This window comes from Sinohyriopsis cumingii, chromosome 13, assembly GCF_028554795.1.
Source record: "Sinohyriopsis cumingii isolate HCF-2022 chromosome 13, ASM2855479v2, whole genome shotgun sequence".
Lineage (NCBI taxonomy): Eukaryota > Metazoa > Mollusca > Bivalvia > Unionida > Unionidae > Sinohyriopsis > Sinohyriopsis cumingii.
Window position 1 is genome coordinate 28,210,584 of NC_142973.1, and position 530,452 is coordinate 28,741,035.

The 530,452-nt window shown below is 36.9% G+C and overlaps 8 protein-coding genes and 1 long non-coding RNA gene across 12 annotated transcripts; 5 read left to right on the forward strand and 4 right to left on the reverse strand.

Annotated features, from left to right (window-relative positions):
* Window positions 1-8,749: 8,749 nt before the first annotated feature.
* LOC149785104 (tetraspanin-6-like) lies at window positions 8,750-53,892 on the forward strand. The gene is made up of 9 exons (XM_089978871.1): window positions 8,750-8,899; window positions 17,695-17,755; window positions 20,936-21,145; window positions 25,949-26,023; window positions 28,365-28,460; window positions 32,965-33,030; window positions 40,236-40,370; window positions 50,627-50,710; window positions 53,431-53,892. The coding sequence occupies exons 2-9, from the start codon at window positions 17,696-17,698 to the stop codon at window positions 53,488-53,490; spliced, it is 786 nt and encodes a 261-aa protein (XP_089834997.1). The 5' UTR covers window positions 8,750-8,899; window position 17,695; the 3' UTR covers window positions 53,491-53,892.
* Window positions 53,893-55,087: 1,195 nt separating this feature from the next.
* LOC149785105 (uncharacterized) lies at window positions 55,088-60,044 on the reverse strand. Its single transcript, XM_089931184.1, has 4 exons — window positions 59,621-60,044; window positions 58,290-58,540; window positions 57,971-58,026; window positions 55,088-55,203 (listed from the first exon to the last, which is right to left on the reverse strand). The coding sequence occupies exons 1-4, from the start codon at window positions 60,010-60,012 to the stop codon at window positions 55,189-55,191; spliced, it is 714 nt and encodes a 237-aa protein (XP_089787310.1). The 5' UTR covers window positions 60,013-60,044; the 3' UTR covers window positions 55,088-55,188.
* Window positions 60,045-99,698: 39,654 nt separating this feature from the next.
* Window positions 99,699-113,047, reverse strand: LOC149785106 (transmembrane protein 101-like). Its single transcript, XM_089978872.1, has 3 exons — window positions 112,906-113,047; window positions 105,518-105,698; window positions 99,699-102,994 (listed from the first exon to the last, which is right to left on the reverse strand). Exons 1-3 carry the CDS (start codon window positions 113,013-113,015, stop codon window positions 102,512-102,514), a joined length of 774 nt encoding a protein of 257 aa, XP_089834998.1. The 5' UTR covers window positions 113,016-113,047; the 3' UTR covers window positions 99,699-102,511.
* Window positions 113,048-126,742: 13,695 nt separating this feature from the next.
* Window positions 126,743-159,405, forward strand: LOC149785107 (tRNA wybutosine-synthesizing protein 2 homolog). The gene is made up of 6 exons (XM_089978873.1): window positions 126,743-126,863; window positions 130,275-130,672; window positions 133,372-133,522; window positions 139,432-139,541; window positions 149,361-149,518; window positions 157,156-159,405. Exons 1-6 carry the CDS (start codon window positions 126,814-126,816, stop codon window positions 157,786-157,788), a joined length of 1,500 nt encoding a protein of 499 aa, XP_089834999.1. The 5' UTR covers window positions 126,743-126,813; the 3' UTR covers window positions 157,789-159,405.
* Window positions 159,406-191,876: 32,471 nt separating this feature from the next.
* On the forward strand, window positions 191,877-216,939 carry LOC149785108 (uncharacterized). Its single transcript, XM_089978874.1, has 2 exons — window positions 191,877-191,998; window positions 199,260-216,939. Exon 2 carries the CDS (start codon window positions 199,338-199,340, stop codon window positions 209,862-209,864), a length of 10,527 nt encoding a protein of 3,508 aa, XP_089835000.1. The 5' UTR covers window positions 191,877-191,998; window positions 199,260-199,337; the 3' UTR covers window positions 209,865-216,939.
* A 13,865-nt stretch (window positions 216,940-230,804) lies between these two features.
* Window positions 230,805-267,322, forward strand: LOC149785109 (chymotrypsinogen A-like). Its single transcript, XM_089978875.1, has 7 exons — window positions 230,805-230,837; window positions 260,979-261,126; window positions 263,393-263,573; window positions 263,979-264,069; window positions 264,726-264,894; window positions 266,024-266,178; window positions 267,047-267,322. The coding sequence occupies exons 1-7, from the start codon at window positions 230,820-230,822 to the stop codon at window positions 267,233-267,235; spliced, it is 951 nt and encodes a 316-aa protein (XP_089835001.1). The 5' UTR covers window positions 230,805-230,819; the 3' UTR covers window positions 267,236-267,322.
* A 1,140-nt stretch (window positions 267,323-268,462) lies between these two features.
* LOC149785110 (biotinidase-like) lies at window positions 268,463-291,877 on the reverse strand. 4 transcript variants are annotated; one of them, XM_089978878.1, is made up of 3 exons: window positions 291,459-291,877; window positions 277,164-277,372; window positions 268,463-270,025 (listed from the first exon to the last, which is right to left on the reverse strand). In XM_089978878.1, the coding sequence occupies exons 2-3, from the start codon at window positions 277,368-277,370 to the stop codon at window positions 268,625-268,627; spliced, it is 1,608 nt and encodes a 535-aa protein (XP_089835004.1). In that variant the 5' UTR covers window positions 277,371-277,372; window positions 291,459-291,877; the 3' UTR covers window positions 268,463-268,624. The 4 variants fall into 4 exon arrangements, with proteins under 4 accessions (XP_089835004.1, XP_089835005.1, XP_089835002.1 ...); XM_089978879.1 differs by lacking the exon at window positions 291,459-291,877 and adding an exon at window positions 291,048-291,157; XM_089978876.1 differs by lacking the exon at window positions 291,459-291,877 and adding an exon at window positions 281,504-281,655.
* Window positions 291,878-293,982: 2,105 nt separating this feature from the next.
* On the forward strand, window positions 293,983-319,894 carry LOC149785111 (uncharacterized). Its single transcript, XR_016425364.1, has 3 exons — window positions 293,983-294,087; window positions 302,412-302,478; window positions 319,766-319,894. It is a non-coding gene; the product is annotated as an uncharacterized LOC149785111 (long non-coding RNA).
* LOC149785112 (BLOC-2 complex member HPS3-like) lies at window positions 305,341-431,540 on the reverse strand. The gene is made up of 23 exons (XM_089978881.1): window positions 431,196-431,540; window positions 422,289-422,962; window positions 417,302-417,512; window positions 409,284-409,397; window positions 406,356-406,534; window positions 402,938-403,054; window positions 402,312-402,430; window positions 400,611-400,674; window positions 391,337-391,509; window positions 387,505-387,613; window positions 384,604-384,690; window positions 375,557-375,653; window positions 371,898-371,961; window positions 366,223-366,310; window positions 362,055-362,132; window positions 338,845-338,943; window positions 337,675-337,744; window positions 330,501-330,535; window positions 321,761-321,850; window positions 319,736-319,960; window positions 313,816-314,028; window positions 312,749-312,851; window positions 305,341-307,913 (listed from the first exon to the last, which is right to left on the reverse strand). The coding sequence occupies exons 1-23, from the start codon at window positions 431,425-431,427 to the stop codon at window positions 307,720-307,722; spliced, it is 3,435 nt and encodes a 1,144-aa protein (XP_089835007.1). The 5' UTR covers window positions 431,428-431,540; the 3' UTR covers window positions 305,341-307,719.
* Between the last annotated feature and the right edge of the window lie 98,912 nt (window positions 431,541-530,452).

A 530,452-nucleotide genomic window follows, 5' to 3' on the forward strand; every position in this document is an offset into this window, starting at 1 on the left:
GAACCAGTTAAGAATTCGTATATAATTGTGAGTAAATTACTATCTAGTCATGCATTTTGTTTTTCACCTGTGATTCCCCAAGCAAATGGGTTACACACGACATCAAGATCGATGCATGTTTATTTACTTAATGTGGAAGAGTGTGTGGCACAGAATTCCTTCATGGAAACCATTGGACATTACTGGTTTATCACATATCATGAAGCATAGAAACGCTTACTTCGTCTAATTTGGTTCTATTTTGTTAAGCCTTTTAGAGTGGCATGGATTATTATATCCGTAAAAATGGTTCTGTGTGTATGTGTGATTTGGATTTTTAACGTAGCTTTAACAAATTTTCAGTCATATCGCTACGATGTCTGCAGTGTGACAGTTTATAGTGATGTCTAGCACTGGGGCATCATGCCGCAGACATGTAGCATGATGTCCCACCCAGTCACATTATCCTGACACCAGGCCGACCAGTCCTAACACTAACCTCTTAATGCTGAGCGCCAAGCGAGGCAGCTGTTAGTACCATTTTTTAAAAAGTCTTTGGTATGACTCGGCCGGGATCGAACCCATGGTCTTCCGCATTTGAGGCGGACGCTCTAACCACTAGGCCACCGGAGCGGTCAAAAATGGCTTTGTAAAGAGAGATCAACTATAAACAGCAATATAGAAGACGATAAACAGACTGCATGGAAAAGATGAATAAATTCACAATAGTTCGGGAGTAACATTTTAGTCCAATGAGCACTGTGTACTTCCATTGGATAATCCAAAACAAATGTCTCTTCTCAAATTATATCTAAACACAATATTAAACACATCTACATACTGATATTAACAAGGACACATGAAATAAGAAATCTGAAATAGGAATTAATTAATTGCTCGATTCTCGCCTTGCATACATCTTCAAGAGTTTATTGCGACTATATGTCGCAATATTCTCCACCTAACATACTTTACTACTCAATTTAATATTTGACAATAATATTCACGTACAGAACCACTTAACTAACCAACTATAAATAACTCCAAACTTGTAAACATGTTTATTATAAGAAACTTCACAACACCTATTTATAGATCCTATGCAATCTACGTACCAAAATTGAGACATACAAAAAGAAATTTGTCATGCACCAAAAGTATTAAAAAAATGCATTTTCATAACAGCGTTCTGACCAAAACGTGTGTTCTGAAATTGATGTCAGACATGTACAAATCCTGGAGTTAACATAATCTGGACACTGAAATACCAACAGCCGGCTTGCCAGCTATAGCAGTGGACACGCTGTAGTGAAGGCCAGTAGAATATCTCAGAAAACGGGTGGAAACTATTCAGAATTGCTTCAAGCTTTTTATTTTGTACACAATGTTTATCAAATTAGTACGTGGAGAAAGGACCTACATTTGTAAGGTAAGCGTAATTTAGCTTCAGAAATTACCTATGTATATGAGAAATGCATGCACTAAATAAGAGCTGCGGTGCGCAAACGTTTTCTGTTAGGTATAAATTCATTAGGTATGATGAATCATATTTTTATGTTTTTGACTGGCTATCCTTGATATGGAGCATCAGGATCAAACTAAAGTACTTTATATTTTATTAGTTTGTGTATTATATTAAGCTGAATGACGCGGCATCAAATTTGAGCATTACAGTTATCCATAGCACCCTTCTTTCCAGGTGACATTAGTGGATTCATGGGTCTCTTCATCCAGGATAGCATGCTAACGCCAGTGGAGCTTATGTCCCAAAATACGTTTTTCATATTGCACTGGTTTTCAAATTAGGGTAGGCAGGTCTTTTTAAAAAAATATTATGTATATTAAATGTGATTTTTGTGATTTTTTATTTATAATGGGGGAAAATGCTTGAGTCGGCAACGAGTAACAGGGACTGTCAGTCGATCGGAAGCTAATTTTTTGTTGGCCTTATTAATCTGATCTTACTTCATGGTTGCAGTCCACAAGACACAATCCGCTCCGCTCCTTTACCACCAGTGGCTGCATGTGCAGATTTCATCGTTACTCATGAATATGTATAAACATGCTTCACCAAATAAAATTGTATGGCCATTGTTTAATGCCGTTTGATGAACCAATTAAAAGTTTGTCTTCAAACACAAAGGACACTTTCATTTATGTCCTGAAGATGGTTACAGTGTTTTGTTAATGACGTATTTATGTCTATGCAAACTTACGAAAATGAGGAAATCTCCACACAGGCAGCCACGGGTATAAAGGAGCGTAGCGGATCGTCGGCGATAGCTTACGACGATTATCCTGACCAATCTCCCTCGCAAAGCATTAAAAGCCAAGGGGATCGTTGCATCTAACCATGCAGAACGGACTGTCGATGTCAAATATAAAACGTGTCTCGCCAGGCTTCTATGATCTGCCCTACACTAGTGTAATTCGTGTAAGATGACGATATCTGCTCTTTAGTTTCTTGTCTTCGTTGGAAAGACTTGTAGTTATTATTTTCAATTTGGCGAACCGTCCCTCCTCCAATTTGAAGAACATGCCTTCACTTCTCTTTAAAGAAGCACTTTAAGCCGCATCTTTGACTCAGGTAGCACTCTAGAGTTGTGTATTTTGCATGGGTTAGAGTTGTAAAGAAAAAAAATTCCCCGGGTTTCCTTAATAGTTGTACTGGCTATTTAAAAGGGACCTTGTATATCGTAGGTAGCGTTCAAAGAACCTTTAATTCCTTTTAGTTTGGTGTATGATTAATGTGTGTAATATGGGTAACAGAGTATACAGCTTTGCCTTACTTTAGATGCGCATCTTTAAAAAAGAATGCTAGCTCCACTTGGTCATTTTGACTTCCTGAACTTTAGACGTATTTTTTTTTTATAAATAAGAGCTCATAACATTTTTTTTTACATTTTATGTTTTTGGTGATTCATTCATTGCCCTTTCAGAAACTGGTATAGTCTTGTCGGGCAAAATTCATTTTCCATATTTTAATAACTGCTTAAGATAGTGTACTTTAGACTAATTTAGGCTGAGTTTTAGATCATGCTTAGATCATGTACAATTTCTACAAGTACAATATTCAAAGAAATTTCAGCCATAGTCCTTGAAAGTAACATAGCGGTATATCAGCATTCGCTCCAATTATGCATGTTGCAAATGTAAATAACTTCACCTTACACCTGCCACTCTCTCAGGAGTTCATAATATCTGTTGAGCGATCCTTCAAAAAATTTCCACCCATTGCTCCAAAGTTCACGTTTATGACTGATCAGAAATGACACGCGCCTTTATATAATCTGATAATATGACGAACTCGAGATACTGTATATGTCACTATCAGATGTATTTGAATTGTCTCATCTCTTTGCAAAGGTAGCATAGATATAGGCATGATTAACGCACTGTAGTACTTTAATCACATGAGAATGGCAATGTTGTCACAAGTATTTTCTAGATTATTCAGTGAATAATACAGATTTTTCATCTGATTATTTTGAGGTAAAACTTCATTTCTTCAGGACTGCGTGACCCTTTCACAACGACTTCTGTGTCTCTAATTGTTCTTGTCTTGGTTCTTGCGTGTTTCCTTCGGTTTATTGACTATTTCGCCTAATATCTCAAGTTCTTTTTCACCTACAGCTACCAAACTTTGTGGATGGGGTACGGAAGAGACGCATCGATTTTGGAAACAAAAGGCCTGAATGAAAGAAGAAGAAAAAATTCTGCACAATAACTAGAGTACTACGCCACAGACCTCTAGTAAACTGCGATGATTGCTTGCACTTGGAGTAAGATAAAGGGTCGAAAGGTCAGAGGTCAAAGTCACTGTAGTTTTAAGAAGAAAAATGGTTTCTGCAGAAAAATATCAGTTCTCGACACTAAACCTTTTCCAAAGTTTGTTGATGACGTATGCTATAAATAACAAAACAACCAAATTCAAAAGGTCAAAAGTTATGTTACGTATACTTTTATAATAGACGAAAATGAAGCTGAACCATCAAACGATATTATTAAGAATAACTATTCGTAGCTATGTAAGAGTGACATTGTAACTTCAAAGTGATCGAAAAGAAAGAATGGGGTTGAAAATTACACTAAAAATTAGTTAGAAAACAAAGATCAACTCAGCGACTAGCGACTTCATGCATATTATCTGATCTTACCTGCATGCATATAATTTGATCTTACCTGCATGCAAATAATCTGATCTTACCTGCATGCATATAATCTGATCTTACCTGTATGCAAATAATCTGATCTTACCTGCACGTGACAGTTTTGCACATATTTATTTTTATAACTTTCGAATCCAAATTATATTTCTGAAATGCTTTATTTTTCTGGTCTTGGAAAAAAATCAAAATCACAATATACATTTTTTGAACAAGTCCATTTTAATTGCTCTGAAATTCTTGGAAATGGGACAACAAAATAAATTCCTCTATTTAATAGCATCAATACCTACTGTGTTTGACTGAACATTTGTATTGATAGACGAATGCATCAGTGACACTTTCAAAGAATACAAACACGAGTGACCTCACTGCAAATAAGGTCAAAGGTCCTTCGGGGTTAAATATATATGGTATTACTAATGAGGTCTTCATGCAAATTGGTCAGAAAATTATTTTAGCAAAATATTTGTATTAATTTTGAGTAGACAAACTTTACCTAACATACCTGAAATCTTTGCATTATATATGTGCTTCAGTGGCAAATTCCTTCTATACGGATTTTTTTTCTCATTACTTCGAAGTGTCGATTCAGGTATAGTTATGTCTATTTATTATTAAAACTGTATTGTAAACAACAACTTTAGCAATAATATGATGATATACTAGCTTGTAAAGTTCAGCTCTTTATATGTCTCAGAGTCGACAAAAAAAAATAAATAAACGTTTGACTTGTTTGAAGGTCTAATTTCAACTTTTTTGTTTTTATTTAAAATATTCAGCATGAGATCATGGGACTGAACTTTTAACTGATCTCATACTTAATTCATAGCATGTTTTAAACAATAAATGAAGTTGTGTTAAATATATGTGCATACTAAGCTACATGTGGATTACAATCGATTAGTGCAACTCCCTCAAGGCTTGTATTTGAGTTCGCATCCGAAGCGAGTACGCTTTGGCAATAAAACGTGAAATGCAATTTAAAAAAAGTTAAGGTAGCTCCAGGGATAAGATCACTAAATCATTTCCTATACAACTTAATGTTAATACATTACGAAATATAAATAATTGCTTCATTAAACTGTCACGCGAATCACTCATGTTTCCATTCATTTGAGATTTTTATTAAAAAAATTCAGCTTTGAAAAAGAAGTGTTTCGCGGCATTTTCTTTCGTCTTGTGCTGCTAAACAGGGGACTACTTAGTCCGACAATGTAGACGTATCACATGTTATTTATGTTTCTGTGCTACATCTTACTGCCCTAACAACGGCGATGTGTAGCGTGTTCCAATGTTGACTGAAATCGGAACAAGAGACCAACATTTTCAAGAATATCTCACACACTTGGAAGCATATATCGAAGCTTTTCCACAAAATTAAAGTCTACATTTCAGTATGCTGGAATACGATAGGAGCCGAGAATGCCAAAATCGATTGAAAGATGATATATATCTTGAACGAAACGAAGCTATCTAAACTCTAAACACTTTCTTCGATATTAGTATATTTTTATTCGTTTCGTTAAAGAAACATTCTTTAATCTATTCCGATTTTGGCATTCCCGGCTTCCATCGCGTTCCAACCAGCTGAACGGAACATGAAAATTAGTCTATTTGCTACCTGAAGATTTTCATTCCATCAGGATAAAACAGAAAGAAAGTATAATCAATTAGATTTAAATGTGTACAAAACTGTCGATATGGGTTGCCAAGTGTGAGATATTCCTGAAAATTTTATCTCTCGTTCTCCTGTCAGTCGACTTTGGAATACGCAACAAATGCTGTTATTGACGCAGTAAGACTTAACACCAAAACATACATAACGTGATACGTCTTACCTTGTAGGATTAGGGACTTCCTGGTCTACACCGAATAAAATGACCTCGCACCAAGAGTCCATGTGCTATTTTTTCAGTAGGAACTTAAATGCAGGGTGTCAATATAACGTAGATATATTGCTGTCATCTTATGGCACATAGTTTGAAGTTTATGAACTGCATAATGGAAGACAATTATATCTAATTACTAGCCAGTGTGTGCATCTCAAAATATTGAGTGCTCTCTTTTGTATTTCGACACCACTAGATTGGTTCTCTGACTAAAATTGTTAGTTGTGCGATACCTGCACTACAGAGGATTACACAGTCGAGTATTTCTCCTATTTGGTTCTTATTCTTTGCCTGTTATCTGACCAATTCATTTTCATTTGTTATCTATTTGAACAATATAAACATATTACATAGATACATCGATTCCAGGGTACATTTATAAAGTATGTACATGTAACTGAATATATTGCACTTCTTGTATCCAGGCTTTATATATGATTTACTGTTATTAACAGGTAACCATTATGATAGGTTTAGGTGTATTTGATACTGATTAAAATGACAATGAAAGCACGGGAAAACTATTACATGCAGAGTGGGTCGACACGTAATCGCGACCTCTTCAAACACACCGTGAATTGGTAATGAAGATAAAACAGCCGATAATCTTAAAGAGGATTCTTGCTGAAAATAATATTGTTATTTGTGCAAAACAACTACATGTACACACAGCACCACTCGGATTTACAAACGAAGAAGAAGATGATGATGATGATGCTGATGATGAAAGGGGTGCGATGTAACACAAATGCATTAACGACAGTTTATTACCATAAATACCCTATCATCAACTATATCATTTGCATGTTTCGCAAGGATTGTCAAGAATAGAGAGGAGAATGCAAGATCTTTCCACTCCGTTTGTCAGTGCGTGCATATGTATATGCTTACGATGGTAAGAATTTGCAGCTGAAAATGTTGTTTGTAATATAATATAATATAATATAATGTTTGTATTATGTATATTTGATTTAATTTATATTTGATTTAATTTAATTGTTTGTTTGTTAGTTTTAATTTTTTTAAAATTATAAATATTCCATTACATGTTATAGTAATGTAATTTTGTTTACTGGAATTTGACATTTTCCAGAAATTAGTTTGACCTGACTGTTTTGTTTTGTGCAAACAGCTAATATTAGAACTTTACACCTTAATGCTGACCTAGTTCCTGGACTTGACTCAGAATCTGTAAACAACTTTTTAAAATATTTTTTTAATTGTGGGATTTATAGGGTAAAATCGAGGCTGTACTGGGAGTACGTGACCTTAGACATGTAAATAGCTTCATACAGGAATCTATTTTGCGTCTTAAATTAGTTTATAACCTATTTCTATAGAGAATTTAGTCAGTCGGGCTTTTAAACACTTGGACGTCAGGTGTTTTTTTTTCTGTTGTGACCAGGTGGAGTTGAATACTTTAATTTTTCTTAAAATTATTTAGATTCGACGAGATTAATTCTTTGCCCTGGGAATATTTAAGTGCTCATACATAATTCTTGGACAAAGACATTTATTGAAATTTTATTCGGAATTCAAACACCGGAATATTATTGTCTGTGAGTCAACAAAGAACTGTTGACACTTAAGTGCTATGGTGACTACAGTATACGTCATCGCCTTACATTTTGGATTTCGTCGGGACTCGAACTCAGATTCATTAGAACATTTTATTATTAGGACTTCTAATTTTTAATTCTTGGATTATTTTAGGATTTGATTATTATAACCGCAAGTTCTTTTCCTCGTTTTTACCTTGTTTTTCTAGGGAAATAAATTATTTGTTAAATTTTACAAAACTTGCTGTCTTCACTTTTTTCTTGTTACTGTTTATGAGAGCCTAAACACGTAACAGTTTTAATCCAACAGGTGATGAAAAGGTCCAAGGTTAAGGAACTGGAAATGTTCATCACAGGTTTAGTACATATCATCAGGATAAGTCTAAGGTTAAGGGATTGGAGATGTTCCTCACAGTTTTTAACCCCATCCACCCTACCCCCTCGATAAGGTCCAATGGTAGGGGACTGAACATATGCTTGACAGTTTTAATCCACCTTGTGGGAACAGGTCTAAGTTGAAGTGATTGGAGATGTTCATCAGAGTTTTAATACATCATCAGGGAATAATGTCTAAGGTTAAGGGATTGGTGATGTTTATCACAGTGTTAATCAACCCGTGGGGATAAGGTCCAACGTTAAGGAACCGTAGATGTTCATCTATTTGAATCCATCCATAGCGTGGGGACAAGTATAATTATAAGTGATTGGAGATGTTCATCACTAATATATATATATATATATATATATATATATATATATATATATATATATATATATATATATATATATATATATATATATATATATATATATATATATATATGTGTGTGTGTGTGTGTGTGTGTGTGTGTGTAGCAGGAAAAAAAATCAAGTTTGAGTGCTTGCGAAAACTCTTGTGTGCCACATTTTCCATACAGTCGCATATACAAATTGGCACAATCCCCCACCCGACACATACAAAGACATATACACACTCCCCTACCCCTTCTCTCTGTCTGTCTGTCTGTCTGTCTGTCTGTCTCCCTCTCTCTCTCTCTCTCTCTCACACACACACACACGGACACATAAACATACTCCAACTAAAACGAATGCATTACCAGTAGAATATTGCTGTAGACAGGTGTGACGATGAATGAGGTCATAGAACCGTGTAACAGTCAGCTGATACGGGAGAAAGGGGCGTTTTCATCTTTCCGCAGATAAGGGTCGCTGTACAAAAGCCGATAATAATAACAGGACAGTGTGGACGAAAAGAAAAAACTAAACAGAGAAAACTTTACCAGGATCTAGTAAACATCATCAGGTTAGTAATTTACGTTACGATGTCAAAATATATATGCTGTGTATAATTTTTATTTATTGACACATTTAAGTCAATAACATCTGTCACGCATTATCTATATTTACCTTAAGTGCCCTTTGTCAATGAACATAGAACGAACTTTATCAATTTGATGTTGATGCAAGATGTTTGTTCGTCTTCAATTGTATATTTTGAAGTTAAATCAAAATGACCGGAAGCGAATATCCAGCGCTGATGTTTCTCGTATTCTCTTTGGTGTGGTAAATGAGTGTCCTGTATAGTAAATGTTTATAAAATATGTTTCAACGAAAACAAATAGTTCATAGTGGTGGCTGGGTGGTCATTGGTTTAAGTTGAATGGTGTCGCTTGAAAGCAACTATGTCCCTTATTACGTGCGAATAAACCCCAACTATCTGCACTTTCAAAAACTCGTAATCATCCTTTAACAACGAGAAATCGAATGCTCTCTTAATTAAAAGTTTTGATTACACCGAAAAACCTCCATGAAAAGTTTCAAAACTGCATTTTGCTGACTAGTATAATGTAGTTGAGTCTAATGACTCGATTATGATATAGGTGATTACTTTTTATTAAAAAATAACAAATAAACAAGCCAACATATACCACAGATGGGAATGACCATTTTGCCAAGGTGTTTAATTCAATGTGGGAATGACCATTATGCCAAGGGATTAAATTCATAGGGAAATGGCCATTATGCCAAGGTGTTTAATTAATGTTGGGGGTTGAATTCATAGTGGGAATGACCATTATGCTAAGGTGTTCAATTCATAGTGGGAGTGACCATTATGCTAAGGTGTTCAATTCATAGTGGGAGTGACCATTATGCTAAGGTGTTCAATTCATAGTGGGAGTGACCATTATGCCAAGGGATTAAATTCATAGGGAAATGGCCATTATGCCAAGGTGTTTAATTAATGTTTGGGGTTTAATTCAATGTGGGAATGGCCATTATGCCAAGGGATTAAATTCATATTGGGAATGACCATTATACCAAAGTGTTTAATTCATATTGTGAATAGCCATTATGCCAATATATTTAATTCGAATTTGGAATGACCATTATGCCAATGTATTTAATTCATATTGGGCATGGCCATTATGCTAAGGTGTTTGATTCATAATGGGTATGGTCATTATGCCATTGTGTTTAATTCATATTCTACTTGACACCAACGTATGAAGTATAGCAGTTTCATATCCATATGCAAAGTCCCTCCTTTTTTGCAAGAGTTACTGAGCGATATAATTGCTTTTATGACGTAGATAAAGTGCTTCTTTACTTTGAAAGAGATAATGTGTAATAGAATTGCCTTTATGATATAGACAAAGTCCTTCCTTTCTTTGGAAGAGATAATGAGCGATATAATTGCCCTTATGACGTAGACAAAGTTCTTCCTTACTTTGAAAGAGATACTGTGTGATATAATTGCATTTGTGACGTAGACAAAGTCCTTCCTTACCTTGAAAGAGATGCTGTGTAATAGAATCGCCTTTATGACGTAAACAATGTCCTTCCTTACTTTGAAAGAGATACTGTGTGATATAATTGCATTTGTGACGTAGACAAAATCCTTCCTTACCTTGAAAGAGATGTTGTGTGTTAGAATTGCCTTTATGACGTAGACAAAGTCCTTCCTTACTTTGCAAGAGATACTGTGCGATATAATTGCCTTTATGACGTAGACAAAGTCCTTCCTTACTTTGCAAGAGATAATGTGCGATATAATTGCCTTCATGACGTAGACAAAGTCCTTCCTTACTTTGCAAGAGATACTGTGTGATATAATTACCTTTATGATGTAGACAAAGTCCTTCCTTACTTTGAAAGAGATACTGTGTGATAGAATCGCTTTTATTAGGGTGAGGTATGAGTGGAACATACCTTGTCGCAGCTGAATAAATCTTTATATCCCAACCCCCAAAAGGGTAATAAATTGTTTATTATATCGTACTGAAAAGACAGGGAAACACGATCACGTGAAGATGACACGATATTTTGTTCCTTGACACGTGACATTATGTTTGCCAATCACTGACATGTGTTTTTATCTTGGAGGCAGCGTGTTTATTGTTTAAAATCCATAATGAATATTTTACCAATCCACACGATTTTTTTGACCATGCACGTAACCAATTCCTATCAATGAATATTACCGATAGATATGATATTGTATTAAGCACTTTCCTAATACTTATCACTCAATATTACCAATCTTTTCTACCTTTTACCTTACATTGTCTCAATACCTGCCATTCAATTTTACAAATCTACAAGACTTTTTACCATAGATTTTCTCTATACCTGTCACTCAATATTACCAATCTATTCCATTTTTTACCATAGCTTTTCTCAATACCTGTCATGCAGTATTACCAATCTATAAGACTTTTTGCAATATATTTTCTCAATACCTGTCACTCAATATTACCAATCCATTCGATTTTTTTACCAAAGGTTTTCTTAATACTTGTCACGCAGTATTACCAATATATTAAACTTTTTACCATATATTTTCTCTATACCTGTCACTCAATATTACCAATCTATAAGACTTTTTACCATATGTTTTCTGTATACCTGTCACTCAATATTACCAATCTATTCGACTTTCAATCATAGATTTTCTCTCTCCCTGTCACTCAATATTACCAATCTATTCGACTTTCTACCATAGATTTTCTCAATACCTGTCACTCAATATTACCAAACTATTCGACTTTTTACCATAGACTTTCTCTATACCTGTCACTCAATATTACCAATCTATTCGACTTAAACTATAGATTTTCTCAATACCGGTCATTCAATATCACCAATCTATTCGACTTTTTACCATAGATTTTCTCTATCCCTGTCACTCAATATTACCAATGTATAATACTTTTTACCATAAATTTTCTCTATACCTGTCACTCAATATTACCAATCTATTCGACTTTCAATCATAGATTTTCTCTATCCCTGTCACTCAATATTACCAATCTATTCGACTTTCTACCATAGATTTTCTCAATACCTGTCACTCAATATTACCAAACTATTCGACTTTTTACCACAGACTTTCTCTATACCTGTCACTCAATATTACCAATCTATTCGACTTAAGCTATAGATTTTCTCAATACCGGTCATTCAATATCACCAATCTATTCGACTTTTTACCATAGATTTTCTCTATCCCTGTCACTCAATATTACCAATGTATAATACTTTTTACCATAAATTTTCTCTATACCTGTCACTCAATATTACCAATCTATTCGACTTTCAATCATTGATTTTCTCTATCCCTGTCACTCAATATTACCAATCTATTCGAATTTCTACCATAGATTTTCTCAATACCTGTCACTCAGTATTACCAAACTATTCGACTTTTTACCATAGACTTTCTCTATACCTGTCACTCAATATTACCAATCTATTCGACTTAAACTATAGATTTTCTCAATACCGGTCATTCAATATCACCAATCTATTCGACTTTTTACCATAGATTTTCTCTATCCCTGTCACTCAATATTACCAATGTATAATACTTTTTACCATAAATTTTCTCTATACCTGTCACTCAATATTACCAATCTATTCGACTTTTTACCATAGATTTTCTCTATACCTGTCACTAAATTTTACCAATCTATTCGATTTTTTTTATCAAAGATTTTCTCAGAACGTATCACTAAAAAAATGTCGGTCTAAAAATCTATTATTAATGTTTCATTGTATACAGAACGTTTACTGTAAGATCAATGGACTGAATTTTTAACCGAGCTCACCCTCAATTAATCGAACGTTGAAGAATTCAATTGTGTTTATTAAATTTTGTGTGTGCAGAAAGAGACACGTTGAATACAATGGATTAGTCAACTCCGTTGAGGTCAGTATTTGATCCGCTCCATAAAAAACCCAGTTTGGTAACGAAAAGAAAAGGAAAAAAAAAACAGAACAAGAGAGAGAAGATCCAATATGTACATTTATAACACATATATTTGTTATTTAATATATTAGACTTCTTGTATATAAGGTTGGCTGTATTCTAGAGGTGACTGCTATGACAGTTCCAAACATATTTGATACTGATTAAAATGACAATGAATATAGGGGAAACATATCACATGCAGTGTGGGTAGACACGTAATCGCGACTTCTTCTAATACACCGTGAATTGATAATGAAGAGAAAACCGCCGGTAATCCTAACGTGGATTCTTGATGCAAGTAGTATCGTTATAAGTACAAAAGAAATAACACTGCAGTGCTCGGTCTTACAGAAGAAGAAGACAAAGAATTTGAAGATGAAGTTATTAAATATGTTAAATCAAGTCATCCAGTCATTGAAATGGGCGATACCAAGCGCGGTCGGAATACGAATAGAACAAATTTGCTCAGAAGTGAGATTGTCATATTTGAAATTTTGTTAAAAAAAAGGACAATCCGAAGAGTGGATGTATCTGTATCAGTGTCTGTATAGAAATTAAATGGAAAAAAAGAGGACATATCCGGGAAAAGAGGACACTCCGAAGAGTGGGTGTAATTGTATCAGTATCTGTATAGAGATTTAAGGACAGAAAAAGAAGACATGTCCGGGGTAAGAAAAGAGGACTTGTGGCAGCCCTATCAGAACATGAAGATTGCAAGAAACATCGAGAGAGAAAAATATGTAATTTGCGAAAGCATCACTATCTGTAGCAACTAATAAAGAAGCGAATGCAAAAGATTAATAGATTTTTTTAAGTAAACACCAAAAGTGGACATTGTCCTTGTACCCCATGTTGCAACAATGTCTTGAACAGGACTAGCTAAAAAAATGCATGAAATGTTGAAGAGGAACTCTCCGTCAGTCAGAGATACTAAAACAAATCGTCCTCAGTCCACCACTTGTATCTTTCAAAAGGATATAGCAACCTTATGGACATTTTAGTCCACAAGAAACACAATTTTTAGTTTCACACTAATAAGGAAAATGGGTGTAAGACTTGTGGAAAGAATTATAAAGTATGTTAATATATGATGAAGTCAAACCACTTCTACGGAACGAACGCGAAAATACAAAATTGAAGTCTGTATAGATCGTCAATCAGTAGGACTTATTTTCGCTCGTTTCTGTAAGAGGTGATATAAACGTTGCATGCAGAGCTTTGGTAAAAAAAACATTAGAGCTAGAACAAGTAACGATCCAGTTACAAAGCATTTGAATACAAATATCCACTACTTATGCGACTTTTCAGTGACAGGCGTTGAGAAAGCGTATGGCCATAAATTGTACAGGTTGATAAAAGAATCATTTCGGAATGAAAAGCCAAAATGCTCTGTGTCCAGCAGGAATAACGTATCAATGTTAATCGTCTCGACATTTGCCGCAAAAGCCGAACCAAGCGTATTTTTTATTCCTGACGTTACCATCCAGATGTTTACATCCATACTCCACTGGTAAGGAAGAATTAGACGAAATGTTCGGAAACTATTGTAGCAAATTTAGAGTATGTGCACTTGGTTGTAGTGCCCCGTTTTAAGCAATTCTTAGATTTGTGTGATTACTTGCTTGATTATTGGAATTCGGCGCCATGGAAATATTCCTGGCCCGAACTAATGAGCTAATGAATAGGAGCAAACGTCACGGAGTGAAGTGTTAGTGTGTTTCCATGATGTCCCGGTTCACTAGTAGTGAATTCCGACCAAAACCGAATGAATGTCCCTGTCGTAAAATAGTACATATTAAAATCTAGTGGTATACATTGGTAGCGTGACTGCAGGGACAGTACGTACGGCATTAAACCGGTAAATTACACAAGGGAATAATAAAAAGGGACTTGACAGACACCGTTTATGTCGCCATGTGGGCGAATATGGTGCAGTTATATCGGCGAAATGTGCCTGGAAAGCATACATTGACTGGCCTAAGGTGGCGGAGTTAAAATAGTTCCCATTGTTAGGGAGTACTCATATATGTTCTAAGGCGTGAACGGTTGGTGGTACGGAAACATAATGAAGCCAAAACACGCAGATGTACGGTTGATAGATAGTTGGCAGTTTGGTTTATCTGTGGTCTTGCATTAATTAGAGGAAAATTTAGGTATAGAATGGACACGTCGGGCTTTCTGATTTACAACTGAGGTTGTATGGAAGTCTTTGGAAAGTCGGGGAAACTTATGACTTCCAGCGAGAATCGCGCCAGGGTTTGACAACCGCTCGGTCAAGTAAATACCCGTGTGCGTGTAACACTATTATCAAGGTCGACAGATGAAGTTTCATGACTTAGTTATCTGCATATCTTACAACTTTGAGATGGTCTTATCGTTTTACTGATGGTAGCGAATTCATGACCCACGTTCCGGAAGACTGTTGTCTGCAGTTGGTGAGCAGGAAGCGGCTACTGTGAAGGAATCATTGATGAAGACGTTCGATATACAGCGGAGAGTTTTCTTTTATTATTATCACCGGTATTAATTCGTCAGCTGTTTTCAATATATTGAACAATCAATTTGAGTTCATCTTCCATACTGCCTTGATTTAGCTCCAAGTGATTTTTGCCTGAATTCAGTTAACAAAATGAGTGTGTATGTGATTTGGATGTTTAATGTAGCTTTAACAATTATTAGTCATATCGCTACGATATCTGCAGTTTTGCAGTTTTTTTTTTAGTGATGTCTGGCACTGAGGCATCATGCTGCAGACATGTATCATGATGTCCCACCCAGTCACATTTTCCTGATACAAGGCCGACCAGTCCTAACACTATCCTCTTAATGCTGAGCGCCTAGCGAGGCAGCTGTAAGTATCATTTTTATAAGTCTTTGGTATGACTCGGTCAGGGTTCGAACCCGCGACCTCCCGCATCCGAGGTGGACGCTCTAAGGGGGAGTCTAACCACTAGGCCACCTGTGCGGTCAAAACGCAGTTAGAGGTGCTGTTTTCCAACGTATGAACATCATACCAAAAAAGAATACAAAATGACATTTAATAATTAGGTAATCAGACTGAGAAAGCGTGTAGAGCTGTATGGAGTGTACTTTGAGAGGATGCAGTGACCTACTTTCCACTAATAAAGAGCTTTGTTCTACAGCGGACTACTATTCAGAACGTTTTAAATACTCCTCATACGTGTTACGTATATTTGATTTAATTTATATTTGATTTAATTTGTGTTTGATTTGATTTGATTGTTTGTGGATTTTGGAATCTTTTTATCTTCTTTACATATCAATGTGATATGATTTTGTTTACATGGGATTTTATATTTTCCAGCATATTTAGTTTGACCCGAATCTTTCCATAAATACATAATAATAGAAACACGTTTTCTATTTTTGACTTAGTTCCTGGCCTTGTTTGAGGGTAAAGTAAACAACTTTTATTCTCGGAGTAAAATGATAGGTTCTTATCAAGGACATACAGGAGCTACGTGAATTTTATATGTAAACATGGTCACGTGATCCTCTATTTCGCAATTAGGCATTTCTAAAATTGCGAAATACTTAGTATTAATAGCGATGTTTAGAGAGAGATCTCAGAGTATTGTGGCTTTTAAACACTTGATGTCAAGTCGTTTTCTTCTGTTGTGACCAGTTGTGAATTTTTGAGTTTTATTTTAATATTTCGGATTCTAAAAGAATAATTCGTTTCTCTGGAAATATTTTGTTCTCATATAGAATTCTTGAACAAAGACAGTTCTTAAAAATTTTATTTGGATTTCGAAGACCGGAGGATTGATTATTGTGTTTCTACAAGGAACTGTAGACTTCAAAACAGTACTGGTTACAGCATTCGTCATCGCCTTCCATCTTTGATTCTTCGTTGGGACTCGAACTTGAATTCATTAGAACATTTTATTATTAGGACTTCTAAAATATTATTCGTGGATTATTCTTGGATTATTTTTGGATTTGATTCTTAAACCGTAAGTTCTTAATTTTTTTTCATTTTTACAGTATTTTTCCAGGGAAATAAATTATGTTACATTTTTCAAAGCTTGTTGTTTTAACTCTTTCTTGTGTTACTGTTTATTCGAGCCTAAACACGTGACATATATGTGACAGTTAAGAGTGGAAAGGCGATGTTGAGTGAAATAGTTTGCACATTCAATCAATACCAATCCCGTAAACAACATAAATTAAATTTTAAACTTTGTCTCTTCCATGTTGACTGTAAATGAAGTACTATTAGCTTCTTGAGAGTGAGTAAACCACTCTTGAGAGTGAGTAAACACTTTTTAAATATCCGTCCTAGTTTCTGTACGGCCTTCAAAATGAAATTCAGAGAAACCATTTTTTCACTGATATAAACGCCAATCTTGGGTGTGTGGTTACTTTTTCCTATATGTGCATTGGACCCGAGAACACGTAGGTCCAAATCACTGCAATACCGAGACTCCCTAAGTTTGAAAGACTCAGACACGAATTACATAGATATCAATGTGAGTTTACGTCTTGCATCTCATTTGGAATATACACGTACTGTCTGACCCGAAGGTCATAAAGTTATGAGAATGAGTTGTGTTTTCATCTAAGCCAATCAAAACTGGCGCTTCAAAACGGCGTCTTCTGCGATTTGTTGACAGAAAATCTAATGCCGAATCTTAAGATCATGAAATGTATGATATCCAGCTCTGACGAATGCGTGCATTTCCCACAGGTTATATACAGTAAGATATACTATTGTATGTATGTATGTATGTATGTATGTATGTATACATACATACATACATATATATATAGTTCTTTTCCAGCCTCCAAATATGCTATTTATTTTTATTATGTACGTCTTTCAGAATGGGTCTCAGCCAGGGTTTGGCGAAGTTCATATTAATTCTTTTCAACATCATCTTTTTGGTAAGCATTTTGTATTATACATTATTGTCGTTAACATGCTTTCTATAATATCCTGGAATAGTTACGTGTATTGGTGGAGAGATAGATAATACATAAATGAATAAATAAATAAATAAACAAATAAATAAAAGCGAATAACTAAATAAATAAAGCGGATAATTAAATAAATCAGAAAGGTGGCAGACAGGAAAAAAGAAGGATGGAACAAAGAGAGCAAGTAAATAAGGTAAGTATGGAAATAAGAATGCAGGTCAGTAAGCAAGTAGAAAGAAAGATAGGATGGAAGGAATTTGTATTGTTTCTTTAAATTCTAATAATTTTCATACACTGAATTTTTTTTAGCCTCATTCTTTGACTAAGTAATCCTTATTTAATTATTTAAAAACCCAAAGTGACCTGTAGCGTCGTACCCTCACGAATTGTCAGCATTAAGTGATTGACGTGTTTTGATTACCGTGAGATATGATTGTAAATTAGTGATATGTAGATTAAACTTTGCCCTGACAGCCTTAGTTGAACTATAGATAAAAAGATACGATTCAAAATGGTTAAACCTGTACGAACATATTAGCACTTCCTCATGCATACACCTTCCAGTCGATAAACATGTATAACGACTAGAAATACCATACGGAACTGAGTATAAGTAGATGTAAATTCTAATTGCAAAGCGTGCTTTGAATTATACCAGAATGAAAACTATATATATGTGTGTGTGTGTGTGTGTGTGTGTGTGTGTGTGTGTGTGTGTTATAGCTGTATACGGTTAAAATTTGTGTATTTCTGAACGTACTGCGATACGTACCACGGTATGCTGCATTTATAATAGGGGCCAACAATTCAATGTTCTGGAGAAGGGGCCTGACACTTTTTTAAACTTTAATTTCTGTTTGTCAATAGTTGGAAAAATATTTTGCTTTGATTTATGGCAATTAACACCATAATATATTCATGATATGATCTGGAAAAAATATTAATTATCTTGAGATAAAACAAAATATTTGATCTCAAAAGAAAATCTCGGTCCCACCACGCACCCCAAAATTAAATATCAAACACCTTATATTCGATATATTTACTATGTATATGTCATCTGTTGTATACGTTGAGTCTAAAAGCTGTAACTAAAGTGGGATGATTAAGTTTACAGCTGATACTATGATATTTTACTGACATTTGAGAGCCAATTGGTCAAAATTGAAAATGTTGATACAGAAGCCAACAATCTGCTATCTACACTGTTGGTATAATAATGTGAAAACACTTTATAAAAAACACACTCAACAAACGAGACAAATATTTAGTGGACTTGACAAAATTACCCGAAATTCATACAGGAAATAAGTGCGCTCCCTAAAATATCGTAGGATGATTCGCAGTCTTACAAAGGAATACATATACCTAACACATTCACATACGATAGTAAATAATTAAAACATGCATGTATTTGTTGTTTTTTTTAAATCAGAAATTTTTCCGAAAGTTGGACTTTGCTCGATTACGTTTGACAACATTCTATTTGGCTACCGCACTGCCATATGTGACACGTGTAAAACATGTTATTAGAGGAGCATAAACATGTAGACAAACTATATATGTGTTTTGTTCTGAATGTGCGGAAATAATGAGTTGGATGTTGCTTAGGAATATGTCGAAGCCGTCAAGCCGAGACGTATGTTCCTACGCCGCATCAAACAAGTTCTTTCCTAGACTCGGAACAAAACACTTACGTAGTTTTATACTTATTGCATATCCCCGTTTTAGTCACACATTCTTTTTAGTTTTTGTTATATAAACTTTTAAAAATATGAATTAAGTATTTGGCGTTTTATCAAACGTAACGTACAACCTCTGACAAATCCCCATGTGACGTCAATTACCTGGGTTAGGCCTAAATATATATTGTGCAGTGGTATCATCGATCTGTCTGCATTACTGAGACGGTGATTTAATATTTAGCTTTGAATGTTTCAAAATGTTGAATGGGATATATTAATCGATTTAAGCTGCAGTCATAGACAAGTGATTTTTTCTTACTTCTCTAATGGAACATAGGTTTTAGACCAGTAAGTTACCCTTTCTTCATAGACCATACTTACTGAATATACACACTCTACTTCCAATAAAATTTCCCTGCAAATTTCACAGAATAACAGTACTTAAGTACATTACTTTTTATGCAAAAAGCTCATTATTTTAGAGTGCTTTCGAACTGTCTATATTTCATGTATTCATTACATTAAATTATTGATGCATTATATTTAAAGGTGATAATTTAGGCGTATTGTTTTTATGAAAACGACGATTCAGTCTGTTTCTAACACGCGGACTAGACTTTTAGAATTATTTTGGATATATTTAACAAGAAATTCTAAACAATATGGTTCTGTTTTCTTCTCTTTATACTTGTACAGTAGCAAACTTACTCCTTTCAAAATATAATTACATAGACCCCCCCCCTCTCTCTCTCTCTCTCTCTCTCTCTCTCTCTCATGTTATATGTCACTTTGCTCACCAGCTTCAATTGATAACTCATTGTCAAACCCTTCTGTCCAAGATATTGTTGTCCAGCTCAGCTAACTCTCAGATCTCGGGATGCATACCGTAAAATACACATAAACTACTCTTCGCCACTTAGGGTACTCTCCCATTATCCCGAGCGGGAAAAGCGGCCATTTTCACCAGATATGATTGCATTTCTTAAATTTACAATCGTGTGTTTGTCAGTTTTAATAATTTTAAATGTATAGCAATAAATTATTCCGGATACATTATAAGTGGACTAATATTAAATATTTCATGTTGTTAAAGAAATTGCAGGCTGTGTGTGATATTGAAATTGAAGGTGTTAGATACAGAACCCCAGACTGTATCGCACGCTGAAAACAGCCATATAAGATTAAATTGGTATGTAATTAAAATATGTTTGTAATATTCACCATTAATTTGTGACAGATACTAGTAACCAGTTTGCAAAAAGAAAGTTAATTTCTTAAACGTGTTTTTGTCATGAATAATGAAAAACGAATTTAATATCTTTGAAGCCGTAACAATATTGCTCGGGAATTTTCATACATTCCTTACTGACGGAAACCACCGACGTACCGGTACAGTGAAAAAGCGTGAACTTTTCTGTAATATGTTATAAAAATATTTTAACATTATTCTTTCTTATAACAGCTTTCTGGCATCGCCATCCTTGGAGTTGGAACATGGCTGAAAGTCGACAAGAATATTGTCAACATGCAACACTTGATCCAGTTCGATTCGAAAGATCCATACCTAGATAATGCCGCGTGGGTTCTTATAGGGTTTGGAGTTTTCGTTTTACTTGTCGGAGGATTTGGCTTCTTTGCTGCCGTCACTCAAAACAAGTGTTTCCTTGTCTTGGTAGGCATTTTGTTTTTATTTAATATGTTTTACCTTGAAAGCATTTATTAATAGCTCATCACTGATACGAGAGGACGGTAAAATGACACCTAGGGAACGAGAATTTAACATTACGTCAGTATTGTAAAAATATCACCCTATGCGGACAAGGGGAGTTGAATATGGGGATGAGTCACTAGTGGCACAATGGGAATTTAACATGGGGTTCTGTAACCACTGGGTCGGTATGGACAGAAGTGAATTTAACATTATGCCGCCATTTCGAAAATATTACCCTACGGGCACAAGCGGAATTTAATGTTCAAAATGTCCATAGGATTAACATCGTAGGCCACTCTAGGCACAAGGGTATTTGACGTTAAAAAAACATTTTTTTTTTAACATTGTCGGTCACTATGATTCCCTAATGGAATTTAATGTTAAAATGTACATAGGTCTGTGGGAATTTAACACTGGCTGCCATTTTAAGAAATAAATTGAGCATGTAAATGGTAACGATAATTATACACGGACTGCCATTGTGAAATAAATAGGATGGTATAAGGTCTCATAAAAAGTTAGCATTAGGCGTCACTATGGGGATCTAGCACCCTTAATAACAATCCAATAAACATCCTTAGTGACCTGCTTCTAGTGCGACCATAGACTTAACATAGAAAGTTCACATACTAGATGAAATTTAAAATAGCGTATGTAACCAAGTTACATAGGAAGACAAGTATTTTTAACCTGATTGCGCCCATAGATCCAGCATCGCCACCATTTGACTAAGACAAATGTCATAATGAAATTCCGAAACAGAAACAAAATTTAGTGGATATTAAAAACCCAGGAATATTTTAATTGAATGGCCGAGATAACTAGTAGTACTAAAATTCCGAAACTAACACTGAATTTACCCGTAACCAAATACAATATGAAAGCCCCATCCCCCCAGCACAACTAAAAAACAAAAGCAAAACAAGCAAAATTTATATTCGAAATATGTCCTAGATTATAAGTAGCATACATAGTATGAAATTGACACATCACGTAGCAGAGACTATCAACTACTCCGGAATGTTTGTTAAAATGGCAGAGACTAAAATTATAAAACTAAAATTACAAAACTGTTACGGAATTTACTTAAGACCAAAAGAAAAGACTAAACAAATGTGCACAAATATTATACTGAAATGGCTAGGACAAAAATGTACACTGAACTGCGAAAATAAAACAGAATTGAATTGACAGGCCCGCGAATGTTTTAAAATAGCGGACAATATAATGATGTTAAAATTACGAAACTGACACGGAATATTGCGGAGACTAAAATAGATACGGAATAAAAAATTGGAACATTGACTGATAACTTTAAAAATAAATATTTAAAAAAATTAACAATTTGGAAATTATTATAAACAATTTGCAAAAATATGAATGCTGTAACTGTAACAAAATTCCGAAATAAACAAGTATTAAAATTTACATTTAAATAAAAATAATAAAACAATTTTAAACATAAAATACAAACAAAAAAATATAAATATTAAAAAAATGTAACAAACAAAGCAGAATATTTATATAAAAAATTAAAACATAGCATTAAATAAAAAGTGATAACAAATTAGTTTTAGTTTATTTTTTCACAAAAATACAAATTATTTTTAAAAACTTAGAGATTAAACAGAAATTCAAAAAGAACAAAATTAAAGCAAATTATACAAAAATAATACTTAATTGAAAGATTTTATAAAGAAATACGTTGAAATAAATATCTTTATCAAATAACACCATAATTAAAAAATAAAATTGAATATTCTAAGATAAAAAAATAAAACAAAATAAACAAAATTTAAAAATTACGAACCTATTAAATTTGATAACATTAATTAACAGAATTACTAAAATCACTCCGCCGACCCTTATTTACCAACGTACACCCTTACGGTCCAACGAAGTCTTAGTGACCAACACAAATCTTTACTGACCAACACATATCCATACTGATCCCCACACGTCCTTACTGACCAACATAGTCTTAGTGACCAACACACATCTTTACTGACCAACTTATATCCATACTGTGCAACACACGTCCATGCTGACCAACATAGTCTTAGTGACCAACACACATCTTTACTGACCAACACATATCCATGCTGATCCACACACTTCCTTATTGACCAACATATCCATAATAACCACTACTCAATCGTAACGGACGAACAATTACAGATATAAAATTCTTGTGGAAAGGTGAAAGGTCAAATATTTGGAAAATTATGATGACTAAGACTTATTCCCAAAGACCCACACAGGTTCATAAGGTCAACCATCCACATATGCATGATGGTTACTAATACATACAATTACAATCCAACACCCACCTTTACCCCATAATACCCCCCACAAACAAAACGGACGAGGGAAAGGGGATGTACATGATAGTCACTAGCAAACATATATGCAATCCAACACTCACTGTTACAAATTGTTCACATATTTTATGCTGCCATAAACTTTAAAGGCAAAATATTGAAGTACCTGTTTAAACTTATCTTTGAATATTCCATACATGAAAACTCCATTTTTGTATTTGTTATAAATTTATATTGCGTTATTTACGAATAATTGCAAAAACAATTGTGTCCCTCACCAAAACTGGCACAGGGACTAAAAGTCTCTTATACTAACTGGGCCACTGAGGTATCAGTCGAGCAAGTAACTTGCTAATGCATAGATTATAGAGTACTGAACCAGAAAGAGGTTATGAAATAAACACAGATTCTATATCAATTTCAGAAACAGAAACGAATATAATTACAGTCATGGTCAATATGATCATCGATAGATCGTGGAAAAAAAGCCAAGAAAAAAATGATAACAATTATTTGATAGATTGACGAAAATAAAGAGCATTCAAACAGAAGGCGCGATCTCAGCGTATTTTCGAATTTTCCTAATATATACGTCGCACTGGGAAAATAAATACATCGGATCCCTTTTATTATCAAAATTACCAACAGTATCCCTTGAAAAATGAACTACAGTTCTTTGAAAATTGTGCACGGAGTATCCCTTAACAATAACCCCTTATTTTGTAACATACTATTCCTTATGGTTCAAATTGGTTTTTGCTGATCTTCCTTATCCATGTTAAAGTGAAGGGTTTAATGAAGATATCTGATTGCAATGTAAACTTTCTTTACCAAATGAAATAGAAAGATTTTTTTCTTCAAATATTCTTCTTCTTGTTTACTCTCTATCACTCGCTTGACCGATGGCTGTCTTATTTTCTTTTAATCATTCTAACTGATATACCTTAAACGTTTAGAAGGATTTGCGGTGATCTCTGGTAGCTGGTCAAATACTTGGAAAAAAAGAATTAGCAAAAGGACCTACTTAGAAAACTCATTATAATACTTCCGGTTTTACATGGTATAAATAGCAGATCCATATTGTTTGGGGCAATTGTTTCCACTTAAGAATTTTAATAAATAAAAAAGCCCTTTCTAATTTACAATTTGTTAGTCAGGTGCATAAAACGCACCATATTTCCTAAAAAGAAAAACGTGCAGTCAGTACACTACTATATTCGTGGCTGGTCGGCTTGTTCAGAAATGACGTCACAAATAAGAGCAAACAGAATCTTAGGCAAAGGAAGTCATGCAGTCGGAAGGTTTGGACAATCTTAATGGTGGATGTTAGGAATTGGGCTGGAGTAAATGTTACGAGAGAAACAGGTTTTTAATGTGCACATAATGTTTTTCAAAAAGGTTGACAAATCAACATTTTTAACATACTCTCCTAAATTTACCCTTATGGCTGTACTAAAAGGGTTTCTCATGGTTGACATGTTCTAAGTGCAGAGAGTTAACAATTTCAATTGAGGACATAAGCAATTGAGACTTTGTAGAAAAGCGACACCTTAGCTGACTCAAATGGCACTATTTCAACTTTAATGTGTGTAAATTTCAAACTGTTATCGGTCACTTAAAATATACATACTCAGCATGTTTAATTATGCTTGCAAAATGAGAACAATAATTTAGAATACAAGGTGTGTCTATGTTTTCATTTAAGCAGACACTTTTACACAAGTGGTTTGATGTGGAAATTTAATTTGATAGTTCCTGTACATGTTATATTTTCTTTAGAACGATGAAGCGCGGTGTTTCATACCTGATCACATACAGAGTCCTTGCAATGATTATAGTGGATTCTAGTACGCATCAATGATTTTAAAAGAAACATGGTTTTCACTTTTCTACATCGAGAAGGTACAAAGCTGATTCACATTTGGTTTAACTTCTCGGCTATTTACAATATTGCGCACAGCTCCACAAATGCTATTTGTCATGCAATATAATCTAACTGCTAACCGAAGGAGAATAAATATCAAACAATGTGATTTAGACTAAAAATAATAGTTAACTTATGTTTAATTAATAGTTGTTAATTATTTATTATTTTAAAAAAGTATGTATTTTATTTGCATAAACCGGTTTGATAGCGATTGAAGCACCTAAAAAAGCACTGGTCTTTGAAAATGGACGCGACGAAACGCATGTTTCAATGTTGGGATAAAACTAGCATATGAATATGATTAAATTCAATAATCAAATGGAAGTGACAAAGATAACTATAAAAAAAACAAGAAACTAGTCTAAGCTTTTTCGGAATGAATATAAAATTGCTTTTTACAATTGCTCTATTGTTAGGTTTTATTATTTAGAAATAGCATAACAGAAAGAGACCTAGGTTCACGATGGCAGAATTATTCCACTTTTCTTAGCTGAAAATATACCATTTTTATTTCAGTATATTGGATCTCTTGTCATTATCTTCACTGGTGAGTTAGGGGGTGGCATTACAGCTGCAGTGTTCAAATCACAGGTAAACATTGACGATATCTACAAAGTCCTCCATGCTATGGAACTGTTTAGATACAATAAAATTTATGCCAGAAATATGAAACAGAATGCATTTTGGAGCGTATCCATTAACCATACTATACAAGGATATGCTAAAGAAAAGTAATCATTGGATACCCATGGTAGTAGTCCCCTGATCTCATTATAACGCTATCGAGTGGTCACGAAAGGGATCGCGGTAGAAAAAAAGATGCTTTTTGGAGCAGTTTGTACTAGATCCATTCCAATCGCGTCAAGTGCTAGCTTAGATTTCAATGTACCCACATATGATGGTTCTGGTGAAAAGTAGTTCTTTCGCCGTGGATATTCAAGCAACAAATAAATTTCATCTTTGACTCAAAACAACTTGCTGGCGGCTTCTTACGTAGAAGTAGCCATGATATGCAGTATTATTTATATAAAGATTTGCTCCAGCAATAGGAATATGGTATATCAGAATCATACTATAAACCCTAGCGATAATTGACAGTTGGTTGAAACCATTTTCAGTTTGACCTTTTTCTTCTTCTTCTTTGTTTCTTCTTCTTGCTGTTGTTAGAACAAGATTTTTCAATAGAATTATGAGAAAGAAAGGCACACATAAGTACATCTTCACAACTGGGTCTCGAACTCTAGACCGCCGGCTTGATTAGTTGAGTTCAAGCACAGTGGGCGGATATCATTGTTTCTAAATTTAGTGTATTCACCAGTCAAAAGCTAGTATTTTATTTTGTCTGTAGAGGAAAGGAAAGACCTAAATATACAATTTTCGACGCAGTTCATTCTTTTATGGTCAAACGTTCGCATTTGGCATAATTTATCTTAACACTCTTATGTTTAGTCATCTTATGTAAGAAATTACTCGGACTAGTAAAATTAAGTCACTGTTACTTACTTCGTCCTTAATTGCTATACGATTACTGATTATCATCTGTGTATTCTTTCTAAAAAGCTATTCATGAAATATTTGCCCTATTTCAGTTGAAAATCTTCCTGGTTTGCAGCATTAATTCTAGCTCCTTTTCTACAATCCTTGTAGACATTACCTTTTGTTTTTCCTTGGTACTTTGTCTAAGTCCATATTCAAGTTCAGACAGTCTTCCCCGTTTTTTTTTTCATTGGTAGCGGTAAGTCAGTGAAAATAGTTTCGCTAGATCCAGCAAGATTAGGTGCACAAGAGATGATGAGCTATCATCAAATCATCAAATGTAACAAACAAAAAACAAAAAAGCAAAAAAAACAAACAAGAAAACAAAAAAAAAAAAACAATGAGGGATTACGGTTAGGATCGATGAGTCGGGACTCTGTGAGCATTAAAAAATAAATATGATCGGCTAGATATCTGTCTATACAAACTTCCTGTACCAACAACTTTCGTCCCTGATGTTATAAAGCAGTAAGTTGTACTTTCTGTCATATTTCGATAGTGGTAAAACTTTTCTGTTCAATTTATTCTCTTAATTTGTCTAAATTTTGCTGCACTTTTTGTTTCTTTCTGGTTGTATACATTCTGTCTTCTTTCTTATGTATTTCTGTTTCTAGCTCATGGATGGATTCAGAGTTAAAGCTTACACTCGCTTTAAGTTCATCACACATTTCCTTCAGAGCCCTCACATCAACCTTTGTTACCTTCCTCTTAGTTCTTATAACTTTCAGATCTCTTTTGAATTCCCCCATAATGTTTGAAAAGTTTTACTTTGTAACGTTTCGAACCTATCACACACCTGTTTGTCAAACCTTTCGAACATGTCTTTCATATCCTTTGGCATGTTAACCCATGTTTACAAGGGTCACGCGAGAGCCTATTCCAACATTCCCTTTGGATTTTACAGAATTGGAACTGCTTTGACTTCCACTTTTAAGTACCAGACCTAATTTATATGTAGTTGATGCCATTCTTTCTCTGACCAAATACCCATAAACAATTTTAAAAAGCCCAGGCCGGTGACTATTGACAGAATTTTACGATACCAATCAGTGTAGGTGGGGTGGCAATAATGCAGATGAATTACCAAATGCTCTTGAACATTTTAAACAAAACTTTTCACAGTCATTGATCTATTTTTTATTTACGTCCTGTCATCATTGCTAAAAATAGAGGTAAATCTTGTAAACAAATTTGATTCCAGGTTGTAATCGACAAATCATATATTATCGTCTGCAGATCTGGCTATATCTTCTTTGCATCTGTGAATAGGCTCGCCGGCGTAATTAAGTATACAAAACCTTCATCTCTGGCAACATAGAACTATTATTATTATTATTATTATTATTATTATTATTGTTGTTGTTGTTGTAATGTATGTTTCTTTTAATTACTGTAGGTCGAAGACGGTATGAAAACAATCCTTTTGAATACGTTCAAAGAATACAAGACAGGAAACATCGTTGCGACGGCATGGGATTTCATGCAGGTTTGGGTAGGTAAACTTCTATCGTCTATTATATTTAAAATCGATACATCGGTCGCTCAATCAATTAATCATTTTTATGATTGAAAATATTACTCAACTGACCATTCGACAAGCTAGCCGATATCTCAGCATGAACCACGCTTTGATTAAATGGAATTAACATCAAACAATACCAATTTACTCGGGTCCTTTTCATTGTCTAACATGTCTTAAAATCTCGATAAGAACGCAGAAAAATTGGCTTCAGGACTGATTTAGAAAATTATAACTCAGATCTTTGCTGTCCTGAAATATTTGAAAACACAACCTACTTCAAATCTTCATTTTCTTCTAATATATAGAATTTGATTACGTTGCATAACTTACATAGGTACTCACACAGTGGATTTATCATAATAGAGACATAACAGAAGGTGCACATTTTGGTCCAAAAATGCATTGTTTATTCATGTATAAATAAAGCAATTCTAATTTCAAATTGACTTGTAGGTTAGAAAATTGAGATTCAACGTTTTTATTGAAGCATTTTATTATATATAAATCATAACGCCCGTATATTTCCTGTCAGGCTGTAATGGGATTTTTATTAACGTGTTTTCAAAACGGTCAAACATTATATGTGAGGCTGTAATACACATGGGATTCAGTAACGTATTTTCAAAACGCCCACATATTTCCTGTCAGGCTATAATACACATGGGATTCAATAACGTATTTTCAAAAAGCCCATACATTTCCTGTCAGGTTGTAATACACATGGGATTCAGTAACGTATTTTCAAAAAGCCCATATATTTCCTGTCAGGCTGTAATACACATGGGATTTAGTAACGTATTTTCAAAAAGTCCATATATTTCCTGTCAGGCTGTAATACACATGGGATTTAGTAACGTATTTTCAAAAACCCCATATATTTTCTGTCAGGCTTTAAAAAAACATGGGATTTAGTAATGTATTATTTATCATGAGTCATAAAAGTGTAAAAAGTATCATCCACATGCTTTTAGATATTTTAAAATGTTAAGCTGCATATGTTTTTAATTTATCACGACCAGACACATTTGAGTGATTTAACTGTTTGATTTCAAGGGTGCCTAATTCTTTTGTATAAATATATTTAACGACTTCCACTCTTTTATAATTAAATTATATACATTCTACTTATACTGTACAGCCCGTATTGAAAGACCATACCTTCTATCAAAATATCAGGGTCTCTCAAGACAGGAGGTCTCTCATGACCGGTCATAACACCATACACTTTAATTCGTACATTTAAAAACCGGTTCTTTCAAGACAGGTGGTCTCTCATGTCAGTGGTCTTCCAAAACAGGTTTTACTGTATCAACACGTTTAATGTATCGTAATGAAGCCTTTCACATACTGTGGTGCTTTTGCTGTGAATTTTTGTCGAAAACTTTATTTGTCGCTAAAATCAATAAGAACGGTTATGCTCCAATGTACGCTTTACATAGGATGGTAAAAAACAACAACCCAATATTAAAGTATATCATAAAGATACACTACTACATTTTATATCCCAGTGTGGAGATGGTCACTGATAAATGGTTCCCCTGAATTGTAAAGAAGGGTGGAGTGGCAGGTGCGGATGGAAGTTTTTATCTTCTGCTTGACGAAGCGTCCATGGATCTACATCCATATATATATATATATATATATATATATATATATATATATATATATATATATATATATATATATATATATATATATATATATATATATATAATTTCCTGTCAATTTGGCCTCTTTAACTCTCTCTCTCCATCTTATGTAATTAAGGGAATTAAATAATCATTAAGAATGGAGAGAAAGATAAAGAGACCTAGCCAATCTTAATACAATTCTCATGCCTTTACCTTGACCGGAATTTGTGCATACAAAATTATAACTGCAAATATTTTATTACAAGTCTATAGTCAACAGGATCGACTGTCTGATCCCAGCATTGCTTGCCAGTAACAAGCGGATTAGCTACAACCTAATCTCTTGTTCGGTCTTTGTCTAGTAATAAATGAATACCCTTAATGGGCAAAGACAACATTATTCCGACTGTCACGGGTTCTGATACTGAATCTGATGACAAATTTACACAATGGAGAGGAACATTAACAAAGCTGCAGTCTACTCCTGAATAACAGCGCTTTTATTAGAAGAAGATTTCTCATAAAAATACAAAGTACCTGATAATAAAAGACTCTGAGGTGCTCCTGTGTCCCTTACAATTTTAATAGAGATATAATTGGCAGAATCACCCGCGAGTGATATAGAACTTTTCGACATGAATGGTTCATAATTCTCCATAATAAAATCAGACTGGGGTTCTTTTGACCCCAAAAATGTATTGCTGTCAACACATGACCATGACTTTGACCTTAGAAATAAGAGCATTTGGAATAGGTCTGTCTTGATTCTGTTGCTTATATTTCAATTTGTAGCAATAAAAGTAACGAGCCATTTCTTATTACAATAGATGCACGTAGGAAGCGATAGGGATTTTTGATCAGTCTTATAAGAAACGTGATTCCTAAAAGTTGTAGTAGACTGAGATTTGGAAGTGCTCGTATTACGCTAAAATAGCTTTTTACCAGAAGATTGTTGCGTGGAAGACTTATCGACAAAAGAAATTTTGTGAGTTAAGAAATAATCGTCAGCTGTACGAGAAAACTATTTTTAAAGTTTCGATGTTTTGCTCATCAAAGTAGGTCTTAACGTAACTGTGGACGCAGTTATTGAACTCTTCAACTAACATGATTTGCCTGAGATTGTTTATAGTTTTTACCGACTTTCTTGGTTGAAGACTACCATACAAATAATTAATCTTCTTCTCTTGCACATTCGACATGGGTTTGTCCAGGTTCAATTTTGTTGTTCCTAAACCTGTAAGTCTCAGGTACCAACTCATAACCCTTCAAAATATATTTCTTAACCAGATCATAATCAGCACTTTGCTGTAGTGACAGGGAAGTGTATATATCAAGAACTTTGCTAAACAGTGCACTTTGTAATAATAGAGTTCAATGGTTCTTTGGCCATTTCAAATTTGTCAGCATTTATTTCAAAATGAGGGAAATATTTACCTACTTCATTTTCCTTAAAAGTGGGTACAAACCTGATATTCTTTGTAACATCAAAACCTGAACTTGTGTGTAATGTAGTGGATTGCTTTCCGCTTGTTAGCTCTAATTCTTTCAATCTAAATGGAAATTCCCTTTTATCCTTTTCTCTTTCTCTCTGCATTTCTCTTTCTTCATTTTCTATTTTTCTCTGCATCTGCATTTTTCTTTCTTTCTCTCTTTCCTCTTTCTGCAACTGCATTTTCCTATCTCTTTCCTCTATATATAATTGCATTTACCTTTCTCCTTTATGAAGTCCAAACTTTCTTAATTACATTTCATTATTGTATTTTAATTTCAATTCCGTATCTTGCAAGTTATAGCCAGATGAGGGCTTCCTAATCAAACCCAAAGCACTTTTATTCCAAAAAATTCTTTTCTACCAAATACTGGATCAAAATATTTCTTATTTCTTGCTTGGTTAAAGTAGCCTTCGCCTCAGAAAGATCATAGTTCTGGCAGTCTGGAGCAATTCGTTATTTTTTTAAAGCAGTGTAACCGTTCCTGGGTAGGATTTAAAATAAAGTTCTCCACTTTAGATGACATTGTAAAAGCTTGTTGGTTTCACTAAAAAAAATTTCAGAACTAGGTGAATTTAAATTTCAAAAACAGTTTTACAAATATTTTAGAGACATTCGTGTCCCGGACGAGCCCCAAACTTTTTATTACGACTCTGTGGTCTTAAAGTGAGTAATAGAAAAGAGTGAGAAGCAACAAGCTTTGTAAAATTCAACAAATAATTTAATTCTCTAGAATACAAAGTAAAAATGTACAAATAACGTACGGTATCACGAAATAATCGTAGAATTACTAACACAAGTTCTAATGAATAAAGTTCGGAATAAATCTGGGTGGTGTTCCAAAAATCCAAGTCTGAAAGTGTTGATATGACTGTGATGGCCTGTGTCGTGGTGATGTGCCAACAGTCTTTTCCTGAATCGCAGTACTATAATCCAAGAATATATCCTTATTAGAATTTCACTATAAATCCAATTCTCTTTCTCTATGTCGAAAAATACTATTTTTGAACTCTTTGCATTTCAAGAGAAGAATATTTTGAATTAAATAATTTCACCGCGATCAATCTACTGCACAACCGATTCTGCTCAGATGGTTTGTTACAATAAAGCATGTCACAAACATCACGCACACAAGATCTAGCTATGTGAAGAAATTCAAATGTCCTTGACTCAAGAATCATAATAGGTATCAAATGTTGTTTACAAAACTGTCACTGATCTTGGACAAGGTCAGCTATTATATACAATTTTACATTATCCATAACATTTAATAAAATAAAAAAACTAAATAACAAAGAATGCAAATTAAATATACATAACAATTTAACCTATATTTTATTTCTTTTTCGCTAGCTCAAGTGTTGTGGTGCTGAGAGTTATTTGGACTACCAAAACAACCATGTTAATTTGACCAAAAATGTAAGTATTGCAACAACCGTTGATATTTCCAACAACAATGAGGAAATTATGGGGAGGCGGGATTATTGAAAAGTATATATGTACAGTAATACTACTGTAAATAATGTTCTATATGTATTGTAATACTACTGTAAATAATGTTCTATATGTATTGTAATATTACTGTAAATAATGTTCTATATGTATTGTATCCTGTAAAAGAATATTCTTATTCTCAGCATGAAATCACGATCAGAACATCGCTTGGCTATTTCCGTCAGATTGTGAAATAACCTCATAAGTAATTGTAGGAATACACATCAATTTAATGTATTTGGTAGTTCGCCTCTGGCGCAGTCCACCGCGTATGTTACAACAGCAGAGGCCGATTGTGCTCTGATTGCGACGTTGTCTCCTTCGCCCGCCATATAATTCCGTGTGAATGAAAGTAGTTGTGGTTAGTGTTCTCAATGGTAACGAATTAGATCCGAGGTTTCTTTCTTAATTTGGCAAAAAAGACCAAGGATATTCCGATTGCACATGCTCACTGTTTTAGAGTTAGCTCCGTCTTCTTTCTGATCGATCTAAAGCGTCACAAAACTTTTAAATAATAATAATAATAATAATAATTATTATTATTATTATTATTATTATTATTATTAATTATTATTATTATTATTATTATTATTATTATTATTATTATAGTCCACATTTTGGACAGATGGAGACACAGTGACTTAGGTTGAGGACCCACAGAAACACAATGAACTTAGTTTAAGTTTGTAATTGTTCGTTGCAGTTGAAGAAAGAAGAAAGGGATTGATTTCTGGATCCAAAAATATAAACATACGCTGGAGAAATATTTGTTTGTAGACAACACGATTTGAAAGGCTACGCATTTTTCCGAGAAAGAACAGTTTACGTCTGTCAATATCGACTGTTATTCTTAGCAGATATAGCATAGATTCGCACATATCCGAGCAAATTTTTTCTCGGAAATCCCCGAATGTTCTTGGCAATAAAATGCTAAAGTCCGTTGAGTTCGAAGCTGATTCCAAATTTGGTAACCACACAGCAGTTTTTTTTCTCATATAGACTGTCAGATGCTATTGGATTTAGGTTTGAAGTGTCAGCTCTAAGATTAGGCACGTCAAAAAATATCTCCCTTGCTCTTCTACGGACGAGGCGGGTTCGATTAATAGAAAGACGTGATTTATCTTGATATATACATAAGTGAGAAACCGAATCGATTTCCCTATTGGTTGTATCACCAGATTTCCGGGACATTTTGTGGTTCGATCCTCTCCTCTTTCCAAAAAAAAAACAACAAAACAATACCGGACTGTTTAGTAATTATGTCACATTGACAATTTTGTGACATTTCCGCAGTTATTGCAAACGTCTTGGTCAGGTTATCAATAAGAGTTTGCATGACACGTAAGATCATCTGCAAGTGTAGAATAGGAGCATTGTAAGCTACCTATTTTACCACCAAAGTTCTGCTGGACCAGCTTCTGGAATAAATCTGTGAATACCAGGTTTTAAAAAAATGGAGGAGAAGACGTAACCTGCTAGACTCCTTGTCTGATTTTAAACCATTTGGGCTGATGTTTGTTAACTATAACCGTATGTTGTTCATTCATGTACGTATCCCCAAGTATCCTGTGGATTTGACATTTCATTCCAGTATTGAAGAAGCTGAAGAGAACTACATCATGCAAAATAGTTCAAACGTCTTTTTAGCATCGAGGAAGACAGCATGTGTAACTGCCGTTGTTGTAGTTGTAGTGGATAACCTCTTGAAGCTTGATTGTTTTCGTAAACCTTGCTGTTGCAAGTAAGGGAACTGAATTTTATTTATTTCACGAAAATGTTTGGTTTTGAGTGCACATTTCTTTGAAAAAGCTTGTACAATACTTGTAATAGGGATATTGATTTGTAATTATCAGAATCAGCCTTACTTTTCCCGTTACTTTTATAAATCGAAACGATGATTAATCTTCTCCATGTGTCTGGTACACATTCATATTTGAGTACGGAATTAAATAATTTTAATATAGTCGTTATGTGTGATGGACCACCTTCTATGATGAGTACCCTTTGCAACAATCATAAACTAGGCGCTGTTTGACCTTTTTAAGACTTGAATCGCATTGGGTAGGCCATATTTGAGTGATTTCATGATGTATACGTTTCTCTTTGCATACATATTTCCTCGAAACTTGTTTGAAGATTAAAAAAAAAACAAAAAGCACGCCCCCCCCAAAAAAAAACCCCACAGAAAAAGACAAAATAAACAATACAAAAAACACAAACAAAACAACATGGTGTTTCTGAGCGTCCATGTGGATGAAGCTATCTGCAAATGCTTCTGCTTCTGAGGACAGACCAGAAAGATTCAACCACTGTTGCATATTTCAACATCTGATTTGGGTTTGCGTGTTTTAATAAGATGTCAAAAGATACGTGAGTTACATTCAGTTGCTTCCTAAGTTCCTTTAATGAATTATAAGTGAAGGCACCACCAGCAGTACGCGTTATAATCCTTAATTTACCCTTTGCCTTTTCGTTATTGGCATATGATTCATGTTGAGGACCACGCGGTATGCCTTGTCTGACCCAGGCGATCGGAGCTTCGCTTTCTATTTTATGATAGATTTGAAGCGAGTTATTCAAGTAAGCTCTGTATATTTATTAAAGCGTCTAACGGTCAGCTTATCATGTGCAGCTTTCATATATATTCTTTTCATAAACTTTGTACCATGCCGTTAGATCTTGTGCTTTCTTAAGCTCTGAGAGCATGTTGTTTTGTGCCTGGATGGAGCAAAATATAGCTAAGTGATTTGATGTGGAAATTTTGTCGTCTTCAGTTATTTCACAGCTAGATAATGGACATGATAATATCGTCAATCAATACATAGCCGAGCATTATTCGCAGAAGTATATGAATATTTGGGTCCAGTGCAGTTTGGTGTAATACGAAATAGCTTGGATAAAACTCCGGCCTGAAACGTTTCTAAATTCATTACGTTTGGAAATCAAATGTTGACTCTTGAGCTATCTATTGCGTTAGCATCAGGGCCGGATTTAGACATGGCGAGGCCCTAAGCTATGGAAAGCTGTAGAGGCCTTATTTGGTAAATGTTAACAAGGAATATGGCTGTGTAACAACTGAACTTGGCAATATTTTGTTAATTATTACAATGTAAATTATGTAACTTATATAAAATATATTGCATCGATAACTGTAGTAAATATACCATGCAAAAAGTAACGAGTTAAATTATTACTTAAATATAAATTATGATAAAACTGTAGCAAATTAAGAAAATCTAAACATTTGTGAGTCCCCTTCCCACTGCGAGGCCCTAAGCTGTAGCTAAGCTAATGCCTAAATTGGCCCTGGTTAGCATTGATACCACCTGTAATTATTACAGGCCCTTCTGTCAAATAATATTAGTACAAGTCATCAAGAACTATTCTGGTTCCAAGTTTTTTTCAATATATTAGCGAAACATATGGTTTTCAACAAGTAATTTGGGAAAAGAGACAAAGCATATCTTCACAGCAAGTAAAACTATCGTATTTATTGTGTTTTTTAAATGTAATCCATAAATGTGGCTTCGTTGGGACGAAGATTTTGTTCGTTTATGAATACAATATCACAGTCACTCAGGTTCCAAAAAATGCTGAATCAAATGGTTATTGACATAATACATATAAATAGCCCATTCCAAAGTAATATTTTCCATAAGATAATTAATTCACAGAAATCATATAAATGTAAAGAAGTAAACATCCTGATTTTTATTGTTTTGGGTTCTCTTGTAGACCAAAAAGGGATGGGGCTTTGGTTTAATTTCTATTGTAATTGTTTCTGCTGTTTGTCTTTGATCTTTGAGACTGACATTCCGAATGGCTACTATGTAAATTATTTTATCTCTTGTGCTTATTCGCTTTTATTTTTTACACGTGCATACAAAATGCTGGATTTACTGCGTTATAATGCAACTGAGCTTCTTGGTGCGCCTTGGTTTCTGAAATGGGCATTGATACCATTCTCGTGGAGGACCTATCTATTCTACCAATAAAGTAATTTACACTGCGTATTCTGTATACACCTGTCAATATTTCATAAGCGTTTTGTAAAATCATTATTTGTCTGATTTTGAGAGTTTTGGTTTGAACTTGGACATGAATTTTGTGCATTATTTTCAATTACCTTTTCCATATGGTAATATTTTTATCGGCTAGTAAGGACGCTTTTTCTTGTGGTGGCTCTTTTTCATGAGATACTATTCCCATCGGCTAGTGAGGACACTCTTTCTTACAGTTCTCTTTTCATTTTGTAAATAATATCGATTGCAAGACCGATTTAATTTTCTTACTCTCAAGTTTGGTGTACAAGTCAGCAAGCTCATGCGCACTGCAATTGCTTGTGCTATGTTCGGTAGATATGTCTATCTGATCTGCCATATGTTCTTCCTTTCCCATTGATACCTAGAGTTATTCTATGAAGATGAATCACGTGACCTAATACCAGGTATCAGCTTATCTCTTGTATGTAGCCATTTAGGGTGGGGGCATCTTGAGATTTATTTGTTGAAGTTCATGGCTTGATCAGTTTAGTTGGTTGGGAGAGTGCTGGAACTCTGTTGATTATAGCTGATGTGCTACTGATTTTTGTCAGCAACGATGAGTATGTCAGTGCCCGGGATTGTATTAAAGCAGTGGAGGTGATCTGTCAGAGTTAGTTTCAGCTCGTAAATGTTGCAAGCCGCCTCATTCAGAGTAGGTACAGACGAGTTGCTGTTCCTGAAGGGGTTTGTTGTAATTTGATAACTGGCTGCTATTATGTTCTCAAATGTCTTAATCGCCTCCTTCAGGTTATTATTATTATCTAAAAACAGTTCTTTGTTTTTCCATTCAGGGGGACACAATAACGCTAGTAAGACTGTCAAGCGTCTGCTTGTGATCATTTGACAGTGTCAATGTGTTGCCGTTTTCAAGTCTGCAGTTACAATTGTTGCCTATTTGAGAGTTATTAACAGAGACACTGTTTAACTTACAAATACAGCGGTTAGCAAGCGCACTGAAAATAGCTTCATTAAGGGTATGTGGTTCACCATTAACAAATAGTTTTAAGTAAAGCAATCCTTTGCACATGCGTATGCTGCATTTAAGTTTTTAGAACTCTTTCTTATAGCTGGGGCACCTTGAGGGCAATTGGGCAAGGATTGAGGCCAGCTGAATCTGATTGTTCTATACCAACTCATTAAATCTTCCCAATGAGTTGCAATATTCCGAAGTTTTCCAACACGAACACCCATGGGTTCCCCGTGTAATAACCTGTCAATGAAAGCAATGCCTTCTTGGTTTGGACTCGTGCAATGTTGGGAATTATAAATATATTCATTCTGTCAAAGTGGTTTTCTTGGCTATTGGTGCTATCATCAGGTGTACCATTTGTAAAAAAAAAAGTGACTCGGGACTGTTGTGGGCAGGTGCCCGATCGTTTTTCGGGTTACCACAGAAAGAAACTTAGTAACAGCGGAAATCTGTCAGAACTTAGTTCTGATAATGAATGAATGCTCTGGATTGTCCAGAATACCATATATATATATATATATATATATATATATATATATATATATATATATATATATATATATATATGTGTGTGTGTGTGTGTGTGTGACGAACGCGACAATTAGAACTGTTAGTTTGATTTAATACTAACCACAGTGAATAAAATTTCTTTCTAAATTTGCCAAACATTCCTTGTTTTGCTGTTGTCACCAACTACGTTTTTCTCTATTAAAAAAAAAAGACTTTTGCACGAAGTTTGAGCTCAGATGCCTATAAGCCTCTAGCAATCAAGAAGCAACGAGGCAATGTAATGGATAGGCAGGTCACGTGTGTTATCTTTGGCCCTATTTTATAGACAGATAAAAATTTAGGTTAAGAGTTGAATAGCCGCACAATACATGCGCAACAGAAATGAAGAAATACCAATAAAAATACAGCCTTTAAGAATAAAAAAAATAAAATATTTTACTTGCCTCTACCCCCCACACCACTTGCACCGTTTCCCGCCAATGGCTCACCGAACTTTACTTATTACACGGACAAATTGAAAGCTGTATAGAAATGGTTGAACAGAAATGACAGTACACATATGTTTGAGGGGCCATGATTGGTTGATGATGAAAAGTGATATTTTGCGAGAGCTTATTCTATTTGTAGTTTTCAAATAACTGAGCCAATGCTCTATTGATGCAATTTCAGTCTTTTCACTTATTTGACTCAGGAACACTCAGTACTAAAAGTAGCAGTGATTCTTTAGATTTGGAATTGGAAACACATGTATATTTTATTTTAAAGACAAGGCCGCGGTTTCAATGATTTTCGCAACACAAAAAAGCTTGCGTCAATGACGGGTATATACTGAAAGACACATGTTTGATAATAAGAAACTTAAAGTTATTGAATTTTTAAAGGGACGATGTTTCCATGAGTTTACTATATGTGAGCTGAATTAGTCATCGCTTTGTAAAGAACTTGAGACAGTTCCGTCCATAATTACGCTTCCTGTTCCCCCAAACTTCGTTCATTGTTTTTATAGCCCAGTACGCATGTCTAGAAAGCTGTAAAGGAGTAGGAAAAATGACATAAGGAAAGAGCGTGAACATATCAAACTGTAATAATTCTCCATTAATACAGTGGCAGATATGAACAGATTACCGGCTGAAACTGAGAATACGTTCATTTATTTGTGGATCTTATAATTTGACGCATAATGCTTTAAAACCTGACTGCATTTTATTAGATTTGCCCTGCCCATCCAAATGCATTACCTGTCTTTTTATAAATTGTGTTATTGTTATTCCATCTGTTGTACTCGTTTTAAATTGTTATTTTTTTTGTGTCGTACCATATCATTGAAAGCTTTTTTTTTTTTAACGGGGAAGACAACCTGTGGCTTGCAAAAATTGGAGTTGTCTTGTCATGAACATGGGACCTTTGGGTGTGACAATGCGTTTTGTGCGAAAGCACACTTTTCTTATGATAATGGCTGTACAGTACATGACTTTAGAGCATTGAGGTGATAGGGGTTTTAAGGTACGAAAAGAGTTAAAGACTACAAATTATTATCAACTCAGATTTTATAACGATGATACGCCCATCATACATAGTTTTCTTGAATTCGAATTTTTTTTTTCCAGCACACTGTTGTGCCAGCATCATGTTGTGTATTGACAAACGGTGACCCTGAGAATCCGCAGCCAAAAAATATGACGCTATGTCAGAACGAGGCACAGTGGAAAAACATCACAAACTTCGAGAATCTTAAAACACAGGTAAATGTTTTGAGTTCTAAATAATTCGGGGATCCCCCGTGTCCGAGTGGTCCAAGACATTCTCCATTACAGATCACTCACATCTCACCGCTGTCCGCAAGTTTTTGACTCTCGGCCAGCGTGTGTATGTGGGAAAGCTTGTCAGTAGCTTCCTGTTAACACTGGACAACAAATTTTTACAAAAGTCATGTTACTGAAATAAAATTAGTCAATTCTTATCAATTTTTATGTGCTGAACACGAATATGACAGTCAAATTGCAAAATTGGCTCTAGTTTTTTTGTAATCTGCAAGAAATTAATGTTTACATAACGAAATGCATTCCAATAGTAAAAGGTCAACTGTAATAGCCTACCTATAAAAAATCAAGTCATTGACTACATCTTAGATTTCTTCACCTGTCTCTTGTACAGCTGTTCGGGAGCATCTCTGAGGAGTGTCCAGCAGTAGTCAGCCAGCATTGTAGTGGACCATTTTCCCTGGTATCTTTGTTCCATTGTTGCGATATCTTGATGAAAACGTTCGCCGTGTTCATCACTAACAATACCACAGTTGCTAGGAAAGAAATCCAAATGGGAATGAAGGAAGTGAATCTTTAGAGACATATTGCAGCCAAGTTTCTTATACTTCATCAACATGTCTTCTACTAGTTCCTTATAGTTTTCTGCCCTAACATTTCCGAGGAAGTTTGTAGAAACTAGGCGAAAAGCATTCCATGCTTGTTTCGCGTCACCTTCCAGCAAGTTGTTGAACCGGTCATCTTTGAAAAGCTCTCGAATCTGAGGACCCACAAAAACTCCCTCTTTAATCTTTGCTTCGCTGAGTCGAGGGAATTTTTCATGCAGGTATCGGAATGCTGGCAAAGTCCGGTCAATGGCTTTCACGAAGTTCTTCATCAAACCTAGTTTGATGTGAAGGGGTGGTAGCAAGATTTTCTGAGCCTCAACCAGAGCTGGGTGTTGGATATTCTTCTCTCCAATGGCTACATTCTGCCTGTGAGTCCATTCCTTCCTCATGTAGTGCATTTCCCTTGCTCGGCTATCCCACTCGCATAAGAAACACATGTATTTTGTATATCCTTGCTGCAGTCCCATTAAAAGGGCAACTACCTTCAAATCACCACAGAGGTGCCAGCTGTACTTGTTATACTCAATGGAATTCAGTAGCTGCCTTAAGTTATCGTATGTCTCTTTCATGTGGACAGCATACGCTACTGGAATAGATGGAAGAATGTTTCCATTGTGCAAAAGCACAGCCTTGAGACTCAGTTTCGAAGAGTCCACAAATAGTCTCCATTCTTGTGGGTCATGAGTGATTTTTAAAGCATTCATGAGGCCCTCAATATCGGAACAGAATATCAGATTACTTTCCTTTCTGAAGAAAGGCTCCAATTGCTGGTGGCGCTTTCGATATGCAATAATTGTGACATCTTCTTCTAGAAGATTCCATTGTTGGAGTCTTGATCCTAGCAATTCTGCCTTGTTCTTTGATAAGTCCAAATCACGAATCAAGTCATTTAGTTCTTCCTGTGTTATTCTGTGTGGGGTTGATGATGCACCACAGTGAAAATCTGGATCACTGCATGCTGATGGACCAGGAGAAGAACAGGTCGACTCACCTTTGTCTTCGTCAGATGAATCAAGAGAATATTCTGCTGGAGGTTCTGGAATAGGAAGTCCCTCACCATGTGGAACTGGTCTCAATGCAGACGGAATGTTTGGGTAGACTATTCTCGACTTCTTTCGCTTCGTTATTCCGCCGGAAAGAGGAGGAACCAAGCAGAAGTAACAGTCATTTAGGTGGTTGCTTGGCTCTCTCCACACCATTGGGACTGCAAACGGCATTGATGACCTTTTGCAATTCAACCACTGTGAAAGCTGTGTTGTACATGTAGCACAGCATATATGCGGAGCCCAAGGCTTGTCTTGGTCACCAACCTTGCATCCGAAGTAAAGATGATATGCCTTCTTCACTTGAGAATTGATACTTTTCTTCTGGTTGGCAAATGTCACTTCCCCACAAATATAGCAAAAATTGTCCGCGGTATTAACACACTTTCGAGGCATTACTGTTCTTTATTGTACGTAACTGGATAAAATAATAAGTTTTATGTAACAGTAGCTTGAACTGTCTCGCACAACGTCTAAAATATTTTAAATGCTGAACCTATCTGATTGGGCTTTATATAGTACACTGCTTACGTCAGCTTCAGCAGCCGCCTGGCATTAGTATAATAGGCCTACACATGTATAGTACACTGCTGACGTCAACTTACTTCAGCAGCCGCATGGCATTAGTATTGCACTGCATCAGAAAATGATGCAATCAACTGTGGATGATGTGAGCATGATGGTATTATGCAATGTTACATCATTATTCCGGATGTTGCTGCAGTCCTACTGGAGAAATTTACACAGTGAAACATAGAAAATGAGGTATATGAATATCTTCAAAACGAGAGCCAATACAAATTTTTCACGGTTATATTCGTGTTCGGCACACCAAAATACTACAGATTAGGGCCTTTTCAAGTCAGTAATGATTTCACTGTTGACCAGTGTAATCAGTGATTCTTCGGGGGGTGGGGTGGGGGTGGGGGCAGGGCTCTTTGTCGATCAAATATACTGGCCACTATGTATATCATATAATGTTCTGAATTCTAAATGATTCTGCCTTTTCCCTTCCCTTCCCTCCCATTAGGTGAAGTGGTCATAAAAAAGAAAAAATTCAATTATAGATTAAAACTACAATAATATTTCGTACCATCCTGATCCCATGTTCCCCTCCCTGAAAAGTCGAATATTTGAAACTGTTTCTTACAAACACAAGCCTTTTATCGTCATATGTTTAGTTTTTAGGCCTCTGTATTTATCACTTTCAATAATGCAGGCCCGGCCCTAGGGCAAGGCGAACGAGGCAACCGCATTAGGCCTCGCGCTTTCAGGCAATGCAATTTTTTGCTTGGGGCCCCGCGCTCATCGCTTGCTGCCTTGGGCCCCGCATGCTACCTTGGGCCCCGTACACCCTAGGGCTGGGCCTGCAATAATGCATGCATTGCATAGTTCAGTGACCTCACGCACTCATTTACCAACCAGCATATACTTGTGCACGGGACGGATCACTTCCCGTGTAACTTCCGGAAAACGTGGAGTCAGTATTATATGATTAGTCACCGAGTTTTATAAAACTTCTAACCGCAACGCCGACCACTTTGATATGCTTTCTAGTAGTCTTTAAGACCCTTTCAATGAGTAAAGGTTTTCAATCGTCTGACTCGATCGACATCATTAAAAAAGAATCGGTAAAACTTTCAAGTGCACTAAAATGACAGCTTGCTTCTGCACATAAATCGGTATGGAAACAGTTTGGTTCTCCATTGTCTTTGCTGTTGTATAAACCTTTCTTTGACAGGGTCTGGTTGATTATTATCTGAAATTCATAACTAAACAGACAGGACCTAACCTGGTAAATCAACACCCTTCCCTCCAAATCTGTGTCGATAATGACGGACGATTTGTGTTACTGATATCACCTATTCATAAAATTGAGGAATTGCTTGCAGACAATGAAATAACACTGTTATTGGCAGCAGTGGCGTCACTAGGGTTGGTGTCACCAAGTGCGGTAACTCATGGTGTCACTCCCAATGGACCTCCTTCCTGCACAAAAATTCAACATTTTTATAGGCAGTCATGTGCGGTAACTCATGGTGTCACCCCCATGGACCTTCTTTTCTGCACAAAAATTCAAAAATTGTACAGGCAGTCATGTGCGGTAACTCATAGTGTCACCCCCCATAGACCTCCTTTCTGCCCAAAAGTTACAAAATTGTATAGACAGTCATTTTGGTATCACCCCCTCTGATAGTGTCACCCGGTGCGGTCCGCCCCCCCCCCCCCCGCCCCGTGATGCAACTGATTGGCAGGCGTGAAATGATAATCTCTGGTTTTCTTCTTTTAAATTGCTTAAATGATTCTGCAAAATGCCACTTTTGACAAGGTATTTTTTGCCTTGAACAGTTAAGATTCAAGAGAGAATATAATATCTCGATCATCATAGTAACAGGTTGGAATTTAATCAAAAACATTCACAATCGAGTGTTTATCGCATTCTATGCAAGAGCAGCATTGTATCTTTTCAAATAAACTCTCCTTTTGCTGATTTCCCTATAACGAAGACCGTTTTCTTTGTTCCTTTTCCATCTGTAGATAAAAATTTAAAATTTAAAATTATCCTCATATGAAAAAATGATTTGTTAAAAATATTCATGTCTCTATTAGATTCCGATTGAAAATTGGTGTAAAAATCCAGGGTGGCGTTTAAAGGGAAAATCGTCATAATGTATACTATTTACTGAATCGATAGAGTTAATTTTATGTTATTACTTCTGTAAAATTTGAACACAAGTCTATGTGTTAATGAGAAATCAACCTGTAATTTTGTCATTTTTCCCCCCGACAAAGCAGTTTTACGATCTTCTCGTAGATGGCGCTGTACTTGTGACTTGCAAATAGTACACTGCTGATGCCGTGTTATCGCTGTGATCTATTGAACTCGACCCGATCGTCGTGTGTGTGTGTGTGTGTGTTTGTGTGTGTGTGTTAGAAGAGAGAGAGGAGGGTATACAACTAAATAAAGAAATAAAACACGATGTAAATAAAGAGCTACTGTCATCCAGATATCATATAATTCGTAATGCTTACGATCATTAAGAACAAAGGCTGTCACGTGGTACGAAGGTCGTATGACGTGACAACTAATGATGTGAAATTACCCGTTCTGTTTTAATCAGTCTGTTGAACGAGTTTTTGCGAAATGAAATTCAACATCTTCAATCGTTGGCCTACTTACCTAACTAATGCAACAAATAAAATAAAATAAATATAAAATCAACAGTATTTGCACATTTTTCATTTAAAATTGAACTTACAGTATTTGTTCAATCAGTCCAAGAGTGTACAGGATTTCTATATTGAAAAAGAGTGTGTGCCGTCACAGGTTAGACGTCAGAGGAAGAAATGTAGTAAATTCAGTTCGTCTCGAGTACTCGGATACAGTCAACATGGCATGGCCCACAAATAAGTAAATTTCGACCTGGAATCAGGTCACAATTAATTTTGCTATATATTTTCTACATTTGTTTCTCAGTACTGAACTTTCCATTGTGTACAAATGATAATAAATCATATCTCATTCTAAAGTACCTTCAAAGATGAACTAATAGTGAAGTTCATGTATTATGTTATCCGGCAACAACACCATAATGCTCAAATTGTAAAGATTAAACAATTACCGTTAAATCAACACTATGAAGGCATAACTCTATCTCTTGTATCACCACCAAAAGGAGAGAGGGAACAATGCTCTAAAAATAGAATGGGACTACATTCGTGGGGAATCTGATTCTACCTATAGTTTGTTGATCAAATTAGCTACAACACTGAAAAATGGGATAATGGCATAGAATTTAATGATGATAAATATAACGATAGGAAGTTTGAAAACCAGATTTTCCCTTTAAAACGAATATAATATTAAAAAACCGGCTCAATAAATTATATATACTTCGTTATTTAAAGACTGTAATTATGTTTTTCCACGTAATAGATCAGATTGAAATCCAGTGTCAGAAATCAAGGCTTGGTAAAAGTTAATTTAATGCTAAATATGAACGAACCAAAACACAATTCAAAATGGTGTAATTAAACACCTTACGGTTGATAGAAGGGATAATTAAACAATCTAATGACAAAATGTTAAATAAACTGACATTGATAACTCTATTAGATGACGATCAAAAATCGGTGTCATATTTTCCAAGTTGATAAAATATACTTTAACGTTTAAATTATGAAGTAAAAAGGAGAATGACACAAAGTAAAATTATATTCATAAATATATGCGATATTAAAAGTTAGGTGAGCTCTCCCGCTGACACGTTTCCCCCCCAAAAGAGACAAATTATCTTTTTTTTCCCCATTTAAACAAAAAACGATATAAAAACTCAACTAGAAATATTATGGCCGAAGTATGCATCACAACACTTGTGCGTTCTTGGATTCAATTGGTAATGCAACTGAAGATTTTTCCAATTTTTATTTGGATCGAAATAACAAAAATGGTCGTACATTCAGTGTGCCAAAACCTATACTCTAGTTTAAAAGAGAGGTAAATCAAAGGGAGAATGTGTATTTTAATCAAATAGGTAATGTCGCTATATGAACTTTTCCCATTTTCAAGTTTAAAAGGTCATCGTGTTAGATCAAGGTTAAAAAATTATTCTCAAATTAAAAAATGGATACATAAATGAAAGCATGTATGCTTTAGAATAATAAAAATACCACTTTAAGCTTTGTTATAAAAAGATTTTAAAAAAAAATTAATATTATTAATGCAGCTTGACTAACAGTTATAAAAAATATTGAACAGTTGATGTTTCATAAAAGATCAACAGTTTGTTATAGAAACCTGAATATCTGGAATTTTGACAGCCGAATACTCTTATGACGTCACATCTGATAAAATAAAAACTTATAGATGCGTGAAGTGCGGCTTACTGAAAGCGAATCGTTCTATAATTTGATAAAAAAAATCCCCCAGATCTGCTTACAAAAGGTCAACAGAACAGGGCCTCCCATCGGTGTCCGTCAGATCTCCATGATGTCAGTCATCTCGATTTTAATCAGATTGATGGTTTCGACTTTTTACAGATAATTTGTCAAATTTCAGAATTCCTGTGTAAGTTACAAATTTATCAGCTTCTTTGAAAAGAATTTTGTGGTGTTACAACTCTGTAGTCTTCAACTAAGAAACAGAAAAAGCAAAGCCGAAAGGTTTTGTAAACTTCAACAAATAATTTATTTCTCTAAGTTACAAGGTAAACAGGTAAGAGGAACTTAAAGTATTGTGACTTAAATCCCAAATAATCCTAAATATTATGTGAGCCGAATGAATTATAATCTTGAACGTGCTGATGTGCCAACAGTCTTGCTGTATCACAATGATATAATCCTGAATGTCCTTGAATGAATTCACAATAATCTCAAAAAATGTTTTGGTTAAAAATGTAATGAGTACTTTGTAATTCTAATGAATAATTTAAATAAATTATTCCTCTCAAGTTATATCAGAAAACAACTGAAACTGATTCCACAAAGACTGATATTAAAATAAGAATTGATAATTATTTACTTCTTCCTTAAATACAGTCTGTCATGTATCCTGAATTGTGACACCAAAAATGCACTGGACCCAGGTAATTTAAAATGGAGATTTCCATCAAATTCGTAAACAAGGTCAGGTCTGTTTGCTTAAATTTTAGCGATCAACCTGACGAAAACCTGGTACACCATAGGTTTATAGAATTTCCAAGGGAAAAACCAAGGCCCAGTACTCAAATCCAAGTAAACATTTGTTTAGAAATGATCATCATCTTAAATTATAATCTACAATTACGGACAAAATTTAGCTATTTAATATGTTGCTTACAAATGACCCGTACAATCTACAATCATGGACAAGCCTTACACACACACACACACACACACACACACGCACACACTATAATGAATTCAGCATTGTTATTAATTTTTCTTCACGTGTTAAGGATACAAAATCCATGCAAGACCCACTTTTGTTTCAATACATAAGTCCTCTTCTTGGCAAACCTGGTCATCCAGACTGCATAAAACATTTATTTAGTGTTTGATACTTACACGGTATATACAGCATTTATTCAGTGTTTGGTGCTTACATGATGCTTACACGCTGGATAAAGCGTTTATTTAGTTTATGGTGATTACACGGTGGATAAAGTGTTTATTCAGTGTTGGTACTTACACGCTGGATAAAGCATTTTTTGAGTGTTTGATGCTAACACGCTAGATAAAGCGTTTATTTAGTGGTAGATGCTTACACGCTAGATAAATCGTTTATTTAGTTTATGGTGCTTACAAGGTGGATAAAGTGTTTGTTTAATGTTTTGTACTTACACGTTGGATAAAGCGTTTATCATTGTTTGATGCTTACACGGTAGATAAAATGTTTAGCTTATGGCACTTACACGGTGAATAACGTGTTTATTTAGTGTCTGATGCATACAGGTATCTATATGTTTTATACTACATGGGATTTGCCGTATAATACATAATATCACGTCAAGTTGGCTGAAGAAATATACATGTTTGGAACCCTTCTCTGTTCGCTACAGTTGCTTGATTGAGTGATTTTTAAAGTCAACACTATATAAAATCAAACTACTGTGAATTCATTAGTTTTCTTGGGGTACTAATGTTAGTGTTTTTCATGGTTATTTCAAACTAAGAATTTAAATACCCAATGAACAATGATTCCACTGAAAACGATGGGACCATTCTCCAGTCCATGACTTTGAAGACAGTTACGAAAATAGATGAATTTCTGTTAGTTTATTTTAATTTATTTTCATTAGCCTTAACTATAACTGGACGCATATTATGTTCACGGGTATCACGTGCGCCGTCCGTTGTGCATAGTGTATCGTCTTTCGTCCGTCACCGTCTTAAAGAATCGCCTTATCAGTTTCATCCAAAGTTTTGCAGAGAGCATAATGGCATAACACCTTTTAAATTTGTGTCAGATAATGCTGATACGAGATACAATTATACGTGTGTATATATGATATCTACCCTAAAATAGCTCAATAGAATCGGAAATCGGATCAAGTTTGACAGACAGTAACGTTGTATCCAAAATTCTCCATTTCTCTTGCCACTAAAACTAGAAACATTTGGAACATCTTATTGAAAGGCTCAGCAAAACTGATCCAAATATGACATGATGCACTCTGTCACGAGCTCTCAAGGCCTTTCACTTTAATAACAAGTGATGCCGATTCCAGATCAAATATTGCTAGGTGACTTTAAGTGGAAATTCATTAAACAGGTTCTTCTACAGAAGGCTCAACCTAATTTAACCGAATTTAAACATAATGCTTTCTTGCATAACAGCGTTTAAATATAAAACGATGGCCATCGTTAATAAGTCACTTTGAAAATTCAATAAAAGTTGACAAAAAGCAGTACTGTGTCGATGCCTTTCACATGTAAGAAAGAAATATTGATCTCTAAGTATGACCACTGTTACTAAAACTTAAGTAACGATTTGTTTCAACAACCACTTAAAAAAACTGATCCAAAAGTTCACAGTTTCCTGCTCAACTGATTTTCTCTTCCAATCAGGGACCCGGGTGTCCGAGTGGGCTAAAGCGCTTGTCTTTACCGATCACTACCATCTCACCTCTGTTCGCGTGGGTTCGAGTCTGTTGTTCGGCCAATGTGGATATGTGAGAAAGTTTGCCAGTAGCTTCCCGTGGGAAGGTGGTTCTTCCCGGGATTTTTCTCCACCAGTAATAATGGCCGCCATATACAGCCTATCGTGTGCTGATAAATGGCGTTAAGCCCAAAACAACAACAATAACAATGTTTCCAAACATGATTGGATCTGGCTTTTATGCTCCTATCACTCACAATGCTCTTTTCGGATTTCACGTTTGTATTTTATAAAATTTATACCTTTAATTTACATACCTTATAGATAAATTTTGCATTTTCTTGCTACTGTAAGAAAACATGAAATCTAAAGGATGGCATCTAATTTATTTCCTCCGTGTGTTACATAAATCTTATTTAATTTATACCACATGGTCTGCACGCTTAAAAACTCTTAAGGCGAGTCAAGACTTTTTAAAAAAATCTCAGACTTTGAAATATCTTCTCAACTACAGCTACTTACAACGATAATAATTAGACTGACATCGAATATGACTCTTGCATAGAGAATCCTAGAGACTGCCAAATGTTTCGCAAATTTAAGCTTAAAATAACATCCATTTCCAAAAGAAAAGTTTATGTACTTAAACGCACAAGCAAATTTCAAGATCACAGCATCTTACCGCTGAAAATTGATTTTCCACCTAGGGTTGGTTAGAAAATAACGAAATTTAAGATTGGATCATCAATTGTATTAGCTATAAAGATAGATAGAACGACAGAGAGATCTAAATATCGACGGATAGACAGAAGGAATGAAAGATAGAAGGAAAGGTAGATTTATAGCTAGATGGATGGATAATTGATTAGATATATCGCGTACATCGGTAACATAGATTTTCAACCAAAGCGTACTACATGAATCCCGTCGCTTAGTAATCTCTTACACGGATAACACCAACATATTGGTTATTTCAACGAAATTTATAATTTGCTTTCCTTTCGCCAGGGCTGTTACAACAGTTTCCATGAAGCGATCAAGTCTCATTTGGGCATGATTATTGGAGTGGCTATTGGTATTGCAATGATTCAGGTTTGTAAGCTGTGATTATACTAGTAAATTCCCTTTCTTTAAAACAATAAATATTTCCGGATATATATATATATATATATATATATATATATATATATATATATATATATATATATATATTAAAAATTCTCTAACCTGTATAATAGTATTATTTGTATTCAAATAGTAATTCTGCCTACTATTATCAAGCATTCTTCTATAGAATCCAGGGATAACAATTTCCGTTCTGTCTGGTGTATATTTATAATTCTCTCTCTCTCTCTCTCTCTCTCTCTCTCTCTCTCTCTCTCTCTATATATATATATATATATATATATATATATATATATATATATATATATATATATATATATATATATCACACGGAATGCTGACATTTTGTTTTGTATTTATGGAACGTTTCTGCTATTGAATTAAGGACATATAGCTTTATGACTTTTCATTTCATATAATCACTTTCCGAAAAATAGCGTAAGTAAATAGTGGCGATATTTATATACATTTCAGATTTTAATTTTGTTGTTAATGCTTCTGAAATTGCATTATTGAATCTGGAATTTCGCTATTATCGATGGTTATTTTATTTGTTGACACCTCGCATCCCTGTCCCAGCATATTTGCACTTGTTAGGACTTTATAGATGCAACTACTATTTTGCGAAATGCAAAGACTCTTTATGTCTGTTTTCTCTGTCTTTCTTGGCTAAGTATTACATTGGGTTTTCCCTGAAACGACGCCCACCCAAACCACCCACCCCCAAAAAAGAAAAGAAGAAAATGTAAATAGAAGTTTGACGATATTGATCTTTGTTTTAATTCTGATCATGTTCTCTGTTGAGTTAGATCCAATGCCATTTCTACCTAGTGAAATCTGGACGTTTTGCCAATTAACTGATTTCCTTGCTAGTACTCCACCCATCATCACACCTCCTTCGGACGTAAAATCCCTTGGGTCTTTTGTCTTCTGTGTCTCTTCCCCTATTTTAAGTTACTCTGACAGCGACCCTCTCCGTACTTCTGGAGACTGAATTTGTTATTGCTGTGACCATTAGAGAAATGGTGACAGGTTAAGAACCACTGGATAAATTAACCATAAGATATATGGTTCATTCCAGCGGTTCTTAACTTTTTTGAGCAGCGACCTACATTAAGTTTGTGGTGTTAGTCGGCAGCCCATTGAATGCTATAAAAAAAACCCCCAAAAACAGTGGTAAGAAATTTCAAATTATTAAGGTTGATCTCGGCGACCCACGCAAACAGCATGGCAACCCAGTTTGGGGTCGCGACCCATATGTTAAGAACCACTAGCCTATTCTGAAGTGTTGATATACTGATCCTCTTTGTAGTGCTAATACCCTCTTTAGCGTGGTGTGCTTTTCAGCGAGCATCATGATAATTGGAGACTGTGTGGAAGAGGTTTCCTTATCCCATGTTTACTGTTATGTTCTTTCATCTGTGACATATTATCGATATGGTACTTTACCTACATATTCACCTGGTCTTTTAGAGTTATTTCTGCAGAGCTAAAAGTTTCCAGCTAAAAAGATCAAATAATTTTTTTTTAAATCTGAAAAATAATCATTTATTGCTGAATACGTTGTATGCACACCATCTTCGTTAGCCAAGGATCTTGAATCCACCTTTTTCGACATCAATACTTGACAGTCTACCGTTCTTCTATCTGATTGGATGCAGCTGAAAGAAACTCATCGAATCGGACTGCTTGTTGCATTTTCATTACAAAAATAGATGGGTATAGATTCCTACGTAGACAATGTTGCATGAACGTTTCTCCAATTAAAATGATTTACACACACGTTCTTCCGAGTCAATGCATAGAGAAATGATGGAAGATGCCATGTTAAATAACTAAAAGGTCACTGAAGTCGCTGTCAGTAATCAATTAATTTGCGTTTCTACAGGCAGTACCTCTTGCATCCGCATGAGGGTACTTGCCCAAAATAATTTATCAGCTAGCTAAAGATGTCGAACGAAGCGATCAAATACCTTGACCTTGGCTAGCAAATATGTATTCTGAACATGTCTAAGGAAATTACGATTGCGGCTAGAAGGTTGAGTTTGATTCCTAAGAAGGTAGAGGCTGAAGACTCCAGACCCAGTGTCAAAAAAGCATCGCTTATTGTCAATCTGATTACAATCAGATCTCCGCCATCCTGCGTGAAGATCTGACGACGACCGCTTAAGGGTTATGTTCTGGTGACCTTTGAATAAGCCATTGTAAATGCAGCTTTCAAAAATCTGAAAGTGAATGAAATCGTTTGGTACACATTCATGCTCCTCATCCACACTTCTCAGTCTCCAAACGTGAAGATATAAGACTTCATCTCATTGTTGATAAAATTAGCGATTATGGTAATAATATAGGTTACCAGAACATGACCTCTATGCGGTCGCTATCAGATCTCTATGTATAAAAGTGGAGACCTGATTTTAATCAGACTGCGCTTATCGTGTGGCTTTTATGTAGTTTTTGTACACAAGCTGTTCGGATTTAACATATTTTTTAACATAATTTAAGTTGTTTTCTCCGCCTGTCAGAAAGCTCATGAATTGTGCATGAATGGGTTAGAAAGGTGCAACATTATATCGCACAGAGATAAAGAAAAATTAAAACTTGCTACGTTATACCGCATAATCATAAGAAAGTTAAAACCTTTCCAGTTCTTGTAACTATTTTTACCACCATCTTTTTCCTTGCAGCTTCTTGGAGTGTTTCTGGGCTTAAGCCTATTCAAGAAGTCGAATGTTGACGTCATGTAGGACAAGTTATTACATAGTAGCTACAAGGACAAGTTATAACATAGTAGCTACAAGGACAGTCCCGATGCTAATTTAAGAGGGAGTGGTGGCAGTAATAAGAATACTAGCTTTTAGTCGCAGCTTTAATATCAACATAGACATAACTGTTTTCAACTTAATCGGGTTCAATCGTTATTATAGTCATACAATATTTAGTGAAAAGATCTTGCATACGAAGAGGAAAGATGAATACACCCATCTTAAACGGCCTACCCGTTATTTGGATATCCATTTATCCGTGTATATACAACGAAGCATCATAATAGACGTGTGATAATGCCTTTGCAGTGTTGTTTATAATCAAACCGTGTATTTGTAAGATTTATTTTCTTGTGCCGTTTTAATATGAAAATTGTGGACGTTTGGGAGTTTTTAAAAAAAATAACTTTTAAATATATATTTTAATAAATATTAATGCATTAAAAAATTAATGTTTATGCACATTAAATACATATATAATTAACGGTACAAACTGGATTCGCAATGAGAATGTTCTCAAATTGATCATTATACCAAATATAATGTTATTTACGTTTCCATTACTAGTTCAAAGTAAAACTTTTTTAATGATAAAATTTGCTTGTTTTTATACCAGAAACATTCTTCACTGTATTAATTGAAGTGTATCATTGTCAGGTAACTTTTTTAATAGATACAAAGCTAGTTGATTATTACCTCTGTATTCGATCGATCAAGAGATTATTTCAATCTACCAAAAGCTAGTTGATTATTACCTCTGTATTCGATCGATCAAGAGATTATTTCAATCTACCATTATACTATCATTTTGATAAATTGTAATACAAAGTAATGTGTTTGTTTGGGAATTAGACGTACATGCGGCTTGAGAGGCAATCGTTTTCGACCAGGGCTATTACTACAATTTAAAAACAAATAATAGGAATTCATTTTCCCCTGAGAACAATTTTTCCGAAAGGAAGATATACCTTTATCGTTAGCTACGTAAAACTAACATACGCTCTTTAATAACTTCAACAGGAGTTGTCTCTTACTTGGTGTTTTACAATCTTCAAAGGGGAAACGTGAATCGTACACCGATCATCAACATTCTTGTCGCACTAATGTAATTAATATCCACAAATGATAGGTTGTATACTCGTTCTTTATAGGAACATTTTTAATGTGTGTGTGTGTGTGTGTGTGTGTGTGTTCCTGTGATCTTATAAATCGAATTAAATATAAACAAAATAGACATGTCGGAAGTCTGTATTACAAATCCTGACAATGTCTTCATGAAGACTGATGAAACATCAACATGCAAACAAGCAAGCACACATACATACATACATACATACATACATACATACACACATACATACATACATACATACATACATACATACATACACACATACATACATGCATACATACATGCATACATACATACATACATACATATATACATGCATGCATGCATGAATGCATACATACATACATATATACATACAGACAGACAGACATGCATACATACATACATGCATACGACATCAGAACTGTTGGATATTCATTTTCTTTTCTACTGAAGCAACAAATCACAATCCTTAAATTATTTATTGTCAATTTATGGTAAATAGACTTTGGAAAAAGACCGAAAAATAACCAGTTTTCCTGGGTCGTGGTGGAGATGAATTGATTCCTTTATCCCTGCACGTACTGAAATATGAAAGTATACATGTATAGTTTTATAATTTTTTCACCTACTACCACTAACGGGTCTCCCAATACAGTTTTGTAATGATGAAAACGACAGACTACCACTACCGAGCCTATATATACAGTTTTGTAATGACGGAAACGAGTGACTACCGCCACTACCTAGTCTACTAATACAGTTTTGTAATGATGGGAACGACAGACTACTATCACTACTGATTCTACTAATACAGATTTGTAATGATGGAAACGACAGACTAACACCACTACCGAGTCTATACAGTTTTGTAATGACGGAAACGACAGACTACTGCCATTACCTAGTCTACTAATACAGTTTTGTAATAAAGGAAATTACAGGCTACTGCCACTACCGATTCTAGTAATACAGTTTTGTAATGATGGAAACGACAGACTACTACCACTACCGAGTCTACTAATACAGTTTTGTAATGACGGAAACGACAGACTACTGCCATTACCTAGTCTACTAATACAGTTTTGTAATGAAGGAAATTACAGGCTACTGCCACTACCGAGTCTAGTAATACAGTTTTGTAATGATGGAAACGACAGACTACCACCACTACCGAGTCTACTAATACAGTTTTGTAATGACGGAAACGATAGACTACTACCACTACCTATTCTTTTTATACAGTTTTGTAATGACGGAAACGACAGACTACTGGCACTACCTAGTCTACTAATATAGTTATGTAATGAAGGAAATGACAGACTACTACCACTACTGAGTCTGTTTATACAGTTTTGTAATGATGGAAACGACAACTGACACTACCTAGTCTACTAATATAGTTTTGTAATGATGGAAACGACAGACTACCACCACTACCGAGTCTATACAGTTTTGTAATGACGGAAACGACAGACTACTGCCTTTACCTAGTCACTACTGATTCTACTAATACAGTTTTGTAATGATGGAAACGACAAACTAACACCAGTACCGAGTCTATACAGTTTTGTAATGACGGAAACGACAGACTACTGCCATTACCTAGTCTACTAATACAGTTTTGTAATGAAAGAAATGACAGGCACAAACAACAAATAACACCGTGATAGTGCAAGATTTTTTTTTACAGGAGATTACTAATGCGGACATCATCTCTATAACTATCAACACACCTATGTATCACCCCGCCCATCCACCCATAAATCCATCTATCTATTAATCCACCATATATATATATATATATATATATATATATATATATATATATATATATATATATATATATATATATATATATATATATATATATATAATTTGGCCAGAAGTTATCGTAAGTGGGAAACCAACATTGCTTCAGCCGGTACGTGGGCTACTATGCCTCTCTACTGGGAGGAAGGAGCAGCCCCTCAAGACATGCACGACACCACCTTTGTGACCCTTTACAAAAACAAGGTCGACCGCAGTGACTGTAAAAAATTACAAAGGGATCTCGCTCCTGAGCATCGTTGGCAAAGTGTATATCCGCATCCTCCTCCCCAGTGCGGCTTCAGAGCAGGTAGGTCGACAACATACATGATCTTCTCTCTCCGTCAACTCCAAGAGAAGAGCAGAGAGAAATGTCAGCCACTCTACATTATGTTCATCGACCTCACCAAGGCCTTCAACCTGGTCAGCAGGAAAGGCATATTTGAACATCTCAGGAAGATCGGCCGCACCTCTAAACTCCGCAGCATGATAATCTCTTTCCATGCCGATATGACGGGAACATTCATGTATGATGGATCCTTCTCAGATTCCTTCCCCATCAACAGTGGCGTTTATTTGTTATTTTTTTAATTATCTTTATCTGAGTAAGAATAAATAAGTTGAGTCAAGGTCATACCTGGACTACGTGCCATTAAGCATGTGTCCACTGGTAAACAAACTTCTTTTTTTTCCAGAAGAATGAACTCTTGACCCCCATCCGGGAATCTGTTTTGCGTTTTAGTTAGTCTTATAACTGATGTTATGAGAAAGGATTGTCTGTCGGGCTAAAAACAGTTGACACGTTAAGTTGTATTATGTTGTGATCGGTTTGGGCTGAATATTATTTTCTTCAAATTATTGAATTCAAGTGATTGTTTTCCCTGGAAATACAAAAGTGCTCTGATATAATTCTTGGACAAAGACATTCAATGGAATTTATACGGAATTCAAAACTGGAATAATATTTTCTGTGATTCAACAAGAGACTGTTGACACATCAGTATAACGCTGACTGTCTTGGATTTTCATCGGGATTTGAACTGAGATTCACATAGAACTTTCCATTGATAGGACTTGCGCTTTTTAATCCTTGGATTATTTTTGGATTAAATTCGTAAAACCGTAAGTTCCTTTTGTTAATTTTTCATCTTGTATTCTAGGGAAATAAATTATTTTTAAATTTTACAAAGCTTGTTGTCTTCACTCTTTTCTGTGACTTATTTTAAGAGCATATATATATATATATATATATATATATATATATATATATATATATATATATATATATATATATATATATATATAAAACACCTGTACATTAAGGTCAACGGAGAGATCTAATGCTGAGATGTCCCTTTCCGTGTGATGTGCTAAGTCGGGTTACACATTATCTTTTTATGTAATAATAAGAGCTTTGTAATAATTTAAAATATTTATAATTAGCGGTGGTTAAATACAACATTTATAATTAAAGGTGGTTAAAGACAATCGTTAGAGAGAAAAAACTACAATTCAGAGAGAAAAAATTAGAAATGATTTTACCTTACGGAGAAGAACCATCGATTCTTGCATTCTTTGACGCATTCTGACGGGCAAATCTAATAATAATAATAATAATAATAATAATGGCCGCAAATTACAACATTTGTTTAATTAAATAAGAGAAACACAGAAAACAGAGAAAGCGTTAAAAACGCATGAGGAAACAAAGAGGAAGTGGTAATTGCAATAACAATAATCAAAATTAGAAAGTACGAAACCAGACCAGGCAAAAATAAAAACAAACCCCACAAAGAACTAATAGAACACACACACACACACACACACACACACACACACACACACACACGCACGCACTTACGTTGAAGAGCATTTTGCACAACTTCCTTGGCGGTCTCAGCAACAAGTTTGTCCACAGTGCCTTCAGCTTTTGCCTTCATGTACTTGGTCAGCCATACCTTGATGTCTTGAGGGAGATTCTCAAAGCCGTATTTAGCCAGGGCTTCCTTAATCTCCCTCTCTGAACTTAGGACCTGACGTTGAACGTCTCCGTACCACTGGTTGAACTCGTCACCAAGCTCTTGGTTGAGGTAGGTGCGCACATCCGCCATTCTGAAATGAAAAGAATGGGTGATACAGGTACCAACGGAAATGTTCTAGATAAAATTGTTGCTGTACAACAAAAATATTTATTGGCAGGGACTGAATTCTAATCTATTTTCTCTGTGATAGGTCTATGTTTATCTACAACTTACAGGATATGATATGAAAGATCATGCCTTTATAGATTCCAGATGTAAATTTTGTAAAAATTAATACAGGAGAACCTCTCTCGAAAGATCATCTCTTCTGCCAAAACATTATGGTCTCACAAGACAGGTGGTCTCATAACAGGTCATACCACTATATAATGAATAAATCTATGCATTGAGAATATGATCTTTCAAGACAGATGGTTTCACATAGAAGTGGTTTTTCAAGACAGGTTTTTCTGTATTGTAATACTATTAATTTTTTTTCTCCGGATTTAAATTCCTGCGATATTCGTAAGACGTATAATGTCACATCGAGGCCGAAATTGGGTTTATCATCCTAAAATACATATTACTTACAAGCATACATTTGATGTACTCAAGCTATGAGCTGCATTTTATGCATAATCAGATTTTCAGGAAACTTTGTCAACCAACAGGATACAAATAAATACATGTGAGAAATGCCCTATATCTTATTACACATGATTTTAAGAAATTATGTTTTCAGTGATCAGCGCTGATTTTGAAACATTTGGTTCATTCTTTAATTTCCAAATAATAATAAAAAGATTTTTTTCTGACCCTACTTGGTCGAAATAGCAACTAAAAATATTTAATCGTCATTTGCATCTCTCAAACCAAACACTTCCTCTTGTTACATTGATGAATGAATGTGCATGCTTTTAAGAGACCTAGTTGGTATTGAGTTGAAATGAGATTAGAGTAAGTACACGTTACAGAACTTAAGTCTCAGTAGAATTGGAGAGGATAAACCATTTTCTCTAGTAACCTGACTCAATCTATTTCTGATAGGTTCCAGGTATAAAGCTATAACGTAGCTGTTATTCAGTTTTTGTTTTCGGTTATAACTCTGTATTAAGAATGACAGCTCAAACAAAACTTAAATTAGACTAGTATGAAAGGGAATAATACATACTGTACATCCCTTTTGCCCACGACAGCCGCGGCCAGAGCACTGAGTCCTTCTGTCAATGCGTAATTCGCAGCAGCTGTGGCGGCCTGTTTTCCTACTTCTTCGAGGGGACCCTTTGCAACGGACCACACCTGTTCCAGAACGTGCCCTACTCCGCTCAAATCAACATGGCTGAGAGTGTCTACAGCTTGGCTCACTCCACCAGCCACTGCATGAGCAGCATCAACGACTCCACCGGCCACCGTGTGAGCGGCACTAACGACACCATCTTTAACGGTTTCGGCGGCATGTACTACTCCATCCTTCACATGGTTAAAAGCATTAACTAAATCGGATGTGAAGAAGGCATGCGAACAGGCGAAGAGGCCTAGCAACAGCACAAAGGAAGTCTTCATGGTCACTGCAACATAAATAATACAAGTAGACTGCAATATATAAATAATACAAGTAGACTGCAATATATAATTAATACAAGTAGACTGCATTATATAATTAATACAAGTAGACTGTAATATATAATTAATATAAGCTGACTGCAATATATCGATAATAAAAGTAGACTGCAATATATAATTAATACAAGCAGACTGCAGTATGTCAATAGTCTGAGTAGACTGCAATATATAATTAATACAAGCAGACTGCAATATATCAACAATCCGAGTAGACTGCAATATATAATTTAATACGAGTAGACTGCAGTATGTAATTAATATAAATAGACTGCAATATATAATTAATACAAGTAGACTGCAGTATATCAATAGTCTGAGTAGACTGCAATATATAATCAGTACAAGCAGACTGCAATATATCAATAATACAAGCAGGTTCCAATATATAATTAATACAAGTAGACTGCAATATATCAACAATCAGAGTAGACTGCAATATATAATTTAATACGAGTAGACTGCATTATGTAATTAATACAAATAGACTGCAATATATAATTAATACAAGCAGACTGCAATATATTAATAATATGAGTAGACTGCAATATATAATTAACACACGTAGACTCCAATATATAACTAAAACAAGTAGACTGCAATATATCAATAATCCGAGTAGACTCCAATATATAATTTAATACGAGTAGACTGCAATATATAATTAATACAAGTAGACTGCAATATATCATTAATACAATTAGACTGCAGTATATAATTAATACATGTAGACTACAGTATATCAATAATATGAGTAGACTGCAATATATAATCAATAAAAGCAGACTGCAATATATAATTAGCATACGTAGACTGTAATATATAATAAATACAAGTAGACTGCAATATATCAATAATCCAAGTAGACTGCAATATATAATTTAATACGAGTAGACTGCAAATTATAATTAATACAATTAGACTGCAATATATAATTAATACAAGTAGACTGCACTATATCAATAATATGAGTAGACTGCGATATATAATTAATACAAGCAGACGGCAATAAATAATTAACATACGTAGACTGTAATATATAATTAATGCAAGTAGACTGCAATAAATAATTAACATACATAGACTGCAATATATAATTAATACAAGTAGACTGCACTATATCAATAATATGAGTAGACTGCAATATATAATACAAGCAGACTGCAATAAATAATTAACATACGTAGACTGTAATATATAATTAATACAAGTAGACTGCAATAAATAATTAACATACATAGACTGCAATATATAATTAATACAAGTAGACTGCAATTTATAATAGTACAAGTAGACTGCAATATATCAATAATCCGAGCAGACTGCAATACATAATTTAATACGAGTAGACTGCAATATATAATTAATACAAGTAGATTACAATATATAATAATACAAGCAGACTGCAATATATCAATAATAAAAGTAGACTGCAATATATAATACAAGCAGACTGCAATACATAATTAACATATATAGACGGCAATATATAATTAATACAAGTAGACTGCAATATATAATTAATACAAGTAGACTGCAATATATATTTCATACATGTAGATCTCTTACCTGACAGCTAGTTGGTTTTATACTTTTGAACATTGTCGGCAAGAATGCTGGACTTATACTGATATATGTATCTCGAAGTTTATAATAATTATTTTGTATGAAAAATGTATAAGTTAAAGAAATCACTTACTGATGTCTACATTGTTGATGGATATCGTCAAATTCTTGCGCATTTTATGTGACGTTATAAAGTAGTTCCAATTTTTTGGACTATGATGATATGGGGTTGTGACGTGACGGGTTGTTATGCCGCCACTGTGGTAGGTGTGTTATGGTTGGGATGGGGTGCTCCGAATATTTTAGTTAAATTATTACAAAAGTTCCATCCAGGATCGATTTGGTTGGAAGTTAAATTAGTGAGCCCCCAGTTAGCAATGCCGACGGTTAAATGGTTGAATATACAAAAAAGTGAACGACTAACACTTTAATGACAATTCAATAATCAAATGATTAAAATTTCCCAAGTACTCTCCTTCTGCTCGATCCTGTGATAACCTATTGCATTATTTGATTAGTAGTGTGAGATAGATTTCCACTTGTCCTTGTATTTTACTCATCTGTGCATTCTTCTCCTATTCCTCCAATTCCTTCTCCTGTTCCTCTCGACTTTCTCCGAATTCCTTCGCCTCCTCGACTTCTCTATATTCCTCCTCCTTCTCCACTTTCTCCTCCACGACTCCTTTCCCCCTCTTCCTGGACTCTCTCCAAAGTCTAGACTTGTCGACTCGGACCGCTCTGCTTGTCTCACTTCCGTCTCTCCTCTGAGAGACTCGGGACTTAACTGAACCGGAAGTTCTGTCCCCCAAAAAGCTTCTTTTTTCGAAACCTTTTCTTTCCTTGGAATCTACCACTAGGTTTTGCCTCCAAATTACGAGTGGCTCTCTTGGAGTAACCCTATTGCTCAGCAATCTGTCTAGGCGAATCTAAATTTTAGCTTGCTAGTTAGAAGTTATAATTCGGATCGAAATTATTATCACAATTCCGATTGGGTATCGTTGCGACCCAATCCAATCAATGTGGGCACGGAATTAGAACACGCCCCGTTTCCCTCGCGGGTTCCTCTGATCTTAGGACTAAGCTGTAACACACAGGTGTGAAATCGCTCGATCTAATGCCTGTGCAGATCCAAGATGCCAGGTATTCTCTCTGATCACGGTAACCTTGCGTGAGAGATTAACTCTAGCCTGTGGCAATATTTGGACATCAAATTATGGCCTGTAATAATACCTTAGTTTATACACGACCTACGAACTGGGGATGAGCACACGTGACAGGGGTCATAACATGTATATCAGGTAGCCATACAGGTGGATATATATATATATATATATATATATATATATATATATATATATATATATATATATATATATATATATATATATATATATATATATATATATATATATATATTAGTGGCTATAAATTTCTCGATACTGTACCAATGTAATAACAAACTGATGGTATTGTACAATATCTCGCTGCATGCTAACTTTTGAAAAGTGATGCTGGAATTGCCAGCTCCCGACTAGTGTGCTTTTTTCGACTGGTTTCTAAGGCAACTATATATATAGAGCTTAAAATAATCAGGTATGACTTTGCCAGGAGCCGTACAGTGACTTACAGTACAGTACAGGAGCCGTACAGTGACTTTAATCAAAGATATTTTTATTACACTGAATCAGGATATAATAAGCAGTCAAGTTTGGGATAAATGTCATTACATGTGTCAAGCTGGTAACGTAATATTCTAGTTGTTCTTGAATAATTTCCTGCGTAAACAGAAATCAAAGTGATCATCACGCCTTTTATAGGTGATACACTGCGTTCCTCGGATCTCTTTGTACTGATAATGTCGCGTTATTGTGTGTGTTGGTGTTATGTGGTTTAACGCCATTTTTCAGCACACGATAGGCTATACATGGCGGCCAGTATTAATGGTGGAGGAAGAACCCGGAAAAAAACCTGAAAGAACCACCGACCCACGAGACGCTACTGGCAAGCTTTCTCAAATACCCACATCGGCCGAATCCAAGACCCGAACACACGCAGACAGAGGTGAGATTGCAGTGATCCGTAACGGAGAGCGCTTTAGACCACTCGGGTCCCTACTCTGTGTGTGTGTGTGTGTGTGTGTGTGTGCGATATCTGATCTGTTTTGTGCGGCTGAAATAATAACAAAAAGAGACTACATTCTATATTAAATAAAAGACCTAAACACCTCGGAGTTTAGTTAAATCCTTCTTTGATTTACATTTAAATCAGGTAATCTTCATACTTTTTCGAAATCGATAACCTTTATCATTCAAAGTATCTTAGGCAAAAACAGCGTTTTGTTTTTACTGTTATGGAATCGACTTTTTAAATCTAAGATTGATTATTCAGTATTTGTGTCATGCAGAAGGTGTCGAGTGGACCCTGTACTTAAGCTTGCTTTTATAAAATATAGCAGATATAGTTGGGAAAAAGGAAAGTCCCTCAAATCTCGAATGTAGTGCTTCCTAGAGTTTGGCATGCGCGCTTAACGCCAATGATCCTGTTTAATTGATTGTTCTGCAAATATAACAGGTGAACCTCAATTTCTGCATTTTCCTATAACACTGAAAGTGGGCAAAAAAGGATGCATTACTGCAATTTTGTTTGTGTTCTTATGTTAATGGTATTTAAAAAAAAAAAAAAAAACATTGCTAAGTCGAATATAGCGAATAGCAGACATGAAGGTAGCCGATACAGACCATCCAAAATTTTCTTTCATGACAAATTACCCTGTGATCGTATGCGTGAGCAAACTTATGTGACCCTGACGTTGTGATAACCTATTTCAGTCAGGTCCTATAGATACGAATCCGTCTGACCTCAAATTTGAGACCACAAAACAAGAAGCTGTATTTTTTCTTTATGATTTTTTTTCTCACCCAAGACATGACGGTACGATGGTTGGGGTGACTTAAATCTTGTCATTGTCAACCGCCTGGGCTGCCGTGGCAGGAAAGCTTATCCCCATTTTGTTTTGGTACTTAATTCATGTGCTGATCATCACTGTTAACACAACGAATTTGCATACTTATTATACTTACTGTCAAACTTGTAAATAAGGACCACTCAGCGGAGCAACTAAGTCTTGCATTTAACAAACTGTAGTCTTTATGCAGGAGAAGATGTAATTTAATTACATATAAACTGGACCATTATATATATATATATATATATATATATATATATATATATATATATATATATATATATATATATATATATATATATATATATATATATATATATATATATATATATATATATATATATATAGGTTCTTAACAAAATTAATACTTAATAAAAACATTATTGCCTTTAGTTTCAACAATAATGACAATAGTGTTGTCTTACCTGTGAAAAAGTGAAGAACTGAATGAGCCAGAATTCCTGGGCCGTCTTATCTACATAAAAGCCTGAGACTTGTCAGATGTCTTTAGCACGAGATCTAAAATGGGCCGAATCGCGTACAGAATATCTGTCTGATTCCTTTAAAGCCATTTTTTTTGGTGCTTGTTTTGTCAAAATCCATTTCTTTAAGCAAGTTTTCAATAGTTACGAATCTAAGGTCGTAAACTGAGCAACTTGAAAAAGAAAACCAAGTTGAGTGAAATCAACATATAATTTAATTCTCTAAAGTTATTTTAAAAAATCTAGTGGAACTTTAGCATTGTGAATCCAATACCAAGTTATGAAACGCCGGAGCTGTCTTAAGATGAGAATTTTTATTATATGATGTGCATTTGTACTTATAAACTTCTTTATACGCTGTGCTTTTGTACTTATATAATGTGCAAACTTCTTTATATGCGGTGCTTTTGTCCTTATATGATGTGCAGCAGCAGAGGGGGCGAACAGACCGAAACTATTTTCACAATAAACCCCTCCAGGAAACTATTCCTCGATAGAGGGCTTATTTCGACGAAATAAACCCTTCTATTCAGAATACAGGACAAAAAAAAATGTCCTTGAGAAATGCTTCGCATTTCCAGAAATGCTTTGTATTTCCGCTGATATAACGCGAGTTACTTCAATAAATCCGACTCGTATCCGACATAATTTCCACGGTGAGGTATCATTGAAAATCAGGTGTAGTTTGCGCCCCTCTGCTGCTCTACGAAATGAGTTTCCAAGAAAACATTTTTATGTCGCAAATAGTGTATCAAGGCCGACGCGGTATCGTGTCCGCGGGTCGTGTAAATTTATTGTCACAAATCCATGCGGGGTTCTTTGAGCGCGACTAAAGAAATTTTTGAATTTATTAATATCCATATCGCCGCTACACCAGGTTTGATGAATATTTCTCAGCGTGTGAACATCAACTCCATTAAACACCGCAAGAAGATTACAGTTATCCCTGATTACTTTTGGAATTTGTGTATAACGCTGAGTAACATAAATTACATCAGTGTTTTTATGACGACCTCGTGAAAATATTCTTGCAGGATTTTTTTGCTTGTCCAGCATCACATCATCATACACTACTAGGTTATTTATTTCCCCGTTAAGGTCTTCCACGGACGGAGCTTCTTCAATATCAGTTATAAATTCAACAACATCCTCGCCGTCTTCACTCAGCGCTTTTGCACTCTCATTAAAATCTTTTATAACATCATAACAACGTTGATCATCCACAGACGGAGCTATCAAGTATAGTTTGTCCCATTTCATCCACTTCATTATCATGTTCAGCAACAGCTGTGTTTTACCTGATCCTGACGGTCCTATGATGATCATTCTGATAGAATTTGGTAGCGCGGAATTATGCTTGACTGGTTCTTTCCTTCGCGTCGCAGAAAAATCAGTGATCTCCATTTGTATATAAGGAATAATAATTATGGATCTATATTGTGTGAAGTGTAAGGCACAAACCCCTACGAATGATCTAACAACCATTACAACAAAAAATAACAGACAAGCACTTTCTGGTAAGTGTGCGCGATGTGGCACAAAAAAATTTAGATTTCAAAAAAAAAGCCTGACAAAGTCAGCGGAGGTGACATCGCAGCAACCCTCGGACGACTTCCAGGTACCCCTTGGGCTAAATATCCCGGAGAAAAACATCTCCCAGGATACAATTACTGCGGTCCAGGGACACGACTAGATATCAGACTTGATGAACAATCTAGACCAAAACCGGGAGAGTATCCGATAAACGCTATCGACGCAGCGTGTCACATGCATGATGTTGCTTATCGAAGTAAAGATCTGCAAGACAGGCATATCGCGGATGTGAAATTAATTCATGCACTAAGCGCCATAAAAAATAAATCATTTAAGGAGTCACTCGCTAATTGGTTAATAAGATCAGCGATGAAATCTAAATTAGCATTAGGCGCTGGATAATTAATAACAATGGAAGCGATTTATTATTCCCCGGCCGGATACTGGAGAGGTAACTCAGCAATTAATAAACTCGCCAACGCGGCATCAGTAACACGCGAGGTTGCCAAAAATTGGCTATCAAAACAAGCAATATGGCAAATCTACTTACCACCACCTCGACAAATCAATTTTGCACATTTTGATGTTAGTATCCCCAATGAAGTTCATCAGGCTGACATACTATTCCTGCCTCATGATACTGTCCGTAGAAAAACATACAAATACGCGCTAACAGTAGTTGATGTTGCTAGTAGATACAAAGAAGCAGAACCGTTAGCGACTAAAACAGCGTCCGAAGTCGCCTCTGCGTTTAAACGAATTTATCAACGAGGACCTCTAAACTGGCCACGATTATTACAAGTTGATCCTGGCAAGGAATTTCAGGGCGCGGTGTCATCACTGACAAAGCAGCATAACGTTACCATACGACGAGGACATACTGAAATTCATCGGGATCAGGCAATTGTTGAGCGATTTAATAGAACACTCGCTGAGAGATTATTCGGATACCAGTACGCGAGGGAATTCATTTACGATACGAGATCTCGTGAATGGGTTGCAAGACTGCCAAACGTGATAGCCGCACTGAATAATGAAATTACCAGAACAACAAACATGAGACCTGTAAATGCAATCACAAAAAAATATATACCCCGCGTCAGTGAACGTGTTTCAACGCAGCCAACGACGCTAGCGTCCCCGTTGCTGGGTAATGTCACCGTTAGGTATTTATACGAACCCGGCGAACTCGAAGGAGGAAAAAAAAGGGCAACTGATCCTATATGGAGCGTTACAACACATAAGATATCTAGCATAACCAGATCAACTGGAAGAAACGCAATCTACAGATTAGATTCAACTGCTCCTCAGCGTGGATTTACACGCGAGCAACTTCAGGTGATTCCCACGGATACACAATTACCACCTCGATCACTTAAATAACTGCAGCAGCACCTCTGCGTCGATTACACTCAAGACAGGTCAGCATTACATTTTCACGCGTATGACCGCGATTACTATCTATTCTATCTACGGTAAATTGCCTTGGATTATTTTTCGAATACTGCCACAGCAATAAACAATTACAACTCGCGCAGTGATTATTCTGCTGTTGTTGTAATTGTATAATAAATGCTTCGTCGAGATCAAACTCGTTGCCATTTTTTTTGTCGCTCTGTTTGTAACCGGCTAATTTCTTTCTTATTGTATCATCAGCGATTGATCTGTTGATGCTGTCGTTGACAACATCATCTAATACAATTCTTTGTAACTGAGCTATCCTTCTTACTCTTGACACGGCTAAATAAACTAAATTTGACCACTCGATGCGATCATCAACAATCCAAACTGTTGTATCTGAAATAGTTAGTCCCTGCGAACTGTGGATGGTCATAGCGTATCCTAGCGTCCACGGGGATTTGCTCATTTTTAGTGCCTGTTCAACAACATCAATATCAACTGTGACAATATCATTTAATACTAAATTCTGTTTTTCCGATCTCCCAGGTATATCAACGTCGGTATTCTGCAATCGCGTATCAGCTGGTCTATAACACAATGGCACTACCAGCATTGGAAATTTCTTCTGATGTAACTGAAATAACCGCTGCTGAAGTGTGTCCCTGACTATCTTTCTACTTGCCACAATTAAATCACCTGGTTTCCACGTTTCCCAAAAGTCGCTCAGCGAAGTCTCTGGAATTATTTCACGCATTATCTCACACTGGACTTTATTGGTTTGTAGCCTGATCAACGCCTTAAACTCTTTCAGCGTTTCATCGAGTGCTCTAACATCGTTAGTTATTTCCTCATAATAATCTACAAAAGTTTTCAGCCACGTGTGTGGAGATTCACCTGTAAATGGCGGTGGTTGACCATGATCGCCGCACATAACAACTGCGGTATTTTTCTTTAGCAACCAATCCAGAAACTGTTTTAATGTATCCAACGGCACAGTGTCTATCTCATCCCAGATTATTTTCTCGGGGATATATTTCGTTCCCATTCGCGTAGGAGTCCATGTGCCGCCGCTGTATTTGAAAAAACTGTGATACGTACACGCGTTAACATCCCGTTGTCGCATCTCCCTGGCAAGTCTATGTGTGGGTGTTAGCACAATCATGTCAGAGTTTCTAAATAATTCTATCGCGCGAGTTGTCTTACCGGAACCACCAGCCCCGTTGAGATAAACTGTTCTATGTCTCACAACAGGATCGTGCACCGGCGGCAGCGAAGTTGTCGTAGAAATTGAAAATTTCCCAGATATTTCTGCGCCGCGATATTCATCCTCGATTTCAACATCAGCTGATTTACAATATCCATGCAACATTTCATTTTTTATTCTCCATGAACCCCACGATGGATCATTCGGTATAACCTTATTCAACGCCGCTAAGTGTTTTTTATCGATATAGAATGAATCCGTTGCAACTCTCACTGCGTCAACGGGAAACCTATTAATCATCGACAATAGGTTTATTGATACATAAGCTAGCATCGAAGATCTCAAATGTGTGTACTGAGATGATTCTCCGTCGATATAACTAAAAACAGTTCCTAATTTTTCCCCGTTTGACAGAAACACATCTTCGCGGGTACAAAACGTATTATTCGTGGCGGCATCAGCGACAATAAGATCCAATTCGGCCTCGTCCATGATTAATCGACTATGATGTAGTTTATGATCATACGCTCCACCTTGAGTAAATTTTCCTATTATTCTTCGTCCTAGATCTTTTGCTGTGCTTTCATCAGTTCGGGGAGCTCTTTCGATGATAGTGTCGATAAACGATTCTGGATATTCTCGGAAATTTTCAATTTCTACGGTGACTTGCGGAGTTGGCAACCAAACTTCGGTTTGACGACAGTAGCATATAATCGCTTCACTGACCGTCAGCGACAGCAGTATTCGACTGTCAAGCATGTATCGCAATAACACTATTGGGGCCCATCGCTTCTCAACGAAATGTCTGCCAAACCAAGCATAACACACAGGATGTAAACCCGTAGCGAGTTTAAACGACGACACACAAGCAACCCCGGTCAGGTCAAAATCAGGCAATGGTCCGTTTATGGCAACTCTTGTCATCGAGCTTGTAATATGACCAAACCGTTTAAAATACTCACTACATTCCCCCCGCCCAAGAAAACTTCCTGGATAACACGCCGTCATATCCACGGATATCATATCGCGGTGATCATACTGGGTATTCCACAAACCACCGTGCCCGTATTCGATACAGCTCTGTTGAATATCCTCGAGAAAGCTCTTCGGGGTTGGTCTCCATGAATTTCGTTCTCGGGCTATATGCGTGACAACACCCGGGACAGTAAAACACTGCGTCAGTAACGTATCAGTGTTCGTCGCATGATATTTTTCTGCGAGTTTTTTCATTTCGTGATGTAATGCCGCCGTTCTGTATACCTCCCCGTTGGGTTTCACAAACTGATCAAACTCTCCCTCGAGGTCACTTCGGAATAACCACACCGACACTGGATCGGTTTTACTTATCTGATAAATAAAATCAAACATAGAAATGCTGGCATTTCCGCTCGTGGAACCACTAGCATTTTCCAATTCCGGATAATACTTTACAACACGATCTCGAGGAAATATCCTAACCGAGTCAGTCCAGGCGTGACTGTTATGATCGATAATAGTTATTGGTGCTCCACGGGAATCATATTTACTTTTGTACAATACCTCACCGGTCAACGATGAAACCGTTATAGGAAATTTTAGTAATCGTTCGAGCTCGGCAACATCATTTATTGACGCTCCTTCATCCACTACTTTTGCCGCCCACGCTGCTATTTTAGTCTGTCTTAGCGGTGTTAGGCCGTTTCCTCGCATTGCATTTTTAAAATGTTCCATTACTCGCTCGGCTACACAATTTAACCCTGGGGATTTTATCAATGACTCTGACATCTTCATCGGTTTGAGTTTATCAACGCGTGGTTTCTTCATCGGATAAATTCCATAAATGACTGCGGTCACAGGATACGCTCTGGCATAATACGGTGTATCAATCCCAACAAGTACTCCCGGGTTTGAGTCTTTGGTTACGACGACGGTTTTCCCCCGCCGGGCATCAAGAATAGGGTCTAGTTTGTCTCTGATAATCCATGTTGTTTCACCTGTTTCCGTGTCGTCGACGCCAACGATAAATTTTATCTGAATGAAATATTTTTTATCATCGAGATACCCAATTATGTTCGACGCGATTGTATCGTTGATGGTACCATCAATGATGGCATTTTCAGAAATGATTTTATACGAAGACCACACATGTGCAGCACCATCACGACGAAACTCTTCTTTGGCGTTCTTGATAACACCAATTACGAGTGTGAGTTCTCGTCGTCGTCGATCAAAAGTTAACCGGTCAAGATCGAATCGACCTCGGGGAAATTGGAGATTTCCGGGTTTTATTCTGGATAGTCTTTCAAAACTCATTATTATAATTAAGACAAGTATTTAAATAGACAAAAATATTATATATAATGAACGGAAACTCAAAGAGTTTCTCCGGCGTGAAAATGCAAAGCATTTCCCATGCTAGCATCGCTCATGCAAAGCATTTCTCTGGTGCGCCCGCGCACTCATGCAAGTGGATCAAACTAAATTCATCAGCGCCGTGTAACAGACGTTGCAGAGGCGAATACTGTGGACAACATGCTCAACAGGTCCGCGGTGGGAGTCTAGGACCGATACCGTGTATCAGATGCGGCATTGGAGTACGAGGAAAAACGCAATTATGTTCAGCGTGTGGGGGGAAACGCTATCGAGAACTAAAACGGTATTATGATAAAAAAAATCCAGACTCGAACACGTTCTCGGAGCGTGATTACATAAATAAGTTTTCAGGCAAATTATGAATTAGACAAATGATTTGCTTATAGTATAATGAATCAAGAATTCGCCCCCGAACAAGAATTTGTTCCACATCCAACTATTCCAAATTATGAGGCAAACCGAGATGGGGTAGTACGAAACTGTAGGCTGAAGAAGCCAATCGGTGCTGCAAATAATGCTGGTTATTTGGTGTTTACTAGCCCCACAAGGAAGTATTTATGTCACCGTTTCGTTTACGAATGTCATCATGGACTGATCAAGGATGGTTTTGTTGTTGATCACATTAACGGTGATATACTTGATAACTCTATAAACAATCTTCGCATGGTCACCCAGAGCAAGAACTGCCTGTCGGGTAAAACAGGACGTAGTAAAAAAGTTGCAAGAAGAGCTATTAAATCTATAAACGCAATTACAGGTGAAGAAATTGTATTTCAGTCAATAAACGCCGCCGCGAAGTATTACGATATTTGTCCACCTTCTGTACAGAATGTCGCAGCTGGGATTAACAAAACAGCATTTTCAAAACGACTAAAACAAAAAATCTCATTTTGTTATATCGTCGACGACGATAACTCGAAAACGAAAAATGTTTCAACTTTGTAAGTCAATGACTTCTCTGGAAGTCAATGACTTCTCAGTTAGATAAAAAAAAATAGTTATAATATATGAATTACGAAAATATTAATATCGTAATTGATGAAATTCAAAAATTGAAGCAGCGGGGTTTTAATATTTTAACAGACGCTGAAACAATTATGTCAGATTTTGAATCCTTGAATGAGCTATCAACGAAGAAAAATACTCTTCCCGCGAGATACAGGTTCATTAAAATGCTGCAAAATTGCATTTATAGATCACTTGCCACAGTTACCCACGAACAGGTATCTGAATTTATTCCGTTGACGCGTGCAGTTGAAAGTATTCGTCTTACACTATCACACGAGTATGAGACTCGAAAATTAATTAACTCGAGAGTGAGATTGTTAAAAAGTCAAATAAAGAATTCAGACGCAGAAGTCCAAGGGGCTTCTCAGGAAATGCAAAGCATTTCTCAAGTCTCTGACTTCTCATCCACGCTAGCGTTGGAAGTCCAAGAGACTTAGAAACGCTCGCGTTTCCAGAAATGCTTTGATCCCCCCATTGTGAGTTTCCAAGGGTAAAAAAAAAGTATTATTTTTTTTTTGTCTTTGAAATTCTACTGTGGAAACGCTAGCGTTGGAAATGTGAAACATTTCTGAGCAATCGTGGAAATCTCTGATTTCTCAGAACTCTTTGAGTTCCAGGATTTGCTTGAGTGTTTCAGCATCAATACACGAATGAGAATAGTTCATGATGTGTTCTTGGTCACAAAAAACTGTGATCGTGTGATACTTCTGTAACTGTTCTTGTTGTGGCCGTGTCAACAAGAAGTCTTCGTTGCCGTGGTCGTCAACGACTATTCCGACGGGGAAATGCAAAGCATTTCTCACGACAGTGTCAGGTTCCGCAGAAACGCTAGCGTTTCCAAATGCGGTCCTGATTGCCGCGTTGAGAATTTGTTTGTCATGTACGCGAACTCGGACATGGATATACTCGTGCATTATACACAACTGCAATTTTTTAAATGTGGAAATGCTATGCGTGGAAACTCTTCGAGTTTCAGGACTTCACCAACAGGTTTATACTCACAGTCTCGCCACGCAGGTCCAACAAATCCCCCCGTTGGTCGGTGAGTTTAAAATTTATCGTTGACAACCACGGATTATTACACCGCAGATAGACCACATTGATTGGTTCTTGCACAATCAGAAAACCAGGGGGGTCTCTTGGTGTGAACGTATACAGAATAAACCCCTGCGTCGCCGTCGTAGTATCTGATGCGCTGTAGCTACCGTCGATGACGTCACATACAAGATTGACCGCAATAACATCTGTGATATTTACGATCCCGGGTGAGATGTGTCTGCCGTCCGCGGTAGTGCTGTTGTCGTGCTTGAGAATAACCGGCTGTGGTTTTGTTCGCGTGTACGTGGCAGTGATATCTTTGTAGGATTCCTCGATGAGATCCTGGACTGATTTTCTCAGTGTGCTCACGTTATATCCAGGAAGTTTAAAATCTGGAATATCCTTCACGGGAATACCAAATCGGGATGCAAAATTCGATCTTTTTTGGGTTCCATAATCGCCTTTGAGATCCAGTAGATGCTGAATTACTTTTTGATTCATAAATTCCATCGTGGATACGAGTTTGTTTAGTTTTTCTATGGTGGTGATAATGTTCGTGCGTGGTTTTGTTATATCAGAGATATAATCTTGAAAATATACTCGCAACAGGTCTAGCTGTTGTTTATGTGCTTGTTTGATCGGATTAAAAAAATGAGCTTCTATGTCTTCTGGAAGGTAATCCCGGGATCTCCCGCCTTCTAAAGCTGCCCCTATTATATCCAAGGGGAGTCTATCTGATGTTGAAAACCAGGCTTGGCCTGATCGTAATTGATCTGCAAATAATAAATGATCCCCGACGAGGTCGTGTAGTTCTTCCTTCGTGGTCTCGAAATCCGATTTTTCAGGTTTTGGTGGACCCGGTTCGACCTCGGGTCGTTCTCGTGGCCATCCTAATACTGTTCGGATTGAGCTGCTATAAATATCCACGGCGTATCCCGGTGTTGAGATTTCAATGACCGCAGACAGCGTTGGTTCATGAGCTGTTATAGATATTTTGGCTTCCTTGCCGGTGATTCGTTTTATTTGGCGTTGTATCTCATTATTGATTTCTTCGATCTGATAACTCCCAGTGGGTAGCGTAATTGTATCCCAGTCGAATTCGTCAGAGTCGGCTTTGCTTTTCCACGAAAACACAAACGAATTATTTGGCTGCTGACCGCCAAATGATTCCGCTCTGACATTAGGCCAGCTGTGATACGCACTGAGCTTCGACAACGCGATTTCATTCACGGCAATTGGAGTTCGAAAATTAATGCTGAATTCTGGTGTCGTCGAGGACACTGAGATCATTGTGGTCCTTACCGGTGTTGTGTTTGTGACTATTTGTTGAAGCAGTTCCTGTGGCGTTGCCATCAGTGACATTATTTATTTGTTTAGTTTTCAAATAGTCATTGTACACATCTGACATTAGTTTGAATTCAGAATCTGATATCAACGCGGCGTCGCTGGATTGCGCGTCTAACGATGATGATATCAGCGATGATAATTTCTGATATGCGGTCGTGGCTGTATTTAATTTTGTCGTGTAATCGTGTAATTTTGTGACCGCGCACGAGGATATTTTTTTTGCTATGATGCCGAAAACTCCTGCCGTGGTTGTGGTCGCACAAACAGAGATCGTGGCGGCGACTGCAATTACCGGAGTGACCGCTGATAGTATTACTCCCGCGGATGCAACAACGGCAGATACTGAATAAACCGCGATGTCTAACACTGTTATGCGGCGCTTGTATTTTTTTACTTTTTGACTGGTTACTTCGATGACAGTTTTTAACTCAGATTGCCACTCACGGACTTGATTGTATCGATATTGTTGAGCATCTGGAAATCCTTCGGATTTCAACGTTGACATATTATTTAAAAATCGCTGCCGATTTTCAATTACGCGGTAACCAATTGAGGTGTTGAAGCGACGAATTCCAAACACCACCAGTAAGATGTTGCTGTTAAACTATCGTCCTCGGCTTCAAGCATAAATGTTTCCTCGGTTCCGCTGTTTAGTATTACGGTTACAACCCCGGAATACTTATCGGTGGAATGTCTCCAAGGATATGTTGTGAAGATTTCAAATTTAGCGGCTGAAAACACAGACAACCTGTACACGCCAGTGACCGTTGCTGTGTATTTGATAGTGTTATTTTGTCGTGACCATGTTGCGAATCCCGATGATACCGTGAATACGATGTTGGTGATATGCCCGGGAGTAACTCCAGTGGGGACTTTAATCAGACTGGTTTTGTTAACGATCTCAGGAATACCCGATACGATATTCTGCTGTGTTTGTTTGATCGTGTCAATGTTGGTTTTGATTTCAGAAAGCTTCATATCGACGACTGGAGGAGGCCCAAAGAACTTATCCACGGTTTCACTAGTTTTTTGAAGGTTTCTTTGGAGTCTTTTAAACCCGTTCACGTGAACATCATACTCTGACCGCAACGTGGCTAGTTTATCATCAACGGTGTCTACGTATTGTTTATTTGCGGCATCTTCGAGACCTTCCGGATTTTTTAGAACGGTTATTTTGTTTCCATTCATGCTAAGTTCGCCTGTCATCGTGTCACCGGCTTTTTTCACACATTTATCAACACCTTTATCAATACTGTCTTTGATGCTTGCGATTGATATGTTCGAGTCCTTGATGCGGCCGCCATCACTAAATGCAACGAAGTTATCCTTGGTAGCTCCAAGAACTCTGCGAATTATGTCATTGAACTTAATGTTGCTCGTTCTTAGTTTTCCTTGCCTGTCTTGGAAAATAGCAACTTCATCTGGGTCAACTCCAGCTATATTTAAAAGATTATCGACTTCATCTTTGGTCGCATATTTTGAGAGATCAGCATCTGTGCTTGGTTTACCTCCTCGTGTGAAAGGTCTTCCGTAAATATCCACCATTATTCTTATTGCTGTTTTTCAAATGCGTGAGAAGTCCTTTGGACTTCCAGAAATGCTAAGCATTGGAAACGCTAGCATTTCTCGATGCGGTATATTCATACACTACTTTATGAGGAGACGTTGCTGGATTTCTTGAGATTGCATCAAGAACATTTAAAACCTCGTTTCCACAAATGGGCGGATCAATTAATGTTTGTGTTGGTAGCGTCGACTGCCACACTGGAATTGAAAATCCTTCGGATTTCTTGGAGAATCTGCTGTTGAGAGTGCGAGGCACTCCGCGGACATACCTGAGAAACTCAGTTGGCGGTGCTAAACCGTACGAATCGAAATAAATAATTCCACGTGGATCGATCGCGTAAGCAACCCAGTGAGTTCCAGGACCATCTTTGTTGTCGAGATTGATAATGCCAGTTTCTGGATTATTCGGCCGCGTCGGTAATTGATCTCGCATAAATACTCCTCTGAAATGTTTTATACGCAATTTTTTAACAGCATCGAGTAAATCAAAATTGCTCAACGGCGTTAGAATTTTTTTGGATACCATGATGGTGGAGTTCCTGGTAGTCTTAGCCCTGATCCGCGAGTGGATCTCCCCTTTTTTTTCTTATACCCGTGTCCGGTTGCCTTTTTTAGTGCCATTCCAGCTGCGGTTCCAACTGCACCTAACGCTGCAGCTTTTGCCGCTGCGCCAAGTAATCCTGGAATTGCAGCAGCTAGTATTGGGATGAGGGGAAATATTCCACCGGTTTTAGTCATGTCCTTGATAGCTGCAGCAGAGAAATCAAGGCGGATACCGGTTTTTGCTGTTAGTGCCTTATTAAAATGTTTAATCTGAGTATTAGTCAACGACAGCTTGTTTGGACCACCAGTAATCTGATCTCGTTTTAGTGTTATTGATGTCCCGCACGTGCTTGCGTTCTTTGATTGCAATTTCTTCGTTTGACCGGAAGTCAAGGTGACATTAACATGACTGTATGACATTATATCCTAAGTTTGATTTTAATTGCGTTACATATTCTCGATTGGAGCGTCGATGACCCTCATTCGTCCGCCAACACCTTCAAGCAGCATTGCTTTATCGGAGAGTATGACAGCGATCGCTCTAAAACCAGCAGGCGGGCCGAGGGGAAACTCACCTACACGAGCTTTGAAGTGTATATCAACGACAGATTGTTTTGTTAGATCCAAATGTTCCAGCGAAAAGTAATAAATCGGATACAGCGTTGTAAAATCCAGTTGTGATATCTGCAACCCGGTATCAATATTTTGATCACGTCCCATAAATGTCATCAAACGATGATACGCCCGTGCAACTTCATTTCGCTCATAATCTATCAGTATATCCTCGGATGGTTCCTGATGCCCGTTTATTCGCAGCGAAACCTCAGAGACACCAAGTTTGTCAAATATCATATTACTCTGTAGTTGGGAAGACAACCTCGCATTTTGCTGGAGTGCAACAAAAATATGTCGCGGCGCTGATATTCCCTGTTGTGATGCTATGTGCCACGTAAACTGCCCTGCCCCGGCACCTTGAATGGAATCTGTTGATGTTGTTAACCACGATATCAGTGATTTACCGCCTGTGTCCATGAAAGAGAGTAATCGTTGCTCTTCAGTGATCGATGGGGACATCACTGGCATCCACAAAGCAAGCTTGAATAATATTACTTTACCGCCAGCAACACCGTCTTCTCGCCAGATAGCGTCAACGTCATCACTTTTTCGGTTAAGTACAACTGTATGATTGGCTCCAAAAATAACCTTTCTGACATGTCTGCAAAATCCAAAGATGTGAGACAGTGGAATTGCGCATGAAAATCTCCTACGTTCACCTGATAACATTAATTTACGCGTAGCAAAACCTAAATTGTAATCTGGACTAGGCCTTAATATTGAAAAATTATCACCTGGCCTGGCCGCAAATCCAGCCGGTTGTGGGTCTAAAGCAGTGCCTCGTGCTGTTTGTACTTGAATAGTAGATCTGTGTTCAGGATGATCAGAATTATCCTTAGCGAACATCATAGTCGGACCAGCTGATCTAGTGTAATCATCTGAGTATCTCGCTAATCCCAGGATTGTTGTAGCAACGTCAACATTATCCTGAATTATTTCAATTTCTCTTCCGTCAATGCTGTATGAAGCACTTTTGAACAGCGCCATGATACCGTTGTTAACAAAACCAACTCGAACATTAGCTCCGTATGCTGTATCAGCGGCAACATCTGTTACAAGTTCACCCGTGACTTCAAGAAATGCTTCAGCGGGCAGGAAATATCTACTTGTATCCTGGACTCGTAATTCAATTCGTCCGCGTTGATTAGGTACTGTTGCCTCATAAGAATAATACTGATAATCGCGCACGGACTCATCTTTTAGTGTTGGTGCATCCATGTCGAACGCTGGATCAGATATAGGTTTAAACATTATATAAAATTATTGTCTTCTAAAACGAAATCCGCTTCCTGATATCAGGCTTGTATTTATTTGTTCGGGTGTTTGGGTTACAAGCTCTGCAAGTTTTTGATTGGCAGCCTGATTTATTACTTTACTGACGTCCGCGGGCATAAGTTCAGTACTGGCCAGTTTCACCGGTGGTGGTTTTTTTGATCTGCGAATTAACCGTGACAGTCTGTCCTTGATTGACGCGAATGCCTTCCCGGCGAGATCACCAACAGATCCAAGGGCTTTATCCTTAATGACATCAATAGCTTTCATCGACAATTGTTTTGCAATCGGTAACACCTTAGGGGATATTCTTGAAAACAAACCAGTAACTGTATCACCGAGACCATCTCCGTAGGTTGCTCTGTAGACTGGTAATCGCGAGTTCACTACGCGGACTGGTAATACGCTAGTGTGTCTAGGTTGAGAATTGTGCACGATCATTTTATTTAATTATTGTTTCTCTAACTAAATTTGCTAGTCGCTGTGGTAACCGTCTGCGAGTTCATCAATGAGTCCCCGGTAAACGCCGATATCCATAATGCCACGCTGAAATAGTCTCTGACAGATATCTGCGGCTTCATTTATAATTTCCGGAGAGTTGTTTCCGGCACGTCTTCCTCCGATGAGAACTTCTAGCCGTGATACGTCATTGATGATATTATCAGGGCAGATGTGGTTGTTATATCCGCGACCGGTGTAACCTTTTCCTGTTTTCTTTAGTTTTGCTGATATTTTAACAATTTCATCAAATACAGATCTTTCCCTTTTTTCTATCTTTTCTACCTTAGAGTAGGTACTCTTTTTCGGTATTCCTTTTTGTAATTTTTCTCTTTCCTCCTTTAAATTTTTTAATTCATTTTTTAATTCTTTTATTCGCTCTTTCAGTATTTCCTCTTCTGATATATCGGGGGGGATGGGCGACGAAACAGGAGTGGTAAAATCATCATCAGGAGCGCTAGCCCCCATTTGTTCAGGTGATGAAATTTCAGGCACTGGATCAGGCAGTGTTATTGCGGGGTCTATTTTTAGAGCTGGTGGTTTCTTCTCCTGTAGTCTCGACTGTTTTTTCATTTCCTTTTCCTGTATTTTTTTCTTCTTTTCTTCCTCCCTTTCCTGCCTTTTCATTTCCATTTCCTGTATTTTTGCCTGCCTTTCCTGTTCCTTTGCCCTCATTTGTCGGTCTCTTAGTTCCTTACTAACCCCAATTACGCCAGTTTTTATAAAATTATAGGTATCATCAGTGCTAGATATTCGAGAAATACCTCGGTTTACTTTGTAAACATAATCCCTCCAATCATTCAGGGTCATACCCGAGGCAGCTCCTGGTTTTAGAAAATCCTGCCGGTTAGGATAATTTAAGACAATCCAAGCAGAAAACTCCTTAAGCTCATCCACGCTAGTAAGTGGAATATTTTTTATATCAGTAATACCATCTTCGGTAAATTTATTAATAAATGTTTCCTTAGCAACTGTCACTACTCCGGCGGCACCTGGATCAACTACAGCACCTTCATCTGCCTGTTGCTGTTTAAGTTCTTCTATTGCTTGAAGTAACCCTCGTTTTGTTTTGGTAGGGTCAGCAGGATCAGGTTTTCCTACAATTGCAGTTTTAACTTCACCAGTAGCTGCTGTAATAGGCTTAAATAATTCCTCCGCAGATGTTGCAAACTCAACTCGCGCTTCTTGTCTTGCTCGTAATTTTTCTTTAACGGAATCATGGACCGGAATAAATTTTTTAATCGCGGCTAGTCGTTGTCGTGCCAATCTAGTTGTGAGTGCTTCTCCGATATTTGCCATTATTTATTTATCAATGATTTAATTCCGTTGACATAAAAATGTTTCCTTGGAAATCTTCGTCTTCGTAGAGCAGCAGAGGGGCGCAAACTACACCTGATTTTCAATGATACCTCACCGTGGAAATTATGTCGGATACGAGTCGGATTTATTGAAGTAACTCGCGTTATATCAGCGGAAATACAAAGCATTTCTGGAAATGCGAAGCATTTCTCAAGGACATTTTTTTTTGTCCTGTATTCTGAATAGAAGGGTTTATTTCGTCGAAATAAGCCCTCTATCGAGGAATAGTTTCCTGGAGGGGTTTATTGTGAAAATAGTTTCGGTCTGTTCGCCCCCTCTGCTGCTTGTGCAAACTTCTTTATGTGCGGTGCTTTTGTACTTATATGATGTGCAAACTTCATTATATGCTGTGCTTTCTTCCTTATATGATGTGCAAACTTCTTTATATGCTGTGCAAACTTCTTTATATGAAACTTCATTATAATGAGATGGCCAATAGCTGCCGCCAGAATACAACATCAAAGTAACATGAATCTGTCATCAACTTGTTATCAGCAAGTGTGAATTTCATTCATGTCAAAATTAATTGCTTTTAGACTCCCAGCTAATTGTCCAGTTATAATGCCCCTATTTCAGTTCCCTGTGTTTGAAAGCTAGCTTTTAATATGGGATTTCTATATTGTATTGTGCATAATAGTCTGTAGGTCTATATTTTGTACCAAAATAAGATTAGCTGACTGTTATTGTGATGTGTTTGATTAAGAGGCACTCCAAATACATTGTCTGAATAGTGTTGTGATTCTTTTTACAAGAATACTTAGCTTTATCTTGAAGACACGGAGTATGTAATATAATCAAGAATTCCAAGAGGAAGAAATGATAAGAATTCTATATTATTTGTATTCAGTATTTTGTAATATCACATACTCATTGTATCACATACCTACACCTACTATTGTGAGCCTCAGTTTGATATATATATATATATATATATATATATATATATATATATATATATATATATATATATATATATATGTGTGTATATATATATATATATATATATATATATATATATATATATATATATATATATATATATATATATATATATCTATATATATATATATCTATATATATATATATATATATATATATATATATATATATATATATATATATATATATATATATATATATATATATATCTGTTTATAGTATCAAATCAGTTTAAGTTCAATAACACTTCAATAGCAATAAGTTCAATAACAGTGCTCTCTTGAAAATCAATTTTGACAATTTGTTTAATTTACATATCATTAATAGGAAAATAAATATCAAGTTCGTTAATTGGATGGGGAGGTAACATTTAATATCACCGTGGTATATTATGTTACACATTTGTATTAGGGACTTTAGTAATTTCATGAATCAGGCAGCCAGTCACATCATGGTTATTGGTTTGGACGATTTTTGTGGATTTAACACAAGTTGTCAGCACACGATAGGCTATACATGGCGGCTAGTATGGCAATCGTTTTAGACCACTAGGTCTCTCGTGTTCCCTGTTTTCGATGACCCAGCCTTAAGTATTGAATGTTTGTAGATGTTTAGTGGTATAATCATTTAAAGTTTTTTTATTGTCAACATATAAGTACAATGTTTCTTGGTATTTGTGATATCCAGGGAGTGATATGAATAGGTAAGAATTTTATAGTTTAGAATATAATTGTTTTGCCTTATTGAGTGAAGAGAGATGTGTTAAGATATAGGCAAGTCCACAAATGTAATATTGGTATAATCATAAATGGGGTAAGAGCGAGACGGAATTCTATCAAACCGGAAATACTACTGATGTACAGCATATTTATTTTTATTTGCATTACTGAAGGAAATAATGTTTTTCAAACAAAATTTATTTCAACAGCATACTTTTTTTTACTTGTCATGCGTACACACAAATCATTATATATCATACACACACACACAGGACCGGATTATCCATATTGCAAAATAGGCAACATGGCCAGGGCCCCCGAGGCTCAAGGGGCCCCGTATATTTACTGATTTCACAGGCAGGGCCCCCGAGGCTCAAGTGGCCTCGTATATTATCATCTGATTTCACAGGCTGGGCCCCCGAGGCTCAAGGGGCCTTGTATAGTATCGTCTGATTTCACAGGCAGTATAGTTAATAGTACTGTAACCATATATATGGACAAGGAAGGACAGCTATGGACCCCTATGTTGGCTGTGCCCAGGGCCCCCAAAGGCCTTAATCCGGCCCGGTATATATAAATTACAATACAAAATAACAGATACTGATTATGCACCCATGTATATTGCAGTAGCATAAATTAGTTATTACATGGTGGTAGAGTGCTATACTTTACATTTCAACCTGTTCTCATTTCTTAGGCATTTATGAGAACTTGGCTGAGAACACTGACAGGGGTCTCCTTTCTCTTCTGTTCAGTTACTGGCCATCATTATTTTAGCTTGTATTTTAAATAAAGCAATAATTGTTTACATATGAGAAACAGAATGTTACTTCTGCTCACTTGGAAATAAAAATCAGAAAATACATAAAAATATCTCATCATTTCAAATTATTTGATTCATGACGTTCATTTGAAATGACCAACCTACATGCTTAGAATTGGAAACAAATTTCTATGTAGCTATAAGGATTAGTATAGTGAGAAATTTACTTGTCCTGCTGATCTTTCAGTATTTCACTAGTCCTTCACACAACATACTGTCAGACAGGTATCAAGAGTAACTAGCCATTGAACTATTGAAATATGTAAATTACTAGTCAGACAGAAAATGTACTAGTCTTGGACCAGACGACTACCAGTAATTTCGACGCCTGTGAATATATATATATATATATATATATATATATATATATATATATATATATATATATATATATATATATATATATATCATGTGCAATGTCATTTTGTTGCTGAAGTGCAATCAAACTAGTAAATGAATACTACTGATGCATATTTTCAAAACCTTTAATTGAGAGCAATGATTTTTTTTTCAAAAGTTTTATTATATGTGCATAATTTCCTTTCTTATCTTCAAGTTATTAAAGAAAAGATGAGCTTTTGGGATGACATGTTGTCTGTCCATTAGTATATTTCTTATCACCACTTATCGTAATCTAATTTGGAGGATTATCACGACACTTTATGCACACACGTTCATTCTATGGTCTACTCGGTTGTAAACGAAAATGGTGTTACTCCGACATTTAATATGGCTGCCACAGCAGGCATCTTGAAATCTTGTTATTACTGCTAGTTAATGGAATGGAAGGAATGATAAAAAAATTAAAGTCGCCTATGCATCGGGTGCTTTTGCGACTGGTTAAGTCTCGAATGTCGAGATGAACTGTTTGAATGGTGCCACTACAGTTCCGTGTTCATGTGTGAGTGTCACACTTCTTAATTGGTCTGCCTGGAGGAGGCAAAAGTGGAAAGAAATTTAGGATAGGCTCTCAAAACCAAACAAACAATTTCCAATCTGCCAACTTATAAGAGCGTTTTATTAAATTAAATTAGCATTTCCAGTAATAGTTAACACCAAATATTCCCAGCTAAAAGAATTAAATTATTGTGAATTCAGCCCTCAATTACATTTATTCAATTTTGGTTGCATATTACACGTTAAATTTCTACAAGAGTATTAAACTACCAATCAAAATTGAGTTAATATATCGAACCTTGCAGGTTGCAAAATCAGCCAAAGAATTCAACCTCCAATCAAATGCAGCCTTACATAGTATGTTTGAGTTAGCTCAAGGATAAAAACTAGCCAAAGGTTTCAACTTTCAATCAAATTCGAGTTTACATATCTGATACGACCAAGTTAGAAAACTAACCAAAAGATTCAACTACCAATCAGATTTGGTTTTACAAAACTGATACCACCAAGTAAGAGTACGAACCGAAATTTTCAACTGCCCATCGGGTTTACTTTTGCGTAGTTATTTCAATTAGTTGATACAATGATAGCTTGCACACAATATCGGGCGAGATTTTCTGTTCTTCAAATAACCCCAATGTAAGAATCTAAATTCAATTGTTTAAGAACATTAGACATCGAGTCTGCCATTTTAACCTATTTCACCAGCGTTCCATAGCGTGGCAACTTCACGCGCATGCGCAAGTTCTGTTTTGCATCTCATTATAATGAAGTTTCGTATAAAGACGAAAGCACAACATATAAAGAAGTTTGCACATCATATAAGGACGAAAGCACAGCATATAAAGAAGTTTGCACATCATATAAGTACAAAAGCACCGCATATAAAGAAGTTTGCACATCATATAAGTACAAATGCACAGCATATAAAGAAGTTTGCACATCATATAAGTACAAAAGCACAGCATATAAAGAAGTTTGTACATCATATAAGTACAAATGCACATCATATAATAAAAATTCTTATCTTAAGACAGCTCTGGCATTCCATACCAAGTAATCCAAAACGTTCTATCCTAGGAAATGGAAGCGAAGTTCCTTTCCCAAGGCGCATGGAGGCAGCCGACCAGACCTGATTGGATATCGAACTTGGAAGGTCTTTGCAATCTGATTAAAATCAGATCTCCACTGTCCTACGTAAAGATCTGACAGTGACCGCTTAAGGGTCATGTTCTAATTATATGTTATTACCATAATCGCTAATTTTATCAGCCAATCATATGAAACCTCATATCTTTGCATTTGGGAGACTGAACAGTATAGCTGAAGAGCATCAGTATGTGCCTATCGATTTGACTCACTTTCAAATTTCTGAAAGTTGCATTTCCATTGGCTAACTCAGAGGTCACCAGCGGTCGCTCTCACATCTTCACCCTGGACAGTGGAGATCTGGTTTTAATCAGATTGTGGTCTTTGATAACTAGACTGACTGTCCACAAACTAAGCAGCCACGGCTCACCATAAAATAAGGAAAACATGGTTGCATTATATTGCAAAGTCATACAATACGTGTACAGATATATTTATGTAAATACAGTAAGAATTGACCATTAAAGAGAAGACTTTAGAAAAATTTAAACTTTTACGCATATACTCGATTTACTTTTGACAAAACCCATGCACCTTCTGTTCTGCACGAGGAATTCACAATTCACAATGCTCATGTTCTGTAAACGCCAGTTCTAAATGTGGGAAAACAAACAATCCCATGTGTATACACATGTATGAGGTAAAATTAGTAAATTCGACCAAAGGAAGTGGACTCGCCGCACGTTTACAGAAACCCTATTTCGTTATAGCTACCAAGGAATAAAATATTTTAATGATTTATCAAGCTGTTACATTTCTTGCGTTGTTACATACACCAATAGATCTTTCTCATATTATATACATTCTTGAGATTCCCATTAACAAGGCTGATATCTTTTTACTTCCCAGGCATGAAATCTAAGTAGTAATAGGGGGCTGTCTAGGTACAATGTGACCCATTAAAAACAATGGGACAATGGGAAATTTATCATTGTGGGGCTGTCTAGGGACAATGGGAATTTAACATAGGGAATTTTAACATGGGTGGGTCTATAAAGGGACAAAAAGTATTGGGCTTGTCTAGGGATATTGGGAAAATACATTACAGGGAAGGTAACGTCACAGGACTGAAGATGGGTTGCAAAGTAGCAAGGGGCTGACCTCAACTGGGACCAAAGAGCGGGAAAAAACCCTAGAACATTTGGGCGGGACAGAGACAGAGATAACACATACAACAGACAACATACAAACATAAACAACTATACAACTGACTAAAAAAATTTTAGTCAAAAAAGCAAATCTTTCCGAGGCATATGAGCGGCCCTGAAAAGGGCCTTTGGGTTTATGTAGACATAATTCCGTTAACACAGAGGGCATCGCATAGGTCTTCTCTTCCTCAAACTTCTTCTGACTGCTGGTCCGTAGATAAGGACACTCTTCAAACAGCCTTGTCTCTCCGCATAAATTCTTTTCCAAACGCTCGTATCCGTGAACATGATAACTGTCCATGACGATTTCACATACATGAGGAAGTCCGTACGGAAGAGCACTGACAATACGAGTAGATGATTTTATGTTTGTCCACATCTTGTGACGAGAACAGGTGAACGGAATGCAGTGAACTGCGGTTATTTATAGTGGAAGTGCAGATCAAAACGGATTGAGTTTATTCACCAATCCAAACATGCGTTACAAAATTCAGTCATAACACGGAGTCGGTCTTCCAATCCGAAGAGAGCGGACTGTGAAGTTACATTCCCTATATAGATGCGCAAGCGTCTGTGCGCAGTCAATCCATGCGACAGAGTTTTCAAACATGACGGAAACTAAGAAGACAATGAATTAGGGTGCACCGGTCGTGGAGACGAGAAACGATGGTATAGCAGAAGCTACCAAACTCAACACAGGTCTACTTCCAGAAGAGGTCGATTTTAATTAGGATTTAGTCGATTTTCTTTCTTCTTCGCAAGAATTTGTTCCGGTGCCATTACCTTCGCCACCTTCTCCTTCTTTACCACACGTTGATGATTTTAAACAAAGACAGAAATAAGAACTGGATAGTTTTTTACAACAGCAGAAAGAAGCAGAACAAGCTTTTTACCTTCAACAGCAACAGCGAGAAGAAGAAGAGGCAAGAAGGAAACGACAGGAAGAAGCAGCAGAGAAGAAACAAGGTCTAGGAGAAAAGGAGAATATTGAAAGCCAATCGGTAATAGTACTCTTAGACATTTTAGCAGAGTTAAGGAGTCTTAAACAAATGTATCAGACTTCTTTATTACGACCCAAGAGAAAAAGACCTTAACGAGCCAAACAAACCAGTCCTGTTACTACGACTGCGATACCACCCCTAGTGATTTCTACCAAATCATTGACAGGAGCCAGTCCAGAAGTAGGGCTCGGCCGTGGCAAAGGCTTAAGGCAGTTAAAGATGATTACGTCCCGTTCCTGCGTGTTTTTTTTTTTTAAACAACGGTCCTTTTCAGGGCGACCCACTTCTTTCGAAAAGAGATAGTATTTCAATTGCCAAAATCAATGAAAACTCAAAAACACTTTTTTACACATGATGTACGCGTGTGAGCGAGTGAGTGCGTGAGTGCAGGTCCATGTTCTTTAAAAACAAAACCAAGAGACACGTGTTCTGCCTGGTCTATTCTGGTACAAGCTTTACAATCCAATTCACAACACAACACAACACTTTAAAAAGTTCATAGATTTCTTCTGTCTCTTTGTTCACTCTCTCTCTCTATCTTTTGAATTTCTTCACTTTCAGTTTTTCCTCCTCTTCTTCCTCACTTTCTCTTCGTCTTCTTTTCTTCTCTTTTTTCTCTTTCTGCACTTGTCAGAGTTCTTCCTTTGGAGATGGTACCTATTGTTCTTCCTGTTCTGAACCCCTCTCTTCCTCTTGCTCGGGTTGTTTGTTAGGGCATTCTGAGGACCAATGTCCTCTTTCTTGACAATGTTAACAGGTATCTTGACTTGTGTCTCTTCTGACACCTGTTCTGCTTTTTTGACGGTCTTGACACTCTGAAGACCAATGTCCTTTCTTCTTACAGATATATTAAGTATCTTGACTTTTATCTCGAAAGGATGGGGAGTAGTCCGTCGGCTTGTCTGAAGAAAATGTTCTTATGACACCTCGCAAAGCTCTGATCAAAAGTTCGATCTGTGTGGGCTCTTCCATCGTTCTGATAGGTTTGAGAGTTAAATAAATATTGGAAGGGAAGACACACTCCCTTTACATATACGCTTGTTTGACATGGGTATAAAGTGGCCCATGGCATTGAAAATGTAGTCATTTGACTTTATCAAGTCAAGATGAAGCGATCGCATCATGTCACAGAGAAAGAAGAAGAACGTAAGAGGCAGAAACGTGATTTATCGCCTCGTAAAGTAGCTGAAGTCTTGGCACAGATTCATGCCAGTGATTTTGAAGATGACACGAGAGAGCCAGAATCCAGACCCAGAGAGTCTACACGCAATCAAAGGTCACCACCATTAGTAAACCCTGCAAAATACTAACACATTCGAGAGACGGAAAAGCGCTCCTCTAGAAAATTTAGAACGACAGCTTACAAGTACACGGTGAAGTTTAAAGATTTCAAGTCCTACGTACCGCTGCAGAAAGAAGAGGCTTCATCAACGGGGTGTGGTATTCTTTGTTAACCATACTAAAACAGCAATGTGAAGCCAAAGAAGACGATCGCTTGAGACTTTCCATTCATCACGACAGTTTGAAGTCCACTGTTTGGATCGAGTTTAGCAGCCCAGCAAAATTGACACCTTCCAAAGTCATCGACAAGATTCAACACGTGCAACAATCCAACGACAAGTTTCACATCACCAATGGAAAAGCGACACTGTTTATGACCCACGTGTCTCTTCCCCAAGGGACCGTACGCGAAAAGGTGTTATTGATGAACGACCTTCGTAGCACCAAAACGAGTCTCGTCTGAATTAAGAACTCTCAAGATAAAATGTGTTTAGACGGGGTCATCATGGTGGGATGAACGTATGCCAACAAGAACGACATGGTAGAATGGAAAAGAGCCTGTGAGAACATTCGAAAATCGAACCAAGCCAAACAACAAAGAGAAGCAGAACTCCTGTTACAGCAAGCGGGACTATCCAAAGACACACCCTGTGGTATTCCTGAAATGCAGAAATTGCAAGATGTCCTAGCTCCAGGCTACACCTTAAAAATGCATCCTCAAGAAGTATGGCCATAACAATCGAGAGCAACACAAACATTGTGGCTCGAAATGCTCAGGATGTTTGGTCTCTCAACTCTGCCTGGACGAAGGACAAGAACGAGTGCATTGCCCTACTTGTCAGCTCACTTTTGTCAGTCCAGCCTGTTATCAACATTTGAAGACGCAAGGTTCACAGCAGAAAAGTGCTTGTCAATTCCTGAGATTGTGCCCTACTTGTGGACAAGGCATACGTACCAATAGTGCCAAGTTACACATATGTCGAAGATAGAAACGGTGTCACATTTGTCACCAAATCGTGGACTTGGAACACAAATGCTACATTCAAAAATACCATTACAAACAAGAAAAGGGAGATGTCCAGAAGAAAGACAATTTCATTTTTTTCGATTTCGACTGTATGCAAGAGACTGGCATTCATATTCCTAATTTCTGTGTGGCTCATCGAGCGTGCGAGAAGTGCATCCAAAAGTCTATCTTTAGTCATTGCCCTCACTGCAGCAAGATTCTTGGAGGACGTGAAAAAATCTTTCGGGGACCGAACACGCTAGCCGATTTCGCCCAATGGATCTTAAACCCTATCGACGAGATGTGGAACCAAGAGGACACCGAACGTTACTGAGATTGTCATCGCCAAGCCACGGTAATGGCTCACAATTTCTCGGGATACGATGGAAAGTTTCTTTTGAGATACTATACAGAACAAAGTACCGAACATCCGAAAGTGACTTTGAACAGAGCCAAAACCATTTCCATGCAAGTGGGACAAGTACAGTTTAAAGATTCGATGAGTTACTTGACCATGCCTTTAAGTCGAATGCCTTAAACGTTTGGAATGACAGAAATGGACAAAGACTATTTCCGCAATTTTTCAACACTGAAGCCAATCAAAACGCCGTTCTACCACATTTGATAAGGCTAACAACTACGACCACGACAACATGCGTGCCGAACAACTCGAAGCTTTCTACGCTTGGTACCAGGCTCTCACCTCGGACCCCTTCGACTTTCAGGAAGAAATGTTAAAGTATTGTCGTTCCGACGTGGACATTTTACGGAGTTGCTGTGGAAAATTTCGAGAACTGTTCATGAAACACGGAGGAATAGATCCTTTCAAAGAAGCCTGCAAAATGCCAAAGCATGTTCCTTAGTGTACCGCCAACGATTCATGCCCGAAAACAGCCTGGGTGTCATCAGCCCTCAAACGACCAACTTTGTCAAACGTCAATACTCGGTCAAAGCCCTACGCTGGCTACATTACTTGTGCGACAAGGAAGACAAATGGATTCAACATGCCCGCAACGGAGGAGGCGAAAAGACCATCGGGACGTATTCGGTGGATGGTTGGGACTTAGAAAAACCCAAGATCGCGTATGAGTTTAACGGTTGCTTATTTCACGGATGTACCCTCTGTTACCCTGAACGTGACACCAAAAATCAGTTTTTGCAATGGACCATGGAAGACTTGTACGAGGCCACTTGTCAGTGACGTTTGAAGTTAGAACGGCAAGGATACCAAGTGGTGGAAATGTGGGAGCACGAATACGAACAATGTTTGAAAACCGATCCCAAGTTTGAACGCATCGTGGAAAGTTACATGCTGGTGGACCCATTGAACCCGCGGAATAGTTTGTACGGTGGACGGACAAAAGACACATGTTTGCTGTACCAAACCGACGAGGAGAAAGGAGAATAAATCAAATACTTGGACGTGTGTTTACTGTGTCCTTACGTGTGGAAATATTGTCACTTTTCTGCAGGGCACCCGCAATTGCTGACGGAACACATCGACCTGGACAGCATTCGACAATACGAAGGATTGATCACATGAAAGTCTTGCCTCCCACGGACTTGTATCATCCCGTGTTACCTCACTATTGCCAAGGAAAACTGACGTTTCCCTTGTGCCGTACTTGTGCCGAAACGTGAACCAAGACCGGCCTTGTCAGCACACCCAGGAAGAACGTGCCTTGATGGGTCAGCGTGGAATTGTTCAAAGCTCTGGACCTGGGATACCAACTGTTAGAAGTGTACGAAACCTACCACTTTCCCAACAGAAAAATGCCATAAGGGCAACGAGACTCAGAAAGGCATTTTCGCAGACTACGTGGATGCCTTTCTGAAACTGAAACAAGAAGGCAGTGGCTATCATTCCTGGTGCCACATTCCCGATGACCAAATGAAATTCAAAGAGAAATACTAGGAGCAGGAAGGCATCATTTTCGACCACATCGATAAAAACGAAGGTAGGTGATCGTTTGTCAAAGTGATGTTAAATTGCTTATTGGGTAAAACGGTACAACGACCGTGTTTCCGCAAGACAGATTATTTGACAGAACCTTCCCGGTACTTCCAGATGATTCACGACAAAACCAAATACATGAAACACGTGGAAGTCGTTTGTGAGGACTTGATCTTAGTAAATTACGAAGAAGAACTGAATTTTGTAGAAGCTGACGAATTTGGAAATGTCATCATCCGATGTGGTGGAGTACAACGTGGTGGGACACATCTCTGTGCAGTTACTGCGTGTCATTCCTTTCAAAGTGGATTCTGCCACGAACACTGACGAAGATCGTGGAAGCACCTATCACGTTCACCGCGAATTTGTACATCCTCAGTATTTGCCCGTCAGCAAGTCGTATTTTGACACTGTCAACATTGCTATAAAAGGAGATCTGGGACAAAATATTCAATTCACCAAAGGGAAAGTCACGATGAAACTCCATTTTCAAAAACGATTCTCTAACGAGTCGTAAGTCATGTAACCAGTGTATCGAGGCGTCGCTCGACAGCGAGGACACGGTTTAGGAGATATGTTGAAATCGGCCTCTCGTTCGGTGGCCCCAGTTTTGAAACCGATGGTGACACGCGGACTGTACGATTTGAAAGATGCCGCACTGACGCATGGAAAAGAATTTCTCCAAAATGTCATCATCGAAAAACAAAACCCTAAACAATCTTTCTTGAGAGCAGGCAAAAATGTCTTGCTGCGAACAGGCAAAGATATTTTGGGCCTACGAGAAACGCCTATAAATGTCCTGGACGCTGCCGAGTCAGAGTCAGGCACTACTGCTTCGCTAGTGTCACAACAAGGACAAGGCAGAAAGAGACGACGAAGAAAACACCCTTTCAAAAGCCTTCAAACTCATAACGCTAGAGAGACTAAGAAAAGAAGAACCATCCGAGACTTAGACGTTTTTGATTATTAAATCATAGAGAAAAAAATGATGCACCGAGACTCTTGCGCCTGTTCAAAGTCGAAACTGGATCTGTTTGCCATGGCACCCATTATGATGACGATGCAAGAATCCCAATGGGTAGAATTTCATCCTGTCTCCTCTTTGACGCATTCAGCTCCCATCGAGTTCGAAATCAAAGGACAACCCAAAGATTAGATCGATCTGAATATCAGTTACTTGTACTTGAAATTGAAAGTGATCGACACATCGGATGACGGTCCCAATCTAAAAGACGACGATAAAGTAGCCCCCGTCAACAATTTCATACATTTGTTGTTCAGTGGAGTGGATTTGTACTTTAATAACAAACTAGTCATCAGCAGCATGGATACTTACCCTTACCGAGCGTACCTGGAAAATCTCGACCTACGGAAAAGAGGCCAAGAACACTCATCTGGATGCGTGGGTGGTATGGAAACCTGACACACCAGGCAATTTCATTGTTCTAGATAGCACCAATACGGGGTTTATAGCCCGCAAAGATAAAATTGCTCTAAGCTGTAGTTTATTACTGATGGATCATTTGCATTTGGATATGTGGCTGCAAGAAAAGTATTTGCTGAACGGAGTGGATATCCAACTGAGACTGAATCTCAACAGTGTCGCTTTCCATTTGATGACTGCAGCTGATGCCACTAACAAAACCAAAATCGAAGAAGCCAGACTCTATGTGCGACGTGTGTAAGTGTTACCTAAAGTGGGAAACGACATCAGTCACACTTTGAGCAGAACGACCCCTCAAGTATCCGATACGCCGCGTGGAAGTGAAAACGTTCAGCATTCCCAAGGGTCAGCGACCTATGATCGAAGATCGTCTGTTCCAACGGCAGTTTCCCAAGCGTTTAATCGTTGGCATCGTCAATCAAAAATACAGCCTTCAACGGAGTCTACAATGAAAATCCTTTCGAGTTTCATCACTTTGGTGTATCCAAAATCGAAGTCAGTCGCGATGGTAAGACCTTGTGTACCAGACCTTTCGAACCTGATTTTACCCAGAAGAATTACTTGAGGTCGTTCTTGTCCTTGTACGAAGCTACCGGACAGTTAGGAACCAACACCAGTCACGGCCTATCGTACGACGATTATGCAGGAGGCTACGCTTTGTGCTTTTGATTTCACACCAGACCAAGGCAGCGACGAGGGACATTTCCACCCTATACAATCTGGCCAAACTCGTGTGGAAATTCAGTTTACAAATCGAGTCCCTCATGATACAATGAATGCCATTCTGTATGCTGAATTCGATAATACCATAGAAATCAACAGTTTGAGAGAAGTCATTCTAGACTATCGTATTAGAAGCGACGGAAGTCTTTAATCCTTCTTTGAATGGTGGATAATCTATGGAAATGGAATGGGAGGATACCGTGGAAGTAGAACCCCAAGACAAAGACGAAAAGGACATAGTGATGAAGCCCATATGGACAGAACAAGAACAACATTTAGTCTCCTGTTTTGCCAAACACATGGCAGAAAAAAATTACGGAACTGATCAAGAAAGATTCCTATGGATGTCAAAACGATAATCTCAGTCAAATTCAACACGATCAATGTCTGATGCTGAGTCAAGAAGAAAAATTGGATGAGTATCTGGACTAAGCTTGGAGTCTCATCTCGGAAGAAGCCGTGTTGCATCAGTGGTAAAGACTTGCGTGATCATTCCTCTCCTTCACTCATGACTCTAAAGATCCATCACATCGAAGCTCTCTTGTCACAGAGTGCAAAGACGAAGAGAAGAAATGGTTACTTGTCAGACATTTTCAAGCAAAAAGTCAGGATGGAATTGATAACTTTTCATTACCTGTGAAGAAAAAGAACAAGAAAAAAAAAGGAAGAAAAAACCCACAAAAAATGGATACCTGGGAACTTTATTATCTTTTGAACCACAGTTCGTACACTGCTTGTTGGAATACTTTCGTGTGTGCTGAAGATGAACTTCCTCATCGCAAACCTCAAGACCACCAAGCTTATGTCATCAACACAGACAACTGTCATCTCCCAGGAACCCACTGGGTAGCCGTCTACTTTCCTAAAGAAGGTTGTGTGGAGTATTTTGATTCCTATAGATTGCCACCTTTGGAAGACAATATCATCGACTTTATGAGAAGAAATGCCCAGACAACACGATTCAATAATGTGAAATTACAAGGCACAGATTCTATGGTGTGTGGACAATATCGTGTGTATTTCCTTCATCAACGTAGTCTTGGATATTCTTTAGAACATTTATTGACTTATTTTGATCGTCAATCTTCTAGAAACGATGACAAAGTAGATCGATGGTTGTGTGACCATTATGGTTATCTTTTGTCTTTAGCTAGGTAATGTCGTGTACATCAAAGGCCCAATGACTTCCATTCCTGGAAGTCTAGCTTGACTTCACAACGTTGTCAACCTTGTCCAAAATAGTTTGTTATTTGAAAAATGTTTGTTTTATTGTTAATTGTTGATTGTTAGTTATTTGAATAAAAATGTTGTATTTTGAAAAATTGTGTCTGTCGTTTAATTGCCATTTGTATGCCCTCAAATCAAACTATCCTTGCGTTCCGACTCTAAACATTGTATGGATGTTTTCTATCGCGTCCGCGCTTGAACAATATAAAGCGAGTCAGTCTCCAGTCTGACCATCCATTGTTGACTGATCCTCCTATGAAGATGTGCTGAAGACTAGCCAATCTGAACGAAGCTTACATGAATTTACATCGTGTCAGGCAAAGCCTGAAGAGATGGAGAATGCCAGAATGTTGAAAGTGACCGAAAACCTGATAGAAGAGCTCTTCAGAGAGGAAATCAAGAAAGAGAAAGAAGAATGGACGGAAAAGTACAGACTTCAGAAGCAGAGAGAGAGAGAGAGAGAGAGAGAGAGAGAGAGAGAGAGAGAGAGCAGAGAGAACAGCAGCATCGGGAACTAGACAGAGGTTTTGTCGGCTTCCAATGAAGCAGACCCTATCCTGTGGGAAAGCCTATCACCAGATGGTGACGCAATCTTAGACAATAAAAGATTGCCATAACTCCTTATCCACAAAAGCAGTCCTTTTCAGGGCTACCCAATACTCTAGTTGTTGTTGTTGTTGTGGGGTTTAACGCCATTTTTCAGCACGATAGGCTATACATGGCGGCCAGTATTAATGGTGGAGGAAGAACCCGGAAAACCCCGGAAAGAACCACCGACCCACGAGAAGCTACTGGCAAGCTTTCTCACATGCCCACATTGGCTGAATCTTAGACTCGAACCGCCGCAGACAGAGGTGAGATGGCAGTGATCCGTAACGAAGAGCGCTTTAGACCACTCGGCCACTCGGGGCCCCCCCAATACTCTAGAAAAGAGATACTAATTGAATTGCCAACGGTATGTTGGTAAGTTAAAAAGTAGATGTGTGTCTATAAGCATTTCGTTTGTTAGATTTATCAGAAGCGTGTCTATAAGCACTTCGTTTCCGTAGCTTGTCAAATAGCGAATTTATGATAGTAGTTATGGTTTGTCAGTAAAAAAAAGAGTCAGTGTTTCTTTTGAGTCCGCGCGTTCCATGTTTTTTGGGTAATTATATTGGCAATGTAAGTTTTGGTGACAAGGGATGTTTTCCTTCACGTCCGTGCTTGACATTATTAAGGGAAACGGTCGTCAGTCTGGCTACCCATCGTTGACGCATCAACTAAAGAAAACGAGCAACAGAATTACTAAATTGCTTGAACTCCAAATGCACCTGGATGAACTGGCTATGGAGGCCGTAGCCGAAGAGGCCAGGATAGAGAAGGATGAAGAGGAGAGAAAAAAGAAAGAAGAGGAGGAAAAGAAGAGAGGAGTCCTGCCTCACCTCATGATGAGATCTGTGAGGTCAAGTCTGAAGCAAGGATGCATCTACAGAGACAAACACCACAGCCACTGCCAACACCGCAGTCTCTACCAGCACCACAGTCAGTACCAGTACAGGTGCATGCAGAGGATATAAGGAGGCCCCAACATCCAGGAGTGTGGAACAGGAGAAGACAGAGGGAAGTCTTCACTATCCCTGAAAGGGAAGACTGGGAGAGTGAAGCCAATCAACCCCCCTCTGCGCTCCCATCCACAACACTGAATTGGGAGAATGATTGGAGTCATCACTGTATTTGTGGTGCCAGGCCTAGGAGATGTCACAATTAGCCAGGTTGTTTTGGAGTTCTAAAAACAGCACTATTTCAGGGCTACCCAAATCTCTAGAAAAGAGACACTATTCAACTTGCAAATATGTGTGAATGTCGAGTAGGGAGATTATAAACACTCCTTTACTTATGTGATTGTGTGTGTGTGTGTGTATGTATGAACTTGTGTACGTTTGTGTGGATAGTAGAGTGTTTGCATAAGTGCGCATATGTCTGTGTGAATATTGTGCGTTTCCATAAGTGAGCATAAGATTGTGTGAATAGTAGATTTTTGGGTCTTATAAGTGTTAGCATATGTTAGTGTGGATAGTAGATATTGTGGTTTTTGATAGTATAATTTGAGTTTGTTTTTTATCCTTCCCGTGTGGATAGTATATTTTGGTTTGTTTTTGCTCCTCACATTTGTGTTGTTTTTTTTGTCGTTCCCATGTGTGGATAGTAGATATTGAGGTTTTTGATAGTGTAATTGGGGTTTGTTTTTCTCATTCTCGCATGTGGACTGTAGATAGTGGTTTTTGATAGTATAATTTTGGTTTGTTTTTTTCTCCTCGTGTCTGGTTAGTATACTTTGGTTTTGTTTTTGCTCCTCACTTCTGTGTTGATAGTATAATTGTGTTTTTTTGATAATATATAATAGTTTTTTACCTTTCCTTCTGTATGGATAGTAGATGATATGTCAAGTTAGTGTGAGGGATGTTTACCTTCACGTCTGTGCTTGACACATATAAAGTCAAAGCATTCGTCGTTTGCGCCATTCAACATTGAATAAATGAAGATGGCGGTAGAGTTGTTTAACAAGTTAAAAGACAGTTGGTACTGGATGGTGGATGCCACCTCTGTTGTGGAAAGGCTTGAGAAGGAATGGAGGTATCCAGTTACCAATAAATTTGTGACAAGTCAAGTGACCAGCCTGAAAGTAGCTAGGGATCTGGTACAAGGCATGATAGAAAAGGAAGTAGAAAAGTTACGAGGCTTCAATCAACCAGCATATGTGAGATTTGGAACCTTGAAGGAGGCCCTTGATAATGTGAAGAAAGTTAGGTGTTTTTAAGAAGACAGATTGTATTGGATCGAGTGGTCATTTGTGAATTGGGGGTTGGAGCAACTAAAAAAAGGAGAAGAAAAAATGAGAAAAAAGTTGGAAGAAGTTCAGAAGATAAAAGACAGGTGAGCTAAAGAAAGAAAGGACAATGAAAACAGAAAGAAAAAAGAGGACTTTGACAGACTAAATCAAAATTGGATGAAGGTACAGGAGAAATTTAGATCTATGGGACATCCTGACTGGATTCAAGAGATGGAAAAGAAGAAAGGAACCACTGAGAAAGTGAGGAGATGGTGGAAGAATTGGAGAAAATAGAAGAAGAACCCAAAGGCCCTTTTCAGGGCCGCACATATGCCTCGAAAAGATTTGCTTTTTTGCATAATTTTTCTTTAGTCAGTTGTATAGTTGTTCATGTTTGTATGTTGTCTATTGTATGAGTTATCTTAGTCTCTGTCCTGCTCAAATGTTCATGGGATTTTCCCCACTATTTCGTCCCAACTGAGGTCAGCCCCTTGACAGGCCCAATACATTTTGTCCCTCTATAGACCCGCCCATGTTAAAATTCCCTATCTTAAATTCCCATTGTCCCTAGACAGCCCCACAATGATAAATTTCCCATTGTCCCCACAGTGTTGGGACACTGTTTTTAATGGTAAGTCACATTGTCCCTAGACAGCCCCCTATTACTACTCATCTATATGCTTTTTTGGGGGAGGGGGAGTGTTTCGTTGCATAGAAGTTTCGTGCACCATAAACAAACAGCAGATTGTGCTTGTAGATATTCAGTTAACATCTAAGGGCAAAAATCCCGTTGAAGTGCTCTTCTTCTTTGGCATCGGCAGAAAAGGCCAGTTGAATTCTTGGTTCAGGCACCATATGAATATTTATAACAAAAGGATTTGCAGAACTGGTATAGACAACTAGTTAGTGATGGAAATCGAAGTGTGGAGTGTGTTGCATGAAGTTGCCTTTGCCATCTCCACCAATATGGTGAAATGACCACTTCCAAACCTTGGCAACATTGTTATAGTGCCTGAAAGAGTGGTGCCAAAACCCAAAGTTCCAAAGGAGACTGGTCAATGGTGTTCTTGGTGGCCACATAAATACCAGTTCCATTCTCTTTGGCAGCATTAGTGTGACACTGCCTACAAATGCATTTTAAATACAAGGCCAAAGAATTCTTTGAGGTACTCTCCAGCCGAGAAGTGCTGCTCTTGAGTGGTACGGTAGGGGCTGTATGTCCACTTGTGGATTCCATCTGGTGCAATAAACTTGTTCGTGTCCAGAGGCTAGTTTAGTTGATGCTGTTCACCATCACTTTTTTTGTGTGGTGGTTGCTTTGCAGTGCTACCATCGAGCAATGGAACTCCTTCCACTCATTAGGACCATCTACGTGTGGGTCGTATTTCAAGCCGCTTTCTACGACAGGCCGTACTTCAATTTATTTTCTACAACAGGCTGTATTTCAAGTTGTTTTTTTATGACAGGCCGTATTTCAAGTTGCTTTGTATGACTGCCCTGATGTAGTAATAAGCCTCCCTTCCACACAATTAACATTAATAGATGACCCTTCTAGTATCAAAGTCTACCTGAATATTAATCTGTTAATTGCCAACAGCATCAGCTGCAGCCACGAAAAATGTCCTCAAAAGTAATGAAAATCTGAAACATTTACGAGCCATTTATTCAGGTAAAAATATTCAGAAAGATTGTGAGATTAGGAGAAAACAGTGATCACCAGGTGAATATGGGGCAAATAAATAAGCATAAATAAAACTTAATACTGTACTGATTTACTGTAATTCAAAATTATAAATTTTCCTTCAATTACAATAGGACATATAATTATTATTGACATTTAAAATAAAATGATACATGTACAAGTTTTTATTTGCTGTATAGTATAAATCTTGTTTTGAATAAATAAATACATTGGCATAATAATTTATCATACAACTAGCACCTTTTTTAACATCATAACTAGAAGTGGGTTTTTAGCACAGGTAGGTTCTGCATAACAGACCTTAATGGAAAATACAGCCAGTTACAGAGGTGTAAGCTACTGATCATAGTGACCTAATTTTCATAAGATGGTAAGATGTACACAGTTGCAGGTTTCTGTGAGAAATAATACCTGAGAAGATGACTTTGATACAAAAGTGAACTGCATCCACTGAAGCATGAAATGTAGTCACACTGACCTTCATTTTGAAAGATGGTGCTGTATGTGATAAAACACATATACATACCAAGTTGCATGGTTCTGTTGCAAATAATACCTGCAAAATGGCATAAATTAAAAACTAAAAGTCACTGAGACATGAAATGTAGGTCACAGTAGCCAAAGATTGCAAGGCCATTTCAGACGCATCTGTGGCCGCTACTGTTGGAGATACCAGCATTTTGCAAGGCCATTTCAGACACATCTGTGGCCGCTACTGTTGGAGATACCAGTCTAAATGCAAGATGTAACTAAAGTCACCTTGTGTGAAATATAAATTGCAGTAATCTACTTTCGGTAAGATCATGCTGTACTACCCAATACACATCTGCATAGCATGCTGCATGATTTTGTGACCAACAGTTTCTCAGAAAGGGACCAGAATGAAAAACTTTACCAAATAAATGAAGCATGAAAATCTGTCAACTGACCTAGTTTTGGTTCATGTGTGGTACTCACTAAAACATGACAGAGGCCAACTTTCGGCAAGATGATTTTGTGCTTGACCAGTATGAATCTACAAAGGTGCATCATTCTGTGACCAATAATTCTGAGAAACTGATCTAAACACAAAACTTAACTAAAGCCAATGAAATGTAAATATAGGTCACAAAGACCTTGTTTTTGGAAGGTTTATGCTGTCCTCACCAAGATGCATCTACATACCACACTGCACACGTTTCTGGGACAAATAATGACAAACAGTCTGACACAAATGTGCAACTTAATAAAAACAAAACAACTGGATGCCAATCCAATTATGTGATTCACAGTAATAAATTAAATCTAACAGGTAAGCACAAGTCTGAGATAGCCATTCATATTTTCTTTTACTATTAAAGACCTTCTGGAACATAGTGAAAGTTTCAAGATCATTGGTTATGAAGTTATAGTGGTCTGAATTCCTATACATCATATAGTAAAACTGGCCAAGGAAGTTATAGTGGCCTGAATTCCTACACATCATATAGTAAAACTGGCCAAGGAAGTTATAGTGGCCTGAATTCCTACACATCATATAGTAAAACTGGCCAAGGAAGTTATAGTGGCCTTAATTCCTACACATCATATAGCAAAACTGGCCAAGGAAGTTATAGTGGCCTTAATTCCTACACATCATATAGTAAAACTGGCCAAGGAAGTTATAGTGGCCTGAATTCCTACACATCATATAGTAAAACTGGCCAAGGAAGTTATAGTGGCCTGAATTCCTACACATCATATAGTAAAACTGGCCAAGGAAGTTATAGTGGCCTTAATTCCTACACATCATATAGTAAACCTGGCCAAGGAAGTTATAGTGGCCTGAATTCCTACACATCATATAGTAAAACTGGCCAAGGCAGTTATAGTGGCCTGAATTCCTACACATCATATAGTAAAACTGGCCAAGGAAGTTATAGTGGCCTGAATTCCTACACATCATATAGTAAAACTGGCCAAGGAAGTTATAGTGGTCTGAATTCCTACACATCATATAGTAAAACTGGCCAAGGAAGTTATAGTGGCCTGAATTCCTACACATCATATAGCAAAACTGGCCAAGGAAGTTATAGTGGCCTTAATTCCTACACATCATATAGTAAAACTGGCCAAGGCAGTTACAGTGGCCTGAATTCCTACACATCATATAGCAAAACTGGCCAAGGAAGTTATAGTGGCCTTAATTCCTACACATCATATAGCAAAACTGGCCAAGGAAGTTATAGTGGCCTTAATTCCTACACATCATATAGTAAAACTGGCCAAGGAAGTTATAGTGGCCTTAATTCCTACACATCATATAGTAAAACTGGCCAAGGAAGTTATAGTGGCCTTAATTCCTACACATCATATAGCAAAACTGGCCAAGGAAGTTATAGTGGCCTTAATTCCTACACATCATATAGTAAAACTGGCCAAGGAAGTTATAGTGGCCTGAATTCCTACACATCATATAGCAAAACTGGCCAAGGAAGTTATAGTGGCCTTAATTCCTACACATCATATAGTAAAACTGGCCAAGGAAGTTATAGTGGCCTGAAATCCTACACATCATATAGTAAAACTGGCCAAGGAAGTTATAGTGGCCTGAATTCCTACACATCATATAGTAAAACTGGCCAAGGAAGTTAGGCGTCAGTTAAGCTGGTTGATTTAAAGTCAGACAGGCTTAGTGCCCCTGATCTTCTGATATAATAAATAACAGTGTCCGACAAGAGAGTGGGCTGCTATAAATAAACAGAGCCCAACTTGAGACTGGACAGCTGTCCATTGGAAAAAGAACAGACATTTGATTGACAGCTAGTGAAAGGAAGGTAGGCAAAATTTGGGGTTATGTCAATAACATTCATAAATATAAAGTATATACAGTAATTAACCTTCAAAACATACTTATAAAAGTTTGTCAACTTCTATTTCATTGTCATATTTTGAAGATAAGTAGAAAAATCCTATAATAAGTGTCACATGGTCCACAATTAATCTGATCTGGTCCCAGAATAAAATTCCACGACTCTGCCAGTAATCTATTCGAAGATCTACAAATCCAGTGTATAAAAGGAGCAAAAATATCAAGGATATTGAAATATCTTTAAGAAAGTATCCACTTAGGAAGCAAACACCACTTGCAGCATATATAAGAGTTATAAAATAGCGAGTCCAATCATGTCCCACAAATAAGTACTGAATTGCTCTTTTGTCTTCAAAGCTATCATTTATGTAGTAGGCTGAAAGGACCAGGTAAAAGCCGATAACAAGTTCTCCAATGCGTCTAAGAATGGCATTTTTCTTGCTGGAGCTGTTTTTGATGTTCTGAAGATGAGCATATAGAATGAAAATTCCCATGCATCCGAGACAACGGAGACTGATTTTGTGCTGTAAAAAATAATTGTAAATCTTTTTAAGCTATGTACCATGGGTATATAAAATAGTTACCATATATGCTTGCTTATATGTTGATTCAAACTGCAAACAACACAGACCCTGATCTGCAGTCACATAATGTGTCTGCAGATTACTCCTAACAAGATTCACAGAGTCAGATCTGCTAGTGCATTATTTGACAGTAGATCTAGGTCTGTGCAGTTTGCATTTGGACTTGTCTTATAAGCGATTTCATATGGTATGCATAGTTCAACACAATGACCTGTCATTTGACCTTTCATTAGAACAGATATCTGAAAAAGGTATAGTAAGATACATGCATTAAGCATGCTGATAAGATAATATGCTTCTCTCTGAATAGTTACTCTTCAATTTTTAAAAACAATTTTAGACTGCTCAGGAACCAGAACTGATTCAAGAAATCTTATCATATTTCATATAAATCTAAAATACAGCTTAACACTTTCAAACAATGAGGTTATGTAACCTACTTGCAAGAAATGATCAGTTACTGTTTCTGAAATGAAGCCCACCTAAAGTGGTATAATTTATTACTGGAAATCTGTATAAAGGAAGATGTCACAAATTTGTTATGTAAAAACATTTCTACTGCTAACAAGAATCTACTTTACAAATACAATTACATACATATGACCAGAAATGACAAACAATAAACAAACATGCAGTTATACAGAAATAATACTACCAACTGCAATGGATTAAATTTCTGTTCAGGACACACAAAATTTTTATATAAGAAAAAATCTTTTTAATGCATACAAAATGTTTAAAATGTGTGGTTTTTATTCATGGCTTTAAAGACTTATTTGGTAACCTCATTTTAAAAAAATATTTTCTTTTTGTAAGCTCCACTACTAAAATTCCTGTACATCTAAACTTTTCTTTTCCTCCCAATATACGAAGTGAATATATACCCCTAGTATTGGATAAACTGTATTTGTAAGTGCTCCTGATTAAATCCATTTGTTCATCTATGACCCAAAAAGTTTTAGAATATTTTTCCTTTCTATTCAAGACATTCTAAAATGTAACCATATATATCTTCTATTGTTATGCAAGTTGCAAAATGCACCGAAAGCTTCTTTCCCTCAGGAAATGATTGGTGTTTTTGAATCTGACATGGTCATTTATTCCACATTAATAGATCAATTCAGTAATGAACACTGACTAACAGCATATAATACACACTTTTGTGATCCAAGCATTATGTTAGACATTTCCATAGATAAATAGTGACTAACATCATTCAAGGAAAAGTGTATTTTTAAAAGGTTACTGACTTTTTTCCTTGAAATTTTATTGGAGTCACATATGTCATGTTTCCCAATTTTGATTTGACTGCATAAAGTTTAGTGATGATTATTATAAAAGAATATAACGTGTTGGGATGTAAATAAGGAAACAAACCATGAGTAATTCTGCATTTTAGTGTCATTTAATTAAGACAGCTTCCAATTTCATAAAATGGTGCATGAAAATTAAATCAGTGTGTGTGTGATTTGGATTTTTAACATAGCTTTAACAATTTTTCAGTCATACTGCTATGATGTCTGCAGTGTGACCGTTAATAGTGATGTCTAGTACTGGGGAATCATGACGCATACATGTAGCATGATGTCCTACCCATTCACATTATCCTGACACCAGGCCGACCAGTCCTAACACTAACCACTTAATGCTGAGCGCCAAGTGAGGCAGCTGTTAGTACCATCTTTGTAAGTCTTTGGTATGACTCAGCCGGGGATTGAACCCACGACCTTCTGCATCTGAGGTGGACACTTTAACCACTAGGCAACTGGAGTGGTTGGAGGAGCTTGAATATCACCTTGATTACCAGTTGACTGTGACTTCAAATTTGATATCAAGCATACACATGTAAATAAAAACAATTAGCACCCTACAAATAACAATGAATTCACATAAAAAAGATAAAAGTGACATGCATTCAAGGCATGAGTACATCATCTCTTTACAAATATTTCATTAACTAGAACTTTATTTATTGGCAAAAACCACAAATGCTGGTGCATGTTAAAACAAGCAACTGGGTCACCATCCTACTTTACATTTGTGACACCCGGCTAATTCTATTGGCGTATTTGTCTTGAACATGCAATAGGATCTCGTGAATAATCCAATTTAAGGCCAAAATGACAGGTCCTTCTGGTGAACCTATAGCAACTAAACTCAGATATTTTTGTTCGTTAATATGCATACATATATAGCTGCATATGAAATTAATTTGAAAAACTATGGAAAATGTATATTGAGCTAACTTTGGTTGTCTGTAATTAATGAATGTATAATGCTGAGTCTTTACTAATAACTGATTTACTTGTATGAGCTGGTAATTTTAACATGAATTAAAAAAATTATTCCGAAAAGAACAAGTAAACACAAGGAAATATGTTATATGGTTAGAAGTGTAAGTATAGAATATGCATACTGACACAATATTGATTACTAAAATATTTTCTATTTATTTTTCCTTACCCTTTCTTTCATTAAGTAGTTCATCTTGGAGTTCATGTTAACATTATAGGTCATGAATATCAGCTGGCCCACATACAGAAGGCAGGCTTCCTTCACTCGAACTTTCAGTGACATTAATATACCAACGAAGATATAAAGGCCAAGATTGATGTATATGAGCTTTGGATGTAATGGGGGATACCTGTAATGAAATAATTTTATAATTAATTTCACTAACTGCAATAATAATAATAATAATAATAATAATATCATTATTATTTCAATGGTCAGGACTTTAGATCTTTTAATCAGTACTATATAGCCCATATTGTGTTGACATGCCATCAAACCCTATAGTTAAGGGGCCATCCATAAATGAAGTCACGCGATTTTGGCCGATTTTTTACCCCCCCCCCCCTTGTCACACATTTTTAAAACAAATTCCTTCCCCTCATCACACATCGTCACAAATGTGTGACCCCCTCCCCCCCCAGGTGCATGACGTCATTTATGGATGGTCCCTAAGTACACAGCTCCAGTAGCTTAAATGGTTAGAGCATCCGCTTTGGATGTAGGCGGTTGTTGTTGTTGTTGTTGAGTTTAATTATAGTGGCATGTGCACAATTGTGCCTGTGCCACTTTTTTCTGACTGCACCGCAGCCTGTTAGTTGTTCCTGGGGAAGGGAATGGTGCCACCTCCCCCAGGCTTTTATGGGTTCAAGGAACCCTGATAGTTTGGCCTCAATCTGTGGGTCCATAAAGGCCCCTTACAGTTGAATGGTTGGCTGTCATTAGTGGGAATGAGAGCTCAGGAACAGTCCTGGTTGCTTTACAGCACTGGTTTCTTGTTGCATTTACCTGGAGTTTCTTGCATTTTTCTTTTCTTTTCAAAATGTTCTAAAAAAGGGGGGGGGGTGTTCTATGCTGTGTATAGAGGTTGTTAATTTGAGCCCTGGCCGAGTCACACCAAAGACATACAGAAATGGTACTAGCAGATGCCTTGCTTGGTGCTCAGCTTTAAGAGGCTAGTGTTAAGAATGGTCAGCCTGGTGTCAGGATAATGTGACTGGGTGGGACATTATGCTATACGTCTGCAGCATGATATCCCAGTGCTAGACATCACTATAAACTGCCACACTGCAGACATCATAGCAATATGACAGAAAAATTGTTCAAGTTATGTTAAATATCCAAATCACACACACATGCAGTCAAGTATTGTCATGTTGTCTTTATGCTGGAAGAACTTACAGCCAAAGGCTCTCCATGCAAGTGGTTTACCTTCCAAAGTATTCTGTTGTTTCATCAACAGTACCTGGGACTTTTTGGGTTGCATACATGGTAACACCAATATTTTTATCATATTTTGACTTGTACGTGTTTGTACCACCCTGTAAAGTCATTGAATATCTAACCCAAGGCAATGCATGACAACCACAACTCTGCCAACGAAAACTCAGCAGGACATGTCAATGAAGACATCTTGTTAATGGAGCACTGAAGCACTGCATGCTCTTGAGCAGTCACCAACACCACATGCACTTGTTGAATTCACAATGTCACTTAGAAAGAACACTTAATAGTAGATGAAACACCTATTATTATTAATGGATACTACTCAGTCTGACATGAATCTGAGCAGGTTTGTCACCAAAGTGGATTTGATTGAATTTATGATTTTCCTAGGCCAAACTGGAAAACTACGAAAACCTTAAAGATGTTACAAAGCTGTTAGGAGCTGTTGCAAAGAACCTGGCCAAAATCGGAGGAATTTGATACTCTGGTGTGTCATTTGTCTCCGTCAAAGACAATCTTGACAATGCTGATGCTACAACTAAGCAACATGTGGATAAACAGATCACTGAGGTGCCATCACCACCATGCATAGTAACTTCACTTACATCATACAAAAAAAATACTGACCAGTGATGAAGAGGAAAAAAGTTGAATTTAAAATAACATGGTTTAATTGTTCTTACTGATGTTAATGTCGTTGATAAACTTAAACTGCACATCTTAATGGCACATGAGTCAGGATCATGGCGGCCAGTATTAATGGTGGAGGAAGAATCCCGGAAAACCCCGGAAAGAACAACCGACCCACGAAAAGCTACTGGCAAGCTTTCTCACATACCCACATTGGCCGAATCTAAGACTCGAACCCATGCAGACAGAGGTGAGATGACAGTGGTATGTTTTAGTGTTATTCACATCTGTTGCCCTGAACCATGAATTTAAATCCCCAACAAAAAATGAGCCATGTGGGATGATGCCCCCCACCCACCAGTTTTCTTATAGTGTTTCATTCCTAGGGAATAACACAGGTACTAGTATTTGATAAATCAAGGTCAATACCGTAATCTGGTAAATAAATATTAGCTTTTACATGTTTTTGTTTTATTTTTTATTTGAACCTTTTGAAACAAGAATTGTAAATCATTTTATATCGTTACAATGCACATGTTCGATAAGGTATCTGATAGATGTAATTTTACACTCTCTGCCTTAAACTGATATGTGAGGTAAGTAAGGATAGAGAGAAAATAGAGAAAAAGCATAAGGTATTCAAACAATAGTAATACTTAAAATGAAAGAGAAAAAAATACAAAATAACAGTATATGAAAATTAAATGTATTAGTTAATCAAACCGATCCTTCATTCGAGTACAACTGTTCTTGAAACAGTTAAATCCTTCTGAAAGCACATTTCATTTTATCCATGCATTTTTAATCCAAAAGAACAACAATCCTGTAAAATACTGTAACTATTTCTTGAAGAACTATTATTATTGAAATGCTATGTATATACACTACATGTAATTAGGGGACATCCATTTAATGCGCATGCAAAAATCTGGCAAAGCTTGACAACTTCCCCCATGTACACATGCATCCTTTTCTACACACACCCACCTGCGTACATACGCTTAATGCACAAAACCACACCCAACCCCCAAATTCTCTAGAATGGTATATATTTAATCCACTAAGAAATGATTAATAATATTAACATTTTAAATAAAACAGATAGTCCGCCAATGTTGAATGTCTAGCTGCATCAATGAAATAAGCTGTGTAACTTTAAAAAGTTTGTCTAGTGTCCGTTAAAATTCAAAACCAGCTGAACAGGTTACATATTAAACAAATTATTATCGAGGTTTCACCCCACACCGTTTCCTATGCATACATACATTATCAATAACCCCTCCCCATATGCAAACGTAGGCATTTGGGTCAACCCCCCTCCCTCTCCATGCCTAAGTACTAAATGGACACCCCCTTACAACAGAGTATTAAAGTTCACACTTCACATATTTTTGGACAAAGCCACTGTTATCAACATTGTGTCAATCAAGTCTCATGGGGGGGGGGGGGCCGAGTGGTCTAAAGCGCTCTCCATTACTCATCACTGAATCTCACCTCTGAGTGGGTTTGAGTCTCGGATTCAGCCAATGTGGGTATGTGAGAAAGCTTGCCAGTAGCTTCTCATGGGTCGGTGGTTCTTTCCGGGGTTTTCCCAGGTTCTTCCTCCACTATTAATACTGGCTGCCATGTATAGCATATCATGTGCTGAAAAATGGTGTTAAACCCTACAACAACAACAACAACAACAAGTCTCATGGTACTCACAAATGTTTCTCAAGTAAATAATCCCCAACTCGCTGAATTAAACAAGTCCAGTTTTCTCAAAACCACTGATAATTAGGTCTGATCTTTCACTCATTGTCGCATCAGCTGCAATTATCCATTCAGTGTGCGTGTGTGTGTGTGGTCTAAGTTGAATTTTACCACTCTTTCTCCACTGTGTTAATGCCATGATCCTCATAAAGTACTGATGGCGCAACTTGATGGACAGTGGTTTAACTAAGAGATCATTCATATGTACTTTAATAACCGATTGGTCTAGTGTTTTTGGCTACGTCTGCTTCCTTTGATGTTGAGCACTCAAATGAAAACATGGCAAACGTGATTAATCTTGACAGGTGTTTTATTTGTGCTCATAGAGATGGAAGTATCATTTTAGTGTTGTTGGTGTGTTGGCTTTGACTGATGTTATTCACTTGGTCAAAAACATGGTGTAAGTATTGAACTTGTTAGGTCTTTGATTTGTGCTCATACAGGTGGTAGTATTGTTTTAAACATTAAAGTGACTGCCGTTTGCATCGGCATAGTTTTATTCTGTTGTATTCTTTATTTTGGGTATTTGTAGAGGTTAAACCATGAAATTAAATACCTACTAATATGCAAACTTTGACAGGCAAAAACAGCGAATTTAAGTACCCATGGAAATACCGTTTTTTTCTACAAAACCATGAAAATTTAGCCCAATGAAAATAAATGATACTACAGTACACAAAATATGAACTGTTTTACTTTGCTCATCACTTGTCCAGATCTTAGAATTTTGATGTACATGCTGCACAAATTGTACATCAATTTGAAAATTGGATGCAACTTTAGTCGCTCTCATTCTATCACCTGTACCCTACAAGAATAGAAACTTATCTGAGAGAATTAAAATAATGTATATGTAACCATCTGTGATGGGGGATATCGACAGGATTGTCAGTGAGAATGGGAGTATAAAAGTACTTGTTGTCCACAGGCTGTTTAAACAAAACCAGTTGTTACAATGAAAAGTAGTTATTCATGCACAACAAAATTTTTAAGTCAACACCTGTCAAGTGTGAAAGTCGCCAGAATTTGGCAGAAAACAATACATGTATCATCATCCTGCATATTTTGACTCTTATTTGCTGCCGCAGATTCAATCTCCTGGTTCTTGACAAATATGGTAATCATGTGATTAACTCTTGCATACAATCGCTGCACATTATCAGATGATGAACTGGTTAACCGATTCGTTACAGCGAATCGATTTTAAGACGATATAGATTTTATTTGAGAATATGAGGTACGGTCATGTTTTGAAAAAGTGAAACTCATATATGATAGACAGGGTCCTATGTCAGAACGGGTCATGGGGGTAATATGAGGTAATTTTATCACTCTGTGTGATTTTTCCATTGAGATTATTGCATTTTTTCAACATCACTCTCAAGTCAAGCACCTGTGGACCATCACAGGAGTCTGACATTTTATCAATAAAGTATGATGAAATTTCTGACAACATGAAATCCCCTTATAGGTACTATATATTAACACAAGGCGTGCAAGCATGACCCCAGCCTCCACTTGATTCGGCTTTTGTCACACATCTGTTATTGCTTCAGAATCACCAAAAGACTGAAAAGTTACACATACCCATTCAAAATACAGTAATGTACCAATGCATAACTCTTGGACGGCCTTCACATTAACCTAATCTGGAATATTAACCTTTATTTTCATCATTATGGTCACAAAGTCTTTCTACAGGACACCATCAGGTGGAAGTAGCCTATTTCAACAGATTCTACCCTGCAGTAAATAAGCGTTAGGGTCTAATACTTGTACTGATCATAGAGCCAAGTCTGTGTTTTATCTTTTACTACTGAATCCAGCATCCATCTCGGCTTTAATAGTGGAAGTTTGATGACATCATCAACTGTCATTTCTACTATCCTAACTTTAACTACATATTTCTTGGCAGGAAATTTATATAAAATTATCATATGATACAATCTGAAATAAAAGGCAAGCCAAACATATTATATTGTGAACCTACTTTCAAACTGTTATTCATCCTGTGGCAGAATAGGCTACTTCCACCTGTACAAAGACTTTGTGACTGTAATGGTGAAAATAAAGGTCAATTCACCGGATTAGATTCATGTGATGGCCGTCCACGAGTTATGCATTGGTACGTTACTGTATTTTGAATGTGTAACTTTTCAAATAGCGGAGAATTCGCCCCATGGAGAACTCGCCCTGGGAGAACTCATCCCAGGTGTCAGGATAAGTCGCACTATGGTTGTCAGAGAAGTAGCCCCACTTCGTCTGGAGAAGTCGCCCCAAGGATCATATATAGTACTTCTGAGATGTCGCCACATGGTTGTTAAGGATTTGTTTATTGTTGTTTTTCTTCAACTGAATAACTTATATAATTTGCATTTTTTCAACTTTTACATCTGATCAACTCTGTTTCTGTACTTAATGAAAAATAAGTGTTATCTGTCCCTTTTGCTGTGCTCTTCAAATCATTAGATGCATTTTACATGTATTTGGTAAAATAGAGAGGGTGTAAGCATGATGTGATGTCTGCAGTTTTATATATGAAAGGGTTCCAAGCTAATAAATTAAGTCATCCTGAGAAGACTTTATGGCATGGACCTCTATAACCCGAAATCGACTGAATTGGTGATGACCTTCAATAAGCCAAAGGGTTATAGTACCATCTCTTTAACTGAACAATTTAATCTGATTGTTCATTGAGATTTTCTAACCATTGACGAATGATACTTGAGCTCAATAAAAAGCATCATTGACGCCTACTGAGGAAATGCGGTCGCTACCGAGTTCATCATCATGGCTAATGCGCTGAATTCTGACAGTTTCTGAAAGATCACTTGTACTATGCCCATCATTTAGTTTATTTCTTCTTTTCTGACAGTGTTCATAATTTAATTTTTTCTCAATAATAATAAACTATTTAATGTTGAACGAGAAGTTTAAAAAATATTTCACTACTAAATTACTGACACAAAATAAACAAGATTATGTTATTATGTATAAAAACACCATGATCACACATACTAGCAGGATTTTGTTACCTTAAATGCATATTTGAACTACACGCTTCAATACCATCTGCATGTGGAATGTTGGTATATAGTGAAGTTACATCTAATGATAAACAGGATTGAAATTATCAGATAGCTGTGGAACAGACTTCAACTTTTTACTGAAAGTAGTTGTATCTTTAATGTATGAAGGAAGTGATTTCATTAAAGGTTGTAAAACACTATCAATAAATTTTTATAGGTTTTCAGTATAGGAATAACCTAAATATGAATCACGTAAAAGATGATTTAATTCTGTTATACAAAGGTTTTTTGGGTGACAAGTGTTGGGGTGACTTCTCCAACCAATTGGGGCGACTTCTCCAACCACTCTGTGGCGACTTCTTCACATACGTTTGGGCGAGTTCTCCCAGGGCGAGTTCTCCATATAAAGAGTTCTCCGCATACTTATCTTTTCAGTCTTTTGGCGAGTCTGAAGCAATAAATGACGCGTGACAAAAGTCGAATCGAGCAGAGGCTGGGGTCACGCTTGCGCTCCTTGTGTTAATTTATAGTACCGATAAGGTAATTTCGTGTTGTCAGAGACTTCATCGAACTTTATTTATAAAAAGTCACACTCCTGTGGGACTATTATCAGTCTCTTAAATTCACTAAACAACAATTTGAACAAAGCTTGCCTAAAATTAAATGAGGTGATGCATGGGAACTATCCATAAAGAGGCTTACGTTTCATTTCTGGCTCTTTCTGCAAGTAACATTAACAGAGTAACGGCGCTGGCATAGGGCACTTTGGTCAATAATACTGCCGGTATCTTCTCCGCCCAGGAGGTCGCCATATTTAAAACCAAGTCAGGGTTCTGCCAAATATCCGATATTTCGAACCGGAATTTGACTGATACCGACTTTCTGCCGGAATTCCTGAAAATAAATGTGAGCAAAATTTATTTTAATCGAAATTCTTAGCAATGGTTCAGATTAAAAGAAAAATGCGATTGGGTTCTGAGAGATTTGCATTTTCATTTCTAACTTCATGACTGGGTTACTAGAAAGACCGAAATACACTCAAAAAGCGAGATACACGCCGAAATACACACATTTTTATCATAATGCTCATGAAGATAAATGTATTTTTATGTATATTTGAGTTAATTATATTGTTTCTTTTTTAGTTTTACTTTTGTTTTATTCTATTGCATTTTAACTTTATTTACTGGATTTGACATTGTCTAGAAATACCGTTCAGTTCTGTTTGACCTGACCAATTTTGTGTAAACAACTAATAATATAAACTTTATATCTAATGATGACCTAGTTACTGATCTTGATTCAGAACCAGTAAGAGTTGAAACAAACAACATTTTTAAAAAAATTCTTTCTCAGAGTAAGATTCATAAAGTGAAATCGAGACCATACTTGGAGTACATGACAAATAAAATGTATCAATTAGATTTTTCCAGAGTATTTACCCATTTCCGGGTATCTGTTTTGCGTCGTAGCTAGGTTTATTATTGATGTTTTGAGAAAGAATAGTCATTACTTGCCTTAACACTTGAAAAGTTAAAGTGTTTTATGTTGTGACCAGTTTTGGGGCTAATTATTTTGTTTTGTTTTTCAAATAATTTGAATTCCAAGAGATTATTTTTTCCTGGAAATACTTGTGCTCTAAATTCATTCTTGGACAAGGACAGTTATTGAAATTTACACAGAATTCAAACACTGGAATATTATTTTCTGTGATTCAACAAACAACTGTTGAAACATCAGTACGACGCTGACCACAGCATACAGCATCACCTTCCATTTTGGATTTCATCGAGATTCAAACTCGGTTTCGTTAGGAGTTTTTATTACTAGGACTTCTATTTTTTAATTTTTGGATTATTTTTGGATTTGATTCGTAAAACCGTAAGTTCTTTTTCTCATTTTAACTTGTTTTTCTAGGGAAATACATTATTTGTTAAATTTTACAAAGTTTGTTGTCTTCACTCTCTTCTTGTTACTGTTTGAACACGTAAGACTATTATGATTTTATGTGTTTTAATAATGAGAAAAATACAAACAAATTTGGTATAAGTGATCTTTGAAGGAACTATTTCCATTTTATAGCTCTCTTCTTGTAACGATGTCACTCCTTCGTACTTGATTAGACCGATTGAACTCGTTTTGTGTGCCATTAACGTCTTTATTTACTTAAAGCACGTAAGTATATTATATTTCCACCGAAATATGTAAATAGTCATTATGGATTCACACGTTTATATTTTAAGTTCTGACCGATTCGCGATCTATCATACGGGTACAGTGGAGCAAAACCTAATAAGTCATTCAATGAATTGCGCTGGGAATTGGTAAAAAGTAAATAATTCGTATCAAAATTGCTTAAATCAAAGTTTTGTTTTGCTTATTATTATTATCATTATTATTATTAGTATTATTATTATTATTATTATTATTATTATCATTAGTAGTAGTAGTAGTAGTATGTTTATTGTTATTATTATTATTATCGTTATTATTATTATTATTATTATTATTATTATTATTATTATTATTATTATTATTGAATCAATTATAAATCCTAATATCGGGGTGGACACTAATATTTACACCTAAAAATGTAAATAATTGTGTATTTCAGTGTGCATTTCGCTTTTTGAGCGTATTTCGGTGTTTCTAGTAACCGTCTTGCGATGACTATATCACTAAGAACTCTTCGCGTTCTGACAGGAATTACTACAAAAAAAAACAACTGTTTTTTTAATGATTTAATGATATGGGTGCAAAGAAGAGGGGATTTTACTTGCTATCTCTATACAAAGGTCAGTCGAAATTTTTTAAAATAATTACAAGAGAGCAGCCGATTGTCTGAACGTATTTCTGCGGAAAGATTCATTATGAAATACTGCCTCGCTCGGTTGGTCTCCGATAACAATAACTCATGTAAAAAAAAAAGATATAATTGTTGGTCTATGAAAACTTTAGGCTATCATGTTGTTCTCTGCCTGATTTTCTGCGTGTTTTTTTCTAACTGATCAGAACAACCATTTCCGTCATTCTGTGAAAATCCTGGGAAGTAGTTGTAAGAATGCACGTCAATTTAATGTGTTTGATGATTCGTCTCCGGCGGTTTCCAGCGGTGACTGAAGATCTGAGCCCGTTCCGGGTTCGGCCCATCACACATGCTGTCTTAGACTGGTATCTGTCGTAATTATGCCTATGATTACTACAAAGTGCACATTTGTGATATCGGTATAGGTACCGGGAACCAGGCTAATTCGGCCCCTTCAAATTTTGAATTTAGAAATCCAGTCTGTCAAGATCTGACCATTCCGGAGTCGGCACATAACAAAGTCGGCCCATGACAGATTCGGTCAATAAAAATGAAATTATAATTATAATTTACCTTCACCAATGATCACTAAGGGACGAGCCATATACAATTTTGGGGGAAAAACAATATTGTTGTGGGCCAGCAAGAAGAGACCTGCCAACGCTGGGCCAACCGAATGACACTGGTTAATTTCTGCTCTCTGTCTGTCTGTCTGTCTGTCTCTCTAATATATATATATATATATATATATATATATATATATATATATATATATATATATATATATATATATATATATATATATATATATATATATTGAAACAGTTGTGTACAAACGATCCTAATAATAAATGTCCTAAAAGAGTAACGAATACATCGTATAGGTCGCGTGATACTGTTAAATACTGAATCCAAGTAGTATCGATGCCACGTGCTGCATATCAGTTACATTTATTTATTTCAGAATTTCCCCATAGTTAATAAGAATGCACCAATATTTTCATTCATCGTAAGACTAACTAAATTTAGGTTACTTTATCTGTCCTCGACAAGCTGATTCTTTAATTTTCTCCATACCAACAGTTTGCCATCATGTTGTTAACAGAATATGCATTACTTTATCTGACTTATTTAATATGCATTACTTTATCTGACTTATTTAACATGCATTACTTTATCGGACTTATTTAATATGCATTACTTTATCGGACTTATTTAATATGCATTACTTTATCGGACTTATTTAATATGCATTACTTTATCGGACTTATTTAAAGCTAACATGATTTCAATTTAACTTTACATGTTAAAATTCTTTAAATATAATTTAACAGTTCCTTTATGAAAATACAGAATAAAAATATGTTTTACCTTTTGCGTGATTCCTTTGACATTGCTCTTTCCACACCTCTCCAAACATCAATGCTGCGATGGTTAATCTGTTATGTTCGATGTATATTTAAGTAAGAGGAAGTGAGTTGGTCTACCTGTAGCTAGAGGGATAACTTCCGTATATATTTCATTTGAGAGTCAAGTTAATTAGTCAAATTTTATATATTTGCAAGTCTATCAGATTTATCTTCCACGACACTAACTCATCCGCGGACATCGCAGACCCAGATCAGCTGTCTGTCGCATTATGTGCTATTATCACAGTGCCTATGCTGTTCGTTCTACTAAATCTTATATATATATATATATATATATATATATATATATATATATATATATATATATATATATACGATAACTGCCTTCCTTTTAAATGGCGCTAATCTACCAATGCAGAAATTCTCGAACTGTAGTACCCTAATCACCAGTGTTCCACGAGCTTCATTCGAATGGTCCGTGGAAAAGTAGCTGAACAATAAAAAGAACCTCAAGCTTTAAAAAAAGCTCATCCATCGCATTAAATGAATAAGCCTAGCTGACGACAGACGAGTTGCTATGAAGTTTCCTACCTTTATCTAATATGACAAGCATGTAACTTTTGTATGATAACAGTGGAAGGTGGTGCGTGTGGAAGAATTAATATGAATGAAGAGAGGATAAAAAGAGAAAAATTATATATGACATTTGGATTCATGCTTAAGATATGTAAAACCAATCTCAAAATGAGGGGAAAAACAGGAGTAGTGAATGGGGCCACTTTAGCGACAATGGGAATTAGCATTAAAAACACCCCTAGGCCACTTTGGCGACAATGGGAAATTTAACATTACGAAAACCCCTGGGTCACTCTAGGGACAATGGGAAATTAACATGGGGAATAAAGTTTGGGCCTGTTGAGCGACAAGGGAAATTAACATGGGAATAAATCGTGGGTTTGTTGAGCGACAAGGGAAATTGAACATGGGAATAAATCGTGGGCCTGTTTAGCGACAAGGGGAATTGAACATGGGAATAGAGTTTGAGCTTGTCTAGGGACAAGGGGAATTGAACAAGGGAATAGAGTTTGGGCCTGTCTAGGGACAAGGGAAATTTAACATGGGGAAGAGATCGTGGGACTGTCTAGGGACAATGGGAAATTTAACATTACGGAAACCCCTGGGGGATATAGCCTCAAGGGAATTTAACATGGGAAAAAGTCTTAGGCAACTCTAGCCTCAAGGGGAATTTAACATATGGAAATTGAACATGGTGGGTCTGTATAGCGTCAAGGGGAATTGAACATGGTGGGACTGTCTAGGGACAATGATAGTCGAGGGTCAAACACAACAGAGACAGAGACATACATACACTAGTACAAGCGTGAGATTTATATATAAAGCATTACCAAGACCTGAAATCTTGCTGGGGTGTTCAAAAATATGCATAATTGTAATGATGCTATAAATAGCTATAATCAAGGAAATGCTCAACGACAAAATGGATGTGACTAAAAGTAACGCTAAAATGACGAAATTGTCCCAGAATTTAAAGGAAGATAAACATATCCCCGAAAATTAAGTTACAATGGTTTAGACTAAAATGGGTAAAATTAGTAACTACTTACAATATCAACTTGTGTGACGATCGTGGATAAACACCCATGTATCTATTTATACCTATAATCAGCTAAAATTCATATGAAATCCCACTATCTATTTATACTACAACTTGTGGGTTATTCCTTTGGAAAACCCCACTATCTTTTTATAGCCTCAGTTTGAGTGACGTTCCTGTTTATGAACTTTAGCACATATGTATAGCTACAACCTGTGGAAATCCCCAAGTCCATATTTATAGTCTTAAAATTTCCAGTGACGTCACTGTACTGAACACTAGGGGATAAATGTCAACAGTGTTGCAAGTGGCTGACCTGAATACACGCTACTGTAGGTAGGTAGGTTGAATGTATTTGATAGGGATAAATGGAGTTTTATAGGGACAAACAGAGACCAATACACACACACACACACACACACACACACCAAAGAGGGAAGAAGAAAAAACAAACCCAAAATATACTATTCACACAGGGAAGAGGAAAAACCCAACAAATATACTATCCAGACGTTCTTACACACACACACACACACACACACACACACACAACAGATCGAAGAATAAAACCAAAATTAAAATATAGTATCCATACAAACGTACGCTAACACGTACAAACCCCAAATATACTATCCATACAAACGTACGCAAACGCATACAAACCGCAAATATACTATCCACACAACGTCGCTAACGCAAACAAACCCCAAATATACTATCCACACAAACGTACGCGAACGCATACAAACCCCAAATATACTATCCACACAAACTTATGCTAAGCATTGTATGACGTCAACAAAGCAAGGCAGTGTATAAGAGCCATACAATACGTTGCCTACAAATCTCTAGACACCTTTAAACCAAGACATTCTCAATGGGGATTTGGGGTCAGAGTTCTCCCCCCCCCATTCTACAGACAAGCCTACACTGGATACCCCCTCAGTCAACTGGTAGAAGCCGCTGCTCACAGTGTCGCCCATCATGGCTACGCATTTCCTGATATCAAGAATCATGAGACTAGGAGTGCGGGAAAGATCGTGAGGGCGAAAGAGAGACGTGTTACCTTCTAGCAGAAAAAACAGCCCTTTTTAGGGCTCCAAAAGATTGCCTTTTATTAAATAGGGAACCATATTTGGCTTGGTATCCCTCCTTGACTAAACTATTCTCGAAACAAACTTGACCCATTGGAACACCGCAACAAACTTAACTTGTCAAACCTAACAGTGACAAAACTTGTATATGTCGCTTAGACATATTAATTTAAATAAGACCAGTATGGTTATTTTTATGTATACTAAGTACTAATATTAGATAGATACGTTAGGAATTAGGAAATTTAACAGACTCGTTAGATTTGAACTAATTGCACAGGTGGAAAACACATTATTGGTACTTTTTATTGTCCATTAGCAAAAACGGGACTTGATTTGAAATAAGTACGGGCTGGCGTTTTGGGGAGTACTTAACATCCATCGCTGGCTTGCTGAGCACCTTTTTCCCTCCTTTACCACGCTCGGACATCGTACACGTGGCAGAATGTGGAACGATTTCCACCTGCCACACGCCCATGTGTCTTAATGTGACGTCATAGCTGCCGACCAGTCGTAGCGGGCTTTACATACTACTTGGGTTGACACCTGAGGCATTTCAAACCAACTAAGAAAAATGAGCGTGTGGTGAGACTATTCCCACTCATGTTTTTAAAGCCTTTCCGTCAGGTTGTTAAGGACTAGTTAGTCCTACACCTGACTGGCTAAATTTAAAAGTAGTCTGTGAGTACATAAAAGCTTGGGGTATGAGGTTCTCTTTCCTTCCCCAGGAGTAATTAAAAATCACGCGGTGCGTTATTAAACCAGTGATATATGCTCCATTAGAGCGAAAATCACTTTAATTCAAGTAAGCAAGCAAGCAAGTTCGGGTACCGTCTCTAGCACTCTTGATGACACCAACTGTCTGGGTTATTTTCTTTCTTGCAAGCCCCTATGTTCCACTTCTGTTTGTGATAATAACTTGTGATACTTCACATTTTCTAAAGTGGAAATCTTTACAAGCCGTACAAAATACAAAACTTATATGACTTTGGCTTTTGACACTTGCACAGACTCTTCACTTTATAAGTGTCACGAGAAAATTGTATATCCAATTTTTACCATTTTCAAAAACACGCACACACTTGCAGCTTGACCAGAAATATGTACATCTTGTTTTGTGGATAAGTCACAGACAAGTCCAAGCATATATAGGTGATTATGAACATTAGGAATATCCCCTCATTTTTTCAGAAATATCAAAGCTTTTATGTGCATTTTCCCTTTTCCACTCTATATTAGTGCTTAGATTTGTTCCAAAAAAGAAAAAAGAAACGAAACAATTTGAAGAAAAAAAAGACAAAACTGAATTTTGAATTCAGATTTCTCTCTGTTTATAATTTTTTTCAAGTTGATGGTGCATGACAGATTACATTCGCCTACCTTTCCAAAGTGAGAGACATTTCTTCACATGTCATTGCCTTTGTTAAATTCGGTTTCATTGGTTAGTTATCGTTAATCTTTAATTTTTTTGATGCATTTCTTTTTGATAGAAGATTTAAGGCTTTCTAGTGTTGTAACGGTATTTATGTTGTTTAGTCTGTTGATGAAATTATCTATAGCAAAGTGCTTAAGATTTTTCAGTTTTTTTTATATTTCAAGCCCTACAAAAGGAGACCAAGTTTGTCTTGAAAGAGGATTGAAACTCTAAATTACACGGGCGTGAAGGAAAACATCTTTGTGTTCATTCTAATCATGCTTGCCGTATCTCTTTGTGTTTTAGAGGTCATATTTCTTCTTAAGTAAATACACGCATCAATAGACAGACAGATTGGGTCATCATCCTTGAGGTTCACTGTACTTTCGGTTCTTTACTTCATACAAACCCCAAATTTATTAGTTTGAAGAAAAAAAGATATCATGCCCCATAATACTGTAACACGTTTGTTCTGACTCTACCGATGTGAGTGTGAGTGTTTATGTTAAAATGTTTAAGTAAGATATAAAAAGATGGTCAGCTTGAAAACGCGAACCAATACTGTGACGCTCAGTATTTTGATGTGGTAAGAAGAAATGGTACAATACACAAAGAGGGCTTGTAAGTTCACATTCCAGTCTGTCTGCACTGTAATGGTAACAACGCAAGAGCGTAGGGATTATTATGCCACACAGTCGTAGAACAAAACAATGCATCACCCGTTGTAAGCCATTTCATTGGCTATACTTATTTTCTTACCGCGTTGACTTCGAATTGACTTGAGTAGCTATTCACACAGTGACGAGAATGGCCATGCTTTACTGGGTCTATCCTATAGGCGATTTATATAAAAAAAAAATATTTAAAAAAATTAAACTAATGCACGAACAATGGTACCATGGGCGATCCCATGGAAATTGTGTCCGTCTTATTGCAAAATACATCAACATTTAATTTAACCGTGCAGATCGCTAGAACAAACCTCTAATAATACACATTTTGAAAAGTGTTGTGTGACACTGATCGCCATTGTCGCTTGGTGTCTGCTTTCTTCTTCGAAAAGAGATCGTTTCGTCTAGACTATAAAAATTTAATTTGACTAAGTTTTACGCACTACTTGAACTCATACATTTCACGCTGTAGGTGTAAGCCGTCGTTCTCAGTTTTCTGGAAGTTCGTTTTTGCGTTTCTCAGATGTGATACTATTTTTTATGGACCGAACGAAATTTCTTTTGGCGTGAATCAGGACTCGTGGTTTTATGGCATACATGGAGAGCATTGATTAAAGCTCAGTTATGTCGCCTTCGAAATCGCTGACACGGATCTGAGCTAACACTTCAGGTCTTGTGTGAGGCGACACGGCACGTCATTGCCTTTTACTTTCTCAATGAAATCGTTTCATCTTATTGCAAAATTACATTTGACTAGGTTTCATACGCAGCAGGTCCCTGTATATAAGGAGAGTGTCTTTGCGTCAGAGTATTCATTCCACTCTCAAACGATCAAGAAGATGGAAGAGTCAGCACAGATCGACCTGCTGGTCAAATATATGCTAAAAGTCATCCGAAAGCATAATTCACAGGCGAAAGTGGCAAACAAACTTACTCTTTTGGTCGTTGATTTGATGAGAGTCATACGAAAGTGTGTAAGTGCTGATGAAGTATGCTATATCTGCTAAGGTAAATGGGTATTTGTCTCCAGAATACCTGCTTCGTCTAAGAAAGAGAGACGAAAGTCAAGATACCTAATATCGTTGTCAGGAGAAAGGACACTGGGGTTCAGAGTGCCCTAAGAGAAAAGAGAAGAAACAGAAACAAGACGAAAAAGAGAAGAGGGATTCAGAAGAAGAAGAAATTGAAGATGAGGAAGAACTTGTGCCAGTGAAGACATGGAAATGGAAAAATTGACAATGTGAGCCGATGCGTTGGCCCTGATGTGAAATTTCATACTACCTTCTAAAAGAGAATAGACCAGAAAGAAAACGTAAGTATCTCTTGGTTTTGACATTGTATAATAAGGATGGCGTGTTTTGTTTTTACTCACACTTTATGAAATTGTGCTCTTTCACCTCTCTCTATCCCTCTGGATCATGTTTTAGTTAGAATTGAAATGGAAGGATGTTTTCCTTCACGTACGCTCTTTAGGTATGCAAGTCGGTAAACAATAGTCAGTCTATTCATCCATCATTTTGTGTCTTGATGTTTCCTAAATCACACACTGATGCCATAAAATAACGGGTTAAATGGGTTTTGTAGTGTTGGGGGGGGGAGTGTAGGTGTTTGGCAGAGTTGGTCATTGCAGGTGAGGGCTTAGGTGCTTTCAAAAAACTTTTTCTTCTTCACTCTGTGTTGATGGAATATAATGGGTTATTTTCTTCACTCTCTGTTGATAGTATATATAAAACGTTATTTCTTCACTCCGTGTGGATAGTGTATAATGGTTTTCTTCTTCTTCTCTCTGTGGTGTGTGTGTGTGTGTGTGTGTGTGTTCGCGTACGTTGTGTAGATCGTATATTTGGTTGTTTTTTATCTTCTTCCTCCCGAGTGTGGATAGTCTATTTGGGGTTTGTATGCGTTAGCGACGTTGTGTGGATAGTATATTTGGGGTTTGTATGAGTTAGCGACATTGTGTGGATAGTATATTTGGGGTTTTTATGCGTTCGCGTACGTTTGTGTGGATAGTATATTTGGGGTTTTTATGCGTTCGCGTACGTTTGTGTGGATAGTATATTTGGGGTTTGTACGCGTTAGCGACGTTGTGTGGATAGTATATTTGGGGTTTGTATGCGTTAGCGACGTTGTGTGGATAGTATATTTGGGGTTTGTATACGTTAGCGACGTTGTGTGGATAGTATATTTGGGGTTTTTATGCGTTCGCGTACGTTTGTGTGGATAGTATCTTTGGGGTTTGTACGTGTTAGCGACGTTGTATGGATAGTATATTTGGGGTTTGTATACGTTAGCGACGTTGTGTGGATAGTATATTTGGGGTTTTTATGCGTTCGCGTACGTTTGTGTGGATAGTATATTTGGGGTTTGTATGCGTTATCGACGTTGTGTGGATAGTATATTTGGGGTTTGTATGCGTTAGCGTACGTTTGTATGGATAGCATATTTGGGGTTTGTATGCGTTCACATACGTTTGTATAGATAGTATATTTGGGGTTTGTATGCGTTAGCGTACGTTGGTATGGATAGTATATTTGGGGTTTGTATGCGTTAGCGTACGTTTGTATGGATTATATAGTTTAATTTTGGTTTTATTCTTCGATCTGTGTGTGTGTGTGTGTTAGTGTAAGAACGTCTGGATAGTATATTTGTTGGTTTTTTCCTCTTCCCTGTGTGAATAGTTTATTTTGGGGGTGTTTTTTCTTCTTCCCTCTGTGGTGTGTGTGTGTGTGTGTGTGTGCATTGGTCTCTGTTTGTCCCTATAAAACTCCCTTTATCCCTATCAAATACATTCTACCTACCTACCTACAGTAGCGTGTATTCAGGTCAGCCACTTGCAACACTGTTGACATTTATCCCTAGTGTTCAGTACAGTGACGATACTGACGCTGGAAATTTTAAGACTATAAATATGGACTTGGGGATTTCCACAGGTTGTAGCTATACATATGTACTAGAGTTCATAAACAGGAACGTCACTCAAGCTGAGGCTATAAAAAGATAGTGGGATTTTCCAAAGGAATAACCCACAAGTTGGAGCTATAAATAGATAGTGGGATTTCATAGGAATTTCAGCTGATTATAGATACATAGGTATTTATCCACGATCGTCACACAAGTTGCTATTGTAAGTAGTTACTAATTTTATCCATTTTAGTCTAAACCACTGTAACTTAATTTTCGGGGATATGTTTATTTTCCTTTAAATTCTGGGACAATTTCGTCATTTTAGTGTTACTTTTAGTCACATCCATTTTGTCGTTGAGCATTTCCGTGATTATAGCTATTTATAGCATCATTACAATTATGCAAATTTTTGAACACCCCAGCAAGATTTCAGGTCTTGGTAATGCTTTATATATAAATCTCACGCTTGTACTAGTGTATGTATGTCTCTGTCTCTGTTGTGTTTGACCCTCGACCATCATTGTCCCTAGACAGTCCCACCATGTTCAATTCCCCTTGACGCTATACAGACCCACCATGTTCAATTTCCATATGTTAATTTCCCCTTGAGGCTAGAGTTGCCCAAGACTTTTTCCCCATGTTAAATTCCCTTGAGGCTATATCCCCCAGGGGTTTCCGTAATGTTAAATTTCCCATTGTCCCTAGACAGTCCCACGATCTCTTCCCCATGTTAAATTTCCCTTGTCCCTAGACAGGCCCAAACTCTATTCCCTTGTTCAATTCCCCTTGTCCCTAGACAAGCCCAAACTCTATTCCCATGTTCAATTCCCCTTGTCGCTAAACAGGCCCACGATTTATTCCCATGTTCAATTTCCCTTGTCGCTCAACAGACCCACGATTTATTCCCATGTTAATTTCCCTTGTCGCTCAACAGGCCCAAACTCTATTCCCCATGTTAATTTCCCATTGTCCCTAGAGTGACCCAGGGGTTTTCGTAATGTTAAATTTCCCATTGTCGCCAAAGTGGCCTAGGGGTGTTTTTAATGCTAATTCCCATTGTCGCATTGTACAGTCAAAATTAAGCATTCTATTGTCCTCTGAGACAGTCAGCAATGATGAATTGGTTCGCCAAGACTCTCAACGATGTTCAAATGGTTAGTGGGAAAAAAAACGTTTAACGTTTGATAACCAAACATAATATAAAGCGTTTTTCATTCAATAAAACTGTATGAATAAGAAAAGGATATATATATATATATATATATATATATATATATATATATATATATATATATATATATATATATATATATATATATATATATATATATATCGCTTTGAAGTTTCATACCATTATCTCATTTGACAATCTTTCCGTTTATATGTCTGACAAGGAGGGGGAGGTGAGCAGGTGAAGGATTCAGTATGAATGGAGAGAGGATAGACAGAAGAAAATTACACTGGATTTTTTTTATTAACGCTTAGGACATCTGTAAAACCAATCTCCAAGTGTGGGAAAGATAGAGAGCAAATATAAGCCATATCAACCATCTTGATTCAGGTTTGTTTACGTAATATAGTTCGTCGTAAATTTTCAGCCAAAATCAAAACAAAATGGACACAAACTGTCGCATTCAGATTTTTATTTTAAAATCAAAATAATATTTCAGTGCTTGGAAAAAAGAAAACATAAATTTACTATCTAAATTCATATTCTCCTTTGTTTTTTAAAGAAGAAGAAAAAACAAGAACGTTTTGAAACTTGTTATAAATCAGGCCAGTAAATTTGACTTTAAACGGCTTCAACCAGTAATTTATATAAACTAACCAATGGTTTTTATCTAGTTCTAACGCAAATCACGTTTTCTTTGAATTATATTTACCAAATAAATATTGTGTCAAACGTTATTAATGAGTAACACATGATTAAAACTTTATTTGCTGTTATCGTGGAATACTCATCTTTCGAGTCAAACCCTGAATCAATAAAGCAACTTATTTTCATTCTAGCTATTAAAAAATGTGCTTTAATTGAAAAAAACAGGTTTTGCCAATCGATGGTCAGACGATCTGACTGTTATGTTTTGCAATTAAATTAAATGAGTAGTTATCAAATTAACAGACGGCGAAACTATGATAAAATAATTATTGCGGCATTGATGAAATGTTCATTATTTTTTTTTAACGTGGTGAAGACACACTTTCGTCATCATGATCAAAATCGTTCAGAGAGAATACCACTTTTTTCGCTAGGTATTATCGAAAATAAAATAATGCAAGCGCCCTGTTTTTACATTTCTTTCTTCAGTGTTAATAATTATTTTGTTTCTGAATAAAATAAAGCAAACTATATAAATTGTGCGCAAAGGTGAGCGGGCAACTTTGAAAATATTTCGCTATTAAATTGGTAATGGAATATAAACTATCATATTTTTTTTGTGTGTATAGAAAACTACAACGTTATCTGAAGTAAAGTCTAGTTTTTGTTTTCTTAAATTAAGTTTTGTACCTCTTAACTACCTGCGAAATAATAAGAAATAACCTATTTTAAACAATTTCTAATGTGGTCTTTTAATCTCAGACGAAATATTAATATTATTTCAATGGTCCGAAAAAGTACGAATAAGCCTGGTCCGAATCCGCCTGCACCCTGGTCCATAAACTAGTCGTAAATAAAGATGTCAGCGCCCATGAAAACATTGATTCAAAACCAATGAAAGATAGGATTTATGTAGCATGGAACAGTTTGCAGTTATTATTGATCCAAAATTTGCAGAAGTTGTGAAGTACACAAATATGGTTTCTTTTTGCACATATTCAACCAAACACCATATGGTTACGGTTAATGTTTTCACTAGGGTTACAAAACGTCCACATTTTCCCGGCTATGTCCACAGGGGCTCGTTACAAAGAAAATCAAGGGATGGGGGTTCTAACTTGTAAACCCCCATCCCTTGATTTTCTTTGTAACGAGCCCCTGTGGCTATGTCAGCCTTTTTGGTCCTTAAAATTAAATCTAAGACAGACACTGATACAGATACACCCACCGTCTGGAGTGTTTTCTATTTTGAATGTTCAAATATGGCAGAACACCATATATTTTGGTCATATGATTATGACTTGCAAGGAGCACAAATGAAACTAGTCCTGCAATGCATGACGTATCACATGTTATGTTTTCGGTTGCACGTCTTACGTTGTAGGACTAAGATGAAACTAGTCCTACAGTGTAAGATTTATCACGTTTTTTATGTTTTTGGTAGCACCAAAACAAAAATATCATGTGATATGTCTTACGTTGGAGGACTAAGATGAAACTAGTCCTACAGTGTAAGATTTATCACATGTTATTTATGTTTTTGGAAGCACCAAAACAAAATTATCATGTGATATGTCTTACGCTGGAGGACTAAGATTAAATTTGTCCTACAATGTAATGTGTATCACATGTTATTTATGTTTTTGGTAGCACCAAAACAAAAATATCATGTGATATGTCTTACGTAGTAGGACTAAGATGAAACTAGTCCTATAATTTTAGACATCAGTCCTGATATTTATGTTTCTGGCAACCCAACAACATAAATATCAGGGTAGATGTCTTATATTGTAGGACTATGATGAAACTATACATGCAATTAATTCGAACTCAGGACTTTATTAAAATCTTGGGCAAGCTGACTTTAAAATGGAACTTGTTCTTAGTACATTTGGCTCAAAATATGATAAGATAGTAAAACAACAAAAGTAAAATAAAATAGGATAGTATTTTGTACATCCGCATCGTAAATACCTTTTACTAAGACTATTTGCATGGCTGCTGTGTGCCTACTGCAACAGTGTGTGTCCACACAACAACAGATGAATGTATACCAAACATACTAAGTACCGGGTACTTGACAGCTGTGTGGGTTAGGCTAGTTATTCATGCAGTAAATAGCCTTAGGCAGATCATGTACACAGCAGACATGCAACTGGTCTTTCTAGATGAGTCATATGAATAGGAAGAATATGTTTTTTTTTATTAACATAGCATTAACAGCTTTTCAGTCATATTGCTACAATGTCTGCAGTGTGACAGTTTATAGTGATGTCTAGCAAAGAGGCATCTTGCTGCAGACATGTTGCATGAAGTTCCATCCAGTCACATTATCCTTACACGAGGCTGACCAGTCGTGACACTAACCTCTTAATGCTGAACACCTAGCGAGGCATCTGTTAAGACCATTTTTATAAGTGTTTGTATGATTCTGCTGGGGTTTGAACCCGCGACCATCCACATCAGAGGTGGATGCTCTAACCACAAGGTCATTGGTGCAGTCTAAGAAGGATATGTGAAAATAGTAGATGTAGGTATGTAAATTAGAAAAAGGAATTGTTAGAATGCATACATGTATGTAGTTAGAGAAGCAAAGAAATACAAACATATACATGTATATACAGATAGACAGATAAATGGATAAATAAAGGGCTTTGGAAATAGATAGATTGTTAAGAAAGAGATAGATGTTGAAATAATGACCTTGAACTGAAATATGAAACGACAAAGAACAGAACTGTGATAACTTGATTTTAATCATCTTTTAATATATCAACATTTTACTGAATGTACATTTCCATTTCAAGTTCAACTGATCATGTAGATTTATGTATCCCTTTAGTAAGAAAACAAGGTAAAATTAAGTCCATGGCTAAAATATTCCAATATCAGTAAAGTCACTCTTTGCTTTTTTGGGATTGTTGTTGTGCCTGCTCGTATAATGGCTTCCACTTCCTAATGCCATCTTATTTTCAGTATTTTCTGCATCAAAGTCAGACATACATTTATTAGAAACCGAGTTTTCCAATTAAGATAGTTTCACAGGTTTGTTATGATCTGTTCATTGTGTCAAATAATTGCTCACATTTAGCCATTGAGGGGCTAATGATTACTGATATTTCCACCAGACCTAGTATATGATTGCACATCCTATGGAGAAATTTTGGATTCCATGCTGTAGCAAATTTTCTATACTTGCAGGAAAAATCCTGAAAACAAATGTTGGGAATTATCAAAACACTTGTTGTGTTCCTGATAATCCCAAAGCCAATTCCATGGTTTTTCTTGAAGTGAACACAATATCTCCACATCTCCACATCTGAGATAGTTTTCATTGCTTTGTATGCACTGTTAATGGAAACTTTTAGTGAACAAGTTTGCTCATTCAAAGCTTGCCTAATGCTTTTCTGAGTTGTGTTGTATAGGTGCCACCATAAAACATTTTAATGGAGTATTCTTCTTCCAATTTTAGTGCATACTCCTTGCAACACAGTCCAAGTAGCATATATATATACAATGATTCCCCATAAGACTATTATTGGGAATAATTCAAAATCCATTTCTTGAACAAAATAAATTTCTGAAAATTAAAATTGAGGTCTATATGCCTTTCAACTAACTTGAAAAATGAATCAATGTTAATTGATATTTGGGGACAAGAAAAGGAAATTAATGTGACTGTCTATGTATTTCACATGGAAAACATCATATGTGGCTGCTGTTTGTTTAAATATTTTGCTCACTTTTTATCCTTTGAAACTAAAGTATCAGTCAATACAGCATGGTTTGTTGTATGTATATTCTCGGCATTGGATACAAAAATAATTTTTTTAGAATAATTTATTTATTTTTGAACATGGGCTCTTGAGTACTGTTCATTGGTGTTTTGAACAGAATGTAAATATCTGAGGCAATGTGAAGTTTATAAAATATCATTTATAAACAGAAATAAAGTATCTCATGTTCTTGACTTGCCACCCTCCCATTAAACTTTGGCCAAATGATGGTACTGTTCATCTCATTTTGCATTTTCTTGCAATCTCATGCTAAGCATGCATCTAGGAAAACAAGAAAGTACGGTTCTTGAATTAAATTGGGAAAATTGTGTGTTATACAGAGATTTGTTGGATTCAAGCAAGACCATGAAGAAAATTTCGGTACAGAAAACCCTATTGCTATATGTATTGCCAGGACAGCAAACTGCAATAAGCTTGTATACTGGTATATTGTTGCACCCCTAACATTTATGGACATCCCCATAGTCCATTTATTTATCTGACCAAACGTATTCCTTATCTTGCAAATTGCTCTGAAAGTTAACACAAGTTTCTCGTATGTTAAATACACATAGCTGCAACTATATTCTTGTTATTTTCAGGCATCTTCTGAAGAAGAGTAAAGTATGGGATGAATCAAGGCGAATACAGCTCTTGAGGAGCAAAACTAAAGTGGCTCTTCCTATCAGAGTGACATCCAGGTCATATACTGAACAGAATCTGTCAGAATGTATCTCCGGAATTTTACGATCTTCACAGAATAAGGAAATTATAAGTCTTCATTTTGAGATTCAGGCGTTGCAGCTTCCGTTGGCAAAGAAACATTTGCTGAAGACACCAAAGGAGATACTATGTATACAAGTTGAAGAATTACTCACAAGAAAAGGGATGAATACATTTACAGATTTTATCGATGAGATTCCAGACCACTGGGAAATACATGGAGACCTTGTTTTGCTCCCTTGTTCAGCATTCACGTGTACAGCATGGGCTTCTATAGGTTTGTTGAATTACAATCTATTGGAGAAAACTTTTTCTTAATCCAGATGTGTTACAGATTTGCAAACTTTTAATAAAATAACCCTGATCTTGTACTGTGTATACTCGCTTATGAGTGTAACTGCAAGCTGTACAGACCTAGATCTGCCAGCGCATTATGCAAAGGCAGATCTGGGTCTGTGCAGTTGGTTAGGAGTAATCAGTAGAACAAACAAGTAGACCATGATCTCAAAGCGCATTATGCTATGGCTTATTAGGATCATTGTTGTTTGCAGTTTGTCTCAACTTATAAGTATATGGTAGGCATTGTTTGAGAGGAGCCTCAGTGGTTCAGTGGTTTTCACACAATACTAGTTACATAAATGGTGCAGGTTTGAATCCTACCACTGGATCACCAAACCAAAACCAAACCAAACAAATATTTATTAACAGTAGTCTTATAGGCCTGGAAACCTGAGAAGACAGCCAATCTTGATGGGTAACCATTTACTTTGGCATGTACTGAAAATTGTAATTGAACCCAGAACTGCAGTGGGATAAGGCAAGCGTGTTACAGTGGCATATTCCAGATTCTTTCATGGTTTGTTTTGTTCAGAATTAGACCATATGCCCTAATTATTGGTCCCTTGTTATTAACTTTATTTTTTTCCAGAAATTTGTAGTGTTGGCTTTCCTTGACTTTTCTTTTATGTGTCCGCCATATAGTTGAATGATATGAATGATATTGAGGCCTGATTATGGATTTCCTTCATCTGATGTTGAAGAAACAGGTTTGAAGATAAAACAGATCTGGTCTTTGGTTACACTAAACATTTCAAAATTTCTCAGAACAGTCAGCAGGAATCAGAATTTATTTCCCAGATAGTCATGTTTTATCAGCAAGGACATTTTTGGGAATTCCTGAGGGTCTTTTTCAAGGATAAAAACTTGTCCACATGTTCATTTTTTAATACTCATGAGTGTTTTTTCATTTTCTCTGACTAAATTATTGATATTATATGAAGTATCATAAACATGATGATTGCAATATTTCAGTTTCAAAAGAAATTTTGAGAAATTGAGTGAAACCCTAGGCTTGGCAGTTAGAAGCTGTATATTTTGGTACAAAACATAGATACATCTAATATGACGTTTTAAATACACAAATCTACATACATGTTTGTTCTGAGTTTGAGAGTAGAATGGTTTTAATAAGCCATATTTTGCATGTCTTTTCCACTGAAGCAGAAAAGAACACAAATGCAGTTTTGTATTGTTATGTATATTTGATTTAATTTAATTGTTTGTAAGCTTAAAAGTCTTTTTATTTTTAATTTCATTACATGTCAAAGTAATATAATTTTGTTTACTAGGAATTGGATATTTTCCAGAAATTAGTTGCACCTGACTGTTCAGTTGAAAACATCTAAAAATATAGAACTTTGTATCTTTTTGCTGACCTAGTTCCTGGCCTTGATTGAGAAAATTGTAAACAACTTTTTAAAAAAATTCATTCTTAGTGTGTGAATAATAATAGTAAAATCAAGGCTGTACTGGAATATGTGACCTTAGACATTAAATAGCTTCTAAACTGTTCTGGAATGTGATCACGTGACCCTCATACAGGTATCTGTTTTGCACGTTATTTGACTCTATAACCTTTTTATAGAGAAATTAGTTAGTTTGGGCTTTTACCTTGGACACTGGAAAGTGTTTTGTTTTGACCAGTTTGGAGTTACATTTTCATTTTTATTCAAAATTATTTGGACTCTAAAAGATTAATTCTTTTTCCTGGAAATATTTGAGTGCTCATACAGAAGTCTTGGACAAAGACATTTCTTTAAATTTTATTCAGAATTCAAACACCAGAATATTATTTTCTGTGGTTCACAAAGAACTGTAAACACATCAGTGCTATACTGACTACAGTATACATCATCGCCTTCCATTTTGGATTTTTCGTCGGGACTTGAGCTTGAATTCATTAGAACATTTCATTACTAGGACTTCTAAAATTTAATTCATGGACTATTCTTGGATTATTTCTGGATTTGTTTTCTTAAAACGATAAGGTTTTTTCTTCATTTTTTACATTGTTTTTTCAGGGAAATAAATTACTTGTTAAATTTTTCAAAGCTTGTTGTTTTCACTTGTTCTTTGTTGTTGTTTGTTAGAGCCCAAACACATAACAGTATTTATTACATACCCCCTCTTTATGCTTTCTAAATATTTGGAGCCCTAGGTGGCTGAATGGTATAAAGTGCTCGCTTTTACCAGTCACTACCATCTCACCTCTGCATGGCCCGAGTCTTGGTCTTGGCCAATGTGGGTATGTGAGAAAGTTTGCCAATAGCATCTTGTGGCTCTAATGCTGTAGATTGAACCCAGGACTGCATCAATTTGAAGCAAGTGGTATTGACATTGCCCTATGAAGCCCTTTTCAATATTTGTGGAGCCTGGTGGATCTTTCGTTAGCTTGCCAGCCTCAAGACAAGAAAGATACAGCTTTAAATCCCACCTTGACCATACTAAGTCAGCTGTGATGTCATGATGTGCCTCTAGGCACGATGCTTTATGTAAATTGCCTTGGTATGATACAACTTTTGTGTTGATGTGCCTTTGAATGCAAACAGTAAATCCTGTTTTTGTTTCATTTTTGGCCATGGCTTGTCTTTACATCAAGGTTATTAATTATTACATTTATTTGTCTTTTCTTCACAGGGGATGAGTTATGGCGGGTGGTAGCCAGCTGTCTGAAGTGCCATCGTGTTGCAAGGAAATCTGCTATTTCATCAGATGGTTTCCGTACTCCACAAGTCTGTCTGTTACTTGGGGAAGATGGCTGGGTAGAACATATAGATAATGGTATCAGGTACTATCCAGCAAAATCTGTCATGAGCATACTATTTGGTATGACTACTTCATTTCCCCAAATATTATAAATATTGCAATGAGCCAATCAAAGATTTTGTATTAGGGAATATGCAGAATGTTCTGAGTTTAATGATGTGAAAATATAATGATTTACAGTATTTACATTGTACAAAGACTTCACCTGATCTCCAGGTGATGCTTATGAGAAGTCCTGATCTCCCAAGAAAATCCAGAGTTTTAATAATATTTTATGATAAACAGTTTGCAGATAAATTCCCATTTTGTTAACCTCCAGAAATATGCATTTTTATAATAGAAGTCTCACCAAATAATGCATGTAGAAAGCCACATTATCCAATCAATGTCTGAAGTCTCAGCAAATAGTAGAAAGCCACATTATCCAACCAATGTCTGAAGTCTCAGCAAATAGTAGAAAGACACATTATCCAGTCAATGTCTGAAGTCTACCAAATAATAGAAAGCCACATCTTATCAACATCTGAATTCTTACCAAATGGTAGAAAGCCACATTACCCAATCAATGTCTGACGTCTCAGCAAATAATGGAAAGCCACATTTTCCAACCAATGTCTGAAGTCTCAGCAAATAGTAGAAGCCACATTATCCAACCATTGTCTGAATTCTCACCAAATAGATGAAAGCCACATTGTCCAATCAGTGTCAGAAGTCTCACCAAAAGCACAATCCCACATTATCCAATCAATGTCTGAAGTCTCAGGAAATAGAAGAAAGCTACATTATTCAATCAATGTCTGAATTCTCACCAACTAGTAGAAAGCCACATTATCCAATCAGTGTCTGAAGTCTCAACATATAGTAGAAAGCCACATTTTCCAATCAATATTTGTAGTCTCACCAAATAGTAGAAAACCACATTATCCAACTGATGTCTGAATTCTCACCAAATAGTAGAAAGCCCCATTACCCAATCAGTTTCACAAGTCTCACCAAAATAGAAAGCCACATTATCCAGTCCATGTCTGAAGTCTCACCAAATAGTAGAAAGCCACATTATCCAACTGATGTCTGAATTCTCACCAAATAGTAGAAAGCCCCATTACCCAATCAGTTTCAGAAGTCTCACCAAAATAGATAGCCACATTATCCAGTCCATGTCTGAAGTTTCACCAAATAGTAGAAAGCCACATTATCCAATCAATGTCTGGAGTCTCACGAAATAGTAGAAAGCAACATTATCCAACTGGTGTCTGAAGTCTCACCAAATTGTGCATGTAGAAAGCCACATTATCCAACCAATGTCTGATGTCTCACCTAATTGTGCATCTAAAAAGCCATGATATCCAGTCAAGGCCTGAAGTCTCACCAAGCAGTCCAAGTAGAAAGCCACATTATCATATCAATGCCTGAAGTCTGACCAAATAGTGCATGTAGAAAGTCACATTGTCCAGTCAAGGCCTGAAATCTCACTAAATAGTGCATGTAGAAAGCTACATGTTCCAGTTAAGGCCTTTAGTCTCACCCAATAGTGCATGTAGAAAGTCACAGTATCCAATCAATGCTTCAGTGTAAAAACAAACTCAGAAGCTATAAATTAACACTTACTATCCAGCCTAGCACAACTCCCTAGGGTAATTTATTTGAGCTGTGAAAATAGCATTCATGGATAGATAATCTGATTATGACAATAAATGCTGCTATTGTTATACTGGTTTGAATTACCAAACTGCTATTGTTATACTGGTTTGAATTACCAAACTGCTATTGTTATACTGGTTTGAATTACCTGACTGCTTGATTCCAACATGATTCTGTACATTATCTTAGTAGCTCTGGCAAAATATAATATCTTATATCCATTTCCTCAATTTTGCAATATCGACATAATATCACAGTTTGATCGATGTACAGTTGCAGTCATTTTCCTCCCGTTGCTGCAATGTATGCTTTGCATTTAATTACCTCTCCTTGCAACAACACTTTTTTATTTATTTATTTAAAAAAATTGTTTAATGTTTTTTAAAATAACCCCGTAATAGGTTGACCACTGGGTTGGGGAACCATCCCAAGGTCACCTTACAATCAAACATTTCTGGTTATCAGATTAATCTAGGGATAATAAATATAATCTACAGAAAAGAAGTAAAAAACACACACGCATGCACACATGCATATGGCACACAACATAGGTGACATGGACTTTGTGATATTACAGTATTTTGTTCCTGTTTACCATCAAGTCAGAGACAAGTTACATGTTCAGTATTGAGGCCCATTTTTGAAGTAATTGGTCCTTTTTTTAATTTACCATAGCAGTGTATTTTTCAGTGTTCTTATGCAGTGCAACTATTTGCTTAAAAGCAAAAATAGAAGGTTTTTTCATATTGAATCTGCAAGTATAAATATAATATTTTGTCAAAATAAGCAGGAAATTACACAAAATGTCCCGTTGTTCACTTCCTAAGAATGTTTCTTTTTTGGACAAATGTACAATATTTGGACAAAAAGGAGCAAAAACTTCAATAAAACGGTACCAAAACTGTGAAGTAATACTGCAATCATAAAAGAGATGCTCAATAATTTCATTTTCACTCTTACAGAAAGTACATTTGTTGTCATCTAATATGTTAATTCTTTTCAGAAAATCTTTAGTAGCAATTATTCTATTAGATCAATTTAAAGTTAAAAGATATCTACTTGGTATCCTTGGTACAGAATTTCACCCGGCTATAAATCTCAGACCACTCCTCACTACTTATATTGTTATTAGATACTTGCATCCAAGTTTCTTGCTTCACAGTGTGTTGCCTTTTAGCTTTTTTCAAAAGATCTTTGTAAACAAACTTGAGTGAACTTTATTTTTGCAAGTTCATTATTTTATCCTCCTGCTTATCAGAATTATTATGTACTAAATGGTTTTTTATGGTGCTTTCCGTGCTTTTGGAATTTTGGATATTAAGAAGTATTTCAAGAAATCATCGCTTCTAGTTTTTTGTTTTATTATTTCAAAAGGTATTAAATCTACTAGATAATTCACAATTTCCAAACTGGCTTCTGTCCAGGATTTGTATTGATAGAACATAAATACTCATGGATAGATACTCGTTAGGACTTTGCGGTTCCTCTTTCCAATTAGATACTGCCAAAATTACTGTTTTTAATAAACTTACTAAATTCTTCTAATTTCTTTCTCCCTAAATTTCCAAATATCCTTTTTATTTCTCAGTATTTTTGTATTGACTAAGTTCTGCCACGTTCCATTTTTCTTTTCCAGCAATCTTTTAACCCATCTTGTCTTAATATACCTAATGAATGAAAATATGTGTATCATATTTAGTCCTCCCTCGTTTTCTGGGGAAACTAGTATATCACGTTTTATTCTCTCTACTTTTCCAACCTATACAAACTTATCTTTGAAAACTCTGTGGATTTATATGTCACAGCAATTAAAAAATCTTATAGGAACTATATGGAATTAATATTTTCTTGTATTTTAATGAACCCTTACTAAATATGTGTAAAAAGTTGTAAGACAATTAAATAATGGATGTGTGTCAGAGAATAAGCAAATATACCACCCACTTTATATACTGTAATAAGAAACACACAGTTTTCATTTCATTAAAGATAAAGCTATGATTTTAAATGTAAGCATCATTTTAAGCACCATTTAGTTTTTCAGTTTTTGGTCATACGAGTCTGCCTGTTTGGTGTATGGGACAACTGTGGTTGCAATGGTGGTGAGGTGATAAGTAATGATTGGAAGAAGCAAGAGCTAAGATGAGACATGCCCTTGGAGTGAGGTAGTACAAGTCACCCAGCCAGAGCAGTCACATTTGGCCATAGATAACCAAACAGGATAATGCAGAATTAAGGATTTCTAAAGGTTAAATATTGTCTTTTGCTAGGGATGAATTTGCTATAGTAATTATATCCACCTGACAGCCAAGGTTTCTGTTAGTGGCCTTATAATTTTTATTTTGAAATATCCCAATAGAAAGTTAGTAAATCTTGTTTGCCAGAATCTTTCCTTCATTCTGCTCATGTCCATTACATGTGTTATTAGATTGGAAGTGTAATTTTACTATTTTCCTTAAGTTTGTAGAAGTTATCTCACTCAAACAAAAGCATTGCTTGTAAGTGCTTTTAATCATAATAAATCAGGGTCCAATCTGGACCCTGATATCTGGATGAAATTACTTCTCTGGCCTGAATTGGCAAAGTTGGTGAAAATAGGGTGAAGTCAGTATATAATGTTAGGAAAACAGTTATTTTATACAGGTGTGTTTGCAGATTTTCAATTCAAATTATTAAAATGATGACGAAATAGTATTGAAAGTTTTTAAAAATAGTAAAATATTTATTATATAGGTTCACTACAGTTGTGTAACAAAATGTTGACCTCAAAAATACATTGCAGTAAAAATTCAGCAACATCTTCCATAGCAGATGACCTCATTTCACATGTTTATATGATGAAATGCTAGATAAAAGTATTCTGTTTATTAGTAATAGAAATGGAAGTGTCCACAAAACTATAATTTGCTTCATATTGGGCAACAAATTAAAATTATCACTTGTTTTTCAAGGTTTATCTGTGAATTTTGGCAGGAATTTTATTGTTGGAAATATCATTTCTGGTATTTATGATCATCAGATTAGTATCAAACTTAACTATAGAACATTTTCTTTTCACCTTCCTCTTTGAATGGAAAATTAACTTGAAAGTTGACATTAGACTTTAATTGTTAATATATTGCATTGAAACAATATTAATTGGGTCTTTGGGGGGTAATGTCATGAAATCAATCAATCCAGGGCAAATCGAAGTTTGCTTTTTGGGCCTGTGTAGATGAAATGATAGACACAAAGGTGATAATTTTTCTTGTGTCCTGAACCCCACCCAGCATGGGCCATGGAAGTATTCTGATTCCAGAACATATGTGCATTGTCTAAAAGCTAATGAGAGAGCAGATAGCTCCCTGTTTTCACAATGTCTACACTCGAAGCAGACATAATGCCATCCGATTGGAGACTGAATACAATGTCTACACTCGAAGCAGACGTAATGCCATCCGATTGGAGACTGAATACAATGTCTACACTCGAAGCAGACATAATGCCATCCTATTGGAGACTGAATACAGTGTCTACACTTGAAGCAGACATAATGCCATCCTATTGGAGACTGAATACAATGTCTACACTCGAAGCAGATGTAATGCCATCCGATTGGAGACTGAATACAATGTCTACACTCGAAGCAGACATAATGCCATCCTATTGGAGACTGAATACAATGTCTACACTCGAAGCAGACGTAATGCCATCCGATTGGAGACTGAATACAATGTCTACACTCGAAGCAGACATAATGCCATCTTATTGGAGACTGAATACAGTGTCTACACTTGAAGCAGACATAATGCCATCCTATTGGAGACTGAATAGATCCAAATCACAGTGTTTGAATCCTTTGTGTCAGAAATACACATGGCAACTAAAAGTGTGCATCAAATATTTTGTATGTGCATCTCTGATGCACAAAGGTGCATAAAGGGAAACACTAATATGGCACATGATTCATACTGGGGAGGATGCCTTGGCATCAGGTGCCAAAAAATGGAAGCCTGTGCTAAGCTAAGGAAAAGTCACCAGGATGGAAAATAATGCTCTCCATCCCAAATCCAAGAAGCTAGTCATTACAAAACTGATAGTAGAGGAAGTCTTCACACATTTTAAAACTGATTCACATGAAACTAACAGTTCAGTGGTGAACTTTTTTCATGAAATGTGTTGACTGCATGGAATTGAGATTTTATTTTACATTATTGACTATGCATAACATTAAATCCACCTGAAAAAGTTGTAGTGATGAACCACGCCAAGGTTTCTAGAAAATGATTTTTGTTTCTTTTTTTTCTGTAGATATACCTATGATGTAACTAAGTGTATGTTTAGTGCTGGAAACATCACAGAGAAGCTGAGAATTGCTTCCCTTGATTGCAGAGGTCAAACGGTTGTTGACCTTTATGCAGGTTTGTAACACATCATTCATTATTTCTTTATTTCTTTTGTTTCCAAAAGTGTTGCATAATCAGAGCCAATAGTAAGTAGGATATACCGTTTACATGAAATTTGTATCGTAAAATATTTTGGCAATGATTTTATGTTAGGCAGCCCATGAGATCGATGAGTCTAAGAATGCTATTTTAAGTTAATTCATATGTGTATGCATGTCCCTGTGCATAGAAGCATACAGGTATACACATAAGTACAGGTATGTTCATAATTTTGACTAGGTTATTTTTAAAGTATCTTAGGGCTGTTCCAGTAAAACATATATCCCCCCCCTCCGGGGACGGCACTTCAAAAAAACTTCTGCAGGAGGATGTGTTTCGAACTATTTTGATTCTGACAGTGGAAGGTTGGTTAGGAAAATCACTTCTGTTGTGGGTTGTGCTAACAAAATGAGAAATCACTGGTGGGGTTGTCAGAAAGAAGATAATAAAAAAAACCGAATATATATTTAAAATTGCGTCTACCCTCTCCTAGCGGTCTAACGTGAATAAAACATTGGGTCAGAAAATGATGCAAGTACACGCGAGTGCACGTAATTTGTACGAATTTGCGTACTGTTAAAGCAGTGATACGCGTTCGGCAAATTACGTCAACGCCGCGGATATAAAAAAAAATGTGCTTTGCGCAGTATGCAATTTTTATTAAACTTTAAAATTTAACTTTAAAACTGCATTTCGCGACACAATTTGCGCTGCCGCAGCTGTCTCACATCGCTTGATGCGACATCCAGATATTTGGATACTTCGGTTCGATATGAATAGCTGTTAAACTAAATTTGATTCATTCTTTGGCCCTGGAACAAGCATTTTATGGAGTTTTAGCCTGACTTTCATCGTGGAAGTTTTACAAATGCATGTTTCCAAAAAGGGCCACACAGGAAACCAAAATGGTTGAATCATAACACGGTATGTCTTCAGACGAAGTTTTCGTCGGCAAATACTGGCTGGTGATAGCTATGACGACAATGAATTTCATGTATATCGGTCTGTTGGACATTGGAAAAATGTCACTGGAAATACCAGTGTGTGATTTTGAGCCCAAAATTGATATTGAGTGCGAGTCCGAAATACTTGTTGGATGGACAATATACCGGTTACATTTATTAAATATACCCATGTCTAAACAAGCAGACTATGGGAATGTTGGACTTAAAACCCTAATACAGCATTATGGAAGAGAAAAATCTGGCTTAAGAGGCAGCAAAACACTGATTCAAGGAAGTGAATCTTTGGCAGGGTTCATGTTAGTGAAAACTGACAGAGGTCTCGGAAACGCTTATAATCATGCGTATTTGGCATCCAATTTTTTTTTATTTAGGTGGGCGGTAAAATTCAAAGACTTGCCAGTCCTGCTGCAGTTACCTGTATAGTGGGAAAATGTGTTGATCAGTTAGCTGTGATGATATTTACAATGACAGAATTTAGTGGTTGAAAGCCCCCCTGCCCCACCCCCCCGGTCGTCACTATTATAAGAGTACATCAAATAACATGCTGCAATAGCTAAGCGGCGAGGTCAAGGGCTTTGACTGGCAGCTGGGTGGGAAAATATACTGATATTTACAGTGCTTGAGTTCATAGGCAGAAATACCCAGAGATGTACATGTGGTCGTTTATAACAGTACATCAAATACACAACTTTAGCTTTCATTCTTGTGTTCATTTCCGAGTGTACCTGTATAGTGGGAAAATGTGTTGATCAGTTAGTTGTGATGATATTTACAATGACAGAATTTACTGGTTGAAATGAAAGCCCCCCCACCCCCGTCGTCACTATTATGCAATAGCTAAGCGGCGAGATCAAAGGCTTTGACTGGCGCCTGGGTGGGAAAATCTACTGATATTTACAGTGCTTGAATTCAGAGGCAGAAATACCCAGAGATGTACATGTGGTCATTTATAACAGTACATCAAATAAACAACTTTAGCTTTCATTCTTGTGTTCATTTCTGAGTGTAACGGAATAAGCAGTGCACGTGACCTCGGAATCATGACATGCTGAGACATAGACTTCAATGAGTATTTTGGGGTTCAACGGCAAACTGACGAAGATTGTGAGATTCAGGAGAGGACTAAAGTTGCTAGAACTGATAGTTTGAAAGGGACATTAGCCAAGTGTAAGAAAGTGTGTGATGCATAGCTTAGTGCTTTGAATAAGACCTTCCTTGGATCGAAAAAATTCAGACTCACTCTGATGGACAAGCAAGAGCTATGTCAGTGTTTTAAAGAATGTAGAAATTAAACTCTAAACCAAAATGGGAGCCATGGACTCTTAGTTTTAAAATCCTAACGAGACCTCTGGTTCAAAACTTTTCTTTTTGGGACAGAGATATCCAAGAGAGAATACCCATGGGGCCATACATGTGAGATGTTGAAAATTGCACAATCATAAAGAACAGTAACTTGTTCAAGCTAGTTATGCATATGCGTTTCAGACAGCAGACAATGAAAGGAGTTCACAGCACAAAATAATATTTGTACACCAAAGAGGAGGATCATATTAAATTCAGAAACAATTAACAGATTTATGCTCGTAGGGAACATCAGAGAATCCCCATACAACATAATTTTGTATAGATCTGAAGTTGGCAGAACCACTGAGCAACAAAAGAAGAGAAAGACAAACTTTTGTATCATGCAGATGTATGACCAAATGATGTACATGCTCTCTATGTGCAAAAATTAAATGACATTAAACATAAGAGACTGACTGATCTGTGTAAACTCGAAGCAAGATGGATAAAATTTGTCCTGCTTGTGTTCGGTTCTTCCTATGTATATTTTGATCATGGTGGCATTTTCTGCAGACCTTTTGGCACTTAGTTCCAAGCCATCATTTGGTATTTGTATTGCAAAATGGATAACTAAAAATGTATAGTATCTAGTACAATACATTTTTAAGCAGTATCATTAACTGATGATGAAATTGATGAAAAAAATACTTGATGTCATTCTGATATATGGATTCTTTACTGCACTACTAATCTGTTCATCATGATTCTTTTTTTTTTTACCATCTCCTTTAGTCTTCCTGGTACCAGTGCTTTTAATAAAATTGTAACTTCTATTTTCTTGCAATCTAAATATTTGTAATGATGTGTTATTGTCAAAAGGTAAAATGTGCTTAGTGTCATAAAATCTGAAACTATTAATTAGCAAGGGACTAAAGTAAAAAGTTGACAGAAATTACTGCCATATTACAGTGCTGTTAGAAACAGCAGAATAGTTGTACAAGATGTATTTTGCACAAAGTTGTAGAACTAGCGGTTGTATTGTCACCACATATTCTACTTAAATAATTATATCGTTATTCTGTATATTCCTATCAGTATTTTCCCAGTGGTAATAATTTTCTGATCTGATGTTCATTTCTTGTGCAATTTTTACACATCAAGAATTCTCACCATATCATTAAAAAAACAATGTAATCTGCACCAAATTGAGTTGTTTGAGAAGAAATTAATTTTTTTAACCCAAAAATCACTGAAGCTATGAGTTCTTGCATTAAAGTCTCACATTAAATAACATTGAAGTAGCCACGATAGTAGTTTAGGATGCAACTGTACCAATTTCACCTTTGGTATATCCAAAACTTGAATGTGATGGAGGAACATTATGAGCTCCAAAATAAATACATCAATTTTAGAACCTGTTCATTGACTATGAATCAAGTATCCGAGTCCAACTGAATTGCTAGAAATTTTTTTTGAATTCTTTTGACAACATCATAATTAGCTGTCAAATATGGAGTAAGCCTATAGTCTTTATGCCATTCCAACCAAGACAACACCACAACCACATGACCATGCCCAATGACATCACAGAAATAATCGCTATACAACTAGAGATGACATCTCTTCGAGAATTTTGATTTCAGTAGAGCTCTAACAGAGTGGAGCAGTAAGAAAGAGTGACAGATATTTAAGTGTTAGGGAGATATTTAACAATGGCTATTCCCACCACCACCACTTCCTCATTAGAGATCACACACACACAAAACTTTGAGTACATCCTGAAATCCTGTCAGCATCCCTGCAGAGGAGATAACTTGACTATTTAATTTTATTGGTCTCTGGTTATCCGATGGTATTTCTGTTACTTGAACATTATCTTACAGCGTGTCCATTCAGCATGGTCGAAAAAGGCTTACAACCATTGAGTTGTTCAATGACTCACATCACTACAGATGTGAAAGAACGAGAACCATACTAAGAATCAGTGAAGATAAAATTGAGATATATGTGTTTGTCCCTGATTGGTTGATAATGAAAGTAAGTTTTAGTAAAAGCAATCTTTTGAGAGCTTGTCCTACTTGTAACTGAAAAAAGTGAGGGACATTGTTTTATTAACATAATTTACATCCCTTTACTGACTCGAGTTTGGACGACTCATTACTGAAATCAGCAGCTGACTCTTTGGTGCAGTATTGAAAGCACACATTTCAGATTTGTATAGATCCAGAAAATGGTGGGGGAGTTACGTTTTTTTCTTTTTCACAAAAGCTGTCATCATAGATGTGTCTATACTGATATAAATTTGATCATGAGCACTCAAAATTTAAAGTTACTGAATTTTAATATCGTGGTGTTTGAACAAATTTACAGTGGGAACTGAATTAGTGCAGAGTCCTGAACTCTTGAGTTTTGTGCAGAAATGTGGAATCCAAGCAGAATAAATCCAGAAATGTAGAGGTTTTCAATCTTGGATTTAGTCTCCCCATTGTGTTTCACACTGATATGCATATTCACAGAACATTTGTATAGTAATTAGTAGGAAAAGTGAGAAATTTAGATAACATATCATAAACAAGACAAACAGTATGTGGGGGGAGAAGATCATAAGAACAGGCTGGAATGGAGAAGTATAAAAAAAACAATAATGAGTAGAAGTGTGCCTCTTTTTTATGTGTGCAACATTATTTTCTTGGCTTCTGTAAGAAATTTCATCAAAAGGAAGACAATAAAGGGTGTACAGTTAACTAAACCAATATGAATTTAGCTACTTAAAAGCTGTATCAAATTGATTTTAACCTTCTGGGCTGTTTCTGTCCATTTTGGTGATATGTCCACTGAATCAGTATGGTTGGAAAAAATATTTGGCAAATTTAAAAAATTAAAAAACTTTTGGCAGATTATGATTATACCCTACTTCTTCCTGAGAGAGTGTGAATAATTGTATTACTTGGTTTGTTGATTGTGGTTGTTGCTCAATTCAAATTCATCATTGAAAAACATTGATGCATTCTCATACTTTGTTACAAATATTTATTACAGATGCATATCATCAGATATTGGTGAATATAGCTTGAATAAGTTATAACAGTTCTAGTTGGAACAATGAACATTGTTAAGAGAAAATCTAAGTGAGCTAAAATGTAAACCTTTCGGCATTGTGTGATGCAGGATTGCTCAAGACTTTTCCATCTCGTATGCTCACCATGAAAAATCCATTTGCACCTACTGATGATGACTTTGTGGTAACTGTCAGAAAGGCATAATTGACGATATTCGACAATATTCTAAGGTCTGCAAAAATTAATTTAGTCAAAAGTTATAAACTCATACAGCTGTGGCAAAAATGACTGACTAGTACCTTTGCTGCTGTGGCCACGGTTGATTAGTTGGTTGATTCAGTGTGGTTTGATTTTGGGTTTTTTGGTGATTTTTTTAACAATATATTAGGTGGAGGAAGAACCCCAAAAGACAACCAGCCTAAATTGGTTGATCTGTGACACAAACTCACTCTGTGAGATGTTTAAGTGATGTAAAAGCAAGCACCTTAGTACACTTGGGCACATGGAGCCTCTGTTGATTTGATGTTTATCTCCAACAGCTGAAGTCATTTAGACATGAGATCTCCGGGGTTTCAGTAGATCATTATGGCCTTTACACCATTTCCAGATGAAGAGAATCTATATTTGGCAGCCAGTTTTACTGCTGAAGAAAATCCAAGTCCTTTTGAGACACAAACACCACTTATGTAGAACCACTGACCTTCCACAAGTAACTGGCAACATTCTCATTTACATATTGGAGGCAAGTAATCATATGACAAGCATCTTGTACCACTGCCATGGAAGCCCCTCAGATCTGTATCACAAGACAAGCATCTTATACCACTCTGCCATGAAAGCCCCTCAGGCCATAGGTACAAGTCTCATATGAAAGGCTAGAAGTGGGAGATAGAACCTGTGACAACTGGATTGAAAATGCAGAACGTTACTGCTAGGCCATCAGTGATGATTATGATGCTGTTGACAATACAGTTAACTGCAATGACATTGATTTTATGAGTGCTCTGGGAAAAATGATTCTTTGACTTTCATCCATTTTTTAAAATCTATAATATACAAATGTTTGACTTGTTATATTTTTTTAATAACTTTATATTAGTCTTGCAACAAGGCGTAAAAATAAGACATTGGTAACTGAAAAAGATGTTCTTACAAGAAATGATATAGTGTAAAAGTAGACAAATGATGCAACATCACTTCCACAGGCATCATTGTTTTTTTTCTGACAAATCATATAAGTTTACCAAAACATTTATTGGAAAAAATAATAACAATGAATCATAGAATCTGACCACACATTTAAAGCAATACAAGATTTAACTAATATTCTAATCAAAAGCAGCATGCTTGAGAACAAAGAAAAATAGCAAGACATATTGATCACTTTAGGAAACACAGAGTTTAGTAAGGATACAAATTCATGATTTCTGTATTAGAATAGAAATATCTATTATAAAATCTGTATTCATGGATGTTAAATTAGTAGGTATTAATGGACTGATCAATGACATCTACAAATAATAAGCCACCATGAAAATCTGATTTCACAGTATCAGAGACATACTTGGCTGACAGACAAGCAAACAAAAGAAAAAAAGACTGATTATAATGAATGAATACAAATAAAAATATGCAGTAGATTATATGATGTATATGAATTCAGTAGATTACCTTCAGCCAACTGTCATTTAAATCACTTCTGTCCCCAACCCAATATTAAAATCGCTTCTACCGCCCACTAACCCATAGCCAGAAATTATGTTAAAAAATGTACTTCTGTAGGGGGCAGTGTTTCTCGATTAAAACACATCTGACGGTGGATCATAATTTTTTTAAATTGCTTCTGTTGTGGGTTGGTTGAATTTGAAAGTGCCTTCCCCCCGGGGGGTATATGTTTTACTGGAACAGTCCTTATGTCAACTACAAATTATGCCACAGTTACCATATATACTTACTTTTAGGATGAGTCAAACTGCAAACTGCACAGACCCAGATCTGCCTTTGCATAATGTGCCAGCAGATCTGTGTCTCTGCAGTTTGTTAAGGGTAATCAGAGTAATCAGTAGAATAAACAACATAGACCCTGATCTGCAGGTGCCTTATGCCCCAACAGATTAGGTTGTTTGCAATCTGACCTTACTTATAAGCAAGTTTAGACCGTATGAAACATAACCATATTCTACATAATAGAGATATATGCCTTAATAAGTTTACCCCTCTCTCATTGTTCAGAATATCCATGCTAATTTCCTTCTTTTGGCAGAAATGTCTTGATTCCAGTATCGATAAAAATTAAAGGGAAGCAGCTAACAAAAATATACCTAAAACAATATGATGGCTGTTAATTACATGCTTAGTGTCTTGTTACATGCTTGGTGTTTTGTTATGTGTTTGGTGTCTCATAATATGCCTGATGTCTTGTTACATGCCTGACATTTCATTACATGCTTGATGCCTTATCACATGTTTGGTGTCTCATTATGTGCATGGCTTGGTGTCTCCTTACATGCCTGGTTTCTTGCTACAAGCCTGGTAAGGAGTCTCATCACATGCCTGGTGTCTTGTTGCATGCCTGGTGTGGTGTCTCATTAATACCTGATGCCTCATTACATGCCTTGTGTGGTGTCTCATTACATACCTGGTGTCTTGTTACATACTTAGTGTGGTGTCTCATTACATGCCCAGTGTCTCTTTAGATGCCTGACATTTCATGACATGCGTGGTGTCACATGCTTGGTGTCTCATTATGTGCATGGTTTGGGGTCTCATTACATGTTTGGTGTCTTTTTACACACCACATATGATGTCTCATTACATGCCTGGTGTCTTGTTACATGCCTGGTGTGGTGATTCATTACATGCCAAGTGTCTTGTTACCACTTAATTTAGTTGGTTAAATCAGTGTCAGAATTGGATTTTACATGTGCTTGATTCAACACAGACATATTAGGAGAGAGAATACACCTTCAACGAAGTGAGCATAGTCAAGGGGAGCTTATTCTAATATTTACATGTATATAATAAGATGAATATAATTTTGTTTTAATACATCGTCAGTGAGTGCCAATTCTGATGATAATTGACAGTAAGAAATTTACCCCAAAATCCAGATAGCAGTTTCTCAGCATACAGTGTAGATATTTTGTCAAATATGGTATTTAATTGGTACATCCAAATACGGTAAACCTAATCCCATCATTGTGTTTTAATTGTTTGGTATTTAAAACAAAGTTGCATCTACAATTCACATGAAGTGCATAAAGGGCTCATAATGTTTATCAAAACCTTTGTTAAATTAAATTGTAGATTAAATAAAAATTCAGTAATAGGCATACAGAAAGTCATAAATGTGTATTTCATTGTCTGACAAGGACAGTAAATTTGAAACAGCCTGTTATTTGGCAAGGTGGTAATTGTTAATCTCAAGACAAACATGTTCATTCTTTGCAATGCTAAACTGCTTTCTTGTTTTCTGTATTTAATTTTCTGTATTTAGTTTATCACTAAAAGTAATTTACATACAGAATTGTAACAAATTTTTCACACCTTATTTCTTTTTTCCCTTCTTTCTTTTTTTTTGGGTCAGGATTGAAGCACTATTTTTATACATTGTCCCTTCTATTGTGAATACATTTCTCCACTTTCCCACTGTACTAGATATACAGAAATCACCGTTTTAACAGACCAATCAGAGGCTTAATTAGGCTTGTAATAGAGCAATCAGATGCTTATTCAGGTTTGAAACAGACTAATCAGATGCTTTTTCAGGCTTGTAATAGACCAATCAGAGGCTTATTAGGCTTGTAACATACCAATCAGAGGCTTATTCAGGCTTGTGACATACCATTCAGAGGCTTAATTAGGCTTGTAATAGAGCAATCAGATGCTTATTCAGGCTTGTAGTAGATTAATCAGATGCATTTTCAGGCTTGTAATAGACCGATCAGAGGCTTATTAGGCTTGTAACATACCAATCAGAGGCTTATTCAGGCTCATAACAGACCAATCAGAGACTATTTCAGGCTCGTAACATGCCAATCAGAGGCTATTTCAAGCTTTAATAGACCAATCAGATGCTAATTCAGGCTTGTAATATACCAATCAGATGCTGATTCAGGCTTGTAACAGACCAATCAGAGGCTTATTCAGGCCAGTCAGAGGCTTATTCAGGTTTGTAATTGACTTTCCCTTTCAATGTCAGAGAAAATGACAAAGTTCAGTTAATTGTGTTCTTACAGTTTACCTCTTGTATGTCCCTCCTTTATCCCATCCTGGTTATATTTACATTTTGGTAGGTTTCTCAGGTAATTTAGCCTTATGGCCATTTTTCTTTGTTAGTCATTTTTCATCATAGTGAGAACAACACCATACCATCAAAAGTAGGTTGCTGTTATAATAATTCTTAGTAGAAAATAACATTTTTTTACCTTCCAAGAACTGAAAGTATTTTGGATGAATTTTGCCATTAATAAATCCCATTGTTTCAGGAATAGGATATTTCACCCTGCCCTATTTAGTACATGCAAATGCCTCGCATATTCATGCATGTGAGTGGAACCCAGATGCAGCAGAAGCTTTACAGAGAAACCTGAAGTTGAACAATGTGGCTGAAAAATGTACAATTCACTTTGGAGATAATAGACAGGTATGTCGATCATGGTTCCTAAGGATTTTGATTTTAAAGATTCCTTTTGTGCACATGTTTTCTAAATTTTCTGTGCTGTTGGAGTGATATAAAATAATTTAAAAATATTCCATTTAATTTAAGAATGTATCCAGATCCAGTTTAATCCTGATATAAATGGGTCAGCTTATACTGGCATGATTTAATTTTGTTGCAGCATTAATTTTATATTAGATGCTTTTTCATATCTTGCTCAGTATAACTACCACAGGGTTTAGAAAACAAATATACACACAGAGTTACTGCTCTTTTTTGAAATGCAAAAGGATAATTAAAAGCATTTCATATGAAATAAAAAAGTTTAGCCGGTCAGATTTTCTTTACATTTTATGTAGGTAAAGGAAGATTCAGGTACTAAATCTCCTTCACAACAGAGATAGGCATATATAAAAATGTTTGGCTATTTATGACTCATTTCTTTCAGGTTCACAAGCTGAAATGAATGGGTGCATTATTAATTTTGACAAAAACTACTAAAAGATGTAAACAGTTTTTTTTTTTTTATCATATTAGATGAGAAATGTGCCTGTGTCGGGCAGTTTTCTCCATCAAACAAATAGACTTAATGTTTTATTTTTTTCATATTAGATTAACAAGGTGCCTGTATTGGACAGTTTTCTCCATCAAACAGATAGACTTATTGTTTTATTTTTTCATATTAGATTAACAAGGTGCCTGCATTGGACAGTTTTCTCCATCAAACATATAGACTTATTGTTTTATTTTTTTCATATTAGATTAACAAAGTGCCTGTACTGGACAGTTTTCTCCATCAAACAGATAGACTTACTGTTTTATTTTTCACATTAGATTAACAAGGTGCCTGTATTGGACAGTTTTCTTCATCAAACAGATAGACTTACTGTTTTATTTTTTTCATATTAGATTGACAGTTTTAGCCACGGAGATTGAACACCATGCAGATGACATACATGTGAAAAGTGAAATTTTGAGAAAGCTGGAAAGCATAAACTTAAGGACCTAAGGTCAATGGACAATATATTTTGGGGGGTCCTACTTTAGGTCACCTTGTTTCATGTGTTATGTGTCTAAACGGTTCTTTCATATAAGAAGCTGGCATTAATCTAAATGCCCAACCAGAACTATTTTAAGACACTCAGCAAAACACCTTAAAGTGTGCTTAATACAATCAAACCAGTAATGTTGATGATGCACACCATTCAATATTTTGCAATTTTAATTAAAAAAATATAATATTCCAATATACTTTCCTCCTGAAACACTTACAGATTTACTCGTAAAGAACAAAGAAAGCCCATGACCTTAAAATAAAACAGCCAGATCATTAAGAATTTGGTCCAGATGATCAGAAACTGGGATTTGAACCTGCATTGTTCTGGTCATATATCCAGTGCCTTAGCCATTCAGCCACTGCAGCTCCCTTGGGTGCAGATCTCAAAGGTTTCCATGTTATGACTCCAGAGTCAGGGACCCTAGAGCATAAGGTCAGATCCAGAGATCAATGCCAATTGCAAAGAATATCTAAACAACTCACTTTATGATGCCAAGTAAATGTATATACCTTAGAAGTGTGGCTATGAAAGTTTGTAGGTTATGAATTTCTTTCTAGCCTCCAGTGGCGTGAAGAGATTCAGGGGTCAGTGCTGGTAGCATAAATAAAATGACCTTTCTGTTGTTTATGCTGAGAAATATAAATAAACACACACACACACAGACACACACACGCACACACACATGGTTTTCTTTTTGTTGGTTTGGGTTTAACAACATTTCTCAGTGCAAGAAATACATGGCAGCCAGTATAACTAGTGGAGGAAGAAAGAAACAGTGAAAATTCTGGTAAGAACCACTAACCCATGGGAAGCTACTGACAGTTTTCTCACATACCCACATTGGCCAAGCCCAAGATTTGAACCCACATGGGCAGAAGTGATATGGCATTGATCATAAAGGACAGCGTTTTTGACCACTTGACCACCTGGGGCCCCAGAAACAGATAAATGATACCAACACTAATAGACAATGTAGTAACTATATGCTCCAAACTTCTTTCCCCTCCATTTCATTATGTGTGTGACTCTGCATTCACAAGCTGACATGTCAACTACTCAGATGGGCAATATCAAGCTCACTTGGGTCTTTTGTTTAAAGTATAACCCAATAATACTGATTTTGGTATGAATCAGTTTTGTTTAAGTATCCTGTTAATACCAGATGTTGTGGAAATCTAGCACATACTACAGGTTTCATGTGCAAAAATATCTATCAAATATTTGAGAGAAAATTATGAAAATTTAAGCTAGACGGAGCATTTAATGTTGGATCATAGGAGATGATAAAGGTCTCAGTATTGGGAAATTTTCACAAAAAAGATTGAACATCATACAGCTGCTATGAGAAAGTGAAGTTTTTTGAAAGTTGTGGAACAATACCTTGCTCTGAGATAAGTTGGATATCATATTACATGCATCCCAAAAATGAGATTTATGACCTCACCATGTTATGCTGTGACACTTGAGAATGATGGACTGCTATATGACCAGACAGTCCTGTCAGTGACTAGACAGTCCTGTTAATGACCAGGCAGTTCTATTAGTGACCAGGAAGCCCTGTCAATGAGCTTTTTTTTTTTTGTCTCTGTCCTGCATCAAGTATCTGAAAAAACAAGACATAATAGTCAAGGTTTTGTCTATTATTTTCAGATGCACTTATCTGTCATCATTTTTGTGGCTGCAATTTAATCTTGATAAATAAATATGTCTTCCGTTTGAATAAGATTATTAACAAACCATTGCCAAGCAAGTGAGCAAGAAAATTCTGTTTTCATTTTGCCATAAATGAAAGGTTCAGAAGGAAAAGGATAGTAGTAGTATTAGTAGTGGTGGTGCTGGTGCTGGGGGTGTGTGGCAGTAGTAGTAACATCATTAGTTGTAGCAGTGGTAGTAGTAGTAGTAGTGGTGGTGGTGGTAATAGTTGTAACGGCATCAGTAGTAACAGTAGCGGTGGTATTGATGGTGGCAATAGTAGAAACAGCATTTGTTGTAGTAGCAGTGGTAGTATTAGTAGTGGTGGCAATAGTAGTAACAGCATTAGTAATAACAGCGGTGGTGGTAATAGTGGTAACAACATTAGTAGTAGAAATAGCAGTAGTAGTGGTGGTGGCAATAGTAGTGGTACTAGTAGTGATAGCATTAGTAGTAGTAATAGTAAAAGTAGTAGTGGTGGTAGTAGTAGTAATAGTATTAGCAGTAGTAGTAGTGGTGGCAGTAATAGTAACATCAGTAGTAGTAGTAATAGTAGTAGTGGTAGCAATAGTAGTAACAGTAGTAGTAGTAGTAGTAGTAGTGGCATTAGTAGTAACAGTAGTAGTAGTAGTAGTAGTAGTTGCAGTAATAGTAAAAGTATTAGTAGTAGTAGTAGTGGCAATAGTAGTAACAGTAGTAGTAGTAGTGGCAGTAGTAGTAGTAACAGTATTAGTAGTAGTAGTGGCAATAGTATTAGCAGTATTATTATTAGTAGCAGTAGTGGCAATAGCAGTAACAGTATTGGTAGTAGTAGCAGTAGTGGCAATAGTAGTAACAGTATTAGTAGTAGTAGTAGTGGCAGTAGTAGGAACAGTATTAGTAGTGGCAGTAGTAGGAACAGTATTAGTAGTAGTAGTAACAGTATTAGTAGTTGTAGTGGCATTAGTAGTAATGTAACATTACTAGTAGTAGTAGTGGCAGTAGTTGTAACAGTATTAGTAGTAGTAGTGGCTGTAGTAGTAACAGTAGTAGTAGTAGTAGTTGCAATAGTAGTAACAGCAGTAGTAGTAATGGCAGTAGTAGTAACAGTAATAGTAGTAGTATTAGTAGTGGCATAGTATTAACCATATTATTAGTAATAGTAGTGGCAATAGTAGTAACAGTATTGGTAGTAGTAATAGTAGTGGCAGTAATAGTAACATTATTAGTAGTAGTAGTGGCAGTAGTAGTAGTGACATTAGTAACATCATTAGTAGTAGTAGTAGCAGCATTAGTAGTAGTAGTGGTGGCATTAGTAGTAACTGCATTAGTAGTATTGCAATAGTAGTATCAGTATTAGTAGTAATATTGATGGAGATAGTTAAAAATAAGTGACTTTAGTGGTAGTTCTGATAGCAGGTAAAGCCTACATGTGCATATAGTGATAGACATTAGAAACATAGGTAAACATTCTAAGGAGAGTAGTTTGGAAAATTCTTGTACTGTTATAAATATTGTCAATATTTTTTTAAGTACACAATATTTTGGTCCGACTTTTACCCATTATCAAATCCCTGTAGGATTAGTTAGATTAACTAAATCATTAAGGAGACAGAGGATATTTTCTTTTCGTTGTGAACACGTATATTTCACCATATGGTACAAAAAAGATGATATTTTAATGAGGGTACCACAAGATGAAATATAACCTGTATTTATACAGAATAGAAAATTGCTTTTATATATTAAAATTGCATCTCAATCCAAGATTTGAAGGTTAAATTCACCCTTCAGCACACCACCTGTACACCTGTACACCTCTTTTCATAAGTTTACCTTAGTCAGATTCATGTTTATTTTTTCTAATTGTTCAAAATATCAGGGGTTTGAGGGAATGTTTAGTTTGGGATAACCAAATATGTTGCAATAAATTAAATGTTTGACATTTTATAAACTGATTTACCTTATCTGACTGCAAGGCAAGTCTAGATAAGAGATGCAGCACACTGAATGCTTTTCATAGTTGTCAAGGTGTTAAAGGAACATGACTTCATAAGCTTCAAAATAAAGCTTCCAATGTTTAACAGGCTTGAGGCAGTTGCTCCTGAGTTGTGTGCCTTTTTAGTGTACTCTTTGACTGTCTTCATCTGCATTATTGTGTTTATCATGCATTAAATGTTCTGCTGGAATGTGTTTCTTCATCTACTTCTTTTGGAAACAAAAGCTAATAGATTTTTATTCTCAGTCATCTTACTCTATTGCTTCAACTGCTATGGTTGTTGAACAAGCCACAATCATGTGATACTGGTCAGACTACCTGTTTATGCTATGATAGACCATCATTAAATAACCACTTCTTGGTGTTCCATATTACATTGTGTTTAAAACTGACCAGTGTTGAACAGGAAGAAAAATTAAGTTATCCCTCTTTTTTGCCATTTTTGTCATCACAATTTGAAAACTCATCCATGAATTTAAACAGTGAAACTCAGAGTCATTTGCCAGTCTTTAAGTGACCACTACTCATGGCATTTTTCAACACCCAGTCAGTTGGACCACTAGAAAACCTCAAAGAAATAGTCAATTTTATCAATGGTTAGGATGTCTACATCTTTCTCTTGACAGAAACATGGCTAGAAACAAGGCAATGAACCAGATTGTGTGGATCTAACACCCCCTGGTTACTCCATCAGTTTGTTCCCCCATCACTCCCTCAGAGGTGAAATTACACTCATCACAAAGAACTCCATACTCCACCATCTACAATGCAACTTTCAATTTTTACCTTACATCGTTTGAACTGGTCCAAGCCACCCTCACAGTTGAACAAGTGTCAGTCCATTTCTTCTGCTCCTTCTGCCCTCCTCCTTGCCAGAAAACAAGCTGACTGAATTTCTCTTTTTGGAATAGTTAACTAACCACCTGGAACATGGAAATTCAATAGGTGGCAGCCTGATTGCTCTTGGAGATTTCAACTTTCCCTTTGATTGTCTTGGAAACCCACACACATCAAAACTTTTAGATTCCAGACCTGTTTCGAACCTGAACCATCATTTAGTCAATCCACCCATAAACATGGTCAATTTTAGACTGGATTCTTCATAGACCTGATAATAATAGTCTAGTCTTCATTGGTGCCCCACGAACTTGCATCATATTACCATTTCTTCATATGCCATTTTAATGTATCAGTCCAGTCCCTGTTCCTCCATCTCTGTTTACTACCATCATATCATAAATAGAACCCAACCAATGCATGATGTCCAAGCAAACATAACAACATTGTTAGGTCCCACAGCTGATAAACTTGGTAGGTGCTTGCATTCATTGCATGACAGATATGCCCCATCAGCCAAATGTAGAGTATCCATCCAGAAGTGTTCTCTATGGTATAATAGTGTTAGGGACCAGGTTTGTGCTGCTAAAAGAGAATGTGGTATGGCTGAGAGGCTTTGGCATTCATCTGGTCTTACTATTCATAAGCAGATTTGTGAAGATGTTAAGAAGAATGTCATAAAATAGTTGATCCAGCAAAATCAGTCTATTTCGTTACTAATATCACTGAAAGTTCTATCTGCATAAAACTCTTCTATATTGCCAACAAGCTAATGTCAAGGAATAACCATTAACCAGTCCCGATGACTTTCTCTATGGTCAGCCTCCTGAACCTGCTTGCAGATTCCTTCAATGGCAAAGTGCAAACCATTAGAAATCAACTTGACAAAATTTCAATCAATGCATTGTCACTACACAGTTGTGATACATGATTTCAAATGCAACAGCACTTGAGTCTGTCTCTGTGGATTTTATAATTTTGTTGAAAAGCTCCTCAAAGTCATGTGAACTTGATCCAGTTCCGACATCACTGTCATACCTGCCATAATATGACATGTCACGCCAAAAACACTATTATTATTCCCAAACTCACTGAAATGTTTCTGTTTCGAAAACCCCCCCACAATTTTTACTAATTTTGACAAAATATCCTCCAAACCACCACTTCACCATATACCCAAAACATGTAGCATATACAGATGCTTAGAGCTCATATAAAATTATCCTTGGGGCAGTTTATACAGCGGACTGTCACAGAGGAAATTAAAAGGCAAGGAGGTAAGATATAAAAAGAAAATCCATTTCGTGTATTATTTTGTTGGCTAACAATAGCTATGTTCATGTGTTAAGCGCATTGAAGAGAGCTGTGGTCGAGCACATTTGTGCCGATTTGCATAGGTAAAGTTCATGAAGTGGAACAACTCATTATAGGTAAATCAGAGAAATGCTAGATGCTTGTAGAAGAACAAAACTCATTACACACCATTGCCTTGAATAAGAAAGTTTAAGTTACCTGTATTAAAGATTATTGGCAAGTTTTTGTACAGTGGCATTGTTTCTTTGATGTCTGATTTTTGTTCCATATGTAAAATACCAAGCATGATTATTTCAGCTGTTGGAATAGTGCTCAACCAAGCCCTCATTATTATCATTATTATTATAAAGAATCAAGTGGTGGCATCTCATATCTTCAGCAGAAATAATTTCCTTACTTGAAAGGTAATTCAGTTTCTGTTTTTTGCTCAAGCTCACAAAATGTTTATCTTTCCTGCTACAAGTATAACTTCTACAGACACTCACAATCATTCTTTGCATGGATTGACAGGAAGTAATGTATTTTCAATCTAAAAACATAAGATACATTCTTCAGATGTGAAATTATAGGAATAAAAAAATGTAAAAATTATTTCACCAAGAAGTTTCTTTATTTCAGACTTAAGTACACAATAAAAATTATTAGTTTATCCATGTATGATTAAATATGGGAAATCAGTCACACAGTCAAATTATTACCTTTTAAAAGTTGGTGATCCTTATTTACATATTTCAATTTTTCAGGTGTGCCCTATAGGTTGTGCAGACAGAGTCAATATTGGTCTTATACCTAGTTCAGAGGAAGGCTGGCCTGTAGCTTGTGCTGCCTTGAAACCTGACATAGGTGGAATTCTTCATATACATGCAAATGTGAATAGCTTTCCTAGTGATTCTGGACATTCATTTAATTACAAAGGAGCTGGAGTAGACAATATTGATACAATTAAACAGACAGCAGTCAATTTGTCAGGGTCAGATGAAAGAAATTTGTATGACTGCTCTGCAAATATTCAGCAGTCTAACAGATCCATAGAAACTAACATAGGAAATGTGGGACTGGAACCAGGCTGTCATGCTGTAATCAATGAAATGTCCTCCAAAGGATATAACTCTAGCAAAGAATGTTGTGTTCTTGACTATGAAATACCTTTCAAGGGAGATAATTATGAAAAAGGTAATAAAAAGAACAAGTATTGGCAGGTTTGGGCTGAAGAGACTGGTACAAGGATTAAAGATTTATTAGAAAGAAATCATGGGAAAGAGTGGAAAACCAGCATCATACATATAGAACATATCAAATCATATGCACCTCATGTTGACCATCTTGTGTTAGATTTAGAATGTAGGCCATTTTCTCTTTTGACTGATGATAATTAGTAGTTCCTGAATAGCATGTGAAATGGCCAAGTTAGTTGCAATTTTAAAGTTGATCACATCATTATTATTATTATTTGAAATATTTTATAATACAAATAGATATGACAAATGTTTGGTCTTTGTGTTAAAGTTAGCAGTCACAGTATAGATATGACAAATGTTTGGTCTTTGTTAATGTTTGCAGTTGCAGTATAGATATGACAAATGTTTGGTCTTTGTGTTAAAGTTAGCAGTCATAGTAGTATAGATATGAGAAATGTTCAGTCATTGTGTTAAAGTTAGCCACAGCAATATATATATATATATATATATATATATATATATATATATATATATATATATATATATATATATATATATATATATGTATGTATGTTTAGGCTCTCATAAACAGTAACAAGAAAAAAGTGAAGACAACAAGCTTTGTAAAATTTAACAAATAATTTACTTCTCAGGAAAAACGTGGTAAAAATGAGGAAAAGAACTTAGTTTTAAGAATCAAATCCAAAAATAAAAATTTAACCTCACATCATTAAACTTATTATTTTTTCTCAATAAAAAGGCATAAAATTGTCATAATATTTGTTGATGCATCCCATATTTCTTAGCTTTATACAAGCACCAAAAATGCAACCTATTCAATACAAAAGAAAAGTCATCCATTGAAAAATCACCTTTTGAGAAAGATTCAAAACATTTCTGGAGACATTTACAATATCTACAACCAACATTGACAGAAAACATAAATCACACCATATGGTACCAGTACTTTTCAGACTTCTTTGATATACAGCATGAAGTGGATAAAAACTTTAAGGTTAAACAAAACAACCGACACATTCCATGAAAATCTTGATGGTGAAATAACTTAAGTACAACATGTTATTAAAAGTTTAAAGTTGGGAAAACAGGTGGTGTTGATGACCTTTCAAGTGATTTATTTTAAGGCAACTGGAAATATCACTACCTGCGTTTACTCTATATTTTTAATAAAATGTTTGATCTTGGATTCTTTCTGAAGTTACAGACAACAGCTGTCAATGTACTGATTCACAAAAGAGGAATATAAGTATGCTTGAAAATGCACTAGCCTTTTACCAGTCCTCAGCCAAAAATGTACTTCTATTTTAAATGAAAAGTTAGGTAACTGGGTCAATGAAATGATCTTTTAGCTGATGAAAAAGCTTGTTGTAGAAGTGGATACTCCATTGTGGATAATATATTGACTCTAAGGACCTTGAGATGTAAATATCTGAAGAAACAATAGGGTAGATTTTATGCTCTTTTTGCTGATTATGAAAAGCATTTAAAACTAGATTTCCCCCAAAATTGACCCTTATTTGTAGAATTTGAAGAAAATCACCATCACAGCAGGTAACTGAAACTTTGATATATCACTCATTGTATTGTTGAAAACAGTAGATAGGACAGGGAAATTTTAATCAATATTATGAAATAGTCTACTTTTAGTAAGAAGTCATTGATTTTGTTACATTTTCTTTCCAAACGACATTCTTAGAATATTGTATGTAATGATATTCAACGAAATTTTGATAAATGAAAATGTCACGCCTACTGAAGTGAGTACTTTAACAAATAAAAACCAATTAAATAGTTTTTTTCAAGTGAAATTTGTTTTTTAGCTCAGTCTTTTAGTTGGATGTAAGTGTAATGATCACAAATGCAATGTGCTATCTTGTATTCAAACTTAAAATGTGGCAGTCTACTGTAACAGTATTGTCTGTGAGCGTTTGACAATCTAATTAGAAGCTTACCTCCTTTGTATTATCATTTAACTGCATCTTTTGTATCAAATAAAGATGTGGAACAAAAGAAAAGTTAACTGGCATGCAAATCCTACAAGCTTAAGATCTTGCAGCCCTGCTTGTTAGTTGGGTGAACTCATTTCAGTTGATAAATCAAACACTTTTATAAATATTTCTCTGTTCTTAATATAATTAGACTACCTTAAATTAAGCTACTCAATCATAAATGTGTTCCAAGATAGTAAGGCAACCAAATGAAATGAATTTTTGTGAAATAAAGAGTGTTTTTTCAAGATATGGATCATTGTGGAAAAGTGAGTTTCAGAAAAATCCTGAATTGACGTTTAAAGATATCCTCAAGGATGAGAAGAAACTTCACTATTACTTGCAATGAAATCATGGCATCAATATTTTACTAACTGAAAAGTACAAAAATTTAGTTTCAACATTGATGATACTTCAACAAAAATAAATCTTTTGCTAGTTTTTGTAAAAAAGGAATCTTGTTTATGGTGTATCATCAGGTAGTCTACTTACCAGGTATAAACTACCTGCTTTTAACTTGGCTATACCATAACAAGCAGGGAACCAGATTAATCAACGATAACAAAATTTAGTGATGGAATACACAAATGTTTTCACATACACATGAAGGTTGTTGAAACTAATTGGAATAATGTCAAAGATCTTTCAGATGTTGGTCATCTTGAAATTAAATGTAATTTATATGGAATAACATGCAACTTCATTAGAAAAGCACTTTATTAACAATTATTTTCAAAGTGATTATAACGTGAATATTCAGCCATTAAACAGCCCAGTCCCCCCCCACTTTTATCCAGCGGGGATGGCATCACTTCTTATTTTTCAGATGTCCCTCGGTAACTTGCACCCTCGTTTATAGTGCAATTTATATTTTTGGACCCCGTTGTGCATGAGTTATCAAGGTAGAGGTGTATAAGGAATAAAATGCTTATGCATTAAAAGTCATGTGCAAATTTCAAAGCTTGCATGAAAATGGCAAATAAATTCACAAAAGCATTCAACAGTCTGGCTGGTTTTAGGCAAGGTTTCATTTTATCACCAATTTTATATTCATTGTTTTTAAACGACTTAAAGACACAAATTTATGACCATAATAACATTATGACATTAGAATATGCTCTTTTCTTTACACTGTTTTATGCAGATGACTGGGTTACCTTTGTCAGAACTGCTCTTCTTTAATATAATTTTTTAAACAAATTCAAAGAATGCTGCAACATCAGGAAACAAAAAATAAACCTGGAGAAGACTAAAGTTGTAGTATTTCAGAAAAAATGGATATTAAAGTTGGCATTTTGGTGAAAACCTGATAGAGACGTCTTATTATTAGTAGCTTGGTTGTGTCATATAAAGCTTGTATACATGTAAATAAAAATTAAGTGCAAGCAGCAAAGGCAGTTTACAGCCAGATGACTGGATTAAATCATTTTTGGACAACTGTCTTCAAGAGCTTGATTTCAGATATTTGATACTAAAATAGTGCCAATTTTATATTATGGGTCAGACGTTTTTTACAACAATTGACATAGAATCTGTACAGATATAATTTTGTAAATATGTTACTGGTATTATGAAATAAACACCTAGTGTTTTTATATACAATGAATAAGGTATAGTGCCAATGCAGGTAGCAAAATATAGTAGAATACATAAGTATTAGTTCCAATTACTATAGATGATTGATGATGGCTTTCCAAAAGATGGCTATAATTTACAGCTGATTTGCAGTGAATCTTGAATGTTGAGTAAATCAAGTTAAAAATCTAAAGTTTTCAGCATGGAGTGATCAACAGTTGTGAAGAAAAGCAGGTGAACACAACATTTTAACTCTCTGCATTCAAATGTTTGTAATAACCCACACAAATTTTAGACATGCTTTTAGCGTATCGATAGCAGTCCCGATAATGCTGATCTCTCCAAGTGCCATCAGTAGGGTCTAAGATCCATTTGACAAAATCAGTAAATGTAGGAAATGTATGACATTTTATCACACATAAACAGTAACAAGAAAAAAGTGAAGACAGCAAGCTTTGTAAAATTTAACAAATAATTTACTTCTCAGGAAAAACGCGGTAAAAATGAGGAAAAGAACTTAGTTTTAAGAATCAAATCCAAAAATAAAAATTTCACCTCACATCATTAAACTTATTATTTTTTCTCAATAAAAAGGCATAAAATTGTCGTAATATTTGTTGATGCATCCCATATTTCTTAGCTTTATACAAGCACCAAAAATGCAACCTATTCAATACAAAAGAAAAGTCATCCATTGAAAAATCACCTTTTGAGAAAGATTCACAACATTTCTGGAGACATTTACAATATCTACAACCAACATTGACAGAAAACATAAATCACACCATATGGTACCAGTACTTTTCAGACTTCTTTGATATACAACATGAAGTGGATAAAAACTTTAAGGTTAAACAAAACAACCGACACATTCCATGAAAATCTTGATGGTGAAATAACTTAAGTACAACATGTTATTAAAAGTTTAAAGTTGGGAAAACAGGTGGTGTTGATGACCTTTCAAGTGATTTATTTTAAGGCAACTGGAAATATCACTACCTGCGTTTACTAAATATTTTTAATAAAATGTTTGATCTTGGATTCTTTCTGAAGTTACAGACAACAGCTGTCAATGTACTGATTCACAAAAGAGGAATATAAGTATGCTTGAAAATGCACTAGCCTTTTACCAGTCCTCAGCCAAAAATGTACTTCTATTTTAAATGAAAAGTTAGGTAACTGGGTCAATGAAATGATCTTTTAGCTGATGAAAAAGCTTGTTGTAGAAGTGGATACTCCATTGTGGATAATATATTGACTCTAAGGACCTTGAGATGTAAATATCTGAAGAAACAATAGGGTAGATTTTATGCTCTTTTTGCTGATTATGAAAAAGCATTTAAAACTAGATTTCCCCCAAAATTGACCCTTATTTGTAGAATCTGAAGAAAATCACCATCACAGCTGGTAACTGAAACTTTGATATATCACTCATTGTATTGTTGAAAACAGTAGATAGGACAGGGAAATTTTAATCAATATTATGAAATAGTCTACTTTTAATAAGAAGTCATTGATTTTGTTACATTTTCTTTCCAAACGACATTCTTAGAATATTGTATGTAATGATATTCAACGAAATTTTGATAAATGAAAATGTCACGCCTACTGAAGTGAGTACTTTAACAAATAAAAACCAATTAAAGTTTTTTTCAAGTGAAATTTGTTTTTTAGCTCAGTCTTTTAGTTGGATGTAAGTGTAATGATCACAAATGCAATGTGCTATCTTGTATTCAAACTTAAAATGTGGCAGTCTACTGTAACAGTATTGTCTGCGAGCGTTTGACAATCTAATTAGAAGCTTACCTCCTTTGTATTATCATTTAACTGCATCTTTTGTATCAAATAAAGATGTGGAACAAAAGAAAAGTTAACTGGCATGCAAATCCTACAAGCTTAAGATCTTGCAGCCCCGCTTGTTAGTTGGGTGAACTCATTTCAGTTGATAAATCAAACACTTTTATAAATATTTCTCTGTTCTTAATATAATTAGACTACCTTAAATTAAGCTACTCAATCATAAATGTGTTCCAAGATAGTAAGGCAACCAAATGAAATGAATATTTTGTGAAATAAAGAGTGTTTTTTCAAGATATGGATCATTGTGGAAAAGTGAGTTTCAGAAAAATCCTGAATTGGCATTTAAAGATATCCTCAAGGATGAGAAGAAACTTCACTATTACTTGCAATGAAATCATGGCATCAATATTTTACTAACTGAAAAGTACAAAAATTTAGTTTCAACATCGATGATACTTCAACAAAAATAAATCTTTTGCTAGTTTTTGTAAAAAAGGAATCTTGTTTATGGTGTATCAACAGGTAGTCTACTTACCAGGTATAAACTACCTGCTTTTAACTTGGCTATACCATAACAAGCAGGGGAACAGATTAATCAACGATAACAAAATTTAGTGATGGAATACACAAATGTTTTCACATACACATGAAGGTTGTTGAAACTAATTGGAATAATGTCAAAGATCTTTCAGATGTTGGTCATCTTGAAATTAAATGTAATTTATATGGAATAACATGCAACTTCATTAGAAAAGCACTTTATTAACAATTATTTTCAAAGTGATTATAACGTGAATATTCAGCCATTAAACAGCCCAGTCCCCCCCCCACTTTTATCCAGCGGGGATGGCATCACTTCTTATTTTTCAGATGTCCCTCGGTAACTTGCACCCTCGTTTATAGTGCAATTTATATTTTTGGACCCCGTTGTGCATGAGTTATCAAGGTAGAGGTGTATAAGGAATAAAATGCTTATGCATTAAAAGTCATGTGCAAATTTCAAAGCTTGCATGAAAATGGCAAATAAATTCACAAAAGCATTTAACAGTCTGGCTGGTTTTAGGCAAGGTTTCATTTTATCACCAATTTTATATTCATTGTTTTTAAACGACTTAAAGACACAAATTTATGACCATAATAACATTATGACATTAGAATATGCTCTTTTCTTTACACTGTTTTATGCAGATGACTGGGTTACCTTTGTCAGAACTGCTCTTCTTTAATATAATTTTTTAAACAAATTCAAAGAATGCTGCAACATCAGGAAACAAAAAATAAACCTGGAGAAGACTAAAGTTGTAGTATTTCAGAAAAAATGGATATTAAAGTTGGCATTTTGGTGAAAACCTGATAGAGACGTCTTATTATTAGTAGCTTGGTTGTGTCATATAAAGCTTGTATACATGTAAATAAAAATTAAGTGCAAGCAGCAAAGGCAGTTTACAGCCAGATGACTGGATTAAATCATTTTTGGACAACTGTCTTCAAGAGCTTGATTTTAGATATTTGATACTAAAATAGTGCCAATTTTGTATTATGGGACAGACGTTTTTTACAACAATTGACATAGAATCTGTACAGATATAATTTTGTAAATATGTTATTGGTATTATGAAATAAACACCTAGTGTTTTTATCTACAATGAATAAGGTATAGTGCCAATGCAGGTAGCAAAATATAGTAGAATACATAAGTATTAGTTCCAATTACTATAGATGATTGATGATGGCTTTCCAAAAGATGGCTATAATTTACAGCTGATTTGCAGTGAATCTTGAATGTTGAGTAAATCAAGTTAAAAATCTAAAGTTTTCAGCATGGAGTGATCAACAGTTGTGAAGAAAAGCAGGTGAACACAACATTTTAACTCTTTGCATTCAAATGTTTGTAATAACCCACACAAATTTTAGACATGCCTTTAGCGTATCGATAGCAGTCCCCATAATGCTGATCTCTCCAAGTGCCATCAGTAGGGTCTAAGATCCATTTGACAAAATCAGTAAATGTAGGAAATGTATGACATTTTATCACACATTAGAACAAAATAGGTTCTGGTATGCACTTCTCACAAGCATGCTGAATAGTGAAAAAATTAGGCATGTGCATGACAATCTTTTGCATACGTTCAAAGTCAAAACTAGATAAAACCCACTTGGTTCATTTTGTTTTTGGTTTGGTCTTCCTTGAGGTAATTTTTATGTTTTTGAATGTAACATTGATATTCATAGTCCAAGATTTGGTCACAAAAATGGCATCTAATGGACAAACGTGTGTCTTTGGATTATTGGCTAGAATAAGATGTCCGCAAGTGGAATAAAGTCTCAATAATTCGCAAAAGTACATTGCTGTTTTTGAACTTGTTTCCTGTGATATAGTTCATTATAAGTGGGACTGACGAATGTTCACTTGCAAGTCAAGCACTGAACTTGTTCTTTTCCTTTAGGAATGCACATCTTGTATGAGAAACAGCCCTGGCATCCCTTTCCACAATGAATGTGTTGCTCCCAACTGCAAAAGCCTTGGTCACATTTCTCACAGTAGTATATGCATCCTATAAATCCTGTGATACTGGTAATGACATGGAAATGCTTTTGAGAAAAATGTATTTTCCGTCTGGGAAATCCAGCCCTTGAAACATGAGAGATCCAGGAATGACTTGAGGGTATACTTTCAATGTATAGCAAGGGCCAACATGTCTTGAAGTTTTTGAATTTCAGGAATGCCACACGTGGTCTCATTGGAAATGCCTACCTCCTGCAAAAGGAGTTCTGTTTCATTTTGTTGGTTGGCTCTGTCTGATTTTCCAGTGCTCTACCATGAACTTTTCCAATTTGCAGTCTCATTTTTCTCAGCATATGTCTGACCCACAACAATAGCATGGGCTAAGCACATCTGATCATTTCAGTTGTTAATTTGGATGATACTGCATTTAGTACTGCAAATGTCATCCATGAATAACACTTTTGCTGTGATGTCTGCTACCACTTGCAGGTGAAATGTGGGTTATGTGAAGAGTGTCTTTCCCATAGGTCATGTTAAAATTGTCATTGAATTGTTGGATGTGTTGAATTTTGTTGATGATTTTGAATGTTGTTCATTCTGCTGGTGTACTAAAGTCAGTCCAAACAGGAGAATTCAAACTGTCATGAAGGATGAAGTCTCAAACAATCGTCCTCGTTAGCTTTGCATTGTTGTTTCAGTTTCTCTAAAAGGAATCACAGACAACCTGTAATGAAACCTGCTCGGGTGGCACTTCAGACTTGAACTCTTTAAATTTCACCATGCAGGGGTGTGTGTTTGGATAGTAATCAGACATTGGGTGCTGGAGTATAGGGAGTAATCAAAAGGAGTGTTACATATTGTGTATTGGATAGTAGAGTAATGTATTGGATAGTACAGGCATGTGCTGGATTGCAGATAAAATTGTTTACATTATATTTTTCCACGTCCCTATAACTGTCTACCCTTTTTCCCTAAGCCATTTTAAATATTCATTTTCCCATATGCATATAAACTGCAGAACCTTTTTCTCTTAACAATTTTAACATTACAATTTCCCTTTTACCTATAAACACTTTTGACCTTATAATACGTAATATAATGTCAAACATATATACTATTTTAATATAGAATTTCCCATTATGCCTCATGGATAACCTAATGTAAACCTATGGGTTAGTTTATTGCCCATTGTCCCCAGATAGCCTCCTAAAACTACTTTTTGTGATCCAGAATGTCCAAAAAAGGAGAGAGAAAAAACAGGAGAAATAATAAAGAGACCAAGGTAAAGATACTGGTATTGTCATCAAAAAGCATATTGGTCTTTACAGAGTCATCAGAAAAAAAAGGACTACAAGCAGTAAGAGAAGAAGAATTCTTCTGAAACAGAAGAAGAGTTTATATCCATCAAGAAATGCAAGAAGGAAGACAACATGAAGGCAGTGAAGAGAGAGAATCCATACCAGTGAAGAAATCAGAAAAAAAGAGTTAGTGAAATAAAGAAGAAACTGGACCTTTGTGCTGTTTTATTAAATTGCAATTGTGATTAATATTCACAGAGAATGTACCAAAAACAAGTGTCTCTTTGTTTGGAGTTTTAGCATTTATAATATACCTCATCCCTCGCACACATGCATACCATAAAATCATGGGGAAGGGATTTAAGTTTTACTTGATTTGGCAATTAATGAGTAGTAGCTCTGTTCTCAGAGATAGATGTGGCCCTGAGAAGGACTACTGGGTGTTTCTTTTAATGACAAAACTTGGACTTGACATCATCAGCTTTAACTGTCTCAGTCCCTTTCCACGACCAAGTCCTCATCTTCCTGCTGTTTTGAAAGCAGTATCATTAAGTGCTGCTGCAGACTGTATCTCACTAGTGGTGAGTGTGGATGTAATCATTGAAGGTTTAGAAGTTTTGGCATGTAAATGTTTCTTTATTTTGGTTTTAGCTAAATTAGTCGGATACATTTGTCTCCAATACTTTAACTGCCAAAATGTCCTGTTTTGTTCTCATTCCCTTTCTTCTGTCCTTCATGCTTCAAAGTTTCTTTTGTTTTTAGCTAAAATAAATGTTTCTTTAACTTGTTTCTGTTGTTGGATAAAATTTCCAATTCTTCATTTGTCTCATTCTGAATCATTCACCAGTGGCAATGATGGAGAAGGAGGTGACTATAGTTTTGCCATAGCAATTGAGGGGCAACAGGAAATTAAAGAAAGTTAAATTAAAGTCATCCTCTTCTGGAAGGAAAATACTGGTTACAGCTGCTTTAGTAGTTGTAGTCATGGTAATGTCACTCTGAGTATATCCTACATCAAATCCCAACACATTGTCTCTATTGTTATTCAACCATAGGAATGGTACTAAAACTAGTCTACAATATTGTATATACTACATACTGAATGTGAAATCACACGTCAGCTTTCTTCTGAGTGGAAGAAAGACCCCATGATGTGGCTAAATTTATTTTGTAATGTACATTTTGATTGGTGGAACATTTCAATCCATTTTGATTAGGTCCAAGGATATATATATATATATATATATATATATATATATATATATATATATATATATATATATATATACACACACATGTGAATTCTATTATGCCCTCACCTGTTCTCAAGATTTCCAATGTGCTGTTTAACCCAGACTACCTAGTTTATATGAAGGTATCATGGACCATCACCAAGGTTACAGATCCAGCTATTTGGAAGAGAAGAGTTTATGTGGAAAGATTCAGTTATTTGGAAGAGAAGAGTTTATGTGGAAAGACCGGTGTCTGAAGAGACTATTAGTATATGGACAGGCAGTGTGAACAAGTTTGAGGATAAAAACAGTGAAGTGGTGTTGTGTATGTTTGCCCTCTTCATTGGTTAACAAGAAGAGACATGCTAATATGTGCCAACTAATTTATGTTTCATATCTGTGCATGTGTGTGTGTGTGTGTGTGTGTGTTCTTGATACTGACAACAAAAATTAAAACCCCTCTACCCATCTATTGTGATAGTATGTATGTGTGAAAGGATATAGTAGTATGGTAAATTTTTCTTACCCTTATGTTTGATAGAATATTTGTATGTTTGTGTGAAAGTAATTGTATCAACACTTCCTACCCATTCATTGGATTGTAGGTGTGTGTGTGTTTGGATTGTAATCAAAAAGTGGGTACTAGATTGTAGGTGTGTATGATGGATTGTAATATAAAAAACATCAACAAGACAATACATTACATTTCTCAAGTATCTTTATAAACACTGATTCAAGAAACTGAGTAAAAATGTAAACCTACGCTTAGTTAAATTCCCATTTGGCCCTATAAACTTTGGCTGTATAATGCTATACATTCTGTTGATCTGTTGTAAGATAGGAACTCGAGTGGCTCCTGCATGTTAACCTAAATCATAATTTTAATTCCCATTTGGCTCCTAGTAGGGCCATCCAGCTACTCATATTGATACTATATGAGTTGCATGTTAGAACTGATTTTCCATTTCACCCCATTTTGATATCCCCCTTTTATGTTAGTGTAGGTGCTGGTCCATCTATCTGTAGGTGATGGTCAGTAGGTGTGGATGTAGGTTGGTTATTGTAGGTCTGGTTCAGTAAGTGTATGTTTATCTGTCAGAGTGTATATTCAACCTATGGATATTTTTAACATTACGTTTCCCATGTTGTCCATAGAGCTGTTTTTGAAAAAAATTGGGCAGAATATAGCAAATGTAATGTTAAGTTAACCTTGTGTCTTAAGTGTCACTTAATATTAATTTCCCCATCTGATCATAATGTTTTCCCAAAGCACTATGGACACAATGCTAATTCCCCATTGCATCTCAAGTGGTGTGTTAAGTCCTATCTGCATCTGCTTGTATTAGATTGTATTATATCCTCAATCATTCAGATCTACGTCATATTGACTACACAATACATATATAAATACATATGATACCACAATCATATCTTGATTAATTTTAATCAATATAAGGTAACGTTTAGAAAACACATGTACATGTGAAGGATGTTTCTTCGTGATATAGTCCAAGGGAAACAAGCCGTAAAAGTGATCGCGAAACTATATTTTGAGGTTATTCCCCTTGCACAATATCGGGTCACATATCCTATGCTTAAATATTCGTTTTAATTTATTAGATTTTGATGTGAATAGGTTTACCTTTGTTGGAAAAAATGAAACAATTATTCATTTCACGTTTTAGCATTTGGTCTAGTCTTTTATGGTTCTTAAGTTTTACGATCTCAACAACTTGCGTGTCATGTTCACGTGACATCTGTGTGCATACTGATTTTATCTTGATCCATAAAAGATATCCTGATCATGCCTTATTCCACCTGCGATGGTTTTACTTTTGCAAAGCTTGAGAGAATTTTTGACACTGCCAGGGGCTATTTTTTTTTTTTTTTTTTTTTTTTACTGGGTGTTTGTTATGAATATTAATGAGATACCAGCGCCATCTTGAAAAATGTCTTCTGTGTAGACCTTAAGATGAAGTCAAAGTAAAGCGAGCTAAAAATGCATCAAAATTCTTAGTAAGTGTTAACATTCCCGCACGTATAATATAAATGATGACCGCATTTCACGATGACAATAATGAAACGTGCACATTCGACAAAATTGTGTAACGTATGGGAGATTACTCTAACTCATTTCTACTTGTCGAGAAAGAAAGTTGGTGGGTGGGGGTCAACTAACTGCTGTGTTTATTTTTCATCGCATGTCTGATCAGTATGGCTTCACTGACATGCTTATGCTACGATAACCGTAGGTTTTCAGGTAACTATCTTAAGACAATTCCATGCATAATGTTTCATGCCAAGTGTATTTCTCCTCTTAACGTTGTAGTCCAGAACACAATCACAAAATGATCAATCTCAAACACTCGTAAAGTACAAATCGTACAGATCATGTAGTCGTTGGTACCGACTATTTCAACTATACGTGTAATTTTTCATGATGTAAATACACAGTCCTTTGAATGGCGATTATTCATTTTATTTCGCTCGTTGATTAATATTCCATGGAAGATCATGATACAATGGCGCTAACAAAATACAACGGACAAAATGAATGGTGAACAGCGTAGAAATTTTGATAGTAATATCGATACAGGTCATGGGTGTGTTTGGTACCAACTATTTCAGTAAAATTTAAGGGTGCAAGCGACAGTTTTATGCACAAATTGAATGCCACATTCACTGCCAGGAACAAACAAAATCATGACAAAATACACAAGTGATGTCAGAAAGGTTCATATTTTTGGATAGCTATATTAAAACAAAGTATAAAATATTATTCACTTTACCTGACAAATCAATGGCAGTTCATACCAAAATAAGTTTTTGCATCCCACCCCCAAATTTATACCTGCATTTGTCACATCCGAATGTCATTTTGGACACCATGTGATGCTCACAGTGCAAACACGATCCCTTTTCCAAGGTGATAATTCTGCAAAACATTGTGTGTACCAAAGAGGTTGATGCAGTTCAAAATAGTTGCCATCCAAGCTGCTGTTTGAGATAATCTACTTGTCCTGAATCCATGTTTACTGCTAGTGGTGGCTAGCTCTTCTTCCTAGCCAAGTATTTGTATTTCACTTTCTATATACTGTAAAGTAACTATGGGAGGTGTACATGCCTCACATCAGTTTCAAGAACAACACAAGCCCATAACATCTAGTTCATAAATATAGCCCTATCTTTAATTAGTAATCAGTAACAACTGAAAAAGACTCATCATAACCTGAAGTTAAATATTTGACAGGGGCCAGTTTGTGAAACTCACCTGCCACCAAAGTACAAATTATACAGATGGTGTAGGCATTCGGTACTTACTATTCAACTATAGGTATCATTTTTAAGGATGTAAGTACACATTCCATTGAATATTGATTGTTATTTCGCTGCTTAGCAATCAGTATCCCTTTAAAGATCATGATGTAAATGCCTAGAGAAAATACAAAGGACTAAAACAGTGGTAAACAGCTTCAACATTTTGATAGTAATAGTCATACAGGTCATTCATGTATGTGATCGGTAGCAACTGTTTCAGTAAAATGGGAGTGGTCTTTTAGAATTTGATCACACATACCTTTATATGTTGATTATTCACATTATTTGGATCCGATTGTATCCATATTCCTTTGAAAGGTAATTATTTATATGCCACAACAAATACACCAGAGTATTTAGGTGCACTGACATGTTAACCTAAATATATTATGTAGTGAATGATGTGAGCAGTGATGTCATAATTAAAGCTTTCCATGTTCCAGACAAATTTATGCTACCCTATATTGTGATGATTAGATCTGAATAGCCCTATGATGTAAAATGCCTCACTTGTTATTAATGTTAGTGTCTGACAGTGTAAGACACCTCACTTGATATATAAGTTGTGTGAAATCTTACTGTCTAAATAATGGCCATGTATAGCATGTTCTGATGTCAACTGACATTGGAATAATTAGAGGCCAAATTTTTGGGAGTCTCTGACATATTTGGCAGCACATCAACACTTTTTCACAAATTAAAGTCATGTTGATTTAGGCAGACTTTACCTACTGTGATAAATTCAAATTCTCACACAAGCAAATTGACATTGTCAGGTTCCAATGACCTACATTTCAGTGGTTTGGAATGTGATGGAAGCTTGGAATGCTGAAATTGGTTAAAAGGACCATAAGTATATTGAATGAAACGAAGCTATCTGAACACTTTCTTCAGACTGCTCCGGTGGCCTAGTGGTTAGAGCGTCCGCCTCAGATGCGGGAGGTCACGGGTTCAATTCCTGGTCGAGTCATACCAAAGACCAAAAATGGTACTAACAGCTGCCTTACTAGGCACTCAGCATTAAGAGGTTAGTGTTAGGACTGGTCAGCCTGGTGTCAGATAATGTGACTGGGTGACTGGGTGGGACATCATGCTGCATGTCTGCGGCATGATGCTCCACTGCTAGACATCACTATAAACTGTCACACTGCAAACATCGTAGTGATATGACTGAAACATTGTTATTGCTATGTTAAAAATCCAAATCACACACACACACACACACACACACAGAGACACAAACACTCTTCAGTATTAGTATATTTTTTATTTCTTTCTTTAAACAAACATACTTCAACATAATCTGATTTCAGCGTTCTCAGCTTCCATCACATTTCAGCCAGCTGAAATTGTGAAAATGTGTTCATTTGCTAGTGTCAGATTTTGATTCCATCAGGATGATGACTGTATATCAATTAGATTTAAAGTTTTGGAAGAGTGTCACTGCCAAGTGTGAGATATTCCTGAAAATGTAACCTCTTGTTTCTACTGTAAGTTGACTTTAGAACACGCTACACAAGGTCATTGTTTTGGCAGTAAGATGTACTAACAACATAAATATTAAGTGAGGCATCTTACATTGTTGGACTAAGACCTGACTGCTCATTTCTTGACCCAGTTTTGTACTTGGCAACCATTATAAAAGTCCACATTGATCAAAAAGGGACATTTAAGGTGCAGAACATTCAGTAATCAGGATTGACCAGATTTTTTTGAAACTATATTAGTATTAAATTACAGAAGAACAGTGAATATTTAATTAGAGATTAGTGTTAGGACTGGTCAGCTTGGGGTCAGGATAATGTGACTTGGTAGGACATCTTGCTACATGTCTGCAGCATGATGCCCCAGTGCTAGACATCACTGTAAACTGTGTCACTGCAGCCATCATAATGATATGACTGAAAAATTGTTAAAGCTGAGTCAAATTTTTTTTTACACGAAAAATTGGCCCATCGCAAAAAATTGATTTTATGTCTGGATTTTTGACTTTTTGGCCTCAGATCTAAGGCAGACCAGTCTGAACTGCACAAAGACAGGCAAACCTTTGCAAAAAGTGTGATTAGTTGGGGATTAAAGTAAAAAGTTGACAGAACACGAAAATGATGGGTCCAGTAAGCAAAAAAAACCCCACCAAACCCTCCAGCTTTTACCCTTCTTCACATGTGCAAGCTCCGGTGGCCTAGTGGGTAGAGCATCCACCTCAGATGTGGGAGGTCGTGGGTTTGATTCCCAGCTGAGTCATACCAAAGACTTACAAACATGGTACTAACAGCTGCTTTGCTTGGCGCTCATCATTTAGAGGTTAGTGTTAGGACTGGCTGGCCTGGTGTCAGGATATTGTGACTGGGTGGGACATCATGCTACATGTCTGCGGCATGATGCCCCAGTGCTAGACATCACTATTAACTGCCACACTGCAGACATTGTAGCAATATGGCTGAAAAATTGTTACAGCTTTGTTAAAAATCCAAATCACACGTACACACACATGTGCGAGTGAACTAGCCAAAGAAAAAAATGACATTTTTAACACAGCTAGGCATCAGGCTAAACGGAATTCTCTTGGAAGCAAATCTATTTGGATGTATTCAAAAGTAGGGGGTCAATAAGTTAAGATGTTGTTTATGAAAAGAAGAAATGCCTATGTTCTGGGAATAATGTTCCATATCATTGGACCAGTTTAATAAAGTTCTTTTTTTAACAATTCCTTCTTTGACTTGGGTATAATGTACTTTTCATTCTAACAGACTTCAAATTTTAAGTACTGTCAGAATCTCTATGCTGCATTGGTAGATGGGAATGACTTTTCTCTGACACTTTATACGTAAATTTGGTCATTTTAACGAATATTCATTCATATATTGGTAAATTTTTTATACAATTCATTGTGACCAGAGAATTGTCTTACATTGGCCTAGAATTAAATGTCATGCCCTCTTTTAAAATCTTTAAAGTTTTTGTTATATTTGAATTTGAGTCATTGCCCCAAATTACATTACAGTTGTCCAAATATGGTTGTTGTTGTTGTGGAGCTTAATGCCATTTTTCAGCACACGATAGGCTATATATGGCGGCCAGTATTAATGGTGGAGGAAGAACCCAGGATAACCCTGGAAAGAACCACCGACCCACGAGAAGCTACTGACAAGCTTTCTCACATACCCACATTGGCTGAATTCGAGACTTGGACCGACGCAAACAGAGGTGTGATGGCAGTGAACCGTAACGGAGAGCACTTTAGACCACTCAGCCATTCAGGGCCCCTCCAAAGATGACCCTATACTGAATGGAATGAGCGTTTAGACTTTCTTAGGTAGCCAAAGCTAAGAATTAACCCTTTTTGAAACACATTAATGTGAATAGACCATATTAGATTGTTATCTACAAATACACCAAGAAATTCGGCATGATAAGTCATATTTGGGTAGAACTTGGATTTTGTCACTATCTTGCCTTGCTCTTTACTGTTTTATTGTAACTAGTTCGGCTTTTTCTCTGTATTTATAATGAATATGTTTTCCTTGGTTTTTGCTTCAAGCCTTTTTATGAGCATTTAGAAAGTTGAAGTTAATTTGTGGTTTCACTTGACCCTGATAGTGTGATAGTGAAGTGTCAACTGCATGGAGGTCAGCGGAAGCAATTGAATTTCCTTGCTTTAAGTAATAAATAGAGTGAATAAAAGAGCTCTGTGGTTCTCCATAATTAATATTTGTTCTTTCAGAAAGGTGGCCATTTAGACCTTCCTTGTCACTATATCATTTAAGTGAGAACCACACCAGTTTAGGGATTTTTCATTATAGTGATAAATTTGCAGTTTTACACACAAAATATCATGGTCTACAGGATCAAACACTTTACAAATTCAGCCATAATCATGCGAACCATTTCTCCTTTATCTAAGCTAATAACTATTTATCATAGATATGAGTGGAGTTTCGCACAAGTGTTTTTGTTGAAAAGCCAGACTGATTTTGTAGATAAGATCTTAAGTGTTCGAATAGTTGATAAAAGAATCATGTACCTGTTTCAGATTTACACAGTGGAGTTACCATGGCAGTTTTCCAAGTCTGGAAATGTATTAGACCTAATACTATGAATGAAAATAAAAGAGCATACTTGCTACTATAGCAGCTGCAGCTGCTTTTAGTCGCCTTTGGTCCATTCATATGAAGACCTGTGGCTTTAAAGTCATCCATTTTTGAAACACACTTCAACACAAATTCAGGACTTAATTTCTGAAATTTTAAACTTTGTCATTGGGGAGTATTTTTAGAACAAAAATGAGTGATCAGAGAAAATGCTAGGTTCTTGAGGTTTTTCAGCAATTTGAACAAACAGAAAAAAAGACATTACAGATATTTGTGATGTCACTTGGATAATCAGTATTAATACCCTTAGACCAAAAACATTTAATGTGTTTGTCCAGTTGGCTTACTGTCCTTGTTTTTCATTGCTGACCCTGGCACTTTTTTCCCCCTAGGGTAAAAAAATAAAAATAAAAACAAATTAATTTTTTTTAATTCCTGAAATTAGTTTGTGCATCTAATTGAGCCAGCTTAGCCCAGTACTTGAAGTGCTTAGTACATTATATATGCTAATCATTATAATTTGTATAATTTTAAAAAATCCCTACATACCTACCCTATTTTAAAAACCAGTGTGATAGGAAACACATTTTTGTTTTGGTCTTATGATTGAGGGAGAACATTTCAGTTTTAGTTCCCTGTACCAAACTCTGTAAAAAATATCATAGCTTTTGGGTTATTTCTCATTTTATCCAGCACTTTTGTGGAGTTTGCTCTTTTGGCTTGTTACCATTATTCCCCCTAATTTTATATTTAGTTTGATTGCCACCAGATTTTTGATGGTCTCTTCATTGCATCTATAATTTCTGGGGATGATCCAACGTATATAGCGCTCTTTTTTTATCCTATGCATTTTTAAAGGAGCATGTTTGGTTTACTGTTTTCATGAAAAGATCCATCCAAGTACCTACAACATCAATGTCTTCAAAGATTTTGACCATATTTCTTTGAATATATATCAGATCTTTCTAGAATTGAGGGGTATCAGTGTTGAAAAGATCTATTAGTAATGGTTTTATAGATATTTTGATTATCTGTTGACCAGTTTCAGGAACCTTTACTTAACATTTTCTTGTGTATTGGTATAGCTATAGATGTTTTAGAGGTATGTGCTACTCAGTTGGGTTTATTTACCAGTTGCTCCTAAAGATGCAATAAAATCCATCCAATTCTTTTTTATTTGATCTCAATGAAGGTTTCTTTTTATGCCACTGTTGATGTAAAATTCCTTTTTTTTCACTTAAAATTTTATTTGAAGTTTAAAATGTTCATACCAGTCAGTATTTGATGGTAGGTCTGTACGTAAAACCAAATTTGTATGGTGTTGCTTTTTAAGGAGTAATCTGTACCCAAATGGATTCCATTTCCTGCATTTCTAGGTCTTCCCTTTTTGCAACAGTACCAGTGTTAACATAAACAAGGATCCCACCTCCTTTTGTTTCCCTATCCCTGCAGAAAGGTTTGTCATGGCCATTGATATCCAAGAAAGTATACCCGATTTTCTGTCCACATTTGCTTTTTCTGCTTTAGTCCTGCAGTTAACACAAACATAAGAAAATCTTGTACCAGTTACATCCATAATCTTGACCATCATTTAATATATTTCTAATTCAACTAGTTAACATACTGTAGTTACTTTATAAAATATTTTGTATTAACCTTCACTGCTCATTTATAATTAAAAAAACCAAAGTATTAATGCACAGTAAAGAAAAGATAATCAGTTAGTTTCCATTTTTATGTTGTTTTGTTGTTTGATAACTCGGGCCTCCAAAAACCTTCGATGGGTTTGATGGGTAACCACCCATTAATACAAATATAGGTTTGTTGGCTGATTTATTAGACTTGGTGTCTTCGTCGGCTTTCAAGTAGTTGGCCATCCTGACCAGAGATTTATTTATGTTATTGGAATCATCCCTAATGTATTCACCAGTCACTGTGGAGACGCCTGTAGTCTCTTCTATTGTGGGCACATGGCAGTCATGTGAATAGTCACTGAAAAAGTTGGTGCATGGTAGCAATGTGAATAGACACTTCCAGAGTTCATAGTGATCAATAATTTTCGTCCAAAGTTTTGCAGTGACAATTTAGTTGAAGATTACATAATAAGGAATGAAGAGACATTGGTACAACTATTTTAGAATTAAATTCTAGAAGAACATTGTTAAGATCAGTATAGGTGCCTACATGACTGCACCGATGTCTTTTCAAATCAGAGGCTAACAAATGTACCCCCATGCTCAAATCTTTTCAGAAATATCCATGTTGTACATGTAGGTGAGATTTTGGCATGATTGTTGTTGCATGGTGCATGCCTTTGTCTACCTGTAAGTGTGTTTTGAAATTCCAGGAGAATCAATGGCATAAGTCTTGAGCTGTTTTAATTCAAATGCATCAAAATTGTTGATTTCTAATTTCTAAACTAAAATTTAGGGGGAAAATATCCTACTTCTTGCCATTCTTGAAATGAAATTTAGGGTTAAAATTCCTTGCTCTTTTTTTTAATAAATGAGGGGCTTAATCAAGAAATAATGTATGGCTTGAAAATGTGATGCATGATTTTCAAGCATTCTTTTCATATTTTGGCATGAGTTTTGAGAAATTAGTGTGGATCGTGTAGTTGCTGTGACTTTGACCAAGTGAAAAATTTTACAGGTCAGTTTGCCTCTCCCTCAATCACTTGCAACTCACTTATAATGCAGAGTCATGTGTGGATCCTTTCTCGAAAATATGACAAGAATTAGCTCCTATCTGTTGAATGTGAAGAAAATCCTGATCAGAACTTGTAAATGAAACACTCGCTTAATCATCGAAAGCGGCAGATATTGCCTAAAAATCCAATTTAGCATCATGAAGTTTGCAACATTTAATAATATGTCATATTTTATTAAAGTTTTCTTTTTTAAAAAGTTCTCAGTACACTGTAGATAACAATATTTCATAATATTTCTGTGAAAATGTCGGCAAAGCCTACTGGTGGCAGCTCTTCAAGAAATAAATGTCAAGGAAGTTTTTTCATGTGAATTCGTGTTTTAGTACTATCTTTAAATTTGGTTTTATTGTATTCTTCTACATGCTATATTCCCTGTTGTATTCAAATCTGAAAAGTGTAAATCCACCATTACAGATATGTCTGTGAGCATTTCTGAGAACCTAATTAAGTGCCAGCTGTGTTTTGTTCTTTGATTTGCAAAAATGTTGTATTATTACAATCAATTAAAAATAATATCATGATTAGCCCTTGTCCTGCCACATTGTGTATTCATTATACATTACTTTCCAACTTTAGCTTTGGGGAAAACCATCACATGACTATCATGGATACTGTACAACATGCTTTAAATGTGAAATACTCATTAGAAAACATCAAAGAAGGACTGAAAATAACTCAATTTGTGCAGGGTAGAATATCTGAAATCAGGCAGCAGGGCAAGATTTTGGTTAGGTGTCAAAAATAATATCTAGGTTATATTTTATGCATTTATTGCATGTAGACAAAAGTATACCATTTATGGACTATGTAGCTTCAAGTTCTTTATTTTACAGAAAGTCATATGGTTTACTGGCACATTTGTCATCAGTCATGTTTTTGGTATTTTGGTTGTATGAAATACCATATAACTTGCCTCTAAGTCTAGTCAAAACTGCAAACAACAAAGATCCTGATCTACTGTATCATAATGTGCCAGCAGATCAGGTTCCTATTGTTTGTTCTGCTGTTAACTCCTGTTACGTATATCTGATTTAATTCATGTTTATTTTTAATTTAATTGTTTGTCAGTTTTAAATTTTTATTCTATTATATGGTATTATAATGTAAATTTATTCACTTGGAGTTGATATTTTTTTTTCAGAAAATTGTTTGACCTTGACTGTTAATTTGTAAACACCAGGTGTTGATCTAAATTCTGACCTTGTTTCAGAACTTGTAGCTACCTTCGTAAACAAGTTCTGTTTTATTTTAAAATGATTGGTTGTTCCAAGGTCATGATGGGACTACATGGTAAACAATTTTTTTAATTTTTTATTTCTTGGAGTACACTGATTGGTTGTCGTCAGGGTCACTTTGGTGTATGTGACATAAACACGATCACATGACCCCCCCCCTTTCGATTTTGCAATTCCGGTTTTTCCATTACGTGCATTTGTTAGTTTTAATAGAGATGCTTTGAAAGAGATTTCTCAGTTTTGGGCTTTTTATACTGATGTCAAGTTATTTTGTTGCCAGGATATGGGGTAGTGTGTGCCAAGCTGGGGGCAGGATGTTGAACCCCTTTGTACCTGTTTAGCTGGGACAGTGTATAAGGTTGTTGTAGGTTTCATGGATTAGCTTGGGACTTGCCCTTTCCTGATGTAAACAGAAAAGTTATTGGTTTAGCACAACTATTTGGAGTTGGTTTCATGCACATTTTAATGCAGCTCATATTTGCTGAGAATTAAATACATTGAAATTTTAATGTTTTACATATGCCCAAGTAAACATACAATTCAAGACAGTTACAGACTGATACAATACTATTTTGTAAAATATTCAAAAAATTTCAATCATTTGAAGTCTGTGTACATACAGTATTGTTAAAAGACTAGTGGAATGTGATTAATGTGATGAACATTTTGTAAGATTAAAACCAGAGTTACTTAAATGAGAGACTGCTCCAGTGGCCTAAGTGGTTAGAGCATCCACCTTGGATATGGGAGGTCGCAGGTTCGAAAACCGTGGCAGAGTCATACCAAAAACTTATAAAATTGGTACCAGCAGCTGCCTTGCCAGGCACTCAGCATTAAGAGGTTAGTGTTAGGACTGGTCGGCCTGGTGTCAGGATAATGTGACTGGGTGGGACATGATGCTGCATCTCTGCAGCAAGACGCCTCAGTTCTAGACATCACTATAAACTTCCACATGGCAGACATCATAGTTATATGACTAGAAAATTGTTAAAGCTATGTTAAAAATCCAAATCTCTCTCTCACACATACACACACACACATATACACACACACACACACGGGCTGACTCTGGTTGTCAAACATCTGCATCATTGTTATACAGAATTATAGCCTCTGATTGTCAGACCACATTCTTTGCCTGCACATTATATCTCTTTATTATTGGATTTCAGCCAAATTTGGTACACTGTGTGATCTTGATGAGATCTTGGCATCGTTTGATTATCAGCATTCTGTATCATTTAGCAGAGTTAAAGCGCCTGATTGTCCGACCCACCTACTTTTATTTCTGTGCATTAACTTTATTAATTATTGTTAGAGTTCAATCAAATTTGACCAGCTTGTTATTGATATTATACAGGCTAAGAGTAATTGTCATCATTTTATGTCTTTATTTAGCAAATTTTCTAGTTGTCTGACCCATTTAGTTTAATTACTGCACGTTAACTCCATTATTTTTTATTGAAATTCAACCCAAGTTGGTATGAATATTGATATTGATGAAAGTTTAGCTGCTTTCAGTTGTTAGCATTTAGCGGAGTTAGGGCCGTGATTGTCAGACACTATTATTTCTGCTCATATAGTTTGGGTACATGTTCAGTAAGCACATACAGCTTTTAGCAGAGTTACAGCTGAATATTATCTCAGTACTCAATAACTCCATTGTTATGCAACTTTTCTTCCCTTAAAGCATTACTTACTGGCAGTTTGATTTTTCTGCATTCAGTTTGCATTATTAGCTGTGTTGTGGCTCCTGATTGTTGGACCTATCCACTGTTATGTGGAAATGATAATTCCCTTCAGTATCATAATTTAGTGAAATTACAGTTGCTGAATGATGAACCAAAATTTTGTATGCATTTTTATATTGACGAGACCTCTCCTGTATAAGTGTTATACATCACAGTAATATCTTTCCTTCCTAATGTGTCTTAAATTATTTACTGTATTTATCTTTCTATACATTCATTAATCAAAACACGCCAATTTAAGAAAAGCTTCCATTACTGCGTCTTCGCTAGTCAATGTTCCGATGTGATAGCCCTATCTATACCTTGGCAGATCAAGCAGATATTTCTGTGCTTCGGTTTTGTGAATTTCATTGGATGAAGTGGCAAGCCACTGCTGTTCCTACATGATCAAGACAATTGGAGCACACAGCTTGAATGGACTGATAAATATGCAATTTTCTGGTGCCAGTCCTTGTTTGCATAAATACCTTTCACTCAAATACACCTGTAATGGCTTCCCTCTAGTACATAGTCATACTTTCGACGTTAAACTTACAAAGTATCCTTTTAAAGTTAATTGCCTCCACCATTTTCAGCTAATGAACAATGCACCACACTACTGGTTAGTTCTCATTACATACTAAGGGAGGCAACTCATGAAATCCAGTAGATGTTGCTAGGACAAAGCACCAGTATATTTTTTCGATCCACCAAGGGGTGTAGAAAGGGTTATATTGAAACCTTGGCTAGCAAAGATGCCATTACTGATGTACAGGTCTGAACTTGTTCTGCATGTAAAATCAGCAAATATTAAATACCTTAATAAAAACTGTCATGATCATTTACATGTTACTAATAGACTATAATCAAATTTTGTATTTATAATATTAAGGACATGCTAAAATAAGTATTACAGTGTAAATACTATTAACTTTTATATGATGTTCCTTGATATGCTTTTTTCTTAGGTATGGCCTCAGTAGTGTGTGACTACCAGTAAACAATTCTTCCACTATAAAGTATTATTATTATTATTTATTATTATTATCACCATTGTCACCTTAGGTCCTTTCCTCTGCAAAACTATACTCCACTTCCTCTAGCAAAAACTATAGCATCAGTTCCTGGAATTCACTTTTTGAATGTTAAATTTAGTGTCAAATTTTTCTGTTACAGCCCCCAGGCTGATAAAAAAAGATGTCCAGTTCAAAATTGTACCATCCCTGCCATAAGTTAAGCGTGCCCTCAGCTAAAATCTTTTGGTGTCGTCATTGTATGCAGATGTTTGAAGATGCAATTTCCAGATGGCGCCACAGTAGAATATGTCGTGGATCTTCTGGAGTAGGTGTACAAGGCAAGCAGAACAAAGATAGAAATGGACAAGTGAGTAATAAGAATAATTTTCTCTGAAGTTGAAAATACAGTGGCTGCCACTCTTGTTCCATTTGCGATGTATCTCATTCAGCCAAGATAGTATTTGCATGATATATTCCAAATCTGGAGCTCTGACACTTGATATACAGAAATGTTTGCAAAAAGGAGACAAAAAAAAAGCAAAATCAGAGTGTTAGAGAAGCAGAGTAGTTAGTATTCCCTCCTTTTTCTTTAACCAGATTGTGGGATCATCAGCCTCCCATCAAACTGGCAATTCAGCTACGCAATAGCAGCTGGTTATGTATTAATGATATTAAAATGTAGTGGGGGAGGGATACAACTAATTGTAATTATTTAATACTTTCCTGCCATTATTACCAGATTCTCTCCTCCTACCCAACACTGATGGCCCCATAGTTTAAAGGCCATTGCATGTGGGTTTAAGTTGTGGTTTAGACTTGGATATCTTTCCAGAAAGTCACCCTATGGGAGGCTCAGCTGGTAGCATATGATCAAGGGTATTTTCCAACTGGAACTGAATAAGCTACACAGTAGCAATGGGTGAGTAATACGTCATGAAAAATAATTAGTTTTTCTCCAATCCTCCAAAAATATATATACCTGTACTAGTTATATCTTGTGAACATGCTAACTCAGTAATATCCTTGTTCATCCATCCATTCAGCTGTCCATCATAGCTTGATTAACGTTATCAATTAGGTCTTAAAAGACTGGTGGGGCATTTGTTCACTGAATATGTATCTACTTGTTACCAACTTTGCAATATCCAGGATGGTTTCTACTATCAGTGTTTAAAAGAATAAAAATATGGATATGGTTGACTTTTCTTGGAATCAGTGAAATTCTTTTTTGCCAGAACATTTGTCCTTTTGAGGACTTTTGTTTTATATTGAGAGGTCAATTTTTTCAGTTCATTTTGTGAACATATTACCTGTTTTTGAAGAAGAATCGGCATCAGAATTTGTTACTATATAACTGAATTTCTCTTTCAGGTAGTACAGATGTACATTAAACCAGATGCTATTCCTTATACTGCTGCACTTTTACCTGGAGAAAAACCACAGCACAAAAGACTTGTAAAACAGACTCGTGCAGACTTAAAATGCATGATATGCAGTCGACGATTTATGACAATATCTGACATGCGAGAGCATGTCAAATATCCATGTACTAAATTGTATGAGGGTTTAAACGGTGTTTCTGAAGAACTAAATCAATTTGAACCAGTGTTGGAGATAAAAAGAGTTAAAGTTGACACAAATCAACCTGAAGAAAAGAAATCCGCTCTTTCACTTCTAGCTGCGGCATCAAAGCACGTAGAATCTTTAGCTGTGAGTGGCCAAATAGGCTACAACGGTACTTCAGTTTGTAGTAATACAGTGGGGGAAGTCTTTGTAACAACCAGATCTGAGCCATTTCAGTATACTTTGGCAGTACCCCAGAACTCGATTCAGAAGGTTCTGACTCACTTTCACAACCATCAGCTGACAACTTCTGCTACAGAAACAGATTCCAACAGTATTCAGGAAGGCTCTGTGAACTTGGCATCTCAGAACAGGTAAAACAGATATCATGTAAAAGATAAATTGCGTGTTTATGTTTCCAACTGGTCTTACCTGCAACAAAGGCTGTACAAGGCAAGACAGGGTCCATGAAACTAATATTAAATTAAATCACTTGTGCAGCTGGTTTTGTTAGCAAACATGAGTTTAAAATCACTTGGGTAGACCTTGCCGAGAGGAATTTTAGAGAACACGGAAGAACTGCATGTATTGGTTGTTTGGTTCTGTGGATCAAAATCAGGATGGCTAGAGAGTATTAGAATGCTTCATGTGCATGAGTGTTCGAGAGAAAATATCCACCAAAGTGTCTGATGGAAAATCTGTGATTATTTTTCTCAAATTTCAGGTTAAAATAAGTAAGTACAGGTATAAATAAAATGGTGCTCAGTTGTTACACAAGAAGCATCAAGAGGACAAAATATCTTTTAAAATATTTGAAAATATAGAGATAGCATGTCATGTTGGGATTACATAGAATTCAGTGTGAACTTTAAAGTATGGTTAAGTAGCAACATGAGTCATTTTTTCTGATATTGAAATAACTGCAAACACTTGATTTTTCATATAGATCAGTTGAACAGCAATCCAAAACAGTTTAATTTTTTAAATATCTATCTTAGAAAAAAAAAGTTATGCAACTTTTAAGTTCCAAAATTTCTAGAATTTGTGTCTTATATAAATGTATTCAGATTATGTGGCAGTCATGGAACTGAAGTAAAATGTTCTTCCATAAAAAATGTTATAACTTTCTTTTTTTGTTGATATATTATTATGTAACTTGATATTCTGATTGCATTTTTCCTGCTGAATTCATTGCTCTCATTAAATCTGTTGTCCAACTTCTAATATTTTCATTTATAAATGAAAAGCATATAAACATTTCAGAACTTTTATGACATTTAACTTAATACAACACATAAGCAATAGTTCATATGTATGTAAAACAACTTCAAAAACAAAAATAATTCAATGTTTATTCATAATTGTCATTGAAATAATGTTGCAAGACCTAATTTCATGAATGGGATTCAAGTTGGTTTCATCTTCTAAATCCTGTGATGTTATATTTAGTTCCTTGCAGAATGGACCATAGAATACAGCCATCTTTCACTTACAACTAATGTTTCAATATCATATACAGTGTGACCCCGCTATAACACTGTAATTGGGAGCCATAGAACCCGGCCGTGTTATAGACTGAACTGTGTTATAAGCAACCAGGTCAGCTAGCGGAAGAAAATGATGCATGTATCACAAACAATTTGTGTGTGTGTGGGGGTAGGTAATAAATGTGGGCGGTAAAATATGTGCTTTATTGGCACAGTTCCCATCTTAAATCATTGATGCATATTAAATGGGAAATACACCTGTAGTGAAAACAGAAGGCATATACAATATTGTACTTTATTTAGAGAATCACAGATTGGTACATATACAAATCTCATCACATACATTGAATCCACAATACAAGTAATTCCATCAAAAAATGCACACACACAGATTTAAAATATTCAGTAATTTTGTCTAGAAGTAGGATATACCTTGGAGACATCTAGAGTATTGCTGGATCACACCAAGAATTTTTTCAGGGCTGCACTGCTTGAGATGAGGATGTTCTTAAAAGGTCTCGTCCCCTCTTTCACATCGCAAGATTTTAGGAACCAGCAACACTGATTTCTGGCAGTGAAGTCAGGCCCATTGAAGCCCACCAGGAAATGCTTACATGCTAACTGTAGGGAAAGCCTCAAAGTTCTACGGACAGGGTCAACCTTAAAAGTTGGAAGATCATATTGTACCTGACCAGTAACATCTGTTTTGTGGACAACAGTATTCAGATTATTATTAAAGTAAACATGTTTATTTTAGTCTGAATCTAGGGCATTGAAATTCCCCATAGAATAACCTGGTGTACCTGATGTTTACCACATTCTTTATTATAATTATAATAACAGATTTCCATTAAATGTTAGAGTATTTTCAGAAAATGGTAATTGTGACTCAGGTCAATCAGAGGGGTTTATTATCTTCTTTACTAAGTGGTGCAATAACATCAGAAACAGAGTCATTTGTATTGTTGTGTTCAGATTTTGATGTAGGTGGAATTATTTATTCTGATTATTATTCTCTGGAATTACAAAGTACTAAGTAATATTCTTGGACAGAAATATTATTTTGGAATTATAGTGAATTCAGATGAGGACAACTTGGATTATATTATTGAGATTAATTGGAAGACTGTTAGAATATCATTACACTACAGGTCAGTGGTACATAAGTACATTCAGGACTACAGGCACATCAACACCTTCAACACTGGATCTTATTTTGAATACCACTAGAATTTAATTAAAACTTTATTCATTAGGACTGGTGATAGAACGTTTTGGTCTGTTTGGCATTTAATTTGCAATACTGTAAGTTCTTTTTAAATTTTCACTAGTATTGTAGTGAAATAAATTATTTGTTGAATTTTACAAAACTTGTTGGTTTTTGCTCTTTTCTATTACTTAGTTAAAGACCATAGTGATGCTATAAGAGATTCCATTTTCTCTTCGGGGAATATCATTCTCTCCTTGTGTTTAAGTCTGGAACCTCTTGTGATGAGCAGTCTGAGTAGATCACTCTTCTCAGAGTCTGCAGTATTCTGGGCAAAAGGAATATCCTGGCAGACAGCCTATCCAGGTGGGGAGATCTGTGATCCTCATGGAATTATCTCTGCACCATTCATTATCAGAGGCAATTTTAACATCAAGCTCACCTTTTATTAAGGGTGAAATGATTCAGTGATATATCAATGAGTGATGCTCTAATAATACGCATCAATGCATGTGGTGGAAAATCATCACCAAATGATACTTAAATTATTTTAATCTTTAGCAGTCAAAAAGTCATATTAGTCGTTTGCTTGGTGCCTTGTGCAAATTACTGACAACTAAGAGGCAGTCTGAATGTACTTTTGTTTGTTTGTCATGGATGAGAATGGCATATAAAATAGGTGGTAAGTATATTTCTGTAATCTGCATACTGCATACTAAAGCCTGTCACATACTGAAAAATGGCAATAAACACCACAAAACCAAACCAAAAAGCCAGTTATATCCCTGGAAGAAGCATAGACTTCCAATCTGGTTGTAACTAATGAATGGGAGGTATTAGGCACCAATCCCTCTATCCAGAAATTGGAATCTTGTCTTCAAGTCTGTAGCTGTTGTCATTATTTTGATTGAATTGTGAAAATGAAATCACAACTAATTTGTTAATTTGATATTGCATACATTTGGTGGTCAAGAATGACAGTGTTTAGAAGTAGGAACAAAAATTGCCTTTGGCATGAAATGTTAATTTCTACTCCTTATAAAAACTGAGAAAATGTCTATTTATGTTTAAAAGATAATGTTGAAAGAATGTGCCAGATTGCAGTGAGTGAAATAATTATTTTAAGCAGTTATTAATATATTTAACGAATATTTAAATATTTCAGGGAAAACCCTGACAGCGAATCAGCAGAGCAGAACGAGAACACTATTATTGTTATTGAGGAACAGGGAAGTCCATTGTCTTCTTTCTATAAAACGCAAGACCCTGAACAGGCAGCTATTCTAGATTACGTTAGACAGACTGCACTACATCTACCTCCAGGTTAGTATTGCTGCAAATGTATTTCTCAAAATTGTGTTGTGCATTATAGAAGTATGATGATCATGAATATCTATTATAAAACTTGATAAAGTACTTGAATGAGTCACTTCTGCTTTCATGTGACCTTATAGGGCACATACAGATACTAAATTACTCCTGTGATGATGAGTGAAAAATCTCCACGCTTTTTATCACATATTCTATCTTCTCTCACTCACTCAAATCTGAGATGCATATAATAAAGGCCTGGTAATGGGTAATTTGACCAAATCTACATTTAGTTAGCCTTTCCAGACTGGCCAACACTTATTTCGCTTGTAAGCCATACTGAAATGACCCTTAAATTACTGACTTAATAACAAAAATTAAAAACAATATCATTACATTCAAACTGGAATATTGGCTGGTCCATGTTTGAACTGGGTTATATTCAGTAGAGTTGGTCAGGGAACCAGTCAAACTGAACAGGACTTCCTCTGACACTGTATACTGCCCATATTTTTCATGTAAACTGGCTGCTTACTGCAAAGGTTTTTGTATTGGCAGGACTGCATTTCATTTGCGTTCTGTTTGGATTTTATTTATTTGCATTCATCTATCATCTCATAGTTTTTTATTTATGGTCTCAAAAACTGCATTCATATATTGTGAGTTTTGCTTTTTGCTTTCATCCCACATTTCCATTTGTGTTTGTTCATTTGAAATGAAATGGAAATACATTTGCTGAAGTGAGGTTATCTTTTTTGGGGCATGAAAACTATAGCTTTAGTATTGTCTTATGAAAGGAGTGCGCTAATGAAATGGCATATATTTGAAAAAAAATGATGAGATTTAAAAAAAAAATTGTTAACACATTTGATGCATGGAATGATGCTGTTGGGGTAGGGCATGCCTAATGTAGAAACATCACAGCGTGGCTGTGTCTGACAGACTTCAGAGCTTAAGATCTTTAAACAACAGATTGTAATGGTTGTTAGTTTACTTGAAAAGATTTTTGTTCCCTTTTTCGTTGTGTTTCTACTTCAGATGTGAATAATTTTGTTAGTGAACAGTCTAGTTCAGTAGCAGATGCTGTATAATTTTTTTTATTGTGATTTAATTTACAATGAACACTAGTCAGCACGCAATTTATCAATTGTTTTCAAACACGATTTGGATGCAAGTTAAAATTGCTGCTTAAAAACAGTTTACTACAATATTTGATGAGTTGTTTTCTTAAAAATGTGTACCATTCATCATAGAGTATACAATACTGTATAGGTGATGCACAGCAACAGGTCACGTCAGTTCAGACAGATTTCATGATTCATGTTGAAAGAGGTTTACAAATGAAACATTTTAGGAGTTCATCCTGGTGTGGAGGGAGAGATAGGAAGAGAGAGACAGAAAGTGTAGCAAAAGAAGAAAAATAAATTATGCCTAAGTATGGAAAAACCAGTTTGAATAACATACATAAGGGCAGATATATTTCCTAAATGGTAAAAAATAGTTCCTGACATAATTATAAAAAAAAGTAATTCTTAAAGCATACTTTCTGGTGTTTTGGTGTTCGTTTTCAGGCAGTTGTTGATGACACCTCACTTACTGCATAAGTGTACACTAGAGAGTTTACAGTTGGTATATTTTGAGAGTTCTTTCTGATCTGGATGGAGAGAGAGGAAGGGAGAGAAAGAAAGAGCAGAAGAATAAGAAAAAATATATAGGCCTAAATATAGAAAAATAGGTTTGATTAACACATATAAGGGCAGATATATTTCTTAAATGGAAAAAGTTCCCAAAGTGATATCACGAATGTGGAGATAAAAGTGGTATAACCATTGTGCCAGTATAATGTTTCTCTCACTGATATTTTTCATTATCTCACTATGAAACATATAATAGATTAAAACAACTGCAACTACAATAAGTGTAACAAACATTGTAGAATATTTGTCAATAAAAGTTGTATGATATTTGGTTTCATTCAGTTAGTCTGTACAGATTCAAGCATGTATGATCATGTTATCACATCTAATGGAAGTTGCATTTTATAATTTCACATCTTATGATGGATGAAAAATATTCTGTCCATGTAAAGAATCTGATCTGAACTGTCATGCAAAAGGGCCTTTGACTGTGGAAATCTGTTGCCAGCTTTAAAATAATATATTTGCAAATACATTCATGAAATGCATTAATTTTGCATTTCATTCTATTTTCATTTATCATTCTGATTATTATCATTCTTGATTTTTTGTTTTGCATTTGTTCTCTTTATTTTCTGGAAAAAAATGCATTTATCATTTCATTTGTATTTCTTTAGCATTTCCTATGGACTCCTGCATTCTATTTACATTCATTCAGCATTCCATTTGCATTCTGCATCCAGTTTACATTCCATTCTTGTTTCAGATTATCCATTTCAAGGGTCTGTATGTAGTCTTGTGTGATGACTTCATTTTTAAAGTTTGGTCAAAAGAATAGTAAAAATTGTCACTGAACTGAATATTTGCATGTTTTCAAGCTAACTGGTGGAAACTTGACTTGCGATCACTCTGGCATCCATATGTGTGTGCATTCACACCCTGGTGTTACGACTCTAGGCCAGAAACTTTGTAACAGAAAGAAGCGAAACAACACAGTACAAATTCAACAAACAAATTATTTCCCTTGAAATCGAAGTGAAAATTCAAAAGAGACAGTGTTTTGAATTAAATTACAAATTCCTAAATGCCCTTTCACAAATCCAGGTGAATTCTAATAGTTTTGAATGTCATGATGTACCAATAGTCTCTAAATGTTCTTGTGTACCATAGTGATGCAGTCCAGAACATCTTTGAATGAATCCACAAAAATCCAAAATATTGTGTTTATTCAGTTAATGAGCACTTAGTAATTCCAATGAATGATTTAAATAAAATTTTTTTAAAGAATTATGTCTTAACACAACTTCAAACTCAAATCATAGTCACAAAGACCGATATGAGACTGATATGAATAAATGTTTGCCATGTTACCTTTATTTACAAATATCATCTTGACTTATGATGCAATAGATTACCCTAGAAAACCAAACTTTCATATGGAAAATTCCACTAACTCTTGAACTCGACATCTTATTTAGCACTTAAAAAATCATGACAAAGGTCAAGGTCATCAAAATAACAGTCACAACCCTAAAACAAAATCATACAAAAACCAGGTGGGCAAAATGATGCATACAATATATATTAAATATACATAACACTTAATTAACTGCATCAAAGATATCTTTTCTAGCTAAATTAAAAGCAGGCTTGACAAAAATAGGGTGTCATTAATCTTTGGACCACCACCCCCACCTTTCCAGCGAACCATAGTGGAGGTACCCAATAACTATATCTCACTTATTTGACCTGGACAATCTGTGTACAAAGTATTTGAATTTCCTCCCAGTGGTTAAGAGGGAGAAAAAAAATTACAGACTCAGAATGGTAACTTGAAACCATATTCTGTTGCTCAAAATTTTATTTTAAAAAATGTAAAAGTGATACTCATCACTTCCTGAAGTGGAAAAATATTGTAAGAATTTTATGAAACTGCTACAACTGCTGCTTATAATAATTGGTAACAGTTTAACAACTGGCACAAAAAGAAATAATGGACTGAACTAATATATTAATACACACATCAGTGTGCACAAACACATTCACACACAGTCACATGACTTAGTAATACTAATAATTCATACATATGCCCTAATAATGCTAATAATCCATACATACATTCATTTGTTCAGTTACTCATCATGTGATGACATAGAAATGGTCCTTGGTATGCCCACCTTTTTTTAGTTAGCATTATTTTGAGAATAAATACTGTATTACATTTCCTCTTGGAGAGAGAGAGAGAAGAGAGAGAGAGAGATTTAAAGATTAAGCCCTATTTACCTTCCTTATGCTTCTTCCCATTTTAGGTGAAATTATACAAGTCCTGTTGAAAGAAGACGTTGTGCAGCATTTTATCACAGGGGGACCTGAAGGTATACGTCCACTTGAGTTACCTGCATCATTCAAGGAAGAAGTTGTTGCATTTGATTCAGAGACTGTAGTTCTAGAATCAGTTTCAGAACCCATTCAGGGATCTAACCAAGAAGCAGTTGCCAGTGAAGTGGTGTATAACGAGGGTGTTGGGAGCCACCAGGGATTGGAATTAGGTATTGAACCAGAAAGAGTAGTTTCCCTGTCCGCTGGTTTCCCTTTTGAAGTTGCCCAGGTTGAAGGGGCCAGTTTCATTCAAGTTCAGCCAATTGAATTAGAAGCAACAAGCCACACTGTTATTCCTGAATAGGTAATTTACAAAAAGAGGGTTAAAACTGGCATAAGTTATATACAAGCAGCAAATTTATATTATACTGTAATGATTCTCTTCTGTAAACAAGAAGGGGAAAAATCTTTACGCAGCTTATTAAAGATATGTTACAGCATGTTTGTAGTTCAACATTCTTAATGTCCAAGGTCCTAAACTCATGAAAACTGCTATGGGACACGTCATTTTCAAGAATTCAAGTTCAGTGGATTTAAATTATTTTAAAAAAATGTCTATCATATTCATCTAATCAAATGAAGATCTATCATTTTGCTACATAAATTGAGAATACCATTTCAGAATTAAAATAACTCTAAGTGTGAACACTTAACATCAAGAGAATGCTTACAACTTCTCAGTTTAGATAAAAATGTCAGATCTTACCTCCATATTGCACTTTTGAATACATTATTGAAGGGGAAAGTCCATGACATCACTATGTATCATATCCAGTTAGCTAAACCATAACAATAATTAGTGATCGCCAAATTGCAAATGACATTCCAATATTTCAGATGAAAATTCATGTCAAAGCAACAAATTTGAAGATGAACAGTTTTCAGTTTCAGTTTTGTCTTATGTTTTGAGTTGCACTGCAGAATCATTGTTGGATTCTTGTGTAACATATTTTCCACTTCGAATTAATGATACAAGAAATGCAAAATTTCTGAATGAAGAAATGTAAAGTAAGTATGATTAAGCAATAAATCAATGAATTATTAATACGAAAAGAAATTAATTTGGAGAAGAGGGAAATTATTAATTAAAAAATTGTAGGTAATGGGTAAAGACTAAGAAAAGAACAAATCCAGAATGGAACATTTCCAAAGTGCAGCCCTTTGTTGGTAAACCAAATAATTAAGTGTTTCATTGAAATTATTGAGACAAATTGTAACTTTGTGGAAAATTCTTTGGTCAGTCTAGACTAAATACAAATCTATAATGTTTATTATGATATTCTTGATTTGAATATGACCAGGAGAAAATTATCACTCATTATGCTTGTATTCATGGGAATTGTACTAAGATAAAAATGTGTAATAAATGTCTTTGATTTATTTCCTTGAATTATAAGAAACAGAGAAGATTAAAGTAGCATTAATTATGTTTTTTCTAAGTTTATTTTTATTTTTTAAGATAACCCTGAATTTTTCTAACTGACTTCAATTTCATGACATGTACATGTATAGGACCATCATAATGACCCAACCTTATCTTTAAACCTTGTTCAGGCAATGTTTTGGTTAATTTGGAATAGATACCTGTGGTTGAAATGGGTCTTTCGTTTCTCTGACCATTTTTGTAAAGATGCCTAAGTTTTCGGACAGTTGTGGTCACAATTCTTGACCTTAATCGTGGGGCAAACTACATGACTGGTTACATTTGCACAAAATAAGAGAAAACTAAATGCAGCACGTGAAATTTGTAATAATAAAAACCATGACATGCTAAAAGGCTGCTAATAAAGTAATTGTACACCCTCCCATTTGTCTGTACCCCCATCCAGTTTAAAAAACGAAAACAAATGAAAACATAAAAAGATGCACAAAGCTGAGCCATTCATTCGTCAATTTTTCATTTCTAATTTCAGATTTTTTTACCAGGGGTTTCTTATTGGTAAGGGGATACAAACAAAGAGGAGGATGTGTGAATAATGTAGTACTGCTTTAAGGTCATCAGCCATAGTTTTACATCTTTTGAAAAAATGTCAGAAAATTCAGGCTTCTCAAGTTATTTTAATTATATGTAGTTCTTACTTGGAATGTTAACATGGATTGAGGGAAATGATAAAACAAATTTGCATTTATGGCAGTTATAATTTAGAAGTTTTCTTTTGAAATTAATTGTTTTATTGGAATAAAAGTGCAAGATTTGCTGAAAAGAGGATAAATTTACTCTGCTTCCAATCCACACACCTTCTCTGACACATAATCACTGAAAAATCACATGCCAACAGTAATTGCTGATAAGACAAAATTAACTGCTCACTGTAGATGCTTAGACAATGGACTATTTTAATCAGGGCTGTCAGGATCCCATATTTTGACATCCCAGATAATTCGTTTTCTAAGTTCATTAAGATTTTATAGGGTTCTAGTCCAGAACATGTTCTACTTTCCTGTGTGAAGATAAGCAACTGCTAATTTTCATGCTTTAATGATTGTATCTATCTTCATCTGGCCATTTGTGCTTTCATGCATACTGAATACTTGAATTGGGCCATTTGTGCTTTCATGCATAATAAATGCTAGAATCTAGCCAATTGTGCCTTTAGGCATTCAGAATGCTTGAATCTGGACATGTGTTGTTGTTTTTGTTGGGTTTAACACCATTTTTCAGCACACGATAGGTTATACATAGCGGCCAGTATTAATGGTGGAGGAAGAACCCGGGAAATCCCAGGACATTTGTGCTTTCAGGCATACTGAATGCTTGAATCTGGCCATTTGTGCCTTCAGGCATACTGAATCTATCCATTTGTGCCTTCAGGCATACTGAATCTATCCATTTGTGCCTTCAAGGATACTGAATGCTTGAATCTGGCCATTCATTCTTTCAGACATACTGAATGCTTGAATCTGGCCATTTGTGCCTTCAGGCATACTGAATGCTTGAATCTGGCCATTTGTGCCTTCAGGCTTACTGAATGCTTGAATCTGGCCATTCCTGCTTTCAGCTGAACTGAATGCTAGAATCTTTCCATTTGTGCCATAAGGCATATTGAATGCTTGAATATACCTAGTTCTATTTATTAACTCACATCCTGTGATGTACAAAAACAGAAGAACAGGACTAACCATTTTTCGTTGTAATCTCTAGCCGATTGCAGATACCATATGCAAAATAATTAATAATTTATATCACACTTACCATACATGACATTTTAAAACTGTAACATGTGTGCATGTTACATGTACCATTTGCATATTGGGCCTAGTGGCTGAATTATCAGGAAATCAAAACACTTATAATAAATTTTAAAAATCTTATATTTCATTCAGTGTTTTAAACAACCTTGATATGTTTTGTTACTCAACGCAGAAGGGGCCCTGAGTGGCCAAGTGGTCTAAAGTGCTCACCGTTTTGGATCACTGCCATCTCACCTCTGTCTGCATGGGTTCGAGTCTTGGATTCAGCCAGTGTGGGTACGTGAGAAAGCTTGTCAGTAGCTTCTCGTGGGTCGGTGGTGCATGCTGGGGTTTTCCCAGGTTCTTCCTCCACCATTTATACTGGCTGCCATGTATAACCTATCTTGTGCTGAAAAATGGCGTTAAACCCAACAACAACAACTCAACCAAGATATATCCATGAGCAGATCAACTATTAATTTCAATAAAGTGAGTATAATCAAAATATTGAAAGGTGCTTTACTGACATTTCCTGTATGAACTGATTAAATGACAGTAATGATTCTTTAACTTAAATGTATTATCCAGAGGCTGAACTGTGCAAATGCAATACTGTATTTGATGCAAAACAATGTTAATTAAAGGGTTGTTAGGTGTTAATATTTAAATGAGAAAATGTATATTATGAACACTTTAGAAATAGTTGTCCATCAAGGTGATCTTTGCTATGTAGATAATGAATTTGCCAAATTTCACAAGAAAGGTAATAAGGAAGATTCAGAGAAGGAAATTTCACGTGAAAATTGAAGTATACAATGTAAAGCTGCCACTGACTCTGAGGTAACTATTTCACAAAAGTGACAGAAGTCAGACTGGGGCAATAGAAAATGTCAAATATGAAAAAACCAAGAGACTGTGAAATTTTCATCCACATTGGATTGATAATATACCCATGGCTTGAATTCAATGACAATCCTGGACCTTACACAGACTGTGCAGCATAATATATGCATAACACTAGTCAGCATAGGCAGAAACTCACAGAGTTGCTGATGCTCTGGTAGGAAACATCATTTGAAACTAAATGAGAATGAAATGGAAAAAAAAGTGTTTGCTTAAAAACCACCTAGACCCTTGACATTCTTTTAAATCCAGTTTTTCCAGTATACATGATTAAATTAGCTAATATCTATTATCAACCTCTACTTTTACAGAATTATGATCAGTGAAGAAATAAATGCGTTTATGCATTTCTATCCCTTTTGTGGATTAAATTTCATACATCTCATCAAATCTCAAAAGGCAATTGAAATTTGGACAAATTAAAGTTATGTTGGACAAGTGAATGTTCTGAAACTACATGCTTAGGACAAGTGGATGAAAAACAAATTTCAGCAGCTTTCTTAGTTAAATTAAGCAGCAAACAGTCGTGTGTGTATGGGGGAGGTGAATTCACTCAAATTCAGATCTTCTGCTACTGCATTGAATGATGGTTCAGCAGCTTGAACATAATTTTTTGCAGGGCCAGGACTTCCCCAGGCAGCAGAAGGGGTACTTGGACCCTCCTACACTTGGTCAGTTGGTCTTCACTTCAGTTAATTGGGTGCAATCCAGGGTGGGACCACTCATGCCTCCTCTTTGAACGTGGGTGCATTGCAGGTGGATATATTGATTGTGATCTAGTTTGTGGTTCTGTTGGAGACCTTGGAGCTTTTGTCCTCACCCTAGTAACAATAGCCTGTCATGCCAATCTTTTTTTGGCTGCCTCTTTGTCTTATTAATGAGAAATCATTGTTTCTGGCTGTGCTTCAGCACTTGCTTGAGATCATGGCTATGACATCCTGATATGCTCTTCATGTTGATGGCACTCTCTTGAGAGCTTCTTCATTTCTGCAAAGATGCAGCCATGGAGAGGTCCATGGTCTTATTGGACCACAGAAAGACATGTTTAGAGCTGCACTTTAGTTGTCTTGTTCCCTCCATAACATATTAGGATTTGAGGGACCAGCAACATCAGTCCCTGATTGCAATTCAAGGCCCATCTTAACTGGCCAAGAAGCACAGCCACAATGATTGACCTTCTCCTAGATGTTTCTTGTAGGTCCAGTGTCAACAAACTTGCAAGCCGGCTCAGTTTCAAAACGCCCACCTGCTCATCTTTTGCTGGAAAGGCAATCATGGATGTCAGGGGAGAAAGACTTAAGGCTATGGAGGGAGGAAACTGACCCCTTTCAGTTGTACTTTCAGGCAGCCCATTTCTCTTCTAACTGGATCTATTTTCAGAGGTTTGGCAGTGCATCATGGATGGTGTGTGGGTTTGTTCTATTTAAAGGGAGGGATACTGACTTAATTTCTAGAAATATTCTTCTATATAATGGACTTTCATTTTGTTTAACTAATTCCTGGTTTCTACTCTAAGATCTTTTTGGCATCCAAAATACCCAGAAAGTTTCAACTCGTAAGCAATCTTTCTGCTTTAAACAACTGTATGGAGATTACAACTAAAGCTAGGGAGACCATTAGACCCTACGACTGAGCAGTCTTCATAGATTTTCAGGATGCACAACTTCACATCCCTGTCTTCCAGCCTCAGAGGAAATGCCTCCAGTTTTGTCTTGATTGGAAGGTAGTTCGGTTTTAAGCTCTCCTGATCAACCTCGCATTCTCCTCAGAACCTCTGTCACTGTGATGGATGTAAAAGCAGCACACGTGAGGTATTCAGGGGTCCCCATCCTCCAGTATATTGATACCTGGTATGTTCAGTGTCCATAGATATTCTCCTTTGAAGGATCTTTCACTGTGTTGGTCAGTGGTGACTTATTACAGTCTAGTAGACTGATTGTGGTTGGATCTTATCCCTTCTAAGGACTTTGTGTATGCGGGGATGAATCTCCTCACCAATCAAACGAGTTTTGGCATTCTGCCTGACAGGATCATGATGATTTGGTCACTAATAGTGGGTCTTGAGGCAATACTTTGTTGTCAGCCCATCTTTACATCTTCTTCTCATAAGGTGCCATCATGTTATAATTGCCTCTGACATGTCAGTAGCAGTATACCTCTGGCATCAAGGAGGTACACTTGTTCCTTGTCTCTAAATGGAAATTGGGAACATTCTCCAATGGGCAGTCTCAGAGGAGATCACTCTCATAGTCTGCCATATTCTGGTTAACAGGAATAGCCAGGCCCTCAGCCTGTTCTCTCCTATGTCATTTCTGCATTATTGAAACTCCTGATGAACTTTTAAGTGAAGCTTCCTTTGAGAACCTCTCCCTTAAGACTGTCTTCCTGCTCTCCTTAGCATTTGGAGTGAGATTCAGCCAAAAATTGTTCTTTACAATTTAATGGAACTATTATATGGATTATCATCTTTGCCAACCTGGGTTTCTGGAGAAGAATCAATCCTCTGTAGCTCCAGTTCCTGTTTACATTCCCAGTCTCAGTCATATCTGTTCATGGATTATCATGATAGGCTCTTTGCCCTGTTAGGGCCTTGTGGTTTTATTTGGCTTCCTTTGCATGTTGTAGACAGGTGAGAATCGTCTCCCTCTCAAGGGTTTCACTTATATTTTGGCACCATCCATTCCAGTTTGATTATCCTCCCTATTTAGAGAGCTTATCAGTCACTCACAGAGTGGGACCTTCTTTCATGAGAATAAACCCCATGAGGTTAGGGCTATTGCTGCTTCTTGTGCCTACTTGAACCACTTCTCACTGGATGACTTTATGAGAGTGCCCTTTAGGACCTCTCACACCACCTTTTCAATTTACCTTGCTATTGCTATTATTGCAAAGATTCCCTCTTCCCACCCTGTTCTGATGTCCTGTTTTGGTGCAAGTTGAGAAAGGAAGGGTATTCTGTATGATGGCTGTAATAAAGGAGTCCAACTAGTATTCAGTTCTTTTCAATTCTGGGCCTCCAGTTACAGATTGGAACAGGGAATGTTAGCTTACACTGGGAACTTAGTGCCCCAGAAAAGGAAAGCAGTGCAATAGTAGTAGGCAAGTATTGTGTTTTAAAAATTAGTAATACAACCCCAAAACTACATTGTGCGGGATGCATCCCTTGCTTCATTGTTGTTGTTCCTGCAGCATGTAATCAATTTTCAGGGTTGATGGCTTCATAAATCCTGTGAAATATGGAGTTAAATTATTCTGCCAGACAGATACAGTGGGGCTATAGTGTTTGATAGAGGGAATCGGGTGGAAGAAGAGACAAGACTAACATAAAATTCCTGTTGGATTAGATTAGTTGAGTGCTAATTTCAAGGAAGAGATGTTAGTCCCAGAGATTAAACTTGCTATACACTTCTGATACATTGTACCTTCTTCTACAAAACAATAAGATACATGTATGTAGATTTAAAAAAATAATTTTTTAATTTCTCTTTCAGAAAGTGATCTGCTTTAAAACAAACATTGCCCACCTTTAGAGCCATTTCTTGGGAAGACATTAATAAAATTGATTGGAAATGGAAGTTTCCAAGCCTCAGCCAGATTCTGCAGAGGACTCTATTGATGATAATTTTGATGACTTTGGTTTCAAGTTTCTTTGTGATGATGTTGAATCAAGTAAAAGCACATTGTCAAACACCAGTAATTCCAGTTCCTCAGAAAGTGCACCCTTTAGTAGATACGCTGGTAATGTTAAGCCAATAAATGGATTTTGGGTCATTAAAGAAAGCCTTCCCATCAGAGAACTGAAGGAGCCAAGGCTAAGTTCTCAAAGCAGTCAAAAAAGTGGTTCTTATTCAGGCAAATCAGAATTGAAAGGTGGATATAGAAAAGATACTCGATATGTTCCTGCCAGGCCACATTTCAGACACTTTGTGGAGCATAGTATTCAGTCAAGTAACATTGGAAGAAAAGTGTGTGAAACTAAATTGGGAGTCCATGAAAAGAAAGAATCAGTTTACTTTCAAAAGCCATGGATGGGGGAACTTAAAGTTAGGGAGAGTCCAAATCTGGAAGTTGTGTACGACACCAACAAGACTTGTACACAAGGCAGCTCAAGAAAGTCAGATTCATTTGAATCTCAGATGGTGGAGTCTCTTGTAGAAAACAGTAGAGTTGATGCTGGAATGAGTGAGCCAGGTATGGAATCGGTGAAAGGTGAGCCAGAAAGTACCAGGGTAAATAACTGTTCTTGGCAATTCTCACCAAGGGATCCAAGAATTAATAAAGAGTTGCTTGAAAATGATGGAACTGCTTCTCACAAAAGCCCATTGAAACATTCCCCAAGGGATCCTAGAATTCGAATTTCACATGATCAGAAAGTGCCAGTTCCACCATGCAAAATAGAATTACATGACATAAAAAAATATTCTCCCAGAGATCCAAGGATTAAGAGGTTTCATGTTAGTGAAAGACCTAATACGGGACAGTCTTCTGAAGATGCTCATGTAAGTGTTTCTTGTAATCTTCCAGACCTGAGGAATTCAGAAGACAGTACCCAAAGGACAACTTACAATGTTGAGTGGGAGGAAGAAGGTCAGGGTCAAGGAGACAAATATGAAACACTTGAATCACAAAAGACAGACAAGGAGAATGATGATGCATGCATTTCAGGCAGTTGCCAAGATCAAAATCAAAGTCTGAGTCTCACAAAACTGAAGATTTGTCGGGTAGCTCATAGTAAAAATATGTATGTGAGTAGTTTCTGTCAGGAAACCTCGCCTCCCAGAAGTGTAGAAAAAGCGGATGGAGATCTTGAGGCAGAACATGGTGAACCTCCAAGAAGTGTAGAAAAAGTGGATGGAGATCTTGAGGCAGAAAATGGGGAACCTCCAAGAAGTGTTGAAAAAGTGGATGGAGATCTTGAGGCAGAAAATGAGGCCAGGATGGACATAGAGAGACCAAAACATGATTTTCCCAGTGAAAGTTATACTTGCGAGTTTAATGAAAATGCTGAAAGATTAGCAAAGCTTGGAGAGAAGTATTGTCAGGCAAAAGTTGTTGTCAGAAAGCTACAAGAATTTGATATACATAAACTCACCAGTGCAACTGTTGATACGGGATCACAAGGACATTTCCAATCCACTGTAGGTCCTCAAGTATCTGAATCTTTAAGTCAGGAGAAAGTAGTAGCCATATCCAAATTGCATAAAAAAGGAAAGAGAAGAGGCCCAAGGTTAAGAAAAGAACTGGTTCTGTTTTCAAAAACTATTCCAGCTAAAAACATTGAAGATGAAGAAAAATCTTATAAATATGTCATTCTTCCAAGTGACTACATAACCCCAGCTGTTAAACCTAATAAATCAGATCTGAAGGGTGATGAATCTATTCAGAGTTGTCAACCTGAGAAGGATATTATCTCAGACATAGCCACCTCTAACACTGATAGTGTAAAAGAGGAACTTCATCATGATCAGAGACCCAGAGAATTGCTTGTAGATGGTGAATTTGCAGGAGCTGGGGATTCAGTTCAAGAAAGTCCAGGAAATGTCAAAGCAACAAGTCCAATTCTAGATACACTGAACTGTATTAAGGATCCTCATATAGATGGAAATTTCTCAATAGAAGAGGAAGACTATAGAAGATACAATGATACATTAAGTACAGAATCAAGTCTGCTTCCTTCAGCCCAATGTCCAAATGATGGCGATGAAAAAGCTTATGAAAGGGCATCTATTAAGATTTCAGAGGATGTTGACATTAATAATCTTGAGCAAAATGCAGAAACAAATGTTAGGTTATTATCTCAGGTTGAGATGGAAATGGGGGATCAAATACCTCTGACAGAATCCCTTACTGGAAAAGATATGGGCATAATTGATGAAAGTAACTTGATTTGTCAAACACAAAAGGTGGAAGAGAAGGAGATAGACACAGGTGAAAGCATGGAGAAAGAGACCCTGTGTGCCAGCTGGCAGGAAAATGGGACAATGAGTAAAAACATTAAAAGAACTGAAATTGAGAAACCATCATGTGAAAACCATGAAAGTGAAATGGAAGCAAGCTCATTGAAAGATGTTGATCAGAGCCATAAAGATGATACACATGAGAGAATAGTGGAAGAGATCCAAACTGCTTTTCAAGTTAATGACAAACAAGTTGAAAGTGATATTGGGAAACTGAAAGAAGAGAGTAAGTTGCCTATACCAGCTTTAAGGTTCTGGCCACCTAGTGGGGATCCATTGTTGCAAGATTCATCAACACAAAAATCCAATAAAAGGCATCTATTAGAGATTGTTACTGCTGATGATCATCTTAAAGGGACTGGAGGTGGCAAGTTAGTTGATAGTAGTAGCTTAGAAATAATATCTTCAGATCAAGTATCAGTTGTGGAGCACTTGCCATACAAAAAGCTCAGAATAGATGGTGATACAATTCTTCAACAAGAGGGAAAAAGGGAAGTTGCTACAATTTCACAGTCAGTTTCAACTGGTTACACAACTACGGATAAGAAAATGAGTTTTTATCATAAAAGATACAACAGAACAAAGTTGAAGCTGCCTGTAGGAACTAAGTATTTGAAGAATCAGTGGATGGATGGAGGCAAATGTACCAGTAAACATGTCTCTTCAAGGGTAAATCTAAATGCAAGGAAGGAACATTCTGTATCTGAAACGACTCCAACAAAGGAGATAACCATAAAAGGGAAACCACATTCACCTGAAGATAGTATATCTCCAGTGTTAGATCCAGTTGTGGCCATAGAGAAATTAAGATATAAACTCTTTGCTGAAGCTGGTGTGGACTTGAGTAAACCATCTTCTAGCTTATACAGTGGCAAATTTCAAAGAAAGTTGAAGAACAGATCAGAAAATGAATTTCAGCATGAAAATAAAACAAATTTCTCAACTGTAAGCCGTGTTTTGAAATTTGAAAATGCTTCAAGATTGAACAATGAAAAGCTAATTGAACCAGGAAGTAAGGCTGGTATCAAAGAGAAATTAGGTATTTCAAGAAATGTTTATGAGAAAGGACATACAGATGCTGTGAAAACTGCAGGTGAAGTGCAAAGTTTTGGAAATGCACATTCACCAAAAGCAGTACAAATTGATCATAAAGCTTTTCGTTATCAAAGAAAGTATAATATTGGGGATGCAAGGAAAGCAGAAGTTCAGATTGAAAAGAGAAAGCTTAGTGAGAAAAATATAAAGCAAAGCAAAAGAGCAAAAATCAGTTTACTAGCACAAAAGTTGACTCTGAGATCAGTCAGTAAAACAACTAGAGTGGGATATTCAAAAGATGGTTTCGTAGAGAAGACAATTGTTAGGAAACAAAAACCAGGTGAGGTTGAATGTCAGATAAGTCCATCATATGGTGGTGAGACTACTGAACAGCCCATTGCAGAGAATGTGGAAACCAAGAAAGAGATGTCAAGGAATGAAATCAATAGAAACAACTTTGCACAAGTTAAGAAAGGAAAGGGTAAATCAGTGCCAGAAAACTATTCCGAAGAAAATGCAAGCATAAATATGAAAGATATGCTTTTACCAATAGGAACACAACAGTTTGAGGAAGGCTCAAATAAATCTAACTTTGTCCAGCATGAATCAGAATCCAATGGTTCTTCAATGGAGTTTAATAATCATTCCAAAATTAATGAATTGGAAGAAGCAGAAAATAAAAAACAGCCAGAAGAACTGAAAGAGCCAAATTGTATCAGAACTGAAGAGTCTGATAATATGGGCCAAGCTGAAAATATGATACACGTGAATATAAAAACAGGAAATGTGGGTACTGGTGCACAACAGCAGGGTAAGGGAGACTTGAATGATAGTGATAAGAAATCTTCTGACAAGAGAGAAAGCATCCCAGACCCAAGAAAACATTCAAAACCAAAACAGAAACCTGCTAAGTGTGTAGTCTGTGGCCATGTATTCAAGACTAAAGAACTGCTGAAAAAACACCATCCATGCAGAATCAAACAAACAAGAACATGGTCACAAAAGGCATTGAGGTCTCGCCCAAACAGAGTACGAAAGGAACCATTACCAGTGCTGGAAAACAAATCGAAAACTTCAAAAAAACCTAGACTTTTGGAAGGATCAATGGCACACAAGAAAAGTAAATTTAAAGTTGTTAAAGGAAAAACACGGAGAAAAGTTCTTCAGTTAATTAGGGAACTAATGGAGAAAAGAAAACAATCACATCTGCCCCATATACACATTCTTTGTGAACAACTACCAGAAAATGAGCAGTTTCTCTTTCAGCTAGGTCTTCTTAGGAAAGAAAGGACAGTAGTAGATAAGACACGCCTTTCTCCACCCATTTCAGCTGTTATTGTCAAGACTGATGTTGTTGCTGTAGAAGACTTGAAGACTTCAGAGAATTATTTCCATGATACAAAGCTTGAGGAAGGTTACAGTATTTGTGAAGATGAGAAAAGTTTTCCTCCAATTCTTGAGAAAATCAGTTCTGAATTTTCTGAGGAATTATCTCCAACATTGACGGGGACAACTGCAGTCGGAGTCCCAGAATGTCTTGATCCTCCAATTTTGGAACCAATCCTTGTCCCAGAAACATTTTCAACAAATCAAGATTCCTTAGTTGCTTCAAATTTAAGGAATATGACTGGTGATTCTCCATCTGCTAAACAGCTAACTGAGAGACATTTCACAGATTTCATTGAAGAAATGCCTGAAACTGTTAAAGAAAAAATAGATATTCTCAAGGAAAAGGGAACCTCAGAGTGCAAATTAAGTGCAGCTTCATTCTCCAAAATTAAGAGCGTGATTAAAGCTGTGAAGAGTCCAAATCATTCCATGAGCAAAAGTATTCGACGCCACTTCACAGATGCAATCAGTGACACAGAAGTCTCCCCATCAGTGTCAAACATAGTATGTCCTTTAAATGTGGATGTAGCTGAAGAAAATTTATATCTCAGGGAAATTCCTTCAGGTGAAATAACATTTGCTCACATTAGAAACATGCTCACTCTTAAAAGGGAAAGGAAATTCTCCAAACATTCTCTCATGAAACTTAATAAAGACTTGGTTGTGTTGTTGACCTCTGTGAAATCCAAATCTAGATATGCTGAAAATGAATCTTCTGATGATGAACATAATAATGATCCTGAAAGAACTAGTACAGTAACAACTGCAAGAAATCTTACAGTTTCTTTTGCACCTGTGGAAGAACATTCCAGCCATGAGAAAATTCATACTTCTTTTGAAACACCTTTCAAAGAAACAGGATTGTCTCTGGAAGAGGGTTTCTCAGAAATAAATAAGCTAGGAGACCCTACAATATCAGCCCATTTGGGAGAAATGGGAAAATTAAAAGTCGCCGATCAAGAGATTCAGAGTCGAAGTTGTATCACAGACAATATCATGGGAATGCTCAGTTCCTTAGAGGATAAAGGAAACTTTGCAGAGAATATGAAAAATGTTCTCCAACTTTTGGCTGCAGATCTGGGAATACATTTCTCAGAAATAATACAAGGTGGAAATTTGAATAAAGAACAGGAGGGAAGACAAGATAATAAACAGGTTGTAACTGCTGAAGGGTATAGGTCAGAAATTGATGAGTATTATTCTGATCTTGAGATTGTTGGTCATGCTACTGCAGATGATTCAGAACCATCACTTGAATCTCTAAATTCTTTTTCTGTTGGAATTGAAAGAGGCAATCAGCCCCAGAATGATCTTGATCAAGAAGTGCCTGAAAAGTTCAACAGAGGGGGAGATAATGACATTGACAGAGGCTTATTATCAAAAGCTAATGATAATGAAGAAGATTCACTTAAAGAACAGGTTTTTGATCTACTGAAAAATATGGTTAACAGAGTGGAAGATGAGGAAATAAAATCTATAAAGTTTGTGGATGAAGTTTCAAGAAGAGCCATTGTTACTTTTGAGCTTGTAGCAGGGAACCAAAATAACTTGCACCTGTCACATCAAGCATTGTCAGATTTGGAACAGAAGGATGGTAGAATGATATTGACATCTGAAGCACAAATTCAGAATGACTCTGAGGGAGGCAAGGAGGGAATCGGGGTATTTGGATCTTTGCATGAACAGCTTGATGACTCAAAACTTGTTATTGAAGAAAGAAATGAAGATGATGTTGTTTCATTCACAAAACTTAATCACAGTGAAAATGATAATCCAGGAGATGGAATCAAAGAAAGACTGTCAGTGAATGACAGAACAGAGAATAGTAAGGAAGACAGGTGCCTGCCAGACAAAGAACTTGAATTGGTGCCAAATAATGTTGTCAGTTCAGGGTTCCACTCTGAAGAATCTGAAGTGAGTTGTGAATACCATATGGAGACGAGCAAAACGCAAGACAAAGCATGCATCATGGAGACTGAATATCAGGATGAGGATGTTTTAGTACATGAGAATGCATATTTGGATAAAGAATATTCAGCATTTCAAGTGATGGATGGAAGTGAATACTTTCTTGAAAAGTCTGATTCTCAGTCAAAGAAGCCAGTGCATCATGATGCAGTGAAGGAGAGATGGTGTCCTTACACAGGCTATGCTATTGAGTCAGATAATACAAATGAAGACCTGGTTGCTGAAGGTGAAAATAATTGCCAATATGGGGCTTCATTATCTAATAAAGAACAAGACACTGATGGTCACTATAATGAAGCATGCAGAAGATCAAAAAATGATGAAAATAAATTTGTTGTCATTCCAGATATTTCAGGCATTCATAGCAAAACAGTTTCAAATGATGAAGCTTCAAGAGACGAAAATGAAATTTTTCAAGCAAATCAGAGTGCAAGAGATACTTTTATTAAAAGCAAAAGCTTTAATTATGATTCAGGCCTTGAACCAGTTTCAAAAGTGGATAGTGAATTAAAGAAGACGAATAATTCTGTAGTCAGCAGCAAGTCATTAAAAATAGTAACACACGATTCCATGGATAGAACCCCAAAGGATGAAAGCAGAAATGTGATGTCTGAATCTGGATTCTGTTCCAGATCAGAAGAAACAGGTTACAGAAATGACAAAGCATCGGTAGAAAACCATTCTTCAGTTGCTGCAGTTATGTCATCAGAGAAGTTAAAGAAAAGTGAGGAAGAAGAATACTTAGACAAGGAGGATGTTTTGTCTGGTATCATTAAACAAGGTAATCTCTTGGTTAAAAATCTGTCAGTATTTAAGAGCGATGAGCATACAGCAAATGCTGAAGACACTGCTGAACCATTATATTTTGACAGACAAAAAGATATAAGAGATGAGTGGTACCAAAAAGATCAGGATGTAACTAACTTAATTCAGTATAAAATATTACATGATCAACAAATGAACCATCTGAGCAGTACAGATAAAGGACCTGTGGAGACAGATGTAGCTGAAGATGATCAAAATACATCTTTGTTGCAGAAAAAGTCTATACATGCCACAATTAATAGTAGCTACGTGGGATACAAAAGCATGAAGACATCTGATGGAGATGATAAGAAGAAGGATTACACTACCAAGCCTTGTAATACTACTGTAGCAGCAGTTGGTACCCATGAATCTGAAGCTGGATATGAGTTCATTTACCAAGTTGTGGAGGAGAGAAATGTGCTCCATATTCCATTAGGAATTGGGGTTGATGAAGTGGAAAAGGAGGATCTAACCATGGTTAAAGGAATTGTTTCTGTTGATGAACAAGTAAATGCCTCAGTCACAGGGAACAGCCATGATTATTCAGAGAATCACAATGAAGATGTTTCAAAGAGTGCAAGTTCTTTGATATCAAATTCAAATCAGACAGTACATGCAAGTAAGATTGGTAAATCTGATACTACATTACATACTTCTAAATTTCAACTAGAATTGGGTGAAAGGTCATTACCTGTTGCATTGAGAAATGTCATTGATGGGGAACATACAATAAGTAGAGATCATGAGATGGAATATGATAGTATTGCCATGAAAGCAGATCATGTAGAATGGGAACAAAAGTTGTCGTCTGAAGAGTCAGATCATCATCAGAAAGTTCTAGATGAACATGTGGCAAAAGACAGATTAATTACAGATGATTCTAAGTCAGTCAGTGGAATTGAGCAATCACAATCACCTTTTTTTGAAACTTCAAGTAAACTTAAAACCAGAATTGCCACAGCATCAGATGTTACAGCAACTGAGGTAGCCTCTTACTGTAGCAAAGAAACCTCGAGAAATAAAGTTGAACAAAATGCAAACATTGATAGAGAATCTCTTGAAGACTCAGCAAAGGCTGAGACTGTTATTAATGAAGTTAGCTGTTATGAGAGGAAAAGAGAGTTTAATGAAATTGTTTCAGAAGGAAGTGACATTACTGAAAGTGATATGAAAGGAGGAAATGCATGGTCAGAAGATATAGATAACATGGAGACTAAATCACTTTATTCTTTCACTTTTGATAGATTTGTAACCAATAAATATGAGCCAGAATCTGAATCATTTCATGCTAAATGTAAGAGACCTGAAGAATTTAAAATTAATGAACAAAGAGAAGAATCTTCAGATGCACCTGGTGCTGTGAAAGAAGTCATCACATTCAGTGGAAATGAAAAAGATCTAATAATATCTTCATGTGATCAACAAAGTTTTCAAGTGGCAGTAAGATCTGAAAAGGTTCTCCCCTGTTTCGTTAATATTGATTCAGAGGTTGAAGCTACAGAAAAGAATCAGCCTAAAGTGGCTTATGAATCACACAGTTCATCTTTGACAAATCAGGATGAGACAGGTGGTGAAAGAGACACAGCTCAGCAAAAACTATATACTCGAGGAATAGACTCAGTGGCATCTACTAGTAACTGCGAAAAGGATGAAATTGTGGAGTCCAACAAAATGAGCTGTTTGTATTCAGGAGATATTTCTGTGCAAAGCCCTGTTGTAAAGGAGCCAGAGCAGTATGATGATAATGGGAGCTTGGATCTGAATAACAAACAGATTGAGACTAGCAAGGCAAATCTCATGGGAAATGAAACTGGAACTGAAAAACATAAATCATATTCCAGCCTTTGTCAGGATTCAGTGGTTGGCGAAGATTCTCTTGGGCAGTCATCAGAGGCACCAAACAATGATTCTAATCATGCTGTTCCTAACATTGACAGTCATGGGGAAAATTTACATGTTGACTTGATTTTACATCAGGGCATGGAACAGATTGATAAAGATACAGACATTGTTGTAGATTCTTACTTTGTTTCATATAAAGATGTACCAAATTCCAGTCACAAGCCAGTAATATGTGACCATGTAAAGTCAGATGTCAGTGAAGAAGTTAACGATTCAAGTGATATTGTCTCAAAGTCCAACAGTGCAGGAACAGAAATTGGAAGTGGAGGTACAAATGAACATAGCTACCAGATTGATACAACCTTGAATGATAGCCTCAAAAATGAAAAAGAATTTAGTTTAACTGATTTTTTTAAGATCCCAGAACAAGAAATCATAATGGAAAGTGATCCTATCATTCCTAAGGTTGGTAATATTAAATGTAAACTAAATACCTCTGATAGTGTTGATGATGAGACTGTGATTGAAAGGGAGAATACCAATATTCAGGAACCAAAAGATATGTACGATATTGTCGTTAATGCTGATCCTATCGAGGAGATTCACAGTACAAGCCTTAAACATTGTCAAACAGGATTCATCACTAAATGTGACAACACACTGCTGTTGAAGAAGGACTGTGATGTTCAACGCAACGAAGAGTTTCATAAAAAACCTATAGTCCCAAAACTTTTATTATCAAGTGACCTTCCACACCCAGTTTCATTTTCATCTCTGGAAATCAATGTAGGACATGCAACTCAAGATTCAAGTATTGCACTTGATGACATTGCCAGTAGTGATGATGAAATTCAAAAATCAAGTACTCAGTACACTGTTGAAACTCTCATTGGTAGTGAACCACCAGTTTTTCCAGAGCATGAATGCTGTGGAACACATCATTATTCAGATCATTTTGAAGGAAGCGGTATGTTCCAGAATGTTCAGCAGGAAGCCACAGAAGCAGTACAGGAGGTAGATAATAATGTCACATGTGAAAATGAGGTCAGTTCACAACATGAAAGCTCAGATTTAGAAGAGATTCCAAAGTTGGCTTAATATACAATTAAAATTCAAGACATTTTGATGTTCTGCAAGTAATTGGTTGAGGTTATACAGTACTTACTGGGAGGGGCAGGGACTTTGTATATGTAAACCCTAATGCATAAAAGTTCTGCATTGGCTGTAATAGATGGTATGTTTTACAACTTATCTAATATTGTTCCTTATGCAGATTGTTAAAAAAGATGAATATTGTACCTCTTTTGATTTTAGTAGCAAAACGATGTACATGCATTCTTTCCCCATCCTACCAGATTTGTACTGATTACTTTGATATGAATTCTTTCATTGTCTCAGAATGAACTGTAAGCCTGGTGCCAGGAACTCAACCACCAGTTTGCATTGAATCAGAGATCATTACTTGTATATCTTATCTAATCTTCATTCTCAGGATTCTTTATATATCTATTTTTTTAATTTGACACAGCTCTGCAAGAACTAAGTAAAAGGGAAGCAAATAGCTCAACCATGCTGCCTGTATGAAATGTCCCAAATTAAAGCACATATTCGGCTGTTGATGAATCTTATTTGTGAAGTAATCAATGATATCATGGTGGTAACTAGTCAGTGGGGAGAGAAAGAGAAGAAAATGTTTACTTGGCCCAATTGATGATAGTACAGTTGGTTGGGTTACCACTTGGGCATCTTTGCAGTTGTTGTAATTAATTTTGAAAATTTTAATATGGTATGCACATAAGTTCTTCAACACTCTCCAGTTATTCGAAAAGCTTAGCAGATATTTTTGCGGTGCTACTCTTTGGCACTAAAAAATACCTGAATTTACGGTTGAAATGAAGAGTTGCATTGTCAGAAATTACCAACTGTATTATTTGCCTTGACTAAGGTTCGGTTTGATTTTTGTGATTTCATTTTTGAACAATTTGACCGAGCACAAATGTGGAAATGTATTGATTGTGCTGTCATTTTATGTAAAGCTAAAGGAATCTGTACAGTATACATCACAACTCGTGATCATAAACAGAATGTTTTCCTTTTTTAATTTCTGATGGCGTAAAAATAGGAATCTACCAATTCTACTCTGTCCAGTTACAAAATGTTATGAACGGCTTTGCGAGTAGGACCTCCTAATTTTTTCATGCATGTTACAGGCAAAAAGATAATCAGAATAAGCGATGTAATATGGATTATGTCATGTAAACATTTAATAGTGAGAGGGCGAGCAGTAAAGTATCAAATGGAACATGGTGAAGTATTACGTCAGATATTTTACATGTAAAGGGCCCCAGATGTTCATTTCAGAGAATTGCAGCTTAGTTTCAAGGAGTTTTTTTCAATTGTTTTGAGTAAAAATGGATATCAGGTGTATTTTTTTTTTTAATGAATATAGCTGTATACAAATTGTAAATTACGCAGAGATCACGTTTCTGTGTTTGAATGCACACTATTTTCGTAATTTTAATTTTTCAACCTATCGATATCCATATTGACTAGTTGTAGCAATCGTCATTTCAGTTTCTTAAATGTTCACACGATTATGGTTCATTTAATAACTGTTGCAAATTCTCCACTCTGTATTCACTATGAAAGCGAGCTCTTTTCGCTTTTATGAAGTCATGTCTGTATACATTTCAAGATCGCTTAATACTGCGTCAGCGTTTGTGAGTGTCATACTTTTAAATGCCATTATTTATAAATGCTGCAATGTAAATTTATAATGGCAAAGAATATTAAGTTTTCAGATATGGAAGACTATATTAAGTTTAAAAAAACCTCTATTGTTTACATTTTAATGCAATTGATTTTTAAAGCATTTCCCCCCCCCCCATAGCAAAGCATTAGTATCTTTGGTCTGGCTTCATCCACTGATGCAGATATTACCTGGAAGAAAGGTAAAGAGATGCAGGTATATTAACCGTTTCTTCACCGGCTTGTCACATTAGGTTAACTTAGGCAGTGGAGAACCAGGTTCATGTTCTAGCTGTGTTCGTTTATATTATTGTATTAGCTAACGTGATTTCTCATACAGGTTAACCACACGTAAATTTTTATCTCTGGCTGTCGTTTATGTATCACAAAATAGAGATTTCTACAGCCAACTGACCAAGAAATAGTTGAATGTTCAGCTAATTGCAAGTGGAATCCACGTGTTAGAACAGGAGCCTTGTCAGTCACCAGTGGTGTTTGTACGTCCTATACTGCCAGGTTTATTAAATATGTATTTCATAAGCTCATATCAGTCTATTGAGATGTACAGCAAAGCAGGGATCTGATGGGCAAAATACGAGGCCAATAGGAATAAGTTAATAAAATAAGATGCCGTGTTATACACCCCCACACCCCCGAAAAAAACTTGCAGAGTACCTTTTGTGTTTACGAACTGGTCTTATTTCAGTCTCTGATGTTTTTGTTGTTAAAGAATTATAAACTAGCAGTAAAAGGAAAGACGAAAATGACAATTATATTTCGCAGGTATGACAGAAACTTCGAGGTTTTAACTAGCATGGGCTTTTTCTCCTGTTGAAATTTCTTGTTATATCTTCCTTTACTTATTCGGTTTCATTGTATATTCAGAAGATAATTTTATAGTTCAGAAAGTTAGTGACCAATACAGTAATAATCATTGGAGAATGTGATATCAGCTTTCCATGTGGCATGAAATCAGGTAATCATGTCTTGAATAAATTTAGCTGCATACATATAAACTGTTAAAATTTCCATTTGGCTTTACATCATGATTAAATATGGGCGCAGTTCGTTAAGGTGTCGGAAATATTGTATTATATTTATATTCTCTAAAAAAAATTTAAAATTTTTTTGTCATTCAGATTCCATTAGAAGATTTAGTATATCACTTTATACATATCATATCAAATGTTAACCTGTAAGTCTTATAATAATGTCCAACTTGCTCTAAATGAATATGGTGCAAGTCTTGACATTAAATAAGGCTTCCATAGTGGCTAATGTGAAAATATTATCACTCCCGACTTTCAAAGATGGCTTCAGCACTCTAGCAATTAAAAAGAAGAAATAGTGTTAACTTGAATTCCTGGAAATTCGTTTGTGACAGTTGAGCGTTTCGTTGATTTTCCTGATATAATACAACGTATTATACGCAGATGTCACCATTTTAATACGGCGTATTGTACGCAGATATCACCATTATTAATATAAGTTCATTTGTTTTAACGCACAATGACATAATATTTTTAAGTCAGCACTTCCTTTTGCATGATGTAATTTGTTTCTACGATGATATGACTTTCTAAATTGATGGCCAAACATTGCCAGAGTAGAATTAGTTTTTTATCCTCGTAGTTTTGAAACCTAAGACTTATCATCAAAGAATAAAGATGGCGTGTGTAACGTTGCACCGTAGATTCATATGTATTAAATCGGATAAATCAATGTTGTAAATTTGTCTCATTTACAAGCACGAGGGATCGATATGGCAGATAATAAATTTTAACTTAAGATATCTAAAACGAAATGGTTTTGTTGCCATCACTTTTGTTTTTATGCCTGGACACTAAAGATGAATTATAGCGCTATACGTCAGCTGTAACTGAATTTCCTCCGATCATCCTCTTTATTTTGAATATGACATGTTGGTATTAAACCTTCACGATTATTCTGCATATGGACCTAATTCAGAAATTATGTTAATTCTATTATATCCGTAAAGAAATCTTGTATTAAGATTTGTTCGGTAAAATTTGAAGATTTGTTTTTCTTCACAGTATATGGTATGATTCTCAGACCCCCCCCCCCCAACCAGTTTCCATCTGGTGTTACTGCAAATCGTTCATCGAATATGTCTATTACAAACTAAAACGTCTGGCAAGATTTATCAATTTACCAATTGATGCTTTGCATTTTCATTGATTTAATGGTAATTATTTAAACCAGATAGTGTATGTGTGTTTGTATGTTTAGGGTTTAATGACATGTCAGCACAACCATGGGTTTCTAGTTTGAATGATAACTCTTAGGCGATCCCAGGTAGCCCAGTCTACCAATCAGCCTTTTGCGTCTTAAGGTATTGTACAGAATGGGAAAGCCGAAGATGTGCGAGGTGTGTATGTATATATGGTGCTTTTAAATATATGTATTAAGCATCATAGTACAGTTATGTATGTTATGTTTCATTTGGTACATTTTCCATTGAGAAATAACAAGAATGTTAACTGTTTAGTAAATTGCTTTCATTTTTTAAAGCTGTCGTTTACTATTGCCGATTTTGTCAATTTTGAGCAGTTGAAGTTTAGTTGAAAGTGCTGTTGTTTGCATTTTCCTTCAGTTTGGTTAGATCGTTTGCCCCATACTTTAACCATATATTTCTGCTTTCATATTATCATTATATTTTACATAATCGTAGCTGCATTATAATACAGTTCATGTAACGAATTGAACCTCTGGAATATAGCATTATTCTTTATACTTGTCTATCAAATTTAATTAAAATCAGAGTTCCATTGTCCTGCCTCAAGATCTGACATCGATCACTTAGATGTCATGTTCTGGTGTTTTTTTGTTATTACCATATTCGATAATTTTGTCAGCCTATCCGATGATGCCTCATATCTTCGCGTTTGTGAGACTGAGCAGTGTGACTGAAGAATATCAATGTATTACGAACGATTTGATTTACTTTAGTATTTTTGAAAGATGCAGTTCCATTGTCTAATTTAAATGCCACCAGTATTTGACCCCGTAGCGGTCGCTTTCAGATCTAAACGTAGGACAGAGGAGATCCGATCTTATTAGTTTGAAGTGTGTGTATCAAGCTCAAAATAGCCCAAGTTAAGAACGAATTTATTATTTTGGTACTCATCAGATTACAAGTTCGTTCTCTTCAAACAAAGAGCTTGGTGGCAAAGCAAAAATATGAACATCTTGTTTTTAATAGAAATCGCCCAGCATTTATCGTTTACTAGAAGACGTACGTGCATTACATGGTTTCTAACTAGTTTTTACCGTCCGAAAGATTTCCTCATTTGCAAATTGTTACAGTAGGGAAATAGATTTGTTAAGCAAAATTCGGGTGGCTCTACGGAGACTCCGCCAAACGAGAGTCTGGTAAATGATGTCATTGATCTGTTGCATGTGCATAAGAAAAAAAAACTTAGATGCGAAGTTAAATAGACACGAGGCGTGTCTCAATAGGCCAATAAAATGTACACATGTATGTGAAATATGATTTTGTTCTCTTAATCAACACAAATAATACATAAGCTGTTTCATTAACCAATGAAATAACTTTTAAATTTTTATCTTAAATGGTCTTACCAGAAGGTCGTATGCAATGGTCATGCATCTGGCATCCGTTAGCAGTTGTTTGTTATTGCTACTCCTAAATCACTTGAGGAGAGTCGTGAAGTTTGGCAAAAGTGTCACCTAAAGGTCGTGTTGATCCTAAAGAAATGGCGCCCCTTTGGCAACCTGTTTAGTGGCCATGGTGACCATTTTGAACTTGTAATTGATAATTTTCGCGAGCACATATTATTATTGACGTGAGGTTTTCACGTAAAGACGTTTAATCATCTATACATGGTCCGAAAGAAAAATGCTACCGAGCTCAAGTCCAAAATGGTGATCATGGTAGCCAGTTTGAAAATCTTGTCACAATTCCTACAAAATATAAGGTCATACTGATACTCGGATTAAAATATTTCATATGATATTTAGTTTGATCTAAACGAAAGCGTTCTTGATCAGAACGCGAAAAGTGCCGCTATGCTAGCCAGCCAGCCGTCTGGAAATTCTTTTGTGAATAGTCTTCGAAGATGGGTGGTCATAAATACAAATATTGCCGACCTAAAATTGAACAAGCTGCCGACATTGGGTTTTTACTAAAAGACTATTAGTCTTGAATGCAAATGGTTACGATTTGAGTACCACCAATGTATGTGCTGCTGTGAAAGAGTTTGCAAACCAGTAAGGCTTGTTCAAAAACTTTATATTTCAAAATATTATTTATAGATTTAACCAAACGTAGCATGCGGGTATATAATTACAGTATCTGTCTTATGTGACAAGTTTAATTATCTTCTGATATTGTGACCTGGTTCAGGTTGAAAGGCTTTTCCAAATATATTTGCTGCATGTATCTTGAGAATATGTTGATTCAGATCTTAAGCAAAATATTTTTGCGATAAAATTTCGCATAAGAAAATCGGAGATGGTTTCAGTACTCAGCAGTTTAAAATAATTAAAAAGAGATAAACTTGTTTCTCTGTTCTCCAGCAAATACTTTTTGGTAATTAGAGCGCCAGTTCATTTGAGGAATTCGTGATGGATAAGAAAGCTTGGTTCTGGCGACTCAAGAAAGACGGCTTTTACTGCAAACAGACTTTTGTTTGATAGAGACCCCCGAAGCAACAACGACAACAGCAATTTCAATTCCAATCCTTTTTTAGTTTTTCCTTTAAAGAAATCGGTCTCAATTGTACTTGGCTACATCCACATCTCCACATTTTCACCGTTATGGTGAAACTTGGTATGCATCCATTGGAGTACTACACCTTTCTGATAAAAGAAGGTTACTCTGGTCCCTATGCTGCACCTCAGTGACCTTACCTTTATACGTTTTTGTATATAGGTTTATGCCTTGGATACTATTACCTGTATGCATAGCCATCACACTTTGTATATACATGTGTTTTGTGGTCACTAACATTTTGCGAAAGTGGGATATTGTGACTTTATTCATGTTTCATGACTTTTTCATTTAGCTGCAACATATTTTTGCATGCGCTGTTCTTAAAGAATGTGCAGGCGAAAGATTTTCTTCAAAGTTTTTTTTGCAATCGATTTATGTAACAAATTTTCTTCAAAACTTGTTTGCAAATGAATTCATAAGAACTGTAGATGTGATTTGTAAGGATAACTAGCGTGTTTGCTTCAGATGATTTTGATCGTTTGTGTTTATGAAGAATGTTGTATCGTTTTTATTTGACGGCTTTATTCAATTATACGTTTCTTTAATTGTTGCTCGTAGAAATTCAGAGTTTAAAATATTGTATATAGTTTTCTCAAATGAATTGTATTTCTCATTTAATTGTCAAGAGTTATAACATGTACTGTATGATTATAAAGACAGATTTTCAGAGTTTATCTTGCCTTTTTTATTTTAAATATATATTTCGTCTCAGTAATTTGCCCGATGCCGTCTCGTGCAAGTGGTAAGAGGCAAGTACTTAAAGTAGGATAGGTAATGGGGTTAGCATGCCGGATTTACAACCAAAAGCGTGGGTTTGAATCCGAGACCAGCTTTCCGTAGGTAACCGTGGTGTGGCATTGGGCAAGGCACGACACGCATACATGACCACGCCCTACTCCTAAGCATATATCTTCAAAATAAAGTATTTTATAGTAACACTTACCCAAGCTGAATTATCTTGCGTTTGTGTTTAGTGCAGCCTGAACATTTTAATGTTAAAAGGTGGAAAATGTTGTGACAGTTTTTATTTGTATATGATATATAGTTTCAGTCTAACAGACGACGGACATGAAACCTGAAAGTTCGTCAAGTGATAAGGCGATACGTTGTTTTGGCACTAGAGAACCTAAATCTAATCTCTCTCTCTCTCTCTCTCTCTCAACTTGGATTAATGTTCTTGGCACAAGGAGGAAGTGGAAGTATGATGATGTGTATTCTCATCATCAGTACTTTTCTAATCTGTGAAGCCAGTAATTATTTATCCGTTAGGAACTTTCATATCTTGAATCTTAAGAGCCATATTAAAATGATGTTTTATGTCAAAATGCAAAGGAATACAGAGGTTTCTTTTCTATAAAAAATAATGTATATGACCAAAATTATATCTCGCCAGCGAAAGACACGCGAATCTTACGTTACACTTTGCCGACGGTTTTGGCATTGTCGTTGTTCAAGAACTGAAAGATTTCGCAATTTAGTTCAGTGTCTTTTCTTAGATAATATTGTGGGTACATCAGTGAACTTCATCGTGCAGGATACTGCTCATCACAGGCAAAACGTCAATGTGACCAGCATCAGTGAAACTGACGAGACATTTTAATCTGCGGAATTCTTATGATTTTTGAAAATGGGAATTATATTTGATACTTTACGTTAACTTTAAATTATCAACGATGAAGTATTTTGAAATATGGTGACCAATTTTTAGCTCCACTGGTCATATAGTATAAGAGCTTATGGAATATACTGTTGCTCGTGGTCCGTTCGTTAGCACAAGTATGCTATCACTATTCCTAAACATGCTGGAGGATTGCCATGAAACTACAATACGTTAATCCAAAGATTTAGTTGATTTTAAATGAGAATGATGTTCAGACATACAATTTGTCCATTTGAAATCGTGTTATAACTACTTTAGAACGGATGGTCATAGCACTGGGTTTTAACTAAAAGAATTATCATGATGAATAGTTGGTCTTCAACGACAATGGTACTATCTGATAGTCAATATAGCCGCCACAGCAGCCATCATAAAGTTCTTTTTCGCTGCTTCTCCTCAAGTCAAAGTCGTATTAACATGGGGTTTTCTCCGGAAAACTTATGTTGCCTAGTATGTCTTAGTTGAAAATGTGCTGACCTGACATGCACCATGGCATCATTCTTGAAATTTTTTTTATCACTGCTTCTCTTGAATGGAAGCTTATATTAACATAGTGTTTTCTCTAGAAAACTTTTTAAGGAGTCTAATTTGTCGTAAATGAAATTGTACTAAGCTGAGATGCAGTTTGGTTACCATTACTAATTTACAGCAATCTTGAAAGTCTTGTTATCTCCACTCACCTATATCGAAAGACATCGCTATAGGGTTTTCATCAGTAAGCTTATTATGATATCTAGTCGGGCCTAAATGATGGTGATATCGACATGGGGCTTTTCACCAGAGGACTTTTTAAAGTCTCCAGTTGGTCCTGAATTAAAACGATGCCAGTTTGAAGATCTTGTTATAACTACTCCAGAATCCATGGTCATATAGACATAGTGGTATCACCAGAAATACGTCTTATGATTGTTCTAAATGCAAATGGCACCAAACATATCAGATATGACTGATACGACGATTTTCTTGTCGCTACTCCTTCTGAATGGGTTTTTATATTGGCATGGGGTATTCACCAAAAGTCTTTTAAAGATGTCTGGTTTGTCCGAAATTAAAATGGTGCCAAATTTAAATCCAATATGACCGCCATTGTTGTTAATTTGAAAATCACGTGTTTAGCTCGAAAGTCATCTTCGCTAGCCAAGGTTCCGATATGATAACCCTTTCTACACCTTGGCAGATCGAACAGATATGTTAGTGCTTTGTCCAAGTGATAGCTATTGGATTTCATGAGTTGCCTCCCGTCGTATGTAATAACTAACCAGTAGAGTGTAACAGTGTTGCATTGTAAATATGCCTAAAATGATGGAGACAACTGACCTAAAAAGAATACCTTATAAGTTAAACATCGAAAGTATGACTGCGTTCAAGAGGGAAGCCATTACAGGTCTGCTTGGGTGAAAGGTATTTGTACAAACACATCGAAAGTATGACTGCGTTCAAGAGGGAAGCCATTACAGGTCTGCTTGGGTGAAAGGTATTTGTACAAACACAGACCGGCAGTGGAAAAGTGCTTTTTTATGAGCCCATTCAAGCTGTGTGCTCCTCTTGTCTCGATCACGTAGGAACAGTGTTCAAAACTTAAGTTTGATTGGATGCGATGGCTTGCCGACACAGCCAATGAAATTCACAGACCCGAAGCACATAAATACCTGCTCGATACGCCAAGGCGTAGATAGGGTTATTAGGGACCTTGGCTCGCGAAGATGCTCAAAAGTATCAGAGATGGTTTCAACGCTCAGCAGTTAAATAGAAGAAATGGTCTTATCTTGAATTGCTAGAAAATTAGTTTCGGTCAGCAGAGCATCGATTTCTTAGTTGCCTCGGGTGGCCGAGTTATCTAAAGTGCTTGTCTTTAAAGATCACTAACACATCTAACCTCTGTTCTTGTGAGTTCGAGTGTCGGCTCAACCAGCGTTGGTATGTGAGAAAACTTGCCAGTGGGTCGGTGTGTCTTCTGGGGTCTTTCTGCACCAGATATACTGATCGCTATGTATAGTCCATCTTCTGCTGAAAATAGCGTTAATCCTAGCAAGACCAAGCCAAGCCAAACCCTTTAAAGGTCTCTTCTTCTGGAGTAATATCAATGGAACTATACCATTATTGTTAAAGAAGAGTCTTACTAAAGTCGGCCAATTTGTGTTAGTTGTACTTTACTGCTTCACTGTCAAAGTAGGTATATAGGGATAATATAAGATAGAAAAGGCGTTTATGTATTGTTATTATGGACACATGGCTTCATTCCAAGTTGTTGCACGATTGCACAATAAAGGGACTGCTCAATGAAGCACTATTTTAAAACATAACTGTCAAAGGAATAATAAATAAGGCTGAACAGTTGCCGCATTTTGAAATTATACATCAAACCATTATTTCTGATATCATTATACATAAAGAAGAAGTTATAATGTGATAATTCTTGAACTAAACAGAGCCGCTGGGCCCAATCAAATTAGTCATAAACTGTTAAAAATACAGTCGAAGAAATATCCGTGACCTTGCGAAAACTGATCAATAAAGCAGTTGAAACCAATTTGTTCCCCACACAGTGAAAGCTAACTTATGTCATGCCAGTTTATAAGAAATGAGACCAAACACTATCATCTAATTATAGACCAATTTCTCTTATGTCCAGGGTTTTTCCAAAATTTATATTCAGACACGTATGCAAATGCTTTTGAACAAAAACGATTGCATGTATATAGATAAATCTGGATTTCTTCCAGGCCTTTCAACAACTCGTGAACTAATTGAACTTTATCACAAAATATGTTTTTCTCTTGATTCGAATGAAATCACGTGTTTAACCTTCCTTGAAATCATTAAAGATTTTGTTAGAGTATGGATTAGATGGTTACGTTAAAAGTTTTTATACATGTAATAGCCGAATGCTACTTATCAAACCGCTACCAAAGAGTTTCCCAACGGACTTAAAGTTCAGTATCATCAAAAAGTCATGTAAATATTGAGGTTCCCCAAGGTTCTGTGCTAGGGTCTTCACTCTTACTTTTTATGTAGCAGACTACTTCTCCACGCTTTTCTCACGACTTCTTCTACAGACCCTTCACAGGTACAAAGGCTCATAAACAATGATCTTGAAAAACTTAAAATATGGGCAAACGACAGAGACCTTACTCTTAACACTTCGAAAACATACATTTTATTATCATACAGGCAGACCGACTTTTCCTGTCTTAAGTTCTATTCTGACAATATGTATTTGTTGCTTGCTAAAAAATCAAAGACACTTTGGACTTACATTATCTTCTGATACTAAATGGGCTGATCATATTAGTATGATTATTCAGAAGGGCATATAAATATTTACATTGCGCGCAAATAAAAACTGTTCGCAGGACAACTTTGGTCTATTGGTCTATTCAATTTGATGAAAAATATTACACAAAACTTTCCTATAATCCTTCTGTAGAAATTAAAGAAAAAAATAAGCGAATGTATTAATCAAATCTCTGTACACAATTTTTCAATACATGATGAACTAGATATCTTCCCAAATAAAATACGCACACCTCAGTTTTATATGTTACCAAAAATACATAAAACGGTTGATAAGTCACTACCTTTAGGATATCCAGGTAGACCCATTATTTCTACATATAATTCAGTTACAAATAATATATCGCAATATATTGATCACATTTTACAACCACTGATGAAATCACTACCTTCATATGTCAAAGATACTTTTGATTTCATTACCAAATTGAAATCTTTACCGAAACTAACAGAAAATTCATTCCTTGTTACACTTGACGTGGTTTCACTCTACACGAATATACCACACCATGGTGGTATCGAAGCGTGTACATATTATCTCGAAGAAAACGAATATACATATATACTATCAAAAGAACATGTTTGTGATTTGATAAAACTTGTGCTCGAAAATAACATTTTTCAATTTGGTAATACAAACTATCTCCAAAGAATGTGAACAGCAATGAGTAGTCCTATGACACCTGCTTATGCATCTTTATTTATAGGAAAATTAGAAAATGATTTTCTAAATAAATGCCTCTTAAAACCAGATGTATGGTTAAGATTTTTAGACTATATCTTTATGAGTTTGAGTTATTCATCAGAAGACCTTTTTCATTTTATAGACAGTTTAAACAAATTACATCCAACAATACAATTTACATTCAATGTCTCTAAAAGTGAAGTATCATTTTTGGACGTAGCTGTCGTGAAAAATTCATCAGTTTGCCAACCAGTTTCTAAATAAATAAAAGCTCTCAAAACAATAAATGGATGCAGCTTCCAGTTGAATTTTTTCTCACATCTCTCCGAATCTTCATTAGAGTAATTATTCCAAACTTAAGAAACATATTCTAAAATTTAATGTATGAATACTATATATATATATATATATATATATATATATATATATATATATATATATATATATATATATATATATATATATGTGTTTCTTAAGTTTGGAACGCACGTTGAAATGGAAAATACAGACTTTGACAGTGTCTAGTGTGATCGAAAGGATCGAAATTTGAAAGTTGCCTTTGATCATTTTTGCTAATTTTTTCTCGGTACTATCTGGTCTGGATTATGTTGATGTGGCATTAACACACACACACACACACACACACACACACACACACATGCATGCACGCACGCACGCACGCACACACACACATACACACACATACATACATACATACATACATACATACATACATACATACATAGCCTATGGAATAGTCTAACTAAAGAAGTTCATGCCTGAAAACAAACTAGCCATCAACCTTCCCCTTCAATCCTTTATCTCTATCAGCAGTTGTTTTTCGGCCAAAGCTTTTAATTGGCTGCATTACTTGTATGAAAGCGAAGACAAACGGATAAAACATCGCCCTCATAGCTATGACCCAAAACACGAAGGGATCGTTTAGGTGCGTGGACAGACGAGCACCCATAAACACTATCGTCAGTGTTGCTACCGGTAGTCCTAAAATTACGGATATAAATACAGAAACCGACAAGAAGAAATTGAAACGAAAGTCGAAGGACTGAAATTGAACTATCGATCGAGTCAAGTAGTCATTTTTAATGTCTTGAAAGAAACTTTATATTCTGGTCATGATTAAGAGTTTCGCGACAAAACACAACTTCTTTAACAAAAATTAAACAGTTGCAAACCTGCAAATCGTCAGCAGACGTTTAGATGAAGTATATCAAATTGCCTACGAGAAACGAGTGTGACTTCCAGAACACAACACGATTCCGTAAGGATACATTGAACTGAAGTATAAAAACGAAATTTTTGAAGATTACGATGTCATTGTGAATACAAAATGTCGATCGAAGAAGGTGATGAATAATTCAATACAGCAACCAATCGGACAACCCATTATGAATAAGTTCAATTTTGATCCAGTACACTTTCACCGATGCTGGCGAATTCGACACAACGACCGAGTGAGGGGCTAAAAAAATAAGATTTTAATTCGATTATGAACTCAAGTGTGATTCTGGGGCTTGCAACCAGAATGATGTTATGCTCTGCGACATTAGCAATGCAGTTCCTCTAATAACATCCAAAGCGATGCACTTCGTGTGCCTCATCGCTTTACTAGCAAGAGCGACGCAGTAGTACGATATTTCTGCTCTATTGGAAAAAGTAAATCCGCGTGCGTACCTATCAGCGGATCTCATCCATGCAATCTCAAACCACTCGTTCATCGAGATGTGCAAATCAAAGATGAACGTGAGTTTCTTGTAGCTTTGCCTGGCCATTGTGACTTTAAAAGTCGACTTCAGCCTTTCAAACACGGCCAAAGATCTGGATGGAATGCTGAGTACCAAATCATTAGTCAGATTCGGATTTGTCTACTTGGTTCGATGAAACCAAGTACAGTATTTCTGTTGTGTTATGAAGATCCACAAATGGGAGTAGCCTGGAACATGCCGGATGGTCCTCCATTCTGTCACCACCTTCCTTGGATGGGGCGTGATTAGTATCCCCATGACAATTCTGGAAGAGAACATTCGTAGTTTGCCTCCTTAGCTCGTGGAGATTCAAATGGAACGCAAAACAAGTACATCTTTTACGACGTAGATTTTAAAATTAGTAGTACGGCATGTTAAAAGAGGGTTGATGAATTTGAAAGTGATCAAATGGTCAGATAACGATCAACTAATTATTACTCAGAAGACTCTCAATGCTACGGCAAAATAACTTAGAAAAACAGATTCAGAAAAGTCATTTAGAGCTGCGAGAACGCATTTGTTGCTAAAATACAATTGAAACCCAAACAAAATAATTGTTTGGTTTTTAATGTGTTGTTATTTACATAGTAAAAGAAGACCAATTCTTGGGGAAAAAATATAATTGACATCAAACGCAGCTTGAATTTAAAACTTACCATGCTATAACTAGTATCCCTTGTGTTGGAACAAATTCCGTGGAAGCAAGCATATGACAGTATGAAGTACTTAGAAGATTAACCAATCATTTTACAAGAGCTGTTTCCTACTACTACGATTCCATTCAATTTTGGATGACGCGTAGTTTGTAGGTTAGTGATTACTTTTCTTGGATTTCTTTCTCAGTAAATTCGTTCTGGACCATTTATGAACAGAATATATAACAAAGACATGATCATCCAAACATTATATGTGCATGAAAGACAAACTGTGTTAAAAGTGTTGATAATAGTGATAAGACTAAGATGTGTATCTCCGCATGAAGAGGACATTTGTCGAATCGTATTCACTCTTCATAAGTACCGTGTGTGTATTGCTAGTTGGTTACACCAACAAATTTACGACTGGAAAATACGTTCGGGACTGGAAAATCTTGGATTCGTTGTTTGGAGACAAGAAGTGGCTGACGATGCCAAAGACAAGAAATGAGATTAGCTAAGAACTAGTGCAAGAAATGAAAATGAAATTAAAGACAATGTTACAAACCGTGGTAGATACAGAATAAACTTAAACAGAGGAAGTAATAGTACAAGTCCATTAATGTGTCATTATACAAATAGAAAAGAATGAAGGAGAAGGAAAATGCGACTCCACTACTCTTCTTTTGGGTCTGCTGCCGGTCTCGATTATTTAAGGGGATCATTCGCATACGCCATCAAACTAAACACAATTTTGAAAAAGACAAAAAACAACATAAATTAGCATTGTCGCAATTGGCAGATCCAAGAATCGATAGTCAAACTAAAATAAAATCATTTTAAAATCTGGGTGAAGTGGCTTTTTAGGTGGTATCATTATTCATTCCCTTTCAAATGGAATCCTGATGTTGAAGCTATAACAAAGACAAAACCAAATATCCGAAAACACGGCAGCAGACCCAAAAGAAGAGTAGTGGAGTCGCATATTCACTCAATAAAAAGAAAAGGCACAAGAAGAAATATCCCAAGGGAAAAAAATCCCCAACATCCCAACTCCTGCCAAAAAGAATGATACTGCAGTAGTGTGCGAATGTACGTTTTAAATTTTGATTACTTAGATATGGTTGATAAATAAATAGGTAACGACCTTTCATTTCCATGACTTCGGCTCATATTGGTAAAAATTTATTGTGTGAGCGCAACCCACGTATTGTAATCAGTGAAAGTGATCAATGTATCCACCAGTGTAGAAGCTCATCTCGCACACTATTTATGTACCGGAAATGGCCTGGGATACACTGTTATCATTAGAAATAGTTGGAATTGTTGACTGATATCGATATCAGTGACATCCTGCACTTATTTTCTTTCAAACAGTTTTCAGCATGATTTCCTTTCAGTCGTATCATCCTGCCAAATTGATTTTGCAAGCACATTTGTTAGAAGCCTGTATCAGGGAAATATTACAATGGTTTACTCTGACAGCATGTCAGTTATTTCAAGGGAGCATTCACTTACGCTATCAAACCAAACACAAATTTAAAAAAAACAACAACAATAAGCATTGTCACAATTGGCAGATCCAGTGATCGATGGTCAAACTAACTTAAAAATCAATTTGAAACCTGGTGGTACTGGTTTTTTTTAGGTGATGTCATTATTTGTTTTCTTTTAAAATGGGAAAAGCCAAATCCGCCCTCAATGCTACAGCAGACCCAAAAGAAGAGTAGTAGATATACTACATTAGTGTCCAAATGTGTTTTCGATTTTGGTTACTTAGATATGGTTGATAAATATGTGACGGCCTTTCATCCCCCATGACTTCGGTGAATATTGGTAAACATGTATTGTGTGTGCGCAACCCACGTATTGTAGTAATTGAAAGTGATCAATATATCAACCAGTGTATACGCTCATCTCTCGCACTATTTATATCGTAGGTAATGGCCCGGGGTGCACTTCTATTAGAAACAAATAGTTGGAATTGTTGACTGATATCGATATGCATCTATTTATCATTTCGTATTGGAATATATGGCAAGTAATCCATATGCGCGCGCAAACAATCAGAATATAGACGGGTATGATTATTCTTTCCTAAACAGTTTTATCTTGTATCTTGCGCCAATAATCGTTATCGATTGGCAATGATGCAACCGTAACCTGTTGGTGGGTGTCAGTGGATTGATCTGGCACATACTGACATACAAAAACATGTACACGATTACAAGGTCAATAGTGACTTAAGGTATTTCTTTGAAGTTGATTCAGAATACGTTGATGAAATTTGTCAAGCTCATAATAATGACCTGTTGACCCCAAAAGCGTTGTCAGTGCCATGTGAATAGTTGTTACCTTATCAATAATAGTTGATGAATTCGGATGTACATATACTGAATGCACCAAGCTTGTTCAAAATCTCAGAACAAAACTAAATTGTGTATTAAACATAAGAAATCCGCAGTTGTATTTACGACTGGGAATGCGTGTAAGAAAAGTCCATCGGATGCTTGGATTTCGCCAACAAGTTTGTATGGATCGATTTTTTCGAATGAATACGCATCTGAGAACAAAGACACCAATAGATTTATAAAATATTTAATTAAACTCATGAATGATTCTCCATTTGGCAAGCGATGGATATTTCCCGATGGCATTACCACTTACGCGTTTAGTCAGCATGCGATTGGGTAACAAAATATATCATGATTGATAAAATTGATAATAGTGACTATTCTTGATTTGCTGAAACGACTTGCAATTCCTCTAGCACAAATGCATTGCTAGGAGGCTTTAGTCCTTTCGGTGAAGGTGCCAAATGATAGCGCGTTGGTTGTCGTGGAAGTCCAAATCCGTGTATCTACTTCTTCGATTCAAACCCCACCACTCCTGATGTTTGACGTTTCTTTCCAATATGGAATCGGTTCACAATTAATACTTCCAGTTCAGTACCCACGAATGTAGTTCTAGTCTATTTTTAGAACATTTTTTCCTCTCTCATTTTGGTGGTGATAGAAGAGTTTTATTTATGCATTTTTGGTAGGGATTTAAAGGTAACTGTTTATTCTTCATAATATGAGCTCAGGGTGTTGTTGTATGTGTGTATTTCGGCGACAGTGCACAGTGAGTAATAAGGCCTTGGTGATGCTCCGGAAGTGAAATGTGTGTTCTGTGTACATGGTGATGTGTTGACAGTTCAGCATCTAAAAAAAGAGCAGGTCAACCTTTGACGAGAACTTCACCGTGAAGTCATCTTTGAAGGTAGTTTAGATTAGCATATGATTTGTATTGATTGTCACACAGTGGAAAGGTCAGTACTGAGAAACCAATGTAGATAACATATAGTAAAATTAATTGTGTCCTATGTCCTGTCAGGGAAGCATTGATTCAACTTTAAATTGCTATAATATTTTTATTATTAATGATAGACACATGAGATTTTCACACCTTGTGTATATTGACTGTAGCAATCCGAAAATATAATTAAAATTTTAAAAAATTAATTAATTTTTTTTAAAAATTAATTTTAAAAAATTTAAAAATTAAAAAAAAATAATTCCCTATAAATTCACAGAAATGGTATCTGTTGGAGATGACACTCATTATTATTAGCAGCAATGTATTCCTACACCATATTAAAGTTGCAATGGAGGATTTTTTTGAAAGCCTGTCAGCAAAAATTTCATTGAATTCTGTAATAGCACATAATAGTGTTTGTAAAATATGGACAGGAAATGTAACAGCCAATGGATTATATGGCCTATTGTCATATAAGGATCCCACAACAAACACGTGGAAGAAAAAACATGTTCACAGACTGGCACTGATGGTGAAGTTGAGAAGTCTGACTATACCAAAGGAGCTAGATGCATCCCATTTATGCCATAATAGTCTGTGTGTGAATGTAGATCATCTGGTTCTAGAGCGTCATTCCATTAATAATAATAGACAGTATTGCAAAGGTTATGGTCATTGCATTGGCCATGGTGACTATCCTGACTGCATGTTAAAGTTGAAATTGTAATATGGAATAAATTCAGGTATCATGATATATCCTTTACACCCACCCACATCCATATCAATGTATGTCTGGCATGGATGGAAGGAAGGAAGGATGGATGGATGGATGGATGGATGGATGGATGTATGTATGTGTTGAGTAACAAGGAGAAAGGGAAGAGTGTGGTCTTTATTTTAGTAGACCATGCTGGTATGACAGTGCTTTCTTAAATACATTCCTTCCTTCCTTCCTTCTTTCGTTCCTTTTATTCATTCATTCATTCATTCATTCATTCATTCATTCATTCATTCATTCAGCTAGTCTAGTAAGTCATGTCTTGTCATGTCATGTTATTTTAATTTTGATTTTTTTAATCTTTATTTATTTTGCTTTTTAATTTCTTTATTTGTGTCTTCATATTCAGAGAAAACTGTTTCGACCTCTCCATAGGTCTCATCAGGTGGTAGTAAGTAACACAACTGCACATAACATGCGTTGTGTTACCTACGGATTTCCCCACTACAGTTTTCCCTTCTGTACAATGTGTTATTCATGGTGTATTTGAGCGCTTTCATTTTGCACATGGAATTAAGATAACTTTTTCTGTCTGCAGTGTCCATTGGCTCCTGCTAAACCTTTGCATAGGAGTGATCGCCCTTGGTATCTAGCAGTCCTTTGCAGTAGTCAGACTTCCTATTGCCTTGCTGTGTCCTGTACCTCAGATGGGCCTGTATCATATTTCCTCGTCTTGTTAGAATACGTTTCCTGGTTTTGGGATGCTTTTGATACAACTGCTGGTAAGTGCAGTCTTTATCCATTGTCTCCAGTGATCTCAGAGTCCTTGTTGAAAGTTTACCTCCCAAGTGTGTCACTTTTTTTTTCAGTGATGATCCCAGGCTGTTATTGAGTCTGTGTATTGTTGAATGCACTCTTGCCTCAAAGTTTCTGGAATAGTTCACATTCTTAGGTAATGAAACACTGATTGATCTGTTCACTGCCTCACATTTCTGTGTGTTTGTGTTCAGTCGCAATCTTTCTACAACATCACAGGAGAGTTTCATTTTCAGAACTTCTAGCAGGATGTTCTTATCATTTTCTGTCATGTTGAGATGAGTCATTTGATGAGGGCCCAGGTATGCTGATCGCATCCACCAGCTGTTAGTACTTCCTCCCCCACAGACCTTTGAATAATGCCGGCATTTGGAGCAGTCCCCTGAATAACAGCGCAGAGTGGCATCCAATACTTGGGGAAGTTGACATTTAATTTTTTTAACATCACCACTATTGTCCTCCATCATTTGTTTGAAGATTAAACCGCAACGTGCTTTAATGTCTTGGCTGAAAATTTTCTGTTTGAGCCTTTTTCCTTCTCTTGTTCTTATTCCTGGAAACATGTTTTCACTAAATATTGCAGAATTACACCGTTTGAACTGTAAACGACCCAAATGGATGGGATCCGACAGTCTTTCTACTTTCCACATTGGATGCAGAATGGTATAAGCATTTTGGAAGCCAGCAGCAGCCTGTGCATCTCCATCTGTTGTTGCATGTCTGATGAGAATCTCTTGCAGAACAAATTTTTGTCCCATTTCTCTTGCCATTTCATACTCTGAATGTGGTGCAACTGGTGACAGATTTGCTGTGCAGTCAACATGGCCTCCTGGACATTTCACATCAAAACCTTTTCCCTTCAGCCATGCTCCAGTCCAACACAGCTTGTTTTCTATTGTAGTTCCCACAATGTATTGCTTCTCTGTAACAGTTTCGCAGGCAATTCCAACAGCTTGTGATGAACTTTGACCAGGTTTCTTTTCATGTCCAAAGCTAATGGCATTGTATCTCGCATCAAAAGCAACATTTATTTGCTCAGGATGCTGAACACCACGCATAACATTAACTTGTCTGACTAGTTTCAGCTTCTCTGTCATGTCCATTTCATTCAGCTCCACAGTTGCTTTGCCTACAAGGTTGGAGGCCCTTTGCATAGATGTTCTGCTAGGTGGCGGAATGTCAGTGGCTGCAAGCAAGTATCTAGCCCTGGTGTTGCCCATTGGTGTATCTTGTAATCCAGCTTGAAACATCATATTTACAGCAGCAGGATTTGGCCCAGGTTTATTTGTTTTTATCTCATCATACAACTTATACTCTGGTGACTTAAAGCTGCAGTTTTTACACATCATAGTATGCTTCCAAGCAAGTCCCCATTTTATTTCATTAGCAATTTGGAACTCTGGTCTACCACATATGTTGACTTGATTGCCATGGCGATGAATGATATCATTCCACATTTCAACATTTTTTTTCATACAGATCATACGTGTCCCATCATGCTCATTCAAATTTGTCTCTTTCAGGTCCAGTTTTGCTTTGGATGATGGTTGTAGAATGTTTGCAGTCCCAGGTGTGCCATTACAGTCTGGTGCCTGAACTGACTTGAGACCCCCATTTGTCGGCTTTGTCACTGCTGTGAGAGAGAACTTGTCTGCATCCATTCTTCTTGTCACTGGAACAGATGCAGCACTGGAACTTGGTAGAGTATTATCAGTCAGATATGTGACTCCTTTGTTATGTGGAATATATCCAGGTTTAAAAAAAGTTGTCTTCCTCTTCTTGTACCCTTTCATGGTTTCAGTTATGATAACTGCATGTAAAATACAAGAATCATCCTCTCTCTCTCACTTATATAGTTAGGAGAAGGCATGCTAGCTTGGTTTCAGAGAACTTCACCAACTCTTCAATACTACTGGAAGCCTGACATCTGAAGACTCCTCCCCTTCATGGGTGGAAATGATGTCATGTACTTGGTTAGACCTAGCTTGCGTATTTAGATGCTACCAGATTTCAGGTGTTACCTTTCATTGACAAGCTTTGGTTTAATTGCTTCACACCTGATAAGGAAAACCATTGATGTTTATGACAAAGGATTGGAGAGACTTTGCCATAGAACAAAATTTGTCAACTTCAGATTTTAAAATTTCATTAAAATTTAAGTTAAATTTAAATTTTCATATCAAAATATGTATGATTTTTTAAAATTGAATTTTCTAAGAAAGTTAAACAGTCTAGTTTAATTTCTAGTAATTTCCAGATTGGTGTTAGAACTAAAAACTAATTACAGTTTATTTGAAGTGTTTATCTTGATTAGCAAAATCACAATTAAACTTTAAGTTTTGTGCATTTTTGAAATTCGGCCATTTGGAATTGAGTTGTGTCTGTGTTACAGTGGTGTCAGCTAAAAGCCTGTATCTGTCCTATTCATGGATGAAAGTCCTTAAAACTTTGCAGCAGCATTTAAGAGACATTGATTTGATCATGGATGGAAGTTTTATCCATGGAGGTGAAATTGTCTAACCCTGTCAGGAATCGGTTCACAATTAATACTTCCAGTTCAGTACCCACGAATGTAGTTCTAGTCTATTTTTAGAACATTTTTTCCTCTCTCATTTTGGTGGTGATAGAAGAGTTTTATTTATGCATTTTTGGTAGGGATTTAAAGGTAACTGTTTATTCTTCATAATATGAGCTCAGGGTGTTGTTGTATGTGTGTATTTCGGCGACAGTGCACAGTGAGTAATAAGGCCTTGGTGATGCTCCGGAAGTGAAATGTGTGTTCTGTGTACATGGTGATGTGTTGACAGTTCAGCATCTAAAAAAAGAGCAGGTCAACCTTTGACGAGAACTTCACCGTGAAGTCATCTTTGAAGGTAGTTTAGATTAGCATATGATTTGTATTGATTGTCACACAGTGGAAAGGTCAGTACTGAGAAACCAATGTAGATAACATATAGTAAAATTAATTGTGTCCTATGTCCATATATTTCACTACTGGTGTCAAGAAGGCGGTCCAGTCATTTCCACTTATCCTCCTGCATCTATCTGAAGATGAAATGGATAAAAACATCCTGCACTTCATTTCTTTCAAACAGTCTTCAACGTGATCTCCTTATAGGGATGTCATCCTGCAAAATTGACTTGTGCACTGTATGGCAGCAGTAGCAAAATCCGTGCACATTTGCTAGACGCCGGTCTCGATTATTTAAGGGGATCATTCGCATACACCATCAAACCAAACACAATTTTGAAAAAGACAAAAAACAACATAAATTAGCATTGTCACAATTGGCAGATCCAAGAATCGATAGTCAAACTAAAATAAAATCATTTTAAAATCTGGGTGAAGTGGCTTTTTAGGTGGTGTCATTATTCGTTCCCTTTCAAATGGAATCCTGATGTTGAAGCTATAACAAAGACAAAACCAAATATCCGAAAACACGGCAGCAGACCCAAAAGAAGAGTAGTGGAGTCGCATATTCACTCAATAAAAAGAAAAGGCACAAGAAGAAATATCCAAAGGGAAAAAAATCCCCAACATCCCAACTCCTGCCAAAAAGAATGATACTGCAGTAGTGTGCGAATGTATGTTTTAAATTTTGATTACTTAAATATGGTTGATAAATAAATAGGTAACGACCTTTCATTTCCATGACTTCTCCTCATATTGGTAAAAATTTATTGTGTGAGCGCAACCCACATATTGTAATCAGTGAAAGTGATCAATGTATCCACCAGTGTAGAAGCTCATCTCGCACACTATTTATGTACCGGAAATGGCCTGGGATACACTGTTATCATTAGAAATAGTTGGAATTGTTGACTGATATCGATATCAGTGACATCCTGCACTTATTTTCTTTCAAACAGCTTTCAGCATGATTTCCTTTCAGTCGTATCATCCTGCCAAATTGATTTTGCAAGCACATTTGTTAGAAGCCTGTATCAGGGAAATATTACAATGGTTTACTCTGAAAGCATGTCAGTTATTTCAAGGGAGCATTCACTTACGCTATCAAACCAAACACAAATTTAAAAAAAACAACAACAATAAGCATTGTCACAATTGGCAGATCCAGTGATCGATGGTCAAACTAACTTAAAAATCAATTTGAAACCTGGTGGTACTGGTTTTTTTTAGGTGATGTCATTATTTGTTTTCTTTTAAAATGGGAAAAGCCAAATCCGCCCTCAATGCTACAGCAGACCCAAAAGAAGAGTAGTAGATATACTACATTAGTGTCCAAATGTGTTTTCGATTTTGGTTACTTAGATATGGTTGATAAATATGTGACGGCCTTTCATCCCCCATGACTTCGGTGAATATTGGTAAACATGTATTGTGTGTGCGCAACCCACGTATTGTAGTAATTGAAAGTGATCAATATATCAACCAGTGTATACGCTCATCTCTCGCACTATTTATATCGTAGGTAATGGCCCGGGGTGCACTTCTATTAGAAACAAATAGTTGGAATTGTTGACTGATATCGATATGCATCTATTTATCATTTCGTATTGGAATATATGGCAAGTAATCCATATGCGCGCGCAAACAATCAGAATATAGACGGGTATGATTATTCTTTCCTAAACAGTTTTATCTTGTATCTTGCGCCAATAATCGTTATCGATTGGCAATGATGCAACCGTAACCTGTTGGTGGGTGTCAGTGGATTGATCTGGCACATACTGACATACAAAAACATGTACACGATTACAAGGTCAATAGTGACTTAAGGTATTTCTTTGAAGTTGATTCAGAATACGTTGATGAAATTTGTCAAGCTCATAATAATGACCTGTTGACCCCAAAAGCGTTGTCAGTGCCATGTGAATAGTTGTTACCTTATCAATAATAGTTGATGAATTCGGATGTACATATACTGAATGCACCAAGCTTGTTCAAAATCTCAGAACAAAACTAAATTGTGTATTAAACATAAGAAATCCGCAGTTGTATTTACGACTGGGAATGCGTGTAAGAAAAGTCCATCGGATGCTTGGATTTCGCCAACAAGTTTGTATGGATCGATTTTTTCGAATGAATACGCATCTGAGAACAAAGACACCAATAGATTTATAAAATATTTAATTAAACTCATGAATGATTCTCCATTTGGCAAGCGATGGATATTTCCCGATGGCATTACCACTTACGCGTTTAGTCAGCATGCGATTGGGTAACAAAATATATCATGATTGATAAAATTGATAATAGTGACTATTCTTGATTTGCTGAAACGACTTGCAATTCCTCTAGCACAAATGCATTGCTAGGAGGCTTTAGTCCTTTCGGTGAAGGTGCCAAATGATAGCGCGTTGGTTGTCGTGGAAGTCCAAATCCGATCTGAAACTGTAAATAAATCAATGGACCATACTAGGTCAATTGAGTGACGTTTCTCGCCTTCGTACTCCCATGGAGTGTATAAGTATGGAAAAGTTTATTTCCAGTGCGTCTAACAGCGGTGGTTGTGAAACTGTTTTATATGTAACGGCGACAGTCTTTCGTCGAATTGCATTATCTGGTTTTAATCCAATTACATGTGTGGTTTCATTATTTATTGCTTATATGACTAAATGGTTCGCGTATTTTGGACCGGATGACCTTTTAATAATCTCGTGTTTTTAATTCCCAGGTAGATAACATAAGTAAATTTTTTTTATAGAAATCACGAGGCAAAATAAATATTTAAACATCTGTACATGTTATTTTAGTACAATTATGGTAAATATATTTACAACATGCCCTCATCAGGTCTCATTTTTGCGTGTAGCAGTTTTTAACATTTTAGAACATTTCAGTTTATTATTGCATCTATTTATGATATGACAGCAACATGTCAAGATCATTTCAAAATTAAATTGCAGAATGAGAATGTAATACGTTTGATGTCCAAGCAGAAATAACATGTATTATTATATTCTGTAGTGCGCAATTTTAAATCGGTACAATAATCAGGTTTTATTGCACAAATATTGAGAACAAAATGAAGATAGAGGGAGTGATTTACAGATGGAGGTAGGGAAATACGTACAGACATGAAAAAATAAATGTGCCAATAGGCGTCTTGTGCATATGAAAATTTGGTCAAGTTGTGGAAAATTTTTAATAAAATTTCATATTTGCATCCACATCAACATGAATATTATTAAAAATGTAACCTACTTATGGTCATATAAAACATTTGAATATCTGAGACATTTTGTACTTGGATTCTCAGTACCCGTAAATTGATTTAAGTCGTTTTTGCAATAGGAGTTAACAAGTTATATATAGCAAACCCTATCACCTGTTCCTTGATCATTATATTAAGGTAATGGACTGACAATACAGATTCACTTTCAGTGAAGCTTCACTTGGGAAAATTTATTTTTCAGTACATATTTCTTGTCATGCTTTATTTAGTCATTCAAAAAGTGTGTACCGTGTTATAAATATATTGTAAAAATATACAAACATTTGATGAATCACAAACTGTCTTTTGTACGTAAATACTCCATGTCAACGTCCTTTAACACATGAAAGTAATTTTTATATTCAGGATTGAACACTGGTACATTCCATTGGTACACTTCGTTCTACTGAAACAGAATTGAATATATTTGCTACTGAGCGACTTTCCTGATTTGTTATAACTCTTCGTTGCTGTAGTTATTTGTAAACATACTGGAACAGAAAGATTACGGCTAATATTTTATCATCTGACTCTCATCTGGTTACAGCTATAGCACTGACATACAAACATTTTGTCGTGAGCAATTTTATGCACAGAATTTAAATGGTTGAACTCCATGGTATTTAGGTAATTTTCTTAAAATCTGGTTTTAATATCATGTCTCAAACATTAGCTCTCTGTGTCATTTGACATAAGAAAACAAGGTAGAAGAGAAAATTCAGGAAATTTATTATTTATAAGACATATTTATAAAACCTAATTTATGTAGATGAATATCCTTTTCAAACTGGTTTCCGAATCTGTAGAAAATATAATCGTTTAATTCAGTTTATAACATTGTAAATTTAGCAAGGAGAAACCTGACTGTTGAAGTTGACGTTTTGTAATAATAAGAATATGGTTGTTGATTGGGGTTAGTATATAAATTCAAGTATCCTAAAGGTTGTTCCTTGGAGTTAGTATATAAATTCGTGTATACTAAATTCATGTATGCTAAAGGTTGTTAATTGGGGTTAGTATGTAAATTCGTGTAGACTAAAGGTTGTTGATTATGGTTAGTATATAAATTAGTGTATCGGAAAGGATGTTAATTGGGGTTAGTATATAAATTCGTATTTCATAAAAGTTCTTAACTGGGGTTAGAAAGGTTTTCTCTTTTTAATCTACATCGATCTTCCATACAAGTCAAGAGAAGACTAAATACGTGTGGCACAGTACATCTTAAGTCAACAGTGGCAAATAAGTGTCAAAGACGGCAGCTATTACATTTGAGTCAACATATGCACTTGAAGAAATTAGAATCTGAACTTTCACAAAATGCAGGAGTCAATTGCTGTGAATTCTTTGCAATTCACGAGATGTAATGATCATGCGTTTATACTGCATTCGTTTTATTCTTTCAACAACTTTATTGCCATTATATAAAGAGGAGCAATATGGACACAAGCTTTCACAACGTACCGAAGCCCTCTCTCTTACAGATATTACGCAAAGAATTGTAAGTACAGCGGGTAGCACTAAGCATATAATAGTACCAGTATTACATAAAAGAAAACGAACCATATCACAATACTGAAACAATTACTAATAAAATTAATAATAAAAACGACTGACGACTTATTTTATTATTATTATTATTATTATTATTATTATTAGTATCAGTATGGCTAATGTCGTTTGAATTGCTACAGCTATTGTTTAAAAATGTTATATGATATTTAAATATTTTGGTGGTGTACCTTTTGGAGACTCAAACAGCCAAGATCACTGATAGGGCAATAAAAAAGATCTTCACAATTCTTCACTGACAGGTTAATGACGAATATGCAATAATATAAGGGGTTAGATTATAGTTGAGCTTAATATTATCCAACATTCGGCAGGTTCACATCTTTACCGTCGGGAAAACGTGACAGCGGGTGTTTTATGACTATTGCATGACATCGTCAGTAGTGAAGGGGGATACTAGAGCGACAATGGGAATTAGCATTACAGGACCCCTTGGGAACATATAGCGACAAGGGAAATTTAACATGGAGAAAAATCGTGGGAACATATAGCGACAAGGGAAATTAACATGGAGAAAAATCGTGGGAATGTTGAGCGACAAGGGGATTTAAACATGGAGAAAAATCGTGGGAACATATAGCGACAAAGGAAATTAACATGGGATTTTTTTTTTAAAAAAAAAAATAAAAAAAGGGGTAGGCAATGGAAAGGCTATCTCTTTTCGAGAAATATGGGGGCCCTGAAAAGGGCCTTTGGGTTTTCTTCTTCTTCTTCTTCTAATTTCTTCTTTTTCTCCACCAAGTTCTTATTTTATCTCCTACACTCTTCTTCCCTTTCTTTTTTTTCTTCTCCTCCTCTTCTTTCTTCTTCTCTTCCTCCTCTTCTTTCTTCCTCTTTTCATTTTCTTCTTCTTTTTCAATTTTTTCGTTCCATTTGCGTATTCTTATTCTTTCCTCTTCATCCTCCTTCTCCTCCTTTATCTCTTTCATTACACCACTAATCTTGTCCTTTGCTTTTCTTAAGTTATTAATTTCCATCTTTACACGATGGGGACTATAGGAATAATGGTCTTCAACGAGTCTTATTAGCATCTGTTCCATTATTCCTAAGTTGTCTAAAACGTCTTGCAAGGTTTGTATTTTGTCCATTTGGTTTGACGCCATCTTCTTTTTATTCTTTGCAGAATGGTTTGAACGACGAATACTGTGGGTTCTTATACTTAAAGCGCGTACGTGAAGGAAAACATCCCCCTAAAAACATAAAATGGATCTTACCTAGATCATGACCAAACAACGCGCGGACGTGAAGGAAAACATCCCCCTACTTTTTCATTTCATATAATATAACCCAAACTATATTCTCCACATTTGCTAAGAAACAATATAGAAACCCATAATCTACTATTCGCACAAACATACCTTTACTCTTACAAACACAAACACACAAACACATACCCTCACATTTTTTTAAAAAAGAGTTAGTGTTTATATACACACTACTCTACCTACACACATTGGCAAATTAATAGTTATTTCTTTTCTAGAGTATTGGGTAGCCCTTAAAAGGGCTGTTGGTTTTTTTAAACTCCTGATGCACCTATCTAATGGTTGCACCTTCCTGGCCTGGCGCCACACACGCATCTTCTTCCCCAGTCTTCTTTCACCTTTCTTCTGGGGAGCGCAGAGGGAGGATGATTCGCTTCAACACCCCAATCCTCTGTCTCGGGAATATTGAACGACATCCTCTCTTCTCTTTTCTTTTCCTCTTCTTCCCTCTCTCTTCTCTCCTCCTCTTCTTTCTTCATTCTTGCTTCTTCTACGATAGCCTCCGCTGATAGTTCGTTTACTATGCGCCTGGCATATTCCAGGTGCATCTGGAGTTCTAGCAGCTTCACAACCCTTGTATTCATTGTCTTGCTGTTAACAGGTCGACGATGGGCCCAACTGACGATTAGTTTTTAATTTATACTGAAAGGGCGGACGTGAAGGAAAACATCCCCCTAAAAACATAAAATTCATCTTACCTAGATCATGACCAAAAACAACAACAACGCGCGGACCTAAAAGAAACACTCACTCACTTTTTATGCTACCCATCACTATTTTAAAATTTTTTCATAAATCACTTCAATAGACTATCCACATACGCAAAGCAATCCAATCTAACCCCAAATATACACCTCAAACACCAAAAAAGACATCATTTTAATCTACTATCCATACCAACTTACTTGATCACTTACAAACACAAACACACAAACACATACCCTGACATTTTTTAAAAAGAGTTAGTGTTTATTTTCACACTACTCTACCTACACACATTGGCAAATTGATCGTTATTTCTTTTCTAGAGTATTGGGTAGCCCTGAAAAGGGCTGTTTTTTTGTTTGCTATGGCATTCTTTTTTTTAGTTTCTAAGAATGCGATGTCCTCTGAGGATTGACTTTCTGGCGATAGGTCTGCTTCTTCGGAAAGAGAAGAAGAACTCTTTGGTGTCGATACGACAATCGACAAAGCCTCTGTCAGCTTCAGGTTGTTGCTGCTGCTGTTGCTGTTGTTGCTGCTGTTGCTGCTGCCTCTGAAGTCTGTACTTCTCTGTCCATTCTTCTTTCTCCCTGTTCATTTCTTCTCTGAAGAGCTCTTCTATCAGGTCTTCAGTGATTTGTAACATTCTCACATTCTCTATTTCTTCTGGCTTCGGTATCAGACTGTGTCTGACCCTATGCAAATTCACGTAGGCTTCGTTGAGCTTAGCTAGTTTGGAGCACATCTTCGTAGGAGGATGAGTCAACAATGGATGGTTAGACTGGAAACAACCCCGGTTCTTAAAGTGAAAGCGCGGACGTGAAGGAAAACATCCCACACGGTTTTCGAGCCGCAACGTTCATGAGAGGGATAGTAAGAAATGAAAGAGCATCAATCCAACATTCTTATAGCTAAACAAAAGACAAAGGCATTTTTTTCAAAACACAACATTTTTTATTCAAAAATCACTTAACACTAAACAACAACATTTCTAACATTTTTAACAATAATCCAACACTATAACATCAAACAATTTTTTTCAAATCACAAACATTTTTTCTCAATTGACAATCTACTTTAAACAGGGCTGACAACGTTGTGAATGAAATTGTGATTTCCACTGTTGGAAATCATTAGGCCATTGATGGACACTACGTTTCCTAGCTTGAGACAAAAGATAAGCATAATGGTCACAAAACCATCGATCTACTTTCACATCATTTCTAGCAGAAGAACGAGGATCGAAATGAGTCACTAAATGTTCTAAGGAATAGCCCAGGCTGCGATGATGCAGAAAATACACACAATATTGTCCACACACCAAGGAATCTGTGCCTTGTAATTTCACATTATTGAATCGGGTGGTTTGAGCATTTCTTCTCATAAAGTCAATGATATCGTCTTCCAAAGGGGGCAATCCGTACGAATCGAAATATTCCACACATCCTTCTTGAGGAAAGTAGACGGCTACCCAGTGGGTTCCTGGGAGATGACTGTCGTCCGTGTTGATCACGTAAGCTTGATGGTCTTTAGGCTTGCGATGAGGGAGTTCATCTTTAGCACAGACGACAGGATTCCAAGAAGCCGTATACGAACTGTGGTTCAAAAGGTAATAAAGTTCCCAGGTATCCATTTGTGTTGTTTTCTTCTTCACAGGTAATAATAAGTCGTCAATTCGATCCTGACTTTTTGCTTGAAAATGTCTGACGAATAAACGGTTATTCGTTCTGTTTCCTCACTCTGATTCAGGAGAGCTTCGATACGATGGATCTCTTGAGTGGTTAATGGTGGACAAGAATGTTCACGCAAGTCTTTATACCACCGGTGCAACACGTCTTTGTTCGAGATGAGACTCCAAGCTTCGTCCAGATACTCGTCCAATTTTTCTTCTTGACTCAACATCAGGCATTTATCGTGTTGAATTTGACTGGGATGATCGTTTTGACATCCATAACAATTTTTCTTGATCAATTCCGTCATTTTATCGACCAAGTGTTTGGCAAAACAGGAGACTAAATGCGCTTCTTGTTCTGGCCATCGGGACTTCATCATGATCACTTCTTCTTCTTTTTCCACGGTCTCCTTACATTCCATGTCCAAAGTTTCTCCACTAGGTAAAGAGGGATAACAGTCTTCCATGGCTTCTAGTAATCTAGAATGACTTCTCTCAAACTATTGATTTCTATGGTATTATCAAATTCGGCATACAGGATGACGTTCACCGTTACATCAGGGTCTCGGTTTGCAAACTGAATTTCCACACGAATTTGGCCGGATTTTATAGGGTGGAAATGTCCCTCGTCGCTGCCTTGGTCTGGAGTGAAATCGAAAGCCCACAAAGCATAACCTCCTGCGTAATCCTCGAAAGTAATGCCGTGACTGGTGTTGGTTCCTAACTGACCGGTGGCTTCGTACAGGGACAAGTACGATCTCAAGTAATTCTTGTTCTCAAAGTCAGGTTCGAAAGGTCGGGTACACAAGGTCTTGCCATCGCGACTGACTTCGATCTTGGACACGCCAAAGTGTTGAAAGTAGAAAGGATTTTTTTCGACAGCTCCGTTGAAGGCTGTATTCTCGACGGTACCAACGATTAAACGTTTGGGTAGCTGTCCTTGGAACAGATGATCTTCGATCATGGATCGCTGTCCCTTGGGAATGGTGAACGTTTTCACTTCCACGCGTCGTATGGGATACTTGGCGGTCGTTCTGCTCAACGTCTGACTGATGTTGTTTCCCACTTTAGGTAACACTTCCACACGGTGTACGTAGAGCCTGGCTTCCTCGATGACAGTTTTGCAAACAGTAGTACCTATCAAATGGAAAGCGGCACTGCTACGATTCAGTCTCAGGCGAACATTCACCCCGTTTAGCAAATATTTCTCTTGCAACCACATGTCCAGATGTAAACGATCCATCAGTTCTAAACTTTGTCCGTTTTTGATTTTGTCTCTTCGTTCTACAAATCCGTCATTGTTTGGTGTTTTGGTTGCATCAGTTTCGAATGTTTAAAACTGGCCTGCTTCGTCAGCTTCCCATAGCACACAGGCATTGAGATGAGTGTTCTTGGCATCTATTCCGTACGTCAAGAGATTTTCCAGGTACGCTCGATAAGGGTAAGTATCCATGCTGCTGCTGACCAGTTTGTTGTTCAAGTACAACTCCACTCCGCTAAACAAGGAATGCATGAAATTGTTGACGGGAGCTATTACCTCATCGCCATCTAGGGTCGAATTGTCATCATCGACAACTTTGACTTTCAAGTACAAGTAACTGCTATTCAGATCGATGTAATCTTCGGGCTGTCCTTTGATTTCAAACTCGATGGGAGCTGAGGCTGTCAATGAGGAGACGGGGTGAAATTCCACCCACTGGGATTCTTGCATCGTCATCATGGTGGGGGGCATGGCAAACAGATCCAGTTCCGTCTTGGAACAGGCGCATGACTCTCGGTGCATCATTTTTTTGTTCTGTTCTTTCTCAATAATCGAAAACGTCTAAGTCTCGAACGGTTCTTCTTTTCTTGGCCTTTCTCGCTTGAAGTCTGGTGAAAGGGTGTTTTCTTCGTCGTCTCTTTCTGCCTTGTCCTTGCTGAATGCCTGACTCGGTAGCGTGCAGGGCATTTATAGGTGTGTCTCGTCGGCCCAAAATGTCTTTGCCCGTTTGCAGCAAGACATTTTTGCCTGCCCTCATGAAGGCTTCTTTAGGGTTTTGTTTGTCGATGATAACATTTTGGAGAAATTCTTTGCCTTGTGTCAGTGCCGCATCTTTCAAGGCGTGCAATCCGCGTGTCACCATCGGTTTCAACACCGGAGCCACCGAACGAAAGGCCGATTTTAACATGTCTCCTAAACCGTGTCCTCGCTGTCGAGCAACCCCTCGGTACACTGGATACATGACTTACTTACGAGTCGTGAGAAAACCGTTTTCGAAAATGGAGTTTCACCGTGACTTTTCCTTTGGTGAATGGAATATTTTGTCCCAAATCTCCTTTTATAGTAATGTTGACCGTGTCCAAATACGACTTGCTGACAGGCAAATAGTGAGGATGGACAAATTCGCGGTGGACGTGGTAAGTGTTTCCACCTTCCTCGTCAGCGTTTGCGGCAGAATCCACTTTGAAAGGAATGACACGCAGTAACGGCACGGAGGTGTGTCCCACCACGTTGTATTCCACCACATCAGAGTACACGAACATCAAATTCAGTCCTTGGTTCAGTTCTACCGGGGTACGAAAATACTTGGCAAAAGAATCGTTGTCGTAAATGACTGGTAATTCGGGTTGTGTTTTTTGTTCTACTTTCTTCCTCAGATCCATGTCACCGCCCAACATGTCAAACAATTCAGGACAAAATAAGAAAGACATGATTTTGGGCCCCTCAGGAAATTTTATCAGGAAGCGACGAGCTGTTTTGTGGTACTCCAGGGTGACACTTTTTTTGACACTTTCCAAAGCTTTCAGAAACACACCATTAAACCTGGTGGCTATGGTGTTGACCAAATGTTGACCACTAAAATAATAGCCTGGGGGAATGAACAAGTGATAGGTGGTCCACTTTAGATTTGGTGTACGGGTTTTCTTGTCATATTTGCTATGGGTATCCATCCACTGTTGCATTTGCTCGTCATGAACTTCCACATCAAATTTATTTTGATTGGGAAGGACATTGAGGACTTGGGTCGGGTGAATCATTTCTACTAAAGCCACTTCCCAATGGGCTTCGTGATCTAACTGGATGGCCTGAGGTAATTTAGCCGTGTAACAGCACAACGTGTTGTGGGGAAACACCTCCATGGAACTGTCACTGGGTAAGGTTAAGTAAAATTGGTTTTCGTGACTCATAATTCCAGAGTTCTGTGGCTGTCCGAGGGGATATTACTGGACGTCAGAGGCGTGTCTCCGTCTAGAATGGGGTTCTGGTTGTGGTTGGAGTGGTGACTGGCACTGGCACTGGACACAACGTTCCCGTTCGAGGAGAATTTCAGGGAGGGATTGGGAAGCAGGTAACCGATGCAACTGCTCAATAAAATGGTCCACAATTGTTTGTCTCCTTGTTGCAAACTCAAATTGGCAATGGCTGCCCCGATGACACAATACACCACGAAGATTTGGCAGAAAAAGACGATTTGCGTTTTAGGCACACGTTCTCCACACCACACCCACAAGGGTTGTTTTTGTAAATCTTGCACAGAAGAACTAGGTGAAGAAGGAGTGGTCGACGTAGCTGCGTCTGATGTGTGAAAGGGCATGATGGTCACTTCTTTTTATAGTCGATGACTTGCGAAGCGTAGATCCAAGAATCGAAACTGGGTGGATATCCTTTCCAACGTACTTTGACTTCTTTGACACGTCGTTTGCCCACTTTACGGGTTCTGCGTTCGAGAATGCTTTCGATGTCGTACACGTCGTCTTCTTTTTTGGTGATACGTTGTAACTCGGGTAAATAAAACGTTCCTTTGAGCACTTCTCCGTTCATGTCTTCCAATTTATAGACGGTAGGATGACGGCCATGCACACGTCCAGTGACACGAAACAATTCGGTCGTCCAGTTAGGTAAGTAACCTTTGTCGAAAGTGCGTTTGGTTTTGCCAATGCGCACCCAATCTCCTACGGTCAACTCTCCACTTTTCTTGGGGACAGCCCTCGTCGGGGACGTACCAAACAGACGCTCAAACACTAGCACTTCGTTGTCGGGAGTCACGTCTTGCGGGGCACGTCCGATGCTTCGATGGTAAGATTGGTTGTACGCTTGCACCAGGTGCGGTAAGATGTCGATGTACTTCAGAGTGTGGTGATGCGTAAAATATTTCCACATTCGTTCTTTCAAAGTGAGTTGAAAACGTTCCACAATGCTGGCTTTGGTTTCGGGATTCTTGGTGGTAAAAAAATGAATGTCACGTTTCTTTAATTCTTTTTGGAAAGCTTGGTTCAGAAATTCGGTGCCTTTGTCCGTTTGCCATCGAAGAGGGTGACGACCGCTTTGTTTCAACACCCGTTGCAGGGCTCGCACTAACTCGCTGCTCGATTTGGAAGTCAAGGGCACGACCCAGGCAAATTTGGAAAAGACGTCGATGACACAAAACAAATATTTGTAGCCACGATTGTAGCTGGCCAAATGAGAGACATCGGCTAAATCGGCTTGCCATTGATGATCGATGCCTTCCACTCGGGTGCGACTTCTGGCAAACTTGCGTCGAATGGGTTTGTGTAAAGTGTAGGTAGCTTGTTCTTGTAACCATCGTTGCACTTGAGGTAAACGGAGACTTTTCAGTCGAGTTTTGGCAGCACGATACAATTTTTGAACTCCTGCGTAACCTGCAGGATGCGAGGGATCGTAGTAAATGCTGGCTAAGACTTTTTCCATTTTTTGTGTTTGTGTGTTAATAAGGCACCCACTCTTGGAAGAGGCTACTCTTTTTCTCTTGGGGTATTTTCTTGGATTGCAAGGCTTTGCGTGTGCGACCGGCAATAGGTGTTGAAGAGGAGGATGTCTGAACGGGGGATATCAGTTCTTATTTCACTTCTGTCTTCACTTCTGTCTTCACTTTCTTTTTCTCTTGTGATGAAGAAGGGGTGGTCATCATATTTTTAATCCATCCAATTCTGGAGGTAGGTGGTGTTGTTAACTTGCGTACTTTTTCTGGTGGAGTTTGAAACCCTTCTTCTTCTTTTCCTTTTTCTGTCTTGACCACTGGTACTGGTACTGGTGATGGTGCTGGACTTTTCATCAAGGTCTTAAAATCTTTCAAAGTGGGTAGAGCTGTTTCGTCTAAAGCTTTCTGGTGAAAGAGTTGCAATCGTTGCAAGAGTTGACCGTACTTTTGCGATTTTTCTGTTTCGGACAAATCTTGGCGATCCATCAAGGACTGCAATTCGTGTTGTAACTGGGACATCTCGCTCAAATTGGGATTGGGAGGTAAATGCGGGGTGCGTTGTTCTTGCCACCGATGGTATTCCATCCATCGTTTGTAAAGCACTAAAGCTAGTTTTCGTCCTTCCATAGGGTTGTCAAGGGTCGATTCTGAGATCTTGGAACTTCCGAAGGCCTTTTTATCTTGCTCCCACCAGTCCTCCCAACATGGTTCCCAAGACTCCTTTCAGTATGGGGCCTAACAAGAGAGGTAAAATACCTCCACGTTGCACTAACATCTTCTTTTTTTGACGAATGGGAATTTTCTTTTGAACCATTTTCCGAAGAACGTGACGATGTTTGCCTAAGCATTGTTTCTGGTGTTTGGACAAAGGAATCGTGCCTTTCAAAACGTTCAAACAACATTCGCACACGGTATCGATGACCTCTTTGGAGGCCGTTTGAATGAGTTTTTTTCGTAGGGGTGGAGAAGCTTTGGACAGGACAGATAACAGGTCCCCATGTTTGGCTAAACGTGGTGGCAGTCCTTTCCTTTTCTTTCCTTGGGGTTTTTTGGAGGGTGACATCTTTGAGTCTTTAGGAGCACCAAAAAACACTGATACCCTACTTGATCACAGGCCTTTTTATACTGGAACGCGTCGCCACTGATTGTCTTTACGTCGTATTAGTTTGAGGACAGGCATGACACGTCGTGCAGGGGTACGTAACGGACTAAATCGAGCCAGTTCTTGCTTGGACAAATCCAGTAAACTTTGTAACATGCCCGATCTTTCATGGACTTTGATTTTGGGAGAAGGTACTTTGTGAGCAGCAGCCACTGCCACTAAATTGGAGGGTCCTGCCACTGGGGAAGTTCTTTTGGGGGTCATCAACGGAGAAGTTCTTGGTGTGATCAACGTCTCCAAGTACTCTTCAGTTCCTGGTGTCATCAACGGAGAAGTGGACAAACGTGAGGATGCCGGGGACGTATTCACCGCCGTGGCAGGTCGTGGTTTGCGAGTGTAAGGTTGCGTCCTGGCCGAAGTGCCTCTCTTGCGACTAGTTTTCTTCTGTGGACTTTTCTTTTTCTTGGGGCTTCTTTTCTTTTTCCGGGGTGGTGTCTGGTAAGAGGACGGTCCCGCCACTGGAGAAGTTCTTCTCTTTGGGGACCTGGTCTTTTTCTTTTTCTTCTTGGGGCTTCGTTGGACTTTTGTCTTGGGGATAACTTTGGGGGCATTAGGATCCCATCTTAAGAGTGAACGAATGATGACCCCTCCTAGAGTACCGCTCCCTCCAGGTTTCAAAATGATTTGTTTTTTGGTTTGAGTGTCGATGCGGGGATCGGCCAGTTGGACCAAAGCGACTTTGTTTCGATCGAAAAAGCGTTTGGTTTGATGAGGAATCTGAATGATTCCTTGGAGTAATTGACGTGCCGTCACCGTGAACCATCGTAAGACTTCTTTGAGACTAGCTTCTAAGACACGAGCTCGTGTTTGTGGATCTTTTTCTCGACTGATGCCATACAAGGCACGGATCAATTTGACGGGAAGATGCGACTGAAGGGACGTCATGTTCACACTGTGTGAGACAGACGAGAAAGGGTCTGAGGTTTTTATAGATTTTTTGATGGGGAGTGAAATGAAGTCGAGGACGGAGACGTGTACAGGACAGGCCCTCCGTCTTGGCACCAGTGGTGAAACAAGTGGGTACGAAATCGCAAATCCTCGGGAGTCGTAGGTTTCAAATCGACGAGTAAATATGCGTTTGGCGTTTGAGTGGCATCGTCGTACGCCTGAGTCAGCCAAGGCGTTCCTAACTGTTTGGCTAAGACTTGCACTTGCGATTTATCTCGAGGGCTTTTAAACAAGACCACGTAATGCGCATTGAGACTGATGGTGCGATGGGCTTTACTTTGTTGAAACAAATTTTGGGTGATGTAAATGACACTGGCATTACGGTGATGCCCTTTGCGCGTGAACCACAGTTTAATTTCTTCTTCGTCTTCTCCTAACATGTCGTCGAAAATGACCAAATGGGTTTGACGGGAGTCAGAGACGATGCCGTCGTCTTCTTTAGGAATGCCTTCCACAAACACGATGGAATCGCCTTGACTTTCTCGCAAGAGGTTGTACGCCGATTGCCACTCTTTGTAACACCACACGATCCGCTGAGGTGGCCGATCGATCAAATGATGTTTATGTTCGATCAAACGTTTGACGAATTCGGTTTTGCCTGAACCGCTAGGTCCAGCAATGAGCATGTTAAAGGGATGGCGAAGATACAAAGCCTCCCAACTGACACGATCTAAGTGTTCGTCGATGACTTTGACAGTAGAGGAAGAGGGAGCAGAGACAGTAGAGGTAGTCATGGTGTGAGAAATGTCACTTGTGACACGAAAACAAACAAGACAAGAGTTTATATACTTTTTCAGAACACGTTTATTGAATGTTTCAAACATGAATACGAAAGACAAAAATACATAAAAGCCGAAGGCTTAAGTACAAGGATAAAAGGCACATGATAACTATGAACGTGGAATAAACACAAGTGTCTGTACAACAATCACATGTTTTGGGTAATGTTCTAACCAGTTCTATAGTAGGGGGTAAGGTCACACAAGTGTCCTCCCGAAAGGGTCTTTCAGGCCTGTCCACGACAGTCCTGTCCTGGGTGACGGGTTCTTCTGGCACCGTCACTAACACGGGTTGAAAAGTAACTTTTTTCCTTGAACAACTCTCGTGCATACTGGGCCACTTCTTGGGTCCAAGCCTCAAAACCCCATTCTTTCCAGGCACGGACATCTGTCCATGACAGTCCTGTCCTGAAGCGAGTGGTTGTTCTCGGTGATGGGTTCTTCTGGCACCGTCACTAACACAAGTTGAAAAGTAACTTTTTTCCTTGAACAACTCTTGTGCATACTGGGCCACTTCTTGGGTCCAAACCTCAAAACCCCCCTTTTTCCAGTCAAGAACATCTGTCCAATGAGGGTGTAAGTCACAAGCTACACACACATCGTCATGCACGTCTTGGGTGCTAAAAGTTGACGAATCTTTTTTTCCTGTTGAGGTCGAGAAGTATCCAGATGAAATCGCAAGGCTTTGAGGAAAAGGAGTTTTTCGTGACCATTTAAGGCCATTGAGGTGGTAAGTACTGATCGTAAAGAGTCCACAAAGAATCGGCTGGTAAACGAAATCCCAGAAAACAAGTCACTAAGACACACACCACTTGTCGTCCCAAATTGAATGGATACAGTTCTTGTAATAATTGATGGTAATGATCCACGGTTTGAATATGGTCATTGAGTTCCTTCCACGGAATCTGTTGGATGACATGTGACATAAACCGTGGCATGGCAGCCTGTTTTTATATTCTCTTTTTTTCGGATGCAATACACGTACTTTCTAGCCAGAGATCTTTGTTCTCCAGTAGGGAATCTAAATCTTGCATACTGTAACCGAAACGTTAGAGTTCGTTTAGGTGTTTCCTCTTCCGCTAAGCAGATTCCACGTAAAATATGTTGGTAATCCTTTAACTTGTCTTCCTCAATGCGTTGCACTAGGTGAATCTCGAAGTAACCATAATCATGAACATGTCGATCATTAGCGACCTCAAAGTTTTGAACAATGTCTGACCATTGAAAGAATTTCTGACGAATCAGTTCTCTTATACCATTCAGGTACCAGTGGTTAAAGATCTGGTGACGTATCGGATGCAATTGTTCTTTACGTTTGACTTGTATTTTGACCAGCTCTCGGTAAATGCGTTCTCTCAACTCCACAGGCAAAGCACGAATGTTCTCTTGTAAAGTATCCATGAATAGGTCATACTAAATCCTCTTTGGTCTGACACAAGAAATGTACTGTTTGCACAAACATGGTTTTAATTCATTGTCGAATCTAAATCGTTTCACCACTAATCTATACATTACAATTCGTTCAGAAGTTTCCTCTTTCACCAAGTTGACATTGCGTGAAAGATGTTGGTAATTCGTTAACTCTTCCTCTGGAAGTCGATGCAGTACGTTTACAATGTAGTAGATAGAATCGTCAATACCAAACCATTCCTTTTTATAACCAGGAGGTCGTTGATCAATGTCTGTCCAATGGAACACTTTCAACTCAATCAGTCCTTGTATAGCCTGAAGGTACCAGTGGTTCAAACACCGGTGACGTAACGGATGCAATTGTTCTTTACGTTTCACTTGTATTTTGACCAGCTCTCGATAAATGCGTTCTCTCAACTCCACAGGCAAAGCACGAATGCTCTCTTGTAAAGTATCCATGAACAGATTATTATGGTAAGAAGTTACTTCAATGTCTCGGTCCCACTAAAGGTAAGTAATGACAATTCGTTGACCATCGAGCATGTTCAACGTATTCCGAATCTTGCGGTTCCCAGTGGTGAAGTGACACACCGCAACTGAAGCACTTGACTTTATCTCCTTCGCCCAAGTAGAAAAATCCGGCTCTGGCTAATTCTTCAGGGGTCGGTCCTCCCAGATACTTTGGCCATTTTCCTTTGAACGATTGAAGACGATTTTCAAAGTCGCAGTATTCCGACAAACGCACAGGAAACGAATATTCGTCTTTCACAGGTTCGTTTCGATGAGGGTTGGGTGACATGAACAGGAGTTTGCTCAGGGCTGGATGACATCCGTAGGGAGGTAAACGTGAAGGTCGACATTCCCCTTTAAACCCGGTAAAATGTCTAAGAGGACGAGCGGCATCGCTTTCGCATCCCTCAGGTTTGACACGCACAGCATCACTTTCCATGATAGGGGCAGTGAGAACAAAGTTCCCATGATGCTTTACGGCATCGCTCAGGTCACAAGGTACAGCATCGTATCCATCGCAAGGCTCACAATCGCACTCGTCTGCAAACTCCGTTACGCAATTACAATGGTAACCACATGGACAATCGCAGTTTCCTTCCGGACATTTTCCGTCGCAATGTCTGGGTCTTATCCATCCAGTATTAGTCACACTAGAGGAGGATACAACTTTTTTACAATCCCCAAACTGGAACGATGTCTCTTTCAAAGTATTAATCTTGTTTGCTCGGTCTTGGTAGTCACAATGAACTATCGATCTTGACCATAGCCCCTTTTTATACTAGTCTCAATGCAGTCTCCAGCTTGTACATCTTTCCTTTTTACGTTTTTTATGTCTTGTTCTGGAAGGTACCGTCTCTAAGGTACCGTCAACATTGTACCGTAGTGTGATGGGTGGAAAGGCCATAGAAAGGTAAGGGCAGTGCGGAGACCATCGAGTATGTTCCAGAATAGCTGAATCTTTATAGATACATAGATCCATTCGTAACTTCAGTCCGCAAGCAAAACACTGTACCTCGTATCCCAATCCTGACTCAGGTCCCAAGTAAACAAATCCTGTTCTAGCTAAAACATGCGAAGACGGTAATCCTTCCCTATCCGTAGGCCATTTCTGAAACGTGTCCAACCGACGGGCACAATCACAATAGTCAGGTAAGAAGACTGGAAAATGGTAGGGCTTGAACTTGGAGTTCTCATCGGGTTTCTCACTCGATTCTTGCTGTGGCGAAGTCATCTTTCTGGTAACTATCCTCTTACAACCAATGTTTTATACCAACATGTCCATACGGTAAGGTGAAATGATTGGGAAGTCGCACTCGCTTCTGGTATACAATTTGATAGACTTTTTCCAAGGGTCGACTGACGATGTGGTGAGTAGGTAAACGTACAATCTTGTTCGGTTGATAGGTGGTCACTTTAAAGTTTCCATCCTCTCCCGATTGCAAGGCTTCTTTCAATACTCCAAAGTTGACCACTCGACTGGTACGATGATTCAGAGTCAGTCCTTTCACTTTGCACGTCGTGTGCACTTCTCCTTGTTTGTCCCGGTATTCGTAGCCGTAATTTTTGGGACCGCCACTAACGAAATTTAGAATCTTGTCGTCGGGATGCTCGTCTGTCCAGGCTCCTAAACGGTCTCCTTCGATGTCAGGGTGCTGTTGAATCGGGTGATGGATGTAAATGCAACTGTCCGTGTCAAAGTACAGGACGCGTTCTTCTAACAGTTCTAAAGCTTCGTACAATTTTAAGCGAGCATGAGCTGTCACGTAAGCCGCAATGATGACATTTCCAAAAGGGTCGTCTTGTACAAAGTCCAGATCTTCTTCGTAATTGACCAAGATCAAATTCTCTCGAACGACGTCCACGTGTTTCATGTATTTGGTTTTGTCGTGAATCATCTGGAAGTAGCGGGAAGGTTCTGTCAAATATTCCGTCTTGGGTAAACACGGTCGTTGTGCCATTTTACCCCACAAGCAATTTAACATCACTTTGGCAAACGATCGCCTGCCTTCGTTTTTCTCGATGTGGTCTAAAGTGATGCCTTCTTGTTCGTAGTATTTATCTTTGAATTTTATTTGGTCTTCGGGAGTGTGACACCAGGAAGGATAGCCGCTGGCTTCTTGCTTCAGTTTCAAAAAGGCATCCACGTAGTCGGCGAAAATGCCTTTCTGACTGGGATCACCCTTGTGGTATTGTTGTGTCTTGGGAAAGTGACAAATTTCGTACACTTCTAACAGTTGGTATCCCATGTCCAAAGTTTGAACAATTCTACGCTGACCCAGGTTCCCGTCAAGGCCCGTTCTTCCTGGCTGTGCCGACAAGGCTGGTCTTGGTTGCACGTTTCGGCACAAGTACGGCACAAGGGAAACATCAGTTTGCCTTGACAATGGTGAGGTAAGACGGGATGGTATAGGTTCGTGGGAGGCAAAACTTTACACTTGATCAAGCCTTCGTATTGTCGAATGTTTTTCAGGTCGATGTGTTCCGTCAGCAATTGCGGGTGCCCTACAGGAAAGCGACAATATTTGCACACGTAGGGATACAGCGAACACACGTCTAAGTATTTGATTTCTTCTCCTTTCTCTTCGTCGGCTTGGTACAGCAAACAGGTGGCATTGGTCCTTCCTCCGTACAAACTATCCCTCGGGTTCAGCGGGTCCATGAACTGGTAACTTTCCACGAGGCGTTTAAACTCGGGATCGGTTTTCAAACGGTGATCGTACTCGTGTTCCCACATTTCCACCACTTGGTATCCTTGCTGTTCTAACTTTAGGCGTCGCTGACAAGTGTCCTGGTACAAGTCTTCCATGGTTCGTTGCAAAAACTGATTTTTAGTGCCACGGTCAGGGTAACAAACGGGACATCCGTGAAATAAGCAACCGTTAAACTCGTACACGATCTTGGGGTTTTCTAAGTCCCAGCCATCGACCGAATACGTTCCGATGGTCTTTTCGCCCCCTCCGTTGCGGGCATGCTGAATCCACTTGTCTTCCTTGCCGCACAAGTAATGTAACCAACGTAGGGCTTTGATCGAGTATTGACGTTTGACAAAGTGGGTCGTTTGAGGGCTGATGACAGCCACGGTGTTTTCAGGCATGAATCGTTGTCGATACACTAAGGAACACGCTTTGGCAATGGTGCAAGCTTCTTTCAAAGGATCGACCCCTCCGTGTTCCATGAACAGTTCTGGAAATTTTCCACAGCATCGCCGTAAAATGTCCACGTCGGAACGACAATACTTTAGCATTTCTTCCTGAAAGTCGAAAGGGTCCGAGGCGTGAATCTGGTACCAAGCGTAGAAAGCTTCTCGTTGTTCGGTACGCATGTTGTCGGGGTCGTAATATTGAGCCTCAGGCAAACGGGGTAGAACGGCGTGTTGATTGGCTTCCGTATTGAAAAAGTGTGGAAAGTACCCTTTAGCCATTTCTGTCATTCCAAACGTTTTAGGCATTCGACTCAAAGGCATGGCCAAGTAACTCATCGAATCTTTAAACTGTACTTGTCCCACTTGCATGAAAATGATTTTGGCTCCGTTCAAAGTCACTTTAGGACGCTCGGTGCCTTGTTCCGTATAGTACCTCAAAAGAAACTGTCCATCGTATCCGGAGAAATTGTGAGCCATCACCGTGGCATGACGATGACAATCTCCGTAAAGTTCGATGTCCTCTTGGCTCCACGTCTTGTCGACGGGGTCTAAGACCCATTGGGCAAAATCGGCTAGCGTGTTCGGTCCCCGAAAGATTTTTTCACGCCCTCCAGGAATCTTGCTACAGTGAGGGCAATGACTGAAGATAGGTTCTTGAATGCACTTCTCGCACGCTCGATGAGCCACGCAGAAATTAGGAATGTGAATGCCGGTCTCTTGCATGCATTCGAAATCGAAAAAGATGAAATTGCCTTTCTTCTTGTGACCGTCCTCTTTCTCTGGTGGGGGCTGGTATTTTTGCACGTAGCATTGGTGTTCCAAGTCCACGATGTGGTGACAAATGTGACATTTTTTCTTTCCTGAACATACGTGTGCCTTGGTAATATTGGTACGTATGACTTGTTCACACGTGGGGCACAATCTCAGGAGTTGACAAGCACATTTCTTCTGTGAACTTTGCGTTTTCAGATGTTGTTGTTAACAGGTAGGGCTAACAAACGTGCGCAGACAAGTTGAACAAGGCACTGGTTCTTCGCTCAGACAGGGTGAAGAGGCCAAACATCCTGAGCATTTCGATCCACAATGCTTGTGTTGCTCTCGATTATTATAACCATGGTCACATTTCTCACAGTAATAACCGTATCCCAGGAATCCGGTGATGGCGGTAATGGTATCGAAATGGTCATCGTGATAATAGACATGAATGTATTTTCCGTCCTTAAAGTCTTGCCCTCGAAACAACAAAGGCCCGCGCACTTCTTGAGGGTGCACTTTCAAGGTGTATCGTGGAGCTAGGGCATCTTGCAATTTTTGCATCTCAGGAATGCCACAGGGTGTTTCTTTGGACAGGCCAGCTTGTTGCAACAGGAGTTCTGCTTCGTTTCGTTGTTTGGCTCGATCGGATCGTTGAATAGTTTTCCAGGCTCTTTTCCATTGTACCGTGTCGTTCTTGTTGGCATAGGTTCGTCCCACCACGATGGCACGGGCTAAACACATCTGATCATGAGGATGGTGAATTTGGACAAGGCTACGCTTAATGCTGCGAAGGTCGTTCACCAATAACATCTTTTTGCGTCCGGTCCCTTGAGGAGGAGAGACGTGGGTCATGTCCAATGTGGCTTTTCCATCGGTGATGTCAAACTGGTCATTAGATTGTTGCACGTGTTGAATCTTGTCCATGACTTTGGAAGCGGTCAATTCTGCAGGGGTGGTAAACTCGATCCAAACAGGGGATTTCAAACCGTCGTGTTGTATGGAAAGTCTCAAGCGATCGTCTTCTTTGGGTTGACATTGTTGCTTGAGTGCAGTGAGCAAAGAATCCCACACCTCAGTGATGAACACTTCTGCTTTCTCTAACGGCACTTCAGCCTTGAAATCTTTAAACTTCACCGTGTATTTGTAAGCCGTGGTTCTAAATTTTCTAGAGGAGCGCTTTTCCGTCTCTCGAATGGAATAGTATTTTTCAGGGTTGACTAAGGGTGGTGAACTTGTTTTAGAGGGTTCTGATTCTGGTTCACTCTTGTCCTCTTCAAAATCACTGGCATGAATTTGTGCCAAGATTTCAGCTCTGGTACGAGGCGATAGATCACGTTTCTGCCTCTTACTTTCTTCTTCTTCTTTCTTCTCAAATGAATTAGATCGTTTCATCTTGAAAGCAAAAAGTCAAATGACTCAAGTTCAAACACCATGAGCTACTTTATAGTCATAGCAGACCAGCGTATATAAAAGGGTGTGTGTCTTGTCCTTTCACTATTCATTTCACTCTCAAGCCGAGCACAACGATGGAAGAGACTAACCAGATGGAACGTTTCGTCAGAGCTTTGCGAGGGGTCATTAGAAAATTCTCTTCAGACCAGCCTACGGACTACTCTCCTTCCTTTCGAGATAAAAGTCAAGATACTTGCTATATCTGTCAGAAGAAAGGGCATTGGTCTTCAGAGTGTCCAGACCGTCAAAAAAGAACAAAAACAGGGACTAAAAAAGACAAAAGTCAAGATATCTGTTATTATTGTAAAGAAAAAGGACATTGGTCTCCAGATTGCCCAAAAAAGAAACAAGAGGAGTCAGAAGAAAAGAGGGATTCTTCAGAAGAAGAGAAGGATTCTTCGGAAGAAGAGAGGGATTCTTCAGAGGAAGAAGAGGAAGAAAGAAAACAATTCTATTTACAAGAGGCAAAGAAACAGGAGAAGAAGAAAAGAAGAAGGGAAGAAAATGAGGAAAAGACGGTGAAGAAATTTAAAAAAACAGAGAGACTAAACAAGGAGAAAGAAGAAGTCAATTAACTTTTTATTAAAGTGTTGTGTTGTGAATTGTGAATTGGATTGTAAAAAATGGAGAAAAGAATAAATGAATGATATAAGGTAAGTGTCTTTGAGTTTTGATTTTAAAATAAGAACGTACACTCACGCACTCATACACAGACACGTACTATAAGGGTAAAATGGGTGGTTTTTTTATTGAGTTATTAGCAAATTGAAATTGTATTTCTTTTCGAGAAATGTGGGTGGCCCTGAAAAGGGCCTTTTTCTTTATGGTGTAGGGGTGAGTTTAAGCAATCAACTTTAACTGCCTTAAGCCTTTGCCACGGCCAAGGCCTACTTCTGGACTGCGTAATGTTGATGATGATGATAATGATTGGGTTGAAATCACTAAGGGTGGTACGGTAGGCTTAGTCACAGGGTTGACGTGTTTAGCTCGGGAAGGTCGTATTCTCTTCGGTCGTAATAAAGAAGTCTGATACATTTGTTTCAGACTTCTTAACTCCGCTAAAATGTCCAACAGTACCGTGACCGTTTGATTTTCACCCTCTTGTTTCTTTGCTGCTACTTCTTCTTGCTGTTGCTGCTGTTGTTTTTTTCTTACCTCTTCTTCTTGCTGCTGTTGCTGTAGGAGAAAAGCTTGTTCCGCTTCCTTTTGTCGTTGTATAAATTTCTCCAATTCTTCTTTCTGTCTCTGTCTAAAATTCTCCACTTGCGGTAATGAAGAAGGTAACGCAGGTTCCGGAACAAATTCTTGCGAGGAGAGAAAATCCACAAAATCCCAATTCACCTCTTCTGAAAGTAAGTCCGGGTTCCCTTGGGCAGTCTCCCCTGTTGGTGCAGCCCAATGGATCGTTTTCTGAGTTTCCGTCATGTTGAATCACTGTCGCATAGATTGACTGCACACAAGCGCTAGCGAATCTATATAGACCAACAGACGTCACAGACTGCTCTCTTCGGATTGGATGCGGGCTGACTGAATTTTGTAACGCGTGTTCGGATTGGTGAATGAACTCAATCCGTTTCAATCCTACCTCTGCCTATAAATAAGCGCAGTTCACTACATTGATTCACCTGTTCTCGTCGCTTCAAGATGTGGACCACAGTTGAGTCATCCACCCTTGTGTCTTCCATGATGTTTCGGACAGACTTGCTCATGTATGTCCGATCCAAGTGGACCGTTGTCCACAGGACAAACACCAGCCTGTGGATACGTAGGATCTACGTTGAAAGACAAGGATGCCTGAAAAGAGTGCTGGTTTACGGACCAACAGTAAGACGCAGCCTAAGGACAAGAAGAAGACCAATGCGATGCCCTTTATGTTAATGAATACATTAACATAAACCCAAAGGCCCTTTTCAGGGCCAGCCATATTTCTCGAAAAGAGATAGCCTTTCCATTGCCTACCCCTTTTTTTATTTTTTTAAAAAAAAAAAAAATCCCATGTTAATTTCCTTTGTCGCTATATGTTCCCACGATTTTTCTCCATGTTCAAATCCCCTTGTCGCTCAACAGTCCCACGATTTTTCTCCATGTTAATTTCCCTTGTCGCTATATGTTCCCACGATTTTTCTCCATGTTAAATTTCCCTTGTCGCTATATGTTCCCAAGGGGTCCTGTAATGCTAATTCCCATTGTCGCTCTAGTATCCCCCTTCACTACTATCGTCTACTTGCCTAAATTTAACTTTATTTAATACCTTTTATTATAAATAATTGATTCGTTTCAGTACACGCAGAGGAATAGTTGAAAACATGATGATTTTTCGATGAATATTTGACTTTAATCGCGTACTTTGATTTTCGCGGCTCCATAGGTGATCAAATTATCTTGAAAGAGTTATAAATTGATAAACGCATTATGCTGTATATTTTTCATTTTATTTGTATTAATTTTGTGAAATAAATAGAAGTTGTCCGCTAAATTTGTTTTTGTCGGACTTTTTCTGCTCTCAATAAACTGATTTGTTTCCATTTTGATGAGGCATATTTAACGCACCAGGTTTATAAAATAATAGAACTTTCTCATGCTCTGAAATTTCTGACTTCTGATTGTGTATGTCCGAGCAATGGCCAACAAAATGTTAGAATCTGAGTTGAATTTGGGCTTTCGAATAAGACTGTCTTGTTAGTATAGGGACCATGCCCATATGGTACCAAAAGAAACTTGAGATTTCACTTCAAAATTATGTATAGAATACAGGGATCTTTTTATGTCAATAAAGTTTCTCTTTCACTTGGTCACTTGCCAGTAATGCATCTTGCGCCTTCCGCATTAAGTTAATGGACAACGTTTACTATTAATAAAATAGAACCTCCTTTAAATTGTACCTAACCGGTTGGTATTAAAATATAAAAAACAAAACTTCCGCCCATTAAAGTATATATATATATATATATATATATATATATATATATATATATATATATATATATATATATATATATATATATATATATATATATATATATATATATATATATAATACCCCACAAAACAACGTTATATATATATATATATATATATATATATATATATATATATATATATATATATATATATATATATATATATATATATAACGTTGTCTTCTGGGGTATTATTGCTAATTTCGTAGGAGGACGTACAATTTAAAGTTTTAAACTGGATGGATATATAGCTCCGAGCCCCCCAGTCAGCAATGCCGACGATTTAGGTGGATAATATACAAAAAATAAAATACGAGGAATAAGAATTTAATAACAGATCAAAATATTCAAACAACACGAGAAAATTTCCACAATTTCTCCACTCGGTCGACCTATTTAATCTGCCAATTTCATCATCTGATGTGCAACGTGAGAGTGTTTCCACCTGTCCCTGCTCCTTTACTCATCTGTATTATTTCCTTTTCCTTGACTTGTACTCCAGTACCCCTTCCGTCTCTCGACTACGTCCTTCACCCTTTCACTCCTCCACTTCCGTTCACCAGTCTGCCTTCAAACTTCTGCCTCCGTCATTCTCTCCGGTCCCGTGACCTCTATAACAACTTGTTCCTACTTCGTCACCTCTGGGTGGCACTCGGTCCAATCCGAACAACTCCAAACAGCATCCAAAGCTTCTCTTTTTAAGAAGCTTTTCAAGTCTGAATTCCCGCTCTCCCTTTTACGAATGACGTGCATTCGGAGTGCGCCTAATTCACCCCCTAACTTACTAGAACTCTGCGTTGGTTAAAATCTTGGCGGATTTTGAAGTAATCGTAAAATGACCTGTATAATAAGGGTCTGCTTCGGACAGGTGCCCCGCCCATATTTCTCTAACTCAGCCCTGATTTGATACTGGGGTCTCTTTGAAGTGTAGTCTGCCTAGTTTCTCACGCGCATGTCAAATTTCTTTCTCCCGCGGCTAGGTCGATGCTTGGGTGTGAATAAACAACCTCATCCGGTTTTACATTTACTTCGTCCCTTTGAAGATAGCCTTTCCTTTGTTCCCTTCAGTGTCGATTCAAGCCGCAGTGTTGCGCAACAAAAGTCAGTCGCCAATGTCGTGGCGACATTCTCCACCCCAGGTAAGTTGAATACATTAGGGCTGTCTTCACAATGTGATTTTATATATATATATATATATATATATATATATATATATATATATATATATATATATATATATATATATATATATATATATATATATATATATATATATATATAAAGTAAGTAACTTGGAACATTTTTTTCCAATACCCCTATGTCATTAACGACTCGATCTGAAAATCTCGACATCATGACCGTTAAAAAATCTTGTACAGAAGTCATTCGACACTTAAATTGTCATCAATAAAATTATTTCATTTTTATTTTAAATGATTTTTTTAAAAAACCAAATTAGGAATACAGAAAATTTTAACCAAATTTAACGTAAAGTTCATAGAATCAAGTCCTTTCAGTTTTGTAAAATAGAAACTTTTTCATAATAAAATCTAACTGCTGTCACCAAAAATACCCGAGTTAGAAAATCATCGTTTCAACGATTTTATACCTAATTTTATACCTAACTGGAATGAAATTGATTGGTAAGTGTTCTGCAATCAAGTGGCCGACTTAGCTGAAATGTTTTTTACTGATCCTTTTGTAAGCTTGTTTTTTATTTTAAAAACGAATTCAATTAGATCAAGTTTATAAAGCAGTTTTCTACCACTCTAAAACAAACAAACATAAAAACAAATGATCTGCTGCTGTGTATCACAAGCAATGTAATTAGACAATCTGCATCAACTAACTCGTACCAGTTTTGGCCCCACCTGAGATCCAGCGCTTAGCCTTTGACACAAAAATATATATTTAGTGTTTTATATAGATATAATTGTGTATATAATGCACACACACACACACACACACACACACACACACACACACATATATATATATATATATATATATATATATATATATATATATATATATATATATATATATATATATATATATATATATATATATATATATATATAGTTTCTTTGTTTTACGATCCTGTGCCTATCTAATAAAAAACACGCGTACGTATACATTTTCAAACTGAGAACTTTGAAAACTTCTGGAAATTGGGAACTAGCATTTGGGATATCAATATCAAACAATACAATTTATTTAAAAACATCCCTGTTATCACCTTGCAAATAATATATTTACATTCATTTTGACTGGAGAATATGAGCTGGTTTAAATAGTTAATAGGTAACAATGGGAATTACATTATTTGTTGGATCCAATAATTGTTAGAAATAATACTCGATAGTAATTTTTCACTTGCGGTTATGATAAATTATATTGAATATTTATTTAAGAAAAGAGAAAAACTTTAAGCCTAATAGTAACGCATGAGTCATCACATTCCAATTCGTTTTGTTCTAGTTACGTTTATCATTGTGATGCGTCTAAGTTTGGGAGTTATGTTGTTTCAAGTAGACACTTATTCAATCGATGAATCACGAGAGTTAAAGTTTGGCTAATTCAGTTATGTCGAAATATCTATCGTAAATTACAGGCCGAACCGTTTTATTTAAGGGTGAAGATGTGAACCGACAAGTGTTAACACAATCCTGCGACTATAAATATCATGCTTGCTCCAAAGGACACACCAGACTTCACACCGGGCAAAACAAAGGAAACATGAACCTTCTTCTGGTATTGACTGCTTTGTTGGCTGTATCAGGTAGGTTGACTTAAAATTTTATACAATTAAAAGTTAACTTAACAAAAGAAGGGGTTGGATAGTGCAACGTTAACGACTGTTTCTGTTGGTCCCGGTTCCTTGAAGTTTCTGGCACAAGCAAGGGAAAATGCGATCGCCCATCCGGGGTCGATGGTCTCTCCTGAGCTGTTTGGCTTGACTTCAAAGACCACACTACACATACGCCTAAAGCTTAAAGGCCTTTTCGCTAAAGTATTCTCGAAACTTGTGTTCAAGCTTAAAATCCCAAAATCGGAATTAAGGTGTGCCTCTATCATGGAAATTTAGCGGTCTAGATGAGGGAAGACAAATCTGAAAGTTCCTTTGTTCTATCTTTATTCTTATCAAAGATCTAGACTGTTAAAAATTTGGGACTGAGATCTTGGATTCGAATATTCTGTGCAAAATGTTTCATTACTATTTGGTCTGGTCTTAATGTAATAATAATTTCAATACCGAAGCACATACTTTCATCCAAATCATAATGACAAATATTCCAAAGAAACTGAATTTATTCACACCATTTTCCAGCTTATGGTTCGTTTGTGCTAATAAACCACCACTCCATTAAAAAAAAATTAAATTTTATTTGAAAGATTTCATTAATTCAAGACCTGGGTTTACAGTCGACAAGAATACATACAGTGTAAATTTTAAGCTCTACTGGTGTCGAGAGGCTAACACCCGCATAAACGTTCAGTATTTGGTTTCGAAAAGAAAAGAAAAGTTAACTGAGGCTGATCATAGTTAAATCTATGATATTTGAAAGGTGCAAGCGTTACCATTTGAAATCAGTGTTCCTTTTGTGGAATAGAAAGGTGAATTTTAGTATCTTCAATAACCACTTCTACTGTACTAGTAAAAATTTGTCAGGGTTAGAAAAAGGTTTCTGACATGTCATAAAAAAAATGCATTAAACTAATATCATATAATACAACTTGCACTCTATTTACTCACGAACTCTCCTCGCAGCTCATAGTCTTACCGAATATATGGCTGCCTTAAGGCTGTTTTGACTGCAGAGTCATTTATACCTCAGTACATCGTCTTTGCACATTAATACGAAAGTACGTTGACTGCATCCTATCTATTATCATAGACTGAAATCCAACCAAAAACAATGTTTAAAGAACCAGGCAATGTACTCAGATATGCATCATTTTGACATGATAGGTATATTATGACATCTGGCGTGTGCTACCTTGTAACGTCGTCAGCCCTGTGCTATGTCTGTCGAGAAAAGATTTCCTGACATTTTCCGCCTACACATTAAATCTGCACTAAATTCGTTTTAGATTAAAAAAATGGAGGCGCTTCTCAATAAAGTTCAAATACTGTACCTAGTTTCAAAAACACCCTATGGCCTATTAGCGACATGTCGCAGGGGTAGTCGATGTAGGAGTGATAAACGTTACAACGTTGCTGTCAATGCGAACGAATAGTAGGTTTTGCAGATTATGTTTATAGCCCTACCTGCGACGATGAAATTTACAAAAACAATGTGCCTATCCCTGAAAATTAAAGTCCATCTACCTTTACTTCTTCCGTCAAGCGTATTGCTCATTCTTATAATATATTTAAAGCTTTCTAATATTTTAAGAAGCATTCTGTCGCTTTTTAGGATAAAAGGTACTGAAAAGTATTTCCAGTTAATCTGTGGTGATTCAAACACAGTTACTGAAATACCAGTCATTGCTCGAATGACTTTATGAAAGGGTTTTGTTGCGTAAAACTGCAAAAAAGAGGAACAAAAACTACGAAAACCTGAAGAAACAAAATTTCAAACAAACTTTGGGTTTAAAAAAATTCAATCTTTTTGGGTTATATTATCACGAGTTCACATAATTCTGTTCTTTCGCCCACATCTATTGTTCCTATCCATTTAGTGAAATCGATAAGTTTCATATGTTTTAGCAACAACACCACCCACCCACCCCAAAAAAACCAAAAAAAAAAAAAAAAGACAACAAGTTATGTCAATCTGCTTGGCTGGTCAGCTTTCGAAGTGACCGTGTTACATGGCGTGTGAACACACCAATACCACATCTTTGCACCATGAGAGATTAACATTAGGTTTTGAAGAGGACAGTAGGTCGATGATCAAGAGCAAAGTTACTGTCGGGTCCAATTATATAATATATAAAAAATATATGCCTAAGACGGACACTCTTACCACGTCAATAATCATTCAGCTTCATGAAAAATGAATTGGCTAACTGACTTTTGCAAATTGTCTTTCTTTCCTCAGCTGCCGAGCAGGAATCTCGTGTGGTTGGCGGAGTCGATGCCCCGCATGAGTATTGGACCTGGCAGGTCTCACTTCAGTTTTGGTCCGATACCACCCAATCCTTCCGCCATATTTGTGGAGGGTCGCTAATCAACCGGTACTGGGTGCTTACTGCCGCACACTGCGTGGATCACGACATGACGTAAGAATTTAATTTTCTTTGCCCAACAGTGAAAAAGTGAAAACTGACTGGAGGTGGGGTGGGGTGGGACTTACGGTAATTATGAAAGTTTACTGGTTGACACAACTACAAATTCATATAAAATTGTTTTAATATATGATTTAGAGGAGACAACATAAAATCACAAGATAATTTTCTTAGAATTTTTGAAATGTCATTTCAACTACATGGCTCAATGAACTTAGCGTTATAATGTTAGGTACATGTTGATCGCATTATATCCAGGAGAAAAAAATATAATATCAACTATCGCATGATGTTGTGCCAGTCACTACACGTTTTATTTAACGTACTGGATGCTGACATTGAACGCATTGTCTCCATGTATAACACAATAAGTATTAATGTCTGTATACTTTTCCCCAGCATTAGCAAGTATCAATTGGTCTTCGGTGATTGGGATCTGTCACGAGACAGCGGAGATGAGCAGAGAATCGCCCCAGAGAAATTTGTGAAGGTAATAGTCAAGTAAATTAGCAATGAATAAAAAAAAAAATGTTTAATTAATTGACTGACTGACTGACTGACGGGCAGGTGCAGAAGAGGTTAAGTCAGTCTAAATCCCCAAACCTCCATGGGCATCCATTGACAGAGGACTTGAATAGACTTCAAAGAAAACAGGACGCTGCGGTGTTAAGAATATTGATAAATAGACAGCGTTTATTAACATTTTCTTTGAAGAGTTTATTAAAATGCTTCACAATAGTTTGTTAGCATTCTTCACATTACTGTTTATTAACATTCTTCATAGAAGAGTTTATAAACATGCTTCGCAGATGAGTTTATTAGTATTCTTCACAGTAGAGTTTGTCAGCATTCTTTCACAGTAGAGTTTATAGGCATTCTTCTCAGTAGAGTTTGTTAGCATTCTTTCACAGTAGAGTTTATTGGCATTCTTCATATAGATAATTTCATGAAGACCAAGCTGAATCTAATAGCATTTTTCAATACGCACTGATTCATTGGTATGTAATAAAAACAGTTCCAATTACTGAATACACACGAAAATTAAAGACATAGCTATATTAAAGATGTTAAAAAGAAATCTGTTACTCCAACGCTAATGTGAGTTTCTTTTTATATTGAATGCCGGTATTTTTTCCCTTTATTTAGCATTCAGGCTACACCGGCACTGGAGGTCACAATAACGACCTTGCGCTGATTAGATTGTCCAAACCGGTAATACTGGGACAGAATGTCCACCTGGTTCACTTGACCAGTAACCCGAGCGAGCTCTACACCGGCCGGACATGCAACATCACTGGATGGGGACTGACCGAAGGTAAAAACAAAATATTGCCTAACTTGCGTCAGCTTTCCAAGACCTATGTAGGATAAATTATGCTCTCTGAATGTCTGCAAACTCAGGATCAACAAGTCCAACCTAAACTGAGCCTATTTTTCGGGCCAAAGACAAATTTTGCCATGCCAGCGTTTCGCACACAGATTTTATTTGAAATAATCAAAATAATGTACGTTACACGTCATCAAAGAGAAGTCAGTGTCCTATCGCCCTAATTAAGTATATAATTTATGTTGGTAATTTCATCGAGAATATCTATGAAATTCATTAGTCTCGTCTCGCTTTAGATATCACTACATCGTGTACCTGAACACACTGCTTAATATAAAAGTAACTTCAAACTACCGGGTTTCATCTAATTAGCTGGTATATTTCCTTGTCGTTTAAAAAAGGGTGACAAATAAAGTCTATTTTGTGATTATTTATGCTAGCAATTACGATTTCATTGCGAAGGATCTATGGCGACCATCGATGATCAACCGTTTAACGTATCTTTTAAGCAGAACGTTACTACGAACAGTAAATTTAATTTTTAAATGAGCAAAGGAAAAACCGCATAAATTACAGAAAATGCATCAATATTACGATTCTCGCTGCCGGATTAGCCAGTGCGCCTAATTGGTTTCCAGAGACAGCCCTAATGTCCTTTCATGTAGCTATCACTTAACAGACTGTTTTAAAACAATTATGGAATGCCCTGTCAAAGCGAATAACATACTACCAATTTCCCTACGAAGAATCACGAATTACTTCATTTATTTTGGCGTGCACAATAATAATAATACTGGATGGTGTACATTTAGAAATTAAATGGTTAAAAATTGGAATAAAAACTGCCGTTGGATTAATTTGTATTACTTATATGGACTGTGTTTACATGCTTATGAATTTTAAATGCAAGTCGGCAAGTTCAGTCTACCAGCTTTTGCAGGAAACTTCATCTCGCAAGACTTTCTTAATTTGCGATGATTCCTGTATAATGATATTGATCGCTGCTTTAAAAGTCTTTTTAAAAAGCTTGCCAGATTTTACATCCTACCGCAAAATGTCTCCACAAAAAGATATCTGTATGTTCTTTGGACTTCATAAGTGTTTACTTTTATCCCAGGAGGTGGAAGTACATTACCAAACATCCTGCAGGAGGCAAGAGTGAATGTCATCACCCACTCGACGTGTCGTAGCGCCCTAGGACTGACTGGTCTTCTGTATCTAAGCTCTACCGCCCACATCTGTATCCAGTACGAGAAGACCTCTGCCTGCAACGTGAGTATATGACACAAACTTGTCACGTATATTTCTGTTATAATTTTAGCCGAAGTTCTTGTACGGGACGTTTCTTTTTTTCTGATAAAGTTACGTCGACGCTATTTTCATGAAGTTTGACCTTGAGAGACTGTAAAAGGTTTTATTCACTGATAGAATAATTATGAACGACAAAATAATTAAGGTGCCATTTTGGTGAACACGCGAATGTGACCTGGAGGAAACTATTCGTTTATTTATTTCACAACGTGTACTTTGTGCCAAAAAATATGGTATTTCAGTGATTGGAAAGTTCCAAGCTCGACTTGATACATGTGAAATGTGTAAGGGTTTTGATAGAAACAGAAATTTCTTCCAATTTTAAAGTCTACTATGATGAAATCGTGTAAGCGATGTTTTTGTTGGTGTCACATAACTACAGAGTTGGCGTGACCTTTATGTGGTTTCTGCGACAGCGACATGTATATTGTCCTGCTTCACGATATGAATATATTGAGAATTCGTTGGTAATTTATAAACATTACGTGACTTTCATTCAATATTTTCGAAATTTTGTACAACAACATTGGAAAGAGGTTAATTGCTGATATCACGTTACTACTGGTCTTATGGACATGTAGGTTGCGAGAATTATGTAGCCATGTGACTAGCAATGCAAATGGCGAGCACTAGGTCAAATTTCATTAACCTGTAATTTCGTCTCGTCTGTCATCAGACTAAAGAAATAACGTGCATTAAACTCGCAATTTCTGAGAAAATAAATCATCTTCATCTCAATTTCGTACAGGTATGTCTGCTATTTATGTTACAGTTCTACCTTTAAGAAATTATAGAAATTATACACAATCTGGTTTTCTCTTCATTGTAGGGTGACTCTGGTGGCCCCTTGGTCTGCCTAGTAGAAGGGTCTGGTGCAGCCGCCGGCAGTCACCACGACTGGCAGCTGGCCGGAGTGACATCATGGGGACTTTCTGGCTGTCCTGCCGGACAACCGTCCGTGTACGTTCGTCTGACCAGTTACCTGGATTGGATTGCTACAGAGACAAATGTACTTTAAATAAACGACAAGGGTCAGCTGGATATATCTCGTGAATGTATTTAAAGCTGATTTCGTTATATGGACATTAAAATGATTAAACTTGAACCTTAGTTTTTGTTTCGCAGTCTTGTCCTCATGTTTTCCGCAATATTTAAAAAAAATTACAGTGCATTGATTTAGCACAATCAATTTTCAGTTTTCTTCTGTTAAGGACTTCAGTCCTATAGGGTGCACATTTGCTAGTAGATTATATCAATTCTTCGCAGTCATTTAGTTAGAATACTCTATTCTCTCCGTCAGACCTGTTATCTATCTCTCTATCCAAGGAATCAGCTATCTATCTCTCTATCCAAGCAATCCGCCATCTATCTCTCTATCCAAGCAAACAGCCATTTATCTAGTACAATAACTCAGGTCCCCAAATTAGTGTTGATACTGATGGACGATTTGTAAGTAAATCTGACCCCAGATCTATGTAGATACTAATGGACGATGTGTCGGTCTGATGTCACCTGTTCATTACAATGTGCGATTTTACTGCATGCAGATCTTTCCGGAACAAACCTGCGTACAGTTTAGACACTTACCGGTACTTTGGTGACAGCCATATATTGCACAAAATTCAAAATGGCTGTAGTAAATAGAGTTGTGCTATTCCAAGTGGATTTACAAATCGACAAGCATAGGATATGATTCAGAATATATTATGTACTATATTGCCAAAAGAACCTTCAACCGGCGGTAAATCAAGAGACGCGATAAATACCTGTAAATGTCTAAAATGTACACCGGTATATTGCGGACATACTTTTCTGCAAACGGTTTCTATATTTTATGAATAGTGCCATGATATCCACAAATCTTCCATCAGTATCAACACAGATTTGGGGTTTGATTTGCCGTACCATCTATCCATCTCTTGAGCGCAAACATTTGCCTTTTTGCTTATTTTCCTTAAATGAGATTAAAGCAACCGCCAAATGCAAATGACTATTTTACGGTGTCATCTTTCAGATGTCATATTCAGCTTTCAATTGTTTAGCGTGAAAACGTGAACGAGATCTATAATATACGTCATTTATTATGATTCATTGGAATTTATTCTGTTTTTCCTCACCTCTAATGATATTTTGTAGTTGTGCTCTTTTCTTATATAAGTTTTCTTAATGGATTGCCTGTATAAAAACAGTATATTCTTATTAATATTGCCTTTTCTTTTATACATAATCAAAGAAAAAATCAGACTAAGGTTTTTGCATACTCTTTATTGAGCTATATTTTTATAATTCCAGTACAAGCAATTATCACAAATTCACATACATGTTAACTCTTTCTATTTGTTTGACTATTAAATATGCACATCTACACTACAGCTGTGAAAGTTCTTCAAATGAATACATCTTACACTTAATTCCACAAATATAAAGATAGAAAGAAAGAAACATAACTGAACATAATAACCAACGTATCAACTGAAGTCTGAGACCTAAATATTTTGTGTGCTCCATTTTGACTTGCTGCTACCTTGACTTTTTTCGGAGGCACAAAGTTTGTATCCAATGTATTACCAAGCAGCAGAATGGACAATACTGGGTTTTGAAAACCAGCGCTTATCAGTACATTTTTCTCCTTGTCATATGTATAACTATCCATTTCCATCGAATATGTCCCCATTTGAGGAACTGTGATAACTTGTGGTATGACAAACTTTGCTGTAAAATTACCTTGCAGTATGATTTTAGAAAAGGTTGATTTAGCTGAAGTGATCGGCTTGTTACATGAATATTTATCCTTTCCCTCACATCGATGAACGATGCACGTCTGAAGATGTAACAAACCTGGCTCTTCTATACCTGAGTCTGTAGCTCCAAGGGCATAAAGTTCATCATTAGAATCATTGGCGAATTCGTAGACCAGTCTGCAACAAGCTCTTCCTTTGCAAACTGAAATTTCATCAGCTAGTTTGTTAAGAAGCTTATAGCTATATTGGAAGCCCATATGGTCGGAATTTTCAAAAGAACTTTCACTGCCTACGCTTTCATCGGTTCGTTTGTCGATACTTATATTGGTCTTCTTTGAGGTAACCTCAGGTTCAAAAGGAAGGTCAGCAGAGAGAAACTCTCCATCTGGGCTATCGAAGTCAGGACCCGACATATTTGCAACACGATTGGCGGAAAAAATTCCCGAGCTTGCTATCTTGTTTTCTTTACTCCTAGCATTGGAAACGATGAGGTTAATTTCGGATAATTTGGAAAGTCCTGCAAACATTTGAGTAGGTATGACATACGGAAAATAAACATTCCAGGCTGCTGTAACAAATAGATTTTTCAGCTTATAATGTCTTATAAGGTCTTGCGTTGGTGACTGAAACAGCATGTCTGCACATACTACCGTTCCAAATTTACCGTACGGCGTATCAAAAGTAGCAAATTCAGGGATAGGTGCACCATCAAAGAGTGGAGATTCGTCCCATAAATTTCTTTTATGATATCTAGCCACAAACGTTCCATTTTTATCGTAGATAACATTAGTATTGAATTGAAATCTGCCATCTGTGGGGCAAATTTGGTAATTGGACAAATCGCAATATTTAATGTCTCCCATATTTGCAACTATGTAAATTTGATAAGTCCTTGCCATGCAGCTCAAAGCAATTTGTACGTCACACTCGGGAAAGCGGTTTTGTTCAAGACATGGATTCCACCTGACAGACGGATCTGGAATATCTTCCAGGTAAGGAATCATTGAATCTCTGGTTTGATCAAATCCTGTGATCCCGTACTCGGGGAAAACCATGATATCTACCCTCTGGAAAATAAAGTGTCGAATGACGTAAAATCAACCATACTTAAAATCATGCTGGATAAAAAATACGGTAAAACATGTCTATAAAAGACACACCATGATCACTATCTTCTCCTGCCACATACTTATGATGTTTTAGTATTCTTGTTTTCTGTCTACTGTTATACAACCAGTAGCGACTATAACAAAACTGGCAAAATACAGGTAGCCGTTCCAATTATAGCCTGTTTTAAAAAATACGTTACCTATTCCCAGTATGTAAATAGTGTAAAAATTAAATTGCATTCCTACAGATGTTGAAGTGCATCAATACCAGTAGCCTACAAACGGTGGGTTGGGAGGGGCGGATGGGGCGGTTGCCCCGGGCGTCAGTGGTCTTGAGGCGTAAAAACCCTTTGGGCCTTCATAGTCTCCTCGGGCGCCATTTTCCATTAGTATGCCACTGACCAGTTCGAGTACTGAAAGTCATACATGTATCGTTCTAAGTTTGGAAATTCAGCCTAAACAACAGGCATTAAATTCAATAAAATCTTTTAAAAGAACGCCAGTCTGTTGTATGATTTATATAAAACTGACTATAAGGATCCTATCCTCAAGATTTTGATAACATGATACAAGCTTGACCCCTATCGAGTCCATGGGACAGCAGCAGGAAATTAAAGCTGTAGTATTAACAAACAGAAAGCATGCAAACGAAAACTACAAACGGAGTAGTGTGAGTAGTAATAGTCAATGTAGTATACGCAGCGATAATGGTAAGAGTAGTAGTCTGTTGTGGTAAACCGTGCCGTATAATTATTATAAGAAGCAGTAGTAATCTATTGTCGTAATATTGACCGTATAACTATTATAAGAAGCAGTATTTTCTGTTATGCTAATCGTGACCATATAATTATTATTAGAAGCAGTAGTAGTCTATTGTGTTAATCGTAACCGTGTAATTATTATTAGGCGTAGCAGTAGCAGTAGTCTGTTGTAGTAATTGTGACGGTATAATTATTGTTAGAAGCAGCAGTAGTCTGTTGGTGTAATCGTAACGGTATAATTATTATTAGAAGTAGCAGTAGTCTGTTGGTGTAATCGTAACGGTATAATTATTATCAGACGTAGTAGTAGTCTGTTGGTGTAATCGTGACGGTATAATTATTATTAGAAGTAGCAGTAATCTGTTGGTGTAATCGTAACGGTATAATTATTATTAGAAGTAGCAGTAATCTGTTGGTGTAATCGTGACGGTATAATTATTATCAGAAGTAGCAGTAGTCTGTTGGTGTAATCGTGACGGTATAATTATTATTAGAAGTAGCAGTAATCTGTTGGTGTAATCGTAACAGTATAATTATTATTAGAAGCAGCAGGAGTCTGTTGGTGTAATCGTAACGGTATAATTATTATTAGACGTAGTAGTAGTCTGTTGGTGTAATCGTGACGGTATAATTATTATTAGAAGTAGCAGTAATCTGTTGGTGTAATCGTAACGGTATAATTATTATTAGAAGCAGCAGGAGTCTGTTGGTGTAATCGTGACGGTATAATTATTATTAGACGTAGTAGTAGTCTGTTGGTATAATCGTGATGGTATAATTATTATTAGAAGTAGCAGTAGTCTGTTGGTGTAATCGTAACGGTATAATTATTATTAGAAGTAGCAGTAATCTGTTGGTGTAATCGTAACGGTATAATTATTATTAGAAGTAGCAGTAATCTGTTGGTGTAATCGTAACGGTATAATTATTATTAGACGTAGCTGTAGTCTGTTGGTGTAATCGTAACGGTGTAATTATTATTAGAAGTAGCAGTAATCTGTTGGTGTAATCATAACGGTATAATTATTATTAGACGTAGTAGTAGTCTGTTGGTGTAATCGTGACGGTATAATTATTATTAGAAGTAGCAGTAGTCTGTTGGTGTAATCGTAACGGTATAATTATTATTAGACGTAGTAGTAGTCTGTTGGTGTAATCGTAACGGTATAATTATTATCAGACGTAGCTGTAGTCTGTTGGTGTAATCGTAACGGTGTAATTATTATTAGAAGTAGCAGTAGTCTGTTGATGTAATCGTGACGGTATAATTATTATTAGAAGCAGCAGGAGTCTGTTGATGTAATCGTGACGGTATAATTATTATTAGAAGCAGCAGGAGTCTGTTGGTGTAATCGTAACGGTATAATTATTATTAGAAGTAGCAGTAGCCTGTTGGTGTAATCGTGACGGTATAATTATTATTAGAAGTAGCAGTAGTCTGTTTGGTGTAGTCGTAGCGGTATAATTATTATTAGAAGCAACAGTCGTCTGTTGGTGCAGTCGTAACGGTATAATTATTATTAAACATAGTAGTTGTCTGTTGGTGTAATCGTAACGGTTTAATTATTATTAGACGAGCAGTAGTCTGTTGGTGTAATCGTAACGGTATAATTATTATTAGACGTAGAGTAGCAGTAATCTGTTGGTGTAATCGTAACGGTATAATTATTATCAGACGTAGTAGTAGTCTGTTGGTGTAATCGTGACGGTATAATTATTATTAGAAGTAGCAGTAATCTGTTGGTGTAATCGTAACGGTATAATTATTATTAGAAGTAGCAGTAATCTGTTGGTGTAATCGTGACGGTATAATTATTATCAGAAGTAGCAGTAGTCTGTTGGTGTAATCGTGACGGTATAATTATTATTAGAAGTAGCAGTAATCTGTTGGTGTAATCGTAACAGTATAATTATTATTAGAAGCAGCAGGAGTCTGTTGGTGTAATCGTAACGGTATAATTATTATTAGACGTAGTAGTAATCTGTTGGTGTAATCGTAACGGTATAATTATTATTAGAAGCAGCAGGAGTCTGTTGGTGTAATCGTGACGGTATAATTATTATTAGACGTAGTAGTAGTCTGTTGGTATAATCGTGACGGTATAATTATTATTAGAAGTAGCAGTAGTCTGTTGGTGTAATCGTAACGGTATAATTATTATTAGAAGTAGCAGTAATCTGTTGGTGTAATCATAACGGTATAATTATTATTAGAAGTAGCAGTAGTCTGTTTGGTGTAGTCGTAGCGGTATAATTATTATTAGAAGCAACAGTCGTCTGTTGGTGCAGTCGTAACGGTATAATTATTATTAAACATAGTAGTTGTCTGTTGGTGTAATCGTAACGGTTTAATTATTATTAGACGAGCAGTAGTCTGTTGGTGTAATCGTAACGGTATAATTATTATTAGACGTAGAGTAGCAGTAATCTGTTGGTGTAATCGTAACGGTATAATTATTATTAGACGTAGTAGTAGTCTGTTGGTGTAATCGTAACGGTATAATTATTATTAGGCGTAGCAGTAGTCTGTTGGTGTAATCGTAACGGTATAATTATTATTAGAAGTAGCAGTAATCTGTTGGTGTAATCGTAACGGTATAATTATTATTAGAAGTAGTAGTAGTCTGTTGGTGTAATCGTAACGGTATAATTATTATTAGGCGTAGTAGTAGTCTGTTGGTGTAATCGTAACGGTATAATTATTATTAGACGTAGTAGTAGTCTGTTGGTGTAATCGTAACGGTATAATTATTATTTGACGTAGTAGTAGTCTGTTGGTGTAATCGTAACGGTATAATTATTATCAGACGTAGTAGTAGTCTGTTGGTGTAATCGTAACGGTATAATTATTATTAGAAGTAGCAGTAATCTGTTGGTGTAATCGTGACCGTATAAATATTATTAGAAGCAACACAATTAATAATAATAGTGGTAGAAGCATATTAATTGTAGGATCAGTAGCACTAATACTAATAATGGTCGGAGTAGTAGTTGTTCTTGACTGTTGTTTTAGGGTTTAACGCCATTTTGCAGCGCAAGGCAGGCTATACGTGGCGGCCAGCATAACTGATAGAATAATAATCCTGGGGAACCCCGGTAAGAACCAACGACCCACGGGAAACTCCGCTGATCATGCACACATCATTACGGAACCAATCAGTTGTCATTGCATCCTACTGTAGCCCGTACGAAATTAATTGCTATTTGTTTTTCGGATTTTTTTTCTGGAGTTTTGTTAAGTAGTGAAAAAATTAGTTGCATCCCGCAGAAAGTATCATTAAAGCATAAACAGAAACTACACGTTTATTGGGGTCTGCCTCTAAGTTTTTGTGTGAGATGACAAGGAGAAACTGGTGTGATTAAGCCAGTTCCGGAAAGGTCACTTACACAAACAACTCCAGTTATTTCTTTTACCTGCAACTTTTTCAGAAAATGTGACTTGACCTATGCTGGGTTTTGAATATGTTCTATCCATGTTTGTGCCCAATATAAGTAAGACAGTCGTATGGCCGTATAACTAATGCACTGGATTTTAGTTATTTTAATGTTTAAAAAAAGAATAAATATATAATTAAAGAAATTAGTGTAGTGATACCTTTTAGTCTACTGTAGCAGCTGAATAAATGAAACAAGGTAGGGTAGTTTTTCATCATAGTGAGGCGCTTAATAATTATTATCTATTCGCGGGGAAGTCTATCGGGTGTTTTTGTAAATTATCCAGAACCTGTATCTTTAACAGTCAATTAGGTAGTTATTCAAGCCGCACGCACGAGGTGGTAACTTTGTAAGAAGTTATGATTTCACGTTTCTGGTTTCAACATCAGAATAAGTATTACAAAAATCTGGCAAAATTACAACACGCCTTGTTGTGTTGGATAAACCGTTTGCGTTTGATTACCCCCCCCCCCTTTCTGCATCATGAAATGAAAAAAATCGTTTGCCTTGCTTCTTGTTCTCAATAATAAAGTATCGTTTTCCGTATATTTCTATCCATTGTGAAAATGTTCTTTTATCTCGGTTTAAGTACTGCCATATAAATCTAACATATTTCATGTCATATTTTATAATCGTGCAGTTTCGAATTCTGTGGTGTTTTTTTTTGTGTGTGTAGCAATTCGGTTTCAGTGTATCTTTACAGCGTATGGCGATTTTCTGCGAACAAGCAATGGCTCACGTTCCGGTAATCATGATACCACAAGACTGGCAGGCGACTGCCAGTCATGACCACGGCTTTCAAAATGCTGAAGTCTTTAATGCCTGCCGTTATATAAAGAGACACTTAATCAGCATTATCATAGATTAATAATAGCGTAAGTGATAACACTATCAGAAAATCGTATTCTCCACAGTTTAATAATTATAAAGATAATAATAATAATAATAATAATAATAATAATAATAATAATAAGAAGAAGAAGAAGAAGAAGAAGAAGAAGAAAAAGAAGAAGAAGAAGAAGGAATTAAATTAGATGAGTCCCCATCGTAAAGAGCGGCAAGCGGTTATATGTATTTTCTTCAAAACGGACTATATCACTTCTAAATTGAGCGAATAGATCTCTGTCAATATTCAGCATCTCGTTTTTGGATAATATATTGATTGTCTGCAGTAAATCACCTTTCTCTGTATGTCATTCAGTAGAAGTCTAGAATTCAGGTCTTAGTTTCAGATTTATACAGTTAAAAAAGGACGGAATCGATGGGTGTCTAAAATCCTAGTTTTAAGGGCAATGGTAATTACAGCGAAAAATTATCCAGCAATTAATGCAACAAAAACAATGAAAACAACAACAACAACTACCACCACTGCTTCTGCCACAATTATATTTCGCTGCAGTCCCTGCTGCTGTAATATCAATATTTTTAATAGTGCGTTTACCACCAATTTTCACTTCTTGTGTTGTAACTAAAACGTCTACCACTATACCAGACTTACTATTGCTAAAATAAAAATCATGCTATTTCCCCTGCTGCTGATACCGCTACTTTCACCACAAATACTTTCACATCGTAACACGTAATTCTCCTACCACCATCCGACAGCCCTAAAAAACAAACTACGATAATGACAACAATAATATCAATAACAACGAAGAAGTTTATTACTGTTGCTTCTACTTCTTCTACTATTACTATTCAGCAGACGACGAAGTCGATTACAACAAAACAACTATTTCTACCACTCTTGTTGCTACTACTACTACTACTGTTAATACTAACCTACTTCCAATACTAATACTTCTGCTACTAGTCTCTGCTAATATATCACCATTCTACTATTACTGCTACTGATATTACTACTAACGCAAATAAGATTACTACTAAATCAATAATACTAATGGTACCATTGATATTACTATTTCGATCCTACAACACCACCACCACCACCAACTAGTACTACTATTACCACTAATGCATATGTTTACTGCAAAATAATTCTTACGCTCATGTGATCGCCGCATTTGTAGGGAAGAAAATTATGCGGATTTACAAAATATTCAAAACAACTGACTAAATTCTTCGTCAGATTGCTGAGAGACGTTCTACTTAATTACATGCAAACTACTACCATATGTTTTACTCATAACAGATTAGTTCTTCGAAGTAGCAGCGCCAAACATACAGTCTGTTTGTTTATATATGAGTTTTGTTCATCATCTTTCTTGCCACAACGTAGTATGCCAAAGTGTATTCAGTACTTTATGTTCGATTTGAAAACTAGTCAGTATCCGGAGTATGTATGTATGTATGTATGTATGTATGTATGTATGTATGTATGTATGTATGTATCCCAAAAGGATATCACTTTATCTTAGGTACAAGTATTCGTGCGTATCAGAGACCCGTGTACGAACCTCAGTATGGGACAAATTAAAAATTCTTTAACCTCTCTCTCTCTCTCTGTGCCTGTCTCTGTCTCTCTCTCTGTCTCTCGGTCTCTGTCTCTGTCTCTCTGTCTCTGTCTCTCTCTCTCTCTCTCTCTCTCTTATATATATATATATATATATATATATATATATATATATATATATATATATATATATATATATATATATATATCGCGCAGTTACTGACATAACAAAATCATAGTGAAAATTAGAGGTAGTCAGTGTTGCGTTTGGTCCTGCGTGGTGCTTTTGTGGGACTTTACGCCTCAATACACGTCATATTTGTGCTTACTCAATATGAATTAGCACCTTATAGTTTCTTGTCATGATTTCAAAGGTAGAAATGTTTCAGATTGTACTCTCATAATAACGACACGTAATATTAAGAGTTATTATTGTTGGTATGATTTCTCATTAACACTACAAATACAAAAGAAGCAACCGTCTTACAAGTGATGCTGCATATTTTGCCTGCCGTTCGTAGACGTCGAGATTCCTTCTCATGAGAGCCAGAGCTACCGATCTGTTACATGGCATCGCTGGATTGATTTGCGAGATGATCACGTGCTCATACACTGCGGCCCTGTATGTGCTTTTAGTGACCACCAACACGCATGGCAAAATGAGCGCCAGGAACAACCGAAGGGTCATCATCATATCTGAAATTCAGATTTTATTTTCATATTATCCTTCAATATGTTATAAATATATAAATCGTTAAGAGAAGGTAATTAATTGTTCCTCTTGTGGAAATTCAGGATCCAGGTCCAGCTAACGCATGATTATATTACCGAAGGAATGGGGACCACACATGTTTTGCGGGCGGGGGAATTCTTATGTTTGATGGCAACCTGCTTTGCAATGAACACAGAAAGGATTTCAAATGGAACTGGCTAGCACAAAAATGTGAAGGATCCATTTTAAACAAATTTCCTTAATTCATCCCTCAGTAGTGGTTTGAGCGTCCGCCTCGGATACGGGAGGTCGTGGGTTCGATCCCCGGCTGAGTTATACCAAAGACTGGTAGTAACAGCTGCATCGCTTGGCGCTCAGCATAAAGAGGCTATTGTTAGGATAATGTGACTGGGTGGGACATCATGCCACATGTCTGTGGCATGATGCCCCAGTACTAGACATCACTATAAACTGCCACACTGCAGACATCGTAGCGATATGACTGAACAATTGTTAAAGGTACCTTAAAAATCCAAATCACACACACATCACATCCCTCAGGTTACATTATCCAGTGGTAGGGCGGGTAGCCCAAACATCCTCACCCCCTGGCAGGAGTTGTAGTTGCGCGTGGTTATGTGCCTGGTTAACAATTTTCAAACGCGCGAATGTGGGCACGTCTGCAGGTTCCAGCTAGCGGAAAAAAAAACAACAAAACAAAACAACTCCAATATGAAGAATGAATTATATGCGGGTGCACAAGCAGATGGTTATATGTAGTTAATGAGATGCCTGGTTAACAATTTTTGAAGGATTCGGCCAGTGTGGGTATGTGAGAAAGCTTGCTAGTAGCTTCTCGTGGGTCTGTGGTTCTTCCCGGGGTTTTCCCGGGTTCTTCCTCCACCATTAATACTGGCCGCCATACATAGCCTATCGTGTGCTGAAAAATGGCGTTAAACCCCACAACAACAACAATTTTTTAATACGCGTGTGCGGGCACATCTGCTGGCTTCTGACTGGGACGTCACTGAAGGTTTAAGAAAATACGCACGCGTGAGCGATAAATAATTAATTGAAAAGTTATAATATTGTTGTATATCACTGGAAAAAGAAATCAATGTGCGTAGCTTCTTACGGAGAAATCAACGCGATGCAGGCAGCAATGTGTAAATAAATATTGCCTGATACGCGCTGATCGTGTTCATAAGGGCGATGGTTCAATTCTGTGCAAGCTGTGGCGTGCGTGGAAAAATCTGGTGTGATGTGATGTGATTTGGATTTTTGACATTGCTTTAACAGTTTTTCAGTCATATCGCTACGATGTCTGCATTGTGGCAGTTTATAGTGATGTCTAGAACTGGGGCATCATGCCGCAGATATGTAGCATGATGTCCCACCCAGTCACATTATCCTGACACCAGGCCGACCAGTCCTAACATTAACCTCTTAATGCTGAGCGTCAAGCGAGGCAGCTGTTAGTACCATTTTTGTAAGTCTTTGGTATGACTCGGCCTGGGATCGAACCCACGACATTCCGCATCCGAGGCGGACGCTCTAACCACTAGGCCACTGGAGCGGTTATCGTGGAAAAATTGCATTGTGCAAAAAAATGTAGCAGTCGCAAACTAAGATGCAAACTTTGGTATGAATCCTCCAAGCGTCATGCGCATGCGGACTAATCGTGATTTTTAAAAATAAAAGATATCAATTCCTATGTGTATGATGACAACAATAGAATAGTATTACAACTGTTAATGGACGCTCACGCGGACGGCGCTGAATTTTGACGATTTAGCTGTCACAACGAGTCTTGCTAAATTCAAAATGCTATTTTTAACCCACTGATGCCACTTCCAACTTGTCTTGAAGAAGGGATTTAATTTTTGGAAGCTATCATCAACACTCTCCAACAAAAATAGCGGGAACATGCCAGAGAAGAACTGTCAAGAAGGGTGGTGATCGCTTCGATGCCGTTGTCTAACCTTTCTAATTCTAGTACTGCTTGCAGTACACATCATAAGTATCGCAGATCATCTGGTGATGCAATTTTAGAAAGTAACTTCACCATTGAGGTGTGTCAGAAAATTAAAAATTAATTCCTTTTTATAGAATTTGAGGTACGTATATATATATATATATATATAGTAACGGCCGAGCTAGGTCCTGATACTACTACACTGGTCTACGGTACCAGGGATGAGTATGCTTCTTATCAGCTGACTGAGGAGAGGGAGAATGGGGCAAACTCGAACTCTTGATTTCTTTTCAACCATAACACAAGATAATTAATTTATTAAGAAACATTGAATACAGTTAGTTCATAACCATGACTGTGTTGTTCTTTTTGTAAGAAGCCAAAATACTATCATTGTCTTGAGGTACAATATGGTATATGATAATTTCACACAAGGTCAGGGTACACATTAGCACTATACTATTAGTTCATTATATTATTATTTCTTTTGATGATTGAAAATTAATAAGATTTGCCATATTTGGATTTAGTTGCAATAAAGTTTACAAAAGAAGAGAAAATAGGACTTGATTGTAACTGTGAAATGTAAAAACCTGCAAGGAAAACACTTGCTTGACTTCACACTTCAACTATAGCATTATACTTATTTGAAGTGAATTTATATAGATGGAAGTAAATTGGCTGTCAAGTCGGTGAGGAAAACACTCACAATGACTTAGACAACTAGTAAATTATAAAACAGAAACATAAATAAATTATGTTTTTATAGATAGTTAGATTAATCAAGTATTGTTGAATTGAATTTAGAATGTCAAGTCGGTGTGGAAAACACACACAATAATGTAGACTTTTTATTTTCCTAAGAACTTTGTTGGACCTATAATTTAAGAAAAGGAATTATATATTTGTAAGGTAGAGAAACTTCTCTGTATGTCTTTAGCTTCATAAAACTAATTAAATAAGACAATAAATAAAGAAATAAAAGTACTGGTCTGTGAGGACAAAACTCACTTGACCATATAACTGAGTTTCAAATAACAAATGATATAACAATATTTAGTTTGCTTGTAAAAATAAATTAGAAATGACTAGAATGCATATAATTTGGAAGAGAGAAAGGAATTAATAATAACAAATAAATAACTGAAATAAAAATTGATTTGTACTTAAAATTTAACAAAAATTAACTGTCCAAAATATTGCCTAAAATTACATAACTCTGTAATAAACTAAACAAAACAAAATTTAAAAACAATTAAAAAATAAAACTCATAATAATTGTAATGTACCTAATTTGATGGCTGCTAGCTGACGGAACCCCAACAAGATGCTCAGAAAGCCGTAATATACTCCTGACAAAACCCACAGCCAACAAAGCCTGCGAAACCCACAAATCAAACAAAACCCAGAGTTTAAAAAAAAAAAACACGGTTCTAATAAAACCCACAAAACCCACAAATTTTTGTTTGAATATTCAAACAAGCATGATCTAGTATTGTACGAGTATATTTAATCAATTTTCACAGTGATTATTTATAGAAATTACCAACTTGATAATTTGCACATTGCTTCATTGCGATTGTATTGCCTCAAGAAAGAAAAAAAGAAGAAAAAAAATCAGTTTTGTACTTCACGGAACATACCTTGTTATGCTATCGCTCACAACAATTGTTCGGAAACTGTTATGCACTCTTACAATATTACCGAGGTAGACCGCATGACAGGGCAGTCAACATGTGTATGTACCAAAGAAATAAAGAAGAGAAAAACCAAATTTAAATGCGATGATGTATACAAATGAAACATCAGGGGCTATAAACACACTGAATATGTCACGTACAGCCTTAAACGGTTAACTAGAAATAGTCATTAGTCAAATTATCAAGTATGCCAGCGGTCGGCATGATACTCCCTATTTTTGCTAACTCAAGATATGTAGACATACCACAGGTGTATGACGTTTTATCAACAAAGTACGGCGAAATCTCTGACAACATGAAATCACCTTATCGGTAATATAAATAAACACAAGGAGTGCGGAGGGCCGCTCGATTCGACTTTTCTTATGCGGGTTTTCTCGCTTCAGAATCGCAAGGAGTCTGAAAAACTACACATATACATTCAAAACACAGTGACGTACCAACGATTAACTTTCGGACGACCATGTCATTAATCCAATCCGGCGAATTGCTTATGCCATTGTACGCGTCTGTGTAGCGGATTAGTCATTGATCAGGCAGAATAGATTTTCTGGTTCAGGATTCTAAGCAAACCGCTAGCATAGCATGGACCAATGATATCCTCAGATACATCAGCAATTACCTCCAAGGTGAACCACAGTACACATATACAAGATTCTACATGCTTGCGGACGTGAGCATCAATTTGTTATCGATGATCACCAATGCTGTCGTCAGCGTTATCATTAATTCGTTTTAAATTAATCGTTTAGATTACGACATCTCAACGAAAATTAAATTACCGTAATCAGTTTAGTCAGGTGGTGTTGTCTTATTCATACGACCTTGATGAATTTAAACAATACAATTTCTGCTATAGATTGCTATCGCCAGATGATACAGTATTTGGTCACTGGGGAATCAATTGTACGTATACCAAGAACCCACAGATTACGTTTCTGTGGAAGAATATAGTTGTGACATTAATCTCGTGAATCGTGCGATTAGCTTGTTTCTCAACAAGAACGTGAGAAATGATACACTAACACGTTAAATCACAGACATATCAGTTTATTTCGATTATGTTTGGTACTTTGGACCCGGCATGCATGGATCACGGGATTATTATCTGGGATGATATTTGCACAGTTCCCCAAAACCTGCTAAAATTATTTTTCAAGTGGTTGCTAATGAGAAGCACTCACATGATTGTGTGTGGGGTTCAAGGTCAACCTCTACCAATTGTAGGTAAGTCTACCCACAACGTGTTGAGAAGTACCGTTGATTATTACGAATAAGTTCAGGATGCTCGTCCTGCCAAAGACGAACAGTTAAAACAGCTAAAACTCAGAATGCGTTTGAAATCCGATCGATTTCAGTGCACGGAGATGCGTGCCAGTATCTGGAGACCCCAAGTGAGGAAATATCAGTATCCATGGACTCCCTATGACATCATTGTCGTTTCTCGGCAACATGCTCGAAATGAACTGCAAGAGTAATTGTTATTGAGCAAAATTTCCAATGACTTCTGTTTCAGTCTCATATCGTATCAGGATACTCGTTGTCCAAACATAGGCGTGAAAATTCATAGCTTTGGCAAAATTCAAGCATTCGTGATAAACGACTTCGTACACGTGTCCACGAGTGTGTTCGACTCTTAAAATTAATTTAAATCAGTCGAAGGCACTAAACTGTTGTGTCCCATTTGGTGTCAGATGCAGTTCCTCACGGACAAACCTACACTCAGGTGCTTCTGGTCTTCTAAGATATGTCGCCAATGCGTTGCTGCTACGGGTCACGTGCAAAATCATATGCATGGTCAAACTCTAAATTGGATCAGCATCTCTCCTTGTTCCAACAAGAAGTTCTCCAGGCGCGTACAGGTAAAGTACGATAATGTCGTGGCCCAATATTGGTTCACATTAACTAATCACTCGTCCGCTTGTAAAAACGTCGGTATGGTAACCGATTCGTTTTTATCGCGTCCTCGGACTTCACTGCAGTCGAGTGCGTAATTTCATTGTTCAACGAGGCGACGACTTTGAAAAGTCATGTTACCCATTCGAGAGATCTGTACCTCCCGGGTTGCAACACTATTTCTTATGGGATTGATGTCCAAATAATTATTCCGCAATTGTACGACTAAATCAATCAACATTGACTTGATCGTGATGAATGCTGACATGTCCACGGCGAATCTTTACTCGGTTGAATTACATAAACGTGGAAATTACTTCGACGGTCAACGCGTACTTGTATGTGCGCGTGCGAACGCCTCGTGTGCGTACCATGTAGCGTGGTAAAAACAAAATAACCGCCCAATTAGCTGGGTGTTCTAACGATGAACCATCTCCGTCGGATTGTGTTTGGTGAAGGTAAATAAATCTTCCATACTGCTTGTCGAGACAAACCATTGGCTGGCAACTTCTTTATCTAGGTGTCCTGCACTAAGTAATTTATTGATCGCTGTGGTGCCTATTCAATAGCTACGCGGAATGATTCCATGTTGTTGATACTACGCTGTTGTCAACTGCGGATCACCAGTGACCGTCCAACCAATATCTTTCATTTCAAGCGGTATTGACGAACCGTAGGGCACTCCGCTCAAGCATTCTGAGGCCCTTGATTAAGGTTAATTCGTGCATCATCCGCAAGTCAGGGATGTGTCTGTTTTAGTTCCTTCAACTATACCAGAGGCCATGCCAGTAACAGGCATCATCAATCTGAATCACTGGTGCTTCACTTGCGAGTGGTTGGCCACAAGCGTCCAATCCGATACAGAGAATAGTGCCTGGCACATAATAACTATCAGGGAAGACGTTTCTCGCCAAGAATGTCTGGCAATTTATCCAGCGATGAAGCAACGTTGACACCGCGGCCATTTTCATCTAGAAAATATCTGTATTTGTTTCTGTCACAACGGACACACGTAGATTTCGTCACATGTCGCTGTTGCAGTTTTACATTAAATACAGTATGAACTCCTGCTTGTTTTATACCACCCACGTCGTTGAACTTGTCGATTTCTCTGGGAGCAAAACGAGCGAACCAAAAAAGTACCATGCTGGATTCCCCATCTTTGTCCGTTCAGTCATCATAAGGCCAGCCGGATCAGGGAGAACACAGGAGAACACAGTGATATTATGTCCTCAATAATGTCAGTCAAGTGTGCGACGACATGTCTCACGAGACAGGCGGTAACCAATAATTGGTATCAAAAATATAATGGGCCATCCATCGACGGCAGTGAGGAGTCCGTGAACAACCTCTTCATTTACGATGATGTGATCTGGACATTGAAAAAAGACCTGTACGAATATTTTTTCTATCTTAACACACACACACACGAACACGAGGATATCCCCTGCTCACATGAGGGTCACAATTTTTACCTTAAAAATTGCATCTCGCACACACATGTAAGTATCCCCACGATCGCACTTAGAAACCTGCAGATGCGCCCACACATGTGTTAGAAAATTGTTATTTGGGCGCGCCAACGACTACACATAACCACGCGCTTGTGCAACCCCAGCCGTCAGGTGAAAAAGGTTGGGCCACCCGCCCGCGGCTCTATTTTATTCTAATGGTGTGGGTTTTCTTCCTGCCAAGGCACGTCTGCGTGCGAGTGCAAATATTTATGGAACAGCATTTGGAACACGCAGTTGTTTCCACACGCGCGTGTTTGCAAATTGTTAGCTAGGCAAGCTATTGACTTACATAACCATGCGCTGCTACAACCCCTGCTCGGGGGGTAGGGGTAGGTAAAATAATAAGACATAGCGCGAATGAATGTCAGTAGCATTGAATGTCCTGATGTGCCACAATGACGTAATCCAGACTATTTTAGAATGAGCCCTCAATAATCCCATATAGGAGTGTGTATAAATGCATGTAGTGGATCAGCACGTTAGTAATTCCAATGAATATCTTAAAATATTTGATTCCTCTCAAATTATGTCTGACCACAACTAAAATCCATTTCACAGACTGATATCTAAGCCGATGCACTATATAAAATTGTATAATTTTTTGTTAAAAAAAATTATATTTTTTTCTCACAATTGATATATTGTATATCCTTGATAACAGTATAATTATATGTATGATTGTTTGTCTCTATTTTATTCTGTTAATCACTGGACAGGAAATTCTAGACGTTTTAATTACCGTTCCTTGTATTAAAAGCTTGTGGCTCTGATAAGTCACAATCTTCTAAACAGTCCAGCTTATACGACTGTGTTTTATTAAACAAATCTCTTAATGAAAAATCGTCCCCGTTCTTTGGAATAAAAGCAGTAGTATTACTAACGCACAGGAAATAAAACAAAAATTATCCCATCAATTGCATACCCTTTTCTTTAAATAGATGTGTAGGGAAAATCATGGAAATCGTCATCTTGAAAATCGCTTACTATTACTTGCATGAAGTTATCTTATTTACAAATATTAATCAGGATTTCTTCGAAATCATTCAGCGGTGTATATACTGAAAGAAATGTATCATAATATTTGTGAAACATTCGATAACGGAGAAGACATGTGTACAATATATCTGCGATGTAATGAAGGCATTTGATCTTGTCAGGCACAAAGGTCTTATCCATAAACTTCAAATTTATGGAAAAGAATAAGGTATGATTGATTGGTTCACCAATTATCTTTCCGATAGAAAGATAGACAGTTGTTGTGAAAAACTGCAGAATCTACAATTCATTATGTGTCAGCTGTGTGCCACAGGGTTTAGCATTAGAATCGTTGTTGTTTCATGCATGTATTAATTATATAGCTGGTGATCTACTTTTGTCGACGACAGTTTTCTCTTTTACGCTCCTCGAAGTTACAAAACGATTCATATGCATTTGTTGTAAATATAATATTGGACCTTACACTTAGTAATGCAATTAAACTATCTTTAAGTTTTTTTTTCTTTCTTCAAAGGTTCGTTAAAGATACAAGGCTTTTTAAATGATGCTTTTTCCTTAACTTCTAAATACAAAGGGATTATTATTATTATTTTTTCCAAAACGTACTATGATAAATTTTGATAGTTGATATATATGTTTTATATGCTAAAGTCTATTATTTCGACGTTTAGCAACGCCTCTGTTTGCTTGCACGGATATCTTTTTCCCTTTTCGAACGGTTTTCATCTAATGTACAGCGTATCTTATTTATTCTTGTTTTTGTTTTCTTTTCATTTTGGCTGCTTGCCGTGATAAAATAACTTGTAACACTATAATCGTATGGGGAATAGTTTATTTAATAGTGTTTCAACCTATAGTTCAACTCCTGTTGCATTATTTAGCAAATAAAATATGTTTAAACAGATATATCTAACATTAGTAACTTTGTGTCTATACACCTTTGTATTTAACAAACAATCTTCACAGTCATCAAATACTATTATTTTTTAAAAAGTAAACGAAATGCTCATAAAAAGTTTTGTGCTGTATGATCAGCCAATATATCACATATCTTTTAATCTTAGGCTAGCATATTTTAAGATTGGTACTCTATTAATTCATATTTAAATAATCCTAGTTCTCTTTTGTTAAATTGCGGTATTTCGCAGTAATTATTACCTCATCGAAAATCATAGTACCTAAATATTTAATTATTTTCTTCTTATATAAAGCAGCCGTTTCAACATGAGTTATACGAGAATCAGGTTGGTCATACACATCTTTATTTTATCTTTGTATTTTGCATATAAATATAAAACGTTATAATAAAACTCATGCATTAGATATTTTGGTTTATCGGAAGTCTTTTGTTTTTGTTTATTCAGCTGAATTAAAACTATTTTTTCATCTTATATTTCAATCTAAAATTTCGGTTTGTTATGTATATCTGTATTGTGTGTTTAGCATGATTTTATGCTGTACATTAAGCTAATGATCATTTGTAAAAAAAAAAAATGTTTATATAGCTAACATTTTTCCAGATTATAAGTTGTAAATAATATGTTGGTATTTCGAGTTCAGAATATTTTAGAAACAGTTTGATGGGAAATTCTCGTTAGAAATTACTCGCATCTGTGGAATTCCAGATCATTCTATGTGTCTGTATAAGTGGAGGCTTTCTAAACAAGAATTAATTCCTGTTTCGTCCCTGTTTTAAGATCAGTCTGTGAAATCAATTTTAGTTGTGGTCAGACATAATTTGAGAGGAATCAATTATTTTAAAATATTCACTGGAATTACTAACGTGCTTGTCCACTACATGCATTTATACACACGCCTATATGGAAATATTGTGGGCTTATTCTAAGATAGTCTGGATTACGTGATTGAGGCACATCAGGAGATTCAACACTACTGAAATTCATTCGAAACATTCCATGCTTTTGACATTTGTGATAGGACATTTAGGATTATTTGGAACTGAATTTAATTCACACTTTGTAACTTAGACAAATAAATCACCTGTTGATTTTTACGTACAATTTTGGTTTCACTTTCTTTCTGTTACTTATTTTAAGACCTAGGCTCGTAATAGGTTTTATCGCGTACTTTTCAAGATCTCTTTATTTTTAGATGCTTCACGATTTTCTCTTCTATTTTGTGAGTGCTCTATTTAGTTCCAACTCCGGAGATAAGAATTATTTTAAAACTGATCTTTATGAAAGGCATTAGTTGCTTTTGTCCTGAGTTCAGCATTGAAGTCAAAGGTTGCATCCAATTTTCTTGAGTAAACGATATTGCACAATGAATTTCAGTTAGAAATAATCTTTGTTGTAAGTAATATTAAAAAAATCTATGATGTACTAATTGCTCTTGTCTTATTATATAGAGTGCATAGTAGATGTTTGTGTGATTGGAACGGGTCCATGCTCATGAGCAATTATATTGTGTTGAAATGGAGATAAATAATTTGTTATTTGATGATCGGGAGCAAGTAGATAATCTTTATAGTAGTTACCAAAATCTCTCGGACGTGCTAACTCATCTTCGATAAAAGAACACATATTGCCAGCATTCTTCCAGTTATATGTCCTCCTCAATAGATTTCAATTGTTTATTTTCCCAACAAATACCCGAAGTTGCAAGAGATAGACTCGTTGCCCGGTCATAAAGATTATTAGATAATAAGTATGTTAGATAATATTTTAGTTTTGCTTTATCTTAAAGCTTGTCATTGTTAATTATTCCATCGGAATCCAGACAATAATCAGAAGTTGCTATTGCATATTTGTTAGGTAGAATTGATATTCCTCCTCTTATACTGCTCCTGATAGCTACACATCAACGTCATACAACACATCCGGTTTTATGAAGGTTAACATTAAAGAGGCAACATATGAGAGGGCTGCGGCTGAAAACAAGTAAATTGGATCTAATTTATATGACTGTAGACACAATTATCTGAATTATTCATGTTAAAGACTTGGTACAATCTTGGTTTTAAGTTTTATTTTGAAGTGGTTAAATACTTTCTCATTATATTCATATTTTTCAAGACGTATATTTTCATCTTTTAACGTACAATAAAGTGATTCACATGGTGTTAACGAAATTTCGATAAATCGTTACTGAGAATTCATACATTCATAAGGATAGCCATATTTTCGCATAAATGCTTTAGTCATATCCTCAGTTTTCATTGAGTGAATAAATGAGTCATCAATGAGAGCAATTGTCAAACTTGCGTGTAATTGACTCAAGAAATTTAAAGAATCAACAAATCTTAAATCTTTATGCTTTACTGTTTATTGTATCCATTATATACCATGTCTTAATAAATGTTTTAGATTTCAAGTACAATGGAATCTTCTAGGTCCAGTCTAATTGTGCCTGGTTCTTTATATGTTGAAAATTCGGCACAACTACAGTCATTTCACGCAAAAGTATCATTTGTTTATACATCTCCAACAAATCCGTTCATCTCATTACAAAGTTATATAAGGAAGTTCGGTTCTCTGTTAGAGTTTTATGGATATTTGAAACAATCACAAACCACACACAGTAGTAGTCACAAGCCAAATGTTTGAGTTGTTACTAATCCTCTAATTGTACGGTCATGAGGAGCAAAAACTGATTCAAGATCAGCGCAAGTAAACCTTGACGTTCTGTTTATTTTTCTTCTTACAGTCACTACGATTATTTCTAGATCATTTTATAAATAATGATTTGCTCTTATAGCATAAGCTGTTTTGATTTTAAAACTAATTTACAGAATAGTCAATAAATAAATGTGTATACAATTATAACAGTTTTTATTATTTAAATGTGTAAAACCCTTTCAAATTTAGAAATTCCTATAAAATGATCATTATATAATAATAAATTGAATTGGAAGGAGTTTCACATTGAGTACTATAGCTTGCTTTACAGATGTTCAAAATTCAAAGTAGTTTGCAAAAACTGATACATCCTTAATGATACTGGGAATAATTTAAAGTATTCTTTATACATGGAACTATCATATTTTTAAGGTCTGGTGATAATTTGGTTGGTTTACTAACGACTCTATGGCAATAAAAATTAATTTTCGCCCACATCTTTTTGTATTTACAGAAGCTTTATTAATATTTGATTCACTCTAGTTGTAATCGATACTTTTTTCCACCTAATAATCGTAATATCTGTTAATACATAATGATTGTGTGTCTATACTTTTAATTTTTCTTGTAGATCCTTCCAGTGCTTTAATGGGCTGATTCTAAAAAAATGTCTTGCTCTTTAGATATCTATATTATTTTCCTAAACCAGAATATTTAAATAGTTTTATACTGTGGGGCATACTTCAATATTTAAACTGTTCTGTTGAAAACATATTTATCATTATTAAATCAATTTTTCTTTTTAAGCTGTAGCACCTTCTTAGTTTTTAATTCTTTCTTGGATAACTTGGACTATAGTCTCTCCTTCATCAGATTAAAATAAGCGTAATTATCATTGCATACTAATCTTCCATCAACGAAGATTAGTAATTACTGATAATTTTATCTTCGTAATCAAACTAGTATCCTTCCCAAATATTGTCAGCTTGAGAATATGTTATCTAGGGTATATAAAAATCTTATAAATACTGAATATTTAGTTTGCTATAAAGTTCAGTACTTTGAGGTATTATATATTTATTGTTTATGTGCGTAACTCTTGCGGCTGTTATATCTGCTAACTTTATTGGTAGGTGCACTTCTTGGATGTGTTATTGGTGTTATTTTGTTTTAAAAAAATATCGTCTTAAATCTCTTCCTTTATTGGTTCAACTAAAGATTTTCCTTTTTTGCTTCGGTGCTGATTCTGTTTATAATTTACTCAGCATCTTTACTTGAGAAATGTACGTTTTCTTCTTCTCGCTAACTCCTCTGCTACATTTTATATTGGCTCCTCCACTGGAGTTAGAATGGATCTTTTCTAGTTATCTTTTCCTTCGGCTTTTTAATAAAACACCCCTTTGGCATTTTTTCGAAATTTTATGCTGTAACAAGCCAATATTATTTAAATTATATTTTAAAAAATCTAATTTATAAAACTATGAAGTTATCGTACCTATCCAGATTAATTTTGTACATGACTAAGTTATGATTTATTAAACTCAGTAAGCTAAATAGTTATTGACATAATAAAACTTAATTTCATCTAAACAGAAACCAGTTTTAATGTTGTCAAAATGTTTCGTATAAATTATTAATAAATTATAAAATTAAATAATATTTAAAAATGTTTAGAAAAATAAACTCAGAAGAAATGTTGAAAATGACTAAAACTGGCGTTGTTCTTAGTGAAAATTGTGAAAACGTAAGAACTATAGGTGGAAAAAGCAGTAAACACAAATGTTGCTCGTAGTTAATTTTTTTAAACTACTAAAATGTGATTAATTATAGGAAAAAAGTGTAAAACAAGGTAATAAAGAAAGAAAGAAAAATACCCCTTAAAAAGGTGGCCCAGGAGTTACAATTAATACACTACTTGTAGTCACCCTATGGATATGAAAAGATCTCTTAACGCTTACTCAACATATGAGCAAAATCTATGTACAAACTGATATACTTACGGCAGAACAGAACACATTCTTATTGACTTTTCCAGTTATTAGGCTTTGAGTCGTCGGAGGTAAAATTCCACTCGAATCGCTGGAGCATCATGGGTTACAAATAATAATCATCATTACCCTTTTCATAACGTCAGGCAAATAACCTTTCCATCCAGTTACAGCAGTACTTCATATATTATTTTTTAATTTATAAAAAAAGTCATAATATTTTGCTTTAAACAGTTTCTGTGATATAGATGTTTCTGTGCTAACTTTTCTAATTCTGTGGTAATCTAATACAGACATTTTTTAAATTTTTTTTTTTGGGGGGGATTATTATCTGATATATCTCTCTGCCTTACTGTACAAGCAAGCCTTTTATTACTTCCCTCTCTCTCTCGCACCCCAGTGTGTCAGCACGTGCTTACTTACCTTCAGTTTATTCCAATGTTAAAACCGATATCTGAATAACACATTCGGTCTTAGTCCGTAAACATCCTAAAAGTCAGTATCAAACTGTAATCTGTCCAACATGTTGAGTTCTTTATCCTCACAAAGTTCATGTTGGACCGATCATCGCCCATATGCTATCTCGAGCCAAGTAAATTAATGGAACGCAGGCACCGAATCTGGCATTCTTCTTCAGGTAGTATCGTTGTAGGTAGGGCAAAGGCGGAATAGTATAGCTACAAGGAAGCAGACTTTTACGTCGTAAGGTTGTGTATCAGCTAAAATTCGTAGTTCATAATGAGTCGGAAATTGCCGGGCTACATCCTAAATTGATCAGTGGATCTAAAGAGCACTTATTTACAGTTGCCTCGACACGATATGACTTTCACGTATTAATGTGCATCAAGTAAAAATTAATTTATCTATCCATCTATCTACCATAGATATATAGTGAGAGTTTGATTTAGTTTGCACGAAGTACTGAACATGGGTAACCGAAATAAATATACTAAAGATGAAAACAATTTTATTATCCAAACGGTGTTTAATGATTTTGAATCATCATGTTCACACGATAACTTTAAGTGCTGTACACATCTTTCTTTATCATGGCCTTTGACCTTGAACCAACTCTCAGGGATAGAAGATCAGTGACCTTGTCTTTGGCAATGTCAATATATAGCGACATGCTAAGTTTGATTTAATGTTTAAGTAATATTTTTGGGAAGAAAATGAACTTATCTGTGGCATCATTTGAAGTATTCTTCAGATAAATCCACAAACTGGGTTTGGTTGTAAAAATCAATTCTTACATGTTTCTTTTATCATATCGGCCTCTCTTATATAATCTATACAAAAAGGCAGGATATTAAAATTTGTATAAAAGAAGAAAAAAAAGTGCAGTCTCTGAAACATTTAATACACTTTAAAACATAAATGTAGTTGATAGATTTAGCATTGTGAAATATCACCACCACAAACACACACGCAAAGGTACACACACTCACAAAAATAATAACCACAAAATCACAAATAATGAAAATACATAAACCGTCTTTTAAATTGCTTTGGACGGTGCAATGCCATCTTAACTAGCTGCTGTCTTCAGTGCCGGATTACCAAATACGCAGAGTAGGCACCGCCTAGGGGCCTCGCGACAACGGATCAAAATAATATTTATAAAACGTATTAGGAGATAATTTGCGAAGGGGAGCCCCAAGATTTCGACTGCCTAAGGGTTTAATCTGGCGCTGACTGTCTTTGCTGCTCTCAATAGTTCACTGCGTGATTTGAAGGTGATGTTAGTGTCGGTCAAGTTTATTTTTGCACTCATCGGGGATGGGTAATAGTTGAGGATGACAATTTAGGGACGAACGGAACTCAAATCAAATAGGTTCAGAAGATTCTGAAGCAAAAGGGGAAATTATTATAAGTGCCATCTTAGTTCGTAGTTACATTGTAACAAAGTAGCACGCGGTGATGGGTTGCACTCGAACGGAAATGTATAATAACGTGACTGACTTATAATTTGTGTGTGATTCAGAAACATGAGTTTCACTGCTTTGTTACAGAAAGGAATAGAACGTCATAGTTTTAGGGCTATCCTTTCCTTTTTTATGTACAAAAGATGAAACGTGAACATAAAGGTTGACAATGTTGTGAAGTCGAACCAGATTTCCAATGATGCAAGACAGTATCATTTTGCCATCGATCTACACACTACGTGTCTGGGCTAAATAAAATAAATAGCCTTAATGTTCACAAAACCACTCGTATCTTTTTATCATGTTTTCTAAACATAGGAAGGACATACCAGGTTATAAAGAAGATTTGTATTACATGTAATCATTAAAAAAAAAACTGATACGTACGTGACTGACGGTAAGCAATACAAAAAGCATTCACTCTCAATCTTATCTGACTCCACCTGTTTACAATATGTTGGTTCCATTTAGGTTGGAGAACCGAGTCTGTATGTTCGTAGTATGTTATATATGTTTGGCAGGAAATGAGAGTTTGCCTGCACTCTAAATGGAATGTCGTAGTGGATTATTGTTTTAAATAGGGTTACACATCTATGGGGACAAACGTGAAATAAATATTAGGTGTCCATTTTGAAAGGAATGTTTAAATAGGGTGGTATAAGATAACGGTTTTTCTCTTTCACACAACGAGTACGTCTCTTTGGAACATATTGGTTCTGTTTTTGATGGAAATGTTAATTGATTCGAGTTTTTTTTGATGGAGAAAATGAGCGTTTGTCTGCACTTTGAATGAAATGACGTATTTTGTTTTGTTTGATAACAATTTTTTTTTTCATCTCTCCTTATCATTTAGGATCCCTATTACAAATTAACGAAATTCGCATGTTTCTGAGCCCGTAACTTCACTGGTACAACGCAGAAAAAAGTCAATATGGCTTGATGAATAGAAAAATATCTCGGGGGTAAAACAAGTCATAGAGTATGGTCGTGTGCCTTTAAAGACGGAAATAGAGAAGGAAATCGAGGGTCATGGGTAGATCCAAGTATTTGGAAGTTACGTACTTTCTCTCTTATATAGTATGATAGCGAGGGTCCTATGTCAGAACGGGTCATGCGGGTAATCTAAGGTATTTTTGTCACTCTGTATGATTTTTTTCTCCTTCAGATTATTGTTAAGTTTTTTCTCAACATCAAGCTCGCGTCGAGCACCTGTGATTTCAATAATGGAAATAACACGGCGCCATGTTGCATACAGTATGGGCGAGTCTTTTTCAGATAACAGAGTGACGTAGTCATCCTATTTAGCAATTACCGGATATTTCCGTAAAATTACCATAATTTTGAGAGTTTAGAGTTATATCTTTTGCACACACGAACGTAGAAATTATACCGCTTGTTAAATGCGTATGAAAGAAAATTGGAAATTGTCATTTTTCCCTTGGATTGATTCGACACTGTAAATATCGGAAGCAGACGACATAGTATTTCCTTCTATACACATACAAGTGTAGTTGTGAATACACCCCTTCGCTGAAAATGGATTTGTCCAGAAACTGGTAATTACTGGCGTACATGTTAACAGATGATAACAATGTTAGAGTCCGTCCTGTGGATAATCAGGTTTGAAATTATAAATCAATAAATCAACTCACTAAGTTCTATGCATCTTTTTTGCCCCCTCATTTGTGCTTTTCGTCTTTTAAATCGGTAGCATAATGTCCGCTTGGCCATCATGTTGCAGTCTATATCAGCTCTACTTTTATTTAGGACCAACTAGGTATCATAAAAAGTACTAAGTAGATATTTTAGTGATCAGATCCCATGTATATACTACCATCCACACAGGAAGAAAGATGTGATAACAAGATTTTCAAAATGGCCACAGTGGTGGTCATATTAGTTGTCAGATCAGTACTGTTTTCATTTCTGATCGACTAGACATCATACAAAATTTTTAAGTTAAAATTCTATGTCAATATGACCATCTATTCAGGAAAAGAATATATAAAAGCAAGGTTCTTGAGTCTGAACATCCAATCGACACCATTTTCATTTAGGTCTATCCAGAGATAAGTGAAAACCCAATGTTGTCATTTGAATCTGTTCAGGAGAATTAGCATTAAAAACACTTTCAAGATGGCTGTCATATTAGGCTGTCAGATCAGCACCAGCTTGATTTAGGACAAACTAGAGATCATATATATATATATATATATATATATATATATATATATATATATATATATATATATATTGGTGAAAATCCAAAGTTGATATAATCATTCTTTCAGAAGAAGTAGGAATAATAAGATTTTCAAGATGGCTGACATAGTCAACATAATGGATGTCAGGTGGGAACCATTTTCATTTAGACCCAATTCAACATAAGAAATCGTTTAGTGTTTTAGTGAAAATTCCACATTGATATGACCATAAAATCACGAGAAGTTATCGGAAATTTTGGTGTCTGTATTGGATGTCTGATTGGTACCATTTTTATCTTGGACCAACTAGATGTTATAGGAAGTCATATAGTTAACTCCAATATCATTATCACCATCCATTTAGAAGCATTGACATTTTCAGAATAGCTTTCAAGCCAAGGGGCAATGTTTTCATTTAGTACAAAATAGAATCTGGGATGTATGCGTTTGTAAAGTTTGATGGCATTCCTCCCAGGAGTTTAGCAGAAGTAGTGATAACAAAGTTGTGCTAATGGATGAAGGATGACAGATGATAAAAGGCAACTGCATTATCTCCTGTAGTCTATGACCTATTCAGCTAAAAATATGAAACTGGTAATAATTTCACATTAAACATAAATAACTATCTAAAATCTTTTTCAGCTGCCTTTGTAGTATAAACTTTAGGCCTTGCAAGTTTTTAAAAAAAATATCTCTACAATGATTTGATAAAAAAAGAAATTTACTGAAAGGTTAGGTTTTAGAGTCTCAGAAAATTGTATTTATGATGTGGTTTTGGGGTTCACTGTTAGAAAAGCAAAATTTGGTATAAACATGAAATAATTTCTTCAGTCTTAAATGTTTAAAAAAACACTGCTTTTAAATATTAAAATTTAAGTTATGAAAGGTTATCTTGTTCATTTGTTTTTAGCACCTTAAGATAATTTTCAGCACAATAAATATTCTTTCATGCTTTACTGTTTACGTGATAATTTTTACAGTGCCATTTTATGAATGTTGATATTTTAACTTTTGACCTTTATTTCAAATTTTAACAAGAGCCTATCTTATCTGTCTCCCTAGTCTGTCAATCGACAGAGGTGGTCATCCAGGAAGATTTTATTAACATTACCATTCTTGGAAACACGATTCATCACTTTCTTTCGGAGAATTGGAGGGTTGGTGATGTGATTGTTTTCTTGCATAAAATCAGCTGAGATCTTACTTTGATCAATTCATCAACACAATTCAATTTAACCCCTAAGCCATCTGTAAGGCCAGGAGCGCCAATAAAAGCACTGAGCAAGCGTATTACAGAATGAATTGTCTTAGCATCATAGAGATTTACCCAAAGTAGGAAGAAAATCTATTGAGTGTTTAGGAAAAATAAGCAAATAAATAAATTTAATGCAAGCCATAATAAGCTGGTGACACAGACACTGATGCTACCTACAGAAATATATATTTAGCCTTCACAAAGTTAAACTCTAAACAAAGATGAAAATCATAGAATTACATTTTCCCTTTCCATGACCTTGATCTTGAGACAGGTTATGGGTATGGTGTGCAGCACACTATATATACATGCTGTATGACTGACTAATGTATTAAAACAACTGTAGTGGTACAAATAACACATGGGGTCAATTACAATTGTAATTAATTACAGTGTGAGCTGTAAACATAATCAATTTCAGAAGCTCTATAATCATAATCATCCTTCATTGGCAGTTTAATCACACAGAGTAATCATGATTACAGATGATTACAACAAAATACATGTATCACTAATTATATTCTTAATAATTATAAGAATAATAAAATTTTCTATAAACTGTTATGCATATTTAATTTAATTGTTAGTTTGTTAGATTTAAATTTGTCTTATTCCATGATATGTTTTTGTAATGTAGTATTGTTTACTGGACTTGATTTGTTTTCAGAATTAAGTTATGTTCTGTTTGACTTGATTGATTTTTTTTATTTCAATGATGTCAGTACCTAATATTAGAAACATTGTATCTAGTTGCTGACCTTAAAATCAGTGAAAATTTTGATAAACAACTTTTTAAAATTTTTAAAATTTTTTTCTCAGAGTAAGAACTATTAAATTGAGTCAAGGTCATACCTGGCTATGTGATGTGAGGCACATGCTAATTCTCAAAAAGTCCTCTATTCTTTCCAGAAGGATGAACTCTTGACCCCCATCAAGGAATCTGTTTTGCGTTTTAGTTAGTCTTATAACTGATGTTATGATAAGAATTCTATCAATCGTGCCTTAACACTTGAGACATCAAGTTTTATGTTGTGACAAATTTAGGGCTGAATGTTTATTTTCATCAAATTATTAAATTCAAGTGATTGTTTTCCCTAGAAATACAAAAGTGCTGTAAATTAATTCTTGGATAAAGACATTTACTGGAATTTATATGGAATTCAAAAACTGGAATAATATTTTATGTGATTCAATAAGAGACTGTTGACATCAATACAATGCTGACTATTGCATATGTCATTGCCTTCCATCTTGGATTTTCATAGGAATTTTAACTGTGATTCACTCAGAATGTTTCATTGATAGGACTTGTTTTAATTCTGGGATTACAATTTGGATTTAATTTGCAATACTGTAAGTTCTTTTTTCTTATTTTTATACTTTGTAGTCTAGGGAAATAAATTATTTGTTAAATTTAACAAAGCTTGTTGTGTTCAATCTTTTCTGTTACTTATTTTAAGAGCATCGACTCATAACAAAACAAAAGACAATGGAATGGATAATTTTAGGTGACCATTAAACAAACTAATTTTTCTATGCCTGTTCGAGGATGCTGACCAACTGGCCTATTGGAAAGGACAACAGGACTTAAACCCTACATTGTCAAAGCTTGCTTGCTCCTACTTATAGATTCCTGCATCAAGTACTCAATCTGAACACCTGTTCTCTATTGCAAGCAAAATCTTCACAACAGACAGATTTTAATCTGACAGATGCATACTTGAATTGCCATGTCAATTTGTATGTACATAATTGTCATTAAGCATTTACAAAGAGTTAAAATTGTTTGGTTTTCAGCTATACAATGTATGATATCTGATACAATGTTATACAATGTATAATATCTGATACAATGTTATACATTGTATGATATCTGCCCAGAACAAAAAATGCAAATACAATGTGATCATAATCATAATGATCCTCCTGTAATCATAATCATAATGATCCCTATGTAATCATAATCATAATGATCCTCCTGTAATCGTAATCATAATGATCCCCCTGTAATCATACCCATATTGATCCCCTTGTTCATAATCATATTGATCCCCCTGAAATCATAATCATATTGATCACCCTGTAATCGTAATCATAATGATCCCCCTGTAATCATAATCATAATGATCCCCCTGTAATCATAATCATAATGATCCCCCTGTAATCATAATCATATTGATCTCCCTGTAATCATAATGATCTCCCTGTAATCATAATCATAATGAACCCCCTGTAATCATAATCATAATGATCCCCCTGTAATCATAATCATAATGATCCCCCTCTAATCATAATCATAATGATTCACCTGTAATCATACTCATATTGATCCCCCGTAATCATACTCATATTGATCCCCCGTAATCATACGCATATTGATCCCCCTGTAATCATACGCATATTGATCCCCCTGTAATCATAATCATATTGATCTCCCTGTAATCATAATGATCTCCCTGTAATCATAATCATAATGATCTCCCTGTAATCATAATCATAATGATCACCCTGTAATGATAATCATAATGATCCCCCTGTAATCATAATCATAATGATCCCCTGTTCATAATCATAATGATCTCCTTGTAATCATAATCATAATGATCTCCTTGTAATCATAATCATAATGATCCCCCTGTAATCATAATCATAATGATCCCCCTGTAATCATAATCATATTGATCCCCCTGTAATCATAATCATAATGATCCACCTGTAATCATAATCATAATGATCCCCCTGTAATCATAATCATAATGATCCCCCGTAATCATAATCATAATGATCCCCCTGTAATCATATGCATATTGATCTCCCTATAATCATAATCATAATGATCCCCTTGTAATCATAATCATAATGATCCCCCTGTAATCATAATCATAATGATCTCCTTGTAATCATAATCATAATGATCCCACTGTAATCATAACCATAATGATCCCCCTGTAATCATAATCATATTGATCCCCCTGTAATCATAATCATAATGATCCACCTGTAATCATAATCATAATGATCCCCCTGTAATCATAATCATAATGATCCCCCGTAATCATAATCATAATGATCCCCCTGTAATCATATGCATATTGATCTCCCTATAATCATAATCATAATGATCCCCCTGTAATCATAATCATAATGATCCCCCTGTAATCATAATCATAATGATCTCCTTGTAATCATAATCATAATGATCCCACTGTAATCTTAATCATAATGATCCCCCTGTAATCATAATCATATTGATCACCCTGTAATCATAATCATAATGATCTCCCTGTAATCATAATCATAATGATCCCCCTGTAATCATACTCATATTGATCCCCTGTAATCATACTCATAATGATCCCCCTGTAATCATAATCATAATGATCTCCTTGTAATCATAGTCATAATGATCCCCCTGTAATCATAATCATAATGATCTCCTTGTAATCATAATCATAATGATCCCACTGTAATCATAATCATAATGATCCCCTGTAATCATAATCATAATGATCCCCCTGTAATCATAATCATATTGATCACCCTGTAATCATAATCATAATGATCTCCCTGTAATCATAATCATAATGATCCCCCTGTAATCATACTCATATTGATCCCCTGTAATCATAATCATAATGATCCCCCTGTAATCATAATCATAATGATCTTGTAATCATAATCATAATGATCCCCCTGTAATCATAATCATAATGATCCCCTGTTCATAATCATAGTGATCCCCCCTGTAATCATAATCATAATGATCTCCCTGTAATCATAATCATAATGATCCCCCTATAATCATACCCATATTGATCGCCCTGTTCTTAATCATAATGATCTCCTTGTAATCATAATCATAATGAACCCCCTGTAATCACAATCATATTGATCTCCCTGTTCATAATCATAATGATCTCCTTGTAATCATAATCATAATGATCCCCCTGTAATCATAATCATAATGATCCCCCTGTAACCATACTCATATTGATCCCCTGTAATCATAATCATAATGATCCCCCTGTAATCATAATCATATTGATCCCCCTGTAATCATAATCATAATGATCCCCCTGTAATCATAATCATAATGATCCCCCTGTAATCATATGCAGATTGATCTCCCTGTAATCATAATCATAATGATCCCCCGTAATCATACCCATATTGATCCCCCTGTTCATAATCATAATGATCCCCCTGTAATCATAATCATAATGATCCCCCTGTTCATAATCATAATGATCTCCTTGTAATCATAATCATAATGATCCCCCTGTAATCATAATCATAATGATCCCCCTGTAATCATAATCATATTGATCCCCCTGTAATCATAATCATAATGATCCCCCTGTAATCATAATCATAATGATCCCCCTGTAATCATAATCATATTGATCCCCCTGTAATCATAATCATAATGATCCCCCTGTAATCATAATCATAATGATCCCCCTGTAATCATACTCGTATTGATCTCCTGTAATCATAATCATAATGATCTCCCTGTAATCTTAATCATAATGATCTCCCTGTAATCTTAATCATAATGATCCCCCTGTAATCATAAGCATATTGATCTCCCTGTAATCATAATCATAATGATCCCCCTGTAATCATACCCATATTGATCCCCCTGTTCATAATCATAATGATCCCCTTGTAATCATACCCATATTGATCCCCCTGTTCATAATCATAATGATCTCCTTGTAATCATAATCATAATGATCCCCCTGTAATCATAATCATAATGATCCCCCTGTAATCATAATCATAATGATCCCCTGATCTCCCTGTAATTTTAATCATAATGATCCCCCTGTAATCGTAATCATAATGATCCCCTGTGATCTTAATCATAATGATCCCCTTGTAATCGTAATCATAATGATTCCCCTATTATTGTAATTATTTCATGGTTTCCTTATAAAGTGTAATCATAATCATAATCGTCAGTGACAAACAACCTGTAAACGTAATCATGATTGTAATCGAGCACCTGTAATTGACTCCATGTCTGGTGTAAATGTAACATCTGGATAAGTAACTGAAGTACATTTTCTCTTGCCTTTGCCTCGAGACAGGTGAGATGGCTATGGTATTTGGCACATCATATATTCATGGGTGAAGTTTTATGACATCATTCTAACACTTGCAAGGTTATGGGCTGGACAAATAAATGCTTTAACAAATGGATAATGCCATCACATAAAAGGGGCATCATCTTTTAAAATAATTACAGGCTATTAACAGTTCATTGTAAATAACAGAAAACAGCTAAGAAATCTTTAAAGTTTGGATACTCTTTATGTGTACATATAGCACAGAATGACTTGTAGGTTTTCATATGATGTGCAAGAAATTTCAAGAAAAAAATTATCTCTTTCTCCATCCCTAAAATAAAGGAAGCATTTACCTAAAACATTTGAAAGATGCTAACAAACATACATGTACATCAAGAAACATACATGCACATTAATAAATATACATGTATATAGGGGTATACCTAATGTGTTTGGCACTCATGGCAAATCCTTTCTTTGGCACCCCCACATATAATTTTAAAATGTAAACACACAATAAAATATATTATGTTTGCACGCAGAGTTTTAAACAGATAATGCTATCATAAACAATTTGGAAATAACTTTTATTTTGGTGAGTTTTCATTTGGTTTGAAAACTTTTACTGGTATTTCAACTCTCTCCCTCTTCTGGCAGTCACCTGGGGTGGACTCTGTAATTTTGTAAAATCAGAAGAGGAAGTTTATTAGACTGTATCTGTTAACTCCATTTGTCTAATATCTGTAATCATATAAAATCCTAATTGTGTTAGTTTATTAGACTGTGTATCTGTTACATCCATTTACCTTATATCCCTCATTCTGCTTTATAACACTGTATCTATAATCTATGTGTGTATCAAATTTTCAGGATAATGGTTTGGTCTTTTGGGTCTAACACCATTTTTTATCACATGATAGGCTATACATGGCAGCCAGTATATTTGGTGGAAGCAGAACCCAAGAAGAACCACAGAGCCATGGGAAGGTACCGGCAAATTTCTCAAACATTTACCTTATAGCAATATTATTTGTTCATTAATGAATATTACTACAGTATTCTGATATGATATGTGTGCATATTTTTAAAACTTTACTATCTGCCTCTTTTTAAAATTATTTTTTAAAGAATTAATTGAAAATAATATCTGATTACATGTGCCAAAGAGGACAGGTAATTTTTAAAAATAGTTTTCCAACACCAAGTTGGATGCCTTCTTTGACATGGGTAATAACTGTTCTTGAGAAGCAGCTCTTATAACAAGAAGACCAGTGGGCATGAAGTAGCTCAGCTATCATCCACTTAGTAGCCAGAGCAGTTAATTACCAATAAATCCATGTCAGAAGGATGCTTTCTGCAATACTGTTGATTTCCATACGTTATAAAATATCTCAAATGTTTCAAAGTTCCTCTAGTTTTTGTCTTTGCATCCTTATCTGATAGCACATCAGTATCATTTGTCCATTGTGGAAAGGTTCATATGCTTGGATGCTTTGTGTCCAATATTAAAAGGTTAATATGCCTGAATGTTTTGTGTCCAATATTAAAATGTCAATATGCCTGGATGCTTTGTGTCCAATATTAAAATGTCAATATGCCTGGATGCTTTGTGTCCAATATTAAAATGTCAATATGCCTGGATGCTTTGTGTCCAGTATTAGAAGGTCAATATGCCTGGATGCTTTTTGTCCAGTATTGAAAGGTCAATATGCCTGGATGCTTTGTGTCCAGTATTAGGAGGTCAATATGCCTGGATGCTTGGTGTCCAGCATTAAAAGGTCAGTATGTCTGGATGCTTTGTGTCCAGTATTAGAAGGTCAATATGCCTGGATGCTTTGTGTCCAATACTTTATGGTCAATATGCCTGAACGCTTTGTGTCCAGTATTAAAATGTCATTATGCCTATATGCTTTGTGTCCAGTATTAGAAGGTCAATATACCTGGATGCTATGTGTCCAAAACTTTAAGGTTAATATGCCTGAATGCTTTGTGTCCAATATTAAAAGGTCAATATGCCTGGATGCTTTGTGTCCAGTATTAAAATGTCATTATACCTGGATGCTTTGTGTCCAATATTAAGAGGTCAATATGCCTGGATGTTGTGTCCAGTATTAGAAGGTCAATATGCCTGGATGCTTTGTGTCCAATATTAAAAGGTCAATATGCCTGGATGTTGTGTCCAGTATTAGGTCAATATGCCTGGATGCTTGGTGTTCAATATTAAAATGTCATAATGCCTGGATGCTTTGTGTCCAGTATTAAAAATTCAATATGCCTGGATACTTTTTGTCCAGTATTGAAAGCTCAATATGCCTGGATGCTTTGTGTCCAATATTAAAGATCAATATACCAGAATGTTTTGTGTCCAGTAGCAAAAGGTCAATATGCCTGGATGCTTTGTGTCCAGTATTAGAAGCTCAATATGCCTGGATGCTTTGTGTCCAATATTAAAGATCAATATACCAGAATGTTTTGTGTCCAGTAGCAAAAGGTCAATATGCCTGGATGCTTTGTGTCCAGTAGCAAAAGGTCAATATGCCTGGATGCTTTGTGTCCAGTATTGAAAGGTCAATATGCCTGGATGCTTTGTGTCCAATATTAAAGATCAATATGCCTGGATGCTTTGTGTCCAGTATTATAAGGTGAATATGCATGAATGTTTTGTGTCCAATATAAGGTCAAGATGCCTGAATGCTTTGTGTCCAGTAGCAAAAGGTCAATATGCCTGAATGTTTTGTGTCCAATATAAGGTCAAGATGCCTGGATCCTTTGTGTCTAATATGAAATGATCACTTTACCTGGATGCTTTGTGTCCTGTATTAAAAGTTCAATATGCCTGGATGTTTTGTGTCCAATATTAAAAAGTCAGTATGCCTGGATGCTTTGTGTCAAAGTTGGTCAAACTGTCTTCACGATTCTTTAAAATTAAAGTTGTTTGTTTCCATTTAATAATGATAGCCATATTTGATCCTTGAATAGCAGCTTTTGTATAAATCTTAAAGACATTAAAGGTTAGGATATATTTTGTTTTATTTGGTAAAATCCTGTTACATGTATTTAGGCTGTTACTGATAGTTTTATTATTTCTAGTAACAATACCCATATTCAATGGCATACTGGCATTATTTATATAAGCATAAAAGGTTTTCACACCAGGATGACTGTAAAATTCTTTTCATTGGTTTTGGAGAAGTCATTTAAAGGATTTTAGATTTTAATACAACAGTGGCTACATTTGATGTTGGATTGGAATCACTGATAAAGACTTGACAGGTTTCTGTCAAGTTTGATCAAAATTAGTTAAGCAGTTTCGAAGAAGTTGTTGTTTAAAGGCATTTCTATTCTTAGTAATGTGGCCATATTTCATGGTGGATTTGCATCACTTCTATAAACATGAAAGACCATAATGTCAGGACAATTGATGCCATGTTTGGTTGAAATCAGTCTTGCTTTTTTTTTTTTAAGAAGTTGAATATACCAATTGTTGATAGACATTGACCAGATGCTGGACAACACATGATGGACAAAGGGCCATACCATAATCTCATATGGCCATACAGGACAGGCGAGCTAAAAAGTTCCAAGCATGAAATCCAAGGCGTGATTTGAACTTTCACTATTTAGAATTTATGCTTGTAACTGATTGTATATATATTCAGAAAATGGTGGACAAATATATATATATATTCCACATTATAGCTCTTATTCTTATATTCAAATTGATATCTTATTTATTGTTACAGTGAAGTCATGCTCTGTGTGTTTGTGCCCATTGATATTCAAAGTCATGTATGTTTTAATTTAATTTGAGTGTTACCTCAGAAAATTATACAAGAACAAAACAAAATATCATAGACAAAGTTTTATTGTATCAAAACAATAGGACAAAATGTTGGGATTTGTATTTTAAAACATTTGTAACATAACAACAGGAAAAGCATTATTTCTTACTTTGCATCTACCAGTATTTGAAATCAACAAGCTATCCAATGAGGAATTAATGAAACTGTATGGTCAACATGGATGCAAGTCAATGTACAAATTTTGGGTGGAAAATCAAATACAAACATGTATACACTTTAAATCACAATATTTTAGCATAATTAAGTTTCAAATTTACCTTATAGCAATAAATTTATTCAACTTTTGATCTGCAAAGATGAAATTTGTTTGTAGTTGTACTCCAGCTAAATGAAAAAATATTTGTGCTATATTCAGTGCTACATCAATGCAATTAAATGAGGTTATTTTATTCCATTATCAGATTTTATCCAATGGAATATAATATAAACTGCTACCAAAATGTGGGATGTAAAAAATAAGTATCACCAAAACATGAATAAGGCATTACTTTAACAGTAATGTCCACAATTCACTCTGCTTAACTACTGGCAAAAATGATGTGTATAGCATGGTGCTTACAAAATAATCCCTACTAACATCTATCCATTGGTACAAAAATTCAAAACTCCCTTGATAAATATTAGTGTTTTTATAAAAATAATTGCAAAAATCAGTTTTTGTGATAAATTTTCAACATAATTGTGATATAAAATGAAAATGAAAAACATTGTTGACTTTCATGTCTACACACCTCACACAGGGTTACATCCCTAGGGTAAAATATCACCTCCGGAATGAAGTAAGTTTGGTCATAAAAAGCCACTTAGAGAAAACAAGGCTTTGATTCAATTTATGCTGTATTTGCTATAATATTTTCTCTTCAATAGCTGAATAAGAGAGAGAAAAAAGTCTGGAATTCTTTACTTGCAGTGATGGAGCACTGGACTGATGATGTTACAAGGCAGCATGTGGCAGATGTTACAATATACCAGTGACATTATAATGAAGTGCATCTTAGCTGCCATATGTGGCTTGGTTCTCTTACCATTGCTTTAGTTTGGATTTTAATCTTTAATAAGAGATGTAAGATATTAGGATCCACTCCACATGCATGTGTGTTAATATACAACAATTATAGGCTAAGCTTTAGATGATCCTGGGACAAAACAGCCTTATGGCAGCAATATAGTCTCAGAGTCTGAGCTCTAATGACCATTGTCTGTATATGTGTCATCCATACTCACTTATAAGTCAAGACAAACCGAAAACAACAAAGATCCTGATATGCTGTAGCATAATGCTCTGACAGATTCATGTCTATGTTGTTTGTTCCACCAATTACTCCTGATAAAATGAACAGACACAGATCTGCCAAAACATTATGTGACAGTTTTCAGAAAATGGTAGACAAATTTCATTGAGAGCCAAACTGGTTATCTCCAAATGCAATCAGCTGACCACTAATAATTGACTGGCCAATGGTCAGCTGTCACTGATAGTAACCAATAAACAAATGTCTATAGCCTTAAGTGTCAACTAGGTTAAATGGACATTTATTGTGTGAACAAAGGTATATTAAATGATATCAATAAGTTTGAAACAAAATATTTACAGTTTAAATAAATAGCTTTCCATATTTGACTAATATTAAATATTTAACTTTCAACACACACACACACACACACACACACACACACACACACACAGAGAAACTTCATCTAGAAATCAACACCTTTAGAGTCATCTGCTCATTCTCATGAAACATACAAAATTTACCCTCAACTGGTGTGGATGGAGTTCATGTACCAATGAAGAGTCAATACTATCCCAAATATATGACCTTTGACCCTACAACATTAACCTCCAGAAACAACACATTAAATACAATCACCCTTCCTCACATGTAGTTTATATTATGAGGTTAACCAAGATACATTTGGTCAGATGGATGAACACACACATGGTGGGACTGAAGAATGGACAGACACATGTGACCAATCACAATGATATATCTGCAACTGTCTGAAACATAACAAGTACTAATGTCATGGGAATGTACTCCCAAATCAATGCTCTGGGTCATTGTGATGCTTGCTGGCATCAATCTTAGATCAATGCTCTGGGTCACTGTGATGCTTGCTGGCATTACTATGATCTGACATCTGGAACTTCCTTGTCCATTTCAATTATGAGTCAAGTAACAAATGGGAAGTCTGGCAGAAGAACATCCCCTTGTATGTTTTCCAAAGATTCTTAGAAATTTTTAAAACAAATCAGTGGTAATGAATGAACATCAAACACATGGCTGGAAAAATTATTACAGTATTAATTCTTTCAGCCTAGTAGAAATAAAACTTCTTATCAAGTTTCATGATACAAGTAATGTCATGTTTTCTGCTGTCCTGTGCTGATGATGCACTGCTGTCCTGTGCTGATGATGTGCTGTCGTAAGGCAGCCATTTTCTGCTTATCCACACACACCTGGATGTAGGGCATGAAGAATGGAAAACTGCCATCTGGTGGCAAACAATTGAGGAAATCAACTGGGGGAAATAATCCAGCAAACTCACTCAGAACATCTGAAGATAAAATACAAGACCCATGTAATCCTTTAATACGTTAAGACAACTCACAACAACTTTATATATAATTTCACCTTGAAACAATGAAATTTGAAGATATTAATGATCAGTGTGGTAGCTCAGATTCAGAAATATTAGGATACTTGAGTCAAGAATCATGCAATTTTTTAATTATGTATGTTAAATATCAGTTATATTTTTTTATACATATCATAACAACTATAACTTTCATATGAAGCTGTGTAAGACAACCTATAATAATAAGTCCTGTTGAAACTAGGATGTACCCAAAATAGATGTCCCTGTTTAATATAATAACTTGTTTATTTTAACATGGATTCATAAACAAAAATTCCAAAATAAAAAAATAAAAATAAAAAAAACCTGTGTAATTATCCTGAAAAACAATATCAGAAGAGCTTTAAATATCATTCCTGAGAAAAGAAAGAGAATTCTGTTAATTATGAACTGTGTACAATATTTACGAGACATTATAAAGACCATGTGATGTTAAATCTACAAAAAAAACCTATTTGATCCTCCTCTAAGTCAATGCATGCTTGTTGTGTGTGCATAATGTAATAAAACCACTCTACCAGGACTACTTAAGGTTAAAATCTTAAACCTTTAGGTGTGGTTGTTGGTCATATCAAGATCTTAAACCTTTAGGTATGGTTGTTGGTCATATCAAGATCTTAAACCTTGAAGTATGATTGTTGGTCATATCAAGATCTTAAACCTTGAGGTGTGGTTGTTGGTCATATCAAAATCTTAAACCTTTAGATATGGTTGTTGGTCATATCAAGATCTTAAACCTTTAGGTATGGTTGTTGGTCATATCAAGATCTTAAACCTTTAGGTGTGGTTGTTGGTCATATCAAGATCTTAAACTTTGAGGTGTGGTTGTTGGTCATATCAAGATCATAAACCTTTAAGTGTGGTTGTTGGTCATTTAAAGATCTTAAACCTTTAGGTGTGGTTTAAGGTCATATCAAAATCTTAAACCTTTAGGTGTGGTTGTTGGTCATATCAAGATCATAAACCTTTAAGTGTGGTTGTTGGTCATTTAAAGATCTTAAACCTTTAGGTGTGGTTTAAGGTCATATCAAAATCTTAAACCTTTCAGTATGCTTGTTGGTCATATAACGATCTTAAACCTTTAGGTTTGGTTGTTGGTCATATCAAGATCTTAAACCTTTAGGAGGTTGTTGGTTGTATAAAGATATAAAACCTTGAGGTGTGGTTGTTGGTCATTTAAAGATCTTAAACTCTGAGGTATGGTTGTTGGTCATATCAAGATCTTAAACCTTTAGGTGTGGTTGTTGGTCATATCAAAATCTTAAACCTTTAGGTGTGGTTGTTGGTCATATCAAGATCTTAAACCTTTAGGTGTGGTTGAAGGTCATATCAAAATCTTAAACCTTTAGGTGTGGTTGTTTGTCATTTAAAGATCTTAAACTCTGAGGTATGGTTATTGGTCATATCAAGATCTTAAACCTTTTGGTGTGGTTGTTGGTCATATCAAGATCTTAAACCTTTAGGTGTGGTTGTTGGTCATGTCAAGATCTTAAACCTTTAGGTGTGGTTGTTTGTCATTTAAAGATCTTAAACTCTGAGGTATGGTTATTGGTCATATCAAGATCTTAAACCTTTCGGTGTGGTTTTGGTCATATCAAGATCTTAAACCTTTCGGTATGGTTGTTGGTCATATCAAGATCTTAAACCTTTAGGTGTGGTTGTTGGTCATATCAAGATCTTAAACCTTTAGGTGTGGTTTTGGTCATATCAAAATCTTAAACCTTTAGGTGTGGTTGTTGGTCATATCAAGATCTTACACCTTTAGGTGTGGTTGTTGGTCATATCAAGATCTTAAACCTTTAGGTGTGGTTGTTGGTCATATCATGATCTTAAACCTTTAGGTGTGGTTGAAGGTCATATCAAAATCTTAAACCTTTAGGTGTGGTTGTTGGTCATAAAATGATTTTAAACCTTTAGGTGGTTGTTGGTTGTATAAAGATATAAAACCTTGAGGTGTGGTTGTTTGTCATTTAAAGATCTTAAACTCTGAGTTATGGTTGTTGGTCATATCAAGATGTTAAATCTTTAGGTATGGTTGTTGGTCATAAAAAGATCTTAAACCTTTAGGTGTGGTTTAAGGTCACATAAAAATCTTAAACCTTTCAGTATGCTTGTTGGTCATATCAAGATCTTAAAACCTTAAGGTGGTTGTTGGTTTTATAAAGATATAAAACCTTGGGGTGTGGTTGTTGGTCATTTAAAGATCTTAAACTCTGAGGTGTGGTTATTGGTCATATCAGGATCTTAAACCTTTAGGTTTGGTTGTTGGTCATATCAAGATCTTAAACCTTTAGGTGGTTGTTGGTTGTATAAAGATATAAAACCTTGAGGTATGGTTGTTGGTCATATCAAGATCTTAAACCTTTAGGTGTGGTTGTTGGTCATATCAAGATCTTAAACCTTTAGGTGTGGTTGTTGGTCATATCAAGATCTTAAACCTTTAGGTGTGGTTGAAGGTCATATCAAAATCTTAAACCTTTAGGTGTGGTTGTTTGTCATTTAAAGATCTTAAATTCTGAGGTATGGTTATTGGTCATATCAAGATCTTAAACCTTTTGGTGTGGTTGTTGGTCATATCAAGATCTTAAACCTTTAGGTGTGGTTGTTGGTCATATCAAGATCTTAAACCTTTAGGTGTGGTTGTTTGTCATTTAAAGATCTTAAACTCTGAGGTATGGTTATTGGTCATATCAAGATCTTAAACCTTTCAGTGTGGTTTTGGTCATATCAAGATCTTAAACCTTGAGGTATGGTTGTTGGTCATATCAAGATCTTACACCTTGAGGTGTGGTTGTTGGTCATATCAAAATCTTAAACCTTTCGGTATGGTTGTTGGTCATATCAAGATCTTAAACCTTTAGGTGTGGTTGTTGGTCATATCAAGATCTTAAACCTTTAGGTGTGGGTGAAGGTCATATCAAAATCTTAAACCTTTAGGTGTGGTTGTTGGTCATATCAAGATCTTAAACTTTGAGGTGTGGTTGTTGGTCATATCAAGATCATAAACCTTTAAGTGTGGTTGTTGGTCATTTAAAGATCTTAAACCTTTAGGTGTGGTTTAAGGTCATATCAAAATCTTAAACCTTTAGGTGTGGTTGTTGGTCATATCAAGATCATAAACCTTTAAGTGTGGTTGTTGGTCATTTAAAGATCTTAAACCTTTAGGTGTGGTTTAAGGTCATATCAAAATCTTAAACCTTTCAGTATGCTTGTTGGTCATATAACGATCTTAAACCTTTAGGTTTGGTTGTTGGTCATATCAAGATCTTAAACCTTTAGGAGGTTGTTGGTTGTATAAAGATATAAAACCTTGAGGTGTGGTTGTTGGTCATTTAAAGATCTTAAACTCTGAGGTATGGTTGTTGGTCATATCAAGATCTTAAACCTTTAGGTGTGGTTGTTGGTCATATCAAGATCTTAAACCTTTAGGTGTGGTTGTTGGTCATATCAAGATCTTAAACCTTTAGGTGTGGTTGAAGGTCATATCAAAATCTTAAACCTTTAGGTGTGGTTGTTTGTCATTTAAAGATCTTAAACTCTGAGGTATGGTTATTGGTCATATCAAGATCTTAAACCTTTTGGTGTGGTTGTTGGTCATATCAAGATCTTAAACCTTTAGGTGTGGTTGTTGGTCATATCAAGATCTTAAACCTTTAGGTGTGGTTGTTTGTCATTTAAAGATCTTAAACTCTGAGGTATGGTTATTGGTCATATCAAGATCTTAAACCTTTCGGTGTGGTTTTGGTCATATCAAAATCTTAAACCTTTAGGTGTGGTTGTTGGTCATATCAAGATCTTAAACCTTTAGGTGTGGTTGTTGGTCATATCATGATCTTAAACCTTTAGGTGTGGTTGAAGGTCATATCAAAATCTTAAACCTTTAGGTGTGGTTGTTGGTCATAAAATGATTTTAAACCTTTAGGTGGTTGTTGGTTGTATAAAGATATAAAACCTTGAGGTGTGGTTGTTGGTCATATAAAGGTCTGAGCAACTGCCATAACAATTTCAAGTCATCTCCTGTTCGGCAGAATATGTGGTTTGGGTTGAGGGATAATAAATCTTAAGAAAAAGGCATAGACTGCAGGTTTCTATAATGACAGAAAGCAGAATCTCACAAGAAAGGTTAGGTATTGGCACATCAATAAACCAAAGGTTATGTAATGCAAAGAAAACTATAGTACACTGCATTTGCAAAGAGACAAACACAGCAGCCTAACCAGTATGGTCTTGGCAGGGTTCAAACCTGTATCCTTCAGGCCTCAATTCCCCTAACAAAAATCACTTAGTTACTGCAGTTTCTGGATCTCACAAGAAAATGTCAGTCACAAGAAAATAGTAATTTCCCCCTTTGTATGCATTATTAAAACAATCCTGAAAAGTAGTTTCAAGGGACATATTTTGGTGTATCTCAACAGACATCAACAAATGTGGTGGCAAAAGGTACTGAAGCAGAAGCCATTGGTCATTGAAAAAAGGAAACTAAGTAGCAATCTCTCAGTTTCGAACTGTAATACACCTTCATCCCTTGATGACTCTAAATAGGTGTACTGAAGTAAAGCTACAATCTTATGGCCAGGACCAAGAAAGATGGATACACATTTATGTATGAACAGAGAGATATATGGATGGACAGAGAGAGAGATGTATGAACAGAGAGAGAGATATATGGATGGACAGATGCATGAAATGGATCCTTTCCATCCACCCAATTCTGTTAGAGAGGTACATTAAATTCAAACTTGGATGCATTTTACCTTTGAGAACCTTTATGAAGATGTTCTCTTCCTCCGTACTCACACCTTGAGTAGTCTGTATTGTTTTCACCTTGTCTAGTAAACAGGTCAACAAAAACTTCCACTGTAACGATAAAGCAGATAAAATAAAAATTTAACAAAGCACTGAGACACAAATAACATTCACTATCAAAACTTCTGAATATTTTTTTTCTTCTCCTTAATTCCATTTCTGTTATCTCGTCATCTATATTCCTGGATCCATTCAGCCAAGTTTTCCCTTCATATAACCATGGTGAAAAGGAAAATAACCTAAAAGTGTTCCTGTTTGCAAATGACCAACACTTATTACTTAAATAAGCAAGAAAAAATGGGTAGTGTCCATGAAAACAACCAATAATGGGCAAAGGTCATAAGAGAAATGAAGTCCACAACTATGACAATTTTACATAATTATCAACAGTTTCAGAAAACAAGGATTTACATTTAGTAAATACATTTACCAAACAGTTGATGGATGATTGAAAAATGATATTTCTTGGATTGTATCCAGTGAAAACTAAAATGGAGTAAACAACCAGTGCCACCTAGTGGTGGTCAGGGGAAGTAATGGGTACAAGTTTTTTCATTTATTTACATTAATTAGATGGGAAAGACAACAATTTGAACCTTTAAGTGATTGTCAGATTCAAGAGGTAGTTGAGCTTCTTTCTTAATGTAATCAGGAAATGTGTTCAAAGAATAAATGTACATTACTGAGTAAATTTGTTCTCTTTCTGAATATCAAGTCTCCAAGGTCAAATTATATCTCAAATAATTTCCTGGGGATCTAATACATTTTGCTGATTTTAATGTTCATCTTTACTGTACTGTTATCCCTGGCTAAAACTATATTGATATTTATCATGATAGAAACTGAAGTCGCAATCATATCCTCAAACGTCTAATCTTAATCAGAATTCAGAGAGTTAAGACAACAGGAACCAATATGTGAAACTGACACAATACTGTCACTGATAATCATGTAAAATTTGAGCTGCACAGTATATATGTATTTGACACTGGTACAGAAAAAACATTGTATTTACCTTGTCAAAACTGTTTCCAAGAGATGCCAACCCAAACATGGCTGATACAGCTGGGTATTTGTTGATGACAATTTGCGTAGCCTGCTGGACATCGGTGTGGACCAAACACAGTAACTGGACTGAATCACAACCTACAATTGTTTCATACTGACCTATCAGGCTGAGGACCATTTTTACTGATTCATGACTGGTGAAGCTTGAGCTCAGCAAAGACTGTTAAAAAATGTTACATAAAAATTCATTAAATATGAAATTTATAAAATGTATTGAATAATATGCAAAGCCTGATTGTAGCCATACACATGTTGTAGTTCAACAATGAACATGACAGTCTATTTGTCAAATTAACATCCAAGACTTGGTATTATGCAGTGCTACGTGAGATTGCCAGATATTACAGCAGCATGAGGTCCCCCCACAAAAAATAAAGATAATAATCTGAATCATGTCCCTGTAGCTAGGAACAAAGAGAAAACAATCCATTTGATAAGCAACAAAGAGAAAACAATCCATTTGATAAGAAACAAAGAGAAAACAATCCATTTCATAAGCCTGAAAATAATTTGAAAACTGCAATAATGTCAAAACAATTCAGGTAAAGTTTCGATCAGAGACCAAGGAAGTGTACTCTCTTCCAGGGATTAACTGCAGAGAGGTCTTGGGAGGGAATGACCATATTATGATTAGGTAAGTATTGTCACAGAAACATGATTTCTTCTTCAAATACATTACCTGATCATATTACATTCTGTGAATAGGTAATAGGTGAAGGGACTTACATCCTAATAGATAAGACTTGGTCCTGATTTAGTTCCTAATTTATTTGATTCAGTTCAGATGCTAGTGTGAGATAGAGGCTATGCCAAGCACAGATCAGTGGGATGCAGTCTTAACAAAAACATTTCAACTCTCACAAATCCAGAGGAAGTAGAATAACCTGCATAAGTACACATAACTGCTGAGTGACTTGGAAGGTAGTCAGTCACTGATGATGATGCCACTTGTGAAACATGAAAGCAGAGATTGATGACTTGGTTCACTTTGCCTTTTGGAGATAAATGATGGCATAACAAATCAAAATATGCTCCTACTCAGCATTCAATATAGTTTTCATTCAGGCTGATCTGCATTGAGAGCTTCTAAAGATACCAAACCACATTCATTTCTTTAAGGAAGGGCCACAGATTGGCACCCCAACCAGTCATGCTGGGATCCATGCAAATCGGGATTGGCGGCAGTAGATCTGATCCAAAGTGACCACTGTAAGCTAGGAGTGGTGATTTTGTTTGCTAAGATGGGACATTATGTAATCCACAATTTTGATCACCTGGTCTAGTAGGGAAAGCCTTGACTGCCACTGGTAAAGAAGGATCATTGGTAGGAGCCTCAAGAAAAAGCAGAACAAAATGAAAATATCACTGCTGAATTGTGATGACTGGTGAGACAAAAACATTGCCAGAATGAAATTTAACTCTTCAGTTGGATGAAAGACACTACTGAAAAACGTTTGATGGAAAATTCTTGAGGGAGGAAAACTCAGTTCAGAGAGGTTTTGAACTCCACGTCCAGATGAGTGAAATGCTGGGATGGAATAAGATAAGATTTTGTAAATGTTGATAAGGAATATGACGTAAAGCAAGACACGGAGATGGTTCTGAAGTGTTACACAATTCTAGTAATCATTTTTGTGAATGCCCAGGGACCCTGACTAAAAGGGACAGTCCTGAACAGGAAGATGCTGTGATGGTGTCCCTGGAACAAACCTGAAGAATGTCCAATATGACCTGTAAATAGGAATATTAACATACATATCTTTGAGGTCCAGACTAACCATAAAATAAGTATCCTGAACAGCACTGAGGATCAATATCTGGGTGAGTTTGTTGTAAACAATCACTGTCCTTTTATAAGAAAAGTATTTTTATCCAGAAAATCACTTTTGTAAGGGTGCCTGCATGTATCTTAGTAATGAAAACCCTTGAAAGTGGAGGAGGGTCATGGAATGTGATTAGAAAATTTCTAAGACCCAAACTCACAAATCACAGCTTCTCCCATTCCATGGTAAAATGCACAAGTTTCCCCCCAACCCAGATATCAACTAATGTTGACATGAGCATGGCATCATTTCCTGTGCAAAGGAGGCTGTCATGAAGAGAATCTAAGCAAAGTAGGTCCTTCTCTCCTCATGTCTTATTTGCTATGGAAAATGGTCATTATTAACGGAAAAGATTCAGCGGATGGAATCCCTGTTGGGTATGCTTTAGAGGGTCCTTTCCACTTGTTTGGGCCTTCTTAGGAAATGATGGTTGGTCTGTAGATTGGTGGACATGTGCAAGTTTTGCTGCATCCGTAGCAGCCTTTCCTCTACGTGGCCATGTAAAAGGAGTTCTGAAGAAAATGTTGAAGATGTGAGGGATGTCTTGTGGTGATCTGCAAGTAGTGCAGACATGGAATGAGCTGGAAGTTAACAAAAGTAGCCATGGATTTGGAAAGTAAGTACAGAGGTTCCCCAATGAATGCACAAGTCATATGCCAGGTATGTCTGTAAGAAGAGGTTTCAATGGTTGGATCTAAGCTCTGCTGAGCTTGCTAAAATACAGCCAGTGAATCCAGATCAAGAATGGACTCAACAACTACATTGTTCCAAAGAAAATGTTACATATTGAGGAAAGGTGTCTGGTTCCTGTGTACAGAAGATGTCTTTGACATACCAAGGCCTGTAGCATCTCTACTGATGGCTTAGCCTTAGTGTTGAAAATTCGCATGGGTGCTTTTGATAATAACATGTTTTTGAGGCTACTGTCTTTTTCATTAACAAAGTAACAGAACATTTTTTTATGGATTAAAATAAGAAAATGCCAATCTTTTCAGTTTCTTGAGTATTTATTTTGTTTTATATTATCTGACTAATTTGTGAAGTGGATATTTTAAATGACTGTAATAAAATTTTATATTTTAACTACCCAATACTCACTCCTCCCTATTCTTCCATAACTTTTTCATATTCTGGAGGGAGCAAGATGTCAATTTGTTAAAAAATTTGAGCCCAGCATAAACCATGGCATGCAAGATGTTCAAAGCCAGCATATGTCTTGTCCAAGGCCTCCTGAGTGATACTTTACCATAGCCAAAGCTAGGGTGTCTTTCTGGTGATGGATCTTCTATTTGGTCCACCATACTTTGTCAGTATTGGCCAGGTAATCTGTTCAGTGCAGGCATGACCAAAGTGGAGTGGATGCAAAGAGAATGATGTTGTTGCTGCAACTGTGCGTGGTCCTGAGGTGTCAAAAAATGCTGGGGCTTTTATAGATCAGTGAACTTCTCAGCCTCAAGTGACTCTGACATTAGGAAGTTTGTTACTGAGGCTAACAGTTTCCTGATTCTCTGTGGTAGAGGGCAGCTCTTACACAAACAGTCACTAATCAGTCTTCCATCTACTGAATGTCGATTTTACAGTTATGGTCTGACTGACTCGCCATAAAAGCAATGCAGGTTATCACCAGCCAGCTGATTTCTTGAATTCTAATCCTACCTACTGTGACTTATAATTACAAGAATAAAATAATAGCATACACATGCAAAACAGTAAAGTGTTACTTTGAATAAATGATCATTTACTTGGAATGCATTGGTTAGCTATTTGTATCATAAAATAGACAGACTGTATTATCCTCTGTTGAGAAAAGTCAAGATTGCTCAAACTTATGAAAGGTAGACAACAGAAGGTATTTGCGAGATTTCTTATGACAGTGTGCAGACTGGATAGGAGAGAGCTGGTAACTGACAAATGACAGGATTTGGCCAATCTCCAATGGGACACACCACACTTGCTTTACTTTTGTCTCAAAGGGCACATAATGTTTCAGCACCTTTTCTGCTAAAGCAAGTCAAAAAATGTGATTAATGTGGCTGTATGCTTGGGATGGCTGAATTCACAAGGTAGTGATGATTGTTTGATTGGGAGGACTGTATTAGCTACTAGGTAGTTGTGATTGTTTGTTGAGAGGGATGGAAGTACAAGGTAGTGTGTTATTCTTTGCTTGGGAGGGCTGGATTAAACAAGGTAATGTTGAATTGTTTGCTTGGGATGGCTGGATTTACAAGGTTGTGGATGTTTTCCTAATATATGAATAATGGGCAATGTATCTGAAGAAGAAATGTGTTCACTAAGCACAAATGCCCACCACAGTACCTGAGAACTGACCTAAACACAACATAATGCCCAAGAGATTGTTTTAGAGCAAAATTGGGATCAGAAGGAAGCATTCTGTTGATATTTCTTCCTGATTTGCATATGTGATAAAAACTGTTTCACAGTTTCTTTAGTTTTTATATCTTCATGCACATTTAATGGCACATCAAACATAATTTGTAATATACTGAAAGGCCCTATGCCTTGATGCTTTATGTCAAATACTGAAAGGCCCCATGCCTTGATGATCTATGTCAAATACTGAATGTCAGACACTGAAAGGCCCTATGCCTAGATACTTTATGTCAAACACTGAAAGGCCCTATGCCTGGATGCTTTATGTCAAACACTGAAAGGCCCTATGCCTTGATACTTTATGTCAGATAATGAAAGGACCTTTGTCTGGATGCTTTATGTCAGATACTGAAAGGCCCTATGCCTGGATGCTTTATGTCAGATACCGAAAGGCCCTTTGTCTGGATGCCTTATGTCAAACACTGAAAGGCCCTATGCTTGGATGCTTTATATCAAATACTGAAAGGCCCTATGCCTGGATGCTTTATGTCAGATAATGAAAGGCCCTATGCCTAGATGCTTTATGTCAGATACTGAAAGACCCTATGCCTGGATGCTTTATGTCAGATACCGAAAGGCCCTTTGTCTGGATGCCTTATGTCAAACAATGAAAGGCCCTATGCCTGGATGCTTTATGTCAAATACTGAAAGGCCCTATGCCTGGATGCTTTATGTCAGACACTGAAAGCCATATGCCTGGATGCTTTCTGTCAGAGTTGGTCAACTTCTTTTCATCAGCTTTGTAAAAATAAAGTTGTACAAATGTTTGTTCTATTTTTAGTAATGGTTATCATATTTTATGGTGGACAGGCATCATTTGTATAACTATACAAAACTGAAAGCCATTTAAGATAGAATACTTACTGACAAATTCTGCTGAGTATGTTTTGGAAATATTTTGTCATGGACTTGTGTGTAGTAAAATATTTATGCATTATATATGAATGAAAATGTATTCAGCATTTCCTGAGGGTGGTTTATTTTCAGCTGTGGTTATTTAAAAATAATGGGCTCAGTTCACTGGCAGACACCCAATTACCTCATGTCATCTGGTCATAGATCTGACAACAACCAGAGTACATACAGCTCAAAATTATCATTGCATAATCACAATACAATGAGTTTTGTCAGGAAGCTGTCCACTTTATTGGAGCAATCTTCAGTTGTAGTGGTGTGTGAAATATAAAATGTTACTCTTTTGTGCTATCTGTTTCGTGTGCTAGAATTGTTTTATATATTGGCTTGTTTCAGAATTTATTCTAAATTATACAGATAGCCAGACCAATAAATATCTCATTCATGAAATTGCATTCAGTGTCTTTGCTTAATCCAGTCCAAACCCAACATCATCCGGTTACAATAATAACATGGCAAGTGAAAGGTTAAAGATTAGATGCAACACTGGAGAAGAACCTTTTGCTCAGTTCCAAACAAACTGTATGGAAAAAAGCCTAAAGTTAAAACTATTTGGTGTTGTGATAATTATCAGACACTTTTCTTGAAATAATGATGTCTGCCACTTTAAAAAAAAAGATCAAGGCACATGATTACATATTTCAAACACCAGACAGAACTGACTAATTTTGTATGAAATTTGAATGAAATGTATTGTGATTATACATTACTTTCTCCCTTTTTTACAATCATCTGTACCTGTAGTTTTAACAGATCTTCGTTACATAGGATACATGGACAGAGATTGTGTGGAGACCGCTGACACTCCAAGACCTGAAGTTGTTTGGTTTGGATCCCAGGGCGCCTACTACCACTTGGAATCAACACAAAATGACACGGCTGACTAATGGATTCTGGACCACTAAATGGGGGCAAAAAGTCCAGCCATCCTGGGCGACGTCCAAAGTGACCATTACCACTTGGCTGATGAGAAAGAATTATTAACTGTTACTGCCATTAAGACTCTAAGCACAATAAAACAGATCATTTTTAATAATTAAAGCATTTTTGTGACAGTAGAACAATTGTTGTGGACATATGCATTCTTTGAACTGTTTCATGAAGCCACTCTAAATTTGTTAAGTGTAACCACATTAAAAACAAAATTCAATTACAACCCAAAATAGGACAGATCTATTACAAGGGAAATATTCAGTTACAACACAAATAGGAGAGATTACAAAAGAAATATTCAATTACAACCCAAATAGGGAAATACCATATTTGCCGGCCTATAAGACGATACTTTTTTTACCAGAAAATCTTAGCTACGTCTTATACTTTTAATCGACTTATACATGGATTATGTCATCCAAATCATTTTATCATATGTGAAGTAATTTTTCATATGGAAAATAATCATCCAATAAGTACGAAAAAAACGTGTAAAACATATTTCATTTTGGGGAAGAGATCATGTATAAAAAATACAGAATTCTACATTAAGAATGATTTTAAATAATTACATTATTATTATTATTACAAGGGAAATATTCAATTACATCCCACAAAAAATAGATCTATTACAAGGGAAATATTCAATCACAACCCACACAGGATAGATCTATTACAAGGGAAATATTCAATTACAACTCACATAAGACAGATCTATTACATGAGAAAGATTCAATTACATCCCACATTAGATAGATCTATTAGAAGGAAATAATCAATTACAACCTACATATGATAGATCAAATACAAGGATCAAAAGGGAAATATTCAATTACAACCTATATACGACAAATCTATTACAAGGATCAAAAGGAAAATATTCAATTACATCCCACATAGGACAGATCTATTACAAGGAAAACATTCAATTACAACCCACATATGATAGATCTATTGCAGGGCAAAGATTTAATTACATCCCAGATAGCCAAAATCTTTTGAAAGAAAAGATTCAATTGCAACTTAGATAGGACAGATGTATTACAGTACAAATTATTATACAGCATGTATGTGCAGTTAAGAATTCATTATATTACACATGACTCATTTATGTAGACACCTTAGTTTCTGGACTGACTAAAATAGAGATTTCAAATGGTGTATGGACATTGAAATGGCCAAAATTTAGTTGACTGGTTCCTAACAAAAACAATACTATTATACAACCCAAGAAATTATGATCAGAAACCACATTACTGCCATATTGTGGTATTGATGAAACATTCTTCCACTAGGTTTGTCGTATTTGATTTCAAAAGTGTCTAATTTTCTTTGTTGAAATCTGATATTATTCTGTGGGAAACTAATGAAATGTACTTAAGTTTAAGTTTTCTGCAGCATAACTTCTTCAATTAACTTTGAATAAGCTAGAAATTATTTAAAACTTAGGAGCTAATCAAGTACAGACTTTGTTGTTTCAATGAGCAATGAAATAAGATATTTGCCAATGCAAAGCAGAAGCCAATTCTGTATTTACAGTTCAATACAACAATGCACTGAGTGAAATAAAAACCTATAATCATTTTGTTTCTTTCACACCAAGATCTAAATAATCTAAAAATATTCCCATATGTTGTTTTGCACAGCTGAAATCATTAAGACAAAGCCAATATAATATTACAACAGCGTGTGTGTGACCTGTTCAATCAGATTCTTCAGAATAATTTTAAGGAAAGTAACTTTCTGAATTGATAAACTACAATATCCAATTCAGTACTTAATTACAAATTCATAAATGTGTGGGACAGTACAACTGTGCATGCTGCTTACCAGCTTGTGCTTAAGCGAGGCAGTTCGCTGCCTGGAAGATGGAGGTTTCCAGTCTGCTGATCTTCTGATGTAAATCTCACAAAGTAATTGCTGAAAATGAAATAAACCAATTAAAGTAAACATAAAGAAGCATCATATGAAATAGACCAATTAAAATCAACACAAAGAAGCATTATATGAAATAGACCAATTAAAATCAACACAAAGAAGCATCATATGAAATAGACCAATTAAAAACAACACAAAGAAGCATCATATGAAATAGACCAATTAAAATCAACACAAAGAAGCATCATATGAAAAAGACCAATTAAAATCAACACAATGAAGCATTATATGAAATAGACAAATTGAAATCAACACAAAGAAGCATCATATGAAATAGACCAATTAAAATCAACACAAAGAAGCATCATATGAAATAGACCAATTAAAATCAACACAAAGAAGCATCATATGAAATAGACCAATTAAAATAAACACAAGGAAGCATTATATGAAAATAGATCAATTAAAATCAACACAAAGAAGCATCATATGAAATAGACCAATTAAAATCAACACAAAGAAGCATCATATGAAATAGACCAATTAAAATAAACACAAGGAAGCATTATATGAAAATAGATCAATTAAAATCAACACAAAGAAGCATTATATCAAATAGATCAATTAAAATCAACACAAAGAAGCATCATATGAAATAGACCAATTAAAATCAACACAAAGAAGCATCATATGAAATAGACCAATTAAAATCAACACAAAGAAGCATTATATCAAATAGACCAATTAAAATCAACACAAAGAAGCATCATATGAAAAAGACCAATTAAAATCAACACAATGAAGCATTATATGAAATAGACAAACTGAAATCAACACAAAGAAGCATCATATGAAATAGACCAATTAAAATCAACACAAAGAAGCATCATATGAAATAGACCAATTAAAATAAACACAAGGAAGCATTATATGAAAATAGACCAATTAAAATCAACACAAAGAAGCATTATATCAAATAGATCAATTAAAATCAACACAAGGAAGCATTATATGAAAATAGACCAATTAAAATCAACACAAAGAAGCATTATATCAAATAGATCAATTAAAATCAACACAAAGAAGCATTATATGAAATAGACCAATTAAAATCAACACAAAGAAGCATCATATGAAATAGACCAATTAAAATCAATACAAAGAAGCATTATATGAAATAGACCAGCTAAAATCAACACAAAGAAGCATTATATGAAATAGACCAATTAAAATCAACACAAAGAAGCATTATATGAATTAGACCAATTAAAATCAACGCAAAGAAGCATTATAATGTTGTGTAAGAAGATGGATCAGTTGCAAAAAGTTCACTCTAATTTAGTCGATTGCCAGATGTTAATAAGGATGCTTTTTTGTTATATACATAATTTTCCATATCCTCTTTTTAATCAATAAATTACCTTCATTAGGCATGTAAATTCACTTGAGAACAATTATAAATTACCTTCATTAGGCATGTAAATTCACTTCATACAAACCATAAATTACTGTCACTGGGCATGTAAATTAACTTTATAACAAACATATATTACCTTCATTTGTCATGTAAACTCATTTCATACCAACCATATATTACCTTCATTTGGCATGTAAACTCATTTCATAACAACGATATATTACATTCATATGGCATGTAAATTCACATCATAACAACCATAAATTACCTTCATTTGGCATGTAAATTCACTTCATAACAACCAAAAATTACCTTCATTTGGCATGTAAATTCACTTCATAACAACCAAAAATTACCTTCATCTAGCATGTAAATTCACTTCATAACAACGATATATTACCTTCATTTGGCATGTAAATTCACTTCATAACAACGATATATTACCTTCATTTGGCATGTAAATTCACTTCATAACAATGATATATTACCTTCATTTGGCATGTAAATTCACTTCATAACAATGACATATTACCTTCATTTGGTATGTAAATTCACATCATAACAATGATATATTACCTTCATTTGGCATGTAAATTCACTTCATAACAACGATATATTACCTTCATTTGGCATGTAAATTCACTTCATAACAACCAAAAATTACCTTCATTTGGCATGTAAATTCACTTCATACCAACCATAAATTACCTTCATTTGGCATGTAAATTCACTTCATAACAACGATATATTACCTTCATTTGGCACGTAAATTCACTTCATAACAACGATATATTATCTTCATTTGGCATGTAAATTCACTTCATAACAATGATATATTACCTTCATTTGGCATGTAAATTCACTTCATAACAATGATATATTACCTTCATTTGGCATGTAAATTCACTTCATAACAATGATATATTACCTTCATTTGGCATGTAAATTCACTTCATAACAACGATATATTACCTTCATTTGGCATGTAAATTCACTTCATAACAACCAAAAATTACCTTCATTTGGCATGTAAATTCACTTCATACCAACCATAAATTACCTTCATTTGGCATGTAAATTTACTTCATAACAACGATATATTACCTTCATTTGGCACGTAAATTCACTTCATAACAACGATATATTATCTTCATTTGGCATGTAAATTCACTTCATAACAACCATATATTACCTTCATTTCGCATGTAATTTCACCTCATACCAATCATACATTTATAGCATCCAAGCTCACACTAACCATATTTTAATGTATTTTCTTTCAATAATAATTAACATACTAATCCAAACATAACTTAAGTACATATACATGTACATATTGTAAATTTTACCTGTTTGAATAAGAAATGTTTATATTATGGCTATTCCTACTTCAGTACACCATGTTGCAGACCTTTAAGCCTAGAACTGAGTGCAATAGGTTACAGACCTTCAAGCCTAGAACTGACTGCAATAGGTTACAGACTTTCAAGCCAAGAATTGAGTGTACTAGGTTACAGACCTTCAAGCCTAGAACTGAGTGCAATAGGTTACAGACCTTCAAGCCTAGAATTGAGTGCAATAGGTTACAGACCTTCAAGCCTAGAACTGAGTGCAATAGGTTACAGACCTTCAAGCCTAGAATTGAGTGCAATAGATTACAGACCTTCAAGCCTAGAACTGAGTGCAATAGGTTACAAACCATCAAGCCAAGAACTGACTGCAATAGGTTACAGACCTTCAAGCCAAGAATTGAGTGCACTAGGTTACAGACCTTCTAGCCAAGAACTGAGTGCAATAGGTTACAGACTTTCAAGCCAAGAATTGAGTGTACTAGGTTACAGACCTTCAAGCCTAGAACTGAGTGCAATAGGTTACAGATCTTCAAGCCTAGAATTGAGTGCAATAGGTTACAGACCTTCAAGCCTAGAATTGAGTGCAATAGGTTACAGACCTTCAAGCCTAGAACTGAGTGCAATAGGTTACAGACCTTCAAGCCTAGAATTGAGTGCAATAGATTACAGACCTTCAGGCCTAGAACTGAGTGCAATAGGTTACAAACCATCAAGCCAAGAACTGACTGCAATAGGTTACAGACCTTCAAGCCAAGAATTGAGTGCACTAGGTTACAGACCTTCAAGCCAAGAACTGAGTGCAATAGGTTACAGACCTTCAAGCCTCTACAGAACTGAGTGCAACAGGTTACAGACCTTCATGCCTAGAACTGAGTGCAATAGGTTACAGGCCTTCATGCCTAGAATTGAGTGCAATAGGTTACAGACCTTCAAGCCTAGAACTGAGTGCAATAGGTTACAGGACACACGGTACTAATTATACGGAAGAACTGTGAACCAGTCTAGAAATGGGTGAAGAAATAATAGAGTATTTACAGGTTTGGTGGTCCATAATTGGTTAATAATGAAAATTAAAATTTTAGGAAAAATATCTTTTGAGAGCTTATCCTATATGTAATGTAAAAAAAATATTGACAAATTTCTACTGACGCAATTTTAGCATTTTTACAGGCTTGACTCAGGAGTACTCAATACTGAAAGTAGCACCTGATTCATTTGGTGCAGAATCAATAACACGTGTTTCATGCACATGTATGTAAACAAATTGCCGCGGGTCATATGGTGTTCTCCACACATAAGCTTGCACCAAGGTTAGATGTGCACAAAAAATTATAGGTGTCATTATCAGCACCCATAAATTTTAAGTTATTGAATTTTGAATACGATAGTGTTTTCATATGTTTACCATTGGAGTGGAATTAGTACCGTGAGTCCTACAGACCTTCAAGCCAAGAACTGACTGCAATAGGTTACAGACTTTCAAGCCAAGAATTGAGTGTACTAGGTTACAGACCTTCAAGCCAAGAACTGAGTGCAATAGGTTACAGACCTTCAAGCCTAGAACTGAGTGCAGTAGGTTACAGACCTTCAAGCCTAGAACTGAGTGCAATAAGTTACAGACCTTCAAGCCTACAATTGAGTGCAATAGGTTACAGACCTTCAAGCCTAGAATTGAGTGCAATAGGTTACAGACCTTCAAGCCAAGAACTGATTGCAATAGGTTACAGACCTTCAAGCCAAGAATTGAGTGCACTAGGTTACAGACCTTCAAGCCAAGAACTGAGTGCAATATGTTACAGACCTTCAAGCCTAGAATTGAGTGCACTAGGTTACATACCCTCAAGCCTAGAACCATCTCAAATTTGAATATAACTGTTTTATGCAATGACTAACAACTTGCATACCATTATAGTGGTCAGCTGTCCATTGGAATGGTGGTAAAACAAAATATTATAATTTTCCAAACTCATATACAGAATATTTAAATAAGTTTTTCAAAATGATGCAAAATCCTTCAAACACTCAAATGATGTCAGAATTGAATATCCTTCAGTGTGTGAATAGACATCAAGGGGTAAAGCCTTTCTTACAAGAGTATGACATAATGCAAAGAGTCTAAAAGAGTAATATATCTGTATCTTCAAGTATGCTTTTATTAATTATTTTGAATTAAGTATAGAAATCTTAGTATAAAGGATCAGGATGTACTTAAGTATAGAAATCTTAGTATGAAGGATGAGGAGGTACTTAAGTATAGAAATCTTAGTAAGAAAGATCAGGAGGTACTTAAGTAGAGAAATCTTAGTATAAAGGATCTGGAGGTACTTAAGTAGAGAAATCTTAGTATGAAGGATCAGGAGGTACTTAAGTATATAAATCTTAGTATGAAGGATCAGGAGGTATTTAAGTAGAGAAATCTTAGTATTAAGGATCAGGAGGTACTTAAGTAGAGAAATCTTAGTATAAAGGATCAGGAGGTACTTAAGTAGAGAAATCTTAGTATGAAGGATCAGGAGGTACTTAAGAATAGAAATCTTAGTATCGAGGATTAGGAAGTACTTAAGAATAAGACATCTTAGTATGGGGGATTTGGAGATATTTAAGCATAGAAATCTTAGTATGGAAGATCAGGAGGTACTCAAGTAAAGAAATCTAAATAAGGAGGATCTGCAGGTATTTAAGCATAGAAATCTTAATATTGAGGATCAGGAGGTTATTAAGTATAGAAATCTTAGCACAGAGGATCTGGAGATATTTAAATATAGAAATCTTAATTTGGAGGATCAGGAGGTTCTTAAGTATAGAAATCTTAATATGGAGGATCAGGAGGTACTTAAGTATAGAAATCTAGCATAGAGAATCAGGAGGTATTTAAATATAGAAATCTTAATATGGAGGATCAGGAGGTACTTAAGTATAGAAATCTAGCATAGGGGATGAGGAGGTATTTAAATATAGAAATCTTATTATGGAGGATCAGGAGGTTCTTAAGTATAGAAATCTGAGCATAGAGGATCAGGAGATATTTAAAAAAAGAAATCATAATATGGAGGATCAGGAGGTTCTTAAGTATAGAATCTTAATATGGAGGATCAGGTGGTTCTTAAGTATAGAAATCTAGCATAGAGGATCAGGAGGTATTTAAATACAGAAATCTTAACATGGAGGATCAGGAAGTTCTTAAGTATATGTATCTTAATATGTGGATCACGAGACACTTAATTTTAATTATATATGGATGGTGGTGGTGGGTAAAATTAAGCATTCTGTGTTTTCAAGTTTAGAAAAAATCTGATGTCTGGTGATATCTGAAAAAGTGCCCTATGATTCTAATATTATTATGTACATAAACTGTTTGATTTCCTTTTTACCATATTCCAACAGTTAGGTTTCAAGAAATATGTTAGAAGAAATCCATTTCAAAGGAGACATTAGAGATGTCAGAATCTTTACTATATAAACAGGTATCATATCACAAATAAAGTATTACATATGCAAAATAATAAAAGGGAGGAAAAAGAAGTCTAAAAGTTCCAAACTGGGTTATATAAATTCCAGACTTTAGTTAAACCATAGGCAAATGTAAGCCACAAGACTTGATGCTTAAAACAGATTTGTAGTTGCTGATTCTTCTCCTACAAGAAATTGTTCTGATTTCACTATCTCAGTGAAAACTACCTATACTAACAGTCTGTTAAACTATTACCTAGGTTATTAAAAATGACTGATTTACTTTAAAATTTTATAAATAATGTAAATTTTTCTGAAATGTTCTTTTTGTCTGAATGCAGTAGATATGTTTGATAATTGATTTTAGTACAGGAACCAGTGAAACAAAAATGGATGAAGAAGCAGTGTGGATGTATACTCAGAACTTTCAAGTCCCCTGTTTGGAGCCATCTGTTATTACAAAAAGTTGAAGCTATTGGCAGATTCACTGGCTTAAACCTCAGACCATTCACAGTCATTGAAAATAAGGGTTTCTAAGATCTTGTAAAAATACAAGAACAAAAATACCCAATCCCAATAGGAGAACTTTTGCAGAGAATGTTATTCCAACTAAGTCTCTGGGTATTTGAACAAATGTATTTGCTAATTTGAAAGAGGCTCATCACATTGCCATTATTACCGACACCTGAACCTCTTGAGCTACAGAATCCTTCATCACTATTACTGCCCATGACATTGATATGCAGTGGCATTTTAAGAAAAGGGTTCTTCAGACCCAATCTGCAAAGGTAGCCATACTGATGAGGATGCTGCAGAGTTACTAACAGCAATGCTAATAACATGAAGGTTGCTGTAAATAAGAGTGGATTTAAACACATTCCTTGCTTTGACCACACGTTTGTTTTAGCATATGTGAAAACCCAGAAGTTACCAACAGTGCCAAAACTTATTATTATGTTTTTGAAACTAATAGTACAATTGTAGCAGCTCTACTTAATACCAAAAGGATCTCACTGAGTTATCTAGTCCATGAACTTAAACAGGATGTTTGCAAATGATAGAACAGTTCACATGAGATGTTAGAACACTTTCTTAACAGTTCATGATGTTGGAACACTTTCTTGAATAATTCATGAGATGTTAGAACACTTTCTTGAATACTTCATATGAGATGTTAGAACATTTTCTTGAATAATTCATGAGATGTTAGAACACTTTCTTGAATACTTCATATGAGATGTTAGAACATTTTCTTGAATAATTCATGAGATGTTAGAACACTTTCTTGAATACTTCACATGAGATGTTAGAAAACTTTCTTGAACATCTAGCAATTCTTTACGCTGCTTTCACATACAAAGAGTTGTGTAATCAAGATGCTGATAATACTACTTGAAAGGAATCAAGCATTTCCAATACTGAAAATATAGTTCAAGTGAAGAAATCTATGAAAATGGCCATAATAAGGAAATCACTGATTTGTACTCAGTTGCAACAGTTTGAAATTGGTCCAGACTACTCAACCTCCAGATTTACCACTTGTGAGAGAGGTTATGAATCCAGCAGTTCTCATAGATTTTCAAAAAGAAAGCAGGCTTGGACTGGGACTAAAACATATAGCTGACTAAGTTAGCTTCAGTAAAATGATCCACCTTTTATGAAAATTAATCAGAAATAGTCTATTAATTTAAAATAAAATGATGATAACAACCTTAGGTGACATTTTTATATTTTATTGCAATACAATTGATCAACTTCTGATGCCACAACTAATATTACCACCACTAACATCACAGTCTGGTTGTTTGTATTTTATCCCAATATACTAGTTATTATGAATGTCTGAATTGAGTCATATGGTATCATGGTAACCTATTTTGAATTTTTTGAAGTAGATGCAACAGTATCATATATTGCAGTGTTAAACTGAAGTTAAATGACCTTTGTACATAAAATAAACATACTATATCACTGATTCAATCCCTGTTGCAACAGCTTGAAAGACATCATGTGAGGCATATCATACTGGCAATTAAGAATAATTATTACATAATATCAAGTCTGACTGCTAATGAAAGACATTATGTGAGGCATTTCATACTGGCAATTAGGAATAATTATTACATAATATCAAGTCTGACTGCTAATGAAAGACATCATGTGAGGCATATCATACTGGCAATTAAGAATAATTATTACATAATATCAAGTCTGACTGCTAATGAAAGACATCATGTGAGGCATATCATACTGGCAATTAAGAATAATTATTACATAATATCAAGTCTGACTGCTAATGAAAGACATCATGTGAGGCATATCATACTGGCAATTAAGAATAATTATTACATAATATCAAGTCTGACTGCTAATGAAAGACATCATGTGAGGCATATCATACTGGCAATTAAGAATAATTATTACATAATATCAAACTGAAGCAAACGAGGAGAGCAAACAACATTTTTCTTACCACTGCTTCATCAAATATGAACTTTCTACTGACGTCTGAAATAAAAAAGAAATGAACCATGAATCATGTCTGTCATCCATATTTGCATGACAATGATGTGGTACCTACCAGTCTTATTATCCATCATGGTTATAGCACCATATCTACTGTTACTTGTAAAACCTGTTTCTTATAAAGTCAAATATTTCTTGGATATTAACAAAATGGGTGTTTTTCATTTGCCTTCTAAATTCAGCATTACCAAGTGAAATAATATTTAAATTTTGTTTTCATAAGCAAGCAATATCTGAGTAATTCAGACAAGTCAAAATACAGTAACAATTTTGTTCACTTGGGAGATCAAGTTCTGAGAGGTTGTAGAAGAACTCATATTGTGATTGGGTAATGTATTTCCAGAAGAATGTGATTGCCAGGGTAATGTATTTGCACCAAGAATGTGATTGGGTATTGTATTTGCAGAAGAATGTGATTGGGTAATGTACTTGAAGAATGTGAGCGGGTAATTTATCTGTACAAAAATGTAATTGAGTAGTATATTTGCAGAAGAATGTCAATGGATAATGTACCTGCATAAGAATGTGATTGGTAATATATTTCCAGAAGAACATGATTCAGTAGCGTATTTGCTGAAAAATGTGATTGGGTAATGTATTTGCACAAGAATGTGACTGAGTAAAGGACCTGCACAAGAATGTGATTGTCATGGAATTGTTGTTATTGTTGTGGGTTTAACGCCATTTTTCAGCAAATGATAGGCTATGCATGGTGGCCAGTATTAATGGTGGAGGAAGAACCCAGGAAAACTCCGAGAAGAACCCATGCAGACAGAGGTGAGATGGCAGTGATCCGTAACGGAAAGCACTTCAGACCACTTGAGGCCCCTCACGGAATTGTATAAATCCCTTTATTTATTAAATAAATGTACTTGTGTTTCATTTTTTTTTCTGTGTACAACGATACCCGAGGGTGATTTATGTATATTGTACAAAATTTTTTGAAACAGTGAGTCCTGTTCATCCTATGCTGCATGTACAAACTGCTTTCGATGGGAAAAACTGAATACTTCCAGTGCACAGATGATGTATGGCTGCACTGTCTGTTTATTAATGCCTCACCATACGACTAAAATCTTCACATTACAGAGTGTCTTGTCAGTGAGCAGTCTACTTACATAGTATAATGCAAATATTTTCTATTTTTGTTTGTGACTTAGCAAGAGATTTATATTAACAAAATAAAGTTGCATTTTTAAGAAATGTTTAGTACCACAAGATTCCTAGCGGGCACAAGTAGGTTCATTTTCTGAATCTGTTTATTGTTTTAATTTTTGTGCCAATAATGTAATCTGTATTGCTTACTGTATATGACGTCATTATGTTTTATCATATTTGCCCATGTCATGCATAGTACATGATGTTAGATGTATTTTCAGCTGATCGGAGTCGTAGCTGTAGAGCTGATCAGAGTCGATGTGGTACCAGCTGTAGAGCTAACCACAGAAGTTGACCATAGCAACTGTAAAGCTGAACCATAGCGGTAATAGAGCCGAGTGAACAGTGTTGCTGGTTGAGTAGCAGGTGATTGGGCATTGCTGACCAATTGGTGGGCACTGATTGCTTGACTGACCAAGGAATTGGATGGTGGTTGGTGACTACCTGGAATACTGACTGCTTAATTGACCAGTGTGACTGGTAGCCAAGTGTGCTGGTGATGGAGTGTGTAACTCCATACATCCATACATGTAACACTGGTCAACAGTGAAATCATTACTGACTTGAAAAGGCCCTAATCTGTAGTATTTTGGTGTGCCGAACACGAATATAACCATGAAAAATTTGTATTGGCTCTCGTTTTGAAGATATTCATATACCTCATTTTCTATGTTTCACTGTGTAAATTTCTCCAGTAGGACTGCAGCAACATCCGGAATAAGGATGTAACATTGCATAATACCATCATGCTCACATCATCCACAGTTGATTGCATCATTTTCTGATGCAATGCAATACTAATGCCATGCGGCTGCTGAAGTAAGTTGACGTCAGCAGTGTACTATACATGTGTAGGCCTATTATACTAATGCCAGGCGGCTGCTGAAGCTGACGTAAGCAGTGTACTATATAAAGCCCAATCAGATAGGTTCAGCATTTAAAATATTTTAGACGTTGTGCGAGACAGTTCAAGCTACTGTTACATAAAACTTATTATTTTATCCATTTACGTACAATAAAGAACAGTAATGCCTCGAAAGTGTGTTAATACCGCGGACAATTTTTGCTATATTTGTGGGGAAGTGACATTTGCCAACCAGAAGAAAAGTATCAATTCTCAAGTGAAGAAGGCATATCATCTTTACTTCAGCTGCAAGGTTGGTGACCAAGACAAGCCTTGGGCTCCGCATATATGCTGTGCTACATGTACAACACAGCTTTCACAGTGGTTGAATTGCAAAAGGTCATCAATGCCGTTTGCAGTCCCAATGGTGTGGAGAGAGCCAAGCAACCACCTAAATGACTGTTACTTCTGCTTGGTTCCTCCTCTTTCCGGCGGAATAACGAAGCGAAAGAAGTCGAGAATAGTCTACCCAAACATTCCGTCTGCATTGAGACCAGTTCCACATGGTGAGGGACTTCCTATTCCAGAACCTCCAGCAGAATATTCTCTTGATTCATCTGACGAAGACAAAGGTGAGTCGACCTGTTCTTCTCCTGGTCCATCAGCATGCAGTGATCCAGATTTTCACTGTGGTGCATCATCAACCCCACACAGAATAACACAGGAAGACCTAAATGACCTGATTCGTGATTTGGACTTATCAAAGAACAAGGCAGAATTGCTAGGATCAAGACTCCAACAATGGAATCTTCTAGAAGAAGATGTCACAATTACTGCATATCGAAAGCGCCACCAGCAATTGGAGCCTTTCTTCAGAAAGGAAAGTAATCTGATATTCTGTTCCGATATTGAGGGCCTCATGAATGCTTTAAAAATCACTCATGACCCACAAGAATGGAGACTATTTGTGGACTCTTCGAAACTGAGTCTCAAGGCTGTGCTTTTGCACAATGGAAACATTCTTCCATCTATTCCAGTAGCGTATGCTGTCCACATGAAAGAGACATACGATAACTTAAGGCAGCTACTGAATTCCATTGAGTATAACAAGTACAGCTGGCACCTCTGTGGTGATTTGAAGGTAGTTGCCCTTTTAATGGGACTGCAGCAAGGATATACAAAATACATGTGTTTCTTATGCGAGTGGGATAGCCGAGCAAGGGAAATGCACTACATGAGGAAGGAATGGACTCACAGGCAGAATGTAGCCATTGGAGAGAAGAATATCCAACACCCAGCTCTGGTTGAGGCTCAGAAAATCTTGCTACCACCCCTTCACATCAAACTAGGTTTGATGAAGAACTTCGTGAAAGCCATTGACCGGACTTTGCCAGCATTCCGATACCTGCATGAAAAATTCCCTCGACTCAGCGAAGCAAAGATTAAAGAGGGAGTTTTTGTGGGTCCTCAGATTCGAGAGCTTTTCAAAGATGACCGGTTCAACAACTTGCTGGAAGGTGACGCGAAACAAGCATGGAATGCTTTTCGCCTAGTTTCTACAAACTTCCTCGGAAATGTTAGGGCAGAAAACTATAAGGAACTAGTAGAAGACATGTTGATGAAGTATAAGAAACTTGGCTGCAATATGTCTCTAAAGATTCACTTCCTTCATTCCCATTTGGATTTCTTTCCTAGCAACTGTGGTATTGTTAGTGATGAACACGGCGAACGTTTTCATCAAGATATCGCAACAATGGAACAAAGATACCAGGGAAAATGGTCCACTACAATGCTGGCTGACTACTGCTGGACACTCCTCAGAGATGCTCCCGAACAGCTGTACAAGAGACAGGCGAAGAAATCTAAGATGTAGTCAATGACTTGATTTTTTATAGGTAGGCTATTACAGTTGACCTTTTACTATTGGAATGCGTTTCGTTATGTAAACATTAATTTCTTGCAGATTACAAAAAAACTAGAGCCAATTTTGCAATTTGACTGTCATATTCGTGTTCAGCACATAAAAATTGATAAGAATTGACTAATTTTATTTCAGTAACATGACTTTTGTAAAAATTTGTTGTCCAGTGTAATCTTTATGCCATGGGCTAATTTTGTGGTTTGTAATACCCAGTGTTTTGGGATTGTAAAGATATTTCACATGATATCTGTCCCATTGTTTTCATCATTTTACTTTTTGAGTAAAATACCTCATTTGTCACTAAGTGAATTCATTTTTACTATTTGAGTAAAACACATCATTACTGTGAATCACTCACCTTTGTCCTTGTACTGTGTAAGGTCATTTATTTGTATTTTCATTTGTTGCATTATTAGGTTTGTTGCATTATTAGGTTTGTGCGGATTATGTTAAATTGTCGAATATCTGGATCTTATACACACACACATATTAATCATAATTCTTTTCTCATTCAAGTCATTCATCATTAAACATTGTATTTGTATCACCATCAAAAGTGTTATGTTGTAAATCCAAAATCCAACCAGGTTATCTTGTTACAGTGACTGGGTATTGTAATTTTGTAGAAGAATATGAATGAGTAATGGATTTGCAGAAGAATGTGATTGGGTAATGGATTTGCAGAAGAATGTGATTGGGTAATGTATTTGCAGAAGAATGTGATTGGGTAATGTACTTGAAGAATGTGAGCGGGTAATTTATCTGTACAAAAATGTAATTGAGTAGTATATTAGCAGAAGAATGTCAATAGATAATGTACCTGCATAAGAATGTGATTGGTAATATATTTCCAGAAGAACATGATTCAGTAACGTATTTGCTGAAGAATGTGATTGGGTAATTTATTTGCATAAGAATGTGATCGGGAAATATATCTGCATAAGAATGTGATTTGAGAATGTATTTGCAGAAGAACGTGATTGGGTAATGTATTTGCAGAAGAATGTGATTGGGTAATGGATTTGCAGAAGAATGTGATTGGGTAATGGATTTGCCAAAGAATGTGATTGGGTAATGGATTTGCTAAAGAATGTGATTACGTATTGGATTTGTTAAGCTAAAGAATGTGAGTGAGTAATGTATTTGGTGAAGACTGTGATTGAGTAATGTATTTGCAGAAGACTGTGAGTGAGTAATGTATTTGGTGAAGAATGTGATTGAGTAATGTGTTTACAGAAGAATCATAAGTTCACAGCATAAGTTACTGCTTATGGTATCCTCCCCCAACATGGTCACATTTTGTCCTGCTATTTCAATAATTGTGTTGAAATACAATGTAAATAACCAGTGGAAAAGTGTGACTCTGTCTTAAGGAACGTTTGTTTAATGGAAAGTAATATTACTCAATTTAAGCATATACAGTGTAGGCATTCACTTGTGGTTACATTTTGCTGCACAATTTTTGAGAAAAACAGATAAGGAAGCATCTGAATGTTCCTTTAGTGAAGCAGTTCAATTTTATTCCTCTGAAGAGCACCATAAAAGTGGCAATGTATATTTTGGATAGGGTTAAATGTTTTAAAGAAAAGGAATTTCCAGGTTTTCCTCACTGGTTATATTCACTATTAAAAAAAGACCTTGTATCTGTCTCGTTAAAAAGAACTTTTCCCTTTATTTTCGTGAATGATTGATGAATATAATCTGGATTATAGAGTATACAGCTTGGTCTTATTTCAGATGTACACCTATACAAAAACTGCTATCTCCCATTGGTCATTTTCATTTCCTGGATTTAAGAGGTAAACTGTCAAAAAAAAGGAGCTCATAATTTTTTTATATTTTTATATTTGGTAATTCATTCACTGCACTTTCAGAAGCTGGTATTGTCTAGACAAAAAAAACAACTTAATTTCCATATTTTAAAAACTGCAATGACAATATACTTTCAACTAATTTGGGCTGATTTTTTGAGCACATGGGAGCAGTCATTCTGGTTAGCCACATGCTTAGATTCCACAAGTACAATATTCAAAGAAATTTCAGCCACTTTACAGGAGTGAAATATGAGGCATACCAACATTCTCTGCATTGTGCATGTTGCAAATGCAAACAATTTCACCTTACACATGTCACTCTCTCAGAAGTTCATAATATCTGTGGAATAATAGAATAAAATAGAGACAAACAGTCATACATATAATTAAAGCTGTACTGATGTCATTTTTTGCCGATTATGCCAATACCGCGTATAGCTGATTATTAAACTTGCCGATACCAATAATGAGACCAATTATTTCAAGAAACCACCTGTTCTACAGTTAGTGAAAGCACTAGCATTTGATTGACAAGTAAACCATGCCCTATTTTTGTTATAACTAACAATGCCTAAAATGGGTGCGGATTTATGTTAACAGTTCAAATGAGGTCTCAAGCTACCATACATGTGATAACTATTTCCCACATTTATTTCCCACCTTATTTCTTATTGTTAACTCATATATGCAAAAAAAAATCTTTACTAAATAACATATTTATTGCGAATTAATTTTTTGGCAGCACACATGCTCTGTGATATGTTTCTTCATTCCTTCTTTTAATTTAATGATGGTAATTAATGCTTATATATATGGTACAGTAATGCCAGGTCAAGTTGACTTGTGTAAGTTTCATTGGTGGGAATGGAGATCATAATTTGCTTGTCAAGAAAAAATCTACAGCATTCAGTGATCATTCCTGGGATTTAGGAAGCAATTCACTAACAAGCAAAGCATGTAAAGCGTGGCAAAAATAAGTTTCTGAACTCCTGGTTGATGGAGCTGTCCTTTGTGAAGCTAGACATAAAGGGGGGGGGGCATTTAATTCCTGAATGTACATGATCTAACACTTAATATTTTAAATAACAATAAACCTCTCATAACATTTCATTATGTTGAAACATAACATTTCATAAAACAATAAACTTTTTGTCACATTTCATTTTTTTTTAAAAACAATAAACCTCTCGAAACATTTCATTGTATCACATAACAATAAACCACTTGTAACATTTCATTTATTTATAAAACAAAAAACCTCTTTACAAAATGAAATAATGAAATCCAAATCTATCCTTAGAAGAAGAAATCTTGATTGCTAGTGGGGAAAACAATAAAAAATTATAGATCACATCTACTAGACTTTAGAGACCTAAATACTTACCATCTACTAAACTTTCAAGATAACTGGAAACATGAGTATTAAGGTGAATCTCAGGCACACCAGAGGTACCCTGCAGGAGGAAAAATGTAAGTGAAACATTAAAAATAATACTGCATGCATTTCATACCAACAGATGAAATATTCATATTTTTCGAAATACAATTCAAATGCATCTAATTTTCCTCATTCATAATTTTTAGAATATAATAACAAGTTTGATATCTAAAATATGGCACATATTCATATGCTTCTTTCTTTTTTACTTCATAAGTAAATATGGTGGTCAATTTCTCTTCGCTGTTCATGTTATAGCAGTATGCAGATAACACCATGCCAATGGTCAAATACAAGAATAATATGAAAATTCAAGACAAATACTTCTTAATACAATATAGCTTTCAGCATTTTCTTAATAAATTTCTTTATCTGATTATACACAGTGTGAAGATTATATCCGAAATAGAAAACAATATGTTCAAAAACTATAACTAAGAAACTAGACTGAAATTCACAATTATTGGTCTCCTATGAAAAGGAGGTTAGTTACAACACCTGTAACGTAAAAAACATCTATGATTCACACAAAGCATGTTTGTTTGTTGTTTGTTAGCTTGACAGTTCATTTGTTTTGATAAATTAATGATTTAATTTAAATTGATCATCCTTGAAGACAGGATGTCAGCAATCTATAATTGTAAAATAATTGAGGTGTTTTTTTTACTAGACTGTATGCATCCTTATCTCCATGCTTGCTTGCTCACTTGCTTGCTTGTCTGTTTTGTTTTGTATATTTTTCCTAGAGAAGTTTGATCAAAATTTTTTAAAATCCATAACTGCTTATCATCAACAAAAGATCCTGCCACAATACCTATATAACGAAGAAAGGCTATTTTACTTATTGTTTGCTTGGATAGTTGATTGCTAATATACCTGGATTGTTGGTTGCTACTGTACCTGGATTGTTGGTTGCTACTACACCTGGATTGTTGATTGCTACTATACCTGGATTATTGGTTGCTACTATACCTGGATTATTGGTTGCTACTATACCTGGATTGTTGGTTGCTACTATACCTGGATTGTTGGTTGCTACCATACCTGGATTGTTGGTTGCTACCATACCTGGATTGTTGGTTGCTACTATACCTGGATTGTTGGTTGCTACTATACCTGGAGAAGCTTAATGGCCAGATCCAGAAGTATGGTTCCCTGGTCATGGAGTTTTACAAGTACACAAATCAGAAGATCTGGACAATGACATCTCATCAACTGTAGGAAATATAATCCAAGAGCTGTAGGCAAGTCATTTATGTCTCATTTGCTTTAGTATATGGTGATGATGATGATGATGACAATGATGATGATGATGTGCTTGTGATTTAAATTTTTAACACATAGCATTAACAATTTCAATCACATCACTATGATGTCTGCCGTGTGGCAGTTTATAGTGATGTCTGGAACTGAGGCATCATGTCAAAGACAGGCCAACTCAGTCACATTATCTTGACACCAGGCCAACCAGTCCTAATACTAACCTCTGTGTGTGTGTGTGTGTGTGTGTGTGTGTGTCCTAGTGTGTGTGTGTGTGTGTGTCCTACTTAAATGTCTATATTTGCTGGACATGACCATCAGATCCAAGGTTTTGACCAGCTCACAAATATCTTTATCTCAAATTACATTTTATTTGTTTATCCATTAAAACACCAAATGAATCCTTAATAAACCAAACGTCAAACATCACTAGTTTCCAGAGCAGGGAGGGCGAATCGGACATTTTGTCCAAACGTCATTTGGTTTAATTAATACTTTCTGCACTCAGCGGATCCGGTGTCGTCAGCGCCTGGTAAAAAAAAAAACGACGTGGTCGTCGGGGGATCGTCCAATCGTCATTTGGTTTAATTAATACCTTCTGCGCGCCGATCCCAGCGACGTCAGCGTCCGGTAAAAAAGCGCGACGACCGCGTCGATGTCATCGCCCTCTCTTCTGCTAAGAGTTACAATGATCTTATAAACAGAGTGATCACTAACTCCTCCTCTTGTAGATCAATTAGGTTATTTGACTGATCGGTAAGTCTAAAATTAATTCTCGTTAAAAACCGATTATGGCATCGCATATAGACCGGATTAATCGGACTCTCAACGATTAAAAATCCCAGAGGGGCTGTTGGTGAAAATGAATAAAGGATATACCCCTGTTGAGCCTGATTTGATTGCTTGGTATCCACCTGGTAACTCCCTTCGATAACATCACACACTAGATTGATTGCTATCACCGATGCGATATTTACGTTGTATGGAGCAATATGCCTACCACCCTCTCCGTTATCGTGTTTGAGGATAGTTGATGGGGCGAGAAAATCATTAAGAGATTTTCTTAGTTCTGGTGCGTTGTATCCTGGAAACTTGAAATCGGGTAAATTGGCTTCTGTGATATTATACTCGGTTAGGAATTTTTGTTTATTATCATCGCTGTTAGCGGATATTGTTTTAATGATTCGTTCATTGATATATTCCATGTCTGATATAAGTTGGTTTAACACCTCAACGTGTTTTCGTGCTTTCATTTTCCATAGCTGTTCTAGTTGTGATTGGTAATTACGATTAATCTCGGCAAACGCACCAGTGATATCATTTAAACCAACTGTGACCACGGCGGATGATTCAGGAGTTTGCTTATACGGAAAATACCATTGCATGGTATTCCTGTTTTGAAATATAAACCTACTGGGTAATAACGCGCTTTTTATAATAGACAAATCATCTTGATAACTGGGATTAATTCCATGATACGATTGCGCATTCGTGTGCAAGTCCGCGGCGATTCCATGAGGTGGATTCTCAGGCCATCCTAGTATGGTTCTTATTGAACTGTTATAAATATCAACCATATACCCCGGTGTGCTTATTTCAATCGTCGACGATAACGTCGGTTCATGAACCGTAATAGTGATTTTTGATTCTTTTCCTGTGATCGATTTTATCCTGCGTTGAAATTCTTTATTGATTTGTTCTATTTGGTATGACCCAGTTGGTATTGTAACCTCCTTCCAGTCTGGGGTCTCATCCTGTTTATTTGTCCATGAAAAAACCAGCGAGTTATTAGGTTGTTGTCCGTTAAATGCATCCGCTCGGATATTAGGCCAACTGTGATATACTCGCAATTTTGCCAGCGCTATTTCCTTCACTGGAACCGGTGATGGGAAGTTTACACTGAATTCGGGTTTCGTTGATGTTATCGATATCATACTTGTTTGTACCGGAGTGGTGTTTTCCACGATCCGTTGAAGTAATTGAAACCCTTCGGGGTTCAGCGACATTATTATTATTCGTTGTTTTTAGTGTCTAATTTTGACACCGAATATTAACAACCTGCTTGTTTTCAGGAGAATGTTTTAAGCCATTGAAGTGGTTTCCGGCTTCCAGTTGAAAATTTTCGATTTTTGACATCGCGGAGCCATACAACTGGACCATCGTGGAGAATTCAACATCGGATATGAACGAATTATCAATCGACAACGAGATCAACCCGGATAATTTCGAGTACGCGTTGGATACTATTTGATGTTTTACTGTATACTCGTTGAGTTTTTTCTGAGAACACGATGATATCTTTTTAGTGATTGCGTTGGCGACTCCAGCAATTGTTGTCGCCGCGGAGATAGCGATTGGAACAGCGATCGGGGCCATCATGGTCACCGTGGATAAAATGACACCGGTACCAGCTACTATACCGGACACCGAGTACACGGCCACGTCGATGGTGGTTATTTTTCGGTGGTATTTTTTTATTTTTGCGCGGTATTGTTCGGAAAGCGTTTTCAAGTTCGCGGAGAATTCTTTTGCGGTATTGAATCGATATTGATGTGATGTCGGTGATACCTCTGATTCAATTACCCTGGTGGTCATTTTATTTTAAAAGAGCTAGTGTTTTCAATTACTCACTTAGATCCACTACAAATTCTACATACCATGTGATGTTTGTCCTAAATAGACTGCTATCAACGGCTTTAATTATAAACCGTTCGATTGTATCCTTGTTAATGATTGTTGATATTGTATTGTTAAACCCGGATGAACTCGGCGATGATATACTGAACTGCATCGCCGAAATCAACGTCAATCGATAAATGCCCTTAACAATTGCGGTGATATCTATTGCATTACGCGTATGAGTCCAATCGAATGATCCATACTGAACCGTGTATACGCTATTGCCGATGCTCCCATGAGGTGTTTTCATTTTTTCGAGTTGCTCTGTCATTCTAGGTAGTCTGTCTTTAATTGCTTCAACATCAGTTTTGATTGTTCCTATTTCCCGTGTATTCTCGGTCATACTCTTTTTGTTCGCTGCAACATCAAGTTTGATCGTTCCTATTTCCTGTGTATTCTCGGTCATACTTTTTTTGTTCGCTACAACATCAGTTTTGATTGTTTTTATTTCCCCTCCATACACGTCTATACTTTTTTTGTTCGCTGCAACATCAGTTTTGACTGTTTCTATTTCCCCTCCATACGCGTCTATACTTTTTTTGTTCGCTGCAACATCAGTTTTGACTGTTTCTATTTCCCCTGTATGCGCGTCTATATTCCTTTTGTTCGCTACAACATCAGTTTTGATCGTTCCTATTTCCCCTGTATGCGCGTCTATATTCCTTTTGTTCGCTACAACATCAGTTTTGATTGTTTCTATTTCCCCTTCATGCGCGTCTATACTTTTTTTGTTCGCTGCAACATCAGTTTTGATTGTTTCTATTCTCCATCCATGCGCGTCTATATTATTCTTGTTCGCTACAATATCAGTTTTGATCGTTCCTATTCTCCGTTCATTCACGTCTATACTAGTTCTGATCGCTGTAATATCAGTTTTGATCGTTCCTATTTCCCCTCCATACGCGTCTATACTTTTTTTGTTCGCTGCAACATCAGTTTTGATTGTTCTTATTTCCCCTCCATACGCGTCTATACTTTTTTTGTTTGCTGCAACATCAGTTTTGATCGTTCCTATTTCCTGTGTACGCGCGTCTACATTTTTTTTGTTCGCTGCAACATCAAGTTTGATCGTTCCTATTTCCCGTGTATTCTCGGTCATACTTTTTTTGTTTGCTGCAACATCAGTTTTGATTGTTCTTATTTCCCCTGTATGCCCGTCTACATTTTTTTTGTTCGCTTCAACATCAGTTCTGATTGTTTTTATTTCCCCTCCATACACGTCTATACTTCTTTTGTTCGCTTCAACATCAGTTTTGACTGTTTCTATTTCCCCTGTATGCGCGTCTATATTCCTTTTGTTCGCTACAACATCAGTTTTGATTGTTCTTATTTCCTGTCCATACGCAGTGATATCATCTATAGTTGTTGTAATCTCATCCAGCTTGGTATTTTTTTTACCAAAGAATTTATCAAAGTTGTCATCGATCCTGTTAACATTTTTTCGTAACGTGTAAAATTGGCCCGACAGCGTTGTAAACTCCAAAATGGTGGTTTTTATCCCCGCAAGATTCGGTTCGGTTACCGTCGGGGTCCCAAAAAAACTAGCGGTAGTGAGTTGTATATCGGTGACAGATTTTTTCACCTCAGTGACAGATTTTTTCACCTGCGCGTCGAGTTCGGTCACCGATCTATCTAACCTTGTAAAACCGTCTTGGACTAATGTTACCCTATTCGTTATCGTCGATAGATGTTCACCCGGTTTGAGTCGTCCGTCGCCGGTATACAGCGCGATAGCGTTCTCGGCGGCGTCACGCTGTCGTGTTAAAACGTCATCCAGCGACACATTACTGGATTTCAATTTACCCTGGCGGTCTTGAAATACAACTATTTCACCTGGGTCAACACTGGTTAAGTTTAACGTATCGGCGATTTCATCCTCGATTAGTTTTTTTATGTCATCGGTGGCGGGCGTTTTCGTGGATTCTTTTAGCACCGAAACCGGTCGTCCCCAAATAGCAATCATCGTTATTGTAAAAAAAAACGGTGTTTTTAATTAACCCGCCGGGCCTCTACGACCCCACTAGTGTATTCGTTTACAACCACATGAGGTGGTTTCCGCGATGATGAAATCGCCGCGAGTACGTTCAATACCTCACGGCCACATATCGGTGGGTCACTTAATCGCTGTGTTGGCAGCGTGGAATAAAAAACCCGGGCTGAACACGCCCGGATATACCGCATGAACTCGTTCGGCGGGGCTAACCCGTATGAATCAAAATAGACGATCGCACGCGGATCAATCGCGTATGCAACCCAATGAGTTCCCGCTCCGGAGGACCCATCGAGGTTAATTATGCCGGTTTCAGTATTCCTTGGTGCCGCCGGTAATTGATCCCTCATAAAAACACCTCTGAAGTTTTGTATCGCTAACGCGTCGGCGGCGTCTATTAAATCAAAATTAGACATAGGAGTCATTAAACGGTTCCCGGTAGTCTTAGACCCTTTCCCGAGTACCATGAATACGGGGTTCCCGGTAGTCTTAGACCCTTTCCGGCCACGGATCGTTTTTTTTTATAGCCTTTCCCGGTTGCCTTCTTCAATGCCATCCCCGCCGCGGTTCCAACGGCTCCTAACGCCGCCGCCTTAGCCACTGCTGGTGCGGCCGCGGCAATCAACGCTGGAATCGCAGCTAACAGCGGAAATATCCCACCGGTCTTTTCCATGTTTTTAATCGCTGCGGCCGAGAAATCTATTTGAATACCCTTTTTATTCTTCATCGCATCATTGAAATGTTTTATTTGACGCGCCGTCAACGATATCTGATGATTACCACCTGCCATCTGTGACGGCTTCAGCGTTATTGTGCTTCCGCATTGTTTAGCCGACTTTGATCGTAATTTCTTGACTTGACCATCGGTCAACTCTACACTGACAACACTATACGACATTTTATTGTAAACGCGTTTGTGTTTTCAATTACATGTTTTCCACTGGCGCATCAACGATTCTCATTCGTCCACCAACACCTTCTAGCAGCATTGATTTATCGCTGAGAATGACAGCAACCGCTCTATAATCGGCACCACCCGGGGCTATACGAGCTCGGAAGTGTATATCAACGACGGATTGTCTCGTTAAATCAAGATGTTCCAACGAAAAATAATAAATCGGATACAGGTTTTTAAAATCAAGTTGTGATATTTGCAAACCAGTGTCGACGTTTTGATCACGACCCATGTATGACAGCAATCGATGATACACACGTGCGATATGGTTGTCGCCGTAATTAAGCTGTATATCCTCGGATGGTTCCTGTTGTCCGTTTATTCTCAGCGAAACATCCCTGACTCCTAATTGATCAAATATCATATGGCTGCGTTCTTGATTACCCAATCGTCCCCTATTCTGTAGCGCTATAAAAATATGACGTGGGGCTGAAACACCCTGTTTTGATGCCAAGTGCCATGTAAATGTATCAGCGACATTATCCTCTTTAGCATCAGTTGTTACCGCTAGCCAACTCAACAACGATTTTCCCCCCTGTTCCATAAATGATAACAACCGTGCTTCCGTGGTAACTGATGGAATCAACACCGGCATCCACAATGCTATTTTAGTTAAAACGACTTTACCGTTATCGACACCAGCAGCACGCCATATTGCATTGTTATCATCAACCCTTCGCGTTAGCGCGATTGTATGCTTAGCCCCATAGATAACTTTTCCGACATTTCTGCAAAATCCGAATATGTGATGGAGTGGAATCGCGCATGAAAACTGTCGGCGTTGTCCTTGCAACATCCCTACTCGTGTTGCGAATCCCATATTGTAATTATCGTTAATACTTTTCATAACAGTGAAATCAGCGCCTGGTCTTGCCCTGCGGTCTGGGTTAGCTGCTTCAGCCTGTGGGTCAACTGCGGTGTCTCTTTCCGCCAGCACGTTAATGTACTGAAGATGATCAGCGTTATTAGTGGTATCCTTCGCGAACATTATAGATGGGCCCGCCGATCTTGTATAATCATCCGAGTATCTCGCTAACCCAATTATCGTCGTTGCAACATCAACCTCGCGTTCTATTGATTCAATTTCTCGCCCGTCAATAAGATATCTGGCACTCTCAAATAACGCCATGATACCGTTGTTGACGAAGCCAACTCGAACACGAGGGTCATTTGCGTATGGTGTATTAGCGGCAACATTTGTCACGAGTTCTCCCTCAATTTCGATAAACGCTTCACACGGCAAAAAGTATTTACTGGTATCTTGGACTTGAAGTTCAATTCGCGATCGTAGGTCGGCTTGTGGTGGTTGATAGGAATAAAATTGATAATCACGGACAGAATCATCCCTGCGCACTGGGGCATCCATATCAAACGCGGGATCAGCGGTTCGCGCAAACATTTTATTATTTATCATGTTGATGTTTTCAATTGCAATTCATCAACGTCGCTTTCGTCGTAAATTCTTTGAATTCTGTTTAAGACCACTTCCCGCTATCGCGTTCATGAGCGCGTTGGTTGCCGCATCGGCGGATGGCTGAGCCGCCAATGGCGAAGCCATCGTCGCTAGTTTTTCTTCCACGGCGTTATTTATTACTTTACTGACATTTGCAGGCATCACTGTCGTTGATGGCATCACCGGTGGTTTCTGTTTTCTTTTTCTCACCAACGACATTAGTTTGTCCTTTGCTGCAGAAAACGCCTTTCCGGCAACATCTCCAATAGCGCTGATTCCCCTATCACGAATAACATCAATAGCCTTCATTCCTAATTGTTTGGCTAACGGCGCTACTTTTGGAGCCATTCTTGTAAATAACCCCGCAATGGTGCTACCGAGACCATCTCCATAATACGCGCGGTAAACAGGCAATCGCGAGTTTACCACGTAGACGAGTACTGGTTTATCATGGTTGTAGTGTATGATCATCTTTATTATAAAAACACCAGTTTTCCAATTAATCATCCACGAGTTCGTCTATGAGCGTTCGATATGCATTAATGTCCATGATACCGCCTGCAAATAACCGCTTGCAAATATCAGCGGCCTCATTGATTATTTCCGGAGAGTTATTTCCGGCTCGTTTTCCTCCGATTAGTACTTCCAGCCGTGATATATCACTGAGAACACTATCAGGACAAGCGTTTTCAACCACACCGCTGTATCCTTTTCCTTTTTTTGGTTTTGCCCTTTTAACCGCATCGAGGAATGCTTTGTAATCGGGATCACCACGTGGTACCGCATTCTCATGTTTACTCGCTAAATACACCATTCTTGTCCAATCCTTTAACTCCTTTACATTTTCCTCGTAACCGCTATTGATATGCTTCTTATCTCGTGTGCTCTTAGCAAAATTTGTGGCAGTAAAATTAACTAATTCTTCCCTGCTGAGGCCTCTAATTTTATCTATTGTGTCCTTTTTAAGTACATTACGGGGTATATTCCCCCCTTTCTCTTTTTTTTCCTGTATTTCTTCCGGTATTTCTTCTTCTGGTTCTCTTGCGGTAGCACCTAGTTCTTCTTCGTCGGCCATTGTAACATAAGGTTCTTGTTGGTCCATTATAGCGAGTGGTGGTGGCCTCCGTGTTGTAGCAACCGCTATTTCCGCAGGAAGTGTTTCTAAAGACCTTTTTGTTTGTTCGGTCCGAGCCGCTATCTTTTCAAGTACGCCAAGCAGTGACGCTTTTTTCTTTCTTTCTTCGTCGGGAATATCCCCGTATATCGCTGTTTTCACATCCTTGGTTGCACTCGTTATCGGAGCAAAGAGTTGTTCACTTCCAACAGTAAAATCAGTTTGTAGTTGCTGCCGCGTTTGAAGTTGTTCTCGGACCCTGTCTCGTAACGGTATGAACTTTTTAAGCGCCGCTAGCCGCTCTCTGGCTAGCCGAGTAGTAAGTGATTCGCCTACCATTATTGCAATTGCTCCGCAATTTCTAATTTCCCGCCGAGTGTGGCGGGGGGGATATGTATACCATCGGGGGCTCCACGGAGTTTTCGTCTATAATCCTTCTAATGTTTTTGATCTTACTAGAAATCTCCCGGCGTCGTTCATAAACACGTCCAAGTTTTTTTCGTATTATTTCAACGGCAGCGAATAGTCCAATGAATGCATTTACGTCATTGTGGTACAAGTTTTCATTAATCGTATGTTGTAATCGTTTTATAAAAAAGTACTCGCGGGCCAGGGTAAAACGCCCCCGTTTCGATTGTTCGTTAATAATCTCATAATCGGATAATATTTTTTCGCTGTTGAGACCATCAGATAATTCAATTCCTTGATTTTTTAATTTTGAAATCTCGGTTAATATATTATTGATGTCTTCGATATTCACATTCTTATAAAACATCTTATTTTTAAATAAAAAAAAAATTATTTTACAAAATGAACCCCGCGCAGTGTGTTATTTATTACTATTGATAGTATTTAAACATAAAAGAGGTATTACAGACAATTCGTCATGGTGACCTTGTCACTCGCTGATATTTGTGTACGAAAATCGAATTCTGTGTCCGGTCCTTTTTGAGATTGCTGTTTGATATACTCGTTCTGCTACTTTTCGTATTGAGGCGATACAAATGTCAAAGTATCTACTGGCTTCATTCATCGACTGAAAAGTTTTTTCTTCGTGAGTTGTTATATCAAACGATTTGACGCTCTTTGCTTTTTTTGCGTGCTTCCCTGTTTTACCTTTTTTGACATTCTGACTTTGAGTAATGGACTGTAGGTTTATAAGAGAATTATTTAGACGATCAGAATCAATGTGATCAATAACGAAACCATTCTCGATTGGCCCCTTAAACGTTTCATATACCACCCTGTGAACAAAATACTTCTTCTTTCCGGCACCAAATGTCAAATACCCCTGATTATTTACGGTACCAACCGGCTTCTTCAGTCTGCGGTTTCTAACAACACCGTCGCGAGATGCCTCGTAATTAACGAGCACAGGATGCGGCTGAAATTCTTGGTCCATTTGTATAATAATACTACTTGTCTAATTCATTATTTGGTTTAATTATAAATCTTTCAATGTAGTCTTGAGGAGTTTTGATGATTTTGTCTTTGACGGAGTCAGCGGTGGGGTCAATGACGGCGTTTTTAATTCGTTTGTCATAATAGCGTTTTAACTCCCTGTATCGTTTGCCGCCACAATTGATACATAATTGTGATTTACCACGCACCCCAACGTGGCAAACCAAGCACGGGAGGGGGCCAAGAGAACCATTACGAACGCTTTGTAAATGATACCCGCAGAATTCACCTCTACATGATTTATTGCACTGGGTTGTCGACCCAATCATCAACCATTTGCAGTGATTCATTATACTATATTCTTTTATTTAAATACTTGTTTTAATTATATGGAGGAGGAGTTCAAGAAACTAGCAGCAATTAAGCCCTGGAAAAATATTAAATTCGATCTCGATAGAGTCCTCAAGGACACACCAAAAGCGTTAATAAACGATAGAACCCTGTTAAATAAAATACGCGATTGTATCAATGAATTCAAGCGTGATGGTGCATCTCATAGTTGGTCAACATTTCGAATTGATGGTGTTGTTGATGCTACCATGAACGACAAACGCGCGGCAACGATAACATCACAACTTGGCTCCAGCGAGTATTTCTTTAGAGTAAAATTCATTGTCCGGGTGGAATCAGGTAATTGGATCATACGTGATAAATTTGAACCAGTTCTCAGCGACAAGAAAACAGTTATTGTTAGCCGCGACTCCAAGCCGGGGCTGTTAACCGGAATTGACAGACCATACTATGAACGAGCGTATCCTGAAACAGCAGTTGTTTATGGAATATACCCGTTAAATAAGAAACCTGATATCGGAAAACTAGCGCCGATGAAACAATCAACGGGGATAAATTGTGTAGCAAAACGAGTAATAGAGCATTTTACAAATGCGTGTCGAGGAAACAAACTGACTGATTTACGACGTAGCAAAATCAACCGGTGGGAGGAGACAGTGCGCGAGCGTGGAGCAACCATCAGCGACATAGCGAGATTAGAAACGTCGTTGAGATTTCCAATAACCGTTACAACGATAACCGGTGAAGTATTACACGAATCAAAGTATAAATCAAAGGGAGCCCCAATCAAAATTATTGATCATAACGAACACGCGTGGACGCCCGCGGTCACAATATTTCCACGGGATAGAACAGTAAAGTATATCCCGGGGGAATTTATACAAGATGGTTTTCTCGCGGAGAGGAAACTATTTGATGCTATTGCTTGTTTGTGTAAAAACGACCCCGTATCAGTGTGGTTACTTCGCAGCGCTGAAAACGATGCGGATACCTTTGATCAGTTTGTAAGACCAAACGGTGAATTATATCGCACTGAAGCGTTTCACAACAAGATGAAAAAAACCGCCATAGAATTTGGAGAGCATGATGAACAACTGCTAACAAATTGTTTTACGATTCCATCGGTTGCGGCTCATGTTGCAGCAAGAAAAAATGCGTGGAGCCCAACACGCAAGGAATTTCTACCGGATGTACAATCCAGTTGTTTGGAATACTATCACGGTGGACTATGGAACACTGAATACAGCCGCGACGCTATGATTTCCGTTGATATGGTCGCCTGTTATCCAGCGAGTTTTCTCGGGTATGGATCCGCCGCTGAGTACTTTAAACGATTTGGACACCCCAGACATGAAATGACTCGTGTTGCTATTAATGGACCACTGCCTGATTTTGATTTAACCGGATTCGCTCGCGTAGTATCATTTGAATTTGCGGCAGGACTTCATCGCTGTTGCTATATTTGGATCGGTAGACATATGGCTGAAAAGAAGTGGTTGCCAATAGCGCTGCTACGGTATATGATTGATTGTAAAATGCTAGTTTCGTTGATTGTCAGTGACGCGATTATATCATACCGGGCGCAGACTGAAGTCTGGTTACCAGAACCGGAGCGTCTAGATAGTATAATTGACGAGTCCAGAAAACACATTGATGCCGACGAGGAATATATCATCGAATGGTCCAAAAAGATATTCAACCAACGAAACAGAGAGGCAAAAGATCTCGGTAGAAGAATAATTGGTAAGTTCACACAAGGTGGAAAAAACTGCGACTACAAACGATATTGCTCACGGCTGATTATAGATAACGCAGAATATGATTTCGTAATCAAGGACGCAGTGGCGAAAAATAGATACGTGAACTGTAAAACAGCTTTCTTGTCCAATGGAACAAGGTTGGGTACAGTTGTTACTTACAGCGATGGAGACAGCCCGGCATATCCACATTTGAGGGCGTCTATGCTGGGTTATGCTTGCATAAATTTATTCTCGATGATAAATAGATTTCCTGACACCGCGGTTAGAGTAGCCGTTGATTCATTTTACATAGACGTAAAGTATAAGGGAAACATAGCCGAGTTTACTAGTCCGGACGAGAGTTGGGGTACATGGAGAATTAAAAAAGAAATACGACGCGATTATTCCCCGTCAGCAGATGTCACCGTTGAAAACAATTACCTAAGCGGTGATAAATTGTCAGAATGGTCTAATGCACCACCGTGTTCTGATCCAATTTGTAGACATAAAACAGTTTATTTAAGCGGCTGTGGCGGGTCGGGAAAAACGACTCGGGCAATTGAATTATTTCGAACGCGGGCAAGTATAATCGTGCTTACACCGACCCATAGACTAGCGCGAGAGATAAAACAACGAAATGTTGACGCCGTTACTTATCACAGCTTTTTTCGATACAGCGGCGGTGAGTGGACTCCTGATCGAATGGGTGAAAAATTTATTCCTGAGGTTATCATCTGGGATGAGATATGTACTGTTTCGTTAGATGTTTTACAAATGTTTCTTGATTGGTTGCTGCTCGCGAATACAGCGGTGATAATGTGCGGAGATCATGGTCAACCACCACCATTTGTCGGCGAGGGCCCACATGATTGGTTAAAGGGTTTTGTGGACTATTATGAAGAAACCGATACTGATTACCGAGCACTTGATGAACAACTGCGCGAGGTTAAAAAATTAATCAGATTACAGCCGGATAGAATTCAGTGTGAAATAATCCGCGAGGTGATTCCGGAAACGCCGTTAAATGAATTCTGGGAAACATGGAGACCAAACGATTTAATTGTAGCGAGTAGAAAGATAGTCAGAGACACACTTTAGCGGAAGCTGTTTACGTTGCATAAGGAAAAGTTTCCAACGCGCCCAGTGCCGTTATGTTATAGACCCGCGGATACACGGCGGCAGAACATTGAAGTTGAAATCCCGGCCCCGACAGCGTCAGGGACAAAAAAACAAATTCTCGTGCTGAATGATATCGTGCTCGTTGATATCAGCGTCGTCGAGGACGCGCTACGTGCTGATAAATCCCCGTGGACGCTAGGATACGCAACGACAATACATTCCTCGCAGGGACTGACTATCACGGACACAATTGTTTGGATGGTTGATAATCGCATCGAATGGTCAAATCTAGTCTATCTTGCAGTGTCCCGAGTACGGAGGATAAATCAGCTTCGAAGAATTGTTATTGACGGAGTCAGTGACGGAGTCATCGATGCAAGCGTCATTGATAGAAAACTCTCGGGTTACCGCCAACAGGATAAAAAAAACAGCGGCGTTTTGATATTGATGCCGAATTAATAATTGCGTTACGACAACAACAGAATAATCACTGCGCGAGTTGTAATTGCGTAATGAGTTGGCGTTATTCGGATAAAGACGCTCGCCAATTTACCGTGGACAGGATCGATAACAGTCTCGGTCATGTCAAAAACAATGTGAGATTAACCTGTCTTGAGTGCAATAGACGCAACGGCGCTAGTTAAGACCACGCGGGGGCAATTGAGTATCGTCAGGTATCACTTGTAGTTGCTCGCGTGTAAACCCCCGCTGTGGGGCAGTTGAATCCAGTCTATAGATCGGTGGTCTATCAGTTGATCGTGTTATCGTTGATATGTTATGTGTGGTAACACTCCAGATAGGATCAGTAGCTCTTTTTTTTACCGCCTTCAAGCTCTCCTGGTTCATATAGATATCTCACGGTAACATCGCCGAGAATCGGCTTGGAAACGCTATCTATTTTTGATCTTCCGGGTATATACTCGTATTTAATCGCGTCGCTGGGCTTCATGTTGATTGCTCGGGTAATCTCGTTATTTAACGCTGCAATTACGCCTGGCAACCTTTTGACCCATTCACGAGATCGTTTTTCTTGGATGAATTCTTTTGCGTACTGATATCCAAATAACCGTTCAGCAAGAGTCCGATTGAATCGTTCAACAATTGCCTGATCACGATGTAGCGCAGTATGACCTCGTCGTACCGCGACGCTATGATGTTTCAGCGTTGATAAAACAGCGCCGCGAAATTCACTACCAGGATCAACTTGTAATAGATTTGGCCAGCGCAGAGGACCTCTTCGATAAATCCGCTCAAACGCACCGGCTACTTCAGTTGCTGACTTTGTTTTCAACGGCTCCGCTTGTTTATATCAACTCGCAACATCAACTACGGTTAGCGCGTATTTGTAACCGTTGTCATGCGGCAAAAATAGTATATCAGCCTGATGAACTTCATTAGGTACGCTGACATCAAAGCGCGAGAAGTTGATTTGTTTAGGCGGTGGTAGATAGATTTGCCATATAGCCTGTTTGGATAACCAATTAGCCGCAGTGGCCTTTGTTACCTTTGCAGCGCTTGCAAGCTTACCAATTGCGGCCTTCCCCTTCCAGTATCCTCTCGGAGAATAATAGATGGATTCCATGTTGTTATTATAAACGCTAGCGTTTTCAATTACCTGCGCGAGAAGCTCCGCTTCCAATCATTAATTTACCTTTCATAGCCGATTTTACCAACCATGAGGCCAATTTTTCTTTAAAGGATTTATCAGGAATAGCATTTAGCGCGTGAATTAATTGAATATGACGCTGTTGCAGATCGCTACTTTTGTAGTAAGCAACATCATGAGCATGACACGCCTTATCGATAGCGTTTATTGGATACTCACCGGGTTTGGGCTGATTTTGATCATCGAGTCTGATATCTAATCGCGTTTCGGGGCCACAGTAGCTATATCCTGGGAGGTGTTTTTCTCCTGGATACTTTGCCCACGGGGTTCCAGGGAGTTTTGATAACTTGGCTGCGATGTCACCTCCTCGCTTTTTTTTAAAACATCTCCGGGTCTAATAGAAATAAATCTAAATTTCTTTATACCGCATTGTACACACTTACCAGTAAGTGCCGATCTGTTATTTCTTGTTGTAACGGTTGTCATATCATTTGTGCCAGTACACACTCTACACTTCACACAATATAGATCCATAATTTATGTATAGAGATATGAATATAATTGATTTTTCGGCGACTAAAACAAGAGAACCAGTTAAGCATGTTGCAGCGTTACCAAACTCGATCCGGATGATTATCATCGGACCATCTGGATCCGGCAAGACGCAATTGTTACTCAATTTAATAATGAGATGGATGAAGTGGGATAAGTTGTATTTGGTTGCTCCTAGCGTGGATGATCAACGATGCTACGAGGTGTTGAAAGAAATTAACGAGAATGCATCAGCGATCGCTGAAAAAAATGTTATTGAGTTTATTACAGATATCAATGATGCACCAGGCATCGATGATATTGATGGCGGCGTTAACAATCTAGTCGTGTACGATGATGTTATGTTAGACAATCAAAAAAACCCAGCTAGGATATTTTCCAGAGGCAGGCATAAAAACACTGACGTGATATATGTCACTCAACGATACACTCAGATTCCAAAAGTAATCAGAGACAACTGCAATATTCTTGCTGTATTCAACGGCGTTGATACACACACGCTACGAAATATTTGGCAGACATGGTGCGGCGGTGACATGGACTTTAATGTTTTTCGAAACTTTTTTAGTCATGCTCAGTCGACCCCACATGGATTTGTAACGATAAATTTACATGATCCTTGGACACGATATCGTATCGGACTTGACCAAATATTCGGTTAAATTGTAAGTAGCCACTTAGCATCAGGAAGGGCGATGACATCGACGCGGTCGTCGCGCTTTTTTACCGGATGCTGACGACACTGGGATCGGCGCGCAGAAGGTATTAATTAAACCAAATGACGATTGGACGATCCCCCGACGACCACGTCGTTTTTTTTTTTACCAGGCGCTGACGACACCGGATCTGCTGAGTGCAGAAAGTATTAATTAAACCAAATGATGTTTGGACAAAATGTCCGATTCGCCCTCCCTGCTGCTTCCAGACTGTGTTTTTGTCAGACAATCAATACAGGTGTCATCAACTAAACTTAATTCAAAGGTAACACAGGGCTAATTTACACCGTTTCTTTCTTGGGTAATCAATATGTCACTGACTAAGCTTGTTACAGCTCAACTGCCTGAAGGCTATACTGTTCACAGTTATCTGGTCAAATGGGGGTAAAGAAGGGTACCCTTTGTTGGTGTCTGCAGACTAGAGCTTTGTCATACATTACATCAATCTATGTATCTTGGAGATACACCCCATTTTGGACTCCTCTGCAATGAGTTTCTTACAGTCACATGCAACATCAGTCAATCCAAAGGGATAGAACTGAAGTGTTCATCATGTGACAAATACATTCTCAGCCACAGCAGTACAGTGTATGTGGTTATCGATGCAAACATATATGATATATTCCTGGACCATGTGATTTTGAATGCATTCACTGTGTTTAGACCCAACACTTTTTGTGCAAATGCATGTGGCATGACACAGCTTGGTTACAATCATCTGGTCACTTTGAATGCTCATCATGTTCAACCAAGAGACAACAGTAAGAGTTGTAAGTGCCAACAGAGTAATGATTTTCTCAAGCAAACTGTGCAGAGCTGTAGCAACGGACTGTGAGCAGCTCATTTACTCACAAAATTAGTTCCAATGAAATAAGTGTGACTTGTTTTGTAGTAATTTCTTATGTACTTCCAATGTAAGCATGGATTTTCACACTTAAATTTATCAAAACAAAGCCATGGTGTAGGCTGAGTGTGGATACTCTTGACAAAGCTGTAGTTCATGAGTGTTGACACTCTTGGAAAATCTGCAGTGCTAAGTAACAGAAAAGAGGCAAAACCAACAAGTTCTGTATAATTCAAAAATCACAAGAATACAAAGTGAAAATTTGAAGGAACTTACAGTATTTTGACTCTGATCCCAAATAGTCCAGAAAGTTTTATCACAAGTCCAAATGTATAAAGCACCAACAAAATTCTAGTGGTATTTCAAATAATTTCCAATATTGAATGTGTTGATGTGCATGTAGTCTTGAATTTAGTATGTGCCAATGGCCTGAATTGTGATGATGTGCTAAAAGTCTTTCAGTGTAATAATATAATCCAAAAAATGCTTGTGTCTGAATTCACTATAATTCTAAATTAATTTTCCAGTCCAAGAATATTACTGATGAACACTTTGTATCTCCTGTGAGTAATGATTCGAATAAATAATTCCACCCAATGAAAATCTTAAACACAACAATAAGACTGATTCTTCAAGATGTTAAGACAAGAATGAGTAATTTTTAGATAAACAAGATTATAAACCCTTTTACTTGACCTAGGTTGCAATTACCATTTCTGACAATACTCTCTTGATAAAATGGAAACTTCCATTCTAGATGTTTATGGGACCAGAATCAAGACAATAAATATGTTTACATTAATAATGATCTGAATATCTAATCCATAATCGCAGAGAAATATTTAGCTATGTAGTATGCTGCTTACAAAATCAACTACCCAAGGCAGGTACACAATGAACCTCGTGGACAAGGTCAGGTAAAAATAAAATGTATATAATATATGATCATTAAGAAAAGCCAACAAATAATATAAATTAAATATATATAACAATTTACCATATTGCAGATGTGGTAATGTTATAATCTATGACAGGAATACTGTGTAAATATGTTTTGCAAAATAAAATATGTGTGGAAATCTGTAGCAAATCAAAGTCAAAGGGACAAACGTATGGTTAGCTGCCACTACCTGATGAGACCTATGGAGGAGTGGAAACAATTTTTAATGAATATATATTGCAAAGAAGCAGATCCATGTGTGTCTATGAAGTCTGTTAAAATGTCAATTTGAACTTGGTAAAATCTAAGGATCCATGATACAAATACATATACATAGTGAAACCTCACTATAAAATCCCTAAGTATCACTCTGTGTGTGTGTGATTTGCATTTTTAACATAGCCTTAACAATTTTCCAGTAATATCACTATGATGTCTGCAGTGTGACAGTTTATAGTGATGTCTAGCACTGGGGAATCATGCCGCAGACATGTAGCATGATGTCCCACCCAGTCACATATTATCCTGACACCAGGCCGACCAGTCCTAACACTAACCTCTTAATGCTGAGTGCCAAGCCTGGAGGCTGCAAGTACCATTTTTGTAAGTCTTTGGTATGACTCATCCAGGGTTTGGACCAGTGACCTCCTGCATCCAAGGCAGATGCTTTAACCACTTAGGACACTGGAGCAGTCCCAAAGTATAACTACTACCATTATAATAACATGGGTAACTATGATCATGGACTCCATTATTTTAATTTTCTTTTATCCATGCTGCTTGATTCCTTTTAATTTTAGCTCTTGGTGTATTGAGAACTAAAAACAGCGTGATAATACATCATTAAAATAACAACATATCATTAAATGTTATATTTGCATAGCGTAATTACAGATCATTAAATAGACTATTTATACGTGTGTAAACAAACATCATTAAATACCCTATTTTTGTGTAGTGTAACACATCATTAAATACCCTACTTTTGTGTGATGTAACTACACATCATTAAATAACCTATTTTTGTGTAGTGTAACTACATACACATCAATAAATACCCTATTTTTGTGTAGTGTAACACATCATTAAATACCCTACTTTTGTGTGATGTAACTACACATCATTAAATAACCTATTTCTGTGTAGTGTAACTACACACACATCATTAAATACCCTATTTTTGTGTAGTGTAACTACATACACATCATTAAATACCCTATTGTTGTGTAGTGTAACACATCATTAAATACCCTACTTTTGTGTGTTGTAACTGCACCTCATTAAATACACTATTTATATGAAGTGTAACTAAATATCATTAAATACCCTAGTTTTGTGTGGTGTCACTATACATCATTAAATACCCTACTTTTGTGTAGTGTAACTACACATCATTAAATACCCTATTTGTGTGTAGTGTAACACATCATTAAATACCCTACTTTTGTGTGGTGTAACTACACATCAATAACTACACTATTTTTATGTAGTGTAACTACATACACATCAATACATAACCTATTTTTGTGCAGTGTAACTAAACATCATTAAATACCCTACTGTTGTGTAGTGCAACACATTAAATACCCTATTTTTGTGTGCTGTAACTACACATCATTAAATATGCTATTTATATGAAGTGTAACTACACATCATTAAATACCCTACTTTTGTGTGGTGTAAGTACACATCATTAAATACCCTACTTTTGTGTGATGTAACTACACATCATTAAATACACTATTTTTGTGTAGTGTCACTACACATCATTCAATACCCTACTTTTGTGTGGTGTAAGTACACATCATTAAATACCCTACTTTTGTGTGGTGTAACTACACATCATTAAACACACCATTTTTGTGCAGTGTAACTACATACACATAATTAAATACCCTATTTTTGTGTAGTGTAACTATATACACATCATTAAATACCCTATTTTTGTTTAGTGTAAGTACACATCATTCAATATGCTATTTTTGTGTAGTGTAGCTACATACACATTAAATATCCTAATTTTGTGTAGTGTAACTACACATCATTAAATATGCTATTTATATGTAGTGTAACTAAATATCATTAAATACACTATTTATTGGTAGTTTAACTCACCATCATTAAATACTCGTGTTTAGAAAAAAAGAATTTCAATATAGTTAGGAGGAAAATAAGAGACATTTTTTAATTGGCATAGTGGTATATAGTACATGTCTGAAGCAAGTAGTCTGTATCAACAGTAAAATGTCCTGCTTACAGCATGTACATCTATCCTTTGTGCAGTTTATACAGCTAATTATCCTAGAGTCAATTAAAAAATGAGATGGTCAGAGATAAGCAGCCATCATTGTACTGTTTACTCAACTGGCTGAGAACAGCTGGAATGTTGCTGTGTCAGGTCCTTTGAACACTATTCCGGGAGAGCCTATTCGGCTAATTTGCATAGGTAAAGTACACTAAGTGGAACAACCCATTTTGTTTCAGTGAGGTATGTAAGAGATGCATGTTAAATAACAAATGTCATTACATATTATTGCCTTGAACAAGAATGATTACTGACAAGTTTGTGATCAGCAGCAAGGTTTCATTGAAGTCAGACTATACTCAATATATTAAATGCAAAACATGATTATTTTGGTAGTGTACAAATGTAGTTTATTTGTTAAGGCAAAATGTAGAAATGCAGCTATGGTTTTGGAAACAATGAGCCATCTGCAAAATGACCACCACCACCCCAAACCAAATTGCAACTCCTTCATGGAGTTTGACTTTGTGTAGGACAGCAATAAGAGAAGCATATAATTCTTACAAAAGAAATTAAGACTCTGTTTTAATATTAATTAGTCTGGATTGTGCAATATCTGTTGATCCAGCAACACCAGTCAGGATGTTTACCACTCCCTCACAGCTGTGCTGATCAGAAAGACCATTTTATATGCTGAGAAAAATTTAACAAGATTTTTGGTATAGTACCATTCAGTCTCAAATGAGTGCCAAGATGAACACAAATGAAATCTGTACATGTATTACCTTCACCCTCTCTCTGGGACTAATGAGAACATCAAGACTGCATCTTATGACAAAAATATTAAACTGTCAAATTAATTTTAAAGACAGAAAACTGGTATTTTTTAAATATCTGTGCGGTTGTGTTTATGAGAGAGTGGGCATGTGTGTATACATATATGTGTACATGTGTGTGGTGATATTATTGGACAGTACTTGGTCTACCATCTATTTCTGGTTTGTAAGTATATTAAATGCTTCAAAGAAAACATTATTTTTTAAATATTTTTTTTAATGTCTAGCAATTTGATATAGGCCTATATGAAAATATAACTTATTCTCAACTGAACATCACTTTTTTTAGGTCATGCACTGACCCCTCTTTGGAACCTCAAAACACCTTCAAAATGCAATGAAACCTGTATCTAGCTGCAACTTCCAGATGGAACCTCCAAACAATGAAGTAACTTCCCTAACCAGGTGCTTGCATTATAGAAGTTCGTTTCATTTCAAATTCAGTAGTTTGGACTCTAAAATATGGGTGTGAATGAGACTTTAAAATTGTTATATGATTGATTGTTTTGGAGTGAACTATTTTAAGATGTTCATCCAAACGACAAGACTGTATTGTTTGATGTTCTTGTCTGAAATTGTTCTAACACTGATAATTTACCCATGAAGTATTCCGTAAAATATTAAATGCAAGAATTCTGCTTGACAATGTTCTGTTCATTGTGTCCTCGTCTATGCCCTGTATTAATTGTGTTTTTTTAAAATAGACTTTATACTTCACAAAAAATCTGTCTAGTTATGGCAAGGAATTTTAATGAGAATATTGTTTCTCTGTGAGGAACCATCTCACCCAAATATATTATAAAAGTTTGTAATGTATCATGTCACTTCTGCATCAGTGATGACACAATTACATACTGAAAGACTATGCAATACAAAAAGGCTAATGAAATTGGAACATGTATCAAAACATCAAACTGTCATAAAAGGCTAATGAAATTGGAACATGGATCAATGTCCTCATGCTGTTATAAAAGGCTAATGACATTTTAATATGTATCATTAATTTCAAGCTGTCATAATAGGCTAGTGAAATCTAAGCTTGTGTCATTTACCTCAGCCTGACATAAAAGGCTAAATAAATCTGAACATGTGTCAATGATCTCACTCTGTCATAAAAAGATAATGAAATCTGAACTTGTGACATTAACCTCAAGCTGTCATAAAAGGCTAATGAAATCTGAAAATGTGTCATTCACCTCAAGGTGTCATAAAAGGTTAATGAAATCTGAACTTGTGTCAATGTCCTCAAGCTGTCATAAAAGGCTAATGAAATATGAGCATGTGTCAATGTCCTCAAACTGTCATAAATAATAATGTATAAAGATTTTTATCACAAGACATGACAATTTAGCATGAATGTTATTCAAAAATTATCTAGTTTCAAAATCAGAATTATTCATGTCTCCAAATTGAAAAGCTTAACCTGTCTTTAAAGTTTTGCTCCAATTAAGGAAAATAATATTTATCAATTCAATACATTTGGTAGAGTAAAAAATTTTGTATGGATTCTGTGATGGCTACCAACAATGAATTCAATGGAGCCCTTTCATAATATATGAAATTATGTATTCATGAAAAAATAACTTTTCACAAAGCCATGAAACCTGATGCTCATAAAACAAATGTAGTTGCAGTTTTTGAAGTCTGAAAGTGTAACTCATGCATAGATATACTTAACTGTGTTACAAAATAAGATACACTGTCAAATTGCATGGACCGGGATGGATTATTATGAACAGTTGCTGTTGTTTTGGGGTTTAACGCCATTTGTCAGCACAAGATAGACTATACATGGCAGTTAGTGTAACTGGTGGAAGTAGAACCAGGGAAAAAGAAAACCTCAGTAATAAATACTGACCCACAGGAAACTACTGTCAAGCATTATGACATAACCACATTTCCCAAGCCTGAGACCTGAACCTATATGTGAGATGGCAGTGATCACTAAAGGTAAGTTCCTTAGACCACATGGCCACCTGGGGCCCCTATTATAGACAGTAAACATTGTTTATAATGAAATCAAATGAAACAAAAAATAGAATAGTAGACAATATGAACCCATACACATATCTTTGTGGTTAATGGTAGAAAAAATATTAACCTTGGAAATAATTAAGTAAATTAACATGCTGTATTGTTTCTACAGATCAAGACACTTAATATGAGCAATTACATATTAATATGACCTCTACTTCAAAGCTAGGTCAGAACTACCTTTTATGTGACTACTGAAATAATTAACTTTTGAATTAATTTTTTAATTAATTTGTTACACTTTTTGGGGGGTGGAAAATTACAGACCATGACTGTTAACAAGAGACTACTCTTACCCTCATAGTAATGTGGTTTAGTTAACTGCAGATTGGAATGCACATTGCAAATCATATCACAATGTCCCTTCTGATGTTGATATAATAGGTTTCATTGTTATAACAAACTTCTGATGAATGATATGAGTTGGGGTGTGTGTGTGGTCTTGTGGGCTTTTCTATATCTGGCATCTAATGTATTTGCAAGTTAACTCACCTGAGATAAGGAGGAAAGTTCCGTAAAATCCACGTGTAGAACTTGGTGATATGAAATGCACACCTGAACCAGTTCCTCCTGAATGGAAAAGAATCATTTGGGAAAAGGGTTAAACATCAAAGAGAACTATCCAAATACATAATTGTATGCATTAATGTTTAACAACACCTCAAATGAATAAACAACATCCTAACAGCTGATAAGGATTTTTAGAAAATAATTTTATCCATTAAACAATAATATCAAAATTGCTAATCATAAAGTTAACCAATAAGAGTAATTGTAATTACAATCAATTACTTTTTCAAACTTCTTTTTATGATATACTATCATATTTATTTCTACTCTTTGTCTGCATGTTTATGTCTGTTCATAATATTTAATCAATTAAACCGGTACAATATTTATTTTAAAAAGAAAAAAAATATTTGCATCATTAAATGTTTTCACAGAAAGAGGAATTTAATCGAATTGTATAAAAAAAGGTAATTAAACCTTCTTGCAAGTAGTCCTGAAGCTCAATAACCCTATGAAGGAAATGTAAACTGGGAAAACTATGAACAGCCATCACATATCCTCCCAAATGATTATATAATGGTGGCACATCCTCACAACTGATCATATAATGGTGGCACATCCTCACAACTGATCATATAATGGTGGTACATCCTCACAACTGACCATATAATGGTGGCACATCCTCACAACTGATCATATAATGGTGGCACATCCTCCCAAATGATCATATAATGGTGGCACATCCTCCCAAATGATCATATAATGGTGGCACATCCTCACAACTGATCATATAATGGTGGCACATCCTCCCAAATGATCATATAATGGTGGCACATCCTCCCAAATGATCATATAATGGTGGCACATCCTCACAACTGATCATATAATGGTGGCAGATCCTCACAACTGATCATATAATGGTGCCACTCGACAGATTATGAACCTCTGACAGTGATGGGTGTAAGATGAAGATGTTTACAGTTGCAACAAACAAAATGGAGATAATGCTGACACAGCTCTAAGTTACTTTCATGTAATGTGGCTGAAATTTCTTGGATACTGTACTTGTGTAAAATGTACATGATCGAAGCACACAGCCAACCGAAATGACTGCTCCCATGTGCTAAAAAAATCAATCTGAACTAGTCCAAAGTAAACTAAATTTAGCAGTTACCGTATTTCATGTTATTTTTCGTACCCTTTAATTTTTTGTACACCATCAAGCCATAAAAATAATAATTAATTAATTCTATCATATTTTTTCGTACACAAAATTTAATATTTTTTCGGTCATCCCATTATTTTTCGTACATAAAACGATCTTCTGTGAAGATTTACTTTTGCCAATGTGATAAAGAAAAAGTACGGCCCTTTAAATTTTACACCCTAGAATAAGAGATAAAATCATTGTTTTAGTTGCATTTTTATTTTTTATTTATCCATTATTTTTATTTCATTTTATTAAAACTGAAGACAGGTTCCCATTTCAAACGGATTCAAAAATATACCAAAGTTCGATTTAGGTACATCAAATGACCAGGGTATTGTTTTGCTAAGCAAGTTATGAGTAATGACTAACTTTGGGCATGTTCTTAAATGAGGCACAAGTCGTCAATTCATTTTCAACTGGTTGAGATATTTTGAAGAATGTCACCAAACATGAATCCAGGCGGGGTAAGTAATACAAGTATGTTAATTTTGCTCATTGATCGTTTACTTTTACCATCAATACCATGTTACGACTCCAGTGTCTTAATATATGCAACAAAAAACAGCAAAACAAACAAGTTTTGCATAATTGAAGTGAAAGAATTAAATTAACTTACAGCATGGCGAATGAATTCTTGTTTCCTAAAAGTCATTTCAATTCCAATAATTCCAAGAAATCCGAAAAATGCCCCTTCTGTGTTGAAGTTTCAAATGTACAGAAAGATTTTCAAAGAATTCACCAACTATAAGTGTGTAGAAAGCCCGTTGCTCAGCTTATTCAGAAAGGGCAACTGTTTTGTTAACTGAGAATCTATTCACATTCATTTTATTGACCTTCTTTGTCTTTTGTATCGGCAAGAAAATATAATGACTGATGTATTTGTTCTGTTGTTGTCATTACAATATATACTGCTATTCATCAATAGCTGGACAGCGTCGTTAATGAGCGCTTTTGATTACGTCAGTCGGTGTAACAATGCAAAGCGCGCATTTGAAAATGAGTTCAGAAGCCATTTGAGTTTATTTATCCAGTAAAAATAACAATATCTCAATACAGGAAGATGCGAAGACCACAGACCATTTGGCAATTAATCTTATTGGCTCAATATAGTAATGCAGTAAAAAACTATAAAAACCCAGTTACTTTTAATCATAAATGCAAAAGTCATTGACTCCATGAGTTCGAGTTATATATACCGGTAGTTAATATCTTCAAAGATCTTGGTCTGTTCATGCTTGGGCATGTCTTCATTATTAAGTTTCTTCAAATAACATGCTATGTTTATAATACAAAAATATTTTTATATACACGTTGCTTTGTTGTTCTCTCTCTCTCTCTCTCTTAAAATCATTTGCCCTTTTTCAACTGGCTTCAGAACAATTATCAGTAAATGAATATTTTTCTTGAGCTAATAGACTTGTCGTACACATTTTCAATACCCCATGGGTAGCCTCATTTCCCTATGTAAAGCCTCCTTAATTTGATATGTAGAGGTGAATCTGGTCTTCAATCCAGTATTTACTGGAAAAGACCAAGCTAAAGGTCAAGCGTATTTAATTAGCATGTATATTACCTCTGCATAGCCATGTGGCACAGTGACAATGGATCTCATAATTACAACCAAAATGATTTTTTTTATTAAGGTTTTAATTGCCAATGGAATATAATAGTGACAACTGACAGGTAACTGAACAATAAAGATTATTTTCTTATTTCTCTCTCTCTCTCATAATAACAACAGATTTTTATTGAGTTGAGCAGAATGAGACCGATTTTGTACATTAGTTTTGTACCTTAGGTTGTTGAGTGTCGTGTGTTCCACAGGCCTTGTCAAGTATGATCCCTTTATTTTTCGTACATGGTAATTACCACAAAATGATAATTATTTATTTTACATATTATTTTTCGTACATTGAAATTAATAATTATTTTTTCATGTACGAAAAATAACATGAAATATGGTATTTAAAAATGGAAAATAGATTTTGCCACAGTAGGCAATAGACATCATAAGACTGTTAGTGACATCCATGTCATTAGGAGCATCAATTTATAGGTAGTAATAGCCAGATTTTAATGTACCACATATACTCACTTATAAGTCACATCAAACTGGAAACAACACATCCTGATAATGCACATGCAGATCTGTCTGTGCAATCTGCAGTTGGACTCATAAGCGAGTACATACAGTACGCATGCTGATTGTCAGATCATCACAATTTCATTTAGTACCAACTTCATGTCATAGAAGTCTTTTAGTAAGAACCCATTATCTGGCAGGCAGAGTAGTGATAAGATTTTAAAGATGGCCACTGTGACAGCCATACTGGATGTCCAAAGAACACCATATTTATTAAGGACCAAGTAGACCTTGGAGTGAAAGTGTGTTTAAAGTTTTATGGCAATCCTTCCAGTAGTTTAGGAGGAGTTACAATAATAAACATGCACCAAAGGATGGATGCTGGATCACTGACAAGTCATTCCATAAATGCTTTATGGTCTATAGGAAGTAGAACTAAATATTTATCAACAATCTATAACTTTTAAGAAGTGGGAGCATTTGACCTTGACAGACATAGCTGCATCTAGGAAGAGTGCATTTCAAGATGACTGTATTGTCTGTAACTTTTCGTACCCTCCATTCTCAATACAGATCCTTGACTTCTGTAATGACTTTTTATTCCATAATTTTTGGATATTAGAATGTTTACAAAGGAAGTAAAACATATAGAGGTTAAATATTGCTAAAATCTTCAGTACAAATTGCCAAAGTTCTTTTAAAAATAGAATATAAAAGAAAACAAAATGGCAAAATCACCTAACAAAATGATCAGTCATAAAGAATGGCTGCATTTAAGTTGCAATAGACATAAGTTGAGCATCCCCCAAAATATCAAAATTAAAAAAAAAGATGCCACGTACTATAATTTTTGTTACCTTATCTATTGTGGTGAGTAGTGCCTGAGCATCTTCTGGTTCACCCATTTGAAGGTAGACCAAACACATGGCTAAAGCATCCAGAGCCCTGCAATGTCATGTAAATACTAAAATTCAATAAACTTAAAATGAGTAACATTTTGCACTGTTCAGTTTCTATTCAATACTCTATTTTGTTTGAAAGTCTTCATTACTACAGACAGTACAACACATTACTACAGACAGTACAACACATTACTACAGACAGTACAACACATTACTACAGACAGTACAACACATTACTACAGACAATACAACACATTACTACAGACAGTTAATATGCATATTTAATCTGCATTGTTTGTTAGCCTGTTTTTAAATTTCTTTTTTTTTAAAATTTCATTATAAGCTTGAATGTTAGACTTGACATATTCCACAATCAAATTCATTTTCTACTTGACCTGAATCACAGATGTTTTTATTTTATTTTTAGTTTTTATTTTTTGTTGGCAAATATTTTCCTATGAGTATCCGTTAATTAGGATTATTATCTTGCCCTGAGTCATGGACTTTGTGTTTACCACATTTTATATTCTAATTAAAACTAAGATCTATGAACCTTCTATTAGGTTATTTTCCATTAGGTAATAGTTTTTTTAAAATAGAAAATGTTAATTGTGACCTGAGCTCAGGTAGAGGACTATATAATCTTGTTTTTCAAGAAATTATTTATTTGTGCTTAAAGATCTGAGCCAAAACAATTGTATTATTGTTGTGTCCGATAGTTCATTTGGGATGGAGATTTATCTGTTCAAATTATTTAATCACTGGAAATATAGAGTTCTCATCTAAAAATAATATTCATGGACACAGAGTCTTGAATTTACAGTGAAATTTCATATAAAGATATATTCTTGGATTGTATTATTGTGATCTAACAAGATTGTTGGCACATCACCAGTACACAGGTAACCACAGGCACATGAACACTTCCAGCATTGGATTTAATTTGGATTGCAATTAAAGTTTATTCAGAACTTTAATCATTAGGACTTGTGTCTGTAATTCTAGGATTATTTGGGATTCAATTCATAATACCATATGTTCTTTATTTTAAATTTTCACTTCTAGGGAAATAAACTGTTTGTAGAATTTTACAGAGCTTGTTGCTTCTCACACTTTTCTATTACTTATTTTAAGACCACAGAGTTGTAGTATATTATAAAACATTATAACAGACTGTATAACACATTACAGACATTATAATACATTAGTACAAACATTATTACAGACTTTATAACACATTAGTACAGACATTTTATAACACATTATTACCGACAGAATAACATGTCATAGATATTATAACACATTAATATAAGCAGTATAACACATCACAGACATTATAACACATTAGTATAGACAGTATAACACATCAGACATTATAACAAATTAGTACAAACATTACAGACATTATAACACAATGGTACAGACATTTTATAACACATTAATAGAGACAGAATAACATGTCATAGATATTATAACACATTAATATAAACAGTATAACACATCACATACATTATAACACATTAGTATAAACAGTATAACACATCACATACATTATAACACATTAATACATACATTATTATGGACATTATTACTCACAGATTTAGCAACTGTTCTTCATCAAATGATCAAAATTAAACATTACTTGCATCAGGAAAAACATGTTCAAATGTAAATGAATAGTTAGAGAAGATAAAATTCTGAGTCCATAAAAGATGTATCTGGGACCTCATAACTTTATTATAATTATTTTCCCAAGTGAATTTTTCTGTAAGTAAAATCTTTTACATTTTTCACAGCAAGTTACTGCTCTCCAGTCATTACTGTGTGTACTACATACTAATTCTTTTACAAACTCATATAAGTCACAATGTACTTTGCAATGCAAATCTGTCATGGGTGACTGGTCATTAGTGAGTCAGTAACTCTTTGAAAATAGAAATGCTGAGCATCCTATCTCTACTGTAGATGTCTTACAAGGGAATAATGTCTGGATTCCCTTTATGAAGGATATTATGAAAGCAGCACAAATGATGGCCATGTAACCAATGACAACCATATATGGTTACAATTAAATAGTGAATTCGCACCGATATAAATTTCATGTGAATCAAATGAATAGCTAAGGCTTGGTGGTCATCAGCCATAAGATTCTATTCTTGTCTATCTGATGCTAGATCATGGATATACTACTTGGCACAGTTGATTGTGCAGCAAGCAGATTCTATTATGGCTAAGATCAAAATATTATATTTTGGCTTGCAGAGATCACTCTAAGACCAAGAGCTGAAATCTTCATGAGGTTTTGTTGGATCTTTTGAGACTTCACTGAAAGTAACACCCACTTCAGTTACTATCCTAGGGCTTGAGTGGTTATATCCTCTTTTGCAGCCTTCCATAGAAACAAAAGACACATTGTCATGCCTCATTTGTTTTCTCCATGTGCTTGATATAGTGATTCAAAGTACACACAGGATCTTGTATCACTGCCTCTCTTGACATTGATTTAAGAGAGAGAGCATGTGAAAACTCTTTGATAAACCTATTCTTAGCAATAAAACCTGGTTGCATCATTAGGACACTGATGTTTCCGATCTGAACTGGAAATAGTTATGAGATTCACTAACTTAAGCTGAAATTAATTTCTTCACAAGGCTATCCTAACGAATCAGGCTAGAGGGAAATGCCTCTCCTGGCGGGGAAGAAATAACTGAGACCATGGCAGTTTGAGCAGCATTTTTTTTTCTGGGAACATCTATCATAGAACGATCTGATTATTCACCCACACACTTGTTTCACCTGAGAAGGGCTCTCAGAATCGCCTTAAAATACCAAAACTGTGGAGGTGGGGGTGGGTGGAAAGGTAGGCAGGGGCCCAAACCCCTCAGAACTACCTGATAGTGCATTTATAGTTGAGTCTGTGAGGAATGGTGTCTGACCTGGATGGTTATCTTTAGCTACAAGCACTAGCAAAAAAACTTCCAAACCTGAATGCATATGTCATGTGATTTTTTTCTCCCACCCCCAATTTAAGAAGATAGGTCATCAGCTTTAAGTTGTCTGATGTGTTAAGGATTACATTGCCATACAGCTGGTCCTCTCCAGAAACAAAAAAACATTAACTGTAGCCTTAATTTCCAGAAGACTGATGTGAAAGTTTAACTCCTCCAAACTCCACTTGCCACTTACTATCATGAACCATGACAACAGCTGTGCACCCAAACAGTATGTACTGGCACCAGTACATACCTTAACTTCTGACTGGGACATTTTTTTTGTAAAAAAAAAAGACCCTGCCCTGAGCCAATGTTTGTTGAGCCCAGTAGCATCTCATCACTCTGACAAATAAAGTCCTCATTGTAAATCTGAATTGACAAGAATAATGCAAATCTCAGGAAATAACAATAAAAAACACTAAAAGAAGTGAAAAATACATGCAGTGTATGCAAATCAACAAATGATTAGTTTGTTGGAGCACAAGGTCTACAAAAATCATAGTCCACAAATGCAAATGAATTAAATAAATACCAGTAAAAAAAATCTAACTGAATGCTTGCAGCATTTTATATATATATATATATATATATATATATATATATATATATATATATATATATATATATATATATATAGTTTTTTTCTTTTCTAGAAAGCTGGATTCACAAGGAAGTGGCATTTATTTTCCTAATGTTAATGTGATCATGGAATGAATTCAAAATAAAATGGTAGTCCAGAGTGATCCTGTTCACAATATCCCATAATATATTAATTCCAAACATCTTACAAATAAACAAAGACACATTTGGGATTCATAGTATGCTATAAATGTCATCTGGCTCAAAGCCTAAGAACTAATCCTCATCATCCAAGTTGCCCAATAAAGTTCTAAAATCCTCCACTGTAGTCTAGTCATCATAAACATCGTCTAATTTTGATTCCTCATCTTTTCTGACATCTGTGGGTGCTTCTGTGTTGGTCTTGTTTCACTTGTCCATCTCTTCAGGTTTAAAATTACAACAACTCCATCTGGCATCTTTTCTTAAGGCATAGTCTTGTGTTTAAACACAAGTCATAACTTCATTTTTGTGCCATTTGCCAAGAGTTTATATACCACAATGAAATGTTATTTCACTTTCTTTGAAGTCCTTATTGGAAATGTTCTATTTCCAACTCTGTTTATAGAAGTCTTTCCTGGCATATCAAAATAACTGGCATATCAAAATAAGTGAGTTTCATTCATATTTCCAGTGTGTGCCAGATAAAAATCATTGTTTCCTGTTGTTTTTAAAAAATGTATAACAAATTTAAAGAACCTGTCCACTTTTTCGTCAACATAAACATGCAATTTCTGGGCTTTGTGAGTGTTCTAAGCACAAGTCCATGAAGTGGCAAGAGCACCATTCAGCCAAAGTTTGATATGATCCATCACTGTTAGCCTTGGCAGTAGAAAGAGCCATCAATCTTAAATTAGCCTTGACAGTAGAAAGAGCTGTCAATCTTAAATTAGCTTTGGCAGTAGAAACAGCCATCAATCTTAAATTAGCCTTGGCAATAGAAAGAGCTGTCAATCTTAAATTAGCCTTGGCAGTAGAAAGAGCTGTCAATCTTAGATTAGTCTTGGCAGTAGAAAGAGCTGTCAATCTTAAATTAGCTTTGGCAGTAGAAAGAGCCATCAATCTTAAATTAGCCTTGCAGTAGAAAGAGCTGTCAATCTTAAATTAGCTTTGGCAGTAGAAAGAGCCATCAATCTTAAATTAGCTTTGGCAGTGGAAAGAGCCATCAATCTTAAATTAGCTTTGGTAGTAAAAAGAGCCATCAATCTTAAATTAGCTTTGGCAGTAGAAAAAGCCATCAATCTTAAATTAGCTTTGGCAGTAGAAAGAGCTATCAATCTTAAATTAGCCTTGACAGTAGAAAGAGCTGTCAATCTTAAATTAGCCTTGACAGTAGAAACAGCCATCAATCTTAAATTAGCCTTGGCAGTAGAAAGAGCTGTCAATCTTAAATTAGCCTTGACAGTAGAAAGAGCTGTCAATCTTAAATTAGCCTTGATAGTAGAAAGAGCTGTCAATCTTAAATTAGCCTTGACAGGAGAAAGAGCCATCAATCTTAAATTAGCCTTGGCAGTAGAAAGAGCCATCAATCTTAAATTAGCTTTGGCAGTAGAAAGAGCCATCAATCTTAATGGCATTTCTTGTGACCGCATGCACATTCTGATGCAGCTCCAGAATTTAATCTTTCAAACTACACTCCATTTAGTAGAAGGGCTTTCCATTGCTCCACTTTCCTTCAAATGCATGACATTATCAACAACAGCTGGCTTATTCTTGCATTAGTCATGCACCAGTTTCTCTGCCACACCAAATTCACATTCTGCAGCATAGTTGTTATGTTCCTCAGCAAGGTCCGTTACTTTCAACATGACTGCTCTCCTGTAATCATTATGCTCGCTTTTTCCCACATTAGTGAAACTACCAAAATGTACCGATTCATGTAATGACCATGCAAATGCATTAAGAATAAGCAGTCAATATTTTTGAAGTAATTCTTTCCTTAACATTCTCCCTCTTTTCTGCAGCAGTTACTGTGCCCTAAGACTATTGCAATACATAATGAATCTTAAAGGACAATACCTTGTTCTCTCATCATGAACTGTTTTCTGCCTCACGCTAGTTTTCAAAAGCTCCATTGCCTTTTCTGAGAAAAAAAAAGAAAAAACAAAAGAAATTGACACCACATTCTTTTGGCATATTATGCATTTGGGATTTTTGTTTTCACTTAAATTCTCAAATGTATCCTAAATTATCTTGCTTAAGATATTTCTGTCAATTTCAATATTGTTATCAGAGGTAAATATGGAAGTAATGTGGCAAAATCAATTTTTAGTTTAAAATTTTAACAGATGGAACCTTTTGTTCTTGAAAAAGAAATGTTGAGAAATTCCTCAAAGGACTTGGTTCACCTTTGTTTAAATTCAGCCATATATTGACTTTTAATGATATTATTCAGAATGTACTTACAATATAGAAAGTACTTCACAGAACAGTTTTGTTTCAGACATGGGTATTAGTCTTTACTGTGTTTCTAAAGTAAAATGATGATGATGTCATCATATTTGCTATAACATGCAAGGTCATGTGATCAACATGATTTCTGACTCCCAAACAACCACATATGGCTGGTTAGCAACAAAGAAAGGAGAGACCTTACTTTACACCACGATACATGTTCATAGCCTGTATGAAGAGTGAACAGTTGTGCTTAATGCTTGTGGAGAACTATCACCTGAAGGCAGTTTATACAGCTGATTGTTATTGAGGACTAAAAGTCAATCAGAGATAAACAACCACTCATGCACCAGTTACTTAACTGAATGTCAATAACTAGGGTGATGCCATGTTATAACTCCCTTGTGGGATAACCCATCAGGATACTTTGCAAGGGTAGAGTAAACAAAGTGGAACAACCCAATTCCTTACAAGTTAGGTGAGAGAAGAGTGAAACATAAATAAGATATATATGTTGTAGAAACAAAAGTTATTACTCTTTGTTGCCTCAAATGAGAATGTTTAATCCATCTTTGTCAAATATTACTGGGTAGTTTGTGATCAATTTTTCTTTGCAGTCATATTTAACAGTTTTTGGATCAGTGTGTTAGTGTCATTCATTTTTTAAGGTAACATCTCAAAACACAGCTCTGATTTAGGGATGGATGAACCATCAGCAAAGTGATCAAAGCTCAGGAAAACTAAACTTTAGAATTGATTGGTTGATAGAGTTTGATTTCATGAAACTTAGAGAAATAAATTATTTGTTAATTTTACTAACTTGTTGGTTTCACCTCATTTTGTTACTTAGTTTAAGTCCATAAAGTCATAACACCTGTGTCCACCATCTTTACGCATGAGCACATTGGAGAAGAAGGAAGACTCAAAATATAATTGGTTAACACATGTTTACAGAGCCAGTTGGATGCAGCATTATAACTAGGCTGGGACTCTGGCTTTGTTCTCATTCAACAGAGGACCATTTCTGAAGTGCAATGGAAAAGGGTGAGTAGTGTTCCAATTCAGAGGACTTCCAGAATTCTATATAAGAACTAAATACATTGGGTATTTTCCTACCTGGAATCAATTTATTTACTTTTGTTTTAATTATGGTCGTGTATTTTGTGAACACCACACAACTGAGTCTGAATCAAGATGTTAATCATGCCTTTTAGAATATGTCAAATGGTTCAGGATATATTTGAGTATAAAGCTTCTTTGACTCAATGATTCCAAAGTGATCAAGTACTAACATTTCAAATGGCATAGAACACATAGAACTTGAACTTGTACCATAGTTTACATTAACTAATCACACCATCACACAACAGAAACTATGCTTACAATAGGAGTAAGATGCTGACAACTTGAGCCAAATTCTGTATAAAATATTTTCCTTATCTGTGGCTCTACATTTACACACAAATACCCAAAGCATACTTAATCATTTCATGAAATTCACTATTTCAACTTCCAAAATATATCCATAAAAGGAGTAAAACTTTAGTAAAAATTATGAAAATTAATAAAGGTTGGCATTTCTGCTGCAATCTGCTGAATGTGAAAAAAATCAATGTTACTAGGCAAACATCACAAACATCACAAAAATCTCAATGTGAGGAAGAAACTAAGATGTTTAGTGAAACTCAGGCATTAAAATGGATAATAATATATTCAAGCAACAAACAAAAGTCAATTTAGGCATGGTTGTGTCATTTTTTTTATATCTGTAATAATGAAGAAAAAAAAACGTATTTACAAAGCATACCAAATACCTCTTTTGAGGTCATGTGGCACAAGCAGCATATCTCAATGTAATGCAATATTTACATCAAATCAAAGGTGAGATTATATTTTTACAGCCAATCAAAGGTGGGATTATATTTTTACAACCAATCAAAAGGCTCATAATATTTCTCCCATATGATAATGAAAACAGTTTGCAGTCAACAATGTGACAGTAATAACAGTTGTGTAAACAAAAAAGTGGTGTCAATAATAAAAAGCAGATTTAAACAAATGCAAAAAATCTTTCAAATACAGGATCAAATACTTTTTCATGTAAACTTCTATCAGTCAAAAACCACAAGATGTGCTCTGATGGTACATCATCAAAAATTTCCTTGACAGAGTTCACACCAAAAACCTTTTTGTCTCACAGGGTAGAAGTCAATACATCTGAGAAAAGATTCATTTGGAAAGTAGTGCTCTAACATTGATGTGCATCATTTTTACAGCCTGTTTATTAGATCTGGCAAAAAATCAACAGTTAATGAAAGAAAAAAGATAAATATACAAGATATGTTACTGTGTGAAAAATGAACACTTTTTGCAATCTTTAAAGTGATAAATAAATTCATTTTACCATGCTATCAGCATGCATCTGAAGCATTAATGTTTTGAAGAAATAATAACTCTGAAGAGCATCTAAATGAAAACAAAGGAAATTTAAAAAATGAGCCATCTAGAAATATGCCCACACATGACATTCTCCCTGAGCATATGCAAATCTTTGCCTCATGTTAATGTTAGCTGTGTCGCACAGCAGTTTCTTAAATATGTGAGACAAGTTGTGCAGTAAAGAATGATCATTTAAAAACATATAAATTACACCAAGAAAGGGGCATAACTCTGGAGAAATGTAGCTGAGAGCAGCAATACAGTACATTCAGATGTTCACCTCATGTTGATAATCTCTGTTGAATTTCAGGGCAATTCCTCAAAAGATGTGGGAAGAGCTGTGTGCAAAAGAATGATCATACAAAGTCAATATCTCTTAAGGAGAACCACCTGGCATAATGTCTATAAAAAAACATTAGTAATGAAAGCATGACAACAAAGGTTGATTTTGTGTTTATGGCACAGCAACACAAGAAGGTTATTTAATGACATGGCAATTGGAGTAAATGCCTTGCTCAAAGACACAATATTGTAGCTATCCTGGGCTGATCCGATGATGATGGTAAGATCTGAACCGGGACCCTTTTGGTCATGAACATGTTAACCAATGAGTCACAATAGCTCCCTCATGAGATGAGAAAACTGCATGCACAGGTTCACCTCAAGTCAATAATATTCACCAAGTTTCAACACAGTCCATGGAAATATGCAAAAGTAGTCGACCACACACAAATTTTGGGACATTTATATACATATACAAAGAATAGATAAACCTAACGCTATATGTCCCTGTAGCAGGGGCATAAAAAAGAAATAATCATGACAAGAAAATAGCATTGTCTTACCTGGAGTATAGTTCCTGAGTCTGGAGCAGACGATGACCTCTGATAATCTATCTGCCTTTGTTTCTGCCCATACTAATAGAATAAGGTCACTGTCTGTCTGAAATGTACAGATTGATAGAATAAGGTCACTGTCTGTCTGAAATGTACATAATTCTGAGACAGATTTATCACAAATATAAATGAATCTGGGACATGCTAGCAATGTGGCAATTTTTTTGGTACATGCATATATTTTTAAGCAAAGTCAGTGAAGTATGAAATACATCACACTAACTTGGGCTTCTTTAATTGTGACTTTTGTACTCAAAAATGTCAAGCTGAAAGAAATTACAATTATCAGAAGGACAGATGGTCAAATATGTAAAGAACAGAATGACAGATGATTAGGATTTTTAACATAGCTTTAATGATTTTTCAGTCATATCACTATGATATCTGCAGTGTGGCTGTTTATGGCGATATCTAGCACTGGGGCTTCATGCCGTAGACATGAAGCATGATGTCCCACCCAGCCACATTATCCTGACACCAGGATAATCAGTCATAACACTAACCTCTTAATGCAGAGTGTCTAGCGAGGCAGATGTTAATACCATTTTTGTAAGTCTTTGGTATGACTTGGCCGGAGTTCGAACCCACGACCTCCAGCTTCTGAGGCGAACGCTCTAACCATTAGGCCACCGGAGCAGTCCAGAATGACAGAAAAAAAGAGAACAATTTAAATTAAGCTGTGTTAACATGTTCATGCAGGCCCTGTTTTCTTAAAATTTTCTTAGTAAAATAACTCAAGTTCAGAATGTGCAACAGCAGTTGATGAAGATGCTTGATACAAAGTGTCAGATATTTCATTTACTTGGACATTAATCTGATAGCTGTTTTTCATATACTAAAGAATTTTTGATTCTCAAAAAGGTTTGTGCAAGATAGGTCCAACAATTTTGATCACAGGTAATCAAAAACTGACTCTGGTTGGAATTGCTAAATATGAAAAGAGTAACAATCAGATTCTACAGGGTTTTCATTTTTGCAACCTGACTCAAGAGACAATAAAGTTGCTAGCAAAGAAAACAATCAGAGTCACCAATCGCACAATGTAGATGGCATGTTGAGAAAGCTTTATATACTTTTTTTCTACGTTAAAGGCCAACATGTCCAGTTGCCTGTGTTGAACTCTGCTAGTGTCGCTGATCATTTTTATGTCTCCAAAGCATTGCCAAAGTTGTGATTAACAAACCACCCATCTGAGCACAAGTACACAAGGTATCCCTCTACTCTGCACATGTTCTTAAATCTATTGATGTGACAGACTTTCTGGAGTACAACATTCAAACTTTGCAATATCCTCAATACAGACCTGATTTAGCTTAAGTAATTTTTGTCTGAATCCCAATATCAATGATTTGTTGAGGGGCAGGTGATTTGAAAGCTGCCTTGTGGTTGCAATTGCAGTTTTCCAACACAAGAACAGCATACCAAAAAGTCAATACAAAAATGGAATTTAATAACTGGACAATCAGAAGGTATATAGAAGGCATGATGAGTACTCTGAGAGAATGCACCGACATAGTGTTCACTAATAAAGAACTTTACTGTATAGTGCAAATTTTAACTAACCCTCATATATAGACAGTCTTATAAGACTTCATTTTATATGAAATGTATGAAATAAACTAAATTATATTATACTCCAGTATAAGAAATTTTTGTGGGGTACCATTTATAAAGTTTTTGTTGTTGTTGTCCTGAATCATGAGTTTAAAGACCTACAGAAACATTAGCCACATATGATGATGCACCCCACCCATTTTCTTACTGTATTTCATTTCTAGAGATTAACAAAGCTACTAGTATTGATAAATCAACATCGGTACTGTAATCTGGTAATAAATATATTAGCTTTTAGATGTGTTTATTTTAACCTATTGAAAAAAGAATTATAAAGCACTTTGAATGCACACATAAGGTATACAGCAGCTTTATGTTCCACTCACTGCCTTAAATTAACATCTGAGATAAGGATAGAGAGAACCATAGAAAAACATAAGGTATTCAAACACTAGTAATACTAAAAATGAAAGAATGAATAAAAATATTAATATATGAAAATAAAATTTAATACTTATTTAAATTGATCCTTCATTCGATTACAACTATTGTTGCAAAATTGAATTCCTCCAGAAAGCAAATTTCTTTTTCTCAATGCATTTTAAAGCCTGTAAAATACTGGAACTATTGCTTGAATCACTATTATTAATGAAACACTATGTATATACACTGATTGAATCACTATTATTAATGAAACACTATGTATATACACTGATTGAATCACTATTATTAATGAAACACTATGTATATACACTGATTGAATCACTATTATTAATGAAACACTATGTATATACACTGATTGAATCACTATTATTAATGAAACACTATGTATGTACACTGACTGAATCACTATTATTAATGAAACACTATGTATATACACTGACTGAATCACTATTATTAATGAAACACTATGTTTATACACTGACTGAATCACTATTATTAATGAAACACTATGTATATACACTGACTGAATCACTATTATTAATGAAACACTATGTATATACACTGATTGAATCACTATTATTAATGAAACACTATGTATGTACACTGACTGAATCACTATTATTAATGAAACACTATGTATATGCACTGAATCACTATTATTAATGAAACACTATGTATATACACTGATTGAATCACTATTATTAATGAAACACTGTATATACACTGATTGAATCACTATTATTAATGAAACACTATGTATATACACTGACTGAATCACTATTATTAATGAAACACTATGTATATACACTGATTGAATCACTATTATTAATGAAACACTATGTATATACACTGACTGAATCACTATTATTAATGAAACACTATGTATATACACTGAATCACTATTATTAATGAAACACTATGTATATACACTGAATGAATCACTATTATTAATGAAACACTATGTATATACACTGAATCACTATTATTAATGAAACACTATGTATATACACTGATTGAATCACTATTATTAATGAAACACTATGTATATACACTGATTGAATCACTATTATTAATGAAACACTATGTATATACACTGACTGAATCACTATTATTAATGAAACACTATGTATATACACTGAATCACTATTATTAATGAAACACTATGTATATACACTGATTGAATCACTATTATTAATGAAACACTATGTATATACACTGATTGAATCATTATTATTAATGAAACACTATGTATATACACTGATTGAATCATTATTATTAATGAAACACTATGTATGTACACTGATTGAATCATTATTATTAATGAAACACTATGTATGTACACTGACTGAATCACTATTATTAATGAAACACTATGTATGTACTCTGACTGAATCACTATTATTAATGAAACACTATGTATATACACTGATTGAATCACTATTATTAATGAAACACTATGTATATACACTGACTGAATCACTATTATTAATGAAACACTATGTATATACACTGACTGAATCACTATTATTAATGAAACACTATGTATATACACTGATTGAATCACTATTATTAATGAAACACTATGTATATACACTGAATCACTATTATTAATGAAACACTATGTATATACACTGATTGAATCACTATTATTAATGAAACACTCTGATTATAGCAGAGTAATGAAAACCACACATCACTGATTTCAGGACAAAGCCATTATTTAAAAAATGTGTAAATAAAGTCTTGTCATACAAATAAATGCTTGTCACATGCTTGTGTTGAATAAGTTCAGCTTTCTCAAAACCACTGATAATTTGATTCAATCATTTGCTCAGGAGTTGCAATTATCCATTCAGCATGAATTGGCTTGAATAATGAGGATATAGGCCTGTTTGATAAGGGTTGTTACCGCCCCTGAAAATAGACTCCCTTGATGAGCTCTTCAGTGAATTGAAAACAGACACCATATGTACGAATTTACAATCTCTATTTCCGGTGAGCAATACCCCTTTACGAATGCGTCAACTTGAGTACTTAAATTTAGATAAAAGTGTGATAGCGTGTTTGTGTGTTTCACAGACTGAATTTATATTATTATCATTAAAATTCAACCCATAACACATAAATTCTCCTATTTAAAACATTATTACTATTGTTATTATTATTATTATTGTTATTGTTATTATTATTATAAATCCTCATGCACATATTTAAATATATTCGTTATCTTGGCAAACTTAGATAATGTAATAATCAGTTTTTAGTGAAATATATTTTGCTTAGATGAAGAGGAATACAAATTAGATTTGTCAGGAGATGACACATTAGAAACAAAGCAAATTATCAGTTCTGTCTGATATGTAATAAGAATGTGCTTTTTAAAAATATCAAGTACATGTTTGAATTAGATTATGAATGCCAATTGTCAATGAATAAATCATCTTATATACTTGTATATACTAACATGAGTAAAAAACCCAGACATCATAGATTTCATGTTTTGTTTTCTGTCAAAATCCAGTCCCTAGATTTACCATAACAAAGGGAATTTCCGGAACAAAATTGAAAGTATTGAAGAAAGGTTGAACTTATAAGTTAGCAGTATTGTTCATGCAGAATAAATTATATGTATAATTGGACTCTATGCTTCACATCTATAGTATTAGCATCGAAATATGTGGCACCACTGCACCATTGCAAAACGGCATGGGTAGATGCATGTAGCAAGCATACGAAGATCGGTAACGTTCATAAAGGAAAGCATTAGGGGAACGGACAGACAAATGAAGAAGTAATTAATAGGATATCTCCACATATTATATACTGTTGTATAGATTGAAATCTTTTCTTCATATCTATTGTATTAGCATTGAAATATGTGGTACCATCGCAAAGCGGCATGTGTAGAGGCACGTTGAAGGATATGAAAATCAGTAAATTTGCATGCGATACTGATTAAAAGATAAAAAAATAAATTTATTTTGCATTTTAACACATTTTTGTTAGCATAGATTGCTTTAGACTGATGAGAACCTGATAAATTGATATCAAATTAAGACGTGATTAATAAGATATATACACACATTATATACTGTTGGATAGCTTTAATTCGATGCTTTGTTGGCCTCCATCACAGCGCATAGATTTGCTCGCCGGAAGAGCGTTGCATCATGGGTAAATTAGGGGAATTAATAAGTCAAGGGATGTAACAACCCTTATCGAACAGGCCTATAAGGTTCATTAATACAGAGCATTGAACATCACCAGTAACAGCTTCCTTTTATACGATAGCCTCCATGACCTGTTTAGCATACCAGTTGCAGAAGTGTGATTTTCATGTTATTTGTATTCTTATTTATTGTCAAGTCTACTAGACGAAGCTGGTCTATACATCAGGCAGGCACAAACTAAGGATAGATTCCACCAACTTTCAATTTAGTTGACTTCTTCATACTTTTATGGTGTCAGCTTCTTTGATGTTGACCACTCAGCTGAAACAATGCTCTAAGTGATTGGCGTAGACATGTATTTTATTTGTGTTCATAGTGGTGATAGTATTGTTTTGTTATTGTTGGTTGCATCAGCTTGACGTTATTCACTTGGATGAAAATACAGTGTAAGTATTGAACTTGTTAGGATATTTATTGTGTTCATGCATGTGGTAGTGTCATTTTAAATGTTCAAAGGGGTGCAATTTGCACTGGTATAGAGACATTCTTTTATATTCTTTATTATGGATATTTGCAGAATTTAAATCATGAAATTAAATATGCAAACTTTGGCAGGCAAAATCATGAATTTAATTATCCATGACAATGTCTTTTTAAAAAAGCCATGAAAATAAATGATACAATAGTATGTCTTGAGCTTCTTGCAGTGATTGGGGAATCCTATTATTTAATTAGCCCCATATCCAATAAACACAAATTTAAGATTCTGTTTATCACACAAAGGACTTTGCATTAGTCAGTGACACTACTAAGTAACAATGTAACACAATACGGCAGCAAACCATTTTTAAAATGGCATCAAGATGCTGACATCTTTACAGTCACTATGAATACAGCAAAACCTGTTATGAGAGACTGACCCTTCTGCTAACAAAAAGCTGTCTCTCAAGACAGGTGGTCTCTCATAGCAGGTTTGTACAAAAAAAACCAGTTTCCAAGGTCTAGTTTCTGAACAATTTCAAGAAAAATAAGCACAATCACTGTACACATATTATATTATATTATATTCTTTATTAATAGTTTTTGCTAAAATATTGTATGCATTCATCTAGAAACAAAATTATATAGCAATAAAGATATACTTCTATCATTAAACATGAAATCACATTTAAATTTGAAGATAACATATTTTAGCATACGAAATCATTTCTGAATTACTCACTTTCCTTTATAACAACCTAAATTTGTTTTTATTGGCATCTGAACCGCTTTCTGTGAGTGTTCTGCTCTTTTTGACTTCTTTCAGCCACAATAATTATTTTCTCCAGCCTTAAAATTTATCTCTTTTCAGTTAGAGGTTCGTCCATTGTTATTAAGGTTCCAGGTGTTAAAATTATTGGTGCTCAATTGTAACATCGAACATAAAGACAGTTTTGACTGGGCTGTGGGAAAATATGAAAAATCTATACATGTGCATTGCATATCTAGCAATTAGTGAAATAAAAAGTAACAATTATCTCATCCAGAAACAGAACCATTTACTCAGAGACAAAAGTCAATGGCTTCATTCAAAGATGACATACAGGGATTAACTCTATAAGCAAAGTGTGTAACCCAGTCACATCAACTTGAATAGACGATAGTTTTGTGATTGGGATGTTATCACTTAACATCCTGGGAAAATACAACAAACATCACAAGTCTTGAACACTCTCAACTGAATCCCGCAAATGATTCTCTCTTGCTGGTTTAACAGACAATAACCTTATTCACACACCAGGCAGTACGGATTAACTCTATAGACAAACAATATACGTGACTATTATATCAACTTTGGCACTACAATGGCAATTCGTGACATGCACATTAGCCTGGTTTATGGACAGCAGCATCTATTACCGGTAGCAACAATCCTTTTTTTTAAAATATTCCTTTTATGTTTCTTTTTGATCAGAACAATCATTAATAATCAAGCAGTCGTTGTAACAATTGATTGCCTGTCTGTTCTCGCAATATGGATATGATAGGAATGCCAAGTCCTACAAAAAGGCTGGAAAGCAGGCTAAGTGTGGGAATAATTAGTCTGGTTCCGTGTGTTGCTCAACCCTATACAAATAACGGAGAACAATGCAGGGAGCATATGAAGCAGGGAACCAGAATAGGAAAAAATCTACAAACACTTTAGTCTGGTTTGTGACAGAAACTATAAAAATACCACAGGCATAGTAGCCAGCCTATTTTTTTTTACGAATATCATTTAAATTTAGAAAGGTATGAGCAGTAGTTTTTACTGAGATTAAATAAAGGGTGGTGGACTTTATCCTCATTTTTGCGATGCGGTCGTTCATAGCAGTGTCGAAATGCATATTTTGCCAAGACATCGCAGTTGCTGGTCATGTTCAGCAGGTGGTCACTCATAACAGACCATTTATATAATAAAATCAATCGGTGAAATAATATTGTGGTTGGAAATGACAGGTGATCGCTCATAGCAGATGTCGCTCATAGCAGTTTTTACTGTATACCATTTTTTTCATGTACCAATTTTTGTTTCTTTCAGAGTTGCTACAGAAAAGGGATTTAAAAAACTGTATCCTTCTATACAGTGTGAAAGGCCCTTCCTTAGTCTATGAATGTAAGGGTGAATTGATAGAAATGAAGCTAAATAAATTCATATTTATTCTTGATAAGACAAACGTCTTTTCCAGTTGAAAACAATGATACCAGTGTCTAGCTCTTAGCTAAAATGTTGATGAGACTAAATTCACAAATGTTTCATTCAGTAAACCAGTGATTATATGGATGCAATATTTCTAGTTATTTCAATCATGCAGCCAACTAAAATTTCCCATGAGTACTTTGCCAAATAATGAATACCTGAACCAGTGAAGAGTCCCATGAATACCTGGCCCAACAATGAATACATGGTCCAGTGAAGTGTCTTATCAATACCTGGCCAAATATAAAGCCCAGCGAGGTGCCCCATGATTACCAGACCCAATAATGAATACCTGGTCCAGTGAAGTGTCCCATGAATACCTGGCCCATTGATATGGCCCTGTAAAGGGTCCCATGAATACTTTGCCAAATCATGAATACTTGGGTCCAGTGAAGTGTCTCATGGATACCTGGCCCAACAATGAATACATGGTCCAGTGAAATGTCTTATGAATACCTGGTACAATATAAAGCCCTGTGAGGTGTCCCATGATTACCAGACCCAATAATGAATACCTGGTCCAGTGAAGTGTCCCATGAATACCTGGCCCATTGATATGGCCCTGTAAAGGGTCCCATGAATACTTTGCCAAATCATGAATACTTGGGTCCAGTGAAGTGTCTCATGGATACCTGGCCCAACAATGAATACATGGTCCAGTGAAATGTCTTATGAATACCTGGCCCAATATAAAGCCCTGTGAGGTGTCCCATGATTACCAGACCCAATAATGAATACCTGGTCCAGTGAAGTGTCCCATGAATACCTGGCCCAATGAAGTGTTCCACAAATATCATGCCAAATGAAGAATACATGATCACTGACCATCTGCCAAGAATATATTGCTCAATAAAGTATCCAGTGAATAAATGTCACAATGAAGCATTGCAATGAATACATGGCTTACTTCCTAGACAAATCCATGCATCTCCTGAATTCAGATAAGGTATTTAACATAATTCTAACTTTTGTATATAACTTTTAATCTGCTAAATTACATGTAAAAATTATTAGGCTTTAATCAGATTCTAGTTTTAGTTCATGTGCAAAACATTCTGAGAAATACAGAAAAAGGACTTCAATTGCAGTAGTAATTTTATGTGCCTCACCGCCTTTAAGTTTAATGGTTCCTCATCCTGGAAGAGAACATAGTTCAAATAGTAGACCAACCCCTGTCCGTAGCAATATGGTGGGCTCTGAAAGTGAAAATATCAAGGTACATGTATGTTGCATACACTCCTTTTGCACATACCATGTTTATCAGAGACAGTTGGGAATCATGTGCAATCATTGTAAACCCCAATTTCCCATCACCCATAATACAACTGACAATCAGTGTAGACCCCAACCTGTCATCTCACATACAACCATGGTACTAAGTGTAGACCCTAATATACCATCTCACATACTAACCATCTCACATACTAACCATGTACTCAGTGTTGACCCTAATCTGCCATCTCACATAATACACTGGTCAATCAGTACAGACCGCAATGGACAATTAGTATAGACTCCATTCTGCCATGTCTCACATAAAGCAATGGACAATTGGTACAGATCTCAATCAGACATCTCACATAAGACACTGGAAAATCAGCCATCTGTGAACATGATCAGTTTCTATGAGGACCATCTAGATCTAATAGGACTTCAGGTGAAACTCAATATGATTTTTCATTCAGGAAGAGAAGTTATATCAAAATTACAAGATGGCTGCCATGGCAACCATATTGCCTGTCAGATTTGGACTGTTTTCATTTAAGACAAAGATGTTATACAAATCTTTCAGTGAAGACCCTATATTGACTTGACCATTAGTTCTGAAGGAGTAGCAATAACAAGATTTTTAAGATGGCCATTATGGTGGCCATATTGGATGTCCAAGTGGCACCATTTTTATTTAGGACCAGCTAGACTTCCAGGCTGACATCAGTTAGAAGGAATATCAAACACAAGATTTTCAACATGGCAACCATTATGGCCATATCAGATTTCAAACTGACAACATAAGCAGAAGACTTAACTGGTACAACCTAGAAAAGACAATATTGAAGCCCATCAGATGTCTGTTCCTGCAGTTGGAGAGACTGTATACAAAAACACAATGCTGAACTGCACAAATTAAACATAGATGCAGTAGATAATGACAACATACCACAAGCTGCTAGAGAAACACTGCCCAATGAAGCTGAAACTTTTCCTGAGCCTGCAGTTGACAGGCTGGACTACAGCAAATATGTTAGAGATGTGAACCAATTTCCTAGTGCTACAAGGTCACCAGTAAGAGGAAAGTACATGAGATGGGAGATTATTGACAAAATACAAATTGTTGAGGAGGTGCAAGGAGTGATAATGCAGCTTCAATGGAAAGCCTTTCTAGTATGATGATAAATCTTTTGAAGCTTTGAGCTGGGAGATTTGTAGAATTCTTGAACATTTTGAATTTTCCACTTCATAATTTTATTGTATTTTGTTGGGATTGCAAATTTTAAGCCTGTAAATAAAATTATTCTGTGTTAATAATATATAAATATTTTCATATACACAAGTCATTGTTGCCCACCTCCCATGGTTCTTAAACAAATTTACTATTTATACTTTTTTAAATTGGCTTCAGTCCTTAAGTACTTAAACCATATGGTGCGCAAGTGCTGTATACTATGTATCAGTATATCAATACTGTTCATTAGCTAATGGGCTTGTCAGATACATTTTTAATACCCCCATAGGTAGCCTCATTTCCCTATTGAGAACCTCACTAAGTTGATCTGTTGATGTGAATCTGGTCTTCAGTCCAGTATTTGTTGGAATGACAAGGCTAAAGGTCAATGCATGTTTAAATAGCATGTAATACCTCTGCATAGCCATGTGGTTCTTGTGACAATGGATTTTGTAATTACTACAAGAAGGATTTATTCAGATTTTAATTGTCTGTGGAATATAATATTACCCTTGTATGTATGTACATGAGGAAGAACATAATTGTCAGGTAACTGAACAATAAAGATTACAATCATCTTGTAATAAAATAGCTCTGCATACTGTTATATATGATCTTACCAACACAAGGCTCTCTCTTTCTCTGTCTGTCTCTCAGTCTGTCTTGTAGATATACTAAAACAAATACTTAAATTGCAAGCATCAATACCAGCCCTTTTGACCTTTTTCATCTTCATTACTTTGCCAACTATAACACTATAAGAAATATTTTATTTTGTATTTTAAAAAAACCCACTGCATATACATAATTGAACACACTGACATGTTATTGCCTTCTCTCTCTCTCTCTCTGTGACATCAACCAAAACTAATTAGGCTGAGAGCAAAATTAGACAAAGCAAAGTTATGTTTATTTTTAACATTAGTGTTGTTAGGTTGCCAAGCATCATGTGATTTTGTGCCACAGAAAACTTGTTTAGGTCAGAAATCCTTCATATTTTATACATAGTCACTACCCCAAAATAATATTTTTTTTACATATAATTTTTCCAAATCTGAAAACAATAATTATTTTATCATACACAAAAAAATACATCAAATACAGAACCAATGCTGCTGCCATGGCCATTGGAAAGTGACACCCATTTCTCACTATCTGCCATGGTCATTGGAAAGTGACACCCATTTTTCACTATCTGCAAACAGCATTCTATACAAATAAAAATTCTTAAAATTTTCCATGCAAAAGATCAAATGTTCAAGTCCTTCATGTGGTCATGAATAGTCCATTGTTTGTACAATCTATTGCAACTAAGCATACAGTAAAACCTGCAGCAGTCATCACCTGTAAATAAGGACATACTGTGTAAAAAGGTACATTTAAAATATGTATTAATATGCCATACGTTGAATATGTATTGACTGATACATAAATCATTAGTATATTTTTGTCTGCATATAAAGACTACCATATAGATTACAGAGTTGTCATGATACGCAGATTTTTTTTCTCTCATTATATATACTTAGCATCAATGAAAAGAAAATTGTGAGAAAGCAAAATGTACCTTTTTGGTATGCTGTTTGTACTGTAAAGCTTGTCTTACAACATCTGCAGGACTCACACCTGACATCAAATAATATGGTAAGCAGAGGCGCCATTCTCTTCTCTCAGGCCTGAAATTACAAATTGTGCAAATAATTCTTTTCAAAAGTCCAATATCATTGTCCCTTGAGTTAGGGGCTTGATCTGGATTGTCATATATTATAGTCCAGTGAAATGCTGTACCTGCAACTATGGTTCTAGACTGTCATGGGTTGAATTCAGGCAGCCCAGTGACATCCTGTGCCTGCAGCTCTGGGCTTACATAATGTCTTGAATTCAGGCAGCCCAGTGGCCTACTATATTTTATCTTGACCCATACTTTTCCACAAATTTAATATAACTATAAAAATACGTCAAAAATTGTAGCCATGACTGTCACTCATAACAAGTTAAATGGAAGTTTTAAAGCATACAGTTAGATAATATAATGCATTCTTTACACTGTGCTACCAAGTTCTTATCCTAGTAGTCCACTGAACTACCATGTAATTTTGATATTCGATACATCCTTGACTTTCCCATGCCTTATCATAACACTGACAACTACCTATATAATTTTGTTGTCATACTGACAAATGGAATGGGAGGAGACATAGTGGAGAAATGTACAGACCGTAAAGCATAGAAATGGAGTAATGGACAAACCAAGAAAGGTATCACAGTATCACCAAAACTTCTTAATGAATGTTTCAGACTGCAGCTAAAAGTTGTGCTGCTGCTGCTGATGATGACGATGGTGTTACTGCTGCTGCTGTTACTGAAATGAACAACTGCATCTCTGTTACAGTTTTAAAACAGAAATTAAACAAGAGCATCACAAAAGGTCTGACTCTAATTATAGGTAGCCCTGGCAATAATTTCCCCATGCATGGATCACATGCTTCACTTTGTACAGAAAATTGACAGCTTTCAAATATAAGAGAAGTATGGTAAGTACATGATCTTCATGAGGGTTAGAGGCACAAATGGGTATAATTATTAACGATTTACTAGTCTTTCAACAACTTGAAAATAAATATCCAAATTTTGTCAACATGATCAAAGTTTTCTCAAGCAAATTAGATTTGTTTTATGACAAGCCTGATGGGCACATCATTAAGAATACAGCAGGGGACTGATCTCAGATCAGAAAGGCATCAGGCTATCATGCTTTTTAGTACTGTACTGAGCAAGCAATGATATCTGCAGAGTTTGCATATAGAGGCAGCATAGAAGTGTTTTGTAAACCAAGGCATTGCAGAAACTCTCAAAGAAACTGAATACCAGGAAAAACCTTAAAGAAATTCCTGAAGAGTCTGGTATGCAAACTCTCTCCATTTGGACTGTGACAGTACAATTTCCTCCTCTCAAATCTTCTCCTTCATGGGATTTGTTGGAATCTATATCATAGAGGGGAACATGAATGGGGAGGGAGCTGGATAATTGAAATCCAAAACCCTTTCAAAACTTGGACCATCCACTGATTATTTGGAAAAAGGTTTCTTCAAGTATGACTGATCTGGAGCGGTCTGGCACCAACCAGTAGACTCTCATGGGTGGTGAGGTTAACGAGTTATTAATGATTGTTGGGAGGCTTGCGAAACGAGAAAGTTTTGCCTTTATTAAATTTACTCCAAGGCTGAAATGCCTGCTGCCATCTAAGTCATGTTGCAGCTGAGTTTGCTGTTATTGTGAGAGATACAGTTATCAATCTGAACTTGTCTCCTTTGTAGTAGAGACTGTTGGGGACATAATGGTGGAGGTGTAGGCAAGTAGAGCTATAAAAAAAGGCACCTGTTGTGCTGCCTGCCTTCATATGTCCTTGATACAAGTCCCAAACAACAGCAGGGAACTGAAGGCAATGGTCATACAGCTAAGAAGCAATGCAGCTTCAATGACTATGAACAAAGAAAAGTCACCCTCATAATAAATCAAGATTCAATGCAGCTGTATGGGCATGATGGAGTGGTGAGCTGTATGGGCATGATGGAGTGGTGAGCTGTATGGGCATGATGGAGTGGTGAGCTGTATGGGCATGATGGAGTGGTCAGCTGTATGGGCATGATGGAGTGGTCAGCTGCAATAATAATCCATTTGGCTGACTCTCTAGAATGCTCATTTCCCAGTGGTTAGTTGAAACAGTGCCATAGATGAAGAGGCTAGCATGTCAACACTATATGCTACATTAGTTTCAAAGTCATCGAAAATACTCTGTAACTGACTTTGACAAAACAACAGATTCAACATCTGTACTTCTGCAGACTTCTGTACACTTGAAACATCAGTGTTGCACATGTCTAATGTGTTTGGCATCAGCATAAAATATATGATACTGGTAACATGCTCTTGAAAGAAAACATTGATAAATTTCCAGGTTCATGAATTTTGCCCTGAAAGATGGGTGTAAAACTTGCCAATTTTCACAGAATGCAGAAAAAGATTAAATGTTTGACTTTATTCCTCATCCTCAGCACCTACAAAAGCCTGACTCTGTGACATTAATGGAAAAAGTGGAGTTAGGATTCTATTCTAATCTAGGTGGGCTATCCTATTTAGTTAGGATTCTATTCTAATCTAGGTGGGCTATCCTATGGAGTTAGGATTCTATTATAGTCTAGGTGGGCTATCCTATGGAGCTAGGATTCTATTCTAATCTAGGTGGGCTATCTTATGGAGTTAGATTCTATTCTAATCTAGATGGGCTATCGTATGTAGTTAGGATTCTATTCTAATATAAGTGGGTTATCCTATGGAGTTAGGATTATATTCACTGCAGCACTGAAACAATATTCTACCCTTGGTTGATATCAGAATGAATCTTCAGATTGGGATTTTCAGCACTATCACTGGCTGAGTGTGGTGGTCCTCATCTGGCAAAGCTGCTTTATCTGTATACAACATAAATGTACCAAGTGTCGTAAAAGTAGTCAAAGCATTGTCCAATAAAGAAGGACAGTATTTCGGTAGCAGATAAGCAAATAATGTTGGGACCACCATTTGTACTGGAGAAAGGCAACCAATAATGCATATTCCACCAGTCAGGAAGGCAAGAGGGAAGGCGGTAAACAAGGCCTAAAGAACTGATGAATGGCAGGCTGGAAGGAAAAGTTCAGTGGTTTGCTAACATGAAATGGAAGGACCAGTTAATCTGATCCCCATACAATGACACATAATGGAATGCAATGCAGGACAATTTATAGATCTGAAATACACATTAGCAGAATCACAATCCAAGCTCCGTGCATCATACCTGAAGACCATGAACAAACATGCAGGAGGACTTGCACTTACTGGCAAAACATTATGCCCCTTTCTTGTATCACAATCGAGAGGGGGGTTATATAATAAGATAACATTACTTGACCAATAGAATAATTCAGAAATAAGTACATTAAATAAAAATGCATTTCTACAGAAAATAAACATTTCATTTATAATATGCTTAAGTGACCATTATAAGAAACCAGTGTTTGGTTAGGAAACACCAGGTCAATGATTGCAGAAAGCAGGGGGTCATTTAATACATGACTTTTGTAAAACAAATTTCCCAGGGGGAAATGGGAATGTCTGTTGGGAACAGGTAATCATAATATCAAAGAAATCATTAGGGAAAATTTGACTGTATATGATTTATGTCAGTGCTCTTAGAAAGTACTTGCATAGTATAATATTCCCCAGTAAATCACTGAATACTTTACCACAAGCAAATATTTGTCTCCCAAGACAATACTTACAGAGAATAGTACTCCCCAAGCAGTAAATCACTGAATACTGAATACTTTACCGCAAGCAAATGTTTGTCTCCCAATACTTACATAGAATAGTACTCCCCAAGCAAAGCACTGGATTCAGCAATCAGATCCTTCATTTGCACAGCTTCTTCTTCACAACAACCAACTAAATTAGATCTAAGAATCATGTGACCTTCCTGCAGGATGTGACAGTATGTATCTGGGCCACTTTCTTGAAACTTGGAACCAAACTCCATCTGTTGGAAAAGACAAGACACATAAACTGAAATGAGTGCTTTTGAAATGTATTTGGCCCCACTGCAAAAATGTATTTCAGTAGATACCCTGCCGACATACAAAATTCTGAGGATAAAATAATAACTGCATCAAATTTCAAAGGACAAATATAAAAATAAATCAGGTATCAAGATCAAACAGTCTCACATTCAAACTCAAGCAAAATCCACTGACTTTGCATTGGTTAATGATCTGATGTTAGCTTTCCAGACATTACAACTTCATCGGATGTCACCTACTAAGACATCATAATTTTAATTTGAATCTGAGCTAGAGAATGGTTTAATACTCTTGAGGCCTGGTAATGTACAGATAACTTTAACTGCAATACAAGCATAAAATGCAGACTGTGCTACTGTTGATGGTTAAGCTGATTAGGTCTTCTAGATATATTTCTGAAACTGGCAGCAATGGAGTTATTTTACATACTTCACTGGAAAAATTAAGTTCAAGATCCACAATAATACCTGAGACAGCAACATCAACAACAGTTAAAAAAACGACTTTATGACCACAAAAGACACCTAGTTGAATCATATACTTCTTAGAAGTTTGTCTCTTATTTATAAAGGACTGTGTAGAAAGTCAATGTCATTAACTTTACCACGAGGTTTGATAATTCTTGCTGAAATTGATGCGCATGGGAACTCTACACTAATGCAGTACCTGGGGTCCTCAACTGCTAACCACATTATATATCACTCCCTCGATAACTTGCACCCTGATAACTCGCAAACCCGCTTATAACATGGGGTCAGGCATGGATCCCATTTTTTGAACCAGAAAATACCCCCAAAATTGATCCCTATTTGTTGAACTTGAAGAAAATCACGATCAAAATTGGTAATGGAAACTTTGATGTATCGCTTGTTTTATCATCGAAAAGGTAGACAGGACCTAGAAATTTTAATCAACACTAAGAAATATCAAATTTAAAAATAGGTCATACAATTTTTTTACATTTTCTTTCCAAATGACATTGCTAGTACACTGCAATTAACACTATGTAAGGAAATTTCTATCAATGAAAATGTCACTTACGTCGAGTAGAGTCAGTACTTTAATAAATACACAATAAATAATTTTTTTATCTATTGAAATTTGTGTTCTAGTTCTATCTTTTAGTTCCTTTTAAGTGTAATCGTTATAATACAATGTGTCCTCTTGTAATTAAACGTAAAATGCGTCAATCTACCATAACAGCTATGTCTGTGAGCATCTCTCTGAGAACCTAATTAAGTGCCGACCATGTTTTGATAACTGACTTCCAGAAGTATTTATTGTGTTGTTGCATTCAATTAAAAGCATGCCTCCTTTCTATTATCATGTTAATTATGTCTTTTGAATCAAAGGAAGTGGAATAAAAGAAAAGTTAAAAGGCCCGAAAATCCTACAAACTTAAAATCTAGCGGCCCAGGTTGTATGTCGGATAAACTCACTTCATTTGATCAATCGAACACTTATAAATGTTATTGTGTACGTAACATAAACTGCCTTAAATTAACTGAGACTTTCATAACTGTGATCAAAGATAACAAAACAGCCAAGCGAAATGAATACTTCGTAAAATAAAGAGCATGATTTCACAGATACGGACCATGTGATGTGATTTGGATTTTTAACATAACTTTAACAATTTTTCGGGCCCCGAGTGGCCGAGTGGTCTAAAGCGCTCTTCGTTACGGATCACTGCCATCTCACCTATGTCTGCGGCGGTTCGAGTCTAAGATTCAGCCAATGTGGGCATGTGAGAAAGCTTGCCAGTAGCTTCTCGTGGGTCGGTGGTTCTTTCCGGGTTCTTCCTCCACCATTAATACTGGCCGCCATGTATAGCCCTATCGTGCTGAAAAATGGCGTTAAACCCAACAACAACAACAACAACAACAACAACAACAATTTTTCAGTCATATAGATATGATGTCTGCAATGTGGCAGTTTATAGTGATGTCTACACTGGGGCATCATGCCGCAGACATTTAGCATCATGTCCCACCCAGTCACATTATCCTGACATCAGGCCAACCAGTCCTAACACTAACTTCTTAATGCTGAGCGCCAAGCGAGGCAGCTGTTAGTACCATTTTTGTAAGTCTTTGGTATGACTTGGCCAGGGATCGAACCAAAGACCTCCCGCATCCGAGACGGACACTCTAATCACTAGGCCACTGGAGCGGTAGATACGGACCATTGTGGGCAAGCGAGTTTCAGAGAATTCTTGAACTAGAATTAGAGATATCATCAAGGATGATAAGAAGTTTTATTATTACTTCCAATGAAATCATGACATCAATATTGTACTAAGTGAACAATACAAAAAGTGAGTTTCGACGTAGACGATTGTCTCACAAAATAAATGTTGTGTATCTTTAAAAAAAAGGAATCTTGTTTGGTGGTGTATTAGCAGTTAGTCTAGTTCCCTGCTCGGTGGACTCCTGATTTGGCAGGATAATATTTAACACCACTACAACAAATACAAATGCTCCAATTCGAGATATTACCCTTTTGGCATACAACCTCACCTGTAATATTTTCATAAGATACAAATGGTCGCTAAGCCCTAAAACTCAACTAATAACAAATCTTAACCAAATGCACTGATGTAGGGACAAGGGTAACACCATATCCCATTACAATATTTGTGGTGGGGCATAACAAAAAACGATATCTAAAAACAAGTGGTCTCTCACAAGAGGTTACCATATTATTTTTAAAAAACTGGCTTGTAGATCAAGAAACTTTCTTAAATGACAAGTAATCTCCTAAAATGATGGTTCTTCCAGTAAGGTTTTACTGTAGCGTAAAATCTATGCATAACAATTACTCAAGAAACATTCTGGAGGTAGTTTTTATGTGTAGGCAGTCTTGATATACAGTATGGATATATGTGACTTCCGGAAACTGATCTTATAAAGAAATTTTCCTTAAATGTAGGTGATAAATAAAGCATATCTGATTGAATCAAATGCAGTTGGTTCTCATTACAATCAAGTAGTGATTAAAATTCAATAGATTGACCTGACATTGGTTTGGTTTGGTGTTTATTACATAGCAACAAAACTAGGTTATTACACAGTGAGACAACTGGAGAAAAGCGCCTTTCCCAAGGAAACAACAGAGCAGCTGACCCTGGCTGATCCGATGGTAGGATATGAATAATCACCTTTTCAATCACGAGTCCAGCATACTGGGACACTGGGACTCCTGCCAATATTAGTCACATCTTAAGACATGCAGGAGGGTGCATCAAGTATATTCTACCTCCGGATGCTGTTGACCTGATACTGAATAAAGAAGCTATTTTCTCAATGACTTGAAATGCATAAACGGTGACTGCATCATATTGTCAAGTACATTACATGAATATACTGGACATTCTGGAGTCTGGCAAGCACTGGCCTTTACAGACTGGTAGCTTTGATAATAAGGATCAAACAACACTTCAACCAAAACTACAACCATGCCTACTCCTGAAGCATTAAAGAACTTCACAAAGAATAGAGGTCATTAAGTGTAAGGTTGTCATCATTTGAAAGCAATTTTGACAGTTATTTGATGATATTAGGCAGAATTTTATCTATGCTGTTTAAATTTTTATGTCTACTATATGTCACCGAATCTTTGTATATTTTGGGCATTTATGATTGTAATACATTTATACCCCAAATGATCTCTATCTATTGAGCTTGACAGGATTTATAAACTTTAGAAACTTTAGAAACGAGCAGCACGTGTAATTTTAGATGCATCTGTTGATCATCCCTCAAAAGCATTATTTACAGAACTCAAATGGTTCACAATATATGACAGGATAGATTTTCACAAAGCAGTTCTTTTATATAAATGGGGCCCTGAGCGGCTCAGTGGTCTAAAGCGCTCTCCGTTACGGATCACTGCTGTCTCACCTCTGTCTGCATAGGTTCGAGTCTTGGATTCGGCCAATGTGGGTATGTGAGAAAGCTTGCCAGTAGCTTCTCGTGGGTCGATGGTTCTTTCTGGGGTTTTTCCCAGGTTCTTCCTCCACCACTAATACTGGCTGCCATGTATAGCCTATCCTGTGCTGCAAAATGGCGTTAAACCCTACAACAACAACAACAAAATTATATAAATGTCTACATGGAACTGCACCAGAGTATCTTCAGGACTTATTCAGGCCTTTTTCAACACAATACCAGCTGAGATCAATATCACATGGAAACCTTCTAGCACCAAAACCAAGAACAGAGTAATTTAAAAAGAGCTTCCAATACTATGGTACAGTTACGTGGAACAAGTTTCCACTACATGTAAAATCTGCTGAAAATATTAGAGTATTTAAGAAGAGATAATCATAAGCATGTATGTGTTTCTAATAAATAATGGAATTTTGTATTTTAATACTAAACATGTTAAAATAAACAGTAATTATTGCTATCTTCATATAATGTACATTGTTATACTCTCCTTAAGAGGGCCTCAAGGGAGAATAGTCCTTGACTAATGAGTCACCCTCTATAAATAAAGCATTATTATTATCATTATTATTTTTAATAAAGGGATGCAACTCCTGTCTCCTTGCAGAAAGAGTTTATTGATCTATTAGGCAATCCATGAGATTCAGCATGGAAGGACAGCCATGAGCAGCAAGAAGTTGTAAAGTAAAATAACATTTATCCAAACCCACCATGAGACAGTACCTTATTCAGAAGCTGTAAAGTAAAATAGCATTTATCCAAACCCATCATGAGACAGTACCGTATTCAGAAGTTGTAAAGTAAAATAACATTTATCCAAACCCATCATGAGACAGTACCTTATTCAGAAGTTGTAAAGTAAAATAACATTTATCCAAACCCATCATGAGATAGTACCTTATTCAGAAGCTGTAAAGTAAAATAACATTTATCCAAACCCATCATGAGACAGTACCGTATCACTGGACAACAAATTTTTACAAAAGTCATGTTACTGAAATAAAATTAGTCAATTCTTATCAATTTTTATGTGCTGAACACGAATATGACAGTCAAATTGCAAAATTGGCTCTAGTTTTTTTGTAATCTGCAAGAAATTAATGTTTACATAACGAAATGCATTCCAATAGTAAAAGGTCAACTGTAATAGCCTACCTATAAAAAATCAAGTCATTGACTACATCTTAGATTTCTTCGCCTGTCTCTTGTACAGCTGTTCGGGAGCATCTCTGAGGAGTGTCCAGCAGTAGTCAGCCAGCATTGTAGTGGACCATTTTCCCTGGTATCTTTGTTCCATTGTTGCGATATCTTGATGAAAACGTTCGCCGTGTTCATCACTAACAATACCACAGTTGCTAGGAAAGAAATCCAAATGGGAATGAAGGAAGTGAATCTTTAGAGACATATTGCAGCCAAGTTTCTTATACTTCATCAACATGTCTTCTACTAGTTCCTTATAGTTTTCTGCCCTAACATTTCCGAGGAAGTTTGTAGAAACTAGGCGAAAAGCATTCCATGCTTGTTTCGCGTCACCTTCCAGCAAGTTGTTGAACCGGTCATCTTTGAAAAGCTCTCGAATCTGAGGACCCACAAAAACTCCCTCTTTAATCTTTGCTTCGCTGAGTCGAGGGAATTTTTCATGCAGGTATCGGAATGCTGGCAAAGTCCGGTCAATGGCTTTCACGAAGTTCTTCATCAAAACTAGTTTGATGTGAAGGGGTGGTAGCAAGATTTTCTGAGCCTCAACCAGAGCTGGGTGTTGGATATTCTTCTCTCCAATGGCTACATTCTGCCTGTGAGTCCATTCCTTCCTCATGTAGTGCATTTCCCTTGCTCGGCTATCCCACTCGCATAAGAAACACATGTATTTTGTATATCCTTGCTGCAGTCCCATTAAAAGGGCAACTACCTTCAAATCACCACAGAGGTGCCAGCTGTACTTGTTATACTCAATGGAATTCAGTAGCTGCCTTAAGTTATCGTATGTCTCTTTCATGTGGACAGCATACGCTACTGGAATAGATGGAAGAATGTTTCCATTGTGCAAAAGCACAGCCTTGAGACTCAGTTTCGAAGAGTCCACAAATAGTCTCCATTCTTGTGGGTCATGAGTGATTTTTAAAGCATTCATGAGGCCCTCAATATCGGAACAGAATATCAGATTACTTTCCTTTCTGAAGAAAGGCTCCAATTGCTGGTGGCGCTTTCGATATGCAGTAATTGTGACATCTTCTTCTAGAAGATTCCATTGTTGGAGTCTTGATCCTAGCAATTCTGCCTTGTTCTTTGATAAGTCCAAATCACAAATCAGGTCATTTAGTTCTTCCTGTGTTATTCTGTGTGGGGTTGATGATGCACCACAGTGAAAATCTGGATCACTGCATGCTGATGGACCAGGAGAAGAACAGGTCGACTCACCTTTGTCTTCGTCAGATGAATCAAGAGAATATTCTGCTGGAGGTTCTGGAATAGGAAGTCCCTCACCATGTGGAACTGGTCTCAATGCAGACGGAATGTTTGGGTAGACTATTCTCGACTTCTTTCGCTTCGTTATTCCGCCGGAAAGAGGAGGAACCAAGCAGAAGTAACAGTCATTTAGGTGGTTGCTTGGCTCTCTCCACACCATTGGGACTGCAAACGGCATTGATGACCTTTTGCAATTCAACCACTGTGAAAGCTGTGTTGTACATGTAGCACAGCATATATGCGGAGCCCAAGGCTTGTCTTGGTCACCAACCTTGCATCCGAAGTAAAGATGATATGCCTTCTTCACTTGAGAATTGATACTTTTCTTCTGGTTGGCAAATGTCACTTCCCCACAAATATAGCAAAAATTGTCCGCGGTATTAACACACTTTCGAGGCATTACTGTTCTTTATTGTACGTAAATGGATAAAATAATAAGTTTTATGTAACAGTAGCTTGAACTGTCTCGCACAACGTCTAAAATATTTTAAATGCTGAACCTATCTGATTGGGCTTTATATAGTACACTGCTTACGTCAGCTTCAGCAGCCGCCTGGCATTAGTATAATAGGCCTACACATGTATAGTACACTGCTGACGTCAACTTACTTCAGCAGCCGCATGGCATTAGTATTGCATTGCATCAGAAAATGATGCAATCAACTGTGGATGATGTGAGCATGATGGTATTATGCAATGTTACATCATTATTCCGGATGTTGCTGCAGTCCTACTGGAGAAATTTACACAGTGAAACATAGAAAATGAGGTATATGAATATCTTCAAAACGAGAGCCAATACAAATTTTTCACGGTTATATTCGTGTTCGGCACACCAAAATACTACAGATTAGGGCCTTTTCAAGTCAGTAATGATTTCACTGTTGACCAGTGTATTCAGAAGCTGTAAAGTAAAATAACATTTATCCAAACCCATCATGAGACAGTACCTTATTCAGAAGCTGTAAAGTAAAATAACATTTATCCAAACCCATCATGAGACACTACCTTATTCAGAAGTTGTAAAGTAAAATAACATTTATCCAAATCCATCATGAGACAGTACCGTATTCAGAAGCTGTAAAGTAAGATAACATTTATCCAATCCCATCATGAGACAGTACCTTATTCAGAAGCTGTAAAGTAAAATAACATTTATCCAAACCCATCATGAGACAGTATCTTATTCAGAAGTTGTAAAGTAAAATAACATTTATCCAATCCCATCATGAGATAGTACCTTATTCAGAAGCTGTCAAGTAAGATAACATTTATCCAAACCCATCATGAGACAGTACCTTATTCAGAAGTTGAAAAGTAAAATAACATTTATCCAAACCCATCATGAGACACTACCTTATTCAGAAGTTGAAAAGTAAAATAACATTTATCCAAACTCATTATGAGACAGTACCTTATTCAGAAGCTGTAAAGTAAAATAACATTTATCCAAATCCATCATGAGACAGTACCTTATTCAGAAGCTGTAAAGTAAAATAACATTTATCCAAACCCGTCATGAGACAGTACCTTATTCAGAAGCTGTAAAGTAAAAGAACATTTATCCAAACCCATCATGAGACACTACCTTATTCAGAAGTTGAAAAGTAAAATAACATTTATCCAAACTCATTATGAGACAGTACCTTATTCAGAAGCTGTAAAGTAAAATAACATTTATCCAAATCCATCATGAGACAGTACCTTATTCAGAAGCTGTAAAGTAAAATAACATTTATCCAAACCCGTCATGAGACAGTACCTTATTCAGAAGCTGTAAAGTAAAAGAACATTTATCCAAACCCATCATGAGACACTACCTTATTCAGAAGTTGTAAAGTAAAATAACATTTATCCAAATCCATCATGAGACAGTACCGTATTCAGAAGCTGTAAAGTAAAATAACATTTATCCAAACCCATCATGAGACAGTACCATATTCAGAAGCTGTAAAGTAAAATAACATTTATCCAAACCCATCATGAGACAGTACCTTATTCAGAAGTTGTAAAGTAAAATAACATTTATCCAAACCCATCATGAGACAGTACCTTATTCAGAAGTTGTAAAGTAAAATAACATTTATCCAAACTCATTATGAGACAGTACCTTATTCAGAAGCTGTAAAGTAAAATAACATTTATCCAAACCCATCATGAGACAGAAGTCAGTCATCTTGATAAACAGTCTTAATAAATGGAGATTTAGCATGTTTATGGGGGGATATGGAAGGCGTGGTATGAGCAAAAGCATCTGGTTAAAATGAATCTGGATAATCAACACTCTATTGAATTTAAGATCCTGAATAAGTTTGTTTTATTGATTATTTCAGTCACTGCAAATTCATTTAATTTCATGGTTTGGAAAAAATGAATTCTCTGTAAAATAATTAAAACTAATTCTGCACACTCAAACATTAAGTAAAAAATATTGCATGAATATAAGCTAATGTTACAGATTAATCACAAACTGTCCACTGACTACACATACAAGTTAATTATTTGGCAAACTGTGATGGGACCTAATGAAATTAATTTGACCATTGTAAGCAAATGAGGATTTTATGTGAATGTTAAAATAAAGTTTGTCTGTAAATTCAATAAACAAATACTTTTCCTTGCTGTTGAGAGAATTTGTAACATACCATATCTTTGTAAAGATCTACGGTGCTGCATTTTTCAAGGGCATAAACATTCCAAACAGAAGCCCTGTAAAAGATTTAAACAAAACGGGAAAATTGTAAAAATGGGAAATTTACTACAAGCTATAATTAGAAACTATAAATGACAGCTATCCCTCATTCTAATGCCCTCTATTACAAAGTGACTCCAAATATAACATGATTCCACTACAGACCTTATGCCTAAAACTAAACCACTGTATTTTAATTGGTCTATTAAATGTATGACAATATGGATGGAAAAACAACTTCAAGCTCAGTATTGTATCGTTATATATACTTGTTAGATATTAGTTTTGACAGAAATAAATGCATACACACACACATATATCTGAATAAAATTAATAAATTTCTTACCTCATAAACATGAGTTTGAGATTTTATTTATCAAAGGACTAAAAAACCGAACTTATCAAGGATATTGTTAGATGATGGTGTTAAGTATTAGGTTAAGACACAACACACCATTTGGAAAATGTGACATTACAACACAATGTGTGTTGATGTTAATGGATAATCAGTTTACCAGTGTGTTCTGAGGAATTCTGATTTTGATATCAGTCAAGAAGTACTCTATAACTTACTTTATATTAATCTTGGACAAAAAGATGAGACATTGATTAAGTAGCTTACTTGCTTATATTTTATTTAGAGAAAAGGATGAGATGTTGGTTAAATAACTTACTCATCTTTAATATCCTTGGAGAATAAGAGGCAATGTTGGTTAAATAACTTACTTGTCTATATTATCTTTAGTGAAGAGGATGTGTGTGTGTATTTTTAACATAGCTTTTAAAAACATTCAGTCATATCGCTATGATGTCTGCAGTGTGACAGTTTATAGTGATATCTAGCACTAGGGCATCATGCCACAGACATATAGCATCATGTCCCACTCAGTCACATTATCCTGCCACCAAGCCGACCAGTCCTAACACTAATGTCTTAATGACGAGTGCCAAGCAAGGGAGCTGTTAGTACCATTTTAAAAGTCTTTGGTACCCACGACCTACCATATTCAAGGCGAACACTCTAACCCCAAGGCCACCAGAGCAGCTAGAGAAGAGGAAGAGATGTTGGCTAATAAAACTTACTTGTCTATATTACCCTTGAGGAAATGGATGGGATGTTGGCTCAATTACTTATTCATCTATATTATCCTTATAGAAAAGATGAGATATTGGTTAAACAACTTACTTGTCTATATTAACCTTAAAGAAAAGGATGACATTTTGGTTAAACAACTTACTTGTCTATATTAACCTTAAAGAAAGGAATGAGATATTGGTTAAACAACTTACTTGCCTATATTAACCTTAAAGAAAAGGATGAGATACCGGTTAAAAAACTTACTTGACTATAATATCCTTAGAGAAAAGTATGAGATGTTTGTTAATTAACTTACTTGTCTATAATATCCTTAGAGAAAAGTATGAGATGTTTGTTAATTAACTTACTTGTCTATAATATCCTTAGAGAAAAAGATGTGACGTTTGTTAATTAACTTACTTGTCTATAATATCCTTAGAGAAAAGGATGAGATGTTTGTTAATTAACTTACTTGTCTATAATATCCTTAGAGAAAAAGATGTGATGTTTGTTAATTAACTTACTTGTCTATAATATCCTTAGAGAAAAGGATGAGATGTTTGTTAATTAACTTACTTGTCTATAATATCCTTAGAGAAAAGGATGAGATGTTGGTTAAGTAGAGTGACTGCCTTTGCTCCTGGAAAGGGGAGATTCCCACAAAGACAAACCTCCAATGTAGCCGGTGGAATAGTCTGCAGAGAAAATTATACCATTTTACATACAATATATCATAGCTGGAACACAATATGAAGGGAGTCATGGTGGCTCTGTGGTTAGCATTCTGTACTTGTGGCAGAAAGGCTGCAGGTTAGAATCAAAGCAATTTACTCCAACTGCCTTGGCACTAGATAACCTACCTGTGTTGCTGTGCCATAAAAACATCAAATCAAATACAGAAAAAATGACAATTTTACAGAATGTACAAATAAACATTTATCCTCTGTATTTGTGGCAATGTTCAAAAATATTACTATTATATGCAATATTTTATGATCAAATTGTCTTGGTCAACTCATCAAAAGGTGAATACACAAATTATTATTCATGCAAGTGTATGTTTTACAATATTAGAAATCAGTAAACTGAAAAAACTTTATACCATGAGATATACTGAATATATATATATAATGTAGTTGAACTACTTGTTATGTTATTATATTATTAAACAGGAAGAAAAATTATCACAAAGCTTTCCATACTTTGGTGATGTTGTCAAATGACTGTGAGTTATGAATTGCAGCTATACTAGATCTTGCCGTGTAAACTTGTAGCCCTGAAGTAGTGACGACATAAAGAAGGTTGCCATCTGTAATCATCTGAAAAAAAAAAAAACAAAGTCAAATTCTATTTAGAAACGAGTGACAACACTATAAAATCTATCTGAAAAATTAAAAAAATCAAATGTTATTTAGAAATGAGTGACACTGCTATCAAATCTATTGTGTAGTATATTTCTAAATCTCACTCAACATGTCTGTAGCAGAGAGAAATTTTGAAATGAATACATTTAAACAAGTAAAAGTATTTAATAGAAATTAATATATTAAGTAGCTTTTAAGTTTTTGCAGCAAAGTATTTTGAGCAGTTATTATTCAATGCAGACTCCATAAATTTTAGGAACCTACCTTTGTTAAAATCAAAGAATAAGATTTCTTCATATAGCCATTAACTTGCAACACAAACATTTATAGAATATGTATTTGTACATAGTACACCACTCCCTTGATAACTCGCGCACATTGGGGTCCAGAAACATCAACCGCACTATAAGTGAGGCGTGAGTTATCGAGGGACCTATAAAATAAGCCCAAAACCAATAAAGTGATTGACGACATAAAGGAAAAATGGGGGGGGGAGGGTAGGCAGATTATACTGTTGAATACTCATTTTATAATCATGCTGAAATTAACTGTGAATAAATATCTCTTCATAATGGTGTACTTTATTATTTCCTCATAGGGCAACATTAATTTCAGGATAAATTACAGTATATTGAGGCGATCATCGAAAACATTATTCCACATGGTTTCCGTTCGCTTAATGTGTACCAATTCACACATTGTGTACTACGTCACTAATTTTTATGTTGAATTGGATACATTCTAGATTTACTGTTTGATCCAAATTAGACGTTTTTTTTATATACAAAAGATCGACTATTTTTGAAAAACAGTGTCGATCGAACGATAGATAGATATATTTGAATGCGATAGAAGTAAAATGGAAAACAAAAAAACAAGGGTTAATCAGTACTAAGATATTTAATTGGTCTACAAATTTAAAACAAAGTAAATTAGAACAAGTTAATACTTGCCGTTTGTGCCACGCTTGACAAATATCAATTCACTTTTTGAAAAAATCGTTAATTTTTTTGTGTGTGTTACTCCTTGGTTTCTCTGCCGCCGAGCAAAATCCCTCAGATTTCTCAACTGCATGAGCTTTACGTAGTCAACATTTTGGGTCTCCAGCCACCTTATGGCAATATCAAAATATTTGATTGCTTCCTGTGCAGGGGGGTGGGGGTGCAACATCTGCGTCTGCATCACTTTCAACACTTGTGTTACTCCAGTTAGAATCATCTTCTGCTGCAAATTTGTTCGTTATAGAATTAATTATTGTTTCATCTGACATGTATTCGGCTGTGGGGCAATCATTGTCAGCACAAATCCACTCCTCCATATCATCAAGAGAAACGCCCATCTCAGGACCATGAGTCTGAATGAATTTCTCCCAAACAGCCTCGGCATTAATGACATCAGTTTCACTGAAACCTTCGAAGTCACTATCATCGTCGATGTCTCTGTTACTGTTTTGCTTTACGTCAAAGGCGGCTCCAAGACCCTTAATCCAGCACCCCAGGTCTCTTGTAATCATTTTTTTTTTTAATGCAACAAACACTTCCCCAAGTTGTTGATCAAAACAAAGCCGGCATGTAATTAGGTTCTCACAGAAGTACTCACGGGTTTCGATGTGATGGTCGATTGACTCTTTTCATGTTTTCAATGAACAGAATATATTGTGATTATAATATTTACACTGAAACGGAATTAAAGGATTAGAACGTGACTTTCACACAGGAAGACGTTTAACTGGTGTTTATTTCATTCTCTGTTGCCACCTGTTAGCATTTACCAGAAGTTTTCATTGATCGCTATTTCACCAGACTGTTTATTTACAGTATACTGACAACTATTTATCATAAAAAACTTACATAATATATGATATCTTTAAACAGAGGTCTCGATAGGATTTTAAAACTGGGTCTTTCTGCCTCTGAATTCAATCACTAAATATCAGTACATTTTCTCACTCGGCCACGAGTCAAAGCCTTTGAACTAGCCGCCTAGCTGTTGCATCATGTTCTTTTTTTTTTAAATGTACTCTTATAAAATGGCAACATGTATGTACATCAAAGAGACTTTCAGTCACTGAATTCTGTCAATATCAGCACAGTTAAGTGATCAACACATTTTCCCACAAAGCAGGTGGCTGAAACAGGACCGGCAAATCTTTGAATGTACCCGCGCACCTATTACATGCGTACGGAGGACTCCCGCCTCAGTGATTTTCTGCGTCCCAGATCAAAAATTGGCGTCCAAATACGCGTAATTAAGCGTTTTCGAGATCTCTGAAATTAATTCTTATTTAGAACTTGCAAATTTCAAAATATGGATTATATTTTTACGGGCATTAATCACCATTTTCGATGATAAAACGAGCAATGTATCAAGGTTTAATTTATCAATTCTTATCGTAATTTTTTCATGTTTAGCATATTTTAAAGATATTTTAAATATATTTTCTCTGGAAAAAATCGGGAGCCAAGACGGACACCGCGTTATAAGCGGGATCGCGAGTTATCCGGGCGCGAGTTATCGAGGGAGTGGTGTACCTTTTGTTTTTTGCAAAATATTTAGACTATTCTACATATTTTTATAGGTTTTTGATGGTTATTTTAATTTCAATCGAGTAAAGGAAACAATAAAAAAAGTATTAATATTATTACGAAAGGTACTTGAAAAAAGAAAAAACATATTGAGGTTCAAAATTCTTCATAAGATGTACTAGTACATCAGCCCCTATGATATATAGCATGGAAAAATATCATGCCTACCAGAACAATGTCCATATTGTCGAGATATCTGTGTAGAATATAAATGAAAAATATGGATACACATTATTTCACGATTCTCAATTCCAAACAAGGAGAAAATACTGACTTCTTCAAACCATGCTGTATTCATAAGGAATAAATGTACTCATAAAACTCTCCATATTAAATCTTCCCTGGTGTCAATATGGAAATCTCTTTCAATGCTTACTTTGTTTGCACCATCTGATTTACAGTACAGTTATTAATGAGAATATACTTTATCATAATATTAATGTTTTAAATATACAGCAAACTTTATAATAAACAATGATCAGGGATTTGTATTAAAAATATACAGCAAACTTTGTACCACATAAATATCAGGGGACATGAAAAGTATGCTTACATATAAGAATCTTATGAAATGATATGCAAATGAAGCTTCATATTGCTCAGAAATAAATACAAATAAATGATCATTTTATTGTTTTCCTGATGCCAACAAGAAATACTCCATTACTTACTTTCATTGCATCACCTGTGTACTTGTATGTGGACACAAGTTTGATGCCTTGGGTCAGTGAATACATATGACCTGACCTTGACCCACTTAAAAAACAACTGACATCAGCAAGAGTTGAGTATCTTGAAGAGTATACAGGTAAGGAATGAGACAGGTGATTTGGCAAAGATTCTATTTTACCTGTAAAAATAAAAAACTACTCAATTTAGGTTATAGATATATATATATATATATATATATATATATACACACACACATATATATATATATATATATATATATATATATATATATATATATATATATATATATATATATATATATATATATATATACACATATACATACATGCATATATATATATATATATATGCTACATACACATGCACGCACACACACATACATACACTCATGTTACAGATCACACAATAATAAAGAGTCTTTCCAAAAGTATTGGATCAAGCAAAGATGATGTTGTTCAGAGAATAGATAAGACAGACATTGACAAACAACTGTGGTGTGAAACCAGCCCAAGTGATTTCAAAATCTAATGAATTCTTTTTCAAGGGCACAAAGCCACAAAAAAGAAAACGATTTCACAAATGAAACCAGAACAAGTGACAAAAACATAAGTAAACAGAATCTACCAGACGTTTGCTGTAAATATATATAAAGATGATATACAATGAAATAATAAATAAGGTTGAATGATGCTAGTTTTTAGTGCTTGTAAGGAGGAAATGGCTAGAACAAAGGACAACAATTGATAATGTAAGTCCTTTTTATAAATAGATGAATTTATTTTTGTAAATACAGTCCTACCCATTTATGTCGACATCCTTGGGCCCGAGGAAATATTGTTGACATAGGTGGATGTCGAGATAAGTGTTGGGGGTGGGGGTGGCAGGTGAAAAAAAATTAAATTCGTCAGTAAGGGGTGACTTGTCGTCAGTGAGTAGCACTTACACTTTGAGAAAACAATAGAAATTTTGAGTACATGAAGACAAAACCAGTGTGAAACACACTTGAATATTGGCAAATTACATTTTGGTTACCTTTGTGTAATAAAATCCACAATAAAATATTGCATCAGTCACATCCTGATATGAAAAACATTCACTACGATATTCAAAGTCGATATTCAAAGTCGGTGTCAGCACATGGTTGCATAGTTGTTATTTACATGCTTCAAGTACATGTACTTAAATTGTCCTAGATTTTGGTCAGTCTGTTCCCATCTAATTGAGGCTACCAAGGGGATGGGGCTATTCAGAGGGAAATGAAAACATGTCAACAAGTTGGTTTAAACAGAACATGTATTTAGTTACAGAAGTTATCATGAAAAGTACATAAAAATGAACAAGAGATGTGATGCTGATATGATTAATAAAGGCATAATATTGTATTCACTGACACATGCAAAATAAAGTTAAAAAAGAAATTATCACAGCACCAATAAACTTGTTTTAATCACCGATCACTTTGGAAAATGCAAGAATCGATCAGATTTCTTTGCTTTTATTTAAGTTGCCGCAAGAGGCCAACTTTATAGGACCAAACAAAAACCTGTTTTTTTTTCTCCGACTGTGACATTAAAGCATGGCGGCAAGATCAACTACTTGTTGAATAAAGTACAGGTTGGAACTGGCCGCTTGCCAACATAAATGATTATGCGGGAAAACTGAAGCCTGTCAGCAAGATCAACTAATTGTTGAACAAAGTATGGGTCAGAACTGGCAGCTTGCCGACATAAATAATTAGAAAACAAAGGATTTGTTCAAGTTGGGACCAATGGCTTCTGTCAACATGTATGTTTATTTTTTCATTTCGACATCAACATATGCATAACAATTTTGGTAGTAATAGTAGACCAAGGGACCGGGACTTTGCTTTTTTGTCGAAATAGGCGGCTTGCCGACATAAATGATGTCGATATAAGTGGGTAGGACTGTAATCAATAAAACAAGAAGAGACAGATAGGAATCCATGGAAGCAGAGGCTGGTTCACACTATTTTTACAATGTATGTTGCTGGTTTGGTTTATATATGCAATCACTATCTGACAAATGTGATCTCTAGGGATACACCAACCTATAAAATGAAGATTCCCTTAAGTGGCCTCTCTGCAAACTGGCCTGATCTATACAATGGTTGATTAGTTTAGTCCTAATATGGTCATTATAATACCAACCGAATCCTATGTACCAGCCATCTCTATAAAATGCCCAATGGTCCTACCAGTGTCCAGTTTGACTCATAAGGAGGAAACCATGCCAAAACTGATTATCACCAAATCAGTAAAAATGAAGACACAATTATCAATACCTAAGAAAATATTACTGTATATTCCTGCATGGGCATGATTTATAAATAACCACACAGAAATTATAACACTAGATAAGTGAAGTATTATTGACCAATCCACATTGAATGATGATATTTTTATATTATAATTTCCTTTTTAAAACAAATTTATATACTTTTCACTTTCTTATTTTCATGTGTACAAAGAGTTATGAATAAAAACGATAATGTTAATTTTCAGTATATTCCCAAACTGTATGAAAATCACAAGTCAATAGGCTTGATATATTCCAAGATTTACAAAAAAAACCCATCAATATCCACCTTTCTTCATGCTGTTATACTCAATCTCTTGTCACTTGAACCTCACCATTTGTAAAATTTAATCCTCTACAGACAAGCCTGAGTGACTAATTATGAGATTGCTGTATATTTTTGTTAACCATGTATCATTTTGAAAACATTACTGAATTTTACCTCAAAAACATTAGGAACAAAGCTGTACAAAATATTACAAATTTCAAATAGTGTCTTTTTTTTTCATTCACCATGTATCAAAACTTAAGGGACACAAAAAACAAAGATAAAAAAGTGATGACCATTACTTCTTCATACGGCTACTTACTAGTGAGATAGCTTGGAATCAGCTGCACAAAGGTGTAAAGTTCCTGTGATATGTTTGTTCTCTCTAAAAGTATCTCCTGAAGTGTTATAACACCGACACTCCTATGACCACCTCCTGAAAGAAAAGTACCTTTGATTAGTAAAGCTGTAGCAAAAGGAGTAATAGTACTTTGCATGCTTGCTAAAAAGTCATCATACTGCAAACTGCAGACCAAGATTAGTCATCGCATAACATGTTATTAGATCTGGATCTCTGCAGCTTTTCATAAGCAATTAGTAGAACAAGCACAGACTCTTAGCTGTTAGTGCATTATGGGGTGGCAGATTAGGGTCTATGTTGATCATGCTGCCACCAGTATAATATATACTTGATCATGCTACCACCAGTATAATACAGTATATGCATGATAATGCTGCCACCAGTATAATATATGCATGATCATGCTGCCACCAGTATTGTTGTTGTTGTAGGGTTTAATGCCATTTTTTAGCACAAGATAGGCTATACATGGCAGCCAGTATTAATAGTGGAGGAAGAACCCGGGAAAATGCCGGAAAGAACCACAGACCCACGAGAAGTTACTGGCAAACTTTCTCACATACCCACATTGGCTGAATCCGAGACTGGAACCCACGCAGACTGAGGTGAGATGGCAGTGATCCGTAATGGAGAGTACTTTAGACCACTTGGTCACTCAGGGCCCCCGCTGCCACCAGTATAATATATGCATGACAATGCTGCCACCAGTATAATATATTCATGATCATGCTGCCACCAGTATAATATATGCATGATAATGCTGTCACCAGTATAATATATACATTATCATGCTGCCACTTGTATAATATATGCATGATAATGCTGCCACCAATATAATATATGCATGATCATGCTGTCACTGGTATAATATATACATGATCATGCTGCTACCAGTATAATATATGCATGATAATGCTGTCACCAGTATAATATATACATGATCATGCAGCCACCAGTATAATATATGCATAATAATGTTGTCACCAGTATAATATATACATGATCATGCTGTCACCAGTATAATATATACATGATCATGCTGCCACCAGTATAATATATGCATGATAATGCTGCTACCAGTCTAATATATGCATGATAATGCTGCCACCAGTATAATATATGCATGATAATGCTGTCACCAGTATAATATATGCATGATCATGCTGCTACCAGTATAATGTATGCATGATCATGCTGCCACCAGTATAATATATGCATGATCATGCTGCCACCACAATAATATATGCATGATCATGCTGCCACCAGTATAATATATGCATGATCATGCTGCTACCAGTATAATATATGCATGATCATGCTGCCACCAGTATAATATATGCATGATAACGCTGCCACCACAATAATATATGCATGATCATGCTGCCACCAGTATAATATATGCATGATCATGCTGCCACCAGTATAATATATGCATGATAATGTTGCCACCAGTATAATATATGCATGATCATGCTACCACCAGCATAATATATGCATGATAATGCTGCCACCAGTATAATATATGCATGATCATGCTGCCACCAGTATAATAGATGCATGATAATGCTGCCACCAATATAATATATGCAAGATCATGCTGCCACCAGTATAATATATGCATGATAATGCTGCCACCAATATAATATATGCATAATAATGCTGCCACCAGTATAATATATGCAAGATCATGCTGCCACCAGTATAAAATATGCATGATAATGCTGCCATCAATATAATATATGCATGATAATGCTGCCACCAGTATAATATATGCATGATAATGCTGCCACCATTATAATATATGCAAGATCATGCTGCCACCAGTATAATATATGCATGATAATGCTGCCACCAATATAATATATGCATGATAATGCTGCCACCAGTATAATATATGCAAGATCATGCTGCCACCAGTATAAAATATGCATGATAATGCTGCCACCAATATAATATATGCATGATAATGCTGCCACCAGTATAATATATGCATGATAATGCTGCCACCATTATAATATATGCATGATCATGCTGCCCCTTTTATGACCTGTATCTGTATTAGTATATATATATATATATATATATATATATATATATATATATATATATATATATATATATATATATATATATATATATATGGCAAAAACCAATACTGGTGTTTAACTACATTGAGGAGTTCACATCTTAGCAGCTCTTGACAAGTGTTAACTTGAAAAGCTCCACTGACATGGTGTTCACAACTCTCTCTGCAAAGCTGTCCCAGCACACAAGTTTTATGAAGAAAGAGCTTCTAAATTGTTCCATACTTGAACTTTTAACAACAAAACATGTAGAATTGTTAGTAACCTGACTGTCTACAAACATTTTAATTTCAAAGCCTTTGTAGAAATTTGATTTTATGCATCTTTTTGGTTCAAGTGTGACATAGTAATCAGTGGTGTCTATTGCAGGTAACTTACCAATCCCTATCTTGAATAGGTAGGTGAGTCTATTGAACTCATGCTGTTATTAAAGGCTAGGGAGATCTAGAACTTGTAGCATCCTGGATATACAACCTTCATCATGATATCTATACTTGTAATCCTTCTGAAGAAAATGCACTGCTTGGTGCTGAATCATTATGATGGATTGTATATCTTTAGCGTGGTAGGGGTCCATCAATGATAAGCCATATTTGAATGTTGATCAGACAAAAGATATATATGCTGTCTTCCTACTCTCAAAATCTCATAGGAGACCATGTAAACGTGAATAGTAGCTGTTATTCAGTAGATAAAAAGACTGAAAGCTATGATTTAGTTTAGTAAAGATTCTGTGTGTGTGTCAAAGTGTCTCATCATATGGTTACAAATGATGTGTTCAAGAATTTTACATGACACATATGCTACAGATACCAGACAGTAATTTTCTGTGAAGTGTCTATCACCCTTCTTGAAGACATTGGTGATGTGGGCATTTCTCCAGTCATGTGGTAGTGAGCCAGTGTCCAGTAAGAGTTGAAAGATGTCATGAAGACCATTAGAAAGTTCATCTGCATATGCATTCAGGACTCATTTGTATGATGTCAGGTCTTATGGGACTTAGATGTACTTATATAGAATAGCTGTTCAATGACTCCTTTGACTTAAATGTTTAAATTTATGTGATATGTTGGAGGTTTTTCTGCACTTTAACTTTTGGTAAAGAGCTGTCACTATTTAAATGCCCACCCTGTGTTTAATAGTTCTTTATGTTAACAGGTAGTAGGTACATTAAATGCTCACCCTGTGTTTAAAAGTCCTTTATACTGGCACAAGCAGGGGATGGTGAATGGTACATTAAATGCCCACCCTGTGTCTAATAGTCCTTTATGTTGGCTCCAGTAGGGCATGTGAATGGTACATTAAGTGCCCACCCTGTGCCTAATAGTCCTTTATGTTGGCTCTGGTAGGGAATGGTGAATGGTATTTTAAATGCCCACCCTGTTTTTAATTGTCCTTTATATTGGCAATAGTAGGGTATTGTGAATGGTATATCAGTTGCCCACCCTGTGTCAAATAGTCCTTTATATTGGCACTAGTAGGTCATGGTGAATGGTACACTGAATGCCCACCCTGTATTTAATAGTCGATTATATTGGCACTAGTAGGGCATGGTGAATGGTATACACTGAATCCCCAACCTGTGTTTAACAGTCCCTTATATTACTGGCAATAGTAGGGTATGGTGAATGGTATATCAGTTGCCCACCCTGTGACAAATAGTCTTTTATATTAGCACTAGTAAGTCATGGTGAATGGTACACTGAATGCCCACCCTGTGTTTAATAGTCCTTTATATTGGCACTAGTAGGGCATAGTTAATGGTACATTAAATGCCCACCCTGTGTCTAATAGTCCTTCATGCTGGCACTAGTAGGGCATGGTGAATGGTACATTAAATGACCACCCTGTGTTTAAGAGTCCTTTATGTTGGCAATAGTAGGGCATAGTGAATGGTACTGTATGAATTTTGCTGGCCTATAAGTCAATGCAGAGTATAAGTCAAATCAGCAAATTTGGCAAGTTTTCCATCCTTCATCCATATATAAGTTGATGCTGAGTATAAGACAAGGGCAGAGTAATACCTTGGATTGTGTTTGTCTACTTCGTTCCACACAGCATCACAAATTTTATCTTTCTGTAACTCAGTAACCTTTCTAGTCAGGATCATTAAATGTAACTAAAAGCAACTAATTTGTTTCACACAAAGTATTTTAAATGTATTATGTGCTTTTAGCTACATATGATGATGCTGACCCAAAAATTTATTGAGTTACAGATAGGATAAAACTTGTCATGCTGTGTAGAATTAAATTATAATAACTTCTGGTTTCATGCTTTTTCCAATTTTGTTGTTGTTGTTGTTGTTGGGGGGGAGAGATACAGAGACAAGGATTCATATTATTCCATCTCATTTGTTTTCTTCTTGCATGTCATGATCAACATAAAATGTGGTCTGATATATGTGAGAAACAGAGGCTTCAGTTCTTTGTAGGGGTTTTTGTTGTTTTTTTTTTTTTACCTTATTGCCACTGTGTTGCTGAAGCTTTTGTCAAAAAGAGAAAACATTTAACATTTTTCATGCTGTCTAATTTTCTTTGCAAGTATAATAAACTCTCCATTCACAATAATGAAATTTTGTTTAAAGTGCATGTACTCTTCCTGTACTTAGGCGGCAATTGTTTTTATCTTTGTTCATGCTAGATGTACTTTAAATTGCTGTCGGTTCCATCGGCAAGTAAAAAAATGTCACTGGCTGAGAAATTTACACTAGTAACCAACTGGTATTTCCTTTCATTATATGGTAAGGTATTCATCATACCCATTGGTAGCCTCATTTCCTACTGGTAGCCTCGCTAATCTGATCAGGTTTGCCGAATCTGGACCTCAAACAGGTGTTAGCTTGGAATGACTAAATACAGTCACAGCATATTTAATTTGCATGTAAATACCACTAAAAAGCCATGTGATTCTTCTAATAATGGAAGTGACAACAAAAACTAGAATGAATCGCTTACCCAGTGGTATTAATTGATATAGGAATATCGTACTGCACTTGTACATGAGTAAGATCAATCATCAGGTAAGTGAACAATACTTATTTACAACTGTGAAGAAATTGGTCCCTCTCTATCTCTCAATGGTGCATATGTTTTATTTGATCATTAGGTGCAAGAAGAAAATTGTGATGGAATATGTCCTTGTCATGGTTATTCATCTTCTAACTTGCAAATTCTAACGGACATATATGTAATCAAATTTAAACAATGTATATTAGAAACAATGTACATTACTGGTGCATGCTGCTGTAGTCTAATTACATCCGATCTATGCTAATTTTTAATACTGATGATCATGTAATTGTTTAAAATACTCAATGTGGGATCCTATATTTTTTCATACACAATTTCTTCCCCAAAATTAAATATTTTTTTATACATTATTCTTTGTACTCTTGGAGAATTTTTTACATATGAAAAATACAATAAAGTGATTCAGATGACATAATCCGTATATAAGTGGATTCGGTGTATAAGACGAAGCTGAGATATTCCGGTAAAAAAGTACCATCTTATAAGCTGGCAAATATGGCATATCAAATGTCCACCCTACGTTTAATAGTCCTTTATTGTGGCACTAATAAGGCATGGTGAATGTTACATTAGATACCCACGCTGTGGTTAAGTCATTTATTTTGGCATTAGTAGGGCATGGTGTATGGTACATTAGATACCCACCCTGTGGTTAAGTCATTTATGTTTGCACTAGTAGGGCATGGCTGATATTGGAGATTATTGATGGACAAGGTATGCAGTCTTGAATTAAACTTACCATGCAGAAACAATTATTTTGTTATTAGACTTACGACTACCATAATCTCTTAACACAAGTACTCAAAATCGATAGGTTTCTTTATTACCCTAAAAATAAGCCCTCCACAAAGTTTGGTCAAGGAACTTCATCTAGAAGTGAGTCTATGAAACCCATTCTTCTGGGAGCCACCATGACCCTCCCATTTCACCCCAAAATCAATTTACTGCTTTTATACCTATCTAGATATAAACATAAGAAAAATTCAGATGACATCTTAAAGAATATTGAAAGGTTGAACAATTATCTGTCATGCAGTTTTTAAATCTGAGCAAAAATCTGTCATGTCATTTTAAAGTTTGAGCAACATCTGTCAAGTAGTTTTCAAATTTAAGCAAAATCTATCATATGATTTTTAAATCTGAGCAAAAATCTGTTATATAGGTTTTAATCTGAGCAAAAATCTGTCAAGTAGGTTTTAAATTTTGAGCGAAAATCTGTCATATAGTTTTTAAATATTAGCAAAAATCTGCCATGTAGTTTTTAAATATGAGCAAAATCTATCATCTAGTTTTTCCACATTTACAGACTCGTCAGGAAGGTAACTTATTAAAAACATTTTACCCATGCATTATTTTGATACCATCAGATACGAGAAGAAAAAAAAAAAGTAAAATAATTTTAACATTATATAAAGATATAAAAAAGTGTTTCCTTTGTCTTTTATTTCACAATATATTGTCTTTAAATTCATTTTAATGTACTGATAAACACACTGTTAGGTGAGAAGATAATAAAACTGATTTATCTTCAGTGGAACTGAAAGTTTAAATTTCCCGGAGAGACGAATGGGTATGTTTGTCATAAGCACAACATCTGAAAGGTGTTTGATGAAATAAGAGAACTGTTAGTTAAAAGTAATTTTGAGATTTCAAGAAATTTTAATATATTTAAATTTATTTAAAATTCTTAATTTTGATTTACTTAAGTTATCCAAAATTATGGCATAAAAGTATAAGTACTATTTTTCATGTCTTTTCCCTTCAGAAATGAAATAAAAAATGACATCATCAAATCTACTGAAATATTAATAAGTTGTTTTTCCTGAAAATCGTTGAAGATAAATACCTTAAATTTTCTCTGCAGCTCATGCCAAGATTCCCTCTATTTTCACTATACTTTTATTTCAAGTAAAACCATTTACTAACTTTGGCCATGATATGTAGTGTGAACCCAAATTTATTATGCAAAAATCAGTTTTCTTCCTTACTTAGAGTGAATTTGAACTTTGATTCGAAATGAAAAGGCTTCTTTCTTACTCTTAAGTCCTAGGCAGCCAACATGTAAGTCATCCACAAACCTCTGTGAAGGTACATGGTCAAGATCTGATGTTTTTGTGAAGAAACTAGTTAGTCTTTTCCAGTTATAGTGACCTTTTATCTTTAACATTCTGACCCAAAAAAGAGAGGCTTCTTCTGTTCCTCAAATGCAAGTCATCTACAAATCATGGTCCAAGCATGTGATGTTGAACTAATGCACAGGAAAAGTGACACTAATATAATTACACAAGCATTAATTTTGATTGGACAAAGCTACATCATATGGTTACTCCATAACACCAGCAAGGAACTTCTTATCTATTAATGTGTACTTTTGGGGGTTTCTGACATTTTGTGTAAACAATGGTCAAAACATAATTCTTTTATTTATTTCCTAAGATCTTCAATTACTTTTATAACTATTTGTAATTAAAAGAATTGAACTTCATATTATACAGATCAGGGGTCTCAAACAAGTGGCCCACCAAGCAGTATCCTGTGGCCTGCAAAATGATTGGCGTCACAAGGTGTCATGAGAGATAACAAAGGTGGTGCAGCCCTTGGGCCATTGAAAATGCCCTCATGCAGCCCTCAGAGTGGTTTGAGTTTGAGATCCCTGGTACAGATGAAGTTATGAAGCTTGCAAATTCTTTACACACAATAAAAAAATATTCTTTGTTACCCTACTGCCATTCATACAGTGTTCAATTAATTTTAGGTTTCATGACCTCATGAATCCTATGAAATATAAAATCATATTGTTCACTGTTTGCTAGCACAAGCTTGATTAGAAGCCAAAGACAAGTGAAGTTAGCATCGAACTCACCTCTATGATCTTTGATGATGGGCTGTGAGGAAGATGTTATGCATACATCCCAGCCCACCGCCTCAAGACCAGGAAGGAAAAGTGTTTTTGAGTCAGGTCTCTGAGCCCGAGAATTCCTGAAAGACTGTTCAGGATCAAAATCATTTTGATCATCCTCAAACTTCCATTGCACAAAGTCAACATCATCTTCAATGTGAGAATTCTGCACATACTGTAAAATATACACACAATATATATATATATATATATATATATATATATATATATATATATATATATATATATATATATATATATATATATATATATGCACATATATACATACATATATACACAAACACACACAATATCTCTTATGTATGCTCACTTATATTTTCAACATTTCCAACCACATATAACAACTGAATTCATGGTGATAAGAAGCTTATTTAAAATCCAGAAAACAAAAGTCTTTCCATAACCTAGTTTTACTGTACAGAATAAAGTTGGTGACTGATGATTTTCAGAGAATTAAACCTGCCATGTAATGTAAAGTCAAAATATTTAAAAACTTTTGACTGAGGACACAATTTGCTGTGAAACAGGTTATTTTTTGTCACAAAATTTAGCCTGTTTTCTATAAAAATAGAGGTTTTAAATTTTGCTTTAAATTTTATCAATTGCAGATAGTGACACTGTCAGGTATTAATTTAATTAGGTGAAAAATAGAAATGAGTTCATTACCATTTAATGACGGAACAATTATGATGACTAATTCATGCAACTTCAATGTCATTAAATATACTAGTCTCCATCAACAATATTTATTAGACAAAAAGTGAAATTGTGTAATTAAACTGACTCGTCATATGAGATTTGAAATAAATATACTCTTTGCCACTTCAACTGAAAACTTGATTTGCTTCTGCGATGCACAATTTAACATCTTAGCTTAGCATGGCATATCCCAAACAGCTATGATTGTATCGTGTGTGTGTGTGTGTGTGCGAGATGTGGATTTTTAATATAGCTTTAACAATCTTTTAGTCATATCACTACGATGTTTGCAGTGTGATAGTTTATAATGATGTCTACACTGGGTGATGCTGCAAACATGTAGCCTCATGTCCCACCCAGTCACATTATCCTGACACCAGGCCAACCTGTCCGAACACTAACCTCTAACTTGCTCGACAAACATGCCCCAGCTACCAAGTGCAGAGTATCAATTCAAAAGTGTTCTCCATGGTATAGCAGTGTTAGGGACCAGCTTCACCCTGCTAAAAGAGACTGCCGTAAAGCTGAGAGGCTTTGGGTTTCCCCCCAGACGCACTATTCATAAGCAAATCTATGAAGCCGCTAAGAAGAATGTCACAAATATAGTCCATGCAGCGAAATCAGCCCACTACACTACTAAGATAATGGAAAGTTCCAGATGCAAAGAGCTCTTCAAGATTACTAACAAGCTAATGTTATGGAACAAATCTACACCACTTCCAACTACCTTCTCTCCAATTGACCTTCCGAACATGTTTGCAAATTTCTTCCGTGACAAAGTACAAACCATTAGAGATAAGCTTGACACCACAATATCAATTGACTCGTCATCACCATACAGCTGGGATACAGAATTTGAGTGGCAACCATTAGCAGCATCTGAACCTGTCTCTATGAACCTATGGATTTCATACGTACAATCCTGATGAAGAGTGCACCAAAGTCATGTGAACTTGATCCAATTCCAACATCACTGCTGCTTGAGTGCTTAGACCCAGTATTGCCTTCACTAACTGATGTTATTAATACCTTTCTCTCATTAGGGGAATTCCCATCATTTTTCAAAACTGCTATTGTAAAGCCTCTGCTGAAGAAACCAACACTAGACCATAACGATTTAAAGAACTACTGCCCAGTTTCTAATCTCCCATTCTTATAAAAAAATCTTAGAAAAAGTTGTTCTATCCCAGCTTGTATCTTATCTGAATTCAAACAGTCTTTTCAGCAATGTACAATCTGCATATCGCCCTTGCCACAGTACTGAAACTACTCTTCTAAAAGTAGTTAATGACATTCTCTCTGCATTGGATAATGGAGAGATTACAGTCCACACCCTCCTTGATTTGTCTGCAGCATTTGACACAATAGACCATGATATATTACTTCACCATCTCCAGCATGTATTTGGCATTCATGATACAGCCTTACTGTGGTTCAAGTCCTACTTGGTCAACAGGACACAAATGTCTGCAAATGGAATACACTCCAGCCCAGTTGATCTATGTTGTGGTGTTCCACAGGGGTCTGTTCTTGGACATGTTCTCTTCATTCTATACACTCAGCCGCTCTCAAGTGTCATAGATCATCATCCAGTGTCTCACCAATTGTATGCTGATGACACCAAAATATACAAATCTAGCCATCCAACTGAAGTTGATGCTACCATCCAAGGTGTAGAGAGGTGCATTTCTGATGTGAAATCATGGATGACATGTAACAAGCTGCAGATGAATGATGATAAAACTGAGGCCATTCTGATTACAACACAAAGACTTTCTCATTCACCTCCTTTACCTCAAACAATAAATATCAGCAACACCAACATTAAATTACCACAGTCAGTATGAAACCTAGCTGTTACTCTGGACAGTACTCTCACATTACGCCAACATGTCATGAACATATGCAAGGCTGCATATCTTGAGCTGAGAGGCATCAGCTCCATTCGCAAATATCTTTCAGTTGATGCCACTAAAACACTTGTGTGTTCATTAGTACTTTCAAGACTGGACTATTGTAACTCAATTCTGTCTGGTTCAGGGGCCCCGAGTGGCCGAGTGGTCTAAAGCACTCTCCATTACTGATCAATGCCATCTCACCTCTGTCTGCGTGGGTTCGAGTCTAGGATTCAGCCGACGTGGGTATGTGAGAAAGCTTGCCAGTAGCTTCTCGTGGGTCAGTGGTTCTTTCTGGGGTTTTTCCCAGGTTCTTCCTCCACCATTAATACTGGCCACCATGTATAGCCTATCGTGTGCTGAAAAATGGCATTAAACCCTACAATAACAACTGTCTGGTTCATCTCAGTATCTACTCAAGAAACTTCAAAAAGTTCAAAACACAGCTGCTTGGATCATACTTAGAGTACCACGATCAGAGCACACCTCCCTGCTGCTCTGTACCCTACACTGGCTATCCATTCGATCCAGAAACAAGCACATAATTTGTTCTCTGTGCTACATTTCACTGACGGACTCCAGCGCAACATACCTATCTGACCTCACCCATGTGTACACACCAGCAAGATACTTACGCTCCTCTTCCGACAATCGTATACTCATTATTCCCACTATGAAAACAGAGTCATATGGACAGTGTTCTTTTGCATACCTGGGCCCAGCAACATGGAATAAATTGCCCACTGAACCTAGACACAAAGACACAGTGATCCCATTCAACAGTGCTCTCAAGACTCACTTATTTCAACTGCAAGAACAAACTTAAAGACCTAATAATGTTTCCTATCTTAAATATTCTCAGCATGTTTTTTATCTTTTCTAATTTCATGGTGTTTGTTTTTGTAATCATATCATTATATATGTTTGTTTATCTTATAGGTGTTGTCTAATGTTGCAAAGCGCTTAGAGCTTCTAAAGATTAGGCGCTATACAAAGTCCTCATTATTATTATTATTATTAATGCTGAGCACTTAGTGAGGCAGCTGCTAGTACCATTTGTAAAAGCTTTTGATATGACTCGGCTGGCGTTCAAACAGACGGCCTCCTGCATCCGAGGTGGATACTCTAACCATAAGGCCACCAGAGTGGTGATTGTATCATGAACCAGCCTAACAGGTGTCACCACTTACATAACCAGATTTTTGTGTAAGTTTGTATGTCTGGGTTTTATCTTTGTAAAACCTGTTTAACACCCAAACTTTTCTGTCAATCTGTAATGAAATTTTCAAACTTTACTTAAATTTATTCTGCGAGGCATCGTCATTTTTGGGAAGAAATAAAAATTATTTTAACTGAATAGCTTAGTGGGCAGAGCAAAATCTACAGGGTCAGGTTTCAGTCCATGAAGGTGCCCTTAAAAATCCTTAATATCACCCAAATCAGTGGATTGGTTTCCAGAGTCCATCAAACTCTTTATTTACAGTGATTAATGAAATCTAACTAGTGCTCATCATAAAGGCACCTTATTATTCAGTTTATCTTTTTGTTTGCTGACACAGCAAAACAAGTAGGTTATTTAGTGCCAGGCCACTGAAATAATGTTCACTGCCCAAGGAGACATCACATTAGGTGATCCAGACCAATCTTATGGTAGGATTCCAACTCACCATTTTTTGGTCACAAGTCTGGCACACCAACCATTAAGCCAGCATGGTCCCTTGTTTAATGGTAACAAAATGAACTTTTCTTAGTACTAGTATCATTCTGTAATTTTTCTGCTTGCAAAAATTGGACTATTCTCGATGTCCACATTTGTCATCTTTGGTGTGTGCATGTGTGATTTGGATTTTTAACGTAGTTTTAACAATTTTTCAGTCATATTGCAATGATGTCTGCAGTGTGGCAGTTTATAGTAATGTCTAGCACTGAGGCATCATGCTGCAGAGAAGTAGCATGATGCCCCACCCAGTCATATTATCCTGACACCAGGCCAACCAGTCCTAACACTAACCCCTTAATGATGAGCACCAAGCGAGGCAGCTGCAAGTACCATTTTTATAAGTCTCTGGTATGACTCTGCTGGGGTTCGAACCTGAAACCTCCTCCATTTGAGGAGGATGCTCTAACCACTTAGGCTACCGGAGCAGTCTTTTCTTGTTTGGAATACATAATATATGTATCATTTGTGAGAAACTATTTTCAGGTACAAAATACTTACTGTCGTATAAGAATTATAACAAAAAATGCAGCTTGCTAACATCAGTTTTGATCCATGAGTTTATGTATGGCAAAGGGAGATTATTTATTTAATTTCACTGAGCATATATGTTCCTTACTTTAAACTTTGTTGATTGTGCAGGACTTGGAGTATGGGAACCTCTTTCTCCGATGGTGGAAAATTTTGAGTTGTTTCCTTCCCCAAATCTGTGATCATCTGGGAGTATTTTAAAGAGTGTGTTGGACAGCCTCCTATATTTAATTTCATTAGGTTCGCCACCTGCAGATATCGAAGAGGATGACATTCGTGATCTTGATTTTCCAAACACATGCTTGTTAAAACTGCTATCCTCAGAATAGACAATTTTATAAACTCTGGCTGAATCCCTAGATGTGACAGCAAGGTAATCCTCGCATACTGCTAGATGACTAACTGTGAAGTCAAACTCTATTTCTAAGAAAATTTCCATATCTAGATATGTTGACATTGAATTTGGAACTGTTTTTTCAACAATATGGTAAAGCATCACTGTATTCCTAAAAGCTATGGCAAAGTTTCCTGTTTCTTGGCAGGATGCAATGATTCTTGGAACCTCAGGGCATGGTAAATTTATGACTTCAAGGCGGTCATCTTGAGTGTCATATGCATTTCCTCTAAAACCCTGCCCAGACATCCGTATCCGAGTTCTGGCATTGGAAATTTTATGAGTTACCTCCCAATTCAAGTAGATTTTGACGGAATGAAGTTCAGAGGATCTTGATTTTCTGTATTCTATGGTGGCCACGTAGTTTCCTGAAATAAAATGAATATTAGGTTACATCTTGTCTAGGTATACCAATAGCTCTAAGAAGTACATTCTACTTTAATACTTTTAAAGGGAAAACTGTGAAGTGATCTATGACGTATACAACACTTTTCTCTGGAAAACTTTTGCTAACATACATTAGCTAGGTAATCACATTTGTTTGACTATGTAATATCATGCAATTCTGTCAGTCTGCTTCCTTGAATGATGGACCTAAACTCTATCAGTTTATAGGCAGGAACTATTTTCTTAAATGAGACATGTATCATATAGCATTATGCTAATATAAGGCCTGAAACAAGCCATTTTACCTCTAAAACAAAACAAACAACAACAAAAAGAAAGAAAAAAGGATGCAGGCTGACTGCAAAACAAATGCAGACAATTTAGAATGATTACAAACAAATCAAGTAATGCAGTTTGAAGGAAAAATACATAAGCAGAACAATGAATAATGAAGAAAATAAAATGAAACGTGAATGCATTTAGTAAATATATTTGTAAATTTCTTAACCCATGCTTTGGACTGCTTCTGAATTTACATGTTCAAAAACTCTCTCGGATTTTAATCTCTTATTATATTCTTTACAGGGAAAAGTTTTTACCACTTATACGCCATGAAATAGATAAATAACTCATGTGATGACATCATTACTGGCAAAAGTGATATTATTTTGCTTAAAAAAAATATTTAAAAAAACATAACATTTAATGAGAAACACTCCACATCTTGTAATAATATTTTTACATCTACCACATGTGTGTTTATACTTTATTATAAATTCAATGCTATCTTTTTAATTTCATGCATTTTCTGTTTTAATAAAGCACACTTTTCATATGACAATTTAAAAAAGCAACAGTTATCTCCCTTTAAATAACAGATATCTGCATATTGTAATAACGAAAATGTAAATCATGATTTTAGTAAACGCATTCCCAAAAAGATGTGATGTGATTTGGATTTTTAACACAGCTTTAACAATTTTTCAGTCATATCGCTACAATGTATGAAATGTGGCAGTTTATAGTGATGTCTAGAACTGGGGCATCATGCCGCAGACATGTAGCATTAAGTCCCACTTGTCAAATTATCCTGACACCAGGCCGACCAGTCCTAACACTAACCTCTTAATGCTGAACGCCAAGCGAGGCAGCTGTTAGTACCACTTTTATAAGTCTTTGGTTTGACTCGGCCGGGTATCAAACCCATGACCTCCTGCATTTGAGGCGGACACTCTAACCACTAGGCCATCGTAGTGGTCTTCCAAAATAGAAGAATGAAAAACTCAAAAGTCAGAATGCATTTCTGAGACTTTGAATTACAAATGAGATGCACAATGAACACAAATTAAATGCAGATTTAGCCAAGTTACAAATTTCAAGGTTTGCACAAATGCTTAAGTTGTTATTATTATTATTATTATTATCACAGTGTAGTATTCACTTGGGTTTCCAATTTCTAATGAAATGCATTAAACTGATTTCGGTCAAAATTCCCCTTAAAACAAAATGAAAAAGAAGTATTTCTCAGCACTTATTAACCTGCATGAAAGTAAGCAATGTATGCAAAACCATAATAATAATGCAAAACAAAGACAACTGAATGTTTTTTTTTTAAAACACAAATAATTTCACTGAAGTGATTGTACATTGTTGTCTGTTCTTATCTTACTGTTGTTGCTATTATTATTGCTGTGACACAGTGCAATCATTACAATCCATTGTGCAACCATTAAAATCCTTCATATTTGACATTAGTACTCATTAACATGGCAAATACAAATTTTAAAAATTTTCAAAAAGCAGAAATACTTCTGAACTGTAAAACTTTGTCAGACCCCACAAGGTTACTGTAAACTTTTGTTTAATTGTATCTTAAATTAGAAAGCCTGTAAAATACATATCTAGAGAAATTGATCCCTGATAGCTTTCATCCATGTACTCTTGTATAAACTCAGCAAATGAATAAATTTATTTTTTTACCAATATTCAGTATAAAATGTTTATTGAGATCCTGTATATATATATATATATATATATATATATATATATATATATATACTTGCTTACAATTCGGATCCAGCTTCAAACTGCACAGACCCAGACCTGTCATCACATAGTGCTGGTAGATCTGAGTCTATGCATTCCATTTGGACAAATCAGTAGAACAAGTAGGATAGATCCGTGATCCACTAATGCATTATGTGCTGACAGATTCGGGTCTATGATATTTGCAGTTGGACCCAACTTATATGCAAATATAAACAGTATAAGCTCATTTCAGGGGTACAAAAACATACAGTAATCCATTTTGGGAATCAAAAGCAAACAGTATACTATTCTGGAGTTGGCTAAAAAGCATTCATATACAACATATATTGTTCCTATAATTTATTTTTTAAAAAAGCAGTTATCATTTCATGAAAAAAAGGCATGGAGAAAGAGTGTAAAGTTAATGTCTGTGTGTTTTGGGATTTTTAATATAGCTTTGACAATTTTTCAGTCATACCACTATGATGTCTGCAGTGTGACAGTTTATCATGATGTCTAGCACTTGGGCATCATGCCACAGACATAGAGCATCACGTCCCACCCAGTCACATTGTCCTGACATCAAGTCAACCAGTCCTAACACTAACCTCTTCATGCTGAGCACCAAATTAGACAGCTGTTAGTTAACACTAAGTCTTTGGTATGACTCGGGAAGGATTTAAACCTATGACCTCCTGCATCTGAGATGGACACTCTAACCACAAGGCCCCTGGAGCAGTATAAAAAGTTATATTTTGCTTCTTGAATTTGTCTCATTAGCCTTCTTTCTACTGTTGACCTTGAGATTTATTTAAGAAAAAAGGCCTCATAGCTGGTTTAATTTACATTTTTTATGGTTCAACTTTTAAATCAAAATTACCAATTCATGTGGCTATTCATTTACTGTATGTAAACTCTGACACAATCATATAACCTTTGTGATATTTGTTGATTATGGTAGAAAATATATTTTAAAAATTGGGGGCAAAATAATGATCAAAATAAGTGAGTCTGTAAACACAAGATGACTCCTTTATTATAAAACTGTACTGTATGTTTTACTTCGACTGTATTATTTCCTGTTAAAGTTGATCCTCTGTATATTCAATTAAAATAAAAAAAATTAAAGACTTGTTACTGTCATTTAGGAATTTAGTATTTTAATACTAAACATGTTAAAATAAACAGTAATTATTGCCATCTTCATATAATGTTCATTGTTATACTCTCCTTAAGAGGGCCTCTAGGGAGAATAGTCCTTGACTAATGAGTCACCCTCTATAAATAAAGCATTATTATTATTATTATTATTATTTAAGGGGCCCCGGATGGCCGAGTGGTCTATGATGCTCGCCTTTACCAATCACTGACATTTCACCTCTGTCCATGTTGGTCTGAGTCTTGGCTTGACCAATGTGTGTATAGTATATGAGAATGCTTGCGTTGTTGGTTCTTACCAGGGTCTGCCCCGTTCTTCCTCCACCAAATATACTGGCCATCATGTATAGCCTATCATCTGCTGAAAAATGGCATTAAACCTAAATAACCAAACAAATACCAATTAATCAGTTCATAAAGGAAAGGGCACTATATGTCAAGAAAGTACCTTTCATTAATCTGATTACATTGACTCAGTGTATTGAAATCTGCTTGTGAGTATATTGGTTGAGTAAACACAATTAAAACAAATCATTTAAAACACAGCTAATTAATCAGACTGGATTTGTTTTAATTGTTTTAATTAGCTGATAATTTTTTTGCTTAACCCAATATGCATTCATGCATTAATAATACTTGTGCACGTTACAGTTATCAATCACCAGTTACTGCAGTATCATGTGACTGAATAAATGGAATAGATTGCTCAGAGGGCATTAATGGCCAGATAAAGGTTTAAGATACAGCCAGAGATCTCGGAAACCCTCAATTACGTAATTTTTTTATCTGGGACGCAGAAAATCACACACGCAGGAGTCCTCCATACGCACTCTTTTGTTGCAAACAGGAAAGTTTCATGGTACAATAAATATGTTCTAATCATTATGAAAAATGAAACAATAATTTTATTTAAGTATGTTGCTGACTACCTTTGATCAGAGGTCATTGGCTTGCTTTAATGAAGGTGCATGTGTTATTGAAGGCACCACTAAGGCTCTCTTTGAAGGACCAAACAAATATGTTTGTTGCTGTTGCAGCAACATGAAATAATTGCAGAACACTGAAACAGATTTTTTTTATTTGCTTGGTATATAATGGTGCTTCAGAGGTAACAAATTTTCTTTTAAGTTGCAGGAAAACTATTTTTTTCTGTTACATAATTTTTTAAATTTCTGCCCTCTTTTCGACTGTAGTCATTTCCCATTCTCGCGATCAGAGGTGGTCAATTGTAGCTAGTCAGTTGCATGGCTATTTTGGTTATATTACAGCATACAGTACCAAGGCCAGATACTAACGTAAGCAGATTATGATATAACAATGCTCTGTTGGGGTGGTTTGTCAATATGAAACAAGGATTTGTTTATGTAACAATAGATTCCAGTGCATATTTGTAGCCAAGTTTGCGGGGACCTGTCATGGTGCCTTTGAATTTCTTCACTCCAAAAGCCAATAGTGTATATATAGTTTTTATCAGCCAAAATTGTTGCCACCAAAAATATCTCCAGATGGAATATTTTGTCACTAATTAAGAAATAAAATTGCAATTTGCGACATTGGTGAAGCCCAGCGTGATCCCCGTTATTGTGTTTGTTTCTGATTGTAGCCATATAAATATTGCATGCGACCTCAAAATCAAAGCACTTCGAGGCTTGGACAAAATGCCGTGTGCAAATTTGGATAATAATTTTGGGGTTAAATGGAAAACTGATGAAGATTTTAATGAGATTCAGAACTCTGTTAAAGTTGCTAGAAATGATAGTTCAGATGGGACAGTAGCCAAGTGTAAGAAAGTGCATGATGCCTGATTTAGTGTTTGGAATAAAAACTTTCCTTGGATTTACAAAATTCATTCTGATTGACAAACAAGAGTGATATGCCAGTGGGTGTAAACAATGTGGAAAATTAAACTCAATGGCAACTATTGGCTCTTCTAATCTGTAAAGTTCCACATTTTCTAGGCATGAGACATCTTGAGACCACCTACTTGCTAGGTAGTTGTAAATTCATTGAACTGCACACTGACAGAAGCCTGTACAACTCTACTTCAAGAGTACAGAGATTTCCAAACTTTGCAGTCCTAGTTGTGATTGTGTTGGTGTCACCAGTGACATCCATGGCATGCAAGAGAGACTTCAGTGTGCAGAAAAAAAATCAAGACTAAGGAAAGGACCAGAATAAAACATGAGACCTTAACACAAATGATGCGAGTCAAAGAAGAGGGACCTAGTGTGGAGGAAATAACGATCCAAAACCAAGCATCAGAAAATTGTGTGAAATGTGACAGACAAAAGTGGACTATATTGTAGTAAAAATATATATTTGTACATGATATCAATTTTAATACATAGCTTTTTATAGAATAATAAATGATTACAAATAAATAAAGCTGATAAAGTTTTGTATCTGTTTATTCCAGGCATTTTAATGGACATTTAGCCACTTCAACATGTTTCTGGGACAGGACTGCAACTTTTGCAATGGGACTCTGATTTTTACCATGTTAGGAGTCCTGTACTCCGTTTTAAAATCCTAGTGAGACCTCTGACAGTGATTAAAAAGTATGAAAATTAGTCCTTGCATGAACTGTTTTAAAATAGGAGAAAAGCACTTATCTGGGACTAGGACCCTGGAAAAGCTTACATGTCCAATATCGAAAAATAATAGAGATATTGTGCAATGGGATTTGATCAGCTGTGACATATATGTATTATTTTTAAGTTGATTGTGGAAGATTATGGTATTTTCAAGGTCAAGTTATTCAGAGTGTGGTATTTTCATGGTTGATTGACAGATTGGTATAATGTAGTTGACTCCTCAACAGTGTTGTTGTTGTTGTTGTTGTGGGGTTTAACGCCATTTTTCAGCACGATAGGCTATACATGGCGGCCAGTATTAATGGTGGAGGAAGAACCCGGAAAACCCCGGAAAGAACCACCGACCCACGAGAAGCTACTGGCAGGCTTTCTCACATGCCCACATTGGCTGAATCTTAGACTCGAACCGCCGCAGACAGAGGTGAGATGGCAGTGATCCGTAACAAAGAGCGCTTTAGACCACTCGGCCACTCGGGGCCCCCTCCTCAACAGTGAAGACCAATCATCAATAAAATGACATGGAACAAATATCTGAGCCCACCAATAATTTAAAGTTTGATTTATAGTGCAGACATAGTGGTGATTCAAGATGTTAATTACAGTTTTTAAAATTGAATTATATTGATGAATTATTCCACGGTTTCTTCTTAAGGCTAAGAAACCGATACAGCATTGATATAATTTATAGTAACTAAAACCACAGGTGCTCATATGATTGGTTACAATTTACCTACAAATCATACATGTACTATATAATCTGATTGTAAGCAATGATACGAGCCCCCGTGTTAAAATGCAGGGCTCGAAATTAGCAGTAGTCCGCTAGCCTGAGGCAAGCAGATTTCCTGTCAGACTAGTAACTTTCATAATGTTAATAGTCCAATGGGCTATTAAGTTTTGGTTATCAATAGTCAGCATTTGTTTATGCCATTCCCTAATAAAGACTTGACTTAGCAGATGTTCTGTAGAATCAAAGCAGTGGCCATTGTAAACACAATCATAAAATATTAGCATGGGAAGATGAAGTCAATTTCTGCCACGGAAAAAGAATCCATCCGATTTTGTGCATTTCACTTAACAGCGCAAATTATGGTCCCGTCATTAACAATGGAAGTTTGGTAATTGATCCTAATTAATCTGATAACGAATTAAATGAAAAAATGACGTGGTATCACACTTTATTCACTCGACCACAGTAACAAACTACAAAGCGGTATATCACACAAAAGAACACGGCAAAAACTATTCGAAGAAATTAGTTTGCACGTTTTTTTGTTCAAGGTATTTTTTTTTTGCTCGCTACCCAAACAGGAAACTACATATTTTACATTTCCATCAAAATAATTACAAGAATTAAATCAATTTATTACGATTACATTATTGACACATCCTTTCCATACAATTACTTTGTCTATGATGATAAGAATAGTTTTTATATTTTTCCCTTACAAGAATGAACAAATAATTGAATACACGAGATATCCAAGCAGAATGCCGTACATTTGTTGGGAATTAAAATCTTTGAGCATGGGCATCTAAGATTTGAAAATTTTCCGCCTTATTATTAATTTCAACAATACATTGAGGTTCAATTAATTAGGAACAATTACCAACCTTACGACTTATGATACCGTAATTGGAACTGTTAAATACAATGCACAGAGTGTCAGATGGCTTCGTTTGATGGGAACACACCTTTACCAAGCTGAAAATAACATTATCTTCTGATGCTAATATTTTATAACAGTGTTTACAATAGCCAATGCTTTGATCATGCAGAACATCCGTTGAAGTTAAGTCTTTGTTAGGGAGTGGCCATTTAATTGCGGGAGAGGGTAAAAACACGCGTTTTGAAATGTGTTTCTTGCTGACTTTCTTATAAAGGACACTGTGGCATTCCTTTTCTTGCTTTAAATTATTCGTGTCAGCTATACTATAACATCTCATATTTCAAAACAAGGCACAATTCCCTCCTTATAAGACAGGCAAAATGTGGCGTTTGATAAAAGGTGTTCAGCCACTGGAAAAAAAAGCAAAAGTTGAATGAGAATGATGAGGAATAATTCTTATGATAGGGAAAAGCTTAACAGAAAGTTTCTGAAAAATTTGGACAAAAGACAGGGAATGGCTGAATTATGACGAGGAAAGGAACGTTATGTGGTGTAACTGGTGTACGCAATTCGCAAAAACAAATACAGAAAACATCCAGTTTTGTTGCGGGTTGTTCGAACTTTTAAATTGAATCGGTAAACGTAAATGAAAGCTATGTGACATTTTCTTGTGAACAGGACTAGTAAAGATTTGGCACGACTAGTAAATTTCTCAATATACTAGTCCTTCTCGCTACAAAGAAAGTTGTGTTAAATTCGAGCCCTGAAATGGTGTGGTTGATATTAAAGGTCTAATAAAAAGTAGACTATTTAACAAAGCCTACCAGGCCCGTTGTAAAGAATATTGTATACATCATCCCCTGTCTGAATGCGGCAGAATTTCGTAAACAATTTCTCCCCTGATACCGCATCTGTATGGATGGAAAACACTTCAACTGATGCCCCTGTCGTGCCAATGAACAGTTTGTCGTTTCCGCCAGCAAAAACTTTGGGTTCTTTTTCCACAGGCACGATGCTTGACGAGCGGAAATTGTAACATTTTAATATTTTAACCATTTTTAGTTATAGCTTGGTTCAGAGTTTTGCGTTCATCCCTAGTTCAATTAACCTCTTTGGTGGAAGTATAATTAACTACATAGGCCGCCATTTTGTTCTAATCACATGATTCATATCGGAGCACCTTGTCACTTTCTGATAAGAGTCTGTTGGGTGAGCATTTGCAAATTGAGAAACAACTTGAAGTGCCAAATCGCTGTGCTCTTTCTCGAAAAACTAGAGAGGTTTTGAACTTGTTTTAAAATGAAACTTTATCAGAAATCGCCTTCTGCGATTTACATTAGTGTACGACCGCTCCGGTGGCTTAGTGGATAGAGCGTTCGCCCCGGAAGCTGGAGATGGTGGGTTCGAACTCCGGCCGAGTCATACCAAAGACTTCTAACAATGGTACTAACAGCTTCTTGGCTATGCGCTCAGCATTACGAGATTAGTATTAGGACTGGTCGGTTAGGACTGGTCGGCCTGGCTATGCGGAGAACTTGCCCCATGAGAACTCGTCCCTGGGAGAACTCGCCCCAACGTACCTGGAGAAGTCGCCCAAGTTGGTTGGAGAAATCAATCCAAGACTTGTCACCCAGATAACCATTTTATAACAGAATTAAATCATCTTTTACGCGATTCATATGGCGCTTGTACTTAAATCTACCTTGTGCTAAAAATAGACCATACCATCATTGTGCCCGGCTGCCGCCATACTGTTTGCGGACAAAGCATCGAGAGACGCTTAGTAACACGTAGTAAATCGCGACATAATGTGCAATTTTAAAAAAAAAAATTTTGCACTTCTCTCACTATGTAATGTTTTCATATATTCAACTATAATATGTGAACGTGTACAGTAATAATTTTGTACATTTTATTTCTTTGTCATCCGTATGTATTGTTTTCCAGTCTTCGTTTAGTAAAACTCTTATATGTGCATATTATATATGTATTTGTATGTATGTGTGTGTGTGTGTGTGTTTTAGATTTTTTAACGTAGCTTTAAAAAAAAATTCAGTCATATCGCTACGATGTCTGCAGTGTGGCAGTTTATAGTGATGCATAGCACTGGGGCACCATGCCGCAGACATGTAGCATGATGTCCCACTCAGCAGCAGGGAGGGCGAACCGGCTCTAATTGGTTCACCTGTATTTCGCCAAAATACGACCTCCTGGGGGGTCGCAAAAATCGTATTAAAAAAAATGCGCGATTGTCGGTGACGCGCTGAGAGTGTCGCCCTCCCTGCTGCTCAATTAAAAATTTTATCTAACCCGATTCGATACCGTGTTCTAGGATCGTGTAGATTTATTGTTACAAATCCGTGTGGGGTTATGTTAGCACGACTAAAGAAATTTCTAAACTTATTTATGTCCATATCACCACTACACCAGGTCTGATGAATATTTCGTAACGTGTGAGTATCAACTCCGTTAAAGATAGTAAGAATATTACAGTTATCCCTGATCACTTTAGGGATCTGTGTATACCGCTGGGTTACATAAATTACATGTGTTTTTGTGACTACCTCTGGAAAATATCCTAGCTGGATTTGATTGTTTATCCAACATTACATCATCGTAAACAACTAAATTATTAATAAATCCATCAATATCATCGATACTTGGCGTTTCATTAATGTCAATTATAAATTCAACAACATCGTCCCCGCTTAACAATTTTGCGCTTTCATTATAATCTTTTAACACTTCATAGCAACGCTGATCGTCTGCAGATGGAGCTACCAGATATAATTTATCCCACTTCATTATTAAATTAAGTAACAACTGCGTCTTGCCACTTCCAGATGGACCTATGATAATCATACAAACAGAATTTGGTAGCGCTGCATGATGCTTAACTGGTTCTCGTATCCTTATAGCAGAAAAGTCAGTGATCTCCATTAGAATAATATAAAATAAATATGGATTTATATTGTGTGAAATGCAGGGCGCGCACATCGACAAGTGATCTAACAACCATTACAACAAAAAATAATAGATCTGCGGTTACGGGCAAGTGTGAGCGATGCGGTACAAAGAAATTTAAATTTATTTCCACTGGCAAGTCAGGTGAAAAACCAAAACCAAAGTCAAATCCAAAATCAAAGTCGAAGCCAGCGTCAAGTTAAAAAAAAAAAGCAACGCGGAGGTGATATTGCAGCAAAATTAGGAAAACTACTTGGGACTCCGTGGGCTAAATACCCAGGAGAAAAACATCTTCCAGGATATAATTACTGCGGTCCAGGAACCCGACTTGATATCAGACTTGATGATCAAGATCAACCAAAACCAGGTGAGTATCCGATAAACGCTATTGATAAAGCGTGTCATGCGCATGATGTAGCTTATAAAAGTAAAGATCTGCAGCATAGACATCTCGCGGATGTGAAATTAATTCACGCGCTAAATTCCATCACTGATAAATCTCTCAAGGAAAAATTAGCTAGTTGGTTAATAAAATCCGCGATGAAAGGTAAATTAGCGTTAGGTGCTGGTAATTAATTATAAATGCAGTCGATTTATTATTCCCCAAAAGGATATTGGAGGAGTAGCGCAGCAATTAGTAAACTCGCTGAAGCAGCAAAAGTTACGCGCGTTAGTGCTAAAAATTGGTTATCCAAACAGGCAATATGGCAAATTTACCAACCACCGCCTAAACAAATTCACTTTGCACATTTTGATGTTAGTGTTCCTAATGAAGTTCATCAGGCTGATATATTATTTCTGCCACATGATACTATTAAAATCCGATGACGTCAAAATAACATAAATACTCGTTAACTGTAGTTGATGTTGCAAGTAGATACAAAGATGCGGAACCGTTAACGACTAAAACAGCATCTGAGGTTGCTTCTGCGTTTGAACGAATTTATCAACTAGGACCTCTACGATGACCACAGTTGTTACAAGAATTTCAGGGTGCGGTATCATCGCTGATGAAGCAACATAATGTCACCATCAGACGAGGGCATACTGAAATTCACCGTGATCAAGCAATTGTTGAGCGATTTAATCGAACACTTGCTGAGCGGTTATTTGGATATCAGAGTAGTTAAGTGGGCCACCATAGGGACAATGGGAATTAGCATTACAGACCCCCCTGGGCCACTCTAGGGACAATGGAGATTTAACATGGAGAAAAACGCTGGGCCACTTTAGGGACAATGGGAATTTAACATAGAGTTTGGGTCTGTCTAGGGACAAGGGAAATTAACATGGGAATAGAGTTTGGGTTTGTCTAGGGACAAGGGGAATTGAATATGGGATTTTTTTTTTAAAAAGTTTTTTTAAATTTAAATTTAAATTTAAATTTAGAAAAGGGGTAGGCAATGGAAAGGCTATCTCTTTTCGAGAAATATGGCTGGCCCTGAAAAGGGCCTTTGGGTTTATGTTAATATTAATATTAACATAGATGGCATCTGTCACATCTTCTTCTTCTTCTTAAACTCCTTCTAACTACCGGTCCATACACAAGTACCCTCTTGAGACATCCTTGTCTTTCTATGTAAACTCTCCTCATCCATTGACTAGTATCTGTCCTATCAACAACAGTCCACTTTGACCTGACATACATGAGCATGTCCGTCCTAAACATCATGGAAGACACAAGGGTGGATGACTCAACTGTGGTCCACATCTTGAAGCGACGAGAATAGGTGAATCAATGCAGTGAACTGTGCTTATTTATAGGTACAGGAAGGATTGAAACGGATTGAATTCATTCACCAATCCGAACACGCGTTACAAAATTCAGTCAGCTCGCATCCAATCCGAAGAGAGCAGTCTGTGACGTCACGTGGTCTATATAGATTCGTTAGCGCTTGTGTGCAGTCAATCTATGCGACAGTGATTCAACATGACGGAAACTCAGAAAACGATCCATTGGGGTGCACCAGCAGGGGAGACTGCCCAAGGGAACCCGGACTTACTTTCAGAAGAGGTACATTGGGATTTTGTGGATTTTCTTACCTCGCAAGAATTTGTTCCAGAACCTTCGTTACCTTCTTCATTACCGCAAGTGGAGAATTTTAGACAGAGACAGAAAGAAGAATTGGAGAAATTTATGCAACGACAAAAGGAAGCGGAACAAGCTTTTCTCCTACAGCAACAGCAACAGCAACAAGAAGAGGTAAGAAAAAAACAACAGCAACAACAGCAAGAAGAAGTAGCAGCAAAGAAACAAGAGGGTGAAAATCAAACGGCTACGGTACTGTTGGACATTTTAGCGGAGTTAAGAAGTCTGAAACAAATGTATCAGACTTCTTTATCACGACCGAAGAGAATACGACCTTCCCGAGCTAAACACGCCAACCCTGTGACTAAGCCTATCGTACCACCCTTAGTGATTTCAACCCAATCATCAGAAGTAGGCCTTGGCCGTGGCAAAGGCTTAAGGCACTTAAAGTTGATTGGTTAAACTCACTCCTACACCATAAAGAAGAAAGGCCCTTTTCAGGGCCACCCACATTTCTCGAAAAGAAATACAATTTCAATTTGCCAATAACTCAAAAATAAACCCACCCATTTTACCCTTATAGTACGTGTCTGTGTATGAGTGCGTGAGTGTAGCTTCTTATTTTAAAATCAAAACTCAAAGACACTTACGTTATATCATTCATGTATTCTTTTATCCATTTTTTTACAATCCAATTCACAATTCACCACAGAACACTTTAATTAAAAGTTCATTGACTTCTTCTTTCTCCTTGTTTAGTCTCTCTGTTTTTTGAATTTCTTCACCGTTTTTACCTCATTTTCTTCCCTTCTTCTTTTCTTCTCCTGTTTCTTTGCTTCTTTTAAATAGAATTGTTTTCTTTCTTCCTCTTCTTCCTCTGAAGAATCCCTCTCTTCTTCCGAAGAATCCCTCTCTTCTTCTGAAGAATCCTTCTTTTCTTCTGACTCCTCTTGTTTCTTTTTTGGGCAATCTGGAGACCAATGTCCTTTTTCTTTACAATAATAACAGGTATCTTGACTTTTGTCTCTTTTAGTCCCTGTTTTTGTTCTTTTTTTGACGGTCTGGACACTCTGAAGACCAATGCCCTTTCTTCTGACAGATATAGCAAGTATCTTGACTTTTATCTCGAAAGGAAGGAGAGTAGTCCGTCGGCTGGTCTGAAGAGAATTTTCTAATGACCCCTCGCAAAGCTCTGACGAAACGTTCCATCTGGTTAGTCTCTTCCATCGTTGTGCTCGGCTTGAGAGTGAAATGAATAGTGAAAGGACAAGACACACACCCTTTTTATATACGCTGGTTTGCCAAGACTATAAATTAGTCTGTGGTGTTTAAACTTGAGTCATTTGACGTTTTGCACTCAAGATGAAACGATCCCATTCATTCGAGAAGAAAGAAGAAGAAGAAAGTAAGAGGCAGAAACGTGATCTATCGCCTCGTACCAGGGCTGAAATCTTGGCACAAATTCATGCCAGTGATTTTGAAGAGGACATGAGTGAACCAGAATCCGAACACTCTAAACCAAGTTCACCACCCTTAGTCAACCCTGAAAAGTACTATTCCATTCGAGAGACGGAAAAGCGCTCCTCTAGAAAATTTAGAACCACGGCTTACACCTACACGGTGAAGTTTAAAGATTTCAAGGCCGACGTACCCTTGGAGAAAGCAGAAGGGTTTATCACCGAGATGTGGGATTCTTTGCTCACCTCGCTCAAGCGACAATGTCAACCCAAAGAAGACGATCGCTTGACACTATCCATAGATCACGACGGTTTGAAATCCCCTGTTTGGATCGAGTTTAGCAGACCCGCAGAACTAACCCCTTCCAAAGTCATGGACAAGATTCAACACGTACAACAATCTAATGACCAGTTTGACATCACCGATGGTAAAGCCACACTGAAAATGGCTCACGTCTCTCTTCCTCAAGGGACAGGACGCAAAAAGATGTTATTGGTGGACGAGCTTCGCAGCATTAAGCGTAGTCTTGTCCAAATTCACAACCCTCAAGACCAGATGTGCTTAGCCCGTGCCATCGTGGTGGGACGAACCTATGCCAACAAGAACGACACGGTAGAATGGAAAAGAACCTGGGAGAACATTCGAAAATCGAACCGAACCAAACAACGAAACGAAGCAGAACTCCTGTTGCAACAAGCTGGCCTGTCCAAAGACACACCCTGTGGCATTCCTAAGATGCAAAAATTGCAAGATGCCCTAGTTCCACGCTACACCTTGAAAGTGCACCCTCAAGAAATGCGCGGGTCTCTGTTGTTTCGAGGCCAAGACTTTAAGGACGGAAAATACATTCATGTTTATCATCACGATGACCATTTCGATACCGTTACCAGTATCACCGGATTCCTGGGATACAGATATTACTGTGAGAAATGTGACTATGGTTATAATAATCGAGAGCAACACAAGCATTGTGGATTGAAATGCCCAGGATGTTTGGCCTCTCCACCCTGTCTGAGCGAAGAACCAGTGCCTTGTTCGACTTGTCTGCGCACGTTTGTCAGCCCTACCTGTTACCAACAACATTTGAAAACACAAGGTTCACAGAAGAAATGTGCTTGTCAACTCCTGAGATTGTGCCCTACGTGTAGACAAGGCATACGTACCAACAATGCCAAGGCACACGTATGTAGAGGAAAGAAAAAATGTCACATTTGTCACCACATCGTGGACTTGGAACACCAATGCTACGTGCAAAAATACCAACCCCCACCAGAGAAAGAGGACGGTCACAAGAAGAAAGGCAATTTCATCTTTTTCGATTTGGAATGCATGCAAGAGACTGGCATTCACATTCCTAATTTCTGCGTGGCTCATCGAGCGTGCGAGAAGTGCATTCAAGAACCTATCTTCAGTCACTGCCTTCACTGCAGCAAGATTCCTGGAGGACGTGAAAAAATCTTTCGGGGACCAAACACGTTAGCCGATTTTGCCCAATGGGTCTTAGACCCCATCGACAAGACGTGGAGCCAAGAGGACATCGAACGTTACGGAGATTGTCATCGTCATGCCACGGTGATGGCTCACAATTTCTCCGGATACGATGGACAGTTTCTTTTGAGGTACTATACGGAACATGGCACCGAACGTCCTAAAGTGATTTTGAACGGAGCCAAAATCATTTTCATGCAAGTGGGACAAGTACAGTTTAAAGATTCGATGAGTTACTTGGCCATGCCTTTGAGCCGAATGCCTAAAACGTTTGGAATGACAGAAATGGCTAAAGGGTACTTTCCACACTTTTTCAATACGGAAGCCAATCAACATGCTGTTCCACCCCATTTGCCTGAGGCTCACTATTACGACCCCGACAACATGCGTACCGAACAACGAGAAGCTTTCTACGCTTGGCACCAAACTCACGCCTCGGACCCTTTCGACTTTCAGGAAGAAATGTTAAAGTATTGTCGTTCCGACGTGGACATTTTACGGCGTTGCTGTGGAAAATTTCGAGAACTGTTCATGGAACACGGAGGGGTCGATCCTTTGAAAGAAGCTTGCACCATTGCCAAAGCGTGTTCCTTAGTGTACCGCCAACGATTCATGCCTGAAAACACCGTGGCTGTCATCAGCCCTCAAACGACCCACTTTGTCAAGCGTCAATACTCGGTCAAAGCCCTACGTTGGTTACATTACTTGTGCGACAAGGAAGACAAATGGATTCAGCATGCCCGCAACGGAGGAGGCGAAAAGACCATCGGAACGTATTCGGTAGATGGCTGGGACTTAGAAAACCCCAAGATCGTGTACGAGTTTAACGGTTGCTTATTTCACGGATGTCCCGTCTGTTACCCTGACCGTGACACTAAAAATCAGTTTTTGCAACGAAGCATGGAAGACTTGTACCAGGACACTTGTCAGCGACGCCTAAAGTTAGAACAGCAAGGATACCAAGTGGTGGAAATGTGGGAACACGAGTACGATCACCGTTTGAAAACCGATCCCGAGTTTAAACGCCTCGTGGAAAGTTACCAGTTCATGGACCCGCTGAACCCAAGGGATAGTTTGTACGGAGGAAGGACCAATGCCACCTGTTTGCTGTACCAAGCCGACGAAGAGAAAGGAGAAGAAATCAAATACTTGGACGTGTGTTCGCTGTATCCCTACGTGTGCAAATATTGTCGCTTTCCTGTAGGGCACTCGCAATTGTTCACGGAACACATCGACCTGAAAAACATTCGACAATACGAAGGCTTGATCAAGTGTAAAGTTTTGCCTCCCACGAACCTATACCATCCCGTCTTACCTCACCATTGTCAAGACAAACTGATGTTTCCCTTGTGCCGTACTTGTGCCGAAACGTGCAACCAGGACCAACCTTGCCATCACAGCCAGGAAGAACGTGCCTTGACGGGAACCTGGGTCAGCGTGGAATTGTTCAAAGCTCTGGACATGGGATACCAACTGTTAGAAGTGTACGAAATTTGCCACTTTCCCAAGACACAACAGTACCACAAGGGTGACCCTACTCAGAAAGGCATTTTCGCCGACTACGTGGATGCCTTTTTGAAACTGAAACAAGAAGCCAGCGGCTATCCTTCCTGGTGTCACACTCCCGAAGACCAAATACAATTCAAAGAGAAATACTACGCACAAGAAGGCATCTCTTTAGACCACATCGAAAAAAACGAAGGCAGGCGATCGTTTGCCAAAGTGATGTTAAATTGCTTGTGGGGTAAAATGGCACAACGACCGTGTTTACCCAAGACGGAATATTTGACAGAACCTTCCCGCTACTTCCAGATGATTCACGACAAAACCAAATACATGAAACACGTGGACGTCGTTCGAGAGGATTTGATCTTGGTCAATTACGAAGAAGATCTGGACTTTGTACAAGACGACCCTTTTGGAAATGCCATCATTGCGGCTTACGTGACAGCTCATGCTCGCTTAAAATTGTACGAAGCTTTAGAACTGTTAGAAGAACGCGTCCTGTACTTTGACACGGACAGTTGCATTTACATCCATCACCCGATTCAACATCACCCTGACATCGAAGGAGACCGTTTAGGAGCCTGGAGAGACGAGCATCCCGACGACAAGATTCTAAGTTTCGTCAGTGGTGGTCCCAAAAATTACGGCTACGAATACCGGGACAAACAAGGAGAAGTGCACACGACGTGCAAAGTGAAAGGACTGACTCTGAATCATCGTACCAGTCGAGTGGTCAACTTTGGGGTATTGAAAGAAGCCTTGCAATCGGGAGAGGATGGAAACTTTAAAGTGACCACCTATCAACCGAACAAGATTGTACGTTTACCCACTCACCACATCGTCAGTCGACCCTTGGAAAAAGTCTATCAAATTGTATACCAGAAGCGAGTGCGACTTCCCAATCACTTCACCTTACCGTACGGTCACGTCGGTATTGGTCTGTATATGAAAAGGAACCCTAGGCAAGATCGATAGTTCATTGTTCATTGAAGTAACTTACCATGTCGTTGACGAAGAAGAAACCAGATTGGTTAGGAGTCAAATGTTGGACATCACCGAGACCAGGGTTTTGAGGCTTGGACACAAGAGGTAGCCCAGTATGCACGAGAGTTATTCAAGGAAAAAAGTTACTTTTCAACCTGTGTTAGTGACGGTGCCAGAAGAACCCGTCACCCAGGACAGGACTGTCGTGGACAGGCCTGAAAGACCCTTTCGGGAGGACACTTGTGTGACCTTACCCCTACTATAGAACTGGTTAGAACTTTACCCAAAACATGTTGTACAGACACTTGTGATTATTCCACGTTCATGGTTATCATGTGCCTTTTATTCTTGTACGTAAGCCTTTGGCTTTTATGCATTTTTGTCTTTCGTATTCATGTTTGAAACATTCAATAAACGTGTTCTGAAAAAGTATATAAACTCTTGTCTTGTTTGTTTTTTCGTGTCACAAGTGACATTTCTCACACCATGGCTACCTCTGCTGTCTCTGCTCCCTCTTCCTCTACTGTCAAAGTCATCGACGAACACTTAGATCGTGCCAGTTGGGAGGCTTTGTATCTTCGCCATCCCTTTAACATGCTCATTGCTGGACCTAGCGGTTCAGGCAAAACCGAATTCGTCAAACGTTTGATCGAACATAAACATCATTTGATCCATCGACCCCCTCAACGGATCGTGTGGTGTTACAAAGAGTGGCAATCGGCGTACAGCCTCTTGCGAGAAAGTCAAGGCGATTCCATCGTGTTTGTGGAAGGCATTCCTAAAGAAGACGACGGCATCGTCTCTGACTCCCGTCAAACCCATTTGGTCATTTTCGACGACATGTTAGGAAAAGACGAAGAAGAAATTAAACTGTGGTTCACGCGCAAAGGGCATCACCGTAATGCCAGTGTCGTTTACATCACCCAAAACTTGTTTCAACAAAGTAAAGCCCATCGCACCATCAGTCTCAATGCGCATTACGTGGTCTTGTTTAAAAGCCCTCGAGATAAATCGCAAGTGCAAGTCCTAGCCAAACAGTTAGGAACGCCTTGGCTGACTCAGGCGTACGACGATGCCACTCAAACGCCACACGCCTATTTACTCGTCGATTTGAAACCTACGACTCCCGAGGATTTGCGATTTCGTACCCACTTGTTTCACCACTGGTGCCAAGACGGAGGGCCTGTCCTGTACACGTCTCCGTCCTCGACTTCATTTCACTCCCCATAAAAAATCTATAAAAACCTCAGACCCTTTTTCGTCTGTCTCACTCTCAGTGCGAACATGACGTCCCTTCAGTCGCATCTTCCCGTCAAATTGATTCGTGCCTTGTATGGCATCAGTCGAGAAAAAGATCCACAAACACGAGCTCGTGTCTTAGAAGCTAGTCTCAAAGAAGTCTTACGATGGTTCACGGTGACGGCACGTCAATTACTCCAAGGAATCATTCAGATTCCTCATCAAACCAAACGCTTTTTCGATCGAAACAAAGTCGCTTTGGTCCAACTGGCTGATCCCCGCATCGACACTCAAACCAAAAAACAAATCATTTTGAAACCTGGAGGGAGCGGTACTCTAGGAGGGGTCATCATTCGCTCACTCTTAAGATGGGATCCTAATGCCCCCAAAGTTATCCCCAAGACAAAAGTCCAACGAAGCCCCAAGAAGAAAAAGACCAGGTCCCCAAGGAGAACTTCTCCAGTGGCAGGACCCTCCTCTGACCAGACACCACCACCACCCCGGAAAAAGAAAAGAAGCCCCCAGAAAAAGAAAAGTCCACAGAAAACTAGTCGCAAGAGAGGCACTTCGACCAGGACGCAACCTTACACTCGCAAACCACGACCTGCCACGGCGGTGACTGCGTCTCCGGCAGCTTCACGTTTGTCCACTTCTCCGTTAATGACACCCAGAACTGAAGAGTACTTGGAGACGTTGATCACACCAAGAACTTCTCCGTTGATGACCCCCAAAAGAACTTCCCCAGTGACAGGACCTTCCAATTTAGTGGCAGTGGCTGCTGCTCACAAAGTACCTTCTCCCAAAATCAAAGTTCAAGAAAGATCGGGCATGTTACAAAGTTTACTGGATTTGTCCAAGCAAGAACTGGCTCGATTTAGTCCGTTACGTACCCCTGCACGACGTGTCATGCCTGTCCTCAAACTAATACGACGTAAAGACAATCAGTGGCGACGCGTTCCAGTATAAAAAAGGCCTGTGACCAAGTCGGGTATCAGTGTTTTTTGGTGCTCCTGAAGACTCAATGATGTCACCCTCCAGAAAACCCCAAGGAAAGAAAAGGAAAGGACTGCCACCACGTTTAGCCAAACATGGGGACATGTTATCTGTCCTGTCCAAAGCTTCTCCACCCCTACGTAAAAACTCATTCAAACAGCCTCCAAAGAGGTCATCGATACCGTCTGCGAATGTTGTTTAAACGTTTTGAAAGGCACGATCCCTTTGTCCAAACACCAGAAACAATGCTTAGGCAAACGTCGTCACGTTCTTCGCCAAATGGTTCAAAAGAAAATTCCCATTCGTCAAAAAAAGAAGATGTTAGTGCAACGTGGAGGTATTTTACCTCTCTTGTTAGGCCCCATACTGAAAGGAGTCTTGGGAACCATGTTGGGAGGACTGGTGGGAGCAAGATAAAAAGGCCTCGGAAGTTCCAAGATCTCAGAATCGACCCCTGACAACCCCATGGAAGGACGAAAACTAGCTTTAGTGCCTTACAAACGATGGATGGAATACCATCGGTGGCAAGAACAACACACCCCGCATTTACCTCCCAATCCCCATTTGAGCGAGATGTCCCAGTTACAACACGAATTGCAGTCCTTGATGGATCGCCAAGATTTGTCCGAAACAGAAAAATCGCAAAAGTACGGTCAACTCTTGCAACGACTGCAACTCTTTCACCAGAAAGCTTTAGACGAAACAGCTCTACCCACTCTGAAAGATTTTAAGACCTTGATGAAAAGTCCAGCACCATCACCAGTACCAGTACCAGTACCAGTACCACCAGTACCCGTGACCAAGACAGAAAAAGGAGAAGAAGAGGAAGGGTTTCAAACTCCACCAGAAAAAGTACGCAAGTTAACAACACCACCTACCTCCAGAATTGGATGGATTAAAAAGATGATGGCCACCCCTTCTTCCTCACAAGAGAAAAAGAAAGTGAAGACAGAAGTGAAACAAGAACCGATATCCCCCGCTCAGACATCCTTCTCCTCTTCGACACCTATTGCTGGCCGCACACGCAAAGCATTGTAATCCAAGAAAATACCCCAAGAGAAAAAGAGTAGCCTCCTCCAAGAGTGGGTGTCTTATTAACACACCAACCAACACAAAAAATGGAAAAAGTCTTAGCCAGCATTTACTACGATCCCTCCCATCCTGCAGGTTACGCAGGAGTTCAAAAATTGTATCGTGCTGCCAAAACGCGACTGAAAAGTCTCCGTTTACCTCAAGTGCAACGATGGTTACAAGAACAAGCTACCTACACTTTACACAAACCCATTCGACGCAAGTTTGCCAGAAGTCGCACCCGAGTGGAAGGCATCGATCATCAATGGCAAGCCGATTTAGCCGATGTCTCTCATTTGGCCAGCTACAATCGTGGCTACAAATATTTGTTTTGTGTCATCGACGTCTTTTCCAAATTTGCCTGGGTCGTGCCCTTGACTTCCAAATCGAGCAGCGAGTTAGTGCGAGCCCTGCAACGGGTGTTGAAACAAAGCGGTCGTCACCCTCTTCGATGGCAAACGGACAAAGGCACCGAATTTCTGAACCAAGCTTTCCAAAAAGAATTAAAGAAACGTGACATTCATTTTTTTACCACCGAGAATCCCGAAACCAAAGCCAGCATCGTGGAACGTTTTCAACGCACTTTGAAAGAACGCATGTGGAAATATTTTACGCATCACCACACTCTGAAGTACATCGACATCTTACCGCACCTGGTGCAAGCGTACAACCAATCTTACCATCGAAGCATTGGACGTGCCCCGCAAGACGTGACTCCCGACAACGAAGTGTTGGTGTTTGAGGGCCTGTTTGGTACGTCCCCGACGAGGGCTGTCCCCAAGAAAAGTGGAGAGTTGGCCGTAGGAGATTGGGTGCGCATTGGCAAAACCAAACGCACTTTCGACAAAGGTTACTTACCTAACTGGACGACCGAATTGTTTCGCGTCACTGGACGAGTGCATGGCCGTCATCCTGCCGTCTATAAATTGGAAGACATGAACGGAGAAGTGCTCAAAGGAACGTTTTATTTGCCCGAGTTACAACGTGTCACCAAAAAAGAAGACGACGTGTACGACATCGAAAGCATTCTCGAACGCAGAACCCGTAAAGTGGGCAAACGACGTGTCAAAGAAGTCAAAGTACGTTGGAAAGGATATCCACCCAGTTTCGATTCTTGGATCGACGCTTCGCAAGTCATCGACTATAAAAAGAAGTGACCATCATGCCCTTTCACACAGCAGACGCAGCTACGTCGACCACTCCTCCTTCACCTAGTTCTTCTGTGCAAGATTTACAAAAACAACCCTTGTGGGTGTGGTGTGGAGAACGTGTGCCTAAAACGCAAATCGTCTTTTTCTGCCAAATCTTCGTGGTGTATTGTGTCATCGGGGCAGCCATCGCCAATCTGAGTTTGCAACAAGGAGACAAACAATTGTGGACCATTTTATTGAGCAGTTGCATCGGTTACCTGCTTCCTAATCCCTCCCTGAAATTCACCTCGAACGGGAATCACGGGAACCTTGTGTCCAGTGCCAGTGCCAGTCACCACTTCAATCACAACCAGAACCCCATTTTAGACGGAGACACGCCTCTGACGTCCAGTAACCCCTCAGACAGCCACAGAACTCTGGAATTATGAGTCACCAAAACCAATTTTACTTAACTTTACCCAGTGACAGTTCCATGGAGGTGTTTCCCAAGAACACGTTGTGCTGTTACACGGCCAAATTACCTCAGGCCATCCAGTTAGATCACGAAGCCCATTGGGAAGTGGCTTTAGTAGAAATGATTCACCCGACCCAAGTCCTCAATGTCCTTCCCAATCAAAATTTTTTTGATGTGGAAGTTCATGACGAGCAAATGCAACAGTGGATGGATAGCAATGTCAAATATGACAAGAAAACCCGTACACAAAAGTACACCACCTATCACTTGTTCATTTCCCCAGGCTATTATTTTAGTGGTCAACATTTGGTCAGCACCATAACCTCCAGGTTTAATGTCGTGTTTCTGAAAGCTTTGGATCATGTCAACAAAAATGTCACCATGGAGTACCACAAAGCAGCTCGTCGCTTCTTGATGAAATTTGAACGGAGTAAAATCCTGTCCATTTTATTTTGTCCTGAATTGTATGACATGTTGGGCGGAGACATGGACATGAGAAAGACCATGATCAAGAAAAACGAATTACCCATCGTTTACGACAACGAGTCTTTTAGCAAGTTATTTCGTGCCCCGGTAGAACTGAACCAAGGACTGAATTTGATGTTCGTGTATTCCGATGTGGTGGAGTACAACGTGGTGGGACACACCTCCGTACCGTTACTGCGTGTCATTCCTTTCAAAGTGGATTCTGCCACGAACACTGACGAGGAAGGTGGAAACACTTACCACGTCCACCGCGAATTTGTCCATCCTCACTATTTGCCTGTCAGCAAGTCGTATTTGGACACGGTCAACATTGCTATAAAAGGAGATCTGGGACAAAATATTCCATTCACCAAAGGAAAAGTCACGGTGAAACTCCATTTTCGAAAACGGTTCTCTCACGACTCTTAAGTCATGTATCCAGTGTACCGAGGGGTTGCTCGACAGCGAGGACACGGCTTAGGAGACATGTTAAAATCGGCCTTTCGTTCGGTGGCCCCGGTGTTGAAACCGATGGTGACACGCGGATTGCACGCCTTGAAAGATGCGGCACTGACGCAAGGCAAAGAATTTCTCCAAAATGTCATCATCGACAAACAAAACCCTAAAGAAGCCTTCATGAGGGCAGGCAAAAATGTCTTGCTGCAAACGGGCAAAGACATTTTAGGCTAACGAGAAACACCTTTAAATGCCCTGCACGCTACCGAGTCAGGCATTCAGCAAGGACAAGGCAGAAAGAGACGACGAAGAAAACACCCTTTCACCAGACTTCAAGCGAGAAAGGTCAAGATAAGAAGAACCGTTCGAGACTTAGACGTTTTCGATTATTGAGAAAAGAGACAAAAAAATGATGCACCGAGAATCTTGCGCTTGTTCCAAGACGGAACTGGATCTGTTTGCCATGCCCCCCACCATGATGACCATGCAAGAATCCCAGTGGGTGGAATTTCACCCCGTCTCCTCTTTGACGGATTCCGCTCCCATCGAGTTTGAAATCAAAGGACAGCCCGAAGATTACATCGATCTGAATAGCAGTTACTTGTACCTGAAAGTCAAAATTCTAGATAAGACTGGAGGTGCTATAGACGATGAAGCAGTAGCTCCCGTCAACAATTTCATGCATTCCTTGTTCAGTGGAGTGGACTTGTACTTGAATAACAAACTGGTCAGTAGCAGCATGGATACTTACCCTTATCGTGCCTACCTGGAAAATCTCTTGACGTACGGAATAGATGCCAAGAACACTCATCTCAATGCCTGTGTGGTATGGGAAGCTGACGAACCTACCAAGTTTGAAATATTGGAAACTGATGAAAAGAAAGACGACAATGATGGATTTCTAGAACGAAGAAAGAGAATCACGGGAGCCGACACAAGTTTAGAACTGATGGATCGTTTGCATTTGGACATGTGGTTGCAAGAAAAGTATTTGCTGAACGGGGTGGATGTCCGCCTGAGACTGAATCGTAGCAGTGCCGCTTTCCATTTGATGGCTGATAGTGACGGTTACAAAACCAAAATCCTAGAAGCCAGACTCTACGTACGCCGTGTGGAAGTGTTACCTTAAGTGGGAAACGACATCAGTCAGACGTTGAGCAGAACGACCGCCAAGTATTCCATACGACGCGTGGAAGTGAAAACCTTCACCATTCCCAAGGGACAGCGATCCATGATCGAAGATCATCTGTTCCAAGGACAGTTACCCAAACGTTTGATCGTTGGTATCGTCCAGAATACAGCCTTCAACGGAGCTGCCGAAAAAAATCTTTTCTACTTTCAACACTTTGGCGTGTCCAAAATCGAAGTCAGTCGCGATGGCAAGACCTTGTGTACCCGACCTTTCGAACCTGACTTTACCAAGAAGAATTACTTGAGATCGTACTTGTCCCTGTACGAAGCCACCGGACAGTTAGGAACCAATACCAGTCACGGCATTACGTACGAGGATTATGCAGGAGGCTACGCTTTGTGGGCTTTCGATTTCACTCCAGACCAAGGCAGCGACGAGGGACATTTCCACCCTATTCGTGTGGAAATTCAGTTTAAAGACCGAGACCCTGATGAAACGGTGAACGTAATCCTGTATGCAGAATTCGATAATACCATAGAAATCAACAGTTTGAGAGAAGTCATCCTAGATTACTAGAAACCATGGAAGACTGTTATCCCTCTTTACCTAGTGGAGAAACTTTAAAGATGGAATGTGATGAGACTGTGGAAAAAATGTTGTGTTTTGAAAAAAAATTGTTTGATGTTATGATGTTGGATTATTGTTAAAAATGTTAGAGTTGTTGTTTAGTGTTAAGTGATTTTTTAATAAAAAATGTTGTGTTTTGAAAAAAATGCCTTTGTCTTTTGTTTAGCTATAAGAATGTTGGATTGATGCTCTTTCATTTCTTACTATCCCTCTCATGACACTCACTAAACGTTGCGACTCAAAAACCGTGTGGGGGATGTTTTCCTTCACGTCTGCGCTTTGACTTTAAGAACCGGGTTGTTTCCAGTCTAACCATCCATTGTCGACTCATCCTCCTAAGAAGATGTGCTCCAAACTAGCTAAACTCAACGAAGCCTACGTGAATTTGCATAGGGTCAGACACAGTCTGATACCGAAGCCAGAAGAAATAGAGAATGTGAGAATGTTAAAAGTCACTGAAGACCTGATAGAAGAGCTCTTCAGAGAAGAAATGAACAGGGAGAAAGAAGAATGGACAGAGAAGTACAGACTTCAGAGACAGCAGCAACAGCAGCAACAACAACAACAACAACAACAACAGCAGCAGCAGCAACCTGAACCTGACAGAGGCTTTGTCGATTGCCGTATCGACACCAAAGGGTTCTTCTTTTCTTTCCGAAGAAGCAGACCTATCGCCAGAAAGTCTATCCTCAGAGGACATCGCATTCTTAGAAACTAAAAAAAGAATGCCATAGCAAACAAAAAAAAAACAGCCCTTTTCAGGGCTACCCCAATACTCTAGAAAAGAAATAACGATCGATTTGCCAATGTGTGTAGGTAGAGTAGTGTGAAAATAAACACTAACTCTTTTTTAAAAAATGTGAGGGTATGTGTTTGTGTGTTAGTAAGTGCTTAAGTAAGTTGGTATGAATAGTAGATTAAAATCATGTTTTTTTGGTGTTTGAGGTGTATATTTGGAGTTAGATTGGATTGCTTTGCGTATGTGGATAGTCTAATGAAGTGATTTATAAAAAATTTTAAAATAGTGATGGGTAGCATAAAAAAGTGAGTGAGTGTTTCTTTTAGGTCCGCGCGTTGTTGTTTTTGGTCATGATGTAGGTAACATCAATTTTATGTTTTTTTAGGGGGATGTTTTCCTTCACGTCCGCGCTTTCACTATAAATTGAAACTCGCTGGGCAGTCTAGCTACCCTTGTTGATTGATCAACACCAAAAATGAACACGAGACTGTCTAAACTGTTGGAACTTCATGTGCATCTGGAATATGCCAGGCGCCTGTTGAATGAATTGGCCGCGGAAGCCATTGTGGAGGAGGGAAGGATAAGAGAGGAGGAGGAAAGAAGAAAAAAAGAAGAGGAGGAGAGAAGATATAAAGAAGAAGAGGAAAGAAGATACAAAGAGGAGGAGAGAAGAAACAAAGAAGAGGAGGAGGAGAAGGAAAAGAAGAGAAGAAGAATAAATTTCAGAATCCCAGAGAGCGAAAATTGGGATTCTGAAGCGACATATCCTGCCTCTGCTCTCTCCCCCAAAAAAGTAAAAAGTAACTGGGGGATAAGATGTGTATGTGGCGCCAGGCCTGGAAGGTGCCACCATTAACCAGGTGTCCATGAAGTTCCAAAAAAACAGCCCTTTTCAGGGCTACCCAATACTCTAGAAAAGAAATAACCATCAATTTGCCAATGTGTAGGTAGAGTAGTGTGAATATAAACACTAACTCTTTTTTAAGATAGTGTGAGGGTATGTGTTTGTGTGTTTGTGTTTGTACCCGCTCACGTACGATTGTGTGGATAGTAGATTATGGATTTGTTTATTGTTTCTTAGCGTATGTGTTTGTGTGTTTGTGTTTGTACCCGCTCACGTACGATTGTGTGGATAGTAGATTATGGATTTGTTTATTGTTTCTTAGCGTATGTGTTTGTGTGTTTGTGTTTGTGTGTTTGTGTTTGTACCCGCTCACGTACGATTGTGTGGATAGTAGATTATGGATTTGTTTATTGTTTCTTAGCGTATGTGTTTGTGTGTTTGTGTTTGTGTGTTTGTGTTTGTACCCTCTCACGTACGATTGTGTGGATAGTAGATTATGGATTTGTTTTATTGTTTCTTAGCGTATGTGTTTGTGTGTTTGTGCTTGTGTGTTTGTGTTTGTACCCGCTCACGTACGATTGTGTGGATAGTAGATTATGGATTTGTTTATTGTTTCTTAGCGTATGTGGAGAGTATAGTTTGGGTTTTATTATATGAAATGAAAAAGTAGGGGGATATTTTCCTTCACGTCCGCGCTTTTCGTATAAGAACCCACAGTATTCGTCGTTCAAACCATTCTACAAAGAATAATCTAGACAAGATGACGCAAGTGACTGATTTATTTAATCAATTGAGGCATATCTATTTCTGGATAATAGATGCAGAATATGCTATAGAAAGGATACAAAAGGAATGGGAGTATGAAGATAAAGAACACTTGGTAACTAGTCAAGTCGAACGTATAAAGGCCGCCAGACATATAATAGAAGGAATGATAGAAGATGAAGTCAACAAATCAAGAGGATTTATTGACCCACCTTATGTAAGAGTGGGGAGTTTGAAGGAAGCACTGGATTATGTCATCCAAGTCCGGTGCTTCCTAGAACATATAGTGTATTGGACGGAGTTGTCATATATGAAGAGGGGACTGAACAGGTTGAAAAAAGGAGAAGAAATAATGAAACAAGTGATGACCCAAGAAGTAGAAAACATAAAGGAAAGGTGGACTAAAGAAAGAAAGGAAGAACAGAATAAGAAGAAGAAATTAGAATTCGACCAACTGAATAACAACTGGATGAAAATACAGGCCAAGTTCCGAGCCATGGGTCACCCGGACTGGATACAAGAAACAGAAAAGAAAAAGAAGAAAGAAATGATGGACAAAATAAGAGGATGGTGGAAAAAGTTAAGAAGTTAAAAGAAGAAGAAGAAAAAACCCAAAGGCCCTTTTCAGGGCCAGCCATATTTCTCGAAAAGAGATAGCCTTTCCATTGCCTACCCCTTTTCTAAATTTAAATTTAAATTTAAATTTAAAAAACTTTTTAAAAAAAAAATCCCATATTCAATTCCCTTTGTCCCTAGACAAACCCAAACTCTATTCCCATGTTAATTTCCCTTGTCCCTAGACAGACCCAAACTCTATGTTAAATTCCCATTGTCTCTAAAGTGGCCCAGCGTTTTTCTCCATGTTAAATTTCCATTGTCCCTAAAGTGGTCCAGGGGTGTTTTTAATGCTAAGTCCCATTGTCCCTAATGTGGCCCACTTAGCTACTTATCAGTACGCGAAGGAATTCATTCAGGACAAGAGATCGCGCGAATGGGTTGCAAGATTACCAAATGTGATAGCTGCATTAAAAAATAAAATTACTCGAACAACTAATATGAAACCTATTAACGCAATATCCAAAAAACATATACCACAACGACGTGATTTTTCAGCACAACCAATACTGGGTGATGTCACTGTGAGATATTTATATGAACCAGGTGAACTTGAAAAGGGTAAAAAAAGAGCGACTGATCCTATCTGAAGCATCACTACACACAAGATATCTAACATAACTAGATCTACTTGTAGACCAGCAATCTACAGGCTGGATTCAACTGCTCCTCAACGTGGATTCACACGTGAAGAATTACAAGTAATTCCCGAGGACACACAATTACCAGTAGTGAAAGGGGGCACCCTACGGACAATGGGAATTAGCATTACAAAACCCCTTGGGCAAATCTACGGACAATGGAAAATTAACATGGAGAAAAATCGTGGGCAAATCTACGGACAAGGGGAATTAACATGGGAATAAATCGTGGGCCACTTTACGGACAAGGGGAATTTAACATGGCGATAAATCGTGGGTCACTCTACGGACAAGGGGAATTTAACATGGGATTTTTTAAAAATTTTTTTTAAAAAAAGGGGTAGGCAATTCAAAGACTATCTCTTTTCGAGAAATATGGCTGGCCCTGAAAAGGGCCTTTGGTTTATGTTAATATGCCCTTAACATAAAGGGCATTTGCGACATCTTCTTGTCCTCAAACTTCGTCTTACAGCAGGGCCGAACATCAGAGTCCTCTTGAGGCAACCTTGTCTCTCTATATAGACTCTTCTTATCCACAGGCTGCTGTTGGTCCTGTGGACAACGGTCCACTTGGATCGGACATACATGAGCATGTCCGTCCTGAACATCATCGTTGACACAAGGGTTGAAGATTCAACGTCGGTCCACATGTTGAGGCTCCGAGAATAGGTGAATCAATGCAGTGAACGGCGCTTATTTATAGGGATAGGAAGGATTGAAACGGATTGAGTTCATTCACCAATCCTAACACGCGTTACAGAATTCAGTCAGCCCGCATCCAATCCGAAGAGAGCAGTCTGTGACGTCACGTAGTCGATATAGATTCGCTAGCGCTTGTGTGCAGTCAATCTATGCGACAGGGTTTCAACATGACGGAAACTCAGAAAACGATCCATTGGGGTGCACCAGCAGGGGAGACTGCCCAAGGGAACTCGGACTTACTTTCAGAAGAGGTGAATTGGGATTTTGTGGATTTTCTCTCCTCGCAAGAATTTGTTCCGGAACCTTCATTACCGCAAGTGGAAAATTTTAGACAGAGACAGAAAGAAGAATTGGAGAAATTTATACAACGACAAAAGGAAGCGGAACAGGCTTTTCTCCTACAGCAACAGCAACAAGAAGAAGAGGTAAGAAAAAAACAACAACAGCAACAGCAAGAAGAAGTAGCAGCAAAGAAACAAGAGGGTGAAAATCAAACGGTCACGGTACTGTTGGACATTTTAGCAGAGTTAAGAAGTCTGAAACAAATGTATCAGACTTCTTTATCACGACCGAAGAGAATACGACCTTCCCGAGCTAAACACGTCAACCCTGTGACTAAGCCTACCGTACCACCCTTAGTGATTTCAACTCAATCATCATCAACATTACGCAGTCCAGAAGTAGGCCTTGGCCGTGGCAAAGGCATAAGGCAGTTAAAGTTGATTGCTTAAACTCACCCTTTCACCATGAAGAGAAAAAGGCCCTTTTCAGGGCCACCCACATTTCTCGAAAAGAAATACAATTTCAATTTGCCAATAACTCAAAAAAAACTCACCCATTTTACCCTTATAGTACGTGTCTGTGTATGAGTGCGTGAGTGTAGCTTCTTATTTTTTTAAAATCAAAACTCAAAGACACTTACCTTATATCATTCATTTATTCTTTTCTCCATTTTTTACAATCCAATTCACAATTCACAACACAACACTTTAATGAAAAGTTCATTGATTTCTTCTTTTCTCCTTGTTTAGTCTCTCTGTTTTTTGAATTTCTTCACCGTCACACTCTTTTCCTCTTCTTCTTCCTCCTCGCTTTCTTCCCTTCTTCTTTTTTTCTCCTGTTTCTTTTTCTTCACCTGTCTTCTTTCTTCCTCAGAAGAATCCCTCTCTTCCTCCGAAGAATCCCTCTCTTTTTCTTCTGAAGAATTCCTCTTTTCTTCTGACTCCTCTTGTTTCTTTTTTGGGCAATCTGGAGACCAATGTCCTTTTTCTTGACAATAATAACAGGTATCTTGACTTTTGTCTTTTTTAGTCCCTGTTTTTGTTCTTTTTTTGACGGTCTGGACACTCTGAAGACCAATGCCCTTTCTTCTGACAGATATAGCAAGTATCTTGACTTTTATCTCGAAAGGAAGGAGAGTAGTCCGTCGGCTGGTCTGAAGAGAATTTTCTAATGACCCCTCGCAAAGCTCTGACGAAACGTTCCATCTGGTTAGTCTCTTCCATCGTTGTGCTCGGCTTGAGAGTGAAATGAATAGTGAAAGGACAAGACACACACCCTTTTATATACGCTGGTCTGCTATGACTATAAAGTAGTTTATGGTGTTTGAACTTGAGTCATTTGACTTTTTGCTTTCAAGATGAAACGATCCCATTCATTCGAGAAGAAAGAAGAAGAAAGTAAGAGGCAGAAACGTGATCTATCGCCTCGTACCAGGGCTGAAATCTTGGCACAAATTCATGCCAGTGATTTTGAAGAGGACATGAGTGAACCAGAATCCGAACCCTCTAAACCAAGTTCACCACCCTTAGTTAACCCTGAAAAGTACTATTCCATTCGAGAGACGGAAAAGCGCTCCTCTAGAAAATTTAGAACCACGGCTTACAAATACACGGTGAAGTTTAAAGATTTCAAGGCTGAAGTGCCGTTAGAGAAAGCAGAAGTGTTCATCACCGAGGTGTGGGATTCTTTGCTCACCACACTCAAGCGACAATGTCAACCCAAAGAAGACGATCGCTTGAGACTTTCCATACAACACGACGGTTTGAAATCCCCTGTTTGGATCGAGTTTAGCACCCCTGCAGAATTGACTGCTTCCAAAGTCATGGACAAGATTCAACACGTACAACAATCTAATGACCAGTTTGACATCACCGATGGTAAAGCCACACTGGACATGACCCACGTCTCTCCTCCTCAAGGGACAGGACGCAAAAAGATGTTATTGGTGGACGACCTTCGCAACACCAAAACAAGTCTCGTCCGAATTGACAACCCTCATGACCAGATGTGCTTAGCCCGTGCCATCGTGGTGGGACGAACCTATGCCAACAAGAACGACACGGTAGAATGGAAAAGAACCTGGGACACTATTCAACGTTCCGACCGAGCCAAACAACGAAATGAAGCAGAACTCCTGTTACAACAAGCCGGACTGTCCAAAGACACACCCTGTGGCATTCCTGAGATGCAAAAATTGCAAGATGTCCTAGCTCCACGATACACCTTGAAAGTGCACCCTCAAGAAGTGCGCGGACCTCTATTGTTTCGAGGGCAAGATTTTAAGGACGGAAAATACATTCATGTCTATCATCACGATGACCATTTCGATACGATTACCACTATCACTGGATTCCTGGGATACAGTTATTACTGTGAAAAATGTGACTATGGTTATAACAATCGAGAGCAACACAAGCATTGTGGATGGAAATGCCCAGGATGTTTGGCCTCTCCACCCTGTCTGAGCGAAGAACCAGTGCCTTGTTCAACTTGTCTGCGCACGTTTGTCAGCCCTACCTGTTACCAACAACATCTGAAGGCGCAAGGTTCACAGAAGAAATGCGCTTGTCAACTGCTGAGATTGTGCCCCGCGTGTGGACAAGGCATACGTACCAATAATACCAAGGCACACGTATGTTCAGGAAAGAAAAAATGTCACATTTGTCACCACATCGTGGACTTGGAACACGAATGTTACGTGCAAAAATACCAACCCCCACCAGAGAAAGAGGATGGTCACAAGAAGAAAGGCAATTTCATCTTTTTCGATTTCGAATGCATGCAAGAGACTGGCATTCACATTCCTAATTTCTGCGTGGCTCATCGAGCGTGCGAGAAGTGCATTCAAGAACCTATCTTTAGTCATTGCCCTCACTGTAGCAAGATTCCTGGAGGACGTGAAAAAATCTTTCGGGGGCCGAACACGCTAGCCGATTTCGCTCGATGGGTCTTAGACCCCATCGACAAGACGTGGAGCCAAGAGGACATCGAACGTTACGGAGATTGTCATCGTCATGCCACGGTGATGGCTCACAATTTCTCCGGATACGATGGACAGTTTCTTTTGAGGCACTATACGGAACAAGGCACCGAGCGTCCTAAAGTGACATTGAACGGAGCCAAAATCATTTTCATGCAAGTGGGACAAGTACAGTTTAAAGATTCGATGAGCTATTTGGCCATGCCTTTGAGTCGAATGCCTAAAACGTTTGGAATGACAGAAATGGCTAAAGGGTACTTTCCACACTTTTTCAATACGGAAGCCAATCAACACGCCGTTCTACCCCATTTGCCTGAGGCTCACTATTACGACCCCGACAACATGCGTACCGAACAACGAGAAGCTTTCTACGCTTGGTACCAGATTCACGTCTCAGACCCTTTCGACTTTCAGGAAGAAATGCTAAAGTATTGTCGTTCCGACGTGGACATTTTACGGCGTTGCTGTGGAAAATTTCGAGAACTGTTCATGGAACACGGAGGGGTCGATCCTTTGAAAGAAGCTTGCACCATTGCCAAAGCGTGTTCCCTAGTGTATCGACAACGATTCATGCCTGAAAACACCGTGGCTGTCATCAGCCCTCAAACGACCCACTTTGTCAAGCGTCAATACTCGGTCAAAGCCCTACGTTGGTTACATTACTTGTGCGACAAGGAAGACAAGTGGATTCAGCATGCCCGCAACGGAGGGGGCGAAAAAACCATCGGAACGTATTCGGTCGATGGCTGGGACTTAGAAAACCCCAAGATCGTGTACGAGTTTAACGGTTGCTTATTTCACGGATGTCCTGTTTGTTACCCTGACCGTGGTACTAAAAATCAGTTTTTGCAACGAAGCATGGAAGACTTGTACCAGGACACTTGTCAGCGACGCCTAAAGTTAGAACAGGAAGGATACCAAGTGGTGGAAATGTGGGAACACGAGTACGATCACCGTATGAAAACCGATCCCGAGTTTAAACGCCTCGTGGAAAGTTACCAGTTCATGGACCCGCTGAACCCGAGGGATAGTTTGTACGGAGGAAGGACCAATGCCACCTGTTTGCTGTACCAAGCCGACGAAGAGAAAGGAGAAGAAATCAAATACTTGGACGTGTGTTCGCTGTATCCCTACGTGTGCAAATATTGTCGCTTTCCTGTAGGGCACCCGCAATTGCTGACGGAACACATCGACCTGAAAAACATTCGACAATACGAAGGCTTGATCAAGTGCAAAGTTTTGCCTCCCACGAACCTATACCATCCCGTCTTACCTCACCATTGTCAAGGCAAACTGATGTTTCCCTTGTGCCGTACTTGTGCCGAAACATGCAACCAAGATCAGCCTTGTCAGCACACCCAGGAAGAACGGGCCTTGACGGGAACCTGGGTCAGCGTAGAATTGTTCAAAGCTCTGGACATGGGATACCAACTGTTAGAAGTGTACGAAATTTGCCACTTTCCCAAGACACAACAATACCGAAAGGGTGACCCTACTCAGAAAGGCATTTTCGCCGACTACGTGGATGCCTTTTTGAAACTGAAGCAAGAAGCCAGCGGCTATCCTTCCTGGTGTCACACTCCCGAAGACCAAATACAATTCAAAGAGAAATACTACGAACAAGAAGGCATCACTTTAGACCACATCGAGAAAAACGAAGGCAGGCGATCGTTTGCCAAAGTGATGTTAAATTGCTTGTGGGGTAAAATGGCACAACGACCGTGTTTACCCAAGACGGAATATTTGACAGAACCTTCCCGCTACTTCCAGATGATTCACGACAAAACCAAATACATGAAACACGTGGACGTCGTTCGAGAGAATTTGATCTTGGTCAATTACGAAGAAGATCTGGACTTTGTACAAGACGACCCTTTTGGAAATGTCATCATTGCGGCTTACGTGACAGCCCATGCTCGCTTAAAATTGTACGAGGCTTTAGAACTGTTAGGGGAACGCGTCCTGTACTTTGACACGGACAGTTGCATTTACATCCATCACCCGATTCAACATCACCCTAACATCGAAGGAGACCGTTTAGGAGCCTGGACAGACGAGCATCCCGACGACAAGATTTTAAGTTTCGTCAGTGGCGGTCCCAAAAATTACGGCTACGAATACCGTGACAAACAAGGAGAAGTGCACACGACGTGCAAAGTGAAAGGACTGACTCTGAATTATCGTACCAGTCGAGTGGTCAACTTTGGGGTATTGAAAGAAGCCTTGCAATCGGGAGAGGATGGAAACTTTAAAGTGACTACTCACCAACCGAACAAGATTGTACGTTTACCCACTCACCACATCGTCAGTCGACCCTTGGAAAAAATCTATCAAATTGTATACCAGAAGCGAGTTCGACTTCCCAATCATTTCACCTTACCGTACGGTCACGTCGGTATTGGTCTGTATATAAAAAGGAACCCTAGGCAAAATCGATAGTTCATTGTGACTACCAAGACTGAGCGAACAAGATGAATACTTTCAGAGAAACACAGAACAAGTTGTTTAGAAGGGCACAATTCAAGTGTGAGGCTTCGGAAGTGGATTGCGATTGTGAGCCTTGCGATGGGTACGATGCTGTACCTTGTGACCTGAGCGATGCCGTAAAGCATCATGGGAACTTTAGTGCCCCTACCCCTATCATGGAAAGTGATGCTGTGCGTGTCAAACCTGTGGGATGCGAAAGTGATGCCGCTCGTCCTCTTGGACATTTTACTGGGTTTCGTTTTAAAGGGGAATGTTCACCTTCACGTCTACCCCCCTACGGATGTCATCCAGCCCTGAGCAAACTCCTACCCATGTCACTCAACCCTCATCGAAACGAACCTGTGAAAGACGAATATTCGTTCCCTGTGCGTTTGTCGGAATACTGCGACTTTGAAAATCGGCTTCAATCGTTCAAAGGAAAATGGCCTAAGTATCTGGGAGGACCGACCCCCGAAGAATTAGCCAGAGCCGGATTTTTCTACTTGGGCGAAGGAGATAAAGTCAAGTGCTTCAGTTGCGGTGTGTCACTTCACCACTGGGAACCGCAAGATTCGGCCTACGTAGAACATGCTCGATGGTCACCGAATTGTCATTACTTACCCTTAGTGGGACCGAGACATTGAAGTAACTTCTTACCATAATAATCTGTTCATGGATACTTTACAAGAGAACATTTGTGCTTTGCCTGTGGAGTTGAGAGAACGCATTTATCGAGAACTGGTCAAAATACAAGTGAAACGTAAAGAACAATTGCATCCGTTACGTCACCGGTGTTTGAACCACTGGTACCTGAAAGCTATACAAGGATTGATTCAATTGAAAGTGTTCCATCGGACAGACATTGATCAACGATCCTCTAGTTTTCAAAAGGATTGGTTTGGTATGGACGATTGTAGTTACATCATTGTAAACGTACTGCATCGAATTCCAGAGGAAGAGTTAACGAATTACCAACATCTTGAACACAATGTCAACTTAGTGAAAGAGGAAACTTCTGAACGAATTGTAATGTGTAGATTAGTGACTCAACGATTTAAATTCAACACTGAAGTGAAACCATGTTTGTGCAAAGAGTACATTTCTTGTGTCAGACCAAAGAGGATTTAGTATGACCTATTCATGGATACTTTACAAGAGAACATTCGTGCTTTGCCTGTGGAGTTGAGAGAACGCATTTACCGAGAGCTGGTCAAAATACAAGTGAAACGTAAAGAACAATTGCATCCGTTACGTCACCAGATCTTTAACCACTGGTACCTGAAGGGTATAAGAGAACTGATTCGTCAGAAATTGTTTCAGTGGTCAGACCTTGTTCAATACTTCCAGGCCCCCGATGAATCACGTGTTGATCATTTTGGTTACTTCGAGATTCACCTAGAGCAACCCATTGAGGAAGACGAGGTAAAGGATTACCAACATATTTTACGTGGAATCTACTTAGCGGAAGAGGAAACTTCTAATCGAACTCTGACGTTTCGGTTACAGTATGCAAGATTTACATTACCCACTGGAAAACGAACATCACTGGCTAGAAAGTACGTGTATTCTTTTCGAAACAAAGAGACTATAAAAACAGGCAGCTATGCCACGACTTATGTCGTATGTAATCCAACAGATTCCGTGGAAGGAACTCAATGACCATATTCAAACCGTGGATCATTACCATCGATTATTGCAAGAACTGTATCCATTCAATTTGGGACGACAAGTGGTGTGTGTCTTAGTGACTTGTTTTCTGGGATTTCGTTTACCAGCCGATTCTTTGTGGACTCTTTACGATCAGTACTTACCACCTCCATGGCCTTAAATGGTCACGAAAAACTCCTTTTGCTCAAAGCCTTGCGGTTTCATCTGGATACTTCTCGACCTCAACAGGAAAAAACAGATTCGTCAACTTTTAGCTACCCAAGACGTGTATGACGATGTGTGTGTAGCTTGTGACTTACACCCTCATTGGACAGATGTTCGCGACTGGAAAAAGGGGGGTTTTGAGGTTTGGACCCAAGAAGTGGCCCAGTATGCACAAGAGTTGTTCAAGGAAAAAAGTTACTTTTCAACCTGTGTTAGTGACGGTGCCAGAAGAACCCATCACCGAGAACAACCACTCGCTTCAGGACAGGACTGTCATGGACATTCCTGAAAGGTCATTCCGGGAGGACACTTGTGTGACAATACCTCATGTAGAGACTGTAAGAACATTACACACTGTCCCTAGGACATCTTGGTTAACCAAAACATGTTGTACAGACACTTGTTTATATTCCACTTTGATCGCTTTGCTGTGTTTTATATTCCTGTACATCACTATTTGGGTTGTATGTATTTTTGTCTTTCGTGTTCATATTTGAAACATTCAATAAACGTGTTCTGAAAAAAGTATATAAACTCTTGTCTTGTTTGTTTTTCGTGTCACAAGTGACATTTCTCACACCATGGCTACCTCTGCTGTCTCTGCTCCCTCTTCCTCTACTGTCAAAGTCATCGACGAACACTTAGATCGTGCCAGTTGGGAGGCTTTGTATCTTCGCCATCCCTTTAACATGCTCATTGCTGGACCTAGCGGTTCAGGCAAAACCGAATTCGTCAAACGTTTGATCGAGCATAAACATCATTTGATCGATCGGCCCCCTCAACGGATCGTGTGGTGTTACAAAGAGTGGCAATCGGCGTACAGCCTTTTGCGAGAAAGTCAAGGCGATTCCATCGTGTTTGTGGAAGGCATTCCTAAAGAAGACGACGGCATCGTCTCTGACTCCCGTCTAACCCATTTGGTCATTTTCGACGACATGTTAGGAGAAGACGAAGAAGAAATTAAAATGTGGTTCACGCGCAAAGGGCATCACCGTAATGCCAGTGTCGTTTACATCACCCAAAATTTGTTTCAACAAAGTAAAGCCCATCGCACCATCAGTCTCAATGCGCATTACGTGGTCTTGTTTAAAAGCCCTCGAGATAAATCGCAAGTGCAAGTCTTAGCCAAACAGTTAGGAACGCCTTGGCTGACTCAGGCGTACGACGATGCCACTCAAACGCCACACGCCTATTTACTCGTCGATTTGAAACCTACCACTCCCGAGGATTTGCGATTTCGTACCCATTTGTTTCACCACTGGTGCCAAGACGGAGGGCCTGTCCTGTACACGTCTCCGTCCTCGACTTCATTTTACTCCCCATGAAAAAAATCTATAAAAACCTCAGACCCTTTTTCGTCTGTCTCACACTCAGTGCGAACATGACGTCCCTTCAGTCGCATCTTCCCGTCAAATTGATTCGTGCCTTGTATGGCATCAGTCGAGAAAAAGATCCACAAACACGAGCTCGTGTCTTAGAAGCTAGCCTCAAAGAAGTCTTACGATGGTTTACGGTGACGGCACGTCAATTACTCCAAGGAATCATTCAGATTCCTCATCAAACCCAACGCTTTTTCGATCGAAACAAAGTCGCTTTGGTCCAACTGGCCGATCCCCGCATCGACACTCAAACCAAAAAACAAATCATTTTGAAACCTGGAGGGAGCGGTACTCTAGGAGGGGTCATCATTCGCTCACTCTTAAGATGGGATCCTAATGCCCCCAAAGTTATCCCTAAGACAAAAGTTCAACGAAGCCCCAATAAGAAAAAGACCAGGTCCCCAAAGAGAAGAACTTCTCCAGTGGCGGGACCCTCCTCTTACCAGACACCACCCCGAAAAAAGAAAAGAAGCCCCCAGAAAAAGAAACAGAGAAAAAGTCCTCAGAAAAAGAAAAGTCCACAGAAGAAAACTAGTCGCAAGAGAGGCACTGCGGCCAGGACGCAGCCTTACACTCGCAAACCACGACCTGCCACAGCGTCTCCGACAGCCTCACGTTTGTCCACTTCTCCGTTGATGTCACCAGGAACTGAAGAGTACTTGGAGACGTTGATTACACCAAGAACTTCTCCGTTGATGACCCCCAAAAGAACTTCCCCAGTGGCAGGACCTTCCAATTTAGCGGCAGTGGCTGCTGCTCACAAAGTACCTTCTCCCAAAATCAAAGTCCATGAAAGATCGGGCATGTTACAAAGTTTACTGGATTTGTCCAAGCAAGAACTGGCTCGATTTAGTCCGTTACGTACCCCTGCACGACGTGTCATGCCTGTCCTCAAACTGATACGACGTAAAGACAATCAATGGCGACGCGTTCCAGTATAAAAAAGGCCTGTGACCGAGTAGGATATCAGTGTTTTTTGGTGCTCCTGAAGACTCAAAGATGTCACCCTCCAGAAAACCCCAAGGAAAGAAAAGGAAAGGACTGCCACCACGTTTAGCCAAACATGGGGACATGTTATCTGTCCTGTCCAAAGCTTCTCCACCCCTACGAAAAAAACTCATTCAAACGGCCTCCAAAGAGGTCATCGATACCGTGTGCGAATGTTGTTTGAACGTCTTGAAAGGCACGATCCCTTTGTCCAAACACCAGAAACAATGCTTAGGCAAACATCGTCACGTTCTTCGGAAAATGGTTCAAAAGAAAATTCCCATTCGTCAAAAAAAGAAGATGTTGGTCCAACGTGGAGGCATTTTACCTCTCTTGTTAGGCCCCATACTGAAAGGAGTCTTGGGAACCATGTTGGGAGGACTGGTGGGAGCAAGATAAAAAGGCCCTCGGAAGTCCCAAGATCTCAGAATCGACCCCTGACAACCCCATGGAAGGACGAAAACTAGCTTTAGTGCCTTACAAACGATGGATGGAATACCATCGGTGGCAAGAACAACGCACCCCGCATTTACCTCCCAATCCCAATTTGAGCGAGATGTCCCAGTTACAACACGAATTGCAATCCTTGATGGATCGCCAAGATTTGTCCGAAACAGAAAAATCGCAAAAGTACGGTCAACTCTTGCAACGACTGCAACTCTTTCACCAGAAAGCTTTAGACGAAACAGCTTTACCCACTCTGAAAGATTTTAAGACCTTGATGAAAAGTCCAGCACCATCATCATCATTACCACCACCACTACTACTGTCATCCCCAACCGTCACCAGAGATGCTACCCCACAAAGACCTGAGGAAGAAGAGACGCGCGAAGTGTTTCAAACACCGTCAGCAGCTCCCATTTCTAGTAAGATTGCAGCATCCTTGTTGACCCCGTCCCCCACACCCCAACGAGAAGAAATGAAAGCTTGGGTTAAAAAGATGATGTCCACACCTCCTTCGACAGAAGTGAAAAAGAAAGAAGGGAAACCAGAAGCGAAAAAAGAAAAGAAAACCAAAGCCATTCCATTGCTACCTCCACCACCACCACTACCTTCGACTTCTACTCCCGTAGCCCATCGGACACGTATATCCGTTTCCAAACCACCCTTTCGACCCACCCAAAGTAGCATCACCGAAGAGTGGGTGACTTATTAACACACCAACCAACACAAAAAATGGAAAAAGTCTTAGCCAGCATTTACTACGATCCCTCCCATCCTGCAGGTTACGCAGGAGTTCAAAAATTGTATCGTGCTGCCAAAACTCGACTGAAAAGTCTCCGTTTACCTCAAGTGCAACGATGGTTACAAGAACAAGCTACCTACACTTTACACAAACCCATTCGACGCAAGTTTGCCAGACGTCGCACCCGAGTGGAAGGCATCGATCATCAATGGCAAGCCGATTTAGCCGATGTTTCTCATTTGGCCAGCTACAATCGTGGCTACAAATATTTGTTTTGTGTCATCGACGTCTTTTCCAAATTTGCCTGGGTCGTGCCCTTGACTTCCAAATCGAGCAGCGAGTTAGTGCGAGCCCTGCAACGGGTGTTGAAACAAAGTGGTCGTCGCCCTCTTCGATGGCAAACGGACAAAGGCACCGAATTTCTGAACCAAGCTTTCCAAAAAGAATTAAAGAAACGTGACATTCATTTTTTTACCACCGAGAATCCCGAAACCAAAGCCAGCATTGTGGAACGTTTTCAACGCACTTTGAAAGAACGCATGTGGAAATATTTTACGCATCACCACACTCTGAAGTACATCGACATCTTACCGCACCTGGTGCAAGCGTACAACCAATCTTACCATCGAAGCATCGGACGTGCCCCGCAAGACGTGACTCCCGACAACGAAGTGCTGGTGTTCGAGCGCCTGTTCGGTACGTCCCCGACGAGGGCTGTCCCCGAGAAAAGTGGAGAGTTGACCGTAGGAGATTGGGTGCGCATTGGCAAAACCAAACGCACTTTCGACAAAGGTTACTTACCTAACTGGACGACCGAATTGTTTCGCGTCACTGGACGAGTGCATGGCCGTCATCCTGCCGTCTATAAATTGGAAGACATGAACGGAGAAGTACTCAAAGGAACGTTTTATTTGCCCGAGTTACAACGTGTCACCAAAAAAGAAGACGACGTGTACGACATCGAAAGCATTCTCGAACGCAGAACCCGTAAAGTGGGCAAACGACGTGTCAAAGAAGTCAAAGTACGTTGGAAAGGATATCCACCCAGTTTCGATTCTTGGATCGACGCTTCGCAAGTCATCGACTATAAAAAGAAGAAGTGACCATCATGCCCTTTCACACAGCAGACGCAGCTACGTCGACCACTCCTTCTTCCCCTAGTTCTTCTGTGCAAGATTTACAAAAACAACCTTTGTGGGTGTGGTGTGGAGAACGTGTGCCTAAAACGCAAATCGTCTTTTTCTGCCAAATCTTCGTGGTGTATTGTGTCATCGGGGCAGCCATCGCCAATTTGAGTTTGCAACAAGGAGACAAACAATTGTGGACCATTTTATTGAGCAGTTGCATCGGTTACCTGCTTCCCAATCCCTCCCTGAAATTCTCTTCGAACGGGAACCTTGTGTCCAGTGCCAGTGTCAGTCACCACTCCAATAACCACAACCAGAACCCCATTTTGGGCGGAGACACGCCTCTGACGTCCACTAACCCCTCGGACAGCCACAGAACTCTGGAATTATGAGTCACCAAAACCAATTTTACTTAACCTTACCCAGTGACAGTTCCATGGAGGTGTTTCCCCACAACACGTTGTGCTGTTACACGGCCAAATTACCTCAAGCCATCCCCTTAGATCACGAAGCCCATTGGGAAGTGGCTTTAGTGGAAATGATTCACCCAACCCAAGTCCACAATGTCATTCCCAATCAAAATTATTTTAAGGTAGAAGTTCATGACAAACAATTGCAAGATGAGTTGGATAAGATTGGCACATATAGCAATAAAACCTATGATGACAAAACTAAAACGTGGACCTACAACTTGTCCATTCTCCCAGGCTATTATTTCAGTGGTCATCATTTGGTCAGCGCCATAGCCTCCAAGTTTAATGGCGTGTTCCATAAAGCTTTGGGGAATGTCCAAAAAAGTGTCACCCTGGAATACCACAAAATAGCTCGTCGCTTTCTGATGAAATTTTCTGAGGGGTCCAAAAAATTCATGTCTTTCTTATTTTGTCCTGAATTGTTTGACATATTGGGCGGTGACATGGAGATGAGGAAGATAGGAGAACAAAAAAAATCCCCCGAATCATCAGTCATTTATGACAACGACTCTTTTGCCAAGTATTTTCGTTTCCCGGTAGAACTGAACCAAGGACTGAATTTGATCTTCGTGTACTCCGATGTGGTGGAATACAACGTGGTGGGACACACCTCCGTGCCGTTACTGCGTGTCATTCCTTTCAAAGTGGATTCTGCCACAAACGCTGACGAGGAAGGTGGAAACACTTATCACGTCCACCGCGAATTTGTCCATCCTCACTATTTGCCTGTCAGCAAGTCGTATTTGGACACGGTCAACATTACTATAAAAGGAGATTTGGGACAAAATATTCCATTCACCAAAGGAAAAGTCACGGTGAAACTCCATTTTCGAAAACGATTCTCTCACGACTCGTAAGTAAGTAAGTCATGTATCCAGTGTACCGAGGGGTGGCTCGACAGCGAGGACACGGTTTAGGAGACATGTTAAAATCGGCCTTTCGTTCGGTGGCCCCGGTGTTGAAACCGATGGTGACACGAGGATTGCACGCCTTGAAAGATGCGCCACTGACACAAGGCAAAGAATTTCTCCAAAATGTCATCATCGACAAACAAAACCCTAAAGAAGCCTTCATGAGGGCAGGCAAAAATGTCTTGCTGCAAACGGGCAAAGACATTTTGGGCCGACGAGAGACACCTATAAATGCCCTGCACGCTACCGAGTCTGGCATTCAGCAAGGACAAGGCAGAAAGAGACGACGAATAAGAAAACACCCTTTCACCAGACTTCAAGCGAGAAAGGCCAAGAAAAGAAGAACCGTTCGAGACTTAGACGTTTTCGATTATTGAAACACAGAACAAAATGATGCACCGAGAGTCTTGCGCCTGTTCCAAGACGGAACTGGATCTGTTTGCCATGCCCCCTACCATGATGACGATGCAAGAATCCCAATGGGTGGAATTTAATCCCGTCTCCTCATTGATCGATTCCGCTCCCATCGAGTTTGAAATCAAAGGACAGCCCGAAGATTACATCGATCTGAATAGCAGCTACTTGTACTTAAAAGTCCAAGTTCTAAAAAAAGATGATAAAGGAGTAGAAGACGATGATAATATAGCTCCCGTCAACAATTTCATGCATTCCTTGTTCAGCTCAGTGGATTTGTACTTGAATAACAAACTAGTCAGCAGCAGCATGGATACTTACCCTTACCGTGCCTACCTGGAAAATCTCTTGACGTACGGAACAGATGCCAAGACAAGTCATCTCAATGCCTGTGTGCTGTGGGTAGATGACACACCGACCAAGTTCGACGCAATAGATCCAAGCAATGAATGCTTTGAGGCAAGAGAAAACAAAATCCTAGGTAAAAAGAGTTTAGAACTGATGGATCGTTTGCATTTGGACATGTGGTTGCAAGAGAAATATTTGCTGAACGGGGTCAATGTTCGCTTGAGACTGAATCGCAGCAGTACCACTTTCCATTTGCAGGCTCTTGATCTTGCTAAGGCTCCTAAAAGCACAATTTTAGAAGCCAAACTCTACGTACGACGCGTAGAAGTGTTACCCAAAGTAGGTAACGACATCAGTCAAACGTTGAGCAGAACGACCGCCAAGTATCCCATACGACGTGTGGAAGTGAAAACGTTCACCATTCCCAGTGGACTGCAATCCATAACCGAAGATCATCTGTTTCAAGGACAGCTACCCAAGCGTTTAATCCTTGGCATGGTCGAGAATTCAGCCTTCAACGGAGCTATCGCTAAAAATCCTTTCAACTTTCAACACTTCGACGTGAAGAAAATCGAAGTCAGTCGGGATGGCAAGACCTTGTGTACCCGACCTTTCGAACCTGACTTTGATCCCACAAAGATGAATTACTTGAGATCGTACTTGTTCCTGTACGAAGCCACCGGCCAGTTAGGAACCAACACCAGTCACGGCATTGAGTACGAAGATTATGCAGGAGGCTATGCTTTGTGGGCTTTCGATTTCACTCCAGACCAAGGCAGCGACGAGGGACATTTCCACCCTATAAAATCTGGCCAGATTCGTGTGGAACTTCAGTTTGCAGAACAACTGAAACAGACAGTGAACGTCATCCTGTATGCAGAATTCGATAATACCATAGAAATCAACAGTTTGAGAGAAGTCATTCTAGATTATTAGAAGCTATGGAAGACTGTTATCCCTCTTTACCTAGTGGAGAAACTTTGGAGATGGAATGTGAGGAGACCGTGGAAAAAGAAGAAGAAGTGATCATGATGAAATCGAGATGGCCAGAACAAGAAGCCCATTTAGTCTCCTGTTTTGCCAAACACTTGGTCGACAAAATGACGGAATTGATCAAGAAAAATTGCTATGGATGTCAAAACGATCATCCCAGTCAAATTCAACACGATAAATGCCTGATGTTAAGTCAAGAAGAAAAATTGGACGAGTATCTGGACGATGCTTGGAGTCTCATCTCGGACAAAGACGTGTTGCATCAGTGGTATAAAGACTTGCGTGAACATTCTTGTCCACCATTAACCACTCAAGAGGTCCATCGTATCGAAGCTCTCCTGAATCAGAGTGAGGAAACAGAACGAATAACCGTTTATTCGTCAGACATTTTCAAGCAAAAAGTCAGGATCGAATTGACGACGTATTATTACCTGTGAAGAAAAAAACCACACAAAACAATGGATACCTGGGAACTTTATTACCTTTTGAACCACAGTTCGTATACGTCTTCTTGGAGTCCTGTCGTCTGTGCTAAAGATGAACTCCCTCATCGCAAACCTAAAGACCATCAAGCTTACGTGATCAACACGGACGACAGTCATCTCCCAGGAACCCACTGGGTAGCCGTCTACTTTCCTCAAGAAGGATGTGTGGAATATTTCGATTCGTACGGATTGCCCCCTTTGGAAGACGATATCATCGACTTTATGAGAAGAAATGCTCAAACCACCCGATTCAATAACGTGAAATTACAAGGCACAGATTCCTTGGTGTGTGGACAATACTGTGTGTATTTTCTGCATCATCGCAGCCTGGGCTATTCCTTAGAACATTTAGTGACTCATTTCGATCCTCGTTCTTCTGCTAGAAACGATGTGAAAGTAGATCGATGGTTCTGTGACCATTATGCTTATCTTTTGTCTCAAGCTAGGAAACGTAGTGTCCATCAATGGCCTAATGATTTCCAACAGTGGAAATCACAATTTCATTCACAACGTTGTCAGCCCTGTTCAAAGTAGATTGTCCATTGAGAAAAAATGTTTGTGATTTGAAAAAAATTGTTTGATGTTATAGTGTTGGATTATTGTTAAAAAATGTTAGAGTTGTTGTTGTTAAGTGTTAAGTGATTTTTGAATAAAAAATGTTGTGTTTTGAAAAAAATGCCTTTGTGGTTTGTTTAGCTATAAGAATGTTGAATTGATGCTCTTTCATTTCTTAATATCCCTCTCATGACACTCACTGAAACGTTGAGACTAGAAAACCGTGTGGGGGATGTTTTCCTTCACGTCCGCGCTTTGAATTTAAGAACGGGGGTTGTTTCCAGTCTAACCATCCATTGTCGACTCATCCTCCTACGAAGATGTGCTCCAAACTAGCTAAGCTCAACGAAGCCTACGTGAATTTGCATAGGGTCAGACACAGTCTGATACCGAAGCCAGAAGAAATAGAGAATGTGAGAATGTTAAAAATCACTGAAGACCTGATAGAAGAGCTCTTCAGAGAAGAAGTGAACAGGGAAAAAGAAGAATGGACAGAGAAGTACAGACTTCAGAAACAGCAGCAACAGCAGCAACAACAGCAACAGCAGCAGCAGCAACCTGAACCTGACAGAGGCTTTGTCGATTGCCGTATCGACACGAAAGAGTTCTTCTTCTCTTTTCGAAGAAGCAGACCTATCGCCAGAAAGTCTATCCTCAGAGGACATCGCATTCTTAGAAACTAAAAAAAAAAGAATGCCATAGCAAAACAAAAAAACAGCCCTTTTCAGGGCTACCCAATACTCTAGAAAAGAAATAACCATCAATTTGCCAATGTGTGTAGGTAGAGTAGTGTGAAAATAAACACTAACTCTTGCTTTTAAAAATGTGAGGGTATGTGTTGGTGAGATGGTGAGTTTGTAAGAGCTCACGTAAGTTGGTGTGGATAGTAGATTAAAATGATGTCTTTTTTGGTGTATGAGGTGTATATTTGGGGTTAGATTGGATTGCTTTGCGTATGTGGATAGTCAATTGAAGTGATTTATGAAAAATTTTTAAAATAGTGATGGGTAGCATAAAAAGTGAGTGAGTGTTTCTTTTAGGTCCGCGCGTTGTTGTTTTTTTTGGTCATGATCTAGGTAAGATGAATTGTATGTTATTAGGGGGATGTTTTCCATCACGTCCGCGCTTTCAGTATAAATTGAAACTCGTTCGGCAGTCCAGCTACCCTTGTTGATTGATCAACACAGCCAGAAGAATGACTAGCAGAATAGTGAAACTGTTAGAACTCCAGATGCACCTAGAATATGCCAGGCGCATAGTAAACGAACTATCAGCGGAGGCTATCGTAGAAGAAGCAAGAGTAAAGAAGGAAGAGGAAGAGAGAAGAGAGAGGGAAGAAGAGGAAAAGAAAAGAGAAGAGAGGATGTCGTTCAATATTCCCGAGACAGAGGATTGGGGTGTTGAAGCGAATCATCCTCCCTCTGCGCTCCCCAGAAGAAAGGTGAAAGAAGACTGGGGAAGAAGATGCGTGTGTGGCGCAAGGCCAGGACGGTGCAACCATTAGATAGGTGCATCAGGAGTTCAAAAAACAGCCCTTTTAAGGGCTACCCAATACTCCAGAAAAGAAATAACGATCAATTTGCCAATGTGTGTAGGTAGAGTAGTGTGTATATAAACACTAACTCTTTTTTTAAGATAGTGTGAGGGTATGAGTTTGTGTGTTTGTGTGTTTGTGTTTGTAAGAGTTAAGGTATGTTTGTGTGAATAGTAGATTATGGGTTTCTTAGCGTGTCTGAAGAGTATAGTTAGGGTTAAATTATATGAAATGAGAAAAGTAGGGGATGTTTTCCTTCACGTACGCGCGATGTTGGGTCATGATCTAGGTAAGATCAATTTTATGTTTTCTAGGGGATGTTTTCCATCACGTCCGCGCTTTCACTATAATAAGCCACCACGTTCGTCGTTCGAACCATTCTACGGAATAAGTAAACAAGAAGATGGTGGTTGCAAGTGACTTGTTCAACAATTTGGTACATATATACAACTGGATAATAGATGGTATCTATGTAGTGGAGAGACTGGAAAAAGAATGGAAGATAGCAGAGTACCTGGACTACGCTAAATGTCTAAACATAGCCAAAGAACTGATAGCAGGAATGATTGAAGAGGAGGAAAAAAGATTGAGAGGTATGATAAATCCCACCTATGTCAGAGTGGGAAGCCTAAAGGAAGCACTTGACAATGCAAGCAAAGTCAGGTGCTTTCTTGAAAAAATGTCACATGGGACAGAGTGCTCTTATGTGGAGAGAGGCCAGGAAAGACTGAGGAAAGGAGAGGAGTTGATGAGAAAAGTGATGGAGGTAGAAGTCAAGAAGATTAAAGAGAGATGGTATAAAGAAAGAAAAGAAGAAAATAGAAAAAAAGGGATGAATTTGAAAAACTGAACACAAACTGGATGAAAATCCAAGAGAAGTTCCGGGCCATGGGCCACCCGGACTGGTTGCCGGAAACAGAAAAGAAAAAGAAAGGAATGATGGACAAAATAAGAGGATGGTGGAAGAAGTTAAGAAGTTAAAAGAAGAAGAAGAAAAAACCCAAAGGCCCTTTTCAGGGCCAGCCATATTTCTCGAAAAGAGATAGTCTTTGAATTGCCTACCCCTTTTTTTAAAAAAATTTTTAAAAAAATCCCATGTTAAATTCCCCTTGTCCGTAGAGTGACCCACGATTTATCGCCATGTTAAATTCCCCTTGTCCGTAAAGTGGCCCACGATTTATTCCCATGTTAATTCCCCTTGTCCGTAGATTTGCCCACGATTTTTCTCCATGTTAATTTTCCATTGTCCGTAGATTTGCCCAAGGGGTTTTGTAATGCTAATTCCCATTGTCCGTAGGGTGCCCCCTTTCACTACTATTACCACCCAAATCACTTAATTAGCGCCTCTACGCCGGTTGCACTCAAGACAGGTCAGCATCACATTTTCGCGTGTATGACCAAGACGATTATCTTTTCTATCTACGGTGAATTGTCTTGAATGTTTATCTGAATACTGCCACAACATTACACAATTACAGCTTGCACAGTGATTATTCTTCTGTTGTTTCAGTGTCATGATAAATTCAACATCAAGGTCAAATTCTCCATTATTTTTTTTTGTCACTGTTTGTAACCAGTTAATTTTTTTCTTATTATATCACTGTTGTTTTCAATTTCATCAGCCATTGACTCATCCAAAACAATTCTCCGCAGTTGAGATATTTTTCTGACTCTTGACACAGCCAAGTAAACTAAATTTGACCACTCAATTCGATCATCAATGATCCAAACAACTGTATCAGAGATAGTTAGTCCTTGAGATGAATGTATCGTCATTGCGTATCCTAGCGTCCACGGGGATTTATCGGCGCGCAGTGCATCTTCAACAACATTGATATCAACTGCAACAACATCATTCAACACAAGATTGTATTTCCTCCCTGACTCTCCTGGTATATCAATGTCTATTTTCTGTAACCGCGAATCAGCTGGTCTATAACACAATGGCACTGGCAGTGTTGAAAATGTTTTCTTGTGTAATTGAAATAACTGCTGTTGAAGTGTGTCTCTGACTATCTTTCTACTTGCCACTATCAAATCGTTTGGTCTCCACGTTTTCCAAAAGTCGTTCAAGGAAGTTTCTGAAATCACCTTGCGCATAATTTCACATTGAATTTTATTCGGTTGTAGTCTGATTAATGTTTTAAATTCCTTTAATTCTGCATCGAGAGATCTATGATCATCAGTCACTACTTCGTAATAATCAACAAACTTCTTCAACCAATCGTGTGGGGAATGGTCCAACAAATGGAGGTGGCTGACCGTGATCGCCGCACATTATCACAGCTGTATTTTTTGTTAATAACCAATCGAGAAATGTTTTTAATGTTTCTAACGGTACCGTACATATTTCATCCCAAATAACAGTTTTTGGAATATATTTCTCTCCCATTCGATCTGAAGTCCACACACCACCACTGTATTTGAAAAAGCTGTGATAAGTACAAGAATTAACTCCTCGTTGTTTCATCTCCCTGGCAAGTCTGTGTGTTGGTGTTAGCACAATCATATCTAAATTCTGTCGAAATAATTCGATCACTCGAGTTGTCTTACCAGACCCACCCGCCCAGTTCAAATAAACGGTTTTGTGTCTGGATACTGGATCATACACAGATGGTGCATTCGACATTTCTGATAATTCTGATTTACAATAACTATCTTTAACCGCAACATCAGTGGATTCACAATAACAATGTAACATTTCTTTTTTTATTCTCCATGAACTCCATGATTCATCATTGCTGGTGAAACGAGCCAGTAATTCTGAATATTTTTTATCGATATAAAATGAATCCGTAGCAACTCTAACTGCAGTGTCAGGAAATCTATTTATCATCGATAGCAAATTTATAGAAACATAAGCGAGCATCGAAGATCTTAGATGTGTGTACTGAGGTGATTCTCCATTAATGTAACTAACAATTGTGCCCAACTTTGTTTCGTCAGACAAGTAAGCATCCTCCCGATTACAAAGTTTATTTCTCGCAGTGGTATCATTAATTATAAAATCTAATTCAACATCATCCATAATCAATCGTGAGTGATGTCGTTTATGATCATATGCACCACCCTGAGTAAATTTACCGATTATTCTTCTACCGAGATCTTTTGCTGTTTTTTCACTGTTGCTGAGCTTAATCTTAAGAATATTAGAAGCATCATTAACAATGACGTCTGCGGATTGGTCTGGATATTCCCGCGAATATTCTTCGATGACTTCATCGAGACTGATACGTTCCGGTGTTGGTAACCAAACCGAAGTATGTTTTCGGTACGATATGATCGCTTCACTGACAACCAACGATATCAGTATTTTACTGTCAAGCATGTATCGTAATAACACTATTGGTGCCCAACGTTTCTCCGAGAAGTGTCTGCCAAACCAAACATAACAAATCGGATGAAGATTCATAGTGAATTTAAACGACGTTACACGAGCAAATCCTGTCAGATCAAAATCAGGTAATGGACCATTAATTGATACTCTTACCATCTCATGACAAGGATGACCAAATATTTTAAAATATCCAGCACACTCACCCATCCCAAGAAAACATCCGGGATAACACGCGGTCATGTCCACGGAAATCATCTCGCTGATATTATACTCGGTGTTCCACAAACCGCCGTGTCCGTATTCGATACAACTATCCTGGACATCTTCAAGGAACTCATCGTGTGTTGGTCTCCATGAGTTTTTCTCTCTCGCGGCGTGGGCAGCAACTGATGGAACTGTAAAACAATTAGTTAATAATTGCTCAGTATTTTCTGAGTATCTCTGTGCGAGTTTTCTCATTTCTTCGTGGAGAGATTCTTTACGATATAATTCGCCGTTAGGTCTTACAAATTGATCATATTCGCCATCTTCGGAACTTTTAAACAACCACACTGACACAGGGTCGTTCTTGCTTATTCGGCTGATAGCATCAAATATTCCACTCCAAAAGCTCTCTGACTAGTAATATCTCACAATACGATTTCGTGGAAATATTGTTACCGCGGAGGTCCAAGCGTGAGCGTTATGGTCAATAATTTCAATTGGTGCTCCTCTTGATTTACTATCCGATTCATATAAAACCTCCCCCGTTAATGTTTTTACTATCATTGGAAATTTTAATTTACTTGATAATTCAGCGACATCGTTTATTGATGCTCCTGTATCCTTAACCGATTCAGCCCATTTGTTTATTTTTTCACGTCGCAGATCAGTTAAACCGTTTCCACGCTTCGCATTTGTAAAATGTTCTATTACTCGCTCGGCTACACAATTCAGCTTTGAAAATCTCATTGGGGAAAGATCATTAATGTTAGGTCTATCATTTAGCTGATAGATTCCATAAATGACCGCTGTTACAGAATACGCTCGAGCGTAATATGGTTTATCAATCCCAGTCAACATTCCTGGTTTGGAATCTTTACTTAACAGAGCAGTTTTTCTATTAGCAAGGACAGGGTCACGTTTTTCACGAATAATCCACGTATCGGAATCCGCCTGCACAATAAACTTTATTCTGAAATGATATTTCTGATTGAGGTAATCGATGATTGTTTTCGCTCGTGCATCACTCATTGTAGCGTCCTTGACATCGTCGTCGTGTATAATTCTGAATGTAGACCACACGTGAGATGCTCCATCATTACGAAATTCTTCTTTGGCATCTCTGATAATATCAAACAGACCAGTCAGGGCTTGCCTCCGCGAATCAAGGGTTAGTCTGTCAAGATCAAATCTAGAAGCTTTCCGGGGCTTGATTGCATATAATCTCTCAAACTCTTCCATATTATATTTAAGACAGATATTTAAATAAGAAATAATATATATATATAATGCCTCAAACCAATCAGTGCAAGTGGCTCAAGGTAGGATCTGTAACTCCTTGTAATAAATCCTGCAGAAAAGAATTCTGCGGGGAACATTCCCAAAGCATTCGAAGGGGGAGTTTGGGACCAATACCGTGTCTGCGATGTGGTATTGGAGTCAGGGGTAAAACACAATTGTGCGCAAATGGCGGCGGTAAGCGATACAGGGAACTTAAAAGATATTATAACAAAAAAAATAACAATGATGCGCTAAAATGTGAGCGCGATTATATAACTAAGTTTTCAGACAAATTATAAATTAAGCAAATTATAAATTAAGCAAATTATAAGTTAGACAAATACATTATTATATAAAATGAATCAGGAATTTGTCCGACACCCTGTCGTCGAGAATTACGAAGCGTCACGTAATGGTGAAATTAGACATTGCAGGTTGAAAAAAACAGTTGGTACTGTTAGCAATACTGGTTATCTTAGATTTACTGTTACGAAGAAAAAATATTACTGTCATCGTTTTGTATTTGAGGTATTTAACGGAGTGATCGAAGATGGTTTTGTGATCGATCATATCGAACAACAACAAACTTGATAATTCTTTATTCAATTTGAGAGCTGTCACGCAGAGCAAGAATTGTGAACTTGGAGAAACTGGCTGTAGCAATAAGAAAGCCAAGGCAATTTTATCCATAAATCTAAAGACAAATGAAAAAATAAAATTTCAATCGATGTATGCAGCTGGCAAGTATTTTGATATTTGTGTACCTTCAATACGAAAAGTCGCAGAAAATATAACCAAATCCGCTCTGTCTAAAAACCATAATCAAAAGATTGTTTTTCATTATTGTTAGATTGTGTACTTCAATCCGAGGGGTTTTATATAAATTTAAGGGAGATAACTCCGTTAAGCATATCTCATGCAATTAGTCCCCCCCCCCTTGACTTTCAGAAGATTTCGATGTCATTATCATCTGCGGTAATATCCTGGAACTAATTTCAAGTATTATTTTGCAACAACCCAAAGTCAAATGATACGAGTTAACTGTAACGAATCGTCTAAACAGGTAAATGGTTCTCCGTGCTACCCAACACGAAAGTAAATATCTCCAATTACTTCCCTTGACAAAGTGGTATGGTCGAAGTTGACAAAGTCAAGGATCGGCAGGCGTAATCGTTTATTTACAATTTTTTTTCGCAAACAATATACTTGTTTTACTGAATTCGTTTGGTTTCTTGGTTCATCTACATTAGTGTAAACAAAACAGTGGTGTGGAACCTGTAGTACTGAGTTGTGCTCAAGGGCCTAATTCACAACAATGGACACAGACACGATGGCTGCAAGATCGATGCCGCGGGGCACTAAGCTTAGCAACTATTTCCATACACGAGTCGTGGGCTCAAGGTTATACGCTGACCACCCAGAAGGATGCCAAACCTTAGATTTTGGCAGTGCAACATCCATGCCAAGGCAGGGGGAGGTCCTAATGGCCTTAAATACTCTCGGAATAGACATTGGAAAAATCTATGCCCTCCAAAACGGAGGAATAAACAAGCTGGTGTTATATCCTAAACAGAGTGCACCCCTTATTGAGACAGATACGGTACAGATTAAGGGAATAACGGTATCTGTAACCAAAACACAACCATTTATAAGGGACATTGAACCAAAGACTACAGAGATTCATATAATGGGTTTGCCGTATGAAGTTGGAAATGAGGTACTAATCTCAAAAATAGAAAAGAAGTTTCATGCCAGGATCATAGCACACAAGTGGGCGACAGTATGGGGTTTTGCCCCAATCAAGTCAGGAAATAGACTAATGTACACGAGCAGAGAAGATGCTAAGAAAATCCCCATTTTCTTTTACGTGATGGGATTCCGCTTGAAAAGCTGGTATAAAGGCTCGGAGAAGGACAGGGCCTTCCCCATGTGCTTGCAAACTGGCCACGGGCCAAGGGATTGCCCACAGACAGGAGCAACAGACGGGGCAACAACAACAACTTATGCCAGCAAAGCAGCTCCAAAGAGGATGGAAACACAACAACAACAACAACAAAAAGAGATCGATGAGCAACAAATTCTAAATCTAATAAAGGATATTAGAGAAGGAAAACAATCAGAGGATAAAGAAACAGAAGAAACTCAAGCACTCCCGGAGATAGATATCACAAGAATAACCGATGGACAGAAAACCCCTGAATGGGGAGCAAATTCTAAGCCCCAATAAATCAGGGAAGATAACCACGCCAGCGAGGGAAAGACAAATACCGCTAAGAAACAGATTCGAAGTCTTACATGAGGAATCAATACAAGAAGCTGGAAGCAAGGGAAGTGAAGACACGGGGTTTACACCTTTGACTTCGACCCCACTCCCGAGAAGGAAAAGGAAAAAGAGAAAAGCAGACTCGGAATCGTCGCACGAAAAGAGTACAAATACTAAAAGCAAAAACGAGACGGAAGAATTAAAGGAAAAGAGCATTCAGCATAAGAAGAAAAAAGAAAAAGATGAAATAGAGGAAAGTGAAATAGAAACAGAAATGGAAACAGACATGGAAAGTGAAACAGGAGATGATGATGAGGAAGATGAGACGGAGACAAGAACGGATGAAAATACGGAAGATACAAGTGATACTAGAGAAACGGAAACAACAATCGAAACAAGCAGTACTATGCAGGAGCAATCTACACACAACATGGGGGGGGGGGGGGAGAACCAGTTCCCCCATCCATCTGACAAAAGTATTATTATAATATAATACAAAATAAATACAAAACATAAAATAGAATAGGAAAGTATAACCATATAGTGCGACAACCTGGGGAGAGATAGAAATGGAAGGAACGAACTATCAGATTCTATCTATTAATGTTAATGGGATAAACAAGGATAAAATTCTTAAATTTCCAAAATATATAATGTATGACATACTATTTTTACAAGAAACACACAGTGGCTTTAATGATGAAATAAAGGGTTTATGTGAAAACCATTTGGATGGAATAATCGTAACAAACAACTATGAAGGAAATGATGTTGGGGGGGGGGGTTGCCACCCTAATTAAAAATAAAAGAGGTATTAAATGGGAAAGAATTGATGAAGGAAAATTCTTTAAAGGGAGACTACTACATATAATTATAGAAAAAAAACCACATTTTATAAATATATACATGCCGGCAAATAGAGAGTATAAAAATTGTTCTTAGAAAAACTCACAAAATATATGAAAAAGTTTACGATGCAGGATGTGATTTTAGGGGGAGACTTCAACTGGATAGGCGAAAACATTGACAGGGAGGGGGAACTGACTAGTAACGACTTAAGAATTAAACAAGAAATGGAAAATTTCATATCTCAACATAAATTTGTAGACATATACAGAAAATTGAATATCCTTAGGAAGGAATATACTTATTTTTATAAATCTAATAAGGGGAGTCGTTTGGACAAATTTCTTTGTACTAATTATGATAACAAAAAAATATAGGGAAGCAGGAATAACAGACCTAAAAATATCAGACCATAAACTAATTTATATGAAAATGGTTTTCAAAAAATGTACAAAATGGGGGAAAGGAAAATGGATGATAAACAATGCACTTTTAAAAGACGAAAATTTTACCAATGAGATAAAAAGAGAAAGGAAACATGGACATTATCAAAGAGTGGGAAGTTTTAAAAAAAAGTTTTAAGGAAATAGCAGTTAAACACTCTCGAATTAGAAGCACAAAACTAAATATGGAAAAAGCACCTATAAATTTCCAACTCCAAGAGGAAAACACAACAGACTTTGAAACAAAACTAAAAAAGAGATTAGAGGGAATAGTTGAAAAAGAAACGAGGGGGAAAGAAATTCGGGCGGGAAAATTCTCAAATATATATATAAAAAAGCTGAGGGGCTATACAAAAGGGAGGAGCTAAGAATGGGGGGGGGGGGAGAAAGTATTAGATAGTTTAAAAACAAAAGAAAACAGTAATTACAGATAAAAATATTGATGAATACTTGTGTAACATCGAATGCGAGATGATATCATCAGAACATAAGGACTTATGTGATGTTTTCATCTCGCAAGAAGAAATAATAGAAAGCATCCGAACATCCAATAAAGGAAAAGCACCAGGTGGAGATGGACTCTCTGCAGACTTCTATATGAAATTCTGTGGGGAGTTGTCGCCAATACTTGAATGGTTATATAATAATATATTACTAAGAAATAATGATATGTCAGAAAGTATGAGGGAGGGTACAATTATTTTAATATACAAAGGGAAAGGGGAAAGAGAAGAACTTAAAAACTGGAGGCCCATCTCCCTTCTGAATATGGATTACAAAATACTAAGTAAAATTTTAGCTAATAGAATGAAAAAAGAAATGGACCAAATAATTAACATAAATCAAACTTGTGGGCCAAAAAATAGAGACATACAAAATAGTATACTCAATATAAGATCTATAATAGATTATGTACAAATAAGTGGAAAAAGAGCCACCATGGTACTCTTTGATCAAGAAAAAGCGTTTGACAGATTAGAACATAACTATATGCAAAAGGTTTTAAAAAAATTTGGCTTCGGAGAGAACTTCCGAAAATGGACTAAAATACTGTACAACATCGTAACCTCAACAGTACAGGTCAACGGAGCGATGACGGATAAATTCGAAATACAAAGATAAGTGAGGCAGGGATGCCCACTATCTATGCTATTATACGTAATAGCCATTGAAATGCTTGCCATTAGCATAAAACTGAATAAAGAAATAGTTGGTATAAAAGTTCCAAATATAAAAGAAGAAGTAAAAATGCTGCAGCATGCAGACGATTGTACAAACTTTATAGAAGATCCTAATTCTTTTAAACACTTAACAAAGGAATTTGAAAAATTTGGAAAAGCTTCAGGATCGCAAATAAATCAGGAAAAAACAGAATTTCTGGAAATAGGAAACTGGCGAGGTAACCATTTGAAAAATTTGGAAAAGCTTCAGGATCGCAAATAAATCAGGAAAAAACAGAATTTCTGGAAATAGGAAACTGGCGAGGTAACCATTCAGGTTTATCAGCACAATTGTTGAAAAAAAAAAACGGTTAAACCACTAGGTGTGTACTTTGGCCTAAACGAAGAGAAAGAAAACTGCAAACAAATGGAAAAGGAAATAAGGAACAATGTTGATATCTGGGCACTAACGCCTTTATGTATAATGGAACGAGCCCAAGTGGCAAAAACGTATATATACTCTCTATAAATTTCATTTTAAAGTCGATTGATATAAGTAACCAAACATTAAACATTATAGATAAACAAATTATAAATTATATTTGGGGATCTAAAATGCATTATATCAATAAAGAAACCTTGTATAGAGCTAAGGAAAGGAGGGAATAGGGATACCAAGCCCGATATTACTAAAAATTACGAATATTCTTAATAGATTCAAAAAACATAAATGCAGACTCCAAACTACCATGGGAGGGATTATTCATATATTGGTTTTGGGTTTACCTTAAGAAATGTGAGAGAAATATATAGAAATAACAACCTAACAAAATTGCTTGAGAGCCCAAGAAAGTTTAGGAGTATAAAAGATTTACTTTTTAAAAGTAGGGAGAACAAAGGATTATGGGAAATTGAAGAAAAATTGACATATGGGTGTGTAAGGGAGGAAATAACAAGCAAAATACCTTGCAAAATAGAAAAAGAAAGAATGTATGTAAATTGGAAAAGAGCATGGGGGCACTGGTCCAAACTAGGCTCCCTAAGAATACAAAGCCTCTGCTTCAAATACATGCATGATGCATGGTTGACGGGAGAGGCGGCAGCGAGACGGCATATGGTCAGAGCACCGCCAATGTGTCCGCTGTGTAAAAAATGTCCTTACACAAAAATACATACAATAGTGCACAAAAACAAAAGAAAATAGAGAAAAGGTAATACAAGAAATACAGAAAAACGATACATACAGACCTCAAAATATTCTATACCTTGACGGAAATTTTAATAAAAATACAACATACAAAATAACTGAATACATAATTACAACCATAAATATGTGTGGACAAGTTATAGTCATAGACAAAAAGTAATAGAGCCTATCAGGAGGGAAGTACGGATAATGACGCCATGAGGCTATGTCACATGGCGCTACGCGAAGTGAACAGGCCCATGGAAGAGTCGGGAAAAAGAACCCTTATGATATGGCTAAAATAAAAATGTAAAATTACAAAATAGCACAACCCTTTATGAGATACCGACCCATTTTAAACCCCAACCAGTTATATACTCTTCTTCCTTACTAACATTAAAACATAATCTATTACTGTGCAAATACCCCGAAAGGGAAGGCAATTGATGCATACATTATTTTTAGACTTTTTGGCAAATAAAATAAGGGAAGGAAATGCTCAAGATTGGAGACATACACAAAATAAAGAGTAAAGACCCCATCTCGAGCATACCGCACCCTTTTCTATTCGAGAGAGTGATAATACACACATATAAACCTTTCAAATAAACAATCTATGACACTCCTCGACAAAATTCCAATTAATCCACCAATAACGCTTATATGGAAATAAGCGAGAATAGAAGACAACTGGGAAGAATGAATTTGATATAGCTGCTGTCCCTACACGAACACAAAATATAGCATCCACCAACATATAGCATACGCACAGCAGCAGAGAGGGCGATCAGACCACTTTAGGGAATGGTCACCCTTGTTTTTAGACCCAAAAAAATAGTGACCCTTAATAGAGGTCAATACCACGTCTACGATTATTGTTTGTCCCAAACAGAATTGTAGACAAGGCCCTCTCTGCTGCTATGTTATTCTGAATAATCCTGGGAATCTTCATCTGAATCCTGGGAATTTGTTCTATGTTTCAAGTAATATTCAAGTTCTGATGGTGGTTTTTCTATTTTTGGATTTATGTTTTTTCTTTATCTGTAATATATCATTAAACTTCTGTATCGATCTCCACCGCAATTTTTGCAAATCTGATATAATCCTCTAACGCCGTTGTTACATCCAACACAACTTCGTGGACCAGCATGAGGGTTTTTCTTTATAAGATAATTATGTTTTTTGCAATATTCTCCACGACATTTTTTATCACATTTGTTAGTGGTTCCTTGACGCAGCCACGTACAGTTGTTCATTATATTAATGATATCTGTTTAATTAAATTTAATTTTATCATCACCCCTACTATCCAAATATTTTATCAAGACCCACACTATATCTTGTTCTAGGATCGTGCAAATTTATTGTTATAAATCCATGCGGAGTAGCTTGCGCTGGTGAGAAGAAATTTCTGAATTTATTATAATCCATGTCACCGCTGCACCAAGTTTGATGAATATTTCTAAGTGTGTGTGTGTGTCTACGCCATTAAATACAACCAAAATATTACAATTGTCTCTGATCACTTTTGGTATTTGTGTATATCGTTGAGTAACATAGATCACATCTGTATTTTTATGTCTACCTCGAGAAAATGTTCTGGCTGGATTTGATTGTTTATCTAGCATTACATCATCATACACAACTAAATTATTAATAAATCCGTCTAAAACATCAACGGACGGTGCTTCATCAATATCTGTTATAAACTCTATAATATCATTATTTTCGTCCAGTAATCTTGCATTTTCGTTAAAATCTTTTAATACTTCATAACATCGTTGATCATCAACGGATGGTGCTACTAAATATAATTTATCCCATTTCAACCATTTCATTATCAGATTAAGTAATAACTGCGTCTTACCCGATCCAGATGGTCCTATGATAATCATTCTGATGGAATTCGGTAGCGCGGGATGATGCTTAACAGGTTCTCGTTTTCTTGTCGCTGAGAAATCAATTATATCCATATATTTTATAACATGAATTTATATTATTTACGCTGTAGAGTTAAAACTCCAACTACTGATTTAGCTACAGTTATAACAAAAAATAAAAAAATAGCGCATGGTGGAAAATGTTCTGTGTGCGGTAGAAAGAAATTTTCATTTTTACCTAATAAGCGCGGCGGTGATATTGCTAGTTTGATGTCAAAGTTTCCAGGTACTCCATGGGCTAAATACTCAGGAGAAAAACATCTACCAGGATATAATTATTGCGGTCCTGGTACTCGACTCGATATTAGACTTGATAATCAAGATCAACCAAAACCAGGCGAGGAACCAGTAAACGCTATTGATAAAGCTTGTCATGTTCATGATGTTGCGTATAAGAGTAAAAATCTACAAGACAGGCATATTGCAGATGTGAAATTAATTCATGCATTAAATTCTATAAAAAATAAAAATATTAGAGAATCATTAGCTAATTGGTTAGTAAGATCTGCGATGAAAGGTAAATTAGCGTTTGGGTCTGGTAATATATAATGGAATTAATTTATTATTCACCAAGAGGATACTGGAAAGGTAAAGCAGCAATTGGTAAACTTGCTGATGCAGCAGCGGTTAAACATTCTACTGCTAAAGCGTGGTTATCCAAACAGGCAATATGGCAAATTTATCTACCGACACCGAAACGAATTCAGTACGCGTATTTCGATGTTAATGTTCCTAATGAAGTTCATCAAGCTGATATTCTGTTTTTACCATATGATACTGTACGCAGAAAAACGTACAAGTACGCGTTAACTGTAGTTGATGTTGCAAGTAGATATCAAGAGACAGAGCCGCTATCAACGAAAACAGCATCTGAAGTAGCCGATGCATTTGAACGAATTTATCAACGAGGACCCGGACCACAAGGTGGTCTGCGATGGCCACAGCTACTACAGGTTGATCCTGGTAAGGAATTTCTTGGTCCAATATCATCGTTGATGAAACGACATAATACCAAAATACGACGAGGGCATACTGCAATTCACCGTGATCAGGCAATTGTTGAGCGATTTAATCGAACACTTCCTGAGCGGTTATTTGGATATCAATACGCTAAGGAATTTATTCAAGATAAAAGATCTCGCGAATGGGTTGCAAGATTACCAAGCGTGATAGCTGCATTAAATAATGAGATTACACGAATAACCAACATGAAACCCATTAATGCAATTACAAAAAAATATACCAACACAACGAAAAGATATTGAAAAACAAAAAATATTGGGTGATGTTACAGTTAGATATTTATATGAACCGGGTGAACTTGAAGGTGGTAAAGCGAGAGCGACTGATTCTATTTGGAGTGTTACCACACACAAAATATCCACCGTGACAAGATCCTCAAGTAGACCTGCAATCTACAGATTAGATTCGGCTGCTCCTCAACGTGGATTTACACGTGAACAACTACAAATAATCCCCGAGGATACACAACTACCACCGCGATCACTTAACTAGCGCCTCTACGTCGATTACATTCAAGACAGGTCAACATGGTATTTTCTCGTGTATGACCGTGACTATTATCTTTTCTGTCTACGGTAAATTGTCTTGAATCATTACTCGAATACCTCCACAGCATTATACAATTGCAACTTGCGCAATTATTATTCTGCTGCTGTTTTAACTCAATAATAAATTCAACATCAAGATCAAAGTCGAGTTTATTTTTTTATCAGATTGTTTGTATCCGATTAATTTTTTTCTTATTATATCATCATCAATGACGTTAAATTTATTAACGATTTCAGGAATTATAATTCTACGTAATTGAGATATTTTTCTGACCCTCGATACCCCTAAATAGACTAAATTTGACCACTCGATACGATCGTCTACAATCCAGACTCGTGTGTCAGAAATAGTTAATCCCTGAGACGAGTGGATCATCATAGCGTATCCCAACACCCATGGAGATTTGTCAGCGCGTAATGCATCTTCGACCACACTGATATCAACAGCGACAATATCATTTAATACGAGATTTTGATTCTCAGTCTGTCCTGGAATATCAACATTAATATTCTGTTTTCGTGTATCTGATGGTCTATAACACAACGGTGCGGGTAATTCTGAATATTTTTCTTTATGCAGCTGCATTAACTGCTGTTGTAAATCGTCTCTGATTATTTTTCTGCTTGCTACTATCAAATCGTTTGGTCTCCATAAATTTAAAAAATCACTCATTGAGGTCTCTGAGATTACTCCGCGTATTATTTCACACTGAATTTTGTTTGATTGTAATCTGATTAATTTTTCAAATTCTTTTAAATTTTCATCGAGAGCTCTATGATCATCATCTATTTCTTCGTAATAATCGACGAAATGTTTTAACCAATTATGTGGAGATGGTCCAACAAAAGGCGGCGGTTGACCATGATCGCCACACATTATTATAGCGGTATTTTTCGTCAGCAACCAATCAAGAAACATTTTTAATGTATCCAATGACACCGTGCATATCTCGTCCCAAATAATTATTTTAGGTATATATTTTTCTCCCATTCGCTCAGGAGTCCATGTATCCCCGCGCCACCGAAAGAAACTATGATACGTGCACGATTGTACTTGCTGTTGTTTCATCTCCCGTGCAAGTCTATGTGTGGGTGTCAGCACGATCATATCTGAATTTCTAAAAACATTAATTGCTCGAGTCGTTTTGTCGCATCCACCAGGTCCATTGAGATATACTGTCTTATATCTAGCTATTGGATCACTCAACGATGGCGCTTTCGACATTTCTGATATTTTATTACCCTTACGATAAAAATGTCTCATCGGAACATCTGCTGATTCTGTATAATTGTGTAATATTTCCTTTTTTATTCTCCACGAATTCCATCGTTCATCATTACTTGTAAATTTCATAACAGACTCTAAATATTTACTCGAAATATAAAACGAATCTGTTGCGACTCTGACTGCGGTCTCAGGAAATCTATTAATCATCGATAATAAATTTATAGAAACATAAGCCAACATGGAAGATCTTAGATGAGTATACTGTGGGGAGATCTCATTTATGTAACTAACGATCGTACCCAATTTTGTTCCGTCGGATATATAAACACTTTCTCGATTTACAAATATATTTCTCGCTGTTGTATCAGCGATTATAAAATCGTACTCGGCATCATCTAGAATTAATCGTGCGTGATGTCTTTTATGATCATATGCACCACCTTGAGTAAATTTGCCTATACTTTTCTACCTAGATCTTTTGCGGTTTTGAGTTTAATCTCGAGAATTTTAGGAGCTTCTTTGATAATATCATCTTCGGAAACATCAGGACACTTTTCCTTAAACTCGTTAATAACTTCATCAATACTGATAGAATCTGACATAGGCAACAAAACTTCGGTCTGCGCAGAATATGATATAATTGCCTCACTAACCACCAACGATGTCAGTACCGCACAATCTAGCATATATCGTAATGAAACTATAGCTGCCCAACGTTTTTCACAAAAATGTCTGCCAAACCAAACATAACAAATCTTGTGAAGATTTTCGTTGAGCTCGAATGATTCAACACAAGCGAATCCAGTCAGATCAAAATCAGGTAATGGTCCATTAATTGCCACTCGCGTCATCTCGTTTGTAGGGTGACCAAATCTTTTAAAGTATACAGAACAATCTCCGTATCCTAGAAAACTTCCCGGATAACATGCAACCAGATCAACCGAAATAACATCATTGTAATTATATTTGGTATTCCATAATCCACCGTGTCCGTATTCGACGCAACTTGCGCGTACGTCCTCGAGTAAATCAAATCGTGTTGGTTTCCATGAATTTATTTCTCTAGCGAAATGAGCCGCAACAGATGGAACGGTAAAGCAATTAGTTAGTAATTTGTCCGTATTTTCCGCGTGCTTGCACTCTAAAAACTTCTCCGTGACATTTTCCATCTCGTCGTGGAGATATTCTGTTCGATGTATTTCACCGTTTGGTCTAACAAACTGATCAAATCCACCTTCCTCATTACTTTTAAATAACCATACCGATACAGGATCGTTTTTACTTATTTCGTTGATAAAATCAAGCATACTCATTTCTGAGGGGTAAAATCTAATAGTTCGATCACGTGGAAATATTGTTACTGCGCTGGTCCATGCGTGCGCGTTATGATCAATAATATTTATTGAAGGTCCTTTCGATTTATATTTCGATTCGTACAGTATTTCTCCCGTTATTGTCGCTACGGTTATTGGAAATTTTAATATTTTTCCTAACTCAGCAACATCTTTTATCGTAGCACCGGTATCCTTAAATGAATCAGCCCACGAGTTTATTTTTTCACGTCTTAAATCAGTTAATCCGTTTCCACGCATCGCGTTTGTAAAGTGTTCTATTACTCGTTCGGCTACACAATTTAACCTTGAAAATTGCATGGGTGTCAGTTTATCAAAGTTGGGTTTTTTATTTATCTCATAGATTCCATAAATAACCGCTGTTACAGGATACGCTCGCTCATAATACGGTTTGTCAATACCCGTCAACAGACCCGGTCTGGAATTTTTACTTAATATGGGGATTTTATTATTACCAAGGACAGGATCATATTTGTCACGGATAATCCAACTACCTGTTTCTGTTAGTACAATAAATTTTACTCTAAAGAAATATTTTTGATTGCCCTCGTATTCAACGATGTAGTTAATGATAGTTGCCGCTCGCTTGTCATTCATTGTGGCGTCCTTGACAGTATTGTGTATAATCTTGAACGTTGACCATGTATGAGATGCACCATCCGTGTAAAATTCTTTCTTGGCGTCGTGAATTTTATTATTATTATTATTAGTCACGATCTGCTGGAGTAATTCTGTCATTATTAGTACTTGTATCTTTAATACTGATACCTTCCTCGTATATTTTAGTCATCATTGAAAACTCGAAATCAGATATAATTCCATCACTGAGACTCGCTGATAACAACGAGGAAAACTTCGAGTATGCGACCGTCGCTGTATGTAATCTTATCATGTAATCGGATAATTTTTCATTCGTGCAGGTGCATATTTTTTTGTGATGATATTAAGCACACCTGTAATAGTTGTTGCTGCTGAAATACAAATAGTTACAGCTACTGGTGCCATCATTGTCACTGCTGATAATATAACACCAGTTCCAGCAACAACAGCGGATACTGAATAAACAATCACGTCCACGATAATTAATCGTCGTCGATATCTTTTTACTTTTACTGTGTATTGTTCGACTCGATCTTTTAATGCTGCCTGCCATTCACGCGCTTGATTGTACCTGTATTGTGCACCGTCCATATATTTTTATACAGTAAATAATTGAGGTGCTTCAGCTACAAATTCCAAACACCACCAGTAAGATGTTGCGTTTAGTGTCTTATCAGCTGCTTCCAAAATAAATTCCTCTTCGGTTCCGCTATTTAATAGAACAGATACAACCCCGGAAAACTGATCAGTTGAATGGCGCCATGGAAACGTTGTAAATATTTCAAATTTTGTAGGACTGAACACAGACAGCCTGTACACGCCAGTGACTGTTGCGGTATATTTGATAGTTTTATTTTGCTGCGACCATGTTGAAAATCCAGATGATACTGTGTATACGATGTTTGTGATATGTCCGGGAGTTATTCCGGCTGGAATTTTAATCAGACTGGTTTTGTTAACGATATCAGGAATCCCCGCTACGATGTTTTGCTGTGTTTGTTCGATCGTGTCAATGCTGGTTTTGATATCTTGCTGTGTTTGTTTGATCGTGTCAATGTTAGTTTTGATATCAGAAAGTTTTATGACAACAGTTTGCGGAGAACCAAAAAAATCTTCTGTGGTTTTTTGATGGTTTCTGCGAAATCTTGAAAATGTACCTACGTGAACGTCATACTCAGCCCGTAACGTGGATAATTTATCATCTACGGTACCATAGCTAATGTCAACACAATTTTTCGTTGCAGCATCTTCACCGGAGGTTGGATCTCTTAAAACTACTATTTTATTTCCGTTCATGTTGAGTTCACTCGTCATTGTGTCGCCGGTGTTTTTGAAGCGATTATCAACACTTTTGCAATTTCATCTCTGATGGTTATAAACGATATACTAGAATCCCTGATTTTGCCGCTGTCAGTAAACACAGGAATATTATCCGTAACTGCACCGAGTACTCGTCGAACTATATCATTCCATCTGATATTGCTCGTTTTTAGTTTTCCGTATCGATCCTGAAAAATAACAACCTCATCTGAGTCAACTCCAGCCAGGCTCATGATATCAGCGAGTTCATCTTTAGTTGCGTACTTCGACAGATCAACGGCGCCGGACTTTTTCTTAACGCGTGAACAAGATCTTCCGTAAATATCAACCATTATAATAAGATCTGTTGTTTAAAACGAATCGGTTACTTGTATATTCATGCACGACTTTATGTGGCGGCTTGGATGATTTTGATATAGCGTTAATACATTAGTACATTAATTACTTCACGGCCACATATTGGCAGATCTGTCATTGTTTGTGTGGGTAGCGTTGAATACCAAACTTTGGAACCAGAGGTTCTTGCGTGATGTGGTGCGACGTACTTGATAAATTCAACGGGTGGAGCTAACCCGTATGAATCAAAATAAACAATTCTACGTGTATCAACCGCGTATGATACCCAATGAGTACCGGGTCCTGAATTTGAGTCGAGATTAATAATACCTGTTTCGAGTTTGTTTGGTTATTTTGGTAATTGATCTCGCATAAAAACACCTCTAAAGGCTTTTATTTTTAAGTTTTTAGCAGCATCAAGTAAATCAAAATTTGATGCTGGAACATCTAACGTGGAAGCCTCAGACCTCTTCCCCAACGAGATCCCGGTAATCTTAGGCCGCGTCCCTTTTCTTTGTATCCATTTCCAGTTGCTTTCTTTAGAGCCATTCTAGCAGCTGTTCCAACAGCACCTAATGCGGCTGCTTTTGCTACGGCTGGAGCAGCAGCAGCTATTAACGCTGGAATAGCCGCAAGAAGCGGAAATATACCACCGGTTTTAACCATGTCCTTGATGGCGCTCGGAGAAAGATGTAATTGAACTCCAGTTTTTGATTCTAGGGCTTTATTGAAATGTTTAATCTGATTATTTGTCAACGATAATTTGTTTGGACCACCACCCATCTGATCTCGTTTTAGTGATATTTTAGTTCCGCATTTGCTGGTGGTTTTTGATTGAAGCTTTTTGACCTGACCGGGAGTCAGAGTAACATTAACATGACTATACGACATTTTTATATAAATAATATTCTTCTGAATAATTAAAGATTTTCCGCTGGTGCATCAACGACTCTCATTCGACCACTACCATCTTCAAGTAACATGGCTTTATCGCTGAGTATAACCGCGATTGCTCTATAATTAACACCACCTGTATTTAATTTTACTTTAAGATGTATATCAACGACAGATTGCTTGGATAAATCAAGATGTTCCAATGAAAAATAATAAATCGGATACAGTTTGTAAAAATCATATTGTGATATTTGCAACCCAGTATCAACATTTTGATCACGTCCCATGAATGACATTAAACGATGATATACACGCGATAAGTGAATTTGTTCATAATCTAGTTGTATATTCTCTGTTGGTTCTTGTTGTCCGTTTATTCGTAAAGAAATATCTGTGATACCTAGTTTGTCAAATATCATATGAGTACGTTCTTGATTACCTAATCGATTGATGGCCTGAAACGCAATAAAAATATGTCGCGGTGCAGAAACACCCTGTTGTGATGCTACATGCCATGTAAACTGACCGTTAACGTTAGTTTGCATACTATCTGTGCTTGTTGTTAACCATGACAATAAGGATTCACCACCAGTGTCCATGAAAGAAATTAATTTCTGTTCTTCTGCGATCGTTGGAGTCATTACCGGCATCCACAGTGAAAGTTTCGATAGTACTACTTTACCAGCATCACCAGCAGGTCTCCACAGAACATCGTTATCATCACCTTTTCGCACAAGAACAACCGTGTGTTTAGCTCCAAAAATGACCTTTCTAACATTTCTATAAAATCCAAAAATATGCGATAGTGGAATTGCACATGAGAATTTTCTATTGTCAGGATACAACATATTTTTGCTTACTGCAAATCCTAAGTTGAAATTTTCAGTAAGATTCATTACCACCGGATCCATATCAGCATATTGAGCAGCATTACTAGTTTTCTTTGGTGTTCCTATTACATATTGACTGCTTTCAGGGGCATTAGAATTATCTTTCACAAACATCATTGTAGGACCTGCTGATCTTGTATAATCATCAGAATATCTTGCTAATCCTATTATTGTTGTAGCGACGTCGACATCTTTCTGAATTGATTCAATATTTTTTCCATCGATCATATAAGTGGCGCTATCAAACAGTGCCATGATCCCGTTGTTGACAAAACCAACTTTTACTGCATTTCCGTAATTAGTGTTATCCGTTTTTACAATTGTACCTTCTACCTCAATAAACGCCTCAGCGGGTAAAAAGTATCTACTTGTGTCATGAACTTGTAGTTCAATTCTTCCACGTTGATCTGGTATTCGTGCTTCATAAGAGTAAAACTGATAATCACGTACCGATTCATCTTTAAGGACAGGTGCCTCCATATCAAATGTTTCATCGGATACGCGCTTGAACATTTTATTATAATTATTTTCGTTTAACATGTTAATTATCGCGTTCGGGAAGTTCCATTTCGGGAAGTTCCACTTCCTGATATCAAACTTGAAATATTATTCCTTGGTTCACCAAGTCCTTGATCTGCTATTAAATTTGATGTTATATTTCTTTCTGCCTCTTCAGATAATTCCGCCAGTTTTTTATTTGCAGCCTGATTTATTATTTTACTTACGTCTGCGGGCATAATTTCAGTACTTGCCAGTTTCACTGGTGGTTGTTGTTTTCGTCGCAATAATCGTGCTAGTCTTTCTTTGGTTGCCGAAAACGCCTTACCAGCAACATTGACAATTGCTCCAGGGGCTTTATCACGAACAATATCAATAGCTTTCATCGATAATTGTTTTGCAACAGGTGCTACTTTTGGAGCCATCCTTGTGAATAATCCCTGAATAGCATCACCAAGTCCATCTCCGTAAGTAGCTTTATAGATTGGTAATCGTGAGTTCACCGCTCTGACCTGTACGGGTTTACGATGATTATTATGTATGATCATCTTTTTTAATTTACCATTTATTTAACAACTAGTCATCAACAAGTTCATCGATAAGTTCTCGGTAAACTCCGATATCCATGATACCACCTTGAAATAATCGCCGACAAATATCAGCTGCTTCATTAATTATTTCTGGTGAATTATTTCCGGCACGTTTTCCTCGTACGAGAACTTCTAACCGTGACACATCATTAATGATATTATCAGGACATAAACCAGATCCTGTTTTAGGTTCATCTTGAGGTGTTTTAAATACTGGTGGTTGCATCACCGGATTAAGTACTTCAGTGGTGACCGGGGATATGTCAGGCGAGTCACTTCTTCGAAATCCATGTGGTGAATCTACCGGTGAATATGTCATTGCCGGCGCAGAAAATTATTTACGTTGTAAAGGTGGAGGAAGTTGATACTGGGAGAGTTGTTCTTGTTGTTTCAGTCTCTCTCTATAAAGTCTTGTTACTTCTTCTTTAATAATTTTATATTCTGGACCTCTAGCTTGTTTTTTGTTGTAATATACGCGATATATATATTTAATGAGATTATCATCATTTACTTTTTCATGACGGGTTTTAAAATACTAGATTTATTAAATAGTATATTTAATATTACTTCGGCTAATTGTTCTTCTTTAGTATTTCTAATTTCTTCAACAACCCCTTTCCTAAATTTTGCAATCAATTCTACGTTTTTTCTGGTAGTTTGGGTTCAGATGTATGTTCTTTTTGCACGTCGGCGACTTCAGTACGAAGTTTTCCAATATTTTCAAGTATTTCTTCGCCGACAGGTGGAGGTTGAGCCGCAGCTATATCAGTTGGAAGATCTCGTAAAATCTTCTTTGTCTGTTTAGTTCTTCTTGCTATTTTTTCGGTTTGTTCTGCTGTTTGTTTTGAGACCGGAAGAAGATTTTCTTTGATGACAGCTGTAACTTGTTCAGTAGCTGCAGTGACGGGTTTAAACAGTTTTTTAGTTTCTTCTTCATACTCAGCTTGTGCTTCTTGCTGCGCTTGTAGATTTTTTCTAAATGAATCTCGCACGGGAAGAAATTTTTTAATTGCTTCTAATCGTTCTCGTGCTATTCTTGCAGTATGAGATTCTGGATGTACCATTATTTTTAATATAACAATTTTTTAATTCATAGCAGCAGAGAGGGCTCGTCTACAATTCTGTTTGGGACAAACAATAATCGTAGACGTGGTATTGACCTCTATGAAGGGTCACTATTTTTTTTGGTCTAAAAACAAGGGTGACCATTCCCTAAAGTGGTCTGATCGCCCTCTCTGCTGCTCGCACATAGCAAACACGGGACGTAGGCGACCCTAGCAAGGTCGACAAAAACACCAGGGAAGGAATTTCGAGAGCATAATAGAAATCACTCTCGGATGAACAACCCTATAGATACACTAGGGAACATAGAAATACCCTACTCAAAATTTCTAATTATTTGTTTCAAAATTCTTTTACATAAAACAAACAACACACCTAAGGGGGGAGACAAATACACATAAACTATTTACAAGCTTTAGCTAGGATGGGGGGGGGATCTGTCTGGTGCCCCCCCCCAAAAAAAAGGTCAATAGTGTCCATACAATATTACAATGTGACAAAAGACAGATAACAATACAAAAAGTAATTGAAAAAATGTGGGAGAAAAATATATACAAAACACAGAACTTACTCTACTTGGACGGAAATTTGATAAAAAGACTCTATACACAGTGACGGATAACATAGTAGACACTATGATGGCTTGTGGACAAGTTATAAAAATTGGAAAAGACTAGACGGAACGTTATCCCACAAAGTACCCTCCTACACTTTATGTGGGGTGGGGGAGGGACAGGGCCTCTATGGAGGAAGTACTATCAATGAACCACAGGGCTATACCACAAGGCGCCACGCGAAGTGGGCAGGCTTGGGGAAGAGATAGGAAATAATCCACAGAGGAATACACAGGATCACTAGCCAAATATACTAAACTGCTTTCCCTACTTTCTTTCGTTTTTTCAATTTTTTTCCTTTACAAAATTAAAAAAAAATTTCGACTCTTTGGAAATAAATGATTTAAAAGATAACCTGCCGGAGATGGAAGAAATACATTAAAATAAAATAAGTAAAGACCCCACCTCTAGCACAGTTATCTCATTTAGAAATAAACGAGAGCGTTATTATATAGCATACACTCTAAACCATTAGGGTTTTAATTTCATAGGCACAAAACGCTAACTCGTCAAAATTTAAAAATATAGCTTCCAATAAAGGAACAGATAGAACAACTGGGATTTTAAATTTGATTAGAGCTGGAGTCCCAACATGAAAACAAAATATAGCAAGCACAACAAATAGCACCAACATATAGCATACATGGGACGTAGCAGACCACTAGCAAGGTCACTAAAGAGAGCTAAGGGAAGGAACTCCGAAAAAGGTGACACAAATCATTTTCGGACGAACAACCCTTTAGATACACTAGGGCCTCTTTAGAAATACCCCAATGAAAATTTCTAAAAATAAAATTTTGATTTAAAATTCTTATGTTAAAAACAACAAATACAACACACCTTTGGGGGAAACAAAAACATATAAACAATTTCTTCTTTAGTTAAATGGGGAGGGGGGCACCAGACAGGTGCCCCCCCAAAAAAAAAGGTCAATAGTATCCTTGCACTACCCGTCAAACCTGCCAAAATGTTATAAGACAATTTGGAGGGGGCACGGTCAGTAGTGTCCTTGCACAACCCGTCAAACCTGCCAAAATGTTATAAGACAATTTGGAGGGGGCACGGTAAATAGTGCTGTACAAATTTGGAGGGACACGGTAAATAGTGTTGTCTTTACACTACCCGTCAAACCTGCCAAAATGTTATAAGACAATTTTGAGGGGGCACGGTAAATAGTGCTGTACAAATTTAGAGGGACACGGTAAATAGTGTTGTCCCACGTCAAACCTGCCCAATTTGGAGGAGGCACGGTAAATAGTGTAAACCATTTCTGGACTTGCAAGTTCACATAAATGGTGTACAAATTTTTTTCTTCTTTTAAATTTATAATTATATAAATAATGAATTACGAAAATATCAATGATGTAATTGTTGCTATTAAAAAATTAGAAGAAAACGGAATTAATATATCTGATGAATTAAATCCTTAAAAAAATCACGTCTTATTTTGAAGCACTATATCAGGCTAAATTGGAAGGTCGGTATATTTTGCCTGCTCAGTATAAATTTATAAAGAAAATCCAGACAGAGTTATATAAATCACTAGCTACAATAGAAGAACATCAACTAGATGAATTTGTCCCTCTCTGCCGTGCAATCGAAAAAATTTAGATCAGCATTATCTGAAGAATACGAAGCCAGGAAAGTAATTAATACTCGTGCAAGACAGTTGTGAAAAAAGTTTGAAAGTTAAATCCCCTTGATTTCTTGGAAATGAAGTCAGGTACGTGGAAATGAAATTGAAAGTAGTCTCGTTGTACTGACAGTAAAAAAAAATATTTTACATGATTTTTTTTTTACCCACATCAATTAGACCGACATCAATCAATCTGATGAGTTATTTTCACTTGTATGATCTGCATCTGTTTCACTTGTATCTGATCTGCAGAGTTAAATAATATCTCCTTAAGCCGATCAAATTTAATGCAGGAATGCGCGTAATTTAAAATCTGATCTCTGTCACATGTGATCACACAAATACGTTTTTGCCGCAGTTCATCCAACTGTCCCTGCGTTAATAAAAAGTCTTCATTACCGAATACATCAATAACTAAATCAACTGTGCTGACCGGGGACTGCATAAACACCTCTTTGATGTAGTTTTCAAGTGCTTGCTTGTCGTGTATAAAAACCTTCATGTGCTGGTACATATATAATACTCGTTTGATTAATTGGAAATCAGGGTCTGTCAGGAAAAAATAAAATTCTTTGCAGGTATATTTTTTTTTGCTGAATTCGCATGATTTTGACAGGCATATTACCCTTCCGAATTAGCAAATCAGACGATTTTCATGATTTTGACAGACATATTACCCTTCAGAATTAACAAATCGGACGATGTGCACAAAATATATATAAAAAAATATTTTTACTGTTGCTCGTGCACAAAAATATACTTGCTTGTGAATTTCAGTCGATTTTCATGATTTTGACAGGCATATTACCCTTCCGAATTAGCAAATCGGTCGATGTTCATGATTTTGTCAGGCATATTACCCTTCAGAATTAGCAAATCGGACGATTTTTATGATTTTGTCAGGCACATTACCCTTCAGAATTGAGAAATTTGACAGTTTTTCTGTAAAAACTAAATTTCTTATAATTCTGAGCGACAGTAAAAAAAAATATCCACTCTGACTGTCAGGATTTTTTTTAATGAGATTCTTAGGATGGAAATCTTTACGATTTCACAAGTAGATTAATATATAGCGTTTCATTTCTTAAATCCAAAAGGTGACCGGATTGATCTGTTAGTTTGAAATTTATTCTTGATAACAGTGGATTATAACACTGCAAATAAACCTGATTGATCGGCTCTTGCACAATCATATATCCAGGTGGTTCTTTCGGGGTGAACGAATAAAGAACAAATCCTTGCTGGGCTTGATTTGATACTGTCGTGTATGTGCTGCAGCTGCCATCGATTACATCACACACAAGATTGACCGCGACCACATTAGTTATATTTACGATTTTCGGGGATACATGTCGGCCTGTCCCTGTTGGGTCATTGTTGTGCCGGAGAATAGTTGCTGGTGGCAGTGTTTTTCTCCACGCAGCGAGTATGTCGGGAAAATATTCATCAATGAGATCATTGACTGATTTTTTTAGTTCGTCTGCGTTATACCCGGGAAATTTAAAATTCGGCAGATCGGCTTCTGTTATCGAGTATGCTTCCAAAAATCGTTGTTTAGAGATACTCTTCTCAGTAATTATTGCCCCAAGTAATCGCCGGTGATCATATTCCATGTCGGATACAAGCTGATTTAATACTTCCACGCGTTTAATAATTTCGCTGCGTGAACTTGTTATATCAAAAAGATGTTCTTGGAAACTTTGCTGTAGTTGTTGCCGTCGTGTTTTGTGTTCTTGATTAATGTTTTGAAAATATTCAATTCTTTGACTTAAAGTAGTCCCAATACTTCCTTTTCCTAAACGACATTTCTCAGAAGTAAACTCCTATCTCATATTATCTTTCTCTAATTTTGCTCGCCTTATTTCATCTACATCTTTATACAATGGTGCCAAATCGTGATACGAAGTATTGTCCGTGACATAATCAGACTTTTTCGGTTCTGGTGGTATTGGTGGTGCTTCAGGTGGAATTTCAGGCCATCCTAACACTGTTCTGATCGAACTCTGATATATATCCACAGCGTAGTCTGGGGTGCTTATTTCGATTGCAGAAGACAGGGTTGGTTCATGAACAGTTATTGCTATCTTGGATTCTTTTCCTGTGATATTTTTATTCGACGTTGTAATTCCTCATTGATTTCTTCGATTTGATAAGACCCGGTTGGTATCCCAATGACGTTCCAGTCGGGTGTACCATCGGGTCGGTTTTTATGTGCAAACACAAACGAATTATTCGCTGGTAACCACCGAACGATTTTGATCTGATATTGGGCCAACTGTGATATACTCGTAATTGTGCTAGTGCGATTTCTTTTGCAGTTGGAAAATTAATACTAAATTCAGGGTTAGTCGAACTTACCGTTATCATTGAAATTCTCTTTGGGGCTTGTATTTTCGACTATCTGTTGAAGTAATTCCGTCATTATTGTTTTTTGTTGTTTTTAAATAGCGGGTGCAGTCTTCGTATATCTTAACCATTAACGCGAATTCGGAATCTGATATTGTTTCGTCGTCGATGCTTGATGATATCAACAACTATAATTTTGAGTATGCGGCTGTGGCTGTGTTTAGTTGTATGACATAATCGTGCAATTTTGTGCTCGTGCACGAGGATATTTTTTTCGCGATTATATTAAAAACCCCTGCGATTGCAGTTGATGAAGAAACGCATATCGTTACTGCGATTGTTACTGGTGTTAGCGCAGATAATACTACTCCGGTGGATGCAACTAACGCGGATACTGAGTATACTAACGCATCCAGGATGACTGCTCGTCGTTTGTATTTTTTTACTTTTAGGTTGTATTTGTCGATGAGGGTTTTTAATTCTGATTTCCATTCGCGTACTTGATCGTATCTATATTGTTGCGCATCTAATGTTGTCGTTGATGCTGTCAGGGTCATTTATTATTTTGCGCAGTAACCAATTGAGGTGTTTCAGCTACGAATTCCAAACACCACCAGTAAGATTTTGCGGTTAATTTCTTATCGTCTGCTTCCAGCATAAATTCTTCTTCGGTTCCGCTATTTATTATTACAGTGACAACCCCAGAAAACTTGTCGGTGGAATGTTGCCAGGGATATGATGTGAAAATCTCAATTTTTTCAGCACTGAACACAGAAAACCTTATACACTCCAGTGACTGTTGCGGTATATTTGATAGTTTTATTTTGTTCAGACTATGTTGCGAACCCAGATGACACCGTGTACACTACATGTTAAAATGCCTGGGGGTAACTCCAGGTGGAATTTTAATCAAACTGGTTTTATTAACAATTTCAGGAATCCCACTTACGATATCTTGTTGTGTTTGTTTGATCGTGTCAATATTGGTTTTGATATCAGCAAGTTTTATGTCAACGGTGTGCGGAGCGCCGAAGAATTCTTCTGCGGTTCTTTGATGGTTTCTGCGAAATCTTGCAAAAGCGCCCACGTGAACGTCGTATTCAGCCCGCAGCGTGGATAATTTACCGTCTACGTTGTCGACGTATAATTTGTTTGCGACGTCGTTGTCGAATTTTTGGAGTTGTTACAGCTACTATTTTGTTCCCGCTCATGTTGAGTTCACCTGTCATTGTGTCAGCGGTATTTTTTAGGCGATTAGTCACACTTGCTGAGATTTGATCTCTGGTGGTTGTAACGATATACTTGAATCTCTGATTTTTCCGCTGTCAGTAAACACAGGGATGTTATCCGGGGTAGCTCCAAGAACCCTACGAACTATGTCATTCCATTTGATAATGCTGGCTTTTAGTTTTCCGTATCGGTCCTGAAAAATAACAACTTCATCTGGGTCTATCCCGGATAACGTTAAAAGATTATAGATTTCATCTTTGGTCGCATATTTTGATAAATCTATATCACCGCGTTTTTATTTTATCTTTGCTTCGATGAGAGATCTCCCGTAAATATCTACCATTATTCTCTTAAGGATTGATCGTCCCGCGGTATACTCGTGCACGACTTTGTGAGGCGGTTTGGTTGATTTTGATATCGCGTCAAGCACATTTTATACTTCACGGCCATATATTGGTGGATCGGTTAGTGTTTGTGTTGGTGGCGTTGAATACCAGACTGGAATTGGAGTTGGAGTGCTTTGCACTCTACGTGCGTATTTGAGGAACTCAACTGGCGGTGCTAACCCATACGAATCGAAATAGATAATTCCACGTGGATTGATCGCGTAAGCAACCCAGTGAGTTCCAGGGCGTTCGCTGTTATCGAGATTAATAATTCCAGTTTCTGGATTATTCGGTTGTTGTGGTAATTGATCTCGCATAAAAACACGTCTGAAATTTTTTATATTTAACTTTTTAGCAGCATCGAGCAAATCAAAATTTGACATCGGTGTGTGCAATACTTCGTATTGTGTTAAAACCGTTTTGGGTTCCATGAAGGTGGAGTTCCTGGAAGTCTTAGACCCCGTCCTTTTTTTTATATCCTTTTACAGTTGCTTTCTTCAATGCCATCCCAACAGCTGTTCCAACAGCTCCTAACGCGGCTGCTTTTGCAACAGCTGGGGCAGCAGCAGCTATCAGCGCTGGTATTGCTGCGAGAAGTGGAAATATACCACCTGTTTTAACCATATCCTTGACAGCTTTTGGAGCGAAATCAAGTTGAACTCCGGTTTTTGCTTGCTTCGCTTTATTGAAATGTTTTAGTTGCGTTTTAGTCAGCGATAACTTGTTTGGGTCACCATTAACAATTTGATCGTTTTTTTAGTGTTATCGTTGCCCCACATACACTCGCGTGAAAAAAAATTCAATGTTATCTGGACTACGGTTTAAAACTTTTGACATTTTTTCATATTTGTATCATTGAAACTTTAAAACTGGTATGTAGCGTGTAAATAAGTAAAATATGGATTTGTGTGTTGCCTAAAAACTACTGGAACGTTTTTTTTTTCGTTTTTTATTTATTGAGAAAAAGAATGCGTTTTTGTTATGTTTTTTATTTAATTTTAACGTTTTTAACATCTATGCTGCCTTTCATAAAATGTATACTATCATAGGTTTCATTGTACTTCGTCCTACAACACATTTATTCAAATATCCAGGAAGATAATGATTCATCTTCTTTCTAATAAGTTACACTTGAACTTTAAGATCTTTCTTTTATTGCAGCAAAAGTTAAAAACAAGCAAAATCTGCAATGACCCACTGACTTTGTAATCCAGAAAACGCATTTGTCTCTGCAAGTTTACTGATTTCATTGTTGTGAAATAATGTCTTAGGTTATAATGTGTTCTCCAGATATCTTATGGCGAACGAGGGCAGATTTTTGAAAATTCTAAAATCCTGTCAGGAAAAGATTATTCACTTTTGCAGTCTTTGCAATCATGCAGTCAGAGGTCGTACCGGTAATCATAATGAATGTGCCGTATTCCAGTCAAGGGAATTATTTTCTCCATTTTTCATTAAAGTTAGTTCCACGGTTAGTTTTATATGTTCTGCTTCTTTCACTTTCTTCGCTAATGCATTTTAGTGCATGACGTTTTAATCTGGTGATCACTTTCTAGTGCAACAAGCCTTGAGATTAAACATCTAGATGACAGCAGGACTTAGGAACAAAATATAATTACTATCCCCACAAAACCAAAAGACCCAGTAACTAGCTATATAAATTTAGAAGCCACCACATATAAACCCATAACATATCATTCAATTTTATAAAAGTATTAATAAATAATTCACTTACGAAGCACCTATAAAAAACTAAGGAAACCGCAAAATCGGATGTCCTAGATGTCATTAACGAACCGAGTAATCAGCTAGGATTCCGGTCCTAGATGTCCTTAACGAACCGTGTAATCGGCTAGGACTCCAGTCTCTTGCTAAATAAAGTATAAATAACATTCAATCTCTACAAACATTAATTAATAAATAATTTAAAGAGGTAATATCTAAAAACTTATAAATAACATAACGTAGGAAACACACCCTAAACACCTCGACTAGTAATACCATAATAACCAAAAAAATCTCTCTTCATACATGATTTCTACTAAGAACCTCTATAAACAGCATAGAACATCTCCCCCTCCTTTTAGAACATTATGAAGAAGAAGAAAAAAAAATATTGCAAAAAACACCAGGCAAATGCAACAAGAAACCAGCGATGTAAAGCAAGCAGGACCGTTCCCAAGCTCTCCTTCCCACTAATGACAGCCAACCATTCAACTGTAGGGACCTTTATGGACCCACAGACTGAGGCCAAACTATCAGGGTTCCTTGAATCCATAAAAGCCTGGGGGAGGTGGCACCATCCCCTTCCACAGGAACAACTAGCAGCTGCGGTGCAGTCAGAAAAAAGTGGCACATACACAATTGTGCGCACGCCACCATAATTAAACTCAACAACAACAAAATGACAGCTTGCTGAGCTCGATGGAAATCGCGAGAAGCTTGCGAGATTAGGGGAAGCTACTCCGTCATAACAGTGCCTATGCTAGTCTGGTTCATTGTTTTATATGTTCCCTGGGTTGCACTTTGCTATACGAATAGAGGAGTGCAAGGTAGGGAGTAAACAAAGCGGGGAACCAGTCAATGCCTATACTCGAAGTATATACGATGCCATACATCGTCCAATGCATTGGGTATTAAATAAATCTTGATAATATTATGAAAATCCTTTGCGTCAAAAAAAAAAAAAACGCACGGCAACAAAATGTGTGCGTCAATTTTCTCCAGCGTGCGTCCCTGACGCACAACTGTGCGTAAAGGGAAACACTGATTAACGTGACTATATGACATTTTATAATTAACGCGATTGATCTAATTGTCTACATGTTTTTGAAAACTACATGTTTTCTTTTGATGCATCAACGACTCTCATTCGGCCACCAACACCTTCAAGTAACATTGTCCTATCGCTGAGTATAACAGCAATTGCTCTGTACTCAGCTATAGCATCTCTATTCACTTGAGCTCTGAAATACACATCAACGACAGACTGTCTAGTTAAATCAAAATGCTCTAGTGAGAAGTAATAGACTGGATATCGTGCCATAAAATTCAATTGTGATATTTACAAACCAGTATCGATATTTATGTCACGCGTTAGATATTTCATCAAGCGATGATATACACGTGCAACATGATAATTAGCAAAATTTAATTGTATATTTTCAGATGGTTCTTGATGCCCGTTTATTCTTAAAGAAACGTCAGTAACACCGAGTGGATCAAATATCATGTGACTACGTTCTTGTGAGTTTTTTCGTGTAATATTTAGAAGAGCAATGAAAATATGTCGCGGTGCAGAAACCCCCTGCTGTGATGCTACATGCCATGTAAATAAACCGTTAACGGTGCTCTGAGCGCTATCTGTGGTTACTGTAAGCCATGATAACAACGATTTACCACCTTGATCCATAAAAGAAAGCAGTCGCTGTTCTTCAGCAATTGTCGGAGTCATTACCGGCATCCACAACAAAAGTTTTGTTATTAATACTTTACCAACGTCAGCAGCACTACCAGCTTCTCGCCATAAGGCATCATTGTCATCATTTTTTCTAAAAAGCACAACCGTATGTTTTGCTCCATAAATCACTTTTCGGACATCTCTGCAAAATCCAATTGATTTATTACTTTACTGACATTTGCAGGCATCACTTCGATGCTTGGTAATTTCACCGGCGGTGGCTGGACCGCTTTTGGCCTGCGTATTAATCGTGCTAGTCTGTCCTTGATTGCCAAGAGCGCTTTACTAGCAGCGCTACCAATAGCACCAGTAGCTTTATCACGAACAACGTCAATAGCTTTCATTGATAATTGTTTTACGATCGGTATTGCTTTAGGAGCTATCCTCGCGAATAAAGCCTGAACAACATCACAGAATCCATCTCCGTAAGTCATCTTGTCTACTGGCAATCGTGAATTTACCACCCTGACCATAACTGACCGTCGATGAGAATCGTGTATGATCATTTTATATAATTATTTATTTATCTAACAACTAGTCGCTGTGATAGTCATCAACGAGCTCATTAATAAGTTCTCGGTAGATATCGATATCCATTATACCACCTTGAAATAATCGCTGACAGATATCAGCTGCTTCATTTATTATTTCTGGTGAGTTGTTTCCAGCTCGTTTTCATCCTATAAGAACTTCTAGCCGTTGCACATCATTGATGATATTGTTAGGACAGTCAATAAAACCACTTCCTGAAAACCCATCACCGGATTTTCACCCGGGTCGGGCGATGCTTGTCGTCGTTTCCATGACCGAGGTTTCCACATTGGTATTTTAGCCCTTTTTAGTTTATTAACCTGACTAACAAAATCATCAGATTCCTCCTTATATTCTTGACCGATCCGTGAAATACCTTTAAACTCACGAAATATTCTTGCGTTCCACTCGTGGTCTGGAGTATTATGAAATTGTGGTTTCAGTAACTGACTTTTTGGTTGATATCTCGTCGCCGCAAACCTAACAGGATCCTTTGATATTTCCTTGTAACCTTCCTGAGTAAAATATTTTGTTTTTATTTCTGGTTTAGGTAGTTTATCGACAGTATTGTTAACATCATCGATTTCGGCGCGTGTTTTATTGGCAGCCTCTACAACTTCAGCAATTTGGGTCGGCAGGGTTTTGATAACATCTTGCGACGCCGCCGTAACCTCCGCATTTTTTTTTTTTTTTTGTTTGATAAATGAAGAAGACCCTCTTTGTCAGCCTCGATATCCTCCACGATACCCGTCACAATTTTACTAGTATCTTTTGTAAGAGGTTTAAATAACTGTTCTGCACCTTCTGTAAACTCAACTTGCGCTTCTTGTCTTGCTCGAAGTTTTTCTTTGACAGAATCCCTCACAGGAAGAAATTTTTTAATTGCTTCTAGCCGCTCTCGAGCTAATCTAGTAGTATACGCTTCTCCAATATTGGCCATTATTTGTTATAACAATTTTTTAATTGAGCAGCAGGGAGGGCGACGCTCTCGGCGCGTCACCGACAATCGAGCATTTTTTTTAAACGATTTTTGCGTCCCCCCAGGAGGTCGTATTTTGGCGAAATACAGGTGAACCAATTAGAGCTGGTTCTCCCTCCCTGCTGCTCACTCTGTCACATTATCCTGACACTGGGGCCAACCAGTCCTAACACTAACCGCTTAATGCTAAGCGCCTGTTAGTACCATTTTTATTGGTCTTTTGTATGACTACACCATAACTCTGACGAACATAATGCATTCTTATATGTTCTAAACTGTCATTCAAAATTACGATTTGTTTGTAAAACAGTTAACATAAATTTACTATCTTCTTTTCTTAACTTTGTTACAGATTAACATATCAGAATCAGAAAAGGTTAATAAAATCACTAACGCATAATACCAACAAAACAAACAAACAAACAAATAATACCTCAAAACACATTGACGCATTGTTTTTCAATATATGGAATATCTATGCAACATTTCTAGATTATACAAGCATATCACATCAAATAAGCAGAATGAAATTTTATGCGCTAAACAAAATATAAGAAATGGTCACTTACTATGTACACCCCTCTATATTTAAAACATAAATCACATATAAGAATACTTCATCGACATTATTTAATGGGGGGGGAGGAGGCTGGCAGTTCCCTTGGAAAATGTAATTGTATATAGCTTTTAATTAAGGAAATGTATTATTCACATATTATAAATATAATCAACCAGTACTTTTCCCTTCAACAACATAACTCTAATGAACATAATGCATTCTTATATGTTCTAAACTATCATTCAAAATTAAGATTTGTTTGTAAAACGGACATTGTAATAAACATATAAATTTTCTCTCCTCTTTTCTTAGCTTTGTTACCGATTAACACATCGGAATCAGAAAAGGTTAATAAAATCACTAATGCATAATACCCCCCCCCAAAAAAAACCCACAAAGAAAACATCGATACATTGTTTTTAAACTTATGGAATACATATTAAACATTTCTAGATTCTACATGCATAATATCACATCAACTTAGCAGAGTGTAATTTTGTGCGCTAAACAAAATATAAGAAATAGTCACTTTCCTACATACATCCCTCTCTGTGTGTATGTTAAAACATGAATCAAATATAAGAATACTTCATCGGCTTTATTTAATGGGGGTGGGGGTGGGGTTGGCAGTTCCCTTGGAATTTTCATCTAAAAATATTCAGGATATATCTATCGGTGATGAAATGCAAGCAATTTGTGTATTATAGTGTTCTAGAAAGATTCATCAAATTTGATTATATCATTTATACAGTCTGCAGGCTTAAGCACCACTGTAACAAAATATTTGAGTGCACATCTGTATTCAGATGAACAAATTTAACGTCTGGTACATGGTTTTCAGTAAGAACAATAATACGAAAAAAATCAGGGAAAAGAACATTGAATGCCATTACACCGGTTCGCCTTGTCCGAATGGCTATTTTTAAAAACTGATATCACTGCGTGTGACGTTTCACAGAGGTAGTTCTAGTCTATGTTTAGAACATTTTTCCTCTCTCATTTTGGTGGTGATAGAAGAGTTTTATTTATGCATGTTTGGTAGGGATTTAAAGGTAACTGTTTATTCTTGATAATATGAGCTCAGGGTGTTGTTGTCTGTATGTATTTTGGCGACAGTGCACAGTGAGTAATAAGGCCTTGGTGATGATCCCGAAGTGAAATATGTGTTCTGTTTACATGCTGTTATGTTGACAGTCAATCATCTAAAAAAAAGAGCAGGTCAACCTTTGACAAGAACTTCACCGTGAAGTCATCTTTGAAGGTATTTTAGATTAACATATGATTTGCATTGATTGTCACACAGTGGAAAGGTCAGTACTGAGAAACAAATGTAGAGAACATCTTGATTCTCTTGGCATCCGTCCGTCTACGGGAGGCGATGGCGTAGCTCCAAAGTAAGCTTTTGTCTATCCTTCTTTCTAGCTCTCTTTTCAGCTTGTTTTATTCTTCTCTCTGCCTCTGCGTTTTAAACTCCCTGCCTGACAGCTAGGAGCCAGCAGGAACGGTTGTTTGCACAGCTCTCCCAGTCGTTGACATTGATGTTTGCCGTCTTCATATCCTTCTTGCAAACATCTTTGTAGCGCAGATGTGGTCGTCCAGTTGGTCGTGCACCTTCTGCTAACTCCCCATATAACAGGTCCTTGGGGATGCGACCTGGGTCCATTCTTTTGACATGGCCAAGCCAGCGAATGCGCCTCTCGCTGAGAATGGAGAATATGCTGTTCATGTTGGCGCGTTCTATAACCTCTGTGTTGGGTACTTTGTCCTGCCAATGGATGTGCAGAATGCGCCGCAGACATCTCAGGTGGAAGCTGTTGAGTTTCCTCTCGTGTCTTGCATAGGTGGTCCATGTTTCGCTGCTGTAGAGAAGTGAGCTGAGTACGCAGGCTTGGTAGACACGCAGTTTGGTCTTCTCTGTGAGGTTGGGGTTGTTCCAGACTCTCTGGTTAAGTCTGGCCATCACTGCTGCTGCCTTGGCAATCCTGCCGTTCACCTCAGAATCAATGGAGAGTGAGCTGGAGATGTTAGACCCGAGGTATGTGAAGTTCTCGACAACTTCCAAGTTGTACCCATCGATGGTGACAGAGGGAGGGGAGTCTGCGTCCTGCGCCATGATGTTCGTTTTTTTCAAACTGATGGTCAGTCCAAATTCCTTACAAGCAAGGGAGAGGCGGCATACCAGCTGCTGCAGTCCATCTTCCGTGTGTGATGTCAAGGCTGCATCGTCGGCGAAGAGCAGTTCACGGATGAGTACCTCTGTGACTTTAGTCTTAGCACGGAGACGGGCGATGTTGAACAGCTTGCCGTCAGCCCTGGTATGGATGTACACTCCCTCGCTGCAGTCCTTGAATGCGTACTGGAGAAGCATGGAGAAGAAGATGGCAAAGAGCGTCGGCGCAAGGACACAGCCTTGTTTGACTCCACTGATGACTGGGAATGCTTCAGATGTTGCGCCATTGAAGCACACTGTGCTGTGCATGTTCTCGTGGAACGACATGATGACATCAAGCAGACGTGGGGGCAGCCGATCTTCTGCAGGAGTCTGAAGAGTCCACTCCGACTAACCAGGTCAAATGCCTTTGTCAGGTCTATGAAGGCAATGTAGAGGGGCATCTGCTGCTCGTGACACTTCTCCTGCAGCTGACGTAGTGAGAAGATCATGTCTACAGTTGACCTGCCAGCTCGAAATCCACACTGGGACTCTGGGTAGACGCGGGAGGCTAGGATCTGCAAGCGCGCCAAGGCATCACGGGCGAAAGCCTTTCCAACGATGCTGAGGTGGGAGATGCCCCGATAGTTGTTGCAGTCACTACGGTCTCCATTGTTTTTGTACAAAGTGATGATGTTGGCGTCACGCATGTCCTGCGGGATGTATCCCTGTTCTCAGCAAAGACAGAGGAGTGTGTGTAGGGGCTGGAGCAGTGCCGGTTTTCCGCTCTTGAGGACTTCAGGCGGAATGCCGTCGCTTCCAGGAGCCTTCCCACAGGCAAGGCAATCGATGGCTTTTCCGAGCTCTTCCAGGGTGGGCTGTGTGTCTAGCTCCTCCATGACAGGCAGGTCTGGAATGGCGTCCAGGGCAGTTCCAGTGACATTGTTTTGGGTTGCATATAGCTCGAGATAGTGCTCAACCCATCGCTGCAGTTGTTTCCCCTGGTCTGTGATGACTTCGCCCGTCTTGGACTTGAGGGGGGCGGTCTTGTAGCTGGGGAGGGGGGCCTGTCGCCTTTTTGATACCCTCATACATTCCTCTTGTATCCCCGGTGTCAGCAGCTGTCTGTATACTGTTGCAAAGGTTCAGCCAGTAGGTGTTGGCACAGCGGCGGGCAGTCTTCTGGGCATTGTTCCTTGCAATCCTGAGGGCTTGTAGTGTTCTGGGACTAGGTGCAGCCTTGTATGCCAGGAGAGCTTTCCTCTTTGCCTCAGTCACGGGCTCCATCTCCTCCCAGTTTGCCTCATACCAGTCAACATTCTTTCGCTCCCTCTTCCCGTAAGCTGTGATAGCTGAATTGTACACAGAGTCTCGGATATGGGACCACTTGGAGTCAATGCTGTCATCAGGTGTCACTTTGGTGAGGGCTTCCTTCAGTTTGCTGATGAACTGCTGTGTTTTCTCTGGGTTGCCTGCACAGCAGGTGTTGATGCGTGGGTGACCCTTCTTCTTGGCGTGGTGCAGCTTCTTGGGTAATATTCGCACCTTACTGGCCACGAGTTAATGGTCCGTATCACAATCGGCACTGGGGTAGCTGCGGGTGAGGAAGACACTGGCCAGTTCTGCACGCCTGGTGATGACGAGGTCTAGCTGGTGCCAGTGGCGTGAACGTGGGTGTCTCCACGACACCTGGTGGATCTCCTTGCATTTGAAGAAAGTGTTGGTCACACATAGGTTGTGGGAGCAGCACATCTCCAGCAGTCGCTGACCATTCTCGTTGATCTTGCCCCTTCCGTAAAAGCCGAGACAGGTGGACCAGGCCTCATGGTCAGCTCCCACTCTAGCATTGAAGTCTCCTAGTAAGTAAAGGCTTTCATTGTTGGGAATAATAGATATTGCCTGATCCAGAGCCTCATAAAACTTGTCTTTCTCCTCGTAGGTGGAGCAGAGGGTTGGGGCGTACACGCTTAAGATGTTAACTGGGCCTAAGGATGTTGACAGCCGGAGGGCAAGGATTCTCTCAGTACCTGATGATGGAGGTTCAATGAAGGCGATTAGCGTGTTCTTTACGGCAAAGCCTACACCATGCTGCCTAGGTTCATCTGAGGGCTTCCCCTGCCAAAAGAACGTGTAAGTGGCTTCCCTGATTGTGCCGCTGTCAGCCAGTCTGGTCTCCTGGAGGCAGGCAATGTCAATGTTCAGTCGGGAGAGTTCTCTGTCAATGACGGCAGTCTTCCGTGCATCGTCAATCTGCTGTAGGTCAGCGGTCAATCCAGGACACATGGTCCTGATGTTCCAGGTTGCAAAACGAAGAGTTGGAGTCTTCTTATTTCTTCTTTTAGTCTTTCCTGGTACGGAGTTTTGTGGCCCACTTGTCGAGATGGTTCTCTAAGCTCCACGCACCCAGTGAAGCAGACAGGCCATGGCGGGCAGCACCTTACTGACTGGGGGCTGCCCAGCTTGAGGCGGGCGGTAGCTGTCCAGTGAGACCTGATGATCTCTCCCACCGTCAGAAGTAACCCCTGGCGAAAAAGCTCTACGCCAATCGAGCTTTGACTTAGAACCGGTAAACTGCTACTTCTTGTGTTGTGCCGACACCGTACGACGACGCTGGAGTGTCCTCTCCAGTGGAGCTATGAAACCTGGGCAGGGTGGTATGGAGAATCAGCTTTGTCCATGCAGCAGATCCCCCCTCTCCACGCAGCTAGTGTGCCCAAAGGAACGACGAATGCCGATACAGCTTGGCACCAACGGCGTCGCAGGAGTTGCCGGAATGACATTGAAGTCAATGTCAGACCGCCTTAGGGACTCCATCTCCGGATTTTCTGTCGGGGTTTACTCCCTTAGCCTTTATTGAGTGGGTATAGCCACAAGGCAGCAGAGGTTTGGAATCGGAGTTTTCCTTCTCCTAGATGAGCTACCATCCAAGGTTTACGAGTCCCATCTACCCGAAGCAACTGGTTTTAAGGCGCCAGTGGGCCGCCTTCACCCCTTATCCTGTTAGTAGAAAACATGGTCTGCCGGGCTTCACATCTAAGCCACTCGCGAAGGCCAGGAGCTGGATTTTAGTTGACAGAGGCAGTCAGAGACGCAAGCCGTATGGGGCATTTTTTGGAGGATTGGAGCGCTTGTCTCCCACTCCCACCCCGGGCAATGTCAACCTTAGACCACAAACATATAGAGAACATATAGTAAAATTAATTGTGTACTATGTCCATTTAGATATTTTTTTATATACGCGATCACGAAAGAGATATTAACTGGTAATCATAAGAAAGTAATATCATAGTAGTATTTCTAAGGACGAAATTAAGTCTTTATATAATCTAATGAAGGACGACAGTATAATATTGTTGTTGTTGTTGTGGGGTTTAACGCCATTTTTTCAGCACAAGATAGGCTATGCATGGCGGCCAGTATTAATGGTGGAGGATGAACCCGGGAAGAACCACTGACCCACGAGAAGCTACTGGCAAGCTTTCTCATATACCCACACTGGCCGAATCCTAGACTCGAACCCACGCAGACAGAGGTGAGATGGCAGTGATCCGTAACGAAGAGCGCTTTAGACCACTCGGCCACTCAGGGCCCGACGACAGTATAATGATTAAAAAGGATGATACGTCAAACACTATTATTATTATGAATCAAGATGATTATGTTAAAGAAGTTGAACGTCAATTAAATGGTGAAAAATGCTACAAACATATTATTGAAGACCCATCAATAGAAATTAAAATAAAAAAATTCAGCATGCAATAATGAGAACGCTAAAAATAAGAATTCTGTATATGATGAATTTGATACTTTCCCTTTTAACATACGTACTCCTCAGTTCTACATATTACCCAAAACTTATACAAATCCTGATCATAATTTACCTTTAAATTTTCCAGGATGACCCATTATATCAGGTTGTAATTCATATACTGAAAACTGATAAAATGCATCTAATAATTTGAAGAGCAGAGCAAAAGGGACATATAACAATTATTTTTCGTTAAGTACAGAAGTGGAGTTGATCAAATGGAAAAGTTGAAAAATTACAAATTTTATAGATTTAATAAGTTATTACGTTGAAGAAAAACAACAATAAATAAAGCCTTAACAACCATGTGGCGACATCGCAGAATTAATATATATGATCCTTGGGGTGACTTCTCCAGGTAAAGTGGGGCGACTTCTCTGACCACCATGGGGCGACTTCTCCTGACACATAGGATGAGTTCTCCCAGGGTGAGTTCTCCATGGGGCAAGTTCTCTGCTATTCGTCGGCCTGTAGTCCTACAATGTAAGACATAGCACATGTTTGTTTTGTTTTAGTGCTGACGCCCAAAACATAAATATCAGCATCAAGGTCTTACATGTAGGACTAGTCGGCCTGTTGTCAGGATAATGTGACTGGGTGGGACATCATGCTACATGTCTATGGCATGAGGCCCCAGTGCTAGACACCACTTTAAACTGCCACACTACAGATATCGTATTAATATGACTGGAAAAGTGTTAAACCTACGTTAAAAATCTAAATCACACACACACACACACACCAGTGTACAGGTCTAATTTATCCCCCGCATGATATAATTTGCAACACCAGAATCACATTATCTTGATCAGTTATTAAAATAGGGAAAACCAATTTTGACGACTAGACAATATTAGATTTTGAAGGTGCAATGAATAAATTACACAATATATCAACAGTAACAAAAGTAATGTTTTCTTTTTATTTACAATTTACCTCTTGAGTCGACCAAGTGAAATTAGCCAAGCGAAACTAGGAGTTTATATTTTTATTATTTTTTTAAAAAAAATATTTATAGACGCACATCTGCAGTAGGGTTAAGCTTTATACTCTATGAAGCAAAGTACACCCATCAAAAACCAAAAATATACATATGGGCTGCACAAGCACGTGGCATAATATCCTATTCTAATCCATTGAATTGCACAATATCCTATTCTAATCCATTGCATGGCATAATATTATATTCTCATCCATTGTATGGCATAATATCCTGTTCTAATCAATTGCATGGCACAATAACCAATTCTAATCCATAGCATGGAACAATATCCAATTCTAATCCATTGCATGGCACGTGGCATAATATCCTATTCTAATCCATTGCAGGACATAATATCCTATTCTAATCCATTGCATGGCGTAATATCATAGTGTTATACCAAGCATTACCATTTTTATATCTGACTTAACAGAGAATGAACTAAGATAGGCCTGTCCAGACGTGATACTCTCACCGCCTGTCAGCATTTTAAATATGGTTGTTTTTCCAGCTCCATTCTGACCTAGCAGTCCAAATCACTCTCCTGCTGGCACACCAATGCTGATGTTGTTCACAGCACACAAAGGACCATAGTATTTGCTGACATTCTGATAAAAACAAAACAAATATTAATTTGATTATATCTGAAAAGGTCTCAGAAGGGAGCTCCTCAATTAACCCTTATGTTCAAACTTACAAACAGAAGTGACTGGAATTTGATTGATGACCAAAACCCTTGAAAGGGTATGTGGTAAGTACAGAAGTACAGTCGTAAAACCAGTCTTGTCCAGCTCTTACGTATTTGACTCCTTTTCCTGCAGCCTTGTGACATTGACCATCTTAGCATCATGACAACCTGATCTGACTTCATTTTTTTAATGGTGACATAAACTTGATTGACGCATTGCTCTCCATGAATGTCTTTCTGATATATAAACTAGAATGCAACTCTTTCAAGGAAAAGAAAATCTAAAAAGATGACACAAATGAAATTTTGTTTGGAGAGCTCACAATAACAAAAAAAAAACAAAACAAAAAAAACAAAAAAATAAAAAAATAAAAGGCCACTGGGCAATTATACTCATCACCTAAATATCAATTTCAAGAAATAATAAGTGGTTACATGTTGATAAATGGGTCATGGTTATTGCCCATGGAATCATATAAGGAATTTACATACAAAATTTTATAAAGTTTCAGGTTTTACAATACTGGAAATATCCTGCTCACAAACTGATTTTCTTTCCAAAGCACCTATTACTGTGACCTTGAAAATTGTGACAATATCATCAGAACCTAATGAGATCTTGGGAACCTCATAAACATACCACAAATGGGCAAATCTGCATAAATATTTCTCAAAATACCTTGCCAACAAACTTAGCATGACAGAATGATCGATGCAATGTGACTGAAAGATATCTTGCCAACAAACTTAGCATGACAGAATGATAGATGCAATGTGACTGAAAGATACCTTGCCAACAGACTTAGCATGACATAATGATAGATGCAATGTGACTGAAAATTCCATCAAGGTCATGTAGCCTATTCTAGTCTTGGAACTCACAAGGCAATTGCATCAAATTTGATTCGTGGAGACTGGCCTATTTTTCTTCGAATAAAATATTGCCTTTTGACCCGAAACTGGTGTAAGATCACAATAATCTTATCAAGTCTTGTGACTCTCTCAAGGAACCTACAAACCCATGAAAGTCCTTTTGGGTTTATGAGTTCCATGGAAAATATATTTATAGACTCGGTGTGATGGATAAAAGGCACAAATCAATGTGTCTCCTATCTCTCATGGAGAGAGGGAGGGGAAAATATAATGCTAAACTAGTATATCAGTTTTTCACAATCAGTTGTGTGATAACATGGATTATATCTCACTGGAAGACACAGATTTTTAGTATGATAAATGGAGTGAAGTAAACTTCCATAGAACATATAATTCGGTATACTTGGACAATAGTGAAATAATTCCAACATGCACAATGATTCTGAATCATGCATATGACAACCAAGTTAAATTATAACGTACCTTTCAGACTTTCACTATTGAAGAGCACATACATCTCTCCCATGATATGATTTGTCTGCTGGTAATATTGCGCATAGCTATACTGCATGCTTAATTTCTGTCTACGATTGAAGGTAATGCCTATCTAATTAATGCATGATTCTAAGAAGTAAACAAGTTATTTACTTGGATCTGTTTTTAAGGCCTGGGTTTTCCTCTAGGAAATTCTATTGTCTTAGGTCAAGTGAAATAAATATATATGGGATTGGGGAAAAAATTATTCATTCCTATCTTAAGATCAGTCCGTTGATTCATTTTTAGTTGTGTTCAGATATAATCAAAAAGGAATTATTTACTTAAATTGCTTACTGGAACTAAAGTGCTCATTGACTTTTTGCGAAAAAGGATCTGCTAGTGAAAACCCCATATCAATATGATTTTCCATTCAGGTTACTATTGGATTTCCAAGCTGCACTATTTTCAGTTAGTACCAACCAGACCATGGGTTCAGTGTGTAACAGATTTCATGGCAGTCCTCTGATTAATTTAGGAGGAGTAGCAATACCAAACTTGAGCTAACAGAAGGTTGACAGACAACAGATCATTACATAAGCTCTTTTGGACTGACTATAAGAACTAAAAACAGAAATATGCTCTATTTTATTATTTTCATTTTTATTCATCAGCAGCAAACTACCAGGAATATGTACACACACACACACACCACATACACACACACACACACACACACACCATATTGGCCAGAGATAAATAGTTTCTAATTTATAAGAGACACAAAACTCATTTTGAAAGAAACAGAGAGAGAGAGAGAGAGAGAGAGAGAGAGTTTTTCATACATGGAATTATGTTATATATATAAAAAAATACATAATACTATATAATCTACACAATGCCTATATACATACATTTGAATCGTGACACACAAGTTTTCCTTTGTTCAAACTGTTCCCAAATCAACATAAAATGTATGGTGGATGGATAATCTGATTTTAATACTATGTAAGACTTACCAGCTATTATTGCACTGCTTTCCTTTCTGGGACTTGTCGTCCCTTGTCCCAAAACATAAGATTTGTCCTCTAATTAGAACTGGAAGGTTATAGAACTGAAAAAACCAAGAACCTATTCTGACTCCTGAGCTACAGTCCACATTGGGAATACTATCCTCTTTAACTTGGACCTAGAGTACACATCAGAGACTGGGGTGAGAGGAGGGAACTTGGCAATAGTAGCAGAAAATATTACGTGATTAAAATTAATTTCATCCCCCCCCCCATTCATTTTAACAGCAGTAATCTAATACCTGCTACTACAGCATTCTTCAATTGACCAGTTTGGAGAGAAGCTGCAGATGGCCTTAACAAATCTAATATAAAACTGTTGTACTTACCTTTAAGGCATGTTACCTACTGAAAGCTGGTAGAAGGTTGAGCCTCTTGTTGTGCCATTACTATTGGCCCATATTCTCCATATGACTTCACTCTGGTATGCCAAAGATCAAAGGTAAAATGAGAAAGTAGTGGTGAGGGATTGACAAACTATGTTGATAGTGATGACAATCCATCTGGAAACAGTGGATGCTGAAATATCTGAGCAAACCCTTAACTGGTAGACTGTTATGCTTCTGACCCATCCTTCTCCATAACTTGGCAAAAAGGTCTATCTTAGTCATCCCCAGCACAGATGTTACTTAGTCTGTGGATCTCAAAAGTGGACTAAGGGTAGCTCAACCAGAAATCAAAGCTGGCAAGGAAAAGAAACAGACTCATAATTACTACATAACTCTAAATAACCTATTTCCAGAGACAAGACATAAAGCTTGCTCTTTTTCGTTGCAGACAACTACGAGAGCAGGAAAATAGTCTTAAGGGTAATCTTCTTGAAGGAAGCTTCACTCAACAGTCCAAAATTCGGTCTTGAAAATACACAAAGAATGCACACAAGATTCCACATAGACAACAGTGAGTGGACAATGGTCTCTGAAGTTCAAAATACTTGATGAGGTCAGAAAGATGAGGGTCCAACACAATGGCAGGTCACTTTGAGAGCTTGGGAGTGTCTGAGGGGGCTGCCTTATAGCCCTTAACAGTGAAAACCAAACATTCTCTTGCCTCATAATAATTCGTGATTTGAATTTTTAATGTGGCTTTAACAATTTTTTTAGTGATATTGCTACGATGTCTGCAGTGTGATAGTTTATAGTGATGTCGAACACTGGGGCATCATGCCGCAGACATGTAGCTTGATGTCCCACCCGGTCACATTATTCCAACACCAGTTCAACCAATCCTTACACTAACCTCTTAATGCTGAGTGCCTAGCAAGGCAGCAGTTAGTGCCTCAAACTGAAAAAAGGAAAATCTAAAACTGTGCTCAGAGGTGAACCACTAGGATTTATGTGTTTCCTACTTCACAAATCACAGAAGATTATCCAAACTGCATTGTAGTTTTTTGGAAGTGGATTGCCTTATAGCTTGAATAATGCAATTGGCAACCTTGCTAACAAAAACAACTGGTTCTGACAGATTGATTGCTTACAGTGAGTCAAGTAAAGGACAAGAATCTGAGGGCAATTAGGGAGTAGAGACCCCCTGGGTGCAACAGTAGGTTCCTCATCTGTGGAAGTTGCCTGGGCTCATCTACCAACAAGTTGAATTGGTTGCTGAGCCACAACCTTTGGGCCAAAGGATGACTACTAAGATTAGCCAAGCAGTGAAGTTCCTGACTGGTGGAGCACCTGTAGAATCATTCTAAAAGGTGAGCAATCATTCCCACTTTAGACTGACGACGTCCACTGCCAAGGCCATCTGATCTGGGACTGGAGAGATAAATGAGGTGCTTGTTGTTCAGTCTCATCGCAAACAAGTCCACCAAGGGTCTCTCCCAGATTTGGACACACGACTCTGCTACCAAGTTTTGCAAAGACCAATGAGGACTACATGGCCCACCTCTACCAAAACTGTCTGTCAGGATATATTTCTACTGCACACAATATGACAGATTCTGAGAGTGATCTTCAAGGCTGTACACGGGAGGAGGTTCCAGACTTTCACACAAAGAGAAGAAGCACGTGCATCTCCTTGCTGTCTAAGGTATGCTACAACTGATGTGTTGTCTGAGATTATAATAATGCAATGATTCCTTATGAGGCTGATACAAACCCCATTGAGCTAGAAACAACTCCAACATATCCAAGTAGTTTATATGAACTGCTTCTTCCTGAAACAAAGATTCCTAAAAAAACTATGCCCTTTTGTTCAAGGTGGGCACCCTGATCCAAATCTGATGCATTGGTTTACAGAATGAGTGGGGTTTGGGGTGTGAATTAAGACTCTGTTCAGAAACCATTTCAGATTTAGCCAACAACACTGGTGGTGGTAAAATCTACATCCTAGGGTTATTCTAGCAGATGGATGGACCTTGTTTGGTCTCAAGTTTTATAGAAGCAGGAACTGGAGAGGACGCAAGTAATGTCTTACTAGAGGAACCAAGTCTGCCACGTTTGGAGTCCTGGAAATGTGAGGTAAAGATGAGCTGATGAGGTTTTGGCATGGACAGCCATTATGAGGGTCAGGATTTGGTTTGGAATTTAGATGGTGTTAATGATAGTAGAGGCTGTTCCTGAAGTGAAGCTGGCAGTCATCCTTATGAGTGGATAGGACCCACACATTGTCTATGATGGCAAAACATGCCACTGAAAATAAGGATAGCTGAGCTCTATGTGGATACTGGGAAGAGGAAGACATGACAGGAGAGGGTATGAGACTCTAGAGTTGACCCCCTTCATCTGAGGACTTCCTTCCTTGCCCTTTCTGGTCACTTTATTTAGTAAATGATGGGTGAAAGGGAGCTCTGAATTAAGACTGCGTACGAGACTACTAAAGCTGCATCTGCTTGAAAACTCTGGGAGAAGATCCCAAAGGGCAGTCAGGGTGAGCATGTTTCTTGGCCTGTTTGAATGGGCCAGGAACAGCTGAAAAACAACTGGTGTTATGGGTTCCTCAAATCCTAAGACACCATGGAGGGATGAAGCCTCCAAACCTTGTCTCCACCTCATGAGAAGCAGACATTGGAAGGTTCTTGCTGTGGTCTAACAAGATGTCTGACCCTTCCATAGCAGCGTCCCTGCGGTGTTAGAGCAGTTCCTAAAAGAGTACCAAGGATATAGAAAACTCAATATCCTTGCTATAGCCTCCAGCAACTGCTGAAGTCATACTCAAGACAAAGATTTGTCTTTCGAAAGACTGAAGGTGGCCGCCAAAAATAATTATGCGTGATAAGTGATTGTGATGACTGCATGAACCTTAAACTACAATGCTTCTTATGTTTTTTTTTATTTTTGGAAACTCTAAGGGGTTAAACTGATGAGAAGTCTATAACTAGATGAAGAAAAAACTATCAAAGCATTGTATATGTTGGGGTGGAGTGGTGACAGACTAGTCTTTCTGCAGCCTGACAAACTCTAAACTCCTGGACCATCATGAAATATATGGGCAACATACAGTCAGGATCAAATGTGGACCTTTATAAAAACCGGAGGGAATCTTTCTGTCTTCAAAGCCCAAAGGCTTCATACACAAATCCGGGTGTAAGAGGCAGTAAAATGCAATTACTATCTTACCAAATGCACAGACTTCTTCTTCCTCCAACACTCAGCCTGAGGTGGGAGGAGGCTGAGGACACTAATAGAGGGGGAAGGAGCATTGCCACCTGTTCTTCAGTGAACTCATTCAAGCCATACCAGATTAAAACATTTCAGCTAAAAAAGTTAAAAATTATCTGCTCAACTAGAAAGTGATCTCCCCTTTTCCATGATTGGTGCCAAATCCAGTGAAATGTGTAATAACTGGAGCGGAAGGCTCACTTTCTATATGGATGTAACTGCAGGGAGGCTGGCAGGGTGTATGTGTATTATGATCGGGTAAGTATTATCGAAGATACATATTTTACTATGTAAAACATTGGTTTCTTCAAACACATTACCTGATCATAATACCTCAGAAGAATAGGTGTGAGATGGAGATAATATTCTTACCCCGGAAAGACCATCTCCAGCCCCTAAGGTATGTGAGGTAGCTGCTAAATAACACGACTGGAAAATAGACTCCATATCTTGTGAAGTGGCTTCAAGAGGGTAACATTTTCCCTCCCACAAATCTAGTGTTGTGAAGTTGCTGAACGATCTGGAAAGGTAACCTGTTGCACCAAGGCTATGGGTCCCACCAGATCAAGTCAAGTCTTTTAGGATGCAAGATCTCTCGAGATAAAAGCTGGAGAAGTGTACTTGGATCTAAATCCCACAGCACGGATAATAACATAATAGTTCTGCTCAGATGCAATGTTTGTGGCAACTGTCCTAACTTCAAGAGCAAATTCAGTGGTGAGGGAATATTTCCAATATGAGGATTGAATAACCAAAATTGTCCTGGAAGAAAGTGTGTTGATGTATTGTCCTTTCACTCTGTGAGCGGTTTGTGGTGGAATCTTCCTCAATGAAACTGCTCACTCTTCCTCAAGTACCACTTCATAGTTTGCACTGGGTCCTGTAGTTGACATTAAGATCAATTGTCCAGATCAGACAGGAATTTAATGCCAAAGCCTGATTATTCATAAATGGTAAGCTTGTTCTTGACAATTGAAGCAGTGGTCAACATGAGATAATGACCCATCTTGTTGGAACTGCACACATATGGGTCAACTAATAATGCATATATCACTGACTCTGCCTGGCGTTTCTTGTTTCTATTGTACTTAAGAATACATTTTAGGCCAAAAATTCATATTCAAATTGACCTTTTCACTTAATTTCTTTTTCATGGTTGCTGTAACATCAGCTTTTAAAAGTTCTACTTCATACCACTTATTATCGTGAAAAACTAATTCCAACTGCAAAGGGATAAAGGATCTGGCATTTGCAAGTACAACAATACTCACTTAGAAGTCCAAATATAAACTACAAAAATAGATCTACTGTTGCATAATGCAGAAGGAAGTCTTGATCGCGGAAGTTTGTTAGAAACAATCAGTGAAACATACCAACACATTCATCTGCCAGCACATAACGTGAGGCAGATCTGGGTATCTGTTGTTTGCAATTGGATTATGGTATATGTAACCATAACGTTTTAAATAAAAACTTTAGACGCTAAATTACATCCCGTTTTGAAAAATGGTTTGAACATAAAGTTATTATAACAGTGATATACTTGCAGAATAAGGAGCTATTCTTAATTTTGACAGTTTTAATGCCACAGTATCAAACCGTTGCAGCACGAGGTGGTCCATCGTCAGACACCCCAGGAATAATGCAATCTTGATTTCGACATCCAACAAGGCAAATGAAGTATGGGAAGCATTGCTCATCAACTGTGGGTATCCAAGGATGCCTACATTTCCTCACCAGAGTTTTCAGGTTTGATCAGGGTTCACATAAAACAATCCAGTTATCAGACTGAACCTTTGAATATACACTGCATCGGTGTGTGTGTGTGTGTGATTGTGTGTGATTTGAATTTTTAACGTAGCTTTAACCATTTTTCAGTCCTACCGCTACGATGTCTGCACTGTGACAGTTTATAGTGATGTTTAGCACTGGGGCATCATGCCGCAGACACGTAGCATCATTTCCTACCCACTCACATTATCCTGACACCAGGCCGACCACTCCTAACACTAATCTCTTAATGCTGAGTGCCAAGCGAGGCAGCTGTTAGTACCATTTTTGTAAGTCTTTGGTATGACTCGTCCGGGGATCGAACCCATGACCTCCCGCATCCAAAGTAGATGCTCTAACCACTAGGCCATCAAAGCAGTCACACTGTATCTGAATTGAACTGAATTAAATTGAACCTAAAAATACCCATGTGCTTAAAATAATGGAAACCCCCACAGCAAGACTAGTTTGATTGAAAAGACCATGGATAGGGGTATTTAGAGAATTTTTCTACTGAAATACAAAATTCAAAGCTAACGTTTCTTAATCATTCCAGTAAATACTGATTCATATGTGAACAATGCATAAATTAAATCTCTTTTTTTCTTCCTGCAAATCGGATTTTCTGAAAATGTGAATACCATATACTGCTTTCCATGTTTCCTGCCTAATTTCATGTTACCCCATATGAGACCAGGTCACATAGAATGTTCTGCTTAGGTGACCAGCGAATCAAATTTAAAAGATTCTTCTATAAATGGAGACAAACTGCAAATTACCTTAATAATAATTTCGTCAGTCTGCATCAGTTGAACAAGGCTAGTATTGTTAATCCGGTTCCTCTCTGCAATCACATCACTGTCTTCCCCTTCTTCTATCAATTTCTGCATATCGACCATGGAACCTACCGCTGTAGTATTAGGTTTGAACATCAAGTATTTAAGGCGAGACAGCAGACCATACTCTATTATGAACATGACGCCAAAATACACAAATTCCTCCATGGTCATACAAACAAGGTAGTGGCCAATGCCTGTCCCATTTCAGATAATTGGAGTAAAAGGTGAAGCATGTCCCACCACACTTGACTAAAATTGAGCCACAAACATTTGTTAATACACTACTAGGATGCTCATTTAGAATCCCTCTGAGCCTGGAAATGGGACTCCCTGTTCTTAAATCCAGAGAAAAAATCCTGATGCTTTAAGTATGTTTGCTCCTTTGTTGAATTTATATATTATATTTTAATATAATGTGTAACATTTTATTTATGTATTGTATTTTATTTAAGCATTATATTTTATTTATGTATCACATTTTTTATGTATTTCAAATTTATTATCTTTCTGAAAGAGTCAAAAGGATGTTGATGCATACATTTGAATCATTATGAATCTCGAAGAAGCAATTCTGTCATGCTATTTACTGCTGGGGGAAAAAAAGAGAGGATATTTTGAGTTCTGCGGTACTGAAAACGTAACAATGCTCATTCTGGCAGACGAAGAATGATCAGCTGTACAAAAAGTTACTGAATAAATAAAAATGCCATATCAATCTTACCAGGAAAAGCGCACAGATTTGACATGTTGGCAATTTAACAGATGGCCTGGAAATTGTAACTCTCACAGATACCCTCATAACCATAATTGGTGTAGATGTACACCAAGGCCTGGCCCAGGTTAAAGTTAGGAAGGAGAACAGCACAGATTTGACATGTTGGCAATTTAACAGATGGCCTGGTAATTGTAACTCTCACAGATACCCTCATAACCATAATTGGTGTAGATGTACACCAAGGCCTGGCCCAGGTTAAAGTCAGGAAGGAGAACAGCACATATTTGACATGTTGGCAATTTAACAGATGGCCTGGTAATTGTAACTCTCACAGATACCCTCATAACCATAATTGGTGTAGATGTACACCAAGGCCTGGCCCAGGTTAAAGTCAGGAAGGAGAACAGCACAGATTTGACATGTTGGCAATTTAACAGCTGGCCTGGTAATTGTAACTCTCACAGATACCCTCATAACCATAATTGGTGTAGATGTACACCAAGGCCTGGCCCAGGTTAAAGTTAGGAAGGAGAACAGCACAGATCCATTCTAGTGCTTTTCAAACATTCTCTGTACCAAGCTGTGGTATCTTCAGTGTGACTATTGGAAGCAGTGTAACCAAACCTTGTAAAGATAAAGTCAGTTATAGAAGGACATTAAAACCCATACAATGACACAGGTTAAATAACTTCTGTACAAGCACCAAGGCTAAAATTTCTTAAAAAAATTATATAAAGGTGTAAAATTTTGGGGAATTTAAATTTTTATTGATTTTGCATCTGGTAAGAACCTGAATTTAAGGTCTAACTTGTAAAATCAATGCAGACTACACATCCTGAAACAATATAATTACTACATTATGATATCACTTTTTACCTACTATGTGTATCATATATAGCCATATGGACTTGAAGAGAGACTGGATGTAAAATAATTTGATTGCCACTTCTAGTTCTTATTAAATAATGAAAACGAAAAATGTTAGAACAATTTTAATAACTGCTAAATCAGTTTTGTAATGAAAAGAAAAGTATAAGGTCAAGAAAATGAATACAAAACCTTGCAACTTATGATCTGCCAGAAATTAGCTGTAGTGTTTCTCTCATAGAAACCAAATGGATCTCAGAAAACTGTGCCATTAGGTAAAGTTTACTAACTAATATCCCTTTATTTGTCTTCAACCTGTGCAAATCTGATAAACTGCCAAATACTCACTCATCTATTACTCTATGGACAGTTAGTGACATGGTACTTTATACCATGCTCTCTATGTATTGACCTTTATTTGGCGACAGATAATATTAGTGCAATAAATGTATATGAACCTATATATTAAGTTATTTGGAGTTACTTGGACCCTTAGCTATGTAAAAATATCTTCTTTTTTTTCACAATGCAGATCACAAGCAATAATTTTATCTCATTAACCCGATGAGGTTCTTTTGTCGTTTTCGCCTGAAATGCGAGTAGGAAACACATTATGTGGGCTATTTCTGAATACATCCTAATACATTGGCTTCCAAGTGATTTTCCATTATCCTAATTCCTACATGTGTTAGAATCATCGTTCTTCATCGGCTATTTCGCTCGCGCATGAGCAGGAGGGTAAAAGCTAGAGTTTTTGTTGTTGTTGTTGTTTGTTTGCTTAATGGACCCATCATTTTAGTATCGAGACCACTCTTTATACCAAATGCCTAAAATCCTACTTTTTGCAAAGGTTCATCTGTGTGCAGATCAGACTGGTTTGCCTCAGATCTGAGACCAAAAAGTCTAAAATCCGGACACAAAATCGGATTCCAACCATGGGCGAATTTTGGGTGGAAAAAAATCGGGTCCAAAATATAAGATTTTTCCCTATGTATTTTGTAGTGCAACTCGAACGTCCAGATTATTTGGATCATTGTAGAGCTACATCTATCTACCTTTCTAATAATACCACCCCTTAAGTGTATTATACATGACCTTGACACCACAGAGCTTGGCAGTAGGCTACTACCTCCTGCCAATGTAAACGGGGCGCCAGGGGTTAATGAGTTAAAAAGGATTTTGGACCCTATTTTTTACAAATCGACAAGGAATGGCTAAATTTGTAATTTGTGTGCAATGTCAATGCACAAGTGATTAAATATGCAAGGAATATTCTAATGTGGAGACCTCATCAAAATGCACCCATTAAAGACTTAATGCATTTGGGGCAGGAGCAAACCAAGCCTGGTCCTGCACTCACAAAACATTGAACTGGGCTACAAATTCAGCTCCAATTTGTGCTCCTTTATTATTTGCAAACTATACTGTAACACAAATGTGGCAGTAAAGACTACAATAATCATACAGGCTCATCAAATTACAACCTGACTGGAAATCATGCAGGCTAATCAAGTTACATTGTTACAATCTGACTGGGAATCATGCTGCTTAGTCAAGTTACAGTGTTACATTCTAATTTGGAATCATGCAGGCTATTCAAATTATTAGTGAGTCTGCAGGCTAGTCAAGTTACATTGCTACAATCTGACTGGAAATCATGCAGGTTAATCAAGTTACATTGTTACACTGACTGGAAACCATGCAGACTACTCAAGTTACACTGTTACAATCTGACGGCTAGGCAAGTTAAATTATTACAGTCTGACTTGGAATTATGCAGGCTAGTCAAGTCACATTGTTACAATCTGACTGGGAATCATGCCAGTTAGTCAAGTTACATAGTTACAATCTGGGAATCATGCAGACTAGTCAAATACATTGTTACAATTTAACTGGGAATCATGCTGGTTAGTCAAGTTACAATGTTACAATCTGACTGGGAATCATGCAGGCTAGTCAAGTTCAGTTGTTACAATCTGACTGGGAATCATGCTGGTTAGTCAAGTTATAATCTGACTTGGATATAAATATAAATTAAATCTAATATATGTAACACTGTTTATCTCAATGGACCAGCAGGTTCGAGTAAAACAACACGTGCGCTCGAATTAATTCGTCGCAATATTTTGTATCAAACAATAAAACTAGAATGTATCCAATGCAACACACAAATTAGTGACGTAGTGCACAATGTGTTTAGATGTACACGTGTTAAGCTAAAGAAAACCATGTGGAAAAATGTTCTCGATGATCTCAGTATAATGTAATTTATCATGAAATTAACGTTGCACTAAGAGGAAAAAATTAACAAAGTACACCTTTATGAAGAGGTATTTATCCACAGCACGATTATAAATTGAGTATTTAACACTATAACCTGCCAACCCACTCCCCCACCCCTTTTGCCTTTACGTTGATCCCTTTATTGGTTTTGTTTGTCTTTTTTAGTCAACTTAAACTTGCGCCTCACTTGTAGTGCGGTCGATGTTTTTGGACCCGGGTGTGCGCGAGTTATCGAGGGAGAGGTGTATACCTAAGATATACAATTTTTTTTTTAAATAGCTAGTATAACCAGTGAGGAAAGCCGGGTAAATTCTTTTTCTTTAAAATTCTAACCCACGTAAAATATGAAATTGTACAGCGCCACCTTATAGTCTTTCCAGATGCGGTAAACGGCAGCCGTGCGATGTTTTAAAGAATGGTTCAAATGGTTAATATAAGTTTTGTTAATCCATGGGCATAGAACTACTTAATAGAATTCTAAAACACTTCCTCTTCCAAACGGCTATGAATAAAATCTCTTTTCTTTCTTTAATAGACCACCCATATCAGGTGGGTGGGTGGGTACGGATGCAATGATAATTTATAATTGGCAACTGTTTAGTACATCTATACTACACAAATTGGTGTAATTGTTTCAAGAAATTGAAATACAAATCTGTTTATTGCTATCACTGCGTACTTCTGATAATGTGTACTTCCAGAAGTACTGGGCACATCAATGTTCATTCTTGATGGTCGATATTCATCTTTTGACGCCATATATACAGCTGCTGAGTCTGGTTTTGTGTGTGATGTCATGACCACGTGACACGCTTTTTGAAAGAAATCATGCGATTGGTTTCAACAATTGCGAACGTTCAAAGTCTGCTAATTGTCGTTGCTGCAGATCTTTACTTTTATAAGCTACACCATAAACGTGACATTTATTGGATACTCTCCAGGTCTTGGTTGATCTCGTTCGTCAAGTCGGATATCAAGTCGGGTTCTAGGACCACTATAATTATATTCTGGAAAATGTATTTCTCCTGGGTATTTAGTACATGGAGTTCCTGGTAATTCCTGGTAATTCTCCTACTGAAGTAGCGATATCACCACCAATTTTATTATTAGAAATACATTTATATTTATTTGTACCAGATTTTACACATTTACCTGTAAGTGCCCGATTTTTATTTTTTGGTATTATTGCTGTAATCCAATTGTGGGTGGATGGTCTACATGGAACACAATATAAATTCATATTATTTATTATATTTGTACAACATCGATGTCAATGATTTCTCAACGACACGAAAACAAGAGCCAGTAAAACATCTTTCAGCATTACCGAATTCCACCAGAATGATAAAAATAGGTCCATCCGGATCGGGTAAAACACAATTGCTGCTTATTTGGTAATGAGATGACTCAAATGGGATAAGTTGTATTTAGTATCTCAGTTAGCTGATGGTCAGAGATGGTACGATGTACTTAAAGATTTTACTGAAAACGCAAAATGTTGGATGAAGAGCGTGTTGGTATTGTTAATTTTATCACCGATATTGATGAAGCCCCATAGGTAGATGACCTCGATGGATGTATTAATAATTTAGTAGTGTATGACGACCTAATGTTGGATAAACAATCAAATCCAGCAAGAATATTTTCTCGATTATTATGTCACTTGTTTAGGCTCGAATAAACAGTAACAAAAGAAAGAGTGAAAATATCATAATTTGAAAAAAAGACAAAAATTTATTTCCCTGGAAAAGTTCTGTAAAAATGAAAAACTATGAATTTACGGTTTTGTAGAATCAAATCCAAAAGTAATCCAAGAATAATCCAAGAATACAATTTTAGTAGTCCTAATAACAAAATGTTCTACTGATTTCACGTTCGAATCCTGACGAAGAATCCAAGATGGAAGACGAAGACGTATGCTGCAATCTATAGTGTTGAAGTCTACAGTTCCTTGTAAAAACAAGAATTATCACCCTGGTTTCTGATAGCTGAATAAATCTGGATAAAACAACTGGTCCTGTTGCACAATATTACATGAGCACACGTATTTTCCAGAAAAATATCAGAATTAATCCTTTTGAATCCAAGTAATTTTAAATAACTCCAAACAACATAACATAAAACTTAGTTTAACAAACCACCTTCTACTGAGATTAATTCTCCAAAACATGGGTTATATGGTCTTTCTAAAACGTAAACAAGGGACACTTGATCATTATCTGGACGTTTAAAGAAGCAAGCACTTGTAACAGATCACACTTACCCAGTGTGACCCTGACGAAAACCAATCAATTTTGCACTAAGAAATAGAAAATAAACAAAATTATTTATATCTTAAAGACAAAGTCCCATCATGACATTGGAAACAACCAATCATTTTAAAATAAAATAAAACTTGTTTACGAAGGTTGCTACAAATTCTGAAACAAGGTCAGGATTTAGATCAACACCTGGTGTTTATATACTAACAGTCAAGGTCAAACTATTTTCTGAAAAAGTATCATCTCTAGTGAATAAATTTACATTACAATAGCATGTAATGAAAAATAAACAATTTTAAAACTGACAATTATATATATATATATATATATATATATATATATATATATATATATATATATATATATATATATATATATATATATATTCAGATATAATTAAATCAAATATACATAACAGTCCCCCTTAAAGAAAAAGAAAGATTTATACATAAAGCTTTCTTTTTAATACAGACTAATGGTGCATGAGGTTTAAATGAACTCATATAAATTACACAATATACATGAAATAATATATTGTTATACACGGGGAGTGCGTCTGCTATTACGTTATCTTTTAATTATAATAATCCCAGAAGGAGCTGAACTAAGGTAAACTTAGAAATGTTGTTATGCCAATGTCAAAGCCAAACATTCCTTCTCGATTGTGAACAATTCCTTTCGTGCTTATTTAATTTCTTAGAAAAATAGCACACTGGATGATCAATACCACTTTCATCTTCTTGAATCAAAACTGCTCCAACCCCAACACCACTTGCATCAATAGAGAGTTTAAAACATTGGCTGAAATTTGGAGCTGTAAGAACTGGCTCACTTATAAGTATGGCTTTCAACTTGTCAAAAGCCTCCTGCCATTTTCCAGTACAAATGAACTTGCCTTTCTTACTCAATAAATTTGTCAGGGGGTGCAGGAATTATATAAAAATTGGAACAAACTTTTCGATAGTGTCTGACCACACATAAAAATCGCATCAGTTGCTTTTTATTAACAGGAACGGGACATTCAGAGATAGCCTCAACCCTAGGTTTAACTTGTCCATGTCCTACGACGTGTCCTAGGAAAGTTACATTTGCACGGCAGAATCACTATTATATAAATTAATTGTCAAACATGCATCTGTGAGTCTGTCAAAGAATTTCTGAATTGTTGCTAAATGTTCTTTTCAGGTGTCGTTGTAGATTATGACATCATCGATCTAAGCATCACAATTGTCTAGACCAAAGGTAATCATGTTCATGAGACGTTGAAATGTACTTGGCGACCTTTTCATCCCAAACGGCATTACTTTATATTGGTAAAATCCATCTGGAGTCACGAATGCCAAAATTTCCTTTGGTCTTTCAGTTAGCGGAATCTGCCAAAATCCTTTCAGAAGGTCAAATTTGGTGGCATACTTGGCATTCCCGATCTTATCAATACAGTCATCGATTCTTGGTAATAGGAATGAATCTGTTTTTGTCCCACTTTTTATACCTTCCTATAATCAGTACACATACGTAAAGTTTTATCTGGTTTTGAAACAAATATGTATGGTGAACTCCAGTCACTTTTACTGGGCTCTATAAAATCATTCTCCAGCAAATACTGAATTTCTGTTTTCAAGCATTCCTGTTTGAGAGGGATCATCCTGTACGGATCTTGTTTCACACGTATACAATTTACAATGTCAACGTCATGGAAATTTTTTGTTTGTCCTTGTAGGAACATCTGGAAATAAGTGCTCATATTTAAAAAATATGACTGTTTAAGTTCACTTCTTTCTTGTTTTTGCAAATGTGAAATTTTCTGGTTCAGATCATTCATAATTTCTGAATTTCGAAGATTTTTCACTTCAATGTCAGTTGAATCCGATGATATTCCTTCACTAAAATCTTCACTGAGTGTGACAGGTACAACTAAATTAATTGCATGTTTAACCTGGCTATCTCTTTCAATATACTGGTACTCCTATAATTTATTTAGACCCGAGAAACACTAATATTACAATTAAACTCATTCATTTTCTTCTTAACTTTGTAAGGGCCGTAATATCTAATCTGAAGAAAATTTTGATGAACGAGCAAGAGACAGAACTCCATTATTACAAAACTCAAAAGTTCTCTCCATTAATGTTCTGTCAAACCATAATTTCACTTCTGACTTGAATTGATGAATGCCAAATTCAAGTATAATAGGCCGGAAAGTTCCATGCTTATAATTGGACCCTTGACACAATCGGATAGAGTTAGAAAGGTCAAATTGAGCAAAAGACTTTATCAAAGCTTTTACTATTATTTTAGATTTTATATTCTTCAAGGGAATTGCCTCAGGAAACCTTGTTGACGCACACATAATGATCAACATGTATTGGTTATCTGACTTGGTCTTAGTTAAGGGACCAACACAATGTACCATAATTCTACTAAATGGTTCGTCAAAGGCAGGAATAGGTTGTATATAAGCCTTGGGAATTTTCTGATCAAGTTTTCCTACCATTTGATAGGTGTGACAAGATCTACAGTATTTACCAACATTACTTTTGATTTTTGGCCAATAGAAGTGAGTTAAGACCTTTTGGTAAATTTTATTGATCCCTAAATGTCTAGTCAATCGAGTTTCATGGGCCAGGCTAAGTATTTCCTGTCTGT

What these genes read in the sequence shown, in the direction of transcription:
- LOC149785107 (XM_089978873.1), top strand. Translation starts at nt 126,814, where the DNA reads ATGGAACAGTTTGCAGTTATTATTGATCCAAAATTTGCAGAAGTTGTG. An exon ending in AAATTTGCAGAAGTTGTGAA is followed by an intron (nt 126,864 to 130,274) that starts GTACACAAATAT and finishes TGTTATTTTCAG; the next exon opens with GCATCTTCTGAAGAAGAGTA. An exon ending in ACTTTGGAGATAATAGACAG is followed by an intron (nt 149,519 to 157,155) that starts GTATGTCGATCA and finishes TCAATTTTTCAG; the next exon opens with GTGTGCCCTATAGGTTGTGC.
- LOC149785109 (XM_089978875.1), top strand. An exon ending in TGCTTTGTTGGCTGTATCAG is followed by an intron (nt 261,127 to 263,392) that starts GTAGGTTGACTT and finishes TTCTTTCCTCAG; the next exon opens with CTGCCGAGCAGGAATCTCGT. An exon ending in CCCCAGAGAAATTTGTGAAG is followed by an intron (nt 264,070 to 264,725) that starts GTAATAGTCAAG and finishes CCCTTTATTTAG; the next exon opens with CATTCAGGCTACACCGGCAC.
- LOC149785105 (XM_089931184.1), bottom strand. Translation starts at nt 60,012, where the DNA reads ATGAAGACTTCCTTTGTGCTGTTGCTAGGCCTCTTCGCCTGTTCGCAT. An exon ending in GTGGGCAAAAGGGATGTACA is followed by an intron (nt 58,541 to 59,620) that starts GTATGTATTATT and finishes TTTTCATTTCAG; the next exon opens with AATGGCGGATGTGCGCACCT. An exon ending in TGTGCAAAATGCTCTTCAAC is followed by an intron (nt 58,027 to 58,289) that starts GTAAGTGCGTGC and finishes TATTATTATTAG; the next exon opens with ATTTGCCCGTCAGAATGCGT.
- LOC149785108 (XM_089978874.1), top strand. Translation starts at nt 199,338, where the DNA reads ATGGAAGTTTCCAAGCCTCAGCCAGATTCTGCAGAGGACTCTATTGAT.
- LOC149785104 (XM_089978871.1), top strand. Translation starts at nt 17,696, where the DNA reads ATGGGTCTCAGCCAGGGTTTGGCGAAGTTCATATTAATTCTTTTCAAC. An exon ending in TTTTCAACATCATCTTTTTG is followed by an intron (nt 17,756 to 20,935) that starts GTAAGCATTTTG and finishes TTCTTATAACAG; the next exon opens with CTTTCTGGCATCGCCATCCT. An exon ending in TCGAGAATCTTAAAACACAG is followed by an intron (nt 40,371 to 50,626) that starts GTAAATGTTTTG and finishes TCCTTTCGCCAG; the next exon opens with GGCTGTTACAACAGTTTCCA.
- LOC149785110 (XM_089978876.1), bottom strand. Translation starts at nt 281,528, where the DNA reads ATGGTCGTCCGAAAGTTAATCGTTG. An exon ending in CGTCCGAAAGTTAATCGTTG is followed by an intron (nt 277,373 to 281,503) that starts GTACGTCACTGT and finishes TCTGAATTTCAG; the next exon opens with ATATGATGATGACCCTTCGG. An exon ending in CAAAATATGCAGCATCACTT is followed by an intron (nt 270,026 to 277,163) that starts GTAAGACGGTTG and finishes TTTATTTTCCAG; the next exon opens with AGGGTAGATATCATGGTTTT.
- LOC149785112 (XM_089978881.1), bottom strand. Translation starts at nt 431,427, where the DNA reads ATGGTTAAAATATTAAAATGTTACAATTTCCGCTCGTCAAGCATCGTG. An exon ending in CTTGGGGAGTACTATTCTAT is followed by an intron (nt 387,614 to 391,336) that starts GTAAGTATTGGG and finishes TTGTAATTTCAG; the next exon opens with GCCTGAGAGAAGAGAATGGC. An exon ending in TGGCCATTAAGCTTCTCCAG is followed by an intron (nt 337,745 to 338,844) that starts GTATAGTAGCAA and finishes TTCCTCCTGCAG; the next exon opens with GGTACCTCTGGTGTGCCTGA.
- LOC149785106 (XM_089978872.1), bottom strand. Translation starts at nt 113,015, where the DNA reads ATGGCGACCTCCTGGGCGGAGAAGATACCGGCAGTATTATTGACCAAA. An exon ending in GAAAGAGCCAGAAATGAAAC is followed by an intron (nt 105,699 to 112,905) that starts GTAAGCCTCTTT and finishes ATTTCATTACAG; the next exon opens with GTATCCCCCATTACATCCAA. An exon ending in ACTACTTAATGAAAGAAAGG is followed by an intron (nt 102,995 to 105,517) that starts GTAAGGAAAAAT and finishes TATTTTTTACAG; the next exon opens with CACAAAATCAGTCTCCGTTG.